At 37.5% G+C, this 548,959-nt stretch overlaps 47 protein-coding genes, 1 long non-coding RNA gene, 2 other non-coding genes and 5 pseudogenes across 98 annotated transcripts; 28 read left to right on the top strand and 27 right to left on the bottom strand.

Moving 5' to 3' along the window:
- Nucleotides 1-12,724: 12,724 nt before the first annotated feature.
- Nucleotides 12,725-47,429, bottom strand: LOC127803094 (receptor-like protein kinase FERONIA). Its single transcript, XM_052339127.1, has 2 exons — nucleotides 44,940-47,429; nucleotides 12,725-13,119 (listed from the first exon to the last, which is right to left on the bottom strand). The coding sequence occupies exons 1-2, from the start codon at nucleotides 47,427-47,429 to the stop codon at nucleotides 12,946-12,948; spliced, it is 2,664 nt and encodes an 887-aa protein (XP_052195087.1). The 3' UTR covers nucleotides 12,725-12,945.
- On the bottom strand, nucleotides 23,251-24,434 carry LOC127803098 (putative receptor-like protein kinase At5g39000; annotated as a pseudogene).
- LOC127803096 (probable LRR receptor-like serine/threonine-protein kinase At1g51880) lies at nucleotides 24,670-27,217 on the bottom strand. Its single transcript, XM_052339128.1, has one exon. The coding sequence runs from the start codon at nucleotides 27,038-27,040 to the stop codon at nucleotides 24,875-24,877; it is 2,166 nt and encodes a 721-aa protein (XP_052195088.1). The 5' UTR covers nucleotides 27,041-27,217; the 3' UTR covers nucleotides 24,670-24,874.
- On the bottom strand, nucleotides 34,304-37,005 carry LOC127803097 (receptor-like protein kinase FERONIA). The gene has a single exon (XM_052339129.1). The coding sequence runs from the start codon at nucleotides 36,824-36,826 to the stop codon at nucleotides 35,294-35,296; it is 1,533 nt and encodes a 510-aa protein (XP_052195089.1). The 5' UTR covers nucleotides 36,827-37,005; the 3' UTR covers nucleotides 34,304-35,293.
- Nucleotides 47,430-57,488: 10,059 nt separating the features above from the next.
- LOC127803889 (uncharacterized) lies at nucleotides 57,489-60,860 on the top strand. The gene is made up of 7 exons (XM_052340498.1): nucleotides 57,489-57,648; nucleotides 57,759-57,880; nucleotides 58,019-58,071; nucleotides 58,217-58,280; nucleotides 58,437-58,479; nucleotides 58,576-58,623; nucleotides 60,389-60,860. The coding sequence occupies exons 1-7, from the start codon at nucleotides 57,568-57,570 to the stop codon at nucleotides 60,554-60,556; spliced, it is 579 nt and encodes a 192-aa protein (XP_052196458.1). The 5' UTR covers nucleotides 57,489-57,567; the 3' UTR covers nucleotides 60,557-60,860.
- A 1,941-nt stretch (nucleotides 60,861-62,801) lies between these two features.
- LOC127803887 (protein COBRA-like) lies at nucleotides 62,802-66,636 on the top strand. Its single transcript, XM_052340495.1, has 6 exons — nucleotides 62,802-63,019; nucleotides 64,079-64,158; nucleotides 64,726-65,182; nucleotides 65,283-65,442; nucleotides 65,537-65,814; nucleotides 65,998-66,636. The coding sequence occupies exons 1-6, from the start codon at nucleotides 62,938-62,940 to the stop codon at nucleotides 66,288-66,290; spliced, it is 1,350 nt and encodes a 449-aa protein (XP_052196455.1). The 5' UTR covers nucleotides 62,802-62,937; the 3' UTR covers nucleotides 66,291-66,636.
- LOC127803888 (COBRA-like protein 4) lies at nucleotides 66,623-69,071 on the bottom strand. 2 transcript variants are annotated; one of them, XR_008023601.1, is made up of 7 exons: nucleotides 68,776-69,071; nucleotides 68,607-68,686; nucleotides 67,963-68,419; nucleotides 67,723-67,870; nucleotides 67,349-67,626; nucleotides 66,894-67,265; nucleotides 66,623-66,759 (listed from the first exon to the last, which is right to left on the bottom strand). XR_008023601.1 is itself a non-coding variant. In XM_052340497.1 (6 exons), the coding sequence occupies exons 1-6, from the start codon at nucleotides 68,825-68,827 to the stop codon at nucleotides 66,979-66,981; spliced, it is 1,302 nt and encodes a 433-aa protein (XP_052196457.1). In that variant the 5' UTR covers nucleotides 68,828-69,071; the 3' UTR covers nucleotides 66,785-66,978. The 2 variants fall into 2 exon arrangements, 1 of the variants encoding a protein (XP_052196457.1); XM_052340497.1 differs by lacking the exon at nucleotides 66,623-66,759 and having other exon boundaries at nucleotides 66,785-67,265.
- A 4,331-nt stretch (nucleotides 69,072-73,402) lies between these two features.
- LOC127803200 (uncharacterized) lies at nucleotides 73,403-74,519 on the top strand. Its single transcript, XM_052339273.1, has 3 exons — nucleotides 73,403-73,541; nucleotides 73,655-73,743; nucleotides 74,133-74,519. The coding sequence occupies exons 1-3, from the start codon at nucleotides 73,518-73,520 to the stop codon at nucleotides 74,278-74,280; spliced, it is 261 nt and encodes an 86-aa protein (XP_052195233.1). The 5' UTR covers nucleotides 73,403-73,517; the 3' UTR covers nucleotides 74,281-74,519.
- Nucleotides 74,520-74,668: 149 nt separating this feature from the next.
- Nucleotides 74,669-77,242, top strand: LOC127803199 (PI-PLC X domain-containing protein At5g67130-like). Its single transcript, XM_052339271.1, has 8 exons — nucleotides 74,669-75,056; nucleotides 75,152-75,274; nucleotides 75,528-75,665; nucleotides 75,744-75,842; nucleotides 75,918-76,221; nucleotides 76,325-76,548; nucleotides 76,696-76,782; nucleotides 76,884-77,242. Exons 1-8 carry the CDS (start codon nucleotides 74,973-74,975, stop codon nucleotides 76,920-76,922), a joined length of 1,098 nt encoding a protein of 365 aa, XP_052195231.1. The 5' UTR covers nucleotides 74,669-74,972; the 3' UTR covers nucleotides 76,923-77,242.
- Nucleotides 77,243-88,000: 10,758 nt separating this feature from the next.
- LOC127803232 (cytochrome P450 85A-like) lies at nucleotides 88,001-90,988 on the top strand. Of its 2 annotated transcripts, none has more exons than XM_052339318.1 (9): nucleotides 88,001-88,295; nucleotides 88,574-88,895; nucleotides 89,012-89,161; nucleotides 89,256-89,501; nucleotides 89,593-89,679; nucleotides 89,772-89,850; nucleotides 90,208-90,314; nucleotides 90,504-90,590; nucleotides 90,718-90,988. In XM_052339318.1, the coding sequence occupies exons 1-9, from the start codon at nucleotides 88,099-88,101 to the stop codon at nucleotides 90,739-90,741; spliced, it is 1,299 nt and encodes a 432-aa protein (XP_052195278.1). In that variant the 5' UTR covers nucleotides 88,001-88,098; the 3' UTR covers nucleotides 90,742-90,988. The 2 variants fall into 2 exon arrangements, with proteins under 2 accessions (XP_052195278.1, XP_052195277.1); XM_052339317.1 differs by having other exon boundaries at nucleotides 90,504-90,628; nucleotides 90,718-90,983.
- An 884-nt stretch (nucleotides 90,989-91,872) lies between these two features.
- LOC127803233 (probable UDP-arabinopyranose mutase 2) lies at nucleotides 91,873-94,383 on the top strand. Its single transcript, XM_052339319.1, has 4 exons — nucleotides 91,873-92,375; nucleotides 93,136-93,386; nucleotides 93,494-93,662; nucleotides 93,763-94,383. The coding sequence occupies exons 1-4, from the start codon at nucleotides 92,064-92,066 to the stop codon at nucleotides 94,096-94,098; spliced, it is 1,068 nt and encodes a 355-aa protein (XP_052195279.1). The 5' UTR covers nucleotides 91,873-92,063; the 3' UTR covers nucleotides 94,099-94,383.
- Nucleotides 94,384-95,426: 1,043 nt separating this feature from the next.
- LOC127803687 (scarecrow-like protein 3) lies at nucleotides 95,427-97,061 on the bottom strand (annotated as a pseudogene).
- Nucleotides 97,062-99,194: 2,133 nt separating this feature from the next.
- Nucleotides 99,195-101,207, top strand: LOC127803249 (MYB-like transcription factor EOBII). The gene is made up of 3 exons (XM_052339348.1): nucleotides 99,195-100,040; nucleotides 100,226-100,355; nucleotides 100,488-101,207. The coding sequence occupies exons 1-3, from the start codon at nucleotides 99,896-99,898 to the stop codon at nucleotides 100,942-100,944; spliced, it is 732 nt and encodes a 243-aa protein (XP_052195308.1). The 5' UTR covers nucleotides 99,195-99,895; the 3' UTR covers nucleotides 100,945-101,207.
- Nucleotides 101,208-101,340: 133 nt separating this feature from the next.
- LOC127803250 (uncharacterized) lies at nucleotides 101,341-102,665 on the top strand. The gene is made up of 2 exons (XM_052339349.1): nucleotides 101,341-101,572; nucleotides 102,268-102,665. The coding sequence occupies exons 1-2, from the start codon at nucleotides 101,457-101,459 to the stop codon at nucleotides 102,491-102,493; spliced, it is 342 nt and encodes a 113-aa protein (XP_052195309.1). The 5' UTR covers nucleotides 101,341-101,456; the 3' UTR covers nucleotides 102,494-102,665.
- A 2,956-nt stretch (nucleotides 102,666-105,621) lies between these two features.
- On the top strand, nucleotides 105,622-110,621 carry LOC127804684 (agamous-like MADS-box protein MADS2). 3 transcript variants are annotated; one of them, XM_052341613.1, is made up of 8 exons: nucleotides 105,622-105,763; nucleotides 108,730-108,808; nucleotides 109,047-109,111; nucleotides 109,223-109,322; nucleotides 109,408-109,449; nucleotides 109,797-109,838; nucleotides 110,039-110,178; nucleotides 110,290-110,615. In XM_052341613.1, exons 1-8 carry the CDS (start codon nucleotides 105,717-105,719, stop codon nucleotides 110,375-110,377), a joined length of 603 nt encoding a protein of 200 aa, XP_052197573.1. In that variant the 5' UTR covers nucleotides 105,622-105,716; the 3' UTR covers nucleotides 110,378-110,615. The 3 variants fall into 3 exon arrangements, with proteins under 3 accessions (XP_052197573.1, XP_052197572.1, XP_052197571.1); XM_052341612.1 differs by lacking the exon at nucleotides 105,622-105,763 and adding an exon at nucleotides 106,554-107,305 and having other exon boundaries at nucleotides 110,001-110,178; XM_052341611.1 differs by lacking the exon at nucleotides 105,622-105,763 and adding an exon at nucleotides 106,558-107,305 and having other exon boundaries at nucleotides 110,290-110,621.
- Nucleotides 110,622-110,755: 134 nt separating this feature from the next.
- LOC127804685 (E3 ubiquitin-protein ligase At3g02290-like) lies at nucleotides 110,756-117,721 on the bottom strand. 2 transcript variants are annotated; one of them, XM_052341615.1, is made up of 5 exons: nucleotides 117,463-117,721; nucleotides 116,533-116,829; nucleotides 115,150-115,576; nucleotides 114,383-114,492; nucleotides 110,756-110,927 (listed from the first exon to the last, which is right to left on the bottom strand). In XM_052341615.1, exons 2-5 carry the CDS (start codon nucleotides 116,647-116,649, stop codon nucleotides 110,901-110,903), a joined length of 681 nt encoding a protein of 226 aa, XP_052197575.1. In that variant the 5' UTR covers nucleotides 116,650-116,829; nucleotides 117,463-117,721; the 3' UTR covers nucleotides 110,756-110,900. The 2 variants fall into 2 exon arrangements, with proteins under 2 accessions (XP_052197575.1, XP_052197574.1); XM_052341614.1 differs by having other exon boundaries at nucleotides 116,533-116,833.
- Nucleotides 117,722-118,500: 779 nt separating this feature from the next.
- On the top strand, nucleotides 118,501-142,233 carry LOC127803357 (AUGMIN subunit 5). Its single transcript, XM_052339523.1, has 10 exons — nucleotides 118,501-119,299; nucleotides 119,923-120,462; nucleotides 123,293-123,434; nucleotides 124,031-124,204; nucleotides 136,420-136,629; nucleotides 138,554-138,739; nucleotides 139,629-139,788; nucleotides 140,715-140,910; nucleotides 141,355-141,487; nucleotides 141,707-142,233. Exons 1-10 carry the CDS (start codon nucleotides 118,773-118,775, stop codon nucleotides 141,833-141,835), a joined length of 2,397 nt encoding a protein of 798 aa, XP_052195483.1. The 5' UTR covers nucleotides 118,501-118,772; the 3' UTR covers nucleotides 141,836-142,233.
- A 316-nt stretch (nucleotides 142,234-142,549) lies between these two features.
- Nucleotides 142,550-176,219, bottom strand: LOC127803356 (auxin transport protein BIG). 2 transcript variants are annotated; one of them, XM_052339522.1, is made up of 15 exons: nucleotides 175,762-176,219; nucleotides 175,503-175,609; nucleotides 173,079-173,244; nucleotides 167,096-172,987; nucleotides 166,878-166,987; nucleotides 164,832-165,449; nucleotides 164,533-164,713; nucleotides 162,682-162,916; nucleotides 158,072-162,607; nucleotides 157,771-157,993; nucleotides 148,921-149,325; nucleotides 148,182-148,325; nucleotides 146,665-147,690; nucleotides 144,176-144,679; nucleotides 142,550-143,673 (listed from the first exon to the last, which is right to left on the bottom strand). In XM_052339522.1, exons 1-15 carry the CDS (start codon nucleotides 176,006-176,008, stop codon nucleotides 142,828-142,830), a joined length of 15,240 nt encoding a protein of 5,079 aa, XP_052195482.1. In that variant the 5' UTR covers nucleotides 176,009-176,219; the 3' UTR covers nucleotides 142,550-142,827. The 2 variants fall into 2 exon arrangements, with proteins under 2 accessions (XP_052195482.1, XP_052195481.1); XM_052339521.1 differs by having other exon boundaries at nucleotides 166,878-172,987.
- Nucleotides 176,220-177,258: 1,039 nt separating this feature from the next.
- On the bottom strand, nucleotides 177,259-177,331 carry TRNAV-UAC (transfer RNA valine (anticodon UAC)). Its single transcript has one exon. It is a non-coding gene; the product is annotated as a tRNA-Val (tRNA).
- A 12,711-nt stretch (nucleotides 177,332-190,042) lies between these two features.
- Nucleotides 190,043-192,078, bottom strand: LOC127803515 (proline-rich protein 4). The gene is made up of 2 exons (XM_052339780.1): nucleotides 191,195-192,078; nucleotides 190,043-191,100 (listed from the first exon to the last, which is right to left on the bottom strand). Exons 1-2 carry the CDS (start codon nucleotides 191,352-191,354, stop codon nucleotides 190,271-190,273), a joined length of 990 nt encoding a protein of 329 aa, XP_052195740.1. The 5' UTR covers nucleotides 191,355-192,078; the 3' UTR covers nucleotides 190,043-190,270.
- Nucleotides 192,079-192,350: 272 nt separating this feature from the next.
- On the bottom strand, nucleotides 192,351-197,962 carry LOC127803514 (transcription factor BIM2-like). Its single transcript, XM_052339779.1, has 7 exons — nucleotides 197,655-197,962; nucleotides 197,493-197,580; nucleotides 196,152-196,221; nucleotides 195,967-196,062; nucleotides 195,052-195,470; nucleotides 194,330-194,459; nucleotides 192,351-192,874 (listed from the first exon to the last, which is right to left on the bottom strand). The coding sequence occupies exons 1-7, from the start codon at nucleotides 197,743-197,745 to the stop codon at nucleotides 192,764-192,766; spliced, it is 1,005 nt and encodes a 334-aa protein (XP_052195739.1). The 5' UTR covers nucleotides 197,746-197,962; the 3' UTR covers nucleotides 192,351-192,763.
- A 380-nt stretch (nucleotides 197,963-198,342) lies between these two features.
- LOC127803513 (O-fucosyltransferase 27) lies at nucleotides 198,343-205,419 on the bottom strand. 4 transcript variants are annotated; one of them, XM_052339775.1, is made up of 10 exons: nucleotides 205,092-205,419; nucleotides 204,459-204,543; nucleotides 203,604-203,674; nucleotides 203,434-203,522; nucleotides 203,081-203,324; nucleotides 201,222-201,334; nucleotides 201,051-201,141; nucleotides 200,812-200,976; nucleotides 200,106-200,656; nucleotides 198,343-199,322 (listed from the first exon to the last, which is right to left on the bottom strand). In XM_052339775.1, the coding sequence occupies exons 1-10, from the start codon at nucleotides 205,287-205,289 to the stop codon at nucleotides 198,857-198,859; spliced, it is 2,073 nt and encodes a 690-aa protein (XP_052195735.1). In that variant the 5' UTR covers nucleotides 205,290-205,419; the 3' UTR covers nucleotides 198,343-198,856. The 4 variants fall into 4 exon arrangements, with proteins under 4 accessions (XP_052195735.1, XP_052195734.1, XP_052195738.1 ...); XM_052339774.1 differs by having other exon boundaries at nucleotides 203,604-203,683; XM_052339778.1 differs by having other exon boundaries at nucleotides 200,812-200,940; nucleotides 205,092-205,418.
- A 1,057-nt stretch (nucleotides 205,420-206,476) lies between these two features.
- Nucleotides 206,477-210,447, top strand: LOC127803850 (phosphatidylinositol 4-kinase gamma 7-like). Its single transcript, XM_052340423.1, has 2 exons — nucleotides 206,477-206,843; nucleotides 207,974-210,447. The coding sequence occupies exon 2, from the start codon at nucleotides 208,218-208,220 to the stop codon at nucleotides 210,078-210,080; it is 1,863 nt and encodes a 620-aa protein (XP_052196383.1). The 5' UTR covers nucleotides 206,477-206,843; nucleotides 207,974-208,217; the 3' UTR covers nucleotides 210,081-210,447.
- Nucleotides 210,448-210,629: 182 nt separating this feature from the next.
- On the bottom strand, nucleotides 210,630-217,045 carry LOC127803851 (calcium/calmodulin-regulated receptor-like kinase 2). The gene is made up of 8 exons (XM_052340424.1): nucleotides 216,824-217,045; nucleotides 215,128-215,515; nucleotides 213,189-213,342; nucleotides 212,685-212,811; nucleotides 211,863-211,948; nucleotides 211,699-211,770; nucleotides 211,217-211,420; nucleotides 210,630-211,116 (listed from the first exon to the last, which is right to left on the bottom strand). The coding sequence occupies exons 2-8, from the start codon at nucleotides 215,451-215,453 to the stop codon at nucleotides 210,811-210,813; spliced, it is 1,275 nt and encodes a 424-aa protein (XP_052196384.1). The 5' UTR covers nucleotides 215,454-215,515; nucleotides 216,824-217,045; the 3' UTR covers nucleotides 210,630-210,810.
- A 4,186-nt stretch (nucleotides 217,046-221,231) lies between these two features.
- LOC127803688 (GDSL esterase/lipase 7-like) lies at nucleotides 221,232-222,684 on the top strand (annotated as a pseudogene).
- Nucleotides 222,685-224,302: 1,618 nt separating this feature from the next.
- LOC127804762 (uncharacterized) lies at nucleotides 224,303-225,958 on the bottom strand. Its single transcript, XM_052341749.1, has 5 exons — nucleotides 225,829-225,958; nucleotides 225,654-225,715; nucleotides 225,345-225,477; nucleotides 224,898-224,962; nucleotides 224,303-224,813 (listed from the first exon to the last, which is right to left on the bottom strand). The coding sequence occupies exons 1-5, from the start codon at nucleotides 225,893-225,895 to the stop codon at nucleotides 224,589-224,591; spliced, it is 552 nt and encodes a 183-aa protein (XP_052197709.1). The 5' UTR covers nucleotides 225,896-225,958; the 3' UTR covers nucleotides 224,303-224,588.
- A 4,593-nt stretch (nucleotides 225,959-230,551) lies between these two features.
- LOC127804997 (F-box/kelch-repeat protein At5g15710) lies at nucleotides 230,552-232,991 on the bottom strand. Its single transcript, XM_052342143.1, has 2 exons — nucleotides 232,834-232,991; nucleotides 230,552-232,420 (listed from the first exon to the last, which is right to left on the bottom strand). The coding sequence occupies exon 2, from the start codon at nucleotides 232,400-232,402 to the stop codon at nucleotides 231,080-231,082; it is 1,323 nt and encodes a 440-aa protein (XP_052198103.1). The 5' UTR covers nucleotides 232,403-232,420; nucleotides 232,834-232,991; the 3' UTR covers nucleotides 230,552-231,079.
- Nucleotides 232,992-237,524: 4,533 nt separating this feature from the next.
- LOC127804998 (uncharacterized) lies at nucleotides 237,525-247,464 on the top strand. Of its 13 annotated transcripts, none has more exons than XR_008023789.1 (8): nucleotides 237,530-238,159; nucleotides 238,735-238,771; nucleotides 238,866-239,102; nucleotides 239,195-239,242; nucleotides 240,376-240,812; nucleotides 240,940-241,026; nucleotides 241,745-241,851; nucleotides 241,990-242,220. XR_008023789.1 is itself a non-coding variant. In XM_052342152.1 (7 exons), the coding sequence occupies exons 1-6, from the start codon at nucleotides 237,858-237,860 to the stop codon at nucleotides 241,010-241,012; spliced, it is 1,134 nt and encodes a 377-aa protein (XP_052198112.1). In that variant the 5' UTR covers nucleotides 237,530-237,857; the 3' UTR covers nucleotides 241,013-241,026; nucleotides 247,384-247,464. The 13 variants fall into 13 exon arrangements, 9 of the variants coding, with proteins under 9 accessions (XP_052198113.1, XP_052198112.1, XP_052198107.1 ...); XR_008023790.1 differs by having other exon boundaries at nucleotides 241,766-241,851; XR_008023788.1 differs by having other exon boundaries at nucleotides 237,531-238,159; nucleotides 241,680-241,851.
- Nucleotides 244,787-264,123, top strand: LOC127804996 (DNA-directed RNA polymerase 2B, chloroplastic/mitochondrial-like). 2 transcript variants are annotated; one of them, XM_052342141.1, is made up of 19 exons: nucleotides 244,787-246,043; nucleotides 247,384-247,605; nucleotides 247,698-247,831; nucleotides 247,926-247,995; nucleotides 248,240-248,298; nucleotides 250,631-250,748; nucleotides 250,861-250,974; nucleotides 251,147-251,278; nucleotides 251,365-251,781; nucleotides 252,710-252,760; nucleotides 254,288-254,358; nucleotides 255,649-255,733; nucleotides 258,719-258,871; nucleotides 260,638-260,712; nucleotides 261,347-261,436; nucleotides 261,543-261,590; nucleotides 262,104-262,218; nucleotides 262,295-262,398; nucleotides 263,331-264,123. In XM_052342141.1, exons 1-19 carry the CDS (start codon nucleotides 245,123-245,125, stop codon nucleotides 263,439-263,441), a joined length of 3,090 nt encoding a protein of 1,029 aa, XP_052198101.1. In that variant the 5' UTR covers nucleotides 244,787-245,122; the 3' UTR covers nucleotides 263,442-264,123. The 2 variants fall into 2 exon arrangements, with proteins under 2 accessions (XP_052198101.1, XP_052198102.1); XM_052342142.1 differs by having other exon boundaries at nucleotides 244,789-246,043; nucleotides 247,929-247,995.
- Nucleotides 264,124-264,779: 656 nt separating this feature from the next.
- LOC127804284 (uncharacterized) lies at nucleotides 264,780-297,055 on the top strand. 6 transcript variants are annotated; one of them, XM_052341126.1, is made up of 18 exons: nucleotides 264,780-264,942; nucleotides 265,047-265,248; nucleotides 268,767-268,885; nucleotides 271,053-271,098; nucleotides 277,922-277,994; nucleotides 278,077-278,134; nucleotides 279,017-279,112; nucleotides 279,790-279,907; nucleotides 279,981-280,247; nucleotides 282,151-282,252; nucleotides 282,420-282,774; nucleotides 282,879-282,992; nucleotides 287,113-287,738; nucleotides 287,833-288,029; nucleotides 288,295-288,517; nucleotides 290,862-290,981; nucleotides 291,926-292,699; nucleotides 293,469-297,055. In XM_052341126.1, the coding sequence occupies exons 2-18, from the start codon at nucleotides 265,153-265,155 to the stop codon at nucleotides 296,526-296,528; spliced, it is 6,444 nt and encodes a 2,147-aa protein (XP_052197086.1). In that variant the 5' UTR covers nucleotides 264,780-264,942; nucleotides 265,047-265,152; the 3' UTR covers nucleotides 296,529-297,055. The 6 variants fall into 6 exon arrangements, with proteins under 6 accessions (XP_052197086.1, XP_052197084.1, XP_052197085.1 ...); XM_052341124.1 differs by having other exon boundaries at nucleotides 264,784-264,942; nucleotides 265,021-265,248; XM_052341125.1 differs by having other exon boundaries at nucleotides 264,791-264,942; nucleotides 265,006-265,248.
- Nucleotides 297,056-297,595: 540 nt separating this feature from the next.
- On the bottom strand, nucleotides 297,596-302,685 carry LOC127804285 (amino acid transporter AVT6A). Of its 2 annotated transcripts, none has more exons than XM_052341130.1 (6): nucleotides 302,326-302,685; nucleotides 301,331-301,850; nucleotides 301,022-301,174; nucleotides 300,223-300,426; nucleotides 299,140-299,605; nucleotides 297,596-298,011 (listed from the first exon to the last, which is right to left on the bottom strand). In XM_052341130.1, exons 2-6 carry the CDS (start codon nucleotides 301,755-301,757, stop codon nucleotides 297,870-297,872), a joined length of 1,392 nt encoding a protein of 463 aa, XP_052197090.1. In that variant the 5' UTR covers nucleotides 301,758-301,850; nucleotides 302,326-302,685; the 3' UTR covers nucleotides 297,596-297,869. The 2 variants fall into 2 exon arrangements, with proteins under 2 accessions (XP_052197090.1, XP_052197091.1); XM_052341131.1 differs by having other exon boundaries at nucleotides 302,269-302,685.
- A 3,486-nt stretch (nucleotides 302,686-306,171) lies between these two features.
- Nucleotides 306,172-309,234, bottom strand: LOC127803254 (pentatricopeptide repeat-containing protein At3g02330, mitochondrial). Its single transcript, XM_052339354.1, has one exon. The coding sequence runs from the start codon at nucleotides 309,138-309,140 to the stop codon at nucleotides 306,483-306,485; it is 2,658 nt and encodes an 885-aa protein (XP_052195314.1). The 5' UTR covers nucleotides 309,141-309,234; the 3' UTR covers nucleotides 306,172-306,482.
- A 2,219-nt stretch (nucleotides 309,235-311,453) lies between these two features.
- Nucleotides 311,454-319,162, top strand: LOC127804899 (uncharacterized). The gene is made up of 2 exons (XM_052341988.1): nucleotides 311,454-312,792; nucleotides 318,649-319,162. Exons 1-2 carry the CDS (start codon nucleotides 311,608-311,610, stop codon nucleotides 318,700-318,702), a joined length of 1,239 nt encoding a protein of 412 aa, XP_052197948.1. The 5' UTR covers nucleotides 311,454-311,607; the 3' UTR covers nucleotides 318,703-319,162.
- Nucleotides 319,163-325,751: 6,589 nt separating this feature from the next.
- LOC127804801 (basic leucine zipper 43-like) lies at nucleotides 325,752-326,732 on the top strand. Its single transcript, XM_052341828.1, has one exon. The coding sequence runs from the start codon at nucleotides 325,991-325,993 to the stop codon at nucleotides 326,513-326,515; it is 525 nt and encodes a 174-aa protein (XP_052197788.1). The 5' UTR covers nucleotides 325,752-325,990; the 3' UTR covers nucleotides 326,516-326,732.
- Nucleotides 326,733-334,899: 8,167 nt separating this feature from the next.
- On the top strand, nucleotides 334,900-338,250 carry LOC127804800 (probable galacturonosyltransferase 9). Its single transcript, XM_052341827.1, is given in 5 exon segments — nucleotides 334,900-335,305; nucleotides 335,568-336,251; nucleotides 336,253-336,807; nucleotides 336,937-337,212; nucleotides 338,074-338,250. Coding segments are annotated over 4 exon segments (1,683 nt in total). The 5' UTR covers nucleotides 334,900-335,137; the 3' UTR covers nucleotides 338,074-338,250.
- Nucleotides 338,251-345,772: 7,522 nt separating this feature from the next.
- Nucleotides 345,773-361,581, top strand: LOC127804597 (uncharacterized). The gene is made up of 5 exons (XM_052341471.1): nucleotides 345,773-346,020; nucleotides 347,478-347,591; nucleotides 359,976-360,055; nucleotides 360,357-360,481; nucleotides 361,243-361,581. The coding sequence occupies exons 1-5, from the start codon at nucleotides 345,968-345,970 to the stop codon at nucleotides 361,312-361,314; spliced, it is 444 nt and encodes a 147-aa protein (XP_052197431.1). The 5' UTR covers nucleotides 345,773-345,967; the 3' UTR covers nucleotides 361,315-361,581.
- Nucleotides 361,582-367,840: 6,259 nt separating this feature from the next.
- On the bottom strand, nucleotides 367,841-367,912 carry TRNAG-UCC (transfer RNA glycine (anticodon UCC)). Its single transcript has one exon. It is a non-coding gene; the product is annotated as a tRNA-Gly (tRNA).
- Nucleotides 367,913-368,489: 577 nt separating this feature from the next.
- On the bottom strand, nucleotides 368,490-369,095 carry LOC127804827 (protein GLUTAMINE DUMPER 5-like). The gene has a single exon (XM_052341858.1). It carries the CDS (start codon nucleotides 369,065-369,067, stop codon nucleotides 368,759-368,761), a length of 309 nt encoding a protein of 102 aa, XP_052197818.1. The 5' UTR covers nucleotides 369,068-369,095; the 3' UTR covers nucleotides 368,490-368,758.
- Nucleotides 369,096-370,149: 1,054 nt separating this feature from the next.
- Nucleotides 370,150-392,239, top strand: LOC127803599 (uncharacterized). Its single transcript, XR_008023537.1, has 4 exons — nucleotides 370,150-370,351; nucleotides 370,454-370,551; nucleotides 389,816-391,980; nucleotides 392,093-392,239. It is a non-coding gene; the product is annotated as an uncharacterized LOC127803599 (long non-coding RNA).
- On the bottom strand, nucleotides 390,199-392,641 carry LOC127803598 (zinc finger protein CONSTANS-LIKE 2-like). Its single transcript, XM_052339965.1, is given in 3 exon segments — nucleotides 390,199-390,411; nucleotides 390,414-390,729; nucleotides 391,847-392,641. Coding segments are annotated over 3 exon segments (1,152 nt in total). The 3' UTR covers nucleotides 390,199-390,370.
- A 2,766-nt stretch (nucleotides 392,642-395,407) lies between these two features.
- Nucleotides 395,408-399,573, bottom strand: LOC127803597 (protein NSP-INTERACTING KINASE 1-like). Its single transcript, XM_052339964.1, has 11 exons — nucleotides 398,792-399,573; nucleotides 398,537-398,669; nucleotides 398,324-398,395; nucleotides 398,064-398,207; nucleotides 397,878-397,949; nucleotides 397,728-397,787; nucleotides 397,530-397,627; nucleotides 396,992-397,141; nucleotides 396,535-396,876; nucleotides 396,059-396,438; nucleotides 395,408-395,966 (listed from the first exon to the last, which is right to left on the bottom strand). Exons 1-11 carry the CDS (start codon nucleotides 398,892-398,894, stop codon nucleotides 395,646-395,648), a joined length of 1,875 nt encoding a protein of 624 aa, XP_052195924.1. The 5' UTR covers nucleotides 398,895-399,573; the 3' UTR covers nucleotides 395,408-395,645.
- Nucleotides 399,574-408,240: 8,667 nt separating this feature from the next.
- On the bottom strand, nucleotides 408,241-412,831 carry LOC127804865 (pentatricopeptide repeat-containing protein At3g02490, mitochondrial-like). 4 transcript variants are annotated; one of them, XR_008023758.1, is made up of 3 exons: nucleotides 410,720-412,831; nucleotides 410,475-410,549; nucleotides 408,241-408,691 (listed from the first exon to the last, which is right to left on the bottom strand). XR_008023758.1 is itself a non-coding variant. In XM_052341924.1 (2 exons), the coding sequence occupies exon 1, from the start codon at nucleotides 412,696-412,698 to the stop codon at nucleotides 410,731-410,733; it is 1,968 nt and encodes a 655-aa protein (XP_052197884.1). In that variant the 5' UTR covers nucleotides 412,699-412,831; the 3' UTR covers nucleotides 408,241-408,684; nucleotides 410,720-410,730. The 4 variants fall into 4 exon arrangements, 3 of the variants coding, with proteins under 3 accessions (XP_052197884.1, XP_052197881.1, XP_052197882.1); XM_052341924.1 differs by lacking the exon at nucleotides 410,475-410,549 and having other exon boundaries at nucleotides 408,241-408,684; XM_052341921.1 differs by lacking the exon at nucleotides 410,475-410,549.
- A 4,994-nt stretch (nucleotides 412,832-417,825) lies between these two features.
- On the bottom strand, nucleotides 417,826-418,332 carry LOC127804843 (stress-induced protein KIN2-like). Its single transcript, XM_052341886.1, has 3 exons — nucleotides 418,200-418,332; nucleotides 418,051-418,119; nucleotides 417,826-417,952 (listed from the first exon to the last, which is right to left on the bottom strand). Exons 1-3 carry the CDS (start codon nucleotides 418,254-418,256, stop codon nucleotides 417,842-417,844), a joined length of 237 nt encoding a protein of 78 aa, XP_052197846.1. The 5' UTR covers nucleotides 418,257-418,332; the 3' UTR covers nucleotides 417,826-417,841.
- A 1,612-nt stretch (nucleotides 418,333-419,944) lies between these two features.
- Nucleotides 419,945-425,148, bottom strand: LOC127803578 (pentatricopeptide repeat-containing protein At5g38730). 4 transcript variants are annotated; one of them, XM_052339919.1, is made up of 3 exons: nucleotides 422,243-425,148; nucleotides 420,885-420,941; nucleotides 419,945-420,798 (listed from the first exon to the last, which is right to left on the bottom strand). In XM_052339919.1, exon 1 carries the CDS (start codon nucleotides 424,859-424,861, stop codon nucleotides 423,089-423,091), a length of 1,773 nt encoding a protein of 590 aa, XP_052195879.1. In that variant the 5' UTR covers nucleotides 424,862-425,148; the 3' UTR covers nucleotides 419,945-420,798; nucleotides 420,885-420,941; nucleotides 422,243-423,088. The 4 variants fall into 4 exon arrangements, with proteins under 4 accessions (XP_052195879.1, XP_052195876.1, XP_052195878.1 ...); XM_052339918.1 differs by having other exon boundaries at nucleotides 419,948-420,941; nucleotides 422,243-422,332; nucleotides 422,923-425,148; XM_052339917.1 differs by having other exon boundaries at nucleotides 419,948-420,941; nucleotides 422,243-422,332; nucleotides 422,591-425,148.
- On the top strand, nucleotides 425,141-444,058 carry LOC127803582 (uncharacterized). Its single transcript, XM_052339933.1, has 10 exons — nucleotides 425,141-425,278; nucleotides 428,093-428,123; nucleotides 429,377-429,505; nucleotides 429,592-429,717; nucleotides 429,811-429,930; nucleotides 440,908-441,051; nucleotides 441,852-441,949; nucleotides 442,424-442,634; nucleotides 443,218-443,356; nucleotides 443,447-444,058. Exons 3-9 carry the CDS (start codon nucleotides 429,397-429,399, stop codon nucleotides 443,301-443,303), a joined length of 894 nt encoding a protein of 297 aa, XP_052195893.1. The 5' UTR covers nucleotides 425,141-425,278; nucleotides 428,093-428,123; nucleotides 429,377-429,396; the 3' UTR covers nucleotides 443,304-443,356; nucleotides 443,447-444,058.
- A 1,765-nt stretch (nucleotides 444,059-445,823) lies between these two features.
- LOC127803579 (S-adenosylmethionine decarboxylase proenzyme-like) lies at nucleotides 445,824-447,432 on the bottom strand. The gene has a single exon (XM_052339920.1). It carries the CDS (start codon nucleotides 447,258-447,260, stop codon nucleotides 446,166-446,168), a length of 1,095 nt encoding a protein of 364 aa, XP_052195880.1. The 5' UTR covers nucleotides 447,261-447,432; the 3' UTR covers nucleotides 445,824-446,165.
- A 1,199-nt stretch (nucleotides 447,433-448,631) lies between these two features.
- LOC127803580 (uncharacterized) lies at nucleotides 448,632-465,972 on the bottom strand. Of its 12 annotated transcripts, none has more exons than XM_052339929.1 (10): nucleotides 465,816-465,972; nucleotides 463,653-463,720; nucleotides 457,004-457,217; nucleotides 456,367-456,562; nucleotides 454,924-455,094; nucleotides 454,729-454,845; nucleotides 452,268-452,465; nucleotides 452,126-452,185; nucleotides 451,944-452,042; nucleotides 448,632-450,506 (listed from the first exon to the last, which is right to left on the bottom strand). In XM_052339929.1, the coding sequence occupies exons 3-10, from the start codon at nucleotides 457,141-457,143 to the stop codon at nucleotides 450,438-450,440; spliced, it is 1,050 nt and encodes a 349-aa protein (XP_052195889.1). In that variant the 5' UTR covers nucleotides 457,144-457,217; nucleotides 463,653-463,720; nucleotides 465,816-465,972; the 3' UTR covers nucleotides 448,632-450,437. The 12 variants fall into 12 exon arrangements, 11 of the variants coding, with proteins under 11 accessions (XP_052195889.1, XP_052195885.1, XP_052195882.1 ...); XM_052339925.1 differs by having other exon boundaries at nucleotides 457,004-457,246; XM_052339922.1 differs by having other exon boundaries at nucleotides 463,653-463,750; nucleotides 465,816-465,970.
- A 3,735-nt stretch (nucleotides 465,973-469,707) lies between these two features.
- On the bottom strand, nucleotides 469,708-472,563 carry LOC127803321 (proline dehydrogenase 2, mitochondrial-like). The gene is made up of 4 exons (XM_052339448.1): nucleotides 472,003-472,563; nucleotides 470,894-471,539; nucleotides 470,567-470,807; nucleotides 469,708-469,965 (listed from the first exon to the last, which is right to left on the bottom strand). Exons 1-4 carry the CDS (start codon nucleotides 472,546-472,548, stop codon nucleotides 469,926-469,928), a joined length of 1,473 nt encoding a protein of 490 aa, XP_052195408.1. The 5' UTR covers nucleotides 472,549-472,563; the 3' UTR covers nucleotides 469,708-469,925.
- Nucleotides 472,564-480,309: 7,746 nt separating this feature from the next.
- On the top strand, nucleotides 480,310-481,885 carry LOC127804085 (uncharacterized). The gene has a single exon (XM_052340811.1). The coding sequence runs from the start codon at nucleotides 480,430-480,432 to the stop codon at nucleotides 481,615-481,617; it is 1,188 nt and encodes a 395-aa protein (XP_052196771.1). The 5' UTR covers nucleotides 480,310-480,429; the 3' UTR covers nucleotides 481,618-481,885.
- A 306-nt stretch (nucleotides 481,886-482,191) lies between these two features.
- On the top strand, nucleotides 482,192-487,351 carry LOC127804243 (protein FLX-like 2). 2 transcript variants are annotated; one of them, XM_052341066.1, is made up of 5 exons: nucleotides 482,192-482,339; nucleotides 483,179-483,757; nucleotides 484,000-484,145; nucleotides 484,244-484,341; nucleotides 486,358-487,351. In XM_052341066.1, the coding sequence occupies exons 2-5, from the start codon at nucleotides 483,198-483,200 to the stop codon at nucleotides 486,922-486,924; spliced, it is 1,371 nt and encodes a 456-aa protein (XP_052197026.1). In that variant the 5' UTR covers nucleotides 482,192-482,339; nucleotides 483,179-483,197; the 3' UTR covers nucleotides 486,925-487,351. The 2 variants fall into 2 exon arrangements, with proteins under 2 accessions (XP_052197026.1, XP_052197025.1); XM_052341065.1 differs by having other exon boundaries at nucleotides 482,198-482,345.
- Nucleotides 487,352-488,542: 1,191 nt separating this feature from the next.
- LOC127804281 (uncharacterized) lies at nucleotides 488,543-493,665 on the top strand. 3 transcript variants are annotated; one of them, XM_052341118.1, is made up of 7 exons: nucleotides 488,543-488,625; nucleotides 488,835-488,983; nucleotides 489,127-489,260; nucleotides 489,595-489,766; nucleotides 490,590-491,303; nucleotides 492,290-492,478; nucleotides 493,133-493,665. In XM_052341118.1, exons 1-7 carry the CDS (start codon nucleotides 488,574-488,576, stop codon nucleotides 493,307-493,309), a joined length of 1,587 nt encoding a protein of 528 aa, XP_052197078.1. In that variant the 5' UTR covers nucleotides 488,543-488,573; the 3' UTR covers nucleotides 493,310-493,665. The 3 variants fall into 3 exon arrangements, with proteins under 3 accessions (XP_052197078.1, XP_052197079.1, XP_052197080.1); XM_052341119.1 differs by having other exon boundaries at nucleotides 492,290-492,469; XM_052341120.1 differs by having other exon boundaries at nucleotides 488,567-488,625; nucleotides 488,780-488,983.
- Nucleotides 493,666-515,242: 21,577 nt separating this feature from the next.
- On the top strand, nucleotides 515,243-518,424 carry LOC127805025 (protein trichome birefringence-like 19). The gene is made up of 3 exons (XM_052342187.1): nucleotides 515,243-516,148; nucleotides 516,362-516,738; nucleotides 517,295-518,424. Exons 1-3 carry the CDS (start codon nucleotides 515,593-515,595, stop codon nucleotides 518,066-518,068), a joined length of 1,707 nt encoding a protein of 568 aa, XP_052198147.1. The 5' UTR covers nucleotides 515,243-515,592; the 3' UTR covers nucleotides 518,069-518,424.
- Nucleotides 518,425-533,827: 15,403 nt separating this feature from the next.
- On the top strand, nucleotides 533,828-537,779 carry LOC127804067 (protein trichome birefringence-like 19). The gene is given in 4 exon segments (XM_052340789.1): nucleotides 533,828-534,503; nucleotides 536,524-536,911; nucleotides 536,914-536,975; nucleotides 537,150-537,779. Coding segments are annotated over 4 exon segments (1,338 nt in total). The 5' UTR covers nucleotides 533,828-533,975; the 3' UTR covers nucleotides 537,510-537,779.
- Nucleotides 537,780-541,611: 3,832 nt separating this feature from the next.
- LOC127803691 (protein trichome birefringence-like 19) lies at nucleotides 541,612-543,794 on the top strand (annotated as a pseudogene).
- Nucleotides 543,795-546,087: 2,293 nt separating this feature from the next.
- Nucleotides 546,088-548,940, top strand: LOC127803313 (protein trichome birefringence-like 19; annotated as a pseudogene).
- Nucleotides 548,941-548,959: the final 19 nt, after the last annotated feature.

Consider the following 548,959-nt stretch of genomic DNA (forward strand, 5'->3'; position numbering starts at 1 on the left):
AATAACACAACCGAAACTCAAATTAATTAATTTTAATCGCGTAAAATTTATAATTTAAACATGACATGCTTCGACTAATTTTTACTCACGTACCTGATTACTTCTCATGCCGAAAAATCCCAAAATTTTTTTATTTTTTCTTTATTTTCTTCCTCTTCTTTTCTTCTTCTTTTTCTTCTTCTTCTTCCTTTCTCCGCGACCGCTGCTTCCCTCTTCTCCCCTGCGTCTTCTTCCTTGCCCGAACCAGCGGCCACCGTCGCCCTCCAGCGCCGCCCCCCACGGCCGTGCGCCGCCGCTGCTACCGCCTTGCGTCGCCGCCGCCACCGCCGCTGCGCCGCATCATCCATGGCCGCGGCTTCTTCTAGCCGCTGCTGCTCCTCGTCGGCCATGGCAACGGCTGCCATGGCCAACTGGCCTCCGAGCTCTCTCTCTCTCTCTTAGTTAAGCTCTCTCTCCATCTCCCTCTCTTACCCTATCTCTCACTCTCTGCTCACTCTCGAGCCCTCTCATTTTCTCTCTTCTGCTTCACAGCCAAAAGCTTCCATGAGAGGCTAAAATATCCTTTTTTTTTTTTGGCTTAGCACACGCGCACCGCCTCTCATTTCCATTAATTTAATTTAATTTAGTTTATTTTATTATTTTTATTTTCAAAATTTGAGGATATTACAGTTACTGTCCACCAATATTCTTCCCATCGGATGTTTAACGATTATCGTTGAAATGACCAAGAGGTTATCATGTGGCATTACGACCTCCCTTTGGTTGGTAGGTGTGAAGGTAATGGCTTTATCATTAGCCTGTACTAGCATCACTGAATTGACTTAGTAAGCTTTTCGTGCGTATGCTTTCCTAGAATATGAGATATGGTCAACCATAGTTTCTCCCATCGATATCATATAGATTGCATGATTGGTCGATTAGCCTTGGGAGTGAAATCCCAAATGATCTTGAGGCTGCATCCTATACTGGCTTTGGGGGTGAACCCTAGACAATCCATGGGGATGAAAGCCATGTTGACTGCTCGATCGTAAAACTCCCGATAGGCCTTGAGGGTGATTACTTGGCTCGTTTTGGAGAAGAGCCCCCATCTAACCTTAGGAAGGAGTCATCTGCTGCCCTTAGGAATAAGCTATCTACTGACCATGGAGGGAGCCGTCAACTAACCCTGGGGAGGAGCCATCTACTGATCCTAGTAAGGAGTCATCTATTCCTAAGAAAGAGCCATCAGTTGTGTAACACTTCTCTTCTCAAAGTGTTATTCTTTTCTCTAAAATGAGTGTATATATATATATATTTATATATATATATATTTGCACACATAGACTTTACTGGCATATCTAACTTAGCTAATCACATATTTCTAAGAAATGGATCGAAACCTAAATCTTGCACATTTAAAAGAGAACAAGCAGTATATTTATTTTCACCAGTAACATTAAACCGTAGAGTCATACAAACTATGCGAGTAAAGTATACATCAATATAATTTACATAAGGCTTAAAAATCGACATTTCCCTACTCATTCTTCGATAGTCCCCTTGTTTTTTGTCTGGCTCAAATGACTTGGAACTTGAGAATATTCTAGGGACATGATCCAATTAGATGGTGAATCATCTAAGTGAGGTTTTATAAAATTTCATGCATGATATTCCAAGTGCAATAGACATCATTCTCCTTTCATGCTAATTATCATTTTTGCGACTCTACTTCAAAGGGTGGAATGTGTTTCAAACATTCGTGATAGATTAACGATATCACTGTTCCATGCGATGTATGCAAAAATTTTAAGAATGTATATATACATCACAACACATCATATGAATGCATTTCTATATGTATGAGGCATCACATCACATGACAATATGTTAAACAAAGCATTTGCGTAATATTTTGAAAAATAACCCCCACCTTGATTTCAGCTTAACTAAACCCCGAGTGAAAAATAACCCCCACCTTAATAGAGGGATCCACCACTTCTTCGGCCAATTAATGGCCGATCCTTGGCCTTCAAGCCTTACCTTGGCCACTGGGAACCCTAGTTTACCCTACCAACCCTTGAAAATTGCTCCTTACCGACTAAATCACCCCATGTTTTTTCGGCGATGGGTTGGCTCTTTGACACACCTTATTCGGCCGATTTCTTAGCCATCTTCGACCATGCCTCATGTCCCCTATGCCTAGAGCCTCTAATGGCCTAGTGTTGAGCCTACTCTGGCCAGCTTTGGTAGGCTTTCAACCCCATCACCAGGCCTCATCGGCCATTGCAACGATCTGCTTTATATATATATATATATATATTGTACATTATGCATATAATATGGTATATTTAGTTACATAACATTTTGATTCTAAAGATTTAAGAAAAAACTGATTTGCCCACCCTGGGTCTGGAAATTAATTATTTTCTTCATGAAATTTCAGGGTATTACAAGTCAGCCCTAGGAAGAAGCCGTCAACTGACCTGTAATACCCGAGAATAATTTGAGGATAAAAATGATATTTGATAAAGGGCATAAATAGAATTTTGGAACAAAAAATAAGGCTATAGGGTACACTAACACAGCTTTGGACGACCAAATTAGTCAGAGGGAGTACCTCGGACCCTAGATAGCCAAGTAAAATGGTATAGTATCGACAAGGGATTTAAATTATGATTTTTAGTGATAAAAGAAATGAGATCGGGAACAGTTTTCTGTACAGCAAAAATGCAGCTGCCAGTTAGGTCATATTACCGAATTGTTATAGACGATATCCAAAAGTCAACAGAGAGTGTCAAGGACTAGTATTCAAGGTATATAATGACCCTTAAGTGGTTTTAGGTTGAATCGAGTGGATTTGAAGTCAAATCGATCAATCAGGCCTAAGTGAAATTTTCTAAATTTGCCCGAAAGAGGTCAAAACGGTAAATTTTTAGAAATTTCAAGGGAGAAATGAGAATTTATAATCTTGGGGGTCTTAGTGATGGTGCTAGAAAGATCAGTGACTTGAGGATAAGGGTCAAAATGCAAAAGAGAAATTCCAAAGGGCTAAACTGCAATTTTCAGAAAGTTGTACATGCATAGCCGATTTGGCCATAGATTTGGCCGAAAAATCCGACGATTTGGCAGCCTAGGTTTGTCAGAGCATGGCCTAGGGTAGTCTAGGAGGCGTGGGGATGAAGCTTTGGCCAGAAATTGGCCACATGGGGGTCGGATTTTGGCTATAAATAGCCAAGGGTTTCGGCCGAATTTGAATCATCAAATAGCTCAAGTTTGAGAGCGAATCGAGGGAAACCAATAAGGGGCTTTTGATTCTTGAGGGAAGAGGATCATTTCTGGAGATTTTGGGAATTTTGGGGGCGGTATAGATGTGTTTTTGCATTCGGCTATATGTATATCGTCAAATCGGGCTTTGTAGAGTGATCGATCGAGGGAGCTAATAAGGGGATTTTTGTCGCAAGGTTATGGGTAACTGATCTGGAAAGTTTTGTGTCAATTGGAGTTCGATTCGAAGGTCAATTTGGCTCGCTGGAAAACGCAAAATTTCGTCGGAGTCGGACTGTAAATCGTCAAATCGGGCTATTTTTTGTGACTTTTTTGGCCATGTGATGGTTCCATTGTGATCGACTTGAGAGAGCTTCAAGGTGGTGTCGTCGGATCAGCCATCAGTGCAGGTCGCTGGTCGCCGTCGCCGAAGAAAATGACCGGAGGTATTTTCTATAATTTTTAAATGCTGAAAATATAGAAAATTCAATAAAAATAGAATTAAAGAGATTAAAATTCTGAAAAAATATCCATAAATTCAAGAAAGATGAATAGTTTATTTTGATAAATTTTTATCTTGGAAATTTCTTGAGGAGATAATTATTTTGGATTTTTGAAAGGAAAGATAAATGAAAAATAAATAGGAGGGATTTTTATAAAATTCTGAGAAAATTCCAGAAGGATAAGGGATTTATTTTATAAGTTTTGGTGATTTTTCTTGGAGGAGATTAGAAGGAAATCAAGAAGAAATAAATTTTCTCAAGGAAAATCAATTATGGAAATTTGAGAAAATAGGAGAAAATCTGGAAAATTTCTAGAAAATTCCAGAGGCTTATAAATATTGTTTTATGAATTCTTATGGAGAAAAATTTGGAAAAATACTTGAATAGGTATTTATTTGGAATTATCGAGAGAAAAAATAGGAGAAAATTAGATAAAAATTATGAGAAAATTGAGAAAATAGATATTTATTTTCCTTTGAATGCATACGATGCCTAGGGTATCATTAAAGCTAGAGGTTGAACTAAAGAGTGCATGGCACGATAATCGAGGTCGATCGAGCTCGCTTTTCGAAGAATCTTGAATTTAGTCCAAGGTGAGTGGTTCTACCCGAAAAGACTTATAGTAGCATATGAATGGTTTATTGTGAGTGTTCATTCCTATGGCTCGGTTTATTGTGATGGTTTGTCCAAATGGTTATTTACACATGCATTGAATTTTGTACGATAAATTGCATACATTGGGACGTTGATTTTATGATTTTTCGGCATTGGCATGTTGTGTCATCCATGTGGGACGTGGGTTGTTAACTTGTGATGTAGCCCTCTAGTGACAGCACTCGGGATGCGTGCCTAGGGTTAATGCTATGAGACCCACTTGGGATGGGGCTGAGATGGACTTCATCCTACGGTACTCAAGTGGCGGGGCTGAGAGTGGACACTACCCTGGTTGTTGGCTCAAGTGGCGGGGCTAAGAGTGGACACCACCCCAGGTTCCTTTGAGTAATAGCATTAAGGCCGATGTGACGTTGATTCCGAGGATAGTGCTGATGTGGCACTCTTGGGGCTAGGATTGCGTTGGGTTTTGGAATGCTTTTGAGTTGGAGCATAAAGCCTAACAATGACAATGGGGTGATTCCTGGGTTCATGTGTCGAGGTTGTCCCTCTTAAGCAGGATTGTGTTTGCCAATGGGCCGATGGGGTCGTGTCGCCTTTAGAGAGATTGCATTTTCCCCGGTTAGGGTTAAGTGCCATGTGGGATTCTCTTAGGCTGGTGCATGTCGGGACTTGTCGATTTTATATATGATTTTTCATATATTCATGAAAATGTTTTTGAACTCTCACTTAAATGATTCAGCATCTAATTTGGACTATGTCCCTGGAATATTCAAACCTTCCAGGTGAATGCAGTGGCGCCAAGGGAAAGAATGTCATCGAGATGTAGCTGCTATGTTTATTTTTGTAGGTTTTTGTCTATGATTACGATGTTCAGAAGTTATGTAAAATTTTGATATTTTCATGTGAAACATCGATCTGGATATTTAATTGTAAGAGGAATTGGTCGGTTATATATCATTGAGGTTTCGATCTTGCTTCCGCTGATGTGATTAATAATACCTGTCTTAGTCTATTAATTATTAAATTTTGATAAACTGAGAAGGTACGATCGGGATTGTTGGGAAATGACTGTGATGAATGTATGTATGTCGAGAGATTTATGTTGTGTGTATGATATTGAAAAAAAAAAAAAATTCTCGAAATCTCGAGGTAATGCTCGTTCTGGGAAAACGAGGCGTTGCATGACCCTAGGGAGGAGTTGTGCTACCCCTATAAATGAGTCGTAAGTTGACCTTGGGAAGGAATCGTCAATTGACCCTAGGGAAGAGTCGTCGGCTACCCTTGAGGAGGAGCTCCCGACGAGTTGCAAGGGTGCTTCCTCAACAGGGGGAATCCCATGTGGCTCATTTGATTGCACTTCTAGTTGATTGGTGTTATTTCTAGTCCAAGCCATTATAGACAAACTTGTTATCTTTTCATACAAGTTCCCATAGATGGTGCCAATTATTGTTACCAAGATACAACAATGAATTTATTTGATAGGAAACGTCGTCATCTAATCATCTGAGTCTACAAAGAAGAAAACAATCAGAGGGCACGAAAGGATCCCCGCGCAAACACTCCGATGCTTAAGTCAGACACAGAGAGTAATACAAGTCTGAGAACAGTATTTACAACAGTATTAGAGACGCACATCTTTTCGAATAAGTGCCTTCCTATTTATAAAAGAGCATGGAATAATCCTAACTTGTTGTTGCCAAAATATAACAATTAAAATTTGTGATGTGGGGTCCACTCGAGCTCGATGTGGGGTGAAGTTAGGTTACCGTAAGAGATGTTGCTTCAAGAGAGGTTGCCGTTAGGATGCTCGCCGCAAGGATTTGCCGCTAGTTCTCGTCACTAGCTTTCGCCACTAGCTCTCGTCACCAGCTTCGCCACAAGGTTCGCCACAAACTTTGCCACAAGCTTTGCCGCTAGCTTCTCCACAAGGCTTCGCCGCTAGCTTCGCCACAAGCTTTGCCGCTAGCTTCGCCACGAGGTTCGCCACAAGCTTCGCCACGAGCTTTGCCACAAGCTTCGCCACAAGGTCTTGCCGCTAGCTTTGCCACAAGCTTCGCCACAAGGTCTTGCCGCTAGCTTTGCCACTAGCTCCGCCACTAGCTTCGCCACAAGGTTTCGCCACGCGCTTTGCCACAAGTTTCGCCACAAGGTCTTGCCGCTAGCTTTGCCACAAGCTTCGTCGCTAGCTTTTGCCACTAGCCTTTGTCACAAGCCTTTTTACCACTAGCCTTTGCCACTAGCCTTTGCCACTAGCCTTTGCCGCTAGCCTTTGCCACAAGCCTTTTTGCCACTAGCCTTTGCCACTAGCCTTTGCCACAAGCCTTTGCCACTAGCCTTTGCCGCTAGCCTTTGCCACAAGCCTTTTTGCCACTAGCCTTTGCCACTAGGTTCGCCGCAAGACTATACTTTCGTCGCTAGGTCCGCCGCAAGGATTTGACCCCTGTTGATGCTCAAAAAATGTGTTAGAAGGCTCACGAGAATTTTCCCCGCGAAGACCCTCCGATGCCAAAGTCAGTCTCGGATCCCAATCATTATTCACGAAAATAGTAAAAGTGTATTCAAAGTGACAAGTTTTACCGAAGTTGGAAGTCCCCATTAATGTCCTGTAGTTGGGTATTTATAGGGCACGGATCTCAAGAGTGTCTGGTGCCGACACATGGCATTTTCTCAATGGGTTAAAGCTAAAGAAAATGGGAGGAGTTGCTACGATGTAGCCGCAGGCACCTGAGCCTTGCGGCAGTGTGCCTTGCGGCCAACACTGCCGCAAGGTAGTAACTTCTTGCGGCTGATTGCCGCGAGACACCTCGCGGCATGCAGCCGCAAGGCTGCGCCTCGTGGCAAACAGCCGCCAGGAACCTCGCGGCATGCAGCCATGAGAATGCACCTCGCGGCAAACAGCCGCGAGGCTGCAATGCCTCGCGGCGGGTAGCCGCGAGGCTTCACCTCGCGGCGTGCAACCGCGAGGCTATGGCGCCTTGTCGCGAGGCCGAGCCAGCCGCAAGGTTGCACCTCGCGGCTGCTACTTCTTGCGGCTGCTTTGCAGCCACAAGTCTTGCCAGCTGGCAGCAACAAATTGCTGCCAGCTTTCTTCCATTTCACCCTTTCTTTTTTTTTTATTTTTATTCTTTTTACATGGCACAACACAACTGGTCTAGGATTAGGATTCTTGTAGATAATTCCTATCTTAATATTCCTAGCTTGATCGGGACTATAATTATTATGGATGACGTTTATATTGCTTTTTTTGGGAATATAATTTCTTATAGATGATGGTCTATCCTTTTCTTGGAAGGATTTTCAACTGTGGAGTTATCAAGTTTACACGTTATGTGGGACCCCTCCCAACGTATTTAAGAAAATACTTTGGCCATTGGATCTTCCTGTGCACCTCAATGGATGAAGGGGGCAAGAGTCATTGGCATTATGAATCCTTTACGGCCACGACCACTGTCTTTTACGACCATGAGCTGTAATCTTTTGGGGGCTGTAACACTCCCACTTTTTCAGGCGTGTTATAACTTAGGACAATTTTGGAATAGTAAATTTTTTCTTTTCAAAACTAATATTAAACCATATCATTCCTCATATCCATCCCAAAATTTTCATTCAACTATCTTGAATGAGAATCATCATAAACATCAAATGCAAAATCTAAGAATCAAACCTCAAAATAACATTGAACCATAATAGTATTACATGATCGTTTCTCAAACATAATTCGTAGTAAATAACATTATTTTATTTTACAAGACTGCTCATTAACGAAACATAAGCTTCTCAACATGACTAAAATATAACCGAATCTTCATGAACAAGCAAAATATAGGGACAACTTGCCAAACCTATCAGACACGACATCTCATGTTGCTACATCTCAACCACTTCCTTACCTTTGCTGTAAGCCCTAAGTAGAACGTTTGAATGTTCGAGGGGCATAGTATAAGTTAGATGCTAAATCTTCTAAGCAATGGATTCATAATACACATAATTTGAGCATAAATTCAAAATGCAATAATAACATCATATCTTCACCTTCCTTTAATAACCACAGAAAATCCCTTTGCTATCACCATTTTTCAACCTCTCTTCTAAGGTTGGGATATAATATAACATCCCTGATAAACTATCGATTTCTCGTGTCACCAAATAACCATACAATGCATGATAAAAAAACTTCACCAATAAATATATGCATTTCTCATCAACATAACATGTGTATGCAATCTATATGATGCATAGCATGACAAGGCATGACAACATGATAAACTTAGCCTCTTGGCTTCCTTGATATGTGTGCTTTGACCTCAAAAAGTGTGTTTGGATAATTTTCTAGCTTCGAGCATGCTTCTTTAGCCCCAAATTAATTCTCTGAATTTTCTAAAATTTTTCGGAAGCCTTTCCCAATTTTTTTCATTTTTTCCTCATTTTTACCTATTTTCTTTCTTTTTCTTTTTCCTTTTGTTTTCTTTCTTCCTTATTTCTTCTTCCTCATCCTCGACCACCCGTGCACCAACAGCCCAGTCGCCTGCAGCCACCGTGCCTCTTCCAGCCATTTTCGCGCGCGCCACTGCATGTTACTACTGTAGCTATTCATTGCCATTGGAACCACCGCGCACCACCATCTCGGTTGTTGCCGGCAGCACACAACCTCCTACCGCCTTGCGCAGCTTGCTGCCTAGCCATGGCTACTGTTGCTGTGACCCCCTCCAGCCGCCAACGACCCTCACGACTTCTCTTTTTCTCTATTCTTGATTTTCCTCCAATGCTCAAATGTCTACCCATATATATAGTCACTTGAAACTTGGGCACCAAGCATAGCCCATTAAATTTACCCTTTGATTTCACCCACAGTTTCTCTATACACACATATATATAATTTATTATATAGTTACAATTATAGAAATTACATATAAATTCATAAATTAGATTCTTAATCTCATTTTAACCTTTTCACATTGCACTTACATTCTCAAATATTAATTTTATTTGGATTAAAATATCAAAATTTTAAAATTAATAACTCAATGTTACTCAATAAGTACGTTTTTGCCCCAGTGACCTCACAGGATTACATCATTTCATCCTATAATTACTTTAGGATTGATTCTTACATAAAATCAGAGCCCCCTTACGGTTCCATTGGCTTTCCGAAAGTTTCTTACTATTATTCAATTTTTCAAATTGTATTTTAACTATACTAAAAACTGTTTCTGTTCTAATTGCTTTCAGAGTCATAAATATTGTCTCAAAATGCTCATGACATACCATTTTCTTTAGACATTTACGTTCTGAGCACAAAATATAAGATATTTTAATATATTATTTATTTTGACTTGAAGTATTACAAGGGTCAAGTGCTGAGGCCACCATTGCTGGCCTGTTGGGGTCGCGAGGATTTCGCACCCCTTCTTCTCGTTTCGTCTATTTGGGTTGATAAATTGATTTAATTAATTTTTTTTTTTAAATTTTTCTTCCGCACTATGGTGTATCAATATTAAAAACTTTTTATATAGAATATAGAAGTATACTATAAAAGCGTATAAATATGTTTATGAAAGCATCGTCCAAACTTCAATAGAAGTATTTTGTGAAATTAAGAACTTGAAACCCGGCCAGGTGTAGCATGACGCAGATGTTGAAGTCGTTTCTTCAATGGCAGAGCATCTTGTCTATTCCACGGAGATGAGCATAAGGGTATCCACAGCCATGAATTCACGCACTAAATTAATCTAGTAACGAACTATCCATTCATATCTCTTACTTCATAAATAAAAAAAAAAAAAATAGAAGTGTCGCCTAAAAAAATAGTCAAGAGAAAGGGTGAATTGAGTTTTTTAAAAATTTATAATTTTAATTCTTGTTAAAAACTATCTTAGTAACATGTGATTAAGTATATAAAAATTTGAATCAATTAACCACAATGAACAAGAGAATTTTATAAAGATTTAGTTCTTTAAAGAGTTTAGTCATCTATCTCAAAACTAAAATTGAGATTTCACTGAGGAGAATGAACACTAAGGTTGTGTTTGATTACATTACCTAGAATTTAATTCTAGGTAATATTAGTTAGAAAACAAAAACCATCTCATCCCCTTGGAAAATGAATTCCATGGAAAAAAGCTTTAAATGCTTGTACCTTACATATTTTTCTATAGAAAAATTAGGAGTGTTTGATTATTTTCCATAGAAAATGTGTAATGATTACATATTTTCCATGAAAAATATATGCAATCAAACACACTCTAACTTTTAATTGAAAATAGAAAAAACATATAATTCATTGTTTAACCAAGAACTCCTAGCACACAGTTAGAAACAATAATCACCTTATATAGTAAGTGAGTAAAAATAATAAATTTACAGTCAGAAAGAAATCAAACAAGTGACTAGCAAATTGAGAATTTCAGTATCACACTTCTAACACTTGAATCTTCTTAGTCTTGTTTGAATACTTTATCAATCGTTTATTTTCTATATTTCTTGAAGCTTTTAAACTCACTCTTTATATGGTCATCTTTAAATAACTAATTGTTAAGTAGAAGGACAAATGATATTTTAAAATTCAAAAAGTTTCTTCAATTTTTAGGTTGCAACTGAAACATATCAACATCTGTTCTTGGTTTACAAACATATTAGAAAAGTATTTTGTATGAAAAGATCAATTTGAGAAAGTCAATGCGACAACCTGATAACAAGATTAAGCTTTTTAAGATAAAAAAATGTGAGAGTTAGACAATAAAATCAGAATATGCAAAAAGTTGTGTCAAAACACCTTTTCTTTAAGAATATATTTTACCTTTTTGTATGAAAAAATCAGACCATGATTTTGAGATACAAGGTAAAACATGTTATGAAAATATACTCTTTGCGTGTAACAAAAAGAGATGCACAAAGCAAAATACAATAAAAAATGGCCGTTAAACTTTGATCGACCTAAGACACAATTTTGGTCGACTGAAATTGTCCAACAATCAAAAACATAATTTCAGTCGAAGGTTAGATCGACTTAAGATACGAGGCCAAACTCACTGGCCAACTTCGATCGATTGAAATTTAATTTCAATTGACCTAAATAGCATACAAGAAGATTTAAATATTCGGTCTCACTTCAATTGATTTAAATTAAATATTTGTCTACCTAAGATATATAAGCATAAAAAAGATACATTTTTCATCACAAAAGATTAATAAAATATATTCATATTATAAAAATATTTTTATTATCATTAAAATCCTATTTACATACCCAAGCAGGTTAAGGATAGGAGATAAGATGGAGAATGAAAAGTTATTGCACGGTGTGGCTGTATTGACATGATGTCAACGTTTTCTTTCATTTATTTAATAATATATTTCTATTTATTTAAACTGGGAATGCATAAGTGTGAGTGATATGATTAAAAATAAATGATCACATTAATTTAAAATTGTCACTGCGGTGGGGGCATGGCAATGGGTGGCTACTATAATAATAATGTTCCAAGGCTTGAGAGAGGCTTGGCAAAGTGGCAACTTGCACAATTATTGCTACATTCACTTAATAATAATAATAATACACTCTATGGGTAAAATGGATTAATCATGAATACTTGAACTCTACGTCCATTTGGGAACGGATTGTTCGGAAGGAAGATTCTTCTCTATTGAAGAAGTTGTTGGGAATTAGGGATGTCATTCGCCATGTTGAGGGATCTATTTATGCTGTGTCTGAGATGCTTACTGGATGGGCCCATGGCAGCAGGTTGAGTACTAAAGATGCGTATGATTTTGTCCGGCCGAAGGGGCAGAAGATGAGATGGGCAGCTGATGTTTGGAACCCTTGCCACGTTCCTGAGCATGCTTTTATTTTGTGGCTATGTGCTAAATATCGAATGGACAAGTTAGTTTTTTGGATATTGATCGAAGGTGTACGTCCCCTATGACATTCTGCCGATGAGTCTTTGAACCATCTTTTCTTCCAATGCTCGATGTCTTCTGCTACTTGGAGAAACATTAGATGTTGGTTGGGTATTTTACGGGCTATATCTACCGTAGCCAGTGCACTCAAATGGATCAAGAAAGAAGGTCAAGGTACGTCGTGGTAGAGTAAAGTTAAGAGAATTGACTTAGCCGCTACTGTCTACCAGCTTTGGATAGCTAGGAATTGTCTGGTTTTTGATAATTTGAATTCTTGTGTTAATAGTATCATTAAAAGGATTAAAACATGTATATACAATGTTATACTTTTCTTGTATCTATATGTTTTAGTCCGAGACCCTGGTTATGACTCAGTAAATTTCTCTCAATGTAATGTTCTCCGGTTTTATCGAGTCTTTCTATATTTTTTTATCTATATATTTTACATTTTCTGATAAAAAAAATAATAATACACTCATAAACGACTTTTTAACACTTTCCAGTCAACCAATGAATGCGCCAAGCCAAACCACACCACTTCACCCCACGTTGGCCTAACCCATTACCCAGTAACCTACACTCCTCCATTAGTACCAAAAAGTGAACAAACAATAGTAATAGTAATTCTCGAGGATGAGGAGGAGGAGGAGCAGGACCCAGTCCAATCAGCCTTTTGCCATATGATATCTCATCGTCCCATGGGATTCATCATATCCGAGAAAACTGGACCAGAGCTTGCGCCATCTGAAGCCGTACAGCGGTCTGTACCCTCCCAGTGCGATACAGCGGGACTGCAGGTGATCATAGATTGAATCCCCACCGCCCAATCCCCCTCCAGATCCACGTTCTTCTCTTCAGCACCCTCCTGAAGCTGCAAAGCAAACTCAAGTCCCCAAGCCACATCACTCATTGCTGGCCGTTCCATCCCGCTCTCCCGCAAACACCTTATTACTATTTCCCAATACTTCCGCAAGCAACTCGGCACAATCTGACCTTCCAGCTGTGGATCCAACATCTGATCGACGGTCCCTTTTCGCCAACAGTGCCGGGCCCACTCGGCCAAGCTCACTTGTTCCTTGGGCAGTCCAAGCACAATAGCTGGCCTAGCACAAAGTACTTCCAGCAACACCACTCCGTAGGAGTACACGTCGGATTTTTCCGTCAATTGTAGCCGCCGGAAATATTCCGGATCCACATACCCGAAACTACCCTTTACCACCGTGCTGACGTGGGTCTGGGAAACGTCCGTGGGGCCCATTTTCGATAACCCAAAATCCGAAACCTTGGCCACCCATTTTTCGTCCAGCAATATGTTGGTCGACTTCACGTCACGATGAATGATCGTGTGCTTCGCCCCTGTATGGAGATACTGGAGCCCCCGTGCCGCGCCGATACAGATCTGAAGGCGCTGCTTCCATGAGAGAGGCGGATTCTTCGTATTGTAAAGATGATCCCGGAGGGTCCCACGGGCAACGTAATCGTACACCAAGATCATCTCTCCATCATCATCGCAGTAACCGATGAGAGACACCAGATGAAGGTGGCGCAACTTCGATAGCATTTCTATCTCCGTCTCGAACTCTCGGGCACCTTGGTTTGATGATGGATTCAACCGCTTGATTGCTACGGTGATGGCCTCGTTGTCGATGAACCCTTTGTATACGTTCCCAAATCCGCCGGAGCCGATCACAAAATCTTCATTGAAGTTCTTCGTAGCTGCTTTGATCTCGACGAGGGAGAAGTGTCTACAGAGATCAGACGGCAGTGATGAAGCATTCGTCTTCATGGACCTTGATGCATTTGACACTATGCCAGGCGATGATTTGGACTTTGTTTCAAAGGAGTCTTCAACTCTCCTCCGTTGCCGAAAAATCAAGAAGCCCAACATTGAGGCCATAAATACTCCGCCCAAGACTGCTCCGACGATGACATAAACTGGCGGCGAGCCGCTGCTCTGGCCCTTCCCGGGTGAGGTCGGGCGCTGTGGCTGCTGTGTGGGATCGATAAGTACTGGTTCAGGATTTGGGCCTGCGAGACTGCCGGTCGATCGATTTAGCTTGAAGATCTCTAAGCCGTTTAAGATAGCATCTTTATACGGGTTACTATCGGTACTTGGGTGCAGCGCCAGCCACAGATCCCGCCTACTCTGGCCATATTCATCAGGGGCATAAACAACGTAGTCATTGAAAACAGGGAATCTTTTGCCTCCACTGAGGTATATAACATCAACTTCCTTATCAGCCGTCTGATTATTGAGAAATACGGAAAATATCCTCTGGCCTCCAAGGGTTACAAATGGGTCAATCTCGCAGAAATGAAGCCTAACCAGGTAAAAAAACCCAGAATCCACAGTGAAGAACCACGTCAAGTTGTTCTTCCGGTTAGCATCGGGGTCATTTCCCATGGTACGGGCCGTAGCGTACACAATCTCCGGTGCGGTATAGGCCGGTGTTCTGTTATTGTAATAGACTGAGTGATTGACGAGTTGGCCGGGTATAGCTCCGACGGGGCCATCTATGTAGTAGTGGTCATCTTGCACCCATGTGCGGTACATGCCAGTATCATCAGTGCCGGTCACCTCGTTGCCGCCGACGTTTAATCTGTACAGAGTTTCAAGTGCAGTTTCGTTGTCGACGGTGAAGAATTGCTGTAAACCGACCAACTTGGTGGAATGGTCATCGCGGGACATGTAGAGATTGTCGGGCATGGAAACGACTTCTATGCCATTAACGAAAACGTAAGAGTTGGGAGAGGGGGCGAAAGTTATGTTTAGCCTCTGGCTGTTCCTCACGTTCACAATGAACTCTTTGATCAAGTAGGGTTTTTTTGGGGAAGAGGCCTCGACGGTGAGGAAGGCGCTGAAGTTGCTCAAGAGGGTGTAGTCGGCGGCGGTGACGGAGAAGAAAGACTTGGACTTATCGCGGCCGGAGTATGTGGCAGGGTAGAAGTAGAAGCGGACGAACTTTGGGCCGGCGGAGACGGGGAAAGTGTAGGTGAAGGTGGAATTGAAGATGCGCGCCGTCATGAAGGGGATTTGAGGGACGGAGGTATCTTGTGTGGAAGCTGTAGATGCCAGAGACACGTCGTCGATATTGGGCGGAGAGAATTTAGAGGGGGGATCGCCATCGAAGTAAGAGTACTCGGACGGCGAGCCGCAGTCGAGGAGGAAACTATCGGTGGGGTTGTAAGCCGGTAGGTCGGCGGCGTGGGCGGTGGTGGAGGCGAGGATTAGGTGGAGTAAGACAGAGAAGTAGAGAGGGAAGGGTGCCATTTCTTGAAGTGAAGGAGGAGGAAACTGGAAGTGCAAATTAGTTAGTTTGAAGAGCTTCTGCCATGGCAGTAATAAGCCAGCCAGTAGGTCGATGGGGCCATTCTTCACGTACGGGGAGATATTATTCATTATTCAATTCTACCCATTCATCCCAGTCAAGCGGATTTAATACACTAACTACTCTCTCTCTCTCTCTCTCTCTCTAATTAGCTAGCATAGAAAATATCCTAATTAACTTTATGTTGCAAAGGCGGCTTGGCCACATGAAGCTTCGGGTTATGACATTGACATGATATATAGACTTGGAAGACTTAATTGGTTCTTTTCAGTCAACCAGTGCGTGCGCCAAATTCCAAATTATGTTTGGATCTGTATTGGATTTGTCATATTCCTTTTGGTTGGTTCTTTTGGAGTAGTAGACCCGTCAGTCAGAAGTAGTATAAGGGTAGGAACTTGGTGCCGGAGGAGACTGGGAATGCCTTTGCAACATTGACATAAAATTACGATAATTTTTAATGTCATTATATCCAGCATTCCAATCACACATAAATTTTTTATTATAAAAATTTAAGTAATAATAAACTAACAAAAATTTTAGATAATAATTTATAATAAAAGAATATGTAATTCAATATATTTATTAAAAATACTTAATAAAATTTGTAATTAAACTGAATTTCTAGTCACTTATCATTAACTTACCAAAATAAATTTATAAAAATTATAACACACTATCTAATATGATATCTAATCTGAATAAGTTAAATTTTTATTTTTATTTTTATTTTGTTGTTCATTCTTGTCTTCGTTGACCTGGTCCATGTCCACTTTCTCCTTTATTTTTGATTCTGAAAATTTCAAGTGATGCTGAAATCTTGCAATTTTTTTAATTAAAAATTTTGTAAGTATTTTTTTTGATTAAGAAAATTGAGCTTAATAAATAAATAAATAAAAATATCGCAAACCCTTCAAGTTCTTGAAATTCAGATCTTCTGCTTTCTTTGACCTGCAACCAATGATTAGTAATGTACATTTTTAAAATAAAGAATTCCTATTCCTATCATAAGTTTTAGAAAAGTATATTGAAACATTTTTTGCTTGCTGAAAGTTATAGTTGGATTCTAGTTTTTCATCTGATTTATAAATTTTTATGATGACGTAGTTTTTCAATCATTCTTTTAAATTAGACTAAAAATACATCCATGTCCTTGAACTTTTTTCGTTTAATTATTTGTGCATGTGAACAAAGAAGACCTAATGTAATCTTCAAGTTTTAATTTTAGACCTATTACACCGCTTAAATCTTAAAATTCACGACATATAAGCGTTTGGATAAAATTTTATATTAATATAATATATATGTTAATAAATTATACACAATTATTTTATCGTTAACACCGAGGGATCAATTGTTTAATCATTAGATATTAATAAATTATATATTAAAATTTTATATTAATATAATATATATATATGTTAAATATAAAAATAATTGTTAAATATATATATATACACAACGATGGGAATGAGGACACCGACAATGGAAACAGCAGATGATGGCGATGGAGAAACTATGTGCGACAAAGAAGAGGATCGGGTTTCATTCTTGAACGACTCCCGAAATCCAATTTCATATGAAACTCAATTCAGGGAAACAATAGCTTTTCGAGAGAGATTCCGGAGACCTTGCTTGGATTGGGAAACTTGTTCTCCTTGGATTTGAGCGAGAAGAATTTCAATGGTGAAATACAAGAAATCTTCGAAAATTCACTCAAATCAAGTTTCTTATTCTGCATTCAAATACATACACTGGTGGGATTAATACATGCGGGATTCTGAATTTGCCCAATATTTCACGATTAGACCTCAACTTCAACAACTTTTTAGGTCCATTACCAGTTCAAATTTCTCAAACGAAAAGCTTGATGTCCTTGATTCTTGCCTTGATCAATTTAGTGGAAATATTCCACTAGAATATGGAGATTTGACTCAGCTTCAAGCTCTTGATCTCAGCTTCAACAGATTAGACGGTCCAATTTCGGCGAGTTTTGGTGGATGTTGTTTCCGATATGAAATCCAATTTCCAGTTTCGTTGAAGGATGAAACTCGATCTTTTTTTTAGTCGCACATGGTTTTTCCATCGCCGTTGTCTGTTGCCCGGGCCTCCATCGTCAACGGCCTCCTCTATCATCGACATTCTCATCCCATTGCTAAAAATATATATATATATATATATATATTGTATTAATATAAAATTTTGTCTAAACACGTGTATGTTATGCAAATTTTGAAATTTTAAAAGTGTAATAAGTTCTAAATGAAAACTTGAGGAGCACAATAGATCCCTCATAGGCATAAATGGTTAAATAGGGTAAGTTCAGTGGCATGAATGTGTTTTTAGCCTTTAAAATGTATTTTGTATCTGAAATGTCACAATTAGTTTATTTTATTATTAATTTTATTTTGAAAAGTAATTTAATGAAAAAATTAGCCTAATTTCCTTTTTCTTTTTACCAGATCAATAGATATTTACATTCTTTATTATACCCATTGCATATGTATGCACCATCCATCAACTTCTTACTACAAATATTGCATGAAATATAATACCAAGGAAAAAATGTTTCAACATCCGTTCTTTTCCCTCATACTATGAAGGTATATTCTTGGTAATAAAGATAATAATAAAATTAGAATTATTTGAAATAGTGTTTTGAATCCTAATAATTAACTTGTCTATTTTATATACAAATTTAAAGTATTATATTCAATAATTTTTTTTTACCTGTTTTTCAATAGTCCATTACATTATTAAAACTTCTGAAATTATCTTTTTGTTGATGAACATTTGCTTCTCTAGTGGAACTTGGAGATTTTCCTTACTTTCAATAACTTGAATTTCAGCTCTAGTTGTAGAAAATCTGTAATTTAAATGTTTTACAACTTCTTGAACTATTTAAGTAAGTCGGGAATGAAATTATGATATGGTAAAAAGTTAAGCTATAATATAATTATCATAGATAAAAAATATGGAATGGATCTTTCAATCATTGTTTTGATCTACGACACTTCTAGATTGATATAAATTTTTGTTGCACTTGTCGAGGAGAATATGAGGTCTCTTATTGATAGCAAAAAGTTAATAATGTTCTTTGTGTAGTAAATTTTAAAACTATTTAAATGTAATGCATCAATTTTTTAAAAAACTAACAGTAAAGTATAATAATTTTTTTACTTATAATATCATCTACCTTCTAATTTTTTAATTATTGTAGAAGTGACAATGATCACGAAATGACCTTGTTTATCATTGTAGAAATTGAAATAAATTTTTTTTTGCTAATTTTCCCCCTCAATGTCACTTTTATTGTAGTTACCCCGATACCACAAAATTTGCATGATATTAAATAAGTTATAGGGAAATATTTTTTAGGAAAAGAAATATAGTATAACAATCTGTTTGCAATATTCTAAAATTTGATTTTTGAAAGGTTTGAAAAATAAAAATCTTACTCATCTGCAAGTAGGTGTAGTTCATTTTTTTGCAATATTTCTTGCTATGCCAACGTGGTCAATGTCAGCCAATAATATCTATAATTTGTGTATAAAATTAGAATTGATAGTTGTTTTTAAAATATTGGTAATTATAAAATATTTTTTAATTTTTTATTAATTTCTCGTACATGTGAATGTTATGTTGCCATTGACCCTTGCATACTTGCTTTTTGAGTCATTAATTAAAATACATGTCTTGGGATTTGAATAGCTTCATAATGTAATTTTCTCACAAATGTTATAATCATAAAATAAATCTTGTATTCATTAGGAAGTGGTTGATATTGTCCCGTTATTGCAATAACTTTGAAGTTTTTTATTATAAATATAGGCCCTTTAATCAAAAGATATCTGTATTTACTGATTTGATTTTTACGGATTATTGCATGCATTATATTCTCCTACAATTCCAAAAAAAAAAAAAGCATTTTAGTTTTTGTTTGTAAACATTTTTCAATTCTTACAACAAATTCAAAATTATATGATTAGTAATTGCTAACTTACCTTTTCATCGATGAAAATCATGTCCAAGCAAAATAAATCATTGTTATTTTTAGATTAATTGATTCAAATATTCTTGATATTCTAATCCTTATTATCCAATAATCTTTTGTTGGCCTCAAATTTTGAAATAGTGTATACGATATATTTACATGTACAAAATTTAGGTTAGTACAATTGACAATGTATAATCATGAAAATGGTAATCAATCTCTATAGATAAGTATGTATATGTTGAATGAATATATGGAATTGAGAAATAAAATTTATACAGATAAAGTTTGAAATAAAGTTATAGAAAATTATTGGATAATAGAATATATATCTTAAAGCAACTTATGTTTTGTTATTAAAGTTTATTTGTAACACTGTAAATGATAGAATAAACATTGGCATAAAGTATAATGTGTTAGACAAAAAATATGCAATAACTACATAATCCAAAAGAGAAAGTATAATTGTTATATATCACAGAATAATTAAAAATTTTAGATGACAGAATGATTGCAAGTAATACCAATATCTTCAATCAATTGTAGTAGGAACATGTCATCTACCAAACTTTGTGGTGTAGGTTTTCTATTTTAAAATATGATAGTAATGATTAAAAATTAATAAGAGCCTACAAACTTCATAAGATTAAAGAAACTTGATAATAAAATTTTTATTATGAAATCACATATGCTTGATGGAAGTTAAAAGTAATTTAAAGAGAAAAAAAAAAAAAAAAAGAAGAAGAGAATTTTAAGACTCTTATTTCAGTCTTTTAAGTTATTGGCAACACACAACTAACCTTCATATATATATATATATATATATATATATAGGTGCATTTGATTTTAGTTATAGTAAATATAAATATAAAGTGCTACTTAAATGTGTAAAGTTTAAGATACATCATCCTCATTTTGTTGTTAAATTCATTACATTATTTTGTTGTTAAATTCATTAGATTAGATTATATTAATAGACGGTTAAATATATGATGATAAGATAAATATAATGATTTTTTAAATAAATGATAAAACTTAAATCTAATGTATTTTATTGATTAAGATTGGAATAGATGAAAAATAAGAAAAATGGAGTGTTACTTAAATGTATAAAGTTCAAGATATATCGTCTCTATTTTGTTATTAAATTCATTATATTAAATTAATAAACAATTAAATATATGTTAATAAGATAAGCATAATAATTTTTTAAATAAATGATAAAGTTAAATGTAATCTATTCTATTGGTTGAGATTATGGATGACAATTGTAATTGAAATCGTGAGAAATTGAACCGGTCAATGCAATTAAAAAATATTTGATTGAGTAATGGTTTGGTTTGAGAAAAAATCAAATACTGTTTCAATGGGTATGGTTTGGTTATGATTTTCACCAAATTCAAATCAAAACCCAAATTGAAATCGAACTGAATGTGTGAGTAATCGAACTAAAATGAATCAAACTGAATCGAATATACATATATATGATAGATATTTATTTATTTAGTATATTATATATATATACATAATATATATATATTGACTAATGCATTTTTTTACAAGTATTTTAACTAATACATTACAAATATATAAAATATTTAACATTTATAAATTAATTAACAAATAAAAATAAAACCTAATCTTAAATTATTTTATTTTTATCAATCAAATAACTATATCTAAGAAATCTGAAGTTAATTTATAACTTTATACAAGAAAAATGTAACTTTATTAGAGTTTGTCTTTATTTGTTGTGGAGTTATCAAAATTTTTATAAATACTATTTGTAAGAATTGTCTTTGTTTGTTGATATGGATCAAATTAAAAAAATTATGCTTAAAATAAAAATTGAATGGTTTGGTTATAATTTTTAGTTTTTAAAACCAATGAGTATTGGTTTGATTTTAGTTTTATTAGTGTAAGTTTAGTTTGGTTATGATTTTAATAAAAATAAATCGAACCATTGTAAACCCTAATTGAGATTGGAATAGATGGGGCATGGGTACGGAGTGGGTGGAAGAGTAATTGCAATGTTTAATTTTATAAAAAAATGTTAGTAATTTTTTGTATTTTCTTGTTGGGGGCAACGTACGTAGTTGTAGTGGATGAAATGGGTTTGTAAAAAAAAAGACACTCAACTTGCAAGAAGTCAATCATTAGTCAACGTGTTTGTTTCTTTGACATTAGTCACCTGCTGAATCAATCAGTTGAAGACCTCCACTTCCAAGATGCATTTTGTCATTTTTTTTTTAGGGCCAACACTGATTCTTACACTTTGGTCGTTTTCTTTTTTACTTTCTTTTAGACACCTATTTGTTCAATCTTTTGTCTTTTTGATTCAAATGGCTCAGTCGCAAATTTAACTAAATAGAAAGTGGTTTCGTGTCTTTTTCATTTGTTCGGTTCATATATTTTTTTATTCAATTCAATTATAATCGATTGCACAGACTAATTTTTATATATAAGTTAGAATGTGTTTTTAAGAATTGGACTAATAGTTAACGCCTAGTAAATATATTTTATTTTAAAAATTTTAGTAATTAAAAAGAGAGTTAACATTAATTATTTATTTTTATTTTGTATTAAAATTAGGACGCGTTTGTTAAAATGAGCAAGATGAGAAGTATCAATATAAGTTTGGAATGCATTCCGAATCAAGATATGGAATGATTAAGATAAGACTAGAAAGTATTTTAAGATTTCTATCAGAGTATTTGTTAAATTTTTTAGAATTTATTGATAATTATATTTTTCTTTTTATGTGTTTATTAATGCATATGATAAGCACTAAGATAAGAGTTTTTTTTTTTTTTATCAAAATATCTCTATTATCAAATTTATGATTAAAATATTATTTTATGATTAATATGAATTGTCAAAAAAATTAAAATTAAAAATAATATTTTATTTTCTAAATTCATGTTTAAAAATAAATTTAAAAAGAGTTAAAAAGTAAAAATAATTATTAGATAATTAAAAATGGCCAAAACATATTTTCACAATAGGTAATAAAATATAAAATTAAATAAAAGAATTCAAAAATTGGTGAAAGGAATATATTAGTTAATAAAATATATATAGAGAGATTTAAATTTTAAAAATCAATGAAATGAATAATGTCATTTAAAATTTAAAAATTATCAAAACATATAATAATTTAAAAATGTATTAAATAATATTAATTATAAGAGTTAAATAAATAAATTTTTTTGATAAATTTAAAATTTTAAAATACATTAAATGGCATTAATTATCCTATAAGGGGCATATAAGTAATTGACTCTTATCTTGAAAGAGCTAGATAAATTTATTCGAGTGAGGAGGTCAGATAAATTTATTTTGAAAAAGGAAGATAAGAAGTCACGTGAGGGTTTTTTCGGGAGTGGTCAAATAAGCTTAGCAAACATATTGAAAAGATCAAACATCCGAAATGTTTTTCATATTTGACATTTTTTTTTTTCTTATCTTAATTAACAAATACTACCTTAATAAGTAAATATTTCATGGGTAATGCTAAATAAGAACGGAAACTCTTAATTTAAACAAATTTTGATCATTGTTTGATTGGGAAATTAAATTTTTGCTTAAATTTTGCAAAACTTGTGCATCGACACGATTGCATGATTAAATTTCATGTATATATATATATATATATATAATTGGATAGGTTTTATTGATGCATGTGAAACAAAAGCAAGGCAGGGACGTACAGAACGATCACAAATGACAGGAGGACAAGAGAGAATCAACTAAAATTAATTAATTAGTTTGGCACGCGGACTGAATTTAGCCGAAGAGTGAAGAAATAGTAGCCTGGATCAACATAACCAAATGTTCCTTTAATATCCGTGGACTGTAAAGTGGGCTTTGTCTATGGGTTGCGGTGCACATCTTGGACAAACTCAAAATCCGAAATCTTATTAGCTACGTACCCAATTCTCGTCCAGCACAGCAGAATGTTTGTGGTCTTCACGTCCTTGTGGATCACACTCTGCTCGCTGTCCGACTGAAGATAATCCAATCCGCGTGCGTGCAGCTCCAATGCAATTCTTCAGCCTCTGCTCCCAATTCAAAGGATGATAGATGTAGTCACTACTACTACCTTGTCGTTTTCGGTAGAGATGATCGGCGAGCGTTCCATTGGCCATGTACTCATAAACGAGTGTCATCTCCTGGCACTCATCACAGTAGCCGATCAAAGTGACAAGATGTCCATGGCGGAGCTTGGAAAGCGTCATGATCTCCGCCCAAAACTCTCCTGCACCCTGCACAGACTTGGCATTCAATCGCTTGATGGATAGAATGGGGCTCCCCATAGTCGACAAATAGTCCCCCGTAGACCTTGTCCAACCCACCTTGTCAAATAACCAGGGAATCATCGAAGTTTCTTGTGGCACTTCGCATCTCAGAGAGTGAAAACTGAAAAGAGAAGGCAAATTTCATGGGACTCCAGACTGCCACTCTAAATATGAATCGTTTGGGGGATGGGAGAGGGAACATTCTTGGAGCTGTTCTTCCTCAAGGTTTCTTTTAATAATGGATAATCTTTTATCACATTCATTGGAATCTATTGGAGAATCTTAACATACATATATATATATAGGATCATTAACATGGTTTATACCGAGTAGCAAGCACACCAACATTGCAAACGTTTGCAAAAGCCAACTTGATACTTCCAATGTTCCATGAGTTGTAGTACTGCTACATGGCAAAAGACAGATTATGACCCTAAAACTTTCAAGTTTATTGGTGGAAACTTGTCCATTTTGAAAGGAATTGAGACCCGCAAGAATTTTCCTCTTGTAGGGTGCACGATAAAAACACCAAATGCAGCTAGTTTCTGCCACAATATTTAAACTGATCCAACAACCTCAATGAGATAATTCAATTTAATCTAGTTGGATTCACTGGATGACCATTCAAATATTTTAGGGCTAATCTACTAGACCCGCAGCTGACTACTTAATACCCTCAAAATTGGAATTGCCGAGTGTTATAAAACTAGATGGTTTACATTTCAATCTCATGTATATGCATTTGAGTTAATTTAGTAAGAAAATCATGAATCTTAAATATATTATTTGGTTCCAAGAATTAATTTCAAGTACCACTTTCGGATGAGAATTGAGCCATATATGCCGTTGCAGCCTCTGATTTAGAAATCACTTCAATCTAAATAACAACACAAACAATAGACATCGCATAGATGACTAAAAAACAGAGTCGTCCCCTACCCTTTGTCAATCTGAAGTTGGGAACTCCGTAAAGGCATAATATGAAGTCCCAGTGTGTTGCTATCTTGCTAGTTCAGCATAATCAGAATCGCCCAAGTCCACAAAAGATGGATAACCAGCCGACATAACGTAGCAGTGAAGGTTGTTTATTACTTCCGCAGGAACTATACGATTTCGTGGTCTCCTCTGCAACTGTAGTACAGTTCGGAGGTCAGCCAACACATCTTCCATAGTCGGTCGTTCCCTCGCTAGTTCCTCGAGGCATTTTCTTGCAATCTTGACATATTTAGTCAAACATTCTGGTGCTATTTCGTCAAGTAGACGTCGATCAATGATCTTATCAATGGTACCCTTTTTAATATTAATCTTGAACCAACGGACAAGGTTCACTTGATCCTCATCTACTGAAAAAACCATTGGCTTCCTCCCACTTAGTACTTCTAGCAAGATGACTCCGAAAGAGTAGACATCGGATTTTACGGATGATCTTCCATATATTAAGTACTCTGGAGCCAAGTATTCGATCTCTCCCCTGATAGAAATTGTGATTGTACTTTGTTGGTGATGTAATACTTCGTGAGACTCAAAACCAGAAACTTTAGCAACCCAATTTTTATCTAACAGAATATTGTAGGGGGTGAGTTCACTGTGAACAATTGTGTGCTTGGTACCGGCATGGAGGTATTGTAGTCCACGTGCAGCATCAATGCAGATCTCAAGTCGTTTCTCCCATGAAAAAGGATCCTTACCACTGGTTTCATAGAGATGATCAGATAGAGATCCATTGGCCATGAATTCGTAAACTAGGATTGCTTCATTCCTTTCATCGCAGTACCCAATTAAAGAAATAATGTGGAGGGAGCTGAGTTTGGTTAGCAACTTGATCTCACTAACAAATTCTTTCCTACATGTGACATCTTTCAATCGTTTAATCGCTACTTCAGTCTTCCGATCGATAACGCCTCTATACACGTAGATAGATCCAATCTTCTTGAGCAACTGATGCACATTGAAGTTATTAGTGGCTAGCCGAATCTCTTTCAGTGTGAAACAACGACACAAATTGATGTCAATGCTTGCAAATCGATCCCTTTGCAACAGGTTGAGTGGCCCATTGACGTTGGGACCGAAAGATGGTATCCTTTTCCTCCACCCAACAATATTAGCTACAATGCGTGATAAGGAAGTTAGGGGCACCTTTTTTATTTTTGCTTTGCTTTGACGTATGTAGCCTTGTGATGCCAACACGAGTTGCAAGCTCTGTACCACTTCGGTCATCGTAGGCCTTTCGTTAGAATGGTTATGCAAGCATTTCTCAGCAAATTCTGCAAACAACTTGATACGACGGGCCAATACTTTGTCCTTTAAGAAGGGGTCAATAATCTGATCAAGCGCACCCTTTTCCATGCAATCCCGAGCCCATGTTGCGAGGCCGCCTTGCTCCTCATCAGGGGCCTTCATAGCCGGCCTTGCAGATAAAACTTCAAATAACACCACGCCAAAGGCATAGACGTCCGACTTCTTGGTTAGTCTGCGAGTCATGTAATACTCTGGATCCAAGTAGCCAAACGTGCCTTTAATGTCCGTGCTAATGTGCGTTTGGCTATGGGTTGTGGCGATTTTGGACAAACCGAAATCTGAAATCTTGGCCACCCAGTTCTCGTCCAGCAAGATATTTGAGGTCTTGACATCCCTGTGTATGACCGTGTGCTCTGTATTCGTATGAAGGAAAGCCAATCCCTGAGCAGCACCAATGCAAATGTTGAGTCTCCGCTCCCAAGTTAGACGCTGGTGGATAACCGTCCCAATGGCTTTCCCTTTTCTTAGTTTATAGAGATGATCGGCGAGTGTCCCATTGGACATGTAATCGTAAATAAGTATCATCTCGTTGGATTCGTCGCAGTAGCCACAGAGGGTGACGAGATGAGGGTGTCGGAGATTGGAGAGAGTCTTGATCTCGGACCAGAACTCTCTGGCTCCTTGTTTGGATTCGGCGTTGAGCTTCTTAATGGCAACAGTACTGGCGGGCTTGGTGGTTCCACTGATATCAAACGCGAGCCACCCTTTGTACACCTTGCCGAACCCGCCTTTGCCGATGACCAAACTTTCGTCGAAGTCATTGGTTGCGGATCGGATCTCGGCGAGCGAAAAGCGGCGGCACAATCCCTCGGATGGGTGCTCATCATTTGCGTTTGGGTGGCCATTGATCTTGGAATTAAGTGACATGTGTCTGGATTTACGTACTAGCCGTTTGAAACGGAGGAATTCAGTGCTTTACGAATAAGATTTGGAGCATCAACCAACCGTTCGAATTAAGAAATCAACCGAACAGCTAATTAGAGCGCACATAGAGGCTGTGGATTGATTATGAAGGGCTGCTATTCGGGTCAACGAAGGAAGGGGTGGCTTGGCTTGGCTTGGAGCTTCCTTTTCCAATCCCCTTCCCTTGTAAAAACTTCTACAAGTAGATGTACACAATAATAAATCATATATTTCATTAATTGCACCCGACAAGGTGATCGTGACCCACAACCACCTATTGAAGTCCAGTGAAAGTGTGATATTATATTGGTTATTTATTTCTTCGGATGGTATTTTATTGGATTGAGGGTTGAAGAAGTTGACCTGGAAATTTCGTGGAAATTATGTCTATGCCACGCTCATTGGCTACTGCAACGACTTTGACGACTGATACTTCCTATCTTCTTCCGCTCTAACAAAAAAATATCTATTCCATTTTATCTAATTTTTTGGGTCTAGTTTTTTATAACTTTTTTTGTTGTTAAAAAGAAAGGCATTTATTGGATGATTAGTAAGTTATTTTCGACCTCATTTTTTATGTCAACAATTTACTAATAAATATTGATAGAGTTGAAATATAGAAAGATAATATATATGTTTCTAAAATACAGGAATGTGATGATAAATTTCACTTAAGCTAAAAAAAAAAATAGTAATTTACCAAAGAAAAATACAGACCGCCCTGCCAATTGAATCCTCCCGTTCTCTTTGTTAATGTATCAGCATCCTTACAGGTTTTATATCTTCAATTTGAGGTAGCGTAGCTTTAGTGCATTCTCGTCTCATCCATATTATCATTAATTAAATTAAATTGTGGGACATAAGTTCCACTGGGGAGGCATGTTGTCAACAGAGTACTCAATAAATCTATTTCAAGAACACTTTTTCAACTATGGACTGGTAGAAAGTGTACCCTTAATCACTTTTGGTTTTGGGATTTGCCCTATTAAAGTTAAAATTTATAACTTTCTTGAGCAAAAGACTGATTCAATTAGTCGCTATTATTTCATTAGATATCGAAACCATGCTAAAGGATATAAGTTTTATTTCATAGAGAGTTACAAAAATTGTGGAGTTTGTGTATGCAAAATTCTTTGAATTTGATGTTGTTGATATTGAACGTCTTCTTGCTTGTAATGACACCCCTTGCCGTGTTGAATGAGGGCCCTGTAGATGTTGATAGAGTAGAACATACGAACGATCCTTCTGCTTCAGTTGAGATTCATTAGTTTGTTAAACTTGTTCAGAATATTCTTGTAAGAAGGTCTGCTAGACTTAGGAGGTATGTTATTTCTGATGATTTCTATGTCTATCTTGGGGAGTCTAATTCCAACAGTGGACATGTAATTGACTCAAATAACTTTCATGGTGATGTAAATTCTACTAAATCTGATGTGTGGATTAGTGCTATGAAGGAGGAGACATAGTTTATGGATTGTAATGGAGTTTGGAAATTGGTTAAGCTACCTAAAAATTGTGGACCCATTGGTTGCAAGTGGATTTATAAGATGAAAAAAGACTCAAAAGGGAAGGATTGAGTGTTTTAAGGCAAGATTGGTGGGAACGGGTTTACTAGAGAGAAGCTATTGATTATCTTAAGGCCTTTTCTCCTATGTTTTTCAAAAATTCATTTAAAATTATTATAGTCTTAGTGGCATATTTCAATTTAGAACTCTATCAAATGAATGTAAAGACAACCTTCTTGAATAGAGATCTAAGTAAAGAGGTTTATATCAAGCAAACTAAAGATTTTGAAGTAGGGGAAAAGAACATTTGGTGTGTAAGTTGCATAAGTCCATTTATGGTCCAAAGCAAGCTTTACAACAATAGTATCTAAAATTTGATATAGTGGTGTCATTTTTGGGTTTTTTGAAAAACAAAGTTGATCAATGCATCTGTGTTAAGGTTAATGGGATTAAGTTCCTTTTTCTAATTTTGTATGTTCGATGACATATTATTTGTTAGCAATGACCTTGGTATGCTTTTTGAGACTAAGGAAATGCTGCCAAATAATTTTGATATAAAAGACTGAGGGTAGGCTTCTTTTGTCTTGGGAAATGAGATTTGTAGGGATATATTTCATATCTTATTGAGTTTATCTTATAAAGCATACATCAATTGTGTCCTTGAGAGACTCAATATGATAAATTGGCAAGGGTGACATACTTAATAAGAATCAATGTCTCAAGAATGATTTGGAAAGGAAAGGGGATGGTGTGGATGTATCGGGTTCGTCTCATATCGGTTGCCCAAAAGACAACCACTGAGGGACTTATAAGTGCGGTGAGGCTCCTGACCGTTGAAGGGCGAGAGCTAAGAGTTGATCCGCGATTATGGGCCCATGATGATGACACGATGTGTGTAATACTCAAAAAATCCAAAGAATAATAGTATATATCGGGAATAAGTAATGAAAGAAACAACACCAACTGAATACCTTTTGAGCTGAATGCAGGCAAATAACTTCTAAGATTAAGCGTGTTTGACCTGAGAAAATCCAAGGGATGTGACAAAAATGTGTGCCAACAGAAAAAAATAAAGAATGTTTCTTATACTAGTGTAGTTGGAAGTTTGATGTACGCTTAAATTTATACTAAGCCAGACATATCTTTTATTATTGAAGTTATAAGTGTCTGTTTAACACATAATATGAGCATTCGGTAGTTGCTAAAAAGGTTATGAGGTATTCGGAAAAAATAAAAGAGCATAAACTTGTTTATAAGCATGTGGAGAACCTTGAGGTAATTGGATACTCACACGCAAATTTAGCTAGATGTCCAGAATTCTTCTGAAATCCATTTCAAGGTACATTTTTATGTTAGCTGCAGGTGCCACATATTGGAAGAGTGCTAAACAGAGCATGATTACTTCTTCTACCACGAATGTTGAATTCGTCACCTGTTTCACCTCTACTTCTCAAGCTGTGTGGTTGAAATTTTTTATTTTTGAGATTTCATGAACTCTATTTCTAAGTCATTACATATTTATTTTGACTCTCAAAGATCTTGTAAAGAAAGAGAGCATAAAAGTAAAATATATTGATACTAACTTAATGTATTGTATTATATATTTTTGGAAGTACCACTAATCGAAAGTACCGATTATCGTACATTATATTATATATTTTATATTTATTTAATTTATTTTTTAATTATTTGAACCGTTACCAGTTTCGATTCCAAGTCCAGTTTCGATTCTGGTTCTGATTCTTAATTTTTAGGAACCAGAATTGAACCACAAGTTTTATGTTCTGGTTCCGATTTTTGTTCCAAAACCAAAAAGATAATTTCAGTTCATTTTTTAGAGAAAAACTTTGTAACCCTTAGCCTCTGATGAATATCCAATGAAAATTCCCAATTCACCTTTCTGATCTAATTTACTTCTCTTAACAGAAGGAATGTGAGAATAGGAGATTGAACCAAAAGTCTTCAAATGCTTAGCAGAAGGCTTTACTCCACTCCAAGCTTCAATTGGAGTTCTACCATTCACGGCTTTTGTAGGTAGTGTGTTTAGAAGATAAACTGCTGTATAAACAGCTTTTGCCCAAAAACTGTGGTAATTTTTTTTTTTAGCATCATACACCTCGCCATTTCAACCATTATTCTATTCTTTGTCTGAGACCCCATTTTGTTCTACCAAGTAACTTATTGTTAGCTTATGATCAATCCCAATATCTTCACAATCCTTCTTGAACTCATGTGAAGTGTACTTCTTGCATTTATCTGATCCTAGAGCCTTTAGCTTACATCCACTTTGCCTTTCAACTGAAGCTTTGATTTTTTTTGGAAATTGGGATCACTTGTGACTTACAACCCAGAAAATAGACCCATGTCATCTTTGTTAGATCATCGACAAAGAGAACAAAGTATCTATTTTGGCTCAATGAGGGAGTTTGCATAGGTCCAGACACATCAATTTGAACTAATTAAAGTTTTACCTTAGCCCTCTAGGTAGCACTTGTAGGAAATGCTTGCATATGTACCTTTTCCATCTGACAAGACCCACACACTTCCTTGGAGAGTGAGATTTTAGGTAAATCCTTAGTCAGGCCCTTTTCGTACATATTTTCCAAGGTAGCATAGTTAAAATGCCCCTGCCTTCTGTGCTACAGCAACAATTCATCCATACTGACATAGTTAACACTATCAACTACTAATTTCCAGTTTAAAGGAAAGCTTTTGTCTACCATTTTCACTTTAACAATCAACTTATTATCAGAATCAAACACACAGTAATATTTGTCCTTGAATGAAAAAAGAAGCTTTTGGAGAGCATTTGAGCAACACTTAACAAATTATGTGCTAAACAAGGAATAAACAAAACATCGTGAATACGTTTAGCACCTTGTTTAGTTTGCACAGCAACTGACCCCCTTCCCTGTGCTTCAACAGCTTCACCATTTCCTAACCATACTTTGGTCCTGAATGATTTATCAAAAGAGTTAAGCAGATGATCATTGTTTGACATATGGCATATGCATCCACTGTCCATAAACTAGGTGAATCTGTCAATTGTTTATGCCTCATGTGAAACCATAAACAAGCCATTTATTTTCTTTCTGACTCTTTAGTAAAGTTTGTTTGCTGTACAGCTTGCTGTTGTGGTTGATTCTGTTTGGCTCTACAATTTTTCTTGATATGTCCTAACTTTTTTACAAAATCTACATTGAATAAGAGGTTTCCCCCTGATCCAGTAGTCCTCCTCTTGATGATTGGTTCTTTGACATATGCTGCATGGATGAAACTTCCCCTTCTTTTCTTGTTCCTTTCCATGCATTGGGGCTTTCCCTTCTGTTGTCATGTCTTCTTGTTATCTTTTGTAGATTGTTTGCCTTTATGTTTGACTTGAAATGCTCCCTCTATTACTTTTTCATCTTGAATAATTGACGTTTGCTCTTGGGCTTGCAATTTACTGATCAGTAATGCTACTGACAGTGTTTTCAAGTCACAAGAGTCTTCTATTGCAGAAATATTGGATTCAAACCTTGCAGGTAGACTTATCATCATCTTCTCCACAACTCTAGAATCAGGAAACTCTTCACCAAACAACCTTATTTTATTTACAAGGTCCAAGAGCTCAGCCAAATAATCCTTCAAAGTTTCTCCCTTCATTCTTAACATCTCAAATTCTCTTTTGAGAGTTAAGAGCTTGACAATCCTCACTCTATCATTGCCTTCAAACTCTTCTTTTAATTTATTCCATGCTTCCTTAGGTGTTTCACAGGCCATTATCCTAGTGAAAATTACCTCAGAGAGTGCTGAATGAATGCAAACAAGTGGCCTTGGTTTCTTTGCCTTTTGTTCTGCATGAATTTTTATTTGTGCCATAGTTGGATCTGGTCCAAGAGGACAAGGATCATCTCCAACTTCTACTACTTCCCATACATTAAGAGTCTTCAGATAAGCCATCATCTTTATCACCCATATGTGATAATTCTCACCTGTAAACGTAGGAGGACCTGTGCCTAAGAAATTGCTAGAAGCCATTCCACTTTTCACTGCGTTTGAATCTCCTCTTCAACTTTCAAGCACTTGAGAAAGCCTCCCTTATTCTCACAGATCCCTTAAGAAAAAAAGTCCTGATATCATTTATTGGTTGGAGAACAGAAAATAAAAGGTTTTAGAACAGAACTTTTCTCCATCTTCATTCATCATAAGGATCACACACACACTTCTTATACAAATAGCATGCTTGCAGAAAATATAAGACCATACCTACCCCATCCTTTTACAGAACATTTTACTTAAAATGACAACCATCACTCATTTTCAACTTGAACTTCTTAATTTTTGCTACTTAGGGTGCATTTGATTACAAGAGTGGAATTTGAGTGAAAAGAAAATGAATTTCAGGGAATTGAATTACAAGAAAAATAAATTCCTAGAAATTGGAAGTTTAAGCTATTTGATTGGTAGAATTTTCTAGTTGAAAAATGATGTTATTTTTCATCTTTTGGTATTTGATTGATAATATTTTTCATAAAATTTGATCATTTTTCTGGCATTTCGTGTTTAATAGGCATTATTTTTCATGAAAAATGACACATTTTTCATAGAATTCAATGGTGAAAATGTATTGAAAAATATTAAATCTTGTATAAAAAAATTAAAATAATAGCATATTTTAAATTAATTAAATTATTTTCTCAAAGAAATAAAACTACAAAATTAAAATTTTTTTGTTTTCCAAAGAAATAATTTATACATAATTTTTTATTTTTCCTTTTTATACATTTATATTTATTAATTATTAAAAATACAAAATATAAATAGTTTACAAATCCTCTCCCACCCACCTGCACTTCTCCCTCATCCCCCAGCCACTGCTACCCTTCTCCCTCTCTTGTTCTACTAACTGTCGCCGCCTACCCCCCACCATTCTCCTTCTCCAACCTCCTTGCCTCTGTCGACCTTGGATCGTCACTTGCCTCTCGCTCAGTCACTCTTACCTCTACCTGACTTCGTCACTCGCCGGTGCCGACTCAGCCTAGGCCTCGCTCTCGTCGCCTCACTAGTAGCCCCCTTGGCCCTTCACCCTCAGTTGCCGTTCGCCCTCGTCGGCAACTGACTCTCCCATCATTCTCTTGCTTGTTGGCTCTCTCAGCTCTTTGATTTCCATGATTTAAAAGAAAATCCCCTCACATGACCATTAATGGAAAAATGAGTTTCTTGAAAAAAAAAAAAATAACTGTCAAATAATACACAAGTTAGAAATTAAGTGGGAAAATAGCGTTTTTCTTGAAAATCATATTTAAAACACTAGAAAATCTATTTAAGTTGTTATTTACAAAAAAAAAAAAAAATTGGACACCTCTGGTTGGATACTTTAAACCAGGGTGGATTTGATCTTTCGACAAATAAAAACAACTCACAATCACACAAATTCATAAATGAATTGATAGACATAATTTAAGAATAGAAACATATATGAAACTATGCAAAAATATAAATCAAACCACAAGAAAATACCAATCTTTATCTTGGTTCATATCATTCTTTCGAATGATCGTACATCCAACCTTCAAATATCCTCGAGAGTACCATTTCTCTTATTATGAAATTATCAGTACGACAGTCTACTTTGAGTACAATCTTGACTCTCACCTGATATTGCAAATGACTATTTAAAATTTTTAACCTTTTATCTCAATCAAATAGAAATGCATTCATTGAATATTGATTGTATATGTGCCAAACGATTGCCCCCTGCCTCTTATTTATAGATTAAGTGGACGGATAACTCAATAAAAATAATCGAGTTTGATATTACAGATTTTATGTCTTAAATAATAAGAAATTATAATTAAATAAAATTACTTATCTAATTTAAGATGCTTGACACTGTGACTACTTCCACCTGAATCGGAGATTTATTCGAGGCAAACCTTCAAAATTTACATTAATTTCTTACCAACGTGAACATGGTGCTATCTATCTCGCTAGATTTCCTGAACAGTAATCAGATTCATCTAAACTCGTATAACTAATCATTCCATCCCTATTAATGCTGCTTCGTTGGGGGGCCTCATCTGCGGGGACCTCCGCCCTTGGCCGGTTAAGATTTCGCCACGTCTCTTGCAGCTGCCGAGCACACCAAAGACTACCCAGCACGTCGTCCATCGACGGCCGTTCAATCCCTTTGTCACGCACGCAGTACGACGCAAGATTGACGTATTCTTCCAAGCACTCCGGCGCTATTTTGTTAATCAGACTTCCATCGACGATCCGGTCGACAGTATTGCTTTCCATGTTGGCTTGGAACCATCGGACTAAACTGATCTGATCATCGTCTTCGGAAAGGAACAGCTGTTTCCGACCGCATAGTATTTCCAGTAAGATCACACCGAAGTAGTACACATCGGATTTTGTAGTTAATTTCCCTGTTGCTAGGCATTCTGGATCCGCGCAATTCATGTTGTCGTTTGTGACGAACAGATTGCAGGCTGTGCTGGGTTCGTTCTCGGGTAGCACAGCGGAGAACTCGAAACTTGAAATTTTGGCAACCCAGTTGTCGTCCAAGAGAATGTTGGATGATTTGAGGTTGTTGTGGATGATTCTCAACTTGGTACCAGCATGGAGGTATTGCAGTCCGCGGGCAGCATCGATGCAAATGTCTAGACGCTTCTCCCAGGGAAGAGGAGCTGTTCTGTTATGATGGAGATGATGGTGAAGCGACCCGTTAGACATGTAATCGCGCGTAGACAAGAATGATCTCACGCTTGTCCTTGCAGTATCCAATTAAAGAAACGATATGGAGGTGTCGAAGCTGGGATTGGACCAGGATGTCAGCCCTACATTGGCCCAAGTTGTTGTCATTAGATGCACCATCTTTCCACCTTCTAATTGCGACTTCAAGATTGCCGCTGTCGATAAGGCCTTTATAATCACTGTAATAACTGCTGTGACTCATCACGAGATGGTCGTGGAAATTGTTTGTGGCCGCTTGAATATTTTCTAGTGAAAATCGACGGTATTGTTTCACGGTCTTACCGCCGAGTATGGGGTCTCTCCAAAATCGCAGAAACAATCCACTGTTAGAACAATAGCGTTTCCATATCCAAAATCCAAGACTAACCCCAAGTCCTTTAATTACCTTTGAGAAATAGTTGGTGATTATTGCCTTTGGTTGACGCCTTTGTAATGCTAATGCAAACTCGAGTCTTTCAGCTAATTGATCCATCGCAGGCCTCTCTTTCGGACACTTATGTAAGCATTTGACAGCAAGATCGGCAAATAATTTTAGAGAAGATGGTGATATTTCCCCTCTTAAATAGGGGTCGATGATCTGATCAAACTTTCTCTTCTTAATGCATTGCTGAGCCCATTCGGAAAGACTGCGAAATTGCTCCTCCTCGACTCTTTCCACAGGTGGTCTTGCACATAACACTTCAAGCAACACCACGCCAAAGGCATAGACGTCTGACTTCTTAGTTAGCCGATGAGTGAAGAAATACTCTGGATCAACATAACCAAATGTTCCCTTAATATCGGTGGTAATATGGGTTTGTGTATGGGTTGTGGCGCACATCTTGGACAACCCAAAATCCGAAATCTTAGCTGCCCAATTCTCGTCCAGCAGAATGTTTGCGGTCTTCACGTCCCTGTGGATCACACTCTGCTCGCTGTCCGAGTGAAGATAATCCAATCCGCGTGCAGCTCCGATGCAAATCTTCAGCCTCTGCTCCCAACTCAAAGGATGATAAATGTAGTCATTACTACCCTGTCGTTTTCGGTAGAGATGATAGGCGAGCGTTCCATTGGCTATGTACTCGTAGACGAGTATCATCTCCTGGCACTCATCACAGTAGCCGATCAAATTGACAAGATTTCCATGGCGGAGCTTGGAAAGCGTCACGATCTCCGCCCAAAACTCTCCTGCACCCTGCACAGACTCGGCATTCAATCGCTTGATGGCGACAATGGGCCTCCCGTAGTCGACGAATAATCCCTTGTAGACCTTGCCGAACCCACCTTGTCCAATAACCAGGTAATCATCGAAGTTGTTTGTGGCCCTTCTTATCTCAGAGAGTGAAAAGCGACGGCAAATTTCATCAGACTCCACACTGCCAGTCTGAATATGAATCGTTCGGGGGATGGGAGAGGGAACGTTCTCGGATATGATGTCGGCGGGCGGAAAGCGGGGGCACAATCCCTCGGATGGGTGCTCATCATTTGCATTTGGGTGGCCAATGATCTTGAAATTAAGTGACATGTGTCTGGATTTACGTACTAGCTGTTTGAAACGGAGGAATTCAGTGCTTTACGAATAAGATTTGGAGGATCAACCAAACCTTTACAATTCAGAAATCAACCGAACAGCTAATTAGAGCGAACAAAGAGGCTGTGGATTGATTATGAAGGACTGCTATACATTCGGGTCAACGAAGTAGGGGGCGGCTTGGTTGTAGAAACTTCAACAAGAAGTAGGTTCCACCGGGAAACAAAAAAACAAAGAAAAGTATATATTCTTCTTATTATTACTATTCTTAATGTTTATTTTTTTAGTAATTAACATTAATATTAACACAAAATCAGTTAATGTTAATTTGGTTGGTCTGAAACCATAAAACCATGTTTTTCATGTCATTTGGAAAACATATATATATATATATATATAGAAAGAACACACTTTTTTTTTTCTTTTAATTAATGAAGTATTATTATAGGTTTTAAAAATGAAACTAATTTGTCATTTGTTTCTCCTTTAAATACGGTTTTCAAAGTGATGGTGACCCAAAACTACTGGTTGAAGGCAATTAAGTGCAAAGTGTGTTATTATATTGATTATTATTATTATTATTATTATTATTATTATTATTATTATTTCTTCGGATGCTATTCAATTGGATTAAGGGTTGACGAAGTTGACTTGGAAATTTCGTGGTTAGATATGCACAGGCTTACATTGCAGTTGCACAGCAAATCTAGAAGTCGTTTAACATCATGATTCATGAAAGAAACTTTGTTATGGTCAGGGGCGGAGCCACGAATATTTTTTAGTGAGGGTAAAACTTATCAAAACAAATAATAATAATAATAATAATATAATAATACAAATATATAAAAAGTTAACATAATTTATTCAACACCTTACAAGTTACAATACTTGTTTGTAAGTGGATAATTAGAGAATGCACAAATTCATAAATTTATTAAGTGCGCTACAATTAATCAATATTCATATTACGTGCGACTGTATAATTAATCCGACAATTAAAATATCGAATTACATGCTTTTGTGCAATTGATCCAATAATTAAAATATTGTCATCAAATTTCGTGCACATGTGCAATTGATAAACTTATTTATCAATCTTAACATCCCATTAACAAATTTATTTCCGAAACCCAATATCAATTAATAAAATTTATGTTTACTTGATTTTAAAAATGAAAAAAAGATTTTATCTTTTTGAGATAAAAATTGATGAAGCCTTACTGCTCACTAATTAAGTGAGAAAGAGAGCTGGAGTCAGAGAGGCAGGCAACAATCGATCAGCCAACGTCCAACTCTACCGAGCGATTGGCAACGAAGGGTCGGAAGCCGAGGTGGCGACTCCGACGAGAGATGGTGCGACGAAGCCAATGGCTCAAAGAGAGGCAACAACTAGCAAGCAAGAGCGACTGACGATGACGGACTGAGCGAGGCAAGCGACCATCGATCGAGGAGGCGATGGGAGAGTGAGCAGAGCGAGTCAACAACCTCACCTCAATGATGGTCGAATGGTCCGAGTTGCTGGACGGAGGCACGAAGGCTAGAACGAGTGAGAGCGACAGAGGGAGAATGGCAAGGGCCAAGGGGACAGGCGACGGGAGCTTGAGCGAGAAAGGGTTTTAAATTTTATACCTAGGCCTGAGTGTAGGCCAAAATCAATGATGGGCCAAGCCCCCCACAGTAGGCCTACATTGGCTCCGCCTTGGTTATGGTAAGGCTAGCTGGTATGCAGCCCAATTATTGGCTAGAATTGCTGCAGCAGCAGTAGCTCTTTAAATTGGATTATTCTTGTTCATTCTAGGCTTTTCAATTGTGAGTTTTTTTTGTAACAGCCCGCCTCCCGAAGCCCCTACCACGGATAGAGGATCCGTGAGAGGTTCATTATTTAAATGATATCGAACAATGACGCATCTACAACTCACACACAATCCCTATTAAAATCATAATCTCTTTTTATTATAACATCTCATAAACATCTTTACAGAACCATTCATCTCTTGGGCCCACCTGGGCTTACAAAACATACGACAATCTCAAAAAAACGTAAACATTAACCTTAACAGAAGTGCAACGACACCTAGGATCTAGTTTCGGGAGAGCTCTGCACTTGCTATCATGACACGACGGTCTGGACCCAAACCCCGATGAACGTACCTAGAATGATGTAAAACAACATGAGTTGCGAGACTCAGCAAGCTCTAGAAAGAAAGGCTGAGGGTTTAGGATAGGACTCTTCCCACGACACCCCATGCAATTCATGCCAATGCAGTCACACCATGTCATGATCTATACGTGCCTTACTTCTACATGCATAACATAAAATTAACTGCACATAAGGAACCAGGGGCCCACATAAGTCACACATTGGCACCCAGGTCCCGCATACAAACCTATTGCAGCCTAACATAAGCTACCATACCATCATTCTCTTAGACCAGCCTTTTCCTCATATGGTCGGCTTTTCCTGACATTCGATACATGCTTTTCTTGTTACATCCTGACATGAGTCGATACTCCCAACGCCTAGCACGGTACTCCCCACCAAAAAACTAATACTTGTTACATCCTGACATGAGTCGGTACTCCCAACACCTGGTACGGTACTCTCGTCTAGAATAACAATAACAATAAAATCATGCAATGCAACACATAAGAAATGTAATGGCCGTTGTAGCATAAACGTGATGACAAGGCCCCCATAAACCAAGCATCAGGCCCTGCTACGCCTCACATAGGAATACATACATGCTGCATACTTTAAATGCATATGCTCACCTAGGATACCCAAATTGGCTCTTAGACCAACCGGGTCATGCAAATGCTCATACATCCTATCACACACAAAGCATGTCCCCACGTGAATGCAACCCAGCCCTTTGTAGCACACACATCATGAAATGCACAAACCAAGGTGGGAATCTGGAGTACTAGCTCTTCTGGCTCGTCTAGCGCTTATCGTAACAATCGATGACTGGTGCCTATACATCCAGCCATCAACTGCCACGACCTACGGTCAACAGTCAGTGGCTTTGTACTCATACTCTTAGACACACTTACTAATACCATTAACTTATTAGCTTATAAACTTAACATTTCTCCAAAACTCTTCACGTACATAACCACATAACATCATGATACCATTCTCATTCTTCCTCATTCACAGAAAACTATCTCCACATACATAATAGACTCTTTTAACACATTCTCCTAATTTTGATCATAACCAATTTCTCTAAGAACCTAACCCCAACGGGTTCGGCATCATCCCAAGGAAAACGGAGCGATACGAAGCTCCGTAACGGTCGAAATAAAAGACGCCATGACATCCTTATTTAGCTTATCCCATTAACCATAAACTCATTAATAAAGTAAAATTCATAAAATGGTTACTACGCGGATTATTATTATTTATGCGTAGAACCGAGTCACGGTGAGAGAGGGTTTAGAGTACAAGAAACCTCGAAGACTTTCGCGGGAAATAAATAATGAGAGGAGAGGGTTAGGAGCTTGCCTGAAATCGATTGCTTTCAGCCCCTCTTGTGCTCCCAATGCAAATTAAAACGTCTCCAATCAAATAATACAATCGTGACTTAAATTGGTTAATTTTAACGCGTAAACTATATAATCTAACCGTATAAAATCCATAATTTAAACATATAACACTTATATTAATGTTACCCACTTACCTGGATATTTTAAACACCAATTAATCACTAAAATCTCTTAATTTTCCTCACTTTTTCCTTTCCTTTTTAGCCGTCGTGCGCCTATTGCTCTGCTCCATCAATTTCTCGCTTTCTCTCCTTCTTTTCCTCTCTGTTTTGCCTGCAAAATGGCCCCCCAGAGCGCTCTCCTTTAAGGCCTTTAAAGGCCCCCCATGCTTACGGCCCAAGCCTCCTCAATTTATATCACATTTGAGTGGCTTTTAAGCCATACAAAAGAAAGTCCATGAAACGGCCACGCAGACACCCACAAACAAGTATATATATATATATGTATATATATTAACTAATTAGTTTAATTTAATTTAATTTGATTAACTCTTTTATTATTATTATTATTATTATTTATATTATTATTGTTATTATATTATATTTTATTATTTTTATAAATACATCTAATTAATTTAATTAATCACCTTAATTTCTTATTTCTTCAAAATATCATAAATAAGTATTTTTTCCAAAAATCTCCAAATATTCTAAAATATCCTCAAACACCCAAATTAATTATTTTTATTTGTCTCCAAATTTTTGGGATGCTACATTTATATGGCTAAGGCTTTTTATGTCCTGACATGTGTAGGGGATTTTTGTCTTGTGGGATCGATGTGTCGTGTTTTTTTTTATAATTTTTATCTTTTTAGGTAGTTTTTTTAACTAATATATAAGCTAAAAAAATGGGATTTAAAAAATATTTAATATAAAAGTGTTTTCTATTATTTTTTATTAAATTTATCTAGTAATATTCCATTAAAAAGAAATCACGTGACTTCTTATCTTAAATTTTATAAATAAATTTATCTGAAAGGGTGAGAAATAAATTTATAGAATTATCAAGATAAAATTGAGAAATATTCAAAATTTCTGTCAAACTGTTTGTTAAATTTTTTAAAATGTACTGGAAGGCATATGAGTTATTTTATCTTATTTGTAAGATTCAAGATAAATTTATCTGTAAGGAAAAGAAAAAAAATTATCTAAATAATTCTAGATTTTAGATAAAAAATCGCATGACTTCTTTTTAGTGACTTGGAGATTAAATTTAACAAATATAATGAAAAATACTTTTATCTGAAATATTTTTTATATCTTATTTTTTTAATTTATATTTTAATTAACAAATACTATTGTATTGAAAATATATATATATAGAAAGAGCTGGTTATGCATCTCTTTCAAGGTAATCAGTTTGACATCTAACTAAAAACTTAATATAATTAATGATGTAAAAAATTAATCTCTAATATATTTATTAGGGAAATGTATTACATGGTGAAAAATCTTAAATCATTAGATAATTGACTTGAGATTTTTCCCAAAAAAAAAAAAAAAATGAAGAAAAAATAGAATGGTCAAACTATCTCATGGTTAGTCAAAAAAATCACTCTTGATGTTTAAGTAACATAAAACAATAGCAAAGATAGAATCAAAAGTTTAAAACCTGAAATTGAGAACGTTGACCTCAAATAAGAGTTCCTCCTCTGTTTACAATAGTTTAGAGATAATAATTCGCTTAAAATTTGGTCTCCTTATAATTAAATATCACTTAAGAATGATAATTCTATATAAATTTGAGGTGATTATACTTAATTCTAAAAATTGTCTTTCTATGATTTAGAAAATGAAGTTACAGAATTTGGATTGACTACTAAGTATAAATGAGATTAGTCCCAAATCATAATCAAGCATATGGCTTAATTCAAAGAAAATCTTAGTCAAATTAGGCCATTTAACTCCAAGTTGGATTGGTCTGTTTTACGTCTATTAGAGACTATTTTCTTCTCTTTTTAGAAACACTCCTATTATCCCTCAATGTTTCATCGCTATCATTTCATAGAAATTAGAAAACAGATCATATTTCCTAATTTTTATTAACAAAGTATATATGATTCATACAATTTTGTATGAATTATATGGTAATTTTGTATTTACAAGATGCTTAAACTTATTATGTTATTCTTTAAAATAATATTTTATATCTTTTTATCAAAATAAATTAATTATATACTATAGTAATCAGAATATACATACACTTACCTAAATTTCTTAATATCACATTAAGAAATTTAAATATATATTAGAGGAGTTTAAAATAAATTGTATAAAATTTAAATCTTATTAATATAATTTTTTTTGTTTAATCATTTTATAACATTTTTTCATTAAAAAGACATTTATAGGATTATTAGCAAGTTATTTTGGAGCTCATTTTTTATGTCAACAATTTATTAATGAATATTACTGGAATTGAAATATAAGGAAATAATAGAGATGTTTTTAAAATACAGAAATGTGATAACAAATTTTACTTTCCCTCAAAGAAAAATAGTAATTCACTAAGATACTGTTTGTTAACTAAAATATAGATAAAAAAAGATAAAAAATAAAAAATATTCCTGACTTTTATTTTTTTTAATGTGTTTGCTAAACTTATCTAGAGATCTTTAAACAAAAGTCAAGTATTTTCCTGATATATTTATCTCCCCCTTAATATAAGCATATATTGATCTTTATAGATAAGGAAAAATGATGTTTGTGTATTATAATATATTTTTAAAAAATTAATAAATAATTTAATAAAAATTTTAAAATATTTCTCAATATTATTTTATATCAAAAATCATTTCAATCTTATTTTAACTGAAAAAGATAAGACAGTCCCGGCCAATTCAATCCTACCATTCTCTTTGTTAATATATCAGCATCCCAAAAGGCTTTATATGTTCAATTTGAGGCAGTGTAGCTTTATTGCACTCTCGTACAGTGGGACACAAGTTCCATTGGGGATGCAAGTCTTCTACCCAGGCAGGATCACAGCACAATTAAAAATAAAGTAAACAATTAAGCAGCAGAGTACTAGATTCAAAAGGAAAAGGCCCCATCACCCTTACTTTTGACGAGTCCTGCATCGATCCCTATGCACTAGCAGGAGCAGCCAAATTGCTGGGCGCTTTGAGAGTCCCACATAGGCAATAATGAACCGTGCCGGGACAAAACCCGCGTCACGGGGGTGGGAGACCCACATGTCACATGTCGGCATAGATAATATAGCCATCCATTTTCTATCCAAGCCTTAATTCTACTGCTGCGATCGATCGAGGCGCAATTGGAGGGGCCACAAACAGCGAGTACATGAACATGAATCCATACCTCTGCTACTTCTCTTTCGCCATGGCCATGGTTATGCTAGGCGTGGCTAATTCTTCTTCTTCTTCTTCGGCGACGAGCAGAGTGATGACGGCGATGGGCTCGCAGCAGCGATGCAATGGCAGTACTATTGCCGAATGCGTGGCGGATCAGGGAGAAGAAGAAGAAGAAGAGTTGTTGATGGAGTCGGAGGTGAGTAGGAGGATTCTCGCAGAAAACAAAAAATATATTAGCTATAAAGTTCAGGGGAGTGGTCCAGCCTGTAATGCGAATATTTACGGCGATTGCATAGTGGCCATTGACGCGTATCATCGCCCCTGCACCGAATACAATCGGTGCAAACGGAGCCCAGACTAAGTCGAGGAGGCACCGATCCATGGAGCGTACGTAGTCTTCCCTTAAGCATTGTTTGTGCTATTTTACTTGCTGTTGTTAATCTCCATATCGACTCTCTGGTTCTACGTGAACTTTCAGTACTTTACCCGGCCCAGCCTAATTAATTGGTTGCATCCGAAAAATAAAAGGCGATCCGGTTTTCTTTCTATTTCCGGGCATTTATGTTAATTATCATATAAACCGCTGTGTCGGAACTTTAAGACAAAAATATAAATTTGGGTCTTATTGAGTACCGTTTGTTTGTAAAATATTTGTTGTTGTGTTGGAGAATGCGAAGAAGAGTAAATGGGCACTACGCAATTGCAACAGCTTTACTAGCTAGTGGTTTTGAAGAGTAAATGGCTATGGCTGGCTGCTATAATAATGTTCCAAGGCAAAGTGGCAACTTGCACAATTATTGCTATATTCACTTAATAATAATAATAATAATAATACACTCATCAACGACTTTTCAGTCAACCAACGAATGCGCCAAACCAAACCACTTCACCCCCACATTGGCCTAACCCGGTACCCAGTAGCCCACACCCCATTAGTACCAAAAAGAGAACAAATAATAGTAATAGAAATTCTCAAGGAGGAGGACCCAGTCCAGTCCAGTCAGCCTTTTGCCAAGTGATATCTCATCGTGCCTTGGGATTCATAATCTCCGAGAAAACAGTACCAGAGCTTGCGCCATCTGAAGCCGTACCACTCCTTCCCCCACTTTTAGAACCCGAAAACATCGGATCTTCATCCGTCGTTGTTGTACCCTCCCAGTGCGATACTGCGGGACTGCAGGTCGTCGTCGACTGAGTCCCCACCTCCCTATCCCCCTCCACCTCCCCGTTCTTCTCTTCAGAAACCTCCTGAAGCTGCAATGCAAACTCAAGCCCCCAAGCCACATCACTCATTGCTGGCCGTTCCATCCCGCTCTCCCGCAAACAGCTTATTACTATTTCCCAATACTTCCGCAAGCAACTCGGCACAATCTGACCTTCCAGCTGTGGATCCAACATCTGATCGACGGTCCCTTTTCGCCAACAGTGCCGGGCCCACTCGGCCAAGCTCACTTGTTCCTTGGGCAGTCCAAGCACAATAGCCGGCCTAGCACAAAGTACTTCCAGCAACACCACTCCGTAGGAGTACACGTCGGATTTTTCCGTCAATTGTTGCCGCCGGTAGTATTCCGGATCCACATACCCGAAACTACCCTTTACCACCGTGCTGACGTGGGTCTGGGACACGTCCGTGGGGCCCATTTTCGATAACCCAAAATCCGAAACCTTGGCCACCCATTTTTCGTCCAGCAATATGTTGGTCGACTTCACGTCACGATGAATGATCGTGTGCTTCGCACCTGTATGGAGATACTGGAGCCCCCGTGCCGCGCCGATACAGATCTGAAGGCGCTGCTTCCATGAGAGAGGCGGATTCTTCGCATTGTAAAGATGATCCCGGAGGGTCCCACGGGCAACGTAATCGTACACCAAGATCATCTCTCCATCATCATCGCAGTAACCGATGAGAGACACCAGATGAAGGTGGCGCAACTTCGATAGCATTTCTATCTCCGTCTGGAACTCTCGGGCACCTTGGTTTGATGATGGATTCAACCGCTTGATTGCTACGGTGATGGCCTCTTTGTGGATGAACCCTTTGTATACGTTCCCAAATCCGCCGGAGCCGATCACAAAATCTTCATTGAAGTTCTTCGTAGCTTCTTTGATCTCGACGAGGGAGAAGTGTCTACAGAGATCAGACGGCAGTGATGAAGCATTCGTCTTCGTGGACCTTGATGCATTTGACACTATGCCACGCGATGATTTGGCCTTTGTTTCAAAGGAGTCTTCAACTCTCCTCCGTTGCCGAAAAATCAAGAAGCCCAACATTGAGGCCATAAATACTCCGCCCAAGACTGCTCCGACAATGACATAAACTGGCGGTGAGCCGCTACTCTTGCCCTTCACGGGTGAGGTCGGGCGCTGTGGCTGCTGTGTGGGATCGATAAGTACTGGTTCAGGATTTGGGCCTGCGAGATTGCCGTTCGATCCATTTAGCTTGAAGATCTCTAAGCCGTTTAAGATAACATCAGCATATTCGGTCTTACTAGCGGTATTTGGGTGCAGCGCCAGACACAGATTCCGCCTACTCTGGCCATATTCATTAGGGACAGAAACAACGTAGTCATTGAAAACAGGGAATCTGTTGCCGCCACTGCGGTGTATAACATCAACTTCCTGATCAGCCGTCTGATTAAAGAGAAATACGGTAAATATCCTCTGATTTTCAAGGGTTACATGTGGGTCAATCTCGCAGAAATGAAGCCTAACCAGGTAAGAAAACCCAGAATCCACAGTGAAGAACCACGTCAAGTTGTTCTTCAGGTTAGCACGGGGGTTATTTCCCATGGTACGGGCCGTAGAGTACACAGTCGCCGGTGCAGTATAGGCCGGTGTACTGTCAGTGTAGTAGACGGAGTGATTGACGAGCTGGCCGGGTGTAAAGCCGAGGACCGCTTTGTCTATGTACGTTTCATCTTGCACCCATGTGCGGTACATCATGCCAGTATCATGAGTGCCGGCCACCTCGTTTCCGCCGACGTTTAATCTATACAGAGTTTCAAGTGCAGTTTTGTTGTCGACGGTGAAGACTTGCTGTGAACCGACGAACTTGGTGGAATGGTCATCGCGGGACATGTAGAGATTGTCGGGCATGGAAACGACTTCTATGCCATTAACGAAAGCGTAAGAGTTGGGAGAGGGGACGAAAGTTATGGCTAGCCTCTGGCTGTCCCTCACGTACACAATGAACTCTTTGATCAAAGAGGATATTTTTGGGAAAGAGGCCTCGACGGTGAGGAAGGCGCTGAAGTTGCTCAAGAGGGTGTAGTCGGCGGCGGTGACGGAGAAGAAATACTTGGAATTATCGCGGCTGGAGTATGTGGCAGGGTAGAAATAGAAGCGGACGAACTTTGGGCCGGCGGAGACGGGGAAAGTGTAGGTGAAGGTGGAATTGAAGATGCGCGCCGTCATGAAGGGGATTTGAGGGATGGAGGTATCTTGTGTGGAAGCCGTAGATGCTAGAGACACGTCATCGATATTGCGCGGAGAGAATTTAGAGCGGGAATCGCCGTCCCATCTCCGGCCATCGAAGTAAGATTCGGACGTCGACGAGCCGCAGTCGAGGAAGAAACTATCGGTGGGGCTGTAAGCCGGTGGGTCGGCGGCGTGGGCGGTGGTGGAGGCGAGGATTAGGTGGAGTAAGACAGAGAAGTAGAGAGGGAAGGGTGCCATTTCTTGAAGTGAAGAAGGAGGAAACCGGAAGTGCAAATTAGTTTGAAGAGCTTCTGTCATGGCAGTAATAAGCCGGCCAGTGGGTCGATGGGGCCATTCTTCACGTACGGGGAGATATTATTCATTATTCAATTCTACCCATTCATCCCAGTCAAGCGGATTTAATACACTACTCTCACTCTCTCTCTCTCTCTCTCTAATTAGCTAGCATAGAAAATATCCTAATTAACTTTAGAGCTCCACTGAAGAGCCAAAAAGGATCGCATAGAGATTTATAGAAAAGAGATAAAAAGTCAAAATTACCCCGTCTACTTTGTAAATTTACAAAGTAGGCCATTGTCCCCGCCCCTACTTCTTTTCTTTCCTCTTCCATGGCCGCTGCCCTAGTCTCGTCGCTATACGAGACGAAACGACGATAGCAGCGAGGCAACGAAGATGAGGCGAGGCGAGGGCAACAAGACGACGAAGGCTCAGAGACGAGGCGAGGCGAAGGCGACAATGAGGCTAGGGCAGTGGCCATGGGAAGGGAGAGAAGAGAAGCAGGGTGGTTGCAATCCATGAAAAGGGAAGGATGAAAGTAATGCGTGAGGGCAAAATTATCTTTTTACTCCCTTTAAATAAACTTGTAGATGAGCTTGTCAGACTTTCTAGCATTTTTCTTAACTTTATGTTGCATAGGCTTGGCCACGTGAAGCTTCGTGTCATGACATTGACATAATAGACATGGAAGACTTGGTTCTTTTCAGTCAACCAGTACGCCAAATTCCAAATTATGTATGGATCTATATTGGATTTGTCAAATTCCTTTTGGTTCTATTGCAGTAGAGCACCCGGCAGAAATAGTAGAAGGGGAGGAACTTGGTGCCGGTGGAGACTGGTCAAGCCTTTGCAACATAAAGGTAGGATATTTTCATGGTGCTTGCATGGGCAGCTCAGTTGGTCAAGAAAAGGGACATAAAGTGCCTTCCGTAGTGAATCTTAGACTAAGATTGAGGATCGAGTCTTACAAACGGCAGTATGAGGTATCTCTCTCTAAAGTGATGGGGGTTCTTTGTGCGCAATAAGTTCGAGTCTAGCCACTACGTCCGACTGAATTACTATGATTAACCCCCATATCCTATCAGATCGGGTGTAGGGGCGATGAACGATTACACCTTTTAAACCAGGATAATAAGCCATAATAAGCCAGTAGGTCGATGGGGCCATTCTTCACGTACGGGGAGATATTATTATTCAATTCTACCCATTCATCCCAGGCAAGCGGATTCAATACACTACTCTCTCTCTCTTTCTCTCTCTAATTAGCTAGCATAGAAAATATCCTAATTAACTTTATGTTGCAGAGGCGGCTTGGCCACATGAAGCTTCGGGTTATGACATTGACATGATATATAGACTTGAAGACTTGGTTCTTTTCAGTCAACCAGTGCGCCAAATTCCAAATTATGTATGGATCTATATTGGATTTGTCATTTTCCTTTTCGTTCTATTGGAGTAGTAGACCCCGCAGGAGGAGACTTGATGCCGGAGGAGACTGGGAAAGTGTAAGTGAAGGTGGCGCAGATGGAGGGATCCTGCGTGGAAGCCGTCGATGCTGATCAGACGTTTGAGCTTCGAAGAGGTTCAGCTCCTGTGTCAGATATAACCTGCAGGTCTATTGACCATTCTTTATGTATGATGATATCATTCAACCCACTCATCTTATTCAAATGAATTCTACGAACTAACAGTTAATGCATAGTAAATATATTTTATTTTAAAAAATTAGTAAATAAGCATGGAAACTCTTAATTTAAACAAATTTTGATCATTGTTTGATTGGGAAATTCAAGCAAATTAAGCTCTCGCACTTTTTGCTTAAATTTTGCCAAACTTGTGCATCGACACGTACGATTGCATGATTAAATTTCATATATATATATATATAATTGGATAGGTTTTATTGATACATGTGGATCACGTGGACGTGGACGTGGAAGAGAAGAACGTGGGGGTGGGGGTGGGGGTGGATAGCGCGGTGGGGATTCAGTCGATGACGACCTGCACTCCCGCTGTATCGCACTGGGAGGGTACAACAACGACGGATGATGATCCGACGTTTTCGCGTTCTAAAAGTGGGGGAAGGAGTGGTATGGCTTCAGATGGTGCAAGCTCTGGTACTGTTTTCTCGGTGATTATGAATCCCATGGCACGATGAGATATCAGATGGCAAAAGGCTGACTCGGCTGGGTCCTCCTCCTTGAGAATTACTATTACTATTATTTGTTCTCTTTTTGGTACTAATGGAATGTACAGTGTAGGTTGCTGGGTAAGTAGTTTGGTTTGGCGCATCCATTGGTTGACTGAAAAGTGTTAAAAGTCGTTGATGAGTGTATTATTATTATTATTAAGTGAATGTAGCAATAATTGTGCAAGTTGCCACTTTCCTAGCCTCCCTCAAGCCTTCGAACATTATTATAGCAGCCGGCCATAGCCATGCCCCAACTGCACTGACAAATTTTAATTAATGTAATCATTTATTTTTAATCATATCACTCACTCTTATGCATTCCCAGTCTAAATAAATAGAAATATATTATTAAATAAATAAATAAAAGAAAACAATGACATCAGTCAATACAGCCCCTCCTTGCGTCATAGGAATGCAATAGCTTCAATCTCCCATCTTCTCTCCTATACTTAGAGCCTATTTGGCAAAGTGGTTTGGGCGCACCTCAAGTTAAAAGTAGCTTAAATGCGGTTATCATAGTGTTTTGCAAAAGTTGTTGAGGGAGACCTTTTGCAAAATGTCGTTAATTTATAAATTGTGATGATCGTTGATTTTATCATTTTATCTTTATTTTTTTTATTAATTTCTAGTCATGTCTTTCTTCTTTAATCTCTCCTTCTTGTTGCATGTTGCCTCAACTCTTTTGACCGTCACTATCTATTATTGCTCTCATTTGCTTCAACTTTTTCTCCGTTACTATAATACTTAAAAATTTCTTAAGAACTCAAGTGTAATTATTTTGGAACATAAGTAAAATTTTTCAAAATTTTGAAGCTAAAATGTAATTTCTCAAAAGTTTGTGGGACCAAGTGAAAATTCAAAAAACCAAAGGACTTGAGGAAAAAATGCCAGAGTAAAAGAAATTGAAAGAATGAGGGTAAAATAGCAAAAATGGTGTGAAACCTTCAATAGCAGTTAATAGTTGTAATGGCCGCCGATGCTGGGTCGAATCTCGATCGTTTGAGGGTGTCTTATGCCATCATGGCCTAGACCTAGGTTTTCCAGTGTAAGGCACAATTGTGATTGGCTGGAAAATCAGTCGAAAATGCTATAAATAGTAGGGAAATGGGCTGAGGGTTTTACAAAAATCAAGTTGTGTAATCCAAGCAATCGAGAGAAAGTTTGATCAGCGTTTTGTTAAAGAGCTTTTGTTCTCCAAGTTGTGAAGATTATTTTTGGAAAGTTTGAGCGAGTGTGGTGTCAATTTGAGATGGTTTTAAGCTTTGTTGGAAAATCGAGAAGTTCTCGGAACTAAGGTTTAACGACCAAATCGAGGGTGTTCCAACTTAATTTATCATGCAATAGGGGTACCATCGAGTTCAGGAAGAAAAACTGAGCCAAGAGAGGAAGAAAAGTTTAAGAAAACTAGCCAAAATCAATTACCGGTGGCGAGAAAAAGGTCGGAGAAGATGACTAGCTTCGGCCTCGTAAGAGGACGCGCTGGGCGAGTGGTTGCGGGCACATGCAGGCGCGTGAAAAGGTAAGAAAAAGAGAAAAATAGGAAGAAAAATAGGAAAAAGGAAAAAAATTCTAAAAAATTGGAAAATTGAGTTTTATTAATTTTTTGAAAATTTTGGCCAAAAAATTACTCAAGGCATAAGTTTCAAGATCAAAGTATGCATATCGAGGAATCCTAAGAAGCTAAATCAAGGTGAGTGGTTCATCTAAAAATTTTATACGTGGTATTATTTGTTTAAATAAGCATGAAATTTCGAGGGATTCGCTAAGTTATGTGATATTGTACATCTTGTTATATATATGCATATTCATTTTATATTACCTAAGTAAACGTGATATTGCATTGGATATGATGTTATTGGCATATCATTTTTCGTATTATCCATGTTAAACATAAAGGGGTGGGATGTTACCTTAGTAGTTTGACTTGCATTTCCCCAAGTGTGATTGCCAAAGTAATCATTGAGGTGTCCCGTGCCATGTGTTGCTTGTTGGAATAATTGTTTAGGGTTTTGTACTGAGGCTAGAATGCTAACAAAAGCCACTCTAGGGTGTTGGTTGATTTTATGCCCGTGCATCATGCATTCATAAAAAATGTTTTAATCCTTATTTAAAAGTTTCATTTTCTAATTTAGATTTTATCCCTAAGATATTTAATATTCCAGGCGAGATGAGCAGTGGAAAAGGAAAAGATGTTGCTGAAATATAATTGTAGGTAGTCGTGTAATAAAGTGCTACGCTCATGCTAGGATGAGTTGTTGGAAGGCATGTTTTAACTATTTTTATATTAAATTTGTCTACTACATATTGTAATTTTTATGGTTATTGAAGACGATTTTGTACGGATTTACTTCATTTGTAATTACAATATTCTCTTATGTTTTGATTATGCTTCTACAAATGATTAGTTTACTATTCCTTAGTTTATTATTTGAAATGTTAAATGTATGTATGTTAGGAATTTTTAAATACAATATTGTGAAAAGAGATCATATATATATATATATATATAATTCTCAAAATGGTGACATGGTGTGGAAGGGCGAGTCGTTACAATCGCCGATCGTCCATCGCCCCATCAACTACTTTCCATTGCCATCCCCATCCTAATCTCCTTTGTTCATGCTTCTTCTCTCTATTGTCATTGTTTGTGTATATATATGTGTATATATATAATAATAATAAACATATATATATACATATAATAATATTATATTAATAATTTTTAATAATTATGTATAATTTATCAACATCTAATGATAAAATTTTATATCATTCAACAACATATCTATTTTCATCTTCTTATCAAATTATAATAACTTATCAACTCTTTTAAATCAGACACATAACTATTAACTAATAATTTAAAAATATATTTATCTAAATATGTTATCAGTTTAAACGCTGTAAATAGCTTAAACATTACCCAGTTTAAAAGCTCCAAAAATAAAAGCCTAGCCAAACAGGCCTTTAACCTTACTCCCAACTTTTTTTTTTTTTTTAATTTATGAAGAGATATTGAAAGGGTAGTTGTTACTTGATTAATTTATTTAAAATATTAAAATTAATTTATACTTAAAAAGAAAGTAATTTTTAATTTTAAACCTTGTTTTCTTCTCACCATGTCCTTTTATCTTATTTCAAAGAAAAAAAAAAACACATAAACGTAACAAAGAAGAATGAAGCAAGATGCCGGACGATGGATAGAAGTCCATATTGAGGGGAAAATTTGTTAATGATCAGATCAAGTTCATAAGCACATTTATGTGCTTTTAAAGCGAAACTTTCATTTCTAACGTACAATTCACTTGAAATGTTACTACTTAATACGTTGATTGATATAATGTCTACTTGTAATTTTTTATTTGTATTATCATAAAGTAAACACATAATTTATATGCTTTTATATATAGCATCCATGCTTGCATCTAGCTATATTCTATATATAAAAAAAAATTAATATAATTATACATATTTCTATATAAATATTATTATGAGTCATATATATTATACCAACCATAAATATGATGTGCTATCGAATATGATATAATTGACTCCAATGCGTAATTTAAGACATGTTAGTTATGTTTCATGTGGGGGGTTGAAGCTCAGCATATATATATATATATATATGATCAACTGGGCTCGCTGTGGTTTAATTCTTAATGGGATCGTCACGTCACTGTTCTGCTTTAATCCCTGCCTATTTATCTTACTCTTTTTTAATGAAAAATAATATATCTTACTCTTTTTTAACGAAAAATAATAGAAATAAGCATGCCAGTATCATGAGGTTTATAAATTTAAAACCACCACTAGTAAGGCTGTTGCAATTCCGTAATGCCCATTTTTACTCTTCTTCACATTCTCCAACACAACAATCAATATTTTACAAACAAACGGTACTCAATAAGATCCTAATTAATAATTTTATTAACATAATTAACATAAATCCCCGGAAATAGAAAGAAAACCGGTTCGCCTTTTATTCTTCTGATGCAACCAATTAATTAGGCGAGTGTACAGTACAGAAAGTTCACATATATAGAAGAACCAGAGAGAGTCGATATGGAAATATTTAACAGCAGCAAGTAAGTAATAAAGCACAAGCAATGCTAAGGAAATTAAGACTAGTAGTAGACTACGTACGTACGTACGTACGTTCCATGGATCGGTGCCTCCTCGACTTAGTGTCTGCACCGATTGTAGTAGGTGCAGGGGCGATGATACGCGCCAATGGCCATAATGCAATTGCCGTAATTATTCGCATTACAGGCTGGACCCTTCACGTCAGTAACTTTAGCGGTAATAAAGTTTTTGTTTTCTACGAGAATCCTCCTACTCACCTCCGACTCCATCAACAACTCTTCTTCTTCTTCTCCTCCCTGTTCTGCCACGCATTCGGCAATAGTACTGCCATTGCATCGCTGCTGCGAGCCCATCGCCATCATCACTCTGCTCGTCGCCGAAGAAGAATAAGAAGAGGAAGAATTAGCCAAGCCTAGCAAAACCATGGCCATGGCGAAGGAGAAGTAGCAGAGGTATGGATTCATCTTCATATTCTCGCTGTTTGTGGCCTCTCCAATTGCGCCTCGATCGATCGCAACAGTGGAATTAAGGCTTGGATAGAAAATGGATGGCTATATATGCCGACATGAGACATGTGGGTCTCCCTCCCCGTCCCCATCCCGGGCCGCCCACTCCCATCTTCTTCTTACACTGCACGCGGGTTTTGTTCTGGCACGGTTCATTATTGCCTATGTGGGACCCTCGAGCGCACTGCAATTTGGCTGCACCTGCTCGAGCCATGGGATCGATACAAAACTCGTTAAAGTTACGGTTCATTATTATTGCCTATGTGGGACTCTCAAGCGCACTGCAATTTGGCTGCTACTGCTCGAGCCATGGGATCGATACAAAACTCGTTAAAGTTGAGGGTGATGTGGACGTTTCCTTTTGAATCTAGCACTCTGCTGCTTAATTGTTTACTTTATTTTTAATTGTTCTGTGGTTCGGCCTGGGTAAGAGACACGCATCCCCAATGGAACTTGTGTCCCACTGTACCTCTACTGCGGCTACCACATCTGATGACGTCTACTGACTCTTTTTCTGAGATGGAATTGATCGGAGAGGAGGGTAAATCAAGAATTTGGGTTTGGAAGTTTCTTTCTCTCTCTCTCTCTGTGTTCTTGAAGAACTCTGTTTTTTGTCTCTGGAATGTGAGACTTTGGCAAGTTGGGGCAAAGCTGAGATTCATTTGGGTTTAGGTTTGGACTCAAATTTAACTCTCTTATCAAAAATCGTAGGATTGAGCGACGAAAATTCCCACAAGAGAGGACATTCCAAGAGATTAAATGAAATTACAAGGGAGGTAATCTCAAGAGGTTAAATGAAATTTATCGTCACATTTTTATATTTTAAAAATATCTTTATTATCTCCTTATATTTTAATTTTATCAATATCTATTAGTAAATTGTTAACATAAAATGGGTCCCCAAATAACTTGCCAATAATAATCCAATTAAATACCCTTCTTTTTAACACACACAACACCCCCCCCCCCCCTCCCAAAAAAAAAAAAAAAAAAAGTTATAAAAATTATAATAACAAGATTTAAATATTGTACAAGTTATTTTAAACTTCTCTAATATGTTTAAAATTTAAAATTTCATTTAAACTCAACTTATTTATTTAAAATATTATTTAAACAAATTAAAAAATAAACTATAGTCATAAAAAAATTTAAATGAAGTCTACTCGGATTGTCTCGGTAGTCAGCAAGAAATGATAGATAATTTGAGTTCCTAAGTTTAAATTTATTTGTTATATGGACTAATTTCTATAACTCAGCAATTAATCTAAATTCTATAACTTTTCTTCCTAAATCTTAGAAAAACAATTTTCAGAAATAAATCTACTCTCCTCAAATTCCTATAGAATTACCGCTCTTAAGTGATATTTAATAAGGAGATGTAATTTTAAATGAATTATTACTTCTAAACTACTTCTATAAATAGAGAAGGAACTTTTGGAGATTAATATTCGCAATTATGAGTTCTAACATTCTGATTCTATCTTTGCTATTGTTTTATATTTGACTTAAACATAAGAGTGACTTTTTTTTGACCAATTTTGAGATAGTTTGATTTTTTTTTTTTTTGGTAGAACCTCAAGTCTATTATATAATAATTAAGGTTTTTCACCATCTAATTCATTTTTCTAATAAATATATTAGAGATTAATTTTCTACATCATCAATTATATTAAGTTTTAAGTTGAATGTCAAAACATGATAAAATAAGGGTACTTTTGATTGCAAGCATGGAACTTGCATGGAAAGAAAATAAATTCTAGACAATTCAATTATCTAGAAATTATTTATATAGAAATTATCAATTGAGGGTGTTTGACTACAATTTATTTTCTATAGAATTCTCTTCTCAAAATCCACTGGTCTCCTCCCTCCTCCCTTCATCTATCTCTCTCTCTCTTCCAAACCCACTTCTCCTTCCCGTCTCCCCTTATTGGCAGTTGCAGCAACCATCACTGTCGCTATCGCAGGTTACAGCAGCCATTGCCGTGGCCATCACAAGTTACAGCGACCATCATCGCCGCCATCGCAGGTTACAGCAGCCATCGCCATTGCAAGTTGCAGCGATCATCGTCGCAACCATCGCAGGTTGCAACGGCCATCGCCACCTCCATTGCAGGTTGTAGCGACCATCGCCGCAGCTGCCATCTCCCTCCCAAATCCACTTCTCCTCCCTGCCTCCCCCCATTGCCGCCATCGCCGCTCTCTCTCACTCCCAAACCCACTTCTAGTCCATCCTCTCTTAATGCTCACCTAGAAAAGAATTTCTCTACTCTCTACGGGAATTGATTTTTCATCAAAAGTGAAAAAGTGGATCACGTGACCCTAAGTGGAAAAATATTTTCTATGAAAAAATTGACTAATTAAACACTCTAAAAGTTAAAATTTAGGTAAAAAATGACCATTTTTCATGAAAAAAATGTCCTGTCAAACAAGCCCTAAGTGTGATTGGCTTGAACGAGATGCATAACCAGCTCTTTCTATATATATTTTTTGCGATAAAAGGTAAAAACCGTATAAAACACGACGCATCGATCTCACAAGACAAAGATCCCCTACACAAGTGAAGGCATAAAAAAACCTCAGCCATATAAATGTGCAGCACAACAATCCAACAGAAGGGCTACAGACAAGAAGACCATAACCAAAAAGCCAGCCCAGCTAGCTGGGATGAAGAAACTGAGCAGAGCTGGCCCATAATGAACAACAATCATCCAATTTAAAGACCTGCTGCTGCTGCTGCTGCAGCAACTCAAACCAACAACTTGACTGCATATCAGCCTAATGGCATAACCAAGCCCAAACAGCATCCCAGCGAGGAGGATAAATTAAAGCCCAAACAAAGTACAAACCCCACTAGCAGTAGCAGGAAACAAATAAGACCCAATAAAAATCCCGCAATAGAATGAAAGATATACTAAGAGTGTGTTTGATTGCATTATTTATAATTAAATTTTAAGTAATAATGCCTAGAAAAAAAAAAACCACCTTATTCCCTTAAAAAATGAATTTCATAAAAAGAAATTTTAAATACTTGTACCATACATATTTTTTTATAAAAAAATTAAGAGTGTTTGATTGCTTTTTATAAAAAATATGTAATAATTATATATTTTCTATGATAAATGTTTATAATCAAACACACTAGCATACCGAACATTAATTGTTACTGGCACTATTAATCGGGCTTGATTAGATTGTTTAATGGGGCGGGCCGGAGATGGTTATGGGTCCACGGCCCACTAAGGGGCCCAAGGGCCGTCTCGCACGCAGTGTCGGTTAAAAGTTAAAACAGAAGGCATGTCCATTCGAAGGCGGCGTTGGTGGTCGTGTTCCAGCCGGAGAAAGCCGAAGAGTGTGTGTTCCGGTGGTGGCGAAGATGAGCAGCCGGAGAGGCCCGCCGAAGCACCAAAACAAGTATGCCTGGAAGCCCAACGCTGGTGTCAAGATCAACGAAACTGTAATCCTGTTCTCTTTTTCCACTCTCCGCTTCTCTACCAAGAACTTAGGGTTCATCTCAATTGCTAGCCGTTTATAGTTATGTATGTTTGTATTGGATGGTAATAATAGGAAGTAGGAGGGAGGTTCAGGCCATACTCGGACATAACCGGAGTGTGTCCCCGTTGTAAAGAACAGATCGATTGGAAGCGCAAGTATGGCAAATACAAGTCGCTCACTGAGCCTGCTAAATGGTATCTTTCTTGCATTTATATATATATGTGATTTGGATCGTCACTTGAATTTAATTCAGTTTCTGATTGTTACAAGTTAATGTCTTCGTTAACCTGTAATGAGTCTTCCTGTTTAATTTTCAATTTGGATTTTTACAGTCAGAGATGTTCTAAACGAGCCGTTCGTCAGGCTTACCACAATCTCTGTACCGGTTAGTTTTATTCTTTGCGATTCACATCTCACTTCGTCAGGTTTTGTTAACATATTTCCATTCTCTTTCACGTTTTTTTTCTTTCGTTCTTTATATTGTCAGGAAAGAGTTAGTTTTTGATTCTTTGATTTGTTGCGTGCTGCAGCTTGTGCTAAGGAGCAAAATGTATGTGCCAAGTGTTCCTGCCGGGTGGATCGCATTATTGGAAGGTTTGGATTTTTTTCCCCTTTGACAATATAAGATTTCTGTTCTCTCATTAGGAATTTGAGCATATTTTATGCACCAGAATTGCTAATTTTTCATTACAGTGAATTGTTCGTTTCCACTATGTTGCTAAATACTTTTTATGCACTATGCTTGTTCAGTGACGGGTCTGAAGTGGAGGCTGAGCAGAAGATGCTCGAGGAGGTTCGTTATTATTATTTGCACAACATCTCTATGTAATTTTAAATATAATTGTTGTTTCCTATTGTAAACCTAGATGTCATGTGTGTTATGTTATAGGCCATCAAGAATGCTCGGGAGAGAGATAGGAGGACTCTTATGCGGGCTGTAAGACTCTCAAATTCTTACTTCCCAGTAGCTATGGGGATTGTTTTTTTATTCAAGAAACATATAGTTTTTGCTTGATTGGCTTTCAAATTATTTACAGAAAAATTGGAAGGAATCAGGAACAAAGGATAAAATAAAGCTTGTGGTAGATGATTCTTGCAAATTTACTCTTGTTTTCATTTGGAATGCTTGATGCCTGATATCCAACCTAATAAGCCAGCACCTTTCTCTTAATCCATTGAATGGATTGTCAATGTGGTTTAGAAGATTTTGCAGTTATGCTAGTACACTCACAGTTTAAGCATGGCCAACTGTGACACACTTAGGCCTCCTTACCATTCATTTCTTATGTTGTTTCAGTCACAGTTTGTATCCTGGTATATGATGTTGGTGTCAGTTGCTAGCATTTCAATAACTACATGCTTTGCCAATTGGCCCTTTTATCAAACTTGGATGCTGAATTTGTGTCCCATGGACTTTAAACCGGCCTGGTATAATTGAACCCTTGGAGATATTAGTAGAGCAGGCTCTGCTATATGGTAAGCATTGGCAATAATTTGCCATTAGGTGGAATGAGATATAATATATTGATGTAATAAAACAGTGATGCAAGAAAAGGTGGAATAAAAATGTTAGAATGCTTTTATGAGATTATGAGATGCTACTAGAACCAATTGAGATGAAATGATATAACTTGGTTAAAATATGATTTGAGTGTAGTTTGGAAGTGGGGCAGAGGTTAAAGAAGCGTTCGAGTTATAGGTGCTTTTTGTCACTGACTGATGGGAAATGACTGCAAGCCAACAATTGGGTGGATAACAGAAGAGATTTTATTGAGTGCTAGTTTTTTTTTTTTTTTTCCATATACGTAGATTAATGTGAAGCAAAAAGCGGAGAAGAGGAGCAAAGAAAATTTGCTAAAAAACCCATAGATATGACATAAGATATAGTGGCATTAAAAAAATACGATCACAGATAAAGATGATTAAAGACCTAAAATTTGTTAAATAGGTGGCATACATGTGTAACATATCAAGTTTAGATGAATGTATGGCTGATATTTTCCATAAACATTCTACATGCTATTATAATTGAATACATGTGTAACATATCAAGTTTAGATGAATGTATGGCTGATATTTTCCATAAACATTCTACATGCTATTATAATTGAATAATTGTTGAAGTTGCATTTGTCCCACATCGTCAAGTTACTGAGTTGTTATGTTGTTTATAGATGGTTTGGGTACTCTCCTTCTTTGAGCTAGCTTTTAGGAGTGAGTTCTACACAGACCCATTTGACATGGTATGTAGGTTTTTGTTTGCAGTGTTAGGTTTGGACCCTACCCATATGTATTTGCATGTTACGCGTGAAAGAGGGTGTTGAAGTTGCATTTGTCGCACATCACCAAATTACTGGGCAGTTATATTGTTTATATGTAGTTTGGGTACCTTCCTCCTTTGTGCTACCTTTTAGGAGTGAGCTCTAAAACTATAGATTTAGGAAACCACAGCATTTAGGAAACTACAAACAAATGGAAACATAATCTATACACTATATAAGGAAACAAAAGATACATAGAACAGTTTAGAAACTTTCTAGAAGGCACGGATCACTTTCCAAATAACTGGAGGCTGTGATCTATTCTGATTTAGGAAAGATGGTAGGCATCCATGACTCACCCAACAATAATGTATCATCTCTTGTTCAGCATAATACTGCCTGCACTATTTGTTATACCTCAACTCCATTTTTGTGCAACAGATGAACAAAGGAAAATCTTGTAGTTCGTCTTCTGCAAAATGCCCGACTGACAATGGTACCAAGGCAGGGGAATTATTCACAGCTGAATCACTTGAGGAGTATGCAGACTTGAGCAAAGATGATGGGGACAATGATACGAGTGAGGATGAGGACCAGGTCCTTGGCTGAGAAAGGAAGTGAAGGCGTATTTAAAGCAGCTTCGAATTTGCAGTTGTACTGCCAACGAGCATCATGAATTGCTGAAGATAACAGATTACAGACAGTAGTGTTTTTGGTTTTTCTTATGAGATAATTATCAAGTATTTTGCACTTAAAAACAAAAAGAAAAGAGGTTGCGCTCTAGTTTCATATTGTATTCCAAAAATAGTTAATTTTTTTCCTTTTTTTTTTTTTTTTATCTGAATGTAATATTAATGCTTTTTTATTTGGATTTATTTGTTTTGTCTGTCATAGACAGTTGTTCCCTTTTTAACTATGGTGCACTGAATCAATCTTGCTACACAGCATGAGTCATGAGAGAGAGCTTCTCAAAATCCGATTGTCCCCAGCATCACCTACTCAACCGGTAACTCTTTTCCAATTAATTCAGCATGTTCGTTTTGATTTTTATTTTTTATTAAATATTTAATTACATGATGAAATACATCTAACCATTATTTTTTAGATTTTAATGGGATGACAACATATCAAATGTAATGTTTAATTTAAATTCTTAACAAAAATAAAAAAAATAACAATAAAATCAAGGAGGAATACAATTTTCTTCCTAGCAGGGACTTGGAATGCAAAGTTAGGAGTCTAATTAAGAATTTAAGAACATAAGTTGAGCAGGGATTATTTTATTTTATTTACTTATTTTAAGATTAAAAATTCAGCGGACCACGTCAGCTGAGAGAAGGAGCCTAACACCCATTAAGGTGAGATTAAGCCTTAACCCACCCGCCCAGATTAACGTCCAGTTAAGCTGATAAGTGATAAGTACACCAATTACAGGGCGGCCAGCCGACGAGCTGGATTCGTATTCGTATTGTCCCTTCTATAATACACCATTGCTATCTTCCTTCTAGAGAAAGATTTATTAGGTAAAATAAACAAAAGGCTACGAAACAAATCCAGACTCTTTGTTTAGAAGCCAGAGGCAGAGGGCCCCGCTTTTTATCATCGTCATAAGAAAGAAAGAAAGAAAGAAATAGAGGCAGATGCTCCAAATGTCCGTTTGTTTGTCCCTTCTCCCTCACCGACACTGCATTAAGCTGCTTGTACGTCTCCCATTTGCTTGCTTTTTATTCTTTAATGATTATACCATATCATCATCATCATCATCATATATAATATGGCTGCATCTTTTTCAAATGTGAATATATGGTAATGGTTGGTATTTTATAGATTTTAATTTCAAAATAACATTCATTTTATAATTGATTATTATACCTTTACGAATATCACATAATAATAACAATAAGGTGATATCACAATTATACTAAATATTTTTTCATTTTTATACGGCCAATAATACATTTTTGCTATGCCTGCAACATTATGACTGAGAGAGTCAGCATTCTGATCACAATTAAACTATTATAATGGCCTTATTTTTATTTAAAAGATATAATAATTTATGTAAAATCCCATTTGTTATTATACACATACAGGGGTGGTAATGGGTAAAATTGACATTTGATATTATTAGTGGCGTATAGAATGGGAGACAAAGAGGGTCTGCCACCGACTGTGTCGTTGCTAATAATTCCTAATGTTAAAAAAACCTCAGCAGCAACTATTATGTTATGCCACCGACGGTGTCACCTCGTTAAATAACAGCGGCACAATGACCGTTCGATCCCTCGGAGAAGGACTCCTCACCGGTCTTATTGGACGGGGTCACGGTCCACGCGGGTTATTTACATAAGATGAACGGCTTTGATTCAGCGGTCATTCATTCGCTGCATCATCAACGGTACGTGGTGGTGGACGTTCTTTCTTTAGCAGTCACATTCGGTACCCATCATTTGAGCAGCTGGGTACGGATAACTTGTGTGTTGGATTAATTATTATTTTTGAAAAGAATAATTCGTCAGAACAATAAATTATTTTAAAAATAAAAATGCCTTTGAGGGTTGAGGAGTAGGCAACGTAATCCTTGTATTTATTCGCTACCTCATTATTTTTAATTTGATGTAACAATTAATTAATCTAATTAATTTCACGTGTCACATCAGTACATAATAATCTGTATTAATTCAAAATAAACAAGTTATGTAACAACCACCGTCTACCGTCTCAAATCGACCATCGAAAAGTCTCCCCTGAAACTGAATAAAAAGGAAATTACGGTGATAGCGACTTATAAACTACACTACTTAACACTTGGACACGAGCACTTAAGACTGACGGACTGGACTGGACTTGGCATGTGATGTGAGCAAAGCACAAGACGGCCACCGCCCCCCCCCCCCCCTTCTCCCCCTACCTCTCTGTTCTTTTGCTTGTCGCTGCCAGATATTGGACACAGATCGACGATCGAAATCAGAGAAAATCTCCCACCACAAATGGGTTTCTGCTTTCGATCCATCGCTTCTTCCGGCATTGTGGCTGTGTTCTTGTTCTGCTCCCTCTGCTTCACTTCAACAGGTCTGCACGCTACCACTGTTACTCTTGCGGAATATTTATTTCTGTTGTTAATTCTGCAACAGGTTTGGAATTTTACCCTCTCGATGCTTCTTGGGGGCCTAATTTAATTCGAAAATGTTTTGACAGATTTAGCAAGTTTGCTCTGGAATCCAAATTCCGGATATTGGTTTCCCTAATTATTGGGCTTCTTTTCGTTGGTGATTAGGTCGATTCGTGTTTTACAAGTACGGATAAATTCAAGAAGACCAGAGTTGGCTTCTTTTTCTTGAATTTAGTATTGGGCGTCTGACTCGCTTTCTAGATGTTAAGACAGGCGTAGATTTAGAGTTTAATCCAAGGTTGTTTTCAAGATCCTCGAATTCGAGCGATGAGGAGTTTTTGTCCAAATTTACTGTCTCGCCTATTGTTTCTTTCTGTTCTTTTCACTTCATCTCGTGACTGACTGGATTTCTATTGAATTTCGATGTCACCATCGGATTTGCTTGAAGATCTAATCAAGTTATCTAACTGTTTGCAAGATGTGCTATATTTCCATTCTTTTGGTGTTCTTTTTTCTTCATTCCTTACTTTTTTGCTGTTTTTCTTCAATTTTTTACAACTCCAGGATTTCCAAAATTTCTCTCTTCTTGCTCTTTTCATCTTAATCTAGTTTTATGGTCTTATAATTACCTAATTTAGCATCTCTACCACATAATCATAATCCTATATGGATAGAAGTAGTGTGAATGTTTCTTTTCATGAGCACACAAATTCATCTGATCTTTCAGATGAAAATTACAGACTGTAATTTTGGTGAAACATATATTGTAAAAATTTCTGTTACTGCCTTCTCTAATTTTGGTAAAACATGTATTATTAAAATCTTGTGTTCTTGACCTCGTAGGATTCATGATTAGATATTTTTTTTTCTCTGCGGATCTCTGTTTGCATGTGTGGTTTATTTATTTATTTATTTTAATCTTATTGGCCTCCAAATCATGGCTCCAGTTTCTATTCACGATGCTTTTTATGAATTGGACCAATGATTTTTAACCATAGTTTTATTTTTCTTCTCTTCAGATGCTTTTGATCCCCTTGATCCAAACGGAAATATTACAATTAAGTGGGACGTTATAAGTTGGACTCCTGATGGCTATGTTGTAAGTACTTGCAATCCATATCATTGTGTAGTTTCATTCTATGTCTGGCTCTTGCATGCACACAGATATGCACATACACACACATGGCACCCATACAGAGAAACATACCTTTAGCAGGTGAACCTTTATCTTTCAAGTTTTACCTGATTTATTATTACTTGCCCATCTGTACTATTTACTATGGTCAGTCCAACTATTAGAATGGTTTCTCAGATTTGTTTGCCTTTAGTTTTGTGGCTTCAAGATTGTATCATGAGCTCAAAAACCTCAATTGGTCATTTGATTTTTTATATATATTATTGGTGCTGCCATGTCTATTTGGTCCTCTCACTCAACTGCATATTCAGATTTTCTACATACTGAAACGGCCCTACTTTGCTGTTGTTGGTTTAACAAGTTCACAAAGTTTCATTCCTTCCTACACTTAACCTTCTTATGAATGATACATCACACTGCGAAACAGATTTATAGAAATGAACAGTATTTGAAATCAGAGTGCCTTCTACCCAGCTTTTGGCACTTTTTTCCTCATGGAATTGCCTAATTAGTTTCTTATCGTGTGCATAGGCTGTTGTTACAATGTACAACTTCCAGCAATATCGTCACATTCAAGCTCCAGGATGGACACTAGGCTGGACATGGGCAAAGAAGGAGGTAATATGGAGCATGATGGGAAGCCAAACCACAGAGCAAGGAGATTGTTCAAGATTCAAATCAAACATTCCGCATTGCTGTAAGAAGGATCCTACGGTTGTGGACTTATTGCCAGGAACTCCATACAACCAGCAGATTGCAAACTGCTGCAAGGGGGGAGTAATTAACTCATGGGTACAAGATCCAGCCAATTTTGCAAGCTCATTCCAGGTTAGTGTTGGTGCAGCTGGAACCACCAATAAAACAGTGAGATTACCCAGGAACTTTACCTTGAAAGCACCAGGCCCAGGTTATACGTGTGGTCCAGCAAAGATTGTTAAACCCACCAAATTTGTTTCCTCAGATGGAAGGAGAATCACACAAGCTATGAGTAAGTTATCTGTGAATAGCAGAAATGACTTTTCATTTGTATATCTTCGTGCTTTTACTTTACATTTTTGAATTTTGACCTTATCTCTATCTTATGGCAGTGACTTGGAATGTTACGTGCACGTACTCACAGTTCCTGGCTCAGAAAACTCCTACTTGCTGTGTTTCACTCTCATCTTTCTATAATGATACGATAGTACCTTGCCAGACATGCACATGTGGCTGTCAAAACAACAAAACTCAACCAGGGAGCTGTGTGGAGTATGTTCTCTCACAACTACTCTTTTTGCCTGCGTGTTCCCCTTAAATTCTTCTTCTATTCTAACTTGGTTCACCTTGCACTGTCCTTCAACAGCCCGAACTCGCCATATTTGGCTTCAGTTGTTTCAGGAGCTGGCAAGAATAGCTACACACCCTTGGTTCAGTGTACCAGCCACATGTGCCCTGTCCGAGTCCACTGGCATGTCAAAGTTAACTACAAGGAATACTGGCGAGTGAAGGTCACTATCACAAACTTCAATTACAGGATGAACTACACACAGTGGAACTTAGTTATCCAACACCCCAACTTTGACAACCTTACTCAGAGTTTCAGCTTTAACTACAAGCCGTTAACTCCTTACGGAACCATAAGTAAGTGAGATTGTAAACGCAGATGTTCTTGTTTGTTCCCCCCACACTTCAAACTTCTTATTTGTTATGCACTGTTATGTATGGGCCTGTGCACTAATTCATTGGCATGGTTGCCAGTTCCAAACAACTTGTATGTGTAGAACGGGCATGACTAACTCTTTTCCATCTATTTCTGCGAAACAGATGATACTGCCATGCTATGGGGAGTGAAGTTCTATAATGACTTGCTATCGCAAGCTGGCCCTCTTGGTAACGTACAGTCAGAGTTCCTCTTCCGTAAGGACGCATCAACTTTCACTTTCGAGAAGGGGTGGGCTTTTCCTCGAAGAATCTATTTCAATGGTGATAACTGTGTCATGCCACCTCCTGATGCCTACCCATATTTGCCCAACGCCAGTCCCCGGCAAAATATCTCTATACTTTCCCTATTGCTGGCCCTGTTCGTGTCTCTGACATTCTCCTGCCTATACATTTAAGAATCTTCTCTCCACCCTCGTGCCCAGTGGAAGCAAAAAATCTTGTCTTAAAAACTTCTGCTGGGTACATCTGGCCCCAGATCCTACTTAAGCTGATTGAGGAGTTCATGTCTGGTGTGTACAAGGCAGTGCAGGTTCAGGTTTGCCGTCGGTGGGAACGGACTACCTTTCTCGTTTTGATGGTAAATTTTCTACCGCTTTGGTACTATGTAATAGTGTCTTGGTTGTTAATTGCCTGTATTTAATCATTTTGTTTGTAGAGTTTCAGCTTCTAGTTACAGTTGTAATGAGAATAAGAACCATTAAAATATAATTCATCAATGTTTGCAATTCGTTTCATATATAAGATCTCTTTCATTTGATTATGTGATTAAAAAAAAATGGCCCGTAAACAGTTAAAAATTCGGTGAAATAAGTGCATTTGCTTGCTAGTGCTGGGCTAACATCCTGCTCTCTTTATAAAAAATTTCTGTTCAAAGCAGTTCAAGAAGAAATCATCATAAACAAGCCATTCCTAGTATACTTATCCATAGAATTCATGGTATCAGACCACATTTGATAACTCAAGCTCCTCTGCTTCTCTAAATGTGTAAATCTGTGTACCTGTGTTCTTTCCTTGTATATTGCCTTAGTTGATCAGTTGGCTTCAAAAACACTTCCCTTCTGCTTGCCGAAACGAGGAAAAGGATCACCAGAATCCGGTCAGCACCAAGAACACGGAATAAATCACCACCGTTGAGAACCCAAATGGGTTTTGAGGAGCAGAACTGGGTAGAAACGGGTAACTATCAGGTGAGGGCAACATACACTCATCACCATTAAAGTATACTTTCCTGGGAAACGCCCATCCTTGCTTGAAGGTGAAGGTGTTCTTGTCCTTCTGAAGGAGCACCTCCGACTGAACATTTCCGGTCGGCCCGGCTTCCATTAGCAGGTCATTGTAGAATTTCATCCCGTAGAACATTCCTGTGTCGTCTGCACATGGATTTGCATTTGTCCGTGTCAGCACTGTTTTGAACAAAAAGCACAATAATCGGTCAAAACTTCTGGGAACTTACTGATGGACGCGTAGGGCACGAGAGGCTTGTAATCGAAACTGAAAACTTGAGTCACATTGTTGAGATTCGGGTGCTGGACAGCGAGAGACCAGAGCGTGTAGTTCATTCGGTAGTTGAAGTTCGTTACCGCAATCTTCACCCGCCAGTAGGCCTTGTAGTTGATCTTGACGTGCCAGTGCACTCGAATTGGGCACATGTGATGCGTGCACTGCAGCAGTGGCATGTTGTCTTTCCTCGGAGTGTTTATCCCCGTCTTGCTTAGAAGTTTAGAGTCGCTCCTGCATCATCACCATCAACATATTTCTATGACCAATTAGATCCACCAATGACTATTGAGTGTGAGTGTGTGATATCAGATTCAGATGGTGACTTACTTGATGCATTTGTTTTTGTTTTCACAACCACAAGCACAAGAAGGGCAGGGAGTAATTGTTTCGTTGTAGAAGGATGAGAAAGAGACGCAGCAAGCTGGGTGCTTCCTGGCTAGAAACTGTGAGTAAGTGCATGTTACGTTCCATGTCACTGCGCAGAGAAGAGGAACCCAAAAAATGTAAACAACAGAAGCATTGAAGCTTGTCACCGGATGCAATTGAAGAAAAGAAGAAGAAACTGACTTAAGGCCTGGGTCTTCCTACGAAGATCAGCTGTGAGGAAAGCGGTTGGAGGCACAATCTTTGCCGGGCCACAAGTGTAGCCAGGTCCGGGTCCTAGCAGGGTGAAGTTCTTGGGGAGCTTCACCGTCTTGTTTGAAGTCCCGGCGAGCCCCACACTGACCTGGAAGGCGGAGACAGAGGATGCTGGGTCTTGGCCCCAAGATGCCACCACCCCGCCTTTGCAGCAGTTCTGAAACTGCTGGTTGTAGGGTACCCCAGGGAGCAAATCCACAACAGTGGGAGTCTTCTTGCAACAATGTGGGACGTTGCCTTTGAACTTGGAGCAGTCGCCTTGTTCGGTGGTTTGAGCCCCCACCATTGACCAAATCACCTCTTTCTTAGCCCATGACCATCCCAAGGTCCAGCCAGGGCTCATTATGTGCCTGTACATCTGGAAGTTGTTCATTGTCACAACTGCCTGGGAAACAAGCCATCAAACACCTCGTTAACATATTGGATAACCAATCTGAATAATATCCAGATTCATTATTCAGGACTAGAAATTGGGCTCTATATGAGGGTATTTTATTATTATTCATTTAAATTTATTTGTGTTTTGATAATAAAAAAAAAATAAAGGGAAAAAAATGGCTTGTAGTGCTCACCACATAGCCATCTGGAGTCCAGGACATCACATCCCATTTGATTGTTATGTTCCCAGTCGGATCCAAGGGATCAAATGCAGCTGCAAGGAACAGAAAACTGAATAAATCAACAGACGTAAACGAATCAAAGTTGAAGCTTGAGATAGTAAACAGAATTAAAGGGATTTACCGGCATAGGAAAATAGCACACAGAAGAAGACAACTGAAGGGACAAATCTCATCTCCGCAATGCTGCTGCCTGCTATCTCAGTATTGTTGAAGATGAGAGTTGGGTTGTAATCTGATCTCCTGTTACCTCCAGAAACTGGGAATGCAATTGCTTGGCACTGCAGTATCTTAGAACTGCAAGACTGACATGATGTTTGTTGTATTTGAGAGAGAGAGAGAGAGAGAGAGAGAATTGGAAAGGGAAAATATATGAGAGAGGTATGAGATGGCTTACCTACTGGTTGTTAGGCAACCATTGCTTCTCATCTCCATATTCTCAAAGCTTTATATATTTCTGTTAAGAGTTTCTGAATCTTGAAGCAACGACTTGGTTGAGAGGAGAGAGATGGGCGGGAGATTTCAAGGCTCTGCCTGAAGACAACGTCCCAACGGTCGCAGCCCTGCCACCACAAGGTGACTGCTAACTGCTAATGACACAAAATTACTCAAATCACCCAATCACGATCATTTGATTAGCCCCATTTAGTTGCAATCTCATTCACAGAGGGCATGGTGGAGGAGGGGTATTTGGGTCATTTTGAGCGAGGGTGTTGTGGTTCGGGGTTCTTGGCTATTTACCCAACTCCAAATTTCAAAGTATTTTTTTTTTTTTGGTTTAGTAAATTTTAGGGTATGATAATAGTGCCGCGGGTCTTCAGTCAGAGAAAAGAAAGAGTTTGGGGCAAGTAAGCAGAGGTAGGGACAAGTAGTGATTTGGCTGCAGCTAAAGAGACATCTCAACCATATTAGAAAGGCATTGGATGCTTTGCAAAACAGTATGAGTCCCATTCCCACCCCCAACACCCCCCCCAACTGTTGCACTTTTGGGCCATTTTGTGGGTGCCAGGGTGGGTCTTCTGCCCCTATCTGCTATTAGCAGGACCTGATGAGTTCAATTAAACATAATATACTTCTTATGCCTATAATAACACTCTAAATGTACAAATATACGACTATAATTGTACAAAACAGGGATGTGATCACTTTATTATCAACACTATAAACAACTCTATTTCATATAAATTCTTTTTTTTAACTTGTACAAGTACATAATAAGAACTTGAGCCACACACAAGTAAGTGTCGCTATCATGAGCCATCGACCATATGCCAGCTCCATTAGAGTCCCGTCCCAAAGTTTGTGACTTTGTGCTGGCCACGGATGTACAAAAATAACTGGGATGGGTTCAATTATGATTTTTAAGGTAATTTTACATCCGTAATCATAACCCAATTATAGGTTTTATATTCATAATATAGTTGTAACTAACCAATTAATCTTATTCGTAGTTTTTATTCATAATCAATTTAATAAATTGTACAAGAGAATAAAATTTTCAATAAAGATCAATTTTTTTATTAAAGGACATAATGGGCGACTAACACACAAAAATACGTAAAATTAATAGCTAAAATTAAGAAATATACACTTAAATTAATATTATATAAAAAGTTAATTACATTTTTTTTTTCAAATTAATCTGACCGTACCCATCCCTGCCGGCAGGGGTCGCACGTGCTACCTTGAGCATCGGCCCAAATAATGTGGGCACGGGCCGGGTTCTTTGCTGGTTGGGCACAGGCCCGCTTAGGTCCGATCCATTTTCTCGGGACGTCCAAGGTTGCTGGAGTGTAGAGTGGTGAAATTGAAATTTCCATCTTTTCAAACTGACAACTCTCTAATTTCTTTGGGATCATCTGCGGGGGGGATTGGTGATGATTAGATAAAAGGTAAAAAGTTTAGCATTAGATAAAGATAAAAACCCAAACCAAGATCTTGAGAAGATGGGCATAAAAAAAAAAAAAAAAGTCTTTAGGAGAGTGAAGCGTCTTTCGTAGACGCAAACAACTCTTAAGAGACTTCTTTAGTCTCTCGAAGATCAAAGGCGGTTCCTGGAAATTGATGTACCTCTTGAGAGGTACATCAAAATCATAAAAATATTAGAGATGTTTATAATGAATTCTTATGTTTTTTTTCTAAATAAATAAGCCTTCATTTCCAAAAAAAAAAAAAAAGAATATGCTTTTTGATATTAATTTTAATATTACTTACATGCCTTTAGTAAATTTGAATGTTTAATTTAAGTGCCGAAATATATATATAAGAATTGCCTTACTCCCTTTAATTATTCTCTTTCTTATAGATCCATATCGGAATAAATTTGAACGATGGTGATATAATTATAGTTTATATATAAGTCATCATAATTTGATATTAAATTTTATTAATACAGTATATAGTATAGTAAAGGTGAACAAGAAAAAAATCTAATTGCTAATTAATTTGAGAAAAACCAAATTTTCTTAAACCGCTAATTGCGATTTTACAAAATTGATGATCAGTTATTATGATTTCACAATTTTAAAAATTACCAAAAGTGATTTGATTTGAGGCTTTTTTTCAATAAACCAAGATACTGAACGACCAACTTAATAAAATAATTCTTTTTTTTATTTTTAAACTTTTTATTTAGTCATAAATCTATGAATTTTAATTGTTTCTCAAATAAAATAACAAAATCACAACATAGAATCGTAGATGTACATGATTTTTTTACAAATACTAACTATTATTAATAAATTTCAATATTTTTTGTTGTCATTGACAAAACCCCATTAAAATCTCAAAAAATCCTAAAAGCCCAAAATAACAATTTTGACTAAAAATATGTAAATTTTCCCTTAATTGAGGGTCTCACGCAACTAGCAAACTAGATGACGTTGACATCTCGTCAAGGGAAGGATAATTAAACATTATCATTTAGAAATTCTAATAAAACCTTGGTACAAAAGAGATAAATATTAACTATTAAAAATTCTAATTCTGATAAAATATTATAATATTAGGATAAATATCATTTATAAAAGATATCAAATTAATGGGATTTAGAATTGCCCCATTCTCTCTCTATAAATAAGTTTTCATTTCAGAAAAGGTACGGAGATATTCTTTTCGTGTTTCAGTTTTAAGTTTTAAATTCATTTTTAATTTTATGTTTTGAATGTCTATTTTGAAATGATTGAAAACACATTCTTTTTGTTTATAACTTTTTTTGCGTTTTGAAAATTTTGAGCGTGTTTGTGATGAAAACAACAAAAATAACTTTTTACTGTTTTGAGTTTTTTTTACAAAAAAATTCTTTATTTTCAAAAATATGAAAATAAACAAGTTTTGGTTGTTTTGAAAATATCAAAGATCACAGGGGCTACATCTTTAATACTAGTGAAAACTCTATTATATAGTTTTCAACATCCTCAATGTCTAAATTAAGTATCGGAATGTTTACGCAAAAACTCTTTGACTATTTTCTCTCTTATAGTCTTGGGCAATATTAGCTCTCAAGGCAAAGGTATCGTGAAAAGGGTCTTAGGAGAACATCATGTATTTGGACGAAGGTCTTAAGATGACATCAAATCTTAAGACAAAAGTCTTGGGTCAATGATAGTCTTGGGCAACATCAAGTCTCAAGATGAAGGGCTTATGACGACATTAAACCTCGAGATAAAGGCTTTGGGATGAAAGTCTCACGATAACATCAAGTCTCGGAATGAAAATCTCTAGTCAACGACAATCTCGGGCATCTTAACAAAGATATTTTCACCTCATAAATTTATTATTGTGTTCGAGCGAGAACACTTTTAAAAATTGAAATGTCTTTCTATCTTAGTATACTTCTTATACATAATTGAATAATTTTTCTCATTTCTTCAGATATATCGACAAATTAATTATTTTACATTTTTATGTTTATCTATTACAATATACCCACGTTAATTATCATTATTTTATTTTTCCTTAAACCGCTCAAATCTTATAAACGTCTCAAATTGCTAACTTATCATAACGATTTAATTATAATTTCATAAATAATAAATCATGATTAATAATTTAACTTAAAAAAAACTCCCAAACTGCCCAAAAACCAATTATTGCACATCCCTAGTATATGGTCGTCTTGCGTGACACCTATTTAAATAGACTGAATGAACTGTTTTCATTCATTCCTAGAAATGGGATAAACAAGTACGCGTGGATTATATTTGGCCTATAAATATGAGGCTTGAATTCAAAATTTCTTATTTAAGAGCCATATTGTGAGCAATAAGGCATGGGCGAATGGCCCACGCATATCAAATATTAAACTGATGACAACATAAACTACACTTGATCTTATCCTAAAGCCCAAGCAAGAAAGGTATCCATCTCAATCTTTAAGCATATGATATAGCATTCATCGATAAATCAAGATTAATTAAAAGCAGAAAAAAAAAAAAAGGGTAGAAAGTAGAGAAAACCGGCATTATCCAAGAATTATCAAAACCCAAGTTGAAAAAGAAGGTTAGGTTAGAACGCGTAGAAAGAATGATTCTTTAGGAGATGACAAATACGAACTCTCCAATGTGGACCGTAACAGCAACAACAACAACATTAATAAAACAAGTTGACCGCAGCTTCTAACGTTTAAAATAACTGGAAAGTTGAAGAAAACAAGAGGCAGGGCCCCTGGTTTGGAGCAAAGCCCACTGAATAATGGAGGCCAATTCCAGTCATCCACTTGGCTACGGTCTCCTCGCCATCTTATCATATATACCAATACCATGCATGCATGAGACAGCCAGCTATATACATATATATATATATATAGCTATATAGCTTACTGATTGAATTCGGAAAGCTACAAGGAGATATTAGGATTTGAGATCGATGGGGCGTTGGATCAAACCGGAGGTAAAGTAAAATTATAGTTTCCTACATACATATAAATTATATATGTTGCATGGGAGTGGGTACGTGTAAAATTGCAATAATTTCCATATGTTTTGTGTGGGAAATGAATGCAGGTGTATCCTCTAATGGCTGCAATGAGTTTCGTCACGGGGATGGTTGTGTTTCAGCTTACAAGGAACATGCTCAGGAACCCTGATGTCAGGTTCGCACCATGCATGTATTATGTGTACCATTTAGAGATAGAGGGTGATTATATGGTTGTGGTTAGTTTTAAGTTTTGTGTTAAAATTTAAAGTTAAAATAATTAGGGTGATTATATAAGCTGCTCATTGATGGTGTCATGTTTGAGGGACTACTGAAGTTCTATAAAATGACACTGACTTTGTTAATAACTATTTGATCTATGGAAATGGAATGCTGCCAATATATATATATAAATTTCAGAACCAAACCAATTTCGAATTGAATCGAATCATTCCCATTTGGTTCAATTTTTGGGCTTACAAAACCCATGAGCATTTCCGACAATAAACATAATATACATTACACATGAGCATTGGAGGGTGTTCTAATTAATGGCGGCATTTGCAGAATAAACAAAGCCCACCGGGGCACGGCCGTACTCGACAACGAAGAGGAAGGGGAGAAGTACGCCCAACACGGCCTCCGCAAGTTCCTCCGCACGCGGCCGCCGGAGGTCATGCCTTCCATCAACCACTTCTTTTCCGACACCAAATAGACCCACGCACGTACCCGGCATTCTGTAGATATATAATTAATTCGTCTGGAGGAGAAAGCATAAGCATATACGCTCATGTTGTTCTGTCTGCTTCATGCTTGTTTGTTCTCTTTTTTATTGTTTATCTTCTTATTTTATGTATAACAATAGCCCCATAAGTGGACAAAGATGAAGCCACAAACCCAACAAAAATGGGACCTGAAATTTGAGTAATGATAGCCTGATTATGTATTCAAGAATCCTCTTGAGAAGTATCCTTAATCCTGTATGAGTGTTTGAGAAGTTTACTATTGTTCCCAAAGCTAAAGAAATAATAAAAGTTTATTGTACAAAATGATATCTTTAATTGTGAATCAATCAATTAATCAATTTAATGTTCTTGGAAGCCTTGCGTAACGAAGATGTCTAAGGGGCAGATACAGATACAGGTACTTGAAAGTCGTGTTGCCGGAAGGTACCTCGGATTTTAGTGAGATACGATCATTTCCCTGTTGGACTTACGCCCAAAAGTTTCTTGTCTTCATCGGACGCATCGACCTTCTTCCCCATTTCGTTGCTTCCCCTGTCCGTTCACTCTGCCCACCATTTCCCCTTTCCCCTCATTTCTTTCTCATCGAACAACCCATTAATGTCGTCTTCTAAGCCGCTATTACCCATCACTCTTTACCTCTCTAGGGCTTCTTTCTGCTCTCATGGATCCGGGGAATCCCTTGTTTCTGGCAACAGTGTCGATGCTGTTCAGTGTTGCCGGAGCTTGTTCGGCCGGACAATGCGAGGTCTAATTTCTCTTTAGTTTGCCTTTTGTTTTCTATTTTGGGTATTGGAAGAGCTTCAATTGCAATTGTTTTTTTCCTGAATTAAATGCGCATAGTTGCTCGACAAGTGCGCCTCGGACGGGGACTGCAGAACTGGGCTTTACTGCTTCTCTTGTCCCCAAGGGTTTTCAGGCTCCAGATGTGTAAGATCCACCATTGTAGACCAATTCAAGCTAACGGTAAGCTTCATTTTAATCAATGACAGTGAATGGATAGATCAAAACTACATTATTTTGGTTAAAATTGTGAGGGCATATAAATTTCCTATTCCTGGCACATTCAGTACTTTTTCTATTATTATATTGCCCAAGTCACAATTAGCCATTTAATTAATAAAAAGTCACAATTAGGCATGTTTAATTGTGACCTATATCAGTATTATTCACAGAATTTGGTTTTTAGTGTTTACCCTTTTTGTGTTCTGGATAGTAGAACAATTCTCTGCCCTTCAACAAGTATGCATTTTTGACAACTCACAATTCCTATGCCATCGATGGAGAGCCATCTCACACTGGAGTTTGCAGAATTACCTTCACAAATCAAGAAGATAGTATTACTCAGCAGCTAAAAGTAAGGCATTCTAATACTTTTTAAAGCCGCCTTTAGCTTGATTGGAGTCCAGTTCATATTGGCATTGTTCGATTGTAGAATGGGGTTCGAGGCCTAATGCTAGATACATATGATTTCAATGGGGATGTCTGGTTGTGCCATTCTTTTTGGGGCCGATGCCATGATTACACTGCATTTGTAAGTTTCATATACATTTCATATTGGCAATATTCAATGTGCAAGAATTTGCTGTAATCAGAGCTGCTAATGAAGGGACCAGCTTTGGACACTTTGAGGGAGATTGAAGCTTTCTTATCTGTAAACCCATCTGAAATCATCACATTGATCCTAGAGGACTATGTTCAGGCCCTAAATGGATTAACAAAGGTCTTTATCGAATCGGGCTTGATGAAATACTGGTTCCCAGTGACAAGCATGCCCGAAAATGGTCGAGACTGGCCTCTGGTTGCCGACATGGTTGCCAAAAACCAAAGGCTTCTTGTGTTCACTTCAGTAGAATCAAAGCAAGAGAGCGAAGGAATCGCTTATCAATGGAATTACATGGTTGAAAACCGATGTATGACTCCGCATACATATATTGAAGCTAAATCTTTTATAGGGCGTGATAATGGTCATATGTAAACCAATAGTGACTTGCCTTTTATTGTATGGTTTTGTAGACGGCGATCGAGGAATGCACCCTGGGAGTTGTCGAAACAGGGTAGAATCATCACCACTTGACGACAAGAGCAAATCACTGGTTTTAGTGAATTATTTCAAGCGTGTGCCCATCAAGACGGCCACATGCGTACACAACTCAGCCCGCCTCATTAACATGCTTCACACTTGCCATGGCTCGGCCGGAAATCGATGGGCAAACTTTGTTGCCGTTGATTACTACAAGGTATAGATTTTGTTCCAACTTTCTTCTTTATCATGTACAGAATTGGTTGAATTTAACTGGCAGCTAAAATTAAAGGCCAGGGCGTGAGGCTTGATTTTTAAATGTTTGATTTTGCATAGTTTTTGTTGGGTTATGTTATTGGTACAGAGGAGTGCGGGAGGAGGAGCATTTCAAGCTGTTGACACTCTAAATGGGAAACTGCTTTGTGGGTCTGATGATGTGCTTGCTTGTGTTGTAAGCCCATGAACCAAAATAGCCCAATCCAGTTTGCTACGGAATGGGTGAAGCCCGCCCAGACAGGCAGTCCTTTTAACGCGAGCATTTGGTTTTCGCAGGCAGGATCCACATCAGGCGGCTGCACTTCGTCAGCATGATGACAGCAGAGGAAAATCACTTTCCAATTCATTTACAAGCAATGGAGCTAGGACTTAGGAATATGTATATGTATATCACTAACAAATTACAATGCCTCTTGAAATGAAGCTATTTGGTTGGGTGGAACGAAAAGGAGAAAGAAATGTTCAGGATAGAAAATTAGTTTGGAGGAAATGGGCCAAAAGAAACTTTTGTTGTCACACACTTGGCAATTTAATATAGGCTAAAACACAAGGAGATCCCAACATACCTCGTGATAATCAATCACCATAACTGGCTGTATGATATGCATCACTGTTCATAAACTAAAGTTAAAAGATTTGTGCTTCTAGTTGTTGAACAATGGCTTGGTTTCTGATATATTAATGGTGGCTATGGCCACGCTACCAGGGCATGATCCCGACACGCCAGCTCTGTTCTGATTGGTAGGGCAACGAGTCGGGGCTTTGTCCTCATCAATTATTGAGCCCTGCTCTCTCTTCTTCCATCATTATCCGCTCATCCATCTTCGGATAACTTCGGAGCGTTCCACAGTTTTTATTCTTTTCCTTAAATGCAGATGTCGTTCTATTTCTATCTGCTCGTAGTATGCTCTGCTGAGAACAAGACTTGCTTCAGCTTTGATGGTCTCGAAGTAACGATCATAAACCTTACCCATTCATATTCAATATAAAAACGTCATTTTGGGCAAATGGGAAACCGTCTCTCGTTGGAGAATTCAGTCAGTCAAAATCCCTGCAACTCTGCGTAACCAAACATGCCATAAAAGCAGGAATCCAAGAAAGAAAAAACACATTGGGGGCTTCGTAGATTCAGATCTTGTACATAAAATATTTAAGATCGATTATGGGAGTCAAAATCCGTAATTTGAAATCAGTCAAAAGCCGGCTCGAACAACTTAATCACGTATATAAAATATGCTGATTAATTAGTGATATGCACTCTGCAGGTCATTGAGGCTTATAATCAAATAAGATACGTACACTAAGCATGTGAGCAGGTAGGTTAGGCGGGCATCTAACACATGCTAGCGAGATTAAGATATTATTAAATAAATCCCAATTATATTATGGCATTGAGGAACCCAAAAGTGTTGATTGATTAATTAATTAATTGGGTGGATCATAGTGATTGCACTGGAACATGCCTCCTCCGTGTCTCACTTTGAGAGAATAGATTAGTGGGATTCATGTTATAATTGGTGGACGCTTGGCAATGGGAAAGCGAGACAGGCAGAATGATAGTGCAACCTATTTAACTACACTTAATTTATCACTAATTAGTTGTCTGTTTTGTCGGCCCTTTTGACTATAATGGTCGTGGACTCATCGTGTCTCGGGGCAGTAGAATTAGAGACTAAATCTGGCAATTGAGAAAAGGTTAGGCATTGTTTGGCATTATTATTAATTAAACAATAATAAGCTGCTCACTCCTTAACTCACTTTTGTGGAGAAAGCAACATCTCAACAGCAAAATGCAAAATGGAGGAGTAGAGAGAAGGCATCAATGATGCATAATGCATTTCTTAAATTCTGTTTGTTGTATGGGCCAATACGAAAGGTCAAGATCAGTGAGAGTGAGAGAAGCAGCAATAGTCAATTTGGGGATTGAATATCGTACCCCAAAGGACAAGCGATATCGATATTCCCCACGAGGGAGTAACATGCAAATGGGATTGTTTTTCCGTTGTTTTTGACGCCACAAGGGGAGCCCCACCACCAGCACCGCCACGCCCCGCCGTGGCCAAGGCTGGGCTCTGTCACATGCGTGGTTTCGATTCGATCGATCGATCAGCATTCCCTTTTTGACATATTGGAGGCCTAATTGATGTGGCGTAGAGAAACTCAGAGAGAGAGAGAGGAGATTCATGGAGTTGGAAAGAACAGCGGCAAAGACAAGAGGGTAAGAATGAAAACAAAATGGCAATGGCGGAAGGGGGGAGAGGGGGGACCTTCAACACATGGGGTGGTGGAGCCATCTAAAAGCTTTATATTATGAGATTCCTTTTTGCAATATGTTGGTTGGAAGAACATCACACCCCTTTGGCAGCCATGCCCAGTAATCTCAACTTCAATAATATTTTGTGTCAATCCAATGTATCACGCACACTCTAAAGGTGTAATTGTCACCATCCTATATATCTTAGATTTTACTGAAAGTCACGATCAACTAGTATTCTTGAAGGAACAATATATATGCATAATTAATGTTGCACACTAAATATATACGATAACATATACGATAACAAGTAGTAATGCAATGGATGAAGAGGGTCAAGAGACAGAGCTATGGGAAATGTGCACGAAGATATAGTTAGAAGAGAGTAACAGTGGCAGTTGAAAAGAGAAGGGAAGAGCAGCAGATGGGATGGGGGCATGGAAGGTAAGAGGAACGTAGCGGTGGTGGGCCGTTGTGGCAGTAAATTTGGTTGCTGACAATTAAGCAAGGGAAAAGGGTTCTTTTTGACTGACAATTAGGTTTGCAGCTGTAGTAGTAGTAGTAGTAGGTAATAGTAGGTAATGGGGGTTGGGACCACCGCCACCCCCTCAAACCATATTTTGTAACGTAAATAATATATATTATTTTTTATGTTATATATATATATATTATATAATTAATATATTTTTATATCATATAAAATATCATTCATATTATACAAAATATTAATATATACTCTTCTTACTATAACATTTCTTATATATATATATATATGTATGTATGTATTACACTGATGCTGACACTTGACCTATCTACCTACGCTCCCATGCATTGGCTTGAAATTGTAAATGAAATTGCATTACCCTCCAAATATTATTATTTTATCCTAATTTTTAAATAACAATAATATAGTAAACAAAAAAATTAATATAAAATCATTAATTATTATGTATTAAGGTTTATACTAACTTCAATTAAGAAAAAGAATAACTTTAAAAGATCTTAGGGTTACCGTTCTTACGTGATCTTTACTATTTGTATTTTTTATTTTGATAAAAATAAATAAATTACAGGTGAAAATTTTATTTCACTATACAAAATAAGGAATTAAATCTATGACCTACTAAGTATGAATTTAAATTTATTATGATTTAATCACTAAACATGTGTTTTAAAAATAATTTTAAATAATATTTTTTTAATTATTGAAATCAAATATAATTTGGTTCAAATAAAAGGATAATTTATAAAATTTGAAAGTAAGCCCATGTGTAGGCTTACCTACGTGGGTAGATATAAATAAAAAGATTGGAAGATGGGGATGCGAGAAGCGGGGGGTGTTTTGGGAGGGGGAGAAAAGATGGATAATTAATTTAGGTTAGTACAGCGAGGAAAAGGAATAGGAAAAGGAAAAGAGACAAAAAAGTCAAAATGAGAGGAATGAACAAAAACGGATGCACGTGGATTGGACGTCCCCACACGTGCATTCAGTCATTATCATCTTTTTTTTTTTTCTTTTTTTTTCTTTTCTCTTTCCACTTCCCTATTCTCATAACCCAAGTAAAGAAAAAAAAAAAAAAGAATGATAAAGCGACCTCAGCAGCATACCAAATGAAAATATTATTCAGATATTTATAGTTAATATTTAAAATAATATTTTTATATTATAAAAGATCATAAAACGTTTTTTTTTCTTGCATTGGAATTTATCAAAAGTATAATTTAGAAATTAAAAAAAATGGGTTAAAAAAACACGCACACATACACATGTATATATTATCTATACACTGCAACACAGTTATCCCTATACAGGCAGGCATCCAGGGTAGGCTAGGGAAAAGATTGTGAATTATCCACAGGACACAGCCTTTTTGACTGACTGAGAGAAGTGGCCTGACTTTGTTATTTATATATATATATATATTTGCTGCTCTTTTCCCAATCCAGATTACCAAGAGATTTGCCAAATTTTTACGTGCCCTTTTTGACCCTTCATTTCAAAGGACCAATCTCTCGTATTTGATGGATATGTCCCATCTGTGGATTTCTTTATTTTATTATTATTATTGTCATTTATGGGCTCAATGAAATTAAATGGGAACTTGGAAGTGAGATGGATTGGTCCCCGACATCCGATCTGATCTCATCTCATCTGCTCGCGGCGCCGCCTCAACGCTTTTTTGAGGTGAGGAGACTGCGACTGGATACGCTCCCTCTCCATCCGATTCAATTCAATTCAATTCATTGCGCTATGTATGTGATTACTGATACCTCAGCAAGCAATTCTACTTCATCTTTTGCCTCATTGATTGAGCTGACATCCCCCACTCAGTCAGTCAGTCAGATATATACCACAGCCACCATCCCCTTCTTTAGATTCAATGCCAGCCTGCAAAAATATCTTCATTTTCTGCATTTCAAATCATTAACTGTATAATAATTTCCCAATTCGTGTGTTTGTTGGATAGGATATTTGAAAGTGAAATAATTTATTTTTTCTAAATATATATATATATATCTGAAGTCTGAACCTGCAATGAAAATTCATCCAAAAAACAAAGGTTAAGTCCAGTACTAATTAATAATCTCAATTAACTTTTCTGGGATTTGGAAACTAAAAAGAAAGAAAATTTGAGCACGCCACCAATCCTCATCCATCCGACTACGATCAGCACAATCAATTGAGGGTTCCCTAACGTTTGAAAAGACCCTCAAAAAAGAAAAAGAAAAAATACATATAAGTTTGCTAAGCGACATTGATGCCTCTAATAGTTCAACAGAATATATGTATGCGTGCGTGTGCGCGCGAGCTTCATTCTTCTGCATATGTACAAGAGATCATCCAGCTGATGAGTCACTAGCTACTTGCTACAAATTAAAATAATCCTCAAATATATATTGTGCCCTCGTTAATTCCAATATTGATGAAACAGCAGCTAAGATATGTCTCCACCCTATATTGCAGGAGAATAAGATGGAGATGAATTTGGTTATCGGATTTGGATTGGACTGTGCATTACAAGACAAATTAATGACAGCCAACAGGACCGGAAAGAAAATAGTGCTGGTTTTTTCATGCAAAACCACGTCAATTATATGCTACGTACTATGCTAATTCTGTTCATCTTAATTATATTGTATTTACTGCTTCCTACTCAGACAATACATTTATATACATATATTATTATTATAATTATGTATAGAGGGGAAAGGATCGAGAAGGAGGGGACGTGCCAGCGTGGCTGTACTGGGAGAAAAGCAGAAGAGTACAACAGAGGGACGCTCGTGCAAACTGGGGAGATACATATATATATATATATATATACTTGTGTGTGTGTGTGTTGTACCGCAAAAAAGAAGATTCATGAGATATATAATAAATGAATGGAATTGCAGGGAGCAGATGCATGCGTACGTGTGGGTAGACATTCCCCTCCAGTTCCCCCCCCCCCCCCCCCCCCCCCCCCACCTCTCTATTCTACAGTAACACACAGTAGCCCTTTTCAGGGCACAGTGTTCTTCTCTCTTTGGATTATCTGTCATTCGCATTCACACGTCCCCATCTTCTTCTTCCACATGTGTACCCCACCTTCCATTTATAAGAGAACGGGAAAAAGAAAGAAAAAAACAACTGTACCATCGATCCAACCATCCATCCCCTATGAAGTATGAACTTTTTGTTTATTAACTAGTTCACTCATTTTCGTTTTGTCTTTGTTCATCGCTTCAAATCTGCTTTAGTTGTCGCCAATGGCTCCATGATTTACGTGATTGTTGATTAATTAATAAATTGATCTCGTTATATATATACTTGTCATGAGCTGACAAAGATGAGAGAAGTGGATTATTTGATTTTCCATGAAATAAAAAGAAGAAACTGGCAAGTAAGTAAGTAGCAGTTAAGATACTAAAAATAATATATGTTGGGAAATTTGCTTAAATGGAAAAAGGGGGTGGGTTAGTGCAGTGTCAAATCCCTTTCTGAGGATCTGGCCCTGGATCTAAACATTGGTTCAGGTCGGCATCCAATCCAACTTTTTGAGGCGCATCCAGACAAAAGCTAACCCATCACTACAAAAAGTTATAAAACAAAATGAGAGTAAATGATTATTATATCAAAATTCCCCAATTGCAACCCAAAATACTGTCTTTTTCTGATCTCAACATTACCCAGCAACGAACTAACTCAGCTGTGCATTGGCGAGCCACTCTCATATGAGTTTCATGTCCGGATCATCATCGTAATCGATCAACTATTTAACACCATTCATCATCATCATCATCATCATCATCATCACTTCAGTAGCTGCTAATTCATTCATGCACGTTTTTATCAAACTTCTGGGTAACAAGTATATATATATGCTTACAAAATAAGTGATGATTGTTTGGATCATGAAAGGAACGAAAGACAATTGAGTTGCATGCCGCATAAGATAGCAATAGTTTGACAGATTAATAAATGAAAATGGGTTTATACAGTATACGCACAAGAAACGTACAAAATAATTAATAATCAATGAACATTAACCTTCCATGTCAACGCTTGATGTGAATTTGCATATACACACATTCACCAATCCATCGATCATTTCACTTCCGATGATGTATACATACTTAATGTAGCATCGTGCGTCGTCATCATCATCATAATGAATAATTGAAACAGTACGCAGTGATAATCATATGATAGAACCGGTCGGCTTGGTTTTGTTCGTACATCGATCATCAAGACAAAAGAAAAGATAACAACAATTAACAACTACTGTTGCGCTTGCGCTGAGATTAACTGCAAGGTTTGATGTCCAGAATATATATATATATATTTATATATATGCATGAATGGTAGCTTGTTAATTTGGGGAGCCATACGTCAAATGAAAAACTTCAAATCCTCCAATCATTCTGAGTCAGCTTGACGTGATTAATTCTTACAAAGTTTCAGTATTTATGGATCCCTCCCTCCCTCTCCACCCCCAGAAGAATCCTTTTAAATCATTCCGCGCGCACGATGGAGGAGAATCTGACCCTAAATTAGATCATATATTTTTATACATATAATATATTTTACTTCTTTATTTTTAACACTTGATTGTTGTGCGTGTGGCCGTCCCCGCAGGCATGCATACACCTAATAATATAATATGTAACAAAAATCAACGCCTCTCATCATTAAATAACTGAACCCCTTCATGTCCTCTCCCCACTCCGCTGTCACGCTTTACTGGTAGAGTGTAGAATCCCCTCCCCTCTTTCAACTGTTCCCACTTAAAATACTACTCCGAATGCGTACGTAGAATGAAAAAGTCTGGGATGTATCTTAATTTGTTTTATCTATATTCTTGGGAAAAATATATATTTAATCTTTCATTATTGTTTTTGTATGTAAGAAACAAATTTATTAGATATTTGTATTTATTTTATCTAAATTGAGAAATATATTTCCATTTTTGATGCAATTTCTCAATTAAAACTTAAAGTTACTAATATAATTTTCTTTCGATTAATTAAATGCCTAAAATCTTTTCGTACGTAAACACCAATGTCTCTCTTTCTCCACTTAAAACACCGCTTGTTACATTAATCTCTTTCAATATTGCAAATTCACCCATTTTAATTTAAAAGCTGAAAAAACTTTAGAATTGGAAATGGAATTTCAGTTTACTCTCAAACTCTTTTCTTTTTCCTCTTCATGATTGTAATTCCAAATTAGTTTTAATAAGTTTTTGTGTTTGGAATAAAAATCATTAGAATTCCGATCAAAAATTTGATCAGGGATTGTTAAATAAAAAATTAAAATTCTTAAGTCCCACTTATTATTTATACTATTTAATTTCACAAATATTCTCTCCCCATCCTATATTTATAATGTTCGTATCTTCCTTTTTCTTTATCTTTTCCTTCTCGTACGGACTACTTCCCTCCATATTTGTGAGGCGGATTTTCTCACTTAAAAGGCAACCAATTAAGAGCCTACCTCTAACACTCCACAGTACGTAAAAAAAGTGGGATTGGGAAATTTTTTTGATTTAGTGAAGAAGTATAAAATTAAATTGACATTAAATTATATAGTAGTACTTGGACTAATGTGATAATTGAATATATAAATGTATAAATACATATGATAGATTAGAAAGTAACATACTTGATAAAAAAAAGGGTGAAAAGATAGAAAGAGATTTATGTATATATATGTGTGTGAAGAAAAGGAAATATATATATATGTATACATATAGAAAAAATAAAGAATAACAAAAGGTAATAATAATAATAATAATAATAAATATAAAAACAAAGCCACAGCGTGCAGCATTGCACAAGGAGGGGGAGGGATGGGTGGGTTGCAGTCTATATATAAAGTAAAAGAGAAGAGAAGACAAAAGTGCTTGAGATTTGAGTGGAAGAAATAGAGAAGAAAGACTGTCTGGCTAAAGAGAAAGAGGATTTAAGGGAAGTCACGGGCAAACACACAAGTCTTCTTCTTCAAGCCCATATCACTACGGTACGTACGTAAAAGGTATATATGAATAACATAATAATTTATTTTCATGAATGTTATTTTGAATACATCGACCGACGTCAAACATTTTTTAAAACGATCGATATATCATGCATGTGCTAGCTAGCTAGCTACCTTGTTATATATTCTTTAGGAGAAAAGACATCCTTTATGTGAATGTTTGATGCACTTGATTGATATATATATTAAAGATGAGATTCATGTCAATTAGTTTATGCAGATGTTTGATAAGTGTATATATAGCTTACCCTCAAATGTGTTTTCTTTCTACAAAATGTATATATATATATACATGTAAATGTCGTGAATATCAAGCAAAATAGAGCAAAAAATTTAAAACGAGTACATAAGATTTATGTGGTTTAGTCACCAAATGTTTTCTATATATATATTTCACAGAGAGGCAAATCAATTTATTATGGTAAAGATCGAATAGATATAAGAATTTTTGATTTTACAAAACCCGATCAATCCTAATTAATACACCATTTTTCTTTTCTCGTAATTGTCAAAATAAGAAGAAACTAATAAATATGGCTAAAATAGATAGAAGTTGTGAGAAAATACTTATTGAAATCATATTTTTAATATTATTTTTGTTAATATCTTGTTTTGTTACGGCCATTTTAATGATAAAATATCATAATTTTATATACATTATGGCAACGTTAAAGCAGTCTTATTTTTAGTAGTTAATATCTTCATGATTAAAATTTTCTATATCAATATAAGAGTATCCATGGTATATATATTATCCTTTTATTCTGATGAGTTGTTAAGAGTAAATATGATGAAATTAATTACTTATTTTATTTTATTTTCATGTTGATTCCAAATATAATAATTAGAATTCAATTCTAACTTTTAGTGTTTAATTTGTTCTAAATGAAGTAATTAGAATTCTAATTCTATCCGAATCATTAAAACTATAAAACTAGCTAGTCCCAAATTACATGGGATATATAGTTTGAACACAATATTATAGCATCTCACCTCTCATCGATCAATGGTTATTCTAGCAATAGTCATTAATTTGTCATCAGCATTGGGTTGGGATTTACTTACTTTACTTATTAACCCAATTTTTATTGAATTTGATTAATTTAATTCTACTTTGTAATTAGATTAATTGTAAGTCTAATTAATTTTACAAATCCAATCAAAATTAATTTAAGTTTAAGGTAAGACCAAAACTCAACCCAACCCATAAACATCCCTCCCTCCTACTTATAGCCGATGGTATCGACCACTAAAGCTTAATTGTACAGACGTTGATTAATTACTTCCATAAAATAAAACTATGAATATGACTGTGTAAAAGTTTAATTAAACTGTTACATCACTTGTATGATTAATGTGAACCATTAAATTTGTTAGCGTTCAAACTATACAATTTAGCACGAAACTCCATCAAAAGTATAATATTTGAAAACTCTTACAGACAGCTAAGCTCACTCTGAGTCTAAATATGTCATTAATTAAATTTTGTTATATCTTTGCACAGTTTATCATTAATTAAATTTATAATTATCTATTTCTAGGCATAAACTCTCATTAGAATGTATAGGTCTTTTATATCTATTCCTAATCCCCTGGTTAAATCAAATTGGGTTTTAATTTGAAAAGTAACCTAGCACAATATATATATATATATTGTTATATTTTGGTAGAATAAAATTATATATAAGAAAAAGAATTTTATTCAACTAAATTGTAATTATTAAATATTATTATATTACTTTAGCAATAGGAGGGGGAGGGGGAGGGCGATGGGGTTATAATATATGCATAAGAAGGGGTATTGTCGAAAAAAAAATTTCGACAATTTGTATAATTGTCGGGAATACGTCACAATTTTTGATGATTTTATAAATCATTGGAGATTTAACATAATTTCAAACAGTTTCGAAAACCACCAGTTGTGGCATATACATCTTCAACAGTTTTTATAAATCGTCGGTGATGTTAACCCATCTCGATGATTTTTAAAATCATTGAGAATATGATTTATGTAATACTGGCTAAAATTTTCCTCGACACTATTTATGTACTATATTTTAACATTCAATTTTGATCCTCACATAATTATATGTATTTTTTAAGGAATTAAAAACACATGTTCATAAATTATTAAATATTTTTCAAAAAATTATAAGTATTTTTAATTTTTAAAAAGTAATTGATAACTTACGGAAAAAATATTGTTAAATTTTTTTAAATAAAACATTATTAATTTTAAGAATGTTAAGATTAAATATCAGAAAATAATATACAAATACCAGTATGGAATATATAAATTGTGGGACAATGTAGGATCGCCACAAAGGGAGGGAGTTGAGTGGGCTGAATCCTGGGTTCCGATGAAGCGGTTTCCCTAGTAAGTATGGATGAAGTTGTTGTCGTTGCAACAAGTTGTATGAATTGAAGGGAAGTTGCTTTTATTATTATTATTATTTGAGGTTGGAACCCTTTGGCCCTTGGGCTTGGGGGTTGGGTCCCTCCCCTCGTAGGGGTGCATGCTTCTTTGGCGTATTATGTATGTACCCTTCTCTCTCTCTCTCTCTCCCTCCATACAAATGGTACTTACTCCACAGGTCTATATATATGCACACGCTCTTCTGACTAGCTAGCTTAAACAGCTAGAGGAAGCCCATTCCATTTACAGGTATCTGGCTGTGCTGCGTTCTGAAGGGGTTAAGGGCTTGTTGGGAGCAACAATGGCTGTATTCATGGCGGTCGTCTTTGGGCTGCTGGTTTTGGTGGGACTCTGTGTTTGCGCAGCTCTGTTGAGATGGAATGAAGTCAAGTACAGCAAGAAAGGCTTGCCTCCCGGCACAATGGGTTGGCCAGTCTTTGGCGAGACGACTGAGTTTCTAAAACAGGGCCCCAACTTCATGAAAAACCAACGAGCAAGGTACCCAGTTCTTTTCTTTTCTTTTCTGGGTTTTCATTTCTTCTTCTTGGACTTGGCTGTTGCAACCTTTTTTATTGGGTGCCTCTCTGTTTTCCATTGCTTGTCACCTTTTCAACTGATTTATCTCTGCTTTTCAAACTCCCCCTGATTTTTGACTTCTCTAATAAGGGACTTTTTATTGGTTTCGTTGTCATTTTAACTAGAAAAAGATTAATCATCTCTGTAGATTCTGCTACAAACTTGCTTTTAATGTTTCTTTCTTGTGTCATGAATGGCAGGTATGGGAGTTTTTTCAAATCCCACATACTGGGCTGCCCTACCATTGTGTCCATGGATCCAGAGCTGAACAGATTCATTCTGATGAATGAAGCAAAGGGTCTTGTTCCAGGTTATCCACAGTCGATGCTGGACATCTTGGGAAAATGCAACATTGCAGCTGTCCATGGCTCCACCCACAAGTACATGAGAGGAGCCTTGCTTGCTCTGGTTAGCCCCTCCATGATCAGAGGCCATCTTTTGCCTAAAATCGACCATTTCATGAGATCCCACCTCTCCGATTGGGATAACAAAATCATTGACATTCAGGAGAAAACTAAGGAGGTCTGCTTCATAATAAACTCACAACGCCAAAGATTCATACTAAATGTATGTGTGCGCGCGCGCGCGCGCCTGTGTGTGTGTTTGCCTCACCTTTTCCCGCTTGTTTTAATGTGCAGATGGCATTTCTCTCTTCGCTTAACCAAATCGCTGGCGCCGAATCGGCCTCATTGTCTCCGGAATTCATGCCGGAGTTCTTTAAGCTGGTCCTCGGAACCCTCTCTCTTCCCATCAACCTTCCCGGCACAAATTACCACCGGGGAGTTCAGGTAATTCAGTTTTCGTGACTCTAAACCCCACATCGGTAGTTTAGTGGGGAAGCTCCAATTTTCGCTAGTATTCTAACTGGGACTGCCCTCGCAGGCGAGGAAGAACATGGTCGGCATGTTGGAGAAACTGGTGAAAGGGAGAAGAGCTTCCAAAGAAACTCATCCCGACATGCTTGCCGTCCTGATGGGTGGAGATGAGAACAGATATAAGCTAACTGACGAGGAGATTATTGACCAAATGATCACAATTTTGTATTCTGGGTACGAGACCGTTTCGACTACTTCGATGATGGCTGTCAAATATCTCCATGATCACCCGGATGTTCTTCAAGAACTCAGAGTGAGTGATTATATATTTAATTTCATGCATCGAGTTTTGTTTATTATGATAGACCTCAACTCTTAACTGGTTTTTTTTGTAAAAATTCCAGAAAGAACACTGTGGGATTAGAATGAGGAAAAAGCCGGAAGATCCAATTGACTGGAAAGATTTCAAGTCAATGCGATTTACCCGGGCTGTAAGCATTTGAGAAACTGAACCTATTAACTTGAGATGCAATTTCAGCCAATTTTGGTTTTAGCTTACGCTGGCGTTCATCTCATCTTGCAGGTGATCTTCGAAACCTCAAGATTGGCCACAATTGTTAATGGGGTTCTGAGAAAGACGACCCGGGACATGGAACTCAATGGTAAGTCGCAGAATATTGTTCTTTGAGAACTTAAATCAAACACAAAGTATGTGAAAACTGATGATTAATAAGTTTTAGGTGAGGTTCTTGATCGAATGGACCCTACCCTATCAAAAACCACATGGCGCACCCGCCATTTCCAGCCAGAACATTCTATCACTGACCCACTCTCGTAAAGTGAATAATTGAAATGATTTTTAACACGAAAGGGAGGTCGCTTTTGATTTATTATTGCAGCATGAGGTTTATATGATTGACATGATCGGATTTTCAGTATTGGCCCTGCTGGGCCAGACGGGTTTTACAAGTCATTTAAGAAATGTATAATCACAGCAAATCCTCTCTGTTCTTCTCCAGGTTTCATTATTCCCAAGGGGTGGAGAATATATGTCTACACGAGGGAGATCAATTACGACTCGTGCCTGTATCCCGATCCCTTGACCTTCAATCCATGGAGATGGATGGTAATTATACTTCCACCATTTGTGTCCTTGTTTACTCTTGGTGATATGGTTTTTTATGACCCCATCTCGTATTGTATTGGTTGTATACCTATGACCAATACGTCTCCTTAACAGACTAGTGTACTGAGCGTAGCGTTACATACATATACATATAGTGCGACTAATCTTGAAGGATATGGTGAAATGCAGGACAAGAGCCCAGAATCTCAGAACTATTTCTTTATATTTGGAGGAGGGACCAGGCATTGTCCGGGCAAAGAACTTGGAATTGCAGAGGTTTCTACTTTCCTTCATTATTTTGTAACTAGATACAGGTAAAAGGCCATAACAAAACAAAACAAAAAAAAAACCCATTTAGACAGTCGTGCATGAATTTTGGCTCATTTTTGTTGAAATGTTGCAGATGGGAAGAGATCGGGGGAGATAAGCTAATGAAATTTCCGAGAGTTCAAGCACCAAATGGGTTGCGCATTAGGGTTTCGAGTTCCTAACGGAACGGACCTTCATTCCATACAGAACATGAGTATAGCAGACAAGCACAGATGTACAAACAATTGGCTCAACAGATTCAGAGTTTTTTCTTTCCCTTTTTAGTGAAATCGAGATTTTTAATTTTGGCCAACTTCCATCTCCAACTTAAGTATTTAAATTGTAGAAACACCTTATTTGGGGGGGGGGAGGGAGGAAATGGTTATTTGATTGCTTGATGGTGCGGGTTCCAGCCCACCAACTCTTTAAAGGGAAAGCCCAATGCATTGAATCTAACGATAAGAGCCCAAAAAGTTGGACCCAAAGTTGGAAGCCCATTATGAGGAGAGAGGGAGGGAGGCAAATACCATTCGGGCTTTCACTAAACTGATGCACTGCTGGAGCCATTCCCATTCAAGTCGACGATCTAAGTAGTAAACAAACGCGGCGCAAGATCAAATATAAAAAGGGAAAAAATGCTTTATAACAGGCCAAGTCCAACCCCGACGAATGAAAGTGGAACTTCCCAAAAACAAATCAACGGTGAAGGAATGCTTAATTTCACCAATTAATCATGCAACGATGACACATACGAAGAATTGGGTGTGGGTGTCAACCGAAGAAAGGTGCAAGCCAGCCTAACATGCATGCTTCTTATTATGATCACATTCAAAGCATAAAACAGATCGAGCACCAATAACTCTTTTGTGTGAGAAACTGCCAAACACGTTCCCAAGCATTAAAAGTGAGTTCTATAATGTTAATAGAAAATGTAATTAAGTGCAGTTTCTGTTATTAGTGTCGGCGATGGAAGAAGAGCAAGAAGAAAGACACGTTAATTAATGGTAATAAAGTTTGGGCGACGTGTCTGTTATTAATATTTGGTTTATTCAAGCAAAGAAACCCCAACAGTTTGGAACAAACCAAGAATATGCTGCTGCAATTAATAATAATAATAATAATAATAATAATAATAGTTGAAAAGACAAAAGCCCACATCTTAGAAGAACAAACCACGAAAATCAAAGGCGACCCAAATAAATAGGGAAAGAAAAAGCAAAAGCAAAGCAAGCCGCAACCCAGATACAGCGGGCCACGAACAAGTCCTCCACCGTATGTATTCTCCCTTTCCCGTATAAATAATTAAATAAATACTCCCTCTCTCTTATCAATTCAAACCAACGCATTCTTCTTTCTTTAATTCTACCCATCTCCCATCTCCATCTCCATTATATATTTATCCACGCTCTCTTCCTTGGTTCTTCATCCAGTTCCTCTGCAATGGCGTCTTCAACTCCTCTTCTCAAGGATGAGCTCGACATCGTCATACCCACAATCCGAAACCTCGATTTTCTGGAGATGTGGCGGCCTTTCTTCCAGCCTTACCATCTGATCATCGTTCAAGACGGCGACCCTTCCAAGACCATCAAGGTCCCCGATGGCTTCGATTATGAGCTCTACAATCGTAACGACATTAACAAGATTTTGGGCCCTAGGGCTTCTTGCATTTCCTTCAAGGACTCTGCCTGCCGCTGCTTCGGCTACATGGTGTCCAAGAAGAAGTACGTCTACACCATCGACGACGACTGCTTTGTGAGTCCTCTGTTTCCAGCTGGGTTCTTGTTTTTCCTGTTCATCAACTTCGGATCTTGATTTATACGCCGTCTTGCATGGGTACATGCACACACACATATATATATGTACACAAAGTTACTTATGCATACTTATGTTGTTCTTGGTGCTTTTTTCCGTTTCGATCTTGTAGATCTGCCCGCTTTGCCTGTTTGATCTGTTAACTTTTAATCCCTTTTTCCTTTGCATTTTCTGCGTCTATTTGATCTGCATTGTTTTCTCAACATTTTTTGCTTGGTTCAAGGCTTACTGTTTAATGTGAATAATTCAACTTCTCCACGTTTAATTTAAAAGTACTTGTTGTTTCAAGCAGTTATTGAAACTGACAAATGGATTGGAATCCAATAAGCACAGCTGGTTATGTAATTTGAATAAAGCTACTAGTGAGAGATCTTGCAGTTTGGATTATTTTAAGTATCTCTTTGATCTCTGTTCCATCACTTCTCTTTACTCAATTACTTCTGCTGGGAAGCCATTTTTTAGTACTTTTTAGGCAACATGTGTGGGGAACCATGCCTTCTTATTCTTTGTTTACTGATTAATAACAATGAGATTCACAGCTGTAGAATGTGAAGGATTTCAAATCTTATTGCTTAGGCTTTTGTATTGAGCTTCACTTTTAGACAATTTACCATCGTCTAATCATGTTACTTGTTTTTGTGTTTTTACCAATGATTTTCATTTGGGAGTTGAATTTACCATGTGTATTGATGATGCTTAGGTTGCCAAAGACCCCTCTGGCAAAGACATCAACGCCCTGGAACAGCACATAAAGAACCTTCTCTGCCCATCAACTCCCACATTCTTCAATACCCTCTATGATCCCTTCCGAGAGGGTGCAGATTTTGTGCGCGGCTACCCTTTTAGCCTGCGCGAGGGCGTCCCAACTGCTGTTTCTCACGGCCTCTGGCTCAACATCCCTGACTACGACGCGCCAACCCAGCTTGTGAAGCCTCTCGAGAGAAACACCAGGTTTTTTTCTTTCTGTGCCAACCCATTCAACTTACAATATGTTTATGTTTTCCTTTCACATACCAATACCAAAATTTCGTGCATGATGTCGCGTTTTCCCTTCCCAGGTATGTGGATGCGGTCTTGACAATACCAAAGGGCACCCTCTTCCCCATGTGTGGCATGAATCTGGCATTCGACCGCCACCTCATCGGCCCTGCCATGTACTTTGGCCTCATGGGGGATGGCCAGCCAATTGGGCGCTACGACGATATGTGGGCCGGCTGGTGCATCAAGGTACCTTTCTGTCTCTTTCTTTGACACCCATTTAGAACCCATCTGATTGATTTTGTTAGTCAGTTTTCAAGCGAAGTGTTCTTTGATCCTCGGGTTTCAGGTGATATGCGATCATCTGGGACTGGGAGTGAAGACGGGGCTGCCCTACATTTGGCACAGCAAAGCCAGCAACCCCTTTGTGAACCTGAGGAAAGAGTACAAAGGCATATTCTGGCAAGAAGACATAATCCCATTCTTCCAGGCAGTGAACCTTCCAAAGGACTGCACCACAGTGCAGCAATGCTACGTGGAGCTGTCGAAGCAGGTGAAGGAAAAGCTTGGGAAGGTGGATGATTACTTTGTGAAGCTGGCGGATGCCATGGTCACGTGGATTGAAGCTTGGGATGAGCTGAACCCATCGCAGGCAGGGAAACTGCCCAACGGCTCTGCCAAATGAGAAGTTTTTGAGTAACATTGACTGCCTCGCTCTATAGTTTCCCCATAGTTATATGGTTAAGCAGTAGTCAGGCATTAATGGCATTTGCATTTTTTCTTTTATAATTTGTTTATGTGCTGATCAGATCTATTTTTATGATCCGTGTTGGGTTCTGCAGATTGGTGAATGTACCATCGTGTTATTGTTTTACTGTTTATTATGAGTTTAGAACAACAATAAAATGACAGTTGATTTGAGCCCTTGCAAATTGTTCGTTGTATGATTTGGAATGAACAATTGATGAACTTTTTCTTCCATCCTAAGTAAGTAATTTTAAATCTACTGATTACATAATAAATTTTGTTCTTCATTCGCCTGTGTAAGTAATTAATTTGTTGAACCATATATACTAACTATCTCTTTTTAAATTTAATGATGTCAAAATTACCAAAATTTATTCTTTTGTTTGATTTATTCTATATCACTTCAGGTGGTATCAAAATTGAATCGTATAAAAGCTGTTTACCCAATGAATGATATCATAAGAGATTATCCCAACAAATTAATATTATAATTGACTAACAAAATAATGAATAAGCCCTATAATTTACAACCAAATATTACATGAATTTAATTGAATTAATAGTATAATATTTACATTTAATGTTGTCCAAATTAGTTAACAAAAACATTTTAACTCTCATGAAAGAGATTTTTTCAATTCTTCTTAAAAGTTAGAAAATGAAAAAAAAAAATAAAGAATAAAAGCTAAATTTGGTCCCTAAACTTTTTTGCGATTTGTCAATTTAATCCCTAAACTTTTTTTTAGCTTAATTACATTCCCATACTTTATGAATTGGGCCATTCACACCTTATGCTACAACAATTTAATGTTAAGGTAATTGTAAATGGATCAAATCCAAGTAATTCAGGTGACAATTAAGCAAGAATACTCACCACCATATCTTCTCTAACCTAACTTTTTAACAATTCATTTAATAAAAGTATTTGTAATAGTTCATACACTATTGGAATTAAGTGTGTACAAAATGATAGTTTAAACAAGTTTTTTTTTTATAAATATTTAATAAATAGAGTGGTAACATATTTACTTTATAACTAGGGGCGAATGTAAAGAGAGGCCTAAGACTAGGCTGTGCCTGGACTTTTATACATTTATATATATATATATATATATATTACTGTTTAGTATATATATATTTTGACTATTTAGTTGGAGTTGACACGGGTCCCTATTTATAACAGGAACATTCTTAACTTAAAATGGACAATTGCATGTCCAATATTTATGATTTATTTAAGTAAGCAACATATATGTGTATATTATTTTAGTTGTTATAAAGTTTTAATTGAAACAAGTTCGTGCAGATACAAGATACAAAATAAAGAGGTCAATCATGCCAACATATCATTAGACTCGTTCGCTGGTTAACTATTATGTAATCTTTTGGCTCATATGCTTCCAACATCCTTTTGCATCCTCAATAATGTCAAGTTATATTCGTACCGGTTTAAACTTTATTTGAGCAAATCTAATTATCCACTTTGTAAACATTTCATGTCTCTTTTTTCTCTCTAGCTCTTTGCATGCCACAATATTTTCAATATTCTTCCCAAACATTTCTTCTAAAGCAATTCGTTCTACACACAAAGTTTATTCAAAAGTGACGTTTATAGAATCAAATGCCGCATTATAATAGTGTAGACTTTCAATAAATCAGTCTATTAAATGATTCAAATTATGATCTGATTCTTGTTTTACTAAAAATACAATCTTAGGAGACATGAACCGTAGCATTGCCAAGAATTCATTCGTTTGTTTACAATTTTTGATGTCATTATCTTTCTTATTAACCTTAAAATGAGCATTAACCCGATCATTCTCAACTAATAAGACATAAAGACTTAACACTAATGCTAAAGCTATAGCTTGACCTGATCTAACCTCAAGCATTGTCCATAGTTAGCTCACTTAGTTTGACATTAACGGGGTTGTATTGAAATGGCATGTTTAAACTTTCAGCCTTTTTTTCCAAGCTTTCTCCCGTGCTTCTCTAATACAGCTTTGTTGGCACTAACACTAAGTAATTTTCAAATTTGGAGGCCCTTGTGGCAAATTTCCCAAGTTCCCGATAAATGGGACCCACAGCTTCGGGTCCCCGGAGCCTAGATCGATGACGTGGATGACACGCTCCTCGGCCATGGAGTGGATCAAGGTTCGAGTTATGATGGCATTAGCAAAGCCGAAGTAAGGGAAGGCCCGGGCAAAGATGGATCGAGCCCGGTCCAAATCAAGGCTTCTTGGGCCAGACTAATGGCTGAGAGCCTTGTACAGGCCGGGCCAACGCTTTACCAGGCGGACCGCCAGTGCGGCGGCAAAGCGAGCGGCGAGGCGCTGCATGGAGTCTCCAGAGACGGAGGCGAGCTGGGAAATTTGCTGGAGGCAAGCGTCGGCGTGGTGGAGGTCGCCGGAGGAAGCGTGGTTGGCGCATGTTAGCAGGAGTTGGATTAGCTTGACGCCTCTTTCTTCTGGCTTCAAGGCATCAACGGTAGGGGAAGGATTAGATAAAGCCAAGGAGAGAGTCACGTCAGGCTTCGTTGAGGGACATGAAGAACCCATTCTGGGCTGCCGGATTTTGCAGGAAAATTAAGGCCTGTGTCCGAGGAGGTAGCTCGCCTTATTTATAAGAGAATCGAGATCCAACTAATTCATAAAAAAGCGGAGCCAATGGAGGCTCCGGCTCAAGACTAAGCTAGCACTTGGAAGTATGCAACATGTCCAGACCACAAACTACGACAAATTAATGAAACGTTTCCTTCTTCACTTGGAATTTTCACTTTCTTATTTGATTTTGAATTATCAGGGATCATCGTGTGACAAAATTAATTAACAAATTATCTGAAACTGAAGCAAACAAAAGGAAGCCAACAACAGGGGCAACGAGAGAAGCTCACTCGCACCTCTCAAATGGCATCTAAATGTTTACTCAACTTTGCCTATTAAGCTTGGATTTTCTTCACAGGGATCCAATCAGATAGCCCCAGAAAAGTTGTCAGCTTCGCCATTTTTGAGCCTGAAGCTTTTGTCATTTTTGCTCTCTCGCGATACCGATGGGCTTAAATTTAGTTTCCAAGTTCATTGTCCCTTGGGAAAGTGCAATCCCTCTCACCCACCACTTGACGTTGAGAGAGAGAGAGAGAGAGAGAATCGGTCAGCATTTTCGGCCACAGTAGCATTGTGAAAAGGACAGGCACTAGAGGCTGTAGAGAGAGAGAATCGGTCAGCACTTTCGGCCACAGCTAGCATTGTGAAAAGGGCAGGCACTAGAGGCTGTGGAAGCAATTCTCGGCCTCAAATTCAACCGTGCAGACATTCCAATGTGGCCCTTTCCCCTTGAAATCTTGTGAAGTTGGCCGCTAATTATTATATAATGAAATATTAGAAAATGACTCAATCGATGAGTTCTCACTCACAAGTCACAATTAGTTAAAAAGGGATCGATAGATCATTAATTTATTCTTAAAGAAATTTGTGGGCCAGGCTGCGGTACACTTGGTCTTGCTCATTAAAAGGTCCGTATTAGTTATAGAATGGATCCATATTCAGAACCTCCAGGCCTGTGTTTAGGCCCAGAACGAAACTTCAAATATCCAAAACATAGCTTTTTGGCCTTTATTTCAAAACGAGGAGGATATTAGTTTACTGTAGCAGAAGATGAGACATCAGGTACATGTTACTCTAAATCTTTATTGTTTTTAATAAAAATCCAATAATGGCACAAACCAACCACTTCTCATCAGTGTAAACCCATTTTAATTAAAAAAAAAAAAAAAAAACAGAAAGAGTAGTAGGCTGAAATCAAGGAAAATATTTATTATAATTTTGTTCAGATGATATCACTAATTAATCGCATCATGATGCATGCGTTACTGATTAGATTATTCAGATACAATATTGTATTAGTATTTTATTCAGTGGTTAAAATTATTACACTTAAGACTAATTATTATAAAAATATATATATATTTTATAGTGGTGACATCCCTTTCTGTTTCTTTCTTGGACTGGAGGGACTGCCATCCTAACTATGCAATATTACATCAATATCCCCCACCTTTATCCATTTCTATGTACACTTGGAAGAAGCTGATTGCTCAATTATTATTATATTGTATTATATAAGCTGAAACAGAAGATGGAAGAAGGAATTGATTTAGTTTGACCATAGTTGACCCATTAAAACACGTTGTTGACAACGTCAGGAATGAAAATACCACTTAACTGCCACCATTAATTGCCAGAAAAAGTCTCAGGAATTTTTTAAATTATATATTTTTTTAATAATTTTTGTTCAAAAATGTAAGAAAGTCACATAATTTGTATGAAATTTTTGTATAAATTCATTTTTAAAACGTTATGTTTTTAATAAAATAAAAATGCTATATTTATATAATTTTGAATAACAATAATATTCTATGACAGAAATATTTTGACAATTAAACGAAAGAATTATTTTTTTTATCTTAATCTCACATTATGCTTTTGTTTGGTGTGACTGTCACATTACTTTAATAAAAATTGTAATTAAAAAGTTTATGAACTCATCATCCATTTTCCAATATTGGACATAAGTACACAACAGTTAAAAGAACTTGGTCAGAAGAACGAACAAGTTGGTACCACAGTTTCTTTTGCATATAGAATTATAGATGCATCTAGAAGCCTCACCAAATAATAATATCCTGTGTTCGTTCTTCTGTATACAGACATATATAGCTAGAAGAAGATTTATTAATTAATTAGGTGGTTCAAGCTCTTAAATCCAGTAAGATTGGATTGTAAAAGCTGCCCGCCACGTCTTTAAATATTTCCTTGCAAATAGTTCACTTTGAAGGGGAACTGGAAGCCGACCCATAAAGCATAATCTTTTCAACATCTCACCTCTTTTTAACTATCAAATCAGCCTTTTCTTGCGATTTGCCACTCCAAAAGATCTTCAAGCTCACTTGCAATCTTCCAAAAGCTTGTTATTACGAAGTGGTTCGTGCAAACATCGCTACCTAGCTAGACATCCCATTGCGCTAATAAACTAATGGGTTTCGCCAATAATACAATGCCCCAGCGTTCAATTCCTTCCAAATATGCCATGGCTACTGTGTTACAAGGCCAGGTGTCCACAGGGTGACTCACCATAGTGTCTCTCCTCGCAATATTTTAATACTCCATTACTCGAATTGGCATCCCGAAGCTACTTCATGGCCTTTCAGCCATAGGAGAGTTGTAATAAACAATTACCAAAGCATGCAGCCTTGGATTGCGTAAATCAACAAGTGTTGCATAACGATTGGAGCAGAAGCCATTTTCCAGGGAACATCAACCAGCCACTAGCTATCTTTAAGTTTTCCGGCTGAGTCGAAGATGGCGCTCTCTTCAATCTTATAATCTCAAGTTTTCTACCGAATCTTGATGTTGGAAGATTGACCCTGACGTTAACTTGTAATTAAGGTCAATGAATTCCCGCTAAATTCCCGGAATAATGAGGTATATAGAACACTTGGAAGAAAACTATGGGGTGGAGGGATCGATGTTGTGATAAAGAGGCACAAGTACTGGATTTGTTTAAAAGATTTCGGGTTAGTGAGATTGCCAGGGTGTTGAAAAGGGACAGGATGTGGTGATTGTTCTAGTACTGAGGAGTAATATATAAGCAAATGAAAGGCTTGTTGAAGTTTGTGTGTAACGGTGTAGCTCACATCAAAGATAAAACATAGTACTAAAAGTAGTCCATAAGTGAGAATGGTTGGGTTGATGATGGGTTGGGGAGTCGCTGCAGGACAAGGGCGGAGGAAGGGGCCTTGGACGCCTGAGGAGGATAAGTTGCTTTCTGAATATGTTAGCTTGCATGGAGAAGGAAGGTGGAGCTCTGTGGCTAGGTCTGCAGGTATTTTTTTTTTTTAATATGCATATAAGTTTTGGAAGAGAACCCGTGACGTTTGGAGAAGGTTTTAACCTTCCTTGAGATCATTAAAGCTTAATTTTCTTTTGTGATACAAAATATATATGCTTTATATATCTTGTTATCTAATTAAGGACCTTTTTTTAATTTGTGAATTTTTGGTTTTTTAGGACTAAATAGGAGTGGCAAGAGTTGCAGGCTAAGGTGGGTGAATTATCTTAGGCCTGGTCTCAAGAAAGGGCAGATGACACCTCAAGAGGAAGGCATCATCATTGAACTCCATGCCCTGTGGGGTAACAAGTAATGCTTCCGCTGTCTGATTTTCTATTATATTTGTGTGACTATATATATATAGATAGATGAAGTTTAATTAATTTAATTTTCTGATCCATTCTTATACACTCATTCTTGCTTTCTTATACGCCAATATAGATGGTCCACTATTGCTCGATACTTGCCTGGAAGAACAGACAATGAGATCAAGAACTACTGGAGAACCCATTTCAAGAAGAAAGCAATCAGACCCTCCCGAAGGCAAGAAAGACGAAAAACTGATCAAATTCTTCGGCAGAAACAGCTGCAGCAACAAGAGAACGACACGGACAAGGTCTCACCCAATTCAGTACTGGTGAACAACGAGGCAGAAGCCAATTTCATGTACCCCGCTTTGGATGAGTTCGCATCCAGCTGGTCAGACGCCGCCGTCGCCATGGAAGATGACTTATGGAGTGACTTGTGGAACTGGAACGCTGATGATGCATACGTGGACGCCACGGCCTCGGCGGCAGGAGACCGCAACAGCGTAGCATTAACCCAAAGTCAAGCAACTGCTTATTCCTGTGGAGACAATGCAAATACGTTCTACGCCGGAGGATACAACATTTTCTAACTATTAGATCAGATGGCTATCCAAGACGAAGCATGGAGGACTCATGAAGAGGCTTAGATATTTCTCATTTTGATGACATTTGGCCTATTGTAATACTTCATATGGTTGTAGCATATAACAACATAGTATCGATTAAGTTCGATCCGGAGAACAATAAATTAACCTTTTCCAAATTCGGTCAGCTTCAATCTGTCTCTGCCTTAATAATTATGTCTTCGGAGCTTCTGCGTTTTTCGCTCGTAAAATGGGTTTGCCACCAGAGTAATAGGAAAGCCTACTGGGAATTAAGAAGGACCTGGGCCCAAATTTGAAGGGTCCATCATGTTTGGGCCCAGATTGACGTTTGTTCTTATCTGTGCATCAGGAAAATATCTAGGTGGCCGATACGATCCACTGTAATTGATAGATTCTGATAAGGTAAGGATATACCCAACCGTGAAGATCGGCCATTGCTTTGCTCGTCGAGTTCCACAGAGAGAGAGGGACAGAGATTAGCGTGGGAGGAACCGGACATGTTTGAACACATAACTGCAAACGAACTGGCGGGCTATGGCGTGGGCGCTCTGCTCCTTTGCGCCACTATTTCTGCCCCAAGAATCGACGCCCTCATTTCTGCTTCCCAGAGAAGGTAACCCTCCTGCTCCTCCTCCTCCATTGTTGTTTCTGGCTTCTGTTCGTTTTCATTCAATTCAGCTTTTACCAGACCCCATTGATCTTGCATTTTCATTTCCTGGTCTTTCTTATGGAATCAATTAAATTGCTCGCTCTGCCAGCAGTCACAGCCGACAGTTCGGATGTTCGGTATAGTCACAAGTAGAAACTCGTGGTGTATGTAATTAATCAAGAAGGGTTGAAAATACCCCAAAGCTGTTGTGCTACATTTCGATGTATCATGAACCCAGTCTCTAATTTCCAATCGAATCTGTTTGTTACTGCTTCTGAGCTTCAGCTTACACGTTCTATTCCTTAAGAGATTAGGGATTTCCAGATAAAAATCTGTGCACAGCTGTTCTGCAAACACAAAGAATCACCTCCTAAATAACAAAGAAGCCTAAAGCTCTTGAGCGTGTGAAAGGGGTTTCCTGCAATTGTAGGATTGAACCAAGACATGTTCTCTCCATGCTCCTCTGCTTCTTATTCTGTCTTGCAAATTGTCATGCTGAAACTATCTTAGACGACCATCATCGATCTGGCAATGTTAGCTTTGTCAAAAATGAGCTTTTTAAGAATGTTTTCGATTTGGTGTCTGATATAAGAGTAGTTGGATGATATGAGGGCCTGCATTGCGGCTGATAAGCATGCATGTTCTTGCTGAAAACGCAGCTCTCTAGGAATGTGCAAAAGATGCGGCGATCTGAGGATGATAGCATGCTCAAAATGTAAAGGAGCAGGATTCCTTAAACAAGGCGGACCGTTGGACTTCGTTGCTGTTGGTGACCTTGCTCAAACATACAGGGCCAGATCAAACATAAAATCCAGTGGCTGCACGGGTTGTAAAGCCAAAGGCCGTTTTAACTGTCCTGACTGCTCTAACCTTGCTCAGAATTGATCTTCTTCATGCCATGCAAAAGCATATCTCCTGTTTGCTCTTGCAAACTTATAGTTTTTAAAGGTGTTTTTTTTTTTCTCTTTTGGTGGTTCCATGGGGATATGTAAGACAGAATTCGATTGCCAACTGCTTCTTATATAATAATCAACATGATTTAGCCTTTCCTATCTTACGATTATTGTAAATTTTAGTGCTTTCATATGTATGCGCAATTCAAGCAGCAACTAAATTGAACTCCTAATTCGTGTGAACCACGTAAGATCACACTTTCAAAACGAGGAATCATGTGGCCAATCTTTCGCCGGTGATATATTGACAAGTGTTCAAACCTACGATAGCTAGATGTGTTATAATTGTGATCCGAAATTTAAATTTAACTCCTAATTTGATCGTGATTATAATTTTAAATTTGACTGTAATTTTTTTTTTCTGTAAGTGTTTTTTATTGTGATTAGGATATTGTCAAATTCGATTTTAACTAAGATTTATCTCATATAGGAATATTTTTATGAATTATTTTCTGATTAAAATATAATTTTTACATATATCTATAGATGATCTTATATCTATAAATAGGTGTTCAATACTCTGCAATTAGTAGCAATATCATCTTAGTGATATTTTGATAATGACAATATCACTTTTGTACTAATAATATTTACTTAGTGATATTTTATTCTTTATGTCCGTAATTTTTCTTAGTGATATTTTGGTAGTAACAATATCACTTTTGTACTAACAATATTTGCTTAATGATATTTTATTCTTTATATCCGTAGTTTTTTCCAATTTGAAATTTTCATATAAAATTTTGTGTTCACGCGTGTGATTGATGGTTTGATTGTAGTTTATTTTCTATCCAATTTTGTAACAAACTGGTATCAAAGCTATTGAATCAAACTATCAACGTTTGGCTAATTTCAGTCATTGAATCTGCAAAATCTACACCATATTTTGGCTAAGGTTCCTAGCAGTTGCCATCTTCTGCCTCTACCGTTGTCCATCGGTTGCATAAGGTTCTTACTTGGCTGACCAACCGTAGTCTCTCTATCAGCCACCTCTAGTTCTTGTTCGGCTAGCCAACTTTGTTATTGCTTTGGTCTTTCTTCTCGGTTGGCCACCTTTCTCCACTTGTTGTCGTTGCTTTTGGCCATCGTTCTCGCCGTCAGAAGCATCACCATCGTTGAACATTGTCTCTTGTATCCGCAATAGCCAGTCGATCAATCCAACCTTTGTTAGCCATTAACGAAGGTTCAAGCTTCCAAGGACACCTAGATTCGGTCTAGAATTGGTTCAACTCGACCCATTGCCTCACTTTAGATCCAACAGATCCACCAGCCCAGATCCATATATGTTTTTGCCTAGATTTACTATTCAGTGGCATTTTAGTTTGTTTTCTATTGAAATTTTATTTATCGATAATTAATTTGACATTAATTGAGGTTATTTGATATTCGTGTTGGCTACCTTGAAGTATAATATTCCATTATTAAATCGAAATATTTAGTTCTCACTATGACAAGTTAAGATGTATGCAATTTTGGACGAATGGATTTAGATGAAAGTAGAGTCATCAAGGAGGATGCACATTACTAAATATTGAGTCATTAAGTTTAGTAAAGATATGTTAAGTCTGATCTTGTTGCATATGTTTTAAGTGTAGCTGAAAATATCTACTATAATAAACTGTGTGTGAATTTGGTTAGTATTCCCTATAGTGAAACTTTGTGTGGATTTGGTTAGTATTCTCTATGGTGCAGATTTTGTTGGTATTCGTCAGGAGATTAATTCTTCATAATTTTGTTGGAAAAAAAATTATAAATAATTCTGTATTTGAATTTCATGTCAAGGTATAGTTTATTATAATTGCAACCTGGAATTCAAATTTAACTGACATAAGAACTCATAATTTGAGATAATTATAACTTTGAATTTGACTGTTATTAATACATTGTCAAATTCAATTTTAACTAGGATTTATCTTATATATAGAGCAATATCTTTATAAATTATTTTTTGATCAGATTTTATGTCTATATCTATAGATCATTTTAAATTAATAAATAAGTGTTAAGTACTATGAAATTAGTTACAACAATATTATATTAGTAATATTTTGATAGTGATAATATCATTTTTGTAATAATAATATTTATTTAATAATATTTTTTTTTGTCTATAATTTTTTTTTAATTTAAGTTTTTTACTTAAAATTTTATGTTCAATGTGATTAATGATTCAAGTGTGATTTCTCTTCAATTGAATTTCGTAACAAGATGGCATCGAGGCAGTAACAGTAATGACCATGAACCCACGACTCGCCTTCTCCTACCGTACGTCTGCGCCTACCCCCTGCAGGAACTGCAGCTCTCCCTGAATGAGAGCCCGACACGCGTCTTTTTTTTTGTTGTTGTTTTGTTTTGGCCGAGAGTTGACAATATAATCTTCGAAAATTGGTGCAGTGCTCGAACTGACAGTATTAGTAGGCACTGGGAACATAACGAAGCGCCCTGCCGGAATACGTGTGGATTGATGCATGTTCTGATCCATGCAAGGCATCTTGTATATTTCGAGAACTCGCCCGACTGGTGGGAAACTCGAGGGGATTTTAGGTTTAATAATTTCTGAGAAAGATGGATCGTTGAATTTCTTGTTCGTAATTTAATTTATAGTTCGATTTTAATCATTCTTGAGAAATAATATCCCCTGTTTTTCTTTTTCTTGTTGGCCATTTTCTTTCCATGAACTTTTATGATTCTCAACTTAATAATTAGCTAGCATGGATGAGTTGACACCAATGGCGTACTAACGAAACATTATTATTGCTCCAGAATACATATAATAATATATATAGGATTGGCAGAGCCAGGCGAGACAGGAACTGTAATTACATCAATCGGGAAGAAAAAGCTGTGGGCATACGAGAAAATTATGATCCCATGTTTACTCCGATGTGCAGTGAAATTGAAGAAAATAGAAGGGTCCGAGAGAGAGTCCGGCAAGAACACGACGGATACAGTTGAAACCCGGTGTGAGATGAGGTGCGCCGTAATAAAGAAAGACGACAGTGATGGACGTAGACTGACTGATTTGAATGGAATATATACAAACTCGGTGTATGTGTGTGTGTGTGTGTGTGTTTACGGGTGGGTTTCCGATCCGACTAGGAAGCACAATAATTGCTTGCTGCTCCCGAAAGCGTGCAGCTTGCTAGCTATCATCAATGGCGTCGGTGTTGCGAGGGATCGAATTGCAAAGTCGGATGCATCGGTATCTCTCTCTCTCTCTCACCTTTCATTTCATTCGATGCCAACCAATCGCATGGCGTTTCAGTTCATCAGCGTGATTCAGTTACAGTTAGATAACTAATAACTAATCAACTATATATGTTAGCTGATTCAACTTTGTTACGCTGTCAAATCCAATGCCCATGTCGTATCGAGATACACCAATACAATAAACTTTGAAACTAATTGTTTCTTCTAAATATATTTAGTGTTAATTAATTTGTTGATGTCATCAGTATATACCCTCCCATAATTATCCTACATGCATATGTATCAATACTTACGATTACGTGTTCATTTGTAATTAAGTCTAAGCATTTTCTCCATTATTATTCAATCTAAATTGGTTAGATTCTCTCTTAGAATTCGTTCACCCAAAAAGAATAATCTCTCCAATAATAATCAATATATATATATATATAAAATGCAATTTGCTCACCATGTTTCTTCCTCAGAGCACTTGCTTGGTGCTGCCATGCAACCAACCCTAAGGCTAAGTAATTAACAAGGACAGCGATCGATAATTACTTCAACTTAATTTATTATTACATATAATCCTTTGTGTAATTAAACTTACTTTTTTTTAATTCTCTGTAGAGGATTGCATGTCTACTGTAGAATATCTTGCACACAATCATGGAATAAGAAAAAGCAAAATCATTCTCAGGAATTGAAAAGAAACAAAACAAAGGTGAGATCATGAGGTATATATATATATATATATTCATAACTCATGAATACATGTACAGCAGAACTCGACTGGGTCTGATCCATCTTCGTATAAACTGCGAGTGAATGTAATGCAAAGGCCAAAGAATGGACCGAAAATCACCACTCCCCAAGGGATCGCGTCTACCCAACCTTCCAAACCGAACCATCCGGCTGTAAGATATCCCCAATATGCCACGCTGTGGCAATCACGCGCAGTAAATGAAAGTGGAAAATAGCATCTCTAAGTACATAGTTGAAAACATGAAAGAAAGGAAAAGGTGGGAGCATCGTTAACCCTAACTCTTTCGTCTCTGATGATGGGAAGGTGCAGATTGTGATCCTTAGGTTAAAACACAGAATCCAAAGAAAGAAGAGAGCCGAATTCGGAACTCTTCCTCTCTCTATATATATTGAATTCCTGTGTCTCTTTGTCTGTGTCTAGAGTTTGCAGTTTTTCTTTCACCCTTTTGGTTACCTTGCCCACGGTCGACTCAGGAAGATAAGGAGATCAACTGGTAGCTAAGAGAAGAAGGTGAATAAATTTAGAAAGAGTAGGTATATACATATATATATATATATATAGAGAGAGAGAGAGAGAGATTTCTATATAGTTAAGGTTACAAAAGGAGATGGGAAGGGGAAGGGTAGAGCTTAAGCGGATAGAGAACAAGATAAACAGGCAGGTGACGTTTGCGAAGAGACGGAATGGACTCCTCAAGAAAGCTTACGAGCTCTCCGTTCTCTGCGATGCTGAGATCGCTCTCATCATCTTCTCAAATCGTGGCAAGCTCTATGAGTTCTGCAGCACCAACAAGTACACTCTCTCTCTCTCGTGTGATCTATGCGATCCTTCTTCTTGGTGGCTCTTTTTCTTTTTCCTTAATTTTTTTTTTCTGTATCTGAGCAGGCTTGAGCTTTTGTTTCCATCTGGACTCCCAAATAATTATCGTTCTAATTACTTGAGGTTTACCCTTGCATTTATGATTATGTGCACGTGTTTCTCTTTTAACTTTCTCATATGGGCATGGTTTGGCTTCGTCTGCTCATCCTATCAAAGATTGAATTACTTGCGTATCTCGACATTCTCCAATTTTTAATCCTTTAAGCTGGCAAATTCTAGGGTTTTATTTTTCTTGTACAAGTTTGCTTGAAAGTGTAGATTGTTAACTGATCTTCAACGAGTTTGTCTCGTTCCATATACAAATTTAGAGATGGGGCCATCATATATATATATATACAAGCAAGAATATAGTGTTCTGTCTGCCGCTGGAACCTGAGGACTTGTAAAACTTGTTTCAAGTACTGATTACTCGTTTACACTTCTGTTCTGTATATATGGGGCGATCTGCAGGGACTTTCCAATGCACGGCCACTGAAGGTTACCTTCGGACAATCATCTCCTCGACCTGAAAAAGCTCATTTACCTACATAACTTTCTGCTATACCAGCAATATTAATTGTTCTATTTGGGCTTAATGTATAGTTAAATGCATTTTTCAGGGATCTGTTCTCTAACTTCACACATAATGATGACTTCATCAAATGATTCTCCATTTCTCATGCATAGGGCCTGTTGATCGATGAAGAAGCTGCAGCATCTAGAGAAGTGTAGATTCATCATTATTAGCCTTTACATGTGAAGAAATTAATGCACGGAGCAAAAAAAAAAAAAAAAAACAAAGAAGAAATTGATGTTGATTTCCCAGTGGTGTATGGACGTCCGTTTAATCATCGTTTAATAGGGAATATCTCAGCATCTTCCTTATACTCAAAAAAGTCTTGTGCCCCTTGCAGATTATTTCTCTTATAATAAGTAAATGCACATGCTTAAATAGGAGAGCACTCAAAGGATTATTAATAACTTTCTAATTAATAATGAAATTTTAAATCTATTATATAACCTCTCCCGATTTCCTTGCTAATTATGGATTTTAGATCGTTGACAGAGGTATTTTTGAATCTGCATCAATTCATAATTGGATGCATATTTATATATGAACTCGAGAGAGGGCCTTTTGACAATTCATGGCAATGTAATCCATTAAAATATTCATTGATCCTAGTAAAAAATGTGTATACATAGATATTCTTCGATTATTGATTGTTGCAATCTTGATATTTAGATCAACGAAACATTCTAGTCATATGTGACAATATGACATGGCTTGTTTCATTTTTTATATTCTTTTGAAATCAGCTAACTAATTTTTTTTTTTTTTACACTGACTTGATCCCCAGCATGCTCAAAACACTAGAAAGGTACCAAGCATGCAGTTATGCTACAAAGGAATTTAATGGAACATCCAGAGAGATTGAGGTACTACTTATTCATCTCTTAAAGCACCTGTTATTGTTCACCTTAACGTGGCCTTTGAGGTTCAGTAAACCAGTATGATTCAAGAGGTTTCCAGCCGGGCGTGTAATGTTCTTTATCGTTCACTGCTTGATGCTCTTAATTAATTCTTCACATTTGCAGTTTGTTCCAACTACGGTATCTTTGTTTTGATGACTCATTGCTTGGTTTACTTGTTCTGATCTCTATATGTTAACTACAGCAAAGTAGCTACAGAGAATACTTGTTACTCAAAGCTAAACACGAGGCACTTCAACACTATCAAAGGTAATGTATTTTTAATCTCCGCAAAAAGCTTTTCTTAGTTCCATCTTCTAAAGGTTAACTTGGTTTGTTGGCCTTTGGGTTTTGTTTTAATATATCATTGAAATGTTGCAGACAACTTCTTGGTGAACACTTGGACCCCCTGAACATGAAGGAGCTCGAACATCTTGAGCATCAACTAGAGACATCACTAAACCGGATTAGGTCAACTAAGGTATGACCCATACGAGTATTACTGCAAAAGATTAATTATTTGGATTCTTAAACATCCCAAGGTTGACTCTTAACATGCTTTGCAGACCCAGTTCATGCTGGATGAGCTTGCTGATCTTCAAACCAAGGTATCTAACTTAAAAATTAAACCCTTATTTTTAGGTGAAAAACATTAAATCCCTTTTGAAGTTTAGATTATGTTTTTGTATAGAGTAATTTAACCTATTTATTTGCCATTTGGAATTTGAGATTCCAAATATAATTGGATTTGAAAAACAAAAGTACTTTTTGGACAAAATAATTTTTGAGAGCCCACAGCCCAGGCCAAAAAACTGAAAGACAATTTACAATAGAGAGAATTTCAAATAACATCAATTGAAATATTTTTGTTTAAACATGACCTTTTTTTTGTTCTTTTACACTGCAACATAACCTTATGTGTTTTTTATTACTAAAAGCTACCACCCAATTACAGGAAAGGCTCTGGATTGAAGCTAACAAAGATTTAGAGAGGAAGGTACACTACTTACCATTGCTTAATTATGACCAGTGCATTACAATCCCACTTTAGAATTTTTGTACAAAAACGATGAACTTAACCAGGAAAGAAAACGATGAACGTATTAAAGTAGTTGCCCCAGAAATCCATTAATCTCCACTGGTTCAAATTCATTTACAGGATATATGCCCCCTTTTTTGTTATTTCATATTTGACAGCTTGATGAAATTTATAACCAAAATCACCTTGGATCATTCCAATGGGATGGTGGAATGCAAAATAGTCCACACTGCCACCTCTATGCCCAGTCTCAAGTCTTCCTGCAGCCCTTGGACTGCAGTTGCAGCTTGCAAATAGGGTACGGTACTGCTCAACTAAGTTCTTAATTGAACCTATCTTTTCCTTTTTGATTCTGTTTCCAATGGCTGTGGAAATTACTCCATTAATTTAACAGTATTTTTGGACCCAGGTTTAATCCTGAAGTTTCGAACCAGCTTGCCGCTGTAACCCATAATGAGCAGAACATGAATGGCTTAATCCCTGGTTGGATGCTTTGAGAATTGCGCTATAATATCTGTACCTTTGAATAAAGAAACAGCAGCAAATGAATGATCAGAAAACTGCCCTCAACTCTTGGATCTTGTCTTGTAGAACCTATATATGGTGCTCTTATCAAATATGAGAGGCTTGTTAATCTCTCTTTCTGGATCTTGTCTTGTAGAATTGCATCTTTGATTGAGCTTGCTGAATAAAGGATTGTCTAGTCAAGCCTCCACTCGCAGTTCAGATTAGAAGTAGCTGGCAACATGAAACTGCATGTTTCCAATTTCAATCTGCAATCATACTTTTTCTCTTTCCATATAATATATATTTAAGAAACTTCCAGAATTTTTTCCCAGTGGAAATTCAAGTTTAAAAATAAATTAAACAGAAAAGAAAAAGAAGGCGTCCGGACAGAATTCAGCTCAAGAATAGTTCACATTCAGTATATGAAACACAAACTGCAGTATTCACAAGGACTGTACATTTTCTGTTTCCATTCCCCCTTCCTGTTTGTTGCTCCCCCTCTCGTAACTGAAATCATATCGGCTCATCGAATGCCATCACCTAGAAAAGAAAGCAAATTGAAACATATTCAAAGCTAATCAAATTATCAGATAGCAAAATGCCTACTAACCTTTTATTTTTTTTTAACTCTTTACATTTTCCCCTTTTTAGTGATTTCTCAAATTGTTTGTAGCAATCAAGCAATATAACAAGAACATCTAGAAAAAAATATTTGAAAAATGAAAAGTCAAAGCCATGTCTTAAGCCAGCTTTGAGGGCAAGAGTTTCAATGTCCCAGACAACGGCTGCTAGTGCTGGGGCAAGGACCATTACTCATGAAATGAAGCAAAGACAGCCTATATGTGATTGTATGCTAGAAAAGAAGAAATTGGATTTACATCTAAGTTCCACGTATGAAGATACTAATCTCCATCTTGTAAGTGCAAAGATAGAAAGACGTGTTGAACAAGTGACCAACACCCAATATGGCACCACATGAAATGGATGAGCAAGATTATAAACAATAAACACACGTAACCATGTAAAATTCTTCATAACCATCCTTGTATGTTGAGAACGAAAACAAATTTTGGCATCAATTTTCCGACATCTTGATTGAACTCACATTTAACCATATAAAATTCTTCATTGTTGGGTTTAATATTGACCGTGCCTGAACCCCTCAAGATAGCTCAAGTGATCGACCACATGAGTTTCGAGTGATGGGTATGCCAAGGTTGTGTGTTCGAATTCTGGACAATGCGGTAAGTATCGTTTAACTACACGAGAGGCCACGGGCACAGGTCTTCGACCCGAACTTACCTTGGACTGGCCCGATGGTCTGGTTCAGCTCGACCCGTAGGTTATAGAGAGGCAATGCTCGCGCCAAAGGCGCCGCTATGCGAAGCTTCTCGATTCCTACGATAATATATATATATATATATATATTGGTAGTCCCTGGATAAATGCCTGACAGGTTTGTGGCCACCCGTAAATTGACCCAATAATTGGTCTCTGGGCTTGAACTTGGTGATGGTGCCACCCGTTGCACTTATAGGATTAAGTGGTTGCCTCGGCTAACAGCTATAGCCTTTAACTCAAGTGGTAAACGCTTGGGTCCTAGGGTTCAACTGGTATCAGAGCATATAAGGGGTTCGAGCTGGCACAGACGCAATTCGGGGTGGGGGGTGGAGGGGAATTGTTGAGTTAAATATTGGCAGTCCCTAGATAAATGCCTGGCAAGTTTGTGGCCACCTAGAAATTGACCTAGTAATTGGTCTCTACTCTCTAGGCTTGAACCTGATGATGGCACCGCCCATTGCACTTATAGGATTAAGTGGCTGCCTTGGCTAATAGCTATAGCTTTTAGCTCGAATGGTAAGCACTTGGGTCCTGGGGTTCAACTTAACCCGTCCTTGTATGTCAAGAATAAGAACAAATTTTGGCGTCAATTTTCCAACATCTTAATTGAACTCACATTTAAAGTTGCACCACTCTGCATCTAACAATTCAATTTGTGTCCTCATCATGTTGATACTTCTGAATCCTGACAACAAAATGACTGTATACCTACAATTTCTTGCTTTCTGCAAAGTCAGCAATTTTAATTTCAAAAGCTACTAGAAATAAGTTGAGTGGCAAACTGCTAATTTCGCCACGAACTGTACTTCATAAAGAATCATTATGAATCCTTCCATCAAGTGGGTGAAGTGAGCTGCATTAAGAAATAATGGTCCATTGCTAGTTTCCACCTATTATAGATTTTTCACACCAGAAGTCTGGTTAAAAATTTTGCTAAATCAGCTTTAGAACTCACATATTACAGGTCCATTGCTAAATCATCAAGATAGGTTAGATATCTACCCAAAAGATTGGTGCTTTTCATTTCCAACTTTAGAATTCTAAACCAGCTTGTGTACCTCCTGTGGGTGCATTAAATGTTTAAAGTTTAAACATTTGCATCAAAAGAAGTAGAACTTTTTTTTAAAACTAAATATTTATTAGAGTGACCTGATTCAAAGAAAGAACCAAGCACTTCACTATCAGTTTCATAATCAAGCCTCAAGAGCACTACTCCAACAGATAGGAGCCTTAACCAACAAAAATATATAGAGATGTAGCATTTCCTTGACACAAAACATCAATCCTAAACCTGATTGAATCTTAATATTTTGCTACATCCAAGTCAATGATGCCAGATAGCATATTTCTACACATGTATCAATGTGAGTATCAAAGAAGCCACACCAAACCAGAACTACAAAGCATAGAAAAACTTTCCCCTAGCCACAAATATATATATATATATATTATATTTATATCAATGTTGGATGCTTAAATTCATGTATTGATCAAAATTGATTCCCTACCCAGCGCCAAACATGCTGCAACTTGATATCGTGATCTTCTAACAGTGAAATCCATGACACCATTTAATACTTGCTTATAGAATTGGTTTACTCTTTCCACCAATAACTATGATGCAACCTTCCAAAACCACAATATAACACAGAAGCTTGTCTATGTTACATACACATGGCAATTTCTTAAGTCAAAATTCATTGCTTATATCCACTAACAAGATTTGAGATTATAACACATTTAGTGATTTCAAAGTATGCAAAGCTGGCAATGCAAAGTCTCCTGTGCCATCTTCCTTGCTATTCTGTGCGCCAAATCTAAAATGAAATATAGCTGACTCCCCTACACTTTGACTGTACTTGCTTGCTAAACACAAGAGGAACTAACCATAGTACATTGTGTTGCGAAACATGCACAAGGATATGCATGTAATGCACTGCCATGTGATGAGAAGTTTTACAAGACCCAATCCAAATTTCTAGGGGGCAACTGTATTAACATATAATTGGGATTCATTGTGCCCCCTATTGCTTATATTCTGATTTAAAACCCGTTTTTTAATCCTTTCTACTTTAATTTTATCCCATAACCATAATTCAAATTACTGGAGATGTCAGAGAGCTTCCTTCTCTTTTTCCCTATCTTTCGGAGTTATAGCTTTTGTGTTTTAAGTTCTAATCCAGATGATTGTCTGTCCACTTGCAGGGTTTCCTTCTAATCAAATGAGAAATGCCTGTGCGTTTAGAAATGGTGGCAATAGTTAAAATGGAATCATCACCAATTTAGTAACTACCAACATTCATACAACAAACAAAATGAGGTTATTCAAGTAAAGAAAAACACATCTCCACCAAATGGACAAGGAATCGCATCCAGTGCTAATTAATGATAGGACTCAAACTTGGACCTGGACTTGATAGATAAATCAAATAGGACAGAGAACAAAGAAATAAAAAAATATGCCAAACAAAATTAAAAAGAAATCAATAAATACACAAACAAGGGATTAATTTTGGCTACATGCTGGAGATATTGGCTAGAAGTTTTTGCTTTACTCATATGCAGACAACACTTATTATAATAAGCATCAGTTAAAACATAACCATAAATTCGTTCCAGTTATTAAGTTCTTACAACTGAAAAGATAATATTACCTTGCCACAGACTGGACAGCTTTCACTTCTCTCCATCCACTCATATATACAACCAAGGTGGAAATGATGAGAGCATTTCGTTATTATCTTGGGGTTTTCTGATGTGTATTCTGTATGCAGAATGCAGGGGAAACTATTAGTATCACCATTTTATAAACCTACTCCCCTATTCTACAGCTGCATGTGTCTACGGTACCAACAAACATCAAAAAGTAGCACTCAAGAAAATAAACAAAAAAGGCATCCCAATCATCAAAGAAGCTGCTTTAGATTCCCAGATTAGAAGTCCCTGATGCCCAAAATTGGAAGCATGACAAGATATATTTTATTGTAGTCACCATAGTTTCATAATTGATTCCCAAAGAAAAAAAAGCACAAAGGCAAACTACAACAGGACCTGTAATGCAGGTTAACTATGCTCTAACCATTGTTCATTGAGCAAACATGAGAGCCTCACTTCTTTACTATTTATGAGGACAATTTGAAAGGCAAAGATGTTTTTTAAATTATTATTCATCACTCTCTTCTAATTTGAAAGAGACCCATTACCTCTATGTTTTTGCTCATTTTCTAGTTATAGAATTAAAGAGACCATGCAAAGAACTTAAATACCAATAAGAATAAAAAAGACTAACAAAAAAGGCAGTAGAAGCATAGGTATCACAGGTTATAGGCCTATGATAAACCTGGCCACGATCAACACCCCCCCCCCCCCCCCCCACTCCACCCCAAACACACAGAGTAACTAAAAATAATACTTGATTCACCTTCAAGACATGTTGGACAGACATCTTCATCTTCTGAAGAATAAATATGCTCAAATCCAGTTGCTGTTTTTGTAGTTGAGAGCTTCAGTGAGGATCTGGTTAGATATTCTTTTGATCCTTCTTCACAGGTAAACTCGTTCCATTTTTCTCGAATACTCAGAGGTTCTGAATCTGCATCAGTATCACTTCTTCTTAGTGGTTCAGTTTCCTCATGTGAACGGCTTGATCCCTTCTCCCGTCTTGAGACCAGTCCATCCCGTGGCAGGCGGAAATATCTGGAGTCAGCATCATAGGGCAAAGGCCTTGGAGGAGAACGGTACATGTCAGAGAGAGAGTTGTCAGGTGATGTTGTAGAAGTCAAAGAAGTGGTCCCCTGAATGGTTGAAGGAGTGGCATGTTCTTCCTCTCTTCGAAATATTGATGTATACTACCAAAACACGTAAAATGGAATAGGAGTTGAATTTCAATTGAGGGAATGCAAAAGTTAACATTGCTCAATAAATTTGTAGTTCTCTATGTTTAATTATTGAATGCTAGGGCATTGCAACTTAATTGGAGCATTGACCAAATAAATATTACCCCAAATACTAGGTGCTTCACACAGCAATCCTCTAACAAACTAGAATCATCATATGTTTAAAGACCATTCTTGAGAGAGAGGCCCAAAGCATAAATGAATTTATAGGTACCTTCTTAGAGAATGTTCCAATTAGCTGGCTCTTAATCCAGCATGGCAACACAAGGGAGACCAAGCAGAATGAGACAGAAGGGGACAGAGTTCTCTCTGCTGATATAATGTCATAGAAGATAACTACAAGGCTTCTTCATATTTTTGGTGTTTTCTGTTTTGAGAAATTCAGAACAGCTAAGTCAAACTGAAATGTGAATGTCCCTAATCGTGTATCACCTCATGAACCATGTCCAGCCAAGTCCAAGTAGTAACCAAAACACCTTTACTCAATTCCTTAACATGCAGCAGTCGAAAACTCGGGTAATCACTTCTTCAAATTCGTGTCATTCCATTAACAAGACTCACCAGTAACTACTTTTAGCCCAAGCGGTGGATGCAGAAGCAGTACTATCATAAGAAGCCTTCAAAACAACGGGTTGATCAACTTGCAAAACTCATTACAATCTATAGCATCCACCTCCTAGCATCATCATCTAAGCAGCTACTCAGTGAAGTTGACAAATTGAAATTTTAATATTATTTTGCACATGGAGGGTACAAAATTAGGGATAATAGAATTTTGGGGTTCTCTGAGTGAAACCAACATTAATATGTGAACGGGTATTTATGAGTAAGGCAAACACTTGTAATACTAATTTATTTAAGTAAAAAGTCATATGAAACACGGAAAAAACAAAAGCTTTGAAGCATACCATATGTAAGAAGTTATGGAGAAAACCACGGAGGCATATGCAGTTTCTATAAACTGAACTGTTTGGATTGCTGTAATCTTCATAATCCGCTCGTAAACAACAGCAAACGGAACCCATACTAACGTGCTTGATATATCTTGATCCCTTCACAACCCTCCACTGCTGCTTCAATTCATGAATTGACCCCAAATGTGCTAAAACTTTATGTGAAGAAAGCAACTATTGTGGCAGCAGGAAGATGTACGAGGGAACAGGTACTTGGGAAACCAATAACGTCTCTCTTTCTTGAACAAATTCCTACCTAATTTAAGAATGCAAGTTACAACATCACTTGTATAATTTGAAAATAAAAGTTAAAAGTTTAAGAAGTATCCAACATATAAACAATGCTGATATAAGCAAGTAGATGAAATTTGTAGCTGGAACTCTAGGAACTAATGAGGGCTCATCCTTCTTCAGATGACTCAACAATTTTGAAGCAAAACAAGAGCCTTTTTTGGGCAATCAATGCTGTATCCCATCACTGGCCTGTGAGAATGAATAAACCCAGAAACACCCTCTTAACAGTTGCGAAATCTCACACCCACCCGGTATGGTTATAAAGTAAATTGGGGAATTCCCAAGTGAATACAATTCATGACTCAACTACTCTAACAAATAATTAAGTAAACCGACTTCAAATTACACATCAGATTGCCGAAAATTGGAATTGCAACAAGAACGTGTCCAAGTTCCAACAAAAGATCCGACACCAATTTATCGATGAATCACCGGAAACCCGTTTTAGATTATCAGAACCAACAGCGGTCTGAGCCTTCCATGGCCAATATAAACAAAAGATCAAAGTCTCCGTCAGGGAAAAAAAACAAAAAACAAAAGGCAGAGGAATATTCATGTATAGAAATAGGTCGATCAAAAAAGTAGCTGTACCTTGAGAGTGTATGGGGGAAGAGAGAAACTTGCAGAAAATTGGGGCCCTGAAAGTAGGTAGTCGAAGTGGTGGAAATCCAGAGTCATATAACGGGGACAGAGAGTGAGATTTTGGGAGAGAAAACAAAGGAAACGCGGGATTTAAAGAAAGAAACCTGATAAGAGTAATCTGTGCTTTGCTGCAAAAGGAGCAGCGTATGGTTACTTACAGACGGAATATATTATAATAATAATAATAACGTAGTGAGAGTTTTTGGGGTTGGGTTGGGTTTGGTTCCAAAGGGTTAATTGTGTTATTAAAGAATAATAAAGCGAACGGAACCAAGTCCCAGTCAGTGCGTTTTTATGTTTTTTGCTTGCTTGTAAAAAGGAGTGCGTATTTTAGTTGCACGAGACGAGAGTGAGTGATGTGTGAGCTAGAGGTGAAAGCCTTCCCCTTGACGGCATAGACAATTATGCTGCTGTTCCTGTATTTGGTATATATTGTGACACGAGAGAGTTAAAAAAATAAATAAAATACAAAAAACTATAATAATTATGATTTATTCTCACTATTTTGAATTTAATATACATTAGCCATGTCCCCACCACCAATTGAAATAAATGTACCAATTTTTTTTTTTCTTCTTCTTTTTCTTCTTTTGCTAAATTAATTAATTAATATTATTACAGTTTATAGTGTGTAAAAAGAATTAAATTTTATAAGACTAACTTAACACTCTATTAATTACTACTCGTAACTATTAAGTAAGAATTATGGTACAAACTAGTGTGATTAGTCAGTCAATCCATGATGGACCATGAGTGGCCTCCCTCCACTAAGAGATAGAGCCGGGAAGATATATACGATACAATACAAGTTCATAAGATGGGCCGGGCCTGGTCTGGCCTGAGGCCCATATTTAAGCACGAGGCCATGACCCAAACCACACGCAAAGGCGAAAATGGGGATCGGTCGCCCATCACATCGCCGGCTTCCGATCACGAGCGGGACCCACCTCTCGTTTGAACTTCTCTACGGGTTGACTCTCTTCCGGTTCGATTTCGAATTCATGTCCTACGTGTCAGTTCTTCTCTCTCTACTCTCTCCTTCACTCCTCTCTCGACTCTAACGTGATTTGGCCGGCCAAATCACGCACATTCGTTGCCGTTGGTGGATCTGCTTGTCCTCACTCCTCCCCATTTCTCTCTAGGGTTTTAGCGCTTTCTCGCTTAGACTGACATTGTTTTTTGAGTTTAGGGTTTCGATTCGTGTTCAATGAAGACGTTCTAGTTCAAAATTTTGTTTAGAAACCCTAAGTTTGCTAGCAATGCAGAGCGCATCCAGCTCGGTGGCCCAACCGGAGGCGATTTTGGAATGGCTGCAAAAAGAAATGGGGTACCGACCTCTGGGGCCGTACAGCGCTTCCAACAAGGCGCCAATGCCGTCGATCGACTCGTTCCGGAAGATTTGCCGGGGGAACATGATTCCTGTGTGGCACTTCCTGCTTACGCGAGTGAAATCCGAGAAGACGGTGGAGAATATCCGCCGGAACATACTCGTCCACGGCGGGGACAGCGGCGGTGGCGGAGGGGATCAGGTGAAGGCAGGAGAGGTGGGGAGGGGTAGAGGGAGGAGGAAGGATAAATTGGGGGCGGGCGGAGAGAGCTCCACTTCGAGTTCAGTGGAGACTAGTAGGGAAATTGGTTTGCAGGAGAGGAATTTGGCAGAGAAGGAGGTGGAGAGGTTGAGGCACATGGTAAGGCGGCAGCGGAAAGAGTTGAAGGCGCGGATGTTAGAGGTTTCAAGGGAGGAGGCAGAGCGGAAGCGTATGCTTGATGAGAGGTCTAATTACAGGTCGGATCTATAAATCAAATTCAATATATATATATTTTTTTTTTAACTTTTCTGTACCCATGATTTGTGAGAGCTGGCATACCATGTATGAAAATTGCATAGTTCTTAATGCGGTTAATATTTTTTCATGTGTAATGTGCTAGTTTTCAGTTTATTATCTTCTGGATATTGCTATGGATTGAATTCCCGGAGGGTAATGTTGAATTATCAAATATGAAAGTGGCAAGCCTCGAACAATTCATTGCTTCTAATAAGTCCGGGAATACTGTTGTATTTCCAATTATTAGGTCTTAGTGCTGTGTATGCATTAATGTTAATTGTCTTACTGCCTTTAAACTTTCAGTTAAAACAACAAATGCCCTTAGATTGAGGAATGGGCGAATTTAACAAGCTACCAGATTGGGTTGTCTGGAACTTTAACTTTGGGTGAACTGACATGTGCCTGAAGAATATGCAACTTAATGATGTCTCATAAGTTCTTCTTTAATAGTGTTTTCTGTTGTTAGCAGATGGAAGTACAATCTGTTTGAGTGATTTGAGATTTTGGCAAAGCTTACATCAATGAGAGGCTTTAAAAAATTCATAAAGTTGAGTGCCTTAAAACATTTTTTCTCATATTGCAGGCACAAGCAAGCAATGTTAGAGGTATATGATCAACAATGCGATGAAGCAGCAAAAATTTTTGCAGAGTATCATAAGCGCCTTCGTTATTATGTTAATATGGCAAGGGATGCACAAAGGTTGAGTGTTGATTCTTCTACTGAAGTTAGTGGTTACAGTGCAAATAGTGAGAAAGAGGCTGTTTATTCAACTGTTAAGGGCACCAAATCTGCAGATGATGTCATTCTTATAGAAACAACAAGAGAAAGAAACATCCGAATGGCTTGTGAATCTCTTGCACGGCAGATAATAGAAAAGATTCGGAACTCCTTTCCAGCTTATGAAGGAAGTGGTATTCACTTTAATCCTCAAGTAGAAGCTGCCAAGTTAGGCATAGATTTTGATGGGGATATATCTGAGGAGGTTAGAGATGTAATTGTAAATTGTCTGAAGAATCCTCCTCAATTGCTTCAAGCTATTACAGCATACACTGAAAGAATGAGGACATTGATTGTTAGAGAAATAGAAAAAATTGATGTTAGAGCTGATGCAGAAACTTTAAGGTACATTTATCATTTGGTCTCCTTTTTCCCTTTTTTCCTTTTGGTTTTGAAACACTTTATTTATAGCTAGGGTGCCATGCCCTTATTGTTTTTATTGGAATTGATTAAGAAATTGTGGCTTCATATATAAAGTTGGGTTGTGACTTCAAATAATAGTGTCAATTGATCAATTGAAGACATTTATACATCATCAGGCCTTTCCTTAAAAAGTTGCTTGTTTATGTTCTGAAGAAGTTTTGGAACTCAAACTTTCCCCCTTCCCTCAACATGTAGTACCGAAGAAGAAGAAGAAGAAGAAAAAGAATCGAAATAGTGAGGGGAAAGAAAATTAGGAGGAGAAAAAACTAAGAGAAGAGAAGAAGAAGAGAGAGAGAGAGAGAGAATCAATAACAATCTTTAAGTTTAGAAATCAATAATCAAGAACTAAGTAATTCTTAGACTTGTGGGTATTTGATGAGGATGAATCAGCAAGTAGATTCTGGCATGGCTGTATTTGGGCCAGGACCATCAACAAAGTTGTTATTGACTGACATTGGATCAATGATATCCTCTTTCTAGTGGGCTAGACTTTGGACAGAGCCTAGGGGTGCTAATCTTTGATGCTAGACTGAATACTGCTGATTGTTTGTCAATTTATCATGGCAACTGTTTTCTCCAGTGCTGTAATATTGTAACGACACATTTTGTCATTCCAATTTGATGTAAAACCAAAGAAGACAAAGGAAAATAACAGAAATAGGAAAGGATAAAAGAATAGGGGAAAAGAAGAAAGAGAAAGAGCATCCAAGGAAAAGAAAAGAGGGAGGGGGAATCAATACCATTCAATATATCTTGTGACCCAAAGCTAAATAATTTCTACTCTTGTTAAGGTATTTATATACTCACAAATTCCTACCAACAAGGAATTCAAATTAAACTAAGAAACAGAAACCATACAGACTTAATATTTAATATTCTATGTTCCTGAATTGCTAAACTTCTACAATAACTAGAACTATGTAATTCTCTAATAAGTAGAACTCATTATCTTCCTACATTACCTTTTGAATTTGGAGCTTATAAATAGCTCGAGTTAAATTTGTTTAAAATTGGATTCGAAAAGATCACTTTCTAGGATATGCTTCCTTCCATTTCTAATGAATGCACACGGTTCATTGTAACCTCTTAATGAAATATATATGTGCATTTTCAACCAAGTTTCCTTTTTAGTCATTTATTTTCTCATGTTGTTTTTACACTCTCTGAAAACCCTTCTCAACTTCTAGGATGAGCTCTTTAAAGTAAACACACTTAGTTGATTTAATCTACTTTTACTGCATGAAGCCGTAGAAGTTAATTGAACTGGCCACAGAGATTATACATCCTACTACATTAGCAAGTTAGATAGTCATTGGGATTATATCTTTGACCAAATAAAGGTCTTAAGACACCAGATCTAATGATTCCTTAAAATGAATTTCTTAATTAAATATCTATTTTGTCTGGATGTGTACAGAAAAGTGTGGTTTTCTCTGTAAAATAACATGTTCCATGTTTATTTTAGTTCCCCCCAATCACTTTATTATGTTGCCATGGAATAACATTTTTATCAGGTCAGTGAAATGAATGAGCAGTCCTTAAATTGTCATGAATCTGTGCAAGTCTTGATTGTTTATTGTCCTTGATGCAGAGTTGGAAGCTTTATATTTCCTAAGCGCTTGTATATGTTATTGCAATGAAGTGCACTCCTACCTATTCCTCTCCCAAAAGAAAAGACTGCTTCCTTTTTCTCTTTGTGGATATTGACTCACATTATTAAACTTCATATACGATTTATTGTCTCTTATCTTGCGCTAAAGTTGTGTGCTTATATTCATCCTTTTGCATCCTGGTAAGACATGTATTGTTATGGTAAAGTTTATATCTTTTGGGGTACTCTGATTGTTACTTTCTTTATATGAACAACCAAGGTTGTTAAAATCGGGATTTTAAGTGGGATCGAAAAAGTGTCCATAAAATCGAATCGTAAAATCGTAAGATTTTAGAGATAATTAAAAATACCCTTCAATTTTTGTAAATATGTTTATAATAACATAATTTTGTAGAAAATGAATTAATATATTTTAATAACCTAATTATTCCTTATTATAGTTCAAAAGATGATATTTCCAAAATATAGCTCAAAAACTAGCAGGTTGGTATAGGCAATTTAGAGGCAAAATATAGGTAATTTAGAGGTAAAATATAGCTTAAAATTCTTTAGAGGATTCTTTCAACGTGTTCCATTAGATTTATGTTGCATTTTTTTCTTGATTTAACATTGATTAAATCAAGTAAAATCCTGATTTGGGGTTTGGTGGTCCATTAATTAATTACTTGTTTGTCTTGATTTACTTATGCAATCAATGTTAAATCAAGTAAAAATTATAATTTAAATCAAGTAAATTGGAACTTATGCAATTAATGTTAGATGCTATGTGACATTGAAACTTATGCAATTAATGTTAAATCAAGTTCCAATTTAGAGGCAAAATATAACAATTCATTGCATAAGTTCTAATGTCAGATGCTATGTGACATTGAGACGTTGGAAGCATCCTCTAAATTGCAACTTAAATCAATGAAGGTCTTTGAATCGTAAAATCGTTTGAGGATTTCTGAAGCGTAAAATCGTATATGTAAAATCGAGATTTTATAGGATTTTATCCCAAATTGGATTTTACATGGGATTTGAATCGTTTAAGGGTCTTTGAATCGTAAAATCGTATGCTTAAAATCGGGATTTTAACAACAATGTGAACAACACCTTCTTTTAGGCCTATCAAGTGATTCATTCTTGTTTCTCAATCAGGTACAAGTATGAGAATAACAGGGTAATGGATGTTTCTTCTGCTGATGCAAGCTCACCTCTACAATATCAACTTTATGGCAACGGGGAGATTGGAATTGATTTGCCTTCAAAGGGAACTCAAAATCAACTGCTTGAAAGACAGGTCATCTTTATATGATTCTATATCTATTTTTTTATGACATCCATGCTACTATGTAAAGGGAACACCTAATTGGTTTTCTTTCTGAATCTCTGTATGGTTTTCTTCATCCTAAAAAGCCAAGTGCTTCTATAATTTCTATCTTGATATTTTCCCATCAAAACAAGGATAAAGTGGAATTTTCATAACATTCTTATTATTATTCTTATCAATTTTCTGGAACTTGGAGTGCAGTGAAGAAAACACAGCATCTGTTTCTCTGAGAAGTTAGAGATCGTTAGAGGGAGGAAGGTAGAATAGTTAGCAGGGTAATAGATATTGAAGGAAGAATAAAATATAGCAAATTAGTCTTGTATTTTATGTATGCCAGTTTACTACTAACGTTTTTACCTGTTCATTACTTTACTATGAGGATTCATTTAGTTATATTGCCATGTGTATTCTTGGTGGCTCATATTATTACTTCTAACTTTCATTTATTGATTTTTCTCATTTCTGATGTATGGTTGTGCCTAATGCACCATGTATCTGTTGAAACTTTTACATGGATTTTGCAGTTGAAATAATTTCATTGATAGCTTGCTTATTTTCTCTGACAGAAAGCACATGTTCAGCAATTTTTGGCCACTGAAGATGCACTGAACAAAGCTGCAGAAGCTAAGAATGCATGTCAAAAACTGCTGCAGCGTCTAAATGGAGGTGGCGATGCTGTATCTTCACAATCCCTTATTGTTCCCTCTTCACAAAATGTGGGCAGTCTCAGGCAATTTGAGGTAATATTATGTTGGTGACAGTTTAGGATGCAAGGACTCTACTTGGTTGAATTATTAATTAATAGTGAAGGAAGTATGACAATTAAGAAGTCTAATAAACAAGAGTGGAATCTAGCCGTATATTGGACTTAAATGGGACTTGGACTTTTATTTTTGCTAAACCAAAGTATTTTTGCTAGCTGATCTATAAGTAATATCTATTGCATCTATCCTTGCTAGCTGATCTAGGATTTGAGTTTGGAAACATTTGTCCATGCTGGAACTAAGGTTGCCTGACTTAGCTGTAGTCATTTGCAGGCTTTTCTATTGTAAGAAATCAAGAAAATTGTGATGTTACTTGAAACCCTGTATTTTCATATTTGAATTTTTGTGATTGAATGGCATTTGATAGTATATTGCCTGGTTCCTTGGGATGCTAGCTTGTGTCACAACTCACAAGGAAATCTATATTATTGGTAGAACAGTTTTTTTTTTATGGTTGTTTTTCCAGTACATGTCCATTTTATGATTTTTTGTGTAGAACCTTATATTCCCAGTAGACTCATTATTGGATTTTCCCTAGTCTCAGTGCATCCTTTTCCTTTGAAATCCTTTAATATTCCGTACTTATTTTTAACCTCTCCAAGTTTTTGAGGGAGCTACTTCTGAAAATGAAGAGCATGCCTTGTCTTGGGAGAATTCTGCTACAACTCTTGCTAGGCTGGTCTGCAAAAAAGTTCGCTTTGATGACATGCCCTAAGGGTAGTCAGTGTAATTTACCTATTTTTTAGGGTTAATTACCAGAAAAAAAGACCTACCTTTCACTGTGTTTTCAATTATGTACCGAATTTTTAAATTTTTTTGGTACTAGGACCATACATCCAATTTGTTTCTGTGAAGACATTTGTTTTAGATTAGTTTCTGTACTTAGTTTTTTTCCTTGTTGATAAATCTGTTAGCATTTTTCCCTAATGTAATAGGTGTTTGTTAGTTTGTTTTAAAGCTGACAAGATGGGGTTTATTTTGGTCAGGGTGGGCAGTTGGTTGTAACTGTCCTGCCCGCCTCTATGATCTATAAATAGGGGCTAGGAGGGGCTCAGAAATAGCATGGAAAACATTAAGTTGTCTTGAGAGAGTTGAGCGAGAACTTGCTAGGTCGAGAGGAGGGTTGATTTGTATTTTCTCTTGGGGTGTTCTTCTCTGTTTAGTCTAGGGTTTTAGACTGAGGGAAAGAGAGGTATTTCCTAGTGCATGTAATCGCTGTAAAGTTTCAAGATAGTGGAGTTTTTCATGGACTCAAGGCAGTCTGGATGTAGGTCTCACTTATGAGACTGAATCAAGATAAAATCTTGTGTCTCTTGTGTGGATTGTTGCTGTTTTGTGTTCCTGTTTTCTTGTGCTTTCTGTCAAGTGTTGTGTATCTTGATATTTGGGGTATAATCAGTGAGTTCTTGGAGGGATAGTTTGCAGCTTGGAAAGGGTTGAAATCCTTCTTCTTGTGTCTTGGTGAGAGGGATTCTTTGAGAGCTTTCTTGTTGATCGACGATTTGGGAGAATAGGCGAAGTCATGATCGGGGAACTGTAGCCGAGGCGGCAGCTTCAGGGGCTTGATCTTGCAGCCGTCGAAGAGCTTGTCGGCGGCGGAGACTGAGGCTCGCTCCAACAGCCCACTGAACTCGAACTCGAAATCGTTGTCATTCTCTTCATTATTATCTCTCTTGGTTTTCGGAATTATGGGCTTCTCTTCCCATTTGAAGGGGATCGTGGAAGGGACATCGCCGTTGGATGCTACGGTGGAGTCGCGGAAGAAGGAGGAGCGGGTGGGGCTGGTGGGGGCACTGGAGAAGAAGTTGCAGAAGCTCTGGGGACTGGACGATGCACTTATGTACGGAGAAGTGCACGCACTGTCGAAGTTGAAATCCCCTGTTGGCAATAGTATCATCACCTCCATCTTCATTTCTTGGATTCAGAAGAAAGAACCAAAAACCAATGAATCTTAAAGACTTCACAACAGTTGACAACTGAAGTTAAGTGTAGAGAAAGAAAGAAATAAGGAGGAAAAGAAGGAAACAGCAGCGAAGCAGAGAGGGCAGAGCAGAAGTTGCAAAGCCACCTTTTGAACTGTCATCAGTGTGGTGCAGCTTATTTTGAAGGCTTTACGCAAGCCAGCTCTCTCTCTCTCTTTCTCTCGCAACGATGGCCGCGTTCATCACGGCTGCCATGGAGGGTGGGTGACGGCCCATATGTGTGCGTCTGTTTGTGTATATTGGGAAGTGGGTGATGGTCGCGACCCCGTTTGTATTTGTGTATTTGTATATATATATGTATACAGAGCCGAGTGTATATGTATATATAAGTTTGGGACAAGCACAACGGAGCCGTTTACTCGCATTTACGGCAAGGACTAAAAGAGTAGTTTTTTAATTGTTTAAAGACCTAATCTTGAGGTTTTTTAGGTGAGGGATTGAATGTCATATTTTGTAATAGTTTAGGGACTTTTAAATGTATTAAGCCTTTGTTGTGTGTGTGGCGGTCTTTAGAACAACAGTTTCAAATTTGTACTGCCATCTGTCTTTTGTTAAAATCATTTGTTAAAGGTATTAAATTCTAATTCTTAGTTGGCATATTGTGTTTAGCATCACCCAAATGTCTATTTCAGTCTATTATGTTTAGCATCACCCAAATATACATTCTAATTCTTTGTATGTATATTCCACCTTGTCAAAGGTATTAAATTCTTAGTTGGCATCACCCAAATGCCTAATTCAGTCATGTAGGAGATTTGGAGGGAAGTGACGTGTGTCATGACCCTAGGAGTAATAAAGGGGCATTATTGTAATATGGTATAATAGTTAGAGATATTTTATAAGTTGTTTAAAGCACATGGGTGTTGTTAGGATGTTGTTAGAAATTAGTTAAGTATCTAGCTATGCCTATAAAAAGGCCAATTGTAAGTGGAGAGATTTCATGCTTGAATTGATTAATGAAAATCTAATTCTCTCTACAATTCTCCGTCTCATTTTTTCTCTACTTCTTTCCCTCATTTTTCTCTACATCCTTCCCCCATTTTTGTCCAAATATCCCTCTAAACTTTTTGTTCTTAATCCTAAGCCTCTCGGATCCCTCCGAATACCAATTTCAGCCCGTTATGGACCCTAGGTTCATGACAAATGGTATCAGAGCATCGTTCCTTGGTTGTTAATGTCCGACAGCTATTGACGACTCCTTTGTGATTGAGTTCCGACGATCTAGGCCGCAATCTTTAGCAACCCAGGCTGGTTCAAGGAGCTACCATCTACCGGTGGTCCTTGGCCAGTCGTTAAGATTGTAGTAAGGAGTCAATTCTTCATATTGATTGGAAATTATAGTTGAATCGAATTAGAAGATTTCCAACCGTAGAATCTATTGCGACTGGCTCTTCCAAATGCCGAAGCAGACTCAAGGCCAAGCGATTTGGAATTGGAAATGTTGTCGATTTTTGGAGGCGAAGCCAACAGTGACACTTAGTTGTGAAACTCTAAGCGTGTTGCTGACTTCTGGAGGCGACTTCGAAGGATGGTTAGGTTAGTGAATTTTCATATTCGATTGTGATAGAGGAGGTGAGATATGACCATGATTCTCAGCAACCCAGTCGAATTCAAGGAGCTATCTGCTAGTGGTCCTCGGCCTAGAAGGTTGTGATTGGAGGGGTGACCAGAGGTGAAGCGGACGGCCCAGAGGGTTGCGATTGTCCAAGGCAAACGTGAGTCCGTCGAAGGTGAAGCGGACAGCCCAGAGGGTTGCGACCAAACTAGAAGACCATTCCAACCCAGACTGATAAGCTTCCTACAGGTGTGGCTGTGGTGTTACAGTTTTGATCAGGAATTCCATTCGGAATTCTGTGGGTGTGGTTGCTAGATCCGAACGCACAGTGGTGCTGTGATTTTTGGGTCAAGAAGCAATTCTGACCGTACAGATGAAGTGAGTTGCCCATCTTGATTGGAAAAAGGGATTCCGACCATTTTGTAAGAGTCAACCCAAAGAGAATCGGACCCTTAACCGGTGACTGAAGCAACGAGAATCAATTCTCATTAGTCGATTTTTTGGAAGGGTGAAGCAGTCCGACGATATAAGCCGCAATTGTCGTGACTTAGGCGAAACCTACAGGTTGAATTCGGCTGAGATCTTTAGTGATTCAGAGCAGCAGAATTAATTAATTTGATAGGTGATTCATAGAAGCGATTCATTGCAATGGATTCAAGGTTGATGAATTGAGAGGAGATCGATTCTTAATTAGGCGAAGGCATAGCAGCTATTTTGGAGTCAATTGATTTTTTGGAGGCTATTTATCCATTGCGTTAGTCAGCTTTAATTGGCAACTCAGTTGCAGATCAGAGTGGCGTAGCGGATTTGATGGATTTTGTGTGAGAAGTGGACTCTTCCAGCTTATCTAGCTCGTTGGTTGTTGGTGCTTGAGGCTGTGAGCAAAGGGAAACAAAGGTTAATTTTGGCTTTGAATTTTGAGTTAACTTGTTTGAAGAAGAGCAGTATGTATATAGCTCATTGGTCTTTAAAGTATGTTGTTGGTGAAAAGGCAGCCAAGGGGAGCAATGCATATATGAGACCATTAGAGTCTCAATTGCAGCAGAAGAATGCTACATTTTAAGTGGAAAATTTTGCTCGTGAATCCATGGAAAGCAATGGAAGCATGAGGTAATTGGGGCCTCAATGGTAGCAAAAGAAAGCTGCAATTTCAGCTTGCAACAGGAAGAGTCGGGAGCAGTTTATTCAGAAGAATTAGGCTTGGGAAAGGTTGGATAATGTGTCTAGTCGAATTGACAAGGGAGCAAGCATTGGGATTCATGAAACGTGCTAGAAATTCGGTCATATGTTCCGCGAGGAGTTGTAGGAGTTTGCGATGATACTGATTAAGAAGTATCATTACACTTTCCGATAGAATATTTCGATGACTATCGTAAGAGTTTTAACAAAGATGAATTCCTTAAAATAGAGCCGCTGAAAGAGAAATGGAGGAGGCGAGAAGCAAATTCATTGCTCACTTCCAATGTTGAGCAGAAAAAGTATACTGGTTTAGGCAAAATGGGCTGAAAGATTTGGGGGTGTTTCGGATCAGAAGTTTGTGGGAAATGGAATAGCATTGGATCAAGAAAATTTGACTGAAAGACCCTCAATTTACACATATTAGGGCTGGAATCCTTCCTCCTATTTTGGACCTACCAAAAGCTAAGGATTCTTTGGCTTGGGGTAAAATGGGCAGCAAGAAGGTGGAGGAGTACATGGAAGAAGGGATTGAAGAATTGGGGGATAACAGTCTTAACGATTGGAAGCACCTCACGCACCCCCACTGGTACTAAGAATCCAATTGCTAAAACCCTCAATATGACATCGCTGGAGGAGGTAATTGTTGAGGATGAAGCTGAGATGTTCGCTAGCAATCCAGGAGTCAAAGATCTTGGAATGGAAACGACCACAACAGCCTTAGATTGTGGACATCTTAAATCTATTTCTCTTGATAGAATAGGAATGGAAGGAGTTGTTGAATTTCCTACTATGGATCAATATGTTTCTGATCTAGAGCAATGGAGGACACAAAGGATAAAGCGAAACAAGATGAAAGGAAGAAAGGGAAGGGATTCTTTGTTGAAGGGACCGAGACCCTTGTTGTTTTGCTTATTCATGTTTCCATTAGTGTGGCAGCAAGACATAATGTTGTTGCTGCTGAGGAGAAAGAAAAGAGAAAGCAAAAGAAGAGGAAAAAATAAGATAAGAAGAAGGAAAAACGAAGAAGAAACCAATGGGTGAAGTTGGGCATTGGATAAAGAAACAGTGGCTTGGTTGTAATAAGTTTCTTGGGGACAAGAAACTTTTCAAGGTGGGGAAATTGTCATGACCCTAAGAGTAATAAATGGGTATTATTGTAATAGGGTATAATAGTTAGTTAGAGATATTTTACAAGTTGTTAGAAGCACATGGGTGCTGTTAGGATGTTGTTAGAAATTAGTTAAGCATCTAGCTATGCCTATAAAAAGGCCAATTGTAAGTGGAGAGATTTCATGCTTGAATTGATTAATGAAAATCTGATTCTCTCTATACTTCTCTCCCTCGTTTCTCTCTACATCATTCTCCCGTGATGCGGTCACCAATCAAGACCTGGCCCAAAGCTGACCTGACCATGCCGGAACAATATTTTAATACTTCTTAAAATTTAGAATTCTACTTGATTTAGGATTCAACTTCATGTTTCTACTTGATTTGGGATTTTACTTCATGTTGGATTAGGATTTTATTTTTATTAGGATTTTAGTTGGATTTTGTTTACAAATATTAGATGGATTTGGATTAGCCAAATCCTATAAATATGTCTAGGATCTAGAGTTTGTAATCAAGTTTTTCTCAATCAAATTTCAGCAACCTATTTGGGTTTTCTTAGCAAAACAATCTTGTTTTTGCGTCTTCTTGAAAGCCAAGCTTCGACCATTGAAGTTTGTTCTTTTAAGAGTTTATTTTGGTGTGTTTTTTTCACACACGCGCTACACGCTGCGTCAGGTGGTATCAGAGTGGTTAATCAATCAATTAGATGGCCAATCTTGAAGGTAACGGTAGCAACCAGCCTTGTGACGATGATCAAGGGTTGTTCGTAGTTTGGAGAGCAATCGAAGAACAACGAGAAGTAACTCGTACTATCCAGCAACAATTGGAGCAAATTAGCAACCAATTGGGCACCTTACTACAAATTGATGATGACAGGAACCTGAATAATGGGGTGAATCAAGCCGGAGCGGGAAGACCACCCATTAATCATGTCCTTGTTAATCCTAGAAGACCAGTGATTGAAGATAGCGATGAAGAGGATGATTTTGGTCGAGCAATAGCTAACCCTAGTGGTAGAGGGGTTAGGAGGAATGCACATCAGCATAACCACTAGGTCAACGATGAGTATAAACTAAAAGTTGATATTCCTACCTTTAGTGGAGATCTTGATATTGAGGGGTTCCTGGATTTGATCACTGAGGTTGACCGTTTTTTCGAATACATGGAGATCCCAAACAAGTAAAGTTAGTGGCTTACAGATTGAAGGCGGTGCATCTGTTTGGTGGGAGCGATTAAGAGAGACGAGATTGAGGGAAGGCCGACAGCCAGTTCAGACATGGAGACGAATGAAGTAGCTGTTAAGAGGTAGGTTTTTACCCCTTGACTATAAACAATATATGTTTGAAGCTTATCAAAGATGTGCATAGGGAATAAAGAGTGTGAATGAATATACCTCTGAGTTTCTACGATTGGCGGAGAGAAACCAATTGTCAAAAAGTGACAATCAATAAGCAGCTCGTTACTTGAATTAATTTAAGCCTGCTATTCGTGATAAAATTGGGGTTCAGATGGTTTTGGGTGTGCTAGAAGCAAAGAACTTAACTTTAAATGCTGAGTTAATGTTGAGTGAGAGAGCTTGTAATGACAACTATCGTCAGTATAGTGGGAATGAAAATAAACAAGTAGCTTTTGATAAAGGCAAGTCGGTTCAGGGAGCGCAACCCTCCAATCCACCCCATACAGTCAACCCTAATAAGGCTACAACGGGGGGAAATATTCAAGGTACTACTTCTAATCTTCCAAAATCCCCTAATCCTTATGCAAAGCAATGTTTCAAGTGCAATGAGGTTGGGCATCGATCTAGTGATTGCCTAAGGAAGAAAATAGTTAACATTGTAGAAAGGGAAGAGGAAGATGTTGCTGAAGAGGAAGTATATTGCAGGCCTGATAGGGAGGATGACGAAGAAGATTATGGACATGGGGAATATACCTGTGTAGTGAGGAAGTTAATGCTGTCTCAAAAGAATTAAAATACTACTCAACGACATAAGCTTTTTCGCACGAGGTGTACGGTGAAATAAAAAATCTTTGAGTTAATTATTGATAGTGGAAGTTAGGAGAACATCATAGGAAGAGACGTGGTGGCAAAGATGCAGTTAACTCCTGAAAAACATCTAAGCCCTTACATGATTGCATGGATCAAAGAAGTTGGTGGCATACATGTGGATGAACGTTGCAGGGTGCCTTTCTCTATTGGTAAGTACTCCGACGAATTCTATTGTGATATTGTTGATATGGATGCTTGCCATATTTTATTTGGGAGGTCTTGGCAGTTTGATGTGGATGCTAAGCACTCGGGTAGAAAGAACAAATATCAGCTTGAGAAAGAAGGTGCGCGTTATACTTTGTTACCCATAGTGGAAAAGAACCAAACCAAAGCTTCTAAAGTGGAGGGGCGAAATTTTCTTAGCATTACACATAAGCACACTGAGTTTGTGAGGGAGTGTAAGGATACTCAAGAGGTTCACTTATTGGTTATCAAGGGAGAGAGCGTGAGTGAGCCACTGAAGGTGAATCAAATTCTAATGGAGGTGCAGGGATTGTTGGAGGAATTTCATGATGTGGTTCCTTAGGAGTTGCCTAATGAGCTACCTCCTATGAGGGATATTCAACACCACATTGACTTGGTTTCTGGTGCTAGCTTGCCTAACCTACCACGCTACAGGATGAGTCCTAGGGAGAATAAGATTTTGCGTGAGCAGGTAGAGGAATTATTGAGAAAATGGCACATTCAAACTAGCATGAGTCCATGTGCAGTGCCAGCATTATTGACACCAAAGAAAAATGAGAGTTGAAGGATGTGTGTTGACAGTAGAGCTATTAAAAAAATTATTATTAGGTACAAATTTCCAATTCCTATGCTCGACGACATGCTTGATCAACTTGATGGGGCTGTGATTTTTATCAAAATTGATCTTAGAAATGGTTATCTTCAAATCAGAATTTGACCTGGAGATGAGTGGAAGACAGCTTTCAAGACGAGAGATGGGTTGTTTGAGTGGTTAGTCATGCCCTTTGGACTAACCAATGCACCAAGCACTTTCATGAGACTAATAAATCAAGTATTACGCCCTTTCATTGGTAAATTCGTTGTGGTGTATTTTGATGATATTTTGATATACAGTAAGTCTATTAATGAGCATAAGGGGCATATTCGGGATGTGTTGTGTGTTGAGGAAAAAAAAACTTTATGCTAATTTGAAGAAGTGTACTTTTATGAGTGAAAGTTTGTTGTTCTTGGGCTTTGTTATAAGCAAAGAGGGCATAAAGATAGATGAGGAAAAAGTGTGAGCTATTAGAGAGTGACCAACCCCTTAAAATGTCAGTGATGTGCGAAGTTTCCATGGGTTAACAACTTTCTATAAGCGGTTTATCAAACACTTTAGTTGTATTGTGGCTCCAATTACTGAGTGTTTAAAGAAATGAAAGTTCCATTGGGGTGAAAAACAAGAGCAAAGTTTCGCCTTGATAAAAGATAAATTATGTACCACCCCTGTCTTAGCTTTGCCAAGCTTTGACAAATTGTTTGAGGTTGAGTGTGATGCGAGTGGAGTGGGTATAGGTGCTGTGTTGTCCCATGAGAAGAGATCAATTGCATTTTTCAGTGAGAAGTTGTGTGAAGCCATAAGAAAGTGGTCTACTTATGATAAGGAGTTTTATGCAGTGGTGAGGGCTCTTAAGACATGGGAACATTACTTGATTGCCAAAGAATTTGTTCTTTACACGGATCACCAAGCTCTTAAGTACTTGAGTAGCCAAAGGCAATTGAGGAGTGATATGCATGCTAAATGGTCTGCTTTTATTGATAAATTTTCATATAAAATTGTGCATAAGTCGGGACAACATAATCGACTGGCGAACGCTCTGAGTAGGCGTGTAGATTTGATCAAGACGCTTAGTGTTGAGATTGTTGGGTTTGAATGCTTGAAAGAATTATATGCTACAGACGAGGATTTCAAACATGTGTGGGAACAATGCATGTCTCAGCAATCGTAAGGAGATTTCTATGTGCATGATGGGTTTCTCATGAAGGGAAATCAATTGTGCATCCCTTCGTGAGAAAATTATTCGAGATTTGCATGGTGGTGGCTTAGCAGGGCATCTTGGTAGAGACAAGACTATTGAAGCTGTTATGGGAAGGTATTATTGGCCAAGAGCAAGGAGAGATGTTTCTATTATTGTGGCGAGGTGTTATATATGTCAAATAGCTAAGGGGCACTCTTCTAACGCCAATCTCTACATGCCATTGCCTGTTCCCAATGCTATTTGGGAAGATTTGTTTATGGACTTCGTGTTGGGTTTACCGCAAACCCAACGAGATATGGATTCTATTTTTGTAGTGGTTAACAGGTTTTCCAAGATGGCACGCTTTCTTCCATGCAAGAAGACGACAGATGCAGTAGCTACAGCCAAACTGTTTTTCAAGGAGATTGTTAGACTACATGAAGTCCCTAAAACTATTACTTTGGATCGTGATACAAGATTTTTGAATCATTTCTGGATTACCTTGTGGAGAATGTTCGATTCATCTTTGAATTTTAACAACACGGCACATCCCCAGATTGATGAACAGACAGAGGTGGTGAATCGTACTTTAGGAAATCTGATTCACAGTGTTTGCAAAAATAAGCCAAGACAATGGGACCTAGTCATAGCTCAAGCGGAATTTGCCTACAACAACGTCGTGCATAGCTCAACAGGAAGATCACCATTCTCTATCGTATACATGAAAGTTCCTAATCATGCATTGGATTTGATAAAATTGCCAAAGGTACCAGGTTTCAATTTTGTAGCTAGTGACTTAGCCGAGCACGTTCAAGCAGTTCAGGAAGATGTCAAGCAAAAGTTGCACGAGGCGAATAAAAAGTACAAGGCAGCAGTTGACAAGCATAAGAAGCACAAGATATTTGCGGTTGGAGATGAAGTCATGATATTCTTGAAGAAGGAACGGATTCTAGCAGGACAACAGAATAAGCTCAAGCCAAAGAAGTATGGTCCTTACAAGATTACAAAGAAGATCCATGATAATGCTTATGTTGTGGATTTGCCAAATCATATGGGTATTTCCAAAACATTCAATGGTGCTGATCTTTATTTGTATTTGCCGGACGTTGAGTTGTCATATCCAGATCATAATTCAAGGACGAATTCTTCTCAAGTGGAGGTGAATGATGCGGTCACCAATCAAGACCCGGCCCAAAGCTGACCCGACTATACTGGAACAATATTTTAATACTTTTTAAAATTTAGAATTCTATTTGATTTAGAATTCTACTTCATGTTATTTTAATACTTCTTAAGTTTTAGAATTCTACTTGATTTAGGATTCAATTTCATGTTTCTACTTGATTTAGAATTTTACTTCATGTTGGATTAGGATTTTATTTTTATTAGGATTTTAGTTGGATTTTATTTACAAATATTAAATGGATTTGAATTAGCCAAATATTATAAATATGCTTAGAATCTAGAGTTTATAATCAAGTTTTTCTTAATCAAATTTTAGCAACCTATTTGGGTTTTCTTAGCAAAACAGTCTTGTTTTTGCGTCTTCTTGAAACCCAAGGTTTGACCATTGAAGTTTGTTCTTTCAAGAGTTTATTTTGGTGTGTTTTTTTCACACATGCGCTACACGCTGTGTCACCCCATTTCTGTCCAAATATCCCTCTAAACTTTCTGTTCTTAATCCTATGTCTCTCGGATCCCTCTTAATGCCAACTTCAGCTCGTTATGAACCCTAGGTTCATGACAACGTGGCATTTCAAACCACCTTATTTAGCCAATTCATCTTTTCTAAAATCACGTCATTATTGAGAATGGCATGTCAAAAATTAATGGTCTCTTTTAACAATAGATTGTTGACAGTACATATTTGATGCAAATTGAAAGTCTATATCTATTATTGAAAAAATTAAAAGTTAGGTACATAATTGAAAATAAGTAAAAGGGGGTTCTATTTTGGTAATTAATCCTTTTTTTATAAGCAAGAAAAAAAATAAAATATATTTAGTTTGAAGAAAATACATAATGGATTGGTTGAACAAGACTACTCCATGATGCCACCTTAGCTACCAAAATTGATGCCTAATACATGCAACTTTTTTCTATCTAATAATTTTGGAGTTTCCTTGGTAGGCTCAGCCTCATGGTATTTCTGAGGGGGTGAGCTTGTAAAGAAATATCTGTGCCAAAAATTAAGGCTGCCCAAGCTTTATCTAGTGTAAGCTGGGCTCTGCCTGTGTTTGCTCTGGAAAGTTCTTAACTGTAGCCATAGACATCTTGTTTCTTGTCCATATTCAAGCTAACTATGAATTGAGAGCTGGTCTTCAGGTGCTTGTTTCTGAATACTTATTATCTTTCTGCAGTTAGAGGTTTGGGCCAAAGAAAGAGAAGCTGCTGGATTGAGGGCCAGTTTGAATACTTTGATGTCTGAAGTACAACGCTTGAATAAATTGTGTGCAGAGAGGAAGGAAGCTGAAGATTCTTTGAGAAAGAAGTGGAGAAAGATTGAAGAGTTTGATGCCCGCAGATCTGAACTTGAACTGATATATAATGCTCTACTTAAGGCCAACATGGTAAGATAGCTTTGGCTTAAGTATCTGTTGGGTTACTGTAAGCCAGTAGTGACATTTGAATGGTATCCCTATGCTAGTAGGTCTGATATAATCATCATTTGTTCATATGCATCAACCTGTGTCATTTTTCATGCTGATTAGAAGATCACCCCTTTAGCAACGGCATTTTCAATCAACCTGAAATCCAGTGACTTCTGAACGAATTTTGTGGGTATAAAAACTGTCTGAAAATGCACAATTATGTTCTTGTTTAGTCTAAAGATTCTTTTTAGTAGAACCAGATGATGAAATCTTTGATAAAAATAAGCTTGTTTTTAGTTTTAGCTATCACACTGGGTTGTTACAGACTTACTGTTTTAACTTCTAATAGTTTGATGATTTAATTACAGCCAAGGCATTCAAAAATTTACGGTGAAAAATGTAAATGGAATATGCTGTAAAAAGTTTGTTTCTTCCCTGGCCTTCCTTGGCCTGCTCATAACTTGAAGATTAGGTTGGATGAGAACCTAATTCCCAGAGGACACGTTCAGCTTGTGCCGGGTCCATGCGTGAGGAGTGAATCCCTTTTTTTTTTTTTTGGCTTCTTTGTAATGTTCTTTTTTTTTTTTTTATTTCTTTTGGGGGGAGGGGCCTGGTTGATTCTTACCATGTCATGACATTTCAAGAGTGCATATTGATCAAAATTATGGAAGTTAGCAATCATATATGGAAATCTCTTCAGGTTCTTTATGTGTGTGTGTGTCTATCTTAAATACTTATTGATAGGCTATTTATGTAGGACTCATGGTGCATTTTATCCGTGATCAGTAAAAAGCCTTAAAATCCAATTTTGTAACCCAGACCTTAATATTGGATCATCCTATTGTCATTCTGTTCTTGAATATTTACAGTGGTTCCTGAGTTTTCATCAATCCAATACATATTGTTAAGTAGATATATTTTTTGCGGTTAGTTAACCAAGAGACATTAATAGAACTTGCACCAGGGGGCTTCTATTTGTGAAGTCTTTTCAACTACTCGTGATTGTAGAAGATTCATTGATCACTTTCTTTCCTTGATCAAAATTGCCCATTATTTTTGTCCATCCATCTCTTTGATCATTATTTCACAGTTCACAAATGAAAGAGAGGAGTTACTGCAAATATTTTCTACAAGACTCACCATAAGTGGACACTATGGGGTTGTTTAGTTGTGGAAAATTTTTTCTAGTTTTCTATCTCTAATCTTCTATAAAATCTCTAGTTTTTATTAAAATTTGAAAAACACACTCAAATTTTAGAAGTACAGAAAACTAATTTTTAATCTAGAAAATTGGAACACAGAGAGAGAGAGAGAGAGAGTGGTTTTTTCCTTTTGTGTAACTTGTGTTAGAGAAGGAGATTGAGATGATTTGGAGATAATTCTTTGGATGTTTTCCAAATGTCCAAATTAGTAAAGGAAAGTCTGAAAACTTATTTTAGGAGTTTTTCAAGTTTAGTTAAATTTTAGAGACCAGTGTTTTCTAAATCAACATTTTCTATTTAGAAAATTTTTGTATTTGAACAAGTTTTCTAATTGCAGTAATTTTCCAGAAAATTAGGGCTGTTTTCCACAACTAAACAGCGCCTATATTGCTTGTGCTATTTGTAGTTAATGCATGTTATTGCATTAACTAGTTATGTTAACATGTCCAATGATGTGTTTTTTATCTCATACCTAGCCTTTATCTGACTATGTGGGGTTGGCTACATGATGTTTTTTCTGAGAATAGAAATTTGCATTGCAGTTATGTTACTTTTGATATATATTTGTTTATATATACAAAATATTTATGCCTAGTTTTCTTGTTGTTTTCATGTAGTGGTATTATGGAACTAGCCTCTTGATTATTCTGAGCTTCCATATATCAAAAAGTATTCTTATGTTCATTCTGTTCAACTTGTAGGATGCTACTACATTCTGGAGTCAGCAACCATTAGCTGCAAGGGAATATGCTTCAAGCACTATTATCCCAGCATGCATGGTGGTTATTGAGATATCAAATAGCGCAAAAGATCTTATCGAGAAAGAAGTGTCAGCTTTTTCTCGGAGCCTTGATAATAACCTCTATATGCTTCCGTCAACCCCACAGGTGTGTAAATTGAGTGTCATGTTCTACATTGCAGCTTCAGCTCCTGTCAGTTGCAATTGTAGTTGTCTGAAAATTTTGTTTTGATTCTGGTCTGTTGCTGATTAGGAGTTAAAAGTATTTCTCATCATTTCCACTGCAATGGGTTGAAGTTCTGCTACCTATTTTATATATAGGTGTATGAGATTTGTAAGTAGAAGAGGCTAGATTGAAGAGAAATTATTCCTCTTTTGTTTAAGCAACTTATACATCTTTATTATCACTAGCTGTGTGAAAAGTAGATGATGAGGTTGAATTGGAGACTTTATAGTAATACATCCACGAAGATGTTTGTTAATAACAGAAATGTCATCACTCACCAGCACACCGTTCTTAATTTTTGTCAGTTTGCCTGTCTCCCTTTTTGGTTTCTAGGTGGCTTTTCTGGACAATTTTGTCAGATTAGAGTTTCCCTTCGGTACAGAATCCTTGCCATGTTTGACACAGAGATAGGATATAATATATATGTTTAGTCAAACATATATTTAATTTTGTTGAAGAACTAGTAATTCATGTAATCAGTAAACTGTTGAGCACAAACTGTAAAAACATGCAGCCATCATTTCCTTTAGCATTGGGGGAAAAATTCAGAGGTGTTTTGGTGGTGATGGTGGCTAGACTGACACGTGCAAATAAAATCTTTGCTAAAAAAAAAGTTATTACTTGGAAGTGAATTTTTATGTGCCCCTACTTCTCTTTGTAATTCAACTTGTTAATGACCAACTGTGTAAGATTAAATTTGTTAGGGAACAGAGCAAATACGGGTTCCATAGTCAATTGATATTTTTTTCTAGTTCATGGTTGGATTCAATTTGTTATGGTACCTAATAACTGCCTGCTGTTTATCAATCAGTCACTCTTGGAATCCATGGGTGCTAATGGATCTACTGGGCCTGAAGCAGTTGCTGCTGCTGAAAAGAATGCTGCTCTATTGACTTCAAGAGCTGGTGCTAGAGATCCCTCTGCAGTTCCTTCCATATGCCGGATCTCTGCTTCTCTTCAATATCCCGCTGGTTAGATTTTGATAGTATTTTCAAAGTTACGCATTCATTTTGCTTGGTAATGTGTTTTTGGTGCCTTTGTGCATTGGGGACACCTTTTTGGGGGGTCAATATAGGGTACCTCCAAAGATCAGAAATTCTAATTTGTGCCATGTTATATATATATGATAAGTTTGATGTAATAAAGAGGTTCAAAATATTACTCTAGTGAATTGCATAATTTACATTGAGAAGGTTTGGTCCTTGTTCTAGTACTTAGCATCTTGTTAAGTTGTCAATCACAAGGATAGGACCCCAAATCACCTATGGCTCTGCTATGGTGTCGACATACTAACTATTTCAGCAGCACATTTCAGACAAGGCAGACTGCCAGCTTTAAAACTTGAAAATAAAAAGAAAAATAAAGAATTTCCTTCGGTGGTTGAAATAATTGTTTCAATGGAACATTTTCTTGAGGTAGTGCTTGTGTAGAGCTCTCATTAGATATTACTTCACTGTTCACCCTGAAAAAGAATGGAGCTGCATCTAAGGTGAAGGTGAACTTGGAAAAAGTTCTTTTTCAACCTTGTATGATTACAGTAAACCAGTATTCTATTTCTGGATTCCACATTGAGGGAGATGCTAATGTACCAATTTTAGGAACGTGTAAAATTTTAGTATCTTTGTATATTAAAAGCTGACACTCTTCTTGGCAATTAGGCTTCAAGAAATAGAAATAACAGTAAAGGGTATATTTAGCTTCCGCTGTGGTTCTGCTTGTAAAATCGTGATTCTGAAGATAATTTAGATTCTTATAATGTTTGCAACCTTTTGGATTTTGGAGTGACTGGTATTTGATTATGGAATTTTGAGAATTTCTAATCCCTTCTAGCTGGCACTATTTTCCATACTTCTTCCTTTGATTCATTCTTTGTTGTTATTGAATTATTTCTTGTCAGGATCGGAAGGTTCAGACACTGGTTTAGCATCTGTATTACAGTCTCTAGAATTCTGTTTGAAGCTACGTGGTTCTGAGGCTTGTGTCTTGGAGGACCTGGCAAAGGCCATTAATTTGGTCCATGTACGGCGGGATCTTGTTGAGAGTGGTCATGCATTGTTGACCCATGGATATCGTGCACAACAAGAATATGAAAGGTACTGTCATGCCTGTTCTCTTATAGCATGGGAAATGCATGAGGTTTTCATATGAAAGGTTGCCTATAGCTAGAAGAAGCTTTTGTCTGAGCTTCCTGTTATGAGTACAAACGGCAATCCAGTGTCATTGATTAATTGAATTCCATCCGTAATTATAAAGAAGGGAATGAAAGGACTTGACCAGTCTACTTCTGTACCCCGTTTATGAATGGTACTTTCATCAAGTAGAAGTTTAAATCTGTCTTTTACACCAGATTTTTTTTGTTTGTTGTGGCTAATAACGTACTGCACTCTGAGCGCCCCCCCGCCTTCTCTCTGTGCACACGTCTGTACACTTGCAAACCCTTCTATTGGAACAAGAAAGCACAAAGCATAATTGTTCATTGAGCTTAGTACGTTCTTGTTTTTAAGCTCGTTTGATTTTAATTGAACATGCCCTTGCAGGACCACAAATTACTGTTTGACTTTGGCTGCTGAACAAGAGAAGACTGTCACAGAGAAGTGGTTACCTGAACTTAAGAGTGCAATTATAAATGCTCAAAAATGCCTTGAAGATTGCAAATACGTTAAGGGTTTGGTAAGTACAATCATTTGTAATGTCATGAATTTTTCACATTAGCAAATAGGTTAAATGATTGTTATTGATGAATTGCATGCTCTTGACTAAGATTTAGTGCCAATTGTCCAACGTCTTTTGTTTAAATTCCAGTTAAAACTGCAGTTTTCCACCCATGTTATATCCATGTGAACTAATTTTGAAGTGTTTTGGCGAGTGAACTTTCAAATTTCTGTGCAGCTTGATGAATGGTGGGAACAACCAGCATCGACTATTGTTGATTGGGTTACGGTTGATGGGCAAAATGTTGCTGCTTGGCAAAATCATGTGAAACAGCTTCTCACATTTTATGACAAGGAGCTTCTGTGAGTAGATCTTTATGAAACTCATAAAAGCCTTCAAATTTGACCGAGGTACCCCTCGTTTACAACTGTTATCTTCAACTTCCATGCCAATTTTGGGTACAACAACGAAACCTGAGGCCTGTTTGAAATGTTTTATAGTCAGTCCTAAAAGAAGGGGTAAAAATGGGTGAGTCTGGTCTTCAGTCTTGTTACGCCTTTGTATAGATGGTTCTTCCCCTGGAAGGATTTTTTTGTATATTAGCCATTTATTGTTCCAGGAGGACAGGGCATCGTCTGCGGGATTGAGGTCGGATGGGTTCTTGTTCTGTTGTCATTTGGTTCTTGCGGATTGACTGTTGTAATGTTGTCCGGAAACATTCATGATGATGGTTGGTGTAAAAGTTAAGCCTGCTTGCATCACAATCTATTTTTTCCTCGATTCTTCTCTCAAAGTTATGAATTCCGAGGGACCATATCAGATTTGCGAACTTGAGCATTGAGCAAGAACGGATCATATGGAACCTTTTTTCTTTTTTAAAATACCACAGGCATTATTATTTCAATAAAATCATTTGTCGAAGACAAAATAAAATTAAGGGTCAAGGCTCAAGTTTTATAACCATTTATTTTTCAAAAAGTTTCTTATCTTAATGATGCACGCGTGCTAATACTTAAAATTGCATGAAAGATTCTATTTATTGGGTAGAACGAGATCCTAGGTTGTACTATGAATCGTTGATTTACGAAATGAATAATAAATTATTCATCATTGGCATTGGAAGTTAAGAGCCGATTCAGTAATTTGATATTTAACCATTTCAAGTCACCCAAGCAAGAAAGAGTAGGCAAACTACCAAGTCAGTCATGATTCGTGAATGGTAACGAAATTGAGAAAACCAAAAAAACTTGAAAAATTATCAACATTGAAGCGGCTGGCTCATAGTTACCCCCAAGGAACCGGCGGGGTATTAAACAAGGTAACTTGCTCTTTCTCCTCCTCCTCCTCCATCTAAATTCTCAGCTTTTCCCACCATTAATTGCAGAATGCACGAAGTCTTCACACCGGCCAAACCCACCAGATAGCACATCAGCCAAAACCCCAATTACGTCGAAAGCCTCCTGCAAATCACTGGCAGAAGTCATGTCTTCTAGCCACGACAGCAGTTCCCGGGATAACCCCACCATCTCTCTCACATTCAAAAGTCTCTCTCTCATAACCACCTCCCAACCTTCGAAATTTCCGCCCTCATCTTCCCCGCCTGATTCCTTCCCAGGCGGCCCCCCTCCACCACTTTCATCACCTTCTTTCGCGGCTGCATTTCCAGACTTCTTAGCTTTGAGAAAACGCTGCAGCTGCTCGATCAAGCCAGTGTATACCAGCATTGGTTGGATGACCGGAAAGAAATCATCAATTCCACCCGATTCTTTTCTAGGCCCCCCACTCGTACTAGCTGAATCGGATGATCTCACGGTGCTTGGTTGACTGCTTGGCGTACGGTGTGTTGACCTGTGCTGCATGTACGCATGGTATATTCCACGTTGCAAGAAGGCAGACCGATGTTGTAGCCAAGACTCGTAAGATTCTGAAAGAAGGGAATTCACCATCATGAATTGGACAGTCTCTTCTGTTCCAGCGGAAGGCTGTGCTCCAGACACAGCAGTGGAGGGTTTTGAATCCGATCCAGAAGAGGTCAGATAGGTTGAAACAGCCTTGGCCATGGCATGGCGCTGGGAAGAATTTCCCTGGTCGAGAAGGTGTCGAGCCATCTGAATCATGAATGGAAGAAATTTGGAGTTGCTTTCCTTTCCCCCGCCTTTGCTATCAGCACTAAATGACGCGCCAGTTGCAAATCTGGCGAGCATCTGCAAGGCAAAATGCATTAAAAGCAGACGAAGTCAATACCTTGACTGAAATGGTTTATATACACCTAGTCTATTCTTGACTTAACCACTTATCAATCACACAACAATATGCAACTACAGCCATATATTAGCGCCTCTTGCTCTACCATGGCATGAGAGTCGCACAATGATTTAACCAATTACCCAGGGATGACTAAACAGCCCTTGCCTGTATCCCCTTCCTAAAGTTTCAGACAACTAATAACCAGATGGACAAAGAGATGCAAAATCAAAGTTCTATACTGCACAAATCGTCACACTGACCCTTACTTCAATGCAGATGAAATAAATTAGCAGGTATCATCAGGATGAACAGTTCCTTTTGGAAACATAATGAACATACCCTCACATAAGAAAGCATTACCAGCAAAGGCAATCCAACAACGAACAGAAAGAAAACACAAAAACCAAAAAAGAAATGGAGTTGAATGAGAATATTATGGAATTGAATACTACTGCATACCAATACGATGTCATAAGTTAACAAGCGGAGATGACTTCCATCAGCACGTCCAAGGGCATTGAGGTTATCCCAGTACAAGTCAACATAACGAATGTATTGTGCTACCGGAACAGATGGGCCTTGCAAGGGGAATAGATTATTGCAGAGTGTCTCATTATTTCGGAGGGCAGCACCATCCCATTCTTTCTTTGGATTCCTGAGAGCAGCATCTGCTCTTTTAGCCTCCTGATGGCACTGGAAGTGTATAATATTGAAATGGCTAACTGTTGTATAAACACACTCCCCACGAGCACTTCCTGATGTACCAACACCAAGGTTTACCCGCTTGCTATAAGAGTAAACACCCAATAAGTCAGTAGGCCTCAAACTATAGCCCTCTCGGCACACCATACATGCTAACCCATCTTCTTCCTCCTCCACATCTTCCAAACCTTCAAGGATTGGCCGAGCAACAACAATTCTCTCACCACCATCTGAAGCCAGTTCCTGCCGCCACCCAAGACCCTGCCATCATAACAGATTTGGATCAGATAATGTAGCTTCTCAGGTACTACAAAATGCAAAATGTGCAATTTAGTTTGAGGGAGTCAATGCCATGTACCACCGAATTGATTGGCAAAAGGAAAAAACCCCCCTCTAAAAATCTAAGGATATAGGTAGTTGTTGATAATCTAGGTATTTTGATAATCTAATAGCACCAGATGAAATGGCAATATTGCTTATTTGCAGCCATGCCCAAATATATACCATTCCAACCCTGAACATGAAGTACAATGATGACAAAAAAGAAAAGCCTCGAACTTGATGCAACTGTTTATGTAGTATATTTGTGATGCATGCACAAGAGTGTATTTAAACGGAATCCCAAATGCATGTGCCTCCACACGTTGCAACGGCCCAACGAGGGTTGTACTTGTATGCAGCATTTCCCTTATTTTTGTCCAAACAAAATAAGGCAAGCATTGAAACCAATGAAGAATAATAAAGTAGTTAGACCAGATATATCACAATAGAGGCATGAAAATGCATGAGAGCATGTGACATTTTTGGTTAACAAAATTATATAATATAATCCTTAAATAAAAAAGAATGTTAGATGACAGGAGAAAGACCATTTTAGTGCCCATTTATAAAAATAAAGGAAATGTTCAAAGTTCTGAAAATTCTAAAGGGATTAATCTAATGAGGCACACCATTAAACTTTGAGAAAGGATAATTTAACAAAAGTTAAAAAGGACAAAGACTAGAGTCTTTGATAACCAATTTGGCTTTATGCCTAATTGGTCAACAATTCAAGCTATCTACTTACTGGGACGGCTCACTAAACAGTCTAGAAATAAACAAAAAGATTTGAATAAGTTATTTATAGACTTGAAAAAAGCTTGCGATAGAGTACCCAAAGAAGCCTTGTGGAAGGTGTTGGAGAAAGTGTTAGGACTTGTTGAGGAGATACGAAGGCTTTCCCAATCACACTTGCATTACATCAAGGATCAATATTGAGCTCGTCCTTTTTTCTTTTTTTTTATGGATGAACTCACAAAACACATCCAAGAAGAAGTGCCTTGATGTATGATATTTGTATATGATACTGTCTTAATGGATGAGAAGAAAGAAGACAAATAATAACCCTAATAATGGAGAAACACCTTAAAGTGCAAATGTTTTAAATTAAATAGGTCAAAAACTGATTAAGTGGGTCAAGTTCAATAAAATATTTGTTGATGATTTTACTTGGTGAACTTGGAGATCAAAATATCAATTCTGATATCTTGTATGAATTGCTCAAAAAACAGGAGAGATGATGGAGGATGCTACTCATAGAATCAAGACGGAATGGTTAAAGTGGACAAGGGTGCAATTTTATTATGCATAATAAAATCCTTTTAAAGCTAAAATGAATGGTTTATTAAATGGCTATAAGATCATCATTGTATGACTTAAATGTCAGGTAGTTGAGCACTACCATGTGCAAAACAAGAGCATAGCTGAGATCAGAATGTTATGGTGGATGTGAGACAATACACAAGAAAAACAAACTAAGAAATGAGATTATACACAATAAAGCTGCAGTGGAATCTATTGAAATAAGATAAGGGAGTCACAATTAAGGTGGTTTGGATATGTCAGAAGAAGATCGATAGAAGCACTTGAGAGGCAAGTGGATAAAATGGAAAAAGAATTAACAGAAGAGGGACAAAAAGACAAAGGAAACTTGATGGAAAACTATTAGGCATGATATATGACATAACAGACTTATAGAGGATATAGAAAATGGGTAGAACTGGTTCATGTAGCCAGCCCCAGCTAGTAGAATAAAGGCTTGTAAATTTAGTTGTATATACATGTATTTTCCTACATTCACACGTATAATTACATTACTAAAATCTTTTTTTCTTCTCCCTATGGATTCCTAGTTTGAAACATATAGCATAAATGAGTTGATGGAACCTACCTTTCTTATATCTACAATAGATTTGAAAGCTAAATACCTGGAGCATCTTCTCTCTCTTCTTCAAAGCTAGGCGCCTCTTCTCATCCCGTGTGGCATGCCGCAACTTGTGAACCTTATTGGCTAGGAACCCATCACCCTTTCCCTCCTTGTCTGAGAGAGTGTCTAATAAGTTCTCTGCCCTTGCCCCAATTTCATTTTCTCCTGGGACACCCTCCAAGGCATGGAGCAGCGGTAGGATTCCTCCTTCATCAATACATTGTTGGGTGGCCAAGTGCCCTGTTGACAACCCCCTCAGCATAGACATGATAAGTGGTACAGACAACAGCTTTAAGCCTGATGCCCATTCAGCACTAGATCTAAAACCAGTCTGCCCTGTAAATGCAAAACTCTCTCTCAAATGTCTAATTGCAACTCCAGTAATCCCCTTTTCCAATATGATGTCCTTCAATCTCTCACCACATGAACTTGTCTTCAAGGACTCTGAAACTCTAACAAAGTTCTCAATTGCAAACCTTTGTGTCATGGCTTGCTGAGCAATGGTCTCATCTCTTGGATTCTCTTCATGCTGTTTCTGGACCTGGTCAAATTCACACCAGTCCTGTAAGTAAGGGTCAAAATGTTGGATGAGTGCTTCCATGGCTGCAGGCTCCCCATAGGTCAAGTAAGGCAAGATCCTTGCAACCATTTCGGTGTTCCTCTGTTGTTTATTTGATTTCTTAAGGGATGAGGGATGGCACAATCTTTCCAGGAACATGAGAACTATTTTCTTTGCCTGCTCACCAGCACCAGCTTCTCCACCACTGACTGTAAGAACATTCTGGGTGATGCTAATATTGTCACTCTCATTCGCTTCCAGTGTTAGGCTCTCCACAATCAACAGAATGCCTTCAGCTGGTTCCATGGCATCGACGGAGAAGGCATGCCTTGCTGTTTCCAGCAGTACATTTAAAGCCCCGAGCCTCAATAAAGCCCTTCTGTTTTCCCTTATCTTGCAGCAGAGCATTAGAAGATTAAGCACTGCAACCAACTGCTCTTGGTTGGACTTGAAATCGTCTTGCAATCGCTACAAATGTAGAAGCAACATCAGACATATAAATGACAGCACAAATAATGCATTCGCTTTAACTAGATTCAAATATAAGGTTCAGAGAAAACCCAAGTCCTAATAGGATTGCCATTATGCACACACAATAATGACAAGTGATTATTAACCAGAATATAGCCAAGACGAAATCATGAAATTGGATTGAAGAGAACCCTAATTTTATATCCACATTTTACACATCCAGATGTCCACAAATAACAAATTTTAAGACCACTAAAGAGAGGGTTCTTTTTTTTCCCTATATAGGAAGATAGTGCAAACCATTCATTTTAGTATGAAACTAAACCTGAAAGGGACAAACTTCAAAGTTAAAAATGTAAATCTTCTATCAAATAAAAACCAATCAATGATTGACTCAGATCAAATAATGTAAAAATCAGGCTGGGCCACATATATTTGTGTCATTAATAATTTTTTCTTCAAAAAAACCAAAGGAGAAGATTACACACCTGAATCATGCCCAGAATAATTTCCAGCCCACCACACTCTCGGACTGCACCTGCTATTGCAAACTCAACCTCTGGATCCTGAGATTCCTCCCTGTCCTCCTCTAACTCTTTGATCATTGGCTCTGTAGCTTCACCATCTAACCCCTGTCAAATAGCAAACAGTGGATTCATTTATATGCATATTATATCTACAGTTTCCAAATTAAAATTCCTAGCTGAGCTTTGGAAAAAAAACTTGTATTGAGAACTGACCAAAAAATAAAATTCACTAAATTGCTCCCAAGATGTGCAGCAGTAGAATACAAAACAAGAAGAATGAAATGTGAGTATTAAGGAAAAGGCATTCTTCAATGTTATGCTACATACAGATTAACCTTCTGTGTGTTCCTTAAATGTAAAATTCCTTAAGACCTCTTCATGATTGTTTTGCAAAACAATGAAATCAAGGAAATACATCCTTGAACATGTACTAGGTACAGATTTTCCTTGTCTGACCCCCAAGTAATTATTACACGTACATATCAACAGTAAAACAGAAACAATGATTGTGTCAAAGAATTGTGAACTGAATGAAAGGCCTTCTTGAACCCTGGGTACAAGATTCCAGAGGAAAACAAAATTTTCCAGAAAAACTAGTTGAGCACTAACGTTCCTTGTTTTTTGGAAAAAATATTACTCTTCAAAGAATAATGAAATACAAATGTCAAAGTTGCATAAAATAAAATTAGGGGAAATAAACCTGAAGACGGTAAGTCACAATCATAGGAGGACAATCCCTGGCTGACGTGATCGCATTAGATGATAGTAAGGTATTACTAGCTGTTGTATTTGAGGAATGGATATTTGACTTTCTCCAAACTTGTTCATAAACTTGAGCAATGCTCAAGTCAAGAGAGATGATATTTCCAGCTACTAGCAACTCCATACCATAGTCATCTTCAAGAAGACCTAAAAGATCCAACTGGTGGCAGATCTTGTTTTTAACATCACGCATCAGGGGTCCAATCTCGGCACTGGAATAAGGATTCTTGGTCATTGATCCCCTGATAAATTCTTCCTGGGTGTGAGCCTTATTCAGAACCAAAAGATATACCGGCTCAGGCTTTGATGGGCAGATCAGATTGCAGAGTTGCTCCAAGATAAACTGAAGACAGATAATATTTAATTGTTAATTAGAAATCACCCTAGCCTAGCAGCAGCTTCTAAAACCACAATAATAATGATTATAACAAATTTGAACATAAATAAAGCATTCCTAAAGCCTGAAGCGATGGTAAGATAACCCATAAAGAAAATGTGGTCAGCCTTCCAGCAATGTTAGTTTGGCAAGCATCACAAATAGCATTATTGTGATAAACTGAGCTCCAACAAGAACAATACCAGCAAAAATTGGTTTCCCATTGATAAGTATATAAAAAGAAAACTAGCTCATCATAAAAGAATACATAAAAGAAGAAAGCAACCAAAAGATGCCCATGTATCTAGATGTAAATACAGCTCGTTAAGAAAATGTACATAAGAAGAAATGAAAAAGGTTGACTATGAAGACTGCAGAAAAAGAACAGATCCCTTGCTAAACATAGAATAACCCACACCGTTTTTGTTACTCCTAGGGAAACCACATAAAAATAAAGCTTCAGTAACCATATATAATCTGGCCACAGGCAAGCAAGAAACTGATTACTGAAGTCAAAACAACCCACTAAATATCAAATTTGGAGAAATCAGACTACAAAGGTCTCTAGCCTCCTTACACATTAAGCAATGGTCTACACCAATCTGACATTTTCTATACAGGTGCCCCATTGTCAAAATAGAACAGAGATGAACCCAAACAAATGGCAACCTTAGGGGGTCCCTAGATCGCAATGTAATCTCAAGGGAATGATGATCCCTACTCACTGAAGACACAATGGAATGAGCAGCTGATGGAGAAGATCTCTCCTTTGATGGATCTCAAACCCACCTCCTTCCCTGACAATGATGAACGCATCATCAAAAAACTCACTAAATGAACCTCTCAAGTTCTGAAAATTCAAATTAAAGCATAGGGACCAAAAGATAGTCTCAAAAGTTGAACTCCTGCCACCTCAAAACATATTTTCCTAATGAAATATTCATAATACCCCCCCCCCCCCCCCCCCCCCCATATCCATTGGGAAACAAAATATCACCTGAAGACCGCAGACCTCATGAACTCCCATAGTTACCTTCATGGATTGTCATGTGCAAGCCTCCAAGACACTAGCTACAAGATCCTTGTTGAAAAATCCTGGGATCCCATATCCCTTGGAACTTTCTTCAATCTTTTTACAAACAACAAGAGAACATAGGCAAGGTACATGAATCTTAATGAGAGTGAATCCCCCTCCTTTAAAAGGATAGTGGCAAGCCACTAATCACTCTTCTCAAGTGCTTTACCAAGCTGACTAGGCTATGAAAACTCATCAAACAAGAAGCCCTACGTAAGACAAGACCAGACTCCATAAAGAAAAGAGGCTCCCAAAATTGACAACAGGACCCACCAGAATATTTTTTCCTCTTGGCTAAATTAATATGAAGGCTTAGCTCAGCCTGAAAAAACAGAAGGCTGCATGCCCAAGTTTCTCAACTCCCTCACTCTTAACATCGAAAGTGAGGGCTGAAACAGACACCACTTCATACTCTTCATGGCAAACAAAAAATAGGCACCCGCTCCATCACAAACTGGGAAAACCCACAATCCACCCTTCCTCATTCCTACTCCACTTTTTGCAGCACCAAACTCAAGGCTTCATAACAAGGATTAACAGAAAAGGGGAGAGGAGAGTCCCTTGTCTCAACCCACTTGAGAACACAAAGAAACTTGCTTGGAGCACCATCACCAGGATAGAAAATCTAAACAGAGATATATAATCAATCCACTTCTCCATTTTACATAAAAACATATTTCAACATTAACAAGAACCCCCAGTTAACAAAATCATCCACTTTTTCAATATCAAGGTTATAGACTAAGCTTGAGGAAGAAGTCCTAGGTGCAAATTGTTGCGTCCAATGGCAATAAGGGTTGAACTTAAGATACAGAGGCCACGAGGAAGAAACCATGCCGCCTCTAATGACCCATACTCTTAAGGGAAATAACTCTAGCCATAATTTTCAGCACTCCAAACAAGACTGCCAGCCCTAAACTTCTTAAGAGTCTGGTACCTTCCAACTTAATGGACAAGAATAGTGAAAGTGAAGACTCCATTGACTCCACAAAATCACCCACAGAGATCAACACTGATGAAAGAAAACGTTAAAGAGACCTTCAAACCGTGAAAACCATGCAAAACCCCAAACACTCATCCTCAAAATAGAGCCTTTCAAGTTTTAGAAATGGAATGGAACTCCAAAGCTGGGAGTGGGAGGCTATGCTTGTATACAGAGATGGTGGTAAAAAATCCACAATACAGCTAAAAATATCATTCTACCTAACCACTTCAATACCTTTAATCACTGATCTACCAATGTAATTGTTTGTTCTCCAAGCATTAACCATCCTATGGAAGTACCTCAGAGTTCTTATTGTCCTCCTTCATTAATCCACCCAGAACTTTTACTTCCAAATATTCTCTGTCAATGTCAGAAATCTGTCCAACTCCCTTTCCAGGCAACCCTAGAAAGATTCTCCTCAACAATAAAGTGACTGTCAAATCTCTATTCTGACAAGGGATTCTCCCACAATTCAAGATGAATTGCGTGGGAATTGTGAACCAGAAGAGAGGGAAATACAGAGGGGGAGAGAGAGAGAGAGAAAATATGATCCAATTGTATTCAAAAACATGGCTGCTCAGTTGCGTGCGTTGGCTTATATACCCTCCTCGAGGAGTGGCGCCAATATTTGAAATACGTGCGGCCAACTACCAATCTTCTACATACTTCTATCCTTCTAATAGTCTGTCTCCTTTATTACACTATTACCCCTTCTACTAATAGGCTATGGCTATTACACAGTTACCCTCATCTACTCTTATCACATGACAATTCCCCTTCCCTTGAATTCTTCTTGTCCTCAAGAAGAGTTTAGAGTAGTCCTATCGCCCTTGGAAATTGTTGGAGTAAGTCTGGTAAATACTCCCGTGTGTTGTTTTCTGGGTGTAGGGTGGACCATCGTACCAGCACCTGTGTAAGGGGTAGTTTCTGTTTGTAGATCACTCTCTTGCCCATGATAGCTACAGGTTCAGCCACTTGTTGGGTCTCTGGGACGGCCGGAGGCAGGGTCGCACTCACCGGGCTACTGCCAGGAGAGGGTTTGAGAAGAGATACATGAAAAACTGGATGGATGGAGGTCTCTTCTGGTAGTTGTAATCTATACGCCGCTTTGCCCACCCAAGCTAACACCTCATAAGGCCCATAGAACTTGGGACTGATTTTAGTCACTGCTTTTGGAGAGAGGATCTTTAATTGTGCTTGCCTCAGTTTCAAATATACCCAATCCCCAATTGAGAAAATTCGTTCGCTCCTCTTCTTGTCAGCATACTGTTTCATCCAATTTTGGGCGCTTGCCCATTCCTTCTTTAGAGTCAGCATGACTTTGATGTCGCTGATCCAGATAGTCGTCCACTGTGGCCACCAAATTGTGACCCCACTAGTAGGTAATAGTGGTGGTTTGTAGCCAAATAGCGCATCAAACAGAGTCATCTTTAAGGTGGAATGGTGGTTGGTGTTATACCACCATTGTGCCAAGGGTAGCCACTTGTGCCACCCTATCGAATGCACTAAGCACAAGCACCGAAGGTAGGTCTCAAGGCATTTATTAACCCGTTCCATCTGTCCATCTATTTCCGGGTGGTATGCAAATGACATATGGAGTTTTGTACCGAGTGATTTCATTAGCTCCCTCCATAATCTTGTCACAATGACTTGTGGCAATCCGTGCAATTTACCCACCTAGTCGAGAAACACTCGTGCCACTTCTTGGGTCGTGAAGGGATGTGCGAGGCTTAGGAAGTGGTGGTACTTTGCAAGTCTATCCACGACTACCAATATGCAATCCTTGCCCTCTAACTTGGGCAATCCTTCCACAAAGTCCATGCTGATGTTGGACCAAGCCTGCTCCGGCATAGGCAACGGTTGTAGTAGCCCCGGGGGGTGAATGTTCTCATGCTTACACTGGCTACAAATGTCACAGCCCTTCACGTAATCTTGCACCACCTTCTTCAGCCCCGGCCAATAGAACAGCTGATGTACGCTGTTGTATGTACTCTGGACCCCAGAGTGGCCTTCTACCGAAGAGTCATGTAGGGTTGTCAATATCTTCCTTCGTAGTAGCTCATCGCCTCCGATCACCAACTTCTCTTTGTACCTTAGCAATTTATTCCTTAGTGAATAGCCTGATCTGCTAGTGGGGTCTAGGGTCAGTTGCTCCATTAGATCCCTGGTCTAGTCTTCCTTCTTGTAACTGGAGGCTACTTCTAAGTACCATTCCGGTATAACAGAAGTCATTGCCACCGAAGTCCCTTCTTCCATGCAGCGAGAAAAGGCGTCTATCGCTTTGTTCTCATGTCTCTTCCTATATTGGATAATATAAATATAATCAAGACCCATTAGTTTAGACATACCTTTCCTTTGGAGGTGTGTGGAGTTTTTGCTGCAATAGGAATTTTAGACTTTTATGGTCTGTTCGAATAATGACTTTACTTCCCTCCAAATAATGCCTCCACTTCTCTACCGCTATCAAAACAGCCAATAGTTCTTTTTCGTACACACTGAGGCCGCCTAAGTGCTTTGGTGATAAAGCCTGACTAATAAAGGCTATGGGTCTTCCCCCTTGTGCTAACACTACTCCAATCCCATAGTTGCTGGCATCAATCTCTAGTACAAACGACTGATTAAAATTCGGAAGGCTCAATGTAGGAATCTCACTCATGGCCTTCTTCAGCTATCAAAGGCAGTTTCGGCTGCTTCAACCCAAAGAAATCCCTCCTTCTTTAGCAACTCAGTTAATGGCTTACTGATGCTGTAATTTTTGACAAACCGTTTGTAATAGCTTGTAAGGCCCTAGAATCCTCGCAAGGCCTTCACGTTGGTCGGTCTTGGCCAAGCAGTCATGGTTGCTACCTTCTGAAGGTCCGTGCTCACTCTCTTTCCGGATATAACATGGCCAAGATATTCCACCTGAGTTTGTGCAAAGGCACATTTGGACTTCTTGATAAACAACTTATTGAATCTGAGGATTTGTAGAGTTGTCCTTAAGTGCTCTAGGTGTTTAGGGAAACTGGGGCTGTAAATTAGGATATCATCGAAGAAAACCGAAATGAATTGGAGATAGGGTTCAAATAACTGGTTCATGAGGGATTGGAAGGTTGTTGGTGCGTTAGTCAATCCAAAGGGCATTACTAAGAATTCGTAGTGCCCTTAGTGAGTTATAAAGGCTGTTTTATGGATATCTTGGAGGCTCATACGGATTTGATGATATCCTGAACGGAGGTCGAGTTTGGAGAAAACTTTGGCCCCATGAAACTCATCTAATAGGTCCTCTATGATTGGAATAGGAAACTTGTTCTTGATGGTAAGGGAGTTGAGTTGGCGGTAGTTAATACAAAACCGCCAATTGTCGTCCTTCTTTTTGACTAAGAGAAGAGGGGAGGCATATGGGCTAATGCTAGGTCTGATAACTGATTGGTGTAACATTTCTTTTATCATGCATTCGATCTCAACCTTCTGTTTTGGGGGATACCGGCAAGAACGAATGTTAACAGGCTCGGAATTAGATTTAAGGTTTATGGTGTGGTCCAAAGGTCTAGGAGGTGGTACAGCCTTAGGCTCCTCAAACAAATCCTTAAATTCAGCTAAGAGTTCATCAAGTAAGCCCAGTTGGTTTACCTCCCAGGGGATGGAGCCATCCCTCGTTGAGTCCAGTACGAGTTTCCCACCATAGTCCAGTTCCTCCTCCTCCTGATCAATTGCTCGTATCAAGAACAATTGAGCCACTTGAGTCCATTTGCTTTTGGATAGCTTATGTAATATCTTTCCCGATATAAGCTTGCAAGTACCAGCCTCTACATTGCCAATGATAGTCATTCGTCTTTCCCCTTTTTTCGAAAGTGACTTCCATTTTCTTAAAATCAAAGCAAATGGAGCTTACTTCTCTCATCCTGTCCACGCCCAAGACCATGTCATAGCCACCCAACCTGAGGAGTCTTAAGTCAGCTTCAAAGTCTTCCCCCTGCATCTGCCAACAAAATCCCATACAAGCTGACTTGCAAATTACCTTCTGTCCATTAGCCACGGTAACAGACAGTGGATGAGTCCTTGTTTGTCTGCAATGGAGCCTCTTAGCTACTCCTTCATCGAGGAAGCTATGTGTGCTTCCACTGTTAATGAGTATTGACAGGTCGTCGTCTTGTGCTTTGCCATCTACTTTTATGATCTTACTTGTGGACCCTCCCCTTAGAGCATGAAGGGAAATCTCCATTTTCTCATCCTCTTCTTCTTTCTCTTGGTTCTCCATTTCTCCAACCTCATCTTCCTCTTCCTCTCTTCCTTCTAGTAGCAACAACTGGTGTTTGCACTGATGGCCTGAGGTGTACTTGTCCCCACACCTAAAGCAAAGCCCTGCTAACCTCCTCTGCTTTCTCAAAATGTTCTCGAATGATTGGGATGGAGCTGGGAGAGCTAATCCCTTGCTGCTTTGTCCCCATGTTCCGCCCTCCTTAGTCCACCCCCGGTTACTCTCTTGCAGTGGCACCGCCTACCATCCCTTGCTCACCCCTTTTTGCTTCTTCATTAATGCCTCTATTGTTAGCTCTTGCAGCTTAGCGCACTCAGTAGCCTGTTGTACTTTTTTTGGTTGAAACATTTTCACAGTGGGACGGAACTCCTCGTTCAAGCCGCTGATGAAACTTGATACAACGTATCCCTCGGTAAGGGTGGGATTGGAGATTAACATGAGAGCCTTTAACTCCTCAAACCTTTACTGGTAGGCTTGCACAGATCCCCCTTGTCTAAGATTATTAAATTCTTCCACTACGTTTAACATTCCTTTCTCCCCAAATCTTCTACACAGTCCCTCCACGAATTCTTCCCAGGAGCACTCTTCCTTCACTCCCATCCACCCCTAGTACCATGCATCTCCCACATCATTAAGGTAGGCCATGGCGATTGTTACCTTATGTTGTTCGACCACATTGTAGAGACTGAACACTCTCTCACATCACCTCACCCACCATCACGAGTTATGGCCATCAAATAGAGGAATCTCCATCTACGGCATCAACAGACCGATCTGGTTCGATCCCTGTGCAACACTCAGCCTCCTAACACTCACGTTTTCCTCCATCACCGGTTGCTTTGTTTCCAATTCAGCAGATCCCTCCGATCTGCAATTACTTCCTTGGCCATGTAGGATCAGTTCCAAGTGTTCCCTCGAAGGGAACTTAGGTGAGATTTGTACCTGAGTTTGGCACGAGAGCATCAGCATAAACTGATGCATATGATCTCGGAGAGTTTGGTTCTGTTCTCTTATTTGCTCCTCCAATCAAGTAGCCTGTGATCTACTCTCCTCTTGCCACAAGTTCACATTTCCATCGATCCTTCTTTCCACTGAATTTTCAAACATGTCCATCCTAGTCTGCATTTTTGATACCGATGACATCACCTGCTGGAGTTGCGCCTCCATATGCTTCATCCTTGTTCTATCTGCCATGGCCTTACCAATCGCCCAAGAACTTGCTCTGATACCACATTGTCAGATCTCTATTCTGACAAGGGATTCTCCCATAATTCAGGATTAATTGCGTGGGAATTGTGAACCAGAAGAGAGGGAAATACAGAGGGAGAGAGAGAGAGAGAAAATATGATCCAATTGTATTCAAAAACATGGCTGCTCCAATAGCGTGTGTTGGCTTATATACCCTCCTCAAGGAGTGGCACCAGTATTTGAAATACATGCGACCAACTACCGATCTTTTACATACTTCTATCCTTCTAACCGCCTGTCTCCTATATTACACTATTACCCCTTCTACTAATAGGCTATTACACGGTTACCCTCATCCACTCTTATCACGTGACAGTGACTTCACACACTTTCTCATGCAAACGCTACATATGCTGAAGCAGTCTGCCAATTATCACTCCAACCTTCCCAAACAATCCCTATTCCACAATCAAGAATTCTAACTTCCTTGCCAACTAAAAAACCTGGGGAACCCCTCACCTCAGAAAACTCTCACAACCACATTGGCAAAACCTGCTTGCTTAACCACATATTCTCAAAGAAAAAAGGAGACATCCCGAGCTAATAACCCCTCATCATTCCAACAAGATCCAAGTGTGGTCCAAGACAACTCTATAAGGCAGGATTGACATGAATCCAAGTTCTAACCCTCCCAGTCCTTCTGATATAATTAAAAAAAATTACTGAAAATAAAAGATAAAGATAATTATTTCTCTACATGTACACAGCTAAGCTTCAGTTCAGATGAAGGTAATATTTAAAAGGCAAACAATTTTCCATTCTGAACGCCATGACATTCTAATGAATTTTAAACCTTTCACAAAAAAGGTGAAGAAAATAGTTACTGAAAACAAGAATAAGAATAGATCAGCAATTATTTCTTACCAAAGAAGTTCGTCCTTTTTTCTCCTCTCCATGGATTTTCAGACCACTAATGCAGGCCTCTATAAATTGCCGTTTGTTTTCGTTGCTCTCAACCAGAAGACTATCTATAAGATCCTTCAGAAGCCGATTACAATCACTAATCAGCTTTGTCTTCTGCACTATCAAGCCTCGGATAACAATGAATGCCTCAAGGACTTGAGAAAGCAGCTTCTCTTGCATGAACCTGTCATCAAGGTTGAAACTTAATGAAAGAAAACAAAAAATAAGCCATAATCAGAAAACAAAATATGCAAGTAACAACCTGGATCTGATATTGGGAACCTCCAAATATTTGCCAAGTAGCTCTATAAGCTTGTGAAGAATAAAACCCTGTGAAATGTCAATATGCAAGCTTCTCTCCAAGGATTCAACACTGCATACTTCTTGAGTAATCAATTTGCATATTCTACTGAGGCATCCACGAACAGTCAAGAAAAGGCGAGCATCTTCAGAATCTATCATCTTAAAGAGCATTTCAAAATACTCAGCGGCATTTTCACCAGCAGATAGCGTTGCTGGTAATAATGACATGAGCAAATTCAACAACTGGAACCGTCTTGAAGGACTTTGGCCGCAAAGCAAACTAATTAGCATACACATCTCGGACCGAATAGATTGACAAGAAGCACTCAATACAAGCTCCGTAACCCAAGAGCCAAGCTCAAATGATGCTACCTCACTCTTGGTCTTACAAGCACGCCGCTTCCATCTAAGAGCATATTTCAGAACCAAGTAGTCATTCCGCTGAGACCGAGATCTCTGACCTCCCTTAACAACCTGAGACACTTTATACTGCCGCCTCACAAAATCAAGATAGGAAGCTCCCTTCTCCCACTCAGAGTAGCTTAACAACTGCATATCTTGAGTCTTTTGACAGTCATCCCAACTCTTTTCTGAGGTTTCTGGTGCGGACTTGCTCCCACTGACAAGGCCACTTGAAGATACAGAAGAATTTAAGTTGCTTTCATCTGAAACAGAAGCAGGTTTCCCTGTTCCTTGTTCTTTATCAGTCATATCAGGTTTTGGAGGTGTACATGCCTGAGATATAATCCTCAGGCAAGGAAGAATAACATGCTCAGAAATAGCAGGATGCTTTGCACCCAATTTAATGGAAGAAAATAACAACAGGAAGACAACTCGTAATCTTGATTCCCAAAATTCATCTGCCAAAGAACACACCTCAGAAAGCAGCAACAATTCTTCACGGGTAGCCAGGGCAATATCCATTGAACGATGGTGTTCAAGACAGTACAACACTTTTTTCTGTATCAAAGTATTCAACTCAGTCACAGCATCCACATCACCTTCAGAGAAAGCGCAAAGTGCAGCCCTAGCTTGGACACGAGCAGTTTTAGGACCTTGATGAATATTATTTTCGAACAACTCAGATAAAATGCCAGCAGATACAAGTTGCTTCTTTGAGTTTGGGTGCTTTGATAGAACCTGTAGTATTTCTAGGCACTGTGTAACAAATGTAGAAGCACAGCCATAGCAACTGTTTGGCAATCTGGATACAACAAATCTTGATGAGGTAACTGCATTATCAGAATTTTTCTGATGCAAGTAATTCATCAATACCCGCCTCAGCCCTTGAAGTGTTTGCACACTTTTGCTAACAGAATCAAAAGCTGCTTTGCATTTCTCACCATAGAGGACACCAAGAAGAGCAATTTTCCGGTTTATCTTACATGCAGGTATAGAGACCATCATTTGCTGCACAGAATCTTTCTGCTGGGAATCCATTTCATTCTCACCAATGCTTGAAACAATCTTAAGCAGAGGTTTTTTAAAGCCCAAAAGCTGCTGATATCTCCTGTGAGCATTCTCTGATTCGGATTCTATGGCAGCCAATCCCCGCTTCATATCTTCATCATTCTCCATGCTATCAAAAGTGAAACTAGGCTTTGCCATAAAATTAAATTCAAACCGACCATATTTGCTATATCCACATTCATTGCACAAGAAAGAGTCCAAATTTTCATAATTAATATTACGGCATTGTCTGCATTGATATGCATTCTCATGGCAGTTGCTACAAATTCCATGCTTATCAGTGACAGGTCGACTACAACGGGGACACTGCAATGGCTCAAGAGATAAAGCTTGTAGATTTTCATAGAATGAATCGAGCTCAATCATGAAGTTACATGCAGTGATTGGAATGGGAAAATCTACTTTTAACTCGGTCTGATTGAAAGCCAGATGGCAGCTCTTTGCACGTTTCCATAATGACCAATTATTCTTTAATTCAGACAAGTCAGCCACAGGCCTATTGTTGTAGTAAAGATTCAAAACTTTAACAGATTTGGACTTACGAGCATCATGAACATTCATGGTCACACTCTGAATGGTATAGCTCCCAGTACATTTCACTATGATGCGATTATCAGTAAATTTTGTTTCTGATTTTAAATTTTCTAGCTTCATCCTGCTGTAAGGCACCTCTGGAGTGCTACAAGCAACGCAAGGCTCACTCTCAAGATAATACCCATCAAATTCCACTAAACCACTCAAAGTGTTATATATACGTGAGTTAGGATGATTAGCCAAGAGCTCATTCTGGGAGTGAAGTGTCTCAAAGATGGACTTAATCACATCAGAAGTTAAGCAACGGTCCACAATTTCATTGCTTTGTTGCGTCCAAACATTATCAGGGACCTTCCCCAACAAGAAGGTGAGAAGTTCTGCATATTCATTGATATTCTGACCATACATTGGCAAAGATTTCACTTTATGCAAAAGAGCCATTAGCATGGTTTCCTTGAACGACTGCTTTCCATGATGCCAGATGCCATAGAGAACACATTTGGCTTCCAATCGCACAGAACTTGAATTCCATTCCAATAAAAAAGAATCAATGAGTTGCCTCAAGATATGCCCCCCCTTTGCAGTGAAGATATCTACAAGTGGTTCCATATCTAAATAAGACTTCTCTGAACCAGGTTCACATCCATCTTCTCCTTTCTTCTTCTTCTTTGAGTCCACAGATGGCATTCCTGATTTGTTCAAACTTGTATCCCCCACTTCAGCTTTCTGTAAAGATTGGCTAATGTCCTTTCCAGTATAAAAGGCCAAATTCAGAAGTTTAAGAGTTTGAATTACAGATTCCTCACCAAAATAAAATAACCCGTCCATCAGAAATGGAATGACATCTCCATGCCTCAAACAATACTTCTGCCAGTTGCGAGGTCGTGCAGCAGCTACTTCAGCTACGGTAGACAAGCATTTAACTATCTTGACACTCCTCTCATATGGGATGGTATTTTGGAAGCCACCAGATTTGCTTATGTATTTGAAGAGCCTCTTAACTTCACTCAAAAACTGCCAAGAGTCTCGGACACTGTAATAGTGAGTTTTGCTACCACATAGATGCAGAAAAAGCCTCCTCGCGTACCTTCTCACAAAAGTTGTATGGGGGTTATTGATGTAACTGCAGAGAACATCCTGATGCCCATCTAATTTCAAGTCCTTTCCAGAAGAAATCTTGAATGCCTTCTCCTTCTCCCCATATTTGTCATGCTTTTCTGGTCTAACCAAACTATAAACCAGGCGGAAAGCATTCTCTAGCAGTAGCCTATGGTAGTCCACAAACATGTCTGTGCGATGTGATTTAGCATATGAATCCGAAAAGAATGGGGAAAAATTACCTGCTGGTAGCTCTCTTCTGACTGTTAGCAAAGCCCCACAACCTGAACCAGGGTTCAGACCGTGTCCAGTGTCAAAGTTGACAGTTTGCGACTTAAAAACATGCACCAGCTGTTGCAGAATATCCATTAGATAATTGACAAAAGCTTGCTGCCTAAGGTAAGTACAAGCTCGATGCAACTGACAAAGAAAGTCATTTTTCTCTTGATCGTCCAATGAAGATGAGGCAGCAACCGAACTGGAAGGTGGAATCTGGGTGATGCTTTTATCATGTATATCTGTTGCTCCACTTGATTTTGACACTGAAACATCAGCACCAGGCTGATGCCAATTACGTAACATCAGAGTAAAGAACATGAAAACAAGAATAGCAACTTCCCCAAAAGAAGAACGACTTTTGGCTGGAAAAGGTTTGTTGAGATTGATCTCATCCAAAAACCATTTTACTAATTTCTCCAAATCCAAACTTTCTGGCTTTGAGCTGTCAACAAAAGGTCCACCTATGGCAGATGACAATCTGTAGAAGAGTTGCATTACAGGAATAGCTTGAACCCCAGAGGTGATATCCATCCATCCTTTCAGCTGTTCGAGAAGTTCAGAAAGAAGTAAAGAATTTACAGCCCTTTTTGATGCTGAAATAGTAACAGGGTCAACCACTGAGGTGAACTCTCCAGATTCATTGGGTTCTAGCACATGAATTGATGGTGTAGAGTTCTGTGCACTGACTTCAGCTGCAACTGGCAACAATCTTGACTCACTTAAATCATCTGCAGAGAAGTGAATTCCATTGCCATCTCCACCTAATGTTTCTGCTTCTATGGGGATTGCTGACATAGGATGATCTCTAGTGTGTGGTGGCGGAAGCCGGTCTGCATCTAGCACTTCATAACATGTCTCGCATAAATCAAAATCAGGGCAAATAGTGCAATGCCATCTCCTCCTAAGTATAGGAACAGTGGAACAGCCATCACAACAGTACTGGACAGATGATGTCATAGAGTCTTCTTCAACCATGATCTGTGAATTTCCACCAGCTGAAGTTGTCACTTCAGCAGGCACTGAAATAGGAGCTATGTTCTCCACTGCATCATCAGTACCTAACATAGTTTGCTTTGGAAATGGCACCTGAAGTAACCGTGAAGAGATGGCCAAGCTGGGAGGCGAGAGAGATTAAATTAACCACACGAAAACAAAGTAAGAAACAGACAGCCATAGAAATTTAAGTACCTGCTCGACGTCTGGACAGCCTCATTTGAGGAGAACAGAAGTTGCTTGAATAATGTAACGGCAGGGACAACAGATTGCCTTCCAGCATCTTTCCCATGCAGAGCAAGACACTCAGCATAACAGTAAATTAGTTCCACAGAGGATATAACAATATTGTTCATAGTTTGTGTGTCAGGCTGCTCTATGTCCAAAATTCCCCATAATACTTTCATAAGACCATCCACCACTTCAGAACCTACATAAGGTGATGAAGTTGAGCAATACATAGCTGAAATAAAAACACATAAACATGTTTGACAGATAAAGTACAATAGAGATTTCTGCAGATCCTCTGAATTTTAATATTGTCAAACCTAGTTAACAGGCTGCCCACTCTAATCCTAATAACATTAGGGAATAGATAATTGACAGGGAAGCTGGTAGAGATGCATCATCCTAACACAACTAGGATTTGAAGTAGATCAGAATAAGCAAGAACCGGCCCCATCCCTATCAAGAAACCCTTCAGAAAATTTATAGCACATTTTCTGAACCACCAACTAACCAAATACTTCTTTTTTTTCCCCAAGGAATGGCTCCATTAAATTTATTGCATATTTAAGTTCCAGAGCATAAGTCTACCAAGTAAAGCCCACTCCCACCAGAAGTTCATAATGTATTGACAAGTTTAGAAGTTCATTACCAATACAGACTATTACAGGTTGACCTAAAGCACGTATGAGATATAAGACCCTCATTGCAAGATTCAAATACAACTTACAACTTCCAGTTCTTTAAAGCCTAATAATCCATTACAAGCAGTAATAATGCATACAGGTACACAATCAATCAAATTAGTAATCAAAGAATGACAACTTTCAAATGATCACACAGAGAGTTTCAACAACAATCAAATTACTTATCAGGCTGAACTAGGGAAAATGCAGATGCATTTGCACAAAACTGAAGCAGTAGGGTAATACTTGATGGTTGCTAATACAATTAGAGACTGAGACATGTTCAAATGCATGGATTCACCTCTGATCAATAAGGTAGAAACAATGGCATAAAGGAAATCAGTCACTCAAAAGAAGTCATATTAATAAAACAATTAACAAGGTTATTTTACAATAATTTTAGCAACAAAAATTGATATTTTAGTGAGAAAATGGTTGTTTATCAAACTTATTGTCAGGACTCAACTAGCTCATCAATCATACAAGATGTCAATTTACACCACATAAACCATAACTTAGGCAAGCCTGCAAGAACCATTTAATATCAGTTATGCAACATCATATATAGAAAAATAAAAAAGAAATCATTTCTCTATCATATGTTAATGCATCCCATGGTACCAAATTTAACCACAAAGTCCATAGACAGTTCACAAGGAACCTAATTTAAGCATCAATAATAAACATCTGATCATTGCCTTACCAAGGAAAAAAATGTCATTAGCACCATTAAATTTACCAATAAATGGATAATGCTAGACATGCCTAGTCAACAATGGCGAACTTGACACACATGGCTCATGTACAAAAGACATTTCAATGGTAATCACCAAAAGATTGAAAAAATGAACAAAGAAGATATACCTACTAAATGATCTCAAATAGTTGTGACCACATCCAGGAGCATCAACATAAAGAAGGGGCAGTTTTACATCAAAAGGGTGAATAACAATAACCCAAATGCAAACACTACTTAAAAAGATCCAACAAGAACACTAGTTCTAATACAAAGCCTCATGTATATGAGACCTAATTACTTATAAATCAAATTCATGCACATAAAGCGGCAACAAAATTCATTGTCTCATATATACATGTACAGATAAAATTAGGTTTAGGAATAATGAAAAAATACCATTAGTCTCCAGAAAATTGGCCAAGTTTGATCGGCGGTGCAACGCAATCTTAGAAACTGCACGCATTTGAGCTGTGAACTCTTCAATAATCCACCCTGCTGTGGTACCACCAACTCCAAGCCTTGAAGAGAGCATGGTGGTAGATTTCACAACTCCAAGAAGGCGCATGGTGTCCTTGGCCTGAAAAGGGAGGTAGACAACACATGCATGAAGGAAGAAAAGAAAATGTTTAAAAAGACTAGGAAAAAGGAGGGGAGGAACAATTGAAAAACTAGCAAAAGAATGAATAGGTAATTACTAGAAGATACATCTGCCTTTTTGGGAACACAGCCTGCAAGACACGAGAAGCAGCAGCTTGCAACAGAGGCTCTTTATCACTTTCAAATATTGTCTCCAATAACTGCTTACACTTGAGCTTTCTGAGTTCCAGTTTAACATCATCAACTTTTGAGCACTCTTGTGGCCTACATAATGAATAGAACCTAGACAAAAGCTTCAGGCCATCTGCTACCACTTGCTCCTGAACTGGAGCAGATTGGACAATACAACCCTTCTTCCTAGATCCTGCAGATAAGGAATTACAACCAAGGGCACGAGCTTCCATGTCCAACACTGCATCCATCTTCTCCTTCCATCCAAACTCATCCTTAGCTCGACCATAAACTTCTAGTGAGTCTATTCTTGGTAACGTGGAGCCATTGAAGGTTGGTCCAATAGAGATTGTAAATTCCTCATCAGCAAGAAGTGATTCAGCAACTGTGAATGGGATATCATACCAAGACCGCATGCCTTCATCAAATTTTATCACTCTCTGGAAGATGGTAACATCAGAAGGTATATGATTTGCTAATGTATTACCCACATGGATACGGAAACCAACCATGACTATGTCAGGATTTGAATTTGAAACAGTGATCTGCAGAAACAAAGAAACAAGAACTAAGAAAAACCCGTTTGGACGAATATTTTTGGCAAAATATAACTGAGGTCTAATCCATGAAATAGAGATCCAGTAAACCAAGACAAGAACCAATGGCATTTTTGGTGGCACCACTGTTTGAGCGAACAAAGCAAATGATTGACCCACCTATCATTCAGGGGAAAATGGAATATGCCAAAAGAAATTCCAATTTCACAGCTAACAACATAATACAAGATTAGGGGTAAAACAAAAAATAAGGACAAGAAAGGATGCAAGCATGCCAATCACTTTTTACTGCTTTGTTACAAGGGGTGGGATGTGCTGTCCACAGCCCCTAAATTTGCTCTATCCACCTACAAAAATTAGTGAAGCAAAACAACTCCTCAAATACTAAAGTAATTATAATGAGAGAGACAAGAGAAAAGAATTAGTGAAGTGAGAAAATTGTCAAGGACACTATTGAATGAGGAGCTGAAAGAGGTATAAGGAGGAATAGAGAACAAAGATTCAACCAAGAAAAAAAAAAAAAAGAGGGTGAAGATTTAATTTATGTTTTACCAAAATATAAATGAGAACAGAAATTTATCTTGTAACAGCCCCTTAAACTAGGAATGTTTCTTTTGTCTCTATATGTTAATTTAATGCAGTAGAAATATTGGACAAAGTTAATCTGCCCACATAATAATCATGTTACAAAAACCCAAGCTTTGGCTTTCATTTTTTTTTCCTTTTAATTCCTATGACATTAAATGAAATAGCAAGTTGAAGACCCTGGTCAGGGTGAAAGGAGTGTGTAAAAATGGTATTAAAAAGAACACAAAATGATAATTGGCTAAAAGACCCAGAGTATCATCATTATATGGTAATGGATAGTAATGGCGCTAGTGTCTTGGGATTTTCAGATAAGTCTAAAGATGTTCTAATTGCAATGTAAAATAAATAATTCTTTAAGAGTAGTACACATCCGGATGGTAAGGACACTTGAAAGGAAAGGATAAAAAACATCCATAGTTCTGCAACTATATGCATCCAGATGATAGAACAAATGCAAGTTATGAATATGTAAAATCTTTCGACAGCAGGAAAATACAATCATATTTGAAAATATTGTAGCAAGAATTGCAGTTTATATGTGCATCACGTTATGCAATTCTACAAAGAACCAATTAGTAAATAAAAATCTTATTTTTCCCACTTTCTCATACACAGCCTTATATAGAGCAACATAGCGTAATTTTTATCATATAAGTTAGCAATAGACAATAAAAATGACAATTGAAGAAGCCTTATAACCATAACAAATGACTAAAAATATGGACTCAGCCAACAATTCATCCCCACCAAGTGCTGTAATCATTAAAAAAAAAAAAGCAATGGAGTAATATTAGATGCTAAACAGGTAGGTCACACATCAAAACATACCTTAAATCCTGCAGGGCTGGGACTCTCTAGAAAACCATCCTCAGATGCCAAGCTTTGCTTAGCTCCTTCAGAATCTCCATTCCTGATGGCATCACCACTCAGTTTCACATCTGCAGTTATGCATACTGTTTTTTCAAAAAAATCAAGTGGGAATTCTGGATTTGAACCAGCATAAGCTTTATTCTTAAGAATATCAAAACCCAATTTTTTCACTTTACCCGACATTGCACTTGTACTAGTATCAGCCCCAACAGGGACATGTGAATATATCTGGAGGCTTCCATCATCATGCAAAACAAGACAGTGAATTTTGTCTTTGGATAATGGCTTGTAAGCAGTTACACCGACCAAAGGGGAGGCTGAACCTGCTGGATGCCTTAAGTGCTGGGCAAATATCTCATGCTCCCCCATGGAAACAGCAAGGGCAGAATTTGATTTTATAGTTGAGAAACAAACAAATAACCCACTGCCAACCAGCAATTCTCTCCAACGATGCAACCCAGATGCTCCAAGCTTCCCATCCTGTTCGTCCTCAGACACAATTGCTATTTCAGTAAGGGAGGTTGCATCAGGATTTAAATGGCCAATCAAGGAGGTTCCATCTTGGTAAGAAAGAAAAAGTAACTTATAAGTTGATGAGAAGTACAAAGATGAGCCCTTCACAAGCACATCTTTGTCCTGAATTCGAATCAGTTCCTTCAATGGTTTGGCTCCAACATTTCCTTTCATTGACAGTTCTAGCCTAAATAAGAAACCAAGTTCTGAAAGCACTACAAGAAACATCCTTCCCTGGGAGGCCACAACAAGTGTTCCATCCACAATCATGTCATCAGACAAAGTGAAGTAATGCATAGGACTAATGTTGTCCTGAGAAAGATCATATATTTTGACAAACCTGTTGGTAACCACCATTAGTTGAACCTGTGATCCAGGAACCCAATCCATACGCCTGATATAAGCACCTTGCAAAGCAAGTTCAATGGCTAGACGATCAGTTACATCACCACGATGATTGACAGTAAGGACCTGGCAATCCTCATAGCCTGCCACAGCAAGATAATTCTCCACCACAGGGTTAAAGACAAGATGTACAATTTCAAAGCGAACAACATTCTTGGAGAGATGCTTTGCATTGGCTTTGTCAGCAGTGACAGGTGCAATACTTGCTTGCCCAATCAGCTGTCCAACATCAAATATGGTCACTTTGTCACCTTCTCCAACAGCAAGTCGACCTCGAGTGCTGACACTAAGTAAAGATTTAACAAGAGAGCCACAAGCTAAGTGGGATTTAAGTTCCCTGGAACTAGAATAATCTGCTTTAATCTTGAGGTCTAACGACCCACTCTTATATGCCTTCCTCGGTTGAAAAAGATCAACACCATAACTCAACACTTTATCATTGCCAAGCATAATCTTTTTATCTTTTGAAAGGTTAGAATCTCGTCTACTTGTTATAGAAGGCAACAAAGAAGAGCAAAGTTCAAGGACCTGACCTTCAACATCAAGCTCTTCAAGTATCGACGGAATCCCATCTTGAGCCTCTGCTGGAATAGAAAACCTAACAGAGCTATCAATGTCAATAAGAAAGTCTTCATCAATATCTGAATCACTATCAGGAAGCTGATCAGCAGCCTCTGTAAAGGGTAAAAAGGACTGAAAACTGCCAGTGCTAGAATCGAGTGCACCATTACTAGAAGAAAATTTCCTAGGCTTCAAGCACTGGCAACTGCTGCCCTTAACAACTCCAGCTCCACAATCACAAAAAAAGCGACTAGATCGGGAATATACAACACGGTGACCATGGTGACAAACTTTTGCACATACAGAGCAACAACCTTTTGACACAGTCAGATCACATGTATAGCAAAAATACCAATGCTGCTCCATAAAAGTGCTGCCACTGGATGTAAAAGTGCAAACTTTAGAAGCAAGAGCCCTTTCACTATTGGAATCCTCATCCTCATCTTTATCCATGCTAACCACCTCACCATCTGATGTACCATCATCCTCATCTTCATCTGCAGAGGTTGCATCACCTTCAAGCGGAGTGGACCCGCCTTCCTGATTAGCAGAAAGAACCAAAGCATCAGAATTTTTCCTTGAACTTAAGGATCCGGAGCCCACATTGGCCCGCAAACCAGAACGATTGCTAGATAGAGACTTTCCAATAGAGTTTTCAATGGCAGTCTTACTAGACCCACAGTCACTTAAAATTGTACCAAGAAAGCCTAGGAGAAATTTAAGGCCTTGAAGTAAATGGTCATCATCAACCAGCCTCTTCATCAACATCAGACTCCGCTGCAGAAGGGATTTCATTGATGCCTCACCTCCTGAAAGTTGAACAAGAGAATTGAAATAGGATTTTGTTGTATGAGTCTCAAATAGCAGAAAAGCATTATCAAGTGAAACCAGCATTGCTTCAAAGAAATGGCAGTGCAGATCTCTTGCACGCAGTTCAGGAGAGGCGGATAGAAGAAGGCACATTATAAAATTCATGGTAGACTCCCTTAAAGAAATCGAACTTCCTTTTGTACTTTTCTTGCCTGAAGTTTCTGTTGTCAAACCCAACAGTCTCCTTTCTAACCACTTTGCGAGCGAAAGTGAATCCATGGAAAGGAATTTCTCATGTAATTTTTGTTTAATCCCAGGACACATCTCCCCTGATACAAGATCAGCGAAGAAATTAAGAACTTTTACATTTACTGGTTCACAGTTGCATTTGTCCAATGAATCAATCAGAACCAATAAATCACCATGTTGTGAATCATACAGGTCTTTGACTTGTGCAGACGGATCATCTTGCACATTGAGGAAAAATCTGAAAACAGCAACTCTTGAAGGATCCTTCTTTAGGTTTTCCATGGTATCAATAACCCTGTTAACTGTCCATTCAAGGACACTGCTACCATTGACTTCTTTTGATTCTTTTGAATTGATATCCCGCAAAAAATTTTCCAGGTGCTTCAATTCAAATAAACAGCTATAATCAGGACCTTCCAAGCCTTCACTCAAGCTGTGGTAAACAGATTCACATTTACCATGAAGGCTCTCAAAAATCTTATCATATTTGATTACCGTAACAGATTCAAAGATTTCTCTGAGTAAGTTGGTCTCCATAGAGATCTCTCTTCTAGCATCTCCAATAGCGAGCAGCCCAGATAAAAAGATGACAATCCCTCTAATGCTAAGAATGCAAGAACTAAGACTAACAGTTGGATTTTGAGAAGGAGGGGGAACACCATGCAACAGACATTCCCAAAAAACCTTGGACCGGATTCCTGAAGACAGTTTGTCAATGGTTCCATCTAACTTCGACAAAAGATCATAAACAGACTCCAGCTGACTTGAACTAATTCCAGACTTCTCAATGAGCTCATCCTGCATGCATTTGTCAAGTCCAGTATACTTCAAAAGTAATAATGGTGAAAACCTATCGGGAGAAATGTGGCTATCATCAAAGGCAGAAAGGAAAGACTTCTCATAAACCCACAGGTATTTATTCAGCAAAGATGACAATATTCTCACTAATACTAAAACTTGATTAGAACCAAATATCCTAGAAGCAAGGCCTTCAGAAAGAGTAAGAAACTCATCATCACTGGAAGTCTGTTCTGACCACATTGGACCTGCCAAAGTGATTGAATTCTTCATGCAATATCTCCACACTCCAACAGTAAATGTGGACAATATTAGAGAGAGCCACAAGCTGTTCCTCATAAAATCCCATCCTAGCTCCACAAATTCCCCTGACATGTGTACATCATGCAAAGACTGAAGTACAGAGAAAACCATCTCTGAAAAGTTAACGTGCTCAGCAATAGCACCACAGGGACCTAAGAGTGAGTGGCTAAAGCAGAAGAAATGTTCCACATTTGAGGTGTCCAGAGTATGTATGCTACTCCAAAAGTGAAGCAGATGCTGTAACATGGAATCCATGGGAGGAACATCCCAGCAAAGCACAAACATATATCTTTCAAGCACAAGATCATCCATTGTTATGGCTATTTTGCCTCTCCAAAAGCCCATAATGTGAGACAAGGTCACACATAAGTCACCCCAATGCAAGTCTAAGCAGTCAATTACCTTTTCATCTCTAAATACAGAAGCAGGAAGCGGTGCAATATCTATCAGTTGATTACGCATGCTGCTGTTGACAGGCACATCTCTGATCGATGTAGCCATCAAATTATCTATAACAACTGATGCCCAGGATGACAAACAATCATTGATATTATCAGAACGAAGCAGTCCGGGAAACTGGCCATCCCTCAACTTGGATTTGAATTCCGAAAGCAATGACGAAGGGCAAGCATGAGGGTGATATATCATATGGCGAAGCACTATGAGCAACCTTGAAATCAACAAAGCCCAGCATGACAACTGTGTACTGTTGAAACTAGTGGAATGAGACCCAATTTCTTCAAGGGAGGAAAGTATCAAGTTTGCCAGTGTTGCCTTTTCAGCATCTGAAGACAAATGGAATGCCATAAGAAGAATCTCAATGTGATATACAGAGGGCAGTGACTCAAGATGTTCCTTGATGCTAGGACAGCTCGAGTAAATTGCTTTTTCCTTCTCCTTAACAAAATCCACATATACTCTGTAAATTTTGGTTCTCAACTGACTACCAACTGAACCTGGCCTACATATAAGAGAATGAGCTAGTAAGGTCAAGGTCTGATTATTGTAAACAAAAGCACCATTCTCAACTCTCAGGATTTGGTCAACAAGAGATTCTTCAAGTGAAGTAGACAATGCATGGCTCAAGAGAAGCTGGTGCAACAGTTCAAAGCAAAGTTCGTGGATAGTCCCTATCTTCCTCGGTTCATGCAAAGCCATACTATCTGGGATCCTGTCTTCAGAACAACGGTATGGACAGTTGATTATGGAAAGCAGAATATCCATATGGCTCACATTCAGCTCTTTGCAACCATCCTCATATATGGATGGATGCCAGTCTGGAAAAAATATGCATGTTTTTAAAAAGGTCAATAGTTCTGTAGCAGCTTGAATTGGCAAATTGCAGAAGTCAGATACTGGAACTGCAATGGTAGGCTGGTCATATGCATCAGTTGATCCTAATGAGCGACCCCCCTCAGAGAAAAGGTCTCCAAAAAGGGCTTCCTCTTCATGGCTAATAGTACTTTCCAGTTCAGCAGTACAAGTTGTTTTTGTACCAATTGAATGTGACCTCTCCAAATTCGGCCTTAATTTTACCCCTTCTGAGTGGAGGAATAGAACAAGATGCATCAAATTGCCCAGCCACTGAATTGATGAAGGGAAAACTATCCGTAACAGTTCCTCAACTGTGTGCTTCTTTAGCAACAAAATCTTATCAGAATTAACATGACAGGCAGCACTATTGCTCTGGAAGTCAATACAGCTTCTAAAGCATTCCATCTCAAATTCCTCCCGGTCAATGGTGTGGTGTGTTTGTTCTTTGATGTCAAGAATCAGTTTCAACATGTAACCAACAACACGAGGAAAATAAGCCAATGGCAGCCTTTGGCTCACAGCATGCTTGCTGCTGTAACTCCAAGTATTAGTATCAAAATTACCCATTACAGAAGCTGTTATGCATGCTCGAATGTTCTGAAATACACTGTTGTTGCAGAAAACAACTTGGACAAGTAAAAGAAACTCTTCCAAAAGCAACAATGTGAGGCTCTCAATACTACTCTCGCCAGCAACATTACTGTTTACAAAATCAAACTCTGTCCTGAACAAACCAGGCAGACTATCAGCAAACGAAGCAACAACTTCCAGCAATGCGGCATCATATTCAACAAAGGGGACACCTTTCACAAGAATTCTAAGTAACTTGAAGATCCTTGAGCAGAAAGACACTCTCTTGCAGGAATTTGTTGAGACCATTTTGTCATCAAGAATATCAGGAAGCTTAAGCAACCCTTTGCATAGCAAAATCAGCCGTTGTACACATTTCAAATGAGCAACTGCCCAATGTTGAGAAAGAGAAGCCAACTTGTTGACATCATGGTGAGAAGCAGAGCCCACAATCTGCTGAGTCATATTGCCAGGTTGCATGCACTCCGCAGCTAATGTCACCAGAAGCCGATCAACCAGTTTCTCTTCCTTTGAGCACTTTCCCCCTTCTCAAAACAAGCATGGTAAGCAGTCATTAGGAAAATCAAGCTCCAAAAATGCAGAAAGAGAAGCTCTGATAACTAAGAGCATCAATACCTTGAAACATGCATCTAACATGGTCAACTAAGTCAAAATTTGTAATCCCAGCAGTAAAAGGTAACAGAGAGTCTAAGTGTGTCTTCACAAAGCAAGCCTGCAGGATATCTGACTCTTTGCACATAGCACCAATCAATGTTATTTCCAACGTCTGTACCATAACATTCTGAGAGTAAAAGGAAGGTCAGACATATACTAACTTGCAAATACAGAGATACGCAAACACAAATGAGAAAGCAGACATTGAAATAGAATTTCGACTGATACAATCATCATTCAAAAATGTAGGAAGGAAAAAAGATGAAACGTAAACGAGGAAGAGCAAGAGATAGAAGCAATGCAATTATAACATACTTTGATTATCACAGACAGTTTGCCCAGCCTATCTTCCAAGAGGAAACTTGGACAGCATACCCAAGAATATAAGTACATCCCATGCACAGACAATGGGTAGCAGCATGCCTCCAGTAAAAGAATAAGTGATGACGAGTAATTCCAGCATTATTATCATTCACTGCCAGACAATCCTTAATAATAGCAGGACATGTACTTTTGTTTACTAGAAGCATAAGAACCTAGCATCACACTTCTAAGAGCCATTTCCAGTAAAAGTATGTGCACAGAAACATGTTTTTTTCTATTCTTCTTCAATTAAGAGTCGGTGATATCCTTGATAAGCCCAAAAGTTGACCGTTACATAACGATAAAACACCAACAAAAACAAACAACATTAATCATAGCATAAAAACAACTGCAAAGCTTAGCAAAAAAAATAAAGATAAAATAAAAACAACTGGAATATAGGAACAAGATCCTAATAAAGAGTAGGCCAGCCCAGCTCAAGATATTTTAGCTAGTATCTAGACTTGTGTAATGTAAGCCTGACTTTAATTATTTTGCCTCCTATATTGATAACTAATAGATGCTCCTCGAGAATCTTCTTATTTAATTGCTGGGGAAGAAAGGAGATGAATTGAATATCATGTGGTGAAATAGGATAAAAATGCATAGCCCCTTTCTAGCTAGAGGTTAAGGAATAATGAGAGCTTAGTCATTGTAATAAAGCTTCGCTAGGAAAGTGGTTGCAAAGATGCACACTTAAAACTAACAGTTTGGAGAAGGTGGGCCTGGCTTTTATGGTTGTTCATGTGGTGATGAGCATACTAGCAGCCAAAGGTCTCATGCAACTTAGAGTGTGTAGTGGAGCAAGTTTCAGATTCAGGATATTTTCTAAAAAAAATACAGCTAACAATAGGGATGGGTTTGGGGTAAAACAAATGGTTGATAATTGATGCAGGCATAGGCCTCTCTATGAGGTTCCGTGAGGTAGTTCTAGACAATGCTGTTTGGGAACCCTTTCGATAAGCCTCTATAACTACATATTCACTTTTAAGGAGGGGCATTTTTTGCACATACCTTTAGGCATGATCACCAGAACTGATAAATTAGTTCTGCAATTGCTTCATCTGAATATGGAGAGACCAGCTGGGAATGGTGTGTGCGTATCATTGGGTGGAACTTTTACCGTTTGGTTCTTCTATAAATACTAAAAGTTAGAAGGCTTTTTGGAAACTTTGCACTACTCAAAGTGGGGTTTATCAAAGACGGTCAGATTTATTTGGGAATTTGGGATATCACTTATTGAGTGATGTTGCTTTGTAAAAAAAAAAAAACAAAAACCTTTTATGGGTGTCGAGAGTTTGTTAATTGTAACTTGTGAACACTTCCCATTTCCTTTTTTTTGCAGTTGAAAGAGGACTCCCCTTCTTGTATTTTACTTTGCTTCTTCTGTTAGTGAGCTTGCATGGCATACGTTGACGGGTTCATGCTTTTGGTAGGGAGCACCCCTCTTGGTCACTCTTAATGGTATCATTACACTCTTAACTTATTGGAAAGTGCAAATAAAACAAAAAAATGATAAACAAAAAAACAAAAAAGTGGGCTAAGAAACCAAAAGGTCCATTATTCACTATAAGCAAAATTACATCATGTTCCTACACACACCAATTAAAAATAAATAAGAACCACAAGTTAATGTTATCAAGCATATGACACAAAATAACTGTTGTTTCCAATAAATGCATATTCAGTTAGTACCCACGTGCAACTTAAAATTCTTTAAACAAAGTCCCTTAACAAATGGAGGACCGCCAAAGATCGCAAATTGATAATTCAGACCATGCTCGATCTGGCCATTTTTCCATTTCAAGATACAGCACATCACATAAATATCAATGTTAAAGCATATATACCATGAAACTAAAATATTTAAGCCAAATGGTTTTTGCATTTAATTTCTTTCCTTCAAATTTTTGAGCAATTGCCTTTGTGTGTGTGAGTACGTTCGCGCACCGATAATCATGCCAGACCACTTCAGCGACACAGGAAAAAACTTAAATAAATTTGCATACCCGAGGGAGTTACCTGAACAGTCAATTCATCACTTCCACAAACGGACTTCTCCAAATAACAAATTGCAAATTCCAGCGACTGCTGCACTACCGCGATAATTATAGGCTCGGCTTGCTCGACTGCTCCATCACGGAGAATATAAAAAAAAAAAAAAAAAAAAGAAACAAGAAACAAGAACGAGAGAAAAACAACGGTAAATCCAAGTTATGTGTATACGTACGCCTATAAGATTAATCGTTGTTAAGCAATAGAAAACTGGATGCCAGAAAACCTGAGAGAGATCGAGTGGCGCAAGCAATCGCGTAAGCTAAGGATCCGATGGCATGAACCTGAGACTGTTCCCAACCTTGGAACCCTAATTCTCCATTTACTCCGACCGCTTCGACGGCGAGTTTGAGGATCGAGTAGAACTTCTCCAACCCTAGCTTGAGCGAGGAATCGGAGCGGAGCCTCTGAGAAAGATCGCTCGATGCCTTGTCATCGAAGACGACCTCGACGAGTTTGCCGATTTCGGCCATCCCTGAGAGGCGATGGGACGCGAGTGCCGTGCGATGATCACTGCATTACACGGATTTGATCGGACAGCCGAGCTCTTGAAAAGCACCGCCAAGCGTCAACAGGACAACGAGATCGATTTAAAGAGAAGATGCGAAGAAGATTTATGTCGAGGGTTTAGACAGGAGAGATAAGAGAGATGGAAAATGCGAGTCTAAATTTGTAGGCAACGAATGTACGTTCGGGCAAGGGAAAACAGGGGTCCATTATTAAAGACGCTTAGCTTAGCTTAGCTTACTTCCCAAGTCACTCCTACAGCATCAAACTTTATGATCTTCCCATTCACCCTCCCTAGTAAGTCGGTGCACTTAAACTATAAATCAAATTTTATAAATAATTATGTTAATAATATTAATCATACCATCAATGTGGCTAGAGTTTGCCTCTAAATTGCCTATTTTCTTAATTGCTTTAAACAAATTAGTGTTACCAAAGGAACGTTAATGGCCAATATTCTCATTTCATGTGAATTTTAGGATAATGCATTTCAATTTCATTTTAATTTTCATATTAGATGTATTAATTGTAATATCAAGATATTAGTATATCATTGATACATTTATTTGCATTTACTTGATCGTACTTTCTCATCCTCTTCATTAGTAGCTAACAGAAAAAAAAAATATTTTTTTTATTTTCATTATTTATTCTTTCATCTTTTTATAACTATGTATTTTTTGAATTGAATATACAAAACATGCCACAGTGATTACTGAAGAGTTTGTTTAAAATAATTATTTGATATCTGTTGAATAATTTATTTAAAAGAATTATTCGATATTTAAGTTAGCAATTGAGTTAAAAGTAAAGAGTTTTTAAGAGATTATAAATACTTGAAAACAAGTAAAAATTAAAAATATTAATAGTAGTATAGAATATGATATTAAAATTGTCCATAGGTTGAGAGATGTATTTTATAAATTGTGGAGTTTAGATCTTATTAAAATTTTAGAATGTGATTAGTTTATGATTGATATAATATTATAATGGTTTGATTAATAACAATTTTAAAAAATAATATAACATGCCAAATAATGATTGAATTAATTGAGATAATTATCATCTAGACAATTAATTTCATTCAATTAACTAAATATTTATATTGAATTGAGAACAATATATTTAGGTTAAGAACAATTATTCAAGATAAAATAAAATTTTATAAAAAGGAAAACTAATTTTTAATTGAAAAATTAAAGATAAAACAAAAAGCTGATGCTGCCCAGGATCGAACTGGGGACCTTTAGTGTGTAAGACTAACGTGATAACCACTACACCACAGCATCAGCCACGAACGCTTTAGGAGTAATTATTAATTGATTTAATAAAACTGATGCTTGTCATGCGGTGGTTCCGTGTTGTAGATGAGCAGAAATGGGAAGGTCATATTTGCCTCATCACTCATTGGATTTGACAGGAGCGGCGATAAACTCCCTCTTATGGTCCTGGTCCAAGTATGGAACTTATCCCACATTAAAGATTTAGATTTTTGATATGGGATATATAATTGTTTAGGCATTTTCTCCTTAATAGCTAGTTTTTGAGGATAAGTTATACTCGAGAATTATAATAGCATCGGTATTATAGTGTTCGCCCGAAACTAACAAAGACTAATGCACAATCTGCCGTCGTGGGTAATAGGTTACGAAACATGATGATGTGTTATAGTCCATTATAAGGTATGAAACTTGTCTCACATTGAAAGTTTCAGGCTTCTAGCGTAGGATTTATTATCTCTTGAATACTCTCTCATTAACAGCTAGATTTTAATGATGAATTCTACCAGAGAATTATAAGAGTGGTATTAGAGCCAATCTCATGGCTCACAATGCAAGCGAGCGGCAACGGAGATGACGTCAGCATTGTAGTTGTTATATGTATTTCCCGCATCACCCCGCATGGGCCAGACTCGGTCCGATAGACCGGCCCAATCACCCAAGGCCAAGAAGGCCCAGACGACCTCGTCAAGGAAAGCCCAGCCTCCACCAAAAATCTGGAACTCGTAAAGCGAGCATATAGCGAGCTCGCGATAATCCCCCAACGAGCTCCAATCAATCAACTAACGAGCTTCTGAAATATCCTCCAGATCGCTGGACCATCCAGGTCGCCAGCCTAAAACCTCCAGCTCGCATGAGCGGCAAAGCAGCTGAGAAGTCAGAGGTAGGGTCCGATCACTTTATCTGTAACAGCCCATGCCCCTTGTAGTGAGGATCTCACTCCCGGTCTTGTGAAGGCGATAAGAACTGTTTGTCCCCCATTATACAATCACTATATTTTTATATGTTATCTGAATTGTAAAAGCCCCTCAGTATAAATTAGAATCAAAGAGACCATGAGGGGCAAGGACGAAAAGAATAATCAGATACCGCCACTCTGAGAGAATAATCAGACGGCGACCGTGGACTAGGCATCGTTCTGGCCGAACCACGTAAAAGATTCTAGCGTACACGCTTGGAATTTGGGGGGGGGGTTTCCTTCCTTCTCGGTATTTTTGGATTGACTCACCGCGGCCCAAAACGAATCACGGTCGGCCGAAATTGAACGTCGACATTTTGGCGCTAGAGGAAGGGGCCGCTCTGATCAATAGCCATGGCTAGAGGAAGGAATACTCGAAGTTCCGAGACGGCGATCGACCCACCTGAAAATCACCATGACCGATCACGAGACTTACCACCAAATGGAGGACCCGTTGCCCCGACAGCCGATACTCCTTTGCCGCCGCCCGCCGGAGACGCTCCCGGCATACCACCACGTGTCCCTGTCCAGCCTACTGTCCAAATCACTGGGACAGGAACGATCCGGGACTGGCAGCAGCGCCAGGAAGCATTGGAGAATACGGTAATGCAACTCGCTGACGCGGTCAGAATTCTGGCCCAAGCTCAAGCACGGGCTGTCCACGACCCACCGGCGTCGCCTCGCAGGGTCCGCCAACCGCGGGAGGAGAGACACCCACCCGCGGAAGAGGATATCGGGGATAACTATCTGTCCGCAATTCATCGCTCCCCAGTCCGAGAAAGAAGCAGGCGATCGCAAGCCCAGCAATCAGTAGGACCAGATTCAACTGTGGAAGAGCTGTATCAAAGGGTGCGACAGCTGGAAGAATGACAAGGAGTCTGCAACCAGAATAATGGCCGTGGGGATAGGACGCCGTTCACCAGAGAGATTGAGCTCGAACCCCTGCCGCGGAGGTTTAAGGTCCCGAGCATGCCACAATATAATGGGGACAGCGACCCCTATGATTACCTGGATGCGTACAACGTGCAAATGGATCTACAGACAACCAGCTCGCTGGCTAAATGTCGCGCCTTCCCAGCAATCTTAGGAGACATCCCCCGAGCTTGGTTCAGGAGCCTTCCGCCTCGTAGCATCAACAGTTGGGAAGAGTGCCAACAGAGGTTCCTTAACCAATACAGGACTCTAAGGAGGCAGCTCGCGCCACCTTGCCACCTCGCCACCGTATTCCAGAAAGCAAACGAGCCACTAAGGGATTACATCGCCAGGTTCAGGCGCGAGGTAAGCAACGTCGAGGATCCCTCGGATGAAAGTATCCTAACGGCGATCTCCGCCGGCCTCCGAAAAGACGGAAAGCTCTACGAGAGCATCTACCGAACCCCGGTCAAAGACCTGGGGGAATTCTATGAACGAGCTTCCAAGGAAATCCGATGGGAAGACGCCTTCGGGACGAAGAAACCCGTCGGGTCGAGAGAAGAAGCTGAGGGCTCCAGCCAGAATAAGAGAAGGCACAACGGAGACGCCGGAAGAGAAGCTCGGGGGGAGCGCTCGAGCAATGAAGTGTTCAAGCGAGCTCGGAAGGCAGAGGGAGATGAGCGACCTCGTAGATCACAGCGCTTTGACAGCTACTGTGCCCTGTCAGACCCCCAAGAAAGGATCTTGGCCATCGAAAGGAACAAAGAGGAATTCGGGAAGCCCAACCCGTTAAGAACCCCAAACAAATTCCGAAACAAAGAAAAATTTTGCGCATACCACAACGAGGCGGGTCACAACACCTCGGAGTGCTGGGCCCTAAGGGACGCTATCGAAGATCTGATAAGAAGAGGTCGCTTGAAAGATTACGTGGTGCGGCCGACTAATCAACCAAGCCAGCCGCCGGTATAGCAGCAGCCCCCCACCAATGATGACCAATCACCGGCTGTACGAACCATCTACACGATCCATGGCGGGCCCCACCTCGCTGGATCCTCCCACAAATCCCGCCACAAATACATACGAGAGGCAAACCATGTCTTGCTAGCAAGATCGGGCGAACAGCCGGTTCCCGCAAAGCGGCCTAGGGGTAACCCAATCCCAGAGAAGATGTTTTTTCTCGGAAGAAGACGCCGGAGACGTCCATTGGCCGCACAACGACGCACTTGTTATACGAGCCCAGGTCGGCAACTCCGAAGTGCGAAGGATAATGGTGGACACGGGCAGCTCGGTAAATGTAATGTACAAAGCATGATTCGATCAGATGGGTTTGGGACCAGAACAGTTGAGCTCGTCCCCAGAGCCACTCTATGGGTTCATGGGGGACGCAGTGATTCCCGTCGGTCGGATCAGCCTGCCCCTCACCATCGGGGATGCGAACCGCCAGGCCACTACTTTTGCAGAATTCCTAATAATTGACTACCCCTCAGCATACAACGTCGTACTCGGAAGGCCGGCGATGAATGACCTGGATCTAGTCACTTCAACCAGGTCGCTTACGGTGAAATTCCCGACCCCCGACGGTGTAGGGTGTGTACGAGGCGAGCAGCACCTCGCAAGACGTTGCTATGAGGACGCCATGAAAATGGGAGCAAAGGGAAAGAAGGTAAATATCATCGCAAAGGTCGGCCCGCGATCAACCGGCCAATGGGAGGCTAAACACGACCTGGATCCCCGCGAGGTCGACTGCGAAAAACCCACCGGTCCCATGGAAGAGCTCGAAGATATCTCAGTCGGCGAGGCAGAGGAGGAAAGGCACCTCAAGCTAGGCAAGAGTTTAGCCCCCGAGATAAAATCCCAACTTACAAATTTCCTTAAAGCTAACCTTGATGTATTCGCATGGAACCACGAAGATATGGTGGGAATCGCCCCAGAAGTCATGTCACACAGGCTGAACGTAGATCCAAGTTACAGGCCAGTGCGCCAGAAGAGGAGGTCAATGACTCCGGAGCGTTATGCCGCTCTTAAAGAAGAAGTGGACAAACTCTTGGCAAATAATTTCATCAAGGAAGCCCACTATCCGGTCTGGGTGGCCAACCCGGTCCTAGTAAAAAAGAAAAATGGGAAGTGGAGGACCTGCATCGACTTCACCGACCTGAACAAGGCCTGTCCTAAAGACAGCTTTCCTCTCCCCAGAATCGATCAGCTCGTGGATGCAACGGCTGGTCACCGTCTCCTCAGTTTCATGGATGCCTATTCAGGCTACAACCAGATCCCCATGAACCCCACGGACCAAGAGCACACCTCGTTCATAACCGACCGGGGGCTCTATTGTTACAAGGTCATGCCCTTTGGATTGAAGAATGCTGGCGCGACTTACCAGAGGCTGGTCAATACGATGTTCGAAACACTGATCGGAAAGACCATGGAAGTATACGTTGACGACATGCTGGTAAAATCCGAGCAAGTGACGGACCACGTTTCCGATCTAAGAGAAACGTTCGGAGTCCTCAGGAGATATCAGATGAAGCTCAACCCGCTCAAGTGCGCCTTCGGTGTAGCCTTTGGAAAATTTCTTAGGTTTATGGTAAACAACAGAGGCATTGAAGCCAACCTAGACAAAATTAAGGCTCTGCTCGACATGAGGTCGCCTGTAAGAAAGAATGAGGTGCAAAGCCTCAATGGTCAGGTCGCAACTCTGAGCCGTTTCATTTCAAAGGTAACTGACAAGTGTGCCCCGTTCTTCGAGCTTCTAAAAAAAGAGAAAGACTTCAGATGGACAGAAGAATGCGAGTTCGCATTCCAACAACTAAAGGAGTACATGGGACGGGCCCCATTGCTCGCCAAACCTAAGGAGGGAGAGAGGTTGACCTTGTACTTAGGAGTATCCCAACAGGCTCTCAGCGCGGCCCTCGTTCGGGGAGAAGAAGGGGTGCAGCACCCCATTTATTACGTCTCCAAAAGCTTAATCGATGCAGAAACAAGGTACGCACCAATCGAAAAATTGGCTTACTGTCTAATAGTGGCATCAAGGAAGCTGCGACCTTATTTTCAAGCTCATGAGATCGAAGCCTGACCAAATACCCATTGAAACAAATCCTCCAAAAACCAGATACCTCAGGCCGCTTACTAAAATGGTCTATTGAGCTCGCTCAGCTCGACATAAAGTACAAACCAAGGACGGCGATAAAGGGTCAAGCGTTGGCAGACTTCATTGTCGAGTTTACTGGGCCAATTGACGAGGAGCCGGAAAACCTGAAAGGACCGTCCTGGGAACTATACGTCGATGGATCATCGAATGAACAAGGAGCGGGAGCCGGGGTTATGCTAATAAGCCCCGAAGGTCACAAAATCCTCTACGCCCTGAGGTTCGATTTTTTGGCCACCAATAATGAATCCGAGTATGAAGCCTTATTAGCAGGACTCCGCCTGGCAAAGGAAATACGAGCTGAATTATTAGAGATTTTTAGCGACTCTCAGCTAGTTGTCAACCAGGTACGGGGAGAATACCAGGCCAGAGACACGAAGATGGTAGCATACTTACAGAAGGTACGCGAACTTTTAGCCACTTTCGAAAAATATGAAATGCATCAAATCCCCCGTTCCCAGAACTCTCATGCGGACGCTCTGGCTCGCCTAGCAACCGCCCGGGACGCAGAATTCTTGGGGGACATACCTGTCGATTTTTTGGCCACCCCGAGTACGGAACAACGAGATGAAATGCTACTGATCACGGCGCCACAAAACTCATGGATGACCCCCATCTTGGAGTATCTGCAAGACGGGAAACTACCGGAAGACAAGATGGAAGCACGTCGCCTGCGAGCTCAAGCCGCCCGATATTGCATCTACGATGATAGACTGTACAAGAGGGGGTTCTCAGCCCCGCTCCTGAGGTGCATTGACGGCACCGATTGCCAGGCTGTGCTAGAAGAAATTCATGCAGGCCACTGCGGTAATCATGCAGGGGCACTCTCTCTGGCACAAAAGGCCCTCCGACAAGGGTTTTATTGGCCCACCGTGAAGCAAGATGCCATAGAGACGGTCAAGAAATGCAAGAAGTGCCAAAGGTTCGCCAAGGTTCCGCGAGCTCCGCCGGCTTACCTGCAGCAGATGAGCAGCCCTTGGCCCTTTGCCATTTGGGGCATGGATCTAATCGGGCCGCTCCCCACGGCTCGCGGAGGATGCAAACATGCCATAGTGGCAGTTGACTACTTCACCAAATGGGCAGAGGCCAAAGAGCTCGCACATATCACCAGTGCGAAGACACAAGCGTTTACATGGGATAACATAATCTGCAGATTCGGAGTGCCACAGCAAATAGTAACGGACAACGGAACCCAATTCACCAGCGAGCAATTCATCCAATTCTGTGAGTCAATGGGGATTCAAAAGAGTTTCACCGCCGTTGATCACCCCCAGGCCAATGGGCAGGTCGAAGCAGTCAACAAAATAATCAAGCAGACCCTGAAGACAAAACTTGAGGCTAGAAAGGGGGCCTGGGTGGATGAACTGCAAACAGTGCTATGGACCTATCGGACAACAGCCCGAAGCAGCACTGGAGAAACCCCATTCTCAATGGCGTATGGGTCGGAGGCTATGATCCCCGCTGAGAATAAAGTGGCCAGCCACCGAAGGGCCACCTTCAGCTTAGATCGCAATAACGAGCTACTGGCGGCTAATCTGGACCTGCTCGAGGAATCAAGAGATGTAGCTCGCGTAAGGATCGCCATTTATCAATAAAGGGTGGCACGATACTATAACAGGAAGGTCCGAATCCGACGTTACAACGTCGGAGATCTGGTACTACGCCTGGTACTGCCAGGAGCACGGGTGGCAAGCGATGGCACCTTAGGTCATAACTGGGAAGGTCCATTTATCATCAAAGAAAATTTGAATAACGGAGCATATCATCTGGCAAACATGGACGGTCTCCCTCTCCCACGAGCTTGGAACGCAAAACACCTTCGTCCTTACTTCAGATAAATGTAATCGTTCTTGCCTATGCTCCGTCTTTTTCATTACGAATGACTTTCATGATTCTGGTTAGAATTTATGAACTTTCATTGCACTTTATTATTATTGGTATTCGATTGAATGCCCCCGTAACGAGGGGTCGAGAAGCCATGGTTTGCGAGCTGAGGCCTAAATAACCTAGCCACGGCGCTACGATCAACGGCTTAACCGAGCATTCACCTTGGTCCCTCCCTCAGGTCGTGGTTTGCGAGCTGAGAACCAATCATCTTGACTTTATGTCATGGTTTGGAACCTACTGAGCAACCACTTCCACAAGTAACCCCGAGCTTGGGTTCGCTAGCCGAGGTCCTTTTATCTTGGCTTAAAGCCATGGTCTGCAACCTACCTGGGTGTTCCCTCTTAGTTCAAATAAAACTTGTAGAAGCCACTGGGTGTTAGCTGAGGCCGTAACGCGACCTACCTGGACACATATCCTGGCCGTACAAGTCAACGAGATAACAAGCCATGGTGTGTTAGCTGGGGTCACTCTATGACCCGCCTGAACATATAACTTGGTGGTACAGGTTGCGCTTTCACTAGCTGGGGTCCTCCTATCTTGGCTTAAAGCCATGGTCTGCGACCTACATGAGTGTTCGCTCCCAATTTATTGAAAACTTATTAAAGCCTCAACATGCCAGCCGAGGCCATGACATAATCTCATATCCTAGCAAATTTTGCGTATTGAACCCTATCAGCTGAGGTCCGTCTTAACTTGGCTAAATAAGACCATTCGCGACCTACCAGGCACACGCCCTATAACGAGCTTCTCAGCCACTACATGTTAGACGAGATCACAAGGCCATCCGACTTTACATATATCTCGGCAAGGCTCTCGTTATTTCGTCAAAATATGCTGAACGGGGTTTCCTGGAAATTGCCTAAGTATGAGTGTTCGCGCTGATTATTACAACTATCATCAACGAGCTAGTTAAAGAGCGTTAGTCTACGAGCTGATAAAACTCCGGATCTACCTGGACCTATGTTCGAACAGTTCGTTATCAAGTTACATACTCAAAAGTTTCTTATCAGTGAATCTTTCAAAAATGCGGGAGCCTTGTTGAAATGATTTTCAAGTTATACCATGAAGAAGTTACTTTCAAGTCACCTCATCGAAATTGGTTCAAGAATCGTTATGCCAAAACCTCGTCAGAGTTAACTTGAGTTCGCGAAGAAATCTGAGGCAACGTGCACAAAATGCCAATTTTTATTATTAGATGAAGCTCACGTTACAAAATATATATATATATATATATATACATGTGGGAATCCTAGCTAAGAGGGGCGTTTGGTTCTACAGGATCAACCTCGACAGGGCGAGCTTCAGTAGATAGGGTCGGCTGGAGATCGACCTCGACAGCCCCGGCTGGACAAACCTCGACAATCTCCACAGGAGGCTCCTTGGCAGTCTCACCAGACTGAGCCGCGGCGACCCCGAATAGCTCGGCCTCGACCTGAGGAGCTTGCGTTGCGACCAAAAACGAGTCAAGGGGATTGGCATCGTCAACATCCTCCGCGGCCTCGGCAGCATATCGAGCCACCTCCTCGACAGCCTGCGCACTAAAGAAGGAGAAATCCATCTCAGGATGGTTCACCCAAAGGGTGTACAGAAATGCCGAGTAGGTGTCGGATCTGGTCTCCCTACGCGCCACGTCCATCCATTCTCCGACCTCCGCCCTTATATCGTCAATGGTCCTCTTGACAAGCTCCTCGCATCGGACAGCACGATCATCCGCCCGTGTCCGCTCCTCCTTTGCCGCCCTAAGCTCCGCCTCGGTTGATTTGAGTCGCTCCTCAGCCCTCCGCAACTCCGCCTTTGCTCCATTTAGCTCGCCGGTGAGCCCGGAGTTGGCTTGCTCCCACATGTTCTTTGACCTGCGAAGCTCCTCGTCGAGATCTTTATTCTTCTAGACCTCCATCCTCAGATGCGTCAAGCAACCCTCCACCTCCTTTTGAGTGGCAAGGAGCTCGACCTTGAGATCTTTCTTCTCGTCCGAGAGCTTCGTTATTTCGGCCTTTTGGGCGTTCTTCTCGTCCTCAAGCTTCGCTATTTCGGCCTGACGGGACATGCTCACCTACTGAAGCTGCTCCTCAAAATCTTTGTACTGAGCTCGGAGCTTCACGGCAGCAAGAGAAGTCTGCAAAAGAAGAAATGTTAGCTCATTAAAAAAGTAGACTAAGAAACCAAGGTACGAAGAATTCCCACTTACCACCAGGCTGTGACGGGCCACAAAATCACAAAGGGGGATTCCCTTTAACTTCGGGTCGTCGAGGGGCTTCGAGTTCGGACCCAGGAAGTCGGGCACGGAATCCAAGAGGGGACCAACAAAGACCCCTCCTGGCAGGGCCTCCAGGGCCAGCTCCTTCTCATGGACCCTGACCCGTTTGGCCCTGATATCCTCCCCCTGTTGCAGCTGGTCCGATCTCCGTTTCGAGCTAGCGGCAGGAGCGTCTCGAACCTCCACTGCGACCTCCTTCCCACGGGCTCCACTCGAACCATGGTCTCGGGAGGCAGGGGGCCGATGCCCCAACTGCAGATGAGCTTGCTTTGGCTGTTGGGGCTGACGGGGCAGTGTTCTTTGCTGATGCTCCTGCTGCCCCCCCCGCGGCTGTTGGGTTTGCTGCTGCTGAGGGCGTGATTGCGGCTGCGGCTGCTCCGACCTGCCATCCCGCGAGCTATAGCTCGGGGTCATGGAGGACGTAGTGCTCGACCTCGCCCTATGACGCTTCGGTTGGAGGAGCTCGAGATCAACCATGTTATTGTCTTGGTCAGCTTCCCCTTTTGAACTGTTCGGTTCGGCGACCTGCAAGCCGTAAGGGAGAATCTCCGTACCCAAGTCCCTGAAATGATCTCCCTCGATAGTCTCGGTGCCAAGAGGAGGGGCGAGCTCGTATTCTCGAAGTAGCTTGTCCGAAAGTTCAAGAATTTCCGAACTCGACTCCGCAGCCACAAGTTTGCCGAGGATATCAGTCTCCTCGGCCGATAAAATCGGTTTCTTCCCCCCAAAAGCTGCATCAAAGCATGAGCAAGTTAAAACAAGCACTCTCGAAACAAAGGAAAGATTTATGAGAACTCATATTCTCTTACCAGGGGTCAGTGCGAAGCTACAATTCCTAAGTAGAGAAAGGGAAGGGCAAGACACGAAGAACCAACTAGACTTGTAATCACCCATGTTGGACTTCCCCTTTGCTTTACCCTGAGGAAGGGCGGCCTTGTACGGGGAAGGACGAGCCGCCAGGTAATACAGCCCGTCCTTGGCATTTTTGAAAGAAAATAAAAATCTTATCAGTTTTGGCGAAGGGAGAGGAAGCTTGTTTATAAGGAATAAGACGGCCAAAGAAGTGAGTTGGGCATACGAATTCGGTGTTAGTTGAAAGGGGGCGAGCTTGACGTCGTTCAAAAGGGCAATAAGGTACGGGGCTACTGGGAACCTAAAACTAGACTCGAGGTGTTGGGGGCTAATAGCTATGAAATTGGCTGGCGGGTAGGCTGCATGGGAGCTCGAAGCAGGGATGTATATTCGGCAGGTCCTGGGGAGACGAAACTCCTGAGCACAATTCATCACCTCGTGAGGCTTGGCCTTGGATGAGAATCTCTTGAAGACCGCAAGATCAACACTCCCATCAGCGATCTGATCTTGAACCTTCAGCTCGGTTTTTGGAGAGGTCGGGACGGCGACCTCCCTGCACCCCGAGCTCGCACCCTCAAGATTTTGGCCCTCCATAATGAGACAATCTTCAGAGCTCGAAGTGTCGTTTTCTCCTACGATATAATTGCAGCGCTTTTGACCTGAATTTCCACGGTGTTGGTCGGACATCTACAAAGGAAAAGAGAGAACAGTCAGGTCGCAAGTCGCGAACCAGACCTCAAGAATATAGAAAAAAAACCCTAAAACGTCCCCTAGGTCTTCCAGGCCGAGCGCTTCGCAAAGGGGTACCGCCTAGGGCGGAGGGGCTGCAGCCGCAAGCCCGGTGTTCCATGAAAAGCTAATCCTAAGGTCATTGGACCCAAAGGCCCAGCAAACGCCAAACTAAATCGTGCCGTTTCTCCAAAAATGAGAATGACATCGATCAACGAAGCCAGAGAAACCACCGACGGCTAACCAACGGTGGACGGCCTCACAAGAAGAAAAAAAAAAGTCACGACAAACTTACCTAAAAGCTGCGCCTGACGTCTGAATGGAAACTCGTACCAAGCACCGGACGAGAACGACAAACGTCTGAAAGCACGGCGATAATGGAGGCCTCGAGAGAGGAAAGAGAAAGCATGGAGGCAAAGGTTTGAGGGAGTTTCAAAATAGCGTAAAAGAAGAAGCGAGCGGACACTCCCCACTATTTATACTGACGGCCTGGTCCATCCCAACCGTCGGATCAAATGACGACTTATCACACGCTCCGCATCTAGCGGCCGCACAACAGCTTGTGGGTCCCACGGGCGTAATCATGCGCAGAAATGGGGGGGGTGCGCATTAAATGCGCTGCCGACAAAGCGTGCTGCGTGGAACGACGAAACTTAAAGTAATTGGGCAGAAGTCGGAGAGATGGAAGAACAGCTGGCACGCGTCAGTTCCCAGCACGTAGATCGCGCCGCGAACTGGGGGGCTTATGTTATATGTATTTCCCGCATCACCCCGCATGAGCCAGACTCGGTCCGATGGACCGGCCCAATCACCCAAGGCCAAGAAGGCCCGGACGACCTCTTCAAGGAAAGCCCAGCCTCCACCAAAAATCCGGAACTCGTAAAGCGAGCATATAGCGAGCTCGCGATAATCCCCCAACGAGCTCCAAGTAATCAACTAACGAGCTCCTGAAATATCCTCCAGATCGCTGGACCATCCAGGTCGCCAGCCTAAAACCTCCAGCTCGCATGAGCGGCAAAGCTGCTGAGAAGTCAGAGGTAGAGTCCGATCATTTTATCTGTAACAGCCCATGCCCCTCGTAATGAGGATCCCACTCCCGGTCTTGTGAAGGTGATAAGAACTGTTTGTCCCCCATTATACAATCACTGTATTTTTATATGTTATCTGAATTGTAGAAGTCCCTCAGTATAAATTAGAATCAAAGAGACCATGAGGGGCAATGACGAAAAGAATAATCAGATACCGCCACTCTGAGAGAATAATCAGATGGCGGCCGTGGACTAGGCATCGTTCTGGCCGAACCACGTAAAAGATTCTGGTGTACACGCTTGGAATTTTGGGGGGGGGGTTTCCTTCCTTCTCGGTATTTTTGGATTGACTCACCGCGGCCCAAAACGAATCACGGTCGGCCGAAATTGAACGTCGACAGTAGTGTTCACCCGAAACTAGCAAAAACTAATGCACAACCTGCCATCGTTAGCATCAGAGTGCGGAGCATGATGGTATGTTATGGTCCATTATAAAGTATGGGATTTGTCTCACATTAAAAGTTCAGATTTTTAGCGTGAGATTTATAATCTCTTGAATACCCTCCCTTTAATAGCTAAATTTTGAGGGTGAGTTACACCCCAGAGTTGTAACACTCCTCCGCAAGAGACGAGGCACCAGTTTAATTAATAAACTGCGATATGACCGGAAGTTCTACTGTTTATGCTGCATGCATCCGATCGAGAACACTAGCGAACGAAATTTACTTCCGAAAAACAGACAGTTCTGTCTTGGAGACTTTTCAGATCTGGGTTTGAAGAAAAGTGAACGGGGGCCGGGTGTGATGTGGATATATTTTATTCTCTCGATGATTCAGAAAGATTTTAAGTGCAAAACAGTCGTATCCCTGATTCCCTGCCACATACATATATATATATATATATCCACATTGATCATTTTTTGCAAAGAAATCGTCGAAAGGGTAGGGTTTGAAATGAATCGTTTAAATTGACGCTATTCTCAAGTATTATAACAAGCTTTATATATATTCCACAAACAACCGGTAGATTGTTCTGATAAATACGGTCACGATCACGAACATCTAGTCATCACCAAAAGGGAGAAAATAGTAGTAAGAAAACAGGAAGGCGAGTTACAACTGACAGTTACTGTTAACACCTAATTTACATGCATGGATATATTTTTTGTTTGTTTGTTTGGTCAAGGAGAGATTTTCTTGGAAGGAGGAAGAGAAGAAGAAGAAGAAGAAGAAGAAGGTGGAAAGCCAGGAAATCCGGGAGATGGCTCAAAAGGGAACGGAGGAAGAGGCGTTAATAAGGGCGGCGTCAGGGTTGGAGGACTTGATGAACCTGCAGGTAGCGGCGGCGCAATGGTCAATGGCGGTAAGGCAGGGTTCGGAGGCAGCACTGGAGGTGATGGTTGAAATGGATTGCTCGGCAGCGGAGCCCCAAACGACGGCGGCGGGAGCAACGGAATCAGTGGCATTGGGTGGAGTAGCTGTTGCGGTGCTGGGTTTCCGTTTGGGGCCGGTGGGAAGTTTGGAATTCCAGGAAGCGGAGGCAACGGCGGAAGCTGCGGCAATGGCGGAAGCTGGGGAAGTCCCGGCAGAGGCGGCATTTGGAACTGATCTCCGGGTGGTAGAAACGGCATCGGAGGGTCCTGCGCCGGCGTTGGGAACGCCGGAGCGTTAGGGGAACCAAATTCGATGGAGTCCTCAACGCTCGGCTTCTGATTACACAGCATGGGCCGTTTCAGAGGCTTGAAGGTGAAAAAACCGGCCGAGAAAATGCGAATTCCTTGCTTTGTCGAATTGAGATGGAGCGAAGACGAAGAAGTCGCGGTCGAGGCTAGGGCGCAGTACGGCTCGCTGCTGCTGATCAACTTCACCGAACAGCCTTTGATTTTCTTGACATGCTTGCTCACCGGAAACGGCAGACGAACTCTGAATTCTCCGTGCTCGTTGGTTTTCACCTCCCCCCTGAAACTCGGTTTTCCGCCGGTTCCGCCGCATTCCACCGCAACCACCGCGCCTGAAGAAGTTCCCCAAACATTTATCAATCAAAGGGCAGAACAGAAAATCTAAGGCAAAGAAGAGCACAAAATTGTTGGGATTAATAAGTTAACCTGAGATGAAGTGACTGGACTTCGAGACATCAGCTTGGAGGCATGTGTCGCAGTAAACAGTGCCGACAACAACTGCGGATGGAAGCCTCTTTCCATGCCTGGCCTCCGAAAGGCCATTAAATGTGGAGCAGAGAAGAATTATGGTCAGAAACCAAGACATTCTTAGACCTCTCTGGAAATACGCCGAGAAGATACAAGGGGGGTCGTCTCTTATATCAAGCTGCGTCTTCTCACCACTTTATTTCATTCATGCAGAGACCGGTCAACTGCAAACAGATCAGACGCAGTGAATGCGGATTGTTTTCCCGGCAACCAAACAAGCAAACAAGGAAATGGTGAAGGAGAAAAAGGTGGATTAATTTCCTTGGTTTGTTGAGTTCCAGTTGGTTCACGAGGCCCGCATAGGCGCCACAAAACTACTCATATGAGCCATCTAAACCAAATTCCAACCTCCAAATTCCGGAATTGAAGAAGTAAGCTAAGCTCTGTCGGGTTATCATGTGAAAGTTTCTAATGCTGTGGAAATGTCTACAGAGTTCACAGACAGCTAAGTTCAGTTCGACTGATGGGTTTTTGCTTTGGATCTTGAATGGAGTACTGGTCCAGGGACGTCACAAGTTTTTCTTCTTAGTCACAGCCTACTTGAGATGAGAAGTCACGGGCGGCGGTTATTTGAGGGGGTCCAGTTCATTTTTTTCCCCCAATGAAGTGGAGTCTTGATTTGCGGCACTGGTGTTAAACTTTGCATTCACCCCCCCAAATCCAGTACATGTTGCAATATTGAAATCAAGAACTCCAAAAGTTAAATCAATTTTAAATCTCTAAACGTGACCTTTTCCAGCTTGTTCTGGTTTAATACCATGACAAAATCTCTAAACGGGCCACAGATTGCTTGTCCAATTTGCTTCTTACCCGCAGGTGTAGGTGCCGAGGACTGAGTTGGTCTTACAACAATGTTCGTTCAGATATCAACATTATCATTGTCACAAGCTTTTTTAGGTGAGATATCAACAATAATATATCTCACATACAATTGGAATAATCATACGCTCAAGTCAATTAATTTTTCCCGCGGGACAAACCACAAGTCTGCTAAGCATTGGGTTTGACATTCCAAAATCTGCGATAACAATAGAAAATTAAATTCACATATATATAGTACCAAGTGACTCTTGAAATCTGATTAACAAGAGGTATTTCTGGTGTAGAAACGGCAGTCATCGTGCTCGGTAGAAATTTACAAATGCTTACATCACATGGATAGGACAAGGCAAGGAAACGGAGCACAGGAAAGCTGACTTCGGGAAAAAGGGATGCCATTTGAACAAAAAGCAGCTTCCAAGTGTTAGTATGGAAGCCTCTTGTGAAAAAAGATGACAGGCAACAACTTCTTCCGAGAAAGTTCTTGCATCTAACCTAAGCACTGGAGCATAAAAAATGTACAACTAACATTACCTCTGGATCATCACAAGGCATGAGACCCCCACACTATTCTCTAAAAGGAGGAAAGAAAGCTTAAGAGGAAAAAATCTCAAGAGAAAAAAAGCAGGAGGAAGTTGTTATGCCATGCTAGATATGTTCCATCCTGAGTCTTTTATGAGCTTGATCAGATTCCTCTGAACTGCTCCCAATCCCATAAGCTGAACTCGTATGGCTCCCAGGATACTGGTTCTGAAGACACTACATGCACAATAACATATTAAGAAAAGTACAAGAAGTAAATAAAAGAGAAACAAGGGACTAGATATCTACGTAAAACCTAAATATAAGTAAAATGGATAAGTTCCCATATTCACAATGTCTGAGATGTAACTACTGATGCAGACTAGACAATTGCATTCAGTTAAATAACAACAATGGTACAGGAAACAGGTTAATCAATCATTTCATTATGTGTACTGGAGAAACTTGGCCAACAACCTAAGTTCAAGGAGTTTCATCCAACAAACACACATCATTAGGGTGTATTAGATGCCGCGGAGGATCAGCTTAGTGGAGGTAGAGTCTCAAGCTGATCTAGTGGAGAGTTTAAGCATAGAGCTTGTCCCATTGCAATTTGGCCAGAGTTGAAAGAAAATTTGCTCAGTTGGAGGAATGCTGGCTCAAGCAAAGATTCACTGGCCAAGAGGCTGTTTGAGCAAGTTCTGAGCTCAAAAGGAAGGACATGTGCTTCCCTAGGTTCGTTGTGTTCAGAGTCTATCCACATGTCACCTGACAAGGTCAACACATGGCTAAGCTATGAAGGGTCATCTAATATAGGAGACTGCCAGATGACAGCCAACAGAGGATAAAACAGAAGAAAGTAAGGGCCTTGTCATCAAAAGTGAACTGTACCACACAGTTCAATTGGTCCAAAGCTTTATTTCTTCAATGACAAGATGATTTTAGTGGTTTACACTTTTGACACTTGCTAGCCACTTATCCTCATACATTATTATTTACACTGCACATGTATATATCTAATGAACTTGCTATATAAGTAAATCAAACACCTTCAATGCTTGATATCAAGCATTAATAACTATGAAAATGAATCAGAACTCCTCAGTTTTGAGAACCCCCAATTAATCTAAAAACTGATCAAGGTTGGCTTAGCCACCCACAAATAATAACTGCAAAAGAAGGGGAAAAACATAAAAGGAGTCATTTATAAGAAGTTCTTTGATAACATTCCGCTGAAATAGCCCATGTGCAGTAAAAGGAAAGTACTACTGTCCTCTATCCCCACCCCCACCTAAACATAACAATAATGCAAGAGGCTTTTAACATTGTTTTGGAATAATCCAGTTCAATTCTAAGTGGTGCTTTGCTCTATGATATATGGTCTTGACTCTTCAGTCCCCTCCCCACATAATATTTTAAGCCTATGAGTATGATCTGTACCCTCCTTCAGCACCCAAATTTCTACCATGTGTAATCAGTTGAACAACCCTAGGGCTACTAGCGGTAGCATTTCTTGTCAAGTCAAACAAATGTATGGGCAGACAGACACTGCACGTATGTGTACAGCCTATCCTCATGGAAGGAAGACAAATGGTTATGGTGACTTCTCATGTCTAATGCTAACATTTGGACATAGATTTGGAAACAAAAAGGCAGTGCTAAAGAGATGAACAAAAGATTTTTAAAATAAACCTTTACACTGGACACTGTATCAGTCACTCTAGTACTTGTTCTTTTTCCAACATCAAGTTGCACTGAGATGCTGGCCTGTGTCATATCCACTCCAGATGATTGCAGTGCTTGAGTTAAGGAATTCAACAACCTATTCAACCAAAAAAGTTTAATAAAATGAGAGATCCAAGATTCCAACAAAATTTTACCAAAAAATTCCAAATATTAGGGTTAATCATTCTCACTGTGAAAGTTTTAAAGGTTGCAGGATAATAAATTATAAACCATCTACCAAATATTTCAAGATACAATCAGAAATTAAATAATGTAAACCAACATCATTGCAAAGCCCCCAAAATCTGAAGTATCTTAAACCAAGCAGCATATGTTATTTTGAAGGAATATGGGCGAGAGGAGCCTCAATATCTGAAACCAGTGTTATTACCACAAGAAATAACAATTTAAAGTGTAATTGAACAATGAAGAGAATCAACTAACATCCCGTGGACCATCTTTTCGTAACAAACGAAGCTCACACAGAACAACAAAGATTTGAAGCTAACAAAAAAAAAAAACTTGCACTTTCATTGCATCATTACATTTCCTAGTAAAAGGCATTGCAATCATAGCCAAGCACTCATGTTTTGAGGATAAGATAACCATTGCAGGCACATATATCCCATTAAATTAAACTGTTCACAAGAAAATTTCCGCACTCTAATGTACTTAATGCAGATACTCACCCTTGAGAGTAAGCATTTGAAATGCTAGCTTCACCACTTTCAAATTTTATCTCCTCCTCGTTCAGAGTATAGCTTGGAATAGCAGTCTCGGTCGTACAATGCCTATTCGGCCAAAATTGGGACTGGGACTGGGAAGCCAAGTGGTCAGAATCAGATATAGATACCTGATGAGGATGGGTTGGTACATCCCCAGGAACACTTGACTGTAATGGTATATTAGTTTGCATTGTTTGGTTTCCTGGCATTGTGGAATGGTCCAGTGCCTTGTATGCAGCAGCCTCACCGAATTCAGATTCCACTGAGTTCTGGGCATTATTGAGCATGGATGGAGTTACAACAATAGAATCCTCCTGACCAGAGCCATTCCTCATGATTTGAGATTGATCAATAAAACTTTCTACTGGCGTACAGGTGTTTCTCTGTTACCAAACACAAGATAAGTTTCAGTTTAATTCAGAAAAGCCAAAAGAGAGGTTATTTTCCTGAATAATATAGTTCATGAAATAATAAAAATAGCCTTTGATACACAAGAAGGAAACTACACAGCCTTTATTGTAAAACTTTTTGCTTAAGAAAACATTATCTAGAATTAAATATCAAACCAGTAGCAAATCAAATCCCTTGACAGATCATAATAATATATATATCAATATGATACCCGACTATGTCAATAGTAAGACAAATGTATAGAATTGAGAAATCAACTAGAACCTGATTAAGATTCAGTTTTTACTTTGTATGAGTAGAAACTAAACTCCAATAAACAAATCAAGGCGTCCTCCAAAAGTACCAAACAAGAAAAGAACCACAGACAAAGTTACAGAGAAATCATGGCATGCGAAAGCATACAAAGGTTCTATTTCACAGTCAAATTTTCAACAGACAGACAAACAACCAGAAATTAAAGTATTTTACCCATGGCATCAGTTTTGTGGGCTCCTGATTCCAACCTTGATATGATCCCTCATAAAGCTGTAACTTCTCCTGTAAAAACTGAATGTACTGTATGACCTGCATGTAAAGCAAGTTTATTCAATTCATAATTTAAGGAACAAGATTACTGAACTGTAAGACTCAAGGATTCCAAAGATGTGGTCCACCTCTAACAAGAAAGAAGCTTTATCTCTCTTTTGATCATTTTGAGGTATAAGCTCCCTTAAAATCTGAAATCTGCATGCCAGATTAATGATTAATCAACTTCCAGCACAATTAAGCTCACAGAATAACATACATGAGTAAGTAAGAAGTACTTAATCATTCTTTCAAAGGTAGAGTTCCACAAAATAATAAATTATCAATATCCATAACCCAGCCCAAATAAACAGTGGTAATGTTAAGTGCGATCACCATAGTCCTATGGAAGAGGGAGGGTAGAATACAGATCAAGAGATTTTGAGTGCATTGACAGTCAGTGTCGTCACTTTAAGGGAAACATTCTTGTTTCCCTTTATCTGGGAAGTGGGAGGATTCGTGTTCATCTTGAGTTTTTCTTCGGTTTTGTTCATAATCATTTTGCCAAAAGTTGGTTGTCTCTCTTTATACAAGCTTCACTCCCTCTATGGCAGGTTTATTGTGAATGCATTTTTCTCATAAAAAAAATAAAAATAACCAACAAACAGAACTAGAGTAAAGATCACACACATCATGGACAAAAGCATAACTGAACAACAAAAATAAATTACGTCATCAAAAGGATGCCACTACTTTTATCTCCTCAACAGCAACAACAATCACAAGGCTTTAATCCCATGACATTTAACACCAGCAGAGAGTCAGAGACCAAATCTTATTGAAGTAAAATTATCAAAGAAACAAAAAAACATTTAAAACATGGTACACAGCTATTTCAAAACAATAAACTTAGCAACCAAAGATGATCCAACGTATTCTGTATTTATTTCCTCAAAGTCTTTTATAGGGGAAAAACAAATATAATTAACTAAGTTGGTCTTCTGACAACATAGTGCTTAAAGCTGAATTTTCTAATGACACTCATTGGAAAATGGTTTTCTCAAAAATCTTAAAACATTCCAATACCTACGGTTCACCAATAACATTCTTGTTTCAACTAACTTTGACTTAATTAAAATTGCCCATCGTCTCCATGGCTATCCCTTCAACAGACTCTTCAAGAGATTTAAATCAAGCCAACATCCAGCTATGCCCATGAAACACCTCTGAAGGGTTTTATCTTTTGAACCTTAACCAAGAATTTACTTAATGAGGAATTTAGCACTGGATACGAAAATTGCAGACTACCAAGAAGTTCGAGTTAATTCACGAAATTTCACTAAAAAGATACCATGTGGCAGAGATCGACAGCCAATACATTAAATATATCATCACAACCATACACTGAGCAATGAACCATTTTCCTTCCAGTTTAATGTACACAAATAATAACATAGCAAACAACAAAATAGAAGGCTCGTGGTGCTTGCCTCTCGTTAATCTTGCTCCTCCTGCGCTGTTCAGTCTCCGAATGTTTCGAGCGAAGCGCGTTCGCCTTCTGATCACTGCTCTTCCCATCTGAATTCCATGTTCAAGCACCAAATTTAGAAAAACAAAACATCAAAACTGATGCTTACACAACCACTCCTGACCTTTCTGGGAAGATCCGTCCGCGGTCCTCGGACCGAGCTCCTCATCCTCGTCCTCTTCCTCCTCCAGGTGACTCTTCACACTCCTCACCATTTCCGGTTCCCGGCTACTCCTGGTCGGCGGGAAAAACCCCGGCAACAAGAGCCCTAGTTTCTCCGAGCAACCAGAATTAGGAAGCTGGAATCATACAAGCATTGAATTGGGAGCCCTATGTCTACGACGATACCACTTGTAGGGAAACGCGTTCCGAAACTGGGTAACATTAAATCGGCGTTGGTCCGTGCTAATGTGCGCCTGGTCGGAGTCGCGCCCCCCAAATTGCAGCTTCCACTCGGCCTTGGCCCAATTAATGGCCGAACCAGCCACTGCATATCCGTATCGGGCCCGTATAGGCCCAATTGGGTCGGATACAAATAAGATATAGATAATTACAATTCCATTAATATATCCTTATCTACCATTCCGTCTATTTTTACAAATAACACCTAATGTTCAATAAAAACGTACCAACCTCGCTATAAATAATTTTATATTTTATTTTTTCAGACCACCTTAACATTCAGATGAGTCCGGTGTGAAGAGGTCCCCAAGGACAGTTCCATTTATAAGCCGAAGAAATTGGAGGACCAAATGGCAATGGCAAAAGTGGATGGCCAATATCATATGAAATATAATTTAGTGAATCCAAGCTACAAAAACAAACAAGTAATTTTGTTTTTATTGATAGAAGCAAAGATTGTAAATACATAAACTAACTGAAGATTGAAATATAACACTTGAACACGAATGCGTGCAAGTTCTAAAACTCATTTCCACCCCGCTTCGGCACCCAACTCAACAATGAGAAAAGCAAGAGGCTTAGCTACCATAGTGTGTTCTTAACCTTACAGAACAATCAAAAGCAAAATCCGGGGAAGAGGTCCTGAAGGCTGAAGTTCATTTTACCTCTTTGTTGGATGGAAGCTCGCCATGCATGTATGCATAAAGGGCCAGCAGCAGCACGACAGAGATATCAAGCCATAATTTAGAACGTTGATCCACCACCTCATTGAAATTCCTTGCTTCCACTCCTTAGTCCTTGGCCTGGTCTGGTTCTTAAAAAACCATTCAAAGTCGACCTAAGCCTAGGGCATTCATTCATAAATCATTAACTTTCCTAAATCAACAAATTAGTATGTACATCATAGCCATAAGCAAGGCTGCTTCATCTTTCTGCACCCTCCAATTCTTCTTGATCCTCTATTTGAGCTTCTTCTTTGATGTTTATTTCTCCACCTCCATGATTTCTATCACTATGCCGAAAGAAAATTCCAGATGACGCAGGATCCTCCTCGTCTAGATTCTCCTCTCTTTCTCTTTCGCTATCCTTTGATTGTGATATTGTATTACTATCCATCCAAGCAGGGCAACGATGTTGAACTCCAAGAGCACCTCGAACCTGTGATTCAGTTGAAGGACTTGAAGCACGAACTGGAGTTTCCTTATGGCTCCAGCAACAGCACTCTGGGAGCGGGTGAGATAGGAAAGACAGTGGCTTCGATCGTGTGGATTCATTTTTAAGTCCCTTTAGTAAGGATATTCTCAGATGCCTGCGCACGGATGTTATCCAAGTGCGGTTGGCTTGATACAAGTGGTCGCGAATTTCTTCTAAAAGCTTGGTAACTTCTCTTCTGCCATGAAAAGAAACAAGAAGATGTTATGGATTGGTAACTGCAAATACCATGGATGTGCAAGTATTGTGGCAAACGATACACCTCACTAATATCAAACAGAGTGTGCTGTTGCAGCTCAATTCATTTGCCAATAATTTCAAGCAACATAGAATGAATTGCAGTAAAAACATGCTGTAACTTGCAGATGTTTATAATTTATTACCAAATACAGCATGACATTAGACCTTGGCTTCATGGGTTTGAAACACAAAAATACCCTTGCATTGGCTAGGGCCACTAATGCTAGCGTAGCTAGATGCATTCAGGTTAGAAACAGAAATTAAAGCAGTAAGCAACTCTGTAGGCACAAAAATCACCTACAGTGATATCAACCATTTTTGCTCCAGTAGGAGAATAAGAAGTCAAGCGGTTTTTTAAAGGGGAAGAGCTAAGGTGTCCTATTTGATAGCAGTGGAGGGTAAAACAATTGTTTCTTGATCATTTCATGAATGGAATCAGATTCAGCTGTAACCTGGAAGTGTGTCAATGCTCAAAACAGGTAATGTAGTTGCTTAAGACCAAATAATAGTAGCTAAAAATTGAACCAGGTTATATATCCCATAGTACAGTATCATTGAATTTTTGGGAAGGTCATTCAGTGGATGAAAATAGTTAAATTTGTTATGGACACAACAAAATCTGTGCAACCCACATTCTATTTTGAAGATGCAATGTGGGGGAGAAGTAGAAGAAAACCAATAGTTCATCCAGAAATGGAACAGAGCCCAGTAACAAAATCACCTGTCTGGTCTGTACGTTTTTGATGCAGCAGATTCATAGAGCCTGTGCCCCATAACCAAACTTGCAAAATTTGGGCGCCCCTTGCCATCACTATCAAATCCAGGAATGAATGCATCAGCTTCAACACATATTGTATAGTCAATTGCCTCCCATAGTAATTTATGAGCATTCATCCTCAACTCTTCAACAGTAGTCTCAGGCTCATTGTCACTCTCAGCAACCCAGCCCCACCAACCTTCAATGTTATAATACTTCGGTCGTGCTGGGGGTGGTGGAAGTGGACGAGGACGAGGACGAGAATTTTTCCATGCTCCGAGTTTCATTTCTTCCTGAGCAAAAGATGGAGTCCTTGGATATTTGTCAATAAGGTTTGCCTCATGACCATATATTCTACTGAGTTCCCATGAAGTGCTTAGAGTCGTCCTGTCCACAACATTTTCAAACATCCCATGAAGAGGAATTAACTTTTTCTGTCCGCCAAAGACCTCTCCCCCAGAGATGTAAATAATTGTGTCCCAGGAGTAACCATATGCACGAAGAAGAATGCCAACCTGCAAAGACAGCCGTTCACCTCATAAAGTCGTGTACGTTTTCCTTAGGTTTCCTCATTATTTTATCTTTCAATATAGGATTTTAGTAATAACAGATAAATTTCATTTTTTATGTAATTAAGTTATCATAGAAAATTCAAATATCAGTTTCTCACCTCTTCTGGCATAAGTGGACACAAACCATTAAGGCGTTGCTCTGCTGAATTCACAGAAAGATTGCCCTTGACAATCCCACGTTTTATCATCCATGATCGTCTGTGCTGAATGAGTTCAGTATGTACATCCTTGGAAGAGTTTGAAGACAAAATACATAGTAAATGCTGAATAAGATGTAAATTTGGAGCTTAAAAATTACATTATGAAGCATGCCTTCATTAGAACTTCAAGCAGGTACCTGAAAAAGCTCAGCACAGCCATAATATGCTAATGCATCTCTAGTCATCCCTGGTTCGTAAGCTATAAATGGCCGTCCGGGTGCTCTTAACCTTTGGATACAAGTAGGAATTAGCAGACAGCCTTGAAGGACAGTTGAAGGAAAAATAGTTGAAAGCGAACAGATACTGACCTATTTAATATCCTTGTAGCAAGATCCTGTACCTCCTGCCTGAACCTCAAGGCATGAAAAGCAACCCTACATCTCAGCCTTTGGAACTCTTCAAGATGAGGAGGAAGAACAGCCTAGATGAATCAAGTGTACATAATAACTATTCCAAAATGTAATCTAAAATCTTTGGTCATGCAATTTAAAAAATAAAAATGCTTATCCTAAAAGGAGATTATTGAAGTAATCAAAATTAGGCAAACAGAAAAAGGAAAAAAAATATTAAAGTATGTGTTCTAATGATCACATGAAATATATATATGTAATATGTAAGTATGTATAAAGGCCAGAGAAGGATAAATAAATCTTCCATTAAGAATATAGCCAGAAGCTTTTTTCTCCCCAAAAAGTCACGTAGGTGCTTGTGATAATAATTTGAAGTCTGCTTGGACATGGATAATTCAGATGACCAGCTAAAATGAGTTTTAAAGAGCAATTGTACAACAACAATAACAAGCCTCAATCCTACTAGGTGGAGTTGGATATATGAACTCCAAACCTCTAGGCCCCAACCATCACTATATAAGGCCATATCCTCTATAAGGCTATTATATCCTATGTCATATTTAAAGATTTGCCACCAAGCTTTCTTTGATCCTCCCCTCCCCCTTTTGCCACAAACTGCCTCCATTTCACCCACTCACATCATAGGTGTCTATCACTCTTCTTCTCACATGTCCAGACCATCTTAATGCTATCTCCCACATCCTATTTTCAAAGAGCGGTTGCACTACATCAAAATATTCCATGCACTCTTGACAGTGATTAGGCAAAGATATTCTAGTCTCATATACACTCAAAGGGCCTGATATTCCTCCAGAGTAATAGGTATTGATAAAGCCACCAAGGAATCCCAGTCATTTGCTCACCAATATTATTCTGTTTTCTTCATGCATGAAATGCAGCATATTGAAAACTGAAAGGAAAATAGGATAACGACAAGAAAAAGAAAATGAATAACCATCACCATGATGGCATGAATAGAATGCCTGCACGCAATTTTGCAAGCACAATGGACATGAGTAGAACCTTTCTGTGAGAAGGGAGTCAAAAAAAAAAGATTTAGAGGACTGGATCACTGAATCAGAACCAAACATACTGGGTTTATTGCACTTAATTTTGAGCCTTGATTGGCCCTAACAAGCCCGTTCAGCATAGTGAGCATGCTGAAGCCTGGCAGGCCTGCTAAATGGACTTATCTTTAAAGTAGTTAACTAATGAATGGAATGGGTTAAGACAGCATAGGTCATGTAAATCTCACCCAAAGTCTTTAGATTATGCTATGTGCATAAGAATTAAGTTCTTTACACATACAAATTTCAATAAACAAAAAATGCTCTTGATCTCATGTTCAAATCTCATTTAGTTAAAAAGTTCAATCATGCTTCAATGACCAAAGAATTGAAGATTTCAGAGCACAGCTTAATCCCAGTTGACAAACCTGAAAATAAAACAATAAACAATAGAATAAAAGAGAAGTCAAAGGGAATAAACAACTCCTTAAAGTTTATGTTAGGTTACTGCAACCAGGTTGCACTTATTTATTATTCCAAACACTACAGTTTTTTTCACCTGTGAGTTATGAGGCCTTCTGGATAAGAATCAATAGGAATCTCACAAGATAGAGAAAGAAAAAAAAACAAAAAAAGGAAAGGGCTGCAGATGCCTCATAGAGCGTAAGTCACCAACAGACGTGACTTTGGACTGATATGGTTCCTCACCATCATGGTGATAACCAGCAATTTGAGCAGCACACGACCATAGGACACTTGGAATTTGTTAAAGTGATTAGATGAAAAGTAACACCTTGTAGCAGTCATTACCTGCAAGCATCCACCATCAGAAACAACTAATTCAACCACTGAGTGCCTGTTCAGTACAGGAAGAACACGTTGCAGATAAAAATTTGGTGAAGTTGAGTAAGACACTTTAAACATTGGAATTTCTTTTTTTCTCCTTGCCCCTTTCAGGTTTTTGGGGAGGCTTTTCACAATTCTGACATCTTTTGCTAATGCTGCAACGAACTCGTCTTCATTATAGAGGTAGGGAAAACTCTTAAATTCAGAGCTGAATGAAATGAGTAACAAAATGATCATACTTCACGCTCTTATAATTTATAAAAAATAAAAAAATGAAAAAACATAGGCTAGAAAGAAATATATAGATGAAAAGAAACCTAATTCCCTTGCTGCTTGTGGTTGATAGAATCTCAGGAATGACCAAGGTAGCATTGAGAAGTCGGGAAACCACAACAACATCACATATCTGCAAGGTGAAGAAGACCTTTTCAGCAGATATCATAGACAAATTTTGTGATGGTCTGCAATTCAAGCATAATGTCCTCACCGAATTTCTGATCTCATGAAAACCTCCTCTTATCCTTGCAAAAATAAATCCATTTGTTTGCAAAGCAGGAGCTGTTAGAACTTAATAACAACTAAGTTAGGAAGATAACACTGCTAATTTCAACAAAAATAATGAGTAAACAAATTCTGTTAGGAAAGGAAAAAAACAAATAAAACTTTATAGGAAAAAGAAAAAGAAAAAGAAGAGAGAAGAAAAGAAGAAAGATGAAGGCAGAGGAAAGCAAATAGAGAATAAGAGGGAGAAAGGGCTTCAAAAAAGACAGGACAGGGATGAAACTAAGCAGAAAACAATTCAGTCACACAACTGTGTGAATCACCAATATACATCACGCAAAAAAAAGAAGAATTGCCAATATATATTAATTAACTCATTTTGAGTTTCAAAATACATTTATTCTTTAATCATTTTTTTTTTTCAAGTTTCAAAGTGATGAGTTACTCCAATACCGAACAACTCATATTTATTGTAACCAAAAATAAATAAATAACTTGTCAATATGGTCCTTCATACGGATGGTGAATAGCCATATTTTGTATGCCCTCGGTCCAAGAAGTTGGAACTCTAAACACACCTTTATTTGATCAAAATCAGTCCATTTCTTGAGCAGTAAACTTTGGAATTGTCTTCCAAGGCTTGCAATTCCAGTTCCAAATGGGGTATTTGGTATTAAAACAACTCTTATGGTTAAGAGCCAATACCCTCCCTCTACAATGTGATTCCTAACTTCAGCCATCTCTCAAATTCGGAGAATTGTAATAGCATTTCCTATTTACATTCTCCAAAACCCCAAAATAATTTGAAAAAAAAAAATAAAGAATATAAGCATGACCTAACCTGCGTAGTTTCCTCTTGGATTTGCATATGGATATAAAGGTTCAAGCTGTCTAACCGGACCCCAAAGTCTTCTGTATAGTGGACTCTGAATAATATCGAAACAGAGGAACAATAAGGAGCCTCATACAGAGAGAAAGAGAGAGAGATGCATGATCCACGCATTTTAAGTAAAGAAAAAGTACAAGTCCTCGTTGAGAACAACAAAAAGTGCTCCAAAATGCAGAGGCTTCTAAAACACATTCAGAAAGCAAGATTAACATCAAAGCCCATTTAGGGGTTTGGGATGAGTCGATCAAATAAAGGTACAAAAAGGTTAAGATATCCGAATAATAATGAGTAGAGAGAGAACAGATTGAACTTTAGAGTTATACAGCAATTAAATTCAACAGTATCCCCAAATGGTTTACACGGAACTGTTTCGCTTGTTTTATATATTATATAACCGTACAAAAGCACTGCCTATGAGATACAAAAATCTTGTTTCCCGTAGACGTATGCGTATCTCATCGGCCAAAGAAGAGAAGGGGAAATCAGATTCACGCGAAACCAAAACTCTAAAACCAAATAATCTACAGAGAAAGTAAAAAGGGGTGAAGAGAAAGCAGAGATCTTGGAGAAGCGGGAGCACGTTACAGTTATAGAAAGATCTGCATTCTCAAAGACGGGTCTCCAGGAGAAGATCGTGATTGAAGCCTGGTATTCGGAAGCATCCCTCTCCGTGTATCTGGCGAGGAGAAAGTGGGTGAAAAGAGAGAAAACGGAGAGAACAAGCCCCACCAGTCCAACCCATTTCATCCTAGACTTGAAAAGCATCTTCCCTTCCCCTTTCATTCTGAAAATCAACCCACAAGCCAGTTCTCTCTCCCTCTCTCTCTCTCTCTCTCTCTGTGAAATGCTTCTATGGAAGAAGCAGAGAAGGCAAGAGACAGGTCAGTGAAAGTCAAGGCAGAAGAGGGGCCGAAGCAGAAGGCCACAGGCATGCTACTATCCCCAGCACAAACATGGTGGCCACGAAACCCACGCTCTCCCATAGCGCGTGAGATACACGCCCGAATTAAAAAAGGTTTAAAATAGAAAGTGGTTTGTTCCGACACTGTTTGCAGGCTCCAATCGCCCGCCAACGGCCCTGCGCTGTGCACACTGTTTGCTTTGCCATGCCTTTGCTTTCCCATTCTCATTGCCACTACAACTTGGTTGGGTTGGGTTGGGTTGGCATTATTGGATGGAAGTCACGTGAGGCAGGGCCTCCTGTTACGTGTCATCCACCCAGCAAGCAACGTTATCTAGTTTTGCTTAAGCAAATTGTGGGTTCGTTCTGCGAAGCGGAGACGGGAAGGCCCGGAAGGGCGTGCAATAGCAATATAGTTACTGATGGGTTTGGAAATAAATGTGCATTCCGTAAATGGGAACTCAATGTGCTCAGCCTCAGCCCAGGTGGGAAGCTGAAACGCCTTCCCAAATATGTTTTCTATTCTTACTTAATTGGGAAACGATCTTTGAATTCCAAATGGGCTATCTCACACACTAACTACCTCTTTCGGAATTAAAAAATCACAATGATACTAGCTAGCTAGCTAGCTTATCTATTAAAAGATTCATACATTTAATCCAAATTTCATATATATTTGGATATTTCTATTTTTTATTTTAATTTTTGCATTTTAAATTTATTTTTATAGTTTATTTCTATTATTAAAGAAAATTTATTTAGACTCTTCTTAATCAAACAAACAAATTTATCTAAAAATGTGTGTATGCCACAAGAATTTAAAATATAAAAAATAAATCACTATAATACACAAATCTGTTAGAGAAGCCATCCATATAATTAATAATTTCATGGCATTTTCCAAAATAAAACAAAAAACCGAAAAATACAACTAATAAATAAATGTGATTGCACCGAACTCTACAGAACTTCACAGGTGGCGATGTCTGAGGGCCGAAGTAATACCAGAAGCCGGTAGCACAGAAGCTTTGTCCCCCCCCCCCCCCCCCCCCCCGCCGGCCGGGGGTACAAAATCCCATAACTATCGCAGCTCTGTCCACATCATCAGACCAGGAAGGCGATCCAACGAGCAGCATTACCTGCAACCAAGATCGACGACGTGGCAGGACCTCTGAGTTCTTTTGGCGAGTTCCCTAATGTACCGGATCATTTCGCGTGCGCAATTACTTTTGAGCCCATCCGTTTCTCTTGAAAGGGAGTTGGAAAATCTCTGAAAGCGGGAGACGGAGATCGCAACACGCCCACCGAGGTTGAGACGCGCACACAGAGGACTGGAGCGACCTTATTGAATCTCAGCCGTTGGTCCAGCCGGATCTTGAACCTCAACCGTTCGTTCCCGGGCTGCACCGTTCGGCGGGGAAACATTCGAATCTCCGGTGAGTTCTCTGGATCGCCTCCCTCCTCCGAATTCCCAATTTGCGTGTCGGTTTCCGTTGTTGTTGCACCGACATCTACCGCATCGTTGTATTTGGAACTATGAATTTCTTCTGATTATCCTCTTTTATCATGACATCGCCTGAATTGTAGATGGATTAGGTGGCAATGCATGGCAATCCATTGAATTTACTGATCGGTCCAGTCCCTGATTGTTGATGAAGCCTGGTGTCTAGATTATGCTCGTTCGAATTGCTTTTGCAAGAAAACTTAGCGTGTTAATTTTATTTTCACGAGTTTGTTGGAATAAAGGAGGTTAATGGCATCCAAACAAGATTCGGTACAGTATGATAGCTTGTCATCATATTGCTGGCCTTGAAATCGTTGATAATTTTTTTTTTTTTTTTTTCTTCTTTTTGTGGGGTGGGGGACATCATTTGCAAACTTTGGTTGCGTGGTTAAGAGAGGGGTTTGGGCATAGCGGGGTGAAAGCTTTATGCAATGACAGTGTCAGTAATAATAAGTAATCTAATACCCAATTTGTAGCTTTAAGGACTAAAAAGCGATCATATAGAGTCTAAATTTTGAAGCTTTTTAAGGGAGTGATGAATTCGGTCATGGATTGCCAGCACGAAGCACAGGAGGATAAAAATTGCATTGGTGTCTGGGGACAAGACCTAATTGCTTGTTGAGTTGTTTATAGTCTTCTAAACTTCTCGTTCAGTTGGAACTATTGTGGCTGGGATAAGAATAACGTCAATAAGGTGCTTTCTTAATGGAATAGTTCCTCAACCTCCTTAACTCTCATTGTGCACTATCGCGTTTAATATTGCGGGTTTTGAGTACTTACATATGCTGACAACATGAAATTGGCTTTCGTGAATTTTCTCGAAAGCATCTGTGCCACCATAGTATAAAAGTTATTCAATTTGTAAATTTTCATTTTATCAGGGATCTCCTTGTTTAGGGTCTTTAGAACTCGTTAAGTCTTTGGAATTCTTGCTTGTTTGAAGCTGCATTGAAGAGGTGGCACTTGTTTCTTTATCCTTTTTACATCAGTTACTGTACTTCCTATTTCCTAGGTAAACCATTTTTTTCCCCTCTGGAGCTTAGTTTCTTTTCTTATTGGCAGCATTATCAGGTGGACTCCTCAATGTAGCAATTTTGCCACATCAGTTCTCTGTCTCGTCATACTTTACAATGTGAGAATTATTTAGGCAGTTTGATCCTCTAGACTGATATGATTGATTGGGCCACAAAGTATTTGATGTTTCTATTGGTGCCGGCATTTGAATTTGGGGTTTGCCTGAGGGAGAATCTCTGGACTGGTGCTACCTCTGCTGCCGGCATTTGGAATTTCTTCTGTGCTTCATTTCATGTATCCTGATTTGGATAACCCTGTACAGCTCCCTACAGCAGTTGCCAACTTCAAAATAGCCCCCAGCCATGAGTATCTTGGGAATAAGAGGATCGAGGGAAAATCACCTAGGAAAAGACGCATTTTTGTTCAAACTGAAACCGGCTCTGTTTTGGGCATTGAGCTAGATGGGAGTGACAATGCCCGTACAGTGAAAAAGAGATTGCAGTTGGCCCTGAATGTCCCAGCAGAGAAGTGCTCATTAACATATGGGGATATAGTATTAAAGAATGATCTCAGCAATGTGAGAAATGATAGTCCACTTCTCCTTACAAAAAATTCTCTGCACAGGAGCTCATCTACGCCATGTCTCTCACCTTCTGGAAAGGATACTCAGCAGGGAGATGCAAGTGGTCCGGTTGAGATATTAGGGTGCTCAGATCATTTTGCTATGGCTGAAGAGTTGGTGAAAGATGTTGTGAAGGCAATAGAGAATGGCATTGATCCAGTCCCCATTTGTAGTGGGCTTGGAGGAGCTTATTATTTGAAGAATTGCACTGGTGAGAATGTCGCCATAGTGAAGCCAACAGATGAGGAACCTTTTGCTCCAAACAACCCAAAAGGTTTTGTAGGCAAAACACTAGGTCAACCTGGGCTGAAGCCATCAGTGCGGGTTGGGGAGACAGGTTTCAGAGAAGTTGCAGCTTACCTTCTTGATTATGATCATTTTGCCAATGTCCCTCCTACTGCACTTGTGAAGATCACACATCCTATCTTTAACGTCAATGATGGGGTTAACACAAACAAGCATCAACAACTGATGCATGCTAGCAAGATTGCATCATTCCAGCAATTCATTCCGCATGATTTTGATGCCAGTGATCATGGGACCTCTAGCTTTCCTGTGGCTGCCATACATAGGATTGGAATATTAGATATTCGTATTTTAAATACAGATAGGCATGCCGGAAATCTTTTGGTTAAGAAGCTTGATGGGGTTGGGCGATTTGGTCAGGTGGAGTTGGTCCCCATTGATCATGGCCTTTGCCTTCCTGAGAGCTTGGAGGACCCATACTTTGAGTGGATCCATTGGCCACAGGCTTCAATTCCTTTCTCAGAAGACGAACTTGAGTATATAAGTCATCTTGACCCTGTTCGGGATTCTGAAATGCTGCGGATGGAGTTACCAATGATTCGAGAGGCATGCCTAAGGATCTTGGTTCTTTGCACTACTTTTCTCAAGGAAGCAGCGGCTTTTGGTCTGTGTCTTGCAGAAATTGGTGAGATGATGAGTAGGGAGTTCCGTGGCCATGAAGAAGAGCCAAGCGAGCTTGAGATCATATGCATGGAGGCAAGGAAGCTTTTAGAGGAAGGCGAGGCACAGATTTGTGAGGACAAGGTAATGAAGCAGGAAGAGTTTCAATTTGACATGGAGTGTGAGGAATCTGATTTATTCCAAAATTCAGAAGTGAAGATGGCTGCTAAACCACAAGTTGCTTCTGTGTTTAAAGTTGGTAATGGTCAGAACATACTCTCTCAACTAGTGGCAAATCACAGAGATCTGATCCAGGGACAAGTGCCAGCAATATCGATGCTCTCCACGTCCCTAAGAAGTGTTAACCTTGGTGAGCAGGGTTGGCGACATCAAGGTGCAGCAACAAAGGGCAGTTGTTTGGCTGGTAAATCAACTGGGAACAGGAGCGTGAATGAACAGTTGCCTACTAGTGCAAATTTTGTGAAGCTGGCAGATATGAATGAGGAGGAGTGGGTGCGGTTCCTTGATATTTTCCAGAAGCTTCTGTACGAAGCTGTCTCCAATCGCAGATTAGGGAATGCGAATCAGAAGCAGAGACAGAGGCTTGGTACTTCATGCCAGTTTTGAATCTAATATACATATGGTTGAATAAGAAAGAAGAATAAGACTTTGAGCCACTTGTGCCGAAGGTTCCTGGTACGTAGGCTTTCCTAACTAGGTCGTGGTCGTGTTTGGAAGTGACTTAATTTCACTTTCTGTAAATACGCATCTTGTCAGATTGACGAGGGCTGCGTTTATTATGTTATGGAGGTGAGGGAAATATGTTCTTAAAAATGGCAGAGGGTAAGAAGTGTGTTCCTTTTTTGTTTATATATTTTTCCTTTGGTAAAGTCGGTCAAATAAAAATCCAGAAAGAGATGGGAAGGGACTTTATCTTTATCTACCTGTTTATGGTAAAGATGCATGACATGCGGGCTTGTTTGGAACGACAAATTTCTCCAGATCCCTTCTTCAATTTTTTCATGCATGGCTGAGTTGCTGTGAGAATTCAGATGGTTGATTTTGCACTAATTGGTACTTTTCAGGCTGAATTTGATTGAGAGAAGAGCCCCTTGGACACTGAATGAATGAATGAATGAATCACCGGGTCACTGAAAGCTGCTTGAACGTAACAATTCCAAGTCCATAAATGATGCACCTTTTCTTGTTAGAAATAAAATCTATACCATAATTTCCCAAAAATAGCGGCGGAAGTTGAGTTTTTTGCGTAGAAGAGCATATCATCATGTATTAACTCAAGAAGAGTAGATCTACGGCGCAAATAGTACCAAAAGAAGAACCCCCCGCGCCATTCTCTCTACTCAGTAGTCGTCTTCTCTTGCAGGCTAGTCATTTTACTCAGCTCCACATTTTGGAGCTCTATCCGGCTGACCAGGCGTGAAAGGTCTTCTTCTGCATAGGACATGGTATCTTCTCTGGGACGACGGCTCTGCTTTATCTTCAATATGGCGTGTGAAACTTCCCCAATTGAAGGCCGCTTTCTGGATATTTTGTGTAAGCATCTTTTAGCAATGTTAGCTAGGCTCCTCACTTCTACAAGGTTACACATTCCCGCGAGTCGCTTGTCAAGAATTTCATCCACACCATCGGGACTCATAGCCGCCTTAGAAAAAAGCCAAAAAAAAAAAAATAGTGGAGCTACTGAGTCGAAAATTCATCATTCGTTGGGACACAACCTCTGTTTAGAATAGCAAGGAACTTACAAGATTTACATACTCCATTAGATTTTGGTGCGGGTGAATGGCTGTAATGAGTTCAAAGAGGACAACACCAAAACTGTAGATGTCACTCTTCATCGTGAACTTGTTTGTGGATACGTATATGGGGTCTATGTACCCGTATGTACCTTTAAGGCCCGAGTTGCTGCGATCGAAGGCGTCTTCTTTTGAGAGTCCAAAATCGGCAACCTAATGAGAAATGAAGAAGGTTCTGAGGCACTACGAAAATATCCAATGTCAAAGATAAGCAATAGCAAAGAAAGAGAGCCATTCCTTCAATAACAACTTCTGCAACATATAGCATTGGATTTCCGTTGTTTTCATAATACAAACACACAGCGCCAATTAGACAGGGAGTCAGTGTGAAGAAAATAATGGCGATAAACTTTGTTTATGTTATCAAATAAGAAATGGTTTATAAGCTAAAATAATTAATAAATAAAAGGGTATTCATACGCCACCCTTACCTTAGCTCTCATCGATCCGTCTAGCAATATGTTTGCCGACTTCAAATCTCTATGTATAACAGGCGGAACTGCCTGTTCCATAAATTGTCATATGAAAGTAAGAACTAAACCATGGTTTTTAGCAATTAGCAGGTAAAGATGTTAAAAGAACACCTGAGACATACCCCATCATGAAGATACTCAATTCCATGTGAAACATCAAGAGCAATTTGAAGTCTTTCTTCCCAACTTAACATCCCTTCCTCTTGGCCTAAGCGACAACACAGCAATAGTGCATTTCTAGATCATTGAACCAGCAGAATGACTCAAATCTAATTACAATTTTATAAAGTTGGTTGTGAGAGGAATAATCAAAATTGCACAATAGTAGTAGAAGATTCTTCTTCAGCATACAACTAGACAGGCACACATAGAATGATACAATTTTGTAGATGTATGTGTGAGGGCGAGCTTTGATAGCAATAGTAAGGTAACTTCTTTATAATTAGAAGGTCAATGCTTGGGCTGTGGGAACAACCCCTTTGTAAAACAAGGATAAAATTTGGATAAACTATTTATAGCCTGCTCCAAGCCTGGATAAAGGAGGAGGATTGTGTTAGATAACCTACAACCAGCATAAAACTCATGGAATCAAACACCATAATTCCTAGACAAATGATTGGCGAATTAGAAATCATCTAGCTGACCCCACAGTGGGATTAAGGCTTGATATGTTGTATTATTTCTTCTTGTGGATTTTCTTCTTCCCAGCATGGGTTTCCCTAAATGGACCAGAGCAAGAGCAGAAATGGGAGGTTCTAGTATATTACAAGTTTAAATCACCAAGCAGCATGCAAGGACAATGAACCTCCATACGTGTTTGTACCTAAGTAAAGAACCTCCAACGCAGCAGTAGTGTACAAGGCCAACCTGACCATAATATACTCTTAACAGGTTGATCTGATATTGGGTCTTAAGATGAACAGAAAAAAGCACGACAAACTTACCATAGAGAAGGTTTGCCAGGCTTCCATTACTCATGAACTCATAAATTAACATGTGCTGGCCCTTGTCTACACAGTATCCAACCAAATTCACCAGATTCCGGTGATGCAGCCTACCTAATAGGGATACCTGCAGAAGAACTTGCACACATTTATTTAAGTCAAGCAGCATAAATCAAGTGGCCGTTCCTATAGCTATCACAAGACAACTAAGAAGCTCAAAAATGTATGACAAGTCATGGATGGCAAAAATTAAAAAAATTGGGTGTGTATCACTTGCTGAATCTTTATTACGAATTCATTTCATTTCAACCAAATTTGAAGGGAATTTTCAAAAATATGATCCATAGGCATGGTTTGATGACTTTTCAACACGCTACACTTGGCACCTTTATATCCATGTTCAGAAAATATCATATCTTTCATGTGATACTTCACGCTTGTCCATATGAGTAGGGACTATAAGTAAAGACCTGTGCTTCATTGTGATGATAATTCGGTTCTTACCTCTGTTTGGAACTCTTTCTCCCCCTGTTTTGAGTTAGATGCAAGAACCTTCACAGCAACCACTTCACCTGTTGCCATTGTTGCTTTATAAACTGGACCATAAGATCCCTGTCCCAAAATAGTAGTGAAGTTTTGTGTAGCTTTCTGGACATCCCTGAGAATGTAAGATGATCAGATCTACTGCTCTGGTAGTTCATAGTCTACCTACTAATTGTGAACCTTTTTACATCAAAAGTAGAGATATTATTAGAAGGTACCGTCATTAAGGGGGTGAATCCTTGTATAAGGAAACTAACACAGCATAAAAGAGGCTTGCATGTCTACCAGTAAGAACAACTCACTATCATCAACACAAGCCTTAACCCTACTACAACTGGTCAATTCTATGAATTCTAGCTCTCCAATCATCCCTATCTATGGTCATTTCTTTTTCCATAAGGTCATTATATATCCCATGTTATGTCTAAGAGCTTCCAACCTTTTTTTTTTTTTATCTCTTTCTCAACCTTTTCCTTTTGTTCTCTTTCTAGACCTTTCCTTCTATAAATTTCTTCCATTATATCCACTCACTTAACATGTGACTCTATTGGTCGTCTTCTCACACACTCAAACCATTTTAATTGTCTCTTGCTTATCTTAGCTTCAATAAGTGCTACCTGCTGGATTGAGTAATTCCCTCAACATTTCAAGGGTTGAACTTATTCCTTCTTACTGCAACCAGTATCAAGCTAGGATGGAGGAGAGTTTGTTAGGTGACCGACAATGAAGGTAAGAGAACAACAAAAGGAGGAGAGCAAAAGAACAACATTGAACCAAAGAAATATTAAAGGAAGTTAATGAACTATGAAATATTATGTTGTAAGAAACAAGAAGATATGCAAACTGAACTTTGATCGATGGTTATGTTACAAGATTGCTATATTTCCCTCTGCTCATTAGGTTTCAGGCCAACAAATGGTAAATTTTACTTCCTAGTCAAACTAGTTGCTTGAGAATATCTTGATGCAGTATGAAAGTAAAAATTCCCAGATTTGAGAAGCGAGATAAGGAGTTTGCCTACAATTATCTATGGTTGAATATCTGCTTCTTTGTCAACTTATGCTACTGCAAAGGATTGGCAGCATTACAAATATAAAAATGGTAGATGCTAATCTGCATGACATGACCCGTTTTAAGGAACAGATGGCATGTTTTCCTTTAGGAGAACTGATACAATCAAGAAACAATGCAGCTATGGATTTAAAGTTGAGGATAAGGATGTGAGAATAAATGCTTGACATGCAGCTTGTGTGTGATTGTCAGTGACCGTAGTTCAGACACTAATGTTTTGTAAAAGAAATTCACTGCAATACAAGAAACTTCCATATATTTTCATGCCCTAGAAAACTTATAAAATAGTACCTTTGGCCAATATGCAAGAGAATAACTGGTTATGTTGGAAACATCAACCTTGTAGGAAAACAGTTTGCTAATAAATGTTAAAACAGAGAGCTCATAGCCACGGTAGTTAATATTAGCCAACATGATATAGAATTGCAAAAAGACTAAAAGGATGTAATACATATTAACCAAAGAATACAAGGAAAGATTACAGAAACCGAACTATCCTATGACATATAGTTGAGTGTTTTTTCACCTCAAAAGAATAATTACGAGGTAAGCTCTTGCAATAATTGGATGTTTCCTCTTTTACTCTGGGTCCGCAGAGATCAACCCCCCCTTCTCAGTTCCTGCTTTGCTTAACTCTAAGTTGGCAAGGTCATATTTTATAAGCAAAACTGTTTGATTCATCCTAACAGAAAAATGTCCAATGAACTTCAAGCATAGGCTTAGCAGAAGGAAAAAAAAAAGACTTCAAGCATAGGAAAATTTTAAAGTGCAATAAATAATATAAGCCACTACACTCTCTAAAAAGACAGACTTGTCAAAGATGGCATACTTGTAAGAGTATCTTGGTATGCCAGAAGCTGAAGCAAAACGACCTTTGCCATGGAGGGTCCACCAAGAGATATGAGAATTTTTTGCTAGGTAATCTGATCCCCCAACGGATGCTGGATTGGTGATAGGTGCACTAAAGTCAGTGCTGGTATCTGGGCCATTCGTGCGTATGGGAAGAGTTGTTGCACTGCGCTCATTTGCACACTGCCGAAGATGAACACAACTTTTGTACCATCGTATGCCGAAAAACACAAGTGATGCTATTAAAATGCCAAGAGCCAGACCAGCGGAAATGCCAATAATAACCAAATCACCTTTATGAACCATCCTCTGGTTGCTTTTGAGAATCAGGCAATGTGAACATCTTGGAGGAAAATGATGTCTGGTCCCTGATATCACAAAATGAACAGACACTCTGTATCAAGCTAAAGATGAGAAACAAAGGAGGGGGGGAGACAGATAGAGAGAAAGAGGACTTCTACAACGAATGGCACCAAATAAACGATAAAAATATTAGAAACAAAAGTGCTGCTCAACAAGAGAACGTAAGAGCTTCAATTTATTTGCCTGAGCACCAAAAGCAATTGACAGGTGGAAAAATACCAACAGTAGTTCACATAATTATCAAGGTAATATTCCTATAAAGAAATATCCAACAGCGAAATGATAAAAGCATCTTTTGGACTTGGATGAATTAAAGATGGAACGCATTAAGCTCGGAAATTGATAAATCTGTCCGTCTATGATGAACCCGAAATTCAAAAACGATAATGAGGTTGGGCATGACAAATTGCCCTAAATACTAATTATCAGTAATTGAACAAATTTAGAGAAAAGCAACCAAGTTAAAGGAAGGCTCGAAAAAAAGGCATTGTAAGTATCTTCAAGCTCTGAATCTCATGCTTATTCCATGAAATGACAAAAAGGCAGAATAGAAGAAAAAAATTTTGTGTACTTGTTTAGAGTTTTTATAAAGGTTGAAAATTTCTAGTTTACCAGGTCTGTAATTCATTAACAGTGACAAGGGAGGAAAAAAGGATACCGAGTCTATTTGATTGTAGTTGAAGAGACCTTGAAGGGCAATTCTATATACTTCATGGCTTCTTAGTTCTTAGAAAAGACTTGGCCCTTCACCTGTTTTCAATTTTGAAAGAGGCAAGAGAGTGGTGCAGAACCTCTTGTAGAATTATTCTTCTCAATCAATTACCTCCTATTCTACTCTCTTGTTATATTGATGTCAAATTTGTGGATACACATGGAAGAAGGCTCAAACAATCTCACCAAGAGATCCAAAATATACGATACACATGGAAGAAGGCTCAAACAATCTCATCAAGAGAATTCCTTAATTCATTTCACCTCTTATTTTGTCAATTTGATTCGTTTCGGTATTCAAACTCCATGATGACAAGATCCGTAGAGACAGATCCAATAGGAGAACAGGAAAAGAAAACCGGAACCAGAAAAACCCAAAACCCAAAAGGAGCACGATGAACCAGGCACGGCCGGCTCTCAAGTCTCAATCAACAACAATGAACAGGATTGACCATAGACCTTGAAGAAGCAACATTTAGAAGCTAAAACAAACATACGTGGAAATCCAGAATTCCAAACCCAGAAAACGCAACTGATCAAGACTTTCTAAAATACCAACAATACAAAGACCCGCGAATCTTGCTTGATAAAAAGACCCATACCTCAATTCCCAGCTGGGCAGCCACTGAGTTCTTGATGGGTAAATCCTGATTATGTCTTTGGGGCTGTTGTCGTTGACTGGAAGGGCTCAATGCAAGGGGAGGAGGAAGACTAGACAGACAACAACTTGTGAACTGCGTGGTTGATGACTGAAACGGCAGAGAGAGAGAGAGTCAAGGTGGAGCCTTTTTGGGATGGGTTCGGTTTGGGGCGTAATAATAGCAAAAGGGGAAAATCACGCGGCTTTTTGGTAGGACGAATAATTGTCCAATGCGAAGTTGGTAGGCCCTCGCCTGCGCTCCCAATATCCAATCAAATTCTTGCCTTTGAATTATCCGCCTTTTATTTTATATATTTATGCTATGCTATGCTATGGGTTTAACCGTTGATGCCACCATGCTTTTGTTTGGTCCATATTGATATTTCCATGCCCTGCCCAATCCCCACGCCCACGATTACGGATTACCAACTTCCTTTTTTTATTATCATTCTAAAATTACTTTAATTTTAAATATATAAATTAATATTCTTGTATTCTATATTAATATTTTATATTTTATATTATATAATATAAATATACAAGTCACATTATAGACACCAATATTTATAAATTACACCAATCTATTTAACATTTTTATAAATAAGAAGTAATTTCTCATCAAAATTTCATATAAACTATATTTATATAGCTCCATGCAAGAGATATCTTATGTCCTTGATTATTTTTTATTTCACAATTATCTCAAAAATAAAAAAATCGAGACAAACACTTACCCACAATTATCAATTTATTATCATATATAGGTAATAACAATAATATTTCTTAATTAAAAGTTGATTGCATGGTAATGTTTTAAAACATACTTAATTGTTGACATTATCTTTCTTTCTTTCTGTTCAACCTATCTACCAAGTCATTAATGGATTGAAGGAAAGGAAAGCAAACCACGACTTTCGGTGACTACAAAGTTGAGATTGAAGGCCAGTGAATAATCCAAGACTTGACAATTGAAATGGTAATAGTAATAGTTTGGAATTTAATTTGGAGGTTTGGTTTGGACAATAGGTTACTTTGTATTATATATATTCTTCCCAATTCTTTACAAGTGGGCCTTAGACTGGACCTCCCCTTGGACTTGGTCCTAGAAAGTATCCTTAATGGATCAAATTGCGTGCCGATTGCAAGCCATTGTAAAGGATCTCCTTCTGTGTTAATGAGAGGTTTGTTTGGGTCCTTATATCCTAAAAAATATACATTATCTAGAAAAATGATTTTGAAGGCACTAAGATGTTGGCGCAGCCTATGAATTGCAGGGAGACTTAGAAAAAGTCATGAGAGCTAGACAGTCTTATCGACGAACTTATTGAATAAGGACAAAAAGATAAAATTGCTCCTATTTACTTTATAAATTTGCAAAGTGGGTCATTGCCCTCTCATCTCCCCTCCCATGGTCCCCGTCTTGTTGCCATCGTTGCCTCGTCTTGCCGACCATCAAGATGCAACGATGGTCAACGAGGCAATGACAAGGAAACGAGGCGAGGCGACGATGGGATGGCGGTGAGGCAAAGGCAACGGCGAGGCGGTGACCATGGGAGGGGAAAGGAGAGGGCAGTGGCCCACTCACTTTATAAATTTGTAAAGTGGGCGGAGTCAATTTCGTCTTTTTGCCCCTATTATGTAAGGTTATCTGTCATTATTTTTGGCTCTATAGAAGAATTTGGAGACTTAAGTCAATTATAAATTCTGAAGTTGGGGATCAACTATTCAATTCAAGTCCGAGCTCATTTAGCAAAGCGATTTGACCAAACTATTAAGAAAAATTGGTGATGCGAGATGTTTGGATGCACCTCACCAATGTTTAAGCTAGATAGCTTAAACGTTATTGTCACAACGTTTTGTAAAAGATATTGGGAGATAGTTTTTGCAAAACATTATTTATTTAGAAGTTGGGTTCACAAAGCATTTTACCATTTTACTCTCATTTTTTTTTTTGGTTAATTTTCAGTCATGCCTTCTTCTTCAACCTCTGCATCCTACCTTCTTCTTCTTCTTCAGCTCTTTCGGTCGCCACCATCAGCCATTGCCATCACCCCCACCAGCTGTTTCATGCTGACAATCGCCTCCATCGGTAACATCGGTCGTCATCTCCCCAACTGTTGCTCCCATCATCTCTTTTGTCGCAAGCCGTTCATCGCCCCAATCTGCAAGTTTTCCACCATCGGCCATCGCCCCATCAACCTCTGCCCATCGTCGTCCATGCTTCATCTTTCTTTCTCCCCGTCGCTGTCTGTGTATATATGTATGTATATAATAATAATAATAAACATTTATATATAACACATAATAATATATATTATTGTTATATAACATATATAATATATATAATAATATTGTATTAATATATTTTTAATAATTATGTATAATTTATTAACATCCAATGATAAAATTTTACATCTTTTTATCAAGTTGTAATAGTTTATCAATTCTTTTAAACCAAACACATAATTATTAACTAATAATTTAAAAATACATTTATTCAAACACATTATTAGCTTAAACGCTATTTAACTTAAACGTTATAATTAGTTTAAACACTATCTAATTTAAAAACTAGATACTCTGTATAGTCAAACTAAGCCTCTAATTCCACCTTTTCCATACCTATGTATCAGCTTTTCTTAATTTAGAAACGTAAGCCGTAGGCAATTAGCGTGCATCCCACGTCCAAATTACATTAAGTTGTTATCAAAATATAATAATAAATTTATTTAATTAAAAATATTATCATTAAGGTACCTAAATTTATAACAACAAAAAATAGTTAAAGGTTGTGAAGAGATTCTCGCACAACCACTTCGATATTTACATAAATCAGATACTAAAGATAATAAATGTTGTATTAAAATTAATATTAGAAATTTTTTTTTGAAATAAGTACCTATTTATTTATAGATGAGTATAAAATAATCTTAAATAATCTAAAATTAGGATTTTTATTACAAATGGCATTTATCTTTGACAGTTTGGAATCTGTTAGAATTAAGATTCTAAAATTTTGGAACCAGTTAGTAATATGAATTTTTAAAACTCATTAGAATTATGATTCTTATAAATGATATTTATCCTAATATTCTTAAATCTTTTCAAAATTAAAATTAGTTATGAATAATTGTCTATCATTTTCTTGGAATAGTCAAAGAAATTTTTGAATAGTGAAATTATTTAATCTACGAATTGTGTGAGACTCTCGAAAATTTACACATTTTAGCATCCAGAGTTATTTTGAATTTTTGAGCTTTTTTAAATTACTAATAAACTTTTTTTTCATATGACACAATACATTCAAAAATAATTTCATTTCGTTTTATTTCACAAATCTTGGTTTCCAAACGTAGCATTAGCCGCCATTTATAATGAACTTGCCATGTATTAGAGTTTGTTGTGAAATTGTATTTTGTATTTTGTTATGTTGATATGTTTTGTTTTGTATTGTTGTTGTATAATTTTAGTTGATAAACCAATTCAGTGGTATTTTTGTAATTAGACAATGTATTAGTTTTTGGTATTTAAAGAAAGGGTCAAGATCTATTAGATCAATGAGGCCTTCCTTACATTTTTTGTCTCATTTGCAATATGGTATCAGAGCAAAATTAGGGTTTTGCTTATTCCTTTGTTCGTGTCGATTCATCTCATCACCGATTCTCCAACGTTCTAATTTCGATGATTTGTATCTTGTTTTCATATTTTTTTCAACAATTCTTTTCAATATTGTCATATTATCAAGTTTTCTTGTTCTCGTTTCATCTCATCATGATTTTTGGTTAATCTTGATCTTTGATTTTCTCTAGTCGATTTATTATATTTCTTGTCAATTTCATCTAGCGATCTTGCGATTTTGAACATATCTATTTTTTTTTTTTTATCTTCTGTTGTCTATTAAAAATTTATTTTCTTATGATGTCTATCGCCCCCGATGCACCTCCCTCGTCGATGAGCCATTCCGCCATCGACGACGATTCCAGTCATTTTTCATCCATCATTCAGATAGACTTGATGTTATTCTTGTCTCTCAACCACAAACTTGGTTTATGAACTAAAACTATACAACAACAATACAAAACAAAACATATCAACCTAACAAAATACAATTTCACAACAAACTCTAATTATACCATGTTTGTGGGTTTTCTCCGAGAAGCTCTTCGAGGCTGTTTGGCTTAGCGATTTGACCGTGGATAAGTTATTTGAAAGCTGATAAGCTATATAGTTTTTGAAGGTAAAGTGTTTGGCAAAAAATTTCAGCGTAAAAGCTGCCCCGCGTAAAAGCTATCATACCAGCGTTTTTCAAAAGCTGATACCCCCCAGCTTTGCCCAAAAACGCTGCTTGGTTCACCAATTAAAATACCAAAATGCCCTCATCTTCTCCCAAACCTCAACCAGGTTCCATCATCTTCTCCCAAGTTCTGCTCTACCATTATCGACGCCGCAGCCGTTGCCCCTCCTCCACACCGCTGTCGATGTGGTCGTGTAGTCCAGCTGGGTCGCGTCATTGCTGCAACACCAGGTCGCGCCATCGCTACAACCAGCTTCCAAATTTGCCGCAGCCGTCGCCGAGCACCATCAACCTTCCTCCATTACCGCTGTCACCATCAGGTGCCGCCTCCAGCCTCGATCATGGCCTCCTCCTCCATCGCCGATGGCGTCCGTAGCAGAATATATACAATATATATATATATATTACACTTGTAAGTATATATATATTGTATATATATATTAATATTTTTTTAATAAGTATGCATAATTTATCTAATATTTAGAAATTAATTTATAATTTTTTTTATAAAAAATAGTATTTTTATAAATTTTATTTGAATTATTTAACATTATGTCTATTTTAGTCTTTTTGTCAGTTTTGACAACTTATTAACTTTTACAAACCAAACACATAACTATTAATTGACAGTTTAAAAGTATATTTATCCAAACACGTTATCAAGTTAAACACTATACAACTTTTATGCTAACCGTTGTTTAACTTAAAAGCTATAATTAAAAAGGGTAAGCCAAACAGCCTCTCCGACCACCTATCAAAGTCAATTTTTGGTGTCAGCATGGGCAGCAACGACTACATCAGCTACGTCGAATCCACTAGTGCTACTCTCCCCAGTCATTTGCTGATCTTCTCGTAGACAATCTCTCCCACAAACTTGAGGTACGACATGCACGGATTTCAGTCTCTGAACTTTAAATACCCTTTTGAGACTTGCTAGCTCGTTTTTCATGATCTTCATTTAGCCACAGAGATTATACAAACTGGGTGCGAGAAGAGTGGTGGTGTTCGAAATCGGCCCCATTGGATGCATGCCAGCAGTCACTAGGAAATTCAAAACACAATGGAAAATGCGTGGAACAAGTGAACAAGCATGTGGCTTTGTTCAACAGCCAGCTCGCTGTAATGCTGCAACAATTGACATCAAGTCTCCCAGGCTCTGCCTTCATCCTTGGCCGCATTAACTCGCTGGCCTATGATGCCATTGTAAATCCCCCTCGCTATGGTAAACAGAAGTACTCTAAAGCTACAATGTTAATTTGCAAATTTGATGATTTTTAATAATATTGGGTTAATTGGTCTGAGTTTACGTAGGGCTGATGGATTCCAACAATCCATGCTGCATTACGTGGGCAAATGGAACGTCGGCTTGTATTCCCTTGTCACCGCCTTGCCAAAACACAAACCAACACTTCTTCTACGACGGCTACCATCCCACTGAAGCTGTGTATTCAGTCATGGCGGATCGATGTATCAGTGGAACCTCCGTTTGCGTTCCTATGAATATCAAAGATCTTGTACGAACTATTTGACCAGAGGGTTCCAATGTGTTCTTCTTAATTAATGTTGCCTTTACAATCAATTACTTCCCTTTATAGGGTTAAACGTTTCCCAAATGTGTTGCTAAGTATATTCAGCTCATTCAAAATTTCTCCTCTTTCTTGTTCTTGTTTTTGTTTTTTTTTTTCTTTTTGCTGATTTAGAAGTATGATTCATATATTTTGAACAGTACCATCATGTTTTTTAATTAATTGTTAAGAGTATGACTCAATAATTTATTGAGTCTTATAAATAAAATGGGTTATGTCATTGGTGTTTTCAGCCCAAACAAGCCCAAGCCCGTATATTGTATTAAATCTGTTAATTTCATTTGTGTCTTGTGGCCATGTATAAAAAACAGCAAATTGGGAAAATCAAACACATTGAGCATTCGTGAAATGATCAAAAGCAATTTTCTCTCTGAAAATCCTAGATTTAATTTGATTCTATTTTCTGTGTGTATCACTGTATTGGGGAAAGATAGTGAGGATCGAGAATAGGGAATGTTCTGATATTATAGAGCTTGTAATCTGATGGAAACTTTGTGTAATATTGTAATCGTTGTACCGGTGGCCGCAATATAATGGATTGACTAGGGGTTCTAACCCCTGTCGTGAGTAAGATTTGACTTGAATCCAAACACGCAAGTCCTTGTGCTCTTTTTTGTGTAATTGCTTGATATTCTTTCTAATTTCATCACTTTTTCAAGTTCTGTTCTATCATGTTCTTGTTTTGTTTGATTTGTTCGATTTTTTCGTTTCTTGTTTTTCTATTTGTATTTAGTTTTCTTTTAGTTTTGTTCTTGGATTTGATTTCTGTTGATTTGATTGTTTTTGAGAGATCTATTATTCGAGACAAAGCCATCGAACATCAACATTAATTATGAGGCTTTTTGTGGTTTATGTCATCTTTATTGCGGTTTATTTTTTCTAGAACTACCATCTTTTAGGTTAAAAGTTAATTATTTTATAAAACACATAACTTAAAAACAAACTATATAAATTTAAATTATATGTGATAAAAGGTCCCAAATCCGGTCTGACGATCTAGACCGGACATCATTTTTCATATTAAGGTTGCCTTCAAGGTGATTGATTAGTTTATGGAAACTTTTTTTTTTGGGGGGGGGGGGGTAAATAAGAAGAGTCAATCCCCACAAGACAGAAAAACAAGTACCAGCCCTAAAGAGTCTAATTGGATTTGGATCAACAACAAGGGCGAGCCCAAAAGGGCAAATTCTGTCAACAATGAAAACGCCCCAAAAGCAAAGGAAACTTGGCGGAGCCCAACTTGCATATATCCAACCCCCAAGAGAAGAAAAATCCATCCAAAACAGGGAAAATCATACATGTTTTTAAAATAACTTGTTGAAGTTCACAAGCAGATTTTTTTTTCTTTCTTTCTTTCTTTCTGTTACCCGTGTCACCCTTCAATTTAATTAATTATTTGTCAATGGAGGATTTGTCAGGGTGTTCGTATACCACTAATTTATTAATTAATTCATGTTTGACACCAACGAATTAATTTTAGGATTAATCAGCAACTGTGCTATGTGTAAATGATCTTCTTACAATGAAGAGAAGTAACAAATTGAGAGAGACCAAACAACTTAATTAGTAGCAGTGTAGTGTATACATACATCAAGGTTCAAATTAAACTTGCAAAATTTGATTTACAACACAAACACATATACATATACATATGCATATATATGTTTCTACTCTCTAACAGGCACCAAGGGGACAAGAAAAAGAAGAAAACAAACAGTTGCTTGCTGATACTACTACTTTAGACACTGCTAGGAGACTTCACTTATAGTGGGGGCAAAATTGTGAGCCTAAAACCTAAATCTTCGACCTCTATCTACTGTATGTATATGAAGAGATGAGGTGTGAGATCAGTCGGTGGGCTTGTGGTTGTTGATGGGTGGCTTCCGGCCCATTCCCCTGTAGTCCTTGCGCATCATGCTCACAATCTCATCAGCTGCTTCGTCAAGAAGTCTCTGTGATTCATCTTTCTCATGAGGATGATCATGATCATGATCATGAGCACCAACATTTTTATCAGAGACTTGCAGCTTCCCAGAAACTCCTAAGCTTGATGATGATTCCGATATTGTCTTCTGTGATGTTTGAACAACATGATTCAGATTGTAATTAGCACAGCAATAAAGTTCTAAACGAGAGAGAGAGAGAGAGAGAGAGACCTGATCGTCGTATTGATCTTGTGATTTTCCAGTTCTCTTCAAAGTATTATAATTAGTACTCTTTCCTGCATCCCAATAGCAAAACGTGAATGCCATAATAAATTATACATGGGACATGCTTTTCCCAAAAAATCACATTCTTATAACTTGGTTCGATGATAACTAGCTAGGGCATGGTAGATTAAAACGGAGATTTTTATTATATACCATTTTGCATTTCAAACCCCCAATGATTCTTTTACTAGACCTTCAAAATGAAAAGGGGATCTTAGAAACATCAAGTGATTTTTTTTTTTGGTTTACTTTCTAATCAGGTTTTAGGAGAGGGTGATGTCTCAATTAATTTGCCCATAGCAACTTCATCATCCCTTAAATTTAAAATCCCAAGTCTCCCGCTTTAATTTCTTAGAGATGGTAACATTTTAATTATGGCAGAATATGTTGCACCTGATATCCTTGAAGTTTCTCCATTCTGCTCCTTTTGTTTCTCAATCTCTTCCCTCAAAACTTCATTCTCCTTCACTTTCCTGTCTCTAAGCATCATTTTCCTCGCGCCAGCCGTAGCAATATCAGAAAGTTCCTGCTCATGAGCATACATACATATATATATATATATATATTATTGCAATATTAGGGTTTTTTTTTCTTCTTCTTGCTATAGAAATCAACTCGTTGCAATATTATTAGGTTTTCAGAACCCTTATACGTACAAATCATGCACAAATTAATAAAAATATAATAAATTAACAAACCTACCTTTTGGACAGGTATAACGTTTTCTCCGGTTGCTATTAGCCCATCTGCATGCATTTCGCCACCTGCAGTTGGAAGGGAGAAATTCATTAATTAATTGCTTGCTTACATAGAAAGAGAAACAAAAAGGAAAAAGATAACACAGAAGAAATTAAGTAATGGAGGAATTAGTGGCGACCTTTGGCATGCAGTTGCAGAATATAGAGAACACACAGTAGTAAGCTGGCAAGCCTTGTAGACTCCATTCTTGAGTTGCTTCTTCTGTTTCTAGCTAGCTAGGGTATGTTTTGCTTTTCAACTTGAGAAGGGGAAGGGAAGAAGATGGAACAAATCGGGTTTTTATAGAGTTCAAACCCAGGTCAAAACTAGGGTTCCCAAGCCTGACCTATTAGCAATTAATTATTAAATTATACGTACGGGTCTCCTAGGGAAACTAAAAATAAAGATAGCCAGCCCATTTAAAAAATAATTATTGATTTAAACATTGTGCTTGAATGGGGTTTTTGTGAATTGAATTAATTAAACTGTGGCCAGAATTAAAGCTTTCTTCTCGAGCTTAATATAAATATATAAGTAGTTATTATAATAATAAATTAAGAGATAATTAATTTTTCCATGGCATGCATTGTGCTGTGGCATAATTATTAATTAATCAAGTGCCAAATTCTCAAAGCTATCTTTGGAAAGGACAGAAAAAAAAGTTTACCTCTAGAAAAGTAGTTTTTTTTTTTTTTCTTTCACAAAACAAATTAATTAGACAAGAGTCATGACATGACTGAAATATGTTTTGTCAATAAGTGTATTCAGGAGACGTTAAGATACTTTTAATATATTTTATTTTTAGTAATAAATATCTTTATTTAGTTAATTTAGTAGTCAATCATGCATGGCGAAACACACCAGTCAGAGATGCTGTCAACAATTGGAATAAGTAAATAGAATTTGGGAAGACAAACCCACTGCACTATCCCTTCCCTTGGATACCCCCAAGCAATACTAAACTTATTCAATTAATTATAACAAATCTACTAATTAATGCAAGAAATAAAGTATATATTTCCATATATGTAATTCGTTTTCTATAATTTTCAAATTAACTCACGAGCTAATTAAGCTATTGTATATTTACCGTGAAGCAAACATAAAATGACTACAGAAAATTTAATGGGTCATAAATCATAATTACACAAAATTATTCTTTTAGAGGTTTCAACAATTTCTAGTATAAATAAAAAATAGTCCATTCGGAAGACATTATTAAAGACAATATCTTCTCTCCTAAATCCTAATGAACCCAATCCCGGGAGACGAGGCACAGGTCAGGCACTAGCTAGCTTGAAATGAAGAGCTTGGGAGGGAGCTGAGCAAGTGATTATATATTGCATGGAATTGCTAACCCTAGATAGCAATTATTTTAACGTAATTAAGAAGCATTTCTTAAAACAAAAAAAAGAAAAGAAAAGAAAAGAAATGATCAAGAAGATCAGTGTTGGCTAGCTAGCCATTAAGAGGTTTAGGACACGAGGGCGTTTCTTCCAAGCTGAGCCTTGTGGTTGCCTCTTGAGAACAGTGTTGGCATATGCTGTTATTTGCTACGGGAATCCACATAACGCACCATCTGTTTGGTTTTTGAAAAAAAATTCAAGCATTCGAAAATAAAAGAGAAAACCCTACTACTAAGTACTACGGAGATGGAGATCATGTCATGTCGGTGTTATTTTATTATATTTATATTTTCCCGAGGGCAAAGCTACAGCTGTCACTGGCTCAACAAGTCGAAGGATTTTATGCTAATAAGTCAGGTGACTACACACACAGACACAGGCCACAGCGTGCGTGTGCGTGGCTCCCATTACCAATGTCCCGCCCGGCGCCCGCCCCTCACCTCTTTTTTGTTCTTCTACTGTTTACATGCATCCATCCATCCCTCCCTCCCATCCATCATATATACAGTTATCAATTACTGACTCAGAATTTGTTTGCTCTATCTACAGTAGTATTTTATGAGGCAAACAAAACAAAACAATTGTTTCCATTACTTAGAGGTTGTTTGGCTGAGCAGTTTGACCGTTTGTAAGTTATATAATTAGCGTATAAGTTAGATAGTGTTTTATGTTTAAGTATTTGGCAACCATATGTAGCGTAAAAGTTACACAACTTAAAAGCGGTTGTAATAGTGTTTTGCAAAAGTTGGTAACCCTCAACTTTTGCAAAAAATGCTATTAAGTTGACCGATTAAAGTACCAATTTGCCCTCAAATATTTTACATATTTACATACTTGTTCCCGTTGCATCTTCTCCTCCCTCTCTCTTCTGCCATTTTCATCTTCTTCGTCCAACATTGTCGCCCCTCACCCAGCACCGTTGTCGCCCTTCATCTGTCACCGTCATCCATTTGGGTTGTTGCGGACCGCCGCAAGCCGCCTCCTTACAGTGGATCGCGCCATCACTGCTCCTGCAACAGATCTGTTCAGTGGGTCGCGCCATCGGCAACAAATCTGCCGCCACAAGCTGCCGTCGCCCCCATCGCCTTGACCGTCGCTGCCCCCATCTCCTCCGCCCCAATCGTAGCTACTCGCCACAGTTGCCACCATCATCTCCTTTACACCAATCGTTGTGTGTATGTATATATATATTATATATATATAACAGCAATTATTATGTAATAATATATATTATTGTTATATATAACATATATAATATATATAATAATATTATATTAATATATTTTTAATAATTATATATAATTTATTAATATTTAATGATAAAATTTTACATCATTTAACACTATGTCTATTTTAGTCTTTTTCTCAAGTTTTCATAACTTATCAGCTATTTCAAACCAAACAAATAACTAATAATTGATAATTTAAAAACATATCTACCCAAACACATTATCAACTTAAACACTATCTAACTTTTAACTTAAAAGTTAAATAACTTAAAAGTTATTGATAAAAACGCTGAGCCAAACAGCCTATATATTACTGTTAAGGTGATAGTTCAGGTGCTAAAAATCCATGTTATTTGTTTTGAACCTGTTTTTGAGTGTCATTTTGAGCGTTTAATAGGTCCGGATAGGAATTAAAATTGATAAAAAAAATTCAAACCAAATAAGAGAAAAACTACTTGACCAAATCAATCTAATTTACATGCGGCACAGCATACCATATAAATATGTAGATTGAATGACACTGCATAATGATACATATAACAGTGTACACATTATTATATTTATTTGATTTTCAGTCCAAAACTTGGACTGAATCAGACTGAACACTGATTCTTGAAAAATTTCAGACAAAAAAAACCAGTACGAATTTATCTGGTGTTAGATCAAGTTTTTTGGTTTGGTTTGATCCAATCTTATCCGATATTTCAGTCTAAAAAGAAATTTAAATAGCCCTTATAATTTTGTCAAAGGAGATGATGGGAAGAGTACAGAAGAGACGCGATTGTTTTTCTTCTTGTTGTAGGGATGATGATGGTTCGACATTCGCGCGCGCCTAGAAACAAGTTAGAATCTGTTTTGTTTTCGAGAACATCTTCACATGTAGGCCGCTAAAATGGCATGTTGTTACCACAGTAAGCATTAAAATCATACTTAATTTGGGATGAATGATATGGTCAAGAAACCATTTGACAAATCAAGAAAAAAGATTCCCTTTTTTGACAATCTCCCTACTTCATGCATCTTCATGAATCGTGTCCATCTTCCCATTCAACAAACCAAGATCCATATTTGATCCTTAATAAATATATATATATATATTTATTTGTATAACTTAATCCCTTTATATTCTAAAGTATATCCATACATAGAAGCATAAAATTTACATTTTCCTTCCTTAAATAACAGACGTGGACCCTTTTCTTTATTTCAACTTTGAGTGACGTGACACACTGATTTATTTAAATAAATACTAAATGTTAAAATTTACTTAAAAAACTAAAAAAAAATTACTAAACGTGGGTGGGTTCTACTTCTACAGCTGTTGGGGCTCGCCTCTAAAATCCCACCAAATTCCAATAACGTAGAGATTCCCAACAAAAGAACGCTTTACACTTTCTTGGCTTCTCCTCAAAGTAAATCAGCATTAAAAAAAAAAAAAAAAACTGAAACCGGGGAAGCAAAGCAATTATGAGATTTGCTCTGCAAAGCATGCTGTAGTCAATGCTCAAGTACAGGGGAGGAATGGGTTAGAACCAACCAAGTATTCCAATGGACAGTGGTTGGCTTGGGATGCGGTGGCCCGCCACCCGCGGGTTGCGCGCACCAGGCGTCGTCACTGACTGACACCGGCCGACCAAAAAGGCCGATACTATTTTGAAGTGAATCAATCCAGCCCGAATATGGAGCCTAGAATCCATCGAGTATCGATTAAAATTTTGAGGGCATATATGAAAGAACCCAGAAAGCAATGAAGAACTAGAGAAGCATTGCTACTTGGCCAAATGAAGTCTCCAATCTCCACGAACAATAATACGTCGTATGGAATCAATGAGAAAAGCCGAAAACAGGTCCAATAGTCGAGTAACATAATTGCTCGTCAAAGTTTTATGCCGAATAACCAGAACCAGTTCAATAATGATCACTTACTTTTTCATTGAACTGAATTAGGCCCAAAATCTGCAATGGTAATACAGAGTGAGTTGCTGTTCGAAGCTTACAGTAACGGGGACCAAATTTCTGTTTTACGAGCCAGAATGCCAAACTAATACCAAACACAGGTCGGGTAGCAGCGTAAGTGTGAGAAATGTAGGATACTAGCAGAAGCAGTAACAGCAAATATAATTCAAAACATCAAAAGAAAGAGGCAATCACTTCCTGGCAATAATGCAGAGAAATTACCAGTTCTAGAGGAAAAAAGTGTTGGGATCACATTCAAGGACCACGAGTAGAACACTAGAAAGGACTGAATCGTTGTTGTATTAACAATTCACTGCAGCAACTTACAGGTAAGCAAAGAATTATTCAACACATGAGTGACCTTAGACGTTTGAAACAATTTCAGTCAGGTTACATCATTGGACAAAATGTTCTTCAAACACGAACTCCCCAAATGTCATGGTCGATTGAGTCCGTCCTATTATAAAGCACCTGTGTCTAATCACGACAACAAAAGGCACTAGATCCTTGTCCTCTAGAACCATGATACAAAGTGAGAGCAAAACATCCTTTACAAAAAGTTTGTGTTGGAAAACTTAGCTAACTGGGCTGCTCGTGTTTCCAGCAGGAAAAGGAAGATGCAGATATCAGCCAATCAAGAACACCAAATACAGCCCAACTTGAAGAACTTGGTTTCAGTATGGAAGAGGAGTCGTCATCGGGGATATCTGGGAACAATAAGATGCAGAACAAATATTGCAACTCCTCCATGACCTCTTGGCAGTAAATAATATTCAGATCCATGAAACCAAATTCTTTCTTAATGAATGGAAGCATCAAACCTCGGTTCATAGAAACAAATTTGACTGTTGTAGGACGTAAGAGCACAACCAGTAATCCAAGACCAAACCTTTTTATCCACATCATAAAGCAGGCCTTTCCCTTGGTTCCAAGACGTGAAGCAGATCAAGTTGTCCTGTCCAAAGCACTCGAATCTCTCTGCAGACAACCTTAAAAGAGCTCGAAAATACCTAGGTGGCATCCTACTAATTTCAACCCAGGTGATTTTTGCATGATCCAACTCCCAAATTCTCATGCTTTGAAGAGTGCTATAGAGACCAATCCTTCCAACTAGAAACAAACGTTTCTGAGTGCCAGCAACCAAATACCCATCCAACAACGACCTTGGGAATTTGGCCGGAATGTGTTCCCAATAACCAGTGTCCAGACGGTACATCATTAAACCAAGAGGAGAAAGGGTCTCCAAGTATAACCTGGAGTTACAAAATGCCATCTTTGAGGAACAAAGATTCACAGCAGGCATTGTCTGGTGAAGAGACCAATAGTCAAGCTTTGAGTCATATACTTCAGTGGGTAATGACCTGTCACCATATATATCACTAGTGGCTATAACCTTAAATGATCGATCCATCCGATCAACAACCATAATTAACTGTCTTTGTTGATTATAATGCATACTCGGCAATATCCTCCAAGCTTGCGTAAGGGGGTTGCAAACTAAGGTCCTGAAAGATAACCCATCAAGTCCTGAGAAGCAAACAAGACCTCCTGAGGAACCAACTAACCAGAATGCCCACTGTGGTAAAAATGTGAAGGGTATCCGGTACCATTGTTTCAACGGCAAGCTAAACACTGAGCACTGGGGGATTTGTGAATTTTTCCAAAATGTGAGAAGGCATGGGCCGTGAGAAGGCACTTGCGAGTGAAACTTCAGAAAACTATTATCCTGTAAAATTGAATTCCAACGCTTGCAAACAGATCGGAGCCGAAAAATCATGAACGGAGGAACCCTAGCTAAGATTTCATTCAACAGATCTTCGGGCAACATTGCCCATATATTATCTTCCATTTGCACATCAGGTTGAATGGCCTTACCAAATGTAGCGACTGTCTCCTCATCTAAGCCCCTTGGTTTTGTCTTTATCACCTTCTGCCTGGAAGGGCTAGTATTCCTCGACCCAGGTCGACCTAGAGGGCTCGTATTCCTCGACCCGCCCCCGCCACAATGAGTTGCTTGCCAGCGAAAACTATCTTCCTCATGAAAAGACCCAGTTCTCACCAACTGTGAACTCAATTCACTAGTGGACCCGGCTGATTCAGAAGTTTCACCGTCTCCACTCATTGTATCAAACCCAAAAACCTATCAAACAAAACCAACCCAAAAGTCCAAAACAATCAGTTGTTCTGCAACACAGAATCTTGGAAATAACCAAAACCTAATTCGAAAAGACCCCAACTCCACCATTCCATATACCATACTCTCATTAACCCGAAATTAAATCAATCCTCCATGCCAAAATACTTAAAATTTCCAACCAGATTGTGCTCATTCGCTATCGCAAAAACAAAATCTTAAACCAAAATACAGCAAAGTGACAGCAATACAACTGCAAATCAAAAAAACTTGACCTTTCCTTCCCAGATCCAAACAGGATTACGTTCTTCACAGACAATGAAGTGAATTAAGCGGAAAAAAAAAAAAACCAGAGTCTGGATGCATAGATCAACATGAGACCACGCACAGTTTGGATTTTTCTTGGGCAGATGACTGACCTGGTGGAACTGAACAACCCATCTGATTTTTCTCGACTAAGAATAGCTCCCGATAGCCCAGACAAGCAGATTTCTTCTGGCAGATAAATGTTAGCGAAAGGCGGAACCCTAACCCCGAGCCCTCCCCCCCCCCTCTCTCTCTCTCTCTCTCTGTTGTGATATCTATCCACCTATGTAGCCTGTTCGCTGTCTCTGAATTAACATCGTGTTTGGTTGTTTTTGTCGCTCTTGGTCAAAGCACAAGCAAAATTTTTTTTATTTCAAACGATATTTTGAGTTAATTGCAGCCGGAACCCTAATGTTTAGCTTAATTATAATTTTTTTTTTGTCCTTTTTTAACAAAATTAACAAAAATAAATAAATTTGAGGGATGAGTGGCCCACCAATTATTGAGTCCGAATGGCTATGGACTCAACCCAAACCTAACTCAAAGATGAACAACGAGAGATTAAAAGGTAAGATAGAGAAGAATGTGGTAAAATTTAATATTATTAAATTTGAACCTAATAAAAGAAAATTCATTCATAAATATATACTAGTAGCTATTATCATTGTCATTGACAGATAAATAGAGTGATGAAGTGATAAAAAAAAAATAAAAAAGAAATATTTGATTATAATGATATTTATAATATTTTAAAAAAATTATTGAATGTTTTTAAAAGATTTACTTATGTGTGTTTAAAGATTATATAATTGAGAAAGGAAAGTTAACCTTATTTTATAAAATTAAGAAACATAAGTGCTGTTTCTTTATTTTATAGGTATCAAGTGTAATTTAAGCAAATATTTAGGAAAGGGCACCCTTTTGCAATTTTCAATAACTATCAACCATGCAATCTTAAGGTACTTTTCTATCATTATTGAGAAATATTATACCTATAAATAATATTAACAAATTGATTGTCACATAAATTCATAATAGTTTAATATAAATTTATTATAACTTTATGTATGTATAACATATAAATTTATAAAATATTATTTATTAAACTTATTTAGAAACGTGACATTTTCAATCACGAAATGTCAAGTCTTAGCTCGCTTTAAAACTCGTAATTGCTAACTTGAAAAGTAAGACCGTGTTTGATCGTTACATTCTTGTTCTTATTTTTTAATTATTTTATTTTAATTCTAAGGAATACTTTTCAAAGCCATAATCAATGAGTTTTAAAAAACTTAGCTTTAATATATACAGCCACATTTGCCACCTAACTATGCAATAAGAATAACATAGTGGTTTAGGGTATAAGTCGGATGATTAAAAAACGAGCGATATGTCAATGTAATTTTGTGAATTGTGAGTTTGATTTATCTCTTATGTAAAGGTTAAATGCTCAATTTATAATTTATCTCCCATACATAATTTAGGACACAAGTATAGAGGACCGTAAAAGGACAATCATCCCAAAAATAGCGTAGTGGTACTTATGCGGGCATGACACAATAATAAAACACGTTTTATATAAAGTATTAGAGTTCGAATCAGTGCAAGGACTTAAAAAATAAAATTATTGTGAGAAAATAATATTTAGGTAATGCATAAGTAAGATTAAAAGAAAAGTTTCAAATAGACTATATTAAATGTTCAGTTTTGAGTGTATATAGACTATGATTGTATTCAGATTTACCCAGATAATATATTAAGGGAAAATATCATCTATCTCTAAAAATTAATGAGACGAAACTTAAACATATCATGTGAATAAAAAAAATAAAATAGCATAGTTGTAATATTTTTATTAAAATTGGTGAGATTTGACAAGAGATCGCCAGGCAGTGGGGCACATGACCCAACGTAGGCCATTTTGCTGTGTATGATCCAGTTCATTTGGGCTCCACTATATATGGTGTTACATCGCTTGGGCTAATTTTATTTATAAATATTCAAATATAAAGGCCATAAAACTATGTTATATAAAAAAATTATAGGTAACACGCTCTAGAACATACTCATTTTTGTACCCATTTTTTATTTGTAAATATTAATATGTAAGAATTACTTATGATTTGTATGATAATTAAAGTAAATATTTTATTAAATGTGATTGTGTTTATTTGATGAGATAATTAAAGAGTTTAATAAAATAATTTATTATTAAAATTTTATTTGATTTTGAAGATAAATACAATTCTTTATGAGTCTTGATGAAATACTACTTTTACAATTATAAATAAGGGTTTGGTCATCTCTCTATCTACACACACAAAATCAAACTATAATTGTATTTTTATCTATCATTAAGGTCATGATTGAAAGAGAGAAATTAAAATTTTAAATTTTCTTCGTCAACGAACAATGCGTTTACGACTTTAAGTTATAATGAATCAAGATACGCTTTCATTTAATCACATTGTGTGAATTATATCGAGTTTCTAAAGATTTATGGACATGATGATTTATTATTTATGGTTACTTTTACAAACAATATATATGATACCTTACATAATAATTATTATATGTATCTGTGTGTTATAATTTTAAACAAATAACCCACTTCTTACAAGAGTTTTTTTTTTTTTTTACTGGCTAAGAAATTTGAATGGGCAAAACAGTAATTTCATCTCTTAAGGTGCAGAGAAAATTAAATCTACGTAAGTTACTGATGAAATTAAATGCATATAATATGACGTTTAGTGTAGTTGAGGATTAAATGGGTGGCGGTGGGTGCAGGCTGCATGGCAGCTTTAGGTAGGGGCTGGTGGGCGCAGGCCTTGAAGTTGAATCAATGGGCTTCAAGTAATGGGCCTCTAAGCCTAGCTTACGTGCAAATAAAGCATATATTTAGATGGTACATAAATGGAGTTCAGTTTAGTCACTCTTTTAAGTATTCTATCATAGAAGTGTGCGTGCTATCCATGTATAAATAAAAATAATTAAATAAAAGTTCAGTTACAGTTTATTTTATTTTTTTGGGGGGCAAAATGAGTTCAAAGTTTGTTAGTGTATTTAATCTGTATTATTTTAATTAATATACATAAAGGGTATTTTAGAAAAATACCAATTACAACAACTATTAATATATATATATATAATTTTTGAAAATCATGAAATATAATACTTAATTTTATCTAAATTTGAATTAAACATGAGCTACCGACTTGAGGGTCTCATTACCCCATTCACAAGTTAAAATGGCATTTGGTACGATTTTATGGGTGGGTAAGGACACTAACAATAAATTGAAATAATTCTACTGACGTTAGAAATTGAATCTAAAATTAAAAGGTTCGGGTGTTGTATGCCTTTTATTGGATGGATGCATCATTGGCCATACTCTATTTTATATGATTGGCTTCTGAGACTTGTAGAAATGATGATCTCATGATTCGTTGGATGATAGGTGAGAGGTACGAAACAAACAGAGACCATAATTGTTGGCATAACCACAAGGAGGAGATGGGACTTCATATGCTTTAATAACCATAAAAAGTAAAAGATGCAAGGTGAATCACCAATAATTACCACACAGTTTCTCCAGCTACACACAAACTTTTGGGTTTGGCAAATCAGAATCACTATACATTTAATCATTGCTTAATCTACCCATTTGAAAGCTAGAAATTAAAGAAAACAATTAGAAGATGATGATGATTAATTAAGTATATATATATTAAACCCCAAATGAAATATATATATATATACACACACACTAATTAACGTGATGATGAAATGAGTTGTAGTACTCGCGGGAGGAGGACTGGGACTCATGATGATGAGGACCAGCAATATGGAAAGCAAAGATGGATAATTTTCAAAAGAAAAGGTGAAGCCTGGGAACACACATACATATGCTTACGGATGAGAATGACTGTCATTTTCTTCTTCTTCTTCCAGGCACTAACACCACTGCCCCACCTCTCGCAATAAACCCCCAACAACCCTCTTGCTACAGGTCAAATATGATGGAGCCCACCCTCACGAATCATCAGTTTGAAAGGGAGAGATTACGCAGGTACGTACGTAGAGTCATCAAAATGTAAAATCTTTTTCAAGAACGATATCTAATTCACGCATAAAATTCATTATATGTGCATGTGGGTGTGGTGGTTTGTCGCTAGCTGTTGACCCCGCGCCTTGGGCATATACATGTGTGAGTGTTTCAGCAGGTTTGGCTCCTCTGGGACTGGGAAGGAGGGTTTGCAATCTGATGCATGTACGTAGTAACCATGGTTTTGAATCCACACAACATTATTATTTTAACTTGGCTACATCGTACTATATATATATGGCTTTAGATGTTATATTTTCTGTTGGGCTATTGAATGGAAAGGTTGCTGAGAGAAAATATACGATAGAGAAGAGAAGATAATATATATGCGTATACATATATATATATATATATTATATGTAGAAGAATTTAAATGCTTCAAGCTTGCAGAGACCACAATATATAAATAAATAGGATACTATATTTGTCGGCAATTTCAACTAAAAAGGTGGAAATAAATCCAACCACTTTGTTAAAAAAATGATTTTCTCTGGTGGGTATCGACCAGAAAACAGAAACATACGAAGACAACGTTATACATACAGCAGTCTAAATGGACTCCAATTTTTCCTTTAGTTTCTTTTCTTTTCTTTTTTTGGCTTGAAAAGAAAAGAAAAGAAAAAAAAAAAAAAAACAGAGAGACGACACTGGAAACTGTGTAACGGCGCTGTGCAGATCTGTAAACGGACAAAACTAGGTGGTAACTCCGGCATAGGCATCGAGGTCATTTCCATGCCCTATCTTGACACGTGTCGCCCAAACAGGGGAACAGCACTGTTTGCCCGTACATCCTCGAGCCCGGCGAGACGAATCCATTCGTTACCTTAATTGCACCAATCACACGTGCCACCACCCCTTTAATTGCCGGAAATCCCTCTCTCTCTCTCTCTCTCTGAGCCTATTTATCTGTTGAAAGCCTCATCCCAGCAATAAAGCCCTAACATATACAATACATTTATACATATATATATGTATATGCTTGTGTTTATGTATGTGCAGAAGTGATAGAGCAGTAGCATTGTTTGATCGGAGATGGGGGCGGTGACGTCGTCGATGGCGGCGAAGTTCGCGTTCTTTCCGCCCAATCCACCGTCGTACGGGGTGGCGGAGGACGAATCCACCGGGAAGATGAGGATCACGACTGTCACCGGGAGGGAAAACGTCGACGTGCTGAAGTTGGCGACCAAGAGGGGCACCCAGATTGTGGCGGTGTATATGAAGAATCCGGCGGCGTCCTTGACTGTGCTCTACTCGCACGGAAACGCTGCTGATCTAGGTCAGATGTACGAGCTCTTCAGTGAACTCAGTATTCATCTCCGAGTCAACTTGATGGGGTGAGTCGCGCAGTCTACATCTTAAATGTTAAATCTCTTCTCTCTGATTTTTAGTTGCCTTTTTTAGAGTGGATCATAGTGATGCTAAAGGGCACTGGTATGCGTACACATCCCAGTTAATTGCTCAGTTTAGAGTTCAGAGGTGTAAATTGTTTCTCTTTTCCCCCCTAACAGAGGGTCAAAGTTCCTGTTGCTCAGCAATTTTGAAATATTATCCTGGCAAAGCATTTTTCTTTTTAATTTTTGTTTCCTAACTGTAGTTTTTACTTTCGTTTTCCTTTTTTTTTTTTTTTTCTTGGTGCAATTTTTCCCCCAAACAGCTGCGCTGCCTTAAATATAAAAAATTCTCTACTCTTTGTGTTGCTATTTTCAATGCTAAATCTTGGTTCGGGAAATTAAGAAATAGCTGGAGGATGTCATGTGTGCTGGATAGTGTTTCTGCTTTGGGATATTTTGTTAGCTGAATAGCACTTGTTTTGATATAAACATGAATATCTGCACAGAAGAAAGAAGATAGTTTGAGGTTTGAAGTGCTCCAAAAGATGTTAAGAACTTGAATTTTCTGTTCTTTGCAGATATGATTACTCGGGGTATGGTCAATCAACCGGCAAGGTAATGAATGAGGTTATCGATTATTTGGAGGAATTCTTAGATCTATATGGAGTGATTTAATTTCTTAATTATGTGTTGCTGTTACTTTTGATAGCCAAGTGAGCAGAATACTTATGCAGACATAGAAGCTGCATTTAGATGCCTTGAACAGACATATGGTGTAAAGGAAGAGGATGTGATATTATATGGGCAATCTGTTGGGAGTGGACCAACTTTAGATTTGGCGTCCCGGTTGCCAAGATTGAGGGCCGTGGTTCTTCACAGCCCAATCTTGTCTGGACTTCGGGTGATGTATCCAGTGAAGCGAACATACTGGTTCGACATATATAAGGTTTTGTTTTATTTAAGCACTAGTGCATTCCCTGGTCTTTAATGGTTTTTCACGGCATGAGATTACTGACTAACTGCTTCTGTATTGTGCAGAATATTGATAAAATACCACTGGTGAAATGTCCTGTTCTAGTAATTCATGTGAGTCTTTTGAATTTGCAGCTACTTTTAGCTTCCAGAGATGATAAGAGTTGTGATATATATTTTTCTGGCTACCATAATATTGGTTGATTGAAAATGTTTATCAGATGGATAATGAAGTGAGTCCCACAAATTAAATTCAGTAACTCGAAAATGGAAATGGAAGTTCAAAGAAACTGGGAAAAGAACCAACAAAAAAATCAAAGAATATCTATGGAAATCTGTCTATTCTCACCATGCATCTTGTGCCGGGCATTGTACACACGCAGCCTTAAATGTAGAATACATGAAGAAGGATAATTATTATTATTGTTAGAACTTCTAGCAAACTTATTTCTTGAAGTCCAATTCAATCTGAGGACTGTTTTACCTTCCCAGGAACAAAATTCTCTAAATAGAACAATATTGTCTGTTTTTCCACATTTAGACAATTGTAAGTATTAACCACAGCTTGGGCATCTCCTTTGAACAAAGCATTTCTCAGTCCAGATCATGAGATCCAGAAAAGGTCATTCTTTCAACTTTTATCATGTTAGGCGAGCCAGCCAGTCATAGTTCTTGTACCTGAGAGAGAACTGTTATGGTCTCTTGTAATTGCATCACCGGCGTCCTTCCATTTTGAAAAGCGGCCGCAAGTATTAACTTTTGAAAAACCAATCCGTAGGAGGGGCCTTCAGCTGCAGGAGACACAAGTATTCTTCAGCTACAAATATCTTTTTACTTATAGAATGCATGTTATATTTTTGTCTTTTTTTTCATTAAGCTATTAGAGGCACATATTATATTGTCTTTCTTGTCCTTTATACTATCCAATATATTCCATTTGCTTGCAACAAATTTGAGATCTTCTAGTTGTGCCCGATGATGTAGGTAGGCTAAAGATATTGTTGCAGTCTATTGTTAACTTGCATCTAATTTATGCTTGTTTGAATGGTTGAATTTGCCCGGAGTCATCTTTGGACTGAAATATGCACGTAGCTGTTAGGGAAACAAGGGGACTACGGCCACAAAAAGAAACTTCAGGGCAATATGTAGAATCAAAACCTTTGCATGCAAAATATGAGTGCTGATTTTGAAATGTGCTTAGGTTTGCCTGACTGTTAACTCTGATTTCTGCATCTTGGTGATTTAAGGGAACCGCAGATGATGTTGTGGATTGCTCCCATGGTAAGCAGCTTTGGGAGCTCTGTAAAGAAAAGTATGAACCGTTATGGGTTAACGGAGGGAATCATTGTGACTTGGAGCTCTATCCAGAGTACATAAAACACCTAAAGAAGTTTATTTCAGCTGTTGAGAAGTCTGCGCATTTGAGAAAAGGTCCTGCCTGGAATACAGATCAATCTGAGAATCCTCGAAGCAGCACAGATTGTCGAGAGAAACCTAGATCAAGCACAGATCAGAGAGATAGGTCTAGACTGAGCACAGACCAGAGAGAGAGGCGGAGACCGAGCATAGAGAAATCAAGAGCCAGCATTGACAAGAGAGAGAGATCAAAAAAAAGTGTAGACTTTTCTGAGAAAGCAAATAACAGCACCGAACAGCCTGAGAAAGCCAGGAACAGCATTGACCGGTTAGCTTGAACTCTGCCTTGCTATGGCTGTCTTTCCATTTTATAATCTTGTTTAACTGTGTTATCCGTTATATGCTCAGTTGGTGTGTTGTGTGAGAACCACAATTAGTTTTTAAAATGTTGGCAGCTTTGGAGAGATGATGAGGTCAGTGGGATTGTGCAATATCGATTGTTTCAAGCCTACGGGAGCTGTGGTCTGAGGATGAGGTGAAAGGTCAGTCCAAAAGTCAGATTTCATCAAGACTTGTCCTGCTCCCATGCTCCTTTGCCCTTTCGTTTGATTGGTTTATTGGTTTCATTGGGTGACAAACGTTTCCTTTTAAATTTATTGCAGATAAATGATAGAAAAATAGTAATTTATGAAGGCAGATTATGTATCCCATAAACGTCCTGTCAAAAATAATAAATTTTAACCTTTATTCCAGATTTGATTGAATATTGCCTGTGTTCCTCTTGTTGTTTCTGGATAATGTTAAAGCAGGTTCTTCAAACTGGCTTTGCAGTTAAAGGCGTTCTGGACAATCTTATATGTTTGCCAATTTGTTTGGATATTTTGACTGATGATTCGTCTTGCAAAACATCCGAACTTGCTATTCCCACAATGAATTTCTTCTTTTCAAGTTATATCCTTATGATGCTGCAAAATCTTGCCGATGAAATGACAAGAAAATTTTGTTTTACACTGTAAAATGCAACAATCTTGCGAGGATGACGAGATATTAGCCTCCTCGTTGTTGGTGGGTGTTCTTTTGATGAAATAAGATTGCGAAAATTTCAAGCTGGCTCAACTGTTTGAAACCGCCGAATTCTGCTTTCATGTTAGATATCAGTCTGTTCGCCTGTTGAATTCTGGTTTTAACCATTTAGGTGCTGGAATTGCTCGTCACTGCGCTTGTTGAATGTTCTGAATTGATCATGCTGTATTGCCAAAGGGGAAACCCTCTCATTTGTAGGTAAAGGGAGAGAGTAACAGGATTAATGGTGTGATAGTAAGATGTGTTTCTTTGCCATAGCTGACACCCCATCTAGCTGAATTAAGGTATGATATGTTGATACGTCGTTTTGTAGCCCCGGCTATAGTTGCATGATGTGTCCATTGTTCATGGCGAATTTAAATCAATAAATTTGCTCCTAGGCTTGCTTCTCACTTCTGCATCTGCTGGCTTTTGTCTTTCAGAGCTCTATACTGTAACGGGAATGGTGCCTAACCCTCTAAAACTCCTCTCTCTTCCTCCAGAAATTTACATCAAACCCCCTGTACCATCACCCTATTTCACTTAATTGCTGTAACTGGTGAAGTTTTACACTCAGCTCCCATGTCTTTTATCAAACTATCCTTCTTGTCCTCCTGTTAGTATTCCATTAGGGTGCATTTGAATAGAAAAATTTATAATTTGAAATGATTTAATAGGTGTTTCGGAGCAATTTACCCAAACAATTAGGGTTTTGGGGAGCAATTTACCTTAATTATGTCATAGCACATGTTTTATGAATATCACAAAGTATAATTTAAAGGTTTGAAACATCAAGTTTGTTTTATTATATATAAACTTGTGTAATTGCATTGCTGGTACTATTATAAGAACATCTATTACAATTATTAGCATTTTATAAAATTATATTTTATATTTAAATTTTATAAAATTAACTACTTTACACTGCAAACATGTAATTTTTAAGTTTTCAATTCCCCCTTCTCAAAACCCCTGTATTAACATATATAAATAGAAACTAGAGTTTACAAAGTGTAATGTAGATCAAAATTATTTTTAAGTAAATAAAAATACTTTTATAAAATTTAAATGATCCAATTAGTATACTTTATATTTAATATAATCTAAAAATTTATCTATGTATTCTATTTGCTACATAGATACAGTTTTATAATTTATTACTATTTAAAAGTAAAAAAAAAAAAAACACTAATTTTTGTTGATATTTTACTTTCGTGATATTACACAAGGAAAAGCATTTGATGAGATATAAAATCCTTCTATATATATATTTGACATTCATGATGAGATTGCTTTGGAGGGTAGGGTACATTAAGTCATCATTTGATATATAAAATGTTAATTATTGTTGTTAAATTCTCGATTTTACATGTAAAATTTTATGATTCGAAGACCCCCAAATGATTCAAATCCCATGTAAAATCCAATTTGGGATAAAATCCTATAAAATCTTGATTTTACATGTACGATTTTACGATTTTATGCTTCAGAGATCCCCAAACGATTTTACGATTCAAAGACCTCCATTGATTTAAGTTGTAATTTAGAGGATGCTTCCAACATCTCAATGTCACATAGCATCTGACATTGGAACTTATGCAATGAATTGTTATATTTTGCCTCTAAATTGGAACTTAATTTAACATTGATTACATAAGTTCCAATGTCACATAGTATCTAACATTAATTGCATAAGTTTCAATTTACTTGATTTAAATTATAATTTTTATTTGATTTAACATTGATTATATAAGTAAATCAAGACAAATAAGTAATTAATTAATGGACCATCCAACCCCAAATCGGGATATTACTTGATTTAATTAATGTTAAATCAATAAAAAATTACAATCTAAATCTAATGGAAGACGTTGGAAGCATCCTCTAAATAATTTTAAGCTATATTTTACCTCTAAATTACCTATATTTTGCCTCTAAATTGCCTATACCAACCTACTAGTTTTTGAGCTATATTTTGAAAGTATCATCTTTTGAATTATAATAAGGAATAATCAGGTTATTAAATGATATTAATTCATTTTTTACAAAATTATGTTATTATAAACATATATTTACAAAAATTAAAAAGTATTTTTAATTATCTCTAAAATCTTACAATTTTACGATCCGATTTTATGGACCCTTTGTCGATCCCACTTAAAATCCGATTTTAACAACCTTGATGTTAACAAATTTAAATGTAGACTTTATTTTAACATTATTAATATAATTTTTTTCACAATATCTAGTAATTGTTATTGGCATGACATATAATTAGTAACGCGATAAATAATTTAGAAAAATGTCAATTTAGTCTTCCTTTTTTTTTCTCAATTTCACTAATAACTTTATGAATTATTTAATTTATGGGAGAAATTGAATAAAATAAATTAACATTTTAGGAGAAAAGTTAATCATTTAGAAAAGTTTTGAGGTGATTTTAAATTGAAAAATTTTAAAGACTAAATTGATATAAAAAGGTTAAAAACCAATTTCATTTTTTTTTCAACTAGTATTTTATTTTATTTTTTGCAAATAATACTATTTTACTTTTTATATCGATAATATTATTTTTAAAAATAGTTCCTTTATTTGGCTTGATTATCCTATCATCATATTTATAAAATTATTGAACATTAACGGATGTAGCTTTTGGCATAATTATAAAAATTTCTCACCTACTTTAAAATTTACAAATATTTCATATTGGTTTAAAACTTATTATATTTAATTAGTATTTGTTAAAATGAGTTAGATAAAGTTATATTAAAATAAAATTAAAATGCTTTTTAGATTAAAATATAGAATAGTCAAGATAAGTCTATAAAATATTTTAAAATTTTTATTAAATTGTTTGTTAAATTTTTAAAATGTATTAGATGACATATATGTTATTTTTTTTATCTATAAAGTTCAAGATGTATTTATATGAAAAAAATAGAAAGACAAATATATTTAAAAAATATTAAATAAGAAGTCACGTGACTTATTTTTTAAGAATCGTCAGATAAATTTAATAAATATATTAAAAATGATAAAAATTTAAAATGCTTTTCATATCTAATATTTTTTAATTTATATTTTACTTAACAAATACTAATTTAACATATATATTAATATTTATTTATTTACTATTTCTTTAAGCAATGTTATTAGTGTATGTGTTTTCTTTCCTTTTATGTCCTTATAACTTCTATTTTTGTTAGACTGAGGAGATGAGAGGGAAAGAGAGATGAAATATTATAGGGTGAAGCGATCAATTTATTATATTTTTCAATGGATGGGGAGGTTTTAGTTATTTCTCAAACTGGAGAAAATATCCCAGTAAATATGGAAAACTCTAGGGGTAGTTATTGCAATTTATCCTAAAACGTAAGAAATAAAAATAATAAAACCAATAGAAAAGATATACGAGGGTTTTGGAGGGTTTATCATACAAATTCGCTCGATTCATATTTCATTCCTCCTATCTCGTGAATTTTTCCTCGATTCTTCGCGTACTTATTAGTGTCGACGACTGGATGTATTTCGATCTTATGACTTCAGTTTCTCTCGCGAATTTCTTCGAACAATTTGATGTCCTGCAGTAAAATCCCCATTTATCCCTTTGTAGAGATTGATCACTGTATTCCAATTGATAAACCTGCAAAGTTTCGACCAAACCCTTCAAAGATTCACACAGTTATGTGGAGAAACATTGCCAAGTTAGTCTCTTTCAAAACCCTACCGAGGAATTCGCTGAATACCCACTCTTTCCCTCGCGCCCGCAGTTTTCTCAGGGTTTCCAGAGATTCAAATTTTCCCGATAAGGTCAGGCTCGGGATCTTCGAGATGGGTTCTTGCCCTAACACTGGATTTCACGAAATGAATTTTCTTGGAGCTGGAGAATTCGCGCCCGGCAATCAGTTTCTGGGGAGACTCACTCGTGGTTGTTCCAGAAGCCAAGCGAGTGTTTATGGATTGTGTCCAAAAAGCTATGCAAGCGTCGCTGAGGCCGTTCGAGTGTCCTCAACCGATGTGGAGGACGAGGTTCAGGAGTTACCGAATGAGCTAAGGGAAGAAGAGAAAAGGGACACGAACTTTAGGCGGCGGAGGATGGAGAGGGGAATGAGTTATGGGAAGTATCAGCGGCTACGGAGGCGGCAGGTGAAGATAGAGACAGAGGCTTGGGAACAGGCCGCGGAGGAATACAAGGAGCTTCTAAAGGACATGTGCGAGAAAAAGTTGGCTCCAAAGTTGCCATATATGAAGTCATTGTTTCTCGGTTGGTTTGAGCCTCTGCGGGATAAAATTGCCGCTGAGCAGGGATTATGCCAGCAGGGGAAGTTTAAAACCGCTTACGCTCCGTATATTGATCAGTTACCAGCTGATATGATGGCAGTTATCACAATGCATAAGCTGATGGCGTTGATGATGGTCGGTGGCCATTCTGCCGAGTATGGCAGTGTGAGAGTTGTACAAGCTGCTTGCACCATAGGCGATGCTATTGAGCAAGAGGTGGGTAAGCTTGAACTTTATTCCTTCAATTTTTTTCCTGTTTTATTCAAACTACAGCGGTCGCAGATTTTACAAGGGGGCTACTCTATGGCAGTTCAGTTGAGCTCTTAGCTTGTAGGAATTGACATTATTGAATTTAAAGTTTGGGACATAACCCTTCATAGCAATGTGCTACATTGCTCGCATATAGTGACAAATGAGCTAGAGCCGCTGCATCAGTGCCCGGATGTAGTGTTAAATCGACACTGATTCTTGCATTTTCATGGACAAATGTACGTAAAGAAGTTAGCTCGAGATCATAGATTAAGGATTGAATTGTGGAATATCTGGACTTTAACAGGAAAATCCATGGAATTGTGGACGTGATGATAGGAGAAAAAATAATGTTATATGCCTCCATGAGATGAGATGGGTTGGAGAGAAGGCTAAAATATTAACAGATTTTGGATTTAAATTTTGGTATTCAAGAAGGATTTGCAATTATTATGGATAGGACTGTAAAGGATGTGGTAGTGAGTGTAAAGAGAATAAGAGATAGGATTATTTGACTATAATGGGAGAGAAAACTATCAGACAAAGAATGCTTTAGTTTCTGCACTCTTAAGACAAATCGGCATGAAGTTGCTCTAAAGCTAACTTGTGAAGGTTTATGAGTTACTGGCTATGCTTTCTGTCTTTTTCCTTTTATTACAGATGTTTTCCTCAGTCATAGAACTTGGACAGATTTCTCATCTATTTTTTTTATTCATTTCTGCTATTCCCTTCCTTTCAAATATTTTCCCCAAACATGCCTCTTTGATAGCTTTTGCATCTATATCTTTTATTATTTTGTACAATTTTGCAGTTGAAAATGAAGATGGAAATTATGTTACAAGTTTCTTTTGAAATAACAGTTGTCCTGGATTGATAGTTCAAAGTACATAGCTGAAACCATGCACTTTGTGATATTATTCATAGGTCATTCTACAATGTTTATTATGTGAAAAGTTCCAAATAAAGGACCTTATATTTGAATTGAAATTGCATAAAACTTATATGACCATTGAATGCAAGGATAAACACTCTTTTTGTTCACATGCCAACGTATCTGCGTTGCTGTCCTGTGTTTCTGCTAATTATGGCAGAATTTGGTTCATTCACATAGATTGATTCATCGTAACCTTAGCAGTGCAACACATCATTGACAATTGACCATAGACATTGTGACTTAACATGAGGCATTTCTGCAATTTCACTACCTGGTATTTTGCGTACAGCATCTTGATTTAAGCTCTCTCTCTCTCTCTCTCTCTCTCATTGGGAGTAAACACTGATTTTCCTTAATTTTTGTGATGGCTCAGGCAAGGATACACAAATTTTTGGCAAAAAGAAAAAAGAAAATGGTTGATAATGCAAATGCACCAAATACTGAAGGAGATGATTCTAGTACTAAAGTGCAAAAACAAGAAAAACTAAGAAAAACAGTCAGGAATTTGTTGAAAAAACAGAAGCTGGTTGCAGTACAGCGGATTTTGAAGGAACATGCCAAATCACAACCTTGGAGCCAGGACGTTAAAGCTAAGGTTTGACTGGTCTACCTTGATTGTTGCTAAGTGGTTTCTTTGTCTCATTTATATTATGTGCATAAAGGTTCTTCCCGCTGTTTGCTTTTCAGGTTGGAAGCCGTCTAATTGAGTTACTGATAGAAACTGCCTATGTACAGCCTGCGGTTGATCAGTTGACTGATGTCCCACCTAATGTTCAACCTGCATTTGTACACACATTCAAAACTGTAGTAAAAGAAGCAAAGTAAATATTTTAATTATCCTTGTGTTATTAACAGAAGAACTTTCCAGTAAGTCCTCAACATTTCAAACTGTGTTGTTTTTTGCTTTCTGCTTAGCAGGAACACGGGCAAAAGATATGGTATTATCAAATGTGATCCTCTAGTTGTCAAGGGCCTGGAGAGAACTGTAAGTTAATTCATTAGTTCTTCTTCTTCTTCTATATTGCACATACGGTGGACACGGTCATTGGCTTGATGAACTACTCATGTCATGCTTCATTTTCCAAAACCATTTATGTATTACTATTCCATCACAACTTCCTGAGCAAGGATGCTACCATCCAATGAAGCAGCAGAGTCAATTTCAAAGTTTTTTGATGTGTTTCCTGTAGATAGAGTACATCATTAAAATTGTTTTCCCCATGAAACAGGCCAGACACATGGTGATTCCTTACATGCCAATGTTGGTGCCTCCACTCAAATGGAGAGAGTATGTAATTCTTTCTCTCTCTCTCTCTCTCTCTCTCTCACACACACACACACACGCGCGCGCGCGCGAGTTCTGCAAACTTTTTTAAGTACTTACAGTGCTGCACAGCAGTTAAAGCCCCTCCCCCCTTTATTCTTTTTTTTCTTTCTTTCTATTTGAAGTTTATGAAGCAATGCTACTCCTTGCCTTGGAAAATGCCATGGCATTAACCGAGATACATGGGGTGTGTTGTCATCTGAGCCAGGTACTAAACAGTAGCAAGTTAGACACTTCCTCAGTACTCTTGAATCCAATCACCCATTTAGTGCACACTCAAAGGCACAACATCAGTATTAGTGATCATTCTTCATCTTGACACACACATAGGTTATTAATGATCCAGGCAGCTAAGGAATAAATGAGAACAATTGATTACCTCCATGGAAAGCAATACTTGAAAACCTAAGTTAAAAGTTTTTATTTTATAATTTTCTGAGTCTTCATAACAAAGAGGAAATGGCGAGTAAGAAGAACAGTTGTTAGCTGATAGTGATTTTCCGCAAGTGTACGGATCGCACAAGTAATATAATAGTGAGTAAAGATATCGTTCCCACAAGGATCAGTTGATAATTACCAAAATTATATTAACTCAAATGTTATTTAAACAATTGATTAAGTGATGAATTAATTAATTTAAGAAAACAAAATGAAATAATAACATAGAAAATAAATATGAAGAAGTTCAAGTTTTGGAGAGCACTAGGGTATTTCAATTTCACCTAAATAATCTAATTTAATTTAAATGGTTGATAATCCAAATTTAATTATTCATGTAAAGATAATTAACCACACAAGTCAAATTTTTATTTCCGTTCCAATTATATTCTTGTGGTATTTATTATCTAGATCAAGTTATGGATTTTTCCTTCCGGTCTAAATCTATATCAACATATCTATCAAATATTGGCCAAGTATTTGATAGCATTAAACACAATAATAAACACTTGCATGAATAAAGAAAATCAATCCATGAAAATCAAATTATCATATTTAAGTTACATCAAAACACCCTAGTTATAGAGTTTAGTTCATATTACAAATGATAAAATCCATAACAAAATAAATGAACATAGATATAGAATTTAAAGGAAATAGAAGAAGAGAATAAAAACTTTTTTAATGTGCAGAATTTCCTTCTCCAAAAATGCTGTCACTGATCCTTGAAGAAAATCCAAGAAATCCTCCACCAAGAATACTCCAATTCTCTACTCGTTCAAACTCTCTCACATCCAACTTCTTCAATTTCCAGCCTCCTTTCTCCCTTCTTTCCTTCCCTTTTTATTCTATTTCTTTCTTCTTTTCCCTAATTTCCTCCCTTAAAATAAGGGTCCAACCATGCCCTACCTCCTTAATTTCCTCCTCCATGTTTTATTCCCTAATTTCCTCTACCATGTTTTTTCCCTTTTTTTGCCAGCCATGCCCACTCAAAATTTTAGGTCCCACACTCAAGAAAAAATACAAAAATAATCCCTCAAAATATCAAGAATTACAATTTAGAGATTTTTTGTAATATATGGGCTTAATTTGATTAGACTTTTGGGCTGGGCTTCTTTGGTCAATTTGGGCCTAATTCTTCATGAAGTATACAGCTCTAATAACCCTTAAATTTATTCATCTACAAATCAACCCAACTTGAAGAAAATGGAATAAAAATTCGTAGGGAGTATTGTTTTTTAGACAGCTTTGACCTTCTATCACTCCAACAACCATAAATTTCTGTAAAAAATTCAGATTTGTGCACCGCTTGAAGCATAGAAAAGTAGGCATATAGAGCTTTCACATAATTTTTTTTTTTTTAAGAGTTTTTTGAAACTTCCATTTGGTGCAGTTTTTATTTTTGATCAAACCCTTGAGCAGCAAAAATCTATAATTTTTGCTCTTCCTTCTCACTTTTTCTTCAAATCCTATCAAAATGATAAATTACCAAAAATTAATATAAAAAAACGTATAAAAGCATGAGAATTAAGCATAAAATTAATGAAGAATGGTATAGAAAATATGTAGGAAATATTCGCACATCATTAGCAATAGTTTCAACAATGAAACAGTGTTTTCTCTTTTCTTCCAACCCTTTCTATTTTTAAGCACACTTAAGCTTCATTCTTTTCATCACCTTATTACTATTTCCTTTTTCTGGTGATGGAAGATGGATACTTTTTTTGATGATTTGAATTGATTGTAGAGGTTTATTGAAGTGTATTTAATCTTTGAAAATGCTGATTAATATTTTTTGCAGAAGTAGTGAGATCTAGAGACCGTATTCTTTTGGAATTTACATATTGCCTTCATGCAGCTATGACAAGGGAGCACACTTGTTCTTACCATCCTATGTAATGCGCACACATGGATCAAGACAACAACGTGAAGCGGTTAAGAGGGCTCACAAGAAGCAACTAGAGCCAATTTTTGAGGTCTGGAAGAGCAATACTCGTCTACTGTGATTAAATTATTTCAAATGGGTACATTTTTTGTTTTTGTCTTTGGAAGTGATGTCTCTATCTTTGTGCTGACAAAATTGACCAGGCCTTGGACACACTTGGGAGTACTAAATGGAGGGTAAACAAAAGGGTTTTTAGCATTGTAGATAGGATATGGGCTAGTGGAGGTCATCTTGCTGATATGGTTGACCGCAGTAATGTGAGTAACTTTGTTCTGGGGGAATGAAAATGTAAAATGTTCCCTTATGTTTTACTTGTCATTGTCCTCTTGATTTATATAATAGTATTTTGTTTTACTAGAAGTTTAGCCTAAGCAATGAGATGGTTTTCATTATAAAAGATAAATCATTATGAAACTTTTTTCAAGGTAGATACCTTTACCAGAGAAACCAGATACAGAAGATGAATCTCTGCTCAGGAAGTGGAGGTGGAGAGCTAAGTCTGTGAAAAAGGAAAATGCAGAGAGACATTCGCAGCGAAGTGATTTGGAACTTAAACTTGCTGTAAGATCAACCTAAGCTTCTGGCAAAGGATGTAAACACTGTGCAATCAAGTCAAACCATGACAACTCTTTTTGGTTGTGGAGCAGGTAGCACAGAAAATGAAAGATGAAGAGGGTTTCTTCTATCCTCACAACCTGGACTTTCGAGGTCGTGCATACCCTATGCATCCATACTTAAACCATCTTGGTTCAGATTTGTGCCGCGGGATTCTAGAATTTTCTGAGGGACGCCCTCTTGGAATGTCAGGCTTACGCTGGCTGAAGATACACTTGGCTAATCTTTTTGGTGGTGGTGTGGACAAATTGTCTTATGAAGGTCGAATAGCATTTGCGGAGAATCACTTGGACGATATCTTTGACTCTGCAGATCAACCTCTTGAAGGAAGGCGGTGGTGGTTAAATGCAGAAGATCCATTTCAGTATTTAGCTGCATGCATTAATCTATCTGATGCTCTGAGAAGCTCATCCCCAGAGGCAACCATTTCTCATATTCCTGTGCACCAGGTTGTACTTCTAGAACATGGATCACAACTTGTTCTTTTGTTTATATTAAATTTTTTGATTAAATTTTCATTTATTCTGGAGGAAATTTTTTATGGAAGTTCTATGTGTTTATGTGAACATGAATTCCTTCTAGAAATGAGCATTATGAATGATAATATAATCACATCCAATGATGTTTAAGTTTTAGTTATTGAAGTTCCTTGCATGTAGAAGATGTGATATGGGGTCTGGCCAGAAGTGTTTTATGCATTCCTGTATTACAAGTTTCCATTAATGCTGTCCTGACAAAGAAAATAAAAAAGAAACAAAAAAAAGCTACCTACTTGTGTGGAGCAATGATTTTAGCTTTTTGTGGATCACCAATGTTGGTTCTTAATAGTGCTGTAGCCGGCTGGCATGCTGTAAGCTGTGGATGCACTGTGGCATTTGTCATCTAAGGAAATGCTGCTGTTGATTCATTGTTGTGTTAAACTGAAAATGAAGGACTTGCAACTTATAAACTGTTTGTCTACTTGGTGTTCAACTTATTTCTCAACTATAGTTGTCATGTTTCCATGTTGTACATGTTAGTTTTACAATATCAACTATGTAATGGAACACGACTATATCAATTATTTTTATTTACCACCATCTCAAGAAACTTTTCGATATGAAGATCGTGTTGGAACTTTATCTCATCATTCCTTCTCTACAGGGTGTGTTAGGAAGGGCATTCAGTGTAAAATTTTGCCACATTGTTCTTTTGCTTGGATTTGTATTGTCAATGAACTTTTAGAAGTCAATTGGCTTACAAATGCCTTGCCACTAACTTGGTTAGGATCAGGTGCAGTTGATGAGTATGAGTTATCACAACAAGTGTACATATCTTCTAAATAGTTTTTTTTAGGGTCTCTCTCTCTCTCTTACTTTGACTTACCTGATTTTCTAGGATGGTTCCTGCAATGGCCTACAGCACTATGCAGCCCTTGGAAGAGACAAGGTAATTTCTTTTTTACTGTGAATAAGTAGGGTGTAGATGATCCACTTTTCAGATAGGGTAACGCATAAAGGCCGATCTTTGCATATTTGTGTAGGGATATGGTGGTGGGATATCTTCACTGTCTTACTCTGCCAAACTTTTTGAAATTACTTTCCACACTTCATACTTAACTAAATTCATTACTACATCTTATCAATGTTTGTTAGTTGATGGTCTATCTGTGCAGATAAATTGATTGTCTCTAGTAACTTATTTCTTCTGTATATCAAATAGCCTATCACTCCTATTAGGCCCACTTCTTTCATTATTGGAACTTGGTTTTGCACATTTCTAGCACTTGAGATCTTTTCACTCTCAAATTGAAAATGCTATCTTTTAACCCATATCACATGTAGAGTTAATTATTTCAGGTGAAGAATATTAAAACGGCAAATATCTAGCTTGATGGATCTTCAGCAACTTAATTTGGCACCTTTCTTGATTGTACTTTAACTTATCATAAAACAAAAATCCATCATATATGCATACATATATTGTTTTTTAGCAGTAATTAGTAGTGTCCATACAAATTGTTCCTGAAAAGAGAGTTAATTGATGTCTAATTTTAGTTGATTTTGAAGATATTGAGAATAAATAATTACTTAAGAACTTGAGAAAATTAACTTTTGATTAAGTGACATTGCTACAAACTTAGGATTTTAGTATGGGTTTTCTACTCCCATTGTCTAGGTTCAGAAGGAGCAACAATTGAAGATTCACTTGAGTTTATTTTTTTTATTTGTTTACTTGGAGATACGCGAACCTCACATGGTGGAATATGTTGTTTTTACTTGGAGATTTATCAACTGTACATTAAAAGGGGTGGACTAATGGATTAGGCTCTTGCCACTATGACATAGCTAGGGTTACATAACCTCACACCCACTTGCTGAGTGGCTGTTTCATTGTTTCAAACTTGTGCACTCAAGTTGCAGTGGAGCAGGTTTACTACTATGACAAGTGGCACAGATAATGCTATCATTTCTCTTTTAGCAAACAGCATTGACAAACTTTACTTTCTGCACTTAATTTTCAGGTTGCATAAGGTTCACAAGTGTCCATGAACACCCTTTGAAAAACTGACTGACAAATCTGCTCCTCTACAAGTTCCACCTTTTTATTGACAACTTTCAAAAAATGGCTCTTAAGCATGTTGACAATGTAACTTTGGCTTTGTAAACTTAATTGTTTCACCTTGGACTTACCACTTTACACATTAATAATTACTTTTGACTACTTTACCAATTGATGATAATAGAAGTTCTCAATTGTGTAACCATTGTGTTACAAAAAGCTGAGACCTATAGAAGTTCGATACATATTCATCTCTTATATCATATTTGGCAATTTAAACTGAAAGGGGAAATCGTAGCAATATATAACAACAAAAATGCCATTTCTAAATTTTGACTGAACTAGAAAAAGCATATTTTGATTTCCTCTCCAATTGCTTGTCTCTAGCTTGTCTGAAGAAAAAATTCTATTCAGTTGGGTGCAGTTGCAGTCAATTTGGTGGCTGGGGAGAATCCTGCTGATGTCTACTCAGGCATTGCTGCTAGGTAATTTGCTTTTGCATGACGTGATAAGGTTGCTCTCTGGAATCCATATCATTTTCCTTTTTGTTTTATTTTTCATTTTTCCTTATGTTTGTGGTTTAACACTGGAAAGTCTCCCAGAGGTAGGATGGGGAAGGGTTATGGGGTATCATCTTTTGGTTTAAATTCTATAGTCGCCTTTGTTGGGTCTTGTAAGGAGTCCAAACTGGTGAATGTTATACAGAGAAAACACTGGGGAATTGGATCCAACAACTTGAGGCAGTATTTCGTAATTTTCCTGATCAAATTTTACTATCAGCTGCTATATTTTTCATATGGCTGTGGTATGGGGTAGATGTCTTTGATGCAAAATGAAATTCAAGTGGCTTCTTAGTCATGTAATTGGCATTCAACCAGGCAGATAATTAGATTTTTTTTTTTTGATTCAGGTAAATGATTCTTGAATGCCTATACTACTAGGGCATAGCTTTTTCTGCAAACATCCAGTATGTCTGAAATTAACTAGAATGACACTGTGCCAACCTTTCGGTTGTCTCTGGTATCTCTGTATCATTGTGCACATATTGAAATCTGCCTTGGGGCAAAATAGTTAGATAGTTTAACAAATTATAAAAGAAGGTTTCTGGTATTGCTTGCAAAGGGTCTGCATCAACCTTAAAGTGGTGCATTCTCGTAGATGTATATGATAATAGTTTGCAGCACTTTGTTCTTCTATCTTATAAAGCTTTGGCCTAGAGGCTAGAGCCATTTTTGTGATTGTCTATCAGCAGTTATAAATCCTGAATAAGGTATGACGATATATTTTTAACCACATACCAATGAACTTTTCAAGTTTTTCCTCAAACCCATGCAAGTCTCAACTTTCCTAAAAATGTGCATTTTATTTAAAGATGTGAAGTAGTTGTTGCTGAAAAGCGAGTTAAATATTTCCGCCCTTCATGTATTGTTGTTATATGGGGAGACTTGAGCTTTTTCATCATGTATTTGATTGGAGTAGTCAAACCACTAGTGGCCACAGTGACTCCAGTTTTGAATTTATTGTTACCAATGACTTCTAGAAACTGTCTCGGGGAAATAAATTTGAACATGCCTGGCAAGCCTGGGTGTAGGGAAGAAATCTTAAGAGCTACCTGCTTTTGTTACAAAACTCCAGATAGAACTTGTTAGTGATTAGCATTTGATGTGACTTGCACTGATTTGCTTCATATGTTTTCGTTCACCAGTGTCCAGCTGGGGACACAGTGCTTGCCTGAGTTGACAGTTGCATGTTAAAAATGGCTATTTCCTGTGCAGAGTTCTTGATATAGTGAGGAAGGATGCTCAGAAAGATCCTGCAATATTTCCCAATGCACTGCATGCAAAGATTTTAGTTAATCAGGTTGGGATCATGTTCACTGCTATTAAGCTTTACTGTACATATAGTGTTGACTTCCCTAAAGGTTACTGAGGATTTTGCAAGACCTTGACATAGGTTTTAAGAGTTAAAATGCAATAATTATTTTGTTTGACATTATGTAGGTATCTTTCTTAGGTTAATTTACCGACAATGGCAGTGTTGGAAAAACAAATGTAATCCCTGTTTTTAAATTTTCAATTTACTTTTATTATCATCCTTGGATAGAGCTGATTTATAATCCTTCATTAATTTAACTGGTCAATGTCATTTGCTTGTAATGTTTGCACAATGACTAGCATTACCCAATTCGTTAATATTTCTGGTTGAATTGATAATTGCAGAGGGTGGAAGAATAAGATTCCTCTCTCTCTTTCAATTTATATGTATATGGGAATTCTTAAAATGAAATCAAACTGGTTTTGGTTTTTAAGAATACACTAATTAAGAAGATAAAACATGGAGTTGCAAAGAAATGGAAACTTAAAGAGTCCCCCCAACAACACCCCCCCCCCCCCCCAAAAAAAAAAAAAAAAAAAAAAAAAAAATCAAACTGCCAATGTTTGATGCGTTTTCAGTCCAAATGTTTGTCTATCACAAAATCCTTAGTAAGATTTATCTTTATGTCATGACTTATGTCATTAGGATTAGCTTATATCGTGACCCATTTAGCATTAGTATATATAAGTGTACAATCTATTGTTTGAGTAAGGAATTTATTTCCTCCAATTAGGGTTTCTCTCTCTCTCTCTCTCTCTCTCTCAAGTTCTCTGATTCAACATGGTATCAGAGCCACCATCCAAACCCTAGTTGCAGCCGCAACCTCCTGCCTCAACGTTGCCTCCGCCATGCCACTGCTAGTCTCCTCCATCAGCTCTGGTGTGCGTCCCCTCCCTTCCAGTCTCCTCCTTGCTGCCTCCTCCATGCCATTGTCAGTCTCCTCCATTAGCTCTGGCGTGCGTCCCCTTCCTTCCAGTAGCCTCTAGCTCCTCACTGCACTCTGTTTGTTGTTGCCACAATAGCTGCCATCGCCGTCATTGTCGCTTGCTGACACCACCAGATCTCGCCGTCAGCTTCTTTGATCTCGCCTCCATAGCCACCATCGCTATCGCTGCTTCTCTATTGTAGCCGTCGTTGCTGCTTTGTCGATCTGTCGTTTCAGATCTCGCCGGATTTGCCTCATCATTCTCTTGTTGGATTTGCCTTTCCGGTCTCTTGCCGGATTTGCCTTATCGATCTCTCGCTGCATCTGTCTCATCGGCTACTGTCTTTTCGGCCATCATTTTTTAGATCTGACCGTCAATTCGTCAAATCCGGCCATCAATCCCTCATATCTAGCTGTTGGACCTTAGACCGGCCATCGGTCTTCAGATCCGACCATCATTCCGTCAGATTTGATTGTCAATCCCTCAGATTCGGTCAGATCTGGCTGTTGGACCTCAGATCTGGCCATCACTTCTCAGATCCGGTTAGATCCAGCTGTTAATCCTTCAGATCAAGTCTTCATTTCTTATATCCGATCGTCAATCCCTCATATTTGACCATCATTCCTTAGATCTGGGTTTTATAGTCTCAGATTTGGTTTGCTATCTTAGATATGATTTTAGATCTCGTCAACTGCTTGCGACCCCTAGCCTTCGATCTATCCCTCCGACGTCGCTATCGACTCATTTTTTCCGTTGACGAGCCAACTCTTCTCTGTTAGCGTCATCTCCTTGGTCAATCAACAACCTCTCTTTAGCGTCAGAGCATCACCATCGTCCTCACGACTTTCAGATATTGCGACCTCTTCTCTGGATCCTGTGCATTGCATAGATCTCGCGTTGCCGTTGTATCGTCGATCTGCCATCGTCACCGCCTCCTTCCTCGTGGCCATTTTCTACAGCAACGCCCCCATTGATAAACTACATTTGTAACAAGTTTTGCACATATGATATATATGTTCCAGTTTGAGGGGAGTGTGAGATTTATCTTTATGCCATGGCTTATGTCATTAGAATTAGCTTATGTCATGGCTTATGTCATGACCCATTTAGTATTTGTACTTTGAGTGAGGAATTTATTTCCTTCAACTAGGGTTTCTCTCTCTCAAGTTCTCCGATTCAACATCCTCTTTGTTGATTCTATCATATGTTGATATTTTAAGGAGTACACATCATCTTCTATCAAAGTCATTGACGTAATTTTATCCTTCCAATAAAGATGAGTTCACGAAGATATATAAATAGTACAGAAGTAGAATGTTCTTGTGTGCATGCATGTGTATGTTGGTATGTAGTTGGCATACACACATGATAATACGACTGAAAAACTCGGGTGGTTAGGCCTCTTCCGACTGAGTGGGAGTATTGGCTACTTTAAGAAATCTGAGTGGAGGTCTTTTCTATTCATCCAATTCATCAAAAGAGGTCACATGCAAGGTAGCTTCAGATCATTTGCAATAGTTGGCAAAGGGAGGCAATCGTGAACTTGCTATTATTTTTACTTTGGTAAGTAATGTATTTGACTAAAAACACTCACTGCCAAGGGAAAGTGATCTGATCTTTCATACTGGTGACAGTACACCAAAAAGACCACCTGTCTATCTAAATGAATATGTAAAAGTGATACCTAAGGAAATGGTGTAGTCCTCTTTAAGCCTGAAGAACAAAGAGCTCAATCATGACAGTTCTGATTTCTAATTGAGAAACTTGACCTATTCCTTTCCTTCAACTACATTGGGCAAATATATGCCATATCTCAAGCAGGTTGAGCTCTTGGCATATTGGAAGCTGTCATTTACTTGTTACTTTTTATTACTTAAATGGAAACTGTTCATTCTTCATAGTTGTTCTCTAAGTATATAGAGGACTTTTTTTTTTATTTTTTCTTTTTTTAATGGTTCTGGTTTTACATTTGCCTTCTTTCTTAGTTATGCTAGTTTCTATTTTCTTTCAATGACAGTTGGACTGATAACTGGAACTAACCTAGGTTGACAGGAAATTAGTGAAGCAGACAGTAATGACATCCGTTTACGGTGTCACTTACATTGGTGCTCGGGATCAGATCACAAGAAGGTTGAAGGAGCGGCATGCCATTGAAGATGATGCTGAACTCTTTGGTGCAGCTTGTTATGCCGCAAAAGTAAGTGTGAGGCTTGGCAGTTCTGTACTATTGCAACAATTTTAGAGTGTTGGCATTTTCTTCATGCAATAGATTTCACATGCGTTATCACCTAAGTTTATTTATGTACGTTAACACCAGACTGGATCATATTTGAACTATAGTCGTCACTCTCGTGCTAGAGCCTATACCCTTTTATTGATACCTTGTGTTTTTTGGCATATTGTTTTGATTTGATTACTATGTCTTCTAATTTATTTATAAAATCTATCCTGCATAATATAATATTTAGTTATTTTTATTATTTTTCAATATTAAATTATTTGATAATAACATATTCGCACTATGAAATATATCCATATGGATTAAATGCCTTAAAAATCATATTTATTATTGAAGAAATCGATTCTAAGGCTGGAATCAAGTACTTCATTAATCGTAACAAAGGGGAATAAATATACAGCCATATACAAGCATTCTACCTTAAGTTGGAGTCTACTCTATGTACAACATATCTGATAAATTTAAATATAAACTAGCTATCTCTAGCTAAACTAAATCAACTTTGTTATCTTATCTCCTAAATACTTGGTATTCTTATCTATGTAGCAACCGGTCTTCAAATCTTCTTATCTCATCTTTAATCTCGACTTATCAACTTTAATTCTCCATTATCTCCACAATTATTTATGCATGTTTAAAATGTGAATATAAATTTAGGGATTTGATAGATTATTGAAGATAATCTATCTGGGCTTATTGAATTTGGAGAGAAATATAACTGAAAAAGTAAACAAATGAAAAGAAAGTGGACTTTCGAGAGGTTCACACTCTCCCGAATTCCTCACTATTCAAAAGACGCCTTCTCCACTCTACTATCTTTCCTACTTAACTGTTATTCCAGCCATCCTCTAACCGATTCTGTTATCCGCACATGCCACCTGCTTGCTCTACCCATAATACCCTTTAACCACTTTTGTTGCTTTCTCCCTTACTCTTATCACTATTCTGCCCCTGCTTATTCCGTCGTTGGTAACGGAATTTTATGGGTCTTCTATCAGGATCCTCCTTTTATTTATTGTGATCAATGATGATCAACACCTTATGGGTTCTTTTGGTAAAATTTTGGTCCCTGCCATGTAGAGAATTCATATTTCTAGCAGTTGAGATTGAATTTAAAAGGTTATTTATATCCAAAAATTAAAATAAAATTCTGTAAAAAGGGATATAATGCTATATTATAGAACACCTTTTATGGTTTAGAGCAAAATTTCAGTCAACATGTTATAAATAGCATTTTATATTAAAAAATTAGAAAAAAAAAACTAAAGATTCAGAATGGTTTGACACATTTTATGACCCAAAAGATCCTAGTACTGAGTGCTGCAGGCCAGCATAAAATGGTACGTGTTTAATTTTGTACTTTTTTCATCTCGTAGAATAGGACATTCACAACCATGATCTGTAGGTTTTAAAACGTTGCACCTCAGAAATTTTTGTGGTACCCTTGTTTTTCCATCAACTTTTAACCTTGATCTATGTGTCATGGATGGAAAAATGCCTGGTGTTGTAACTTAATTAACATCGAGAATGTTCCATATCCTGTAATTTAGAATTTACGGGCAGGTAGCAGTTTTTGGCATGCATGATAAACACAGGGAGTTTTTCTTTTCCAAGATCAATTTGGTTTGATGTGGGATGAATAAAAGGGACTAAATATAAATGCATTTGCCTACTTAGTTATCTATTTGATTTAATCATGTGAATATTATTCTCTTGTTGAGCAGACCACGTTGACTGCATTGGAAGAAATGTTTCAAGCAGCTCGTAGCATCATGAACTGGCTTGGTGACTGTGCAAAGGTGCGTGCTATATCATTTACAATCACTGTAGATCACTGTCATAACATGTTGAATATCCATCAATATACGGTAATGCAAACTAACTAAATCAGAAGAAGGCTAAAGTGTTTTTTTTTTTTGGCTAGTCACCTAAGTTTTTTTTTTTTTATTTCTTATGTCCCTGTCCATTTTATTACTTTCTTTTCATGAAGAGAGCATAACCCACAGATGATAAATCATCTCAAAAGTTTCTCTAGTCAAGATGATTGGTCTCTTTCTAGGTTTAGCAATATTAACTTGGCTTACAGTCATCATAATCTACCTGATGGTATTGGACTTGTACGATTTTCAATCAAAACCACTAAAATCCTTCTTAGTGTTTATGATCTTAATGTCAAAACCATTGACATTGAACAATCCCATAACCTGCCATAATATCAAATTTGCTTTGTGGCTTGGACATATCCCATAACCTGCTGTATCCTGGGACTCATGAAATTAGAGAATGGTAGACCCCATTGGCATTGAACCCCCTAACTGATGGATACAAACTTGGTTGAATGAATCTGTAGCATTTTAAACATAATAGTGGAGGTCTGTGTTTATTTGATTGTTCCATTGGAGTTTTATGTTTATTGACAATGGGTGTAAATAGATAATTGCATCTGAGAACCAGCCAGTGCGGTGGACAACTCCACTTGGACTTCCTGTGGTGCAGCCTTATTGTCAAGCGGGAAGACATCTTGTGAGTGCTGAATTCAAAGGCACATCACTGTATATCTTTATATGGTTTTATCAACTCAAGATGGCATACTGACATCAGTAACTTCTTCGATTCATTTCCTGTGCAGGTCAAGACCTCTCTGCAGGTTTTATCACTACAGCGGGAAACGGAAAGGGTATTTATACTTTTGTATTTGTCAAGTTTTTGCTATCCTATTAGAATTCTACAGGGATAGTGTGTTACTTATAGTATATCCTGATTTGTTAACAAATAAGTTCCAGTAAAAGTGATATATGATAACTCAGTTATTGAGGCTAAAAGTTAAGGTCATTTTCTGCACAAATGTTTGAGGTAATTTTTGCACATTGGTGCAACATTTTGGATGATAGTGGGTGACTTCTGCTCTAACTTTTTTGATTATTTGGGGACTGGACGGGGAAATGTTCAGGGGCATCTAGAACACTGATTTCTATCATAGTATGGAGAATCCTTTAATTTGCCAACGTTTGTGCACAGGATTTCCACACTAATACATGATACAGGCCTAGTCCATGCATCCAACACCTTGGTCACTTTTGGGAAAACATTGCCTCCAGAACCCACTTTTATCACCTGACAAATATCTTTAAAGCAAAAACTGTTTGCTTTCTGGACAACTCAACCATAGTGGTTCTGGTTATTACTTCAGATCATGGTCAAGCGGCAGAAGACAGCTTTCCCTCCAAATTTTGTTCACTCGCTTGATGGTTCGCATATGATGATGACTGCAGTTGCCTGCAAAAGAGCAGGCTTAAACTTTGCAGGTTCTATTAATACTTATCGTTGAAAGTTCATAATCTTTCCCTCTCAGCAGTCACCATATTATGTTATTTGTTACAGGGGTTCATGATTCATATTGGACGCATGCTTGTGACGTGGATGAAATGAATAGGATACTACGAGACAAGTTTGTGGAACTCTATGAAACACCCATACTGGAGAATGTAAGTTGGTCTATCTTCACTTCTGAAATCTTTATTTTGATTTTGGTTACATGAAATCCTTTAGTTATTTTTTGCCTCTTAATTTTCTGAAGCATTATTCTGATATCTGGAATCTTTTTGAATTTATACCAGTGTTACCCACTTAATACTTGGTTAAGTATAGAGTGTGAGAAGTTAGAGGTAGAACTCCAACCTGAAAAGCTAGCTTAACAGGTGGAGGGATCCTCCTCCTTATATATAACCCAGGTCTCCCTTGTGGAGGCGATGTGGGATTCTCAACACTCCCCCCCACGCCGAAACTTCTCCAGTAATTGATACATGTCCAAGTGATCGGGCAGGGTATTGGTCCATGACCACGACAGCCAAGGGTTAGCTCTGATACCATGTGAGAAGTTAAAGGTAGAACTCCAACCTGAAAAACTAGCTTAATAGGTGAAGGGATCATCCTCCTTATATATAGCCCATGTCTCCCTTGTGAAGGCGATGTGAGATTCTCAACATAGAGCATATGTCCTTTATTAGCCACTCCTTTTTGTGGGAGGGAGTGGAGCGCATAGGGTGCCAAATCCTTGGGGGGGGTGTTCGAACCCATGATTATCCCTGGTTATACTTATCAGTGGGTTGGGTAGAGTTCTCTGTGAAACTTTGCAAACTGAACTTCCCCTAAAAACTGGAATAAGACAATTTTGAAGAACATGGCGGTTTAACACATGCTGCTTGTCATCCAGAGTACATGTAAGAGTATTGTGGATAATTTACTTTGTGTTCTGATTGTAAAGTAATTGGCAATTCACATTATGCTACATTTTTAGGTATTTGCCATTTATGTTACATTTCTGAAGCAGTCAGAGTTATGTTACTTTGTGCAAACAAATTGGTAAATGGTTTTATCCTAGCAACGGTTTATCTGAAGTGTTTTACCTTTGTGGCAGTTATTGGAGAGCTTTCAGAAGTCTTTCCCTTTGTTATGTTTTTCCCCTTTGCCCGAACGGGGAGATTTTGACCTGAGAGACGTTTTAGAGTCGCCCTACTTCTTCAACTGATTCGGACTGAGAGTGAGAGCTCCTCTTCATCTCACTTGTACCACAACACAAACTCTGCAGATATTTCACGATTTCTGGTCTTCCACTTTGCTTCTGTTAAGGAGCATGGCAATGAAAGAGGGCATTGCTCTATATCTGCTAGAGACTTAAGGCATGGTCGCATTTCGTTATGTTGAGATGTCCTTAAGCAATAAGAAGCTCTCTCCAGGGTATAATGCTACTATGCTCATTCCCATCTGGGGCTGGAAACTGTAGAATTCCCTGTACATGCAGTTAACAAAAAGATTATACAGCAGAGAGTTCCTGCTCTGAGATGAAGATCTGCTAAAGCCGGATAGCTGGCCAACAATCTTTCAAGGGTTGATAAAAGGCACAATTATGCAACAATGGACGTTCTCCTTTGGCAATTGAAAAGCCTAGCTTCTTCCTCAACTTCTGAGAATAAGCTGACCATTGAACTTCTGAAAGTACTCGCTCGGACGCATTCGGGCTGGCTGAACTAGCATTCAAGAACTGCAATTTACTGCCACCGGAGAGGTGTTAGTATTGCAGCTTTTTTTTTTTTTCGAATTATTGTCACTGCAGGATTTGTATAGCTACGTGGTGTCATGTCTGTGTCTTAACTAGTTGTAAATACTATATGCTTTTCCTTTGATGTAAATTTCGGATGGGAATTGCAGCATTGTTTATACCCTTTTTAATCTTTTTCCCCCCCCCCCTCAGTTTGCTCACTGAACTTTTTAACCCTCCTCGGCGTAGGCTTGGCGATCTGCCCTAAGTTTTTGTATTAGGGGTGGCTAGTTGAATTAGTTAAACTTTGGGGTGGCTAGTTTAATTAGTTCCAGTTTTATATAAGTTAAAAAATAAATAGATCATTAATTTAGTTCTTGTCATAAACTTTATTAAATCGCGTGTAATTAACGTTAAATATATAGAAATGTTTTATTTGAAGTCTATAAAATAAAATAGATTAATTCTTATTATCTTTTGCTTTGCTATTAATATTTTAAGGCAACTCTCCTATGAATTGGGAAAGTCACTGAGATAAGAATATTTGATAATATAATAATTAATTATTATTTTGTATTAATCATCATTAGAGTTACCAAAATTATTTGTAATCTTTAAGATTTTTGAAATGATAATGATTATTGAGAAATGATCTCAAAAGCATGAGTTTCTAATTTTAGTTAGTTTTAACTAAATTAGCATTTTATAGAAATTGATTGTACTAACTAGCGTCATTAACTAATTTTAATGGTGCTTAACTAGATCATCAACTTCATATAGAAACATCCAATTATTCCACGACCAGTATCTAATTAATCTTATCATATACTTGCTAATACAGTCTGATTATTCCCAAAGAGAGATTTGGGGAAAAGCACAAAAAAAAAAAAGAAAAGGAAAATACAACGATTAGAAGCGGGGGAGAGCAGCATCGATCTATCTTGAATTTCGAAGAAACAAAGGAACAGCGAAAATTCAAGGAGAAGTGGAGGTATGTGTATATTCTTTCTCATTATTGAATAATGAGTGCGATAATTGTGTACTTTGGAAGAAGGGTTTCGTTTGACAGACTGGAAAAGTTCGTTGCGGAATCAGATCGAACGACAGATCTTTCTACGTTGGGCAATGGGACAAGGAAAGAATTATGTGTTGGGTATGGAGTTGAAGATTGAAGTTTGATTGACTGGCGTTGGTCCAAGAGATGAAGGCGGGGAGTGCTGCAAAGCTGATCGTTGATGCATTGCTGCAGCGGTTCCTGCCGCTCGCCAGGCGCCGCATCGAAACTGCGCAAGCACAGGTGACAATTATTCGCTGCTATTCGGTCAAATTTTTACCCCAGTTTAAGTGAATTTTACATGGGTTTAGGGTTTTTAGCAATTTGGAGTTCGCAATTTTTCTTCAAGCTGTTTGTATTTCTGATTTTGTTTTTCTTTTCTTTTCTTTTTTTTTGGTTTACAATTCAATCCTAACAATTGGTGCTGGGTTTATGGGTGCATCAAATTATGCAAAAACCTGATGTATACTGCATCAAACTGCAAGTGTGGAGCGCTGTAAAAAGAGGACAGTGACTCACTTCAACCGCTACATGGGTTGATTCCTGAATACGATAAACAATTATATGCTTTTTTTTTTTTTTTATAGTAAATTACTTGATTATTATAGTTCCATGGCTATGTACCTCATACTATGGTGTATCTAGGAGGGATAGAAATTATGGACAACCCATCTAAATGATTCATAAAGCTCAAGGTTGTAATAGAAGTTTAATTGTCGTTGAGCTTAATGAAAAATAAAGGACAACATGTGCAAAATATGAGTGTAATTGAGACGAGGATGCTAAGATGGATGTGCGGCCATATAAGAATAGGTAAAACTAAAAATGAGGTTATTCATAATAAGTTTGGAGTGACTTCAATTGATGATAAGATGCACAATTACGATGATTTGGTCTTGTGAGAAGAAGATCAATACAAGCTCTTGTGAGGAGATTTAATGAATGGAAAAAGTAGTTAGTTGGTGGGGGACACTTAGGTTTGGTATCAAGTGTATGGGCTTTACAAGATAAGGCAATAAGTAGAAATGAATGGGAAGCTAGAACTCTTCTAGGTGGTCCAACACAGTGGAAGTAAGGTTTGGTATGTTGTCTTGATGGCAAAGCCCTGGAGGGGATCTTCCAGGATTGGCTGGAAGGTATCAATGGATTTGAGGATGGTGAAAGGTAGAAGAGTCTAGAAATCTGCTATGTTCTTGGCTCATAAAATCCAGAGAGTTTTGCAATCTATATTTCTTTCTTTGTCTGGTGCTTTGGAGTTTGGGATGAAGCCAATAGACATTCAAGGAGGGTGGTTTTCTAGATTCCCGAGTCTATCAGATAAAGGATAGATTTATGAGTGTCTTTGAGATTCCTGGTGGTTCAAGTAGTTTGATATATATCTCGAATCGGTTGGAGGTAGGTGGCGAGCGGTTGCTTCTGTCCTCAATTTGTGCTGAGGATTGTAGAGGTGGTAGCTGTGAGATTTTCGGGATACCACAGGAGCCTCAATGTATTGTGGACTTGATGAATGATAACAGGTGTGACGTTTGACATTAAGCCTGGTTCTTGTTTTCATTAAGTTTTTTGGAATCATGCCAATCACTTTTATTAAGGGGGGCTTATGATTCACTTGATTCCTATTCTTCCTGATGAAATAGTTATAGAAGAGTAGCCCGTGCAAATATATATTTATCCCACTTAAATCTCTCTCTTTGGACATGGGTATATACATGCATATGATACATATCACTTGTCCCATTTAAACCCAGCCCCTCACTTAAAATTGTTCATGGGACCATGCCTTCACGTATGGTCTCACAATTGCCACATGGTACAAGTAGGAAGGTATAGTGTGCTCACCATGTCTGTCACAATGGTGGGAAGTTACATTTTACTTCTCTAGAAATGACTTTCTTATATGGTCAAGTGGCTGCCACTGATCACCTAGAGTTGGAGGCTTGGGAAATGAAACAAAGTCCAACAGTTGGATTGCCTTACTACCTGTTTGGGTAGAGTATGGTTGTCTGCTTTTAAAAGTGGTAGCTGAAGACTGTCACCTATCGTTTTCTTTCTTAGCAATCTGTGGATGAAATTGTTAAGTTTCCTCTTGATTTTTTCAGAACTTGTGGGGCTGGGGCCTAATGTCTCATCCTTTTTGGTACGTTTTCCCTAGTCACCCCCGTAGACACAAGCATGAATGTCATCTTTTATCTTTATTTGTGATTGTCTCTAATTGGAGACCTTAGCTTGTTTAGTTGGTAAGACATGTTGATGGTTTTGTCTAGTTGGTAAGACATGCAAATGGGAAAACAAACTATCCTTGATAAATAAATATATAATTATATATATATTCTGAAGAAGTTTGGACTATAAAACTCTTTGATCTATTATTTGGATTGGACACATATATATCATAAATGGTAACTGCCCCTATAGAGACAGTTAAACATGGAAAAAACTGCCTAATTTAGGAAATCAAATAACTGTATAATGAATTAATTAAACTATCCCTATTATTTTGCTTAACTATCTAACTGGTCCTATATATCTACACATGGTTTTCTACATGCCCTCTCAAGCTGGGCTTTAAATATGAAGTAAGCACAGCTTGGATCTTCACATCCTCAAATTGAGTCTTCGGTAGATCCTTGGTGTGTAGGATTTTTTTTTTTTTATGAAGTGCCTATCTATTTAGGTCACTTTGAACATGTTGAGTTACTGCCAATATCTAGTTAGATGACTAAAATATTGGATGATTGAGAGGTCTACTTGACAACTCATTTGCAATGTTTTTAGTGTCGGAATACGTCACCTTTGCGGCATCCCAGATTTCTTATGTCATCTTGTGGAGAATGAGATTTTCTCTGACTTCATTAGTCATGAAATTGACGAGTCATGACATTACCATATTGTGTTCTGCCTTCCATGTCTTGTATTTCGAATCTGTTGAATTCAGTACCATTAAGGTAGTCATCTTTTCCTCTGCTGCTTATGAACATCATAACCAAATGTCCATTAAAACTAGTAACAACGAGAACTTGAGAGGAAGAAGAGACTGCTGTGGTGAAGGACGCCTTTGGGACGATGGAGGAATTTTCTAATCGGAAATGCTCTGATACCATGAAGAGGTTTGGATTATAAAACTCCTTAATCTATTATTCGGATTGGACACGTATATATATTACAAATGATAACTGCCCCTATGGAGACAGTTAAACACAGAAAAAAACTGTCTAACTTAGGGAACAAATAATTGTATAATGAATCAATTAAATTGTCCTTATTATTTTGCCTAACTGCCTAATTGTTCCTATATTTTTGCATATGGTTTTCTACATAATCTATTGTGGATACTCATTGATAAAAAAGGAAGGTCATTCTAAAAGGCCAGCAGGAGTTATCAGCTTGGCATCAAATGAATGCTCATGATAACTCTGTGTTGTCCTATTGTTATTTCCATGGCATGAATAAGGAATTTGATTGTTAAGCATTTGTTGAGCTAGAGTTATTATATAAAGGTATATAAGAGTTATTGGAGTTAGCCATATAGCCTATTATTGAGTTCTCAGATATTGGGCTTATCTTTTTCTACAATGCCAGGATAATCAGGTTTTTGTAGGATATCATGGATATATAATGCTACTATCAAACTGTGAAAACTCTATTGGTGATTCTGCACCAAATTGACATGATCTTTCCATTTACTTAAATATTAGTAACTGTTGGTAATGTTTACTAATAGTTTACAATATTGTTCTTGCTTTGGCCTGCGTAATTTACAGGACGGACAGTATCTCCGACCGTCAGACCCTGCCTACGAACAAGTATTGGATTCCTTAGCTATGGTGGCAAGACATACACCTGTTCCTCTTCTGGAAGCTCTTCTTAGGTGGAGGGAAAGGTGACAACCTACTTTCTAATTCCATATTCAACTTGTAATTGTTGAGAAGTACCTTATCTGTGGTAATATTTGTGCCATATTGGATATCTTTGAGTTCTTATCTTGAGAAGAATAATGGGCATCTAATTTGCTTGTTTGCTTGGTAAACAACTCATTTCCACTCACACCTGATTCTAGTTTGTGATACTTCATACTATGAACTTCCTTGAAGAAAAATTCTTTTAGTAGTGCTTGCCTTTCCCTTTGTGAAGCAGGATGCATGTTACATAGTTACATGTTGGACTGGAGACCTTCAGTAAAAGCAGGACACCTGTGCAAAAGAACTCTCTAATGGATAATATTATGTTAGCATCCTAGCGGACATTAGAAGTGGAACACAAACCTGAGGCTACACTAAAATACTGATTTGATGATCCTGAAGCAGTAAGACATGCATATGCTGAGGAATAGGGTATGTATACACTGCAGAGAATGAGGCAAAAATATAAGTGCATAATTGTTAAAGTATTGTACCACTGACATTATTGCCTTACTTATCTTCTGTAATTTGTTACATGCCACACCATGCTTTAGGAATCATTTGCTGCAGTCATGAATCTTAATTTTCTTCTCCTTTCTTTTCCATCTACTGAATTTTTAAATTTGAATCACTCCCAGATTTATTTCATATTCTTCCTTCTCAAAACCCTTTCCTTTCTTCTTAACATTCATTTTCTTTTAAGAGTTGTTTACCTGAAATTACCGGCATTTTTTGCATACATTCTACTGATGATGGAAAAGAAGCAGCTTACATTCAATATTCAGTTCTTTATTGCTGTGACCCTAAAAAAAAAAATACACCTTGGCTTTTCTTTCCTTAGGCTAAGTTAAAATGTCCCAAATGTTGCCCCATTCTTAATTCCCAAACTCCTACCCTCATCCAATGAAACCCTTCTAGCATTGGATTGATTAATTTTCTCATTATATCTTGTCAGGAAGTTAAAGCATCATGGCTGTCTTCCCTCACACACTTGAATTTATACACAATAAAGGCACATTAATACTATGCCATGACATGTTGGGCTTTTGATGCCTGAACTGGAGAATACAGAGGAATGCCACAAATTCAGAAGATAACTTTTTTTTTTTTTTTAATCCTTGAGGGCCGAACTATTTCCTCTTATCATTTTCCACTTGAACCCTACATTGAATATAAGAATGCGAATTTGGATTCTTCAGTGTACAATATACTTTAGCTTATATCATTATATGAAAATGGCATGAACTGATGAAAGAACAATGAGTGTGACTGTGACATTTACATATTGCGATTGGTGTCGTGGTTGGTTGGTTTGATTAACAGGTTGAGCCAGAACAGATTAAACCATGATGGTTCTTCTTATAGTACTCTGGAGCTGAACTTGACTCTTAGACAACCTATCCAACAAGGTTGGGTTGGTTTGCTTCTAGTCAGTCGATATGATGTTGCACCTCTAGACACTGCAGAACCATATGAGGTATCTGCCAAATATGTTCCCTATTTCCTAGGGCTGAGGTTTATGTGTGTTCTAACATAGTATCCATAGACATTCATTCAAGTTATGCTTGATGGATTTGGTCTGAGCACATGTTGCGCTTGATATTGATTTTAGATTCTCAAACCTGTATACTATAAGAGGTAAGAGGTAATGGGACGCACAGGGATAGTTAAAGAGTTACACTCTGATACTGTATCTCGGTCATCTATTAATGTATGTTTCATTTTCTTGTTGAAATATAAGTAGTTATTTCTTTCATCTCTTCAAATGTTACATCCTACTTTTTTCTAGAGAAATTCTGTTGGTCCAACAACCATTCTGTGAAGTACTTGCATACCCTAGAAAGGTCTCATTGTTAAATATTTTCTCTTCATACATACACAAACATATGTGTATATATATTTGGAATTATTTCTTTCCTTTGATGTGACAAGTTTCTTTTCATTTTGGCTATTATGCAACAACCTCAAGCTGTAGCATTAAATTCTGCCTCAAGAAATATTCAATTTTATTATGCATTTGAATTACTTTGTATTGTTGTTCTTATTTATGTTAGAAAGGTAAACTCTATTGCTAACTTGAATTTATTATACTAATATTGGCATAGGACTTGCATCTTTATTACGTTTTCTTTCTGGTTTCTGTTGCAGTGAGTCCCCAAAGGGTGCAAATGATGCATCTACATTCCAGAGAAAGGTTTGTGATGGATCAATATTTTGGTTGAGTTTGTTGTAGCTGTCAAAAAAGTAGATATTTTGCTTTTCTTTGTCCAATGTGGCAGTGCTTGCTTAGGACGGCTCTCCTAGTGGCAGATATATATATATATCCTGGTTTGTCTGTACACAATCTGAAATGTTGTATACATAGATGTAAATAGCATGAATTTGTCTTAATTAGTGTATCAAATAGATCAATTTGAGTTGGCTATTCTGTAAACATTCATCGCAATGTCAATGTAAATATGTTATTTGTATACACTATTATGAGGCTTAAGAATATATCATAACTGCATAATTTAGACAAATGAAGCGTGTAAATAGATAAATTAAGAATGAAAATATATAAATTCATTGTAAGAATTAAAAAATAAACATAATAATTGCCTTCTCATACTCTTGTTTTTCGGTCTATATATCTGAATTTCAATCATCAAACTTATATGCTCTCATTTATTTAATTATATATTTATACGGATTTGAAAATGAAAAACCAAAAAAAAAAATTATTTTATAGTTCACATATACCTTTCAGTATTTATTTGTGTCATTTCACCTTTTAATTTATGATTTGCATTGTTCTTCCTATTGATTCTCCCTAATTTTTATACCTCTACACTTTTTAGATTTTGAGAGGTCATTTTATTTATGGAGATGGAAACTAATCTAGGATTGATAAGAGAAATCAAGAAAATGCAGATTGTTGAAATGTCTGTTATGACTATGATAGAGCACCGACACATCACACATATCAGCGTAGGGGTAAGAAAGGAAGCAAGAGGGCAATTGAGGAAAAGGATACAAGGGTAAAGTTGTCATAGACGGTTAGGAATAACAACCTCACGTGGCTGTAACTGTTGCAGGAATCTCTATAAGAGAGAGTGGAAAGAAGAGAGAGGTAGAGAGGATTTTTGAAGAAGATTCTGGGAGAGGAGGCCCTCTCGAATTGGCCTTGTTCTTCATTTTTTTCTGTTATTCTTCTCTTTGATTAGTTTACTAGAGTTGAGCACTGTAAATCAGTTTGTTATCTACTGATTTGGAGAGGGAAGCTGCAGATTGAGTGGGAATTCTATCTAATTTATCAGAGCAATCGATCCATGGGGATGATTGTCTCGGAAAGAGTGGGTGAGCTGGAGGGGCGTATGGCGGGTTTACAAGATAGTATAGAATCGGTGAAGGCAGAGGTCATGAGGGTGCAAAATATTGAAAAGAGCATGGCGGGGATGATGGACCGATTCAACCTATTAATGGCGCGATGGGATGAGCAGGAGAGGGAGAGGAAGGGGAAGCGAGATGGGGAAGACCAACCTGCGGGATCGTCCTTGTCGAGGGAGGGGACGCCAACGGTTGGAGGGAGAAGTGGCAAAGGGGGCGACTGGGTTGATGGAGTCGGAAGGCAAGAGTACCGTGGGAGGCGCTTGGAGATGCCCATCTTTGAGGGAGATGATCCAGATAGCTGGGTCTTCAGGGCTGAGCGCTATTTCACAGTAAACCAGCTGACCGAGGCGGAGAAGTTGGAGTCGGTAGCCTTATGCTTTGAAGGAGGGGCTCTGTCTTGGTTTCAATGGGAGCAAAGGAGGCGGCGAGTCAGAAATTGGGAGGAGCTTAAAGGGCTACTGAGGAACTGATTCAGGTCCACCCAAGAAGGGACCGTGGAGGAGAGGTTCATGGCCCTTCGACAGTGGGGAACGGTCCGAGACTATAGAATTTACTTTGAGACTCTAGCATCACCCATTGAAGAGATGCCCGAAGCAATTTTGGAGGGACACTTTGTTAATGGGCTCAAACCGGAGATCAGGGCGGAAATCAGGGTGTTGAGGCCCTTGGGCCTCGAGAATATCATGGAAATGGCTCAGCGGATTGAGGACCGGAATCAGGTGCTACAAGGGAATCGTTTTGGCTACAGCCCAAGTAAGGTAACCCCACACCCAGCTCCGTCTCCTATGGTGCAGCGAAATCCGGGGTTCCAGGCCGCTAATCCTCCTAGGATAGTCACAGCTAGCTCTTCTAATTCTCTAAGATTGCTGGTCAACGGAAAGCTATCCACACCACCATTTAAGCAATTGAGTGAGAATGAGCTACAAGCCAAGCAGGCGAAGGGATTATGTTTTCGCTGTGACGAGAAGTATTCAATTGAGCATAGGTGTAAGAACAAGGAGCTGCAAGTGATGGTTATTTATGAGGAAGAGAGGGGAGAAGAAGAAGGGACTAAACCAGATGAGGCAGTGGAGGCTTCCGAGGAGTGGGAAGACACTGTCAAGGAAGGGGAGATGGTGGAGTTATCACTAAACTCCGTGGTGGGGCTAACTCCTCCTCAAACGATGAAGATTAAAGGAACAATAGAAGGCCAAGAAGTGATTGTCCTGATTGATAGCGGGGCTTCCCACAATTTCATAGCAGCTGACTTGGTGCAAAAATTAGGACTCGTAAGGATGCCTACTCGAGGATATGGGGTGATAATGGGCTCGGGAATGGTAGTGCAAGGGGCGGGAGTATGCAAGAGGGTCCCGTTGTTGTTACAGAATGTGAAGATTGTGGAAGACTTCCTCCCTTTGGAGCTGGGCAGCTCTGATGTCATTCTTGAGATGAAGTGGTTGGCCACATTGGGAGAGACACAAGTGGATTGGGGTTCCCTGATCATGAGGTTCAAGGTGGGAGACACGGCCATTACCTTACATGGGGATCCTAGCCTCAGTAAAACCTTAGTGACCATGAAGTCCATGATGAAGGCATTCTGGAGAGGTGGGGAAGGAGTATTATTGGAGTTGGGCTGTTTAACGGCTGAAGCAGTGGAAGTTGACATCCCTAACAGCTTACAGGAGGTGCTGTCTGACTTCGAGGCAGTCTTTGAAGAGCCACGTGGGCTGCCCCCGCACCGAAGGCGGGATCATACCATCACGCTGCAGCCTGGGGTACCCCCAGTCAGTGTGAGACCTTACCGATACCCGCATCTCTTGAAGATTGAGATTGAAAAACTTGTTAGAGAGATGCTGGCTGCAGGTATCATCCGGCCAAGCATCAACCCTTTTTCTAGTCCCGTATTGCTGGTTAAGAAGAAGGACGGGGGGTGGAGGTTTTGCGTGGACTACCGAGCTCTAAACAAGGTAACTATTCCTGATAAATTTCCAATTCTGGTTATTGAAGAACTCCTAGATGAGCTGAATGGAGCTGCAGTTTTTTCTAAATTGGATTTAAAATCGGGTTACCATCAAATACGTATCGCACCTAAGGACATTCCGAAAACTGCTTTTCGGACTCATGAGGGCCATTATGAGTTTATGGTGATGCCGTTTGGATTAACAAACGCACCCGCTACATTTCAGTTTTTGATGAACGAGATTTTTAGGGAGCAATTGAGACAGTTTGTTCTTGTGTTTTTTGACGACATTTTGGTGTACAGCAGAACGATGCGGGAACATCAAGATCATTTGCATTTTGTATTGGGAATATTAGCTGAAAACAAGTTGTTTGTCAATGCAAAAAAATGCAGGTTCAAGCAGATGGAGATTGACTACTTAGGCCACATTATTTCGCAACAGGGGGTTGCTGTGGACAATTCAAAAATTCAGGCGGTTATGGATTGGCCTAGCCCACGTTCGCAGCGAGAACTCCGTGGTTTCTTGGGACTCACGGGGTATTATCGCCGGTTTGTACAAAATTATGGAAAATTAGCTTGGCCGTTAACGGAACGACTTCGAAAAGATAACTTCTTTTGGGATGAGAGTGCGGAGCAAGCTTTTCAGTCTCTAAAGTCCGCCATGACAGCCTTACCGGTGCTCGCCCTACCTAATTTTTTGAAGGAATTTATAGTGGAGACTGATGCCTCAGGGTATGGACTCGGGGCTGTATTGATGCAGGAACATAGGCCACTTGCTTTCTTTAGTCATGCTTTAAACCCCAACGGTCGGAATAAATCGGTCTATGAGAGGGAGTTGATGGCTATTGTATTTGCAGTACGAAAATGGCGACACTATTTATTGGGGAGGAAGTTCACAATCCGAACAGATCAGAAAAGTTTAAGGTTCTTGATGGAGCAACGATTGGTAAGTCCGGAATGTCAAAAATGGGTGATGAAGTTATTGGGCTACAACTTTGAGATACAATACCGGCCCGGCTTAGAGAACCGCGCTGCTAATGCACTCTCTTGGTTTTCATTTCCAGTTACACTCATGGCTCTTACGGCTCCTCGGGTGCTGCAATTAGATCAACTCAAAGAAGAAGTGGCCGAAAACAGCCACTTCCAACAGATCATCAGGGAGCTGCAAGCTGAACCTTCAAGCAGGCCAGGCTATTCCTTGGTGGATGGACAGTTATTATTCAAGGGCAGATTGCTACTTCCCCCTGGTTCGACTTTGATTCCTTTAGTGATGAAGGAGGGTCACGATGGACAGCTTGGAGGCCACTCGGGTTTCTTGCGAACTTACAAAAGGCTGGCTGCTAATGTGTATTGGATAGGAATGAAAAAGGATATCCATCAGTATGTCCACCAATGTCCCATATGCTAGCAACACAAGTACATGGCTCTCTCACCGGGGGGCCTACTTCAACCGCTCCCTATTCCCCATCAAATTTGGGAGGATTTGTCAATGGACTTCATAGAGGGACTGCCAAAATCTGGGGGGATGGACTCCATTCTAGTGGTGGTGGATAGGCTTAGCAAGTATGGGCATTTTATCGGAGTGAAACACCCATTTATAGCAGCCAGTGTAGCAGGAATTTTTGTCAAAGAAGTTGTACGGCTGCACGGGATTCCTAATTCTATAGTCTCGGATAGAGACAAGGTCTTCATCAGCCATTTTTGGAAAGAACTATTCCGACTACAAGGCACACAGTTGAATAGGAGCACAGCTTACCACCCCCAATCCAATGGTCAAACAGAAGTCCTCAACAGGACATTGGAGACTTATCTCCGATGTTTTGCCTCTTCTACACCTAAGGCGTGGTACACTTGGCTTCCTTGGGCCGAGTATTGGTATAATACTTCCTATCGAGCTTCTTCTAAACTAACCCCGTTTCAGATAGTCTATGGGCGCGAGCCACCTCCACTTCTACGGTTTGTGAAAGGTACCACCGTCATATCCGGGTTGGAGCAGCAGCTTCTAGAGAGGGATGTAGTGCTGGAAGAGCTTAAAGGCCAACTGCTGCAAGCACAAGCAAGGATGAAATTCATAGCGGATAGAAAGCGAAGGGACATTCAATTCGAAGTGGGAGACTTGGTCTACCTGAAAATTAGACCATATAGGCAAAAGACCTTGGCTGCCAAGCTAAATGAAAAGCTGTCACCAAGGTATTATGGACCCTTTGTTGTGGAAAAGAGGTTAGGGAAGGTGGCATACAAGCTGGAACTTCCACCAACATGTGCCATCCATCCTGTCTTTCATGTATCTCAACTACGTAAAGCCGAAGGGACATCACCAGCAGCTGCCTCCATTCCAACTCAGTTGACAGCTGAGCTAGAGATGAGGGTACAACCAGAATTCCTATTGGGAATACGGCCGGGCAGAGGTAAAAACTTGAGGGGCCTTGATGTGTTAATTCAATGGAAAGGGCTGCCGCCCTTAGAAGCTACATGGGAACCGTACAATCAGATATTGCAACAGTTTCCCGAGTTTCACCTTGAGGACAAGGTGAATCTTATGGACGGGAGTCATGATAGAGCACCGATACAACACACATATCAGCGTAGGGGTAAGAAAGGAAGCAAGAGGGCAATTGAGGAAAAGGATATAGGGGTAAAGTTGTCATAGACGGTTAGGAATAACAACCTCACGTGGCTGTAACCGTTGCAGGGAATCTCTATAAGAGAGAGTGGAAAGAAGAGAGAGGTAGAGAGGATTTTTGAAGAAGATTCTGGGAGAGGAGGCCCTCTCGAATTGGCCTTGTTCTTCATTTTTTTCTGTTATTCTTCTCTTTGATTAGTTTACTAGAGTTGAGCACTGTAAATCAGTTTGTTATCTACTGATTTGGAGAGGGAAGCTGCAGATTGAGTGGGAATTCTATCTAATTTATCAGTATCCAGAAAGAGGCATACATGTTGGCAAAAAAAAGAGCATGTAGAAATCCTCCCTTTAGACAACATCATGGGTTGTCTGTTATCCTGTAGATATATTGAAGTCCCAAATAGGACTCACCTTTTATTCAGTCCATAATCTTATAAGAAGGTTTATCTTCTAGAGTGTCCGCATCCATCTATCACACAAACAGTAAGAATGGTGAAGTGACACCCACTTGGCGATTTATTCAATCCATCAATAGCATTTTACAGTGGCCTTCAACTGATTCTGTGGTCTCCCTTTGTTTGAAAATTCCTGACAGCTAATCTAGGGGAAGAGAGCACTGTCTGATCATTTTAATCTCTTGTTATACCTTGATCAGAGATGCCAAGATATATAAAATTTATTCCAACATCACTTGGCAGATGAAATCTACTAGTTGGTTGAACTTGATAGTTCTCTCTTATCAAACCGAAGAGCCATCTGTCCTTTATTGTGACGGCTAATTGTTCTGGTCATTTTTGATGACTTAACATTTCAGTTGTTCTCCCATTGTGCATAAGATGAGGTTTGGAATTTGACATGAGAAATTACCATTTAGTTAACTCATGCACATATACTGTCTAATTGAGAACCAATAGATTGGCCTTTCTCTAGAATGGAAGGTCTATACACTTTTTCTTGTTATTCCAAAGTTGTCTGGTCATTAAGTTGACTGATGCTTAAATGTCTTTCAGATATTGAAACCTTACTTCCTTTTCAGTGCTCAAAAATCTTCTGAAGCTTTTTTTTTTTTTACATTGGGTTCAGCTTGCAGTAGAATGCATTTTTTGCTCAGCCTGCATTCGCTTTGTGGAATGCTGTCCACAAGAAGGACTAACAGGTTTGACATTCTATTATATAGCTGTCCTGTATTTGAAATAGAATATTTCTAGTCAGATTAAATTTGTTTGTCCTTGCTGCAGAGAATCTGTGGGTGGGGCTTGAAAATTTTGTATTTGACTGGCTAATCAATGCTGACAGGTAAGACTGGGGCTTATGGGACATGGGGCTAATTTGAATTGCATTGATGGCTTGCAAACTATTGTCATATGTTATATCAGAATTCAATATTTTCTGTTTGTTTGACCATGCCTAGGAGTGTTGATACTGTTATAGAAGAGTTTGGTCTCCCACCTGGAGGATTGTCTTGTGCAACTAACATGCTTATGGCCATCAGTAAGATTTGAGTGGCTTTTAGACAACTATAGACCACCAAAAGTTTTCCAACCTGTATGTTCTGTTTTGATATAAGACTTATTTAAAAGATTACAACATGATATATGTTCGTTGAGATTTGAACTCTGATTTAATATTTGAAAATTTTATGCTTTAAAAATTTATCATTAATCACTGCACTTTCTCATACTAGCATTTATTTCGGGATGAAGGTGTGCTTTCTAATTTTCTCCTTGCCCCTCTCTCTCTCTCTCTCTCTCATTTTTCTTCTTTTGTCTTGACTACTGTCATTAAAGTGGGGTGTTGGGATGGGGACATAATTTGTAACGCCATATAATGTCCTAACTGGAATTAGATCTGATTGATGTGTATTGCAATACAATCAAGGAAGCGTTAATTTCATTGCAAATTGTTTCTTGATATGTGTAGATACATGTAAAAGAAGTGCTGACTGGTTTATTACATTTGTGTGTGAATATTGATTTAATATGTGCTGATGCATTGTCCCAACTGAAGAATGTATAACAGAAAATTAGGACTCAGTTCATCAAACTTTATTTGAACCCTGAACTTGATGAGCTATCACTTATAGAGAATTGGGGAGACATAGGGCCATGTTCCATGATTAAATTCACTCACCTGCTTGTATGCTGCAATTGATACAATTTAATGTCTGCCAAAATGCAGGGTTGTTAGCCAGGTTGAATATCCCTCATTGGTTGATTTGCGGGGATTGCTTCTGGACTTAGTTGCACAACTCTTAGGTGCTTTGTCTCGAATCAGGTAAGTGGTATATAATGTACGTATGTATGTACTTTTAGGACAAGCAAGATTAAATACAAAACTGCCAAAAGGGAGGGAATCCTTAACAGGATCAGGTGACTCATAATTATCTGCATACAACTGTTTGGTAACATATAATGTTATTTGAAGCTGTTCAATCATTGTTGGTATTCTTTAAGCTGGATTTTGTATTTGTACTTGGTTTTAATTGGCTGAGTAAATTATAATTATCTTAAATTTAATATGGGCTGTCCTTACTTATTGTTTGTTATTGATCAAATTGGCACATATCAGTAATAAATCTCTGTTACATCTTCTGACTTTGTTGAGGGTCTGGTGATCTCAAACCAGAGGAAAGCCTGCTGACACTGCCCTTCATTTTTATAAATGCATTCACATGGGCTAAGTTTCTTGGTCTATTTATATTCTTGCTAGTGAATTCAGTTGCTACTTGGACTAGAGTCTGTAATTAGCTTATTAAAATGGTTAAAACTGAAAGGTAGTGATCATGTGTGTGGTAAGTTACAATGTATATGTAATTCTATTTACATTTTCAGCCTAATCTGAATCATTTTTGTGATGATAATTAGATCTGTAGTGATGTCTATACTTGATTCTTGATCAGTATGGTAAAATCTTTTTCAGTTTTTCCTAATGCTTCCTCTTTCTCTTAATAGGTTTAGTCCTGTTACTGAACGCTTTTTCATGGAACTGAATACTCGTCGAATAGATAGTAGTGGTGCCCGAAGTGAAACACTTAGTATCATTAATGGAATGCGCTACCTGAAGCTTGGGGTATGTATAGGCTCAACATTATTTAGTGAAATATTGCAAGAAGACAAGTGTTTGATGTTAAAGTGGTTACCAGGTTAAAACAGAGGGTGGACTGAATGCATCAGCCTCCTTTGTTGCAAAAGCTAATCCTCTTAATCGTGCTCCTCATAAAAGAAAAAGTGAACTTCATCATGCCCTATGCAATATGCTTTCGTACATTCTAGCACCACTTGCTGACAGTGGAAAGGGCCAATGGCCTCCTTCTGGTGTAGAACCTGCACTTACTTTTTGGTATGAAGCCCTTGCACGAATACGAGGACAGCTCATGAATTGGATGGACAAACAGAGCAAACACATTTCTGTGAGTATATCTTGGATACATTATTTTTTCCTTTTTCTTGAACTCTGAGGCTCTGATCATATTTTGACCTGAAAAGTGAAAGAATTCAACCATTCTTGGTTCTGCAAGCTTCTGAAAGTTTTTATCTCCTCTAAATCATTATAAGGTGCTGTTAGTTCTAGGTAGACAATATCCTTTTTTTCTTTTTTGCTGTAATGTAACTTAGGCAGGGGGTCCAAATTGATATCAATGTATGACTTCAAGAGGAAACAAATTGCAATTACATTTCTTCTATTTGGATATGTTGGTTTTTTTAACTATTTTCTTTACTAAGATGATTTTGTCAATTGAATTAACTTGTAGTTTTGCACTTTTCTCTTCAAGTAAGCAGCATCAGCCTGAAGCTTTTCTTTTTCATTTTCTCCTTTTTTGAACCATCTGAACTTCCACGTGGGCATCTGAAAGTCTTGTAGGCAATTGACATTCAGTAATTCACATGCTAGTTTATTTACATAAATTAATAAATATGCAGTTTTCCTTCTTAAATCATGGATTGAAACAATATTCCAGCATTAAATGACTGCTTGATTGTAAGATCAATCAAATTTTCTAGCATCAGATCATTGAAGTTCTTTGAGTCCATATCAAGCTTCTTTTGGGTGACCATTTGTTTGTGACCTTATCATGGCTTTATAAAGTAACTATTCTTTGTAATGTACTTGAAAGGAAGTAGAAAGGGGATTCAGTTCCTCGCTTTTACATTTATCACTAGCACATAGTGATTATTATCATGTACAACAACTCTAAATCTTTCTTTCCTTTGAAAAAGAATTTGTTGGCACAATGAGAGCAGGAACAAGAACGGACTACATGTTCTAAACTTTGGCATGAATGCATGGAGTTGTTCAGGTTCTCAGTGAAATCTGAAATCTAATATACTTCTGTAATAATTTTCTTTTAACAATTAAAATCCATTGTAGTCTCTTCCTGTCTTAAAATCAGCATCTAAGAACTCATTTTTCTGAACATTGCTGGTCTTATCTGTTTGATTGATTGTTAAAACTCCACTTCATATTTCATTTCATTTGAATTTCTCTTCCCCCCCCCCCCCCCCCCCCCCCCCCCACAGGAAAACCTATAAGGAAATGATTAAGAAAAAACTTTGTGGTTGCATCAGTTTAGCATTTTAGTCTTGTACTGATTCGTAATTTTGGCTTTTTTTTGTCATGCCACATTGATTGACTGTTTACTTGAGGATTTGCATTATATAATGTGTCAAATCATTACATTCACCATTTGGAGTAGAACTGTTCAGAATCTGTGTAATTTAGTAACATTTTTTTAGTAGTGCTGCTTTGATTGTGACTATTTACTTGAGGATTGCATTATATAATGTATCAGATTATTACATTCACCATTTTTGGAGTAGAAATGTTCAGAATGTTTAGTGTAATTTTCTCTAATAGTGGCATTTTTAGTAGTCCTGCATTGATTGTGACTATTTGCTTGAGAATTTGCATTACATAAAGTGTCAGATCATTACAGTTTCCATTTTGGAGTATAACTGTTTAGAATATGTGTAGTTTAATTTTCACTATTACTGGCATTTTTTAAGAGTGCTGCATGATCACAAAAATTACACACATATTGCATTATGTAAGTGTATGAATTATAAGGATTTTAGCTGAGAGATGAATTTGTAACAATCATGTTCTGTTGTACATAGGTTTTTATTCTGTATTACGGGAATATATGCCTCCAAAATCCCCAACCGCACCCCACCCCCCACACATAAAAAAAAAAACCCAGTTTCTGGTCAAATATTGGAATTGTTCACTAGAACTCCTCTATATAATTGAATTTGTTGTTGACTGAATATATTGAATTTGTATTATTCCTTGACATAAGCAGTTCTTTGATTTAGGTTGGTTATCCTTTGGTGACTCTTCTTCTCTGTCTTGGCGATCCTAATGTGTTCCTCAATAACTTTGGTCCTCATATGGAGCAACTTTACAAGTTCCTTAGAGTGAGTTTTAACTTAACATCAAGTCTACAATTCTTTGGTACATGGATGCCCTCTCCTATGTTGTTAGCGTTTGTAGGGTTGTTATCTTTTTGAGGCATGGAGATCATTTCTATGCTATTTTCTTTTCACAGGTCATGTATATAATATGACTGATCTCTATCATGCAGGACAAGAACCACCGCTTCATGGCCTTGGACTGTCTTCATAGGGTTTTGAGGTTTTATTTGACTGTTCATGGGGATTCCCAGCCACCAAACCGAGTGTGGGACTACCTAGACAGTGTGACTTCACAACTTCTAACTATTCTTAGGAAGGGAATGCTTACTCAGGATGTTCAACATGATAAACTTATTGAATTTTGTGTTACTATAGCTGAACATAATCTTGATTTTGCCATGAACCATATGATATTGGAATTGCTGAGACAAGATAGTCCAAGTGAAGCAAAGGTTATTGGTCTTCGAGGCTTACTTGACATTGTTATGTCACCTTCAAGCCCAAAAGTTGGTGAAATTCTTCGTGGTAATTCATATTTTTACCATATAATGAATATTCTGTATCCATTCTTGATATTCTTTTTTTCTCTTCAAACTTTTTAGCTAATTTTTGTTCTGTTTTATTTGCAGGTCGTGATATTGGCCACTATATGCCAAAAGTAAAGTCTGCAATTGAGTTGATCCTGAGGTCTTGTCACAGAATCTATAGTCTAGCTCTTCTTACTTCTTCGAGGACGACAATAGGTACTTGTTTGGTACTTTTCATATTTTGTTTTCTGTTTGAATAACAATAAGACACTGGTTATTGTCCTTGTGTTGCTAACTGAGAACATTCATTTAAAAGGATGACAGAATTACTGGTGTTGTAAATAGGTAACACAATGAATCTGACATAGATGTACACTATTTCCAGCCTTGACAAGTATGAACTGTTTGGATTTAGTAATTACCTGTGAGACATTATATATAGATTAGATTAATGCCCATAAGTTGGTGAGCATGCCTTATGAGCTTAATTTCTCTGAAGTCCTTTTTTCTTGATTTTTGTATGCCTCTTGTCCTAATGGATGGTTATTGCAGCCTTTTTGGCACTTTCATATTAGACATACAAGAGTAAGGACAAGTAGTTCTATGGACAAGAATATGAGACAAACATACGTCATGCCTGCTACCTGTAATAAGAAGAATGCAAGTGCATGACTTCCCTGCCACTTTAATATAATTGATGTTATGCCCTAGCTTATCACTCATGTTTTCCTTTATATGCCAGTTTGTTGATTTTTCTCTTTCTCTGCCTATCACATGTTTGTTTCTTGGTTATACCCTTCGTTATTTAATATAAATTATGTCATACATGTTATTGTGTGCCAACAAAAAGAGTTATTTATGGTTTACAGAGATTAGAGTCATTTATATACACAAATTATTGAGTTTCATATTAATATAAAAGAGTTCATTTTACATATAAAATAGAATCGTTCATATTATGTATAAAAGAGTTTAACAATCAAGAAAAGTAACCTTCTATTGTTCAAGTCTGCTACATTCCAGAGTCTTAAGTAATGACACACTGCAAAGGACCTGTTGATTGTTTTCTTGAAGTCTTGCACAAAAACATGAATACCCATATCTTTCCTACTCAAATTTCAAATAGAAAACTATTAGTAAAGTTTTTTCAATGAAATTTGAGGCATTGTTCTTGAACTATTTCTTTTTATTTATATGGGCAACAATGTACAGAAAAGAAACATCTTAAGGGGGCAAGCCTTTTACAAAAGAGACTTCAAACAATTTTCATGAAAATACCATCCTTAACATTTACAAGATTCAAGTGATTAAGGTAAATTCCCTCTAACCCACAAGAAAATAAATGAGAATGTTGCCATTAAGAGAACGGTCACAATTTTTGAAACATCTCTCTCCCTCTACAGATGGCACACAACATAAATAGCAATTAATAAGCTAAGACTCCCTTACACTTAGGGACAAAAAGAAACATCTCCTTTTTGTCCTTGTTTTCACTTTAAATGGGATTAATTGGGACCCATTTTACATCCCTACTTACACTACAAGCCCTACCCCAAGAAAGCAAGACATCTGACACCGAAGCTTGCATTCCCTACTAGAGACCTAGAAAGAAAAAAGGATTCCAAATGTCACATCACTGAACTGATTCCCGTTCTTTTTACATAGATAATCAACAAGTCACAAAAAGATCCCTCTTCCTGAAATCGTCTTTTGTGAGTTAATGCCAAGAGAAGCAGTCCAAACAAAAAAGGTCATCCTACTGGAGTGTTCAAACTCAATAATTTTCAAGGGAAATGCAATCTACCTTTATTATTAGAAGCTTCACTAAAATGAACGAAAAGGTTCCCTGATTTTATTGGTCTCCAAATCCATCATTTTCCCCCTGCCCTAACTGAGATTGAATTGGGTTTTGCATTAAAAAAAAACAATTATAACTCAGTACTAAAAATGGGGAAAACATGCAAAACAAAAAATGTTGAATTGGCTTTTCTTTTTTGTCCATGGAACAGTTCAACAACCAGTTGCCGGTTAACCTGGTTTGGTCAGCCAATCTTGTCTCATTTTTGAAGTATCGTGTATGACACAATACAAAATGTTTGAACGATAATTACAATGTAAGTGCTCGTTTGATATAGCTTCCAATTTTTTGTTTTGTGTTGGTTTTTACTTTTTTATGTTCAATTTTTATTGTTAAAAGATAAAAACTGGACATGTTATATAATAGTTTTATTTTTCAAATATTTAAAAAAAAAATTGAGTAATGTTTGATACAAATTTTATTCATTTTATAGTCATTAAATATATGTAATATTTTAATTCACATTGATAAAAATGCCCCCGGCCGTAGCCATGGAAAAATTTCCTTTTTGGTCCTTTTTTCCCTTTCCCCCTTGACTCACTAGCTTGTCAGTTGTAACAGAGATATGGGCTTAGCCAATGGGCTCTTATTTATTTTCTCTTCTCTCCTCTCTCATTTTTCTTCTAACCAGTTTAATGAAGCTAGATTTAGCTTTGATGATGAATATTTATCTAGCTTTGCCGAGCTAGCTAGTGAAGCAGATTTCGTTTCACCAAATTAAGAAGAGGAAGACTGAGATGAGAGAAGGAGAGAAAAGAAAGAGAAGAGCATGCTTGTAAAGCCAGATCTGGCTTTGTTGGTGTTAGCAAAGAAGAAGATCTGAGGTTCTCAGTGTCCAATGAAGCCAGATCTAGCTTTAGAGAGTCAAGGGAGTCAATGGCTTGTCAACAGAAAGAAAAGGGGGAATTTGGTGGCTTGCCAGATGATTAAGAGAATATGAGAACGGGCCAGGGAACGGGAGTGAAGTCAGGATGGGAAGAAGTAGAAAATATAAGAAGGGAAGAAATCAGTTAGGGGAGACACGAAAATGAAATGGAATGGGATGAAAAATAAACACACAATTTTTTTTTCAAAGTTTCTATAATTTTTAATAAAAAAATATGAAGACGTGCAACCAAATATCATTTTCTTTTTCCATTTCCATTTTCCTAATTTTGAAACCAAAAATTGAAAGCAGAAAATGAAACCCCTACCAAATTGGTCCTATGTGATTACACATATGGAGTACCGTAACTATTAATTCATGTGTATGTAATTGCTTTATATGACCAACATGTTATGAAAACAATATTGATGATTAGAAATGCAACATGAAATAAATCAATGCAGGAAACTTACAGTTATATGTTCATAAAAATTAAACTTAAAGAAAGTATAATGGATAATAACAATTTTGGAACGTTATTTTTTATCTAAATTTTTGCTTATTCCTTATTTGAGAAATCATAGATCATTCATGGAAAAAAAGAACAAAGGTTTAGAAGCTCCATACAGGTTTTTATGCAAAAAGCTACTCATGCAATAGAATTATTAATGTTTTATTTATACTGGGGTCTTCTTCTCTTATGCCAAGGCAGTAAACCTGCCTCCTAATCATTGCATCTAAGAAGTTGAACAACTGAATGTTTTCCAAGATCTGATTTTCTTTTCTTTTTTTTCTGGGTTTGAAAATGATGTCAACTGGGTGCTGCCCAAGGAAGAAAGAATAGTGTTCTACAGGCTACACTGACACACCCCCCCCCCCCCGGGGAGTTGCGAAACTACACAAAGCATAACAGAAACTAATGCATTAAATACTAACCTCCAATACGGGCATCTGCAAGATTTGAGTCCTAATCTTTCATAGCTGCACCATCTTGCAACTGGAGCACACAATCAACCTGCACAACCACCTTCTCTACTACGTCAATCCTTCCATTGATCAGCTTGAGCATCACTCAGCTGACATGATTCTTCTCCACATATTGTGTTTTTGCTTTTTTCTACTCGCATAAAGCATCAGAAACCTTAATCCCACCAGGGGGGCCTTTACCCATAGCATTGTCTTCTTTAAGGCCATTATTTATTAGCAGTTTCCCACCAAGTTTTATTTGGTCTTCAAGCTTCTTACATTTCATCTATTCATGTCACAAGTGTATGTACTTGCCCTATTCTCACATATCTGTTTCTTTTTCATATCTCTGGTATCTTATCTGGAACAGGAGCCACTCCATCCATAGTATGGATAATCTTATTTAGACTTATGTCTTTTCTTGTATGGTTGTACATTACTATAACATCTTCATCACAGGTATGCACATATTTTGGAGATGTTGATACTTAACTGCCTAACCTTCTAATTCATATGACAAATATGGTTATAACCATCCAATAACACTTCTCTTTTGGATTTAAAGAGATTTGACAATGGTACAAAATTTTCCTTTTAGCTTTCAGTTCTCACTTGCTTCATAATAATTGAACTGCATACTTCTCTAGATGCTGTTACCAAGGAAAAGTCACAAGGATATCTGTTCCGGTCAGTGCTGAAGTGCATACCATATCTGATTGAAGAAGTTGGCCGTAGTGATAAAATTACTGAAATAATACCTCAACATGGCATAAGTATTGATCCTGGTGTTCGTGAGGAAGCAGTTCAGGTACTGAACCGGATAGTGAGATACCTTCCACATCGCCGTTTTGCAGTTATGAGAGGGATGGCCAACTTCATCATGCGGCTTCCTGATGAGTTCCCTCTTCTTATCCAAACATCATTGGGACGCCTGTTAGAACTCCTGCGTTTTTGGAGAGCTTGTCTATCTGAAGATAGGGTAGAATATGATGCCCAAGAGGCGAAACGTGTGCTCAGGAGTGATGGATTCAAGAAGTCTTCTTTCCATCAATCTGGGGAAATTGAGTTTCGTGCTTCAGAGATAGATGCAGTTGGTCTTATATTCCTTAGTTCTGTTGATAGTCAGATTCGGCATACAGCATTGGAGTTACTGCGTTGTGTCCGTGCTCTACGAAATGATATAAGAGAGCTTTCAGTACATGACCGATCAGACCATATCTTGAAGGATGAAGCTGAACCAATATTTATTATTGATGTTTTAGAAGAGAATGGGGTGAGTTATACTTTCAGATGTTAGTAATCTTTTTTGTTGTTTCTTTCACCCCTCTGTTACTCTTATTGCATCGGACATGACACTGAATTTACAGGATGACATTGTTCAGAGCTGCTACTGGGATTCTGGGCGTCCATTTGATTCTAGAAGAGAATTTGAGGCCGTACCTCCAGATGTCACACTTCAATCCATATTATTTGAGAGCCCAGATAAGAACAGATGGGCTCGATGTCTTGGTGAACTAGTCAAATATGCTGCTGACCTTTGCCCAAACTCTGTTCAAGAAGCCAAGTAAGCTTTTTCTAAAATTTGAGTGTTTGCTTCCATGTCACTTTTGTTTCAGCAGCATGATTAGGAAGTTGAAGCACAAGTTTATTTTTTTTCTTTTAGATATTCAGATTGTAATTTTGGTACCAGAAAACATGAATTATCTGTTTATTTCTGAGTGCCTTTGACATTGTTCAGAGCTGCTTTTCTAGCTGTCATCCAATGTCCATGAGATTGTGATTTGAAAGTTGAATATTCAAAACACCTTGTGATTTGATCTTCATTGCAGGTTAGAGGTCATTCAGCGGCTTGCTCACATAACACCTGTGGAGTTGGGTGGAAAGGCTAATCAGTCGCAGGATGCAGATAATAAATTAGATCAGTGGCTTATGTATGCAATGTTTGCATGCTCATGTCCACCAGATAGTAGGGATACTGGTGGCTTATCAGCAACCAAAGATCTCTTCCATCTTATTTTCCCCTCAATAAAATCCGGGTCTGAAGCTCACATAGTAAGTATATACTAACCAGACGATTTCAAAAACAATAGTTGACCCATGTATTGTTGCCAATCAAGCTGTTCTTGAGAGAGCAAAAATAATGTGGAATAGAGGTAGTTTAACTTGACAACAACCAAAAATAAAAAGAAAAGAAAGAAAGGAGGAGGTAGTTTTAAACCTTAAAAGACGAGCATATGAAATTATGAAACCCAATTTGTCCTTTTCTCACCAATCAGGGACCTATTCTTTTGATTTGGAGAAGCATCTTTAGAGTTTGACAACTTCTTAAGCATGTAACTCATGGAGGTTGCATGTCATTATTTCAGTTGGTTTTCAAATTACAATTGGTCTTCAGCCAAATCTGAAATAAAATTGTTTTATTCTAAAGTAAGTTTAGAAAAAGGCATGAGGCAAAATTGAGAAACATAAAGAACAAACCTAATTGTTGCAAGCATGGGATGGAAGTTAGGTGCTGACCTAACTTTCAATCTTGATCTAAGATAGAACTTGAAATTTTTTAATCCTGAAATATATTCTTATCATATCTTCTTAGGATATGCTATTGACACCTATCTACTTGGTGTATGGTTTGGAATTTGTTTCTTTCTTTGAGAACTGCTTGGTTTAGCATGTGCATGAAAATCTATGGCAGAACTTGTCCTATTTCTGGTGTTTTATTTTCCAACATTCTATATCATACAACAAAGCTGATCTTATAGCTATCATATAAAATTTTCCTTTTAGGTTTAATGCAATCTTACTATCACATAAAACGTTGAATGCACTTTTCCACTTTATCTATTTTGCCTTAATTCTATGTGCAATATCCTCGTTAATCTTATTATCTTTTTAGATGATTGATTGAAGATATTTGGACTGATCTTTTCTTAGTATGACTTTATCTTATAGTTTTACCATAACATTTTCCATATTTATATTTTTACTAAACTGACAATCCATATATTCATTTTTCAATTTGCTTAACTTATAACTAGGGGCGGCACTAGCGTATAGTGAGTGTGGTCAATTGACCCCACTGAATTTTTTTTTCCCCTTTTATTATGTTTATGTAAAATTTATGATTAATTATACAATTGACCCCACTCCAAATTATACAAAGTAATTAAGAAAATTGGCTTTTAGCCTTTCTAGAAAATAAAAATAATTGTTAAGTGATGTGCTTATAAGTTTGTGAAATTAAATTGGGTCAACAATGTAATTTTAAAAAATTAATATACTTCATAACTTTTGTCCACTTTAAGACAAATGGGGCCAATGTTCAAAATATCCCTTTCTCTGCTACTTGTTGAAAAAAAAATTACTTTATAAATTTTTGTGTTTAAAAGCTTTGATACAAAACTGTAGTAAAAAATTTGAATATAGTAATTTTTCCGAGTAAATGAACTGTAAATTTATTATGATATGAATAATATTTATACTTTGTTTTGTTGGATAGTTATGTTTAATTGACTCCACTAGACTCAAATCCTGGCTCTGCCATTGCTTATAACCTCTGCATTCTGAAGTGTTCATATCTTGAACTTAGCATTCACGTCTTATTTTATTTTTATATGTGTGCCCTGCATGGGGGGCGGGGGGGGATTGGCTGGGCCTGGAGTATTGCTTTCATACTTTTTTTGATCAAAAGGCAAATATGTTTAAATGATCAAATGAATGTACAAGTACACTGGGCATATCCAGAAAACAAGGGATAAAACCAATTACATAAGACCCATAACTAGAGACTCATATTGGACTAAAACATGGGGATACAAAGTAAATATTGCCTTGTATACACAGGTTTTAATCCTTCTTATGATACACTCTACTATGGGCTGAGAATCCTCAAAAACCATCCTATTACGGGCCTCCCATAAGTAATACACCGTGCTGCCAAGGGCCATACGCTTAACAATGCATTGCCAGGTTGATCCTTTCGCCACCTTCTTAAGCCATCTGAGAACTCTGTCAAGGGAAGACAGTCTACAACCCATACCCATCCAATCCATAATATGGGACCACACATCCAAGCTAACACGGCAATGAAAGAACACATGCTTCACTGACTCCACCATTACATTACATAACGGGCATGCACGATCGATGTCCAAAAAAGGGAGTGCATGGAGTCAGGATGGTTTTAATGATTAACAGAAAAAATAGGAGAAAAAAATGTTCTCCAACTGGAACCAACTATTCATGTATCTGGTTTGGAGTTTTTTATCTTAGATATACACAATCATCTTTTTGTTGATGCCATGGTACTGGAAAGTAGTTTTTATGCTTTGGGTTATTTATTATTGGAGTGGTTCAAATTTTTTCTTCACTGATTTTTTTAGTTGGTTAATTTGTTCAGCATGCAGCCACTATGGCTCTTGGCCACTCACATCTTCAGGTATGCGAAATCATGTTCAGTGAGCTTGCAACTTTCATCGACGAGGTTTCTCTAGAAGCTGAGGGAAAGCCAAAGTGGAAGGTATATAGATGTCTAGATGTGCAAAAACTCATCTCCCTGAATTTTGGTATCACATTGTCCTCCTTGTGTTTCTAAAATTCCTGCCTTTTTGGTTTAGCATGTGCTATCTTGAGTTGCCTTTTTTTGTCCCTTCTTTTTTTGTTTGGGATCTTAAAGCATACCATGTGCTTTTTTACTGTCTTTCAATGATAGCTTTATATGACCATCCGACCACTATTTCAACCATTCAGTTGGTTTAATTGCTTATGAGCATGCAAATGTAAATCCTAGGAAGAGCATAACAATTTGTACAAAGTTTGAGGTTAACTTAGAATGCATCAGTACCACCAGACAGTGAGAGTATACTTTCGGTAACTAAAGCTCATGTTGGTGGTTCCTGAAGTACATAGGATTTGATAGGGCTCGTACCCTTTATGCCTTTGAGATTAGAAATTTGCCTGATTTCACTTAGTTGAAACATGCAGGCACCCTACAGAAACTGCCCATCTAGGCAAGCAGTTTGAGGATAAAAAGTACTACATGTAAAAAGAGAAGTTTTGATCCTTAGCTAGGGTGCTCTTTGGCGCACCGAGAAATCTTCTTTCAAACATGGGACTCTTTTTCCAGATATTATTTTCCCCTCCAGTATTTATTTCTCAAAGATCTTGAGACATTACATGGAAAATGAAAAGAAAAAAAAGAAACCCAATGTTTTGACTTTAGGTCCCTACAGACGTGGTTACTGGTTCATTTCCAATTTAGCTGATGCGCATTCTACTTTCATGTTGCAAGAATTACATGCCATGAAATTGCTATTGGTTAATGCAACATCTTACAGGAAATTAAATTGTATAGATGATGCATACAACACAGACACACACACATCTATGTTCAGCTACTGTGTTTTTCAAGATTTGAATTCTTGTCAATTGAGCTTACATAATAGGTGAATCTTATGGATTTAGGGTCAAAAGGCTCGTCGTGATGAACTCCGGGTCCACATTGCTAATATATACCGCACTGTTTCTGAGAATATCTGGCCAGGCATGCTAGGGCGCAAGCCAGTTTTCCGGCTTCACTATTTGAAATTCATTGAAGAAACATCCAGACAAATCTCAACTGCACCTGCTGAGAGCTTTCAAGAAATACAACCTCTCCGTTATGCACTTGCTTCTGTTCTAAGATCATTAGCCCCTGAATTTGTTGAGTCAAAATCAGAGAAATTTGACCCTAGAACTAGAAAAAGACTGTTTGACCTTCTTCTCTCTTGGTGCGATGACACGGGAAGTGCACGGAGTCAGGATGGTTTTAATGATTATCGACGTGAAGTTGAACGTTACAAGTCTACACAGCATGCTCGTTCAAAAGATTCTATAGATAAACTTACGTTTGATAAAGAGATGAATGAGCAAATTGAGGCAATCCAGTGGGCCTCCATGAATGCTATGGCTTCTCTATTGTATGGTCCTTGTTTTGATGACAATGCAAGAAAAATGAGTGGGCGAGTAATATTGTGGATTAATAATTTGTTCACTGAACCTGCACCTAGGGCACCTTTTGGTCATTCACCGGCAGATCCAAGAACGCCATCATACTCCAAGTACACAGGGGATGGTGGGCGGGGAGCTACTGGACGTGATAGGCAAAGGGGTGGTCATCTTCGTATCTCCCTTGCAAAAATGGCCTTAAAGAATCTCCTCCTTACAAATTTGGACCTGTTTCCTTCTTGCATTGATCAGGTATTTCATCATTTGCTTTTCTGACACGTCTCATCAGGATATGTAGCCATCTACTTGATATGCTTCATACCTTCTTGTCCTGATGTGGTGTTTTTAAATGCATCTCAAAAGGGTAACTTGATGAACAATTTTTATCAGCCAATTAAGAGCCATGATTTGATAGGTGGTGCTCATGAATCTTTTGTATTCAAAAGTCAATAACTTGAAAACAACGTATCATTTCACGTCCATCACTCGTTTATATTGGAGTGGGTTTCACATTTTGTACCTGTCCATCACTCTTATGTAATTGAACTCCACCTTCCTAAGTAACATTGTGTTATGTTGGATTCACTTCAAATATTGTGAAGTACCCATGCTGGACACTTGGCACCTAGGATATGTATGGTATATGTATTCGAAAAGGTTAGTTGGGCCTGAACTTCAAAGATATAGTGAAGTGAAAGAGGTTTAATGCAACTATGCATAATACTCGTCGTCATTTGTTTTGAACAAAAAGAAGTATTTAAATAAAATGAAATTCAGTCTTATCCTCTTGTCCTTGTACATGAGAATGAGAAGAGTCCCACACTTCAAAACATATCTGCAACCCAACCCATATCTACACGTCAGTCCATGTAATGTGTGCATTGAGATTCAAAGGATCTGCACTGTAGCAATATTTTGATTACTATACTTTATGCTGTCTCCTGTTTAATTTCCATTTTCAGTATAAATATCTCTTATCTGGAATAATTGAATAAAGTGGGTATATGCATATATTTTCTAGTGCTACTACTCTGAGGCTGCCATAGCTGATGGCTACTTCAGTGTACTTGCTGAAGTCTACATGCGCCAAGAGATTCCAAAATGTGAAATTCAGAGATTGTTGAGCCTTATCCTCTACAAGGTGGTGGACCCATCTAGACAAATACGTGATGATGCTCTTCAAATGCTTGAGACACTTTCTGTCCGTGAATGGGCTGAGGATGGTGCTGAAGGCTCGGGAAGTTATCGAGCTGCTGTTGTTGGCAACCTCCCTGATTCCTACCAACAATTCCAGTACAAACTCTCTTGCAAGCTTGCCAAAGATCACCCAGAGCTGAGTCAACTCCTTTGTGAGGAGATCATGCAGAGGCAACTTGATGCTGTTGATATAATTGCACAGCACCAGGTTTTAACATGCATGGCGCCTTGGATTGAGAACCTCAATTTCTGGAAACTCAAGGACTCTGGTTGGAGTGAAAGACTATTGAAAAGCCTTTATTATGTAACATGGCGACATGGTGACCAATTCCCTGATGAAATTGAGAAGCTTTGGAGCACAATTGCTAGTAAGCCTAGGAATATTAGTCCAATTCTGGATTTCTTGATCACCAAAGGAATTGAAGATTGTGATTCAAATGCATCTGCTGAAATTAGCGGTGCATTTGCTACTTACTTCTCAGTTGCCAAACGGGTGAGTTTATATTTAGCTCGAATTTGTCCACAACGTACAATTGATCACCTGGTTTACCAATTAGCTCAGCAGATGCTTGAGGATAGTGTGGAACCTCTCAGGCCCAGTGCAAACAAAGCTGATGCCAGTGAAAATTTCGTGTTGGAATTCTCTCAGGGGCCTTCAGTGGCCCAAATTGCATCTGTTATGGACAGCCAGCCTCACATGTCTCCCTTACTTGTGAGGGGGTCTCTTGATGGTCCTCTCAGGAATACTAGTGGGAGCTTGAGCTGGAGAACAGCAGCAGTTGGAGGCCGAAGTGCCTCAGGTCCATTGAGTCCTATGCCTCCTGAGTTGAACATTGTACCTGTGAGTGCTGGTCGGTCAGGTCAACTCCTACCAGGTTTGGTGAATATGTCAGGCCCGTTAATGGGTGTACGAAGTTCAACAGGGAGCTTGCGGAGTCGCCATGTTTCTCGTGACAGTGGTGACTACCTCATTGACACCCCAAACTCTGGCGAAGATGGGTTGCATTCCGGGGTAGGAACACATGGCGTTAATGCTAAAGAACTTCAATCAGCCTTACAAGGACATCAACAACACTCACTGACTCATGCAGACATAGCATTGATTCTGCTTGCGGAAATTGCATATGAAAATGATGAGGATTTTCGGGAGCACCTGCCTTTGCTGTTTCATGTCACATTTGTCTTGATGGACAGCTCTGAGGATATTGTGCTGGAGCACTGCCAACACTTGCTTGTTAATCTGTTATATTCACTTGCAGGCCGGCACCTGGAGCTGTATGAGGTTGAGAATAGTGATGGCGAGAATAAGCAACAGGTTGTGAGTCTAATAAAGTATGTACAGTCCAAGCGAGGGAGTATCATGTGGGAGAACGAGGACCCCACAGTTGTTAGACCTGAACTCCCAAGTGCTGCACTCTTGTCTGCCCTTGTTCAGAGCATGGTGGATGCCATCTTTTTCCAGGGAGATCTTCGGGAGACTTGGGGAGCTGAGGCACTCAAATGGGCCATGGAATGCACATCAAGACACCTTGCCTGCCGCTCACACCAGATTTACCGTGCCCTAAGGCCACATGTTACAAGCGATGCATGCGTATCGCTTCTCCGCTGCCTCCACAGGTGCCTAGGAAATCCGGTACCTGCAGTTTTGGGTTTTATCATGGAAATTCTTTTGACATTGCAAGTGATGGTGGAAAATATGGAGCCAGAGAAAGTAATACTCTATCCCCAGCTTTTCTGGGGGTGTGTGGCAATGATGCACACTGATTTTGTCCATGTTTACTGCCAGGTACTTGAGCTCTTCTCTCGGGTGATTGACCGTCTGTCATTCCGGGACAGAACTACCGAAAACGTGCTCCTCTCTAGTATGCCCCGAGATGAACTCGATATCTCTGACAGTGCGGAGTTTAATAGGATGGATTCAAGGAATGTCTGTGAGCCATCAGCACCTAGTGGGAAGGTGCCAACATTTGAAGGAGTGCAGCCCCTTGTGCTTAAAGGACTCATGTCAACTGTTAGCCACAGTGTCTCCATTGAGGTGCTCTCACGAATCACTGTTCACTCTTGTGATTCAATATTTGGGGATGCAGAGGCACGACTATTGATGCACATCACAGGCTTACTTCCCTGGCTTTGCTTGCAGCTTAGCCATGATGCAATGGTGGGGCCTGCCTCACCGCTCCAACAGCAGTACCAAAAAGCTTGCTCTGTTGCAGCCAACCTTGCAATTTGGTGTCGGGCAAAGTCACTGGATGAGCTAGCCACAGTTTTTATGGCATACTCTCATGGTGAAATCAAGAGTATCGGCAACCTTCTTGCTTGTGTCTCACCTTTGTTATGCAATGAGTGGTTCCCAAAGCACTCTGCTCTGGCTTTTGGTCACCTGCTACGACTTCTGGAGAAAGGACCAGTTGAATATCAGCGTGTGATACTTCTCATGCTCAAGGCATTGCTCCAGCACACACCCATGGATGCCGCTCAGAGCCCACATATGTATGCAATTGTGTCTCAGCTTGTTGAGAGCACTCTGTGCTGGGAGGCACTTAGTGTGTTGGAAGCCCTTTTGCAGAGCTGTAGCTCCTTGCCTGGGTCTCACCCCCTTGACCCTGGTTCTTTTGAGAATGGCCTCGTTGGGACAGATGAGAAGCTACTTGCTCCTCAGACCTCTTTCAAGGCTAGGAGTGGACCCTTACAGTTTGCAATTGGATCAGGGTTTGGAGCACATAATACACAGGGCGGTGCAACTGAATCTGGGATTTCTGCTAGAGAACTAGCTTTGCAGAACACCCGGCTAATCCTTGGCCGAATTCTTGATAGTTGTGGACTTGGGAGGAGGAGGGATTACCGGAGGTTGGTCCCTTTTGTGACCACAATTGGAAACCCATAGAGGTGCCTTTTTTTTCTTCTTGCATATCTATCTGTCTATTTTGCACCAAGCTTCAAAAGATTTGAGAGGCTGGAATGTAAATAGCCATCATAGCCTAGTGGTTGTCTTTTAGGGTATTGTATATTAATTTAAGTGTAGCACTTAGTAGTTGGGACATTATGCACCCCCCCCCCCCCCCCGGCCTCCCCAACACACACACAGACTTCACTAGAAGATGGTCAATAGTTCATAGAAGTTGAGTTATTTTCACTTCCTTAATTGCTTTGATGTTCTAGGAATGACCTTTGGGATGGGAGGCATATATGTCCAAAAATCATTCCAGCTGAAACAAATCATGTTTTGCTCGTACTGAAGAAAATGCCCCTGCTGCTGCTAGTAAATTATCGGAAACGGAAACTTGTAAGATTTCACGCTTACTGGATGATTCAGTTAAGCAACGTAACCTTCTTCTGTATAACAAGCATGGCTTTTTTCTTCTCCTTTTTCCCCCTATTTTTTGGTCAGGTATTCCTGTTATCTCTGTACAATCCCCAAGTATTATTATATTTCATTTATGTGGGGAACCATTAGAATAGCCCAAGTTTCTAGTTCTAAAATGCAAGAGAGCATCGGTTTCTATGCATTGGATGAGAATTATTTGTGTTCAGCAGAAAATGTGCCGTGGTAGGAATTTACGATGTTTTTAGTTTTTGTTTAAATAATAATAAATAGCTAATCAACTATTGCTTAAGATCAAGTTGCAGAAACAAGTAATTTTTCTAAAGGGTAGGATTGCATGTGTGCAGTTTTAGGCCTGGTTATGGATCCCACGGTGTGAAAGTACCCTAAACATGTCTCTTGAACATTATCATGTCAAAAGTTGCCTCGCGTGGAGAAGATGGTCAAAGGATGCTGAAATTGTGAAAAGGAAAGGGCAATTTCTTAGTTGTGAAAGTAGAAATAAACGGCAAATCACTGGAATAGTAAATCAAATGAAGTGTTTAGTAATACAACAATAAGCAGAATCAATAATTAGGTCCAGCGAAAAGCAAAACAAAAGATGAGGATGAAGAAGAAGATGATGATGATGATGAAGCGGCAATTCAATATATATGTATATTTTCATATATAGTTTGCAATCTGTATATTTATTCTGGTCCGTACAACAACTTGCCATTTTAAAAACAGGCACAGGGGGGAGTCTAGAATGCATACGAGTCTTTGTACACTTCTGCACCTCAAGAACAAAGATCCAACAGAGTGCAAGTCATAATGAAACCAAATGCAAAAGATCTGCCCTCATGGCATCTCCATGAAAAATGATGCAGTACCCACAGAATTTACTGCTATCAGCAGCAGAGTTTACTCGCTTGGTGATGATGCATTCTTCTTGAACAAGGCATATGCATCACTGTAAATGGCCACCAGGTTTGAAAACACAGCAAGGACAATCATGAAAACACATAAGATCTTGTCCTTTTTTGTTGCTATGCCATAACGATCCCTAAAGCAGCATTCAACAGTAACAAACATTGATACTTAGAGAGAGTGCCGGAGGCTCATGCAAAAACATAACTTGAACTAGGCAGAATCAGAAACACATATATCTCAAAAGTCTACATCTCGTCAGCAATATTATTATTTTTTCTTTTATTCCTTAGGATAGGCTAGACAAATATATGAAAAGCAAACAGGACAATATTCAAACCAGTTGAGGATGTAGAGCTAAGATTGAAGAATGTGAGCTACAGTACATCTTAACACTTCTGCTATTGGAGATCCATCCAATTGGTCTTCACACTTCTGCCAGTGGAGATCTCCAGCCTTCTAACTTTAATACTTTAGAAGGCCAGTTTAGATTGTTACAAGTGCGAACATACAATATATTAAATTTGATTATGAGATCATTTCATTGCCGAAGACTATAACAAGGTTAGTGTGCTATAAGGTTACCTTCCAGTAACTTCAGTCCAAACTTGGACAGAAAGTTTCCTAGGTTTAGGAGGCCATATTTTCATCAATATTATGGAACATCTTAAATCCAAGAAAGGAGTTTTGATAAACTCATTGATAACCAAAAGAAGCACATTCAAATGTTCTCTTGTTCAATATGGCTGTTCAGTTTTATGGAGCATGGAACTACGCCCAAGCCATTGCATGAATTATTTCCAACTTCAACAACTTTATGTCCTCATACTACAGCTAGAAATTGTCTTTTAAAGGTCAAATAGGACAATTGAACTTTTTTCTGTTCATGCAATTGTCTTGATCTGTCAGTGATTTTCCCTGTTCATCTACCATTTGAAGCTTTAAACAAAAAAATCAGAGTACAAGAAGAGAAAGTATTAAGTCCCCTTCTTTCACCGAGAGGGAAGGTAATAGTGGCACAGGGCACATGTAAAGAAACATCTTTACTTTTAATTTTCCTTTGATGTGATATCACCAGCCTATAAATCATTCATGCAACTCAACTTGCAAACTATTACATTTAAGTTTTTTCCTCATAGAGCCTTTATTATTACCAACAATTAAAACCTCGACTAATCATGTGCTTTCCCTGAAATTACAACACATACTTTCAAACTTGAAAATCTATAATAGCTTGCATTTAGTAAGGACAAGAGTAACTAACCTGAGAGTAATAGCAGCAGGAAAGATGAAGCCAATGCAAACTGCAGCAGTTGCTCCAGTGAATTGGAAAGCATCCCAAATGCTGGGTATAAAATTTGCACCCAAGAAGATAATAGAAATGAGCCCAAAGCTGATTAAAGCAAACCTCAAGTTGTCTGATGCCAAAGGCCTCGCGGAGGGAAAGAAGAGGCCATCAAGGTTTAACCGTAGTGGATGGAAAACAATTGGAAAGACAAGCATGAGGTGGGCAGCATAGCTAACACGAACAATATCATTGAGTAGAGAACCATATGGAATACCAAGGTCAGCATCAAAATTGGCAAGAACATCATCAAGAGTTGCATTGCCAAATAGGAGGAACCCAAATAGGCTTGTCATTACATAAACCGATGAGCAGAGTGCTAGTGCAGATCGCACAATTGCTTTTATCTGTGTATTGTCTTCAAGTTCATTGTCTATTGAGTGGACTGCAAAATTTTCATATTAAGAGCAAAGTCAGTGCAGTTAGAAGGAGAAACTACTTTATTTATGGTTTTCAGATCACCTTGCTGAAGTGGATGTACACGTCAATCCAGTACTTAAAAATCACTCTTTGTGGTACAAAGTGATAAAATTTTCTTTTCTAACAAAAATTGTTCCAATAACATGAGTATTGAGCAACAATATTCAGTCATTGTACTTATCGTGATCAGACAAAAAATTTCTGATAGGAAACATATTTAACCAAGTAACATAGACGTTGGACAAATCAACTTTTTTGAACAATCACTGAATGATCTTTAAGATAATTTCAGTAATGCAAGGCAACCAACCATCAGAAGCAGTACTCAAATATTCAAGACAAATAAATAAATAAGTCAATCTCAAATTAAGCTAGCAAGGAGAACAACCCAAATCCAATGTCATACAACGGAATTGCAGAAGACTATTGAAATTTAGATTGCTATGTAATAAGTCTCCCAAATCTCATTTACTGGTTTTCAAACACAGAAATGCTTCATTAGCTGTGATGCCAACCTCAAAAGGTACAAGAGAAGATGGTATCGTATAACCAATTATGCAAATGAACGGTCAGTATACATACCATTGTAGTGGCAGATGTATGCAGTGACGAGAACTGGAACTACAGTAAAGAGATTCAAGAACGATGTCAAATTAGTAACATTGGGAAGCAACCTTGGCATCAAAATGCTTCCATTTACCAACTTGATAGTGGTGATTCCTACCATCACAACAAGGAAAACAACCGCCAGTGCAACTGATAAAGCAGAAGTGAATCTCAACGAATCTGCAATAAAATAGACAAATAAAAAAATAGAACACATATATAAATACTATAAACTATATAATAGATGAAAATGCAATACAATCCACATAAGATTACATATATAAGAAATTAATATCTCAATCAAGATGGTACACCCCATCTAAGAGAAAAACCACAATGCTACGTGTTTGTGAAATAAAGGATGGACATGACATGCGATCAAAAAATAAATGGAACTATAAATAAATAAATGAAAAAGAATAAAGGCATCATACACAAAATTTTAATCTTTAATTGAAGTGATTACAATAGCTAGCTATCTTCTCTTTCTTCTGTAAAAGTGAAACTCCTGTGATTTTGAACTTGAGGAGGAATAGTAACTATGAGGCTATGCACCAGAAAACGATAATAAAAAGGTTATTAGGTGTCTTGACATCACTTGATCCAACTTCAACTAGGTCGTTAAATAATAAAAAGACAAATGGAAATAAAAGAGATATGATCAAGCAGATTTCCAGTATGAGCTTGGTTGTCATCACACAAAAAAGGAAAAATTAAATAAAATGAAAAGTAAAAAGATTTTACTCATGAGTTTAAGGAAAAATGTATGACAGACCTATACGCTTTAAGCACGCTAATGGAGCAAACACAGCAAGGGTTGTAACCAGAAGAACAAAGGTGCGGCCATTCCACCAATGCACTCCAAACCATCCTTCCAACACACCAGCATGGTGAACTCCACTTGACGACGTTCCAGAAAGCACATCACCTTAAAGCAGAATTAAGGAGGAGAATAATTAGATTATTAATCTGTTTATATAAATGTGGTAACCAGAAGTAAGAATAAAGGCTGGTGAGTCACCAAATAGTCATCCTAAATGCCACAATGATAAGTCTAACATATGAATGTTAGGTATCATCTTACCTATAATGATCATATACACTACAAGTACACCAATATTGTTGACTAAAACACATATTTGCAGAAAAATCTTCCCAAACTTTCCAAAGGTGTCCCCCATAACACCACCATACGAAGTTGTTTTCCCAGCCCTGCTAAATCTAAGCAACATCTCAATTGAAGCCTCTGTGAGGAAAGCCATAAAGATGATCATAGCAATCCCAAGAACAAGACCCAAGGCTTTCATTGTTGCAGGCAAGGCCATGATTCCAGCACCCACAATTGTGGTTGACAAATTAAACACTGCCCCTGGAAATGAAGCCCCGTCAAACTCATCAAATCTACTGTCTTCCTCTCGTTTAGTGGGCAAGAGAGGTGCTTCGTGGTCAGCAACATGTTTGCTCTTTCTGGACTTCTCCACTTCTTCTGGCTTCAGGCTTCCAATAGTCATCCTCAAATTACTAAACTCCCCAAGCAAAGAATGGAAATGTGTGAATTATGTGCAATAGAGCTCAAATTTCTAGTGCGTAATTCTCACAAAAATCTGCACCAGAGAGGGGCGGCAAAGCACATAAGGTCAACTAGAAGACATCAAAAGAGTCGAAGATTAGTTGCCAAGTATCCAAGACAGTGAAATTTTTGCACAATTTTAGACTGCACAAAAGCTAAGGATTTAATTCAGTTGATCAAGCTGAAAATTGGGATTTTTCGGATCAAACCTGAACGAATACGAATTCAAAACCCAAACAATCCCAACCTGGTCTAACAGAGGCTAGTTAAAAATTAAACACAAAGTACTCGTCACGTTTCAATAAATATAAACTTTGCAGAACCCTAACAACCCCCCAGATCCACTTAATATTTCGAATTAGTGTCAATTGAAGTAAATGCTATGGAAAAAATTAGGGTTTTTAAGATTGACAGAAACTACGAAAAGTCATTAGCCCTAAACAAATGAATACCCCAAGAACGACAGCTGAAGCCCAAAAAGAAGCTGCCAGATTATGTACATCTCCTACCCGTACACAAAAGGCCGATCAATCAAAAACAAATCAGGGCAGAAACTAGTGAAATGGTTCGACGAAATTGACCCAGCGATGGAGCGATCTCAGTTGGGCACTGAAACCAACAGAATGAATCAACAGGCGACCATTCAAGTCGAGCCCAAAAATCAGAGAGCAGCGGCAGCCACAGAGGACCAGAAATTGTCTCCTTGTGAATTGCGAAGCCTTGGATCCAATCATATGATGGTAATGATGTAGAAAGAGAAAGCTTCACGCAATGTCCCACCAGTAACTGTTACTTGCATACGGACGGTTCAAAACTACGGTTCGACGTCGTGACGAAAAACCCACAATTTGGTGGGATCGCCGTAAGCGTCGTCCCGACCCCGGCAATGACGACAGTCACTTAGCGAGCAAATATATAAATAAATAAATATAAATAAAAGACCACAGGTAACCGTAATTGCGCGGCTTGAGTTACCTTTCACGTTTTGGAGGGAAGGCTGTGCGAAGCTGAGGCTGCGTTTGGCAGCTGTCATATTGATATTTGCAATATATATGCTCTTGTATTAGCATTTATTATTTATTCTTTATGGTGAAGGTATATTAAATGTATTTTAAAATACTATGTATTTATTAATAGAATTTTGTTATATTTTACTTTTAAATTCAAACCAATAGTATAAATATCGCTCATTAACAAAAATTAATATTTAAAAATTAAAAAAAAATAACGAATACATCGTATCTAAAATTAAAATTGGGATCGATGTTTTTTAATTCTTTCAATGATAAGAAATTACTGTTTGATATTTATAGATGTGTGCATGAGCATGCACGTGTGAGGAGACGATTTCAAGAGTTGGGTGATTCTCGTCTCATCAATTGTAACACCCGAGAATAATTTTGAGGATAAAAATGATGTTTGATAAAGGGAATAATTGGAATTTTGGAAAAAATAAGACTATATGGCACACTAACACAGCTTTGGACGACCGAATTTATCAGAGGGAGTACCTCGGACCCTAAATAGCCAAGGAAAATGGTATAGTATCGACGAGCAATTAAAATTATGATTTTTAGTGATGAAAGAAATGAGATCGGGAACAGTTTTCGGTACAGCAAAAATACAGCTGCCAATTAGGTCGTATTACCGAATTGTTATAAACGATGTCCAAAAAGTCAAAGGAGGGTATCAAGGACTAGTATTCGATGTATAGAACAACTTAAGAGGTTTCAGGTTGAATCGAGTGGATTTGAGGTCAAATAAATCAATCGGGTCTAAGTATAATTTTCTAAAAATGCCCGAGGGAGGTCAAAACGGTAAATTTTCAGAAATTTCAAGGGAGAAATGAGAAGTCCTAATCTTGAGGGTTTTAGTGAGGGTGCTAAAGAGATCAGGGGCTTGAGAGTAAGGGCCAAAATGCAAAAGAGAAATTTCAAATGACCAAATTGCAATTTTCAGAAAATTGTACAAGCATGGCCGATTTGGCCATAGATTTGGCCGGAAAATCCGGCCATTTGGCAGCCTAGGATCACCAGGGCATGGCCAAGGACTGTCCTGGTGGCGTGTAAGAGGAGTTTTGGCCGGAAATTAGCCATGTGGGGGTCGAATTTGGCTATAAATAGCCAAGGGTTTCGGCCGAAAATGAAGCATCAAATTTCTCGATTTTGAGAGAAAATCGAGGGAAACCAATAAGGGGCTTTTGTTCCTTGAGGGAAGAGGATCATTTCTGGAGATTTTGAGAATTTTTGGGGTAGTATAGAGGGTGTTTTCGCATATATATATATTTTGCAATCGGGTTGTAGAGTGATCGATCGAGCGATCTAATAAGGGGTTTTTGTTCGCAAAGTGATGGGTAACTGATCTGGAAAGTTTCGTGCAAATCTGAGTTCGAATCGAGGGTCAATTTGATTCGCCGGAGTTCGGTGGCGGGATAGCTTCGGCCGACTGTTTTTGGCCAAATCAGAAGGCTTCCGGTGGTTTTTTCCGAGCAATATTGGTACCATTGGGATCGACTAAGGGAGAGGAACATCCTGGTGTCGTCGCTTCAATTTTCCGGTGTACCGTCGCAGGAGAAGATGACCGGAGGTATTTTTTGTATTTTTTAAATACTGAAAATATAGAAAATTCGATAAAAAAATAGAATTAAAGGAATTAAAATTCTGGAAAAATATCCAGAAATTCTAGAAAGATGAATAGTTTATTTTGATGAATTTTTATCTTGGAAATTTCTTGGGGAAATAATTATTTTTGATTTTTGAAATGAAATGTAAATAGAAAATAAATAGGAGGAATTTTTAGAAAATTCTGAAAAATTTCCATAAGTATAAGGAATTTATTTTATGAGTTTTGGTTATTTTTATTGAAATATATTCGAAGTAAATCGATGAGAAATAAATTTTCTCAAGGAAAAGTAATTATGGAAATTTGAGAAAATAGGAGAAAAATCTGGAAAATTTCCAGAAAATCCCAGAGGCTTATAAATATTGTTTTATTAATTATTATGTAAAAATATTTGATAAAATAGTTGTGTAGATATTTATTTTGGATTCTTAGAGAAGAAAATGGGAGAAAAATAGGAAAATTGTGAGAAAATTAAGGAAAATAATAATTGTTGGATAAATGTGATGATTAGGGTGCCTTGAGGGTTGAGACGAAGTGACTCGTGCGAAGATCAAAGAAGGCACTCAAATCGAGGCAGGCACGCAAATCGAGGTGTACCGAAATATCGCCAAAGGTGAGTGTTCGCCCCCAACTTTGTTTTGACTTATGAGTGGTTCTACCCGAAGGAACCTTGAGTGACATGTGAATGGTTTACTGTGAATGCTCATCCCTATGGCTTGGTGTATTATGGTTGTCCAAACAGTTATTTGCACATGCATTGAATTTCGTACAGTAAATTGCATACATTGAGATGTTGATTTTTATGCATGTTATGATTTTTCGGCATTGGCTTGTTTTGTGTGGTCCATGTGGGACGTGGGTTGGTAACTTGTGACGTAGCCCAGAGTGACAGCACTCGGGATGCGTACTTAGGATTAATGCTAGGTGACCCACTTGGGACGGGGCTGAGACGGACTTCACCCTACGGGACCCAAGTGGCGAGGCTGAGAGTGGACACCATCCCGGTTGTTGGCTCAAGTGGCGGGGCTGCGAGTGGACACCACCCCAGGTTCCTTTGAGCAATAGCATTAATGCCAAGGTGACGTCGATTCCGAGGATAGTGCTGATGTGATACTCTTGGGGCTAGGGTTGCGTTGGGTTTTGGATTGCTTTTGAGTTGGAGCGTAAAGCCTAAACAATGACAATGGGGTGATTCCCGGGTTCATATGTCGAGGTTGTCCCTCTTAAGCAGGATTGTTTGCCAATGGGCCGAAGTGGTCGTGTTGCCTTTAGAGAGATTGCATTTTCCCCAGTTAGGGTTAAGTGCTATGTGGGATTCTCTTAGGCTGGTGCATGTCGGGATTTATCGATTTTGTATATGATTTTTCATATCTGCATGAAAACGTTTTTGAACTCTCACTTAGATGATTCAGCATCTAATTTGGACTATGTCCCTGGAATATTCAAACGTTCCAGGTGAAAGCAGTGGCGCCAAGGGAAAGAATATCATCGAGATGTAGCAGCTATGTTTAGTTTTCGTAGGTTTTGTCCATGATTACGATGTTCAGAGGTTATGTAATATTTTGATATTTTCATGTGAAACATCGATTTGGTTATTGTAAAGGAATTGTCGGTTATATATCATTGAGGTTTCGATCTTGCTTCTGCTGATGTGATTATTGATACCTGTCTTAGTTTAATATTAAATTTTGAGATGCTAAGAAGGTACGATCGGGATTGACGGGAAATGATTATGATGAAGGTATATGTATTGAGAGACTTATGTTGTGTGTTCGATGTTGAAAAAAAAAAAAAAAATATTCCCGAAATCTCGAGTTAACGCTCGTTGTGGGAAAATGGGGCGTTACATCAATAGTCTGTTTTGCTACCATTGTTGTTTGATATATATGGCCTGTGTACTATTTATTTCTGCATAAAATACTTAATATAGTCAGTCTCTTAAGCTGATGATTTTTGCTGTTTGGTCTATTCACTAGATGATCGCATCGCAGACTAATTAAAATGTCCTTGTTGCATTTTGCAGTCAATGAATTGGGGTAATGTATTAAGCTACAGATTGTGAAAGCTCTTCTACTAGCTCCTCATCCTCTAGCACAGAATCAGTATCATGGAGATAACCTGCCCATTTCATCATCTCAGCTATTAGCAGATTTAGATTCCCATAGATCTCTTTGCATCTCGGATGAGCTTTGTCCCCAATAACGAACATATGTAACTCGCTCTTTACCTCAATCCAGCTGCAGCCTGGCTCTTTCTTTACCCCACTAAACCTCATGATTTTCCTCAATTTTGACACCTCATCCCACATTCCAGCATCAGCATAAATATTAGACAGAAGAATATAAGCAGCAGAATCCTGAGGGTCCAATTGCAAAAGAGAACTCACTGCCTGTTCTGCCACCTCTACATTCCTATGCATCTTGCACATACTAAGCAAAGTCCTCCAGATGACATCATCAGCCTGAAAAGGCATCTTCTGGATAAGCTTCGAAGCCTCAATAACCTGGCCCGATCTCCCTAGTATGTCTACCATACAAGAGTAATGTTCCAATTGAGGATCCAGCCCATAATCACTCAACATTGCATGGAAGTATTCCAACCCTTTGTCAACAAACCCCATATGTGCACAAGCTCGGAGGACTGAAACAAAAGTTGAGTGGTTTGGTTTCACACCCTCAAGTTGCATATCCTCAAATGTCTTAAGTGCCTCTTCTCCAAGACCATGCTGAGCATAGCCACAGATCATAGCATTCCACGTAACAAAGTCCCGCTTCGGTGCCTTCTCAAACACCAGCCTGGAGTCCTGCATAATTCCACACTTTGAGTACATGTCAACAAGAGTGCTTGATATATATACATCTGATTGCAATTCGTGCTTGAGAATTTGCGCATGGATTTGCTTCCCGAGGCCAACCGTTGCCAGATTAGCACAAGTATCAAGAACTGTTGCATAAGTGAAATGATCAGGCTTAATTCCCATTTCTAACATCTGAGAAAAGAATTTCTGAGCTTCCTCGCTCTGTTCATTCAGTGAGAACCCGGAGATCAATGCATTCCAGGAAACCATTGTTTGTTTCGCCATTCTATAATGGAGCTTCTCTGCTTCTTCCACCTTTGCACACTTGCAATACATATCCACAATAGCACTTCCAACAAACAAATCAAACCCCATCCCAGATTTGATTATTCTATTATGGACCTCCATGCCATAGTTCAGAACCTGCCGACCAGCACAAGCTTTCAAGACACTACCATACGAGAACTCGTCAGGTTCCATTCTTGTCCTGAGCATCCCAACAAATAGTGACAAAGTCATCTCTTCATTTCCATTCTGCTCATAAGCTGCAATAATTGCATTCCAGGAGACAGCATCTCTGCTTTCCATCTCATCAAAAACAGAGCGAGCTTCCAACAGAGCTCCACATTTTCCATACATATCCAAAATGGCATTTCCCACACAGGCATTTGACCAAAAAGTACTCTTAATAGCTAATCCATGTACTTGGATCCCCTCCAAATACCCTTTGATCGCTGCACAAGCACTAAGTGCGCCGGATAGGCTTATCTCGTCAAGCCCAAGACCAGACTTGAGCAAAAGCCGAAATATCTGGAAAGCTTCAAAACCCTGACAACTTCGAGCATACCCAACAATTATCGCATTGTAAGACTGCAAATTACGATTTCTTAACGTGTTAAATAGCTTTCTAGCATCAGGTAAATTGCCAGACTTTGCATACATATCCACAGTTGCAGTTCCTACTATAATATCATATCCAAAATCAGCCTTCAGAGAATGAGCATGCAATTGAGACCCCAACCGTACTGCAGATAAGGCTGCACAGGACCTGAAAACACTAGCATAAGTAGATTGACTCACCCCAACTCCCTCTTTTTGCATCTCTTTGAACAATTCTAAACCAGCCAAAAGGTCCTCATTTTGGACACAACCTGCAATTATAGAACTCCAAGAAACCCAATTCTTTTCAGGCATCTCACGGAAAAACTGCAATGACTCACCTAATCTCTTACATTTTGCATACATATCTACCATTGCACTTCCAGTCATCACATCATGATCATAGCCCATGGCAACTGCATGCCCATGAATCTGAATTCCCAAATCATATTTCTCTAAAGCCGAGCACGCCTTCAAAAGAACAGCAAAAGTTGTATGGTCTGACGCTGCACCTGCCCTTCCCATTTGGAAAAAGATGTCAATTGACATGTGATGGCTACCATTCTGCAAGTACCCAGAAATCAAGGAATTCCATGAGATAACATCCTTCTCCGGCATCAAGTCAAACATTGACTGCGCTACTGGCATATTCCCAACCCTGGCATAGCCGGAAATCATAGCGTTCCAAGAAACAGTGTCTCGAAGAGGCATGTGGTCGAATACCTTATGAGCATAATGTAAATTAGAGCACCTTATGTACAATTGGATCAAACAGTTGGTAACGAAGATGGTGGGTTCAAAGCCAGATACAATGATGCGAGCATGCCCTTGTTTGCCCTGACTAAGAGCTCTCCGATCCGAGCATTCTTGGAAAATGCGGGAAAAGGTTTTTCTTCCGCTGGAGCGTGTCTTGCCCTCCGTAACTGTAGCAATTGCACAGATGCTTAATAAGCAGGCGGGAAGAGTCTTGAATGTAGGGCAAAAAAGGAGTCTTCCGAAGCAAAGCTGAGAGGCAAGTGACGTCATTAATCTCTGAAATCAAGCCTTGGCGGGTTGGTTCCTCGGCCGTGAACAGTCATGCTTTGAGCAGCCTCGCGAAGCTAATCGTGGACTTGGAGTAGGCTTTGAAGAGTCGATTTTGTTCACCCCTTCAACGGTGGGTAAAAGTTGTGAGGTTGAAAAATAATGGAACGATAATTTTGTTCACTCCTATGTCGTTTCGTTATTTTTCTACCTCATAGTTTTTGTGAGGGTGATGATCACCCTCGTTAAAAGGAGTGAACAAAATCGCTCTGACTTTGAATACCCATCGGAGTTGGACTAAACCAAAATCAAAATCAACCATTTGGGTTGAGCAGTAGGCTTTCTTAGACTTGAGTTAATGTTGGCGTTAATTTGGGTTGGGTCCACCTTGCCTTGTGTTCCTAATATGTATCTTTACTTGTAATATGTAATATGTAATATGCATAGACGAATCCATGTATAAACTGTCCTGAGTTGAAATTAGAGATGGGAAATGAGCGGGCCGACCTGGCCCGGCCCGCATCCTGCTTGGCCCACTCGAGCCAAGGAAATGAAAATTTGGACCCGGACCTTGTGGCCCTTAATAAATGGGGTTAAAATGGGCCAGGCCATGGGTTGGCCTGTGGGCCTACTGGGCAGGCCAACCCGTATTGGGTGGCCCGTGAGTCATTTATTTTTAATTTTATTATATATAATTTTTTAAATTTATTTTTTTATTTTTTCTCAAATGTAACTAATATTTTTTAAAATATGTTTATTAATGTTTACTTATAATTTTGATGTTCGTAAAATTATGATGTTTATAGTAAACTAATATGTTTATAAAAATTACACTAAAATTATGTTTACAAAGATAATAAACATTATGTTTACAAACATTACAATAAAATTATGTTTACAAAAAACATAATTTTTAATTATTATGTTTATAATTATTAAATACAAACATAATTTTTTAAATATTTTTTTATTTTTTGATGGCCGAGTCGAGCCATTTTAGCGGGCCAATTGGTGGGCTGGCCCACGGGCCATTTTGGTGGGCCGCGGGCCACATATTGCTAGCCTGGCACAGCTCTCATTTTGCTAGGCGAGTTAGGCCAGGCTGAGCTAAGAGGCGGGCTGGCCCATGGGCTGCTTGGCCCAATTCCCATCTCTAGTTGAAGTCCATGACAGCTTATAATTAAAAATAATTTTTTAAGTATTAAAATTATTTTTTAATATAAAAAATTAATTTTTTAATATAAAAATAATAAATTTTACTAATAATTCACTCAAAAAAATTTAATTTCATCCCAAAATTTGAGATCTATAATTTTATATCTCAAAAACAAAAAAAAATTAGCCTCCCTCAACATAAATTTCTAAATCTACCTCTATATATATGTAAATGGTTGGTTTATTGTCGTGGTCAAAATTTCTTTAATCCCTGGAGACCCTCCAAGCCGCATCCATTAGCCAATCTCCGAGACCTTTAACAGTTCTTCGGTTGGTTCCAAGGTAGAACAGAATTCGATAGCCAAACTTGAATGAAATAAATTTGAACTTGTGATTCATAGAATTCACAATCATAATTATATGTTTTTTTTTAGAAATTATTATTATTATAACCAAACCATGAATGTTGTATATATAATTCCAATAAATAATATAATATAATATAATATAATTTGTTATTTACATTTTACATACAACAATAAATTAACCTTTTCCAAATAAAAATCTTGTTCGACTAATAAATATAGTTTTTAAACTTATAAATTAAGACAAATTCCCCCACCAATTGGTTGGGCAGCAAGCATACTTAGATTATAAGCTAAAGTTATAATCATTGGTTTGATAAGTGACAAATGCACAAGTTTTTAACCTTGTGTCTCTCTGCGTCTTCATTGATGAATACTCATTTTTGTCATTGATGTCAATTACCATCCACGTTATAAGTCAAATAATTTTATTATTATTATAGCTGTTGGTAAATTCGTCTAAATTAAAGAATTATTAATATTTTATTATTAAGATAAAGAGATTTATACGTAGTTAAAACTTAAAATAAATATATATATATATTTAAAATGGTAATTGTAAAATAGAAACACTGATCTGTTATTTAAAAAAAGAGAGAGAGAGAGAGAGAGAGAAGAAAAACACTTTTAATGCATTTTCTGGGTCTACTGTCGCCGTCACGCCAGCCAGTCATCCTCGTTTGGCATAAATAAATAAATAAAGATTTGGTGAAGGTTGTCTAGTTATTAGTGAGAAAGGTCGTAGCCAGCCTCAAATGGGTAAAATGGTTTCTATTTTTAACAACGGCCAAACAAGGAATAAGAAGTGGAAGAGGCATCGGGCAGGGTCGGAAAGAAGAAGCTCGTCAAACTTGAAATGCAATTTTTTAATCTTTTTATTAATGATCCCTCTCTCGAGTTTTAAGTTTTTGGAGAGAGACTAGACGACGACTACTACTACTACTACTACAATGGCGGAGGTGTCCACCACCACCATCACCATTCGCGTTCCTCTACAGCCAAACAGCGTAGGAGACCAGGTTTCTGTTCCCACCTGGGACGACCTCAATCCCCTCGATCATTTGCACCCTCCCAATATCTCCTTCCCGCCTGCGTCGTCCTCTTCCTTCATTCACAATTTCACTTCTTCTGGCTGTTCCGATTCCGATTCCGATTCGAATCACTTTGATAGCGAAGACGACGAAATGAATTTTGTCACCGACCTTTTCGGGTCCCGCGAAGAGGGGGAGTTCGGCCACGAGTCGGTTTCCGACCCCTTTCTCGATGCCATGGACCAAGGTTTGGATTTTAGGGTTTTTGCTGAAGCTGCTGTATTCGATTCGGTTTACGTGCCAGAGGTAGGGTTTGGGTCGAGAGTCTCGGATTCGACTAGGGAGTCTGACGGCGGCCTTCGAGTTGTTGGAATCGATTCGGACTCGGATTCGGAGGATGTTGTTCAGGATGTTGAATACGAAATTCGAGATTCCGGGACAGGGCCGCCGTTTGGCGATCCCGATATTCCCATGTTTTGGGATTGTCTTGGATTCGAGGAGCAAGGGGCTGGGAGTGAGGAATTGGAGTGGGAGGAGGTTGACGGGAGGGAGGGTTTGAGCTCGGTTATTGATCGCATTGAAGAACTATCTGTGGGTTCTGAAATTTCTAGCCATGAAGAGATTGAAGAGGCCGTGAGGAATTTGGAATGGGAAGTGCTTTTGGCTGTCAATAATTTGGACAGAGCCCCTGAATTCGAAAATGATGGTGATGGCGGGGCTTCTTATTTAGCTGTTCGGGATGATTATGTTTATGCGGCTGAATATGACAATTTCTTCGGGCAATTCGCTGAGAATGAGACTGCTTTGAAGGGCAGCCCTCCGGCTGCCAAGTCTGTCGTGGAAAATCTTCCTTGTGTGGTGGTTACCAAGGAAGAGTTGCAAGAACATGACTTGGCGTGCGCAGTTTGTAAGGATGAGATTATGGAGGAGGAGAAAGTGACAAAGCTTCCTTGCTGCCATCATTACCATGGTGACTGCATTGTCCCATGGCTGAGTATTCGAAATACTTGCCCTGTTTGTCGGTATGAATTGCCCACTGATGATCTGGACTATGAGCACGGGAGGGCCCAAAGGGGTAGTCTTGGCCTGCCACATGATTTGCAGGTCAGATACAATTTTCAACCATTACCATGATTATATAGTATATAATTGCTCTGAGTGGCTAATATTTGGGGATTTTGTCTCTTTCCAGAAACACCTTGTGTTTTTTACGTTGTAAACTAGTGTTGGCAATTATAATTGAGTTTCTTTATATAGACATTAGGTAGCTAAGCTTATTATGTAAAACCAGTATACTTGTACATTGTTGGAAAGTTAGGATTTTCTAGGTAGCTTATTATGTAAAACCAGTATACTTGTACATTGTTGGAAAGTTAGAACAAAATCCTGGTTATACGTTTGGTCGACTTGCTCTTGTAATTAGTTGTAATTTCATATTTAATTTCCTGATTTGTAGCTTCAGATTTTAGGGTTAGTTTCCTTTTCTGATTTGTTTCATAAAAGGAGGGAAAGGTCTAGCCTATATATATTGTAATTTATCATTCATGGAAAATTAATAAAGAGAAATTCTTCCCATAATCTCTTTGTTCATGCATATACATAAAAAATGATTAAATTTATATTGTACATATAGATTAAATCACAGCTTTTAAAGTTTCTCTATACTTGTTGTGTTCCATTTTCTATTTCCCTCTTGTGATTTAATTGCTTTTATTTTTGGACTGTTCTTCCTTTCCTTGTTCTTCATCTTCTTTTGTTCATTTCCAATTTGAGTGAGTGTAATGCCATCTTTTGAGCAGTAAAGTTTTGAATAAGTAGAAGAGACAGCCATCACCATGCATTAGGTTCTGGTAATCTTGCTTGTTTGGGTTTGGGGGCCTTCATTTCTTTGTGTGGTGTCACTTTCTTTTTTGCATAGTTGGTCTAATGATGCATTACCGAAGTTCCTATCCTTTTCCCTTCAGCCTTAGCCCTTTCATTTTCCTGTTGCTTCCAATCAGAGATTAGCATAGTTCATACTATGTCCTTAGGGCCATGCCACTGCTAGTGTTGAAGGTGACATTTATGGTGGCTGATTTGACCCCCGAGAGGGGTACCTTTAGATGGAAATTTAAGGTAAGTGAAAGAAGAAAAATAAATCAAACAAAGAGCACCGCAGATAAAAAAATAGAAATTCATGGTTATTTGCCTTTCATATTATCTCTTAATAATTTGAAATTGTGACAACTCACTCATTCATATTGTTGTATAATTTATATTTAATTTACACTATTAAGTATCATCTATGACTTATTTTGTCTCTTAATTGATTCAACAACTTGATCCTTGTAAGATGTGTTTTTATATCATTCTTTGTTTACTTTTATTAGTTAATGTGCATCTACCCATGCTCAATTTATGAGCTTGTAATGGAGATCAGTAGTTGTAATTATTTTAGGATTTTATAATTTTAGATATAAACAAAATGATTTACACATGGTATTTATATATTTATAAAAAAAACTTATGGACAAGTCCTGCGAAGAAAGACCTATGAAGACTCTTAGAGAAGAAAAGAGTGTGAATTCCTCATATACAAGTTATAAAAATATGTATCATGGAGCAGGAACTCATGTCAAAACATGTAAAGGAGATATTGAGACTTTTCTAATGACAATTGGATTACATCAAGGATTTACACGAAACCCTTATCTCTTTGTTTGTCCTTATAATTAAATGAACTCACTGAACATATGCAGACAAACGTGCCCTGGCATATACCATTTGCAGATGACATTGTGTTGTTAGATAAGACAAGTAAGGCATGAATGCTAATCTTGAGATATGGAGGAGCACTTTAGAATATAGAGGTTCTAAGTTGAGTAGATTGAAAACTGAATATGTCAAATGCAGGTTTAGTAAAAATGTGTGAAGGAACACTTTATAACTTTATGTTTGCTGCTTCTAGGCCTAATTTGAGCTAGAATTTTTGGGCTTAAGTTGCAGTTTTTGTTCTAGGGTGTATGCTTAAACTCTAAACCTACATTAGGAGTGAAAATTGTGGTTGGAAGAAGGATTAAATTGAGGAAGAACAATTCAGCTGATATTTGACTAAATCTTGGGCTTATACAGTGACTATTATATGCACAAAAGAGGGCATTGTCTGCTCTTAAGGCTGGCTTGGAGAGCAAGTAAAGCCATATAAGTATGTGAATTGTTGTAATAATTCTCGCCACAAACACACTCGATTTCCTCTCAAGACAAACACAATCTCTCACTCACGGTTTTGAACATAAAACAGAAACACAAGAATCAACACAGAATCACAAAACACTCACACAAGACAAAGGATTTATCCTGGTTTGGAACTCTTGAAAGAGAACCTACATCTAGACTGGTATGACCTTGCTCTTCACTATCTTGAAACCAGAAACAAAAGATTGCATATGCTGTTAACACACTCTCAGCCCTATTACCAGACCAAGCGCTACCCGGAGATTACAAAGAAACCCTTAACTCTCACGCACATACACAGCACATACTCTTCCCACTAGATAGATCGCAAAAACAGAATAATATGAGACCCCCCACGCCCTTCTATTTATAGACTATAGAGGGTGGGATATACAAGAATTCTTTTAACCGCCTGCAGTTACAAAACTACCCCTAACTAACAGGCTTCTAGAAGACTTATTCTAATTCCTTCTAACAGGCCTTACTCTACCATGTCTGAGTCTAATTCTTAGGCAAAAACATTTCAACATGAATTAGTGGGTTTAGACTGGTGTCTTTGCATGAGATGAAGCAACCACTACCTTGGCATAAAAAAGCTTACAATAACTGAGAAATTTAGTGAATCGTTGTGCAATTGAGCTAAGTTAATACTAAGAAGTCTGAGTAAGGACTTAATCCAGGTTTGAAGCATGCTTAAACACAACTGAGTGGAGAATCAGGTGCATTTTCTTCTGTCCCTCACAGTTATAGCTGGTTGTGCATGCACACAGCAAGCAGCTCTGTGATCAAATGAAATATTATAACTGGTTACTTTTATTGGGCTTGTGTGTAGGACTCAGTCCCAGGTTTAATTTTGTGCTTGGTCAGGGGTGTGTGTGCTGACCGTTACAATCACATCCAGGCAGTGTCATCAGCACCAGTCACGTCCCTTTTTTTTTTTTTTTCCCCTTTTGTTGAGGAAAAAGAAAAAAGGCTTTATAGAAGGTAAGGCCATAGATAGAAATAACTAGCAAACTAAATTTCATGTAACCAATCCCATATAGTGGGATTAGTAGACTTGATACGATGTTTTTCTTTTTTCTTTTTTTTTTTTTTTTGGGGGGGGGGGGGGGGGGGGGCGGCTGTATTGGTCCTTTTTTTTTTTCCTAACCATTTTGAACTGTTTCCATGACCTATGTAATTATGGGTTTTTCTTCTAGGTTTTGTTGGTCTAAGAAGAATGAGCTGGTTAATATTTCTGTTGTTTTCAGTTACCAAAAGTTACTGAATTAAAAAAGACGTAACTGCATCATTACATGAGTGTCCAGACAGTTCTTGAGTCTGGAAAGTGTAGATTTCAGAGAGAGAAAACTCTTATTAGAGAGACAACACTTGTTTTTGTCTCCTAGAGGAGGAAAGGAGAAAGGTTTTCTAATGTGGAACTATTGAATTTTTTGTAGTCAAGGTATAATAGAAATTCAGAGCATGTAGGTATGCCATCCTAAGAAGGGTTCAATTTGAGATTTACTGAATGCTGGGTGTTTCTGCTGATGAAATTAAAAGAGTTTGAGAGTTCGAAAGGATCCCTGACTCATTTGGAATATACTGCGGGGTGAACTATCACCTTCCATATCAAGCCTGTTACAAAATATGAAATTTATGTTTGTTGTGTTGGCGTTGCACTATCACAATTGGGGATCCCTGATCTGAGACCAAGATAGCAGAAGAAATTGGGAATGGAGATGTAACAAAAGCAGAGGGGGAAGAGACTAGAGAAGGAAAGGGAGAAGAATTAAGTGATCAAATTTATTCGAACTCAATCATGTTTTTAGATTACGTCAATAAGAAGCCATATTTATAGGCTAAAGACCTTATATTTGGCTTCCAGGTTAGTTCTTGAGGCCTTTTCTTTTTTATTTGGAGTCAGAAGCTTTAGATGTGGATCTTCACTGAAGTGAACATCGAGAAAGCTTGCTTTCTGTTTATTTGTTGTAATGACTTTAAGATCCTTCTGGATCTATTTTGTCATCATAACTACCGCTGGATTGCATTTCACTGCTTTTTTGTTTCTAAACTTTTTGTATCTGTTAGAAGCTTATTTTTGCTTAGTGAGGACATAGAGGAGAAGTTGAGAGATGATGCTATGTAACAATAACCAAAATATGGGTGTCTAAGGCTGCACATCTCCAATACTTTTCTGGCAACTATACTTTGGTTCTTATATGTATATATATCATTGTGCTGGAAAGCACTAGACAAAAGTCAAGGTTCAAGGCTGTGGGCTTGCAGTTGGCTTATGATACCTTTATTGTTGAATTTCAAAAGAAATGTCTAGGTTATGAAAATTGGCGTGATTATTGGTGCAGGTACAAATCTCTTTGTGAGGTTTATTTGGATCTTTTTTTTGAAATTGCTGGGGATAGAGATGTTTTGTTAAAACAGTTCTCTTTGACACAGAGGGTATTGTTTGGTCACCGATCTTTAGTCTTGGAATGAGAAATGAATGCCATGATTGCTTGGATTTCTTGATGTGCTCACAACCAGGTTGGTGATGACGGACAGTTATGGCACCCCCCGAAGGAGCAAAAGATTGAATTTTTTTTTAAAAATACTACAATTTCTGAACATATTTAAGAATACTACAGTTTAAAACTATTTAACAAACTGCCCCAAATTTCATGTCAGCATCACATGGTGTGTCAAATTGTCAGTACTATGGAGCAAGTTCCATGGTAACTTACTCTTTCACAAGAGCAAGTTTTGTCTGGTTAAAATTGTCCTGATGGCAAGTGATATTGACTTGAAAAAACTTGTAGTAGTTTGTTAAATAGTTTCAAAATTGTAGTATTTTTCTAATATATTTAGAAATGGTAGTGTTTTTGAAAAAATGTTTCGCAAAAGATTCACTATCCCAGCCTCCTATTAAGTGCTTAGAGTTGGGAAGGTATTAAGCTTTCGTTAGAAGGCTATTTAGCAAGTAAGACCATGACTAAGAATGGGTTCTGAGGCTTTAGGTAGCTTTACATGCATTATTCTTTGTTGTGATTTATATGCTTCAACTAGATTCCTAAGGGAGGAGTCCTAAAACAGGAGTCCCTGAGAAATTTAGAGGTTTATTAAGGATAAAAATCTGGCCTATTTATGTAAACCCAAGACTGAAATTTTCATGTATGGATGGATGAATGAAAAATCAGGAAAATTCTCTCCTTTTCAATGTTTTGTTTTGTTCTTCACCATTAGCAGCTGACATCCTTATTATTGATCATTTGAGAAAGCAGAGGACATGTTGTGAATGACTGTTCATGTTAAGGACGTTATGTCAATGGATCTTATTTTTCTCACATTGCCTCATGTCTCAGCATGTGTTGTTCTAGCATTTTTTAAGGTTAATTGGGTAATGACGGGACAGCTCCAAGGACTTATTATTTTGTGCAGCCAAAAGAGAAATACAGAGAATTAATTACATTGTTCAAAGGGAATACTTCCATTTTGGTTCTTTATTCCGTCTGTTGTTTCTGTTTGCATTACACAGTTAGGCTGAGAAGTTATTTTTGTATAGAGTTTTGTCCCTCTTCCTACTCTTAATGATGTTACACCTTATTAGAAAAGGGTGAAAAATGTCTTGAGCCATATCTGCAAGTTAGTAGTAGCAGAAAAGATCACAAATGAGGAGCCTCACGATGCCCTTTTTAATTATATGCTACTTGAAAGATTTGTTTCTCTTAAATTGGTAATTAATGACTGTCTGTTATGTTGGTTGATGTATAGGTTCTGGAGTTCATCTATAGGGTTGTTGAAGACCAGCAGCATATTGGTGTCTAACAAGCATGTCTTCCTCCCAAAAGATGTGCTTCAGAATTTCTTCAATTGCCTCCGAACCCTGGTGTCTGATGAGTCATGAGACCACTATGGTCTTTGATGGTACAATATCAAAGAAGGCAAGGGATGTGAATTCATGGGAAGGTGTTGTAGGGGAAGTTCCTGTCAATAACCATGCAGCTTTAAAAGTGAATTTGGAGGCTACCAGTTGTGGGGATCTCAATGTATTAAAGTCCAGGTCTTCATTTCTTTAACTTGTTGAAGCTTTAGGAGCAGTTGCGTTATTTATTCCATGCTAGTTGCCGTGTATCAATTGTAGAAATACTTTAGGGGTGTGGAGAATGGCTTGTCAACAATAAATGGTAAAATCTTACCCCTGCAGCCAATTAAATGTTCTATAATTTGCGTACAGTTGTATCTGAAGGCAATTTGGAAATTTGTCAATGTTCTTCTGATTTCTTAAGACTCTTTTTAAGGACTCAAAAACCTGTTGGGTGTTTTCTGGGATCGGTGTTAAGTCAACATCTAGTATTCCAAGGGGCATCAGAGTAATTTCATCCCTACTCCCAAACTTATTTAATTGTTGTAGTCTTGTGGATTGTTTAATTTGTAATTTAGGCTACACCACTTTGGAAAGTGAAAATCCAAAGTTACAAAGTTGTCATTTGAGGTAACTACAGGGGGAAGGTTTCTAGCTTCATCGGTAGTGAGCGGACAGAGGCAAATGGCAATCAACACAAAACACTACTACCATTTGGAATAGTAAGAGTCCTCAATGATTCTAGGGCTGAAAACGAAAGGCAAGGAACGTTGTTAACATTTATTTCCTCTCTTCTTTTTTTTTTTAACCAGAATAGGAATTTACTTTCCATTTTTCCTTTTGAGGGCAACCCCATCAGCAAGTAGGGTTGTAGGTCACTTTGCCTGGCTGGATTCATAAATCCTCCAACGAGGAAATAAAGGGGCAAACATGTGGATTGTTTTGTTATTTGGGGAGGAACTGTAGGAAAGATAAATTCGGAATATGAGGAGGACAGCAAAACTTGCTGCATAAAGGCTGCAATAATTGACTTGTGAGTGTTATGTATAAATAATAGTATTCATTCATAATATTATAAACTCACGGCTTAAGAGTAATTGTTGTCAAGTGTGATTGATCAAGTGAATTCTTCCCTCACTTCCATAGCAGGGAAGGGAAAGATAGGCAAGCAAGCAAGCAATGAGTGGAGAAGAATATTAAATGTGGATCCAACCTTGGAAACTTTTTCAGATGAAAACAAGCATGGCATCTTAAAAATCAGGATGACAGTGAAGTTAGCAGATTTCCAACACCTTGGAATAATGCAAAACCATTGTTAACTAAGTAAAATAACATATTCGTGGGGAAAGTTGGAGGATGCACATAAAGGCAATCAACATCAAGATAGTAGCACAAAGAAAAAACAAGTAGAGAAACTAACAACTGGTTGAATGGCCAAAATGTTTCATTTTCCTCAACTTATATGTCCTTAAAAAACAATTCCCATTTGCTTTGTTTAAACCAAACGCCTTTGCCATCCACATTGCCAGTGGATCAAGACCTCAGCACCAGTACGTAAGCGTTGGTAAGAATCGTGCAAGTTTAAGTCTTTGTCCAAACTCCTGCACCACAAGCATTGCACCAAAGACGATAATCTATTATTAAAGCATCTAAATAATTAAAACACGCACAATTAAGAGGGAGTTAACCTAACTATCGTGTAAAGTTGGTGCAAAAGTCAGAAAGTGGTTTAAGCGCTGATCATGAGCTTCACCCAACAAGAAACTAAATCTTCTTTACAAGATCATAATCACGGGGACTAACTTTCCTTCTTCTTCTTCTTTTTTTCTCAGTAATCACAGGGATTAATTTTGTTTGGAGAGCTCAATTACATAAATTTTAGATTTCTATCTATTTCATATTTAACTCCATCCTCTTTTTTATTACTATAGTTAATGCAAAATAAAATCATTGCATAAGAAGTGAAAGCATCCACTCTCTATTCTATTATTAGAGTGACACTTAAGTAATATGAGAGATAGAAATGTTTAAAAATATATATATATATTTTTTTTTTTTTTGAAGAGTCTCTCTTTTCTTTAGAATCTGTCCAATCTCTTTAAAAGCGTTTGTTAATTAAGATATAGGGTGAAAAAGTCAAGATATGAAATGCATTCCAGACTTCTATTATTTCCAATATGTTTGTTAAGTTTATTTGATCATTTTTGAAAAAATCATTAAAGACCTCTTATCTTGATTTTTCAAGATATGCATATCTTTTCTCTCTCTCAAAATAAACATATATTGGTTCCTACATATAAGAAAAATAATGGCATATGTGTCCTCTAATGCATTCCAAAGAATTTAACAAACAGTTTGATAAAAATCTTGAAATGTTTTCCAACTTTATCTTGATCATTCTATATCTTGATCTGAAAACCATTTCAAACTTATCTTAATACTCTCTCATGTTGCTTATTTTAACAAACGCTACCTTAATATATTGTTATCCCGAGTTTAAGAGTGAAGAAATTAATAATATAATAACTATAACTTTATAAAAAATATTATCCGCTCATGACTTCGATTTTGACAGAAAAGTTAAATCGCAGGTGTTCAATTTTACCTCATTATGCAAGGCGAGAAATCAAATCTACGGCCTATTAGAGCGAATCAATCAGTGTCTAACCACTCAATTTATGCCCTAACAACAAGATGATATTAAACTTACTACTACGCGAAAAAGTTTGTGCTTTTGTTGAAATCTAATCTTATACCCTTCTCAAATACCAAAGTAAAGGCAGTGACAGTGTTTGAAATCATACCGAGGGTATGGGAGTGAATACCGTACACACGATGAAAAAGGATACCGACGGAGAATACAACCCACACAAATTTTATGCAGCTTTAACCAAAGTTAGGACAGAAAGCTGATTGAGCTGAATACCTTCCATGTTGGATAAAGTTATGTGCCCCCCCCCCCCCCTTCCCTCCCTCCCTCCCTCCCAAGCTGTTTTTCATCAGTAAGGAACTGGTAGAAATCTTGCGGTTGCCTGAGTGGGGTGCACAGGTGACCAATGTGGTACAACTCATAGTACCACAACGTTGAGAGCCTCATGATCAGTACGAGCTCAAAAAGAAAATGCCCTAATTGTCTTCAGAACATTATGTTTTAGTCTTATTTATTGAATTGCATTAGTAAGAAGAATAGAAAAATAAAAATAAAAATTTGTTACCCTTACATTAACACACACTTAAAAATGTGTAGTAATGTAAAAATAGAATAAACTTTTTATTCATTTTTCTTGAGAATTCGATCTAACAATTAAGGCCGGCCAAGAAACATAATCTCTCTCTCTCTCTCTATTGTTTTTGTGAAATAAATAAATGGAAATTTAAGACTTCAAGCTTTCTTCTTTTTTTTTTTTTGGGTTTTCGATGATAGCAAGAGGTTAGAGGCAGAGATATGCGAAAGGGAAGATAATATTTCAAGACTTCCACTGATTTTATTAGGAAACTAATCAAAATGGGACGAAAAAAAATGACAAGAAAACTTTGATGAAACAAAGTACGAGATTCATTTTAGTTGTGTTAACAAGTAGGCTGCTGTAGGGGGCGGCCAATTACGCGCTGGTTAGGGTGGGGTGGGGGGGCCTAAGGGTCAAATCCATCGCGCATGTCTTTTGTCGCCTACCTTGTTTTGTTTGTATTTATAAATTACGATGTTCGTATCAGTCGAGCCGTTCTTCGTGGGTAACCCAACCCGCTAATCCAGGGCATTGTCCATGTCCCAACTTCTCAATTTTTTCCCAAATTGCCCCCCAAATTGGCTGGATTTTGTTCCCTCAATTTGGGTCAGGAAGGGTACTGTAAGGAAATGTAGCAAGATATGGACATGATTTGGTAAAGATCGGCAAGATATGGATGCCGGCCTAGGGTTTCAGGTGACTTGAGAGTTTAATCATTGCTTTCACATCAGTGATGGAAGGGTTCGTTCATAGACACATGTACTCTCTCCCAATATTCAAAGCCATTTTCATAGTATTCTTGAATTGAAAGAAAATTTATTGCTTCTGTTTTTAGTTTTTAATTTTTAAAATAAAAAATTAAAAAATGCGTTTTATTGAATTTTAAAAAAATAATTTTATAATATATTATTTAATAAATTTGATCATTAAATAATAAAATTAGCTCTTTTAATATAATATTTTATATTAAATATTATTATAATAATATATGTTATTCTATATTTTTAATTATAATATAGATATATTATATTTTTTAAAATTTTAAATAAACATACAATTTTATTTTTAAAATTTAAAAATAATTTTTTTTCTTTTCTTTTTTCTTTTTCTTCTTCTATTCTCTCTGGTACTTGCATCTTCTCCGTTACCAACGACCACCGCTGCTCAAAAATTTACACAATTAGAGCCCACCATTAGAAACTTCAAGACAAAAGAGTTAACATACACAAAAATAGAACAGATTTAACGATTAGATTTTTATAAGTGTAATTTTTAATTTTCGACCACAATTATAAAAATTTACTGTCAATTGTCACCGACCATCGTGACTGGTGGTTTCCGACAATCAAAAACAACCACCCGACAACCAATGGCCCATCAACCAACATATCCAAAAATTAACAAAATCCAACGACCAAATCTCTTTAGATTTAAACTTAAACGTTCAACCAAATCTAACACTCGCCTATATACACACTATCAGTCGTCACTGGCCACCGTGATCGATGGTTTCTGACGATTAGAGATAATTATCCTATACTCAAAGATCCATCAACCAACATACTTAAAAAAGAAAAAAAAAAAAAAAAGATAAAAGAACAATAGGGCGGCAATCAAAGAAGGCTCGCATAGCTGGTGGCGAACACGGTCGACTGTGATGATGGCGGTGACGAACGTGGTCAATGGGTGAAGGAGGAAAAGAGAGGAGAAAGGAGACAATAGATGAGACAGACAAGAGATGTTGGGTGCGAGATTGGGGCAGCCTTAAGGTCCATAATACAATACAATAGGACAGCAATCGGTCCCAAGGGTCCATCTAAAAGATTTTTTTATTAGTTAACCATAGAAAGTATGCATAAAATAATTTCATTTTGCTTTTTTATACCTTCGACAGATCCAAGATCCAACATATAATATAGCATAGAGGAACCTTCATCAGTTGGCCAACTAGGAACATTCAGACTACCAACGTGAAGTCTCAGATTTTGAAAAATCATAATGAATTTCATGTTATGGAAAGATAGAATGCTGCAAAAAAGTACAGCAAAAACAAATCACAAGCCTAATCTGACTGGTTAAACCTCCAAAAATTTATATTCATAGCCATACACTCTATAAACTTTCATATTTTATGTTATATTAAAGAGTTTTTTAACATTTTGTTTTTCCCTTTCTTTTGTTGTAAACTTCCTCAAGTTTCACATTTATCTCTATTGCTCGTTATATATTTTCAAACTATTTTAATTACATTTCTCACATTTTACGTACAATAAATATTATTTTTAACTTTATAAATATTATTTCAACTTTATTTCATATAAATTTACTTTTTGTTGTCTTTCATGTATAATCTCACATCCACAATAACAGAATACTAGCCAAGTCTAAGTGCAAATTAAATTGTTCGCAAATACATGATGATGAATATGATGTCAGTAAAGAAAGCATCCAAAAATAAAAGATATGGTCACCTCTGGACTCAATCGTTAGGTTATATGTGCAGTTACATCACATCACTGGTCTAAAAGCAAGAAGACTGGACGGGGCAGCATATACGGATATGATGTATTCAACTACATTAGCCACCTTTATACTATCAATCCTCAAATGGCAAAATATACTACTAGCAAACAGATATGGAAAAGGCTCAAAACCCAGAATAAATGAAACAACTTGAGGACAGGAAATGAAAGAGGGGTCTATGTCTGCCTTATGATATCGCTGACCATCCAGTCCACTCAACCTGACCAAAGGGAAACAAGGTAGAGTTTGCCACCACAGGATTCTGGACCTTATAGATTGCTTGCAAGATACTTTTCATTAGTGGGGGACTCCATTTCAAAGTACATCACTATCTCCTTATTCGCAAATTGCATCTTTGATATGGTCTATGTGTTAAATTTTAATGCAATAAAAAAGTTTACAGGTTGTGTACAAAATTATGAAATTATCCGTGAAACAAATTGAATTCATACCTTATTTTGTTTTTACAATCCAATGAAAGGGCAATTTAAAATAGTGTGATTTATCATGTGAAATACAAAACACCCCAACTAAATGGAAACGCATATAAAAAAAAATAACATAACAGGATTTGAAATTACCACACGCTTAAAAAGGGAAGATGATGCTGTCAATTCTTCCCAGAAGTCACGCTGTAAAATATGTGCAACTTCCATGCTCTGAAATTTTTGGTACAATACTCTGAATGATAAGTACTTAAAAAAGTCACAGTAATCAAAACGTTAACAAACAAGTCTATTGTACTTTATCTTGTGATGGGCCTTATGTAAGTGGTTGTTGAGTCACCAATGCCCTGTATAATCTTTGCCACTTCTACAATCTTGTCTTACCCAATTTCTTCCCCATTTCAATACATCACGCTCTGAAGGTGAACCCGGACACTTTTTTAAGTGTAAATATAATTTTTTAGATTGGTTAACTTGACCCCACCTAGTGAGATTAAGACTTGACATGTAGTAGTTGGCTTAGCTGAGATTAGCACCACTTAAGAGTGACTTACTGAACCCAGCGACACTCAATTGTTTTCTTCTTCCAACTTCCAGCATTTGAATTATTAGTCTCTACCATGTAAACTATGTGTCTGAAGAAAGCAATGTTTGATCTCAAAAAGATTGCCCACAAGGCAACTCATGTTTCCATGTATATGCGTTTTTTTTTTTTCCTGGACATCAGGTGACAACATTGCATGCATGTGTATGCGTTACCAAATTGCAAACATAACCCGAGTATGAAAATACGTACTTGTACTCTGCAAGCTTCCGACATACATGGATGCAAGGCTACCAAAAGTACAAGTACAGCATCTGCATCATATTCCAATGGTCTCATCTTCAAAAAACTAATTGCTATTCTAAATTGCATGAAGTGGGGCCATTTTCACCTTTTCCCATCCTATAAAACACCTCTTTCCCACAAGCTTCCCTCTGCCTCAAATTACTGACTTCTTCCACCTGACCCGAAACCCTATCCCTGCATAAATCACTAAGAAAAGATTGAAGCCATGCAGCCAAGTGAGCTTGCAGAACTTCATTATCTAGTTCCTCCGTATTCAAATCCACATCCACTTAATTTTAGTGCGATGCAGAACAACACACCAATTTTTCATCAATTTAACAGATCGTCTAACCCTTTACACCATCTTCACTTCACTCCTCAGGTTCAAGAATTCAACCCACAACCAACATGCTTCAGCAGCAACTCCACCTCAGATGAAGCAGATGAGCAACAACAAAGCATCATTAATGAGAGGAAGCAGAGAAGAATGATATCCAATAGAGAATCTGCACGTCGATCACGCATGCGCAAGCAGAAGCACCTGGATGAGTTGTGGTCACAGGTTATTTGGCTCAGAAATGAGAATCAACAACTTATAAATAAACTAAACGATGTTTCTGAATCCCACGACAGAATCGTTCTAGAGAACGAACAGCTCAAAGAAGAAGGTTCAAAACTTCGTCAGATGATCACAGAGATGCAACTCAGTAGTCCCTACTCTACTTTGGGAGATCTGGATGGCAATAATTAAAACATGGTTTGCCTCAGAAAGTCAGATACAAGTTCCACGAGTTTGCCTCTTTGAGTTGAAGGGTGGTTGCATTTCTTCATGTATCAAATTTCTAAGCCCATCCATAATTGCCTTTATTTAAGCCATATGAGTTTCAGAGGACAAAAACTGCAATAACATCTTTTATGCCTGCTATTTTATTCTTAGCCTAATTATTATGTCACATATTTATTTTAAGAGGTTATAGTCCCCAGTGGTTTTATAAATAGGAAAAACCACATAAATATTCACAAGAAAATGAGAAGTAAACACGACAGGTGAATGCATTAGAAGTTACTAGTTAGAACTGATATATCTGATCAGATTCCACCAGAATCCTTTCCTCATCGACTCTATTAAGAAAGCCATCAACTAAAAGGGGAAAAATAAGATCCTATACAAAGCATAATTGTATGGAGAAAAAAAAAAAAGTGTGTAAAACCAGCATTAGTTTAAACTCTAAACAAATTGTACTAGTTGTTCCTGTAAGCAGAAATTACTAATTTTGTCACTAACCTAGAATGAGGAAAGTTTACAAGGGAAATTGTCTATATGAGAGTTGGACAGGGAACAGGAGCAAAGGGTGTTGGAGCCTTTATGTTGGTTGATTACACAAACTGCAGTGAGAAACTGTCAAAAAGTCACCACTACCATCACAAGTATTGTTTGTAGCATTCACTTATAAGGCCCAAAATAAGATATAAATGTATTTTCAAAGTGCTTTTCTATCCTGTGCCCTAAGGGCAGAGGATAAGGTGTAATGTATACAACATTTTTATTGTGTATTTATTATACCTAAACACCTCCCACCTGTCAGTGTTAAAATAAATACATTTGATATAATACACGCAACCAATGGGAGGTGTTTAGGTGTAATAAGTATGGAGTACCCTAAGGGCACAGGACAGAAAACCCCATTTTCAAAAGGCTAGAAAACTGGGAAAGTTGGAAACTACAATGTCTGTTGAGATAGCCAGGAGGTGTCCAATAAAAAATACTAGGTAACAGCTATAGGACATATCCTAATACCTCTTTACAGCTAATGGCTTTGGAAGAATTTTCCTAGCCATCCCTTAAATTTTGTACGTGAAAATAGTCCATGTCTAAATGGTTTGCACAATTATACTTCTTGTAAGTATAGACATAAAAGGGCCGTTTTAGGACTATGGTAGTTCACTAATGTGGGTATCCTTTGCTGCTTGCACGTGGTGTGACCTCCTTCAAACACAAATCGATTCATGTGCCAACCTACTGAAGTGACACAGGGAGGCAAACATACCCTTTGCGTTTCTCTTCGATAAGGATGGGAGATAGCGCAAGCCAATAAAGTATGCTCATTCACCTGACCAAGGATGGCCTGAGTACAATCTCTGCTTGACCGGAGAACTTTTGCTCAAGACAAGCATCTCCCAGAAATATAGTACATTTGGGCCTTGACAAGAGCTTCAAATCCTACTCAGGATCTAAAGAAGAGCTCTAAACCAAATCATCCAAGTTTGCCTCAAATCCGAACACTAGTAACTGTCATGATGACTCTGTGAAAGGCAGATCACTTCCCCATGCTTCATGGTGTAACCCGTCCATTTTGGAAGCATTCAGAATCCCACAAAAAGAAGGAACATTCTCTATGAAGACAGTTGTCTCTCATATGTTCTTTTATTTTCCTCCCTCTCTACTTCATTAATTGTTTGTTGTCTCCCTTCTTCTTCATCCTCCTATCAAGCAGTCCAAGTTATTGCTAGTGACACAGTAATATAGAAAATCCCCCTTTACTGTCAAGTTGTTACCTTTTCATCTTTTCTTTTGCCCACAACTACATTGTGGCTATATTAGTTGCATGGTTATGTTTTTTATTGCTTCTCATGCAGACATATCTACACTAAAAAACATTCCCTTAATATAGCAACCATGGTGATAGTGCTACTTGGTAGCAACAGTAAGGTTGCTCCTTTTCGGCTGAAAGATCACAGATTTGAGATATGAACACCACCTCCTTGCAAAAAAATAAAAGAAAAGAAAAGGAGAAAAATGGAAGTCCCCCAACCCTTGCAAAGTAGGGATGCCCTTTTATGCACAAAAAGCTACATGTAATTTCAAAGAAATATGTATAGTAGAATACAAATTCGGGGTGAGGCTAATTTGAAACATTGCCTACTTGAAGGGAAGTATCTATGGATAAAACAACAATGCAACCAACCATGAGAATCGCTTAACAGAACATTAATGAGATTTGTGAACACGGTGCTTCTGGAAATGGCTGATCAAATTCTTTTCTAAACAAAACTGTCAGTTGGGTTTGCTAAACAGCCATCAAGGATTGTGCTTCAGCCCTAGATCTGATCGTGCTTGATTCCCATTCATCATCTTAGGCTCTAATCATGGATTCCAAGAAATCCCCCAATAAAGCACCATGTCAAGGGCTTGGACTTCAAACCTTGCTACCATGTGACCAACACTAGATTTGTTGCCCCTTGGCAAGCTAAGTCAGCCTAACCCTAGCACCTTGCATGAGAGAACTTCAAGTGTTGGAGGCACACCCCAAGAGTGATAGAACATCCCTAACATAGACCTCTCATCCCCAATTCTAGAACATTCCTAATTAATACATCTTCTCAACTGCTCAAGAACAATCTAAAAGCATACAAAAAGAAAATGAAAGACTCAAGAATAAAGTAGAACACAAAACTCTAGAATAATTAAGAAAAAGTAGAATTGTCCACTCCAGAATACTTTAGGAAGCCCACAAAACAACTTAGAACCCTTCAAAATTTTCAGGATAAACCTAGAACACTGTCAACGGCACTACAGAAGTCTAGAATATTCTAAGAAACACCCCAGTTATGATTCCTTCACAGCGTCCAAAATAGGCGACGTGTGACAACCTGCTACATAGGGTACAATCATTAGACAACCAACCGAACTGTGGAATAATATCTAGGTAGTATGTATGAACCAGAAAACAATTTCTTAGAGAAACAACAGTTTACTATGAAACAAAGAATTCATTGATGTGTGAACTCTGGTAGGATGAGTGAATCTGCATGTCTCAGAATAAGTGGAAACCAGAAATGGAAGAGAGAGATGCAGTCAAAAGAAACAAGGGACGTGCAAACAATCAAAGATAGAAGCAGGAAGCCAAACAAGAATCTTCATAACAATCTTCTGAAAAGAAATAAAAAAATATATAAGAAACCTTTAAACTTCGTAGGAACCTATGAGTACTCCAATAGATATATTTGAAAAAGCACATTGAATTTTGAATACTGGGTTGGAAGGTAAGGAATATAACAATTAAAAGTGAATATTCAAATTTATAAATAGTTTCAGAGACCAAGAGTTCCATCTTTATTTTCCATTTAATTTCCTTATTATTCCCTTCAGATCCAAATGGTATCACTTAAAAGTGTATGGTAAATTTCCCTCCAAGTTTTCAAGAGTATTCTATGCTGTCAGATTGGGAGAATAGGTAAAAGGCAATATTTTAGTGGCTTAAAGCTTGATATATTGTTGTTCTTGTTAAGGAGATTGTTGCAAGGAATATCTAGGAGAGAAGATAAATTGCAGGAGGTGACTTGAATGGGCATCTAGACAAGGAAAGGATCATTTTACATGCAGTCTCACCCTTACTTTGCATGAGAGCTTGATACAAGACTTTGCATACAATGCCCAAACAAGAACCTGAAAAAACGTAAATTTTAGCTAAAATGGAAGCAAAAAAAGACTATGGTGAACCAAGATTAAAAGCTTAAAAAACTCGTACCAATGACTTGACATGAAAGATAGGGAAAGAAACATATACACACTGGCCAAAGCAAAACAGGGCAATCCCATTGCACAAGGGTCTCCATTGTGCAAGGCTACATTTTTACTAAAATAAGAAATACGAATAATATTGTGGTGAGACTTCAAAATCAAGTTTTTAAAGAATAAATCCATTCAGATATCTTGAGTCAATTGTTGAAAAAGAATGAGAAATTTTTTAAAATGTTACTCAGAGGCATGATGGTTAAAATGAAGAAGAGTGCTTCCAGCATTTTACGCTATTGTAAAATTTCTTTTAGAACTAAAAGACAAATTATATCAAATAGCTACAGAAATATGCTCTATTGTAAGCCACGTAATGTTGGCCAATTAAATACCAGCAAGAGAAAAATATGAACGTAATTATTATAAGGATGTTATGGTCGATGTACATCCATATAAGAAAAAGAAGAAACCAAAAACAAGGTTATCCATATTCCATAATAATGTTGATTGAGATTTATTGAAGATGAAATACATGACACACAATTAAAAAATTGGAACGTATGAGAATAAAATGATAGGCCCAAGGAGAGTGAATAGAATGTAAGAAGCTTGTAGCAGAAGAGGGAAAAGAAAGCAAGAAGAAAAAGAAAAAAGAAAAACACGTTGTAATAAAACTCTTGCATGACACGAGATACAATGGTCTTACAGAAAATGTGATTATGACGGGTAAGCTAAAATTTATATTACCAATCTCCAAGCAGTGAGATTAAGCCTTAAAAAAGGTACAATCTCTAGGAATTTCTAGTTGCATAAAGTAGTTTATCTAATTCTTCTCTTGAAAGGGTAGGCAAAGCAAGGAAATACCTTGCATTTGGGCCAAGCATTTGAATTCGCTGCGGGAAAATAATTCCCACAACAAAAAAGCACCGCAATATGGCGACTATATATTCTACCATGAAATTGAACTCGGGGAGCCAGGCACTTTCTGCTTATCACGCCTCTACATATCCAGCTATTTGGGATAAAAGGCTTCTTAAAAAATACAAGATGCACAACTCCAACTGCCGCCACATAAACTACCATTATAAACGATAAAAATCCCGACTGCAATGAATTAATGGGATAAAAATCAGAAGTTAAGTCGAGCTAATCTTATCTAAGTACCAACCCAATCAGCAGTAGCATAAGTTCAATTGGCACAGGCGACGAACACCGTAAATTACGAAAACAAAATGCGTTTGCAAAGTGAGGAAAGCAAGTTAAATTCCAATAAATCACCTAAATCAAATAAATATACGAGACATTTCTTCTTGTTCGTTGAGAATCCCAACCGTACGCGAATTTGTCTTGCCCCTCTGAACTCCAATTCTGAATGTGATAACTGCGGTTCGTCTTTCAATAGGGTTTGCTGTTTCAGAAATAGGTGAGAAATTCATGGCCTCGCAAAAATTTCCCGCTCATTGGTGCATGCTATTTGGAACGGGACTTCGTCTTTTCAGCGTTCGTTTGATTGCTGTGCTGAGTTGTGTTGTGGTGAGAAAGTAGTGTTAATATACGTAATGTTTGATAAATGAATATAATGTTTACGTTTTTTAATATTAAAAATATATAATTAATAATTTTATTATATCATATATATATAATAAAATCATACAAAAATATATACCAATAGTTCTTGTAATACATTTGGGAGTGGGAGACGTTCTCTACTTTTTGAGAAGAGGAAAGTCTTCCCAAACAAAGGCATATTTTTTTTTGGAAGAAAAATATTATTCTAAGGAAATATAGTATCCTTGATAAGAATTTTTTTTTATTTTTTTTAAATAAATATATTATTCTCAATAAAAGAGTTATTCGAGAAAAGATTTCTTGGTATGATATATTTATATACTTTGTCAAGTAATTATCTCAATAAATAATAAGCGAAATTATCTCTTAAACAACTCAAAGCGACAACTCACCTCACAAAACGTTTATTTTCCAAAAATGACCACTTATTTTGAAAAAATTTATCACCAATTCTAATTCATGTTTAACTCAAAACAATTCATTTTATCACCAATTCTAATTCATTCCTTTTATCACCAATTCTAATTCATATTTAAGTCAAGACAACGACTTGCATGTGTGCGTGTTCCACCACTGACAAGAGGGGATAAATATCTCTTAGAGCATCTCCAATGTTTGACACTAAATTGAGCGCCAATTTGGTGTCTAATAGTGGATTATACCAAAAATTTTAACACTATTTTAGTGTTGTCTCTAATGTGTAATACCAAATTGGTATAAAAGATAATCTTTAAAGAATATTTTATAAATAAATATTTAATAAATATTAATTTATTTACATTAAGAATATTTTTTTCTATTAAGTAATTATCAAAATAAAAAAATTCATATACATAAACAAAAATAATTTATTTTATATTAACATGGTATTTATAAAATATATTCAATATTATACTCATTTTATAGATCTTAATAAAAGATTTCCATCGGTATATATTTTTTGTAACAATTTAATTTATATTTTTAATTATTAATCAAAATATACAAATATAATAAAAATGATAAAGGATATAAAGAGAATAAATTGTTTTGAAGTTATACAAAGAGCAGTAAAATTAGAAATAAAATGAAAAAAAAAATTGGTGTTAGTGAATAGTATAACACCAAATTTGGTGTTACACTATTCACTCAACATCAAATTTAGTGATTGAAAATTGTGTCTAACATCATTTTGGTATATTTGTCGGAGAGCTTTCTACGCTAAATTATAATTAGCCCTGCAATTAGCGCATTCATTGGAGATGCTCTTAACTCACACAAAGCACTATACTTTGTGCATTCGAAATAATGACCTATATTTAACTCAGACAACTTTGACCTTCTTATTCATGATATTATGATGGCCATTCTTTACTTAAGTATTGGAAGCCATGCAAGGAATAGATCCTCTGTGCATTCTGATTGTGTATTGCCTTTACAACATTACTCTCCCAAATAGCGAAGCCACTGCCCTGGGCAGGCATCATCTCTCTCTTGCTTATGCTGCTTATTCAAGTCCAATGGCCACTTATTTGAGAGATTCAAGGAAATTGATATTCTTTACTAGTCTGCTACTTCCTTCTGTCCTGCTTATCACCTCAGCTCTCTTGCTTGGCTCCACCTCAGATTGAACTTCCCACATTACAAATTATTTTGTTGTATTTTCAACAACAGTAATATTTGCTAAATATTTAAATAATTATTTTAACTAAGTCTGTACTTATTTTGATATAAAATATTTGTAAGTGAACTATATTTACACAAAATATATTGTATATTAAAATTCAAAAATGTATGTTGTCTATTTCTTTAATTTATTTACTTTACATCAATATATAAAATATTTAAATAAAATATATAATCAACCCACAGGATTTGAAATTACCCCAGTACTTTAAAATGGCAATAATGTAAGTTATTAAATGAAAAATTAAAAATTGTAATATTTATATGAAAGTGAGTATAATGTCTATTCAATACATGGACCGTGCTATTTGTACAGAAGGGACTCACATATCCCTTTTACAGACATGATAAATCCCGATATTTTGACATCAAAATATCGTAATTTGTTCACTCCCTTATCTCTCTCTCCCCTCTTTCTCTACCCGCCTTGCCCTCGCTTGCAACCTCATCGTTGCCGCACCTCCTCTCACAGCTACAGCCTTGTCTCCTCGCCGCCTCTTGTCTCTGTGCCTTGTCACCTCATCTCTTCACCGTTGCAATCTCCAGCAATCGGTAACCACCCAAATCAATCAAGGTGCAACGGGCGGCGACGGTCAACAAGTTGCAAGGGCAAGAGCTAGGCGAGAGAGACACAAAAGAGAGAGAGAGAGAGAGAATGTGTGTGTGTGTGTGTTTTGGGTCATTTATCAGAGGGATAATTTGGTTATTTTATTATTCTGTAAGTTTTCTGTATACCCCATTCTGTACAAAGAACTTTATCCTTCCTCTCATATGTCTCTCTCTCATGTCTTTCTCTTGCCTCGCCTATGTGCCTTGCCTTTGTCGCTTGCCAATTGTCACCGCCCGCTGCACCTTTGTTGGTTTGGGTAGTCACCAGTTACTGAAGATTAGAGTGGTAAGGAGACGAGGTAGCAAAGGCACAGAGGCAAGGAGACGAGAGGCGCGCGAGAAAGTGAGGTTGCAACTGTTAGAGGAGGCGAGGCAGTGGCAAGATTGCAGGCAAGGGGGAGGCAGGTGGGGAGAAAGAGATAATAGGGCAAATAAATTGTGATATATTGTGATATTTTAATATTAAAATATTGTGATATATCACGATTTATCGTATCTATAAAAGGGTTATGGAACCCTTCTCTATAAATAGCGCAGTCTTACATTGTTAGTAATCACCGAAAATAATTAAAAATGGCTCACTTTGCAGATCATTCTCACAATCTTTATTTTATTTTCCCTAAAGGCTAAACCGCAATGTGCCAAACCCCAGCATTTTCTTTTTGAGTTATCACTCACAATATTCCGAAGTCGACACAGCCATAAAGAAGATTAAACTTTAGAAAAAATAAATAAATAAATAAATTCCACCGACGCGGTACGGATCGGTGTGCGACTCGACTCAGTCCCTGAAATCAATCATCTTTCCCTCATTCATTCCGGTCGCGTTTCCAGATCCCCACCGTACTCTCTCTCTCTCTCTCTCTCTCTCTCTCTCTCTCGCGTTTTGCCACTGACCTCCTTCTGGTTCACGCGTCTGAGATAACTTTTTTTCTTTTGTCGGTAAGTGGACTGGGAAAAGCTGGTGGTGCTCACTGTTGCTGGCGGTTAGATCTGGTACGAGAATATAATCCAATGGCGGTTGCAGCCCGGGGCCGGGGATCTGGAGGCGGATCAGCGTTTTCCGGCGGCCTCCGCAACTTCTTCACCTACCGGATCTTCGTCTCCGCTATGTTCACTCTGCTGTTCCTCGCCACTCTCTCCGTCCTCTTCACCTCCCACCCCGCCTCGTATCACGACTCTGTACGTCTCTCTCCGAATCTATGCATTTGTATGTTTTTATATCTGCCCTTGTGTACTCTGTTCTAATACTGAGGCTTGAGAAAAGAGGGAAAGTTTAATTTAAGAATATTGAAAACTGATATTTATGATCTTATGATTGGAAGAACGGTTGCGTTATGCAGAGAGTGTTTAGGTAAGAGAGAGAAGAACGGAAAGTGAAGTGTGAAGTTTGTCAGAAAGTTGAGTGTGTAATTTTAACTTTCGGTGTTCGATGTTTGAATAGGGCATTACGACGACTGGAAATGCATACGTTCACCGGACGTTTTTGGCGCTGAAGTCAGATCCGTTAAAGACTAGGTTAGATTTGATTAATAAGCAGGCTAATGATCATGTTGCACTTGTGAATGCGTATGCGGCCTATGCAAGGAAGCTTAAGCTTGACAGTTCGAGGCAGCTTCGGATGTTTGACGATCTGGCACGAAATTTCTCAGAACTCGTATCCAAGCCAAGTTATCAGTCGTCTTTGTTTGAGTCTGATGGGCCAGTCGATGAGGATGTCTTAAGGCAGCTTGAGAAGGAGGTTAAGGATAAAGTTAAGACTGCTAGATTAATTATTGCTGAAGCAAAAGAATCTTATGACAATCAGTTGAAGATACAGAAATTGAAGGATACAATATTTGCAGTTAATGAATTACTCATCAAGGCAAAAAAGAATGGTGCATTTGCTAGCATAATTGCTTCTAAATCAACTCCAAAGAGTTTGCATTGTCTTGCCATGCGGCTCATGGGGGAGAGAATTGCACATCCTGAGAGCTATAAGGACGATAAGCCCAAGCCCCAGTTTGAGGATCCCACTTTGTACCATTATGCTATCTTTTCTGATAACTTGATTGCAGTCTCTGTTGTAGTAAATTCAATAGTAAAGAATGCAGAGGAACCATCGAAACATGTTATTCACATTGTCACCGGACAAGATGAATCTTGTGGCAATGAAGGTTTGGTTTAAGAGGAGGCCATTAGAGGGGGGTGCCCATGTTGAGGTGAAATCGGTGGAGGATTTCACATTTTTGAATTCCTCTTATGCTCCAGTGCTCTGGCAACTTGAATCTGTGAACATGCAGAAGTTTTACTTAGAGAACAGGGAAGAAAATGCCACTAAAGACGTGAATAACATGAAATTTAGGAGTCCCAACTACTTGTCCATGTTGAATCACCTCCGATTTTACTTGCCTGAGATGTACCCAAAGCTACACCGGATTGTTTTCCTTGACGATGATGTTGTGGTTCAGAAGGATTTGACGGCCTTGTGGAAAATTGATATGGATGGGAAGGTAAATGGGGCTGTTGAGACCTGCTTTGGGTCATTCCATCGTTATGCTCAGTATTTGAACTTCTCTAATCCGCTAATTAGGGAGAAGTTTAATCCAAAGGCTTGTGCGTGGGCTTTTGGGATGAATATATTTGACCTTGATGCTTGGAGGCGCGAGAGATGCACTGAGCAATATCATTATTGGCAGAACTTGGTAAGTACTGTTCTAGCTTCCGGTTTTGTTCTATTAATTATTGTCTTCCATGTCAATGAATTTGTTATAAATTTGCAAAGTGCTTTGACAAGTTCTTATTGACACACTTCTTTTAAATTTTCCTGTCAGAATGAGGATCTCTCTCTGTGGAAATTAGGGACACTTCCACCTGGACTAGTTACCTTCTACTCAACAACAAAATCCTTGGACAAATCATGGCACGTCCTTGGACTTGGATATAATCCTGGTGTTAGCATGGATGAGATCAACAATGCTGCTGTTATTCATTTCAATGGAAACATGAAACCTTGGCTGGACATTGCTTTGAACCAATTCAAGCATCTATGGACCAAATACGTTGACTATGAAATGGAATTTGTGCAAATGTGCAATTTTGGCCTCTAGGTAAGTACTGTTGCTGCTGCTACAAGAATGAAGTAACACAGATCATTTTGCTTTCATTACCATTTCAGTTCACATGTACTTTTTCATGTTTTTATGTCATCATTAGTTGTAACTTTCAGAGCAAAGCTCTGGGCTGTTTTCCTTATTCTTTCAAAAGTTTCTTTCACTTTTTTATGGTTTACTAGAGAAGGGGTTAACACGTCAAGATGATTCTTTTGTATGAGATCTTCTATAAAGATGGAATTTGCAGCTCAAAGGTGTCAATAATCACTTATTTATTTGATCACTATCCCTATGCAAAATTCTCATAATTTTTAGCTGTCAGTTTTCTTCTTTTTTAATATAACTCCACTGCGACTTACAGCATATTGATTTCATCCTGGAGACGCAAGTCTAATATTGATGTTGGACAGGATTCTGTTGATTTCATTTGCTTATTAAACAACTAGAAGTGGTCAATGTAGTAATTTTCTCTATTCAAGTCTCACTATAAGGTCTTAAAAAGAATAAAACCTCAAAAAGATTTGACACATCTCCTGCTTCATCTTACATTCCAATAATATGGTCAAGAGGAAAGATGCAGTGTTGCCACCGGCATAGTGCATGTCTTCGGCATGTAGGTGTACAACATGTAGTTCAAGTAGATATAAAGCATCTGCGTGCTTGCTTACCTTTTTGGTGATTGTGAACTTTAGGATAACAGCAAACTAGTTTCATGTTGTTGACTGGCAAACCAGCTTCAGAAACTTCAAAACCCATAGAGAATGTTACATTGAAATTCTGAACTTCAATGAAATTGGAACTGCAATTGAATTTTTCCATAATTACCAGGGGAAACTAAAATACTGCGCTCATTCATAGATATGGAAGTCTCCTTCTAGTTAACAATGAGTCCGCTGCGTTGAAAGGATATTTGTTTCAAGTCAAGTTCGCCTCATGCACTGAGGTGCAGTTTAAATCTCACATGTTATGACGATCAAATGTCTGAGGATTAAACTAGTAAGTTTGCTATTTTGTCTAATAAAAAATTCTTGTACAGTTGTTACGTTGTAGTAATTGCCATGCTTTAATCCATACTTGCTTTTTTTTTTTCTTTTTCTTTTTTCTGAACGTGATTCATAAGAAACCATGTGCTTTTCACTAGACGCCCCCTTTTGAGTTTTTCAATGTCCGGATTTCAAGCAAATGTCACTGTACAAGATGAAAGAATGATTCTAAAACAGTAGATCATTTTTGGATGCCTCCTTTTGTCTAAACATGTAATGTCCAATATTTCAAATATAATGCGCTCAAGCTGATGAGGAAAATGACTTGAGTTTTATTTTCTTACATTTCCAATAGCATTGTGGGATAAAGACTTTGTATGTTGTGTTCCGATAGAGTGACAAAGTTATGTCCATACTGTTTTGGTTTAAGAAAAATTATCATTCTTTAGTTACATGAATGGTTTTATGAATGTCGTGTGAAGTTTATGATTGTAGGCTACCACCACCGCAAGTCTTACAAAACATAAATAAATAAAATTATGTACTTGGTCTTGAGTTCTTGAGGCTCAGGTTTTGGCACACATTAGGTATTGATCTCTTTGTCCTGATCAACACTTCTAGTTCTGCCACACGAGGTATTGAGGTCAATTTCTCTTTTGGTAATTGTAAGATATGCAAGTTTAATTTCTTGACAATGTGAACATTACTGAAGTTCTGCTACTTTACTAGCATGATGCAACAGTTACTTTTGAGGCTAGGCTCAACTGATCTATCATATGCTTGAACTTCGAAGTAGTATGCTACAACGTGCTTTTATTATGTCATCCTCAACTGAGCAGGTTTTGACAATTACGAACTACTAGCTCACAATATATGATTAGTTTGCGTATTTGATGGTACTTAAATCTTTCTAGGCTACTGCAGACTTTTCTTGCTTCTCTTTAATTTCTATTTTTGTGGAGCAAATTAGGCTATATCAGGGAAAGAAAAGAACTCAGGAGATTGCTGGCAATATTTCTGTGATAGGTGCACGTTTGGCTTTTGTGGAAACAAGGAGATTTGGGGCCTGTCTAGTTGTAGAGAACATTTTTAATTTTTCAACTCCCATTTTATAATTAAACAGGCCTTATCATTTTATATTTTAAAAGCTAATAGCATTCATTTCCGTAAAATTTAGTAAACATCTTTTTATTTTTTCGAATTTATAGGATAAAGTTGAAAAATTATAAAATTGAATTTTTTTGTGTTTCCTAATTGAAGATCCAATAGAAAATTAGAAATTGTTCTCTGCAACTAAACAGGACCTTGAATTTTCTAATAACTTTTTTATTCAAACTAGTGTTGAAGGTGACATCTGCTAATATTGTAAATGCTTTGAGAGGCAGTATTTTCATCTCAAGTTCCCTGGCGTGCTTATGAAAATCCTTAATATTTTGCTTAATGTTTCAGAACATTTATTTGTTTCACGACTTAGCCTCTACAGCTTTTGTTCTTCTGTGACTAGAAGGTTAAGCGATTGTAACTGTGAAAACCTCTTTTGTAAAAGGCAAGAGGAATGTTGGGTATAAATAGAACTGTTGTACGAGTTGAAGGATATAAACATCACTGAACAACTATGAATTTGACGTTTGCAGTGGCGTCGATTCCATGATTCACCCTCTTTGCGTTAAAACATTTTCTGATTCTCAATTAGCAATCATTTCTCCCAAATTTCTGTCCTAGATTGAATAAGTGAAAGAAGTTCAAGTACTTCCGTCTGATTTTGGGTGTGTCCAGAGAGTGGCCAATAACTGGATAGAAACAGAAGTTGTTTGGGTACAATTGCAGACTCGCAGTGAATCAGATCTTATAATTGTTCATTCATATTGAATTCTAACGATGGCAACCTAGCAAAGCACAAGAAGGAACTCTCATGAGAGAAACAGCGCGAGAAAAAATAATCTTCATTTGTCAAAATTGAAGGCTTAATTTGAGAAATGGATTGAGCAAACGAAATTATGTGAATTTATTCACTTTGATGGGATATGGGTAAGCTAACAGTTGGAATGCTATTACTTCCCCTTAATCATAGTAATATAATGTAATGTTATTTTTTTAAGATAAAAAAAATGTAAAAAGGAAAAACAAGCTTTAAGCAATAAAAATAAAGTGATAATTATATTAATTTTACAAAATAATAAAATTAATGATAATAATGATTAACATTTCCCTTTACCTCTCTAGACCTCAATTCCAGGTCTAAGGGAAAATATGATTTTCACTACAAACTTCTAAAATCTCTCCTAAAGAAAAATGGTTAATAAATTAATGGTTCAATTAATTTGACCAATAAAATGGTTAATATATTTGTTGAAACACATGGAGGTTAACTTTATTTCTTTCTCTTTTTTTGCCAGCCACGATATTTTTAACGATAACAATTCTCTCTTTATTTTTTATTCTGTCAATTCCACAACGTTAGGAATTTGTTTATTTTTTTAAATTTGAAAAATCAACTCATATAAAACTTTTATTCCACAACTTACGTGAAGTGTAGTTCAATGACTATTAACACGATATTTGTTTTTTATAATTATATAATTATAAAGAGAAAGAAAGAGATGAGATCATGAGAGAGGGAAGTTATTGTGAATAATTGAGAATTTTAAAAACTTAAATTTATTTATAAAAATTCTATGATTTCTGACAAATCAAATATATTTGTGTTTTTTATTTTTTGGCAACACATGGCATATAATGCTATCTCTAATAACAAAACTTATTACCTTCTTCATTATATATTATAAATAATTTGTTCTTTATTTTGATTTTATTTTAAAAATTATGTATATTCCAACAACATTCTCTATTCTCCTTTTTGTTTGACTTCTTATTTTATTTATTTATTAAAAAACTTTAATTCTATTTATTTTACCCAACACAAATCAATAATCAAATATATAAAATAATCAGATACACACATACACAAAATCAATAATTAAATACAAGCATATACAAAATTAATAATCAAATATATAAATATATAAAATAATCAGATACTCACTTACACAAAGTCAATAATTAAATATACAAAATAATCAAATACTCACATATACAAAATCAATAATTAAATGCACAAATTAATAACTAAATACATAATATCACTGATTCAATACAAAAATAAATAAATAAAAAATGGTTAGTCACAAACCCAATTGGTGATGTAGCTGAAGAATATGCCATCACTACCGCGATTGTAGGTTCTGCTTGTCAACGCTACTGCAACTGCTTGTTGATTGCACCACTATTGCTCGTCACCATTAGATTTGGTGTCGGCAAGGCATCCGTCGTTGCCACTGGTTCCAGCATTGATGGCCGTTGGGGTTGGGGGAGAGATGTAATATCCTAGTATTTTGAGAATAATAATAATAATAATTTTTTTTTTTTGTAGTTAAAATATTTTTAGTTCCATTGGAGATTATAATTGAGAAAACTAATAGACTAAGTTGAAAAAAAAAATGGCTACGTAAATGGGCTTATAGTTAGTGGGCTAAGTTGAGAAATGAAAGGTTAAGTAAATTGGCTTAGAGTTAGTAGGTTAAGTTAAAAAAAAAAAAAAGTGTTAAGTAAATGAGCTTAGAATTAGTGGGCCAAATTGAAAAAAAAAAAAAAAGGCTAAGTATGTGGACTTAGAGTTAGTAGAGTGGGCTTAAATTTATGGACTAAATGAAAGAATAGTCCATTCAAAATAAGATTTAGTTGAAAAATAATTAAAGTAAAAAATAATTAAAGATAGTGGATGAAATAATGGAGAAATGTGGAGACAAAGTAGAGTGTGGACAAATAATCAAAGATAATGGGTGAATTAATAGAGAATGTGGGAGACAAAATATGGTGTGAATAAATAATCAAAGATAATGGGTGAATTAATAGAGAAATGTGGGAGACAAAATATGGTGTGGACAAATAATCAAAGATAAATGATGAATTAAAGGAGAAATGTGGGAGACAAAGTAGAGTATGACCAAATAATCAAAAATAATGGGTGAATTAATGGAGAAATGTAGAAGATAAAGTTGTGTATGGACAAATAATTAAAGATTATGAGTGAGATTTAATGAAAAATTAAATAAAAAAATGATAAAATAATAAAAGATAGTGGAACACTACATAAACTTAATTCAACCTCTATTAATAAAGAAAACTTGAAAGGTTGGAAGAGAAAGAGAAAGGTTGTAAGAAAGAAGGATTTGAGAGTAAGAGAGAGATTTGAAAAAGAAAGAAAGAAAGAAAGAGATTGTGAAAAAAATTGAGTTTGTGAAAGAGATTTGGGAGGAAGGAGTAAGAAAGAAGAATTTGGGCACATTAAAGACAAGCTTGAGGAAAGTGTTACAAGGTAAGTGTAAAATATCTCAAAAGATGGAAGTTGATAATATTTTATTTTATCTTATTATGTTTAATTTTTTGAAAAATTTCAAAAAAAAAATCAGGTGTTTTATTTTATGAATTATTATGGAAGAAATTTATGGAAAATATGGAAAGAAATATTTATTTGGTAATTTTTGGGATAAAGGGAATTCTTGGAAAATAGAAGAAAAATAGGAAAAAAATTATGAAAAATTCCCATAAAATTTTAGAAGATTAGAAATGTTGTTTTATGAATTTTCGTGGAGAAAAATTAAAAAAAATGCTTTGGAAAGTATTTATTTTGAAATTATTGAGTAAATAATGGGGAGAAATTTAAGCGATTGAGGAAAATAAGTTTTAGTACCCCTTGAATAAATATGATATTCAGGGATCATTAAGACTAAAGTTTGAGTATAACTAGAAGTCTAGTGCGAAAGTCTAGGTGAACACGTTTTTTAGATTAAAGCACATTTCTCGAGACTCAAGCCGATTTTCAAAGGTAAGCTAGTATTTCTCAAACCTAATTTGTCTATGAAAGATAATTTCTAAAATGTGTCATATGATTTGATAGTATGCTTATATGTTAAATACGATGTATGTTTCAAAGTATGTTTCGGCATGTTGACATGAAATGATGTGTGCGTATGTCACGTAGATACATTTACATAATATGATGATGATATGCATATGTTCACATGTAATCCATCATTGCTTATGCATTGCATATGTTTGAGAGTATGGGTGGGCATCGCTGCTTTACCAAGGGTGCACCCATACACCTCGGCCTGGAAAGAGCTGGTCGTAAAAATGGTAAGTGGCATATGAAGTATGGATACCCATCGGCTTAAACAGGCCAAATGTCAGGACATTATGCATTTACATTCATTCATGAATATTATACTCTTACTTAGATGGCCGATCATTTAATTGGGCGATGCCCCTGAAATATTTAATGTTCCAAATGGAAGTCATAGCAGAAACGAAGGAAATGAAGGCATGTGATGGCACTCGTTGAAGTGCGTAAATGTATCGGTTATGTATATAACCTGTCATGTTTATGTCATGCTATGTTATCCATGATGTTGATTATGATATTTCGGCATGTAATATTAAGGGATGATCATGATTATGTTTAAACACTAGTACGTTTGAGAATGATGTTATGATTTTATTATGAATATGAATCTATGATTCTGATGTTAAAAGCTTGTTAAGTAGTAGGTTACGATCTATCATGTTTCCGCTATTAGCTATGCTTACCCTAATGAGGAGAATGAGAGAAAGAAAATATATATATATATATATATGAGGTAGAATTGGTAAAGTAATTATTAATTAATAAACGTCGGGGTAAGAAACACTTCGAGAGGAACGGGACATTACAAGAGATGGCGAGGAGGGCTAGCAATAAAAAGATCGCCAACTATGGTGAGCCAAATCAATTTTGTCAAATTTTTTGCGAGGGCAAATGGCTATAACGAGCCTTGTTGGAGTCGGATTTGGCTCCCTAAAATTAGCTTTGGTGAGTAGAATGGCTAGCTCTTGTTGGAGATCGTCTACGACCATCTTTAACGTAGAGGCAAAATTATCACCAAGCCAAAATTTGGAGTCATCCCCATAATTTTTGCTCCAATGTTGCTCTATACTTGTCTTGTCACTAACCAAATTTTTGTTAAACTTCAAATTGCTCAACAAAGATGGAGAGCCAAATATTGCTCAACAAATTCACCATAATATTGCTCCCCTACCCAATGGCTTACTCGTAGATCCGGAACAAGGAGAAGATGCCCAACGACAAGGTAAAAGCAGATCGAGGAAGACCGATCTACACGATGGTTGGATCTAGTGTTGGCGATTAGCAAAATGTTGTTTTCTTCAAGCAGAGGGCGAAGCAGATCGAGTAGGACGATGAACGTCTTTTTCGAGATTTTTTTGGGGAATTAGTTATCGGTTTGTGTATTTAATAATTGATTTTGTGTACATGTATATTTGATTATTTTGTGTATTTAATTATTAATTTTATTTATATGTATATCTGATTATCTTATGTATTTGATTATTAATTTTGTGTATGTAAAAATTATAAATAAAGTAAAATAACTAGAATTAAAGTTTATTAAAATAAATAAATTAAATAGAAAATGAAATACATATGAGAATAAAGAGTGTGAGTTGGAGTGCACACACACTTTTTAAGACAAGTAAGTGATTTGTTTATAATATAATAGAAGCTAAGATAAAAATGTGGGTTGGAGATGGATTCATGCTATTCAAGGGGTTTGCATGTGGACATTCTCGTGATAAATTTGTAATATTTTCTCCTCTCCTCGCTTTCATTTTCCTCTCCAACACCACCTCTCATAGCCTTCATTTTGCCTCCTGTCAATGCTGTCACTACCTTACCCTTGTTGCTCGCCTCATCTTCACCCTCCCCATCTGTTGCATCCTCGTCTCTTACGGCGGTGGTCAACTAGGAAATGATGCAGTAGGTGGCAAGCAGCGAGGATGAGATGGGTGACGAGTGGTAAGTACGATGCAATGTGCGGGCGGCGAATGACGAGGGCAATGTAGTGACGAGTGACAAAAGGAAGACTGCGAGAGACGGTGCTAGAGGGGGAATGAGAGAGATAAAAGAAAGGAGAAGAATGGGGTAAAATTATCATTGTAAGAGAGAGAAAAAAACAAAATAGTCATTTGAATTTTTATAAAACACACCTATAAAAACTAATATTTTAAAAATCGGACCAGATCGGTCGATCAGACCAGTTTAACCAAGAACCTAGTGGCCTATCCGGTTTGGTTTGGCCTAAAAAGTTAAATGTATTTTAATTTGATTAAAACCGGTCAAAATGTAGTCGAACTGAGGAATCGGGAATCGGGTTGACCCCAATTTTTTCACTTCCATCACTTATTTTTAAAATTTTAATTATTTATTAATATATAAAATATTAATTAATAATAATATTTCTTATAATAATATATAGAACACTAGTATTTTAAATATATATTATTTAATTAAAAAATATATATATGACATCATCCGATTAGACCACTCCGATCCAATCGATCGAATTAATTGACACGTGACCTAATTAATAGTTTGATTCACATTTCGATTCAATTTTTAAAACATTGATAAAAACCTATTTCTACAAATAGCATTCTCCTTGGAGATGGCCTAACGCATTTAATTTACCCAAATCATTATCTTTTTCCAAAGCGGCCATCCGAACCGAACCAGGGGGCAATACTGTCTTGAAACCCAGAACCGTATCAAAAGAAGCCCGATTCGTCGATGCTCACAAGTCGCAAGGCGTAGACGTTTCTTTCTGTTGATTCGATCTACATTGCGAGGAGAAGAGGAACGACAAGGAAAACGAGTCATGTTGCTGGCTGTGCTGATCGCCAACTCCGAGGGCAACATTCTCGTTGAACGGTATTTTCTTGTTGCTTAGTTTTTGATATATCTGAGCGTTATAAATAAAATTCGTCTTGAAATGGTCTAATTGTGAAGATCCATCCTACTGGGAAGAAGTTAGGGTTTATGATGCGGTTACCGCCAGAGAATTACATGAATCCAGTTCTTATATGTTTGGTTTCGATTTTGCTAAAAAACTAAGTTATGCTTTTCTGGTTATTGAAATTTTGTGATTCATGGATCTTATTGGTATTTGTGGAAGGAAGCTGGTCCTTAGTTGGGAATATAGCTGACACAAGTACTCTTTCATAGGGATCTGTGATGCAATACATATAGATGCTAATATAGCATGCTTATTTTTATGCATACAAAATATGGAGTCCTCGGCTTGTTTTTCTTCCATAGTTTGTGCTGCTACATGTGGAATTTCAAATTCCTAGCGAAGTCCTACCGCCACACGACCTTTTTTCTTGTTTACAAACTCCTAGTTACTTAATTAGGATTTAAGTTTCAAGTATAACTGAAGTATTTTGACGTACAACACCATTGAAGAGAGGTGGGAATGAAATTTATATCAAATGAGTAAATAAAATGATATTCCAGCGTGCAGTATATGTAATGTAAGGGTGCCACCTAATGGCTAATCAATATCACTTTAATTAAAGACACTAACAGAAGGTTGTTTGTTTTTGGGGGGAAAACAACATGCTTTCTTTACTGAAGCTGCTTTGGTTAATTACACAATTATGAATTTCTCTCGTTTAAATAGACAAAATTTTTGTTGGTAAGTAAGCCTATACCACTTGGAACCTATTGATGGAGTAACTAAAGCTCACGAGACTTTAACTCCAAACCTCGGGCTTGCTAGCACTACCACCTACCACTAGGCTATTACTCTGAAAGATAGGTAAAATTGATATAATAATGTTAAGAATAACAATCCTAATTATTGGGAATATTTTAACAGAAGTAATATCTGTCTGACAATTCTGCACATACTTTTTGTTGAGAATAAACTCTGCTGTGTGCTTCTTTTGAACTCTTACATATTGTTAGTGTCAAATCTAACTTATTGGGTTCAATAAATAAAAGGATCGAACACAGTTATGCCTAATTGCTACTTCCATGAGTGCAGAAGCTATTAGTTTAGCTTAGCAAGGAGTTGCGTTATGTATCCATAGCTTTTAAAGCTTGCCAGTGGTAATTGGACCCTCCAAAAATGTGGCTGATAAGCTTCCTACTAACTTACGGGATGTTCCTCTACCAGTGAGACAATGCAGCTTTTCTGCCACATGGTGGGCTTGCCATAATTGGTGACCTTCAAATAGAGTAAAACTATTTCCATAAATCAAAAGGTCTAATTATGTTTTTGGCTTCATTCATTACATGCCACTGAGATGAAAAATGACCTTTACTGGAGCAGTTTCATGATGAGAATAAAATATACTACTGAATTGATTTATGTCGTTTCTTAGGTTCAATGGAGTTCCAGCTGAGGAACGTCTGCACTGGCGTTCTTTCTTGGTTAAGCTGGGAGCAGATAATCTTAAAGGTGTCAAGAATGAAGAGCTCCTAGTTGCTTGCCACAAGTATGTAGTATCCTTGTTATGTGTGATTCTTTTTATTTGAAATGTTGTGATTATCTTTGCTGTGTCTTTTACAGTAGTTGAATTACATAATTTCTACACCTTTTGCAGTTGATAAATTGTGTATTCTTGTAATCTGAAAAACTTTGATCAATGGTTGGAAGATACTAAATGGAGGATTTAGAATACCCCGTTACATTGTGCTTAGATGGAAGGGTTTGAAAGGAAATGATAAGCAATTAGATTGCTTGGGTACTCTTTTATGAAGGAAAATGAGGTGAATGAAGGACTTGGAAGGTGCAATAGGTACCATGGTTCTAAGACTTTTCCTTTCTCTTCATTTCTTCCCAATTTTGGGAGGAAATGGAGGTAAAACAAAGCATTTGATCTTTTAATATCTTTTAAAAGTCAATTATATCGTAAATTGTACAAGATGACTATAAAATTGCATAAAAAATTCCTTAATTATTTCACTCATATAATTTCTTTCTAACCAAACAAGTGAGAATTTTTTTTTTTTAACTTACCCTTATCTAACCAAACAAGAAAATGAATAAATCTTGTCACTTCCCTTCCTTTCATTCACTTTGCCTTATAATTTATACTTTTACTTTTGTCCATCGCAATCTAAATGTTAGATGTATAAAATATACTGATTGTATTTTTCTCAAGAGAACATTACAAGAATATATATATGCCTGCATTTACTTAAAGATAAATACTCTAATACTCCCATACTTATCATATTTAACACTCCTCCTCAAGCTGGAGCATATATATTGAGCATGCCCAGTTTGGTACAAATATAATTCACACGAGACCCTCTAAGAGACTTGGTAAGTAAATCAGCCAGTTGATCGTTGGAACCCACATATGTTGTAACTATATCCCCAGAGAGCACATTTTCTCTAACAAAATGGCAATCAATTTCAATATGTTAGTTCTTTCATGAAACACAGGATTAGAAGCAATATGCATAACAGCCTGGTTGTCACAGATCAATTGCATAGAGTTAACCTGTGTAATCCCTAACTCCTCAATTAATTGTTTCAACCACACTAGCTCACATGTTGTTACGGCCATTGCCCTGTATTCAGCTTCTGTATTGGATCTGGCGACAACAGTTTGCTTTTTACTTTTCCAAGAGACTAGGTTTCCACTCACAAATACACAGTATCCAGATGTGGATATCCTGTTACTAGGTGATCTTGCCCAATCAGCATCCGTATATCCCACAATCTGACTGTGCCCATGATTTTGATACAATACACCCTGACCAGGAGTAGCCTTAATATACTGAATAATACGGATCACTGCATCCCAGTGACTATCACAAGGTGAATCCAAGAACTGACTTACCATACTCACAGCAAATGAAATATCAGGACGAGTGACTGTGAGGTAATTAAGTTTCCCAACTAGTCGACGGTAGCGCCTAAGATCAGAAAGGGGCTCCCCCTGTCTCGGTAACAGCTTTATATTTGGATCCATAGGGGTATTTATAGGCTTACATCCAAGCAATCCTGTCTCCTCTAGCATATCCAAGGCATACTTCATTTGAGAAATATAGATGCCTTGCTTTGATCGAGCTACCTCAATACCCAAAAAATATCTCAAAGGACCCAGATCCTTAGTCTGAAACTGTTGGTGAAGATGTGCCTTCAATTCAGTGATTCCAACATCATCATCCCCTGTAAGTACTATATCATCAACATACACCACTAGAAGAATGTGGCGGCCAGACTGGGAACGATAAAAAACAGAATGATCAGCTTCACTCTGAGTTAACCCAAACTCAAGAACAACTGAACTAAATCGACCAAACCAAGCTCGAGGAGACTGTTTTAAACCGTATAAAGATTTTCGAAGGCGACACACCAACCCAAGCTCCCCCTGAGCAACAAAGATAGGAGGTTGCTCCATATACACCTCCTCCTGTAAATCGCCATGGAGAAAGGCATTTTTGATGTCCAGTTGATGAAGAGGCCAGTGAAACATAGCAGCAAGGGACAAGAAAAGGCGAACAGAGGAGATCTTAGCAACAGGAGAAAATGTATCGCCATAATCAAAACCAAAAACCTGAGTGTATCCTTTGGCAACAAGACGAGCCTTAAGACAATCAATCCGGCCATCAGGGCCAACTTTAACAGTGTAAACCTAGCGACAACCAACAATAGACTTACCCTTGGGAAGAGGTACCAAGTCTCAAGTCCCGGTGGAATGTAAAGCAGACATTTCTTCGACCATAGCAGCCCGCCACCCTGGATGGGAAAGAGCTTCGGGAACAGATTTAGGAGGTGAAACAGAAGATAAAGAAGAAATAAAAGCAGAATATCCAGGGGACAAATTATCATAGCTAACAAAATGGGAAATAGGATGGCGAGTACCTTTACGAAGAGCAATAGGCAAGTCAAGATCAAGAGTCGAAGGCGACGGACCGAAGGAGGAAGAACGAACTGGTACAAGGGATGAGTTTGGAGACGGCTCCCGCGGACTAACGACAACTGTCGGTGCTGGTTGGGCCACGAGTTGTGGACGCCGTTGATAGACCTGAAGATCCGAGCGATCAAGGCGAGAGGTAAAGGATGGTGGAGAGGGTGAAGACATTGGAGCTGGAGATGATGTTAGGTCAAGAAAAGGGATAGGCAAAGGTAACCCAACAGACACAGAATCGGAGATCGCAGACGAATAAGGGAAATAAGGAGATGACTCAAAGAAGGTAATATCCGCTGAAATAAAATATCGAGTTAATTGAGGAGAGTAGCAACGATACCCCTTTTGAAGGCAAGAATAACCCAGAAAAACACATTTGACGAAACAAGCGGATAACTTATCACGACCTGGAGCAAGATGGTGAACAAAGCACGTACTCCCAAAGATACGAGGAGGAAGAGAATATAAGTCAACTCGAGGAAAAAGAATGGAATGAGGAATCTGGTCATTAAGAACAGAAGATGGCATGCGGTTAATTAAGTATCATGCAGTTAAAACAGCATCGCTCTAGTATTGAAGTGGAACATGCATATGAAGGAGAAGAGTGCGGGCTGTCTCAATTAAATGACGATTCTTGCGTTCAGCTACCCCATTTTGTTGTGGGATTCTAGGACACGAAGTTTGGTGAAGAATCCCATTGGATGCCATATAAGATTTAAATGGGAGAGACAAATATTCAAGAGCATTATCACTACGAAGAACACAGATAGGCAAATTAAATTATGTTCTAATTTCAGCACAAAATGTAGTGAAAACTGAAAATAGCTTTGAACGCGTTTTCATTAAATATAACCATGTAGTCCGAGAGAAATCATCAATAAATGTTACAAAATAACGAAAACCGTCTTGTGAACTGACACAACTGGGACCCCATACATCTGAATGGACTACTGAAAAAGGAGAATTAGCACGTTTATTGACTCTACTTGGGAAAGGACTACGACTATGTTTCCCAAGTTGACAAGACTCACACTCTAAGGAAGAAATACTAGAGAGACTGGGAACCATCTTCTTAAGATTGGGAAGAGATGGGTGCCCCAACCGACAGTGGACTTGTAGTGGGGAAGTTGTCGTCGTGCACGCCACTGAAGAAGCAGGGAGAGACAGATAGTAGAGACGGTGAGACTCAAGCCCCGTGCCAATCGTCCGTTTAGTCCTCCGATCCTGCACAATAACAGAATCAAACGAAAAGGTTATAGAGCAATTAAGACTGCGAATGAGTTGATTGACGGAGAGCAAATTAAAGGTACATTGTGGTAAATGTAAAACAGATGATAATGGTAAAGTAGGAAGAGGTAATGCGGTACCAATACCCGTGACTGAGGCTTGAGAGCCATCAGCCAATGTAACAGAGGTAGAGATTGCGAAGTTTGAACATGAGATAGGAGAGAACGATTACCAGACATGTGATTGGTGGTACCAGAGTCGAAGATCCATGGGCCAAGGGAAGATGAAGACTTAGTAAAGCAGGCAGTAGGGTTACTAGTGTAAGCAAAGAATGTGACAGGTGAAGTAGCCTGTTGTGCTGCCCGGAACTGAAGAAACTGAGTATACTCCCCCTCGGAGATAGTCACTGGTGAGGAATCACTGGGTGTGATAGATGTCTGACCCTCTGAAGCGCCCACAATCATGTTAGCAGTACTGTCTGCGTGAGGTGGACGACCATGTAGGCGATAACAAGTCTCTCTAGTGTGACCAAGACAATTACAATAGGAACGATGGGGTCGAGGACGACAACCACCCCGATGACCACGATCAGTCACGGGTGTGGACATGGTGGAGCGGCTTGTGGATGAAGATGAAGCCATGACGCGGAAGAGCAGATCTGGGCGCACAAAAATAACAGATCTGGAGCAATGTCAGATCTGGGCGCACAAAAGTAGCAGATCTGGAGCAGATTGGATTATAGGACCAAAGAGAAGGAAGGACAGATCTGGAGCAATGTCAGATCTGGGCGCACAGAAGCTGAAGCTGTCACCGGAGTTGAAGAGGATGGCTGACCGGATCTGGGCAGGCGCGGCGGCAGCGAGGGCGAGCTCTGGGCGCGGCCGGAAGAGGATGGCCGGATCTGGACAGGCGCGGCGATGGCGAGGATGAGATCTGGGCGCGGCCGGAAGAGAATGGCCGGATTTGGATAGGAGCGGCGACGGCGGGGTCTGGGCGCGGCCGGAAGATGGTCGGATCTGGAGAATAAGAGCCGCGATAGCCGGATCTGGAGAAGAGTTGCGATGGCCGCGAAACCAGCGAAGCCAGTGGCTGATGAAGGAACCGGCGGTGATGGCGACGGCGGGCGAAGCGACCGGCAGTGATGGCGTCGGTTGACGGCGACAGCAGCGGCGACGGCGACGGCTAGGGTTAGGGTTAGGTTAGGGTTTGGGCTCTGATACCATGTTAGATGTATAAAATATATTGATTGTATTTTTCTCAAAAGAACATTACAAGAATATATATATGCCTACATTTACTTAAAGATAAATACTCTAATACCCCCATACTTATCATATTTAACACTAAACATTGTGTTATTGTTAATCTTTTCCATTGAAAAATGTTGCCAAGATGTATAGAATTTATTACTTGCTAAGATGTCTGATAGAATGGTCTAAATATAAAAGAAAGGATAATGTATATAGACTCCAAGAAAAAAGTCTATGACAGTCTAGTCTTCAGAGAACTCTTGTGGAGGGTGTAAAAAAATAGGGAATTGAAGTTGCTTATATATGGGTTATTCAAATATATATCATGAACAAAAATGTGTGTTAGGGCTTGTAGAAAAGACATTGAGACTTGCAATTATTATTGTATCTGTAGAAAATATGTAGTTATTTAGTTTTGAATATTCCATTTGAGTGTACAGTTTGTTATAACTTTATTTCTAGGATATTTCTTTTCCTTATTTGACAGTTTCTAAGTCATAACTGACTCCTATGGAGCAGTTACATCTGTTCCATATATATTGCTCTGTAAATTTTTAATGAAAGGAAGTTGATTTTCTGTCAAATTCTATAGCATTTTATCAACAATTTGCAATTAGTCCTTGCCTATTTGCTCTATTGATGGATGGGGGTTCATAAAAACATCTAAGAGAAGGTGTCTTGGTTTATTTTATTTCTATATGATATTATTTTGGTGGATGAAAGAAAAAATGATGTAGACACTAAGATTAAATATGGAGGAACACATTAAAGTCTAAACCCTTAAAGTTGAAAACAGAATATATAGAATCTAAATTTATTAAAATGGAATGGGGATGATATTGTTGTAAGACTTGAAAATCAAGTTATTGTAAGAAAAGATCAGTTGAAATATCTTGGATCAATTGTATAAAAAGAAGAGAGGATTATTGGGAATGTTACTTGCAAAATAAGTAAGATAGTTAAAATGAGGAAGTACTTTCAATATTTTATGGGATTGTAGAATTTGAAGTTAAAAGCAAAGTTTTTTATTGAAAAACTATAAGGCTAGCTGTATTTAAGAAAAAAGAAAGATCGATAGATGCATATGTAATTGTAAAGAGAAAAAGCATATCTTAGCAAAAAAGAAAAAGGTAGAATGGAATAAGTTTGTTATGAAAGAGATAGGTGTCAAGCCCTCAGATTATGAACTGGACAATTGAGGGAATTCCGATTGAATTCCAAGAAAGAAATGAATGTAGGAAAACAGATAAAGTGAGGGAGGGAGAAGAAAGAACAAGAGGGAATGAAAGAGAGAGAGAGAGTGAGACTTCTTTATTATTCTTCTTTGATGATCCTCCTTACTCCTGTGTAGGTCTCTTTGTAGAGCCTCTAGTACAATCACCCACCTAACTAACATGATAGCCAAACCACTAACTGTTTATACAATTTCAAATAGTTAGCCCCTAACGGCTTATACAAGGTAAATGCCACTCAATTAAAATCCTACCCTAGGGTCGTGACAAATCCCTACCCCTTCAAACAATTCTTGTCCCCAAGAATTGAAGACTATGATTCAACCAATCCCTACCTTCAATACTTGCTGTCGCCTTCTCTTCTCCTTACAGTTTTGCCCTTCCCTTTTGAGTAGTAGAAGTGTAGCAACGTTCACAACCTCTGGTTGTTCCACTGCTGCCTCAGTTATTCCTTCAAATACTTCAGTCGGCATAGGATGCAGCTGTGATTCCTTCCTGATAATCACTTTGCACTCACCGGTTTTTTCATGGGAGACTTCCTTATTTTCTTCTTCCTTTTCCCCTTCCATATTCATCAGCTGTCTCTTACATTGATGGCCGGGGCTAAATTTGTCTCCACACCTAAAGCATAGCCCTAGTTGTATCTTCTGCTCTATCAGATTACCTTTCATGCCATTATTATAGGGCTGTGCTTTGGCAACCTCTGGATTAGGCCTTGCGAGCAAAAACCTAGAGTTACCACCTCCGTACTGCCCGACTAATAAACTCGGCTTGTAGGGAACATTATGCTTCTTGAAAATGACCTCTAAGGTCATTTCTTGCAGCGTAGCTTTTTCTGCAGCCTGCCCTACCATCGTTGACGTTATCATCTTTACCATGGGTCGTAGCTCCTCTTTCAACCCACTCACAAAAATTGATACCACATACTATTCAGTAAGTTCGGGCTGAATTGTACATGCCAATGATCTCAATTCTTCGAAACGGGCAAGGTACTCCATCACAGTACCTTCTTACTTTAGCTTACTAAATTTTTCAATAATATCTATCATCTTCTTCTCGCCGAAGCGTTCATAGAGGCCATCCAAGAAAGCTCTCCAACCCCCTTGTAGCCCTCCATCTTGGACCCACCCTTGGTACCAAAAATATGCTACTTCGTTCAAATAGGCTGCCGCTAGAGTCACTTTTTGATCCTCCGTAGTCTGATAGAGATGGAAGAATCGTTCACATCGCCTTAGCCACCACCTTGGGCTCTTTCCCTCAAAAAGTGGTATTTCCAACTTCGGCATGGGTGCATGGTTGTGCGCCATCGGTTATACAGTTCTTTCCAGGTTTTCTCGAACTAACTACTGCTTCGCCTCCTCCATAACTCCTTCTGCGCTCGATCGATTGTTGTGATGCAGCCAGATCGGTGCCGACGCTTGTCTTGGTGGAAATTCCAGAGATAGCTGGAACTGGGGCAGAGAGGCCAACATGTTTAACATACTGTTGGTCATCTGCCCTTGTTGTTCCACAGTTTCTTGACACCTTTGGACCGATTCTTGGCATCTTTCGACTGTTTCTTGCAGTTTTTCTGAGGCCGCTTGCATGAGCTCCTTCCACTCGGTCAATTCCCTTGTTAGCAATTCGGCGAATGGGAAAAATTCGGAACGATAAAAGTACAAGTATTATTCGGTTTGATATATTTTAAATACAATAAAAAATTTGGTCAAATATTTGTCATTCGGAAAATATTCGGTAAATACTTAATTCGTGTTTAATACGTTTCAACTGAATAAATTTGGCAATAAAAATTCGGCATATTATATATATATACATAAACATATTCCTAATAAATAAAAAAACAACTCATTAAATGTAAAAATATAATTCTATATTTTTACCAATATTACAAAATAAAAATTATTAAGACATGATAGAGACATGAGAGATATGTATGAGAGGAATGAATAATAATATTCATTAATATTTAAAAATAACTAAAGGAGATGTGGGTGGAATTGGAAAGTGGGAAACTAAAAACAAGGAGACATGTTTCTTTAGTGGTGATTATAAATATATTAAATAATAAAACCATCATGAGCCATTAGTTATAGAGTAATGCTACATTCCCCCTTTAGGCTACCTTTTGGGCTATCTATACATTTTTTTAATATTTTTAATATTTAAATCATAAAACTAGTAATAATATATTTATAATACATTTTCTCTCGTAGTTTAGTTTAGTTTAGTTTAAATAATTTAATTTAGTTTAAATATTTTTGTAACTTAATAAATATTTTTCTTTTATCCAAAACAGCTTTCCGATTTTTCCTCCACGCGTCTCCAAATTTTTTCGCGGTGGTTATCATGGTATCATTTTGGAGATTTTGCAAATTGAACTAAAAGAAAGCATAAACTGAAAATACATAAAGTCATAATAATCAGATATCCCAAGTGACACAACATTGAAAAAGGCAATCATAAAATACACACATGGAATCCACAACGTAGTAATCTAATTCTCCATATGCTCATTAATGATTTCGGTTGAACACAACAGCTCCAAGCTCATCAATAGATTCAAGTTCTCTATACGGCCACTGGCTGTTGCTAGCGTCGACAAAGTTTGGATCATCCATGAAGAATGATCCATTTTCACCATATGGAATATGTTCAAAATTGGGTTCTGGGAGAACCCAATTTGGAACACCTTGCGGGATTGGACACGAGCTAGCAAACAAAAATTCCTGCAATAACGCGATCTAAATTTGCAGACAGATAACCTACTGTTGAGGGGTAAACATGTGAGAAACACAACCATATATGGGGTCGTGAAGCCTGGCTTGGGGCTTCATACCAGAGTGTAAATGCAGCCCAATAACGATCATTTTCCGGAAGTTGGGCCAGGAGCTTTGAAGCGTTATTGGCACCAAACACCTTGTGGATGGCTGCAAAATGATCAGATCTTTGATCATGGCAGAAGTAAGGGGCAAAGATGCACCATTGGATATATTTTTTCCTCAAGAACTTGTAGGCACCACATGGTGAACCGGATCCTGGCATGGTTTTTCTAGTTGCTTTGGAGTTTTTTTTTTGATTAGGTAATTGATTTATATCAGAAAATGGTTGATGTTGTAATGTTTGTGGCTTGTAGTAGATGGAATCAGCAATAGGCGATTATATCAGCTAGCTGTCTCCACCTTATAGAGAAACAAAAAGGTACATTCTGAGAGAGTACAACCTTTGTCAAGGGAGAATGGGGAAGGGAAAGAATTATCCTTGTCTTACTCCCTTTCCTTTTGTTATCCCTCATTCTTGTTTACCCATTTTCCAGATAGATCTTTCTACCTATAAAGATGCAAATAAGATCCAGGTGAAAGGGAGAGTGGTGAGATTCATGAGAGAAAAAGAAAAAGAAAAAGAAAAAAAGAAAAATAAAATAATAAAAATAATAATAGTAATAATAATAAAATAAAATAAAGATGCAAATGATTTGGGGCTCATCGTGAAATCGATTGAGGGAGATCGGGGATGTAGATCGGCAGAGAGGCGGCGAAGATGAAGGAGATGTCGATGTGGATCCGATCAGTGGGACGACGAAGAGATAAGACGACGGAGAGGCGGTGGAGATGAAGAAGATGGCGACGTGGATCTGATCGGTGGGACGACGAAGATACAAGACGACGGAGAGGCGGCGGAGATGAAGGAGATGCCGACGTGGATCCCATCGGTGGGACGACGAAGAGGCAAGACAACGGAGAGGTGGCGGAGATGAAGGAGATGCCGACGTGGATCCGATCGGTGGGATGACAAAGAGACAAGACGACAGAGAGATGACGGAGATGAAGGAGATTAAGAGAGAGGGGTTGGAGAAAATCGTGCCAAGAGGGAAGAAGGGTTGACCTTATCTGGGTTGACCCGCTTTTGTTTATTTATTTATTATTATTTTTATAATATTTTATTATTATTTATTATTATATATAATTTTTTACTATAAATGCCAATTTATCATATTTATTTAATAGAAAAGGTATAAAAATATGATAATATGTGACATTTTTTAACCACTAATCATTAAGTAGCCAAAATTTAGAAAAATAAATGTTGTATATTTATTTCATAACTTGTTTTATAAAACTTGTGAGAGAGAATGAGTTGGGGGGACGCACTCGTGAGAGGGAGAGAAAGTCTGTGAGAGAGAGAGAGTGAGTGGGGTGGGGGGGGGAACAGTAGGCTGGGAAAGTGGATTAAAATGCCTTGTCACCGGGCAATGAATTTTTCAGTCGAATTTTTAAAAATTGGTTTGATACGTGTTTTATGCTTCTTAAATTTAAAATGCGCGAATTAATCTCAATATTTTAAAAATACGCAAGTATAATACTTTTGATAAAAAAACGGAATAATTTGTGTATAATACGAGAATAATTTAGCGAATTGCTAATAAGGGTCAATTCTTCCCTCGTTTGGTGCAGGGCCTCTTGGGTATGATTCATGCTAAACTCCATGGTTTCCAACCTCGCCTCCAGTTGCCTCAAGCGTGTTCCTTTAGCCATCGCTTCTTGCTCCTCAATCGCATTGGGCCCACGATTGCTGGTTCTTCCGTTCCGCACCAGAACAACAGTTACCTGCTTCTTCCGATGCCTTCCTCGCCGCTTCTTGAAATGTGTTTGCTTTGGGCTTCCCTTACTTGTTTGGATTACAATTGTGAACCAGAAAATTACGAAATTTACCCCTTGCCTTCAAGACTTGACTGAGAATCATTACCCGTGATAGCCTCCCTAAGTCGTGACCTTCCTGAATTCAATACCCCTTAATTCAATGCAATTACAGTAATTGGGATCAAGATTGCTTGGAACACAATCGCCTCACCCCAAACCTATGTCATGCTTCAATCAAGAACGATTCTTGCTTTGAAATCACTCCTTCAAGATCACCCAATCACCGACCTCAACTGCAATTGCTGGCTTTGTACTTTTCATAATCACCGTAATGCACTACTTCTTGAATCACCACATGTGGGTTTGTTCAATTTTGCACCCAATATTTTCTAACTTTGCTTAGGCGTCTCTGCCGTCGGATCTACCTCATTGTGATGGCTTCCGCCAATTACTCCACAATCGGCTTGTTCGGCTTTGATACCACTTGTCAAGCCCTCAGATTATGGGCTGGACAATTGAGGGAATTCCGATTGAATTCCAAGAAAGAAATGAATGTAGGAAAACAGATAGAGTGAGGGAGGGAGAAGAGAGAACGAGAGGGAATGAAAGAGAGAACGAGAGAGAGAGAGAGAATTGAGGGAAATACGTCTTTATTATTCTTCCATGATAATCCTCCTTACTCCCATGTAGGTCTCTTTATAGAGCCTCTAGTACAATCACCCACCTAACTAACATAATAGCCAAACCACTAGCTGTTTATACAATTTTAGATAGTTAGCCCCTAACGGCTTATACAAGGTAAATGCCACTCAATTAAAATCCTACCCTAGGGTCGTGACAATAGGTCAAAAGGGGACATCTCTAGTGCATGAAGCTCCCCACTTTTTGAGTGTGATGGAAGTTATTTTGTACGCAATCTTACTCTCGCAGTCTTGCTTTGTAGAAAGGCTGTTTTCACAACTTGAACTTGTGATCCTCTTTTATGAATAAATAATTTTGCCATTACCATCAAGACTTACTCTAAAAAATTTGGCGAAGAACTCTTGTACATGACATAGAACATAATCGTTGATAGAGATTGATTGGCAAGTTAAAATTTACAGTCTATCCTGCCTAGTGACCCTATGATGGATGATTGAGGAGGTAGAATTTATGTAGCCAATCCCAATTAAGGCTTGTTATTGTTGTTGTTGGTGGTGGTGACATTACTTATGTGACGAAATACTCAACTTTGGAAACTTGCCAAAATATTTTTGTTTGGGGCATTAAATTAGTTTTGGAAGTAATTGTTTTTAGAAGTAAACTGACCACTAAAAATTGGTTTTTAGAAACTTTTTAGTGAATTTATCTGGTACACGACATGATCAATGAGTAGCTATTGCTGAGTCCTTTTTGAACGGTAGAATTACATTCCTCGTCTCTATTAGAGTTTCAGGAAAATAATAAACTTCAGCCCCATACTCTGCAGGTTTTATGCTGCACTGATCTACTTTGATTCATCTTTTTCTGCTTATACTCGATGGAGTTGTAGCTTGCATCTAACATATTATTTGCTAGATTCTTGCATTATTCTACCTGCACGTGATTGATTAATCCATTTTTTTCCAGGTCTGTTTATATTGTTTACACTGTGCTTGGAGATGTAAGCCTTTTTGTTGTTGGCAAGGATGAGTATGATGAACTTGCCTGTGAGTATATTCTGTATATCCTGTTCACAAGTCACACAAATTCCTGTGTGGATAAGGACAAGCTTGACCCCTTGACAATTTGATATGAAAGGGCGATGGCACTGTTTTGCTGAGGCAAAACAAATCAGTTATGTTGAACCCTACTTTTTAGTGGTATCATGATTGCACCCCCTTTATTTTGGCTCGCTGAGACACTGGCTGTGTTACCCTCTATGGTGACCAGGGCTGTGTTTAACATTTTATGTGTATGTCATCGAACGAGTAAGTTGGATTTCTTCTAATGTGGCTGGTTTCTGTCAAGTGGCAGAAGCACTTCATGTTATAACTTCAGCTGTGAAGGATGCGTGTGGAAAACCTCCAACAGAGCGCCTTTTCCTGGATAAGTATGGGAAGATCTGCCTTTGTTTGGATGAGATTGTCTGGAAGGTAAGGCATTGGATCTACACGTGGCTGGATCAGTTTACTTTTGGATCAAGACTGTATCTTCTTCGATTCATCCACTTGCGAAAACTGTGGTGCCAATTTTGCAGCTTCACTGGAATAGTTTTCAATATTAAACCAACTGGTGTTATTCCGTTGAAAAACCAGCACCGTAAAATAATTCCCTGCTTATGCATGGGGTGGCTTAATGGCTAATATTCATAGTCATTAGAGACAAATTCTTTAGATGCAATCCAGAAGCAAGTGCAGATGTCAAAGCTTATAATTTATGACGAAACATAAGGTGCTAGAGATGAATGGTCATTCAATAGAGACACTACTGTTTTGAAGCAATTTAAAAGCAAGTTTACAATCAAAATCAAGTGAAAGTATGCATGATAGAATAATGACCTAAAATCACTTGGATCACCTTCATTATGGGTGGCCCACATTACTTGTCTAGTCTAAGTGACAAACAAAGTAAACTTTTGTCATATATTTGTAGAGGACCACATTGTCGGTGGTTTCTTTTCCTTTGACATGATGAACCAGCATTTTATTTTGTTATGGCTCTTCGTATTAAGGAAAAAACACATTCTTAATTTTATGTAGGGACAAGAAACATGCTGTTCTTGCACTTTTTTGTTTTTTAAAAAAAGAACTGCCTTTTGTTTCCACATTCTTTTTTATTTGGGGGCTAAATTCTGTTTCCATATTCTACTTCCAAGTTTTTCATTCTTGCCTACTTTTCCATTTTGTGCTGAAAGGGTTTGCTCGAGAACACGGATAAGGAGAGAATCAAAAGGCTCATAAGGTTGAAACCACCAACTGAATTCTGAAGAAAAAGTTCGTCAAGTTTGTCAACCTATCTGTTGAAAGGGGGCGGTCAGAACTAGGCTTGTGCAGCAATTTTTGTATCTTGATGGTGGAGACATTCTGTTCTTCTGTATGTTTGTGTGGGTACAATTACTTAAATGCTATTTTCCGTGTATTTCGCACCTTGTAACTTGATTGGGGCATGATGCCTTGTTATTAATCTTAGGGTGTGTTTGATAGCATAAAAAATGTCACATTCAAAGAATTGAATTCCATTTTAGTGTTTGACATACTCTATTTTTCATAGAATTGAATTTCATGGTACAATCATTAAAGCATGTTTTTGCTTCTTTTTCATGAAAAATTCTATTTAGGGGAGATGATTTTTGTTTTTCATGTAAGTTGAAAAATGATTTTCTTTTCACCTAAATACTATCAAACACACCCTCGTGGGTTGAATTCACTAGAATTTTTTGTTTTTGTTTTTTCTCATTACCTAACGTTGTTTTATTATATCAAGAGACATCAACTATTTGCCAAAACAGGCGCTTCTACCAATTCTGCAGTACAAATGAAAGGTAAACGCCTTCTTCTCATGAACAATGATTTTTTGTTCGAGACTGTGGGCTGACCAAGTAAAATACCCATTTTTCTCTAGCTTAGTTTTAACATTGACCAAAAATCATGTTCGTTGATGTTGTTAAACCTCTTCCATTATGCCTCTCCTGGCCCTTTTATTTATGCCCAATATGCAGCCTTGTTTGCTTTCCAAGCTCTTTTTGGACTTCTTCTCTGTTTTAATTTTTATATTAAAAATTAATATAAAAATTAATTCTAATTGTGAGCTGAAACCCAGGACAACTCAAGTGTAGATCTGCCCCTGCTCTGGATTCAGCTTCAAATATGAATTCAGATACAGATCTGCTTACAAAGAGGACAACTGCCGATTGCAGTTGAATCCCATTTTCCTCCATTCATGGTGGAAGTGGGTAAATGGTTGAAATATTTGTACATCATAGTATATATATTATTTGTATGTAGAAAATGTAGGAATGCAGAAACAGCTATAAAAATTGGGTCTGAAGAACTGAATAAACTCTCAAATTGTTTAAAAAAATCTGTGTATGTGAGTCATTTAGATCGTGGAAACAAACGATTTTTATTGTGAGTTCGTTTTAATAGAGTAACTTAATCAATCAATCTGACTTTCACTATATAAACTAGGCAAGTTCATAAACTAGGTAAGTCTGGTTTCAATAATTTGATTTCAGTTTCCTAACAACTTTCGTACAATTTTTTTTTTCGTTCCATACGCTCGCGTCAGTTGACCTCTTATTATCTTCAGTGTTATAAGCACTTTCTTCACTTCAACAATCTTGAATATAATATGCTCTATAATCCTTCCTTCAACGGTACTCGTCGGCGGCTGGTGAGTATGCTGTACACGTATTTGAGTTCACTTTACAATAATACCCAACATACATAGATTTCTCATTTTTGTGGTGTTGTACAGTGAAGATGGAATATCCCCTGGATATGTCTCCAAGCGGTTAGAAAATTCAGAGCAAGAGAGGCGACACAGGCGATTCAGTTCAGATGCATCCCACATTTCACTGTGTATGTATTCATTACCTTTTCCAAATTCATTCAAGTCATCATTACTCGGCTTGCATGTTCGTCCCGCCACATCCACTACCTTTATTTAAAAAGAATATTTGCATAAAATTTTACAGATTAAAGTGACAAACACTATTCCCATTGACCCCTACTTGCTGTTAATTTAGGGATGAAAAGCAGGTGTCTTGAGGCCATAGGGAAGAGAAGAAGGAAAATTAAAATTCATGTAGTAGTGACTTTATTACTTTCATATATATATATATATATTTTGTTATTGTGATTGTGATTGTGTGTGTATACACCATGTACCCATAGGGAAAGAGTCCATTTATAATTAGAATAAGTATTTATTTATCACACTTGATAAGTATTTTAGTTTGAATATGGTCTACAACTAGGTCCAGATACAAAACAAGTTGTATTACACAATATAACATGTTCTGATTCAGGTGGATGTAATTTGGTATTCAATCAAATGCTAATAGACTGGTGACTCAAGACAGCACAGATTTGCAAGTGGAAGTGAGGTACTTATATTAGCAATTGGCCTGAGGAGGGTTAAAAAGGAAATCCTGATCAAATTTCTATGGTGTTTGTAAATTATTACACACACATTTGATAAATTTATTTAATGCATACTTTGAAGAAATAGTGTTATGTTCGCAATGAAAACAAATAAACTATTATAATCCGATTCTGTGAAACTTTATATGAGACTCTTGAAGATGACCGGGAAACAAGTTTAGAATGCTTTGCAATGAATCACTTTTATCAGAACAATGCCCTGAAGGAGAACAAAATTTTACTAATATGGCCGGGTTTGTTCTACTTCTCAGCCTTCTTGGAGGTACACACTGAGCAATATATATATATATATATATAATATCAGACATGACCAGTGCAGTCAGAAGAAGAAGAAGAAGAAGAAGAAGAAGAAGAAGAAAGTGGTTTGGCCAGGTATTTTGGTTCATTATCTCCAGCCATGATGATGATCACAATCTCTGATTCTGTGCTCTCTCTGTCTCTGGGCAAGCTCCCGGAGCTGTCCTCCTCCTGGGCTTCATTTGATGGATTGGATGATCGCTTTCTATAAGAGCAGGCTAGCAACAACAATGCCACTGTTATCAGCATCAACACCAGACCCATGCCACCAAAGAGGTATGGCATCGGAGAATTCCATTGAAAGCTGCTGCTGCTACTACTCATAACTATTCTCTCTCTCTCTCTCTTCTGTGCACTTATATGTTTGTGCCATGAGATGATAAATTTATAGGTGGTGCAAATGAACTCTAGACAAATTATGAAACTCCACATAGTGAGATAAAGACTAGATATGTTGTTGTTTTGTACTATGATGTCATAGCCATGGAATATTCTCTTTTGTGCCTTGAGAGATTCTAGCTAGTTGCTTACAACTTTTAAAATTACCATTTTGGCATTATTTATTTTAGTAGACTTAATTTTTGTATATAGATTTTTTTAGCTAAGCAAAAAGAGTAAGTTTGGATCTCAAGATGCACGAGTTGGGCCACCCATTAGCTTAATTAGGCTCAACAAGACTTTAAGCTTAATTAGGCTCAACGAGACTTTCATTCAAATCGAGAGCATACAATATCTCTTAATGGAGAACATACAATATCTCTGATCAGGCTTTAGTGATAGGGTAATTAACCTTTTTATGGTCCATCCTCAAACTTGAGATAACCTCATGGTAGGAGGCCAATCAAACCTGAGTAGAGGGAGGTTGCTCATGGAAAAATTCAAATAAAAAACTTTTCTTTGTACCCTTACTTAAAAGTAAGATAACCGTTATGTCACATGAGATGTTATTTTTAGTAACTCTTGCTCAAGAAAAGAGTGTTTGTATAATATTATATATATATATATAGAGTCGTGCTATAATGCCCGAATGATTGACACACAGAATGACCAAACAGAATGAAGTCCGCTCGGCCAAGATTCGATAGACTTCATTTAAGATGAAATCCGCTCAACACACTGCTATTAAAATTAAAATAAAAATAAAAATAAAAAATAAAAATAAAAAATAATTAAATTAATTATAATATAAAAAACAATTAAAATGAAATCCGCCTGTATAGCAGCAGGCGGACTTCAATTTGAATGAAGTCTGCCGCTGCTGGGCGGGCGGACTTCATTCGCCCAACAGCTCGCCCGTTGCTAGGCAAGCAGACTTCAACATAATTGAAGTCCGTCCGCCTGTCCAGTTTAGGCGGATTTCATTCATGATAAAGTTCATCCGATTTTATTTGGACGCGTGTTTCGAGATGAAACAACAATTTCAAGGTGAGGGTATTTTTGTCTTTTAATGCTTTTAGTCATCTTGTACGTCAACCTATTCAGGACCAAATAGCATTTTTCACATATATATTTACACACGTATATATAGCAAGACCAAGATCAAGATGTTCCCAGGACATAAGTTGGATGGCAAAAGGGCAAGTGATATATCGGTACAGTATAGTGGGTTGTTAGTTTTATTTATCTCTTACATATGCGTAAAACGCAGCTTACGATTTATCTTCTTCTGCATAATTGAGGACACGAATACAGAAAGACAAGCAATGATGGTTATCCCAAAACCAATACCAAGATTGAGAGATATCATGAATAATAAAGAAAATCTATTTTAAATCTCTTCCTTGAATCAACAATGTGGATCTCATCAAAACAAGTGAGATTGGCTACTTCAACTATAAAAAGATGACATTTTAATTACGAAAGATATTTTCAATAGCTACTTCTAAACTCTCTATTCTTTGATTCCTTTATTATTATTTTTTTTAGAAACTCCAGCAATTGTTAATTGAAGTAACGAAGCATCTGTTTTGAACATATTCAAAGTAATTCTTTGCCTGTTTTAATTTTAAAGTCTGTCAAAAAAATCAATCCAACTAAACCATAGCCATGTTCTCTGATAGGTCAAGGTGGTGAGGGTAATTATCACCCGAGAATTTTAGCTCTCAGGCCACTAGAATTATCACTCTTATATCCCCATGAATATCATTGTACACAAAAATATTACAAAAATGTTAATTTCCCCTTTTGACGCTAACACTCACAAAGTGAAAGTGCCACCAAAGTGTGAATATTAGCTAGACAATATAAATAGTCATTAATATATGATATAAACAGAACATCTATACAAAATTATCTGAGTTCAGGTCACGCCCATCAAACTGGTTCACCACTTGAAAATGTTTGCTAGTTTAAAGGACAAGCAATCGTATCTAGTTCAATGAACTCTTACACTTACGTGGTATTTGTTAATTAAGATATGTACTAAAAAAAGAAAAATATGAAAAACATTCTAGGCATATGTATTTTTTATTATATTTGTTAAATTTATTTAGTAATCATTAAAAAATAAGTCATATGACTTTTTATCTAAATTTTTTTAAATAAATTTATTTCTTCTTTTTTTGAATAAATTTATTTGAAACCTTAAAATTTGAATAAATTAATATATCCTCACAGCAGAAGGGTAAAATTACAGGGAACTAGAAGTACTTCACTTGCAAGGATTATTCCTAGTGTGCCCCTTGACTTGCAAGGAAAGGTGATTCATCCCAATCCCAATACCAACCATGTTTTGATGCATCACTTCTCCTAACCCAACCCTGTTCGAGATTTTCGATTCGAATATTTTTATTTTGTTTATTATTTAAATAGTTTTATGTCGTAAAATTTATTTATAAACTTAAGTAAGAGTGAAATTAATGATACTGTTCATAAAGTCTTAATTGAGTATCGAAGTGAATACTTCCACAATCATCATATCATTAGTTACTCTTCACATATTTTTGTGTTGATTGGCTACATTGACATTAATAGTTAAAAACATTAGCAAATACTCAACACTATTTTCAACCATCCCATCATTTATATCACACTAATTTCTAACCATTAGTATGACTGTTGGCAATCTTACAGTCATGCTAGTCCAACCATCACAAATTTTATATCACATCCTTTCTAGATGAATACAAGTGTTGGATTACTAGCTGAAATATAACCGTTATGTTGGTTAAATCTAACAGCTGCATTGATGGGAAGTATGAATTTAAATATATTATTATTCTTTGAATTTTGTATACCTATCTCGATCCATATTCCCTCTTCAGATTAAGTTTTATTTGAAATACTCAATCTCCATCAAATATAAATCTGAAAAGTTTTTCTACATAATAATTTATTTAAGACATTTAAAAAATAAAAAATAAAAAAAAATTGTGGATTTGGGCATATTCTAAAGTGTGATGATTTTGCAAAGACTTTGAAATGCTGAAGGGTTGGCTACTGGCAGTAACAATCAGCCGGCGGCGACCACGACTTGGGTAGTCGGCCATTCCACCAGTCCTTCCGTATCCAAGCCGTCGCATCCACCAACCGGCCCCTATATATCCACAACATTTTCCGGCCACCTTTTCAATCCTTGTTTCTCTGACCATCCCAAAATGAAAATTTATTATAATTATAAAAGTGTACCATTACCAGGCACGTTACTAATCTTTTACAATAAATATAAGAAAAAACCCACCCATCAAACCTTATCTTCAAAGAGTACTCCAATAAAGACTTAAATCCGGACACAGTTTGGGTTAATTCCCCAACCCACTTAAGTATTATTATTATTATTATTATTCGATTAGTATAATTAGTGGTGAATGTGTTGTTGTATCAAGTAGCTAGAGAGAGACCTGGACAAGAGTGCATGCATGTGCAGAGGAAAGGGCTTAGTGGAGATTATATATTATATGATTTCATTTGTCTCCCACTACTCACAATTCCAGACGCCAATTCTCATTCCTCATTCTTCACGTTTACCTTTTGACTTGCTCCTCTCTCTCTCTCTAACTTATTATTATTAACAAATAAAAATTCACAGGGCTTTTTTATTATAAAAAAACGTGCGTCTGCCGGGAGTCGAACCCGGGTCTATTGCTTGGAAGGCAATTATCCTAACCGTTGGACTACAAACGCTCGCATGGAACTAGCGGCTGGAAAATAAATATTACTTTGATTCCTTGGCCTCTTGAAGATCTACGCTTCAATGACACAGCTTGATGTTAAGGTTGGAATGGAGATTGGAGAGGGATGTTTTAATGCTGTTCTATTATTTTTTATTGACAAAATATATATTTTATTTAGATATTCAAAATTTTTTGTTATTGCAAAAACACTCATGAACTTATAATTTGAAGTCAATTGTATACGTCAACTTTTTGTTATTTCAATTAAAATTTTGAATTTATTATTCTTAATAAATTTGTTTAAACGTATAATTAATTGAAATTACATAATTTAAGAGTATAATTAAAATAACAAAATAGTTAAAGATACAATTAACTCAAAATTATATAGGTGGGCTTTGCTATGCTGCCCACTGCCAGGCAACATAACATTTGCCTGGTAGTAGGCAAGATAGCATTATCGTTGTATAGGTTAAAATGTTTGTTAGAATGTTTAAATAAAAAAAATGTCTAAATATAATAATTAAAATATGTTTTTGGCCATTCTTTCTTAATTAAGATCAGAAACCAAACTAAATGAATACAAGAAGAGATATATTTATGGCGTGGAGCTACACAATATATTAATGGCGCCATTCTTCCTTTCAATTAACTACACTCACACACATGCACACACAAACACACACACTGACACACGCATATATATATATATAAAGCCTCTTGTGCTCGTCAATAAGTATACATACGTACGTTCCCGGGATCTCAAGCATAGAAAATTCCTAAAAATCATAAGAGAGAGGAATGGAAGGAGTTCAGATTTGAATCGATTTTCTTATAATTAGAACCTCATACTTGTTCACCGTACGTACGCGGAGAGAGTCGTCGAAGAGGCGGTCGGCTTTGCTAGGTAGGTTGGGTTGGCATCTCCCGCCATGATCACGAAGATCTTCGGCTCCATTTCAGGCTGCAGCACCGGCAGGGGCGTGGCTGCAGGTTTCTCTTCGGGATTAGAAGAAGCCTTCCTGGAGCAAGCTAGAATTACCAATGCCACGGCGATCAGTCCCAACAACAGAGCCACGCCGCCGAAGAGGTAAGGAATCGGCGAATTCCATATCTTGAACGATCCTCCTTGTACTGCGGCGCCGGTGTTGGTCGCCGCTCTCATCTCTGAATCCCTCGCTTGAACGTTTCTGTTCAATTGGATGGTGCAATGGAATGAGACGGATCGCCTCCTCGGATTAATAGAGGTGAAAGTGGAGTCCACTGTGCCTGGACCGAAGCAATGAGTTCCCCGAAATGCCCCCTTGCAAGTGGAGTCACAATACCGGTAAATTACACGGTTAATACGTGGAAAGTTACATCAAGGCAAATACCCCTTTAATATTTAAATAATATATAATTTCATAATTTTACCCACGTTTTTTCTTTATCAATACTCCATAAATCTTAAATTTTTTATATTAATTAGAGATAGATGAAAGTTTTGATATAGTAATTATTAGTCTAACCTTAGAAGGGTATTACCGTCATTCAGAGCGCTGTAAATTAATCACGTGTTATTTTTTAAAAAATACTAAACAACCAACGAAAAGAAAAATTAATGGAAAAAGAATAATTATTTTATTATTAAATAAAAATATTATCGAGTTATATAAAAATTTAAATGATTTTGTATGATAAACTTTTTAAAAGTAATTTACTCTTTACAATTTATGAATTATTATTAAAATTTTAAAAATAAAATAATGTAATAATTTTAAGAATTGAAAAATGAAATTGAAATTTTAGCAAGCAAGATATAATCGAAAAAATTACTATAAACTCATATTTAATATAAGAATTTAAATATTAAAAGATTTTGCTTTGTCTGTGAAAATTACATTATTAGCATAAATTTTTAATGTCCTAAATCAATTATGAAATAATCATTATATTTATAAATAGATATTTTATTTAAAAAAGTAAAAATAACTATATTATTATTATTATCAAAATTTAAACTCATAAATTTTAAACAATAATTAACTTTTGAAATAGTTTTACTCGTTTTATTTTAAAAAATTAAAATTTAATTAATCATTATCGAATAACTCCCTTTAACATTTTTTATTTTGTTAACGTACGTAAAATAAATTTGGCAATTACACGTGTGGGTTACCCGTTGCCATCGATAGCGGCCCGGGTAACCTGTTGGGCCGGGCCACCATCGCGCCACGTCAGATTCCAACATTTCCCGGCGGTAAGTGAGCCTTTTCTATATCCACAGTCCACAGATCTCTCTTCCGAGCTTTGCGAATTGTAATTATTTATGGTGATCGCGAATTTAATGCCAGGACACATGTTCAATTTTCTTTTACCCGTTCTATTCTATTTGCCTGATTAATGGCGTATATTATCGCATTGATTTCAGTTTGCAGAGTTGATTAGCGACAATCTCTCCCAGCAGATGGTAATTCTCACAACCTCGATCTCTTTCTTTACTTTTTGCATATATGTGTACTTGTATATTGTATGAACACACATATTGTTTTTCTTTTGGTTCAATCACTAGGGCAATTCCTTTGTCCTTTGGATAAGGCTCTGGTTATTCTCCAGACTCGAACCTGAACGGCGGCCTTGGGGCTAAAAGTCTTGCTATGGCTAGGGCTGGTAATATCTCATTTGTATAACTTTTATTATGCATGCTTGTAGTTATAATGATGTTGAATCGTTGATGATTTTTTTTATCTGATAATCATAATGTTTTTTTTTTTTTTTTTTTTGCGCTGAGTTAATCCTTATGTTTTTCACATTGTAGGTTTTACGAGTCCCCTTTGCAGAACTTTTATTTAATATATGAAAATTTATAAGTTCCATTTCTAGAGTTACGGATATGCTTTTGTTGTGTGCATGCTTTGTGCCTGTGTATCTGCAGTTAAATATCAGCTCTGTTGGTGCAGTTAATTTTCTTGCTGTTAGTTTAATCATGTATTGGAGGATTAATAACAGTCCAAATAAGAAACATTGTCTGTCACTCTAGAATGAATGAAAAAGCAAACTCTCAGTAATAACTGGTAGGCAACGACATACGGAATCAGATGCCCTAAATAAATAATTTCTGTTTGATAATCTAAATTATCATTGCTTTTAAAAATTGTTTCTTTAGGGGTTCTTGTGTGGCTTGGGCCCTTGGTGAGCCTATTTCTTGTATCCTACTATGACATGAAGATATCCTAAAAAGGTTCAAAATCTCCTTGTTGAGTAATAAATCACTTCCCTCAATACACAATCTCGCACTTCCATGCCAAGAACATAATTAATAACAAGAAAAACGATCAAAAAGAAAGTACAAGAGGCCAAGGACTTATCCTGGTTCAGATCATCAATGACTTGATGATCCTACATGTAGACTGAAGAAGTCGACAAAAAACCATTAACACAAGAACACAATCGGTACAAGGACTCACAACTCTATTCTCTTGAGATTACAAAGTCTAAACCCTAGGCCTTTCTCTCTTTGTACACGATATGAAAAATACACAAATAACACATGCCAACCCTTTATTTATAGAGGATAGGGGTGGCATTTTAAAGGAATATAATCAAAAGAGAAAAAATGAACAACACTAACCGTTACATGGTAGTTACTTGTTACAACTATTACAAATACTTAAAACATATTCAAATGCAAACTCTATGCAATTGATTACTGCATGATGACTTTACTAAATGCAAACTCTAACAATTTATCCACCATTTGCATGAGTTGAGTCTTCAATGTCTTCAATCTTGAGTAGATACTTATCCCTCCTTCTCCTCACACTAAGCTTGGCTGCTTAGTCACCTCGGGGCTACCTGAAGTAGCTCCAAGCAATGCTTCATCTTGGTTATAGGAACGACTTTGGTGAATATATCTACTGCATTATCATCCCCTGCAACCTTTACCAGTCTGGTTTCCTTTCTGTCCAAGATCTCCCTAATGAAATGGTGACTCACATCAATGTGCTTGGTTCGCTCATGATGTGCTTGGTTTTTAGACAGATGTATGGCACTCTGGCTATCACACATTAGTGTAGTTTCTATAGAAGTTCCAAGTAATTCTCCTATTAGTCCTTTCAACCTAAGGCTTCTTTTATTGCCTCTGAAACTATTTTGTGTTCTGCCTCAGTGGTTGACAAGGTTATTACATGTTGTAAACTTGCTTTCCAACTCACTGTTGAATCCCACAACTTGAATACATATCGGTTGTGGACCTTCTTTTATCCAAATCTGCTGCATAGTCAGCATTTGAATATCCTAGAATACTTGTTACACTTCCTGCCTTAGCTCCACGATAAACTAAGCCTTATTGATTGTTCCTTTTAGATACTTGAACACCCATTTAACTGCACTCTAGTGTGGCTTTCCTGGGTTTGCCATAAACCTACTGACAACACTCATTGCATGGGCTAGATCAGGTCGAGTACACACCATACTGTACATCAGGCTGCCTACTGCACTTGAGTAGGGTATATCCTTCATTTCTTCCAGACTTTCCTTATCCATAGGAGACTGATCTGATGACAACTTGAAGTGTTGGGCAAATGGGACATTTACAGCTTTTGTCTCAACCATTCCAAACTTTCTAATTATTTTTTCTGGATAAGTTTTCTAAGATAGGCAAAGTGTTCCTTGTTGCTTATTCTTGGTAATTTCTATACCCAATATTTTCTGTGCCTCACCTAGCTCCTTCATCTCAAATGTTGATTTTAGATCCAGCTTTAGTTGTTGTATTTCTTTTCCTAATTGGCTAGTAATCAGCATGCCATTAACATATAATAGGAGATAGATCGAAATGCTGCTGGACACATGCTTAAAATACACATAGCAATCATATGAGCTCCTGGCAAATCCCTAACTTAACATAAACATATCAAATTTTTTATACCATTGACGTGGGGATTGCTTGAGTCCATATAGGGATTTTTTCAATAAACGGACTTGTTCTACCTTTCCTTTTGATTTGAAACCTTTTGGCTGTTCCATAAGGATTCTTTCATCTAATTCTCCATGTAGAAAAGTTGTTGTTACATCCATTTGCTCCAAGTTCAAGTTTAATTTGGCTGTCATAGCAAGTAGAACCCTGATAGAGGTTTGTCTAACAACTGGTGAGAGTACCTCATTGAAGTCCACTCCAGGGACTTGAGTGAAGCCTCTTGCCACCAACCTAGCCTTGTATCTAGGTTTAGCATTGCTTCCAACCCCTTCTTTTATCTTGTATAGCCACTTACAGCCCACAATTCTTTGTCCTTGAGGTCTATTAATCAGAGTCCAAGTTTGATTCTTTCTCAAGGAATCTATTTCGGACTTCATGGCTTCAATTCACTTACTTGAATCCTTAGAGTGGACAGCCTCCTCATATGTCAAGGGTTCATCTCCTGTTACCTCTGATGCACTTGTTAGTGCATATGATACCAGGTCTAAGAATTCATACCTTTTGGGTGGTTTACTTTGTCTCATTTGCCTATCCCTTGCAACATTATATCTTTGCAGGTCAGGTTGATTTTTTGAATCCGGCTCATCAACACTCTCTTCTTTTGGATCAAAATCATGATCATCCACTGCATCCTCACTCTCTTCTTGTTGATCAAATTCCTGATCATGTGAGGTATCAAAGCCATTATCTTGGACTCTTTCCTGCCACTCAACATCTATTGATTTTGATGTAGACATTGGTTTCTCTTGGTTATCTCCATTAATACCCTTAGCAGTTGAGTTCTCATCAAAGGTGACATCCCGGCTTACTAATATCCTTTGATGTCTAGGTTCTAGGTTCCAAAGTTTATATCCCTTTACATTTCTTTGCTCGGGATTCCAATTTTTCTTGTTTTATATGTGCATATGCAATGCACCCAAATACCCTTAAATGCTCTAGGTTTGGTTTATGCCCTGTCCACATTTCGTAGGGAATCTTAAATCCAATAGCTGTAGATGGTGATCTATTTATCACGTATGCTGCAGTTGTCACTGCATCCCCTCAGAATGCCTTAGATAGGTTTGCATGAAATAGCATACACCTCACTCTTTCAAGAAGTGTTCTATTCATCCTTTCTGCCAGGCCATTTTGTTTTGGGTTGCTAGGGGCAGTTAGATGTCTAACTATCCCACTATCTTTGCATAATTATGAGAATTCCTTATTACAGAATTCAAGACCATTGTCGGTCCTGATGGTCTTAATCCTTCTACCTTTCTGATTTTCAATCATTGTTTTCCATGTTTTGAAGGCCTCAAATGTATTATCTTTCGACTTCAAAACATATATCGAAACCATTCTAATGGTTTGGATATAATCTAATGGTTCCTTAGAAGAGCGTATTGCCTTTTTTTTACTAAACTTGACCTTAGTGGCTTTCCCATAAATGCAAGACTCACACTGGTTAAGTCCTGCCACCTGATCTTTTTCCAGAATACCTTGGATTGATAATTCCTTTAATCCTTGTTCAATGATGCGGGACTTCCTAAGATGCCATAGTTTTGACTGTATCGCCTTTCCTCTTGCCACTGCAGCTTCTCCATCCAAGGCAGTGGCTTGCAGAATATATATCCCATTCTGCAAACTAAAGACCCTCTAGAAACTTTTAGGACTCCACCCTTGCCCTTAAAACTGTGACCATGCCTATCTAGTTCTCCAAGAGAAATCAAGTTTCTCTTTAACTCAGGGACATGTCTTACAGATTTTAGAGCCCTATAAGTATTATTATGCATCTTCAGCCTTATGTCTCTAATACCAAGAACCCTGCACTCATGATCATTTCACTTTGCCTCCATTTATTTCTTGATAGTTCAAGAACTAGTGCTTATTTGGTGTCATGTGATATGAACATCCTAAGTCCATAATCCATACTTCACTTTCTGATTTTTTTGACACCACTAAAGCATTCGAACTATCAGACCCAAATTCACAAATTGAGGCTCCACCATCAGTGATATTTATTTCTTGAAAATCCTTTTTCTTTTTAGGACAATTTCTCTTAATGTGTCCTCCTTCGTGGTAGTAATAACATTTTACTGCTTTCTTGCCACTTCTAGACTTAGATCTTGATCTACCTCTCACCCTAGGATCTCTTTTATTTGACCTAAGTTTTATTGTGAGAGCATAACCTGATGGATGTTTTCCCTCTACTTTGTACTGCAGTTCTTTAGAGTTAAGTGCTCCTATCACATCATCTAGTGATAGTGTATCTTTACCATGCTTTAAAATGTCAACAAAAGTTTCATAGGATCTTGGAAGGGAATGAAGTAAAACCAGTGCTTTGTCCTCATCATCGTACTTGACATCTATGTTCTCTAGATCTAGGCAAAGCTTATTAAAATTGTTTATATGATCATGTAACTTTTGGCCATCATGCATTTTAAAGACGAAAAATCTTGCCTTTAGGTAGAGTCGACTTGACAAAGACTTTGTCATGTAGAAACTTTCCAATTTCAGCCATATCTCTGCAGCAGATTTCATCTTGGACACTTCTCGTAAAACCTTGTCACCCAAACTCAGGATCAGCATGTTGTAGGCCTTCTTTAGAATCTCTGTCTTTTGATCCTCCATGAGATTCTTTGACATCTTTTTCTCTCCTTCCAGTGCTTCCTCCAATCCAAGATTCCCAAGGAGAGCTTGCATTTTCATTTTCTAGAGAGCAAAATCATTATGCTCGTCGAACTTTTCAATGTCATACGTTGTGGTGGATGAGGATGATGCCATTTCTTGATCATCAATTCTGTCTTGTCTTCTTTAGAATGATTCTTGATTGCCTAATTGCGATACCCAGCTCTGATACCAAATTGTTGAGTAATGAATCGCTTCCCTCAATACACAATCTCGCACTTCCACACCAAGAACAAAACTAATAACAAGAAAAATGATAAAACATAAAGTACAAGAGGCCAAGGACTTATCTTGGTTTAGATCATCAATGACTTGATGATCCTATATTCAGACTGAAGAAGCCAACAAAAAACCACTAACACAAGAACACAATTGGTACAAGCACTCATAGCTCTATTCACAAGAACACAATCGGTACAAGCACTAACACAAGAATACACAAATAACACATGCCAACCCCTTATTTATAGAGGATAGGGGCAACATTTACAAGGAATATAATTGAAACAGAAAAAACGAACAACACTAACCATTACATGGTAGTTACTTGTTACAACTGTTAAAAATACATGAAACATAAACAAATGCAAACTTCTTGTTTCTTTTATGCCTCTGATTACCACATGATAACTTAACTAAATGCAAACTCTAATGACACCATATTAGTACTCTCTGTGTTGCACCATGTTGGTAGCTTAAGTGATGATGAGGTGACCAATTTGTTTAAATGAGTGAATGAAGTACTAATGCCCAACAAACAACAATGCTGTAATTGATACTGTGGGTGTCCATGGATTAGCGTGAGCCTCGTCAAAGCGTTTGCTGGCCTCCACTTTATAATGAGCCTGAACCTTTATTCTTTGAGTGTTATTACTTCCAAAAGAGTAAATTGAAAAGACTAGTTTAGCTATGCTAGATGAAGAACTAAATATATGGAATGTGTGTTTTGTAAAAATGACATGCAAATGATGTCATGTAAGACTTAAAAATCAAATTGTCCCAAGAAAATACCAATTTAGATATCTAGGATCAATTGTTATAAAGGAAAAAGGAGATTATAGAGGATGTTACTCATAGAATCAAGGTAGGGAGGTCGAAGTGGAGAGTGCATCCAACGTTTTATGTGATCATAAAATCCCTTTAAAGCTAAAAGAAAAGTTTGTCAGACAACTATAAGACTATCTTTGTTGTATGACTTTGAATGTTGGCCAATTAAGTACTAGCATGTGTTAAATATGGGTGTAATTAACATGAGGATATTATAGTAGAATGTGTGGCCATACAAGAAAAGACAAAATATAGGAAAAAGAGATTATATATGACAAGGTTGGAGTGACACTATTCCGGATAGGATGCAGGAGATAAGATTAAGATGGACTAGACATGCTTGAAGAAGACTGATTGATCTACCTACAAGGTTTGTGAATGAAATGGAGAAAGTTTAGAGTAAAAGAGGGAGAGGAAGAGGAAGATCAAAGAAAACTTAGTGAGAAACCCTTAAACAAGATGTAGGATATTATGCCCTTATAAAGAATATGAGGCGAGTACATGAAATGGAGAAATTTGTAGTAAAAGAGAGAGGAAGACAAAAGGCAACTTAGTGGGTGTCACGACCAGGACCAGTTGGGTAGTTTATTTTTGTAGTCGATTATTTTATTTTGCAGGAGTTAGTTATTAATTGTATTTTCAGGTTATTGTCAGTTATGGAGTGATTTAGGAGGTTATGGAGTGTTTTAGGAGCAGTTATTGGTAGGGGGGGGGGGGGCATGGTAACTGCTCTGTAATAGCTTTATATATTAAGCTATAGCCCTTATTACGGGAATATCAATGATCAGAATTTAAGTTTTACTCTCTCTCGAGTTCTCACTGTTTCTCCCTTATTTATGTCAGTTTTCTCCCTCATTTCTGTCGGTTCTCCCTATTATTCTGTCTATTTCTCCCCCACCTCTTTCTATTTCTCCCTCAATTTCAATTCAATCTTCAAAGAAAACATTAGTTAGGACTAGGGTTTTGACAATTGGTAGCAGAGTAGTCCGATTCTTGGTTGGATCTAGGTGTTTTCAATCAAGACTTGAGGGCAAGTAGAACAAGGCGGTTTTTGGAAGCAATTTCAGAGGCAGTTACCAATTATTGGAAGCAGTTACAGTTGTTGTTCAGAGTGAAGTTAAAAGGCTTCGACCAAGGAAATGGCAGAAGAGACCTGCACAAAGCACATGGAGGCGAGGTTGGATGCCATGGAGTTGGGTTTGCGGCAGATGCAAGAGGAAATGGGCCATTGCCAGGAAGAGAATACGGCCTCCAGAGATATTGTGCAGTCATTGGAGAAAACATTCGAGAAAGGTTTTGCTAACATCAACCAAAAGTTAAACGACTTATTGGATTTGATTTCAATTAAGTTTCAAGTCAGTATACTAGTGGATCTTTATTCAAGATCCACTGCAGAACCGATTCCAGCAGAAGTTGGAATCCTACCTAAGACCTCGATTTGCAAGAAGTGGATGAATTATCGGTAATAGATCAGGTAATTCACGATGTCAAGAAAGGAATAGAGGTTGTTGGACTAGTCAATGGGACACCATTGGAGGAGAAATCTGTGGAAGATGAACCTTGGGTTTGCGCCAACAAACAAGAAGCAAAAGATGCTTTTAAGGCATGGTTGGAGTTTGTAAATGTCGAATCCAACTGGACCTGGAGGCTGAGGAGGATGCAGAAGGAACAATTGAAGCGAACTGAACAAGAGAACCTTGATGTGTTTCAGAAGATGATGGAAGATCATGAGGTTGCCAGAATACTTACTACTAAAACTAACTGGTGTGATTACTACATGAAGGTCAAGGATTCTGCATCCTACAATCTAAGAAGGATGAATCAGATAGTGAAAACAGTGATTGGATGAAGAAATATTGGTCTATTTACTGAGATTTCTTGGGGACAAGAAATCTTTTAAGAGGGAGTGAATGTCATGACCAGGATTAGTTGGGTAGTTTATTTTTGTAGCAGATTATTTTATTTTGCAGAAGGAGTTAGTTATTAATTGTATTTTTAGGTTATTATCAATTATGGAGTGATTTAGGAGATTACAGAGTGTTTTAGGAGCAATTGTTGGTAGTGGGGGAGTGGTAACTGCTCTGTAATAGCTTTATATATTAAGTTATGGAAATATCAATGATCAGAATTAAAGTTCTTACTTTCTCTCAAGTTCTTACTGTTTCTCCCTTATTTGTTAGTTTTATCCCTCATTTCTGTTAGTTCTCCCTATTATTTTGTCTGTTTCTCCCCCACTTCTTCCTATTTCTCCCTCAATTTGAATTAAGAACTCCTTATCATGGATTTTTCTGTTCTGGCACTAGCCCTCTTCACCTTTGGTGAGTCCTAAGTCAGTCTTTCAAGCATAGGGAGAGGCACATGAGACAAGAGGTAGCTAACACTTCAGTGAATTTGTGATAGGAGTGTAATAGCTAGAACATACCTATGTTTTTCTTCAGGATAGCAAAAATCATCTTGGGTCATACAAAAACTAGAGGCCGTTTCCAAACGTTCTAAAGGAGAGGAAATACACTTGGTTTAAGTCTGAATTTGAGAAGATTGTTGCAAGCTTAAATGTAGCCTAAGACTTTGAATTTGATGATGAGCAAAATATGATCCCTAATTGTTCACCCACTTCTGGTTGAGTTCCATGATGTTCTTCCTGAGAAAATTCCTTTTGGCCTTCCTTCAACTAGAGAGATTCAATATGCATTGGTTTTATTCTTGGCGCTATCATACCCAACAAGGAAGCCTACAGAATGAGTCCCAAGGAGCATGAAGAGCTGCAAAGGTAAGTAGACGAGCGGGTGGAAAAGGGGTTGGTAACAGAAAGTAAGGAGCTCATGTGTTGTACCTGCTCTTCTTGTGCCAAAGAAGGATGAATTTTGAGAAATTTGGAGTGCTAAAGGGTGCAGATGGACCCTAGCAAGGTAGAAATTATCTCCAATTGACCAGTTTCAAAGGCACTTCATGAAATTCAGAGCTTTCTTCTTTTTTTTTTTAACTGTTGTCTCGTGAGAAACTTCAGTACTATCTTTGCTTCAGCAACAGAGCGCTTAAAGGGTGGAAGTTTCAATTGGACAAATGCGGCTCAAAAGAGTTTTGAACTCATCAAACAGAAGCTGGCACAGCAACTGTTCTTTCACTACCAGATTTCAACAAGGTATTTGAAGTTGACAGTGGCACCTCTAGTGTTCTTATTGAAGAAGGTAAGCCAATTGCTTTCTTTAGAGAGAGGTTTAATGATTCTTGCTAAAAGAATTTAACTTATGACAAAGAGTTCTATGCTAATGTGAAAGCTTTGGACCACTGGAACCAATATTTGGATCCCCAGCCATTTCTACTTGTTTCTGATCACGAGGCATTTCAGTTTCTCCATAGCCAAAAGAAGCTCAATAATCGGCATGCTTTTTGGATTTTGAATTTCTATAGACCTTTAGCTTTGCTGTTAAATACACATCTGGGGTGCAAGTCAGAGTTTAAGGCTGGTGGTCCATTCAAAGTTCTGAAATGCATTGGCGAGGATGCCTACAAGATTGATTTACCTGCTGATTATAGAACTTCAAACACTTTTAATGTTGCTGATCTTTCCCATTATCATGGCGAGGAAAACAACAATAACTTGAGGGCAAGTCCTGTACAACTGGGGGAACATAACACAGGAGTGTCCACTATTCCTTTTGATAGTGTATTGCTCAATAAATTTAAATTGGCGGTTCAAGTTGGTCTGTTTTTCAACTCAGCGACATTGGATGAATTTGGAACCCAATTCTGCTCCTGTCCCACGGTTATTTTGAAGGAGAATTACCTGTGATTGGAAGACTCCATGTGTCTACTTTCAATGAATACAGTTTTATTACATTCCTCCATGTGTCTACCCAATTCTGCTTTTTTTTTTTTTCTCTAGGGGGTGTGACTGGCATGAATCCCTAGGAAGGTAGAGGGCCCCCTACGAACCTACAACCCTCTGAATAACCCAATTCCATGCATAAACTGTCAAAGACTGAGAATCACCATTAATATACCTCACATCTATAAAACAAAACTACAAAAGGGTAAATTTCACCAAGGTCATTTCTTTAGACACCCCATTTGGTTTACTTTTAGTATTTTAGGTCCCTATGTTTTTTTCTTAAAACATATTTTGCAAAATAAACATATTTTTTACCCAACAAAATGTGTTGTTTTGGAAAAAAAATCCGTAAGGGTCTAAAATACTTAAGTAAACCACATGGGATAAATTTTAAAATGACCCATACCACATGGGGTCAGGGTGAAATTTACCAAACAATAAAAATGTCAAAATACATCATCTGGTCCACAACGGACAACTCCATCAATACATCTGGATATAAAATGCAAATGCAACCAAATATTTTATTTGTCAATCTGTATAAACTATTTCTTCAAAATTGGGTTGCGTTTTACCTTTTGATAGGGGTTTAGGGTCGAATTTTCCCATTTATCTAGGACTAGGTTTGGTTTCTCACTGATTTTCTTTTTGTTTTGGGTAATAGAATGGATTTTGGCTCAGCCTTTCATATCTGGGTTGGGTTTGGGCCTTTTAATCACATCTAGAGTAGTTTTTAATCCATTTCAGGTCCAAGGTAAAGCTGCAACCTTTTTTAGACAGCTTTAGCCAACCCTTTAACATTATTTTCCCTTTGTTTTTGTATTCTCCTACTAACCTTAGATTACAAGCAGAGTAGTTAAGATTTGGTCGACTCATTAAATAGTGGTCTTGGAAAGTGAAGATTCAATGTTTACACATGCTTGGAGAGCATTATTACTAAAGATTTGGTCTACTCATTAAATTTCTATACAAGAGCCTTGTTAGTTAGCTCCAACATGAGTACCAGTATTTGGTGTAAACCTACCTGGACCAAGAATATGGTAAAGTAAATGCAAGTTATTGGATGTTTATTTTTTGATTAGAATAATGTTTGTTGATCTTGATTGTGTGGACAAGCCACCAAAAGCAAAATGTTATTACATGGGGTTGGTTTCACCCTGTGCTTACAGCACTTGCTTATAGAAGAGAATCAAGGGATTATACATGTTGATTCACGGGATGATTTGCTATGATCTCAAGAGATTCATTAGTCAAATCATCCCTGATTTAGACACTGATGTGATCTTCAGTTTTTTTGCAAATTATTGACATTGATTATTTGTCCAAATTTAGATACTTTCCCATCCTTGGTACAGGAAATCTTTTTATGCTTTGTACAGCTTAACTTTCCTTGTTTTTAGCATGTGCAATCTTTCCTATGTTGTAATCTCTTACCCTATTAGAATGTGAGACATTTTTCAGTCTATTTTTCCAACATGGTACCAGAGCCATAACCCAATCATTGTTTTCTCAGTTTGTCTACTATGTGCCTTCATTGTCACAGTATTGTCTCCCTTGATGTCTTTCTTTTCCTATCTTTGTAACCATATATCATGTCAAAAATCTCTGAAGCAACACCTCTTATCTTTGTGGGAGATGCTATACCTTTCAAACAATCAACTGGTAGTGCTCCTACTAGTGAGCTACTGGGGATGCATTGCTCATATTGTCTAGATGGCAAAAACTACCTCCAGTGGTCACAATTGGTGAGAACTTTCTTGAAGGGTTGAGGGAAAATAGCCCATCTTATTGGACTAACACCCAAGACCTTTGATCTAGTATTCACTGCGTAGGATATCGAGGACTCGATGCTGATGTCATGGCTTTGGAGTTCTATGCTACCAGAGGTAAGCAAGAATTATATGTCTCTATCTACAGTCAAGAATATTTGGGAAATGGTTTGGAGGACTTATTTTGAGGTGCAAAATGCTTCCGTTGTCTTTGAAATTAAAAGAAGAATTAGTAGTACCAAGCAAGGGTCATTGTTGGTAACTGACTACTACAATAGGATGAATGAATATTGGGTTGAGTTAGATCATTATCAAGACATTAAAATGGCGTGCAATGAAGATGTTGTCATTCTCACTTCCATGTTTGAAAGAGATAGGATTGTAGAGTTCTTGGCTGGCATTAATCCAGAGTATGATTAGGTAAGGGTACAGATTCTTAGCAGAGATAAATTGTCATCCCTGAATGAGATGTTCTTCATAATCCGTAGTGAAGAACATAGAAGGATAGCAATGTTTAATGATCCTAATCCTAAGGCACAGGTGTCTAACAAGGTGCAGGGATCTTGGTCTAAGTCACAACAAGGAAGGAATGATTTTCACTCTAAGCAGTAGAATCCACAAGGTTTATGGTGTTCATATTGTAAGAAACCGAAACACACTAGAGATACATGCTTCAAGTTGCATGGAAATGAGGCTGTTTTAAGCAAGATGGGAGGATTCAGGAACTTACAATCCATAAATCAAGCACAGGCTCATCTCACAACCAAAGAGCAAGAGGAAACTAGAGAAAAGGAAGATTCTACTGCCACTTTTGATTCGGGTGAGTTAAATGCTGAAGAAATCAGTAAACGAAAGTCCTTCCTAAAAACTATCCAAGGTGGATCGTGCTCTCTAGCCAAACAGATTTGTGCTTCAATTCCGAGTCCTTTAATACCTCACACACTATTAAGAATGACTTATGGATCTTGGATTCTGGAGCCACGACCACATAACCTATGACTTAAATGCTTTTGCAACCTATATACCAATAGCTAGTTCCAAACGAATAACAGTAGCTAATGGTCATACAGTCCCTATAGCAAGCTAGGGAGGTGTGTTTTTGAATTCCTCACTTCCTGTTCAACATGTCCTTCATGTGCCTAGTCTCCCCACCAACCTAATTTCTGTTCATTAGCTCACAAAAGACCTTAACTTCCATGTGGTTTTCTCTCCTCATACTTGTGTGTTTCAGGAACTGGACTTAGGGAAGATGATTGGTGTTGCTGAGGAATGAAATGGGGTGTACTACTTGAAGAGAGACTGTGAGCTTCCTATGGGGGATCAACTTATCCTAGCCTGTTCATCACGACCTACTCCCACCATGATTGAAGTATGGCTTCAGCATCTTCGTTTAGGCCATCCTCCTTTCAGCTCATTAAGGACCATGTTTCCTTCTTTGTTTCGTGTTTAGATGTTGCTAATTTTCACTATGATGTGTGTGAATTTTCTAAACATCATCGGGTGTCTTATTCAATTAGTAATAAACTCTCTTCCATTTCTTTTTCCTTGGTGCATTATGATGTTTGGGGCCCATCTAGGATTCCCAATTGTTTTGGGGCTAGATGGTTCACTTTATTTATTGATGACTGCACACGTATGACTTGGTGTACCGTGTACCTATTAAAGGATAAGGCAACCATTGGCAACATCCTACCATTATTCCACATGATGATTTCTATTCAATTTGGATTCCCCATTCGGAGATTCCATACTAATAATGCAAAAGACTATTTTGATCAGCACCTTTATTTGTTCTTTTAGCAAGAAGGTATCATCCATGAATTCTCTTACGTTGATACCTCTCAATAGAATGGGGTTGCTAAAATGAAAATGAGGCATTTACTCAATTTTACTCGAGCTCTTCTACATCACCATCATGTTCCCAAGCATTTTTAGGGAGAAGCAGTGTTGATTGCAACCTATCTTATTAATCGAGTTCCTTCTAAACTGTTGCAGAATCTCAGCCCATTACAGTGTCTTTCTTCCCACTTTCTTGATATTGGCCTTCATACCTCTCTTCCCCCCAAAGTGTTTGGTTGTGTCTTTTGTTCACATTTCTAAACACCACCGAGATAAATTTGATTCTAGGGCACTTTCATTTTTTTTTATTATTCCCCTACTTAAAAGGGATATAAGTGCTATTATCCTCCCACTCAGAAATTCTGTGTCCAAGGATGTTACCTTTGTTGAAACTCAATCATTTTTTGGGACTACTCTTCTTGGTCACCTGGGGGAGATTGTCACTAGTGACCATGGAGATCTTCCCATTTTGGACTTGGCACAACCGAACACTGCTCTAGAGTCAGTCTTAGTTGCACCTGAATCACAACATAGCCCTAACTTACCTATGCTGGAGTCCTCGGGTTTAGGTAAGCAATCACTGAAACTAGATTCTCCTCTTCTAGTACAGCCATTGCTTCCATCTCCTGTCAGGTTTAAGGGCTCGTCCTATGTCTTCAAGAGAAGGTTTTAACCTATTTCGTGTTCTCAATAGGGGTCAACATTTGTCCCAAAGCCAGGTATTGAACTACCTCAATCACCTACTCATTCTAACTCTATTCCCAATGATTTAGATTTACCTATTGCTATTAGAAAAGGAATTAGAAGTTACACACAACATCCCTTGGCTAATTATATCTCCTATCATTGGCTCTCACCAAAGCATAAGAGCTTCTTGTCTTCCCTTGGCTCCATAACCATTCCTAAGATAGTTGAGGAGGCATTACAGGACCGGAAGTGGACACAGTCTATGTAGGAAGAGATGAGAGCCTTGGAGAAGAATTGAACGTGGGAGATGGTGCCTAGACCAAAGGGGGTTCAACCTGTGGGCTACAGATGGGTGTTTAATTTGAAGTATAATGCAGATGAAACATTGGAAAGATATAAAGCTTGGTTAGTTGCTAAGAGAATAGATTATTTAGAGACATTTGCACCAACGGCAAAAATGACAATCGTCTGAATACTCCTATCACTGGCTAGTTGTTGTGGTTGGTAGTTGCAGCAATTTGATGTGAAAAATGCCTTCCTCCATGGTGATCTAGAGGAAGAAGTTTTTATGGAGCCACCTCCAGGGTTTAATAAAGAGGTCTCGGACAAGGTACGCAGGTTGAAAAAGACACTCTATGGGATGAAGCAATTTTTAAGAGCCTGGTTCGACAAATTTTCCAATGCTATGAGGTAGATGGGATACCGACAAAGTACTGGAGATCTCACTATTTTTATTAAACACTCTGAGAAGGATGGGGTGACAACTTTGCTTGTGTATGTGGATGATATTATAGTCACTGAAAATGATGTTAAGGAACAACAGGTGTTGAAGGAAAATTTGGCAAATGCATTTGAAATTAAAAGTCTTGGTAAGCTCAAGTATTTCTTAGGAATCGAAGCAGCCTACTCTAAAGAAGGAGTCTTCCTTTCCCAAAGGAAGTATATCATGGATTTATTGAAGGAGACCGGGTTGTTATGGGGAAGAGTAGCTAGTACACCAGTGGACCGAACCTCAAATTAGGGGAGAGGCCTAGTTGTCAGCCGGTAGACAAAGGAAGGTATCAAAGGTTGGTAGGCCGTTTAATTTATGACATTGCATTTACTATCAACTTGATTAGTCAATTTATGCACAGCCCAACAGAAGAGCACATGCAGGCAGTGAGGAGGATTTTGTGCTATCTAAAGGCAACACCTAGGAAAGGGCTTTTATTCAAATCAGGGGGTAACCTGGCTATTATAGGATACACAGATGCTAACTATGTGGGTTCCCTTGTGGATAGGAGGTCTACAATAGGCTCTTGTGTGTTTTTAGAAGGGAATCTAGTGTCCTGGATGAGTAAAAAGCAAAGTATAGTGGCTAGGTCCAGTGCTAAGGCTGAATTTCGAGCTATGGCCCTTAGTTTATGTGAATTGTTGTGGCTAAAGATTTTCTTGGATGATCTAAGGATTACTAGCCATGGTCTAATCAAGTTGTTTTGTGACAAGTCAGCCGTCAACATTGCACATAACCTAGTGCAACATTATCGAACGAAACATGTTGAGATAGATCGACATTTCATTAAGGAAAAGTTAGAGGCTCGGTTGATTTGCATATCCTTTGTTTCCTCTGAAATTTGTTGGCTGACATATTGACAAAGGGACTGCCGACAAAGGGACTGCCTACCAAGAGATTTGAAGAGCTTTTATGCAAGTTGGGAATGATAGATATTCATTCATCAGCTTGAGGGGGAGTGTTGATTCACGAGATGATTGGCTATGATCTCAAGAGATTCATTAGTCAAATAATCTCTGATTTGATCTGATCTTCAGTTTTTTGGAAATTATTGACATTGATTATTGGTCCAGATTTAGATACTTTCCTATCCCTGGTACAGGAAATCTTTTTATGCTTTGTACAGCTTAACTTTCCTTGTTTTTAGCACGTGTAATCTTTCCTATGTTGTAATCTCTTACCCTATTAATAGGGCTGTATCATTCATACGGAATGTGAGACATTTTTCAGTCTATTTTTCCAACAATACGTGATACTATCAGGTAGCATTCCCAAACATTTTCTGATGAGAGTGACTTCCATGAAATGTTAATACCCATGAGCAGTGACAAAAGCGAGGAGTAGTTTTCAATTGTTGCAAGAGCTCATTTTTAAGTGCTTGTTTGAATATCATACCTCACTTAAAAAGTTCGTGCTAGCTCTGTGATGCCTATATTGACTCTTGAACATTTAGTTTCCATATATTATGAACAAAATCAAGAGTTATTAAAGAGAGAATGAAAATTAAAATTGTCCCTAAATTTTTTAATATGGCATGGCTATACTGAAGCTGAATCTCACTAATGAATATCCTACTGAAGTCTCCAAGTGAGTGAAAAGCTACATATTTTAAATGCCTTTGTATGGTGGGTAACTTTAATGGTCAGTATTACTTACAGAAAAAAAACTTTAATGGTCAGAATTGGCGAAGAATGAAGAACCTAATGCCTATGAGTTAGAAAGTGATGCAGGCTAGCTGCCTGGCACTGCTGAATTGGACATTTAAAAAATGTTGAAAATTAAATAGCTCAAACAAAATGTGCAGCACATAATGATTATTATACTCATAGTCATACTGACTTTGTCTGAACCTCACTTTTTCCTGTTAAAAAATCCAATGTGTATATCCTTGAAAAAGTGTCGCACATTTTTTTCTGTTGAAGATTATGATTGTTGTACCTTTTACTTTGGTGCATTCAGAACTTTAGCTTCTATTTCCTGGATACGTCTTCTACCTGGTCCTTCTTAAGTAAGATTGAATTCAAAAGTCACTACTGTGACAAAAGAAAGAATCTAGGTAAGCATTCACATGAAGAATGTCCATATCAGTACCTTCTTTTTTCGTTTGGCCACATCTTTCACTGGCAGAATATAATTGATGACAAAAAGGTAAGAATCTTAGTCTCAGTGCTTACAAAGTGGAGAAAAAGCACTGATGCTTGGCGAATGGCTGTTCAGATATGGATACTAAAAGGTCCCAAGGATCAATGAGCCCAAAAAAGAGCACTCAGCCAGGCTGATGTGGTTTTCATAGTATGCACTTGGCATCAAGCTTTATTGTCATAAAGTGTTTCGTCCATGAAAGCTTTGTTTATTCTTTACTTGGTCTTTTCACTTTTTCTTTTTACTTTTTGCCTTTTGGTTTTTATAAATGAATTTGATCCACAAAAGTCAACATTGCGATCTGCTTTAGGAGCTGCAACATTGGAACAAGAGGATATCATTTTTGTTGGATAAACCCATCTTATAGTGACCGCTATATTGAGATAAGCCATTTCTGTCTTCACACAATATAGGAGATGCAGACTTGGATGAGTTCTATTATGTGGAACATGATCCTCTAAATCTTTTAGGCTTAATGTACAAGAGCTGACAAACTAACAAGAAAGCTAATGGATTTGTTTTCAACAAGGGTCATATAATCTTAATTTGATTCCAGGGTTAAGCTCTTTGGAACTTTCTATGGAAATTCCTTGAGAGCCTGATCCTTATTTCCCATCCTGTATATGTCGTCATGCAACAATATACATGGTTGAAGTAAACAAGGAGGAGAAATGCTATAATGAACAGAGTGCACTGTTTCAAATCCAGACCAGGTAGGATGATATTGACCCGGGGGTTCTGCAGATCTTGAAGTCCAACTGTCCATAATAAACTGGATAACTTTCTGAATATAGGGAAAAAATAAGCATTATATTTAATGAACTTTGAATAATTGGCTTTACTTGAAGTTTATATGACAAGTCTGTTCAGGCTATTGCATTGGGGCCTGGACAGAGCATATTTGAAGATTCTGATAAATTTATAGCAGAGGAGGGTAGATTAACAACAGTAGAGACTGTGTGGTTATCTGTGCTTTTTTGGAAAGCTCCCTGCCTGCCTTTATGGGGGTCTTCTAAGGATATGATTAACATTGGGTATGATGTTAAGGTCAAGGGTATAAAAGGAAACTATAACTTGACAAGTGCCAATCTTGGGTATGATTTAGGGCCAAGGATATAACTTAAGGGAATATAACTTTAGTGAAGCGGTCTATGTGAATATTTAGTTGAATGCACAAAACTAAAAATTAGGGTTGTAACTTGCAGTATTAGTTATAATGTGAGAAGTTGGTATTTTGATTTATGAACAAGGTTTTATTATTATGTACGAGGTCGAATGATCATATAGATAGTGGTTTTGTGTGATAGACTCTTGCTTGGTTTCATAATATCAACTATGTGATGGAACACAACCACATCAATTATCTTCATTCACTGCCATTTCATGTAACTTTTTCATATGAAAATGGTGTTGGAACTTTATCTCATCATTCCTTCGCTAGAGAGTTGCATTAGGAAAAGCATATGACATAAAATTTTGCTGCATCGTTATTTTGAATAGATTTGTATTATCAAGGTAACCTTTAGAAGTCAATTGGCATTATGAATGTTATGCCACCGACCCTAACTTGATTAGAATAAGGTGCAATTGATGATGATGGCGACTTGCTATCTTCTTGGCATTTGATCAAGCAAATGATTGGCACTATGATGTAGGCTTATTTCCCAAACTTATATTCCTTTTTCTTCACAAGATCACAAATAATCCTTAAACACGGGGTAATAATCAACAACATATCAAGCCTTAACCCACACAGGTTAATAGTACAGATGAAAAAAATATTTAATTTTGCTTAATTATGTAATGCAAATTTGTGGTACATAATCTTAACAGAAATGACCGTTGGGTTTATAGGTTCACCCAATTCCAGGAATAAAAGCTTTCTTTGATACAGATTCTGTAGGTATCAGTTAAGGATATCATGCTTCCCTTTATGGTAACTCGTGTTTTGTGAGAGTAGAAATATTATCTATTTCTCCTTTCTATATGGATTTGGATTATTTTGCCTCAGAGTTGGAAAATCTAAGACTAAAATGAGAATCTTCTCTTTCATATATGCAGTTTGTCCCCTCCTCGACAATTCTTTTTGATAGTTTTATTTATCAAGAAAAAAAAATGGAATGAGAATCTCATTGCGAAGTTCTCTATTGAAAGGAAACATCAGGGCTAGCAACTTGGCATAACTCGGTTGTTTCATGTGAAAACAGAGAGATCAGATCGAAGTACAAAGGACTTCTGTCAGTGAAGCTAAGCTAGAATACCATTTCTGAAACAGAGAGGAGTTGCGGAGCCTTCAACCCAATGCGAGGGTTTTACAGTGAGTTCCTTTATCACGCCTTTCCATCTGGCTGGACATCGTTCTTTCACTCCCAAAAGGTATCTAACCCCATCCTTTTCCATTTAAAGAGCACTGCCATGTGAGCTCTTCCTTTTTGGATGACTTGCCACCTTATGTGTAAGCTTTTTTTTTTTTTTTTTATCAATTTCACCTTAGGCCTAAAACTTAGTGGCAAAAAACTGAAAGGAGTTCTTTTTAATTGCATGAAAGTAATCAACAAATTCAAGGTATTCAAGCATTTACAAGGAAATGGAACAAGAAGAAGAAATATTTACAAAATTACTGAGCATATTGTCATTATTTGAGAGACAAATTAGATTGAGACAGATACAGTAGTAGCAGTAGCTTTAGTATTAGCAGTACAACTCTAACGTGAATAGTCCTCTTTTTCTTTGATAGGCGGGAAGGGTCCTAATTTCTGGATTTAGAATGATGGAACAATGCCATATCCACCACCGCCAACACTGTTGTGGAAAACATTTGGTCGACTTCAACTTCTACTTCTGTTCTCTTTGCAAATCGGCCTTTGATCCGGGGTCTGGTTTCTGCATAGGCCTTCCTTGAGGCATACCTGATTGTCTTCTCAAACTTCCGTGTCTTCTTCTTCTCCCTATATCTTAGTACTCTAGCCTCCCTGTCCATTGGAGTAAGTTGGGAAGCCATCTGAATCGGAGGACTCAAGAAAAGGTCAATTGTTCCCTTGGGGGGTCTTGGATGAGAAATTGAGACGTCACTCACTGTGGATTCTGGAACAAGGCCCACATCCAGTGATGAGACTGAGACCTGGTTTTACAATCACAAATACAGAATTTTATATACAACAAAAGAGGAGAGCATACTTCGAGGACACAAATCTATTGCATTTTGGAACAAATGCATGACAAGAAATACTAATTCATAATGTGGGGGAACCTTTTAAATAAAAAGGTTGTCAATTAGACATGTTTTGATGTAGGTAAGGAATAGAAGGAACTCTTAGTGGACGGGTCAAGGACTATAACTGCCTTGTAATTGCCTTAAAATGCTTGTGGAAAAAGCTTGAATTGAATTATCACTTAAGACGTGTCAAAAGGTGAAAGGGAATATAGACCCAAAATAGTAAGGGAGAGGGGGAGATGAAAGAAAAAAGAAAAACAGCTAGCCAGTAGATTCGGCCTTTTTGAGGAGAAAGGAAAGACGAATTGGAAAAAGAGTTGATAAAGTGAAGAAACTATCTGTAGATGCCCCTCGAATCCTATCCTTTAGGAGTAGTTGAACATAGAACGCAACTATTATATGATCCATGTATAGCACACATTACCCAGATTTATTTTTTTATTTTTATTAAAAAATAAAAGTCCAAAGAAACAAAATACAGAGAAACACCAAAAAAATAAAATAAAATCTGCGACATACATGAAAAGCTATATTTTAAGAAAAAAGTTGGCTTTTGAAGGCAAATAGCTCCAAGTCAGAAGGTAACAGTAAAGTACACTTTCTGGCAAATCTGGATCTCGTATTACTAAACAAAGCAACAAAAACGTCACTTAAATCGGCAAGCTCTGTCTTTCTGCATAGAGAGAAACAGGGACTAGAAACCAATTCTCGATTAAATTTAAAATTAAACAAGAAAGAAAAAGAAAAACTTGAGAGCTGGATTTGAAGTATCTGAGCAAAATTAGTTCTTTGCACATGGAAAACAGCAAGTGGAATGTCAGGGACGACCATCAGAGGGCAGATTTTGAAGTTAGTTTGGTTAAAAGTATTTCCAATTGGTTGTTAGCAGTTCAGTGTTTTTGGTAAACTGATGTATTGGAAGCTCCTACCACAAATTCAACAAAGACCCATAAAACTACCTAGTAATAATAGCATATACAATTGAAGTTTCAATTATCACTGATGTGGTACTTGGAGAACTTACACTGTGACTAACTGAAGCAGGGTAACCATATCCAATTTTTGAGGCCTCGTACTCCATCCCGAGCTGATAGCTATGGGCCTGCTGCTGCTGCCACTGCTGCTGGAGCTGACACTTGGCCTCTCCATTCTGAACTGGTACGACACAGTCACCTCCGTAGCTCTTCTGAGCAACACCTCCATGCTGCTGTTGCTGGTTATTGTATTGATCCGTGAACTGATTCTCTTGGCATGTATTGTACTCTGCAAGATCCAGGTACTCGTCAACCACCTCTCCACCGAACAGGAACCCATTGTTGTGCTGGTTAGGATTGGGCTTGACAGGATTAAGCAACAGCCATGAAGCTGCTTCATCTTCGTCTTCTTTTTCAATAGTCTCATCGTTTTCCGGGGCCAGGAACTCGTCGTCGGCATCGGCTGACGGCTCCACCACCGATCCACCCGGGTCAGTGGCCGGGGGGCCGTAGAGGCAGCCAGGAATGGGCAGGATTGGGACGCGGTGGTGGCGGCGGGCAAGCGGATTGGCGGAGTGGATGTCGGCATCGCAGGTGGCGCAGAGCGATGCGGCGTCAGCTTTGCATATGAAGGCGGCGGGAGCGTGCTCGCAGGCCTCGCACACCCAAACGCGCTCGTGGCGTGACGCCACCCGGTTGGCGGCATGGATGCGGGCGTCACAGCCGGTGCAGAGGTAGGCGGAGTCGGCCCGGCAGTAGACGGTGCAGGCGGCGGAGCGGCACGTGTCACAGACACGCGCCCAATTGTTGCCGGAGGCTAGGACGCCATTTTCCTTCTTCAGCATGGTGAACTCTGGGGGTGGGGGGTGGCTCTGCTTTGTGGGCTGGTGGGAGTGGGTAGTAACCGTAAGGAGGAGGGCGGGGGATGGGGGGGGTAAGTGTAGGCAATTACAAGTTGGGGCTGAGAGAATCCGGGGTCCAACACGTGGCGGGCCATTAGTGGGTGGGAAAAGTAGCCGCATTATCTCGTGGTTGGCTGCGCTTCTGGTGGGGCCCGTGTCTGGGCCGAGGTGGGGCCCAGGGGCTTTCTTTTGGCGCTTTGGAATCAATAAATGGGAGAGGATGATGATGATACGTGTACTTTCTGCAGATGGGGTTGTACTCGGCCCAGATTGACGACACGTGTCAAGTGCAAAGCGAAAATGGCGAGATATACCTCGTTTTTGGGAAATTAATTATGTTAAATAATATAATATTTATTTGATGCAGACAAAATCATGGGAGAGCCTTACACGCCCGTCTATATAGGATTTTGTAGTTTGCAGGTTATCTCTACTCGGGCAGGACGCGCGGCAGTCTTATTATCCTAAAAGTCATGTTATTTGTACATTATTTATGTTTATTTTAGATTACATAATACATATAAATTACATAAATATTAATTGTCTTATTGCGTTTTAGATGAGGACATTTTAGATATTAAAACATCATTATATAATTTAAAATATACACACAATATTTTTATCTAAGCTTAATTTAGGATACACTGAATTATTCATTAACCGCATTCAAATGACCATTGAAACATAACATAATATTAGTTGAGCATAATATAATATTGCAAACATATTTGAAGTCGTTTCCCCTACTTACTTAGAACTGAAATAAAAAATTTATTTGTTTTGCCTAGTCAAATAATAATCAATTCAAAAGTGCATGAGCCGTACCCAAATACAAGCAAGTCTATATATAATTAGGGAGTATACACACAGAGACTAGAGCTGTCATGGGCAACCATCGTGCCAACTACCACTGTACCACAACGGGCAGGCACATGAAAGAGATGAAACCATCCCAGAAAAGGGCTTCCACTAGCTGTGCAATGAGTGTTTCATCTCGTGCTTGCTTTGGTTTTATTATTTTTTTAAAAAAATATAATTTCTCTGTATCGCATAAATAAGAAATTTAATCAAAATTCTTTATTAAATAACGCCAGACCGTCTTGAACCCTTTCACTTTGACCTTAAGTCTGAGTCGTTCTTGAAATAATTTACTATTTTAAAGATCATAAATAATGCATCATCTTCATCGCTTCATTTCCTGTAAAATAATTCAATAAAACAACACTCTTTCTGATCGCATGTCAATGTCGACGTGGAAGCAGCTGAGTCATTCATGTACCATAGCTAGAAGCTGACTAGGATAACTTTGGGGGAAATACTGTGGACCAGTAGGATCCTGCCACCTGGGGAGCTGCGAGATTAGGATCCACCACCACCACAAGTTGCCGTGGGCTGAGAGGCATGGCCCAGCGCGCAGCCCACACGGGCTTTTTTCTTGGTCCAACTTCTTAACCACTCTGACGTGCCTGTTGTTGTGACTCTCACTCTGCCCTATAGCCCCATCCACTCATATCTTCATCATCATTTCTCATACTAAAATTTTATTACAATAATACCCTTAAAATTGATTTGGTATGAATTAAAAAAAATTAATAAATTTTAATTTTAAAAAGTTAAATAATAATTCAAATTTTATGTTCAATCGTATGAATTTTAACTTTTTATTGTGCATTTTAAATATAAGTTGAAGAAATCGTGTCACTAACTCAGCCTAACGCTTTGTTTGGGGACATGGAATTGCCAAATGTAATGTAGTTGTCAAAGATTTGAAGTAAAGGATAAGCTTCTGTTTTTGGGCTACGTGGGCTATGCCACAAATTACCAGCTGATGTTTGCATCAGTCTCATGTTATGTGAAAGAACGCCATCTCACAACAAATTGAGCGTTGAGAAAAACAAAAGAGTAGTAGAAGGGGACAATTGACAATTGTACCATGGGTTAGAGCTTGATTGTATGGAAATGATTAGATATGAGAACACATTTGTGCAGTAGTGGTAGGTTTGATTCTTGACTTGACGCGAGAGGTGCTCAGTCCCATGGAGTAGCTAATATATTGTGAGAAAGGAAGGAAGGTTGCTTTGTACATAATCTTATCTTTACTTTATAAAATGATTATTTTTTAATTTTTTAAAAATAATATTTTTATTTCTATCAAGTCTCTTCCTCGTAGTACCTACTATTATAAATTATATACATATATATATCCAAGTTATGTACTTTTTAGACGTTTTTGGAGGGCATCAAGCAACATTAGATTCACTGATGGTCATTCTCAATTTGTTTTAAAACTGTTTAGTGGTTCTGACTTCTTAGAATGAGTTATGACCATTAGCCCAGGATGAAGTACAAATGAAGACCGTAAGATCCATCTGATCAATTGTGCAATGATTAGTTAGTGGTTTTTTCTGAGCCAAAAGCACCTCAAATCAATGATTAGTTTGTTTGATTGTTTCCTTTCAATGTTGTAATTAAACAGGTCACATTGTTCAAAAGGATGAATTAGAGAGCCCTATATGGGAACTCAGAATACAAAAAGGAAGGCTGCAGTAAGACATTCAAACAGCCATGGTAAATCTACTAACCTTTTTACCTATTTTGCTGAGGGATTTGAGACACTTTCAGAGCTTCAATAATATATATATATATATGTGTGTGTGTGTGTGTGTGTGTGTGTGTATTATCACTCAAAGCATCTCCACTCAAATGAAAGAACATAAGAAACTCTCAATCTAATCCATATCAGTTCCCCAAATCAAGGTCTGTACAGTAAGGAAACAATAGCAAAGGCAAAGCCCTTTGGGCCTATGATATGCTGCTACTATACAACAATATAATCTCAATTTTGGCTTTGGACTTACTACTGCAGATAAATGGAACTTTTTAACTTCAACTTTCAAAATTTCGGGATTTTGTACTAAACTTTCAGAAGAACATAAGCAGCGATTGATCACCTGGGGCCAGAGAGTTCTATGGCCTGCACAAGCAACGAGGAGTCGTCAGTGAGATCTGAGTATCGCTCCGATGAGGAGAGCGAATAGGGTTTGCATTTAGTTGCTTCAACTTTCTGAGAAGCTTCCCATCTCTCTGCCAGCCCATCTCCTTCAAGCATTCTAACCACTTCAGACATCTTAGGCCTGTGTCCTGGAAGGTATTGGGTGCACAAGAGAGCCACTTGCACCATTTCCTCCAGCTCGATCCGGTCATAGTCATTCTTCAAGTCCTTGTCAACAAGCAAATCAAGCTTCTTTTCTTGATGGATCTTCCTCACCTGCAATCATATATGAATGATAAGCCTCCCTAGACAAATAATAGCTGAATTTCTAGCTAACTGAAGGATGAAACAAGTGATAGTGCACTCACCCAATCAAGCATTGCTCCTTTCTGGTTAGCAGCTTTGCCAAACTCTAAGGCTCTCTGTCCTGTGATCAATTCAATGAGGAGAATCCCAAATCCGAAGACGTCTGTCTTCTCGGAAGACTGGCCGGTAGAGAGATACTCTGGTGCTATGTGGCCCACCGTGCCCCTGACAGCTGTTGTCACATGCGAATCCTGGTGATCCAAAAGTTTTGCCAATCCAAAATCTCCTACGACTGCCTCACAATACTCATCTAGCAATATGTTTGCAGCTTTTACATCCCTGTGAATTATCTTGGGATCACACTGCTCATGGAGGTATAATAAGCCCCTTCCAGCTCCTAATGATATCCTCTTCCTAGTGCCCCAATCCAAGATTGGCTTTGCTGCCAGAAGTTACATAGATTTCTGATTCAGTAAATATGGAATCAACAGTATAGCAAGAGAGTTCAATGAAGAAAACTAATGCATTTGCAGATTACCTTTTAGACGAGAAGCAACACTGCCATTGGACATGAAAGGGTAAACTAAGAGCCGTTCCGTTGCTGTCATACAAAACCCATATAGCCTAAGGAGATTCCGATGGACTGCCAGGCTGATCATCTCGACTTCTGTCTGGAACTGCCTTTCTCCTCCGGTGGCACTGCCATCTTTGAGCCGCTTCACAGCCACAGGAGTCCCGTCTCGGAGAAAGCCTTTGTAAACATTTCCAAAACCACCTTTCCCTAGTATGTTCTTGCTGCTGAAATTGTCAGTTGCAGCTTGAAGCTCTCTGAACTGGAACCTTCTCAAGTTTCCAAGGGATACTTCCTCGTGATTCCGATCTGAAGTTCCAAAGAGGTGTTGCGTTAGCGAAAGGGGGCCATTTTCTACCCTATAATCATCATTTTATGTAGAATTTAGTACTTGATAAGTAAAAGTTTCTTATCTGTTACACACCATTGACATCAAAGAAGATTGGCTGGTTTCGTTTTTGCCTCCACTGTAACAGAACCCCAATTCCAAGGATGAGCAAACAGATGAAACCAAGGGTCAGGCCCAAGGCAAGCGCAACTTTGTGATTTCTTGGTCTGCCCACAGGCATTGCACCTTCACCCAATATTCAGAAACATTTCAGAAGACAATAATGTTGAAATATGAACTAATAGAAATCAAAACAGCAAAACAGGTGTAGGACACCAAATCAAGAACAAACTGACAATCACACATTTCCCAGTATCCAGAATAACCAAAAGAGTATGGAATTGAATGGCATCCCCAGTACACGAGACTCCCTACATTGCGATAGTCAAGCGAGAGTCGTATCTATATACAACATTTCCCCAACCTTTTAGCAAAGAGGTTATTTCCACAACTCGAGCCCATGACCTTCTGGTCACAAGGGAGCAATTTTATCATTACTACCAAACTTGCCTTCCAAAAGAGCATGGAATTACAATATAGATAATGGATTATCGAGAAATTTCAGATCTGATACCTTCTGAACCATTCAATGGCATGGACATTGGCATCAATGCGGTTCCATAACAATCTTTCTCGGACCCGGTTGCACAGATCAGAGGGTTACCGACAATGCTGCAATAACATAAGACAATTTAGGGCAAAGAAAGCTTCAGTATGCCATTTTTCCTTTCCAGAGAGAAATAGAAATGAAAAGAATGTCAAAACAGTTCACCTGAATGTTTTAGCAGGAAATCTGGGTACAGGACCGCTCAAATTGTTGTAAGATAAGTCCCTGGAATCAAATCAAGGCCATTAGTTCGATGGGCTTTTTAAACAGTTGAACAAAAACTGTGCATGAATGATAGAATTCCAAGAAACTTACAGAAATACAAGCTGGGACATGTTGGCCAGTGACACTGGAATCCCTCCTGAGAGACTGTTATTGTTGAGCCTCCTGAACCCAGTTCAATAAACCCGTATCAAATTTTTGACCATTCTTCTAAATACAATCTGTAACAGTTTAAGCATATGTTTCTATCTGGAAAAGAACAAAAAGATTAATTCTTACATGTACTGAAGATTGTTCAAGTGACCTAGCGAAGAGGGAACCTTGCCGCTCATTAAATTGTTAGAAAGATCAAGAGTTTGAAGCTTTGAGAGCCTTCCAATCTCTGGTGGGATTGGACCTTTAATGTTATTGTTTTGTAGGAGCCTGCAGCAGAACCTCTTCTCCATCAGACAGTGACACGGAACAAGCAATCCAATTTCCAAATTTGAAGCTCTAAAAAGCAGCTATAAATATATATACACACATATTTGCATACTCACACAATCTGGAGATTTGTTAGGTTGCCTATACTTGGAGAAAGAGTGCCAGACAAATTTTGGCTAGGAATCCCCCTACAGCAAGACCAGAAGAAAACAATTCTACAATTAGGAACATCATCATTAAGATTTTTGAATCTTTTCATGGTGAAGAATTCTTCTTTTAATCTGTCTTGGACTAGAAGAAGAAAGATTAAACTTCGAATTGGGACTTACAGGCCAACGACCAGACTCTCAGCAGAGCAAGTGACCATAGTCCAGCTACATGGATCAACAGAATCCCCATCCCAATTATCAAGAACCCCATGAGGATCCACCAGGGAAGCTTTTATACCCATTAAGGCTTGCACTGAAACAGAAGCACCCAAATGAAGAAACTCCAGTTTCAGAGTTTCAGAAGCTGAAACGCACATCCTTCTATTGTGGGTATGGGAAAACGAAGCAAACTAGAAAACAAAGCTTTCAACTTACCTTCAAAGTTCACGCCTTTGGGAGAAAGCAAACTGTTTGCAGAAGTCCAAAACCAGAAAAACACCAGAACTCGCAAGGCAGCCTCTCTGCTTCTCCAACCCATTTGAACTGAAATATGATTCACAGACAAAACAAAGGCAATCCGGTTCCTAGAACCAGTTAATTGAGATTGAGATAACCAGTTTCAAGATCATGCTTCACAAGGGTTTCTTCTGTTTAATGTAATCTCCTGATCAGAGCCTTCCAACCCAGAAATCCATTCCACTAAAAATCTTCTGTCAGACCCAAGAAAAACACTCATGTCTTGTGCAGCTGAAAAGTGAACTAGCGTGCCTGCCACCGGGTAAGGGGTCTATAAAGAAACGAATGTATCATTGCCATCGTGAAGAAAATAAACCAAAACTAGTTAAAATTCAAAAGGCAGGGAAGGTAAATGTAATTCTCCTGGTGAGTCAATCATGCACTTGCCTAGACGAGATACATGGAAAATTTTCTATCCATGCCCCTGGATTTTAAATATAAAAAAGTAAAAAGACAAAAGCCAAAAGCCAAAACAAAGCAAATATATATATATATATATACACATATACTACACACAAGACCAAATTTCTTCACAGGTGAGGCTCAGCCATCTGTTTTTCCGGACGACTATGCTTCAGATTTTCTGATCTTGCTAGTTTTTATTGGATTTTCTAAAACCATTCAGCTTAAGAAAAGGTTGCAGCACAATATGGATCCACAGAGAGAAGGCCAAGAGGGAGTGGATCTCTCTGTGGCATTGTCACAGTAAGGAATCAAACATACCCCGAGTTCAGCCATTCATTAATGTCCCAAATCCTTAAAAATTTATTTTAAGAAATTAAGAATATGGGAATCTCGAGAAAATGGTTTCAGATTGATGGTGGATTTGGTAAGCATCAGTGGCGAATACCATGACCTATCTATGAGAGAGAGACGGGGAGGAGGATCTTTGTTGGCTTGGCTTTTCTTTACCATTATTTTATGCTTACTTTTATTGGGTGATGAGAGGTGGGTTTTGCTTTATTGATTCCATGCACCACTTTCAGCTTAGCAATCCCACGCTTCCCCTTTCTTCAGCAGACAGTCATGCCCACAAAATGAATCAAAATAACCCAAAAGAGAACCGCTTTAAAAAGCAAAAGCTGCCATCCCCATAACCCATTTACCTCCTCCCTCTCTTCACAATTTCTACTTTCCTTTTCCTTCATTATTTTTTTGCTGCTCATCTTTCATCTAAGATTAGTCTCTTTGCTCATTTTTTTTCCTTTTCCTTCTGCAAAAATATTTGGAGGTAGATAGGGATAACGCTCAAACTCTTTGATTTACTTTGATTTTTTTATGCTGTATTTACTTTAAAACGTTACTTGGACTAATGAATGGGATTAATAAATAAATCATATACACCTCTAAAACTAAAAGGAAACAATATGAACTACAAAGAGTGAGTGTAGCAATAATTTACTCGTTTAAAAATAATTTTATTTCTATAACAAAATTCTCAACTCTCATTTCTCTTTCATTTTACTTTCTATAAAATAAAAACACTCTTTTCTTATTGCACTTAATTTGTAAACTATTATTATTATTATTATGCGTGTACTAAGTATTTTTACACCAAAAAAATAATAATAATTAGGAATTATGTTCAATAATAATAAAAAAAAATACGAAAAAGCGTTGAAGAGTCCTTTTATTTTATGTATAAGCAAACCATATATAGTCATAGAAATTAGAAGCATGAGCTTAGTTCAGTTATAGTTATCATATTATTATTATATTATATAACGGTATGAAGGGTTTATGTGATCGCGTAGCATTCGATAAATTTTGTAAGTTTGTAGTTTGTAAGCATTGTTTTGTTTGGGGAATGGAATTATTAGCTCACTGGGCCTGATCTGACCGGTCAAAGCAAAGTTGGGGGCAGCTCTGCGCCTGTACCCAAACAGCACCTCAAATCATGCATACAAACTAAGGAAAAGATTACAAATAAAAGAAAAGGTGGAAATTGACTAAACACAAGAACAGAACAGAGTGCTTTAATGTAGCAAAATGACAAAAATGTATAGCTTATTATACAGTGATGGATTTAACACAGCTGGGCATTATTGTCCCTTTCTTTACCACTTCTCTGCAATTCAAGAAAAGAGGAGCTTCCTAGATAGATCCTCCCTTTGGTGTAATTTGGGGACCATTATGCTTGGACCCCCACCCCCCCCCCCCCCTCTCTCTCTCTCTCTCTATATATATATATATATACATATGCTTGGTCTCTCTAATCACCAAACCAACTTTAGAAATTGGCTTTTTTTTTTTTTTGGGGGGGGGGGGGGGTGTTATCAATAAGAATATGTATCCACTATTCTTCAATAAGACAAATTAAGGGTACTAAGAAAAAACACACAACACACAAAAATATGTGAAGTTTAAACCATAGTGGAGAGAAAATTGTTGTTATCTTTTTTATATTGAGACTGCTATGAGCTTTTCCAAAAGGATTGAGACAACCGCTTCTCGCTTGCAACATTTGTAGTTAAAATTATTACCTATTTGCAGGGCTATAGTTGGTTGAGAATAAGAGAAAGCTCTTCCTTTTCGGGCATTAGGTTGAAAGTTGATGAAATAATGGAGCTACAACTCTAGTCATAGAATAATGCACTTGTGGGTTTGTTTATGGAACAACACTTGGATCCATATTTCTTTCGTCTTTTACATCATTTTTTGACAAAAAGTACCATCGAAGTGTAATGTATCCTTGACATTTTTAATATGATGAATCAGTATGATAATATTTGTGCATAAAAGTTTCTCCTTATAAACCAACATGACAGGATAATGGAAGGCGGAGGTGAACAAATTGAGCATAATCCTGACGAATTTGCAGGCAATAATCATTCTTTTTGCTAGTTGATGAAGTAAGAATGGAGGGAAGAAGCTTCAATTTCAGCTTCAGCTTTCCCACACTTCCAACACAAAGGTCACATTACCACATGGGTACTGAGTTTGGCATTGCTACTCAGACTAAGACCTCACAGAGACAGAGCAACCGAACCAAGTTTACACACTCAGCCATCCCCATCTTGTCCCCCATTTCTCCAAAAGCCACTCTGTAAAACCCCCCTTCCTCGCTCCAATTCCTTTATAACAGCTGAAACACCGCCTTTCTATCTTTTCTAGCAGCCCTAAGTTGCTGGCCCTTCATCATCAAATGCCATTAAAACCTCATTAATAATGTTGTCCAGTGCGGTTCAATGGTTCCACTTTCCCCTGGTTGTTCAAACATCTTAACACCCTTTATCCAGTAGTAATCATAATAATTGTAATCACAGTGTTGTGCTTTTGGCCCTCCTTGAGCTTTTAATTGGCTCACTTTATAAAAGCAGGATCACAATCTCTGACCATGAAAGAAGGGCCATTGGCCAGTGAACATTATAGCCTAAGAAAGAAAGCCAGCAAAACATGGGATATAGAGAGCTTCAATCAGGGGACAATGGGGTCCTATGTTTTCTCTTGCATTATAATCAAGTAAAGACACTGGTCCTATGTTTTCTCTTGTAATATAATGAAGTAAAAGCATTTTGAGAAAGCCCTTAAAGAGCCGTTAATTTGCTTCGTGCCTTCTCTTGCAATAACATGTTCTGTTAAAGTTTCTACTCTGAGACCTTACAAGGTGACTGTCATTTATGCTCATCAAATACAACGTAATGATTGAGGCAGCTTCCAGGTTCTGTTATGGTTAACACAACCTTAATGGCAGCAAAATCACCCAGTTTTCATCGCATGCGCCCCACAGCAAACCAACATGTCAGATAATATATGACTCCACAAACATCATCCTTGTATGAAATTGATATCTCTACAAAGTTTTAGAGCTAAGAAATGAGACATGATAATAAGTTATTTGCTCGAATAAATCAACATAAAAAAATCACATCATTTCATATAGAGACTACATTTCTATGGCATCCGCAACCTATATCTGCTCCAATGAACTGGGGATGTGCTCCAAATCCATGAAGGAATTGACTGCTAACATTATGGATCAATTATAGGTGTTTGGGTTATATTGCCCCCTAACAACATGGATAAATAAAAGATGTTTGGCGTGGAGATAAGGTTTTGAGAGGCTGCCATCTTTCCCTGGTCCCCTTCTGCATTCAGATTCACCCCTAAAATCATCACGAGATGATGGCAATTTTTGTCATATGGGTTGTACGAACATCAGTTGTCCTTTGTTTTTTACCTACATTCTGAGAATCATCTCTCACATGGAACGCCTCCAACTAAGATTTTCAAGGTAATCTATCCTCAACAAAAAATTATACAAAAAAGAAAACCTGCAGTGTGACAAGAACCAGAAAAAAAAAAATTACCTCAGAATGCCTTGTTGAGTCGCACTCACTGCGTTTTGCTCATCGATAGGTCTCATTCAGCTACCCTCCACGCACTACAAAGTTGCGGTATCCAACTTGATTTCATACATATACCAAGATAACATTGACAACGAGGACCATAACAAAAACCCATACAGTAGTGAGAATGTAGTGTCACTTTCCTCATAAATAGCAGAAGCATGCTTGTAATATACCTAATTCCTGCATATTCGCACATGCACACGTATATATGACGTCTCCATGTTAACTAATGAATAATAATCTATAGATTTTAGTACGTTCCAAGGTAATCCAAGCCAACTATTCTCACAATGCCAACCACAAAGACTGCAACATAGAAACTTGCTTTTCTGAACTTCCTACCTACCAACCATATTCAGGGCCTTCCTCTGCTAGCATCATAACTGCAAGTTACCCATCATAGCCAGGAACTTCAGACAAAGATATTGTAGCACTAAATGGAGCTCGTGTCTCGTTTAGTTCGGCAATTTGGGTGTTTCAAGCAAAGAGAAATTAAAAGAGAGGAAAATAAATGTTTTTGTGCATACATACAAATATTAAATTCTTTCTCTTTCCTATCCATTAAAAAATCCTACTTTCAAGCATTTACGTAAAAGATTTGGGTAGATTAGAATCTAATCCACCATCTAAACAACATATCAAGCTTTAATGTCACTACGTGGAGTCTAATCCTCCATCTAATACAGTAAAAAAGTAACAGGTTTTTCCTGGCAGCCACAGCCACCCAACACCCTGTTCTTTATTCAACATGAGAAATATGAAGGCATCACTACAATATAAGCAATGTGTATCTCTGGCTTCCATCACGAGGAAAACAATATGATTATTTGATTTGCTATACAATTTACACACAGTACTCACAGTTCAGATGAGCATGATAAGGTCTGCAAGTATTTATATGTAGATTTTGAATCGTACACAGGAGGGTAAAGAAACAAAGCAAGTGGGTCTCAGCATGGAGTCCCCACCAATACAATCCCAAAACAGCAAGTCCCCCACAATATGTCTCGATAGTAAGCTTTGTTAATTTTAAAAGCTCAAGAAACTATAGTGTTGTTGACAAGCCAAATAACTAGTGCCAGCCATTAGTTAGTTGATTAAGATTACAAAGGAGTATTCAAAAGACACAAATAAGATGGATCATCGGATGCAATCTGTATCCCCAGCCACAATATATTTGCTACCAAGGAAATGGAATCTGAACCTTTTCTTTAAAGTAAAGAAAAACACGCAAATGCTATAACTTTTTACGCTGCTAATGATTATTAGGGTCAAACAAAATCATTACAGGAAAAACTCCCAAGTCTCCAACCTAGAAAAAGTTAGGACCCATTTGGTAGATTTTTTGGGGCTGTTTGGTTGTGAAAAATGTTTTCCAGCTTTTTATCTTCAAATTTTTTCAAAATTTAAGTTTTCACCTTCTATAAAAAATTTGGAAAACACATTCAACTGTTATTCGTGTAAAAAACTAATTTTCAATCTAAAAGTTGCAACATATGTTCAAAAAACAAAGAAATAAGGTTGCATTCATCCTTTGTTGTTTTCAAGTCATTTTTAGTTTTTGATTTTCTAAACTAATAAAAATTCGTTCTCTTTACTGTTTTTAAAAATAAAAATATAAATATAAAAAAAACTCAAAACAACAAAAAATTATTTTTGAGTGTTTTCATCCAAAACAAACTCTAAACTCAAAACACATTTATTTATTCATATTTTATTATTGTAATGGAAAAAAACATTACAAAATTTATTAACTATAAAATATATATATTTTTTAATAATATATTAACATTAAATATTTTTAATTTACTGAATAATTAAATTTTTTGAATAAAATATCATTAAAAAATTACAACAACAACATATCTAGCATTTATCCACTATGTGGGGTCGGCTACATGAATTCTAGATTGCCATGTATTTCTATCTTTTGTCATATTTTCATTGAGATCCATACACTCAAAATATCATTAAAAAATTATTTTCAAAATTTCAAAGAGAACGAGTTTTCTAATTTTCTGTTTGAAGAAATAATTTTTTAAAATGACAAAGTAAACGCGTTTTTAATTTTCTAAAAACAAACTGCTAAAATAGAAAATTAAAAATAAATTCAAAACTCAAAATTGAAAATTAAAAAACAAAGAGAACGCATCCTTATTTTCTCTATGTAACTTGTGTTAAGAGTAGGAGATGAAGATAATTTGAGAAAAAAATTACAGAAAACATCATTTTCTAAATTTCTGTTATGGGCATTTTTTGAACTGTCTCGGGCTATTGTATAAACTGTTGTGGGCTAGGAATGGTCTAACGATAAGGCTCAACCTCTCAAATTCCAAATGGGCCCAAGGCCAAAGCTATCTCTGCGAGGTCGCATGATTGCTAAAGTGCGAGCTCTGATTACGATAGCAAGCGAGCTCCTAGTGATAGCTCTAGCTCTCTAATTAACCCGATCAACTCGCAAAGAAGACCACGAAGCAGAATAACTAGATTTGATGTCTACCTATCCTTATCCATGAAAATCAGTCCACACATGGTACGAAAACTTTTACTCCATGTTTTATGGAGATATTGTCCCTCACGATGTGGCCCCACTGCTTCAAACTTTGTGTAAATTGTCAATACCCCACACTATAAATAGAGAATCAAAAGTCACTGTACAAACATGATAAAAAATACACACTGTCACTTTGCAAAAAAATAATCAGAGTTCAATCCTGGACTAGACTTCATTACGGCTGAACCACATAAAATTTTGGTGCATTGTTTGATTGATTGTGCCATTACTTCAACCCCTCACACTCAGGTCATTCTATCAGCACGGGTTGACGAATCACAATCGATCAAATTTGAACGTCAACAATTTCTAAATTAGTAAGGAAAAACTAGAAAACACGTTTTAAGAGTTCTCCAAGTTCGATTCAAGTTTGGAGAACAGTATTTTCCAAATTTCCATTTTCTATTCTTTTTTTTTTTTACTTGAGCAAGTTTTCTAATTTTCCATTTTCTATTAAATAATTTCCCAAGAAACTGAGGCTATTTCAACTAAACAGGCATGGGTTTTCAGTATTTTATTTTACCTGTTATTTTAACAAAGAAAACCAAAGAATTACATTTGATTACTTGTTTTAGTTTTTTAAATTTTATAATTTTAAAAAACCTTTGAAAATTTTGAAAACAGCCAAAAGGTTTTCACATTTTTCATTTTATTTCTATTTTTCTTCTCCCTCCCTACCCTCTTACTAGGAATGACAATTGCAACCAAAATCGTGAAGAACCGAATCGAAATCGAACTGGTCAACACAATTAAAAATCGTTTGGCTGGGTAATGATTTGGTTTAGAGAAAAAATAAACATTATTTTAATGGGTATGGTTTGATTATGATTTTCACTAAATTCAAACTAAAACTCAAATCGAAATCAAACCGATTGTATAGATAACCTAACCAAACCAAATCAAATATATATATATAATATTTATTTATTTAATATATTATATATACATATAATATATATTAATTAATGTATTTTTTTATAAGTATTTTAACTAATGCATTACAAATATATAAAATATTTAATATTTATAAAATAATTAATAAATAAAAATAAAATTTAATCTTAAATTATTTTATTTTTATCAATCAAATAATTATATTTAAGAAATTTAAAGTTAATTTGTAACTTATATAAGAAGAATGTAATTTTATTAAAATTTGTCATTATTTGTTGTAAGATTATAAAAAAAAATTATGAATACTATTTGTAAGAGTTTATTTTTATTTGTTAGTATGGATCAAATTAAAAAAATCATGATTAAAATCGAAATCAAATGATTTGGTTATAATTTTTAATTTTTAAAATCAATAGATAATAATTTAATTTTAGTTTTAATAATTTAAATTTAATTTGGTTATAATTTTGATAAAAATCAAAACCAAACCGAAGTGCTCTCACCACCATTGTCCCCTCCAGCAAGTCAAGATGCATGTTCCAGACAAATAAAAACCAAAACCAAAACTAAAAACTGAAACCCTTGCCATAGAATTAATATTTCCAGAGACAAAAAAGATCCTGAGACCAACCAAAAACCTGAGCCACATTACAACCTGACATATCACTTGTCAGATCCGGATTTCAAAATAAAGCTCTGGTTTAAACAGAAAGTCTAGAAATCCAAATTCAGAGAACGGTATTTTGAATGGCACCAGTTCCCAATATGAAATTAACCTGTTCCCAATATGAAACCTATCTTTCAGAGTCAAAAGAAACATGGCTTCTTCTAAGTGGCAAAGCTTAAAAAGAACTTCTACACTAGTAAATTGATCTCACAAATGCATAAAGTTGCAAAGAAGTAAGCTGAACAACCAACAGAAATTTCTTTTCTGCCTTTTTTCCTAGAAGCATTATGGTCCTCTTGCATTGAGAAGAAAAAGTAGTAACCACAAAATATGAAAGGCATAAATCAAATAACCAAGCACCATTTTCTCTCTTAAGTCCATAAACAATATCACACAACTCTTCATGATATGTGGAAAAAATCCCACAGATGGATCAAGCAGTCTTAATTTCCAGAACTTTCTAAGAAATCCATATCTCATTGAAACTGACACAGTTGCCACAAGACTATTTCCAACATAAACCAGCTAAACTATAAATAATTTCCCATCAGCCTGGAAACATTACTCCAGTAACTTCTGCACCAGCTGTAAAATAACTAGAGCGACAACCACATGAGCAACAACACAATTCTATGGTCATATCTTCTGAAAGACTTTTATAACTCATATCATGCTTAAAATGCTCCCACCAAGTTTAGTGGAGTCAGGCATGATCTCCAATCTTAAACCTTAAAGCCTAAGCCCACAAGGAGGAGTTGGCTACATGATCTCCAACCCTAAACCCTAAACCAAGTTTTTCTTGGTCTTCATCTAACTCTTTTCCTAAAGACTTTTTTTCATCCACTCTCCTAATCCTTCCATTCCTGTAAGTAGCAAACATTGGAAAAACAATTTACCCAGAAGAAAGCATAAATTATGAAGGGGAAAAATAAGCAGTACGAAGCCTCTAATAAACAAGGGTACAATGGCAGAAAGGTAGCCACAATTAAATACCCTACACAATAAATCATTTTGTGGTCAATTGATGTTTACAAAGCCAGTGGTAAAAAAAGTGTAACAAATGTGTCCACGTGGCTTCTATTCAGCTCCATTCGCAACTGCTCTGTGAGCTCAACTTCCCCCTTCCCCAATTTCTTACTCGGGAAAAAAGACTTGGTTGCCTTTGGGCTTGCAAGTCCCATACTAGCATTGGAGCAAGGGTTCACCTGGCATATAGGGCTCCATAGCCCTCTTCCCAGTCAGCAATTGCCGTGTTAGAAGTCGATGGGCCAGGGCCAGCCCTTTGTTTCCACAGTCTCTATTTTAGCTCCCCTTGCAACCACTATGGGTTCACCTTCCCCTTTCCCTAATTTCTTAGCAAAAAAAAGGTAAAACAAATAGACGATACATCAAGAAACAATCAAAATAAAGTAAAACTGATGAGAACTGGAAAGGGTGTTCATAGGAAGCCCTGAAGCACATCAAAGTACAGAAGCACTACAGAATTTTGCATTCAAACGTCTAATCAAGCAGACAGCAAAGCTGATAACTGCATATTAACTATTTGAGAGCAGAGAAAAGTGCCCCAAATAGAACATGAAAGATAACACAAATAGCATTCCAATCCAGAATTCAAATGATACAAGATAAAGAGATTATTTGACTCAACCTCTTAACCATTGTTCACCTTCTTTAATGCTTGCTTCACTTCTTTCAAGCAAATATGTCTTTTTCAAAATTATCACATTCATTGAATAACTCAGAGAAATATTCATTCCATCTCCCTTTTTCTTGCTTTAGCAAATTTACATATATATATATATATATATCCATTATTTGTGTCAAGTTCAGCAGTACAAATTTTAATAAACTTTTAACCTTGGTTCATTGATTGTCTTCTTTGCTTTATTTTTAGCTATAAGTATATATACATTTTCAAAGTATTCTTATTAAGGCATGTATGCAAAGTCTTTTTAAAAGTTCTCTTGGTTTATATTTTTCCATACATCTCCTTACCTTGCAACCACCACTAATGTTAGATTGGTATTTTTCTCCTCACTCTCATAGAGCAATCTTTGCCGTGTTTTGAGTTGCAGTAACCAACCTAAGTACTTGTCCAAGAACATGCAAACAAAAAAATCCCACTTTTTCTCATCAAAGATTAATTATATGTGTTTTGACAAATTGTCAAGGTGCTCCACAATTTCAATAGCAATTATAATTCATTCTTCTGATAATTTGATTTCTATAAACCCTTACGAGCAATTTGGCTGGATGTAAGACCGAAAAACACCAATACAGCAGCAATGCAGGAGCAAAATACTCTTCACATGCTGTCTAATTGCTAAAATAGGTATCACCTATGCTTTGAAGAAATTCTCACCATTAAGAATAACACCACATCAAGCCTTAATCCACTATTAGGTGTTGGCTACATGAATTCTAACTCGCCAATCATTTTTATCTATGGCTTTATCTTTTGTAAGGCCCTTAGAACAAGTTCTCACCATTAAGTTGAGAGAAAAATAAAAAGCTACGGCACCAAAATTATTTGTCCCATAGATGCAATGCTAACTGAAAGGGAATAACAAATATGTAACAATATTTAACTAAAAACTTGAATAAGTAATGCTGTGAGGTCCACAAGTCAAGGATGCCTCTAAATCTGCTGCACAGAAATTTAAGTGCAAAAATAAATAAGTAAATGATTGTAGCTGTACATATTCCTATGGGATACAGCAGTTATACAATCACAAGCCCTGACCAGTCTCCAAAGGTAAGTAAGACACTGAAGTTTACAACTCAAGGATGTCTCATTAAATATGTCGGACAGAAATTAGCTGCAAAAAATTAATAAATGAATTAAGCTAACTTGTACAATTACAAACCCTGATTCCAAATGGTTCAAACTCACTGGCACAACATGACTAGCCACAAACCTTGGGACCTGGCAAGCATTTCATCCACAGAGATATAAAAACAAAACAAACATAAGCATTCAGATTGCATTGTTTCCAATATTTTATGAGGCATCATGACGACCAGGGCCATATGAAGAACAGCCAAGACAGTGAAATATTTGTAGAACTAATTAATAAAGATAAAAAGGTTTAAAAGCCTATAATGCACTTGCTAAAAATCTTGAACAAGAAGTACCACACGTAGAGCTTCAGCCAATTGAATAGCAAACTTCTAGTATGAGTACAATGCTGCTTGAGATGTGGCTGACAACTGTAGAAAAATCAGTGGAAAACATCTAAATCTTATTGGTACTAAACAAAGTAGATTTCCTCCAACAATCAACGAATATAAAACGGTGAGAGAAATTTTTTCTCTCCAGAAAAATTTTGAAGAAATTGCCAAACTACTTCAGTCCTGCAAAAATACAATACAACGCACACCTGTCTGAATTTTAAGCAGCCACAGAAGCGGCTTCAGCAGGTTTAAGTTTCATGATAAAGAAGAGATTCAAAACATCAGCATGGTTCCGAATGTAACCCGGACATATAGAAAGGAGATTCTGGGCTTCATCGTGCCTTCCAGCATTCAGGTATGCTTCAAAGACACGAAGAAACACAGCTGTAGATGGAAACCGTTTCACAGTTATCGCCTGAAGAAACATCATAGCCTCCTCGGCAGTTCCAATCTTTGAAACATACTCCACAAATGGATCCAAATACGGTGGGTAACCTTGACTTTTCATCAACCCTAAAAGGCTTAAAGCTTCTTTAAACCCACTCTGAACCAATAACTTGTTTATCAATACCTTGTATGCACGATGAGAGGGTTTCAACTCTTTTTCATTGACCATATCAGTCAGAAGCTTGCACACATCTATTGCTCTGCTCCTAACGCAATAAGCCTTAACCAACAACTCTAAAGCATAGCCAGCAGAAGAGACCCCTTCCTTTTGAACCATTCTTTGAAAACAATCAGCAGCTTCATCCAGGTCACCAGCAACACAGTGCCCTTCAACTAAAGATATCCATGTTTTATAACTCAAGTTACCCCTAGATGCCTCCATATTATCTAGAAACTCACTAGCTTCTTCCGCTTTCCGATTACTGCTAAGCCAAAAGGCAATTTTACTCTGCAATATATCACTAGGTAAGAAACCACTTTTCTCCATGGCTTTCAAGATCCTATTGCATTCTCCAAATCTACCAACACTGGTTAAAGACTTGATAACTGCATCAATGGTTAAGCTTGGTAACATGTCACCGCCCTCTGTAAAAGCCTTTACAACTCTCAGAAACAAATTCACATCCAGTTCCCTACTAGTCGCTACTTTTCTCAAAAGAAAGGTACAATCCCGGACAGTGGGCCTGTTTGCACTAGTCATCCCAAACTCGTACAAATTCACCGCATCCTTTATCATATTCCTCTTAACAAAACTTCCCAAAATTTCAATATAGGTCTCCATCTCCATTTCAAACCCAGCACCCCTCAGTTCATCCAACACCTTCCATAACTCCTCAATGCAGTCCTCTCTGCCCAACACCCTCGCCATAGCATTGAAACTCCGCTCATCGTGCTCAAATAGATTGCTCTCATGAACCCACCGGAAAAACATCATTGCCTTATTAGGTTCTGTTCCAAGATTTCGCAAAACCATCACAACCAAATCACTCGAATACTCAATCTTCAGTTCGCGTAGGCACTTTTCAACATCATCTCCCCATACTTGCCGCCTAATCACCTTACAAACCCTCGAACATACCTTCTCAACCGAATTATCTACTGATCCGGAAGTATACAATTCTTTCAACTTATCCAAATCGGCATCCAATCCTTCTTTCTCAAACTTCTCCAAAACCATGGTGTGTGTTCCCTTGGACACTCCATAACCTTTCGTCTTCATGATCTCAACCAAATCCCAGAACTCCTTCACGTGCCCATTTGATCCAAGTATGCGCAGCATCAAATTATACGACTTGGAGCTCAGTCGCTCCCCTTCGCTTTTGGAAACCCAATCGAAGAACGTCCGAGCAACATCGGGGGCCGTACCGAGACTTTGCAGAACCTTCAACACCAGCTCGTGGGTAATAACTACGTTACTGGAATCCAACTCGAGCTTGATCTCGTCGACAATTGCTGGATGCTTGGAGAAGATATCGGTCAATACGGCGACGTGATCCGAGTCTTTGTCCTCGATAGCGAGCTCTGACGAGGAGAAGCAGCGGAACCTAGGGCTTCTGAGGTCTCGAATTTCGGAGACGAAGAGTGAACGTGAGACTAGGAGTGAAGAGAAATGTCGAATGGGAGTAGGGCCACTGAGGTGCGCGTGCAATTGAATATAGAAGTTTCTGGAAATGTGAAGTTGCTGAGACTGATAGTGCGAACCGAAAAGAAGCAGACGCCGCCATGGATGATTTCTCATCTCTAGGGTTAGGGTTAGGAACTGAAATGTGACGGAGAGGATGAAGAGAATTGGGCACAAGGGGTGGCTCAGATAGTGCCGAGGGTTTTAGGGTTTTGGTTGAAACTGCGTTTGTTAGTCCACGGAAAAAGGGCTATTTCCAGCAAGATGTACCACCACAATGAAGGGATGTGCCTGACTATTTATTGGAAAACTTACTCTGGCGATAGCATAACCATATTATTTTCCACTCGAGAGTTACTGCATTTGTTTTGATGCGTAAATTACACCAATATTTAGGTTTTACTTAATTTGAGTTATTTGTAGAGAAAAAATTCTTTTATAATTTAAAAATATTTTCCAAGATTTATGTAGTTTTTTTATATTTCATTCATTAATTTAAAAATATTTGTATATGATATAGCTAAACAAAAAAAAAAATCTATAATTAATAATCTTAAAAATATGTCAAAATAAGGTTTTAAATGTTAATCTTCTTATAAATGACTTCTTTTTTTCTTGTATGTGTGTACAAATCAACTTAGCTAAATTTATGTTTGCTAGACTTAATGTTATTTATTAACAATTTAGAATTAGTTTTATTTTAAATTCAAATTTCATGTTCGAACGTGTTTATTAAGAATTTCTTAATAATTAATTTCATTCACGAAGAATTTTATTTAGTTTAGATTTAAATTTAATCCCTAATATGATCGTTTTCTTAAATATTTTCTTTAATTTTTGAAACATTTATCATAACATTAATTTTGTTATGCCCTTTTTTTGTCGATGCTTGCCTTATTTTATACTTAAAAATATTTTATTAAATCAAGTTACAGAAGAGTAATAAAACTCGATTGAGTCGTAACAATTCTTAGGTTATGTTTGATTAAGTCAAATGGAGGACAAGAGAATGGGATTGGGGATGGAATTATAACATAAGGTTATTTGGTTATTATAGAAGAATGGAGTGATTATTTTTTCAAAATGATGAAAGTTTTCATCACAAAAATAGATGAAAAATCTTCACAATCTGCGAAATAAGAGGTATTGTTATATTTGTATTTTTATATTTTTCTTCTAAATATATAGTGTTATATGTATAAAGTTGCACTTGTTTGTTGCCCACCAACAAAGGGAGAATAAAAGGTCAATTTACTTAGATTAATTGAATCAAATTTTAAAATAATATTATTTTAATATTTATAAAATAATATTTTTTTTATATTTTTTGTGTTTTCTATTGATCATTTACGTGGTGTTTTCTTTGTGTTTTAGTTTTGAGTTTTGAATTCATTTTGAGTTTTGTGTTTTGAGTGTCTGTTTTGAGATTTTTGAAAACACGCTCTCTTTGTTATTTTGAAAAATTATTTCTTAAAACAGAAAACTAGAAAACGCGTTTGTTTTGAAATTTTAAAAACAATTTCTTTTTTGTTATTATGTTATTTTATTTAATGAATTTGATTCAAAATAAATTGTTTACATTTATTAGTAAATTGTAAATTTGATTCAAATACTTTAAATTATAAAATAAATTTTAAATAAAATTAAAAATAAAAATCTTAAAAATATCATTAATAAAATTAATATAAAAAAACAATATCTCTTTCAGTTTAATATTTAAATAAAATAAAATAAAAAATCAAATAACACAAAACAAAATAAAACAAAACAAATCGCAAAGGAAGGGAGGAGACCATCTTCTTCCATCTATTAGGGTTGTCTGCGCATCCCAGCGCCACCATCGCCTATTCCTTTCACTGCCAACCACCTCTATTTCTCCTCCTCATCATCGCCGATCGCCCCATCTCTTTCCTCACCCATCATCGCGGCGAGATCTGTTCGAGAGGAAAGGGGGGAGGAGACCAACGCCATGGCTGAGAAGGAGCAACTCAATCAATTGGCCATGGCAATGGCTTTAAACCATCGATTGGCGAACTACAACGAAGAACAGCGATGACGACCAAGACCATCACCCATGATGAGGAAGGCAGCAAGGCCCATGGTCGTTGGTGACACCGATTGGATCTGATTTCTGCCATGGCGTGAACAGAGGAGATGAGAAATGAGAGAAGAAATGAGATATGTGGGTCTGCGCGAAGGTGGTCGACGGTGGCTTTTGGTGGTGGCGAGCGAGGTTGACGGTGGCCCATGGCAGCGATAGAGATGGCTGGGCGATCGACAGTAGATGCTTGAGAGAGAGCAGAAGGAGCGAGAGAGAACAGAGACATCTGTTCGAGATTTTGGGGGGTGGGGGAAAGGGAGAGGGAGAGGTTGTTTTCCGTGTTTTTCGATTTTCAGTGTATTTTCACTGAAAACGCCCAAAACAACAAATGTTGTTTTGGGTTTTCTTTACAAAATTTTAAGTTGTTTTGAAAAATACATTTTTGAAAATAACAAAGTAAACGCGTTTTCAATGTTTTGAAAAACTGAAAACTCAAAACAGGCTGAAAATGACAAAGAGAACAGACCCTTATATTTTCTTCAATTTTTTACATTTATTCAGTTTAATCAGTTTGGTTCAGTTTATACGTACGGTTTGAGTTTGATTTTTTCGATTATCAATTAATTCAATTTTTTGATTAATCAGTCGATTCAATTTTGTTTTGCTCATTGATTTGGTTTAATCGCTTAGTGAATCTCGATCAGTTTGGTTTAACTGAATCGACCATTTACACACCCCTACACATCACCATTGTCTATCTATTGATATTCCTTTGTTGTTTCTTGTCACAACTAAAATTAATTTTATTTAAAATTTAAATACAAATTTATTTTTATTTAATATTTTTATCTAAAAAGGGAAAATATTTTTTAACATATATTTGCTAATTATATGACTTTTTAGAATTAAATATTCTTTTTATATGATTTTTTTAATTTTTAAAATGTAAACAGATATTTTTGTCAAATAATTATTTTTACCATTTCACTTTAGTAAATCAAAAGCATGTACCAAACATTTGATCCTTACTCATACTAAATGTGATGCCCCAGTCCCACTAACGGGTGTCATCATAACCTACATTATAATCTCGATCTGCTTGAAGGACGGTTATGCCCCTGTCAATATAAATCTTTAAGATAATATGGGCGCCCTAGGTGGGGTCCAGACTTCGCCGCCTTCGACCAGACGAGAGCTCGAGAGTTAATTGCGAAGACAGCGGAAACTCACCCGAGCCTCGTACCTGATTAGGCCTTTGGAGCATAAATCCAATTTCAAATAAATTATATCAACAAGCCTAATAAATTACTTCAACCATCAAATATAATTAAACATAACTCAGTTTTCGGACCGTGGCCGACAGGTACAAGTTCCCTACCCTACTGAGTTTACTCATAGTGGGAACCTTAACTTGGTTCCGGTTTACTTCAGGTTAAGCCATATCCGACACTCATAGTTAACACACAGTAGTTATATTACATTATTAATATTCGAGGTTAACCCACACCCCCACGGTTAACAGTCACTACCAACTGGCGGCTTATCTATCAGCACCGCCTTCCCTTTCTTGGATCCCAACCCACCTATTGAATTAGTGAGAAAATACAGAGGTGAGTCCCGAGGACTCAATAAGTGTAATATGAGTTGTAGTAAATTAAAATACATGACAATTATAGAGTAATGTGAAGTGCATCATGCATGCTGACTTGTCCACCTCACCCTAATTCGGATTTTGGTGGCTCCACTGATTTCATTTAGGACCCCATCTCGAGACTTACACGGCCCAAATCTACAGCCCCATGCTTAGACACTTCTCTCACAGTCTATTACAAGTCATGCCAAAATAAATTTATACGCAAACCATATTAAATCGTATAATGCGTTAATCTCGTGCTGCGCGTTGGTTACACGTTTCAATTTCCTATACAATCGTAAAATAAAAATAATTTAATTAAACGTGCAATCAATTTTAATTATCACCAATACATCGCTAATTAATTTAGCTAAACATATGACTAATTCATAAATAACACTATTAAATAAATTTAAAATATTTTTATACCTCACGTACACATACACAAACACACAGGCAGAGTTTTGCGCACATTAAAAATTACAAAGCATTCACAGCGGTGAAACACCGCTATTTATAAGCGTCAAGTGAAGAGGAATCGGCCGAGGGGCGAAGGAATTAAGCTGCCAGGGCCTCCGCTAGGCTGGCTGCTCCTTCGCCATTTTATTTACATCCATTTGCATTTAAACCACTTCCAACTTCCAAAATCCCACAAATATCCTCATAGCCATAATTTTTTAATAATTTATAATTAATTCATCTCAATCTCACAATTAACCAATAACCACACAAATCATCGTAAACTCACTAACTAATTATTCTTCAAAGTCCAGGCTGTTACACTAAATGTAGCGATGGAATAAAATAATTATTTTATTCTATTCTCATTTTCATTTTATTTATCTTATTATTTAAAATCATTTCATCTAATTAAACGTAATCTTAAGTTTTTAATTATATTTTTTAGTATTAACAATAAGAAGGCTTATTTTAAAAGGAAAGATATTTTGAAAATGAGACTCCTAAGTGATATGAATTGATTATTTTTTTTAATAAATAATCATTATTTAATTATTTCATCTAGAAAATTACTATTTTATCATAATTTGTCAATAAAAAACCCCATAAAGATAATATGTATTTTTAAAAATGGTAATTGCGATAGCATTATTTGAATATTAATTATTGTAACAAATAATCTACATTTACATTTTAAAATTTAATTTATTATTATTATTATTGATAATGTTGGCAAATGTAGTTTTCTACTATGTTGCACGGAAACACTTTAGAGGTGTCGTTTTCTCGTTTCGGAAACATTTTTTATTCCCGTTTCGGATCTTATTTATGTCTATTTTTTTAGAAAAACATCCGTTTCCACGGAAATGTTTCTCGTTTTCGTTTCCGTACAACATAGGTTTTCTACACAAGAATAACAAAAATCAAAAACGAAAGAATACTAAAAATTATCAAAAACGTTATCACGCGATATCATTAGAATGATAATGAGAACAAAAAATCAAGTCATGGGAGAAATCAAAGATAAGCAATCAGATCAACCAAAGAGGCTGTTGTTGTTGGAATTGACATTATTTAAAAATATTATTAATGATAATAACAGAAAGAAAGAAAGAAAGCCAAAGAAATTAAACTCCTAAGAGTGAGATCGATGAAGAGTTTGTCATTTGTTGCCGCTGACCTGCATCCTTAACTGCGTCAGCTGCACCCTGCGCCTTAGCCATCGCTTGCTGGCCAGCCTACACGTTACCAATAGCATTGCATGATTTTCAGACACAGTTTATGTAGAAAAAGGAAATGTTTTCACAAAGTGGTTTCCGATAGCAATTCGACAAACCTCCTGCATGGAGTCCGCGGCGGATTGGGCGGCGCCGCTGGCCTTGTCCATCACCTGGCTGCCCTTCTCCTGAAACAAAATACGTCTTTATTTGATTACGTGGTGTGGGTTATATAAAGGCAGAGGCATGGAAGCAGAGCTGAGCTCACCTGGGCTTGGCCCTTGGCCTGGCCGGCTTTGTAGCTCATGTTCTGGGTATTGTCCATATTTCTCGTATCTTCTTCCGGCGACACAGATAAAACAAATGTTTTGCTAACAAGCTCAATGCTGGATGTGGAGAGATTGTTCCAAATTTAAAGGCCCAATGGTTGACACTTTGTTCTACAAAAGCGGAGAGGAATCTGCGAGCAGAAGCATTATCTGGTTGAAGTTCAAGCACTGCCCGTTTGAATAAGTCTTCTGATTATAAAGATAACCTGCTCATATACATGGTGTGTGTTTGTGTATTTTATAATTATGACCCGGTCATACTTTATACGAAGCATCTGTATACAAAATAGCTAGGTACATTGCTTTGTTTAGTATATTATCATGCATTTCTCAATCTTAACTTGATTGCCATTTATAGGCTAGATAGCAGACAAACATAATATAAATAATATCGTAAATAAGTCGAATACTTCATGAGTGGTTTGGTATTTAATTTGATAAAAACTCATTTAAATTCGTTTGTTGAGCTAAACAAGTTAAACTTGAATCTAATTTGAAAACTCGATTTGTAAACGAAACTCAGCTTGTTGGCTCGTGAGTTAATTCAATTAAAGGCATGTGAGCAAATCTGGTTAAAAGTTTGTAATTATATTGTTTATAAATATATTAATAAATTTATTATTTAAACATAATTACGTATACACATACACATATCATCCTTATATCATGTATTTATTAGATTTGATTGATTTAGGGGGCAGTCTCTCCATCTTCAATAAATCCATTATTTCTTTTGCTTGTTCCATTCATCTCCTCTCCCCTTCTCTTCTTATCCAGGAGACATGCAGCTTATTTGTGCCTGTTTTGCTCCTCTTCATCTCTTTTCGGCATCGACAAGAGAGTTTGTCATTTGTTGCTGTTGTTGGGAAGAAATGAAGAGGAAACTAAAGATCCAATCATCGTTGACCCTCTCAGCACCACATCTTCCTTCCTCTCATTGTTGTTGCACACCTCTCATTTTAGTGTGTTTTCTATTTTGCCTATAAAATATGATAAAATTAGTGACTTTAATAGGAAGACTATAAGAATCATATCCAATTAATTATAAAGCCAAATTTTTTAGAGCTTGGCTTGTCAAGTAGATTGACGAGCCAAGCCCGAGCTTTCAGGCTTGACTCGAGCTCGAGCCTAAGCATAAATTTTGTTTAGTTTGGTCCCAAATTAAAATTATTACTAAACAGAAATTATTTTGTGATTAAAATTTGGTTATCAACATATATATGGCATCAGATTGTAAGTTTTGGTCGGAATATAATTGTTGGTCAATATGCAGGAAGATTCTTCTATATTCTATGGTATTCATTAAAATGTCAATTTATTCGATAGGAAATACTGGTATAAATTCTCACTATATTATTATTCTATTTACAAGCTAAATAAAACAAGAATAAACCAAATAGGGAATATTTATTTATGAATACCTGCATCTTCAACCAAATCAAACGGGGAGGGAGAGATTAACTGATTAAGCAAGCGTCAAAGTTTCAACTCACATAAATACAAATATTGTCTCTAGAAGGTTCCCATTTATATGCTCAACTTCCAGCATAGAAGCTGAAGGCTCCTCTTTACATACAAAGCTACCAACAAATTTTTCTAATCCCTGATGACTCTCGGTCCCCCCACACCCCCACCCAAAAATAAAAACAGGAGAGCATAAAAATTCAGTACCCGAACTAACTTAACTGAATTGATTGAATTTATTGATTTGATTCAATATTTTTCTTGTATGAGTTCGATTTGATTTTTTTTTTGTAAAAATTCAAATATTTAATTTTAATTTGATTTTTTTAATCAACATAACCTAATTAATCAAATCAAATCAACTGAACTTTAAAACACGTCGATTATTTTTTGATTTTTCAGTTATTTTTCTTATTTTTCAATTATTTTTTTGATTTTCAGTTGTGTTGGTTTCTTTAGTTTTGTTGGTTATTTAATTTTTAGGCTTGTTCGATCGGTTTAGTTTTGTTGTGTTTATTCGATTTATTTGATTGGTTTGATTTTTAATTTTTTTGATTAATTTAGTTGATTTAATTTGATTTTTTAGCCTGATTTAATTTTTTTTAATTTTTAAACTTTGATCAGTTCTGACTATTTATACATCTCTACATAAAAGGATGTGAAACGACTAGAAGCACATTGACAATGACATTTTATGGTAACACTGACTCGACACATCAATCACAGTGTGGGGTTATAAAAGTAGCACCAAGGCTCAACAAGACTGGAACCTACAACCTTTGACTTGCAAGACAATATGTCCAACCTGTGCAAACTGCCACGCTACCCCCCTCGACCAGTTCCGTAGGAGATGTGTTAAGGGTACCTTGGTGAACTGTTGCAGTAGCACCATTCACAAATGAACATGTGATAAAAATAGAAGCATGAAGAGATGGATTTCAAGCTAGCTAGCTGTTGATTTCTGGAGAAATACTGGCCGGAAGTGTTCCATGCTTTACCACAATACTTTTGTTTTTAAACGTCAGATTTAGCAGATCAGTGCTTCAAACCACTCAGCCATACTTCCAAGTTGTGCTGCAAGTAGATTCAACATCACTTGAACTCTTAGATGGGGCACAAAAACAGATTTTTCTACTTGTAGTTTTATGCCGATAACTCACTTCTTCTGCCCAATCCAGCCAAGGCTGCCACCAGTTGATTTGAAATTGTAAGAAGAGCTGCAGAGTATAGGAAAAGAAAATTTGTCATTCTACATACAAAGAAAATCCTACAACCAGTTACTTGTAGTGTACAAGTATCATCTGTATGCGACTCCCACATTGTAACCTCATATTTACAAGGAAAATAGAAGCTGAAATGCTTCTGCTTCTCATATTTTTCATCTTCCTTTTTCCTATATGGCAGGTTGGTCAGCTGTGCTCAAAGCTGCTATTTCACTTCAAAGTACACCATAAAAGCCCAAATTGCAGCAAACTAATGCCTTTATGAAGTCATATATGAAGATCAAAATGAAAAATAACAAATAGAAAAAAAAAAATAGCATACTGTCATGAATTTGAAAATAGGACAGTTTCAGTTTCTTGCTTGCCAGGAAATAGTAAAGTGAAGATAAATACAACATAACACAGATAGAATATCTGGTCAATTTTTTCAATTTTGTTTTGTTCCTCTGCCTCAGTGATTGCTTTGCATTCACACGGACAGATTTGCCATGTCAAACTTTCATGGCCAACTATAACATGGATTCAAATAAGCTTCAAATATATATAATTCAAAGTTTATTATCTTTTAAAAATGCCAAGACTGACTAGTAGGTATGGTTTGTGCTTATGCATGATACTTCAGGAATTGAAGTCTTTTTTGAAAAACCATCAAACTAACCTGATTTATCAACTTTTTGCTTATGTATTGGCCTCTCATTTGTGCCTATGCATGATACTTGCAACCAACTGTTTGTTTATCTTATCTTCTCTTTTTTTTTTTAAATTTTGGGGGTGGGGGAAATCACATAAGCAAAGTATGTCCCACACAACATCCAGATGATGCAAGTTTGAACTGACTTGTGACCTAACATTGGGAAGAGGGGGGCAATTAATTCTTCGCCAAATTACATAAACATGCTTTGGGCTCTCCAAATAGGAAACTAAAGCAACCTCCAAGTGACCAAACCTACCCACTAGGTGAAGCTGAATTATCACCAGAAATGATCATTCATTTTCAAGGATGCATTCAATTCAGTGAATCATTAATCCCACATCTTGTAGGTAAAAATGAGAGGCCAATACATATCCAGAGGGAAAAATTCTCACCTCTAGGAAGTAATAAATTAATAGTTTAAGAATTCATTCCCCTTCATGGAATCATTCAGAAAAAAAAATTAAAAAAATCATACGCATAACTCTTTAGAAAATCAATTTCCACCAGCCATGAGTCCATGACATGAACAAAACTACATAAACCACCTTTTCCAACTCAGATATTCAATATCTCTGCAATAAAAATATAAAGACAATCCCACCTTTATAAGAAGAATAAAGAACTCCGTGTTTTAAGTTTGAGCTCCAGTTTGAGCCTTGCACCCTTCTTTAAGCATATTTATCATTGTTTCCTGCAAGACAAGCTGGGGTGAGTATGATGGTTGTTATCTTCTCAGACAAATTTGAGACAACAAAATTTTGAATAAAATTTCTGGAAAACATGAAGTATTTATCACCAGTATATAGCTAATATTTGAACATTTGAAGGAACTTAGTCTAATGGGGAACAAGAAACACAAACAAACAAGAGATTGAATGCAAACTGATTTTGCAATTATTCAAGCTTCACTGAATAATGACATGTTCAAAGAGCAATATGGACGTCCTACATTTTGAAGCTCAAATGTCAATTCTGATGTTCATTTTGGTGCTTATAACCCCATTTCCAAGGGAGAAATACTCCTGCCTTCTCACTCTAAATGTAGAAAATGACCACAAAACTGAACTAAGATGGTTCAATGTCCTTCCAGGAACACGTATACCATCATGAAACGTTCCTGAAAATGGTGCTCCTTTTATTGAAAAAGGAAGAAGCAGTACATCCTTCAAAATTGAGCTATAAGCAGTCACTAAATATGAGGATGCATCAAAAGTTCCAATTTCAGGACTCTTCGTACTAATCCAAACAAGAGAACCTGGCATGAAACGATGAGGTGATTACCAATAATAGACATCGTATAAAACTGTCGCTTGGGACTATCACCAAAAGTGTAGGACTATTGACGCACTCAATAGAGCACCTTGAGAAAGGCATTTCTTAATTGTTACCACCCCATCACTTATGATAGACTTGATTATGAGCATTTAGAAATATCATTAATTCTCCTCTATGAGTGTAATTCCAACTGTCGGACGTATTGTAAAATGCCTTTTGAAATAAGGTCTCTTTTGACCACATGATCCCAAAAGATATCCAAGATTCCCTTGTCATCAGCATATGAAGCATTGAAACTTCGGTAAAGCTTGAGAGTTATCATCAACCTCCTCCTGTACATCTCATCCAACATATCCGTAGCAACAACTACATTGTCCATTCTCAAGAAAGCATATGCTAGACTAATGTACACAACACTATCTCCTAATATTCCCTTCCCTTGCATAAGAGTGAATATTCGCTGAGCACAATCAACCTTGTCTCTCTTGCATAGCCTTTGTATTAGTGCCCTATAAACTGAGATGTCAATGAGAAGACCTTTGCTCACAAATTCATCCAGGAGTCTCAAGATTGCCTCTTCATTGTCTTGGTTGCAGTATCCATCCACGAGCCATGAATATGTAGAATAACTGGGAGAAAATCCAGCATCAAGCATTGAAATGAACTCCTCTTTGGCACTGTCCATCTCCCGTGCCTTGCAGAAACCATGAATGAATGCCCTGTACGTAAAACTGTCAGGTTTCAATCCTGCCTCCAACATCTTATTTCTTACTCTTAAAGCAGACTTCATATCACCTATCTTGCAGTAAGCATTAATCAATGTGTTACATGTGATATTATCGGGTTCAATCTTCTTTGCATTCATCTCAGTCAAGAGTTTATTTGCATCCTTTATCCTGCCTTCCTCGCACAACTTGCGGAGAATAGAATTATAGGTCACAACAGCAGGATACAACCCTTTAGCCTCCATTTCCTGACGCAATCGTAAAGCTTCATTGAAGTCGTTCACTCTGCAATACCCATCAATCAAAGTTGTGTATGTCACGTGATTAGGGACGGCATCTTTAATTTCTTTAAAAAGCCTTAAGGCCTCTCTCATTCTACCTTCTCTACAATACCCATAAATTAGGGAGTTGTAGGTAACAATGTCAGGAGACACGGCCCGTTGTTCCATTCTATCCTGAATAGCCAAAGCTTGATAGTGCAGACCCCTCTTACAATACAAGGAGATCAGTGTATTATAAGTGAAGAGGTCAGGATAAATTCCCTTCATCTCCATCTCACTCAATAATTCTTCAGCCTTCTCAACATCTCCAGACTTGCAGCAAGCATGCATCAACACGTTGAACACATGTATATTTGGAACAACCCCAAGTTTTAACATTTTCTTGTAAGTTTTCCACACCATATTAGTCAACCCATCCTTCACCAATGAATTCAAAAGCACAGTACAGGCAGGCAAATGAGGCTTAAGTCCATTAACTCTCATGTGCTCAAACACTTGAATTGCATCTTGGATCATCTTCGACTTGGCAAAGAATATCACCAACCAGCTCAGAACTTGCGAATTTGAGTCTGGGTCATCACAGTCTTTCATAAGAGCGTTCAAGACCGTCGGAGAAGACAGGAAATCCTTCAGAGCAATTTTTTCAAGCATGTTCTGTGCAGTTCTGTACTGACCCTTCCTAGTGAGGATTTGAATCATAGTCCAAGAAGACTGTAGAGAATGCGTGTAATTGGGGATTGATTCTACCCATTTGAAGAAAGACCAAGACAGAGAGGACCCATCTAACGAAAGGAACGACAGTACCTGGTTGATGATTGTTGAGGTGAGACTAGAACCAATCCTGGGCTTCAGAAGATTATCCCAGTGTCCCTTCACTACGATTGCACATACAGTTTTGACGAACTGGGTTTCACTGCTTGTGGAAACTAAGCTAGCCATCAAGTAAAACACTTCATGCGTCAAAGGTCGAACAAACTTTAAGAATTGAGATTGATCATCGACGAAAACAATTTATAGTTGGATTGGAAGCGGCAGCTTTTTTCCCTCTTTTATGACTTACGACAAAAATATTATTTACATATTTAAATTTAATATTTTTATTACCTTTCTGTCTTGCTGCATTAATCAAAAAGTAAAATTTATTATTAAATTAAACTTTCATTAATTTAAAATTTAAAATCCTTCCTAATCCCAAAACCTAATATCGACAGACAATAATCTCGAACGAAACTGCCACCGCCGCCCACCTCTGACCTCTCCTCTTCGCCCAAGTCCCAATCTTCAATCACAAGCTCTTCTCTTTTCTCCGCGGAAATCTCTTACAATCAGGGATCCTCTCTTTTCATCTGCCGAAAGGTAAGTTCGTTTCTCTGCTTCTCTCCGTCTGTCTCGAACTCTTCTTTTTTTCTCTGTTTGTCTGCCTCCTATCCCTCAAATCTTCCTCCAACTGCTGACTGTTGCATCAGTATTTCGTCTCTATCCGCTCACTGTTGCATGGATATTTGGACGAATCTGCTTACTATTGCTCTCTTTTTTTTTTTCTGTAAATTTCATTAATTTAATTTGTTTGTTGCTAAAAGTGTATCTTCTGAGTACATTGGATGTTCATTAATGATTAGTGTTCGCGGAACCAGGCAATTCTCCCCGAGTTTTTGTACTTTTTGGAGAGCCCTTATGCAAGGCCCGACTCCTGGGCCTTATTATTGAGAAGGCCCAATGGGAGCCAGCCCATGGGGCAAAAGGGAGCCGCTAGGGCTCCCAGCTCCCTTCTCCCCCCTCTCCTTGCTCTTTTCTTTCATTCTCTCTCAAGAACATTTCTGAATTTGTTGATTTTGTAAAATTCAACTTGAATCTAATCATATTTTCACCTTGATAGTTGTCACAATCTATAAAGAGATAAGTCTTTTAATTTTATAAGTAATTATTTTTAACATAGATCCATGTATATCTGTGCAATTTGGATTTAATCGAAAGTTTATATTTAGATTTATGAGATTTAATCGCTGAATCTTGTTAGTTTTTGAGTATGTTGATCAATAGGAAGAAAGGTGTCAGATAATTACCTCTAATCGTCGAAAACCACAGCGACTGGTGGTCAGGAGCAGAGCTTTCATAAGGCCCATGAGGCAGTTGCTTCAAGGCCCATGAAATTTTGACTATTCGAGGGCCTATAAAGTAGAAACCCTACTCTTTGTAAGGGCTCATTGCCCAAGCCCAGCCGCCCACCCTCTCTTGCAAAACTTCGCCCCTGCCCTTCTCCCTTTCGTTGATTCACTCGCTACCCTGCCTCTTTCGTTCCGTCACTCTCGTCCCTCACTGTCGACAGCTCGCCCTTACGGCAAGTGGCTCGCTCTCCTACTTCTAGGGCCCATTTTTACATTTTGCTATCCCAAAATCTCAAGTACGACATTGCCAGTGTATTGTTTAGTTATGATCAAAAATTAAAAATCATATTTATAAAAAATTTAGTTGTTAAATTCTGACCCATTTTTGTATATGTTAATTCATATGGCTTAACGTTTCTAATTATAGACTTTGATGATGAGAATCTTTGATCGATAGTTGTCGCTGATTTAGACTATTTTTGGAGTGGGCCAAGTTGGTCTAGCTGGTTCATGGACCAGTCCAATGTGTTTGGGGCTGGGGCTGAGTCTGGCCCAGTCATGACAGCCATAGACAGGGCCAGACCTTAGGCACGGTCAGACCTTTCATGAATCCACGAGGCGATTGCCTGAGGGCCCATAAATTGGAAACCCTCGCTCTTAGCCCACTGCCCAGCCGCCCACACGCTCCCATTCTGCAAACATAGCTTCGCCCCTGCCCGTCTACCTCTCTCGCTTTCGCTCGCTGCCCTGCCTGCCTCTCTCGCTCCGTCACTTCTGGCTTCGCCGTCGCCCTTCGCTGGCTGCCTCTCTATCCTCTCGCTGCTCCGTCGCCCTTCGCTCTCGCCTCTCGCTGCTCGGTCGCTCGCCCTCGCCGGCTCGCCTCGCCTCGCCCTCGTGGCCGCCTGGCCAGTGGCTCGCTCTCCGTCGCTCACTGCCTCTCTCTCGCTCCGTCGCAGTTTCGCACCCTCGCCGGCTCGGCCTCGTGGCCGGTGGCTCGCCGCTCTTGCCTCTTGCGCCGTCTTTCGCTGTCTGTGGTGGCTCGCTGCCTCTCGATTGCCGATTGGCTAATCAGATTCGGGGGGCCATTTTTACATTTCGTCTCAGGGCCTCAAAATCTCAGGTACGGCACTGCCCTTAGGTCGGTCCAAAACCCATCTGTTGACCCGTTTGACCCTAATCGTCGACTTTTCTGTTAGTTAGGATAGACATTTTAGATCTTGTATTTATTTATTGAATTCTCATGTAATTTAATAATTTTGTTAGGTGACTTTGTTGCAAACCAGCCAAGAGGTGCCTGAGGGAATCCCAAATCCTATATAACATTGTGAGTAGGTAAACTGTATTATAGTGGTAATTATTGCATTCATATTTCTAATTATCCTGGTATTCTTTCTATACTATCACAATGACATTTCTTTAATTGCATTTGGAAAAATAGAATCCATATTGCCTGATCTGCCCATATTGACACTTATAGTTGATTGCATTTTCAATTTACATTTGGGAAAAATATGCGTATATTGACACTTATAGTTGATTGCATTTTCTTTAATTTACATTTGGGAAAAATATGATTTATTGGTCTGTGCATGTTGATACTTATAATTGATATACTACGTGTGGCACTTGTTAATACTAAATGATAGCATAACACGTGTATTAAATGGAGTAACTAGTTAGAATCCTGTATTGCTAATTACAGTAAAAGTTAATTGTTAGTGCACCACGTATACATTAGGGTGAGAGTAGGTCCACCCTTATTTGGTGAGAGTGGTTCTGCCATCATATTTAAATTCGGCGAGAGTGGTTCCGTCTAAGTGGGTCTTGTGGGTGAGAGTCGTTCCACCCCAAGTCAATGGAATATGTGAATTATGATTCTAACTTGTTTACTCCTAAATATACATATTTATTCATCATCTCCTACTTTGTCTTAATTATTACTTGGTATGTCATGGCATGATGATTTATTTTTGATGCATTGATTCTATATTTCCCCCATTATAATGCTCTTTACCTCTCACTAAGTTGGTGGTGGACTTACCCCTTAATATTTTCAAATTTGTAGGTTGGCATCGACTCTGACGATAGGGATCGTGGTAGGCAATTCTAATTGCATCTACCTTAGACGCGCTCTGGGTTACAATACATTCACTACATTTTACTGAACTTGTGTATGGGAACATTTATATTCTTTTCTCTATGTTCTAAACAATTTTGGCAATGTAATTGGATGATGCTTAGGCCAATGGGCACTTAAATTCCGAAATGAAAGTTATGGTAATTTTTGTGGTAAATTTGAAGTGTTTGAAATAATAGATGGTAAACAGTTCTCCATGAGGCTTACTATTCCCTATTGAAGTCTATGACTTCTTAGGGGATAGTGCCAGTCATGACCTCCAAAATTGGGTGTGACACCTTACCCCTTAATTGGGAACATAATTTTGAAACTTCAGTTTCTGAGTCATTTCAACTTCTCATGCTAGCCATTTAACGTGAGTTTCGTCTTAAACTCGTATGATGAAAGAACTTTAATTAATCAGGAAAATTCTCCTGTACTCACTCGGTGTTCAAGTGATTCTTAGATGATGCAGAGTCCTACATAGTGAGAAAATGCTTGGGCATACTGGTGGCAACTGGAACTGATTTTTACTGCCTTGGCCTAGTTTTTTGAATAATTGATTTGTTGTGTTCTCCATTAATTCTTCTTGGGCTCTTTGTTGAGCCCCTTAATTGTTTGATTTCATAAAATTTTAACCAGCTTTGGGAGATCCTAGAGGAAAACATTGCATGTAGCCCCACACTGAATGGATGCAGATCTGCTGCTTCCCACATGTTTATGCTCTTCAGCAAATAAAAATAGCAACTGAATTACAAAAATCCGACATTTTCTCTTTTGAACAATTGCGTGCCATAATTGAATGTTTATGCTCATGACATTTAACTGATGTTGGAACCTGAAAATCTAGTACATGGGGCTCTGGAAAAAACAGTTAGGTATCAGATTCTGACAGACCCTAGCCATTTTGGAAAGAAGTGTGGTTTTGAAAATCTTCAGTGATTTTAACAATAAATTGGGCAGATGGTTTAAAATGTTTCAAGTTTGTGGACTAACATTTAGATAACCATATCATCTCTAATTTCTACCTTTTTTTCACATTGTTCTTTTGCTTACATGACCTGCTGAATGGTATTTGTAATTGATATACCCTAGTATGAGCTTTATACCATCATTCATTACTGTTTAGGATTGTTCATTATTGTTTATCCTTATTATTGTTCAGTATTGTTCTTTATGAATTTTGGAGAATCCTACTAATTGTGACATTCCTTTACCTATTTGTTGTTCTAGAGCCAAAATTGTATGAAGTAATGGAAAAAAAGAAAATGAAAAAATCTTCAGGGAAAAAGCGAGTAGACAGGGAAAAGGGAATTGAAGTCCAAGCCACAAAAATTGATTGGTATACTAATGAAGGTGAAGGTATCGTTGTTGTGCCAGTTTTTTTTTAGTGGGGTTTAAATTTTAATATTATATTTTCTCTAACATTGGGTATTGCACACGTGCAGAAGGTGAAAACAAAGAGAAAAAATTGAGGAAAAAGAAAAGAAAAATTAGAAAGACTGAGAAAGCTGCATTTGAGAATGTCGAAGTTCCCAACAAAGAAGTTGAAGATGGCTTTAGGGAAGACAATGGTCAGAATAGTGAGCTAGTGTGCTAGGTTTTTGTTTAATGGGGGTTAATTGTATATTTTCTCTATTCTAAATTTGCATATTGCACAATTGCAGATGGTGCGAACAAAGAGAGAAAGTTGAGGAAAAAAAAATTTGGAAAGACACAGAAATCTGAGGTTAACAATGTCAAAGTCCTCAACAAAGAAGTTGAAGATGGCTTTAGAGAAGAGAATGGTAAGAATGCTAAACTTAAGTTTGAAGTACTAGGCAATTTTTTTTTTTTTTTTTTGGCGCTAGGGTCCAAGCATTATACTATAGTTGAACATGAAAGTTTTTAGAAGGAAAGCCTTCTAGGCTCCTTTTTGTATGCCTCACTCTTTCTATTTAAGTTGCTTTTCTAAACTACAATTTCCCTGTACCAAAATTGAACATCTGGATCTCTTAATTTTTAGCTACTTTCAAAGTGGGAGGAAAAAAACTCATGTTTGATAGTAAAGAAAAATTTCAAGATGTTAACATGGTTAGCAGATAGAACTATCATTTTTTTGCTCTAAGTTCCATTTACTTTCAATAACATTAATTTTTTTTAGCATATATATGATACGCCTTGTTTATAATTTTTTTTCCTTATTTGTCTAAGTACAAGTCTAACTTTTTGTCAATTTTTATGGCAAGTTTACCTTTTAATATTATATATACCTTGTTTACATGAAGTATTTTTAAGATAGTTAAACTGTTAAAAGTAAAAATATGAAAATATATACATTTATCAATTATAACTTTTCGAGGGTAAGCCTTGTAGCAACAGTAAGATTGATCCCTTGTGAGGTCATAAGTTCAAGTTAAGGAACAATCTATCTGCAAAGGCATAGGGGCAAGGTTGGATACAAAAATGACCATTCTTCAAACCCCCCAAATTGAGGAGCCTTTTCACAAGGAACCATTGAATTGCCCAACTACAGCAATTCCATCATTATCTTACCTGATTAATTTTTTTACAGATAGAAAAGGGGAAGAAGAATGATAGAGAGAAAAGAATGGTAAATACATGTGTGAAAAAAAGTTTACATATGTACCTTTATGTCAAGCCCTCAGATTATGGGCTGGACAAATGAGGGAATTCCGATTGAATTCCGAGAAAGAAATGAATGTAGGAAGACAGATAGACTGAGGGAGGGAGAAAGAGAGAATGAGAGGGAATAAAAGAGAGAACGAGAGAGAGAGAGAGAGAGAGAATGAGAGAAATACTTTTGTATTATTCTCCAATGATACTTTCTCATACTGTTGTAGGTCTCTTATAGAGCCTCCAACAACTATAACAACATTCTATAATAATGAGTTACCACCCCTATACTGCCTGGCCAATAAACTTGGCTCGAAGGGAACATTATGCTTCTTAAAAATGGCTTCTAAGGTCATCTCTTGTAGCCTGGCCTTTTCTGCAGCCTGCCTCACCATCGTGGGTGTCATCATCTTAACCATGGGCCACAATTCCTTTTCAAGCCACTAATGAAGTGTCATGTACCTAGGGTTTGAATTGGCTGCCGAAAAGATCCGATAGAGCTAAGCCCAAGAACAGAGGGAATTTAGGGGGAGATTGGACAGAAATGGGGAATAATTTAGAGAGAAATGAGGGAGAGTAGCAGAGAGAAACGAGAGGGAGATTGGAGAGAAATCTAGAGAGAGAAATGAGACTTTCATTCAATCAATTCAAGCATAATTCCATCCGATTACAGTAGCCCTTTATATAGGCATATCTGATTGCATAACTACCCCCATGCTTCTACCTAATTGCTAAAATATCTCTTAACAATTATCATAAGTCTATTACTATTTTACCCCTTTAATGCTCCTTGGGTCATGACAATTCTCCCTTCCTTGAGAGAGTTCTTGTCCCCGAGAACTTTTAGTAAGTAGCCATTGCTTCATCCAATTCCAACCATTTCTATCTGGTTTGTTGGGTTTTTTGCATGGAGTCTAGAGGATGAAGATAATAGAACTTGTTAGAAGAATGAGTGTGCGGCTGGATTTTTTCTAAGTTAGATTAGTTAACCTAGATGTTATAGTATGAGGGATATTTTAGTCTTTGTATAGGCTAAATAATTAGTCTTGTAATTACCACCCCTATGGTTTATAAATAGGAGGCAAGTGGCTGAAAGTCGCACATAACAATCATTCTAATTGTTTTTCTTTGAATGCAAGTGAGATTGCCGAGAGAGAGAGAGGAAGGCTTAGAGGGAAATTTTGTCTTTGTATTTTCTTGTGAGAGGACAGTGAACTTGTGTGAGAGAGAGAAGGAGAGTTCTTGTAATCTAGTTCATTGGTTTCTAGTGGATTTTGCTATCGGGATCAAGGCTAGATGTAGGATTGCATATTGCAATCCGAACCAGGATAAATCAGCGCCTACTGTTTGGTTTGATTGCTCTTTTACTTTAATTTCTTTGCTGTTTTTCATTTCCAGTTTTATATAATCTGTTGTGGGTTGATTTCCGGGTGAGGAGTGGTGAGATATTAGCAAACTAGAGTATTGAATTGAATTTCTAAGAGCTCCTAATCCTAACATGGTTTATTCTCCTTTCTTTCATTGTCCTTCTAGGCTGCTTCTTCTTTGTTCTTAGGTTCTCATCAATTGGAACAAAAATGATGATCATTGCAGTTAAGGCTGCATCTACCTCCAAAGAGTTAACAAACCATTTCCCTTGGGTTTGCAATAGCTATCAAATTAAGATTGCTGGTACACATAGTTTGAGGATCCACTATGATGCCAAAGCTTGTTAATATGTCCACATCAAGTGCCTTCAATGAATTTAGTCGCTCCCTGTCATAGGTAGCAACTGAAACCTATAACCTTAAAGCTTTCAAATGATATTCATTCTGAAATTCACCCATTCAACGGGTTACCACATATGTTCCTCACCTCTCATCATCTTTAAAAATGACATCAACACTGTGACACCATTTAGGATCAACAAGACTTTCTCTTGCTAGTGCGGTCTTCCTCTTATCCCTCCCAGCTGTCTCCTGCTCGTTGCCCTACACCCCATATTTATCCTTCGCAATTTTCTCCTCCAACGGTGTCCCAGTGTCTCTCTTGACAATTTTCATTCTTGTATGGTCATACTGATTGCATAGGAAGGGATGCGCAGGTTCCATAGGTTCCTCAATGGCTGAAACATGGTTTCCATCCCAACCTTCATCCCCAATATGATTTGTAGCCAGATAACCTATGGAAACCATCCTCATATTCGAACTATCAAAGGCATGAAAGCCAACCCCATAGCAATTCTTATCTGCAATCTAATTTGTAGACTGATCCTTAATCAAAATTTCAACTTCTTACCCTTGTAAAATGTGGTCTGCACGGATCTCTTTATCTAATTTCCTTTCTTCTTCGGGACCCTGCGCTACCCTTGACAAGTTTACTTCAGTTCCAGCACTCTCTTCCTTAATATTGACTGGATTTTCAATCTGAACCTCCTGATTCCATACAAACAATTCAGCAACTCCTTATTCCTTGTGTTTGCTGGAATTTCCCTCTATATGAACTTTTTCAACAATATCAAATTGTCTCTTTGCCTTTGCTGCCTTATCAATCTATTCATTATAGATTCCCTTTGATAATGCCATTCACCACCAATATAATCACTGATATTGCATTCCTCTTCCTTGATAATTCTGTTGAAACTGGTATACTTCTTTCACTCCCCATTGGAAATAGGCAGTGAATCTATTTCTCGCCTTCTTAACTTCTCCTTCGGCTACTCCATTATAAGGAAGTCCTCTTTGTTAAAACTTCTACGATAATCATCAAAGAATTCAACAGGAAAGCTATAGTGATACTTCTTAGTTAGTATCATCCCGAACTCCTGCAACTGTTCATGTAACATACGGCCAAATTCCTTGCTCGTGTCATGTACCACGCTCTTTGTTTCCTTGTCCAATTGGCTGCTCCCTTTCTCAAACTTCTTTTCCCATGCCTGAGGCTTTTGGCCAAACTCCTCATGATGTCTGCCTTCAATTTGAGAATGCCGCATTCTCTTGCTGCAATTGTGACCTCGTCTGTTTCATGTATGCACTACTCCCCATGACCTCACGAGCAAGACTACCCCCTGAAAATGTAGCATTCTTCTGTTGCAATTGAGACTCCAATGGTCTCGTGTGTGCATTGCTCCATGGCAGACTTCTCATGAGCAGGATAAGCCAAAGGCCAATAAACATGAGCTCTATACATCTTTAATCCCCCAACTTCCCAGTATTTGCTTGGCAACCTGCCTAGGATAAATGATCGCCTCACATAGTCAGCGATCTTCAATTTTCTAGCAAAATGAGCCACCTACTAGTAATAAATCCAATTCCACCTCTGGGCTCGCTTGCTACAATAGTCTCCTATACTCGCCACAAAGAGCCCCCACTCTTCTTTGCCCCTTCAATTCGAACAAGGTTAACCTGATTTCCAGTCGGAATGTTTTTCCCCTTTACTCACAGCTTAGAATTCGATAGAAGTCATTGCCTATGGAGTTCTATTCACTGCTTCATTGCTAGGAATCGTCGGACTTCTAATCGGAATCTCTTAAATCACTGCTTAATTAGTTCCGATGATGGTTGAGGTTGCCTTCTTGAATTGCGATTGTAGCTGCTCAGAAACAACAGTGAATCAAACTATTATTCTGCCTTCACAGTCAGACCTTCCGCCTTTCCTCCACAATTTGAACTAGAAGCCTAGAGTATTTCTTGTGAGTTCGTTCAGTTTCGTTGCAGCCTTCAGAAAATCGATCGACTCTGAACCAGCAACTATGCTCTGCCTAATTGAGAATCGATCGACTCTGAAACAACAACTATGCTCTGCCTAATTGAGAATCGATCGACTCTGAAACAGCAGCTATGCTCTGCCTAATTGAGAATCGATCTCCTTTCAATTCAACAACCTTGGATCCGTTTCCCTGAATCGTTGCTATGAATCTCCTATCACCTTAATCAACTCTGCTGCTTTGAATCATCATTGTTCACCTTCATAACTTACCACTGCTCCAAAAATCTAACAAACCTTCCAGATCATCGGGATTGGGCCAAATCGTCGGAATTCTCCACTGGAATCGTTTGGGCTACTTACCTTTCTTAAGCGACTATGAAGCAACCGTGAGATTCTTCAGAATTGAGAATCGATCGCTGTGGATAGCTGCAATTTATCAAATTCATGCAATAGTTGAACACTAGTGCTTGTAGCTAGGGATTGTTGCTAGGAATTCGGAATTTGCACAAGCCGTAGCGAACGAAGGCTAAGGATGTTCATGGAATTGGCTGGGGTTCTTTGCCTTTCAATTGTCGAAAGAGGACTATCGTATCTCACAGTCGAACCTGATGCACCAATTCCCTCCTTGTGCATTGGAATCAAATTCCGAGATACAACTGCATAATAGCTTATGTTGAATCAACAGTCAGAGTCACAGCTAGGAGATCGCCTCTAGCATCGCCTTCCAAAGGGATTAGCTCCGATCACACCACCTGCACCTGCTGTGGATCGGCAGTCTCGTTTCGCTGACTCGCCTTACTTGTAGCTTCCAAGCCACTAGAATTCCGACATTGAGACCACTTTTATAAACCACCTACCTCTGTCGCGATCTACCAGTTTTGCTTCGAATCTAGCTAGATTACTTCCAAATCGGATTGAACACTATTTAATTTCCGAACTCACAGTCGAGGAACGATTGCTCCAATACCAATTGTCATGTACTTAGGGTTTGAATGGGTAGCCGAAAAGATCCGATAGAGCTAAGTCCAAGAACAGAGGGAATTTAGGGGGAGATTGGACAAAAATAGGGAAGAATTTAGAGAGAAATGAGGGAGAGCAGTAGAGAGAGAAACAAGAGGGAGATTGGAGAGAAATCTAGAGAGGAATGAGACTTTCATTCAATCCATTCAAGCATAATTCCATCTGATTACAGTAGCCCTTTATATAGGTATATCTGATTGCATAACCACCCCCATACTTCTACCTAATTGCTAAAATATCTCTTAACAATTATTATAAGCCCATTACTATATTACTCTTTTAATGCTTATTGGGTCATGACATGAAGCTGGATACCAAGTACTGTTCGGTAAGCCCTGGTTGCACAGTGCATACCATGGATCTCAACTCCTCAAATCAGGCTTGATACTCCATTACAGTCCTTTCATGCTTCAACTTGCTGAATTTTTCTACATTTGCCATAGTCTTCTCCCCAAAACGCTCACATAGCCCTTTCGAGAATTCTGTCCAACTCCCTTGCGTACCTTCATCTTAAATCCACCTTTGATACCAAGAGTCCGCTACATCGTTCAAATAGGCCACCGCTAGGTTGATCTTCTGTAATCCGATAAAACTGAAAAAACCACTCACATTTCCTTATCCTCCACTGTGGCTTCTTCCCCTCAAACGTCAGAATTTCCTATCTTGGCATAGGGGCATGGTTGTGAGTCGTTGGCTGCTGATTCCTTACCTATGTTTCTTGGACTGTAGGCTGCTCCACCTCTTCATGAATTCCTTGTGTCCCTGATCGATTGCCCTGATGTGGCAAAATCAGATTAGATGGTTGTCTTGGTGGGAATTCCGACAACAACCATAATTGGGGCAGGGAAGATAATAGGGTTGATATACTATCAATCCTTTGCCCCTGCTGCGCCACCATTTCTTGACACCTTTCAGTAGCTTCTCGTTGCTTCTCCATAGCTTCTTGTTGCTTCTTTATTGCAGCCTGCATGACTTCCTTCCATTCCGCCAAATCCTTCCAAGTTTGGCACATGGTCTCTTGGGTGTCGTTCATACCGAATTCCATGGCCTCCAACCTAATCTCCAGCTGCTTCTGTCATGTACCCTCAGCCATGACTGCTTGCTCTTCAATCGCAATGGGCCCCACCATTGCTGGTTCTACCCTTCCCGCATTGGAACAGCAATCACCCGCTTCTTCTGCACTCTTCCTTGCTGCTTCCAGTGCCTTCTTCACCATCAATTTTGATCCAAGATTGTCAGAATTTGCTTCAGAAATGGCCGAACTTCTCAGCCACGAAGCATCGGTCTTGAACTTCAATCAAGACCGATTCTTGAACCTTCGCCCACTTCAAGATTTGATTGAGAGTCGTTGCTCGTGCTCACGTACCCAAGCCCAGGCTTCTCGCTTCCGAATGTCAATCAAAACTGCTTTTGCTCACGTCCATAAGCCCAATCTGCCTTGCTTTCATCCTTTAATTCTACCTTGTTTGGGTCGTCTTCGCTTCCATCAGTTTTGCCTCTTGGGTCGCGTCTTGCCGGCAGCCATAAGTTCGACTACCCCTTTGGTTTCTTGCGGTTACCACTTTGCCTTAAACTTCCGACACCTTAATCGATTTTGTTGAATTAATGGCACTGACTCGCTGGAATTGTCTGCACTACCGTGACCGTGTCAGAGTTGTTATTGCTATCAATCTGATGCTGGCCCTCACCGTGATGGTTTCCATCAATTACCCCACAGCCGGTTCGTTCAGCTCTGATACCACTTTGTCAAGCCCTCAGATTTTGGGCTGGACAATTAAGGGAATTTCGATTGAATTTTGAGAAAGAAATGAAAGTAGGAAGACAGATAGACTGAGGGAGGGAGAAAGAGAGAACGAGAGAGAGAGAGAGAGAGTTTTGTATTATTCTCCAATGATACTTCCTCATAACAGGCAAAGCTATGGAAGTGGTGGATGTGATGATTAGAAGAAAAATTAATATTATGTGCCTTCAAGAGACGAGAAGGGTAAGGAAAAAAGCAAAAACTTTATCAGAAGCTGGATATAAAATATGGTACACAAGAACTGATCGAGCGAAAAATGGAGTGGGGATTATTATGGATAAAAGCTTAATAGATGAGGTAGTGGATGTAAAGAGAATAGGGGATAGGATTATTATGGTGAAGATTAGTCTAGGAAGAATGATTGAATATCTTTAGTACATATGCACCACAAGCGGGGTTAGGTGATGAGATAAAAGCAAAATTCTGGGAGGACCTAAAGGGACTCATACAAATGATACCAAGAGGAGAGAAAGTGATTATAGGAGGTGACTTAAATAGGCACGTGGGTAGAGACGGAAACGGATATAGAGAGGTACACAGAGGGTATGGATTCGGGGAAATTAATAATGAGGGTAAATTTATCCTAGATTTTGCTATGGCATATGGGCTCATTATAACCAATATTAGGTTCAAAAAACGGGACGAACACTTAATCACATATAAAAATATCACCTCAAGCACTCAAATAGATTACTTCCTCATGAGACAAGAGGATCGGTTATGTTGTAGGAATTATAAGGTGATACCGGGAGAGTGTTTGACTACTCAACATAGACTTCTAGTACTTGACGTCCAAGTAAGAAATTGGAAGAGAAAAAATCACATAAAACAAAATCCAAGAATCAGGTGGTGGAATTTAAAATGGGAGAAACAACTAATCTTCAAAGAAAAATTAAGGGGTAGAAGGGAATGGAATGGAGAAAGACAGACAAACCAAATGTGGAAAGAAATGGCTAATGCTCTGAGAAGCACGGCAAAGGTAGTCTTTGGAGAGACAAATGGTAGAGCCCCTAACCTTAAGGAGTCTTGGTGGTGGAATGAAGAGGTACAATTGAAAATTAAAAATAAAAAAACTTGTTATAAGGCGGTATATCAATGCAACAATGATGAAAATCAAAAAAATTATAAAGAAGCAAAAAAGGCAGCAAAAAGAGCTGTTAGTGAAGCAAGATCAAAAGCATATGAGAATTTATATAAACGACTTGATACAAAAGATGGAGAAAGGGATATATATAAATTAGTTAAAGCAAGAGAAAGAAAAACACGGGATTTAAATCAAGTGAAATGCATAAAAGATGACAATCAAAATGTTTTAGTAAATGAGGGAGCGATTAAGGAGAGATGGAATGAGTATTTCACAAAATTATTCAATGATGGTGGTAACACAAGAGTTAGGTTGGGACATCTTAGTAACTCCGAAGGGAATGTGAGCTACACATTCTATCGACGCATAAGTTCAAATGAAATAAGGCAAGCATTAAAAAAGATAAAAAATCATAAGGCAGTGGGACCAGATAATATACCAATAGAAGCATGGAAATGCATGGGAAAAGAGAGCATCTCCTGGCTAACGCAACTATTTAACGCCATTCTTAAATCAAAAAAGATGCCAGATGAGTGGAGTAAGAGTATTTTGGTTCCTACATACAAGAACAAAGGAGATGTTCAAAACTGTGAAAATTATAGCGGAATTAAGTTAATGAGTCATACCATGAAACTCTGGGAGAGAGTAATATAGCAGAGGCTCAGAAAGGAAACAAAGGTGTCAGAAAATCAGTTTGGTTTCATGCCTGGTAGGTCAACAATGGAAGTTATATATTTACTGAGGCGTCTAATGGAAAGGTATCGAGATCATCAGAAGGACCTACATATGGTGTTTATAGATCTAGAAAAGGCCTATGATAGGGTCCCTAGAGAAGTATTATGGAAGATTTTAGAGAAGAAAGGAGTCAAATAGCCTATATACAAGCCCTTAAGGACATGTATCATGGTGTAGAGACAAGGGTCAGAACATGCGGAGGGGATACTGAACCATTTACAACTACAATAGGACTGCATCAAGGTTCTGCACTAAGTCCATACTTATTTGCCCTAGTAATAGATGAACTCACTAAAGATATTTAGATAGATGTGCCATGGTGTATGCTATTTGCAGACGACATAGTGTTTGTGGATGAAACAAAAGAAGGAGTGAATTCTAAGCTTGAGTTGTGAAGAAACAATTTAGAATCTAAGGGATTTAAATTAAGTAGAAAGAAAACAGAATATATGGAATGCAAATTTAGTAAAAATGCAAGAGTGGATGATGTTATAATAAAATTAGAAGACCAAATCTTACAAAGAAAAGACCATTTTCGATATTTGGGATCAGTGAATCAAAAAGATGGAGAAATCCACGAGGATGTCGCACATAGAATTAAGGCAGGTTGGCAAAAATGGAGAAATGCATCGGGGGTATTATGTGATGGTAAAATCCTATTAAAATTGAAAGGAAAATTTTATAGGACAGCTATAAAACCAGTCTTGCTGTATGGCTCAGAATGTTGGGCAGTCAAATACCAGCATGAGCAAAAGACGAGTGTAGCGGAGATGAGGATGTTAAGATGGATGTGCGGACATACAAGAAAGGATAAAATTAGAAATGAAGTTATTCGTAATAAGGTAGGAGTAGTGCCAATCGAGGAGAAGATGAGAGAGACTAGACTAAGATGGTTTGGTCATGTGAGAAGGAGACTAAGAGACGCTCCTGTGAGGAGAGTTGATAAAATGAAACAATTAGTCACAAAAAGGGATAGAGGTAGACCCAAGAAGACTTTGGGAGAGACATTAAAATTTGATATGAAATATATGGATCTAAATGAGGATATGACAAAAGACAGAAATACATGGAAGTCTAGAATTCATGTAGCTGACCCCACATAGTGGGATAAAGGCTGGATATGTTGTTGTTGTTGTTGTTGATACTTCCTCATAGCTGTAGGTCTCTTATAGAGCCTTCAGCAACCATAACAACATTCTAACAATATTACAGCTAGCATAACGGGCAAAACAGTAAGCTAATTCCCTAATCACTTAACCCCCATCTAGTTAGCAACTAACGGCACATACAAGTAGTTATTAACGACCATTTACTGATTCACCCCTAGGATCGTGACACTTTAGTGTGCACATCATTTCTAGTGTGCTTGTTTACTGTTTATCCTAAGGGTTTAAGACAGTTTGAGGTCCATCTGTGTTGTCCTCTAGTCCTGTGTCCTTTATTCTTTGTCTGATTTTTTTGCTAATGGAATCCTCAGCTAGATAACAATAGTAATTGCATCTATCCATAGTTATATTGAAAGAAGTCATTGAAAGATGTAATCTAATGATTCTTACACACATCTACCAGTTTCTCTGGTTTTGACTTTGTCTAATTACCATTAGGGTTCCTTTTTGTTTGATCTAAGTCAAGTTGTTAATAAAATGGTAAATTTTTGTAGATATGGGTATATGCATTTTTTTGCTAATCGAATATAGATGCTCTCTCTCCCTCTCTCTACACACACCCACACACACACACATATTTGCATGCTTGCATGTAGATTATGTTGCAATTGTAGTATGTGGTAAAATTATATAATTTGGACTTTCTTTCCTGTAGGTGTGTCAAAAAAGGCTTGTAAGGCTAAAAAGGACAGGTCATCGAGAAAAAATGAGATATTAGTGGAAATGAAAGGAGAATCTAGAGATAATATGCCTTACGAGATATCTTCAGGCGATGAGGACTGCTCCAGAGGAATGAAAAGTATGAATTATTGATTATCCAAATGCAGTTGTCTCACCCCTGAGATTGATTTGTTTTTGTCTTACCCATGATTTATATTAAATATACTAAATTGCCATTTGGGCTATGGTCTATACATTTATATAATTCTTGATTTATATTAACTAATATTATCACCATTCAGTCTAATTCTATACATTTTATATGAACTGAACTTGTATTTGGAAGACCTTTTTAACTAATCTAGTTCAATCTCTCCTTTCTGAAAGAGAACATATATAATGTTATAAATTGTCACATCACCTTGTTATTGTTGTTGTTTCTACTTTCTTGTTATATCAATGCAGCTTGCACTTGAATTTTCTCAGTAATCTCCAAGTCATCTACAGAGCTGGTTTATAAAATCAATCTGCTTAGATTTTTTTTTTTTTTTTTGATAAGTCAAATCTTCTTAAAAGAGGGTGAGTCTTGGCAGTATCAGTAAGGTTGTGATGGGAAGTTTATAGGTTTGAGGTGTGAAAACAGCCTCTTTGCATTGAGCAGGAAAAAAAAAGCCTTTTTGCAAAGCAAGGGTAAGGTTGCATATAAAAACTTTCCTGACTCTGTGGAGAGAGTCTTGTGCATTGGAGATCCCCTATAAGTTGATCTTCTCAGAAGTTGATCCTGGAAAACCTTACTTTTTATGCCTTTTATAGTCTAATCTTCCTGGATTTCTTTGAGAGTATGTGTCACTTAAATTGATTGCAGCTAAATATTCTAACTTTCTTAGTGAGAAATGTTTTTTCATGATGAGAGCTTTGTGAAAATTTCTTGGATTACAGAGTGGATTACAGAATACCGTCAAGCTAGGCCTGGGGTAAAAATATTGCAAGAAAGGATTGATGACTTTATAACCGCATATGATGCAGAAGAGGAGCAGGTAAACTTTTTCTTTGTTGTGCCTGTTTTGAAATTTAACATTGATGATTATGTCAGTATCTGCTAGTTTTGAACTAACATCAAACACCAATGAGTTTCCATTATATCTGCACGAGCACTTTTGGTGTAGGCCCAGGGTGTTTTGTGAACCTGTATTTGAAGTTAGCTTTTTCCATTCATAGATATGTCATTTCATATATTTATGTACTATGAAAAATAAAATCCTAACAATCCGATCGCTGAAGCATAGTTGAAAGTTGGCTCGTGGAAAGGTGGAAATGTGTCCTATCAAAATAGTAGGAAAAATGTGTCTTCATGTTGCCAAAATTTTGAGCAATATTTATGTAAATTGAGATACTATGTGAGAACACATACCCAATAGGGAAATCTTTCCATTTGCATGTGTTTTTACTTGTACTTAACATAGCAGCTGGGCTTGACTCTTTTCTGATTCAATCTATTCTGGCACTTGTAGGCAAGAAAAGAAAGAGAAGCACTTGCTGCTGAAGGTGGATGGACTGTTGTGACACATCATAAGGGTCGGAAAAAAACAACAGACACTGAAACTGGAATTACTGTGGGTTCTGTTGCGGAGACTGTTGTTTTGGAAAATATAGCCAAGAAGAAAAGTAAAGAAGTTGGGCCAGATTTCTACCGCTTCCAGAAAAGAGAAGCCCGCATGAATGGTATGCTGACTCTCACAAACCCTGTTTCTTTTTTTTCCTTCCATGGGAGGAATCATTTTAGGTTATATCTTCATTCCGGTTACATGGACACTGAAAAGTATTATATTTTTTGGCTACTGAAACAGTTGGAAGATCTACTCACCTGGTCTTATGTTTTTTTCTTTATTTTAAAAAAATTCCAATCCAGATTACAACTTTATTTTCAAGTATAATAGAGTCATTTTATAATTTGCTTTACTCTAGCTGTCTCTCAATTTCACTTGGATATGGTAATCAGAGAATAATCTAGATTGCAATAGAAATTCCTAGATTGTTTCTTAAGGACTTTAGAATGGATGAAAAAATCCAATATTTTGAACTTTTAAAAATATGTTTTCTGTCAGATTCCATCTATTGAGTTTGCTGATTGTCATTTACTAGAGGCATATCACATTTTTCAATTAGGTGCCTATAGATACTGAGCGGTGTGCGGGAATATCTTGGTTGTATATAATACAAACTTTTGATAAATGCACATTTATTTCCATGTTGATTGTTTTTTATCGGAAGTTATCTCATCATCTTGGTTCTTAATTCCTTGCAGAGATCATGGTGCTACAAAGCAAATTTGAACAGGATAAAAAACGGATACAGCAATTGAGAGCTGCAAGAAAGTTCAGGCCCTACTGAACTATGCAAAGGCTAGCTCCAAAGAACAACTTACGGTCAGGACATCTCGTCAGGTATTTCAATTTTCAGGATTTGAGACTGGAATGCTCGTTGTAGTAACCTATAAAATCTTGCTTTCTTACCCATCCTTTTCTTGCACACAGAAGATAATTTCAGGTGTCCAAGAATGAATTTTATTAGATGGTAGACCCATTTCAGGTTGGCCGTGGAGATCTCAGATTAACAAGTTTTGTTCTGTTGCTACTCTCTGTACACAATTTCATAATTAATTATCCTGCCCAGGCCAGGGAACGACATCATTCAATGATATATAATCTAAGCAGTAGACTTAGGATTTCTGGTTTGAGATGCTGAGATGCTTTTTTCATTCATGTTGCATGATTGATCTTTATTTATGGGCAGAAAAGAGTAGGATTCAGCTAGAGAAGCTGATAAGTGGGTATGTTTCAAAGAGAGTCGATGCTGTAATATAGAATCACCACTAAGACTGTAGCGTGGGATTGCCCAAGTGCAGAAAACCTAAAGAGTGGCGCTTTTTCAGCTGAACTACACAAGTAACATCACTTTGGCTATTTGCCCCATTTCAGCTGTTATATCTGGATGTCATTGTGTCCGGTGACTATGTATTTTTATGCTCTGCAATGGTATAAATTCTGAGAATGATCCAGACCCAAAATTGTAGTAATTTTCTGTAAAATAATTCTGTATGAACTTATCAAACTGTTTTAAGTTTGGAATGTGTGCAATTTTATCAAGTTCGGAAATCCTAAATGCGAACATTTAAAATTTGTTTGTTTTTTGCGCCAGTGCATGCACCGACTGGCAGAAAAGTTTTTCTGTCATTTAACTCTGTACTTCTTGTTGTGCTGTTGGATCAATAATAATAATAATAATAGAAAAAGGTGCTTTTGTATGAACATAAAATTTTATTTATTTATTTAGTTGTGTAAAGGAGCAACAATTTTGAGCTTATGTTTTTGAGGAAAAAGAAAAACAGTACAATTGTTTGCGAGACAAAAAACAATTCTCGCCAAAGCGGCTTTGCTGGTGGAATATAAAATTTAACAGTAAAGTAAAACTAAGTTGGGCATTTATTTATTCTGTGACTGCGCTGTGAAACCGACAGGTGCATGCGTGGCAGTGGTGCGTCGACGAGGAGGAGGAGGAGATGCTCCAATATGTGAAATGGGGTAGTCAAGTTTGGCTGGCAGCTTTCATAAGAGGAAAGAGGAAGACGTGGCCTGCACTTGGAATTGGCTTTGTAGTCTTTTCCCATCCATAGACAAGAGACTGAAGAAGGAGCAGAAACTCCTTGTCCTGTCTTTTAGTAGTATGTACATTGTCGAAAGAATCACGCAAGTGGGGGAGAAATCTCTCTCAAGAGGGACAACCAAATCCCCAATAATCAAAAGGCCATCAATGAGTGGTCGCATTTGCAGCCATTTCCCGCCCCAAAAGTCATCCCAAAACAAATCCGACTCCCAACATCTCTTTTATTTATTTTTTTCTCTCTGTGTTTCCACAAAAAAGCAGAGAATGGGGGCCAAACAATCCAACCCAATTTGGCAGGATTTAAAACATTTTATGCCATTCTTTATTCTGTAATGTATTTACAATATTAAGCCTATAATGTTGCCTGCCTCCGCAACACACGGACTTGTAAAGGATGAGTGTGTGAATTTCATTCTCTCAATTTACTCATATTATGTTATTTGATATAAACAACATAAGATACTGCATTTTAATGCGTTATTTTCAATTTGAGTCCATTATGAATGCATAATTACGACGTGGGTGTGGCAATAATTGGAATTTGATCTGTAGATAGTAGTCTCGAGGTATATGAGAATTTGTAAATATGATGAAAGAAAGAAAGAAAGAATGAATGCTTGGAGCAACACACGGGGGAATGATAATGAGTTCAACGAAGGGACAGAGAAAGGGCAGTTAGTCAAAGAAAGGAAAGAGAGCTTCGTGACCACAGACGCATAGAGGGAGCGTTTGGTAATAAAATAAAGAGGGAGGAATGGGTGGCTAAGAAAGGAGCTTGTTATTCACACAGCTGGCCTACCAGCAAGCAAGCATTGTTGCTAAAGAAAAAGAGGATGAAGAAAGTGACAAAAGTATAAAGTAAAAAAGAAGGGCTTCCGTCTTTTAAAAGGAACGGATTGGATTCTGAAGCCTATTGGGATTAGATAGGGAATAGGTATCCATCCAGAAGTCTGTTTTAAAATGTATTTTTGTTAATGTTTCTTACTGAAAGTAACTTTTATTATGAAAGGAGGGGCGGGGGGGCACATAAACAACAAGATAAAGAAAAAGAGGAAAACCACGAAGAAATGGAAGTGACGGCAAACAGCCAAAAGAAAGAAAAATAAATATTCCCATGTAGAGTGTACAAATTAAGTAAACACCACATCAAACCATGCCCGCTGGCTTAATATTTAGCAAAGAATACAACTTCTGCATTTGGATGATAGATTTCATAAAAATAAACCACAGCACTCTTAAGAGCAAGGATTAGCAATAACCCCATTCATTCATTAGAATAAGAAAACGAAGGTACAACGCCTCAGCCACCCAAGCTATTTCAGACACCGCAGACTCATAACACCATTTCACTGACAATTAAAAAAGACCAACGACCACCCTGCAGCAAAACAAACCCAACAGAAAAAAAAAAAAAAAATGTTTATAACGATCCGACTCCTAGTACTTGAGCAACTCGGATCTCATTTATTATTATTATTATTAGCTGCGACTCTCGACTCTTCTAAACCAAAGAACATAAAATCTTCAAAGCACGCATACGCATGGAGACAATAACAGTAATTATCTGAACCAGTATGTAATGTGTGTGAATTACATCTTTAGCACTTTCTCGTCTTCCTCAGTCTCACTCCAACAGCAGCATTGCAGAATTGACCTGGGAGACCCACAGCCACCAGCCCTTGTGAAGCTCTTGTAAACAATGACCCCACCCCCTTTGCCAAGAACCTCATAGCTCCTTTCTCCACAGAAATATCCCTTCACATCCACATTCATTTCACCATCAACTACCCCAGCAACATCAGCATCAGCATGGACAGCAACAGAAAACTCGATTGGCTCAAAGCAAGCCAACACTCTCTCAACCAGGCAGGTCAAATTCAACACTTTGAAATCATATCCCACTGCTTCAAAACTCGCATAGCTGAATCCATCTTCAGGGGTTACGTGAATGGTAGAAATTGCGCTCCCCTCAACGGCATTCATGGAGTAACCGCAAGGCTCAAATTCAAAGTCGCATATCTCAGACTCCGGTAGAATCATCCTAATACCAGAGGATTCAGTCATCAGAGCAGCAGAGCTTGCAGAAGTCTTGTAAAACACAGATGCCTTCTTGCTGTCCAAACCAGTCATGCACATCTCCAGTGTGTAAACCGGGTTCGAATTTGTTGATGATTCGGCTGAAGCAGAGTAAACGTGCCACTTCTGAGGTTTATCATCGCTACCCATTACATAAGCCTTGCTTCCAGAACCAAGCTTGCCAAAGTAGCTATCCAGGACAGCAACTTCTTCGGAGAAGTTGCGATGAGGAAACGCCTGGGCGCCAGGAAACAAAAAGGTTCCACGAGTGTACCTCACTGATCTCACAGAAAGCGAAAGCATCTCGGCTAACTTCAGGATGGGTGGGATTGAGAGAAGCAATTTTGTAGTCCCACAGGTTTTGATGATAATTTTGTACGGGTACACAAAGAGGCTAGATTCAGAAAGAACATAAGAGTCAACTTCATCGTTCGATAATGAACTGACAATTGTGCATTCAGCTGGGCTTAGAATTTCATCCAATTGGGATTTGGACAAAGAGCGGAAGCCCATGCCTCCTGGATCAGCAAAAATCCCAGGTTCAGAGAATGATATCTCGAGTCTCTTTTCGTATCCCTCAAAACCAATTGCTGAAATGGGCAGGGCCATTTTGCCTTAGATGAAAGAAGCGCTGTTGGAAAGTGAAAGGAAGAGAGTCCAGAAGAAAATGTGTTGCAGAGCAAGTCGAGAAGAAGACGAGAAAAGGAAAGAGAAACAAATATAAGAGCAGAATATTGAAATATTGGGTGCTTGCGGTGCTTCTGTCACAGTTCGGAAGTCTCAGGATGGCTTTCGAACGCACTGCAATACATGAATTAGGTTGTGTTAGGTAGAGATAAAATTCTACAAAAGAACCAAGATTTTTTTTAAGCAAGTTACAGGATGTTGAATGAAAGACGTCATAGTTGGAACTCACGTTGGAGTAAGCAGCAGATCTGAACTTCTTGATTCCACCGTGAGGCCGAACGTCTTCAATGCTGTAACCTAGGGGAGCCTCATAAAACAAAGATTTACTACTACTAGACTTTTTCTTTCCACCTTTAGACTCCATTAGTTCATTCAGTCCTGCAGAAACCATCAATAGAAAGATTAATACCATCTACCAAGAATCAAGAGGCATTAAGAAAGCCTAAAAAGATTAAACAACAGGAAACCAAAGAAAGAAAGAACTATCAGACCATCACGTCTATGAACAAGCAACATAACATCAAGACAAGATCATAATCTTTAAATTCAAGTTGATTTAACAACAAATGGTTTCATAACAAAAGAAATCTAGATTATTTAAAAGCCCCATATTGAAACCACCAGAAGCAAACCCACAAAAGAAAGTATTATCTAATTGACACATAAACAGCGCTAATGAAAAAACCACGAAAAGTCTGTCATAGCATTTAATAATGACAAGGATCTTGCTAATTCGCACAAGAACTTTTCGACTCTCCTATAAAGATTATTTCACGCGTTTCTTCCAACGGAAACGTATCTCCCAGATAAATAAGATAATTAAAAAGAAAAGCAAAATGTAAAATCACGCACGAGCCAATAGATTCTGCCGACATTGATCATCCCAGAAGCATGATGAAAACTTTAAAGAAAACATTAATACAAATATATTTTCTAAAACATTAGATCAAGAAACGATATACATACATAAATATTATAATTTTCAGATACAAGACATGGACCTCGCAAAGAATCAGACAGAGTAACAAGCATACAGATCCATATACCAGAGCAAAATGAAGAAAAGGACTTACGGATGCTATAAAAATATGACGGTCCACACAAATCTCGCAACAGGAGCCCCTCTTTCTAGCCTTCAATCAGTAGTTCGATCAAACCCTAGAGAACATCAAAACAAATCCGAAAGCACATCATCAGAACATAGAATTAACGAAAAGCCGAAAACAAAACAACTGCAGGATTATATTTATGCATACAGGCAAGACCGCTGCAAACTGCCGATCAAAACAAACCCTAACCCTCTTATACGAAACCCTAGAGGCCACAAGAGAAGCAACTCACGGATAGAAAGGGAGTTAGAATCGCAAGGAAATTTGCGTAAACCGTGTTACGTTTTTCGTTGCGGAAAGAACGAAGAAACTGGGAAAGGGCTCGGCCCTTACTTATAGGCGGCCGAGGCGAGAGTCTCGCGTTCGGGGATTGCCACCAGAGTTGGAGATATTTACGGTCATGCCCTTCTTAATGAGTTGCAGGCAGCTAGGAGTCCCGTGACGTTTTTGTCACTGATTTACCGAATTTACCCCGCGTGGAAGATTCGTGGCTGCGATGCGGTCTGGCGGCTAATTAGGTCCGCCCTATGCGGGGCGCCAGATCTTTGCTTCTTTATAAAGCGGTTAGGGTAATTTGAGATATTAGTACAATTTTAACAAACAAAATGGAATCCCCTGTATTGGTAAGTGATATCGTGTTAAATATTTAAATTTTAGTAACATTTTTAAATCAATTTGTTGGGTAAAAGGGTGTTGAATTTGATCTATCCATACTGTTGGTAGTCAATTTGGATGTTTTTTTTTTTGAATTTATGTTACATGTTAGGTGATTCAGGAAAGGAATTTATGAATTTAAAAGATAATAATTTATTTAAACACGTGTTAATTGGATGTGACAACAAAAGTAAAGTTATAATTTTATCCTTATTCATTTTATTAAGTCAAAAATAAATATAGATAAAGGTTATAGTCTTCTTATTCATATCAACGTGTTTGAGATATATATTGTCGGGAATAAAGCTATTAATTCACTAACATTTCAAAAGTAATTATTTTTAAATGTGATTAATCTAAAATATTACATACATTAATGTAAAATGCATTATTTTTCCCTTCTCTTTAATAATATTTACTTTTGAGTTTGGTGTTATAATGATGGTACTTATAATTAATTTTTGATTTTTTTTTATGACCTAAGTATTCGATCTTTGCCCAAATATTCCTGAAAAGAGTGTTTTTCTCCCCTGATTTGCTCTCTGAATAAATTTAGATATAGTCATAGTTTATACAAACTCGGAATGAACTTTCGACAAACAACTATATTCTTCATAAATTCTACCTTTATATCGTGTGAATAAGACCTTCGGAGGAATAACGAAACACACCATGACCCTACCTCTACGTTGACGACTTCTCTTCCAACCTTATTATTATCTTCAATAATAATTTTGCCTTCTAAAATGTCACAAGAATTTGAACTTCTTGTACTTTTGTTATCCTCCTTGTGCTTTACCGCGTTGCCACCATAATCTTTTTTAATGGTACCCAAGCTATATATGATGAAAAAAACAATCATCCACTATGTTAGATTTATGGGAACATAATCTCTATTATCATGACCCCCCCCCCAAAAAAAAAAAAAAAAAAACAAAAAGAAGAAAAAAGGTTCAACTCGACCATGCTTTTTGGCCAGATAAATCATGACCCTTCAATAATAATAATAACAATAATAATAGGGTATAATCTAATTATTGAAAAGAATCAGATTCTTGGCTTCTGGTGCAAAAAAGCAGAGAATTCACACACCACAAGTTCGCTGAACTAACTTTCTTCGTCACCCAAATGATTCCACCTTATCGGAAGATGAATAGATGCCAACATTGCCACCATCCCCCACCTTGTTTCACAAATTATGTCAAGGAAGCAATTATATGTCGGTACTGTTATTATTCTTTTGAGTTATTCACACACTGGCAATAGGCAGTATGGCAGCCCCAAGCACATTAAAAAAAAAAAGAAAGAAAGAAAGAGAGCCTATCTCTAGCGCGTTTCAGCCAGCTGTCGTCCCCTGCTTCTTCTGGTACTCTACCTTCAGTTCCTCCAAACGTTTTGATACCTGCTAATTTAAAAAAAAAAAATGATGAAGAATAAGAATAACAGGCGAGAAAAACATCATAGATGCTGGAATTGAGAGTTAAAAAGATTCGAAAATAGAACTACTGATTTGCCAAAATCATTCTTATTTCGGGGGTGCCAATTCAGAAAAGAGAGTATATATAATGACAATATTTTACTTGTTTATGAGGAAATGATAATAGGAGTTGGCTCTGACAAGGGTAAAAAAGCATGAGGCATTTACTTGAATAGTATGGCTCAAATCAAACATAACAAAAAGAGCATGAGGAACATCCAAGAGCTTCTGAAGCAGAGCATCGAGTATAAGGAACGGGAAAGACAGCAATCATTTTGACACTTGCACAACCGACTCAGGTGAATTCTTTGAAAGCTACTGGGAAAATGGGTGACAATTGTGAACAATATCATACAGACATCTATTTCCTTCTTAACGATTTGTTGAAAATCCAAATGGCCCTCAAATATGAGTTCCATGTAAAAGTATTGCTCTACCGATTCCAACAAAATCTTATATATTGCACTTGAAACAATGATACTTTCGCACTTAATCTCTGGCAATAGGAAAAATAAGCACCTTGCTTTGCAAAATATTTTCCTGTTTTTGGAAGAACACAGTAAGTGCAAATATGGAAAGCTGTTTATGTGGGGACCAATGAATTTTCCTAGAAGTATTGGGAAAAGATTCCTATGAATCTGAAAAGAAGTGCAACCGTAGTAACCCTCCCGCTTTTGTGCAGCGTTCACCCCCCCTTTTCAGGAGTTTCTTTTTTATTGTATCTTTAGATTCTTTACTAATAAAAAAACAACTATTTTGGTAATTGATTTATTTGACACGGAGAATAAACAACAATCCAGCATATTGTTATTACAATTCCAATTTGAGGAAAGTTGAACAGAGTAAAAGAGGTCAAACAGCTTGCATAAAATTTCAAGATAATAAGACACACGAATATGATGAGGGCATGCCAGAAAGTGAAACATAAGATCTTAAGAAACAATTTCAAATTCATCCAGTACTTTGCAACTACAGATCACAACACACTACATTAGAAAATCAATTTAAGCTGCAAAGCTCCTTGCTGGCAGAATCCTTCAAGACAACAATTTCAAATTCATTTAACATGTTGGATCTAAGGATTATAACACATAACAAAAGAAAATGAATTCCAGATGAAAGCTCCTTTCTATCAGCATTTTTCTAAAACCAACAACATACTGATCATAAACAACAGCCAAGGCTTTATCCCACTTTGGGAAAACATCATATTGATCATATAAAGAAAATATCATTTGAACTATGTGATGAAAATTAATCAATAACTAGCATGCTAGGAAGTCAGCACACATTATTCGATAAAAATAGGCAACATCTGAGTGAGTGAGTGAATGAGAGAGAGAGAAAGAGAGAGACAGAGAGAACCTTCATTGAGTACGCCAACGGTAATAGAGTATCTGGGTTCATTGCATCCTCAGGGAAGTTACGCAGAGCATGTATAAGTTTCTCAAATGGTAACTTTGTCTGATCATAGAATCAATCATTTGAATGAGAAGCATACTACAAAATGTTATAGATTCTAACACACGTAATCATCACAAGCTTACCAAGTCATCATGGCAGTACTTCAGCAGGGCCAAACCAACTTTAAAAACAATTTTGACACCCTAGGCCAAACAAAAAATGTCAATTTCCAAACTCCAGGGGCAGTATGCATGAAGAAAAGGTATTGATAATTAAAACACTAACCTCATAGAGAAAGACATCCCAAATACGAAGAGCCAAATGGAATGGGAATGAGTATGAAAAAACAGTTATAAACCACTGGCTTGCATACATGCTGGGGTTTATCATTTCTCGACTAAAATGCTCTCCAAGCTTTGGCAACCTTTCTCTTACTAAATTGTCAAACTGAAAAAGATATTGCTGCACTAGAGGTAAGCCCACCTAATCCAGTAGCATAAAACAAAATTTTCAGTGGTTAATGAAATGGATTCCATGATGGTCGCAAACAAAAGATAAGAGGCTATGACACGACTCAGAATTAAATCCACTTTAACAGTTGATGAATATGACAATGTCATGAGAAAATGCACCATTTAAAACAATACATAAAAAGATAACTCCAAAACCCACATAATAGCATGTATAAATCTTACAGAGAGAAAAGTTTCTCATGTTTTCCAAATGACAAACATGGGTTTCCAACCCAACTAAAATCTTTTTAAAATTTACATATTTCAATATCAATATGAATGGTAAAATTTGATTTTGAAGTTGGCTAATAATAGACAATATTTTAATATTACAAAAATCAACAATATTAGGATTATGAATATTAAAAAATTCCTAGATAGTAAAATGGGCTAAAAATAAATAAGATTCCAATCTTAGCAGTACAAAAATATTAGAATCATAGATAGTGAAAATATTAAAACAAATAATCTAAAAATTGAATAATAATAAATAACATTAAAATATTAGCAACATCAGCAATAATAGTATTAAAAAATTCCTATAATTATAGAAAAGACATACGGATTATAATCAATATCATCAAATATTATCACTAATATTATAATATTACCAATATCATGAATATTGCATCAGCAGTATTAATCTTATAACATTATCAATCTAATTATTTTAATAAAATACTAATATTATTAAAAATTACTATTAAGATAATATTCTTATCAATATCATAATATTCTATTGATGTTATTAATAACATGACATTGCATCATAAAACAATTGAACACATTTTCTGTATAACCATTTTGAAGATATTTCTTTTCGCTTTCAAGAAAGAAAATATTTTTTGTATTTAATAGTTGAATGTGCTTTCTAATTTTTTTTTTTTTTTTTTTTTGTGAAGAAATAAAACTGGTACTGAAGTAAAAAATTGGAGATAAAAAACTAAAGGACATTTTCAATAACTAAATGAGCCCAAGGAATTTCATAGAACTCATTTAGAGTTTTTCTTGGTGCATGAGGATGCTCCTCTGTTTTTGACAACTACCTGTTGCTTCTTCCGAACTTAATAAAGGCAGAAAGGAGCAAAAAATGAAAAGCTAGATTAACAATGATCAAACAGCGCTAAGATACTGAATCTCACAATGAAGGAAATCACTTAATTATCTCCCTTAAGTTTAAATACCACATAAGTAAACAATAGAAAAATAGTTAATAAATAAAAACAACCACATGCAAGCATGCGCACAGCATACAAGCCGTTACTTCTAACAAGAAGCACAAAAAGCCAATCATCGATTATTAACTGTGAGGTAAACACGTTTGATTCTAGTTTGACCTTCAAGATGTATAAGCAGCCTAACCATTCATATGCAAACCATCAATCTTTCTACAAGGAGCAATTTCTAAAGGTTGCAAATAATTTGGTCACAAAACAGAGTTTGAAGATGTAGAAGATAGTTCTCCATACTTGATAACCTCAGTCAAGAAAGAAACAGTCTTTAGTGAGACAATGATATGCTACTGGGAAATCATATTTTCATTAGAAGGAAATAAGTTGATACCAAAAGAATTTAAATGACACCAGCTGCACATATTCCATCATTAGCCAAGTATAAAATTCATATGATGGTTATATTAAACATAAAAGTGAGAGGATAACATTATAATGTGAATAGGGCATCTTCATCCTCAGCTAAGCATAATTTTTGTGTGATAATAATCCTACATGTATAGGCCAGCATATTAAAGCTGGGCTCTGTATTATGATTGAACAGAAGCTCCTGCAATCTACATAGTAGCCTCACAAGGAGTGATTTATGAGCAAATATCGGTTATACACAAGTAGTGGATAAAATAGCAAAAGGTGATGTAAACCAAAGTCATAACAACAAATTAGCCACACAAAAAAAGCCATTACTAACAAACACAACAGTGACTTCCATAACGTATTGGGGATGTCAAGAATAGCTGTGCTTCCTCCTAACACAATTAAAGGTGTTGCTCCAACTATGACATATGCCAAGAAAAATCTTGTTTCTAATTTGACAGACTTAAAACCATATATTTGCAGGCTTCCCCTATCAAAACTTTTTCCAGTAAGAGCCTTGTCATGCTATGCCACCTATTCAATGCCTACTGTCACCTTGTTGACCAAATTACACAAAAGTTGTAGAATAAAGCCAAGATGAGTGACCAATGCCCAAATGCACCATTTTTTTGAGTAAAAGATTACCAAATATAAACCTTCCATGGGGGCATGGACAGCTCCTTTCAGTAAAGCAACCAATAACCAGAATGCATCTTCTTCGCTCATATACAGGAGCAACAAACCGGCTACAAATCCCATTCCCTGTTAAAATGTTACAATGTCATTCATGATTCTACAAGAAGGTATATAAATTAGTAATGGAACATCAAATGTAAAAACCTGAACATAGCCAACATCTCTGTCAAATACAGAGTATGCCTTAAGAACATTATAGAGAGACCTCTGACCAGGTCCATGCCTCTGTCGGAAGAAAACATGTGAAGGGAAGGTACGAGATATATCTCGAATTATATCCAGTTCTGAAGCAGATGTCTCATATATCACTAATTGCTGCAGCAACAGACTAATTTTATTAGAACAATAACAATAATGACAATGCAAGGCAAGTGTGTCAAGAGGAATTCAAGGATAAAATTTAAATAAAAAAACTGCAGAAAACTTTCAAGAACTATGATAAGTCAGGCAATTGGTTCATGCAATTAAGGACCAAGTGCCACTCCTGTATTACTATATGTCCCAATCAAGAACCCTACATTTAGATATCAATCCATGTCCATACTTTAATGTCAGTTATTACTTGACCTTATATATAGATATATGCACACACACTCATAGAATCAAGGCAAGGTAGTTAACGGGAAGATTACATCTGAACTGATCACAAAATCCCTTCAAAGCTGAAAAGAATTTTTTCTCGGATGGCTAAAAACCATCTTTTTTGTATGGCTCAAATCACTAAGTGGTTAAGCACTAAATTGTCCAAAAATATGAGTGTAACTAAGATGAGGATGATAAAGTAAATATGTGGCCATACAAAAAATATATATATAGAATTAGAAATAATAATGTGTAATAAGATTGGATGGTGCCTATTAATGATATGATGTGCAAGATGCAATTATAATGGCTTGAACATGTTAGAAAAAGACCAACAAGATACACCTGTGAGGCGAGTTAATAGAATGGAAGAAATTTGTTACAGAAAAGGTAGGGGGAGATCAAGAAGGACTAGGAGACAAACCCTAAAGCATGATATAAGGTTAATGGCAACATCTAATATATTATGGTCATGGATAGAGATGGTTGGACAGGTAGAATTAACACTAGCATGTATCAGATAAAAAAAACAGAGGCGACTCTAGATCCAAGGTTATGCTAATGGGATTATATTTCAAATATTAACTTAACCTCAACCTTATTAATCTTAAGTTCTAAATGTTTATCTTACTATTGCTTGAACCTACTAGCAATTATTCTGCAACTCAAAATCATGGCAAATGTGACAAACAATTCAGTTGAATGCAAGCAGAAATTATAGTTCCAACACGTAGAAGGAAGCAAAATCTGCTTCATTTTCTTAAATGGGAGGCTGACCTTTACAAACAAATGCCTACTGAGACATTGACACGAAGATAATCTCAGCCCATCCACACCAAACTCACTGTAACCAGAAGAAATGGGAGTGTGGTGATTGTCGTGTCAACTAAGTACATTTACTTCAACAACTGACCAGTGACAAAACCAGTGAGGATGCCATGATAATTAATGCAATGGCATATAAAATAAAGAAAGAATTTTGGAAGAGAAAAGAAGAAGGATTACCTCATAAACTCCAGGGTTCATCAGCAAGAGGTCACGGCTTCCTGAGATTAACTGCCAAACAAGACCCCTTAGACAATCAGGAATTCCTTTTCTAATTCGCCTTTTCACAACATGAGGTTTCCTCCTAACATAGTATTTCCAATCACTGCCTCCAACACCAATCATTTTCCTCCATTTTCTAATTCTTCTTTCCTCCCTGAAGAGTGCCCCATTCAAATAATTTGCAGAACAAATAAGTAGCAACTAGTGAGCGATTAGTTCGTCAAAACAAACCATGAAAACTGGAAAAATTCTACAAAAACATCTACAGATTCAGCCAACAAATTCATTACTGAAGAGTTCAGTGATTAAAATATATAACAAAAGGAGGAGGCAACAATTAGTCAAAGGGCATGGAAAAATGAAGCTCTGGTGGTAATGTAAAAACCAGCTGCCCTCCCTAATAACCAGCATATCATAAGGAGGAGGCCATGGTCCATTCTAATTTCTTAATCAAGCCACGGCTTTAGCTCATATGCTACCAATTAGGAAAGAGAAAAAAGCAATTCTGCAGAAGGAAATAAGTGCTTAAAATTTTGATTATTTTCTATGAATTTGATTGACACCTACAAAATGATTCCACAGAGAAATTACATACCTCTCAAACTCAAAGGCTGACCTACTCTTGGCTAAACCTTCAGGAGGATTATTTGTCTCTTGCTTCACAAATCCAAATCGGTCAACTCTCACAGGTGGATCTGGTACTGGTTCAGGGACATCTATCTTTTTCTTTTCCATTCTAATACTTTAGGCAATATGCTGCAGAACCCCAAAAGGCCAAGCACACAGTATCGCCCTCCATAGCAAGGTTCCTGTTCTCAAATTACAAAGAGTACAAAGTCTGCGAGGGGTGAGTAAATAAATAAAAGCATTTGTTGATTGGAAAAAAAGAAGAAATTTGGGAATTTGCCAGAAGACATGGTAATGCAGAGGCGAACACATTAGTGATAGGGGTAAAGGCACCATGACCCAGTCCAATCCATTTAAGTGCCACTCCATTTAAGCCCCACCCCCCACTTTACCCGATTAAGCCCCAGCTTTCCTGACTGTAATTGACATCCCATGCTTTAGATTATTTACTTAATATACCAACTATACCCTTCCCAGTTAGCTAATTCCAATCAACTTAAAAGTTAAAAACATAACAATACAAAACAAATACACAATGTAGAATTTTTAATCAAGCAACAACATAAAAAATAAAAAGTATAATAACTATTCCAACATTCTCAATGGGGGTTAATTACTGATAAACTCATTTTCACCACTGATTCATATACTAATAGAAATCAAATTAAAATTAAATGTTAATACAAATTTTAAAAAATACATCAAAACTTCTATAAAAGAAACATATATATATATATGTATATATAAGGTTCTAGATAATTTGTGGCCCCAAATATTGGGGTCAAAATCCTCTATTTCACCCTCAATTCTAATAATGTAAGATAACAGAAAAATATTTAGAATTACAGACAAAAAATCATAATATAATTGTCACGGAACCATGCCAAGTTTTGCTGCGGATTTATTTTTCCTGCTATGTCTTTAATTGCTTGCTATGTTTCTTTGTTATTCCATATTATTCTCTTTTATTCCAGCTGCTAGTTAGTTAGAAAGAATATCCAGCTGTAAAGGTGTTTGGGATAGGACAAAATAGTTGATTATGGGAGCTGCAATCTGCTGTGGCAGCCCCCTAGGATAGCTATATAAGCCCAAACGGCTCCTAAGAATGTTTATCGAGAATCAATCAACAAATTCCAGATTTACTCCCTGCATTCTCTCTATCTCCCAACTATTCTCTCCCTCAATCTTCTTCTTCTTCTTCTCCCTAAACCTTTCTCTTTTACTACCAATCTCTAGTCCATTCTAATACACTTCGGACAAAAGTCGGCAACAGTCCCAACAACCGTGTCATTTGGTATCAGAGCAACGACCCCGACAGCACAGGACCACGCGGAGAAATGGCCGAAGGCACTCGCATGAAGAATATGGAGTCACAACTCCAGCAAGTCACCTCAACTGTGGGAGAATTCCAACATCGCGTGGACCGTTTGAAGTTGGGTTCCGAGAAGAATTACGAGGCTATTGGAGGACTCGAGCGTAGGCTTGAAAATGGTTTGAATCAAATGAGGGAGGATATCAACTAGATGAGAGAGGAGATGGGGAATCAGCTTCAGCGATTCATGCTGATGTTTACCCGATTCCCCAGCAAAACCAGGTGCGAATAGCTCCTGATTTCCCTCCTCGGGCTAGAACTGAACCCATCTTGCATAATGAGAGGGTGAACCGAGGCAATGGAACCTCGGAGGTTGAGGTTGAGCAAGACGATGAGATCGAAACTGAAACAAGGAGAGGATGGGAGGACAGAATTGCTCCGCCCCAGTCAGGATTTCCAATGCCAAGAATGGAAATTTCGGTATTTGAAGGAACTAATCCTAGGTGGTGGATTAGGAAGTGTGAACAGATATTCGAATGGTATAATGTACCAGTGGATAGAAGGGTGGCCCTGGCCGCAGCTTATTTTGACAATGCAGTGGATGCATGGTTCCATGGATGGACCCGAACGAGGGGAATTTACACCTAACGGGAGTTTTCAGAGAAGCTTTGTGAAAGGTTCGGGGAGAGGAGCATGTCGGACACTATAGAGGAATTTAATAAGCTGAGGCAAGCGGGGAATGTTGGTTCTTACTTGAAGCGTTTTGAGGAGCTGAGGTCGTTGATGAGTGACAATGATCCCCACCTATCGGAAGCCTATTTTGTTTCTAGCTTCCTTAGCAGCCTCAATGAGGACTTGCGACCGATGGTGAAAATGATAAGGCCTCGGACAGTGGAACAAGATGCTGAGAGTGCCAAGCTACAGGAGTTGGTGGTTGAGGCTCTTATGAAAAAGCAGAGGCAGCAACCGAAGATGACCACCGGTGGAAATTGGCAACAAGGGGAGAACAGTAAAGGAACTTACAGAGAGCCAGCTAAAGGAGGAAGAAATATCGGTGGTCCATACCAAGGGGGACGGGTGGAGGAGACTAAGAAACTTCCTGACGCATGTTACAGGTGCGGGGATAGGTACTATCCGGGGCACCAATGCAAACGCCAACTATTACTGCTGGAAGGAGACAGGGATGGAGAACTGGATGCGGAAGAAGTGGAAGAAGTAGAAGAGTTCAAGGAAACTAGAGGGGAGAACGATGGAGAAATATCCCTCCATGCCCTTAAGGGAATTACCAACAACAAGATAATTAAGGTGGAAGGGAAGGTGAAGGAAGGTAGAAGGGAATTACCAACAACAAGATAATTAAGGTGGAAGGGGAGGTGAAGGAAGGTAGCCTGTCAATACTGATTGATAGTGGGAGCACCCATAGTTTCCTTGACAATAGCACCGCTAGAAAGCTTAAGTGCCAACTCACAAGAACACCACCCTTGAGTGTGGTCGTTGCTAATGGAAATCGAGTGTTGAGCAATTCGACCTGCCTGGGTTTCACATGGGAAATGCAGGAAGAGGAGTTTGAGGCAGACCTTAGATTACTGCAATTAGGAGGTTGTGATGTGGTGTTAGGAGTGGATTGGATGAAAGGGGTGAGCCCCATAAGTTTTGATTTCAACCGAATGGAAGTCTCATTTGAAAAAGAAGGGAAGAGGATGACGCTTACCAGCGGGCAAGAGGTGGCGACCTGCAAGTTGATCACGGGTAAGAGGCTGCAGAGAGTCCTCAAGAGCAAATGGAATCAGTTCACACAACTGTTCTCCATTGTGGCAGTGGAAGACCTTCCTGATGAAGGGGGACAAGGGGAGCTGCAACTCACTATCTGTCATCAGCGTAGGAGTGACGACCAAGTATGCACATTACCCTTCATTGATGAATTGTTGGCAGACTTTTAAGGACCTCTTTGTGGAACCTAAGACCCTTCCTCCTAACCGAACTTTGGACCATGCCATTAACCTAAAACCAAATGTGGAGCCCGTCAATGTCAGATCCTACCATTATCCCCCCATCCAAAAAACAGAAATCGAAAGAATGGTAAAGGAGATGTTGAGCCAATCCTTCATTAGACCAAGCCAAAGCCCATTGGCTTCCCCTGTCCTATTGGTAAAGAAAAAAGATGGCACTTGGCGTTTTTGTGTAGATTATCACCAACTTAACTCCCTAACCATCAAAAACAAGTTTCCCATTCCCCTTGTTGAAGACCTTATGGATGAATTACACCATGCCAAGTTCTTTTCCAAGTTAGATTTGCGCTCGGGCAATCACCAAATAAGGATGAAGCCCGAGGATATCCACAAAATGGCCTTCCGCACACACCATGGTCATTTTGAGTTCTTGGTGATGCCCTTTGGGCTCACCAATGCCCCAGCCACTTTCCAATCTCTAATGAACCAGATATTTGAGCCCTATTTAAGGAAGTTCATCCTTGTATTCTTTGATGACATCCTTGTTTATAGCCTCACCTTGGACCAACACCTAATCCACCTAAGAACCACTTGAGGTCCTTAGAAGAAACCAGCTATTTATCAAAAAATTTAAATGTGCATTTGGCCAAAACCAAGTGGAATACTTGGGACACTTAATTTCAGAAGAAGGAATCAGCATTGATCCCAGCAAGGTGGAGGCCATGCTCAACTGGCCAAAACCCACGACAATAAGGGCTCTTAGAGAATTTTTGGGGCTGACTGCTATTACCGCAGATTTGTTAAGGGGTATGGAGTCTTGAGCAAACCACTTACTAACCTGTTAAAGAAGGGGAACTTCCAGTAGGGGCCGAAAGCAGACTCTGCCTTCGAAGGGCTGAAGTTGGCAGTAAGCAGGGTTCCCACACTCGGGCTGCTGGACTTCAACAAGCCCTTCGTGCTAGAGACGGATGCTTGCGGAGTGGGGATAGGCGCGGTATTGATGCAGGGTGGAAGACCATTGGCCTTTCTGAGCCAAGCCCTCAATCTGAGACACTTGGGACTTAGTGTTTATGAGAAGGAGTTCTTGGCTGTCTTAATGGCTGTTGAAAAGTGGCGCCATTATCTGGAGTCGGGAAGGTTTATCATCAAAACGGATCACGAGTCCCTGAAGTTCCTGCTCCAACAAAAGCTTCAATCCCAACTTCAAAGGAAAGGGATGACCAAGCTAATGGGTTTGGACTACTCAATTCAATACAAGAAAGGGAAGGAGAACCTAAGCAGCGGATGCATTGTCCAGGTGTCAAGAAGAAGCCAGATCAGCTGCCATAACTGTGGTAATTCCTGAATGGTGTAAAGAGGTGGTGGATAGCTATGAAGGAGACAACCGTATTCAGGGCCTGCTGGAAAAATTGGCTCTGGGAAGCGGGGAGACAGAAGGCTATACGATGAGAGATGGGTTGTTGAGGTATAAGGGTTGTATAGTGATAGGCCACAAGGAGGAGCTTAAGAGTAAAATTCTGCAGTCACTTCATGAGTCTCCTATAGGGGGACATTCGGGCATCCAAAACACCTACTTGAGGGTGCGGCAGCTATTCTACTGGCCCGGACTAAGGGAAACGGTCAAAAGGTTTGTCTTGGGGTGTGACACATGTAAGAGATGCAAACATGAGAACGTGGCATACCCCGGTCTTCTTCAACCATTGCCCATTTCAGAACAGTCATGGACAAGTGTGTCTATGGATTCCATCGAGGGACTGCCACGATCGGAGGGCAAGGACTGTATAATGGTGATTGTCGATAGGTTCACTAAGTTCGCGCACTTTGTGGGACTAGCACACCTTTACACGGCTCGAGAGGTGGCTCGGGCGTTCACTAACCAGGTAGTTGCCATGCATGGGGTCCCTAAGACCATCATATCCAACCGGGATTAGATCTTTACCAGCCACTTTTGGAGGGAATTGATGAAAAATATGGGCACGGAACTCAATCTATCGATTGCATACCACCCTCAGTCAGATGGGCAGACCGAAAGGGTGAACCAAAGTCTCGAAACCTACCTTCGGTGCGTGTGTTTGCTGCTGCCTAAGGATGGGCATCGGTGGCTAGCTCTAGCCCAGTGGTGGTACAATTCCAGCCACCACACATCAATTAAGATGTCACCCTTTGAAGCTGTACTTGGGTTTAAACCTCCAATTCTACCGGCCATCGAAGATTGCACCTCAGCTGTTGCAGTTGAAGAGCATTTCCAGCAAAGGAGAGGGGTGATACAACAACTCAAACAAGAGTTGGCATCAGCCCAAAACCGGATGAAACAACAGGCTGATAAGAGGAGTACTGACAAAGAATTAGGAGTAGGAGATAATGTGTATCTACGGCTGAGGTACTCTCATCTTAAATCCATTTCCCAAGGCCCGGTTTCTAAACTCAGCCCTAAATACTTTGGGCCTTTTCCCATAACGGCTAGGATTGGCAAGGTGGCTTATCGTTTACAACTTCCTGAAGGATCCCACATTCACCCAGTCTTCCATGTTTCCCTATTAAAGAAGTCAACAGGGCAGGAACGAGTGAACCCGAGGTTGCAGGCTTTACCTAAGGAGAAGGAAGTAGTCACAAGGGAGCCAAAGGCCATATTGGACAGAAGAGTCATCTACCATCAAGGGGCTCCTCTTATGCAGGTGCTAGTCAGGTGGCAAGGAGGATCAGGAAAGGAAGACACCTGGGAGTACCTTCCCCAGTTACTACAACAATTTCCCCAGACCGCCAGCCTCCTAAATATTTCTTGAGGACGAGAAATTCCTGAAGGGAAGGGCATTGTCACGGAACCATGCCAAGTTTTGCTGCGGATTTATTTTTCTTGCTAATTTATTTTTCCTGCTATATCTTTAATTGCTTGCTATGTTTCTTTGTTATTCCATATTATTCTCTTTTATTCCAGCTGCTAGTTAGTTAGAAAGAATATCCAGCTGTAAAGGTGTTTGGGATAGGACAAAATAGTTGGTTATGGGAGCTGCAATCTGCTGTGGCAGCCCCCTAGGATAGCTATATAAGCCCAAACGGCTCCTAAGAATGTTTATCGAGAATCAATCAACAAATTCCAGATTTACTCCCTGCATTCTCTCTATCTCCCAACTATTCTCTCCCTCAATCTTCTTCTTCTTCTTCTCCCTAAACCTTTCTCTTCTACTACCAATCTCTAGTCCATTCTAATACACTTCAGACGGAAGTCGGCAGCAGTCCCAGCAACCGTGTCAATAATAAAATGTTAAAAGAAAAGGAAAAGCTTAGCTATTGAAAACAACAATCATCCAAATTCTTTATATCAACAATCCTGGCAAACAAACAAACAAACAATGTACCTGTTTCGTAGGGAAAATCGTTCCTTTAGATAGAAGTGTTCCTCTGCAGCCAACAATTTAGACAATGTCTGCCAGGAAATTCATATAAATTGAATGATCTGAAAATAAAGTAAGATTGTTCAAGGGATGCATCATCTCCGCTTGAAATCATTGTCTATAAATAAGTAAAAATAAAGTTTAAAAAAGTTAAAACAACAGTTTGAAATAAAAGAGTGGAATAGAAATTTTCTCAAAGTGAAGAAGACACAAAAGTTTCAAAGACATGGCCTACTTTTCATATTCAAAAATAGCGTTTGAATCACCATTCCCCACCCAATGAGAAACTCAGAAAAACCAGAAAGAGCAAAATTAATAAGTCTACTTTCTCATTCAGTCAATAATCACAGCATGGAAAGAGTAGCAATAATCACATCATATAATTATACATGTACCTAAAAAAAATTATTGAATTATACAATAATTCATCAACACAAAACACATAATCAAACATTTAGAAAATGCTTATGAAATGCTACATAAAGCTCTTCCCAAGGATGGTAAAAGATGCATTTAGTAAATAGAAAGTACTGCAAAAGCAAAATCCATCACATCCAAGATATCTGTTCTCCCCTTAAGAAAGAAGATTGGTTCAGCTGGAAAGGAAACAAAATGGAACAGAGAGGACATTTTTCCAAGATGCAAGGGCAATTTTGGAAAAATGGCCTTTCGGCCTCTGAGTTTGGCCTGCAGCATAGGGCAATGTATTATTCTATATATATATATTAAACTTTATCGTGATTGTTTAAGTTTCCATGAAAATGAAATTCCACATTTTCTGTTTGATCTACCATTTCAGTTTCTGGCAATTCATCGACTAAAATAATTAAGAGCATAAAGACATATGTCACGACAAATAATGAGTTTAAATAACCCCTCCATCAATCTCTCTCCAGGCTTGGTCTAAAATAAACAGTGTACAAAATGCAATCTCACTAGAACCATATACAGTGCATAGATTATGGACCCATAGTTGTGAATAGAAAATGTGGAATTCCATTTTTCATGGAAATTTAAACCATTTAGTGAATAGAAAACATTTGTTTATCAATAAAATCCATTGATTCAGAAAGAAACCAACAGAGGCAGAGAGCTAAATAATTAAAATAATATCATATATTCCTTTCAAAGACCCGGAAATACATCAATGTAACCCCCCACCAAAAAAATAAACGATAAACATTGTACTGAAATTATAAACCATTTCTAAAAGGGCAACCAAAATGCTATCTTCCCAATTTTGAATACTCGATACCTGCCAGCAGTTTTGAATACTGGAGGCACCAATTCAACAAAAGCAGTAAGGAACTCTAGGAATAACTACATACAAACAAAAGGATAAAAAAGATGGCATTCTATTTACTACAGTCTCCTTGCCTAGGCCCTATTTTGCTGTAGGGGGTTTGGCCGAGAGGGGTTTGGGTTAGAGTGGTTTCGGGTACAGACAAAACTAGGGTTTTACAGAAAGGAAGTGATATGTCAGGGTTTCTGCCGCGAAGAAGACATCCGAAAAACAATGGCATAAAGAACCAAATCAACACAACCCACGTAGAACGAATTGGTTCCCAACCAAAAACCCACAAAATCGAAGAGAAGCCGAGACATTAAGAACCAGAAAAAAACCCCTAAAATTGAAAAAACTCGAGTGATCGAGATGCGCCGAGAGAGAGATCGGAGAATCTCAAGTCAAAACCAATACATTAACAACACCCCCCCCCCCCCGACATACCTGAGACCTTTGACGAAATCCTGATAGCTACGCGATGCCCCGGCTTCAAGAAATTTTAAAAGGGAAAAACCCATGAATTTCATGTACGACAGATGCAAGCACAATTGCAACAATGTAGGGAGAAAACTTCGATACCCTCAACAGAAGATCTCCAGTATACGCGACTAAAGGACATAGAAAATAACATAAATTACCAAATTACTGTTATTCTCAACGCCTAATAGGGTATTACGAGGAGATCATGCAATTATCGGCCGTCTAAGATCCAAATACTCGCGAAATTGAATTGAACTTATACGGAAAAATAAATATATGAAAATAAGCGTATCAGAGCTCGTGCCACTTGATAACAAGAAGCGAGAGGACGAAGGATGAGAAGGCGACGGAATGAAGAAAACCTGCGAGGGCGGAAGATTGCTGCCCGGTCAGCGACTGGCGGTGCTAACTTGTGTCTTCCATACGACGAGGTTAGGCCTTATGATAAAAGTCGACATTTTCCGGGAAAGAGGAGGAAAAATTGAAGGGACTCTGCTACTTGTCCATAAAAGTTGATTTACAGGACGAAAGTAAAACTCAAATGACGAAAATACCCCCAATTAATTATAAAATTATACAATCACCTCTTCCTTGCTCCAGCAACCATTTCTTTGCCAACCCCCTCTCACCGCTACCTCTTGCCTTGAGGCATCCCAGAAAGACGGACTCAAAAAACATTCCGGGCCCAACTTTAGGAATTAAATGACTATCGATAATTGATTATATAGGAAAATGCAGCAACGGGAATCGGAGGAGATGATGAAAGGAAGGAGACAGCAATGGTGGCTAGCCGATTCACTATTTATGCAGATATAAATAGTGGCCAAAGAGAGTAAAAGAGAGAGAGGATCGCATCGTTTGCCTCTCAACTGAGTCGCTGCTGAGCATTGACCTCCGATTTGCCTCCAAACACTAGATTGTCGTGCCATCTCCTTCCCTCTTATTGTCGGCCAGGGCTTGTCTCCTCTAAATGAGCTTTTGCTTAGGGTCTCCCTACTTTTGAGCCGTCTTAACCACCTCTCATCTTGTTGCTACATTCTTCTTTTTCGTCAATATTGCACATTTCTCCCTTTATACAACGGCGACAAGATTGAGGATGCATCAACAAAGGGTAAGGCGATAAGAGGTAAAGTAACAATTATAAGCAATCAGCGACGAAATAGTCAATTGCTGGAATAAGGGAAATGGAGAGATAAAGGAGAAAGATAATGGGTAAACAAAAATTCACATACATTCAAAATATCATAATATATCATTTCTATCAATCTCCATATACAAGTAAGAAAATCCAAATTGAAGTCTATATGTCTTAACCTTATTTGTTGATGGATAAAAACTTGGACCTTAATGAAGAATAAATGGGTAAGATGCGCCATCTCATCTAATGCAAATTGAAAAGGCCTTCGGGCCATGTTTGGGAATGTTGAAAGGAAAACGAATGGGAGTTTCATTTTTTTTAATAATATTAGAAGTTATGATTAATAATGATATTATAAGTCATATAACCCCTCTTAATTAAAGGAGATTAAAAATACCATATGTTATTATCTCTTATGCTTAGCACATTCTTCAATGAGGATGCGACCATCATTAGTTATGAATTCTAGCATTATTCTCTTTTTATATATATATATATATATTTAATGAGATTTTTTTATTTAAGAGTTAAAATAAAAATAAAAAAGTTAAACGACACGTCGTGTGGGCTTTAATCTTAGTTCTCAAGGACCAATTATCGAGCCCAATAAGGGAATTAATGGACTTATTTGTTACTAGTCGGCCTTATTTCTTATTTAAACTTTTTTTAGTTGTACTTACAAAATTTATGACATAAAAATCATTCAAATATTAATGAAACTATAATTTGAACTTATAACTTTGCCCTTAAATAATTAAATATTAAATATAATATTAACTTTAAAACTTCAATTATTATAAAGAATACTTGAATTATTAGAGTTTTTAAATTTTTATAATTTTTTTAGATATTTTTATTTAAATTAGTTAAAAGACTCATGCTAGCAGTTGTAAAATAATGGACTATACTTTGTCAAATTGCAAGTCACGTATCCTTGACTTGACGCAACATTGTATACTTGGATTGTCTGACATGACCCATTTGTTTTGGTCATGAATGGGATGGTGCCAAGTTAGATTAGTAGATGGGCTGATTAGGTTAGCTTAGGTTAGCTTAGGTTAGCTTGCATAAAGCAAACTCGTTTGACACTTTTAATAAAAATTGAGATTAAAATCAAATGACCCTGAACATGTGTGTTTGATAATGTTATTTTTGTTTTCAAATTTTTTAATAAAAATTAAAATAATGTTTAGTAAAAGAATGTTGTGTATTTTATTGATCACTAAATGCATATAAAAAATCAATGAAAATGTATATAAAAATTGATTTTATATTAACAAAACAACTATTTCTTACACCCATTTAATGGTAAAAGGTGACACTATTATTTATATTTTAGTTTGGCTTGAAGAAAAATTAACAACACATAACCACTTCTAGGAAATCGAAGGAACCGACGTTATTTTTAGATGGTAGATTTTATAATCGAGAAATTTAGAATAACCATCTCCAAAGGAATTATCTTATAGTACAAAATTATCCAGAATGAGAGTTTCGAACAAAATAATTGATTATCTCAATCCCTTTACCTATATAAAAGTAAAAGTATGGAACGCCCGTAAGTAAATCAAGTAATTTTGTACATTCAATACTCTTTATTGCTCATTTATTATATTAATTTAAGCATCGAATGTTATATAAGAAACTAGTCTTGCCTTGAAATATTCTTCTTTTTAGAATATGTTATCACATTATAATTTAGAGTTTTTTTTTTAACATTTATTGTAAAGCCCATTCGTTAACCCTTAATATTTACATGAATCATGCTAAGTGTACACTTATTTTGTACATTTTGGACTACATAAGGGGGTATTATGACCAAAATACCATGCGTCTCACGCGCTTTTATGCGCCTTATAAGGGATTTTTTTGTCATAATACCCCCTTATATAGCCCAAGATATACAAAATAGGTGTACCAATAGTATTTTTCTATTTACATATTGTTTTCAAAACCTTCATTCGGTTAATCTTCTATTTTATTATTTATTTTTTCAAACTTTACTTAAAAATATAATTATAAACATTTACCTCTAGTAGCGTTATATTTTCACCTAAACGCTTGTGTTGATTTTAGTTTATTAAAGGGGAGTCTTGTGTGTGCCTTCATTTTCATGAATCAAACATAATTTAATTTATCACTCATATTATGAAGTTTAAATTTTAGAAACATTTCAAAATATCGAGATTAAAGAAAGAATAAAGACTTTTCAAATGTTTTGATCCTAAAAGAGAATAAATTTCTATGTCACTATAATTTAATATATGAATGTTAAAGTTGTCTATATTTCGTCAAAATAAAATAATATACTTTAAATGAGAATCGAGTTTATACAATGAATTTGATATGTTTACACTTGACAATATGTATAACATTTGAATATTTCAAGAGATGAACCAAAGTTAGAAAATGAACCTTCTAAGTGAGGAACACCTAAAATAAAACATTTATATAAAATGTGTGTGAAATAAAATATAAATTTTTACTCTACGATATTGCTTTTAACAATGTCGATCTCATTCTAAGAGTTTTTTCAGTTGGCACTCTACACGTCTCCTGGAGGGTCCTTAACCACTTCACCTTAGGTTTAAGTATCATAGAGCAAAATAATATAGTCATACATGATCATAGATGTAAATAAAAAGTCAAAAAATATATTTTCAAAACTAATTTCTCATGCGATATGAAAAATGTCACAAAGTAAGTGTTTACAGGTTAGAAAAACTCATCTTGAGATCTCTTTGAAGAAAATCTTATTTGCTCTATTTAGCCTCTCAACCTCTCATTGGTCATCTTGAAGACAAGTTTATTCTCCAGTTCGCTAATTTTGTTTATTGCAAGCTATTTCTTTCGTTCATTAGTTTTTTTATTTTATTTTCTCTTCTCTCTCACATTTGTTTCTAACTCCCTCTAGTGGAAGACCATTCCTCAATTTATAGGGTTACTAACTTTTTTTTGACAAAAAATCAATTAATAGGGGCAATTTGTGTTTTATTTTGATTTTTTGCAGAACCCACAATTCTTGTGAAATACGCTTTGAGAAAGGTAGCAAATTAGGTGGCGTTTCTTCTAGCTTTAAGCCCTCTCTTTGATCGAGAAAAAGAAAAAATTAAAGCAGTGATCAATTATGCTTGGAGATATTAATTAAGCTAAGGATGATTGGGTATTTAAACAAAAAAAATAGAACAGGGCTCCAAAGAATCTTCTGGAATGCACATCTATCGAAAGTGACAAACACAAAAGCCTATTCTTCTTCTTATTTATCTACACAAGGGCCCTGCCCATTCTAAGTTGCTTCCAAAGTAGCTGTGCCTCGGCCGTGAAGATATTCACTTCAGATCATTGCTGCTTTTAGTCTCCTCTTTACCTCTTTCCTGCAAATATACACAACTGATCAGAAAGCAACCAGAGTCACTCGAAAATTTTAATTCATCAAGTCTCAAGTTTACATCGTGCCCTTTGTAAATTAGGGCATATATGGGTTAAAATACCCTAATTTTGGGAGCAAAAGATGAAATCTCTCATCCAGAAGGCCCCCACAGTTAAGTCCCAAAATTTATGCAGAAAGATTAAATCACAGAAAAACCCAAGGCCAAGGTTTGAACACAAAACCTACAATTAACTATATAGCAATCTACAATTGACTATATAGCAATTTACAGTCTAAGACATTTTTTAGAACAATTCATACTCGCACTCAACCGCTTGGCCTATTTTGCACATCTTCGTACTTTTCCATTAATCATCCTATAGGAGCTGAGTGAGTCCTAGCGAGATCTTGCGTGATTGATGACATTATAGATAGATTGTCCTTTGTCCCTAAAAGAGTTCCACAAGTGCAAGCACTACAGATGAACTTAGAGGGGAGCAGGTGTTCAAGATTCTTGAATTTCCTATTGGTATCCCTTTTGCACCTAATTTTTATATTTGTTAAGAAAGGAAGCTCATATATTCATTATTTAATTTTATGTTTACCTTAAGAGCTGCCTGTCAAGGGTCGAAGTGGCCAAGAGTCCTCTGTTTTCTTCAGCTCTTCTCAGAAGGTAAGGGATGACAAGCTCCACTGGCCCAAACGGCATGTACTTGCTGACCTGAAACCCGGCGTTTCTCAGCCCAAAAGAAAGCGCATCCGCCATGCCATAGAGCTGAGCAAACTGCAGCTTCTGCGTTCCCTTCTCGATCCCTAAATCCTGTGCCTTAGCCGCCGCCTTGTTCCCTTTATCCATCACAACTCTAACACATCAAAATCATAAACCTCCGGGACGATGGCCGGAAAAATCAAGTTCTGAACAACGCCCTCACCTGATTCAAAGTTGTGGGTAGCAAGAACAGCGGCGCCGGAGCCACCCGCAATCTTCTCGAGCATGAAAGAAGCACAGTCATTGAAGCAAGCATGCGTTTGAGAGATGGTGTTGTGGATCGGAGACTCGACTCCCAGAGAAGAAGCTAGTTGTCTCTCGCTGGACAAATAAGCTCCCCTCACCAGCTTAAACCCCACCGGAACTCCCATTTTCTCAGCGGCATCGGCTGTTAGGAACAATCTCTCCTTTGCATCTTTCAGATAAGCCTGAATTGTGCCATAGATAATTGGGTTGTCATCCTTGTTGTGCATCAGGGCTGCAGAATAAGTTAAGTAATCAATGGCGGGCTGAACGGACGTGTGCTCGGCGTCAATGGAGAGAGGGACGTTGGCCTCCAGGCATTTTTGGCAGATCTTTAGGAGCCTTTGGTGGCCTAAGAAGAGGTCGTTCTCTTCTTCTGGGGTTAAAGGGTCTGGTCTTCTTGGCGTGTGGTAAAATGGGCTCGAATCGGAAAAAATTGGAAGAGTGTTCAGCTTCCATGGGAGTCGAAAAGATTGGTTTCTGTATTCCCATCTCAATAGATCGCTTACTCTCTGCAGCAATCTCGGCGGGCAAATTGCAGTTATCTTCACTATAACAAAGCTAACCTGTTCATTGAGATTTTCTTTCAAAACTGAGAAAAAATAATGCATGCATGTGCAGTGCTCCTAATTTTCTCATCAATAACAAATGGTTAAACATTCTCCACTCTGAGAAGAAAAATCAATCAAAACACCCAGAGAAGAAATAAGGAGCATTACAGAAACAGAGTCGGAGAGGATGAAAGTTTGGAATCCCATTGTTGGTTGTGTTTCGAGATCCGTTATTCATTTTTGTTGCTGATCCATTTTCTTGTTATTGTTTCCATAAACGATAATTCTCTTATAGCGGTAAAGCTGTTTTCTTCGAAGGGTTCATTATTTATTTATCGATAAAATCGAAAACGACCTTGCAGACGATAGGTCATCTTTGTGAACCATATTTTGTTTCTGTTCTTTGAAACGAATCCTGAAAGCATACATGGATTCTGAAAACGAATGTGTGTTCCATGGTTGCCAAAGTAAAGCTTACAGGGGAGGCCGAAAGTGACTTGGTGGATTCCACCGTTCGAACGAACCCGTCCAAATTCCGATCACACGACTGGTTATCGGCGGCGTGCTCCAACGCGTAAACAAGCATCCCCCTAAGCCCAGAGTCCCATAGGTTGACGGCGGTTCGCGCCGCAGCCATCGGGTCCGGGCCGGCGCAAAAGTGCTCGTAAAACGTATGCCTAATAGCCGCAAGCGTCATCTCTCGGAGCAGCACCGTGTCCATGACCTTGGAATTCATCAACCACATGCCCAGATCCACCATGGGCTCGAAGGCCGCGATGTGCTGGTTGAAGGCGGAGCGGAGGAGCTTGGTGGTGGAGACGGAGGAGAAAAGCTGCTTCACGTCATCAAAGTTTAGAATTGAGGTGGTGGCAGCGGGCGGAGCGGCGGCATCGGCTGCAGCGAGGGGCAGGTGGAGCGGCGGGAGGGCGGTGAGGGAGGATGGAGCGGCGGAATTGAGAGGCCTGAGGCAGCGGCGGAGGCTTTGGAGGTGCTCTGAAGAGACCACACAAGAACGTTTGGCCATCAAATGCGCTCTCTCTCTCTCTCTCTCTCTCTATGTGTGAATCGCCTCTCACTTCCCAAACATGGGATATTTATGGACGAATTTTGAAAGCTATTTTTCAACCAACAACGTGGTATCTCTCACAGGACTGCATGGAATGTTTGAGAAAAATAACTGAAAGGGAAAACTGGTTCTAACTTAGCTGACTCAGCAAAGCATGAGCTTTGAAAAGTCAATGGAGAGTAATTAAGGGCGTGTTTGGCTATACAAATTAAAACTGCCTACCATCTATATCTGCAGTGATCCTTGGGGCAAGGGGTCGCTGTTCAGGCCGACACTGTAGCTGCGAGTTTCGTGGAGAATCCTTTCAGGCTCTGGCGAATTTAACTGTGACACGTCAGCGACAGGACCGCCCTAATTCCACGTCAGTTCGGTTTGAATTAGTTCATTGGCGGTTGACGTGCCCTGGTGGAATTCGATTCTGCATTTTTTATTTTGTCGTTCCACGTGGCAAATTTGAAGCGAAGCATAGCTTGTAACTAAGATTTGCTGCACCTGCTGCTGGGACACAGTGGACTGCTTTGACTGACGGCTTGAAAGTTAATCTAAGTTAGGGGTGTTCACGATGCGATTTGGACGATTTAAACTTATTTTAACACGTTAAATTATATGTGCGATTTACCATCAAACCAAACTGCACGATTTGGTTTGGTCTACAAAAATCGCACCAAACCGCACTACAATTTTCGCAATTTGATGTAATATTGACAGAGCAACAAACACATATCTAAAACCAAAATATATTGGCTGCTCTGCGCACAAACAAAGCAAGTAACCAATAACCTGAAACATCAATTCCAAATCCACATGTTTACAAACAAAGCAAATAACAAACACATTACACTGATCTTGCATTAATCTTTTAACTAGAAAGTCTAAGAAAACAGAAGAACAGATCTGAAATTTACTACCAGAATTTCTATTACTCCTGTGGCATGAACATTTCTCATGAACAATACAGAAAGTAAATAATTACAGTACAGAGTGTAGCATAGAGAATGATAAGATCATTGCACATGCTCTTCAAGAAGAATTTTCCCAGCTATCAATTGTAGAAGAATCTGAAACCCCACACACAGAGGAACAGTTGCAAGCATCATCTATTATTGCTCCTGATTGGGTAACTCCATCAATAGGGAATTATTATCCTGGTGATACGAGACAGCTGCTGCTAATGAGATTGCAGATCGAATCCTCTTTGAGTCCTTGGTGGGTTGGAGGCATGCGGCGTTGGGAAGTGGGTAGAGAGAAGAAACAAAAGACTTGAAATTGGAAGTGATTAGGGTTATGTGCCCTTTTATATTTTATTTTATTATTAAAATATTATTCGGGCGGTTCAGTTTAAAACCGAAATGTCAATTTTTAAACTACAAACTGCGGTTTGTAATTTTTTTTTAAACCGCACCAAACCGCTCATCCAATAAAACTGCGTGGTTCAGTGTGGTGTGGTTTGGCTGATTTTCGCAGTTAACCGATTTTTTTGAACACCTCTAATCTAAGTCACAGACTCATTATAATTAATTTACTTTTCCCAGCAAAGCAACGAGAATGGCTCACTAAAAAATGTCAAAAATATCAAAATGTCCTCACTCTAATTACAAATTTTTAAAAGTTATTATTGCCTTACTATGGCCATTGATACAACCATCGACTGTCGTTGTCTTTACCTTACTGCCATTACCTTACCTCGTCGTCGTCGTCTCTTCTTTTTGATCGTTGTTGCATCGCCTCAACAGTGATAGAAAAGGCAATAAGGCGAGGTAATGACAGCGAGATGACAAGGTGAAGGCAATGATAGTCGATGGTTGCATCAACGATCATGGAGAGAAGAGAGAGCAATTAACAAAGTAGTGGTAGCTTTTGAAAATTTTTAATTAGGACAAGGGTATTTTAATCTTTTAACACTATTTGGTAGCTCCCTCAATTGATTTGTTAGTAGGCAAAGTAGCACTGCTCCACAGGTTAACTATTTGAGTTGTCAAATGTTTTGCAAATAGTTACGTGGTTGCATGAAGTCTTGGAACAAAGACTCAACCTAATCATAATAAATGAAGGATAATGCTATTCGGCCAGAAGTGATGCCCGAAGAAGTGCCACCCCATAGATATTGCGAAATTACCTCCAAAATATCGCGATATTTTCAATGAAGTGAGGGTGGTTGAAATTTCAAATTTCAAATTATTTTCTCTCTCTCTCTGCCTGACCCATCCCAACTTTTCCCGGAGATTTGGCCCAATCTCTCACTATCTTCTCATTCTCTTCTTTCTCTCTCTCACAACCCCCCTTCTCTCTCTCTCTCACTCTCATATATTCTCTGCCTGACCCATGCTCCCCTTCGAAGAGGCTTGTTCCTCCATTCCTCTTGTTAAGGCCATCTCTTTCTCTCCTGTGCGTTCGACCGAGCCTCCAGTCTCCCTTAGGCTCATTACGACCATCTCTTGCTCTCCAGCCCCTGTTACAGTATCTTTAGCATCCCTTGGCTCGATCCTTGTCCGATCTACAATGAGGTATGTCTTTAGTTTTACAAAAAATGATTTTCAGCAAAGGTATATGTGAGTGTTGGGTTTGGTCGAAGATTTAAACTTAGATCTATCGAGATTTGGCCGTTGGATCTTGTTGGTTTTTGGGTATGTTTGTCAATGGGCATAAGAGTGTTGGGTGGTTGCCTCGGATCGCCGGAAACCACCGGCCATGGTGGCCGGTGGTGACTGGCAGTGTGTTTAAATGGGTTTTGGGTTTGGCTGAAATTTTAAGCTTAGATCTACGGAGTTTCGGCCGTTTGATCTTGCTGGTTTTTGGGTATGTTGGTTGATGGGCCATTGGGTATCGGGTGGTTATCTCTGATCGCTGGAAACGACCGGCTACGATGGCCGGTGGTGGCTGGCAGTATATTTTTAAGTTTGGCCTAAAATTAAAACTCAGATCTACTAAAATCTAACCATTAAATTTGTCCTATTTTTTTGTATGTTGAAGCTCTTGACTTGGTGTTTCTGATGGTAGGCTCTGATCGTGAGAAGCTTCGGCTGGTGGTGGTCGTCGGAGGCATTGGTGGCGACTGTTACATATATACATATATTTATATATTTTCTTTTCTCTTTTGTAATTATTTTAATTTATATTGTAAATGTTAATATTTAATTATGAATTTGTGTTGAAGATGTTGAAGTTAATATTGAATTTGTATTGAATTGGTGATATTTAAATATTGTGAAGGTTAAAATTAAATTGAATTGGTTTAAATTTAAATGTTAATAAATTTAGATTGTTTGTATTTGTTTTGTGAATATTTGAATTGAATGCTATGTAGTTATTGTTAATTTTATTTAAATTTAAATATTTATTAATTTATATATATATTTTAAAATTAGCTTAATATTAAATTTAAATTTATATTTATTAATGTGTATGAAGTTAAATTTAAATTTTTATTAATCTGAAAATTAATAGTAGAAATGTTTTTTTTGTAAATGATGTAATTATATACAGTAAATAAACACTTAATGTATTATACATTTAAAAAAAAAAAATTACTCGTACAAAAAAAAAAAAAATCACTTAACATGGCTCAATTCATATTCACATCCACCAATTGGATTCATCTTTTTTTTTTTTTTTAAAAAATAATTCCTAATTCTCTTACTTTAAATCAAGCAAAAGATGTTTTTAATTAATTTTTTTTTTTCATTTACCAAAACACAAGAAGTATTTGTAAGGAATATTTTTTTCATTTACTCTACCATCAAAGTGGGGAATGAGTTGGTAAGTCTATTATTTACAAAAAGTCTTTCATTTTATATTTTTTATGATTTAGTAATACTCATTATATATATATATCTATAATTTATGAATCTTAGTACTAAATACAATTTTTAAAAGAATAAAAATTTCAATTAAGAGAAATGCATAATTTGTTTGATAAATTAAAATAAAACTAAACTCAAATGAACACATTTTTGAACAATTAGTACTTCCCGTGGTGTTTCTCCATTTGATTAAAAAAAATTAAAAAGGTACAACTCAATCTCTATGCATCACATGAAATTATTTGATTTTTTTTAAATTTTATTTAATATAAATTTAAAATATATATAAACATTAATAAATATCTAAATTCAAATAAAATTAACAATAACCACTTACCATTCAATTCTTAACTAAACTTAATAATTTTAATTTAAAAATTCACAAAACAAATACCACCAATTCAATACAAATTCAATATTAAACTTTATTTAATATAAATTAAAATATATCTACACATTAATAATTTCAAATAAAATTAACCAAAACTACTTACCATTCAATTCTTCAATAAACTTAATAATTTTAATTCAAAAATTTACAGAATAAATACAAATCAATTTAATTTTAACTTTCACAATATTCAAATATCACAAATTAAATAAAAATTCAATATTAACTTCAACATCTTCAATACAAATTCATAATTAAATATCAATATCAATATTTACAATATAAATTAAAATAATTACAAAACAGAATATGTAAAAATATGTATGTATGTATTTGCCGCCACCAACGCCGCCGACGACCATTGCTGGTTGAAGCTTACTACGATCAGAGCCTACCATCACAAACACTAAGTTAAGAGAGATAACATACAAAAAAATAGGACATATTTAACGGTTAGATTTTAGTAGATCTGATTTTTAATTTTTGGTCAAATTTAAAAATACACTGACAGCCACCACCGGCCACCGTCACCGGTGGTTTCCGGCGATCAGAGGTGACCACCCGATAGCCAAGGGCCCATCAACCAACATACCCAAAAATCAGCAAGATCCAACGGCCCAATCTCCCTAGATCTAACATTAAAGTCTCGGCCAAACCCAAAAAACGCGTAGATGTGCTGATGACTAAAATATCTAAAAGACTTACCTCCCTCCTTATAGATCTAAGATAATGGAGACGTGAGAGTGCCTCAGAGCGAAAGAGATCGAGAGAGGGCTGGAGATGAAGTCACACGGGCGAAAGAAGACGACCCTTCTTCGATCCGAGAAGAAGGCTCGCACTACGACCGATTTGTCTTTCAGCCATGGGGAAGGTCGAGCTAGAGAAAACAAAAGGGAGCAAGTGAGGGAGAAGATAGTGAGAAGAGTGAGATATTTTGCAATGGATAGGGTAGAACAAGAGAGAACACAGAGAGAGAAAGTGAGAGAGAAGAGAGGAGAGTAAGAGACTGAGCGTCGATGGAAGGGAATACTGAAATTAGAACAGGGGTATTTGTGTCAATTGGAGTATGGGTGAAATTGTAATTTCCTTCTGGGATGACACTTCTTCGGGCACTACTTCTGGCCGAATAGCATTATCCATAAATGAATGAATACCCGACGTGAGCATGCAAGCAGGATGGGGCTCTGATTAGTGGTTAATTTTGTAAAAAATTTGTTATAATTATACCCTTCTTTCGATCTTAAATATGGTTTAAATTAGATATTAATATATATTTTATGGTTATATGTAAATTTAAATTGAAAGCTGAATGAAATGAAGTTCTAAAGTAAATAATAATAATATATAAAATTATATATAATACATATATATCATTATATGCATGCATGTAATATATATATAATATAATCTAATATATATATGTGCCATGTGTAATACATATATATAATATATAATTTATTAATAACATTAAATTATTTTTGTTTTTTTTAGGCATGAAGAATTCAAGCCCATGAAGACTTAAAGTCCATGAAGAAATCAAACCCATGAAAAATTAAAGTCCATGAAGAATTCAAGCCCATGAAGAATTAAGGCCCAATTTGAGCAACCCATGTAAGATATTATTTGGAGAAGGCCCAAGGATTATTTTTAATCCTAATGAAGATTAAAAATCAATTTATAGAAATTTATTTTTATTTTTTATGTGAGAGCTTTATTAGGTGTGTTTTTTAGCTAAAATCCATTTAACTATTAGGTGGATATTATAGCTAAAATCCATTTAACTTTATGAATGCTTTATTAGGTATGTATTTTAGCTAAAATTCATTTAATATTAGGTGTGTATTATAGCTAAAATCCATTTAACTTTAAGTGTGTGAGTGCCCATTAGATATAATTATGTCTAATTGAATAATTGAAATTGTGTGGTTTGTATTGCATCTTGTGGCCTATAAATAGCTCACTCGATTGCATTTGTAAGTGTGATTATTATTCTTGAATAAAAGTTTAGTTGTTTCCTTATAATTATCTCTTTGAGAATTGTTCTTGTTCTTTCTCATTTTCTTTAGTACTTTCTCTTATAATCTTCCTTTTTTTCTTTCTTCTTTTAAATTCTTATGTCATTTATTATTACTTTATTATTCACCGCCTAAATGGCCGGTTAATTTGTGCCTTTAAATTTCTGCAATTTTAATTCTTGTCATTTAATTATTCACCGCCTAAATGGCCGGTTAGTTTATGCCTTTAAATTTCTGCAATTTTAATTCTTGTCATTTAATTATCCACCGCCTAAATGGCCGGTTAGTTTATGCTTTTAAATTTCTTGTCATTTAAATTCTGTTATTTAAATTACGTCATTTAAATTTATGTCAATTAACTTTCAAATAAAAATGAGTAGTTAAATCTAATCTTGGGTTAAGGCAAGAACAGTGTTCAACGCCAATGATTCCCAAAGAAAGCTGCACTTTAAATAAGTAACATTAATTTAAATTTCAGTATGAGTGTGTATTAATTATTAAAAAATCACTAGGTTTGGATTGGAGCGTAAGCCTAACTTAGAGCTTTCATGCCATGTATGAGAGTTACTAGAACTGGAAACGCTATCATACCTAAACCCAGATGATTAATTTAGTTGTTTTGTGTATTAATTGCAATTGGATTTATGGTGGTTGCTTAAATTAGAATATCGCATATCATGTATGGGGATTGCTTAATCTAGAACTATCATCATCTCTAATTGCATTTAATAACAAACCTTCATATCTGAAATTAAATTAATGTTGTTAATTTTTTATGCTAAAATTTGGGAATCAACGGGTTGGTACTGAAATTGTCTTAACTCAAGCACTATCCAAATTCATATTTTTACGTTTAATGTTTATTTCAATTTTTGCCTTACTTTATTTTCTAGTATCTGTTGTCTAAAAAAAACTCATAAAAAAACCTTGTTTCCAATTTGTCCAAATGCGTGTGCGTGTGTGTGACATTCTTTTTCTTTTGCTATAAATAAATCTCTCAGTGGACGACCTGGATTCATCCAGAAAATATAAATTTAAATTTGGACTACAACTGCACTCGTACACTGGCGAGTATAAATCTCTCACTAAAATAAAACAAATATAAAAATTTTATTATGATTTGTTCTTATTATGTTTTAATTGCAGGGTGAGAGTGCAGCCAGACTCATATCTCTTGTCATTTTATTCATGTTGAATAAATATATATTGATAATTAAATTTGATTTGCAGTAATATAATTAATTAAACCAACTAATAATTACTTTATATTATTATATGCTATCTTATATTGAAGGGCAGTGACTATAATTTTCCCATCATCAAATGAAGAAAAAATAAAATATTATTTAAAAATGAATTATTATGTAAAATAGATGCATGACCAACTTTCTCTTTTTCTTTTTGAATTAGTGCTCATCTTTTTAAGTGTAATTCTTATCAGAACCTTAAAGCACGAAAGCAGAAAGCTTCATGTTTGATTGATGTTATCTACTCATGTGTCTGCACTTTTGTTGCGATTATTGATCAAAAGTCGAGCCGCCTTTAATCTTGTCTTCATTCATAAGGCAAGAACGCAATCAAGCATAGTTTTCTAATCTCAACATTCGTAGCCGGAGATAGAGAGACGTCGGAGATGTACGTGACAAGGCCGCTGTCACTGTACCGGAACTTCCCCGACGCTCGTTCGGAGCAACCGCCGCCGGATCCATGTTCGGGCTATCTAATTGTTACAGACGAAGAAGCAGATGAAAGAGACTACTTCTGCTGGGGTCTATGCAAGAAGAAGAAAATCTCGAAGCTGCCGCTTCCTCAAGACCGGATTCTAAAGGTGGTTCACTTGTCGGAACACGACGACCCGTCGGAGACGAAGCTTTGGTTTATCCCGGTTCTAGATCAGCCACTGTCTTCCAACCGCTACTACGCCATCAGAGCCTCTGGCAAGTACAAGGGCTACGCAATCACATGTTCGAGGGAAGACGATGTAGCCGGATGCTGCTTTCCTGACGTCGTACGAGATCTAAGGCCAAAGCAGTTCAATCACAGGGACATATACCAACAGTTTGAGATTCGCCGCCATTGCAAGGGCGGCGGATTCTACGCCGAGTCCGTCGCCGGAGATGGCTTTCCCCCGAAATTCCTGAGGAGAAAAGGATGGGAGCTCTACATCTCCACTTCGCTGCAGCTGAGAGAAGCTCGAGGCCTCAACACCCGTGCCCAAATGCAGCTCCCCGGACGGAACTTTCCAGCGTATTACAAGTGTTCTCCTCCGGTAGTCGTGGCAAAATGGTACTGCCCGTTCGTGTTCGTAAAGGACCAATTAGGCAACGTGGATCGAGAAGAAGCGAGAAAATCTATGGTGTACGAGATGACGCTTGAGCAGTGGTGGGAAGAGATATATTCATGTGAAAATGAAAGCAATGGAGGTAATACTGTGAATGCGAGTGCAGTTGTGCAGAGGGAATCGGTTCTGGTTTGTGGGGTTGAAGCTGTAAGAGGCTATGGAGATGTTGACGATGATGGGTTGGTTTGGTTTAGGGTCGAAGGTCATGGTCGGTGGCCGGCGAGACGTGGAGAGGCTTTGGGTCTGAGTTCGGCGGTGGTTGAGAAGATGAAGTGGGTGGAGGAGACAAGACGGGGGGGCGGCGGAGGGGAAAAAGAGGTGAGGGTGCAGATTGTGGAAGAGGCCGCAAGCGGCGGAGCGTGGAAGAAGTTTGGCTGCTATGTGTTGGTGGAGAGCTTTGTCTTGAGGCGAATGGATGGACTTGTGATGTTAAGTTGCAAGTTTAGGCATGTCCACAGGACCATATGTAAATGGGAGTGAAGCTGAGTAAAGCAGAGACACAATATCAGAATTAGCAGTCCTTCAGATAATTCATGATGAAGTGTGATTTTAATATTAGAATTCACGTCGTAATTATTATAAGAAATTAATCTTCGCATTGCATGCCTTGGGCTTTGTGTTCTATATGTTCTTGCAATCAAGTGCTACAATTGTAGCATGACTCATATATAATGGTATAAGATGTATTTATACTCTCTTGTTACCATACTAACTCTTGCAATTATGATAAGGCCTTTCTTATTTTATTTTTTATAATTTCAACTTTGAAAAATAAAAAATAATAAAGACTAAATTGGGTGACTCATATATAAAAAAATATAAAAAAATTTAAGTGAAAATTCATTAGTAATATATAATAATAATAGAAGAAAAAAGAAAAGGGAAGAAAAATAGAAGAAAAGGGAGACATGGGCTTCGAACATATTGGGCTAAAACCGATTGATCTGTCAGGTCTCATAATTCAAATTAAGTGGGCTTGGTAATGGGCCTTGTTAGGTAACGACGTCGTATTTTCACTAACCGTCCCTCCTTCACGTCACGAGCGTGTAGTTATCATCATTGCAAGCAGTGTTTTGTCTTTTTTATTTTCTCATCGGTTAAACGCTCGCTCTTAGGGTTTATATCTCGTCAGGAGAGTCAGGAAAAAGCTCGTGATTCGGGCTCGGCCGCGCCTCCCCGGCTCGCCCCCGTCGAATTTCAAGGTTCTGGTGAACATTCGTTTCTTTCTCATTCGTTTCTAAACCTTGAATTTGGCATCTGCTTTTCCTGTAATTTATTTAGTTCGTTTGGGGTTGTATCCCGTTAGTTTTCTTTCCATATCTTCGATTCAGTGGCTGAACAGCTCTACGGAAGTACTTGCTTTTCGATGATTTAAGACTGCGTAGCAATATCTTTTGGATCTTTGTTTTGAGTGAACAAAGAAAATCGAAGAGAAGAGAAATGGGAGGAATTCAATAAATTGTTTCGATTGGATTGAGATAGTTGTTGATTTTTAGCAAACAGTCTTGATTCTCTGGGGTTTTGCTTCTGAAAAATAATCACGTGATTGATATCACCTAATGCGGAAAGGTGCATGTGAATACGTGTTTCTGAAGTTGGAAGCCGCGGGCTTGATTGGCACTGCAGATGCGCTTTTGATCTGATTTTTGGGTTACTATTCTTTAATCTCTGTGTTTTAGCTGGTTAATCAGTCTAAATTACAGTTCTTTCTTTGTTTTGATCCCAATTTTGATCCATTCCAAATGGTTGTGATGTAGTTTTGCAGAGGATGAAAAAAAAAAAAAAAAAAGAGATAGGAACTGAAAATGATAGGGAAAGAAAATGAAGGAATTGAAGCTAGAATCTTTTTTCTGTTTACTGGTTGGATTAGACAATGAAAATTCATTTGCCAAAACTTTTTTGGGCCTATTTGTCAGCAGCAAAACATTTGGTTTTAAGTATTTTATTGTTCTTTCTCTTGAGAGTCTACAATAAGAATCAGTGATTGGTTACTCATTTTGCTACTCTGTCATCTATCAACTGATATGGTCAATGTTCTCAGGTTGAATTAGGAAGCTAAAATGGGAAGCAAAGGTCGAATGCCACCTCCACATCTAAGACGCCCTCATCCAGGTCCTGGCATAATACACCCAGATGCATTTGGTCCTGGAATGCACCCGCAAGCTGGTGCTTTCTCCCCTTTTGACATGCTACCGCATCCAGAAGTTATGGAACAGAAGCTTGCTGCACAACACGTGGAGATGCAGAAACTTGCAACCGAAAACCAGAGGCTTGCTTCCACCCATGGATCGTTGAGACAAGAACTTGCTGCAGCACAGCATGAGCTGCAGATGTTGCATGCTCAGATAGGAGCTGTGAAGACTGAAAGAGAGCAGCAGATGAGGGACCTTATGGATAAAATTGGTAAGATGGAAGCTGAACTTCAAGCAACAGAACCTGTTAAGTTGGAGTTGCAACAAGCGCGAGCTGAGGCCCAGAACTTAGTTGTTGCAAGGCAGGAACTAATTTCTAAGGCGCAACAATTAAACCAAGATCTTCAAAAGGCCCATTCAGACGTGCAGCAAATTCCTGCTTTAATGTCGGAACTTGACAGCCTCAGGCAGGAGTATCAGCACTGCAGGTACTTATTACCTGGTTGTTATGGTGTGTTCTGGAGCTAGTTAAAGAATTTTTTTTTACTTATGACAGAGCCACTGAAATGAAACTGGTAAGTTTATTGGTGTAGTGGTGGGTTTTTGGTGCAGGCAGATTAGGAAGCTCATAACTATTTTTGGAAGCTGTCACCATTTGTTGCTTCTAATTGTAAAGTTTAAATTACTATTTTAGAGATGGATTTGACCTTTTGTGATCTGATTTTTGCAGGGTCACCTATGACTATGAGAAGAAATTGTACAATGATCATCTTGAGTCCCTACAGGTTATGGAGAAGGACTATATGAACATGGCCAGGGAGGTTGAAAAGCTACGAACGGAGTTGACAAACATTGCTAACATCAACAGAAGAACTGGTATTTTACTAGTTTGATAAAACTTCCCTTATACTTTCAGGACTATTTTTCTTCATCCTTTTTAATTTTCCCTGAACGCCTGTACTGTAAATGTTCAGGTGGGCCTTATGGTGGCAGTGGGTACAATGAAAACGAGGTTTCTGGGCATTATCCCGTGGGACATAACACCTATGATGATAGCTATGGTACTTCGCAGGTTGATATCTTCACCCTAATTCACTTAAGTTTTTGATCACAGGCTAAGTGATTTCCTTAAGTTAAAGGAAATCAAATATTAAGAATTGTTTTATAGTAGCTGTGTGTATTTATAAAGACATTATTTAATCAGCTATCAGAGATTAGGAATTGGGTTTTAAAATTGGAACTTTTTTTTTTTCATAACCATATGTAGGTGAATGATTTTGTTTTCCCAGGCATTTGACATGAATTTCTATAAAGTTGTGTTCCATTAGATTTCTTTTCAGACTTTATGACCATATAAAGGTGAACATTTACTTCAAAAATATAAAATGTAATGTCATGAACCTAGGGTTCATAATGGCCGAAATGGGCAATCGGAAAGATTCAATTGAATTAAGGTCAAGAGCAGAATGTATTAGAGGGAAAATTGAAGAAGAATGGGAGAGAAATTAGAGAGAAATGAGGGAGAGCAATAGAGAGAAACAAGAGGGAGAAGGGAGAGAATTATAGAGAGAATCAGAATTTTCTTTAATCAATTCATGCATAATCCCTTCCTACAGCTGAGGCAATATATATAGCCTCACTTAGCTATCAAACAAAGCTCTTTAGCCAACTAAGTTACAAGACAAAAAGGGAAAATAACAGAATAACAACACTCATGTGCTGTAACCGAATTACAAAAATACCCCCTAACTGTAATTGTAACTCAATTACAGCTTGACCCCTATAATACCCAAGGTCGTGACATGTAATACTTCAAAATAATATTTATTTATTTAAATTTTGACATTAGGGTGATCCTAGGTAGCAATAGTAAAATTGCATCTTTGTGACTGGAAGGTCACAAGTTTGAGTCTCATGGACATTAAATGTCCAATTTAATTTTCACATTATTATTTTTAATATTTGAATTTTCTAATATATCAAAATAGTAAAAATACTTGTTTTAAATTCTATATGTTATAGAAGTAAGGTGTGAACAAAAAGTCCTAATATCAATTTTAGAAAGATCTGGCTATAAACAAGGCACAAGATTCTCATCCAAAACTTCTCAAATCAGAAGTTTGAAAGAGAAAGGTCTAGTAGATGTGATTTTGTATTATTTTGTTTAGAAATACTTTCAGACTAATTTTTCTCAATCTTCTAATGTACTTGTGTTTCAGTGATGGACAAGCCTGACTGGTCATGTTATAAATATCCTTGTGTGTGTTAAATGTTGCTTTGGTGTGTCCAAGAAGTATCTCCTTCAAAAACGAAAAAGGAAAAATAATAGAACATGCCTACAGTAGTTTTGAACTTGTATCTGGTTTTACCTGACAAAAAAAGGAACTTGAATCTGGACATGTTAGACGAGGTGACTTAGCACCTTAAAAGTGTTAAGGGATTAAATCTGCACAAGATCCTTCGTAGTATGCTTGCCGGAACTTGTGTGCCAGAATATAAAAATGAATGGAAAAGAAGGGGCAGTAAACTACATGTGTTTACGGCTTGAGATCTAAGCACAATATGGGTGTCAACCCTGCTCCCTCATGAACTTGTGGTGCAGGTGGGTGTGGAAATATGTGTAATTACCATTTGAGACAGATGTGATACGGGAATGTTAATCTCTTGCCCCTTCTTGTATCTTCTTGTTGAGCTGTTAAAGCAAGTTAGAAACTAGAAACTAGCACCCTCAGGGTTAAGTTTATCTGGGCTTTGCAGAAACATAACTGCTGGCACCAGCAAATCTACTAATGCCGTCCAACTATGAGAGCTAACAGTTCGATAAAAGGTGACATGATGGGGAGCTAAGCTAACAGATCAACTGCTTGAGGCATTTTCTCTGCTTTCCTTATCCTGAAATAGCAGGGTCGCCTTTCTTGCTTGAACCAATAACCATCTTCTGATTAACCTAGCCAATGACATTAAATTGTTGCATGCTTGACTTAGGGTAACTGTCAATGGCTTGAGGATTACTTTTGGTCTCTGTAAATCTGTTTTAGTGATGAAGTAGAATTAGAGCTACAAAATTATTTTGCATTTTGAATGACAGGGACGTGCTCCCCCTTCTGGGGCTGCTGCCAGTGGCACTCCTGGTCATGCTGGTGCTCCATCTGCACATACTCCTGCAGGAGCTGGCTACGATGCATCCCGTGGACCTGGCTACGATGCGCCCCGGGGACCTGGCTATGATGCACACAGAGGACCGAGTTATGATGCTCAAGGAGGACCTGGTTATGGGGGACCCAATTATGATGCACAGAGACAGAGAGGAGCTGGCTACGCGCCTCACTGGGGAGCTGGCTATGATGTTCAGAGAGGACCTGGTTATGATGTTCAGAGAGGAGCCGGTTTTGATTCTCAGAGGGGACCTGGATATGATGGACAATGGGGACCTGGCTATGATATGCGGGTAGCAGGATATGATGGACAAAGTGGACTGAGTGCCAAGAATGTGGGATACGATGTACCAAGAGGCGCTGGTAATCCTCAAGGGCCGGTGGCACCTCCTAACAATGCCCATTATGGGTCTGCAACGCCACCTAATCGTGCAGCTAGTGGGTATGAGGCACCGCCACGGGGAGGGGGAGGAGGAGGAAGCAACGCCGTTCGAAAATGAGCATGAGATTACTTGGTGTTTTTCTAAGCTTTTGTTTCCATGGGATGGGATTGCAGCTCCTGGAGAGTGAAGCCCAGCTGAGTATGTAACTGCTGTTAAGGCCGTGACGGCACAAAGTGGTGCAGCGTGTGGAATAGATGAGTTAGAAAAAAACATGTTTTAAACCGTTTTGATACAATTGTAGTGGTCTTCTTCATTAGCCATCATTGGTGCTTGTCAAGGTGGTGTGGTTTATGCTGCACAATTAGCCCACGCCGCCTCCTACCCTTCATTTATATTCAGGATTTCTACCGATAAAAGTGGATTTACATATGAAGGGAAGGCCAGGGCATGTCTCTATATCTCAGATTTTTGAGTTAAACATATACTATGATACCTCTTAAGTCTGATTTAATCACACATAATCTGCATCAATTATGAAACATTATATGGTATGCTTGTTCTATCTTTTTGTTTCCCAATAAGAACCCCACAACTTGCAAGGTAAGATGAAATTTTTTACCTGTCATCTTCAATTTGATTCATTTGAATAAACACAGCCACACGCTTCTAGCTAAGAATATTATTATGCTGTGACATTTTCTTTTTATTTTTTTAATAATACATTAAACATTTAATGATAAAATTTTTTTTGTTGACTTAAAAGGTCACATGATCGAGTTGTCAAAAGTAAATTCTTTTTATAAAATGTATATACTTTTTCGATAGTAATGGTGAAATTATTGTTATTATTATTATTTTAACTAAAATTTTAGATTCCAACTGTAAGATTTTTCTTTTTGTAAAAAGAAAATGTAAATATTCTTATTCATTAAAAGAAACTTATTAATTAAAAAAAAATAGATAGACAATTGTCAAAATATATAAGTAATTTGTTTTAAAAAGAAGAAGCGTTTTCAGTGTACGATATGCTCTTCCCTTTACAAATCCGTTCTTAGTTTTTTTTTTTTCAAATTATATAAAAACAAAATTTTGAAAATAGAAAAAAAATAAAAATAAAAAACTAAGTTACGTTCTCTTTACATTTTAATTTTCAGTTTTGAGTTTTAAATTCATTTTTAGTTTTCTATTTTGGTAATCTGATTTTAAAAAATTGGAAACGTGTTTTTTTTGTCATTTTGAAAAATTATTTTTCAAAATAAAAAATTAGAAAATGTGTTCTGTTTGAAATTTTGAAAATAATTTTTTAATGATATTTTATTCAATAAATTTAATTATTTAATAAATTATAAATATTTAATGTTAATATATTATTAAAAAATATATACATTTTAAAGTTAATGAATTTTGTAATATTTTTTTCATTACAATAATAAAATATAAATAAATAAATAAATAAATGTGTTTTGAGTTTAAAGTTTGTTTTGGATGAAAACACTCAAAATAATTTTTTGTTGTTTTGATTTTTCTTTATAAATTTTTTTGTTTGTTTTTAAAAATATATTTTTAAAAATAATAAAAAGGACATATTTTTATTATTTTAAAAAATTAAAAATTAAAAATAACTTGAAAATAATAAAAAAAACACGACGTAAAGAGCTTGAAATGTGACGGCCCATTAATTCACCGTTTGGGGCTTCTTTTATCGGAGCTTTAATTGACAATTCAAATTTCAGTTTCCCGGCAAAAATCCCTGCTCGACTGCTCCCATGGAATACGAATCGCTTCCTCTCCAATCCTCTCTCCCTCGCCAACCTAAAGGTCTCTCTCTCTCTCTCTCTCTCTCTCTCTCTCTCTCTCTATATATATATATATATATATATGTGAAATCCCAAATTTCTTATACCATAGTGGAAGAATGTGCTGATCTAAAGGCAGAGTCTGTGCCCTAAACATCTGTTTTCATGCGCGATAGGGGGTTATTATTATCTTTATCAAAGCCGAGTTCTATGAAATCTTCTATCTTTCAGAGTGCGTGAATTTTTCAATTCAAGGCATGGAATCTGTTGTGGCCACCGTCAGTGGATACCAAGGCTTGGAGAGATGCAGGCTCATCAAGCTGATATCTCAGTCGGGTGCAAACTATGTTGGGACCATGTACCAGTCCACAACTCACTTGGTGGGTTTCCTTTTTTTTAGCCATAAGCAATACCATCTGAATTGTTTGTTTTGTGAATCTGTATGTGGTGGTTATGGAGCTACCGGATGTGTCACTTATGTGTAAGATTTATCTTTCTTATTTTCCAACTGAATGATGACCAGGTGTGTTGGAAATTTGAGGGAAGGAAATATGAATTTGCTAAGAAGTTCAAAATTCTGGTAGTTAACCATCGCTGGTTTGAAGAATGTGTAAAACAAAGAAGACGTGTCCCTGAACAACCTTATCTTTCACAAAGGTACAGTGAATTATGATTTTAATTCACTTTATTCCAACATCAATTCATTAGTTTTCTTGATAAACATAGAAGAATTTTTCTGTACCTTTTACCATTTGTTCTTGCAAACTATATTTTGACATTCTGAATCTGTTTGTATCACAACAAGCCTTCCAATGAATTAACATTCAATCTTTAGTTAATTAGCTTCAGATCTGAAAGCAAATAATTTATACCACACAACTGCAGAGAATAATTGATGCCATATGCTGTAGCTAATGCTTAAATAGTGTGGTATATACAGATTGTGTATCCAATTAAAGTTTAATATTTGCGGGATTTTGACTTTGTCCAGTGGACAAGAAATTGGACCATTGCTGTTGGAAGTGCCGCTTGTTTCTGCGAACACTAGTCTCTTTCCCCCTTATCAGGCTAATGCACACAATGATCATAAAGGACCTGTTACTGATATTGGTTATGAAACATCTGACCCTTTTGCTGGCATTCGTTCTCGCTTGCTAAATGAGGTAACAATACAGTCTTTTACATTTGTTGTCGAATTTCTTTCTCCCCTGTCTGCATGTATTAACTAGACATGTTGAGAAGGAATTCAGACAGTGGGGTGGCATTTGAATGCTCTGATGACCTCAGATACATGTGCCGCATTTTAAATTGAAATGAGGGTTTTTAGGTGCTTATAATAATTGATTACGGTTTTCTGTAACTTGCTGGGGCTGCATGGCAGAGCATTTGATGTTTTATAACAGTGGTATTGCTGCTTGAGCTTTAACTAGCCACCATCCTGATTCAGAAATGGAACGGGGAAGAGTTTACTGAAGAGGCTTTCATTTATGACCTCCCTAACTAGAAAGAAAGAGGGGACCCAATAAAGCTTTCATTTACTATGCATATCTGTGTCAAAGTGCCCTGCTCTAGTTGACCATTGACCTGAAATGAAACTCAATTTCCCCTTCTGTTTGTTGAGGATGTGATCAAGATTACTATGCATATCTGTGTCAAAGTACCCTGCTCTAGTTGACCATTGACCTGAAATGCAGCTTAGTTTCCCCTTCTGTTTGTTGAGGATGCGATCAACTTTCAATTGATCACCAGTTTAGCTGGATTTTACAAGCAAAACATTATGGAACTACACTTTGGATTAAAGACTCATGATTATTTAGATTTCATGCTTTATTTAGTACGATTAATTTTCAGGGACCTGCCACTATATTTATTGAATCTTGATTTTTTCTTTTCTTGTAATTGTATTTCAGACACCAACTCTAACTTTGTTAGGATAAGGTGATGTTATGATGATGATGATTAAATTTAATTGTAATTGTATTGCAGAATTTGTTTCCTCAATACTGTACACGCAACAATAGTTCTCGTAAATTAAATAAAAGAGCAGTTGGAATTGAAAAAAGTCTGAACCACGGTTGTTCTGGCAGCAGATGCCATGAGGAGCCTCTGTCATCTAGATTACCTCAAGTGGATGAGGAACCAAATTTTCTTCCCTCTAGGCAATTGCCAAGGCAGAAGGAGAGAAATGTTATTTCAGTTGATCCTTCTAGCAAAAGACGTAGGCTGGTGAAAAAGAATGTCATGGAGTACTTTTTTCCTTCAGACAAAGACCAAAAGTGCAACCAACGTAGTTTTCGCTATCAACACAATGATCTTGCAGTTTCGTCAAGCCATTCAGATGGTACAAGTAATAAGAAGAACTTGAACATTTTGGGAACTTCCAATTGGCGCACCTATGGTCTTGGAGGAACTGGGAAGAGAAGTTCAGAAGTTGACGAGGTGGGAGATTTGAATGATGTTCTAACCCTTTGTGATTCAGATGTACATTCTGGGGATGCTCTGGCTGCTGCAGGAAGACATTTAGAGGATCAGGGTTCTAATGTTAGCACGAATTTAGAAAGGACTGAAAATGTAACTCGACCTGCGTCAACAGATTTATCATGTGTGATATGTTGGACAGATTTCAGTTCAACTAGGGGGGTTTTGCCTTGCGGGCATAGGTTTTGTTTCTCATGCATCCAGAACTGGGCCGATGTAATGGTATATTCTGTTCTTATTCACTTCTTTTATGTGAATTTCATTAGCCTCTTACTTCACATTCTCTAATTATTGGCCATCATTTGTTGACTGCATGTTATTTCTTTTTCAAGTTTAAGCATCTTCTTTGAGAATCTTTATTTTTATATATTCATACCATCTATAATTGAATTGTTGATACTGAATCCAATTAGCTGCTATTTCCATGGCTCCTCTCAGTCAATTGTGGGATGCACATATTTGAGGTAGACTCTAATACGGCCAATCTTTTGGCAATGAAATGACTTTCTAGTTCTCAGTGCACTGTAGATATCTAGTAGAATTACTGTATAATGGTTCTGTTGTTTACTTGGATTTGTATTCAGAGGATTTTTTATGTGATCTGATATTTAAGGTTGCCCTTATGTTCTATTGCTTATGTAGGGCAGCCTTTCTTAGCTTTTCTGATTTTTACAATGTTGATTTATTCGACGCAACTTTTTTCTTCTGCCCCATGCTACGTTACATGACTCTTCTAAGATTCTGAAGGAAACATGTCAGACAGTTGATGCTTGGGATTGGACATGAGATGTGTGTCCAACATATGACTAATTATAGATGACTAATGATTCCAATAATTATCAATAATTCTCGAAGACACTGAAAAGGAGCCATAATTAAGCAACAGTAGGAAATTCACAATAAACATCATAGAACCAAAACCTTTTCTTCCCCTTCTTTGTCACATTTTGGTGCTTAGAGAAAGGCCATATTTCTAGCACTGCAAACTTGACTTTGTCTAATGTTACAATGCAAGTACTTCAACTGTAGGTTTAGATAGGTGCTCAAATTTGAATTTGCATTTTTGTTTCAGATTTTCTATTGAATTTCTGATAATATCTGCCTTTGATGTTTTGTTTATCATGGCTTTCATCAATGCATAATTTCTCTATGATTTATGAATCTATCCCACTTTTGATGTGTGCATGATTTGGTATTTCTTCTTGCAGGCTTCAAAGAGCAAAATTTCCACATGTCCTTTGTGCAAGGCCAGTTTTGTCAGCATAGCAAAGGTTGATGATGCCGCCTCTTGTGATCAGAAAATATTCTCACAAACTGTCCCATATGATCCTTCAATGACAGATGTTTACATTCTTCCAGATCGTGAAACAGAGACTTTTCAGCCTCAGGTTGTGCATGTAATTGTACTTGTTAACCTGTACTCTTGCTGTGTATTTCTTGTCAATTTAAGTAAAATATGATAGCTTTGTTCCTCTTCTTTTCTATATCCCGGCCTGTCTTGGCCGTAAGTTATATTTATTTCTGTTTCTTTTATGAAAAATCAGTGAGGTTCAGGTACTCTATTTTTTTTTTTTTTTTTTCTGTTTTTTCTTTTGGCTACGTAAGGTACTTTATTTTTCTATTTACCATATAATTAAAATGCAGTGTGTTGTCTCGTGAAACATTTATGCATGAGTTTTCCAATCAATCACTTGTCAGTCTCTTAATGGGTTGATCAGCCCTTGCTCTGTTAATTCCTATTCAGGTGCATACATCTACATTTTAGCTGATGGCCGAGAAATCTTGGTTAATTTGCCCGACTTTCTGAACGTGCTATCTTCGGCATCTTCTATGTTTATCATTTTCATGATGTCTTTGCTTTTATTTACTTCATCTTCCTTTAGCATTATCTTTTTGCTAATATGTTTTGGGCCGTGCATAAGTTTGTACCATACAGCATTGAACTAGTCTAGTTTACTGCATGGATTGAGTTTCTCTTTTATAAAGTGTGATTTGCCTTCTCTTCAGGTTTGATGGTTTTTAATTCTTTGTTTCTCATTTCGTGGTTGTAGTCCACAACAACGCTAGTTTGTAGTGAATGCTGTTGCCGGGAACCTGAGGATCTTCTTGTCAGGTGTCATCTCTGCCATATTCGTTGCATCCACTCATACTGCCTGGATCCTCCTCTGCTGCCGTGGACATGTATTCACTGCAAGGACCTTCGGATGCTTTACCATCATCTTCGTTAACTTCAACTCAACGTGACTATCGTCTCTCAAAATTGGAAACTTTCTTGACAAGAAATTTGGTTACAATTCAAATGCTTCAATAAGAGAGGTTTTGCTTTGATCCATTCATGAAAATTTTCAATTAATTTTTTGAAATGATCCTACTTGTATTCTGTAATATCTTGTGGCACTGGGTCATGCTCATGCTCGAGATATTGTGATGCCAAGTTGCTTATAGTTGTACGAATTGCTAAAAAGATAAAGAATAGAGTATGTGGAGCTTTATATGTTTGCTTGCTTGTACGTACGTTATCATTTAAGAATTTTGGGCTGTCAGCACAGAATTCTTTTTAGGAGGGTATTGGGTTTTGGTGAACTTCTATCATAAGAGCTATCATATACTTTTATGAAGCCATCTTTTTGCACATGAACATAGAAAAAAACTAAACTTGATTTTGGGCTTGAATGGTTTGCAAAATTCTGGCTAGTCCTTTGTATATAAGAATGCTTAGCTAGGAAACATTTATTTTTTTGTTAGGGGTCCTCGTGAGTTTGAAACTCTGGCTCTAGGTAGACTTGAGGCAGACTTGAGAACCCATTTAAAACAAGCTTATGAAGTTGGCTTGGTTTGATTTAAGTCGTTTTTCTTTTATTTGGTTCTAGATTAAATTTAAAAGGATAGACCTGATTAACATTGGTTCATGTTTGAGTTAGATTGCTCATGTCCCAATCTAGTGGTCAGAACTTTAAAAATTTGCCCTAAACATAGGATTTCTCTAACGTGTTACTTTTAATTGTTTGATTAATTATATAATTTTTATTTGAACCACTCTCTAAAGTTGGATTGAGCTTATTAGATTAGCTTGTATGTATTTTTGAGATGTTAATTTATATTTAATACCAAAGCAAGTTCTATATATATTAGTATTTTGGTGTACTAAAGATCTTGGAGTATAAATTTTTCATTGGTAAAGTTATTGAAGCTGAAACCTAATTCGATTAACACTGGATTTGATTGGGTTATGTTGTTTCGTTCCTATTTTGTGATTATGCCAATATTAGGGTTTGTTCGTAATTGAATTCGATTTCTATTCATGCCAAATCCTAATCAAGAAAGCCTGAAAGCTGGACAAAACCAATGGCTCAATCACAACTACAGGTGCGCCCCCCCCCCCCCCGGGCGGGGCGCTCCTTTTGCAGCTGCTCATTTGAAGTATTTGCTATTTTTGTCATCCATGCATGTGGGGGGAAAGAAAAAGAAAAACATGTGATCTTTTTATAAAGTTTTTTGATTAATTACGGTCCAACATTTCATTATGTGTTAGCTATGTTAATTGAGTTGTAAATGTAGTTCCTTGATTGATTATGATTCAAACATTTTTAATTTATGCTAATTCATTGATTGAGTTGTAAAGTGGTGGTAATGGATGTATGTTTTTAATAAAAGAATGTACATGTACGTGCATAGTTTGGTCTCTAAGCTCGATCTTCCCTTTATCTTCGTTATACACTATCATTTGGGATATTTTAGAGCTTGAAAGTGCTAAAGTCAATAAAAAAAAATGAAAGAACAACAATAGATTGAGATAATTCACGATTTATTTCACATTAATTTAAATGCTATTAGATGTTTGTAGCATGTTAGATTGGTTTATTTGTCTAACATTTGCTATCAGTCTTTATTTTCCTGTCTTAATATTTTTAAAATTTTAGAAACAGATTCATTTGAAGTTTTGATTTGATTTGCAGTTTTATAGAGTATTTTGATGATATGAGTTTAAGATTTTTTAGGAAATTATTTTTTGAATATTTTGTAATTTAAATAATCTAATTTAATGGCTAAAATAATGATATTTAATTGGGTCTACTTGATGGGTTAAAACCGGGTTGAAATGATCTCACTAAGGTTGATGACGAGACTGTTTTATTGATGTTTTAATTTGGTCATTCAGTGGGCCAGTTTTTCATAGACTGGTGTTTTAATTTGGCCATTCAGTGGACTGATTTTTCATGGGCCATTTGTTAGATGAGGCCATGCTATGTTTTTTAATTTATTATTGGGCCTATTTTATCATTGGCCATTCATGATTTTTAACCTATCATTGAACTTGACATAGTTACCCTTTATTGGGCCTGCAAAATTAAGAATAGTAGTTGGTCCCTTTCTGTTTAAAAAAAAAAAATCTAGAAATTTGTAATTATTTAGTCCAATTTATTTGCATGAATTAATTTTAATTTAGTCCCATATTAATTTATGCAATATATTAGATGGATTTATTTGCATAAAATTGAATATTATGAGAATAATATTATAATTTAATTATGCAATATTGTGTTTATGTTTACTGCTTGGATATATGAGAATATTTTAATGCATAAGATAATATATTGTGCATAGTTAAATTATACAATACATATTATTTGCATAAGACTTAATTTTATGTATGATATGTAAATGTTTAGTGATCCATATAATTTAAATTAATTAAGGATTAGCCATAGCATTCTTAATTAAATAAAATTAAATATTATGTTTAGAATCACATATAAAGAATTATAGACATTAATTATAATTAATTATATTTAATATAATAAATTTTATCCTACATGACCTTTTATTATATTTATATAATTAATTAAGATAAAATATCAAATTATTCTCATAATATTCTCACAAGAATTATGAGTTAGTACATAATTTTATACTTTTATTATAAAATTTATTCTTGATAGATTTATTCTCATAATGTACTCATAAATCATAAATTGAATACATAATTTGAGAATTCTATCATAAAGAATACATAAATCTGCTTAAATTAAAAATTTAGTCGACATGTAATTTTTATATCATTAGATTCATTCATATATAATTTATATTGGTAAAACATGCAATTTATTTAATTAGACCTCAAATTTTGATATAAGCATTTATAATGCTTATGCAACTTCACAACATACTAATTTCTTTGATATTCGTTGTAATATTTTTTAATTAACGAGTGATAACTTTAAGATATAGGAGAGAATTCTTTTTCATTTAAGATGGATGAACATTGACTATGCTATTAGGAAAGACAAGCTACCAACAATTACTAATACCAGCACTGCAACGGACATCGCACTTCATGAATGTTGGGAGCGATCTAATCTCTTTAGCATGATGTTCATTAAAACTAAAATTTTTGTTAGTATACGTGGTTGTGTCGATTAACATGAAAAGGTCTGAAACTTGTTGAAAGCGATTGATGATTAATTTATTACTTCAAATAAAGCGGTGGCAAGTACTCTAATTATAAAGTTCTCATATTTGAGGCTCGTCAACGTGAAAGGTGTGCCGGAACACATCATGTAGATGATGGACATTGCGGCTCAACTTAAGAAAGTTGAGGTTATAATAATGTTTGATTCTTTTTTAGTGCACTATATCTTGAATATACTTCTACCACAGTACAGATCATTTAAAATCTCGTACAATACACAAGGATAAATGATCAATTAATGAATTAATGACTATTTGTGTTCAAGAGGAAGAAAGACTTGTGATGGAGTATGGTGAAAGTGCAATGCTAATTATAACATGAGAAAAAAGACAAATCTTAGGCTAATAAAAAGGGAAGGGTAAAATATCACTCTAGACTAATGTTAAGGTGTTCAAGTGTTTCTTCTGTAAGAAGAAGACACACATAAATAAAGATCGAGCTAAATTCAAGAAATGACTCGAGAATAAAAGTAATCCATCATCGTTTGTTTGTTATGAATATAATATGATTAATGTTAATGTTAACACCTGATGGTGACTCTGGTTTTACAATTCATATTACAAATTCCTTATAGACTTAAATGAAGATATGACAAAAGACATAAATACATGGAAGTCTAGAATTCATGTAATCGATCCCACATAGTGGGATAAAGACTAGATATGTTGTTGTTATTACAAATTCTTTGTAGAGTATGCAAAACCTAAGGAAATCAATGTGAAGTGAGCAAAAAATCTTATTTGAAAACAAGATGGGCTCACACGTAGAGGGTATAGGGATGTGTGTTTCGACTTTAAGTAGTTGTTTTGTTTTAAAATTAGATAGGACCTTCTATGTTCCAAGTTTTTCCTGAAATATGATTTTAGTTTCCAGACTTGTGCTTTTAAGATATTTCTTAAAATTTTCAGACACATCATTCAATTTGTTTTATAACTATAATTGTACTAGAAATGGTATTTTGTTGGATGGTCTTTATTGTATTAATTTATAAGATAATACCATTTACAGTTCAATGCATGTTCATACTGGTACTAAACAGTGTATTATTAACGAGGACTTCTCTATATTATGGTACCAGAGATTAAGACATATCTCTATAGAGAGAATTAAAAGATTAGTGAATGATGGGGTACTTAGTACTTTAGATTTTATTGATTTTAAAACATGTGTGGATTGCATTAAAGGAAAGTAGACCAACAAATCTAAGAATGATGCCAATAGGAGTTCAAATATATTAGAAATCATACATATTGATATATGTAGTCCAACATGGACTCACATTGTAGTGGCCCACTACCGGATAGTCCTGCTAGCATAGGATATCCGAAAGGAGGTCATCACAAGTGTGATATAGAACAATAACATACAACACCATAATACTATGTTTAGATAAACTCAGCGGAAGCTAACATAAAGGTTTACAACATCTTAGACCATAGTCTAAACAAAATGAAATACAAGGGGCACTAACAAATTTTACAACATAAAATTTTCTCACACTTGCCCTCATCACAAATGCTAACATAGACCATCTAATTTGGAAGGTCTCTGTACACTTCTAACCCTGGGCTTTAGCCCCACTGGGCTCGCCCTCAACCATTGCTCTACTTGTACCTGGAATGACATGAGAGTAAACAAGGTGAGCCACAAGGCTCAGCAAGTGTATTTATAAAGCATGGAGATATAGAATCAAAGGCAGGGATAATCAAGATAGAATAAACAACTCTATGAGAAGATATTAGTATAACGCGACTCATAAGTTCTTCGTTTACATTAATTTCCCATGCCGTGATTATTACATATATTATGTACTCGTTCCCATGCTCATGCATATGCACCAATAGTAGGGAATTTTTCCACTTAATTCTCAAGGCTCTCACGGCCAATATATATATATATATATATCCATTCATGAATATATATGTATCATGAAAATACATCAACAAATGATAACAATTTGAGCCACGCCTTCTGGGTTGATGGCCACCTCACCCGCGTCAAGCACTCATAGGATATCCTTTCTCATCCACGGACTTAGCCGTCGCGCAAAATAATAGGTGCGCAAATCAGTATAATCATGCATCACATATGCATATCCCCATTTCATGTCAATCCTCAATGATTAAGAAAAATCTCAAATCATGCTTAACATGCACAATTACATAAATTAAAGTGTGCACTATCTTATGATCACAGGGTAAATTTTAATACATTTATTTATTCATACTTATAGAAATGCCCAAAACAATATTTACGGTATATTTTTACCCCAATAATAATCGCAAGGAAATCAAAATTTATACATGCAAGAAACACTAAATCTTGCATGACACTAGACCCTAATGAATAAATGTCATTCCTTAAGAAATGTAGGGTGACACAAAACCCTATTTAGATTTTTGCAATGTTCAACAAGAAAACGAATTAATATTGCAAGATTTATCGAAATAAGGAAAATAAAACCCTTTTATCCAACAATGAGGGTTATCAAGAATAATTCAAAAAAATAATGGAAGAACTATACAAAAATCATAATTTTAAACGTAAGAAGGATATACTACATAGGAAGAGTTGAATAACAACATATTTCAGAAATTTTCAGATTTCAAGCATATTTTTAAAAATCCAATCTGGGCTCAATATTTGGTCAAATACCACAAACGATATACCAAATCAAAGCCTAATGAGTCTAGTTTCTGGAACATCAACTGGATTTGAAATCGGAAATAACCACAAGGAGATATTCCACAAAAACCGAAACAAGGCAGAATTTGTAACAGTAATTTACAGAATTCTACATAGAATTCAACAAGGTTGTTATGGGTACAAATCATAACCAAAAATTTCAAATCTTATACCGAATCGAAGCCCATGAAGTCTATTTTATAGAAAAAATAAATGGATCACAATTTGGATATAACCACAGAGCATTATACCCCAAAAACCGAAGCAAGAACAGATTATTCAAAAACAGAGCAGAAAATTTCCAGATTCTGGGCAAGAATTTCCAAGGATACTGTAGGCTCAAAACACAGCCAAAAATTCTAAAAAATTTACCAAATGAAGATTATCAAGTCTAGTTTATACAGAAACAAACGGATCTTGAGTCGGATATAACCACAGAGAGTTATACCCTAAAGAGTACAACAAGGTCAGTTTACTCGAAAGCAGTAAAATTTCCAGATCTTAGCAGGGATTTACAAGGCTATAACATGATCAAATCTTAGTCAAAAAATTCGATTCTTGTGTCTAAAATGAAGCTTAAGATGTCTAGTTTACAACCCAACAAACGGATCTCAATTTGGATATAAACACAAGGAGTTATAGACCAAAGAACATAACATGGTCAGTGAATCCGAGAATAAGAATTTAAGAGCAACAACTTAAAAATGAAGGAAACAAGCCTTCTAAGATGGAAACAAGGTTGAAGAACTTGCATTAAAAGATAATCAAGAGAAGAAGAACTTACACAATCATAAGGAGAAGAAGAAGAAGAAGATCTTGCATATGAAACAAGAAGGAAGGGAACTTGCCTTAGATGGTTGCAAAATCCAAAGAGATGAAGACACCCTTCAAATTGGAAATTCTCCACTTGAAGCTCTAATGAAGAAGAACAATGAAGGAAGAAGAGACAATCGGGAGAGGGAGAAGAAGAAGGGAACAAGAAAGTAAGAAGAAGAAAAGGAGGGAAAAAATGTGGAGACTTGTCTCCCAACTCCTTTCAATCCATCTCCCTTTTAATTTTCTCTAATTTGCCCTTCATACTAACACACACAATTCACATATCTCTTACCCATTTTGGTCATTTTACCATTTTCTTAATCTTTTTTCTTTTTAATTAAGATACCATTCTCTATGCCCATAGCCCAAGCCCAAGTCAAAATATATATATAGCCCAATCCCAAGTCAAAATATATATATAGCCCAATCCAACTAAGGCCCAATGGACTTTTCTTGAGATTTGAGTTCAACCCAATTCATTTACACTTAAGATTTAATTATTTATCAATGGTCTAATTCAAATAAGGCCCAAACCCATTTAGCCCATAACTTTGAGACTTTTTCACACCAAATATTATTTTCATTAATTTACCCCCATTACCAACTCATATAATATTTTTAACAATTAATTAATAAAGGCAACAACTCTAATGTGCAAACTAAAATACCCATAACACCTAGACCCACTAACGGGTCGTTACAGTTTCTCCCCCCTTAAGGGAATTTGGTCCCCCAAATTCATACCTAGTCAGTCAAATAGCCGGGGAAAGAGACGTATCATCTCATTCTCGAGCTCCTAAGTAGCCTCATCTGAAGAATGACGTTGCCACTAGACTTTAACAAACGGAATTGACCGATTTTGTAACACTTTTTCTTTTCGCTCCAAAATGCTAACAGGCATTTCTTCATATGAAACATCCTCTCTAACCTCTAAAGCTCGATAATCTATCACGTGTTGGGGGTTTGACACATATTTCCTCAATATAGATACATGAAAAAAAACATTGTGCACCCCCAACAACTGAGGAAGTAACGTTAACTTGTAAACCAAGGATCCACTCTCTGCAAAATCTCAAACCGCCCGATATAGTGAGGATTGAGTTTCCCCAAGACTCCAAATCAGCACACACCTATCATGGCATTACCCTAGTCCATACCTCAAGCTTAACGAAGTATTCACCACACCACTCTCATAACTAGGAATTATTTCATGTTCAACAAAGATAATGAGACTTTTCTTACTACCCGATGTCACTTGCCAACTAGGGTCACTTCCCTTACCTAAGAATTTTCATTAAGCAACCCCTCTGGAATAGGTTGCACCCGATCCTCAATTCTACCTTGCTTGGCTTTCTCTTGGTTGTCAAACCCTATAATGAGTGAGTGGTCCTACCATTTCACCATCTGGTTGTGGAACCTTTAACCACAATCCTCACCACGCCTACCATGCTTACCACAGGTCTTCGTTCCCTGCCCATTTGCACAGTCACTTTGTTGTCCTTATGCACCCGGTGGATCAACACCTAGTTTCACAATTGGGCTGCTCCCACAAGGACACACTCGGTCCCAACATGAGTTCTCAACAGCATAGCTCGGGTTCGTCACTGCTTACCTCACAGCCACAACATGACTTCTAGCCTTTGGTCCCACATCCACCACCTCAAGCTATCATGGTTATACCAACATCCTCGTAACGACTTTTTAACCAAGATTACCAACCTAGCCTCAATCATCTTTGTTTAAGCTACAATCTCCATATTCTCAAACTTATTGGGCTACCTCGATATTCGTGCCTCACCTTGAAATAAGCGCATCATCTTGATTTGCGTGCTAACTTCAAAATTTGCACAAGTCACTTCATCTTAAGCCCCGAAGCACCTTTGACTAAGCCTCAAAGCACTTTCTTGGTATGTGTGCCTTGACCTTGAAACGCATGCAAATTCTCGATTCTCGTGCATCACCTCAATTCTGGTACACTATCTCGATTTTTGTGCACTGTCTCAAAACATGTGCCCGAACCCTTTTTTTTTTTTTTTTTCCAAAATCTCCGAAATATTAGTAAATCTCCATTTCCTATTTTCTAGGAATTTTTCCCATATATATATATATATTTTTAAGGATTTTCTGGTATATATATTATATATATATTTATATATATATTTTACATATATATTATTATTATATATATATATTTTCCATTTCTCCTTCCTTCTCATTCTTCTCCCGAATTCCCTTTTTCTTCCTTCTTCTTTCCTCTTCTGCAACGCACAATTAGGGCAACAGCCACCGTGCACAGCCTCCATCGGCCGTCTCCACCATAGCCATCGCAGCACCTGCGTAACCAGCAGCCGCAAGCCACCGCGTGACTTCCTCATGCCTTAGCCGCTGATCACCATCTTCTTCTTCCTCTTCCTTCTCTCTGCAACTCACAAATCGGCCAACAACAACCGACCGTGAGCCTCGCCACCACCTCCGACGGTCGCCATCGCCGGCTCGGCAACCACCCCAGCGTTGCATCGCCATCGGCCGCAAGCCATCGCTTGGCTTCCTCACGCCTAGTCACTGATCACCAGCTCCTCCCAGCCATCACTGCCGGCACAATCGGCCGACACCTTGGCCAGATCCGGTCACGCAGTCACCGCTGCTTACTCCCTCGCACAGCCGTCGGCCCTCGCTCGGCTTCCCTCAGCCGCCACAGCGACCCTCGTCGCCTCTGCAACTGCTGCCATATCGGGGTCGATTCGACCCAATCGGTCTGACTCGACTCGACTCGGCACGACCCGACCCGATCTAACTCGGCCCGACCCGACCAGATCCGACTCGGCCTGACCCCACCCGATCCAACTCGGCCCAACCCGACCGGACTTGATCCGCTTCAGGTTTGACCCATTAGATCTGACCCCTATCTAATTTGACTTATCTGATCAGATCTAACCCAAATATGATTTATCCAGATCTAAGCCAGATCCAGATCCATCATGTGAAGGCGCAACATACCCAGACCCCGACCTCGGTGTGGTGCCTGCATAGTCTTACATGCCCAATGCCCTCCACGGTGCTTCTTTGCCCCGTACTTCAGTCATGAGGAAGGAGCTATTGACTTTTCTGCTATCCACAGAATTTTTGGCGTCAGTAATGCTTCATTTCTTCTATACCAGGTTCCGACAAGGGATCGGTCAGAGGCAGCCATTTCACTTACCATTGAAGCTTTAGCTCGGCTTCAAGATCCCGTCTATGGCTGTGCATCTCACATTCTAGCCCTTCAACAGCAGGTTAGTGAGTTGCAAGCTTATCGAGCTTATTTGCAAGATTCACTATTCGCATATTATTCTTCGCATTCCTAACTTGTTCCTCCATTTGATCCAAATCCCAACTGGCGCCCTAGTCCTCCCACCATCCCAGAGGCTACTCTACCTCACCCTGGCGAAACGAGTAGCAGCCAGATGCCACTCTTGGATGACCTTGATGAGCTAGGTCCAGTCATCTTTGGCCACCGCCGACGTCCTTGAGCATTGGCACATTATCAGTTTTTATGGTTTGCCCCCCCCCTTTTTTTTTTTTAACTGTACGGCTTGATCTCTTGTATTATATTTGAACATATGGAATGAATGTTATGTTTTGAGTACTTTCACATTTCATTCCCTTGTCCTCCCCTCGATAGCATATCAATTACAAACAAATTATATCAACCTCTTGCAATTTTTAATAATTAATCACATCGAGGTAAATGATATCGAATCTTAATTGTCATCTCATTCGAAGATTGAAAATTTACATCCTAAGTCAGGCTACACAAACTTCTGAACCGTCGCGCCATGCTAGTGGCACTACCATGACACTACAATCCCCACGAAAATTAGGCTTAGTCCAGACATAACCTACAGTTCACTCTAGGTCTTCGGCGTTTAATCGTCTCTACAACAGACTGGTTATTCCATATAGAGGGTCACGGTCCCTCAACATGAGCTAACCTAGTGGCCACCTCCCACCTGCATTCAGTGGTCCCTAGCATTAAACCCGTCACTGATAGGCATCACCTGTAGTATTATTCCATGCTAGAGTCATTCCTCATTCCGTGGGTTTCACTCTCTATGGACATCTTGAGACAATACATGATCTCAATATTCGACGAACCATTTCATCACCTCTTCACTGCTATAAAGGACTTAACCCCTCATTTTCAAACACAATCAAATTACCTTTTGAACGTTATCTTAGCTTAACTTCATTCAAACCACTAAACACACCCTTAACTCTACTTGTCATTCCTATGTGTACAAAGACTCCTCTCATCCCAACTTTTGCTCTTATAACCTACCAATAATCCCTCGTCCAGTGTCCCCGGTTCAGTACCCCCCAGCCTGTGGCTAATACACGGTAACTGGTCCAGTACCCCCAGCCTTAGGCTAGTACACGGTCCCAACACACGGCCCGGGTTGCTCTGATACCAAAACTGTAGTGGCCCACTACCGGATAGTCCTGCTAGCATAGGATATCCGAAAGGAGGTCATCACAAATGTGATATAGAACAATAACATACAACACCATAATACTATCCTTAGATAAACTCAGCGGAAGCTAACATAAAGGTTTACAACATCTTAGACCATAGTCTAAACAAAATGAAATACAAGGGGCACTAACAAATTTTACAACATAAAATTTTCTCACACTTGCCCTCATCACAAATGCTAACATAGACCATCTAATTTGGAAGGTCTCTGTACACTTCTAACCCTGGGCTTTAGCCCCACTGGGCTCGCCCTCAACCATTGCTCTACTTGTACCTGGAATGACATGAGAGTAAACAAGGTGAGCCACAAGGCTTAGCAAGTGTATTTATAAAGCATGGAGATATAGAATCAAAGGCAGGGATAATCAAGATAGAATAAACAACTCTATGAGAAGATATTAGTATAACGCGACTCATAAGTTCTCCGTTTACATTAATTTCCCATGCCGTGATTATTACATATATTATGTACTCGTTCCCATGCTCATGCATATGCACCAATAGTAGGGAATTTTTCCACTTAATTCTCAAGGCTCTCACGGCCAATATATATATATATATATATATCCATTCATGAATATATATGTATCATGAAAATACATCAACAAATGATAACAATTTGAGCCACGCCTTCTGGGTTGATGGCCACCTCACCCGCGTCAAGCACTCATAGGATATCCTTTCTCATCCACGGACTTAGCCGTCGCGCAAAATAATAGGTGCGCAAATCAGTATAATCATGCATCACATATGCATATCCCCATTTCATGTCAATCCTCAATGATTAAGAAAAATCTCAAATCATGCTTAACATGCACAATTACATAAATTAAAGTGTGCACTATCTTATGATCACAGGGTAAATTTTAATACATTTATTTATTCATACTTATAGAAATGCCCAAAACAATATTTACGGTATATTTTTACCCCAATAATAATCGCAAGGAAATCAAAATTTATACATGCAAGAAACACTAAATCTTGCATGACACTAGACCCTAATGAATAAATGTCATTCCTTAAGAAATGTAGGGTGACACAAAACCCTATTTAGATTTTTGCAATGTTCAACAAGAAAACGAATTAATATTGCAAGATTTATCGAAATAAGGAAAATAAAACCCTTTTATCCAACAATGAGGGTTATCAAGAATAATTCAAAAAAATAATGGAAGAACTATACAAAAATCATAATTTTAAACGTAAGAAGGATATACTACATAGGAAGAGTTGAATAACAACATATTTCAGAAATTTTCAGATTTCAAGCATATTTTTAAAAATCCAATCTGGGCTCAATATTTGGTCAAATACCACAAACGATATACCAAATCAAAGCCTAATGAGTCTAGTTTCTGGAACATCAACTGGATTTGAAATCGGAAATAACCACAAGGAGATATTCCACAAAAACCGAAACAAGGCAGAATTTGTAACAGTAATTTACAGAATTCTACATAGAATTCAACAAGGTTGTTATGGGTACAAATCATAACCAAAAATTTCAAATCTTATACCGAATCGAAGCCCATGAAGTCTATTTTATAGAAAAAATAAATGGATCACAATTTGGATATAACCACAGAGCATTATACCCCAAAAACCGAAGCAAGAACAGATTATTCAAAAACAGAGCAGAAAATTTCCAGATTCTGGGCAAGAATTTCCAAGGATACTGTAGGCTCAAAACACAGCCAAAAATTCTAAAAAATTTACCAAATGAAGATTATCAAGTCTAGTTTATACAGAAACAAACGGATCTTGAGTCGGATATAACCACAGAGAGTTATACCCTAAAGAGTACAACAAGGTCAGTTTACTCGAAAGCAGTAAAATTTCCAGATCTTAGCAGGGATTTACAAGGCTATAACATGATCAAATCTTAGTCAAAAAATTCGATTCTTGTGTCTAAAATGAAGCTTAAGATATCTAGTTTACAACCCAACAAACGGATCTCAATTTGGATATAAACACAAGGAGTTATAGACCAAAGAACATAACATGGTCAGTGAATCCGAGAATAAGAATTTAAGAGCAACAACTTAAAAATGAAGGAAACAAGCCTTCTAAGATGGAAACAAGGTTGAAGAACTTGCATTAAAAGATAATCAAGAGAAGAAGAACTTACACAATCATAAGGAGAAGAAGAAGAAGAAGATCTTGCATATGAAACAAGAAGGAAGGGAACTTGCCTTAGATGGTTGCAAAATCCAAAGAGATGAAGACACCCTTCAAATTGGAAATTCTCCACTTGAAGCTCTAATGAAGAAGAACAATGGAGGAAGGAGAGACAATCGGGAGAGGGAAAAAATGTGGGAGACTTGTCTCCCAACTCCTTTCAATCCATCTCCCTTTTAATTTTCTCTAATTTGCCCTTCATACTAACACACACAATTCACATATCTCTTACCCATTTTGGTCATTTTACAATTTTCTTAATCTTTTTTTTTTTTAATTAAGATACCATTCTCTATGCCCATAGCCCAAGCCCAAGTCAAAATATATATATAGCCCAATCCCAAGTCAAAATATATATATAGCCCAATCCAACTAAGGCCCAATGGACTTTTCTTGAGATTTGGGTTCAACCCAATTCATTTACACTTAAGATTTAATTATTTATCAATGGTCTAATTCAAATAAGGCCCAAACCCATTCAGCCCACAACTTTGGGACTTTTTCACATCAAATATTATTTTCATTAATTTACCCCCATTACCAACTTATATAATATTTTTAACAATTAATTAATAAAGGCAACAACTCTAATGTGCAAACTAAAATACCCATAACACCTAGACCCACTAACGGGTCGTTACACACATGGTCTGAAATATTTTATCACCTTTATTGATAATTACTCACGATATATGTATCTCTACTTGCTTCATAACAAAAGCAAAGCATTAGGTGCTTTTAAGAATTTAAGGCTGAAGTAGAGAAATAATGTGAGAAACAAATAAAAATTGTGAGATCAGACATATGTGGAGAGTATTACGGTAGATACACTAATGATAGACAAGTACTTGGTTCGTTCGTTAAGTTTCTTCAAGAGCATGGAATAGTTGCTTAATATACCATGCTTGGTTCATCAAACCAGAATAGTGTGACAAAAAGAAGAAATAGAACATTATTGGACATGGTGCAATGTATGCTTAGCAGCTTTAATATTCTCAAATCTTTGTGAACTAAAGCACTAAAGACGAGCTGTGTATATATTAAATCGGGTTCAACCCAAAATTGTTCCAAAGACACCATTTGAATTATGAAAATGTTGAAAATTGAGTTTGCGACATATGCGCGTTTGGGGATACCAGTCTGAAGTGATAATTTATAATCTACAAAAGAAGAAGTTGGACTCGAGTACCATTAGTGGGTTTTTTGTTGGATATGTAGAAAGGACACATATTTTATTGTCAATCTCACATCACAAAATTGTGGAATCAAGAAACGTTAAGTTTCTTGAGAATGACTTGATCAGTGGGAGTGATCATATCGGGAATAAAATTCTTGAACATGATCATTCAAAATCTCAACCTTCCACCTTAAGTGATAGATTTGTTATAGTTCACAACACCCCTCAAGTTTCAACCAGTGTTGAAGAACTAATCAATGAAGTTCCATAAGCTGTTGACAACATTTCAGTGGATCAAGTAGTTTAGGAATTACTAGTACCTCTTAATAGCCAGTTAAATCACAATATTCTTAGGAAGATATTGATACAACATTAAAGAGATCCATTATAACTAAGAAGTCAGCAATCCCTAATGATTATATAGTGTACCTATAAGAATTTGACTACAACATTGAAGCCAAAAATGATCCTGAGTCATTTTCACAGGCCATGAGTTGTAAAGAGTCAGAATTATGATATAATGCTATGACGGAAGAGATGAGTTCTATGAAGAGTAGTGGAGTCTGGGATCTTGTTGAGTTGTCTCTTGACGCAAAAGCCATTGGTTGTAAATGGTTTTTCAAGACTAATAATAACTTATTAGGCAACATTGAGAGATACAAGGCAAGACTCGTTCCTAAGGGATTCAATCAGAAGGAAGAAATCGATTACACGAATACATTTTATTCGGTATCTAAAAAAGATTTATGCATTATTTTTGTCATTAGTAACTCATTTTGACCTTGAGTTGCAACAAATGGATGTGAAAATAACTTTTGTCAATGGTGATCTTGATGAAGAGATTTATATGAAATAACTTGAAGGATTCCTCTCTAGTAATGGTGAGCATTTGGTTTGGAAGGTTAAAAATTCATATACGGCCTAAAACAAGTGTCCCATCAATAGTATTTTAAATTCTATGAAATAATTTCTTCATTCGAATTTGTTGAGAACCCCATGGATCAACGTATGTACCAAAAGGTCAGTGAGAGTAAGATTTGTTTTCTTGTTTTATACATGGATGACATTTTGCTTGTAATCAATGATAATGATTTGCTATATGAGGTAAAACAGTTCATCTCTAAAAATTTTGATATAAAGGATATGGGTGAGGCATTTTATGTTATTAACATTAAGATCCATAAAGACAGATTTTAAGGCATCTTGGGCCTGTCTTAGGAAACCTATATGAATAAAGTTTTAGAGAGATTTTGGATGAAGGATTGCTTACCAAGTGTGGCTCCCATTGTGAAGGGTGATAGATTCAATTTGAAGCAATGTCCGAAGAAAGATTTTAAAAGGAAACAAATGAAGAACATTCTATATGCTTCTATTGTCGAAAGCTTAATGTATATTCAGGTTTGCACAAGGCATGACATTGCATTTGTTGTAGAAATGTTATGACGATATTAGAGTAATCCAAATATGGACCACTAGAGAGTTACAAAGAAAGTAATGAGATATCTTCAAGGGACCAAGAATTGCATGCTTATATATAGACGGATAAATAATTTAGAAATGATTGGCTACTCAGATTCTAACTTTGCTGGCTGCGTTGATTCACGTAAATCAACATCAAGATATATTTTTATAATGGCAGGTGGAGTTGTATCATGGAGGAGTGTCAAGCAGATATTGACTGTTACTTTCATTATGGAAGTCGAGTTCATCTCTTATTTTCAGGATACTTCACACGGTGGATGTATGGATTAAGAGTTTCATATTTGGGCTTAAAGTTATGAATTTCATTTCTAAGCCATTAAGAATTTTCTATGACAATTCAGTTGGTATCATTATGGCTAAGAACAACAAAAGTGAAAGTCAAAGTAAACATATCGATATTAAGTACTTAGACATAAGGGAATGTGTTAAAGAAAAGAAAGTGGTTATTGATCACATTAGTACTGAGTTGATGATTGCTGATGTTTTGACTAAAGGCATATCACCATTGAAATTCAAGGATCATGTAAAAAAAATGGGACTTGGTTCCATTATGTAATTGTATACATTTGATATTTGAATGAAACTATTATATATTGTGATATTTTCTCATATTCATGTGCATTTTAATTTATTTGAGAAAACACATCTGTATAGGATCAAGAATAAACATAGGGTTGTCCTTGGGGCATAGGTTGAGTGGTCGGATGAACAATATGCCAGTGTTAATTCGGTGGGTTGTGAGTTCGATTTTCGTCCTACGTAAGGGCCAAATGTCCAACCTGCGATTTATCTCCCTTGACTTAGGGCACGAGCACCGGGGGCCGTGCAAGTGCGGTCATCCCAAGAATAAATATAGGATTTATTCATTAAGTAATGTTGCCACATGAAGTTTAATTCTTGAAAAATTGAATACATTGTAATATATGAAAGGTAATACTTGTTGTTAGAGAACTTATCGTCATGATTCATATATTTATTTCTTAAGAAACGACAATCAATGAAATTAAGTTAAGACGTTAAGTTAAATGTATGGACTAAGTGGGAGAATGTAAACTTCTTTGATTAATTATGATACAACGTTTCCATTATGTGTCAGATATATTAATTGGGTTGTAAATGTAGTTCTTTAATTAATTATGGTTCAAGCATTTTCAACTATGTTAGCTTATTGATTGACTTATAAAGTGGTAATGGATGCATTTTATTGATGGAAGACTGTACACATATATGCATGGTTTGGTCCTAGGCTCGATCATTCTTTTCTCTTCATCATACACCATCATTTGAGGTGTTCTAGAGCTTAGAAGTGCCAAAACCAATAGAAAACGTGAAAGAATGACAATGGCCGGAGAATATTCATGATCCATTTTTCACATTGATCTAAATCTATTAGATCTTTGTAGCATGTTAGATCGGTTTATGTGTCTAACACTTTCCCCATCCATGTTGAATTGGTTTCTACGACAAAGAAAAATCTCAGTTCAAACAACCATGTCATCTTAATCTCCCTCATTATTTAACACAATCCTGCTCGAACTATCTCCGGTGAAACCATGCATGAAAGGAAGAAAACAGTTCTGAAATGGTTCTGTTCTCTTACATTTTCAACGTCCAGTCGACTGGACAATGGCGCTGTTCAGCCACGTTGTGGTGGCGAGCTTGAACTTCCTTGTGGTGCTCTGGTCGATCCTCATTTCATGAAGCGTTCTGGCCGATGACCCTTTTCGTTGCTCTTCCCATGAGGTAGCAACGGAGTTGGTCTCTGCAATCTTCGTCTTCTTCCTGTCTATGGTGGCTCTGATCGGCGCAGTGAGGGCCAACAGGCGGCTGCTGATGCTCTACGTCTGGCTGCTGTTTGTGCGGATCGTCTGTCCGGTCGACCTTCTTGTTCATTGTGTCCAAGGCCATGGACGCCAAGGCGGTGGAAAATCTGAAAGAATATGACCTCAATGAGTACCCGGCATGCATTCGGAGACGAGTTGTGGAGAGAGAGAAATGGGGTTCTGTGAGGACTTGCATGGTGAGAGATTGCATCTGCGAGAGACTGCTGCTGGATAAAGATCCTGATCAGGGCGGCTATTTACGGATTCGGAAATCGCCTATTCTGGTACACCTCTTTCTCTCTGATGCAGTTTCTCTCAATCATTATCACAATGATGATCTAGGCTGGTGCGATTAAAGTTATGGCTGTATCCGACACAGGGCACTGTCTGTTCTAAACCAAAACAGACAATTGCCTCGTGAGAGACGCAACCAAACTCTAAACTGCATCGTAGAAAGCCCTAGACTGTCTCAAACAACATGATTTGCTTTGCTTGTGCAGTATAGTTGTTGCCAGCCTCCCCTGGATTGTGGGTTTGTGAACAAGAATGACATCTCTTGGGAGGTCCCCAAAAAACAGGGATTTCTTCGAAAGATCCAGACTGCTTTTCATGGAGGAATAATTTGGACACAGTTTGCTACGACTGCAGCTCCAGCAAGGCAGGCTATCTGAGGGTCTTAAAGGCTAGCTGGCTGGAAGAAGCCAAACCCGGAATCTTTTCTGCCAGCGTCGATACCGTTGTGCTCTTCATCGGCTTGCTTGCAGGCAAACAAGCTTCAGGCCAAAACCACACTTCAGGCAGCCCCCCAACTTGATCATTCCATGCCAATTCTATCTATTAAGGTTCAGAGAGCTTAATTCACCTTTCATGGGGATCCAATTGGGATGGATCAAGTCTGCCGCGGTTGCAGCTTCTGCGAAGCTGGGTAAATTAGGTAATTAGGTATAGCCCACTTCGTCTAGTGAGAATAAGACTTGTAGTTATTATTGTTTTAATCAAATAGAATTAATGATAGTCTTTTCCTTAGCCGACTTTGTCCAATTTTATAAAAATAACATACTCTGTATGATTTTATAAACATGAATTAATCACCATGATGAGTTTTAATTGGTTATTACCTGTTAACAAACTAAATGAACACTAGAGAACCACAGAATAAGATGGAAACTCTTTTGTCTTTTCTCTGTCAAGTGAGAAAGTATCTCTGGTATCTCTCTCTCTGTATATATATATATATATATATATATATAACACAGGGAATATAAGGCAAAGTTGAGGTGCAAACAAAATCCGCATCACCACCCAGCTGATTCCACAGCTTTCCAGCCTCAGCCTCAGCCTCCCAGTTGTACAATTTATCTTTGGTTCTCAAAGCTGACCTGACCGAAGCCGAAAGGCTCTGAATTATAAAACCAATCCTTTTTGGCATTGCCTTTGCTTCTTTATTTCTTACCTGTCTTCTCTTTTCTTGTCTCTTTGATAGCCCCAAATTCCAGCTATCGAGTGCGATTTTGATCACCCCCTTTAACGAGGGGAACATAATCACCACTGTTTTGGGGTTAAAATTAACAATGGTCGAGTGCGATTTTGATCATCCCTTTAACGAGGGGGACATAACCCCCACTGTTTTAGGGGTTAAAATTAACAGTGAGGGTTGCCCCTCTGTTAAAGGGGTGAAGAAAATCGCACTCCCAGCTATCTAGCTACTAGGTGGACACATTATTAATTTATTATTTCTCAATCTCGATGAATGTACATCTACGCTTCTTAATTAGCTTTTGGCTAACTATGATAATTAATGAACCAAACTGCCGCAATTATGATGAGTTGACAAGATAAGGACAGTGGAAATATCACGCAGATGAACTTGAAACAAAATTAATGTCCACAGGGAAAGAGATAAGATTTGTGTGTTGTTTCTTTGCAACACTTGCACATTAACCATATGTTGCCGACATGGTACAGCTGGTAGCTGGGTAGGTAGGTAGCTAGTAGCTGCTATTATACATGAGATGGGGAGCCGGGGGGCAGACGCGAGGCGGATCAGAAAGCGTAGGTTCTGGTGTTGGGGGAGTCGGCGATTTGGAGAGTCTTGTGAATGAGCTTGCGGGCCTTCCGGCTTCTGATCTCAATCCTCATGCTCTCGCTCTTCTCGATCTTGTCGTAGGATTTCTTCGGCTTCAGAGACCTCATCAGCTTCGACTTGAGGCTCACCACCAATCTCTCCAAGCCCATCACCTCTTTAATTTCGCCAGCCAGCTGATTAATATTAGTTCAACCTGTCCAAACCAAAGGAACCAAATGGTTAATTAGCTTGGGATTATGACTGGCAACCGCCATGAACGATAGAAGAAAAGAAGATGATTTTTGGCAAAGAGATCAATTGGGCTTTGCTAAATGACGAAGAAGAAGAAGAAGAAGAAGAAGAAGAAGAAGAAGAAGAACCTGCAGAGAGAGAGAGAGAGAGAGAGAGTATTGCAGAGAGTCTGCGGAGGATGCCTTAAAGACCACAAGAATGGCCTTCAAAATAAATATAGGGCTATATTTTCTATATAGTTATATTTTTATTTCTATTTACTCTATGATACTGGGTATATATGTCTATGTTGCCTATATCCTATGGCATATGTACGATATTCCTTTGAATTTTTTACTCCAAAAATGAAGTGAAGTGACAGTGACAGTGATACTTCGGTTGTATCATTATAATTTAACTTAATTTAATTTAATTGAGATCAGTTTCTCCATTTTAATATTATAAAAATATAATAATTATCACTTATGTTCTATAAAATGAAGATATAGATGATACCAATAGAGAAACTCTAATAAAAATTTTTACTCTACTGCTATAGTCAACCATATTTAATTAGTTTAAATTCTCACGTAATTAATACTAGACATATAATCGCACACCCCTTTGGAAGATTATTTTGTCAGTTTATAATTGAAAAGGGCCCCTCATTAGTGAATTGTTGTGGCATTACAGGACACATCTGCGTCCATCAATACGCCAAAATTAATTGCTGCTATCTTAGGACAATGATTCTTTTTTATTTTATTAAGTCCAATGCCAATGCCTTACCAAACCATACTACCCACATGCTCTTTAGGGTTTTCCATTTTTCATATTTTTTTTCTTTATTTGTTACCAAAATAATGTCTTATAACGTTATTTTCATCATCATAATAATAATCTTGATTGACTCCTAGTTCTACAGTAATTTACTCTAAACTTAGGTATTAATTTTCAAAAAAAAATAAAAATCAACATTATTCTTTCTATCCCACAAACTAAATTTATAAAATTAAAAAAAGACACATAAAATCATTAATCGTGGTGTTTTCTTTTTCATTAAAGATAGGGACGATTCATTCTTCTATTAGAATTATTTAGAACCAAATTTTTATAGTCCGCAAGGTGACGTGGACGGGACGACGGCTGGGATTCCTTTCATGGACAATTGGACAAAGCCCAATGGACCGAACAGCCCGTGTTTCTCCTGCCCAATTTCCAGTTCAATCAAGCTGTTCCGGCCCAATTCTGATCTTCAATCATCTGTGCGTCAAAATTCTTAACAATGGCACAGGTTAATTTAGGGGGCAGAATTCTTATATGTTTGAGAATAAAAATAAAAAATAAATAGTTTGCAAATTATTTATCTCATTTTTTAGGCCCATATCCTCTAAACTTAGTTTTTACATTATTTTAAAATTTTAAACTTTAGTAATAATATGAGATGGAAGGCATCCATCTATATGGGGTGGAGAAGGGTTTTATTGAGCACATTTTAGGCATAAATGATATTTTTTTTAAATTACTAAAACGACCCAAAAAAATTAACTACGACAGTAGACAGAGACAACAAGAATTAAGAAAGAAAAAAAAAAACAAAGGGAATAAATGAATACAAAGACAGATAGAAGATCCTGCTCCACACGCTTCTTAATGTGTGTAATTATGGTAAATGGGTTGACTTCACCAATGTTTAACCCATTCTTATTGGGTCCACGTTGGCGTCCTGCATCAAAAAGTTAGGTTTACTTGCTCTTATAAACAATGCATGATTAATGAAATGAATTATATAATCATGATGTGATTAACTTAATAATCTCATATGCTGGCCGAAGGTCTATCTATATGTATTTGTTTTGCTCTCCTGTAAAGAAGTGGGAGAAAGGCGGCCAGACAAGGATTTGTGCCAGAAAACAGGAGCTTAGAGTTGATTGATGATCCAAAAATAGGCCCAGCCATGAGATTATTGATTTTAAGGCTTTGTAGATTTACAGCCATCACTTTTCGTTCTTGAAGCCACCGCGAAAAGCGCTTCAATTGGGTCTCCTCCTTCAGCTCCACGCAATGAATGACTTCAATGGTTCGGTCTCTTCTTCTTCTTCTTCCTTCTGATTTCTGTCTTTTTTCTTCCCTGTTCACGACTGCCATTAATTCAATGAAGCTTCAGGCCAATGATCTCCCCATTTTGAAAAACCAGACCAGGAGAAAAACCCCGAGGATTGCTCCATTGGTAGTCTTAGCTTTATTGCTTCTCGCCATCATCCCAATATATTACCCTTTTCTCTGGTATCAGAGCAAGACCAATTCCTCTGACACGTCGTCTTCTTCGCGCATCTCTTTGCTCGCCAAGTCCTCTCCCTCGTCTTTCTGTCACGACGATTTGTCGCCGGAGAATGCCCACTGCTCCCCCAAGGACGACAAACCTCATCAAACAGCCACTGCCGGCCCCGATGACGAAGAAGATGAGGAGCCAAATCCTGAAGTCTTAAGCCACGGCAGCTTGGTCAAAGAAGATGGCCGTGACTTGGAGATAACAAATGCGGAGAAGGAGACGGAGGAGCAGCCGAAGAGTGACGTTGGCCAGGAGGCAGAGGCGGAGGCCGCAGCAGCCACCGGCACAAACGGTGACTCCCATTCTTAGGCATTCTACCTCTCGATTGATTCATGATTGATATGTTAGCATGGTAGGCGACTCGATCAAAAGTGGGTAGAATAGCTGTTCTGTCCTCGTACAGAATATCGGTCAACTCACTTTGTCGAACAAATTAAATATGGGTCTTCTCCGTTAATTAAATAACTAACAATATGGGACTCGTGCTTGGTTTATCTACTTTTAGAAGAGGACAAAGGGCCGGAACTACAGGGAATAGACGACGGAGCATCGACGTCGAGGAGACGAGACATAGATCAGGTTTTGGCACAGGTGACTGAGAGGGAGAAGTGTGACATATTTTCAGGCGAATGGGTGCCCAACCCGGAGGGTCCATACTACACAAACTTGACATGCTTTAACATTCAGGAGCATCAGAACTGCATGAAATTTGGCCGGCCAGACACTCAGTATCTGAAATGGAGGTGGAAGCCGGAAGGCTGCGAGCTTCCCATCTTCGACCCGTTTCAGTTTCTGGAGCTTATGAGAGGAAAGTCTCTGGCTTTCGTTGGAGATTCTGTGGCAAGAAACCACATGCAATCGTTGATTTGCCTCTTATCCAGGGTACGCGCTTTCACCACCACATCTTGGCATGCATATTATCTCTATAACGAAACAAAAAAAAAAAAAAAAAAAAATTGTTTTCGTTGGAGGAAAGTCTCTGGCTCGTTCTAGATTTTTGCTTTGACTATTTATAATGTTTCATTTTTTCTTCGAGAATTCCGTGGTTGATTTGGATTAATCCTACGTTAAGAATGAGTCAAAGAGGTTCGTCATTTTGGCCGCCTAGCTAGTTTTGAAAATCATGATGAGTGTTTAGGAAGAAAATTAAAAATACATGAAGATGGGAGTTGAATTTACGACGAAACCCAGGGCGCCGAGGGCCTAAAAATGGGAAGAAACAATGCAAAAGATTGACCCAAAATTTTCACCTTTAATCGGGAGACAATGCCTTTACTTATTTAGGTGTCCTAGCTAGCTACAATGCTAGCTGGTACGTAAAACCATCTTTTTTGGTTAATTTCTTTGTAAAATTGAACCTAAATTGAAGTGAATATAAAAGTGATCCTGCATATAAATAAATTAATAATATATAGGGTTGTTTCTTCTTCAAATTAAGGTAGAAGAGCCGGAAGACGTGTCGGAGATCCCATACATATCGCAGTTCAAGCGTTACGAGTACAGAAACCACAACTTCACCATCGAAATGCTGTGGTCGCCTTACCTGGTTCGGACCACCCAGTCGGACCCAAACGACACCTCTCGCCCGTTCAACCTCTTCCTCGACGAGTTCGATCCCAAATGGACCGCCAAGATCGAGCCCTTCGACTACGTCATCATCTCCGCCGGCCACTGGTTCTTCCGCCCCACTATGTTCTTCCTCGAGGGCCGCCTCGCTGGCTGCCTCTACTGCTCCCAGTCCAAAGTCACCCACCTCTCCTCCTACTTCAGCTACCGCCGCGCCTTCCGCACTGCCTTCCGCGCCATCAACAGCCTTGAAAACTACAAGGGCGTCACCTTTCTCAGGACCTTCGCGCCGTCGCATTTCGAGAACGGCTACTGGGACAAGGGGGGCGACTGCATGAGGCAGAGGCCGTTCAAGAGGAAGGAAGCGAAACTGGAGGGGTATAACATGGAGTTCTACTCGATTCAGCTGAAGGAGCTGAAGATCGCGGAGCGGCTGGGAAGGAGGAAAGGGTTGAGGTTCCGGCTGTTCGACGTGACACAGGCGATGCTGCTGCGGCCTGACGGGCACCCCAGCAAGTACGGGCATCGGCCCGAGACGAAGGTGCAGCTGGCGAATGATTGCGTGCATTGGTGCTTGCCGGGGCCGGTGGATGCCTGGAACGATTTCTTGGTGGAGCTATTGATGAGGGAGGAGCAGATCAGTTAGGTTGAATGAGATAGGTGCTTGATATTTTTGATTCTTTTGGGTGATGATTGTTGGGCCAATTAAGAAGGAAGAAGAAGAAGAAGAAGAAGAAGAAGAAGAAGAAGAAGAAGAAGAAGAAAGGAATTCGATAGGTTTTGGAATTGAATTTGATTGATGATCTCTTAGAGGTCACTATGAAATAAAAAGGTAGAGTCCAATTGTAAAGATTTATTTTGGTTCATTTATTTGTATTTATTTCTCATACCCATAAACAGTGAATCATTATACATAATTTTGTTCATCTTTAATTTGTCACTTCTTGTTGTTTTTATCTTTACAAATTAGGCAGAGAACGTACGTGTTATATATATGTAGTGGCAGATCATGACACAAGAATCTTAGGGCTAAATGATAGTTTAGCCCAATTTTGCTTTTATTTGTACTGTATGTTCTATGTTATATTATCATATATTTCGCCTTTCACAGTTGACACCGAGGGGGGGGGGGGGGGGGGGGGGGGGGGACGGGCGTAAAAGGCGAACTCTTGTTGGAAAATATAAGGGATATACATTGAGTTTTAAAATATTTTCGTGACTGAATATATGTGTAGCGAAAATATTTGCAAAAATTCTTATAAACAATCGGTATTAAATTATCCATATGTATCTATAAATGAAAACTAACCATAAGGGGTTTAGCAATATACCTGTGAGGATGATTCTCGTAGTTGGTTGTGATATTTTACTCTTATATTGATTTTGATAATGAAAATTAATTGATTTATATTTTAAATAAAAAATATATGGTTTTCAAATTTTCAAACAAAAATCAATTTTAACTATCTTTTGAAAATGAAAACTAAATGAATTACATGCATAAAGATTTGTAGAAACAAGTATTAAGATTTAAAAGAATCTTTTGAATAATTTTTACAAATTGATTTTGAATCATTGAATAAATGAAACAAAACATTTTCAAAAGTAAAAGACATATATGTTCTTGATAGATTGATGTTTTTGCTTTTGATATAGTTTTGATGATAAAAATTAATTGTATTTTGATAATGAAATTATTTCATTGATGTTTATTGATTTCGTGTTCTAAATTATTTTTATATGTTCTATTAAGTACCAAAATAAAAATTAATTCTATCATAAAATTGAATGTAAAAAATTATTGTTATAAATTTCTTCATGACATTTGAAATATTGTTTCTATTTGATCAAGATTGTTGAAAAAAAATTAAATCTAATGTCGAAATATCTTGTGATAAATTTTTTTAATGGCATTTGGAATATTATGTTTTTAATTAATTAAAAAATATTTTAAATATAAAATCAAGCGTTTCTTATAGTCAATCAACAAAGTACTCAAATTTTAGTTTGCATCTGTTGACTAAGTATAACCATCTGTCGACTAACAGAATATTGATCTTTAATTCTGTCGACAAAAGATTTAACTCTATTGAGTAACAAATGATGCATTTCCAGCTTTGTCGACTAATCTTTCAAATCTGTCGACAGAAGGGTCAAAACTATTGACTAAGTCTTAATTTGTTATATGACTCTATCGACTAACTCTTTTCTTTTGTTGATTAACTCTCTTTACAGAAAATCATAACGACTAATTTTTCAAATTTCAACAGTAAAAAGAAAAAGACTAGTTTTGGGCAAAACTCTTAGAATACTTATAAATACAAGTCATGGATGAATTTGAAGAGACTAATGAATGAGAATTAAATGAAGAGAGCTTAGAAATTATTTACATCATCTCAATTGTATTTGTGCTTTAATCTATTGTCTCAAAAGCTTTGATCTTAATTTGTATTTTATTATTCAAGCATTTTGTTTTTATTTAAGAGACTTTGTAACTAAGAGTAATAACTCTTAGATTCTCTCTTATCTTGTATCTTTGTATATATTTCCTATCTTGTTGTGCTAGAAAGTTTACTTATTTAAGTAAGAGGTTTATATTTCCTAGCTTGTTGTGCTAGATGGCTTACTTGTTTAAGTAAGAAATTTGTATTGCCTACCTTGTTGTTAAAGGGATTATTTATCTAAGCAAGATGTTGTATTTCCTACTCTAAATCTTGATGCTAAAGGGGTTGTTTGATCTTGTTGCTAAAGAGGTTGTTTATGATAAAAACTACTATAAATCCTTATATTCATCTCTTGCTTATGCTTTTTAGTTCATTTATTATTTCAAGCATTTTAATAATCCTTACTTGAATTATATTCTTATTTGTTTTGAAAAAAATTTCAAGTTTTTAATCTAATTTTTAAATAACCCAATTCACCCCCCTCTTGGGTTGATGCCATAGCATTCCAGACCTATCAAGTTGTCCTTACTATTCCTTTGTTGTTCGAAACTGCTCTCGTTTACCTATGAAACTCAGGTGACCATCATGCCTCATCAACCATGGAACACCTAGTTAGTCCATGCCTGAGTCGCTACAGAACCATTCAACGAAGCTGTACTAGGACTCTCTTGATGAAGGTAAATTGGAGTTGTTTAGGTTCTTCTCAAGTGCACGTTTCTATCCTACAACAAGATCAAATGGGAAAATGAGGTGTTGAAACTTAGCTTGGAACAAGAAAAAACACAAGCTCAAAACAATGGAGAAAGAAAAAGTAAGCATGCAAGAAGGAGAAGAAGCTACAACTCTTGCAATCTCACTTTCTTTGATGCTTCTCGACTAAGGCTAGCTTCCCATGCAAGCCTTTTCAATCCCTCTCTTCTCATAAATACTTGTATCAAAGCATTTAATGTTCTGATGCGACAAAGCGGTGGGAGTAGAAAAGCTCAAAATTGTCAACTGTGTGAAGCTCTCGGTTGACTGCTTGAAGCAGCCGATCGTCTCACACACTAGTCGATCAATTTCAGCTAGCCTCCACTTACATCTTTGATATATTGCACTTTGGCCCCACTATTAACAATAATAACATTTTCATTAACTTTTAATGGAATTAAGGCCCCCGTTAACTCTTAACAATGTGCCTCGTTAACTCTTAGCGGTCTCCCATACATGATGACCCATCTAGTTAACTCTTAACCACACCCTACATCATTAACTCTTAAAAGCGAAACACACTAATAGCAGAGGTTCATTAATTCGATAGATTACTTAGTATGCGTGTGACTTTCTAGGTTCATAACCGTGTAACAATCAAGAACGACAACTCCTTAACGCCGATTGAACATTTTAACCTATGTACTAAGAGGATTTCTCCAACTCCCTAGAGTATCTTGAAAGATCTTGAGTATCTTTTAACCAAGACTCAGGACGATCATAACAACAATAAAGTTTGAGTTTAGATGAACCTATTAAGCCTTTTCGATTATCGTACGCTATAGTCTTTCCATTAACTAACATCCCAATCAAATGAGAGTCATGAATTCATTAAACTCGCAAGACTAGATAACTATGCCAGATCCAGTATGATGTGATCGTGATAGCATTCAGAACTCTTCCGACATTAGAAACTCCTTTCTAATCATGTTCACCCTAGTTAGGAAATTTTCAATTATAACCAATTTAAATCATATAGGATATTCACCCCCCATCTAATGGAGGACAATGGATCCTATTAGCGAACATGTATCTCCATACATTATTGCATAGAGACCATACATAATGCACAAGACAACTCTGTTGGTTTAGGTCAAATGATTAGATACACAATCGAGAATTAATAACAGATCATTAATCCTCACAGCCAAGTGATTTATCGCAACTGTTACATTTAGTAGATGTTTAACCAACACCTATCTATATGTCTATTATCTATATCACATACAATGTAGCATATGACTCACTACCCATACTCACAGCATCTCATGCTAATTAATGATAGTAACTCATGTGTCAGTTCATGATTGATAAATTATATTTCTATATAATAAATTTGAGAATCAAGAATTCCTTTAAAAAATTATGAATTAAAAAAATCTAAGAACTCATTCATTAATAAAAACGGAGAGAATGAATGAAGATATAACCTTATATATAAATATACATAAACAAGATTACATCATTTTGAATACTATAACTCACACTAAGAAACACATCCTACAACTCTAAGGGGCATAGTTTGGTGATCCTGACGACTCCCTTTGAAGCTTACTTTATCATGATTAGGGTATTGCTCCGGAGTCAAAATCGAAGACGTTCAAGTGTCTTGTTGGTCCCTTAGGGTATGGCCACTCGAGAGGGGGTGGATTGAGTGATTAAAATTTTTCTTAATTTTAATAAATATTCTTGATTAATGATTTTATTGAAAATATATATTTGATAAATATAATAAATTATGTTTGAGATTAATAATAAATATAAGCCACAAGATATAAGAAAAATAAATAATATGAAACACAACACAATTTATAGTAGTTCGGTGTTTTCACACACACCTAATCCACTCTCCTAAGGTCTAATCACTATTGGGGTTCCACTAAATCAAAATCACCAAGGTTTCCACATTAGCTCACCTTGAAAACTAGATACACACTTAGATTACAATGGGTTTTAAGAAATCATTACACCAAGATTTTCTCCCTATCTTATCTTGGAAACTAGATTCACATAGATTTTAATGGATCTAGAAAACCTATACAATACTCAATAATAATTTAAATGTTACAAATAATTTGTCCACACTTGGACACAAATAAACAATTAAGAACAAATTATACAAGAAAATAATATTTAAATAAATAAATAAATTTGTAATCTCAAATGGAGAAGTCCAGATTTGTCGTAAAAGACTTGAAGAACTTTTCTCCTCTTGCCTTGTGACTTTTCGGTGGATGAATAATGAATCTTTGAAAGCCTTAGAATGATCGGAAATTGGTTTGGGAGCTTTGAATGTGCAATGGATACTCAAAAAATGAGTTTGGGGAGTATTTATAAGCATTTTAGTCACTAAAGAAAGGGTTAATAAGAAGTTTGAAATTCAAAAAATGTTTAGAGTTTCTCAAACAATAAGAAAACATGGCTTACGTTTAATTTAAAATAAATTTACTTTTTGCATGAGAAATCAAGATTTAAAAATTCAAATATAAAGCTTTTGAGACATAAATAATTAAAACAAGAAAATATGTCTAAAATTAATCTCCTTTAATTTAAAATAAATTTACTTTTTGCATGAGTAAGAACAAACATGTTTAAAACCAATTCTCTTTAATTCAAAATAAATTTATTTTTTGTATGAGAAAGAGAAAACATATCTAAAAGTAATTTTCTTTTAATTCAAAATAAATATACTTTTTGCATAAGTAATAAAAATATTTATCAATAAAATAAAATTCAAACATAAACTTTTGAAACATAAATGATCAAAAGAAGAAAATATATTTAAAGACAATCCATCTTTAATTCAAAATAAATTTACTCTTTATACTCACTTTTAATTCAAAATAAATTAATTTTTTTATATGAGAAAGAAATATATTTATATCATAAAAATATTTTTATTAATCATCAAAACTTAATTAATATGAGAAAGTTGACTCAACATTCTCTTTCTTTTTTATGATGACAAAAAAAATGATTTATGAGGTGATTAATGTGATAAAAAAAATTTGAACTCCCTCTTAATTTTATACTATAAGCTCTCCATTTCAAAAACAATAATAGCATAAAAATATTTTGGATATACTTTAATAGATAAAATAATTTTTAAGAGTTTTAAAGACCAAACCTGATTGCCAAATTTGATTGTTTTGATTGCACATGCTTATTGTTCTATCTCTCAAATATACTATTTTCTCACATACACAAAAAAAATATCATAATATATTTTTTTTCCCCCATACAAAAATAATATACAATTCACACTCTCATACATACAATCTCTCATCTCATAACATCTTATTTTTCTCCCTCTTTTTGTCATAATAAAAAAAACATTGTTAACAAAGAAAATAAAAATATATAAACAATTAATATAGCTCGAGATAAATATATTAATCCACAATATTAAGCATAATTCAAGATTACACAACATCAAATAGAGTAATCATAGTATAGTCAAGGGATATAGTAATATTACAAAATTTACAAAGTAGTAATCTAAGACACCCATGTTGATATCTTTGGATTTCGTCGATGTTCAATGTTTATGATGGTTGTCGAACATGACGAATCCAAATTCATCTATATTGTAACACCCCGCCTTCTAGGGCATTAAAATATATGTTATGATTTTTTTCTTTTCATTTAAATATAAATCAACAATAAATCATCAACATAACCTTTATATATAACACTCTAAAACATAACGAATGAATGATACATTTTTAACAAAAACGGAAGCAAGATCAAAACTTACATGAAACCTCAAAAACATAACATACTTGGGTACATACATATTGTCCACCCAACATGATATTACAATTATTGATAAAATCTAAACAATACAATTGAATGTAATAGGTGATCCTGGCCTAACATGGGGCCTATAAAAATTTCGTCGTGATCAGACCTCGATCACCTCCTTGCCGTTTCGGTCGCTTGTCTCACCTAGAATGTGGAATATTCCAAGAACATAGTCCAATATTAGAAGATGAAATCTTCTAAGTGAGGGTTAGATAAATATGAATGAATGAATGAATGATGCATGAACATTTATAAACAGATACCCTAGTGTAACTTCCCTGGTCCACCAGCTCAACACGGAAACCTAGGCAGAATCTCAAACTTCTGTAGGATAATCCTAACGTTGTTCCATCAATTGCCCTTGGAGAATTACGGTTATACTCTTAGAGCGACATCCTAATCCCATGCATGAGTTTCAATATGACAATAATAGCGTATCACGTGAATATCATAACTTTCCATGTAATAGAATATGGACAAATATGATGAAGATGACTGACATACATAAATATCGTGCATACAAAGGTATTCATATCGTTTACGGGTTATTGGGACAAAATCACCCACCTTTCTCAAAAATTGAGATACCTCGAAAAGCGTGTAACTTATCTTATTTTTCGTGCCAACTTCGAAAATCATACCAATTGCTTCACCTCAAATCACAAGACACCCCAGGCAAGATATTCATTTAAATAATTCATAAAAACTATTTTTCCTTAATTTTCTTGCATTTTTTCTCTATTTGTCTCCAATTATTTTCACTAACAATTCAAAATAAATACCTACATCACTTTTTTTCCAAATCTTTTTTCATAGAAAATCCTAAAATATTTCCAAGAATATTAATTTTTTTTAGAAATTAACAAGGTCCCATGCGCCAGCGCGTGATAGGGCAAGTGAGACTGGTGCGTGAGCTTCACGCGTTGGTCATCTTCTCCGGCGACGAAACACCAGAAAATTGAGATTTTTGCATCTCGATGAAGCCCAGACCAAGTCAATCATGATGGTACCTGAGATAGCTCGAAAAGAGGTCGGGAAGTTAGTCAACTTGAAGCTCGAAGACTTGGCTAGGCAGTCTGCCTAGGTTTTCGGTGAAGCCTCGGATCTCTTTTGTTCTTGCTCCGTTGCTCACAAAATTCTCCAGAAATGCTCTCTAATCTATGGGCAACAAAAGCCCTCTTGATTAGTGGTTAATTTTATAAAAATTTTGTTATAATTATACCCTTCTTTTGATCTTAAAAATAGTTTAAATTAGATATTAATATATATTTTATGGTTATATGCAAGTTTAAATTGAAAAATGAATGAAATGAAATTTTAAAGTAAAATTTAATAATAATAATAATAATATATAAAATTATATATAATACATATACATCATTATGTGCATGCATGTAATATATATATAATATAATATAATATATATATGTGCCATGTGTAATACATATATATAATATATAATTTATTAATAATATTAAATTATTTTTATTTTTTTTTTAGGCATGAAGAATTAAAGCCCATGAAGACTTAAAGTCCATGAAGAATTCAAGTCCATGAAGAAATCAAACCCATGGAAAAATCAAGCCCATGAAGAATTCAAGTCCATGAAGAAATCAAGCCCATGAAGAATTAAGGCCCAATTTGAGCAACCCATGGAAGATATTATTTGGAGAAGGCCCAAGGATTATTTTTAATCCTAATAAAGATTAAAAACCAATTTATAGAAATCTATTTTTATTTTTTATGTGAGAGCTTTATTAGGTGTGTTTTTTAGCTAAAATCCATTTAACTATTAGGTGGATATTATAGCTAAAATCCATTTAACTTTATGAATGCTTTATTATGTATGTATTTTAGCTAAAATCCATTTAATATTAGGTGTGTATTATAGCTAAAATCCATTTAACTTTAAGTGTGTGAGTGTCCATTAGATATAATTATGTCTAGTTGAATAATTGAAATTGTGTGGTTTGTATTGCATCTTGTGGCCTATAAATAGATCACTTGATTGCATTTGTAAGTGTGATTATTATTCTTGAATCAAAGTTTAGTTATTTCCTTAGAATTCTCTCTTTGAGAATTGCTTTTGTTCTCTCTCATTTTCTTTAGTATTTTCTCTTGTGATCTTACTTTCTTCCTTTCTTCTTTTAAATTCTTATGTCATTTATTATTACTTTATTATTCACCGCCTAAATGGCCGGTTAATTTGTGCCTTTAAATTTCTGCAATTTTCATTCTTGTCATTTAATTGTTCACCGCCTAAATGGACGGTTAGTTTCTTGCCTTTAAATTCTTGCAATTTTAATTCTTGTATTTTAATTATCTACCGCCTAAATGGCCGGTTAGTTTCTTCTATTTTAATTCCTGTCATTTAAATTCTGTTATTTAAATTATGTCATTTAAATTGATGTCAATTAATTTAATAGAGATGAGTAGCTAAATCTAATCTTGGGTTAAGGCAAGGACAGTGTCTAACGCCAATGATTCCCAAAGAAAGCTACGCTTTAAATGAGTAACATTGGTTTAAACTTCAATATGAGTGTGTTTTGATTATTGAAAAATCACTAGGTTTGGATTGGAGCGTAAGCCTAACTTAGAGCTTTCATGTCACGCATGAGAGTTACTAGAACTGGAAACGCTATCATACCCAAACCCGGATGATTAATTTAGTTGTTTTGTGTATTAATTGTAATTGAATTTATGGTAGTTTCTTAAATTAGAATCCCGCATATCATGTATGGGGATTGCTTAAACTAGAGCTATCATTATCTTTAATTGCATTTAATAACAAATCTTCATATCTGAAATTAAATTAATGTTGCTAATCTTTTATGCTAATATTTGGGAATCAACGGGTTGGCACTGAAATTGTCTTAACTCAAGTACTTTCCAATTTCATATTCTCACGTTTAGTATTTATTTCAACTTCTGTCTTGCTTTATTTTCTAGTATTTGTTTTCTAAAAAAATTATAAAAAATCATGTTATCAATCCATCTAAATGCGTGTGCGTGTGTGTGACATTCTTTTTTTTCTTTTGCCATAAATAAATCTCTCAGTGGACGACCTGGACTTATCCAGAAAGTATAAATTTAAATTAGAACTACAACTGCACTCGTACACTGACGAGTATAAACCTCTCGCCTAAATAAATAAATAAAATATAAAATTTTTATTGTGTTTTGTTTTGTGTTTTAATTGCAGGGTGAGAGTGCAGTCACCTCTATCCTTGCCTCTCAATTCGTTCGAAAATGGCTTCGATTTGAGCTTCAATCTTCTGAAATTTTTGGCCACCACAAGCTCTATTTATAGGAAAAGTTGAAGCTCGAAATGGCCTTGGCCGCCTTACCCATTGCCTTAGACGTCCTCACCTCCCCTGAATCAACCTAAATGCATCAATAATCGACTGAAAAAGCAAGTTGCAGGGCTTACCATTCAGGCCATTCCGGTGGCCATTGTCGACTCATCATCACTCATTGGCCCTCCCTGACCACCGCCTATGCAAACCCAGAGGCTTTCGGCAACCCCTCGTGACTTGGTCGGATTCCGTGGCCAAGATTTTCATTTTTTTTTGCACTTTTGCCCCCATTGCTTTGATTTTTTTCTATTTTGGCCCTTATTCACAAAAGCCCCTCAAATCCTAATCTTTCCATTTCTCCCTTGAAACTTTCGAAAAATGTCATTTTGATCCCTTCTGGCAATTTTGAAAAATTACACTTAGGCTCAAATTTTTGTTTTGGATTTAAACCCCTTGGTTTCTTCCCGAAACTTCCGAAGGGTTGTTCTACTCGATGAACCAAAGCTTCCCAAAGCTTCTGATACCCTCTCGGGAGTCTCCTACGATAATTCAATTTTTTAGGCTGATCCATACCTGTATCGAAAATGGTTTCTGATTCGATTTATTTTGGTCTTAAAAATTATGCCTCGATATGCTCGTTAAAGGCGTTCCTATTTCCTTAGGCATTTAAGCTTCAGGGTTCTCCATTCGACTAATTTGATAATTTTTTGGGCTTTTCAGATATCTATTTTCCCCAAATTTTCATTTTTCCTTTAAAATAATAACTCAAAGTTATTGGATATTACATATATCACATGGGAATGGCCATTGGCTGCTGCTAGTTTCGACTGGGTAAGGTTGCAAACTAGCCTCTTAGAAATAAGGAAACGATACATTTTCTTCTTGGATGACTGGGTTTTCAAAATTTCAAATAGGGTTTGGATCATTCACGAGGAAAGATCCATTGTTATAATATGGATTTGAATTGGTTTCTAGGTGAAACCAAATTTGAATATTGAGAGGGTTTGCATAAGAATTTGCAAATAGTAATTGCTCTAATAAAGCTAGATGAAATTGAGATCGATGATTTGTTGCTAGAGGGAAAAAATGTAAGATACACAGCCATAAATAAGGTCTTGAAGCCTAGTTTGTGCTTCATACAAGAGTGTAGCGACAGTCCCATAATAGTTACTAACCGGAAGCTGGTCTAATAGTTTTGAGGCATTATTGGCACCAAAAATCTTATGGATAGCTACAAAATCAGTAGGTCTTTCTTCATGGCAGAAGAAAAGGGCAAAGACGCATGATTGGGTACATCTTCTTCTTAATACTTTGCCGGCACTGCACGGAGAACTGGGTCTTGACATGATTTTCTAATTTTCTTTTCTTTTTTTTTTTTTTCAAATACTGGGTAGATCTGGCCGGATCTAGATACTTGGTAGATTTAGTTAGATCTGGGTACTAGGTAGATCTTGGTAGATCTAGTTGGATTTGAGTAGATTAGACTGGACAAACAAACGGATAGACTTGGAGCCTAGATCTAGATAGATCTGGCTAGAACAACAAATAACTGAAGAATTGGGATAGAAACTCACCGTGATCTGGTGGTTGTTGGCGCGGATTTGGTAGATGTCTAAGCAGACCTGGTGACTGTCGGCGTGGATCTAGGAGGCGGTAATAATGGCGGCCGACGTGGATCTGGGCGGCGGTAACAGAGATCGCGATCTGATGACAACGACAGATTTGAGTGGATATTAACTCACCGTGGATTCGTTCTAGTTGGAGCAGCGGTCGGCGCATGTTTAGGCGAGTGCGGATTTGGGCGACAACAACAATGATGGTAGTCGCGGACGATAACTAACGAGAGGACAACGGAGACGACGACAATAAGGGGACGATGGAGAAAGATGCGGGCGATGAGAGAGAGAGAGAGAGAGGGGGGGGGGGGGGAAAACAAAGACGAAGGGTCAACGAGAGAATAGAAACGAAATTTATTTATTTATTTATTTTTTTATGAATAGAAACGGAATTTGCACAAGAAATTTTTCCAATTCAATATTCTTGAAAATTCTCTTCTAATTTATTCTTGAAAATTCATTATATTCGAAATATAAAAAAATCTTTTGGTTTTAGAATTAATTTTCAATCTTCATTTTTCTTGCACAACATTGATCCAAAATTCATCTTCTAAGGTTTGATCCATGCAAGTTGGCTTATATTTTTTGTATGAGAAAGAGAAAATATGTCTAAAAGTAATTCTTATTTAATTTAAAATAAATATATTTTTCACATAAGTAATAAAAGTATTTATCAATAAATAAAAATTCATATATAAACTTTTGAGATATAAATGATTAAAAGAATAAAATATATTTAAAAACAATCTATTTTTAATTTAAAATAAATTTACTCTTTGTACCCACTTTTCATTTAAAATAAATTAATTTTTTTATATAAAAAATATATTTATATCATAAAAATATTTTTATTAATTATTAAAATTTAATTAATATGAATAACATGGCTCAACATCCTATTTTATTTTCTGTACTACGTATTAGAGCTCAATAATGCGAGACGTTCGCGAGGGGACGTAAATCCCAAGAGACGCACCCTACAACTACAAGGTTTAGTCAAAGATGGTTTAGTAGCGGAGATCGATGAAGTATAGAGCTGCATGCAAAACGTATATATGTGTGTGTGTGTGTGGAGTATAATCAGGAGTTGATGTGAGATTATTAATTTAATTAATTTCCGACATTCCCTAAGTAACTTTAATATATTTAGCATAACTTATTATAATATATATGGTTAGTATGGAACCCCAACGTGGGCTGTTTAGCTCTACTTATTATAATTTTTTTTATTCTAAACATTTTTTTATAATGTAAATTATTTACTTATTTACTATATATTAATTTAAATTATTACCTAAAAATTACATAATTAACTAAAAAAAATAATTATCAATAATATTAAAAAGTAAAAACATTATATTTACTATCTCAATTAACAAAACATTATATTGAACATGATAAAATTAAAAAAATATTATTACATATAACGTAAAAATATTATTAATCAATTATTATTTAGTAATTTCTAATTTAAGTGCATTTATTAATTATTATTCATTAATTGATTATAATTTATTAATATTAGTTAAATATTATTAATACTAATAATAAGTAAATAAAAATATATAAAGGTGGGATAAAAAAGAATTAAATTTTGTTATAGTTAAAATGAGAGGGACAAAGTAGGAATAAACATATTATCCCAAATTTGGGATAATACTATTCACAACCCCAAATTTGGGGTAGGATTTGGGGGTGAGTTGGAGAGGGTTTGATCCCAAATTTGAAATTTTATCCCAAATTTGGGGTTGAGTTAGAGATGGTCTCCTTTCGTTATTAACACCATATGCATGTGTTAGTCTCTTACTACGAGGTTAAACTAATTTTATTTTGAACATATTTTAAAATTATTTTTTATGAGAAATGAAAATTAAAAATTTGATAGAAAATAGGAAATAAAAAATTGGATAAGAGGCTCTAAATGAAAGATAGGTGGAGACTACTCTACCGCTAGATTTAAAACTTCATTTTTTGGAGTACTGGGAGTAGACGTTATTTTAAATGTATATAATTATTATTAATTGGTGATTGAACACATCCCATAAATTTACTCAAAATATATGCCAAATATGTTGAGATTGTGAATTTAATTAAAAATAAATAAATAAATCTAAAGCTGCTGGGAGACAGAGTGGCTGAGGTACGTAATTTTAGGGCCATTTATTTTCTTTGAATTTGTCAATAGATAACCACCTTTATTTAATGGCATTAAATGCAATATAGAGTTGTCCTTGATTTTTGTTAATAATGAACATTACAATTAATGACCAAGAAAATTGAAAAGAAAGGAAATTAGAGAAAACATCTCCATTGCACTAACTTTGTGAGGTGAAACTGAAAGGTTGGCTCATTTTGGCAGTCACTATCTTTGAATAATTCACAAACTTATGTTAAACTCAAGAATCATGCTATTTATACATTATTTTTATATATTTTAAACTACATAAAAGGGTATTATGATCAAAATATCTCTTATCTCCATACGTCTCTATGCACCTCATGAGAAATTTTTTTGTCATAATTGGTACATTTTTGTGTAATCTAAAATATATACAAAAATATATCGATAGTATTTTTCTAAACTTAAACCTCCTTCCTTCCTTCTCTGCTTCATATCCATTAATAAATCTTCAGATATGTGATGAGTTAATTTTCTTGAAAAAAAAAAAAAAAAATCTGGTCATTAAGTTCACAAATTCATAATAATTATATTATATATCTTTCTGAATTATAGTTAGTTAATTAATTAATATGGAAGCCACTAGTTTTAATCTCCAAGTCAATGTTATGCATGAATGCAGCATTAATTGTTTGCTAAATTATGATCATAAAAATGAATAATTACCGTCAATATTGTTGGGCCATCAATCAATCAAGTGCTGGGGTGGACTTTAACGTGCTATTATTGGAGTTGGGTTTCGCCAATCATAGCCTTATGTTTAGTACGCGAGGCGATCCATCCATTCATGTATATATATAAGCTTTATATATTCATATATTAGGCCTTGAAAACATCGACAGCAAATTGTACAACAGAGAGGCTAATTAATGATATGATTTCAACATGTAATTCTATTTCTGATGGGTTTTTTCGTAATCAGTGTTATATAAGACACAGATTTTATATCCCTTCACTGTGCTAGCTAGCTAGCTAGCTCGATCCTTTATATTTGACTAAATATAAGCTTTGGCTGGATGGCAATGATCAACATACAGGAGGAGGCGTCTTTTAGCTAGGTGGTCCTGGCGCGTGGTCCAATTTGGTTTCGTCTCATTCTTCCCTCATTCATTCATGGTCTCTGGTTTGGAGCTCGCGGATCGATCGTATATATAGTACGTAAAGACTTACATACATGTTGTTCTGAGACTCTTCTCATGCTTTAATATATATATGTGTGTGTGTGTGTGTGTGTGTGTGTGTGTGTGTGTCATCATGTGATACAGTTTGTGTGTATGGCATTGAAGCACTCTTAATTTGCAAGGCCTCTCCCTCGTAAACAGGATATTCCTGTTCCTTGTCTTAGACGTCGACGTTGATGCCTTTGTCTTCTCTCTTGTTAGTTTTCTTTTTGCCATTGTGTTTTCGTTGTCTTCATCAGCCTTTTACTCGACTGCTCGATCGGGGCATGTTATTCTTCTTACTTTGTAACATTTTCTCTATGTTTTTTTCTGTTTTCTGTACAATATATATAAATCCTATTGAAATCGAGAACAAAAAAAGGAAGAAAAAGCTGGGTCAATTTTGATCTTCATGCTAGCTGATAGCTAGTAATAATGATGCGATTTTTTTTTTATAATGATAATAGATAATCATCGTGCGTGACTGCGATGCATGGTGCAGCTGTTATGTTATGTCCCTAGCAATAATTTCGTATTCTTTTCCAAATTGCAACATATTGATGAACAGTATCCATCGCACATGCAATACCTTTTCCCAACACACCACGCAAAAGAGTATCTATGTTTTGAGGGCTCAACTCTATTTATAAACAACTTAATAATCTATTATATATTGTGCACTAGGTTTAATATATACACACACACATATACAGTTTTAAGTAGCTGTTGGCATGTGAACCCTCTTTGCTAATCGTTGGTGCTTTGGTTAATTAAAGATGGTGACAGGCTGACAGCAACCTGCATATATATATAGATACATAAGAATCTCAGATTAAACACATATATATATAACCAATTAATTTAGCATTCTTAATTATATATAATAATATTCAGATTAACTATACATACTGTGTAAGACAACATAATTTTTAATTTCACTATAGTTTTTCTGTTCTTATGGAAATATTGCTTTTTAACTTTTAACATGTGGGACCGCATTAGGTACCACAACTCCAATTGTGTAGCACACAAAAGTTGCTCTATCTATATAAAGTTATGATATTATTATTATTATTATTATTATTATTATTATTATTATTATTATTATTATTATTATTATTATTATTATTAATTATTATATGCGTTCATATTGACCTAAACCATATGACATGTTACAAGCCTCACAATTATTTTTACTTGCAAACATATGGCACTCGATCCATTATGTGAGCATCTCATCTCCTCTCTTTCATCTCTTCCCCACCTTCTCTCTCTCTCTCTCTCTCTCTTGACATCTCTCCCGAATGAAGCTCCCGGCCATGGAGCTGCCGTTCGGGAAAAGCCAGTCGACTCTCCAAAAGAACCCCAAAATACTAATAATTCTAGGGTCCCTCACCATACTCCTCTTCACAATCGTCCCTATCTATTACCCTTTGCTGGGCTACACCCTGAACAAATTTTCCGAGCCGCCTTCTTCCTCGTATGAGCCGGTGGTCGACGCCGGAGAAGACGCCGATTCGATAGAGATACCGGAGAAGCTCAACGATGATGGCAAGTGCGATATATTCAGCGGCGAGTGGGTGGCGGATCCGGAGGCGCCGTACTACACGAACGCCAGCTGCTGGGCCATCCACGAGCACCAGAACTGCATGAAGTACGGGAGGCCGGACAACGGGTTCATGAAGTGGAGGTGGAAGCCGGACGGCTGCGAGCTGCCGGCGTTCAACCCGTTCCAGTTCCTGGAGATAGTGCGGGGGAAATCCATGGCGTTTGTGGGAGATTCTGTGGGGAGGAACCAGATGCAGTCCTTGATTTGCATGCTATCCGGGTAAGCTAAGCTAAGCTAAGCTAGCCTTTTTCCATCATCTTTATAGCTTCTTCATATATATATATATATATATAGTTTTGAAACTTAATTTGGAAAACTCCAAGGCTAAAAAATAAAAAATAAAAAATGAAACTTGCTAAAAGGGTTACAATAATGACTTCCCCAGTCGTCGTTAGCGTTCAAATTTCTTTGAAGACGAATTTACCCTCAAGTTTATGTGTTTTTAAATGATTTTAATGAATACTCACAACAAAAGTAATTTGTTGTTCAATCTAATAAAATGATAGGATCTTGCCAACAAATTAAAGGGCTAAATTATCATTTTAATTATTTGATCCGCCCACAACCATTTCTCCCCTTCAATTTGGATAATCTATCATTATTTTTGCTTATATCTTAGTGGGTTTAAGCCAAAAAAATAAACATCAATTTCAGATGAAAATTTTGTACAAAATGGTGTAAAATTGCTATTTTTGTAGTTTGTCAACGACCTTTTTATACCAAAGTTTTATAATAATTCGCATTAGATCAAGATCGAGAAATCATTGTCAAATTAAACTAATTAATAAAAAAATATATTTCAAATACGTACTGAATAATTAATAATAAATCTATATACAACAATAAGAGACCAAATTAATTATAATTTTGACTATTTAGAGAGGCGGGCAGATTGTTGGGGTTAAAATGTAAATTACACGAATTGCTCTAAATAATTGAGAATTCTCAACTTTTTGTAGTACACTCTCTTTAATTATTTTAGTAAAAGCGGGGTACTATATTTCTTGTTTTTTTGTCTGGCGGAAGCCACAGCCCAGGGCACTGTGTGTCCATTCTTAAAAAGCAACAACCCCATAACTTAATAATAATAATATTAAATCCACCAATGAGAGCTCTCTAATTAAACCAAGATTTGAGGGCATTTAATTATATATGTGCCAAATAAATAGGTGCAGTGCAGTGATCTAATCTTATATTAGAGATAATTAATAGTTTTACTGAGATTAATTTTAAGTAAATTGAATGGACGCATATTGTCTGTGCTACGTACGTACCCTTGAGATGTCGAGGGTTTAACAATCACTCAAGGATGGAACATTAGGGGGGCAATGGCAATGGACCCATTTGGCCATTGATTCATGGGATTTTATCAAAGTAGATGGATAGATAGAAGAATTTTGATCTAGAATGAGACATGAAGCATTAAAAATAAAAATAAGAAAAAGCAGGCAGCATGTGGAAGATTGGGAAAGTACGATGGCAGGCTTGGAATTATCAAGCATATTATGATATATATATATAGGGGCCAGCTTAGAATATGTCAGATTGTTTTTGGACATTCCCAGCTTTTCTTTTGCCTCAAAGTCTGATCTATATGGCAAATGGCATCTGGTTCCCTGCGTCCAAATAACTCCAACCATCTTATCTCCTTGAATGAAATTAAAATAAATAAATATGTGTGTGATGGGTGCAGCAATTAAAGCTTACTGTTGGTGTTATTAGGAGTTGTTAATTAGGCGTCTTCATCATCAAGTTTGGTGACTTAACCCCTTACCCACCACTGGCCGCCAGGGATATAATTATCTTTTGGTTGGTGTAACCATACCATACATTATTGATAATATATTTATATATAAGATGATCGTGACACTGTTACTGTTCACAATTGAACGGATCCACTCATAATAATAATAATAATAAAAGTTAAACATTGATGGATGGGATAGTTTTTCGAATTGTTTTAGTAAGTAAATATAAATTATTGTGATCTTAATTAATAAACAAATATATATATATATATAAATAAAACAACTGCATCATTGTTGTTGGGTGGTCGATCGCTTCGTACATTATTATTTATTTTATTGAAATTATGGACAGCAGGCAGATGAAGATGCAGATGCAGGTTAGTTAGTTAAGCTTGATGTGTTAGGAAATATATATATATATAGTTTTAATCTTTGATTTAATTAATAAAGAAGTAATTAGTAAATGGAGAGGGAAATTGGTAATTTAATTTTCAGGCTGAATATCCCATAGATGTTTCGTTGACGACGGACGAGAATTTCAAGAGATGGAAATACACGTCCTACAACTTCACCATGGCCACCTTCTGGACGCCATTTCTGGTAAAAGCGGATCAAGCCGACTCCAACGGCCCCACCCACACCGGCCTCTTCAACCTCTACCTGGACGAGTTCGACGACTCATGGACAACCCAAATCCAAGGTTTTGATTACCTCCTCCTCTCCGCCGGCCACTGGTTCTACCGCCCCGCCATGTACTACGAGCGCCGCCGCCTCGTCGGCTGCCGCTTCTGCCAGATCGACAACGTCACCGACCTCCCCATGTACTACGGCTTCCGCCGAGCCTTCCGGACGGCTTTTAGAGCCATCAACGCCCTCCAAGACTTCAGGGGATTGTTTATTTGAGAACTTTTGCGCCGTCTCATTTTGAAGGCGGCCTGTGGAACCAGGTGCGAATTAACGAGTAGATAAAAAATGCTTTTTTTCTTTCTTTTTATTTTTATTTTTTACTCGCCGGCATTGCAAAGTCGATATCTTATGATCCATCCGTATAAATAAATAAATAAAAAAATAGTCTTTAATTAATTAAAGTGTTTCCGGTGGGTATTTTGTTTGGGTGGCAGGGAGGGAACTGCGTGAGGACGAGGCCGTTCAGGAACAACGAGACGCAGTTGGAGGGGGAGAATTTGGAGCTCTACATGACGCAGATGGAGGAGTTCAGGGCGGCGGAGAGCGTAGGGAGGAAGAAGGGGTTGAGGTACAGGTTGCTGGACATAACGCCGGCGATGATGCTTCGGCCGGACGGGCATCCGAGCAGGTACGGGCATTGGCCGGAGGAGAACGTGACTTTGTACAACGACTGTGTGCACTGGTGCTTGCCTGGGCCCATCGATAGTTGGAGCGATTTCTTGCTGGAGATGCTGAAGAGGGAGGGGAGGAGAAGTTTCCAGGAAAAAATTCAGCTGGAGAAAGAGAAAATGTGACATATTTTCTCTCGATCTGTGTCTCACTCTCCCCCTCTGTATTTTGGTGGGTGGTTATTTTTTTTGTTTAGAGATTTGTTTTGTTTTTACATCCTCTGCCTCTGCCTCTGCCTCTGCCTCTGCGTCTGAGCAGTTGTTGCGGGGATGCATCTAATTTCTACTACTAGCTATTTGTTTGGGTCATGTCATGTCATGTGTTTGTAAGTACGTATAAGGAAGACAAAAGATTATTCTTACATAAAAAGCTATGTGACGAAGCACATTTCTAAATCACAATACATTAGTAATAATAATAATAATAATGTATTAAAAGAAAGAAGAAATAAATAAATAATGGAATCATAGCATTTTGAAATGACTAGTTTGAGGTTGACAGTTTTTTCGTAAATTGAAGAGCTGTGGGGGCAGGCAGGAGGGGAGGAATAATGGGATCCATATTGATGAAACGAAGGCCCACTAAAGGACTCACTTCCCGTGCTAGACAATCGGGTTTGGGTTTGGGCCCATGGGCCTCAACATAATTATGGAGAAAATATTCATTCATTAATACAACAACGGTGTGATAGCTACTTTTTTTTTTAAAAAAATAAATAAATAAATAATCAGTCTGGAATATATATATATATATATATAGTAACACGAAATTGCATGTGAAAAAAAAAAAAAAAAACATTTGGAAGAGATATACAGAAATCTGTTTGAATTGTCACGTCCATCTCATCATTAATTTAATCGAGCTAATTAATTAAAGGTGTTCAAATTAGTTAGGTGAAGAGATCATCCATCCAAAACTACAAGGCTTTTTATTTTTTGTTTCCTTGTCTTGTGAGTTGGTAATTGACCCAGAAGACAGACAAAATGAAACTTGTGGCATGGCATGGCATGGCATCGCATCGATGGGGCAGATGAGGAGTCTATTCATACCTTACGAGATGGGAATTAATTAATTAATTAGTCTGTATTAAATATTAGTAAATTAATTTATTAATTAGAAAATAGTAAACCTTAAAAAGTCATAACTTGGTAAATTTTAATTATTCCCACTTTGTAACATCGAATACTAATTTGATTATTTTTTAAAGACTAAAGACGTATTCAAGCTCTCAACTTTTTTCATTAAACCATTTTAACTCTTAAATTTAAAAAGAGAACTTATTAACCCCTTTCCACTTTTAATTTTGAACTTATTGTGTCCCTCGACGATCAATTTTGTAGTAATTATTATATACCTGAGTCCATCAAGCATTATACATAAATTACATGTGCGGTCAAACATAGGCCCTACATTAATCAGGCTAATAAAAACGTGTCACGTGTCTCGTTACTGCAAGAGAGGAGGCAGGCAGCAACTAACAACATGACGGAGAGTTGTCAAAAGATGACTAAGGAAGGTGCAACAACTCCCTGCTGGTGACAAAAGAAGAAGACGACCACCCAAGTCATCGCGGCGCCCCCCCCCTCCCCCCCAGCCATGGTTGGACCATGCTTATTTTCATTATTAATTAATTACTAGCCACCACCCCCCCCCCCCCCCCCCCCCCACACAACACCCACAGCGTCACAAATGCCAACTTCCATCCATAAAAGCCACCTACATACATTCACCAATTTTGACTCTTATTTCTGTCCTCTTTGTTACTCTTTATCTTAAGGATTTTACTACTTACTACTACAACTGGTATTCAAATTAATTTACAATTACTACTAAATGAATATGGATTAAGACTTGGGAAAGTACTTTTTGAGATTAATTTTTTTAATTAAAACTACTAATCTATCATAGTTGGATAATATTATTTTTAGTTTTATTTTTGGATAAAAAAATATTTTAGTATACACCAAATTTCAATTTAGTAATAAATTAGTTACGTTTTATTTTTAGTATACGTGTACCCAATGACATTCTTTGTTTATAATTGGCCAAATGCATAAATTCAATCTCTCAAATTTCATTTTTTTTGATTATGACACCCTTAACTTTATTTGATTTTAATTGCACCTTTGATATAGCTTAAATTCACCTCCTTTAATTTTTACCTTTATTTATTGTTGCACCATTGACTTTACTTGGTCCCAATTTCATGATATATGAACACTTGACCAACGTACCTCACTATGCGTGATGTGCACTCGCTTGGTAAAGAACGGTGAATTATTAGTATTGATGATATAGATTTTATTTGTATTAAAAAATTCTAAAATCAAAAGAAGAGGTAAATTTAATCCATCTCTTTCATTTTTTAACAAAATCTCTCGGTAATACCAAAATCCACCCATCAAAACTAGAAGAATCATGTAAATCTCGAACCCAATCCCCAATCCAATTATCGCACCTTTATTGTCATCATCATCTTTGTTGAAAGACGGAGCATGAGCATAAACAGTATTATTTGGTTGGATTAGACTAGGAACTAGAATGAAAATGGTGTCGAACGTTTGAATTTTGTTTCCATTAACATTGGCGATATATTATATGGTCAATCCAAATCTCAAGGTAGTGGTTGAGTCAAGGCCTTGGGTCAAAAGGCTAATTCTATATACTAATTTTTTTTTATAACAAACTAAATCTTTTTTTCTTTTATTTTTTTTGGTTCCTTCACCCATCTTAATTGGCATTATTTAATTATCATATTTCTTTTTTATTTTAAGGGGTAAATATTATAGAACATAGTAATTTATGAAAAATTCTTGAGAGCCAGACATGATAACAGACAACCTTATAGAATGGGAATTAAAAGACTAAAATACATTCGCCCATATTATATTCTATTTTTTTCAATGCAATGTAGGTAAGGGCATTTTAATCTTTTAACCTCCATTCTATAAATCTGTCTGTCAACCTATCTGCCCTTGCCTCAAGGCAATGAATCTAACCTTTAGTTATTATAAGCATATAAATATCAGTTCTAACTTTAAAATTGGTCAAGTATTCATATAGTACATTAGTTAGTTCAAGAGTATAATTGAAATTAATCAAAATTGAGGATGTCACAATAAAAAAAAAAAAAACAAAACTTGAAGGATGAATTTACACCACATTAACTAGTTTAGGGGTCCAATTTAAAAGTATAAAAGTTAAGAATAGCACAATGAAAAAAATGAAAGTTGAAGGGTATAATTTATAAATTTGGCCTTTATAATTTGTTAGTCATCTTCATTATTATTATGTATGTGAATAGCATAGATAATTAATTTATTAGGAGCTCGCCTAATTCCCACGTGGCACGTTCATCATTATTAGCTGCTGACCTGTCCCTCTACGGAATGAAAAGTTCCACTCTCTGTAGTATATTATAATATAATGAGGCGTGGCGTTGAGTTTGACAAATTAGTTGGGCCACGTGCATGGTTTCGCAATTTGCAGTATATAGTAAGTTAAAAGGATACCCTGTTATTATTTTGATTAATAAATTTAGTTCTTCTTTCGGAGATAAATATAATTTAGCCAAAAATAGAAGTCAATGGCCTCACAAAGCATAAATTAAGGAGCTGGGAGGAATTGACAGCAAGTTAAAAGGGTACCCTGATATAATGTCTTATTTGACTCGTAAACACAATAACCAAATATGAATACCAAAACCAAAATAAAGTGAACTGTATAACACGTGGTACTAAGAACTAGTATTCCATGTTATGGTACGTAGCAGTGTCTTGAGGCGCCAACCACCAGCTTCGGCCACCGGAGAGTACTTTCCAGCGGTTGGGACGGCGGGAAAGTCCAAATCCAGGCTGGTGGATGTAGACTATAATTAATGGAACATTTCTTATTACCACTCTTATCACGTAATTTTATTTATTAAATTACGCCAAGCTGCTTATTTGCCGACACAAATTATACTATTTTAATCGTATTTCACTGTCGTGCGTTACGTTAATCCAACCTAGCCAGTCTTCTAAACTACTGAATACAGTGAAGGGATGAAGATTCTGCCAGGCTTCGGTGTATATATGCAACCAGATAGCTAGGTTGGTTTTACCGTTTTTTATTATAATAATTGGTGTTCATCATCAGGAAGTTTCTTCTCTCTCAGATGAAGTTCATCAGCATCGCCGTTGAGTTTCCCGCGGGAAGAACTCGCGGTTGAGCAGCTACAGAAACGTTATGCTGCCAATCCTAACCCTACTTCTGCTCACAGCAATCCCTCTCTACATCTATGACAGCACGTCACCTGTTTCCCCATTGAAGTCGCTTGAGATTATCGCCAATAATGGCTCAATGCTTCTCTTTCAGAGAAACCATTCATTCTCGTCGCCACCATTGCAGCCAGCTGCTGCTGCTTCTTCTACCAATGATTCGGCAACCCTTTTGCAGTCTCTAGAGATGAGTAATATTACGAATGGCTCGATTATTATATCAACTGATCCTCTCAATCGGAAAATAGTTCATCTTCACCACTGCCATTATTGCAGTCTTCTGCAACTACTTCTACAATGATTCAACAACCGTTTTGCAGACGTCTCCAGAGACTAATATCACCAATGATACTTCAACTTCAATTTCAGTCCCTCTCGATCAGGGAAACAGTTCGTCTTCATCGCTACTGCAGCCTAGTAGAATTGCTGCCAACATTAATTCAACCAGATCGAGGAAGGAAAATTCGACTGGGATTGATTTAATCAGTTCTAAATCAATAAGATTGAGAGCAGAATCAGCTGGATCATGTAACATATTCAAAGGAAACTGGGTTCCCTCTTCCAAGGGGCCATACTACACCAATGCGACCAAATGCGTGATCGATGATCGACAAAACTGTATGAAGTTTGGGAGGCCGGACACCGGGTTCTTGAGGTGGAGTGGAGACCCTACAAATGCGAGCTTTCTCTTTTCGATGCAGTGCAGTTCTTGGAGCTTGTAAGAGGAAAGACTTTAGCTTTTGTTGGGGACTCAGTAGGAAGAAATCAAATGCAGTCACTGGTTTGCCTCTTGGCTAGTGTAAGTGTAGAAGTTTGTATTTCCCTGCAACTTCGTCTATTTTTCTCCATGCCATGGTTGCTTGCTACTCAAGCATCCATGGCTTCTTAATTTTTCTTTTTTATTTTTTTTTTCTAACTATTATGCTTTTTAGTGTATTGAATAAATTCACTGAACATCCACGATAGTCTTCAAACCATTCACGCTACAAAAATACACAAAAAAACCTATATGGCTTGAATGGAAAATTAATAACATCTTCATAGACAATTCTCTAGATGATATATATTAATTTAACGAATTTTTAATCTTTTACAGATTCTTCAAGCATTTTCTTCTTTATATTTTCTTTAGAAAAAAAATTAAAAAAAAAAAACCCATCTAAGTTCATCTCTTTCTTCCACAGGCAGCCGATCCAGTAGATGTTTCATACACACCAGACACAAGATTCAGACGTTGGCTTTACACAGACTACAATTTCACCATAGTAGCCCTCTGGTCTCCTCTCTTGGTCAAGGCTCAAGAAACTGATTCCCAAAACTACATCATGGACCTCCACGTGGACGAGGCCGACGATGCCTGGACGGCTCAGATCGAAAGCGCTGACATGGTGATCATCTCAGCCGGACAATGGTTCTTCCGGCCATTCATCTACTACCAAAAAGGCAAGGCAGTCGGCTGCTACCTATGCAACAGAAACGACACCAAAGACCTCAGTCCATACTATGGCTACAGGATGGCTTTCCGGACGGCCTTTAGGGCCCTGAGCAGCCTCAAGAGCTTCAAAGGGCTGACATTTCTGAGGACGTTTTCGCCGGCGCATTTCGAGAACGGAGAGTGGAACAATGGAGGAAGCTGTGGTAGAAGAAGGCCCTTTACGAGGAAGGAGATGAAGTTGGATGGGTGACAATCTGGAGTTTACAAGACGCAGGTGAAGGAATTTAGAGTTGCAGAGAGGAGAGGGAGGAAGAAGGGGTTGAAGATGAGGCTGCTGGATACTACAGAGGCCATGGTGCTGCGGCCGGACGGCCATCCGAACCACTACGGGCACTGGCCCGATAGGAGCAACAAGACTCCAGCCGACTGTGTCCACTGGTGTTGCCCGGCCCTGTGGACACCTGGAACGAGTTCTTGCTCCAGGTGCTGAAGATGGAGAAGAATAGCTAGCTCAAGTTATGCTGTGGTCTTTCTTGCAATCGCACATTGTACTGTACATACAACTGCAGGGTAATTAATGCTTCAAAAAGTAAAATTAAGAAGAGGGTAATAAAATTCACATAGAAACAGAATTATTTAAGTATATAAAATTGATGTGACTCATTAGGAATCTTATTATTTAATTATAATTGAAGTGACATATATATATGTATATATCTAACAACCGAATGATTGGATTAGCAGCAGCTAATCCAAATATGTTGATGAAGGAAGGAATTGAATTTGTTGCAACCTTAGGGTAAAGAATCTGTCGATTGATATTTAATATTACATACAAATTAATATGTTTGTGTGTGTGTTATTCTAAAGGGGCATGATTTGAGCAGACAAAAGAGAATAATGTGGAAAGGATAAGCCTCAAGGCCTGGTAGGTGGTTTGCTTGTGATTTGTTGGAATTGTCTGTAAAGTACGCACAGCATCCAACATGCAGAAGCAGAAGGAACCAAATCGGCTCCCAAATAATGCAATGCAATATTCCCACATACCCATTAATTACCTATCCATATATATATATATATATATATATTCTTTCATGAACTTGGCAGTATTTGCTTCTGCTTTTTTATTTTTTCCAATTATCTTATTATTTTAATTAAATTAATTAATCAACCATGCATGCATGCCATCTTAATTTCACTTCTTCTTTAAACAGCGAAGACTGTATTTGGCTAAGTTTCCATATTTTAATAAGTTTTGGTGGCCATCTCCCAACGATATATGTTAATTATTTACAATTAGGGATTTTAAGAAAAACTTTAGTAGATTTTTCTAATTTAATACGTCATTTAATAAATTTGTTTTTCCTTTCAATTTTCCTCTTTCAATTTTAGTTTTGGTGGGTCTAAAAGAGTTATTTTATTGGCCCTTTAATAATATAAATAAATATTAAAAATTATTTAAAATATTTTATTTATTTTTTGAGATGTAAAATCACTAATTAAATTTTTATGATAAGTTTAGAAAATAAATATTTTTAAATTAACAATATATACAAGAGGAAAAAATTTAAAAACATAACAGTTGAATAAGTAAAAAATATAAAGAGTTCATAGCCAAGTCTTGCAAATTAAAAAGTCTCTGATTTACTTTTATTTTTTTTCTTTAATGTCTAGATTAGTGCAAATTCCTCAAATAAAATTTCTGTTCAAATAATTATTTTATTAAATTATTCTCTTAAAATAACACCATTTCTTGTCCTTTTTTTTCCATTATGTTATTAGTTGACACCTCACTACTTGTTGTTTAATATTAAAAAATAATTTGTGAACTTAGAGAGTTGAAAGATTTTTTGGTTCAAATGGAATAGCAAAATATACAAAGTATCAATTCAAACAGAAACTATCATGAATGAAAGAAAATTAGTAATTTTACATCTCAAAAAATAAAAAATAAATAAATTTTAAATAATTAATAATTTTGGAACCCTCTTTACTGTTTTTTTCCGTTGTACTATTGATTTACACCTCTTTTTTAGGTTCTCTTTTTTTTAGTGTCCTATGCATTGAGGTGGGCCTGAATATAAGACACCAACTTAATAAGCGGTGGTTTAATTAAAAAAATCAAGTTTTAAATAATCATCTGATAGTGATCAATACCATATGTGGGGCAAAATATCAACAATGTCAAATAAGACAATGCCCAATTATGGTCAAGACAGAGAAAATGTATCTCAAAATGTCTTCTCAAGCACCATCCTAAGCATGTTTTCATTGTCCACAAATTTTACACACCATCACAAAGATATCAAACCACATTTCTGATTTTGGTTTAAAAGTTGTACCAAATAGATCTAACTAATAAATTGCACTAAAACAGACAACGTCAAATGGGTATTATTCCACCCAGAGAACAAAAGCCAAGTATGAGAAATGAAGGATGCACATCGACCAAGGATTGATTCCAGAATTGACAATACACAGCTGGTTTTTCTGGATGAACAAGTCATGCTCAAGCACAAGTACTGAAGTATTAATTAATTATGTGAAGGGAAGGTACACTTTTGAAAAAGAGGTGGCAAAGCATAGTAATCATCCGTTGCTTGGCCACCAAGCTACGCCATTTTCCCTAAACCCACCACCCACGTGCAACTTCTTCTAGACGTTTTCAGTTTTCTCAACTCAAGTTTGCGAAGTTGCGGACACAAACAAGCAACCATATACTGTTGCTATCAGTGCTGGCCCTCTGCTCTGCAGCATTGACTACGCTTCATGTGTTTCGAATATCTATTTCTCTCAGTAGTGATGTATGTACAAATGATCAGAACTTGGATAATTTACATATGTACATCCAATAAGAAGTTTCTAACATGATGTGGTAAGGTCGACGATAACTCCAAGACTGCCTTTAATGATACCTCCACTAACTTATGGACACACTAGGTCACCTACATCACAAAACATGGATGACACTTTGACAATTAATTCAGTTACATAAACTGATCCAATCATGAGAAGATTACCTATATATAACCCAAAGCCTGGGTTCTTCTTCTTCATTCAAATTCTCAGACCAAGATGATGAAAACCATTGAGCTTCCGAGAGGCAGCTCCAATAAGGTTATCTTACCAGTCCTCCTCCTCCTCCTATCCATGATTATTCTCACCACAATACCTCTCCATCCGTACAAAGGCTCAACTTCTCCTTTGCTTTCACTAGAGATTAATGTCAATGCTTCATTCCCCAGGGCCACCATAGACGACAATTCATGTAACTTGTTCAGAGGAAACTGGGTTCCAGATCCCAGGGGGCCTTACTACACAAATGAAACTAAATGTGTGATCGATGATCGGCAAAACTGTATGAAGTTCGGGAGACCAGACACTGAGTTCATGAAATGGAGGTGGAAGCCAGCCAAGTGTGGGTTACCTCTCTTTGACCCAGTTCAGTTCTTGGAGCTTGTCAGAGGGAAGACTCTGGCCTTCATCGGGGACTCGTTGGGAAGAAACCAAATGCAGTCATTGACGTGCCTCTTGGCTAGTGTAAGTGCTCAAACTATCTTCATGGCTAAGAAAATTGAGTAGCATCAACTGTAGGCAAGAACAGACTCAATTAAATCCTAATATCGGTGATGTATAATAAATAAAACTAAGAAGAGTGAGGTACATTGTGAGGACCCAACAAGATCCCCTGTTTTTTAATGAAGTTAGTAGAGATGTTGCCTGTGTTTGCATACTGTATTAATTGGTTCCTGGCAGCCCAGTAAACGTGGACTCTATTTTTCAGGCAGCCAAACCTGAAGATGTTTCGAACATACAAGACACAAAGTTCAGACGCTGGTTCTATACTGATTACAATTTCACCATAGAAGCATTCTGGTCACCACACTTGGTTAAGGCCCGAGATGCTGACCCGGATGGTTTTTCTCTCAACAGTCTCATGAACCTCTACTTAGATGAGGCTGATGAAGCCTGGGCAACTAGGATTGAAAGTGTAGACATAGTAATCATCTCAGCAGGCCAATGGTTCTTCAGACCATTTGTTTATTATGAAAAGGGTAAGATTGTTGGATGCCATGTCTGTCATAAAAGGAACATCACCGATTTGACTATGTACTATGGATACAGAATGGCCTTCCGCACCGCATTTAGGACCCTTATAAGGCTTCAAAACTTCAAGGGGCTCACAATTTTGAGGACATTTTCACCCCCCACTATGAGAATGGGGATTGGGACAAGGGGGGAAACTGTGTGAGAAAAAGGCCCCTTACAGAAGAAGAAATGAAGTTTGACGGGTATAATTTGGAGTTCTACCTGACTCAAGTGGAGGAGTTGAGAAAAGCACAAGGAAGGAGAAGGGGCTTAAAATTTAGGTTGCTCGATACTACAGAAGCAATGTTGATGAGGCCAGATGGCCATCCTAACCATTATGGGCACTGGCCAAATGAGACCAAGGTTACTATAGCTGACTGTGTCCACTGGTGCATGCCAGGCCCTGTTGACACATGGAATGAGCTTTTGCTTCAAATGTTGAAGATGGAACACCAAGAAACAAACGAAGGGAAGCTTCAGCAATATGCATACAAATCCCTCTAATTAATTCTTTATCATAAAAATTTAGCTATTAATCCTACCATGTATTTATGAATATAATATTGTTTCCCCCAAAGAAATACTGAAATATACAGTAAAAGAAGTAAGTGCATGATCAATTGTGACTCTGTAATTAACTCAAACCATTGTTAAAAAAGAATAGCATCCACAAATTCATTACATGGAATAGTCACCGACGTTTGTATTGCCATAAAAGAAGCCACAATCAAAAACTAAAAAGGACAAACACAAGAGTTCACGCAGTGATAGAGAGTTTATAGTGGATTCTTTTGTTACTAGCATTCAAATTTTTTCTGTGGACAAGCCCTAAACCCATGCATAGACTTTTTTATGCGTCCATACGATGTGCTCGCACAATTTGTAAGTTATTATACACATCCAGTGACTTTATTCAATACACACCCAAAAAGCAGTAATTGGTATGTAGCAAAACTCGAGAAGAAATAGCTTAAAAAATGATTCAGGAAACGCAGTACTCACGCATGGTTTGTTGAAATCAACAAGAAAGAAGTGGCGAAAATGGGGCCGCCGCGGCACCGCCGTGACCGTGAGGGCATATCTCCGCAACTCTCAAAATGGCTTTTGCTCTTTCCACGTGGCCAATGGCGTAATATCTAAGTAAGTTTGATCACATTCTTGTAACCAAACATATTGGTGCCATTCAACAAATTTATTTATTTTTTATTTTTTTGTTTGCAGTTTTATTTTAGTTTAATTTTATATTCAATTTTTATTTTTATTTAAAAAACTTAATATGTTCGATAATTTTAATTTATTTTAAATTTCATTTCTTGATCATATATATATATATATACACACATTCATTTTCTTCTATTACCTTTGTTAAAGGTGAAGCACCAAACGGTGTCGTTCTTCTTAAGTGGATGGGTAAGCCTCGTGTGGCAACCGTAGGCTGCCACACTTGGCCTTGCCGGATGGTAACGCGTGGCACCATCCTTCCCTTCCTTGATTACGTCCGATTATTCTCTTGCCTGATTGCTTTCCCTGCCTCTGATCAATTCTGTTGGAATAATCAATCGTGATGCACGATTGAATCTCAGCCCTCTGTGCATACTTTATGAGGAGCAATCTCAGCCTTCAATCGTCGCTTTTATTTGCTCCTCGGGATGTGAACCAGACAGACGAAAAGGTGAGAGCAAAAAGAAGGTTAGGGTTTCTTTGTGTGCTTTGTCTCTTGGCCGAGAGTTCGGGAGGGTTCCCTCCGAGTGAGGGTTCTGTGTAATTCTTTTTGTCTCCATTTTTGCCTTCT

The sequence above is a fragment of the Diospyros lotus genome, chromosome 6 (genome assembly GCF_014633365.1).
Source record: "Diospyros lotus cultivar Yz01 chromosome 6, ASM1463336v1, whole genome shotgun sequence".
Classification (NCBI taxonomy): Eukaryota; Viridiplantae; Streptophyta; class Magnoliopsida; order Ericales; family Ebenaceae; genus Diospyros; species Diospyros lotus.

Bases quoted from the DNA above. Each gene is read 5' to 3' on its own strand.
- LOC127803096 (XM_052339128.1), bottom strand. From the start codon at position 27,040: ATGTCACTTAATTCCAAGATCAATGGCCACCCAAACGCAAATGATGAG.
- LOC127803097 (XM_052339129.1), bottom strand. From the start codon at position 36,826: ATGTCACTTAATTTCAAGATCATTGGCCACCCAAATGCAAATGATGAG.
- LOC127803094 (XM_052339127.1), bottom strand. From the start codon at position 47,429: ATGACAGAAGCTCTTCAAACTAATTTGCACTTCCGGTTTCCTCCTTCT. The intron at 13,120-44,939 runs GTTTCTGAAGAG...CAGCTTCAGGAG, and splicing joins TTGCATTGCAGCTTCAGGAG to GGTGCTGAAGAGAAGAACGT.
- LOC127803889 (XM_052340498.1), top strand. From the start codon at position 57,568: ATGAGCAGCCGGAGAGGCCCGCCGAAGCACCAAAACAAGTATGCCTGG. The intron at 58,281-58,436 runs GTTTGGATTTTT...ATGCTTGTTCAG, and splicing joins GTGGATCGCATTATTGGAAG to TGACGGGTCTGAAGTGGAGG. The intron at 58,624-60,388 runs GTAAGACTCTCA...TTTGTGCAACAG, and splicing joins GGAGGACTCTTATGCGGGCT to ATGAACAAAGGAAAATCTTG.
- LOC127803887 (XM_052340495.1), top strand. From the start codon at position 62,938: ATGGGTTTCTGCTTTCGATCCATCGCTTCTTCCGGCATTGTGGCTGTG. The intron at 64,159-64,725 runs GTAAGTACTTGC...TCGTGTGCATAG, and splicing joins GGACTCCTGATGGCTATGTT to GCTGTTGTTACAATGTACAA. The intron at 65,815-65,997 runs GTAAGTGAGATT...TCTGCGAAACAG, and splicing joins AACTCCTTACGGAACCATAA to ATGATACTGCCATGCTATGG.
- LOC127803888 (XM_052340497.1), bottom strand. From the start codon at position 68,827: ATGAGATTTGTCCCTTCAGTTGTCTTCTTCTGTGTGCTATTTTCCTAT. The intron at 67,871-67,962 runs GTCAGTTTCTTC...TTCTCTGCGCAG, and splicing joins TAGGAAGACCCAGGCCTTAA to TGACATGGAACGTAACATGC. The intron at 67,627-67,722 runs GTAAGTCACCAT...GTGATGATGCAG, and splicing joins AACAAAAACAAATGCATCAA to GAGCGACTCTAAACTTCTAA.
- LOC127803200 (XM_052339273.1), top strand. From the start codon at position 73,518: ATGGGGCGTTGGATCAAACCGGAG. The intron at 73,542-73,654 runs GTAAAGTAAAAT...AAATGAATGCAG, and splicing joins GGCGTTGGATCAAACCGGAG to GTGTATCCTCTAATGGCTGC. The intron at 73,744-74,132 runs GTTCGCACCATG...CGGCATTTGCAG, and splicing joins CTCAGGAACCCTGATGTCAG to AATAAACAAAGCCCACCGGG.
- LOC127803199 (XM_052339271.1), top strand. From the start codon at position 74,973: ATGGATCCGGGGAATCCCTTGTTTCTGGCAACAGTGTCGATGCTGTTC. The intron at 75,843-75,917 runs GTAAGTTTCATA...CTGCTAATGAAG, and splicing joins GCCATGATTACACTGCATTT to GGACCAGCTTTGGACACTTT. The intron at 76,222-76,324 runs GTATGACTCCGC...ATGGTTTTGTAG, and splicing joins TTACATGGTTGAAAACCGAT to ACGGCGATCGAGGAATGCAC.
- LOC127803232 (XM_052339317.1), top strand. From the start codon at position 88,099: ATGGCTGTATTCATGGCGGTCGTCTTTGGGCTGCTGGTTTTGGTGGGA. The intron at 89,680-89,771 runs GTAAGCATTTGA...CTCATCTTGCAG, and splicing joins CAATGCGATTTACCCGGGCT to GTGATCTTCGAAACCTCAAG. The intron at 90,315-90,503 runs GTAATTATACTT...GGTGAAATGCAG, and splicing joins TCAATCCATGGAGATGGATG to GACAAGAGCCCAGAATCTCA.
- LOC127803233 (XM_052339319.1), top strand. From the start codon at position 92,064: ATGGCGTCTTCAACTCCTCTTCTCAAGGATGAGCTCGACATCGTCATA. The intron at 93,387-93,493 runs GTTTTTTTCTTT...TTCCCTTCCCAG, and splicing joins CCTCTCGAGAGAAACACCAG to GTATGTGGATGCGGTCTTGA. The intron at 93,663-93,762 runs GTACCTTTCTGT...CTCGGGTTTCAG, and splicing joins GGGCCGGCTGGTGCATCAAG to GTGATATGCGATCATCTGGG.
- LOC127803249 (XM_052339348.1), top strand. From the start codon at position 99,896: ATGGTTGGGTTGATGATGGGTTGGGGAGTCGCTGCAGGACAAGGGCGG. The intron at 100,041-100,225 runs GTATTTTTTTTT...TTGGTTTTTTAG, and splicing joins CTCTGTGGCTAGGTCTGCAG to GACTAAATAGGAGTGGCAAG. The intron at 100,356-100,487 runs GTAATGCTTCCG...ACGCCAATATAG, and splicing joins CATGCCCTGTGGGGTAACAA to ATGGTCCACTATTGCTCGAT.
- LOC127803250 (XM_052339349.1), top strand. From the start codon at position 101,457: ATGTTTGAACACATAACTGCAAACGAACTGGCGGGCTATGGCGTGGGC. The intron at 101,573-102,267 runs GTAACCCTCCTG...CTGAAAACGCAG, and splicing joins ATTTCTGCTTCCCAGAGAAG to CTCTCTAGGAATGTGCAAAA.
- LOC127804684 (XM_052341611.1), top strand. From the start codon at position 107,121: ATGGGAAGGGGAAGGGTAGAGCTTAAGCGGATAGAGAACAAGATAAAC. The intron at 108,809-109,046 runs GTACTACTTATT...TGTTAACTACAG, and splicing joins GAACATCCAGAGAGATTGAG to CAAAGTAGCTACAGAGAATA. The intron at 109,839-110,038 runs GTACACTACTTA...CATATTTGACAG, and splicing joins ACAAAGATTTAGAGAGGAAG to CTTGATGAAATTTATAACCA.
- LOC127804685 (XM_052341615.1), bottom strand. From the start codon at position 116,649: ATGGGTTCCGTTTGCTGTTGTTTACGAGCGGATTATGAAGATTACAGC. The intron at 114,493-115,149 runs GTGAATCAAGTA...TTCTGCATACAG, and splicing joins CTGTCCAACATGTCTTGAAG to AATACACATCAGAAAACCCC. The intron at 110,928-114,382 runs GTAATATTATCT...TTTCTTTTCTAG, and splicing joins GCTGTCCAGTCTGTGGCAAG to GTGATGGCATTCGATGAGCC.
- LOC127803357 (XM_052339523.1), top strand. From the start codon at position 118,773: ATGCAGAGCGCATCCAGCTCGGTGGCCCAACCGGAGGCGATTTTGGAA. The intron at 124,205-136,419 runs GTAATATTATGT...ATCTTTCTGCAG, and splicing joins GCAGTCTCAGGCAATTTGAG to TTAGAGGTTTGGGCCAAAGA. The intron at 141,488-141,706 runs GTAAGTACAATC...ATTTCTGTGCAG, and splicing joins GCAAATACGTTAAGGGTTTG to CTTGATGAATGGTGGGAACA.
- LOC127803356 (XM_052339521.1), bottom strand. From the start codon at position 176,008: ATGGCCGAAATCGGCAAACTCGTCGAGGTCGTCTTCGATGACAAGGCA. The intron at 173,245-175,502 runs GTAACTCCCTCG...TTTTACTCTCAG, and splicing joins GTGATGAATTGACTGTTCAG to AATGTTATGGTACAGACGTT. The intron at 143,674-144,175 runs GTATGCAGTAGT...TTTGCCTTGCAG, and splicing joins TAACTTATGACATCGTATTG to ATGCTCGCCAGATTTGCAAC.
- LOC127803515 (XM_052339780.1), bottom strand. From the start codon at position 191,354: ATGTCTTGGTTTCTGACCATAATTCTTCTCTGCTCCACATTTAATGGC. The intron at 191,101-191,194 runs GTTAACTTATTA...GAACTTCTTCAG, and splicing joins GTCCAGTCACTTCATCTCAG to GCGCGGTGGTTGCGGTGGAA.
- LOC127803514 (XM_052339779.1), bottom strand. From the start codon at position 197,745: ATGGTGAGGAGTGTGAAGAGTCACCTGGAGGAGGAAGAGGACGAGGAT. The intron at 196,063-196,151 runs GTGGACCACATC...CTTTACATGCAG, and splicing joins AAGCTTCTTTCTTGTTAGAG to GTCATACAGTACATTCAGTT. The intron at 194,460-195,051 runs GTGAGTATCTGC...TTGGTTGAATAG, and splicing joins TCAAATGCTTACTCTCAAGG to GTTGTTGAATTCCTTAACTC.
- LOC127803513 (XM_052339774.1), bottom strand. From the start codon at position 205,289: ATGAAAGGGGAAGGGAAGATGCTTTTCAAGTCTAGGATGAAATGGGTT. The intron at 203,684-204,458 runs GTTAGGTCATGC...GTTGTTATTAAG, and splicing joins TCCAAGAGGAAACTACGCAG to TTCTAACAGCTCCTGCTTTG. The intron at 200,977-201,050 runs GTACCTGCTTGA...CATCTTATTCAG, and splicing joins GCTGTGCTGAGCTTTTTCAG to CATTTACTATGTATTTTGTC.
- LOC127803850 (XM_052340423.1), top strand. From the start codon at position 208,218: ATGTATCCTGATTTGGATAACCCTGTACAGCTCCCTACAGCAGTTGCC.
- LOC127803851 (XM_052340424.1), bottom strand. From the start codon at position 215,453: ATGGTTCATAAAGGTGATTTGGTTATTATTGGCATTTCCGCTGGTCTG. The intron at 212,812-213,188 runs GTAAGAACCGAA...GTTCTTCTGCAG, and splicing joins AGAAAGAGTTCCAAACAGAG to GTATCCCTATTAGGTAGGCT. The intron at 211,771-211,862 runs GTATGTCTCAGG...TTTATGGAACAG, and splicing joins TTGAGTATCTTCATGATGGG to GCAGTTCCGCCTGTTATACA.
- LOC127804762 (XM_052341749.1), bottom strand. From the start codon at position 225,895: ATGGAGTCTACAAGGCTTGCCAGCTTACTACTGTGTGTTCTCTATATT. The intron at 225,478-225,653 runs GTAGGTTTGTTA...GCTCATGAGCAG, and splicing joins ACGTTATACCTGTCCAAAAG to GAACTTTCTGATATTGCTAC. The intron at 224,814-224,897 runs GTCTCTCTCTCT...CAAACATCACAG, and splicing joins AAGATCAATACGACGATCAG to AAGACAATATCGGAATCATC.
- LOC127804997 (XM_052342143.1), bottom strand. From the start codon at position 232,402: ATGAGTGGAGACGGTGAAACTTCTGAATCAGCCGGGTCCACTAGTGAA.
- LOC127804998 (XM_052342152.1), top strand. From the start codon at position 237,858: ATGGGGGCGGTGACGTCGTCGATGGCGGCGAAGTTCGCGTTCTTTCCG. The intron at 239,103-239,194 runs GTTTTGTTTTAT...TGTATTGTGCAG, and splicing joins ACTGGTTCGACATATATAAG to AATATTGATAAAATACCACT. The intron at 239,243-240,375 runs GTGAGTCTTTTG...TGGTGATTTAAG, and splicing joins GTCCTGTTCTAGTAATTCAT to GGAACCGCAGATGATGTTGT.
- LOC127804996 (XM_052342141.1), top strand. From the start codon at position 245,123: ATGTCCTGCAGTAAAATCCCCATTTATCCCTTTGTAGAGATTGATCAC. The intron at 248,299-250,630 runs GTATGTAATTCT...GCCTTCATGCAG, and splicing joins CCTCCACTCAAATGGAGAGA to CTATGACAAGGGAGCACACT. The intron at 261,437-261,542 runs GTGAGTGCTGAA...TTTCCTGTGCAG, and splicing joins GTCAAGCGGGAAGACATCTT to GTCAAGACCTCTCTGCAGGT.
- LOC127804284 (XM_052341126.1), top strand. From the start codon at position 265,153: ATGAAGGCGGGGAGTGCTGCAAAGCTGATCGTTGATGCATTGCTGCAG. The intron at 265,249-268,766 runs GTGACAATTATT...CGTAATTTACAG, and splicing joins TCGAAACTGCGCAAGCACAG to GACGGACAGTATCTCCGACC. The intron at 287,739-287,832 runs GTGAGTTATACT...CTGAATTTACAG, and splicing joins ATGTTTTAGAAGAGAATGGG to GATGACATTGTTCAGAGCTG.
- LOC127804285 (XM_052341130.1), bottom strand. From the start codon at position 301,757: ATGACTATTGGAAGCCTGAAGCCAGAAGAAGTGGAGAAGTCCAGAAAG. The intron at 301,175-301,330 runs GTAAGATGATAC...TTCTGCTTTAAG, and splicing joins AGTGTATATGATCATTATAG to GTGATGTGCTTTCTGGAACG. The intron at 300,427-301,021 runs GTCTGTCATACA...ATTTTATTGCAG, and splicing joins AGCGTGCTTAAAGCGTATAG to ATTCGTTGAGATTCACTTCT.
- LOC127803254 (XM_052339354.1), bottom strand. From the start codon at position 309,140: ATGACGTCACTTGCCTCTCAGCTTTGCTTCGGAAGACTCCTTTTTTGC.
- LOC127804899 (XM_052341988.1), top strand. From the start codon at position 311,608: ATGGCGGAGGTGTCCACCACCACCATCACCATTCGCGTTCCTCTACAG. The intron at 312,793-318,648 runs GTCAGATACAAT...GTTGATGTATAG, and splicing joins GCCTGCCACATGATTTGCAG to GTTCTGGAGTTCATCTATAG.
- LOC127804801 (XM_052341828.1), top strand. From the start codon at position 325,991: ATGCAGCCAAGTGAGCTTGCAGAACTTCATTATCTAGTTCCTCCGTAT.
- LOC127804597 (XM_052341471.1), top strand. From the start codon at position 345,968: ATGTTGCTGGCTGTGCTGATCGCCAACTCCGAGGGCAACATTCTCGTT. The intron at 347,592-359,975 runs GTATGTAGTATC...ATTTTTTTCCAG, and splicing joins CTCCTAGTTGCTTGCCACAA to GTCTGTTTATATTGTTTACA. The intron at 360,482-361,242 runs GTAAGGCATTGG...TTGTGCTGAAAG, and splicing joins TGGATGAGATTGTCTGGAAG to GGTTTGCTCGAGAACACGGA.
- LOC127804827 (XM_052341858.1), bottom strand. From the start codon at position 369,067: ATGAGAGCGGCGACCAACACCGGCGCCGCAGTACAAGGAGGATCGTTC.
- LOC127803597 (XM_052339964.1), bottom strand. From the start codon at position 398,894: ATGGGTTGGAGAAGCAGAGAGGCTGCCTTGCGAGTTCTGGTGTTTTTC. The intron at 397,950-398,063 runs GTAAGAATTAAT...AACTGGGTTCAG, and splicing joins TTGAACAATCTTCAGTACAT to GAGGCTCAACAATAACAGTC. The intron at 397,142-397,529 runs GTATCAGATCTG...TATTGGGTGAAG, and splicing joins GCCATTGAATGGTTCAGAAG to GTGCAATGCCTGTGGGCAGA.
- LOC127804865 (XM_052341924.1), bottom strand. From the start codon at position 412,698: ATGAGAAATCATCCATGGCGGCGTCTGCTTCTTTTCGGTTCGCACTAT.
- LOC127804843 (XM_052341886.1), bottom strand. From the start codon at position 418,256: ATGGACAATACCCAGAACATGAGCTACAAAGCCGGCCAGGCCAAGGGC. The intron at 418,120-418,199 runs GTGAGCTCAGCT...ATTTTGTTTCAG, and splicing joins AGGCCAAGGGCCAAGCCCAG to GAGAAGGGCAGCCAGGTGAT. The intron at 417,953-418,050 runs GTTTGTCGAATT...GGTAACGTGTAG, and splicing joins CCGCGGACTCCATGCAGGAG to GCTGGCCAGCAAGCGATGGC.
- LOC127803578 (XM_052339919.1), bottom strand. From the start codon at position 424,861: ATGGCTAGCTTAGTTTCCACAAGCAGTGAAACCCAGTTCGTCAAAACT.
- LOC127803582 (XM_052339933.1), top strand. From the start codon at position 429,397: ATGGAAAAAAAGAAAATGAAAAAATCTTCAGGGAAAAAGCGAGTAGAC. The intron at 429,718-429,810 runs GTCAGAATAGTG...GCACAATTGCAG, and splicing joins TGGCTTTAGGGAAGACAATG to ATGGTGCGAACAAAGAGAGA. The intron at 441,950-442,423 runs GTAAACTTTTTC...TGGCACTTGTAG, and splicing joins ATGATGCAGAAGAGGAGCAG to GCAAGAAAAGAAAGAGAAGC.
- LOC127803579 (XM_052339920.1), bottom strand. From the start codon at position 447,260: ATGGCCCTGCCCATTTCAGCAATTGGTTTTGAGGGATACGAAAAGAGA.
- LOC127803580 (XM_052339929.1), bottom strand. From the start codon at position 457,143: ATGGAAAAGAAAAAGATAGATGTCCCTGAACCAGTACCAGATCCACCT. The intron at 454,846-454,923 runs GTTTTTACATTT...ACATTTTAACAG, and splicing joins GAGATGTTGGCTATGTTCAG to GGAATGGGATTTGTAGCCGG. The intron at 452,186-452,267 runs GTTAGTGTTTTA...TGTTTGGCCTAG, and splicing joins GGGATGTCTTTCTCTATGAG to GGTGTCAAAATTGTTTTTAA.
- LOC127803321 (XM_052339448.1), bottom strand. From the start codon at position 472,548: ATGGCCAAACGTTCTTGTGTGGTCTCTTCAGAGCACCTCCAAAGCCTC. The intron at 471,540-472,002 runs GTAAGCTTTACT...CTCAATGAACAG, and splicing joins AGTCACTTTCGGCCTCCCCT to GTTAGCTTTGTTATAGTGAA. The intron at 469,966-470,566 runs GTAAACATAAAA...GTATATTTGCAG, and splicing joins CTTGACAGGCAGCTCTTAAG to GAAAGAGGTAAAGAGGAGAC.
- LOC127804085 (XM_052340811.1), top strand. From the start codon at position 480,430: ATGTACGTGACAAGGCCGCTGTCACTGTACCGGAACTTCCCCGACGCT.
- LOC127804243 (XM_052341066.1), top strand. From the start codon at position 483,198: ATGGGAAGCAAAGGTCGAATGCCACCTCCACATCTAAGACGCCCTCAT. The intron at 483,758-483,999 runs GTACTTATTACC...TGATTTTTGCAG, and splicing joins CAGGAGTATCAGCACTGCAG to GGTCACCTATGACTATGAGA. The intron at 484,342-486,357 runs GTTGATATCTTC...TTTGAATGACAG, and splicing joins ATAGCTATGGTACTTCGCAG to GGACGTGCTCCCCCTTCTGG.
- LOC127804281 (XM_052341118.1), top strand. From the start codon at position 488,574: ATGGAATACGAATCGCTTCCTCTCCAATCCTCTCTCCCTCGCCAACCT. The intron at 488,626-488,834 runs GTCTCTCTCTCT...TCTATCTTTCAG, and splicing joins TCTCCCTCGCCAACCTAAAG to AGTGCGTGAATTTTTCAATT. The intron at 488,984-489,126 runs GTGGGTTTCCTT...AATGATGACCAG, and splicing joins ACCAGTCCACAACTCACTTG to GTGTGTTGGAAATTTGAGGG.
- LOC127805025 (XM_052342187.1), top strand. From the start codon at position 515,593: ATGACTTCAATGGTTCGGTCTCTTCTTCTTCTTCTTCCTTCTGATTTC. The intron at 516,149-516,361 runs GTGACTCCCATT...ATCTACTTTTAG, and splicing joins AGCAGCCACCGGCACAAACG to AAGAGGACAAAGGGCCGGAA. The intron at 516,739-517,294 runs GTACGCGCTTTC...CTTCAAATTAAG, and splicing joins TGATTTGCCTCTTATCCAGG to GTAGAAGAGCCGGAAGACGT.